The sequence below is a fragment of the Festucalex cinctus genome, chromosome 7 (genome assembly GCF_051991245.1).
Source record: "Festucalex cinctus isolate MCC-2025b chromosome 7, RoL_Fcin_1.0, whole genome shotgun sequence".
NCBI classification, from domain to species: Eukaryota; Metazoa; Chordata; class Actinopteri; order Syngnathiformes; family Syngnathidae; genus Festucalex; species Festucalex cinctus.
In genome coordinates, this window is record NC_135417.1 from 8,121,841 (window position 1) to 8,553,985 (window position 432,145).

A 432,145-nucleotide genomic window follows, 5' to 3' on the forward strand; every position below is an offset into this window, starting at 1 on the left:
GCTGGCATGCATGTGGTCAAGGCCGTAAGTGGGAGTTTTGACCGTTTTGAAATGCACCTTTAATAACGTGAGTTCCCCCCCTCCTCCCCACAGTATGTATGATAAAGCTATATCAACCAAGTTTAGTTGTGGGAATGTTGAAACATTCCTACATATGTTATTGTGACTTTTATTTTCCACACTTTTTTGCCACGTAACAACTCCCACATAATACATCCAATTTACACTGTTCAAATTTCAACTAGCTTCAAAAATTCACACCTCCTGGGGTATATATATTGTCTGATTCCACATCTGATTCCACAACTTTTCTTCATTCATTTTCAATGGAACTTTTTCTCAGTATCACTTTCCACGCCCACTTCCATATATATAACTTATCATCATTACCAGGTGTCTTACACTGCTTGGTGGCACAGTTGGTAAAGTGCATTGTCCAGTAACCAGGGAGTCATAATTTCATATTTTGTCTCTCAATTTACTTCATAAGCATTCCACATGCATTCAAATATTAGCATTCAGCTTTCAGCATTCCCACGCAATTTCTCCAGAAATTGCACTTAGTCTAGTTACCTTTATTATTGTTTTAAATTTGTATTTCACTACAGTAAGCTGAATTTATTTACTATTTTTTCCCTCTGTGTGGAGGCAGGGAGGAGGCCAGCAGCATCAGGGTGTATGAAAACTGCTAAGATTTGAATGCATATGGAATGCTTATGAAGTAAATTGAGAGATAAATTATGACCTCTTGATTACTGGACAAGTTTTCTGAATTGATGTGCATATGTCCTGATTACAAAGCGACGCTACGAGGACTTGCGTGTGTCAAACGTGTTACGCTCTTTGCCCTTTGGGACTTTGAGATAATTTTGTACAGGAACAAAGATTAGTTGAGTTGGCTTGCTCGGGTAATTAGCACCAAGTCGTGATAACACATGATAGCTTAGAGTAACGGGGGATTGGCGGGGGGGAGTGGGTAACTGGTGGGGCCGGGGTTAACCACTCGCAAGTGACCAAACAAACCACATTTACATTTTCTAGCTTGTAAACATTTGCTATTGCTTTTTAGACCCTGACGTACAATGCAAAGGTTTCGATTCCGTTTTGTATTCTGTATTTGTTGACAGTCTTCTTACCCACGTGGCAATGCTAAACATGGAGAGTTTTGTTTTTCTTGTTATTGTCTCGCTGAGGAATTGAAACAAAAGGTTTTTCGTAAGACCAAATGGTGGAAGGAGGAGGAAGTGAGAGTGATGAGCTTTTACAGTAAAAAGCCTGACAAAGGGGAAAACAAAGTCAGGGGGGAGTGTGCAAACGGTCGTCTGAGCTAATGTCGGATGACGTCGCCTTCGGACGACTCAGCCGGGTTATTAGCGGTCAGACATCACGCGGTTTTCTCGCATGTCGACACTTTCTGCGTATTTGTTCAAAAGCCGCCGTCGGCATTGAGAAAAGTCAGGAACATTTGGCAAAATGACTAACCACCCCCGCCCCCCCCCGCTCACATGCTGTCATGTGCATGCCAGGCCAGTAGGTGGCAATGTGACTTGTGAAGTGGCTTGTCTGAAATGAGGAAATTAGACACAATTTAAAAAAAATAAAAATACTACTATATACTAATACTATATTAACATGCAAAAGTGTTATAAGGCTCTCCAAAAAATATACAGTACATGCGTAATACATGTCGTAAAATTATCTGACTGACCATTTTCCATGTTTGTTTTCGGGCTACAAAATGCTGAAGTGACTAATGATCAATGATCTTCTTTCTTCTTTTTTTTTTTTTTTTTTTTTTGCACGATGTAGCGCTTACATGTGTTTTGATTTTTCAAAACAGAACATACTGCACACTGGCTGATACAGAACATAATATCAAGGGACAGGAACTACATTGCGGTCTTGCCATGCATGTCCTCCATGCTAATGGTGCTGTCAGCCTTAGGCTAGCGGACGTAATCACGTTTGGCAGCGCATGTATCAAAAATGATTACAAACAACTACTTTTAGTTCTGAGTGATTCCCAAGTAGTACGAAAATGATTGAAACATTAAACAGTTATGTGTCCCGGAGCAAGAGTATTGTGTGCTGGGTTAGGGGGTTAACCTTGTTCCGAAACAGCTGGAGGCAGACGAGTGGAATGTTGTTTGCCACTGTGTAGCGCAGCGTGGGCGCAATCAGCCAGCGGGGATGGTGGCACAAAAAAACACTGCAAACAGGATGTGTTCTTGAACTTCCAGTAACCCAACATGTCTCGTCCAGTCCATTCGCGGGTGTCGCAACTCTGACACACGCAAAGCCTGAACACGCCAGGCTCCCTGGCGCATGTTGAGGAAGGACGTTTCCCCAGTTAATTTGTGACTAATAGAACCATTTGGAAATGTTTTTATTTGACTAAATTCAGTTGGTATGTTTACCAATGTCGAGTGAAAACCTTCATCTTCCTCCATTATTTGAGGTCACACTTTAATTTAACTTCATCAATCTGCAAGCCAGAGGACTGTTTTCTGTGTTTTTTGGCAAGTTCCAACCTGGCCTTCCTATCTGAATAGTTGATGAATGGTTTGCATCACGTGGTGTGGGTCGTCTGTTAACAGAACTGTAAGAAAAGATCAGGCAGCAAAAGTTGTTTTTGTGTTGCTAATTCCTGCTTTGTGGGGACGAGGTATGATGTTTGCAATGGGCAGCCATGTTTATTCTGTGGTGGGCTGTACCCTTCTAACCTTGCTCTCGCAAGATGAATTCTCATGGTATTTGTGAGTTCACAAACTCCGCAGAATACATCTTGTTCCGAGCCCATTGATTTCCACCGATCCAAACCAGTGGTGTTTCGGGCCAATTACATAGCGACATCGTGTTTGGGGCGGGGCATGCAACTGTGACGAAACCAGGAAACCAGCACCGACGCCGGGGCTAACAAACAAACCTAACATGGACGAATGAACGCTGCAATTAATTTTGTTGTTGCAGAATTACTAATTGTTTCCTTGTTGAATGTTGAACAAGGAGAGGCACTTTGTGCATTTTTAGCTGGTAAGATGTTCGTGCTTCCCCACCCACCCTTCGACAAGAACGTAGACGACATTTTCATCCGTGGCCGTAATTGGTTAAAACAAACGAGTGCAATACCGCATCGTCCAATCACCTCGAATTATTGTACAGAATGTCCCGCCTTTCCCGAGCAAATTACCGTGGAGTGGTACCAGATGGATATTGCGGACAACTCCCTTGAGTGAAGCGTAATATCAATCTGGCTATTGCCAGGTTAGTACCCTTCACGTTAGTATTCGAATTGGAACCAAAAGTAACAGATTCCTTGGTTTGTTTGTGAAGTTTTTGTGCATACCTACAATGATTATCCAAATAGAAGCAAAGTAAAGAAAGTCACGTTAGCTTTTTTATTTTGAAGGGCTTTATTGTGATTGTAATGGAAGACTGCTTGGAACAGACCAACACTGAATACTACTGTAAACCATGAACATTTTTAGATACTGATGAGCTTGCGTTGCCCTTCTGTTGACAAACTTGCCGTCCTCCTGAGAAAACTGCGTACTGGTGAATTCAGTTTGTTGTTAATGAGGCAGTAGACTTAGTTGGTTTTGACAAAGGACTCGTAGAGGGCATTCAGATGAGCCTGGAGGTCCTGGGCGTAGGGGTCCAGGGTGTCCCTCAGCTCTCCGATGTAAGGGGTGGCCAGGTCTCTCATCTGCTGGGCTCTCTGGGCCATCTCGTTCTGGAGCTTCTCGGCCATTGGGGTCACACTGTCCTTGAAGGTCTTCAGGTGCTCATCCACCTTCTGCATCAGGTCATCAGTGTGGGGCTCCAGTTGAGCCTGAAGGTCAGCCACGGCCTGGTCCAGGTTGGCCTTGATCTCCTCGCTCCTCCTCACGATTTCGGTCTTCAGGGTCTCGGAATCCATGGCGAGAAGTTGGTTGACCTCTGACTGGATCAGCTCCATTTTTTCCTGGATCTGGACCTTCATGTTGTTGGTATAGGGCTCCACCTTCTCACGGACGGCGGTCATTTCCAGGGTCACGCGCTCCTTCAGCTTATCGGCCTCGCCGCTCACCTTGGCAATCAGCTCCTTGGCCGCGGGGGGGAGCTGGTCGTGCAGGGTGACGGCATACTGGTTGGCCATGTCGGTGCCATCAGCCAGCCGGGCGCTGGAGGAAAAGCAGGACAAAGAACCGTAAGATGACAGCATTTGCCGCAGAAGTTCGGGGAAGGATATTGAGGCATACCTAAAGTCCTGTCCCAACTGAGACTTCTTGATCATCTGTATCGTGTCATCAGCGGTCTGAGTGGCCTTGGCGACGTAGTCCCAGAAGGCATCAGTCAGCACCTCCAGCTGGGGCTTGGGCGCATCAGCGTGGAAGAAGTTGGCATTGCAGCCTGGAACATGGAGAAAGTCAGTTTTGGTTCGACAGTCCAGCAAAAGTCTTCCTCTTTTCTCCAACAAATGGATTGTGTGTGACCCAAGATCTGATTCGTGGATCTGATTGATCCTTCAAGCAAACCTGAGCATACCTCACAAAAAATTAGTTCTAGGTTGTCTTTAGTTATTTCTTTGTCTTTTTTTAGGTTTATTTCAAAAGAAGGACCAGTGTTGAGAAGAACAACATGGAGGTTAAATGGTTGCAAAACAAAATCACAAGACCAACCAAACCACTTCTTAAGAAAATATTTTGAGTTAAGGTGAGCAGAAAGAAAAATTCTCCGTTTGATTGAATGTGAACTCAGAAATGCCTCTGGATTATCCTTCTCTTTAAAAAAAATAAAATAAATAAAATAAAAAAATAAAAAAAACTGTTTACTACGCGAGACCAGTGCTTTGTCCTCTCTGAACGGGTGGCTTTGTACTCACCAGTGAAAACGGCCAGAACAAGGACAGCGAGGACCTTCATGGTTGTTGGATCTATAGAAAAAAGATACAGAACTCAAATTAGCGATGTCTATTTTTGACTAACAGAAGGATGACAAAACAGGCAAGAAGCTGCTTGCGGTCTTTCTTACCTGTGAGAGTATCTGCCAGTGAAAACTCTGCAGTGCTTCTACTCAACTGATGCGCCGTCACAGCTTTTATAGCAAAGCAGACGCTAATAATCCCAAAGTCCAGGCCGCATGTGCCTTGCTGTCACTCACTATCTCCAATGATGTCCTAAGCACAAGCACGCATCCCGAGGGCATAACCCTATTGTTACGCGCCGCATGGCTAGATTTCAAGTTCTTTCTCCAGATTTTCAACTCCAAACGAGCCTTTATTATGTATAGGCGCTGATGTACAAAAAAGGCTCATGGTCTCCCATTGTTTTTCACTGTGCCTGCTCACCTCGCATACATTCAATTTGTGGGTCAAAGTTCCCATGACAGCCACCGTGAGTCAGGCTGACCAAGGGTCAGTGGACTGTGCCATCGTCAGCCTCTTAAGGTGTTGTCCTTCAATGTAAAATGACGTCAAATGACAAAATCAAACACAAAAGCACACGGTCGTCAATGTCTCCGTAATGATTGACTCGCCGCAACGTCAAAGTCAAACTACAAACGATTTAGATTAGATTTGTTCTTTTTAAGGCATCATCGGCACTTTTTGTCATTCACGCTAACTTTATGCCAGTAGACAGCTAGTGAACATGACAATGTGTTTACCCGTCAAACGGAAGTTCACCTTATCCGACTTCCCTTGACGGCGTCTTCTTTGCAGTGCTTCAACTTCCTAAATGGACTTTCGCACTACGTTTAGCATCACAACCTGTGTAATTTGTTGCCCATTCAGAATCCATTGCAGCCTGGCCATCCTGGAAGGAGGCATTACCACATTTGTGGTCCCTTCTCAAGGTTTCTCATTCCTGAAGTTTTTTTTTTTTTTTTTTTTTTTTTTTTTTTATAAAGTTTTTCCTTGGCCTCTTGTGGTTCGATCACGACAATGCCGTTAATATTTATCAACTGTGGTCATGTGAAGCCCTTTGAGACTCTTGTGATTAATAAACCTGACTTGACCTAAATCGCATCTCTTCCAGTCAACCTCAATGTGCTACTACGTTCAATTAATGGAGCCCAGAGCTCAAAGCAAACATGGTGAAGCGGCATTTAGCTGTTATGCTGCACACAGCTGCCGACAGAAGTGAAATCGGCCACAAGTCCTTAAATCCTTAAGCTCTTTTGAACATTTTTAAATCGTCTGTTAATGTGTTTAAAAGCTGTCATTGTAGGTTATTTCATTATGTTTGTGAAGCTACTTTGATTTCCTCTGCTGTAAAAACTAGTGATGGGAAAATGAAGCTTCATGATGCACTTGATATTTTTGACTCAGATAAATAGATAGATAGATAGATAGATAGATAGATAGGCTAGCACAGAGGAAATTGATTACATTTCCACATGAAAACCAATAGTGCCATCTAGAGGAGTAAATAAATCACAAATGCTTCATGACGCTTCATTTATCCATCACTAATAAAAACGATTATTAAAAGCTACTCATAAGTGACTCAGTGGTACCACCTGGAGAGTTAGAAAAAAAACAAGTTTCAACAAAATTTTGGTGGACGTGAAAAAGTCATTTTAGTTTGAAGCAACCATATTGAGTCCTCACTTTGACTGACTCATACTAGAGTTTGCCCTAAACGGAGCTGCAATTATAAGTGAGGTTGCTGAATTCTGGAGCTTTTTTTTGTGTGTGGTATGACAGTGGCGAAAAATTTTGATTGTTTCCAGGATTTTCTTTTTTTAAATTTCTTATCCCAATGATGAAATAAAGGAAGAAGTAAGGCACACCTGGCATGACCCTGTTACAAAGTCCAGCAGTGCCGTCGTCCCGTTTATCTCGTTGTTATCTGGATGTCATCGGCGGCGTGAAAGCTCACCGCAGTACGTCCACACTACTTTTCAGAGTGCAGCATCACTACTCTGTTGAAAATACAAAAAAAATAAAATAAATAAAAACGGCTCAGGTCCTTCTTGAAATTCGTTTTCATCTCACGAGCCTGTCTTGGCTAAGTCATGTGACCGCTTTGTGACAACATGGCAGGGACTCCTGGACTTTGCCTCCTCGAGTACAACTGTCAGGCTTCTTCAGTATAAAAACAGGCAACGCAAGCACAGTCAACCAGACACACTCCACAAAGAGACACAAGAGCAGGTGAGGATTTAGTAGACTTCTTGTTCAAAATAAGTGTAAAATGCGCTGGCATGTTGTTGAACTTCAACCAAAATCCTGTTTGTTTCTCCAGCAGTCATGAGGGTCTTTGTTCTCCTCGCTTTGGTTGCGCTTTCTGGTAAGTCGCCATGTTTTTGCACACTTTTGGGGGCGATAAAATGGAGAAAATATAATTAACAAAGTGTATGGCGATACAGTCAATATCAAGCGCAAACAAACATTTATAGTATAGAAAATGGATGGATAGCTGGATCAGTGAAAAATATTAATTTCAGAAAACAATTGAATTCTGTGTCAAAACAAAAACTATACATAGCAGTTATACACAGCAATATCGACATTAGTTGCTGTATCATGATACTGTTGATATCATGTCCAAAATAAAATTAGTTGTAGAAACAGAAACTATGAAAGCTGAAAACCGGACAGTCACTATATATGGGTATACACTACAGTGATTTAAAAATCCACAATTACTGTATCGCGATACTGTTGATATCATGTGAAAAATTGTTTTTTCTACACAATTGAATCTCATAGTATATATATATTTTTACTTCTTCAGATTTTCAATTTACAATTATCAACAGTGACAAATTGGTTATCCACAGTTCCTGTATTGTGATACTTTTGATATCGTGGGCAAAATGTCATGAACTAAAGGAAACTATCTGCAATCCGTACCCCCCCCCCCCCCCCCCCCCCCACTCCCTACAGGCTGCAATGCCAACTTCTTCCACGCCGACGAGCCCAAGCCTCCAATGGAGGCTCTGACAGACGCCTTCTGGGACTACATTGCCAAAGCCAGCAAGACCGCTGACGACACCTTGGAAATGGTGATGAAGTCTCAGTTTGGAGCTGAAATCAAGTAAGTTGCTCCATGCGATTCCACTTAACTCATTCACTCCCAGCCATTTTCAATGAAGCAACACCATTTGCTTGATTGATTTTGCAAGGCCCATAGAATAGTGTCTTCGATTGCTATAAAAACACGGAACCTACCAAAAGAAACGTCAGTCTCTTCTTTCATCGGTATCTGATTTCGTTTTGCAGCAATTAGCATTAGAACATAGCTAAGTGTAATCATTATTCACATTCCTGGTGAAAACGCTATCAAAAAAAGCTTGTTGCAACATGGCCCTGGCTGATCTCTTATGTTCTTCTGCCACTTGCTGGCCGTTTTTTGTAATAACTATCATTGCCCTAAGCCACCTCTTCATGTCAGAAGCTGCATAAAAGCCTTCTGTATGCTCTTGCATAAAAACAAAACTAAAAAAAAACATGTAAACACATTTTTGGGAGGGAAGGACAAAGTATTAAAAAACGTTTTCACGCGTTTTTGGGTTTGAATGGGTTTTAACTCATTCACTCGCAGCCATTTTCACTGAAGCAACCCCCTTCGGCTATTTTACTGGATTTTGACTGAGTTTGCAAGGCCCACAGAATATTGTGGTCTTCTGCTATAAAAACATGGAACCTACCAAAGATTAGAGTCTCTTCTTTCATCAGGAAAAAAGTATATTGCTATGTGTATCCATTTTGCAGCAATTAGCATTAGAATATAACTAAGTTTCATCATTATTCACAAATCTGTTTAGAATTGTGGGGAAATTGTGGGTTGATCTCTTATAATCTGCTACCACCTGCTGGCCGTTTTTGTAGTTATTACCAATTCGTCACCCGTTCTCTGCAGTTGAGAGGCTGCATCAAAGCCTTCTGTATGCTCTAGCATTAAAAAAAACAAAACAAAACATAAGAACGTATAAATACGTCTTTGGGACACAAAACATTTAAAATAGAACGTATTTATACGTTTTTGGGAGCAAATGAGTTGAATGTATATATTTGTCCTCGTTGACATTGTCATGACATTTGATAAATTCTTTGATTGGAATATACCAATATATATTGATGATCTCGTAATAGCTTTGCTCTGGTGAAGCTGAATCAAATCTGTGATCTGAGCTTCTCATTCCGCCCCTTGCAGCGCTCAACTGGCCGAGACGGCCGACATGGCCAGCCATTACGCCATCACTCTGAAAGAGAAGCTTCCTTTGGCCGCCAGGGACCTGGTGGCCAAGATCAGCACCGAGGCCGACGTCCTGAGGAACGTGCTGAGCCAGGATCTGAACTCGGTCAGCGAGAAGTTTGAGCAATACTCGGACACCGTGAAGGCACAGCTGCAGGAGAAGGTGGATCAGCTGAAGCAGGAGCTGAGCGCGTACGCCGACAACGTGGATTCGGACAGCCTGAGAGCAACACTTCAGCAGCGCAGCGAGGAAATGATGGCCGGCCTGCAGCGCAGCATCGGCGATGTGGAACGTAACCTGGGCCCCTTCACGCAAGACCTGATGAGGCAGGTTGACGAGCACCTGACGGCCTTCCAGCACAACATCAGCCCCATGGCCTATAGGGTGCAGGAAGAGTTTTACTCCGGAAGCAGGAAGGTGCAGCGCGTGATGGCCCCCTACGCCGAAGACCTGAAGGAGAAGCTGGACCATTTCACGACGGATCTCCAGGAACATCTCAAGGCCTTCGTCAACAGCAATTAACTCCAACTCCAGAGATTCTCTTTGAAATGTCTTCCCAATTGCACTCTCACTGAAATCCAATTTATATTTATTTTGTAGCTCAATTGTTCAGCAATTATTTATTGTTTTTAACTTGTTGCTGTCCATGATTTTTTTTAAAGTAAAATAAACACAATTCTCATCAAACAAACTGGCAGTTCATTGTATTCTTTTCAACAGAGAATTTTTTTTTTTTAAATAAATGGACGCTGTACACAAGTATTTTTTGTTTTACTTATTCAGCAATAATAAAATATCAACACGTATCTATCGAATACAACAGTTGTAGTAGCATGATACTGTTGATATTGGCAAAAACGTCATAATTGTAGAAAAAAGCAAACTGGCAATAAAACTGAAACTGAAATCAGACACACGGTATATAAAAATCAATTCGGGATACAAATATCGACATGTATCGGTTATCTATAATGTCTATCATGATATTGTTATCATGAGCAATTTTTTTTTTTTTTAATGTAGAAAAGTAATGAAAACTCTCCAGTTTCCATTATTTTTTTCAATAAATTTGTACCCAAGTGTTTATTCTTTTACTTATGCAACTATCAAACTGTACTGATCCTGTTGACATCATAGACAAAACATCATTTGTAGAAACAAAAGACAGTCGGAGACAAATACACACTCATTCAAAGAACAAAACATTATTAATCCAAGAAATTGGAAACTCCTTGCTAACCTTTAAAAAAAAAATGGCACGCACAATATACTGTATAGACATTTTTCTGCTTGTTATACAAATATCAATGTGCATAGGTTATTCACATTGCTGTATCGTTATACAGTTTCCAGTGATACAAACAACATGTATCAGTTTGCACAGTTTGTGCATCTTGATACAGTTGATATGATGGGCAAAATGTGATGCTCAAATGTATGTAAAACTAAAACCAGACACATTTTCAGATTTGTTGGATTCTACGAAGTCCTGTGTTATTTTCTCTTTTGGGAGCAGCAGTCTTATTTTGACTGTCCCGCCCTCGTCTCGACATGTCCCGATGACAAAACAGCGAGCTGTTGCGGCCACAGGCGCAGCATTTGCTGGCCGTTATCTGGCGTGTCGCGGCACGCCGTCGAGATGGAATTCACAAGCGCGCCAAATTCTTTTGTCAGCAATTGGTGACCAATGCGCTGTTTGGAATCCTGATTTAGAACCCGAACCTTAATGACAGAAATACATCAAACACTTCAAACTGATTTGGAATCCTTATTTCAAACTGACCTTGACTTGGTACCCTAATTTGGAACCCCAACTTTCAATCTATATTTGGAGCCCTAACCTGAATTTGTAACACTAATTTAGATTTCCTTTCTTCAATCCCAAACTCAGAAACGGTGCCAGATAACTGTTTGAAGTTGGGTTAGGAAAGTAGTGGAAAATGTTTCAGACTACAAAAGTGGAAAAAATAAAACACTGCTTGTACTTCAAATATAAATTACTAACATTTATGGCAACAACTAATCATGTTGTTTTTACTTACGTCCATGTTTAATTTGGGGTTCAGTGAAAGATGATGACCATTCTCTAATCTCGTTTGTTGTGAAATGGAGCAAAGCCAAGTTTCACAACAGCACAACTTCAAACATTTCCGTGAAATTGCACAACTTCAAATGTTATCGAAGATCGTTCCCTTGAAATTTTGAGTTCACTCACAGTTTTTATTTACAGTCGATAATCATAAACACATTATTGAAAGTGAACATTACTGCAGTATTGTTTTTGTTTTTTTGTTTTTTTTTTATTCTTGAGGCTGTTGCAAAGACGCCACACGACGTTTGTCCTGTGGTGACTCGTTCAGACTCCAACGTGGAGGCTCAGAGTCTACTGACTGAAAAACGCTTTTATGACGCATGAGTGCATTTTTTTTTTTTCATCTTGCGTGTAATGCAACTTTGACTGTTCATACAGTAGTCTTTTTTTTTTTTTTTTTATTCTTGATGATTTGTGTATAAAATGTGTATTATAGCTTAAATTTTAAGGTTTTAAAACATTTTATGCTTCGAAACTCACAATTATTTTTAATTGGATTTAATTAATATTTTTATTGATTTACTTTTTTAATGTTACACAAAAAAAATTGTCACAGTTTATAAAATGAAACAATTGACTATGTGACTGACTGACATGTTGCATGACAATAGTGTTCGCAGAAAGTTGTCTCTGTTAATAAAACATTTGTATTTGTTTAAAAAAATAATAAAAAAAAACACTCACTGTGAAGAAGACAAGTGATGGTATAAAAAGAAAACATTTTTCCATTGAAAAAACATGTCATGATTAGTTTTATCGTAGATTGTTGTGGATTTATTACCTGATCAATATATTGATAATCGCAGTATCGTCATATCATGAGACAATCGTTATCGTGAGCCTTGTGTCGCATATCGTATCGTATCGTGAGGTACCCAGAGGTTCCCATCCCTATTTTGTACCGTTACTTTGCGGACATATGTGTATTGGTGTAATTTTTCCATACTAAAAAAACATTTCTAAAAACTCCTTGTCTATGTGTGCATAACCACGTTCTGTTTGTGTGAGTGCTTGACTTGCAAATGCAAATGGGTTTCCCATCTGCATAGGCGCTGCGCCCAAACCTGTTTTTGAAGCTTCGCACTCTTAAGTTCTTCATCCGGGCTGTAATATTTCAGCACTCTTTTAATTTCAGGAACGCCGGCATCCGCTCAACAGGAGATGTCAAATGTAGGTAGTCTCCTTTTATTTTTTTTTATTTTTTATTTTTATATTTTTTTTTTTTGTCTTCGTCGAAACTTTTCTGCATTCAGTTTTATGTTCCACTGTCTGCACCTGTCCAGGGACTGTTTCAGTTTTTCATCATGATCCTTGCTCTTCTTCCTCTTGTGTCTTTCTCCTTGACCTGTAATCAAGAGGTCATCTGCAATAATGTACAGACCCGGTACATTTTCGAATGCTTGTGCAAGTTTTCGTTGGAATATTTCAAGGGTCGGACTTGTCCCCATCGGCATCCTCAGCCATCTGTAACCACCAAAAGGGGTGGCAAATGTTGTTAAATAATAGCACATGCCAAAATCCGCTCTTGTCGTCACAAACTGTAAACACATCGGATCTGGACAAGTCCGGTCAGATGTCCTCAGTAAGGTTGATCTCACGTTCTCTCATTAATATGCATGAGTCAGACAAATAGCAGAGAAGAGAATGACGTCCCAGGCGTGAAATTTCAACATGGTACAATCGTCAAACACACTTTGGAACAGCTTCAACAGCGGTTGACCTCAAAGTGGGCGGAAAGAAAGCAGTTTTCGTAGAAAGGGAAGATTTATTATATGATCAGGTGGTGCGGTCGAGTTGACTTTGAATCTTGAGTTGGTCGCTAATCTTTCACGAAAACGAACCACGTTAAAGTCACGCTTTTCATTTGAAGATTTTAAAACCTACCTTTGGGCTTCTACTTCTGTCTAGTTACTTTGTTATCGTGGTGTGGTGACACGGTGACTGCTCATATCTTAAGCCTGGTTATACTTCTGCGTTTGCTCTTGTTTTAATGACCGGCGTAGATCATGTATGAATTTCTTGCACGTCGTAGATGGCGGGACGTAGCGTCGCTCGTGATTGGTCCGTGATTGGCCCGTTCGATATCGTACTCAGATTTTTCTTTTTTTCTCTGTCTCTCTCTCGCTCTCCCGGGTAGTTTCCGTGAAGGCAACTGTGTTTGTAAACGCAGGCGGCACGAATCCACTTCCCGCCCGGGAGACCACGGTTGTACGTGTGGATATATGCATGTGTGACGATGGGGTAAAAAACAAAACAAAACTGTGTTCGCCAAGCACGGGGCTGTTGTTTTAGCGAGTTTACGGCAGACACCGTTGCAGATTGACATTAAATAATTGCCGCGGTGATGAGCCAACTCTCCCCCAGGCTTTGTTTCTTGTTCCTGAATTGAATTGAACTTCCTCCACTCTGAGGCATCCCAGCCGTAGCGACACCCCGACTTGCAGTGAACTGCAGCAGAACCCGATGCGTATTGTGATGTGTATTGCGCGCAAGTATGAAGGCAAACGCACGGGCGGCGCAACGCCATCACGCCTACGCCGTAGCCTGACGCCGAAGTGTCACAAGGCCTAACATGTTGTTGTCGGCATAGGTTACCTTTTAAAACATCCAATTAGGGCTGTCGCGATAAGCAATAAATCAAAATCCCACAATAATAAAAAAAAGTATGCTCGATATGTTTGCCTGGCGCGATAATTCTTAGCCAAGTGTGTGTTTCCATACGTCATCAACATTCGCGCTGGACCGTTGCATCTCTGTCAGTCACTGGCTAAAGCAGCTTTTTTGTTCTTTCTTTCTTTCCATTTACTCATTCACAGATGCACACAAACAAATTTTGTTTCACTTCCATCATTTTGATTATTTTGTTTTGTTGCTTATCTTGTTTTGGCGACAAAGAAGTAATGATCTAGCTGTCCCTAATGTTGCGTCCAGTTGGTGTTGAGTGATTTGATCTGGCGACAACCCGCGTTGCCAAGACTTGCTGTTGTTTTTGAGAAGAAAATGGCACTTTGCAGCCCAGACGGACAGACGGACGTGCGCCCGGCTCCGGCTGTCTGTGAGCAAGACGCGTCTTGTCGCTGGCCTTTTGACTCGGCTCGCATTGCGTTGCAGATAAGCGCTCACTGGTGGGCTGGCAGATGATGATGATGGCAGATTATCTCGTTCTTCATCTTCTTTCATTTTTTCAAAGACCGCCCCGGGGGCCACATTGAATGTCTCAAACACAAAAATAACTTCATTGTATTCAGGGTTCCTCTTTTGTTTTTTTTATGTTAATTGCAAGTAAGATGAGGGTTGGCAAGTGACTGGACGTTGAGTTGGCTCAATAACCTTTTTGTAGTTGTCTGTGCCTGTATTATTGGTCTCGTTAATACAATGCAACACCATTTGTTTTTTTCTCAGTACTGTTATAGTGGTTTAAATAATTTGATGTGGATGAAGTGTAAACGGCAGCTCCAAAATTGCAAATTTAAGAAGGCTATATTGCCATCTAGTGGTGGTTTTCAAGAAGTGCAGAAAGTTTTTTGGGGGCGTATGTTTGTTGTTAGACTCAAGACAGAAGAGTATTTGTAAGCAACAGTCGGGATTGGCTCCATTTGCACCATGATTGATTGATTGATTGATTGTGTTCAGGTGTTCGTTTTTTTGCGTCGGCCCGCTTGTTCTGTTGACATTCAGCGCTGACTTGTGGTGTTGATGGGAAAGTACAGAAAAGTTTGGGAGGAGCTGCATTTTGCAAAAAAATGTCAGGGTAGCCAAAGAGAAACGACGGAACTGCATAAGGAATTCTGTACTGACGTTAAGAAATGTATGAGGGCATCAGTACGAAGAAGAATGGAAAGCTGTCAGATACACTGAGAAAAAAAAACAAACAACCTAAGCATTAAGATGAACTGAATGAAATCTCCCTTAGAGATAGGGTGAGAAGCTCGCTCATCTGGGAGCGACTGGCTCCTCGCAACACTGAGGCCGCTCGGGCATCTGGTTCGGACGCTTCCCTGGAGAGATGTTGCGGGCCGTCCCATCGGCGGGAGTCCCCGGGGACGACCCAGGACACGGCGGAGAGACGTCTGTCTCTCAGCCGTGTCCTGGGACCGCTGGTTGAAGTGGCTGGGGAGAAGGAAGTCTGGGTTTCCCTCCTAAAGGTGCTGCCCCTTTGACCTGACCTTGGATAAGCGGTAGAAGATGGATGGATGGATGGATGGATAACGTTTATTTTATTTTAATTTGTTTTTTTCTTGTGTTTAGATGTCGCCGAGGATGAGAGGCTTCATCTTGCTGCTGGGCAACTTTCTCGTTTCTGCGGCTTCACCTACAACCACAGTAAGATTTTGAAAAAAGGAAGAACAAAAAAAATCATGATAATTGAGGGGAAAGGCCAATTCAGCTCAGTTCATTTGATTTAAATACTTTTTAATAAAATTGTATCTGATGGATTTCATTGCTATTTATATTCATTTCCCCTCTAATAGAATACAACACAGATAGAGGGTAAGTCCTATATATAATTTTTTTTTTCCAAGTCTTCTGTCTTTGAGTAATATTCGATGGCCCATATTTCACTCAAAAACATGTTTATGTATTTTTTATGTTTATTCCATTATATAGCTGATAATCACAAAAGAGTCTCAAAGGGCTTCACATGCCCACAGTTGACAAATATTGACATCCTCTGATCTAACCTTAAGAAGTAGAGGAAAAAATAAATACAAATCTGGGGGAAGAAAAGGAAACCTTGAGAAGGGGCCCGAAATCAGCAACATTTTTAATACTATGATTCTATTGGTTTTGGAGAAATCTGTAAAAAATAGATAAATAAATAAAAACGCCTCTTAATTAATATTGCATATCGTAAAAGAGAGAGAGCCATTTTCAACACTGTAGATTTGTCAATAATTCATATAAATGACACCCACACGTGTGCATTAACCAGAAGTATACATTTTAGAAAAATTATGACTTATGAGGTTTTGGCCCCATGCCAAAGTTATGAATTTTATTTGATCACCTAAAATCTGTTTTGTGTTCCCAACAATTAATTGTTCTAGTAAGAAAATCATTTTTATTTTTTTATTTTTGTAGAAATTGATGAAGAAAAGGACATTCCGGGAGCAAACAAGGGTAAAGTTGAACTTTACAACTCTTATTTATCATCAACCAAATTTAGTTTGAAATGTGAATTTCTGCATTCTCTTAGATTTATTGCTTGATGACATCCTGGTGAGTTTTGTTGGTCGTCGTGTTTTGATTGGAAAAAGGAAATGTGAAATGGAGAGGAGAGTCCTTTATTTTTTTCTTTTTTTTTTTTTATTATTATTATTTTTTAATATATAAATAGCCTCCGCCAATCCAGCGGAGCGCCATCAGTTCCAAGAGCCGCTTGTGGACGCTGTCGGTGCCTTACGTGCTGGACAACAGCCTCTGTAAATTCTTTGCTTACCGCTCCATCTTTTTAAGACAGTGCAACTTATTGATATTCAATTATAACACACCACAGTTAGTAAATCAGCATAATCATTTAAAAAAATGGTTATTCATACTAATTTTTGAGTTTGAGTTGTTTAAATTTATACCGTTTTTTTTTTTTTTTTTTAAATACAATGTTCCCTCATTTATCCCGGGTTCATCTTTCGCGGCTTTGCTGTTTCTCAGATTTTTTTACAGCGTGTTTTCTTTTTTTTTTTTTTTTTTTTAACATGTTTTTTTGGTCTTTGCATGGCCGTATCTCTCGAACCCTACGTCCGACCGGGGAAATACGGGCATCGGCGGATTCATCTTTACGAGACCTGTCCATTGATGTTTGTCCCGTCGCTGCATGACATTGCATTTATGTAGATAGAAAATATATACTGTGCTGTATAACAAGTAAATAAAAAACATACTTTTTATGAGAAAAAACACTAAATAAATGATGAATGAAAAAGCATTCATAATAAACTAAAAATTACACCAAAACAAAACATATAATAAATGAAAAAAATATATACTATGCTGTGTACTGTAATAAATAAATAAAAAAAAAAAAAACTTACTTTAATGGAAAAAATTCATGTAAATGAAAAAAGAACATATATTATGAATGAAAAAGTATTCATACAAAAGTAAAAATAATACCAAAACAAAAAACATATGTAATAAATGAAAAAATATAAATAATTAACTTTTTTTTTTTTTTTTTTTTTTTTTTTTTAAGTAAAGTAACACTTGCGATAAATTGAGGGAAGACTAACTCATTGAATACATTTTGTTTCATACAAAAGGAACTTGTATACCAGTAATTATAGTGTTTCAAAATATTTTTTTGTACGTTTAAACATTTTCTTGTTTTGTACCAATAAAATTAATTATGGTCCTAATCGTGATTTCAATTATTACCAAAATAATTGTGATTAATATTTTCTCCATAATCAAGCAGCCCTACTTTTAATTAAAACCAATCACTCAACACTTTCAAGGTGAACGAACTCATGCAAATTTCTCTGTTTGTTATTTTTGTTGTTGTGTCAGACATGAATGCGAAAGGAGTAACTCTGCGAGCCTTGGAGCAGTTCCGGCTCAAGTCTTGCATCGACTTCAAAGTGCGCGACGACGAGCTCTATTTCATCAGCGTCAAAAAGCTCAGCGGGTCAGTTCAAAACGTGTCCAATGTCAGATTTCCTTTTTTATGCGTATCATCACACTTTTACATTCTTTGCACTTTTCTTCACACAATCCCAAGTAAATCATTGCATTTATTGGTGCCGATGTCTCATATGTTTTCCTTACAGGGCTAATTGTATTATTTATGATAAATAGAAAAAAATAACGAACCAATTATTTTCCTCCAAAACCAAGTCCAACATCTGGCTCTCCAAATGACTCGTTTTTGTTTCCATTGTGCTAAATGTTCAAAATCTTTTCTTTTTTTTTGGTCCCCGCTAGCTGTTTCTCTTATGTCGGGCGAGCGACACCCGAGGGTCAGGACCTCTCCATCGGGCAGTCCTGCGACCACATTGCCATCGTGGAACACGAATTTCTGCACGCGCTCGGCTTCTACCACGAGCAGTCCCGAGAAGACCGAGATGACTACGTGACCATCGTCTTCGAAAACATCCGCGCAGGTTCCAAATCTTGCCAGTGATATTCAGAACAATCTTGTTCTGGTTCTGTTTTGGGCTCAATTCAAAGGAGGCTCATTCATCTGCAGTTTACTGTCCATCTAAATTCAAGTCAAGTTTATTTACAGTATAACAATTCACTTCAAAAATGTTCGAGCAACATTAAGGTTATTTTATAACACCCAGACAAGCAAGTTAATGTTTCAAAATATAAAATGCACGTGCATTGACATGTTCACGGGCAGTGATTCTGTCACATACCACTAGAGGGAGCCAGTGATAGTAACTAGTGACATCACTCTAAAACCAGGGGTGCCCAAGTTCGGTCCTCGAGAGCGCCTATCCAGCTTGTTTTTCCATGTTGCTGTCCACCAACACACCCGAGTCATGATCAGGCTTCTGCAAAGCTTGATTGATTGATTGAGCTGATCATTATTCATTACATTCAGCTGCGTCGAAGGAGGGCGACATGGAAAACAGGCTGGATAGCGGCTCTCGAATATCGGACTTGGGCACCACTGCTCGAAAATGTTAAATGTTATTTCACAAATAAACCTTAACATTTTATTTCAAAACACTTTTTTTGTTTGATCTAATATACTGTACACAATGTTTTTTTTTGTTTTTTTTTATTCTTATGAAAATAACTAGAGCTGCACAATATATTGAAAAAACATCGACATCAAAATATTGGCCCGGTCAATATGCATATCGCAAAGACATGCAATAAGTTTCATATGGAATTTTATGCTTTTATCTGAATTGGACCAGGCAGCCGCTAAATAAAATGTGCACCGCCATCCAATTATCGAGAAGTCATTACAATTACTTAACTAAGATTTTATTGAGTTTGCTAATTTTGACGCATGAAAAATGTAATTCCTTCATTACATCATAAAAATGTCACTTCACATACATGTACATGTTAAACATATTGCTATATTCAGAAACTATATTGCGCAGCCCTAAAAATAACCTAGTAAATATTTAACTTTTTTTTTTCTTTTTTAGACATTAGCATTTCTGTAAAAGATGACAGTTGCCATGATGCATGTGTCGATTTTGCACAATTTTACTTGTTTTTTACACATTAGTGTTGTAGTCAGTGAGAACGAAGCTGGCTAACTCAATGTTAGCCTACTGTAGTTCTCTGCTGCTTGTTTTGTTTAAAAGCTCAAAACGTGGACAGGCGATGCTAACGTGTTTATTTGCACGGCGCTACCAGGTCGCGAGCACAATTTCCGGAAAGTCAATGGCAGCATCACCCAGGGCGTCCCGTACGATTACTTGTCGGTGATGCATTATGGGAACTACGCCTTCAGCAACGGAAAAGGCTCGACCATCATCACCAAGGACCCCGCCTTCAAGGACGTGATTGGCCAGCGGCTGGGGATGAGTCAGCGCGACGTCCAGGAACTCAACCTCCTCTACAACTGCATTGCCAGTGAGTGCTGAGTAGTACGATGCTCACAACGATTCAAAGGAGGTTATTTCTTTCTTTTTTTTTTTTTTTTTTTTTTTTCTTTTTAAAGAGCTCAGAATTGTTCATTCGGTAGTCTTACCGATTCAACGTCTTGTCATCATTGCTCCTCTCAAAGGAGGTTATTTCATTTCCACTGTCTTAACTTGACATTTAAATTGAAATATCCAGCAATAATAGAGGATGTGAAAATTTTGTCACGCACAATATATCTATTTTCACGTTAAACTGCAAATATTCTAAAATGTGATAGATTATTTTTTTTGCCTCAAAAAAAGGTTTTTGTAGAAATTATTACTTTTTTTTTACAAAAATAATACTTTTAAGTTATTATGTAATTCATTTTTTAGCTAGTTATTTGGTGGCTTATTATTTTTATCTTCCTTTTCTTCTTTAATTTGGTCGTTCCTTCCTTTGTCAGTTGATTTATGCCGTCATTACTTAGTTCTTTTATTTGTTCATTTTTTTTCTTGAGTTCCTTCGTTGGTCTTTCATTCCTTCGCGCTTCCATTTGTTCCTTTTGTTTGGTCCTTTTTTTGTTCTTTTGTTCCTGCATTTGTTCATTCTTGAGTTATTGTATTTCTTTTGACAGTCATATGTTTGTCACCTCGTTCCTTCCTTTTTCCATTCATTCTTTTGTGTTTTAATGTATTTTTTATTTATTTGCTTTATGTGTTCGCTTGTTCCTTTGTACGTCCATTACTTTAATTGTTCCTTCATTCATTCACTTGTTCATTCCTTCATTCGTTACTGGCAATTTGTTGCTTTGTTCTTATGATACTTTGTTCACTAATTCTGTCTTTGCTGCATTTGTCGTTTCCTTTGTTGGTTCTTTTGTTCCTTTACTCGTTAAGTGTGTCCATGGAATACTCGAAGGTTTGTTTATGAGCGATGATGCTGATTCCCCGTATGCGTTCCCTTCCTTAGCCTCCCACGTGGCGTTCACGGCGTACTGCGGCTTTGTGGACGGCGACCGGTGTAGCATGACCGACTGCTCGACCGACGGACTCCAAGGCTGGCAGATGGCGACACAAGCGGCCCGCGGTCCCGCCTGTGACCACACCGGCCTTTCCAATTTTAGCTCACAATGTAAGATAACAGTAGAAACACACGCTCACAAAAGCTGTGAGGCTCTCATCAGACCGCGATGTCGTATAGGCGTAGAGGGCGGCTACTTCATGCACGCCAACATCACGTCGGGCCAAGAGGGGGACTCGGCCTTCCTGGAGACCCCCTTGATGAGTCCCAGCAGGGAGTGTCACGTCCAGTGCCTCCAGTTCTACTACTACCACACGGGGGTTCCGTCGGACCGGCTCAACATCTGGATCAGAGATTTTACACACGATGAAGACTCGATGGGACATCGTCGCTTGGTGGGACAGATCACTGGTAAGGAGCCTCACATGCATGGATGGACAAAAGTAAGTTTTCATTGACATTTGATCAAGTGAAAAAAAAAATCCAAATTAGGGGTGTCTGGTGATTAAAATTTTTAAATATAATTAATTGCATGACTTCAATAGTTAACTCCCAATTAATCGCAAATTTTATATCTGTTCTAAATGTACAATAAAATGTAAAAAAAAAATTCTAAGTTTTCATACTCTTGTTAACATAAAAGTGGTGGGGGAAAACAAGTTAAACTAATAGAAATATGGCTGCATATTGTAGTCATTGATACATAATTTCATAATAATTCATAAGATTGAGTTAAAATTTAAAAAGATGTACTTTACTGTAAAAAAAAAAAAAAAAAAAAAAAAAAAAAAGTGAGATATTGGTTTGTTTTGAGGTCATTTTTCTGCCACTAGATGGCATAATTGCATTTGTAAGTTGTAAGTCAATTTTACCCCAGTCTCTACAAATATATGCGTTATTATTCAATTGATTTATTATAATAATGTGTCTGCTGTATTGCGGCTGGAATTCCCCCAGTACAGGCTTTACAAGTAAGGGGCGGTCATTAATCGGGAGTTAAAAAAATGAGTGGTGTTAAAAGAACTTTAAATGAACTCAAAATGAACGCACTAATTTTGGCACCTCTACTAAAACTACCCCCCTACCCTGCCTAGGTGCAGTGACGTCCCACTGGCAAATCCACCACCTGTCCCTGAATGGCTCCCGGCTCTTCCAGGTGGAATTTGAAGCCGTCAAAGGCTCCAACAGCAGCGGTGGTTTCTCCGTGGACGACATCAGCGTGTCGGAGACGGACTGTCCTCACAACACGCTGCAGTTGGACGACTTGGAGAACCTGCTGAACTCCAGTTCAGGTGGCACCACCATCTACGGTCCCAGACGCTACACGGCGACCGGGTACGCCTACCGCACGGGGGCCGTACTGCACCCGAACTATGTGGGAGTCTTCATTCAGCTTTTGAACGGGACAAATGACGACGAGCTGAGCTGGCCATGCAATCATCACCAATTTACTGCGCTCATGATGGATCAGGAACCTTCCGCAATTATGAGGATGTCCAAGCAGAGAAGCCGCACGTCTGATGGTCAACACACATCCACTTGCTATCTATCTATCTATCTATCTATCTATCTTAGGTACTGTAAGTAGCCTGGCACTATGTGCGCTATACAGTATTATTAGTGTAGGTAGTTATGGATTTAAAAAGCAAACTAGCCAATAATTAGATAATATTCAGGTAAATAATAATGTCGTTGGGTCGTAAGTTAGATAGTGAGATATGACCTAACTAGATATGAGTTAAATTGTCCAGTCATTTTAAACTGAAATAATAAAGGAGCTATTTATGCATGTAGTTATGTAGCTAACGAGCCACAACTTGGATCGTAATTTTAAACTAAAATAGTTACTTAGTTTATTCGTAGAAGGTCATTTCAGGTCATGTCAGTCATGTCAAGGTCAGGTGAAGGTAATCAGTTAAATAATAGGATATTCAGCTAAATATGAAGGTACATTGTTAAGTTAGCTAGTTGTAGCTAAATATCTATGAATCACTTAAATAATAGTAAAAAAAAAAAAAATCAATTTAAAAAACAAAAACAGCAAATGCCGCAAATTCTTTGAACACCTAACTTAAATAATAAGGTTGTTCGATTGTCATTTAGCTAACTACTAGTTACATTAGTTGTAGATAATTATTGACGTTCAAGGCTGAAGTGCTTGTTACGCAATTGCAGGCGGGTCCGTGTGGGACGACCCTCGCAAGAGCGGCCTGACGGACGTGGACGAGAACAACCAGACGGCCTTCACCGGAACGAAGATTGGCTGGTCCTTCTTTGCCACGTTGCAGGAGATGAAAAGCAGAGAATTCCTCAAGGGAGGAAGCCTCGTCTTGGCCTTCAGCTTCCAAGGCAGGACAGACACTGACGAAGCGAAGAAAAAGAGAAGAAAAAGAGAAGACTGAGTCGAAAAGTGATGTGATGTGTTTTGTGTGCTAGACATCAGTCCTCTGGTGGACGGACATGTACTGCCATGTCCTGAGGTGACACCAGTGCAGGTCACGTATCCGCCTCAAGAAGACCAAGAAGGCCCATGTGCTTTACGGTATACAATACGGGTGGATGCATGATGGATGAGTGGACAATAACAAACAATATCTGAATGGATGGATGAGAATTCTGAACATTTGATAATGAAGATGAATGTTTCACCACACAACTTCCTGTTTGGAGCAGGTAGTAATCTTCATGCTTTCAATTCACTCTTGTCATTCCTATTCAAGCTTGTCATGAACTATGACAATTTGATACCATAAACTCAGTGATATTAAGGATAATAATAATAATGATGATGTTTTCCGCAACATACACACCACCACGCCACTTCCATGTGTTAAGTTTCACACTCAGTCATTCCAATTCATAATGAACTCAGAATTTGATGCCATACCCGCAATAGTAATGAATGAATGATGATGTTTTCCGCAGCGCACGCACCACCACGCCACTTCCTGATCAAACCAGGTATTCAACTTGGGTGGACTATGGGTGGACTATGACCTACACAGTATAATAAATGGATGGATGGTAAATATGAACATTTGATGCCATACCATAAATAATGAAGATGAATGTTTTCCATAGCACCATCCCCACGCAACTTCCTGATGGGAGCAGGTACCGTAGTAATCTTTTTGCTTTTTAATTCTTTCTTGTCATTCCAATTCATGCTTGTCACGAACTATGAGAATTTGATACCATACTCTCAATAATAATAATAATAATAGTAGTAGTAATAATAATAATAATAATCATCATAATGTTTTCTGCAGCATGCACACCACCTCGCCACGTCCTGATCACACTTGTATTAAACTTAGCACAAAGTCATAAACCAATTCATGGACGAGTGGACAATGACCTACAGAGTATATTAATGGATGAATGGTAATTCTGAACATTTGATGCCGTACCTTTAATAATGAAGCTGAATGTTTTCGATAGCACCATCAGCACACAACTTCCTAATTGGAGCAGGTAGTAGCTTATCTTCATGCTTTCAATTCATTCTTGTCATGAACTTTGAGAATTTGCTGATGTACCCTTGATCGTTGATGATGATGATGATGATGATGATGATGATGATGATGATGGGGTTTTTTCCACAGCGTCCACATCTCACGTCCACAGACAACTGCTGACAATAAGTAAGTTTAGTCCATATTATTAGGTATAGCATTTAATGGGAGCTATTTATTTGTCTTGAGTTTTTGCCTTACCAGAGTGCAAAGCAGCAACCAACCACCATAATAGAAACACTTTATAAGTTAACAAGTTAAAATTTTATGTTTTTCTTTATTGTTGCAGCGGTGTTGATTCGTGTCCCGGCATGTCGTCCTACACCATCCTGGTCCTCTTGGGGGTCCTGATGCTTGTCATCCCGTAAAGGTTGGCTAAAATTCAATCAATGTCTTTGTGACTTTTTTTTCCGCCTAATATTCTTTCCTCATAAATTTGTGACCTAATTGTGATTTTTTTTTTATCTAAAATGTTGACTTATTCATTGTTAAATTTATTTAACTTGTTTGATTTTTAGTTTTCTTATGATAAGCTGTATTCTTGTAAAAAATTTTGATAATGAAATTGTCATTTACAGAATCTTTTTTTTTTTTTTTTGGAAATCACATTTGTCTTGTATCTTTAATCTTGAAATGGTTGAAAATTATGACTGCAATCATAAAACTTCTCAGGAAACTTGTTTCTTATAGTTTTGTTGTTGTTTTCTAAGAAACTTGTCTATTTTCCAAGGAATTTCCACAAGCAGTATATAAAGAGCATGTGATGAGTTGTTATCGTATCGTATCGTGCCGGGATGTTCTTCCAGCATTAAACTTTATTAAAGCAGCCTTAACTTTCTTTTTTTTTTTTTTTTTTTTTTTTTTTTTTTTGAAGAGCTCAGAATTGTTCATTCGGTAGTCTTACCGATTCAACGTCTTGTCATCATTGCTCTTTTTTTTTTTTTTTTTTTTTTTTTTTTTTTTTTTTTTTTTGTGTGTATGTGTGCGTGCGTTTGCGTGCGTTTGCGTGCGTGCGTGCGTTTGCGTGTGTGCGTTTGCGTGCGTTTGCGTGCGTGCGTGTGCGTGCGTGCAAATACGTATAAATTTATACTCATTCATTCACCTAAAACCTTATAAATATCCCATTACCCTTCGCCTTAACCAGGTACTTCAGAATCTTGCCAGAGTCGTGAGATTTAAATGGTCAGGAGACCAGAGAAAAGGTCAGAAAAAAAAAAAAGAAATAAAGAGAAAAGAAAGGTAAATCAAAGTGACATCCAGCACCGACCAAACACTTCCTGCCTTCCCCATGATTACAAAATCAAAGTCTTACGCCAACCCCGGAAGCCTCTAAATTCCAGCAAATTTAGCGAGATCTCAAGAGCCCAGAGGAAAAACTAAAGAGAGGAAGGAGGGAAGGATCGATAAGGCAGAGTGAGATCAATAGAAGCCAGTACATCCAATCCATCAAAGTGAAGTCCAGCACCAACAAGACCCCTCCTGCGTGGTTACAAAACCGGAGTCTTATGCCAACCCCAGAAACCTCATACTTCTAATAAATTAAGATCTCAAGTGACCAGAGGAAAAACTAAAGAGAGGAAGGAGGGAAGGATAGATAAAGCAAAGTGAGAACCACAGACACCAGCACCAACTGATTCAAGGGGCTGTGGGAGGGAGAGGGTACTTCTGTTGAGTTTCAGTAGATGCTGGTGCGACGGATCTGGCATGCATAAGGACCACCACCAAAGAAAGAAGCCGTCAACCGCGGTCCAGCAAAGCAAAAAAAATGAATATGTATATGTGTGGTGCATTAAAAAAGGGAATGGAGGGGCAAAGTGGTGGGGCAGGGACACAAATGGGGGGGACCACAGCGCTGCCAGGCACTGCAGTCCATCCCCTCTGATGGCTCCCCGCCCCAACTCACCCCTCCCCTTGGACGTGAGGTGCATTAAAATTGGAGGGGAGTTGAAGGGTGAAGACGGTGTTTCCACCCTTCCCCACCCCACCAAGAAATGTGTTGTGTGCCCTATGTGTATATTTACAAAGTGTATAGTGCAAGCTAGTGAAGTGAGTAAGAGGAGCGACCAGCGGGGCCTCACCCAACCCGGCGGGTGTAGGTGGCACGCCCGCCCCCCAGCACCCCCACCCCCTGCCGCCCCCCACCTCATCCACCCGGCACCACAATGGGCGGACAGCCAGCGCAGCAGGGCTACCGGACAGCCCACCGGCCACCGGAGCCCGCCCGGAGCGCCAGGAGTTATGCCGGAGTGGGGCAGGCCCCAAACCCCCGCCCGGCCCCCGGAGCCCGACGCCCGGGCCGGGGAGGGAGCCCCAGGCCCAGGGAGAGGGAGGGGGAGGGGCCGCAGGGCAGACAGGGAAGGGGGGGGGGGGGGGGGGGAAGCGGGGAGAAGACGACAAGAAGGCGAAAGGGCGGCTGCAGGGCAGGAGGCGGGGGGGGAGAGGAGGAGGGAGGGCGACAAGGGAAAAGGGACCGGGAGGCAGAGGAGGATGGGCGGGAGGAGGCGAGGAGGGAGAGGCGACGGGGGGGAGGAAGGGGGAGGGGAGAGGGAACCACGGGGCACACCGGAGGCCCACCCACCCCGAACCGCGCCGCCGGGCACGGAGCAGCGGACCGCGCCGGGACGGCACCGCCCCGGGCACCAGGGGAAGCACCCCAACACCGCACCCCACAGGGGGCCCAGGGAGCGGCCAAGACGCAACCGCCACCGAGCAGACAACGGGGGGGGGGCAGAACCACCCCCGCCCGACCACAGGGGACGGCGTCAAGAAAATTGACTAATTAGCATGCAGTAACACCAAGTGTTGATGCTTAGTGCCCACTAGAAATAGATCTTAAGGAGTTATTGAGTATAGTGTCGTATAGTGTGGTATGCTCGAGCCCACTAGCAGCAACTAGGTTCCTGACTATATAAAAATAAAAACAATCAGATACAAAATACCAAATACAGGAGCAGCGAAAACAGAAGTTGTAACGATGTGGTGGCTCTCGTTAACAGGCAGAATCTTGGCAGGATTAAGTTGCCAAATTGAGATTAAAATATTCTATGTACATAGACCATATTTGTTTAAATCTTGATACTTGATTTTTATTTAAGGCAGAGATTTTTTCCATTGAGATATAATTTATTAGTAAGTTTAACCAGTGGTCGATATTTAGAGATGGTTTATTTTTCCAATTGACAAGGATTATTTTTTTAGCAATAGTAAGGGCTATAAATATAGATTGAGATTGTTTACATGGTAGCTCAGTTATTGTTAAGTCACCTAGTAAACACAATCTTGGAGATAAAGGAAGCCTACAGTTTAATATATCAGCGAGCTTTTCCAAGACTTTAGTCCAGAAATGCAGCACTGGAGTACATGACCATAAAGCATGAAGATAAGTATCGGCAGTGTTTTGTGAGCACTGGAGACAAATGTCGGAGTCAGAGAGTCCCATTTTTTTCATCATATATTGTGTAATATATGTTCTATGAAGTATCTTATATTGGATAAGTTGCAAATTTGTCTGTTTGGTCATTTTAAATACATTTTCACAGATTTGGGTCCAAAAGTCTGATTCCGGAACTATAGACAAGTCTTTTTCCCATTTTAAAGTCGGTAAATACGTTTTATTTGTGTATAAAAATAACTTATATATTTTTGATATTTTCTTTATTGTTGTTGGAGAAAGCTTTATAATATCTTTAGCTAAGACAGGCAGTTGGAGCGTATCCTGAAGTGTTGGGATTTGTTTCTTAACCATATTTTTAACTTGCAGATAATCTAAGAAATTTCCCTTTTTTATTTCATATTTCTGGACCAAGTTTGTATACGATATAAACTTATTATCTGAGAAAAGATGATGAAGGTGTGTAATTCCTTTCTGCTCCCATAGGCTTAAATGGAACGACTGATTATTAAGTTGAAAGTCGGGGTTATGCCAAATGGGAGAGAGCCCACAGGGCGCCAATTGGGAGTTTGTAATTTCTAATGCCTTCCACCAGGCAGTCAGGGTGGCGGCTATCATTGGGTTTTTAAAACAATTATGTCGTCTTATTGATTTTGTAATAAAGAGTAAATCTGACAGTCTAAGATTATTACAATCCTTCTGCTCCAATTCCAACCAACAGTTAGTATCTCTGTTGGGTTGTGTCCATAGCACAAGATATTGTAGTTGATTAGCTAAATAATAGTACATAAAGTTTGGTGCCTCTAAACCTCCTTTAGATTTACTTTCCTGAAGAGTAGATAGACTAATTTTGGCTTTTTTTTTATTCCAATAGAATTTTATGATAGCAGAGTCCAGCGATTGGAACCAGTTAGACGTAGGTTTAAATGGAATCATTGAAAATAAATAATTAATCTTTGGTAAAACTTTCATTTTTATAGTAGCTATCCGTCCTATTAAAGAGATCGGAAGATTATTCCAGCGCTCCAGGTCACTACGGATACTATCCAATAATGGTAGCAGCCTTAACTTTCATTTCATTTCATTTGTTTCCCGCGACACGTAACGAAAACAGAAGTGGATTCCAGCGATTTGGCGGGAAAAAGGACCACATTTTATTATCAGGAAAGGGCAACAGTTTGCATTTCACCTCCGAGGATTTCGTGTTGGGGCTGAAATGTCATCGGACACCCGAAACCTGAGGCCGTTCCCTTGGATTAACTTTTTTTTTTTTTTTTTTTTTTTCCCCCAAGAGAGAGCTCAGAATTGTTCATTTGGCAGTTTTACCGATTCACCATCTCATAATTGTACTCATTAGTTCACCTAAAACCTAATAAAACAATCCCATGACCCTTCACCTTAACCGGATACTTCAGAGTCTCGCCAGAGTCGTGAAGTTAAGAAGTTCTGGAGACCAGAGGAAATATCAAAGGAAGGAAAGATGAATCAAAGTGAAATTCAGCACCACCTTGGATTAACTTGACTCTTATGAGTTCTTCTCATATATCAAGGACATGATTAAAAAGCTCCACAAACATTAAATTCCAAATTAAAATTTGCAGTAACTAGTTTTAAATGATTTAGTTTATTCATGCAAGTTACACGTGAGGTTAGACATTTTGAAAGTTGGAGGCATGCACTGGTTAGGAGACGACAGATGAGCTGAAGGGATACAGGAAAATATGTGAGGAGGCGGGGCTAAGGAAGACTGTATAGTTGTTGGAGCAGAATCGGATCAATACTGGCGCTATAATATCGATTTAGTATTTTAAATTTCGTTTGGCTCTTTTATGCACTGCTGCAGTTTGGCCAAACCGATAAGTCATGTCGCAGCGAGCAGCCCCAGGCAGGCTTGCTCTCCCTCTCCCTCTTCCCTTCCTGTCTTTTCGATCATGTGCCGTCACGTGACTTACCATCTCATCTTTGTAGTAGATTGCATGAACACTTACAGTATTGTACTTTTTTAAATATATTTGTTGTTGCATCACAATCTTTAACATCTTGTTTATTTCGGTTGAAAAGGAAGTGCAATGAAGGCAGAATTTTTCGTAATTTTTTTGGAGTTGTAGTTTAGGAACAGTACAGGAAAAAGTATTTGTTTACATTTATTTTCCTACTTGGTGCACTTTAAGAAAGTAAAAAAAAAAAAAGAGAGATTTTGTTATGGTTGTAATGATTATTTTTTTCCTCACTCACTCACTCACAGAAGCTTATGTGTGTGAATGAGTGAGTGAAGAAAAAAAAAAATCCGTGCGTACTTTCCAATTGCCGCGGGAGTGACGTTTGCGACATCCCCCCCAAGCTAATCCCCCCCCGCTCTGCGATTGGCTGGAGTCGGAGTATCGCGCACCACTAATTGGTGTCGGGTGGAACCCTTTGACCACTAGATGGCGTAAGATAACGAAGCAAACATCCGTCTCGTGTCCGTCTTGTTTTGATGATAAGGACACAAAAACAAAGAGGCGGCCGTTCGCGCGTTTAACCGTCAACGTAATCATGCAAAACATAATGTACACGTCATCTGCCAATGGAAGCGTGTTATCTTTTTGGATGGCGCTAACATTTTCCGTTGCACCTTTTGCAAGCCTTTCTCGTCGTCACCACGCAAGGTCGTGACCTTTTACCTAATGTAAGACCATTTTCAGTCCGGCCTTTCAAATGAAAGGTCGATGAGACGGATGCCGTCTGCTGGCATGAAGGCGACCGATTGGGTGGAGACCGAGCGTGAGAATCACTTCAACTGATAACGTTTTCTTGTTTTGAATTTCCTTGTTTACACGCATGTTTTGGTGATGTGACGCACACAGTTGAAAATGTTGCTGTTGTCAACTCGAACCGGCTTGTTCAGGCAAATTCCATCTGGCTTGAAGAAATAGAATTGTCAATAGCTTTGATTGATTTGAGGAAACACGCACACTTCTCAACCATCTGGACAGCGACATAAAGTGACAACGGTTTCAAACTACGATTTCAAAGCAGTGAAAATTTCGTCAACCAAAATTTTTCGTCACAAAATTTTTCTTTTTCACATGAAAATGAAACGAAAACTAAAATAGAAGTCAATCAGTGAGACTATAACGATAACTAAAATTGACTGACAATTCCGTCAGTGACTAAAACGAAAACAAAACAGTGCCGAAAATTCACACAATCCAATCAGAAGGAACGAAACCCGGGTTGGAGATAAGAACCACTCGGAAACTGGTCAGTGTTCACTTTATTGAATGTTCAAACATGTTTACATTCATTGTGCAGCTGTTAGATTAATCTCAAGCATTTATGCACTTTTTTTTTTATTTAGTTGAATACTAAGTTATATCATTCAACATCTTCCATTGAAACAATTACGGGAATAAAGACATCGTTGAACATATTAAATGTTAAACTACAGTTACAAATGGGTGTGTAACTGTAGTTTCTGTAGTTTTATACAGAACCTTTTTTTCTGTATAAAGGTTTAAATGTATGCTGAAGGAAAATGTCAATAAACTCTCAATTTAGTCCACTAAAATTGTTTTATTTTTTTGTTTTTTGGTCAACTAAAATTACACTTTATTTTCATTGACTAAAATTGGATTAAAACTAAAATACAATTAGATGACTACATTATGACTAAAACTTGAATTAATTTTAGTCAAAAGACTATAAAACTAAATTAAAATTTCTTGTCAAAATTAACACTGTTTCAGAGTAGGGTTTTATGTCAGGTTTTCAAGTTTGAGTTTCAAATTGAGGCTTCGTTTTATAGTTTTGGGTTAAGGTTTCAAATTAGTGTTTCAAGTCTGGGTTTCAATTTAGGGTTTTTGGTTTTGTTTTAATTTAGGGATTCCATTTAAGGTTACGTTTCAAATTAGGGTTTCAATTTAAGGTAAGGACTTCAAATTAGGGTTTCAATTTAGTGTTTGGGTTTTTAATTAGTATTTTCAGGTTAGGGTTTCAAGTTGGGAATCTAAGTTAGGTTTTCAAGTCAGTGACTTAAGTTACACCGTCACGTTAGGGTTTTCAATTAATGTTAGGGTTAAGCTTTCAAAATTTGGATTTTCATTTGAGGTTAGAGTTCCAAGATAAGGTTTCAACTTAGTTTTGGTTGCAGTTTTGCGATAAATCATTCCATCTTTCTTTTTTCCAAGCAAATGTTTCCACCGTTGTTGTTGTCGTCGATGCATATCAAGATGGCGCTGATCAATGTGGGCGGGGCGGCTTCTTTTGGGAACTTGTCAACACTCACCTGTCACATGTCAACTTTTATAAAGTCCTCCAGTGTCCTCTCAGGAACACAACGAGGAGGACAACGAGGCACACGGTAAACTCATTGTACATCAAGGCAAGTCGTATTTATTTCTATAGTGCACATTACAGCACATCACATTTAAAAAAAAAAAAAATATATATATATATATATATATATATATATATATATATATATATATATATATATATATATATATATATATATATATATATATAAATAATCTGCCTCTTTGTTTTTTGTTTTTCTTGCATTTCAGACATCGTCCGAGGATGAGAGGCTTCATTTTCCTGATGGTCAACGTGCTCGTTTCTGTGGCTTCACCGACAGCCAGTGTAAGATTATGAGAAAAATAGAAAAAGGAAAGTCATGATATTTGTGGGGATGGGAAGTCCATTCATTTGATTTCAATACTGTTTCATAAAATTGCTAATTATATACATCTCTTTCCCCCCTACTAGAATGTATCGCAAATAGTGGGTGAGTCCTTTTGTTCACAATTTATTTGTATAATCGTTATATTTGGGACGATCAGGCTGGGATGGCCCATTTTTTACCAATACATTCTCGATGTATTTATTTATTTTTTCCCAGAAAATATTAGTTTGCTTTTTTAATGTTGTCATTTTGTTTTGTGGAAATCAGTAAAATGGCCCTTCAAAACTCCTCAATATAGCCATGCCTACCTTTCTCTTCCCATATCTTGAGACACGCCCCATTTTAGAGTTTTACGGGAAAGAAAAGAAATAAATACATATCAGTAAATAGGTGCATCAATAATAAATCATTACTGACTGAAACGTTTTTGGGGGTTTTTTCTTTCGCTGTCAAAATCGCTCCGTGGCCCAGCCCGCTCAGCTGCCGTGAAAAAAATAATCAAGGTTATTTTTCTACTGATCTTAAAGTCATGATCATCATTCACCATTTAATATTTTTATGCATGCAAGGCTACATGTTTTTCAGAGATTATTAGCCCACGGACAATGTGGTGGCTTCGTTATGGCTCAGTAGAAACGTAAATTGCTTACAAAAAAAAAAAAACTTTTTAATTTTACGTCATCTACTTTGCGGAAATTCACCGAAACCAGCGTCGGTTTTCAAACAGGTAAGTGGCACGTCTGCCTGAAATTTACAATCTATGACCCACTGCTCAAGAAAAAGAAAAATGTAGTTGATATAAAGTGATCAGAGCACAATCTTGTAGGTTTTGATGTTGTATAGCAGTCACGTTGAAGTGTTTTTTTTTTTTTCCTGCTTTACAATCACTGCCGGCATCAGAAAGAATCATTCCTTATCTCTAGTTGAGCGATAAGAGCAACTCTCAACAACAAACGTGTTCACCATTGTTGTGAACACAAAACACTTTTTTTTTTTTTTGTCTTATTATGCACTTGACCCCCATGTGCCCTCTACACATGGAAGCCTTTCTTTCGCACGTGGCATCCAAATGTGAAACCTGGAGAAGAGAGAATGAGGAAATGAGCCGCTTTAACTGTGATGGGGCCCCAAGATATGAACAGTTGAACACAATGCGTTCCAAGAAGCTTTCGTAAGCAAAATTCTTCGCAGGTTATTTTATCAATCTAGCTTGACTTCCTTTATTTTCCAAACCCGCTTCTACGGAGTACATCGGCCACCGCCTATCACATTTTGACAGCTATATTCTTCATTCGGCAGCCTTCCTGAGTCAACATGCGTGCGTGTTTATGCTGTTCAATTCACCTGAAATCTGCTATAAATCCAAGACCCTTCACCTTAACCGCATACTTCCCGGCCGAATTGTGACGTTGTCAGGAGACCAGAGGAAGAACCATAGGAAGAAAATATGAAGCAAAGTGATATCCAACACCAACCTCCACCAATAGAGTTACAAATCCAGAATCTTTCACCAACCCTAGAACCATCTGAATTCCAACCGGATTAGGGAGACATCAAGCGACCAGAGGAAAGACTAAAGGAAGGAAGGAAGGATAGATAAAGCAGAGTGAGATCAACAAACGCCAACCAAGCAAAATCTGGCATGCATGAAAAACTGCACCAAAGAGGAGGGGCCCTCCGAGAAATGAAACGAGGCACTCTAAATGGCCACGCCCTCGCCCTCCATGCCCGAATGCTCCAAATTTTTCCAAAGTCTGTATTAATAATTTGAACTAAAACAAATGCTCAATAAAACAAAATCATGAACAGAACAAAAAAAATATTAAAATAACCATTAATATGATATAACTATTTTACATGTATTAACTATACGTTTATTAACTATTTTATTTGACTCAATCAATAACGCAATCCAAATAAATGAAACTGAATAAAACAAACAAAAAAATCTATTTCTATTCTATATTTTGATTTTTGTAGTGAGGAGAATTGATCACACTTTCATTATCTTCTTTGTAATTTTTATTTATTTTTTTTTTAGAAAATATTGTCGGAATCTGAGAGTTATAAAATGAAAGTATGGTATGTCATCAATTTGAGTTGTAGTGAAATCATAATTTGTTGTGTATTTTTTTGTAGATGTTGACGAAGAAAATGACGCAGACATGGGTAAAGTTGACCTTTACAACAGTTTCATGTATCATCCTCCAAATCTTCAACGTTTTTTTTTTTCCATTCAAATATACATATCTCAAATTTTAATTTTGGCTTTCTCGTAGATTTATTGTATGATGACATCCTGGTGAGTTTTGTTGATCAATGTGTTTTGATTGTATTGTGTAAATGTGAAATGGAAAGGAATGAGTGTGCACAGGTGTGATTTTTTATTTTATTTTATTTTTTATTTTTATTTGTTATTTTTGTTTAGCCTCCGCCATTCCAGCGGAGCGCCGTCAGCTCCGAGAGCCTCTTGTGGACGCTGCCGGTACCTTACGTGCTGGACGACAGCCTCGGTAAATGACTCACACCACATTTTTTACTAGTACCGCCTCCAAAAATTCATTGCAAAACATTATAATAGCATGTGTGTTAGTCCAAGTGTTCATCAAAGACAAGGGAGAGATTTTATTCCGGAAAAAATATACCGGTATCGCCAATATTATTTTAAGCTAGTGTAAAATTATCAATAATTCAACCATTAACACGGGGCTAAAATATAGCAAAACACAAAAATGTACTTAAATGAAACATGACACTAAAATTAAAATGTATTGCATAGTGGTTCAAAAAAATTTGCACCCAAATAAATGTTTTAAAAATAACCACTTTGAAAACATTCAATGCAAATGCACTGAAGATAAAAATATAATTGCGTAATTGAGTGCTTTGCTTTCCACTAGGGGCAGCCTGCATACCGTACTTTGAGCAGCTTTCAATTTGAATGAAAAATGAAAAATGAATAAAAACTTGAGATTTTAAATATTGCCATGGTGTTGTTTTGTTTTTTTTAATGCTAGAGCATACAGAAGACTTTGACGCAGCCTCTTACCTGGAGAGGTCGCTTAAAGCAATGGTAGTTACGACTAAAACACAAAACAAAAAACAGCCAGAAGTTGGCAGCAGAGTATAAGAGATCAACCAGGGCCATGTTGAAAACAAGCTCTTTTTCCCCTCCAGTGTTTTCAACAGGTTTGTGAATAATGATGAAACTTGGCTTTATTCCGAATGCTAATTCATGCAAAACGGAAACAGATAGAAATATACTTGTTTTTTTCCCTGAAGAAAGAAGCGACACTAATCTTTCTTTTGGGAGGTTCCATGTTTTTATATCAATGGAACACAATATTGTGTGAGCCTTGCAAAATCTGTCAAAATCCAGTGAAAGAGCCGAGGGTTGCTTCAGTGAAAATGACGGGAAGTCATTTGAAGTCCTTCAAATCACTGATTGCTGTTGTTGTGCTGAAAAACATTCAAGTTGAGCAATCGCATGCAAATGTCTTGTTTTTGTTGTGTGTCAGACCTGAATGCGAAAGGAGTAACTCTGCGAGCCCAGGAGCAGTTTCGGCTCAAGTCTTGCATCGACTTCAAAGTGCGGGACGACGAGCTCTATTTCATCAGCGTCAAAAAACTCGATGGGTCAGTTCAAATCGTTTTCGCTTCCCACAAGTTTCCAATATGTCAGACGCAGGCTGCTTAACAAATGACAGACATGGTAGAATAATGACGCATTTCCTTGTTTATTATCACCCTCGCTGAAAAAATAAAAAACTCACCCATTAATTCACCGAGCTTACTTGAAATATCGTGCTGAATGTTCAAACTGTCCTTTTTTGTCCCCGCTAGGTGTTTCTCATATATCGGGCGAGTGATGATGCCCGAGGGTCAGGACCTCTCCATCGGGCAGTTCTGTGACCGAATTGCCACCGTGGAACACGAATTTCTGCACGCGCTCGGCTTCTACCACGAGCAGTCCAGGGAAGACCGAGACAACTACGTGACCATCATCTTCGAAAACATCCTCGCAGGTTCCAAATCTATATTCGTCACCGGACACGGCTCGAGAGACTGCCTGCAGTTCCCTCTGTTGCCCTCTAGGAGCACCACGTCTGTTTCGCGATTGTGCTCCCTTTGAGTTCAATCAAGGCTCAACGTCGTTCTTTTGGTTTCAACAGACATTTAAATTAAACAATATTGTTTAAATAATAATATTATAACTTATTTAACATTTTTACATAAGATGACTTTGTTGTTCTTTTTCAACCAAATCAAAACTATGAAATTTAGTCAATTAAATCAATGAGCGTTGCCTTTGACGGCAGCAACATGTTGAGTTCAAGATTAAATGGGATGTAAGAAATCTCAAATATCATGATACGATATTATAATGATAGGACGCTCACGATATGAATATACTGTATATAATAATATAATTAAACTGCACTAAAACACTATACACCAGAGGGTGCTAGAACTGCACAAATGCAAATCAACCTGACTTTTTTTTTTTTTTATAAAATGTGAACTAATCATCATCATCTAAATCAGCAAATCCACTGCTTGAAATCTCTCCCCTGCAAAATAAAAAAAAAGAAAAGTAGTGAGCCTAGCTGGTTCTCAAATTTCATTTGTGTAAAATCTCAAAACGCGGACAGGCGACGTTAACGTTTTTATTTGCACGGTGCTACCAGATAACGAGCACAATTTCCTGAAAGCCAATGGCAGCATCACCCAGGGCGTCCCGTACGACTACATGTCGGTGATGCATTATGGGAAAAACTTCTTCAGCAACGGCAACGGCTCGACCATCATCACCAAGGACCCCGCCTTCCAGGACGTGATTGGCCAGCGGCTGGAGATGAGTCAGCGCGACGTCCTGGAACTCAACCTCCTCTACAACTGCAGTCAGTACGACACGCGCAAACATCATAGATGAGAATACAATAATAGACGATTTCGATTATTTGGACATCAAAACATTTACATCAAAATATCAAGCAAGTAATCAAGTATACATGTCATGCCATGTCATACATGTATATATGTATGACATGACATGACATGAACATGAACATGTTTGAACATACTCACCAGCCAAAAATGTTTACTCCACATTGGCAGCTCTACGATTCCGTAGTTAGTTAGTGCAGATGAATGTTTGTTTATTAGCGATGATGCTGATTCCCCGTACGCGTTCCCTTCCGTAGCCTCCCACGTGGCGTTCACGGCGTACTGCGGCTTTGTGGACGGCGACCGGTGTAGCATGACCGACTGCTCGACCGACGGACTCCAAGGCTGGCAGATGGCGACACAAGCGGCCGGCGGTCCCGCCTGTGACCACACCGGCCTTTCCAACGTTAGCTCGCAATGTAAGATAACAGTGGAAACACACGCTCACAAAAGGTGCGAGGCGCTCATCAGACCGCGATGTCGTATAGGCGTAGAGGGCGGCTACTTCATGCACGCCAACATCACGTCGGGCCAAGAGGGGGACTCGGCCTTCCTGGAGACCCCCTTGATGAGTCCCAGCAGGGAGTGTCACGTCCAGTGCCTCCAGTTCTACTACTACCACACGGGGGGTCCGTCGGACCGGCTCAACATCTGGATCAGAGAGTTTACACACGATGAAGACTCGACGGGACATCGTCACTTGGTGGGACAGATCACTGGTAAGCATCCTCACATGCATGGATGGACGAAAGTAAGTTTTCATTGACATTTGATCAGTATCGTGTAAAAAATTAGGGGTGTCAATATCAGCCGAAAATTTGTGATTGTAATTAATTGCATGACTTCAATAGTTAACTCGCATTTAACCGCAAATTTGATATCTTCTGTTCTAAATGTACAATAAAATGTGCCAAAAAATCATTTCTAAGCTTTCATACTCTTGTTTAAAAGCGGGAAAAAATGTTAAACTAATAGAAACATGGCTGCATATTTTAGTCACTGATACAGTCATTTCATAATAATTCATAAAGGATGTACTGTACTGTAAAAAAACAAGGTGTGATATTGATTTGTTTGGAGGTCATTTTTCTGCCACTAGATGGCATCATGGCATTTGTAAGACATTGGTGACGGCTCAGTGCATTTTTCATTTCATATTAAGAGCTATCTAATCTTTAACATGAAGTAACTTGTGAAATTCCTGCATATTTTTGAAATTGTAAAATACAACTTGACGCCAGTCTCCGCAAATATATGCATTATTATTATGACATTTATTACTGCTAAATTTTGATGTTGATGTGTGTTGACGGTAATTAATCGTGAGTTTTAGAAAATGAGTGTTGTTAAAAGAACTTTAAATGAACTCAAAATGGACATACTAATTGTGACACCCTAATTAAAAATAGACCCCGCCCCCTCTGCGCAGGTGCAGCGACATCCCACTGGCAAATCCACCACGTGTCCCTGAACGCCTCCCGGCTCTTCCGGGTGGAGTTTGAAGCCGTCAAAGGCTCCAACAGCAGCGACGGCGGCGGCTTCTCCGTGGACGACATCAACGTGTCAGAGACGGAATGTCCGCACGGCACGATGCAGTTGGACGACTTGGAGAACCTGCTGAACTCCAGCGCCAACGGCACCAGATTTTACGGTCCCAGACGCTACACGGCGACCGGGTACGCCTACCGCACGGTGGCCATACTGAGCGTGACCTTCGTGGGAGTCTACTTTCAGCTTTTGAACGGGACAAACGACGACGAGCTGATCTGGCCGTGCGATCATCACCAGTTTACTCCGGTCATGATGGATCAGGAACCTTCCGCAATTATGAGGATGTCCAAGCAGAGAAGCCTCACGACGAACAACGGCACCTTTGAGGATGGTCAGTACACGTCCATCACATTTGTTAACTCATCTGTCTATCCTAGCTTAATAGCCAACTAGCCACTAGTTAGTTACTGCTGGCCCCAAGCCTGAAGACGACTACTTTAAGTTAATCTTCAGGTTTGGGGCCAGCAGGGGCCCCCAGAGGGCCAACAGATTCGACACAAACTGCATGTCCTTAACATTGGCAGTGCAGCAATGACAATTTTTATTTTATTTTTTTTGTAATGTATACCTAGGTTTTTTGTTGTTGTTGTTGTTGTTGTTGTTGTTTTTAACAAACATGTATATTAAGGTGTTTTCTTTTGAAAAACGACCATGTATAGTAAGCTGTTTTTTTTTTGTTTTTGTTTTTTTTTAAATAACCATTTATAAAAAGGCGTTTTTTTAAACGGCCATGCATAGTAAGATGTTTTCTTTTTAAAAAATTACCATGTACATAGTAAGGCTTTTTTCTTTTCATTTTTTCTTTTTTTTTTTAAAGGCCATTAAAAAAATGACCATGTATAGTGAGGCGTTTTTTTTTTGTGTTTAGTTTTTTTTTAATGACCATGTTGCGTTGAAGCATTAAAAAAAAAAAAAACATTTAAAAAATAAAATAAACGACCATGTGTATGTAGTCACACTTTTTTTTATTTTTAATGACCATGGATAGTAAGGTGTTTTTTTTTTAAACGACCATTAAAAAAACAAAAAAACAATGACCTTGTATAGTGGGGGGTTTTTTGTTTGTTTTTTAAACATATTATATTTATTTTTTATTTTAAGACATTTTATTTGAGACAAAAAAAAAGACCATGTATAGTAAGGCATTTTTTTCCCCCCCAAAATACAATGACTCACTATACATGGTCTTGTTTTTATATATATATATATATATATATATATATATATATATATATATATATATATATATATATATATGTATAGTAAGGCGTTTTATTTTGGGGAGGGGGGGGGAAATGACCATGTATAGTAAGGCGTTTTATTTTTTGGGGGAAAAAAAGACCATGTATAGTAAGGTGTTTTATTTTGGAGAGGGGAAAAAAAGACCATGTATAGTAAGGCGTTTTATTTTTTTGGGGAAAAAAAAAGACCATGTATAGTAAGGCGTTGTATTTTTTGGGGGAAAATAAAGACCATGTATAGTAAGGCGTTTTATTTTTTTGGGGAAAATAAAGACCATGTATAGTAAGGCGTTTTTTGGGGGGAAAAAAAAAAGACCATGTATAGTAAGGCGTTTTATTTTTTTGGGGGGGGAGACCATGTTTTGCAAGGCATTTTATTTTTTGGGGGAAAAAAAGACCATGTATAGTAAGGCGTTTTTTGGGGGGAAAAACAAACAAACAAACCATGTATAGTAAGGTGTTTTATTTATTTTATTTTTTTTTGGGGGGGGGGACCATGTATAGTAAGGCGTTTTATTTTTTTGGGGGAAAAAAAGACCATGTATAGTAAGGCGTTTTTTGGGGGGGGAAAAAAAGACCATGTATAGTAAGGCGTTTTATTTTTTGGGGGGAAAAAAAAGACCATGTATAGTAAGGCGTTTTTTTTTTTTGGGGGGGGGGGGGGGAACCAAAAAAAAACATGTATAGTAAGGTGTTTTATTTTATTTATTTTTTTTGGGGGGGGAAGACCATGTATAGTAAGGCGTTTTATTTCGGGGGGGGAAAAAAGACCATGTATAGTAAGGTGTTTTATTTTGGGGAGGGGAAAAAAAGACCATGTATAGTAAGGCGTTTTATTTTTTTTTTGGGGGGGGGGTTAAGACCATGTATAGTAAGGCGTTTTTTTTGGGGGGGGGGGGGGGACATGTATAGTAAGGTGTTTTATTTTTTTTGGGGGGGGGAAAGACCATGTATAGTAAGGTGTTTTATTTTTGGGGGGGGGGGGGGGAAGACCATGTATAGTAAGGCGTTTTATTTTTTTGGGGGAAAAAAAAGACCATGTATAGTCAGGCGTTTTATTTTTTTGGGGAAAAAAAAGACCATGTATCGTAAGGCATTTTAATTTTTGGGGAAAAAAAAAGATCATGTATAGTAAGGCGTTTTATTTTTTTGGGGAAAAAAAAAAGACCATGTATAGTAAGGCGTTTTATTTTTTGGGGGGGAAAAAAAAGACCATGTATAGTAAGGCGTTTTATTTTTGGGGTTGAAAAAAAAGACCATGTATAGTAAGGCGTTTTATTTTTTTGGGGAAAAAAAAAGACCATGTATATTGTATAGTAAGGCGTTTTATTTTTGGGGTTGAAAAAAAAGACCATGTATAGTAAGCCGTTTTATTTTTTTGGGGAAAAAAAAGACCATGTATAGTAAGGCGTTTTTTTTGGTGGGGAAAAATAAAAGACCATGTATAGCAAGGCGTTTTATTTTTTTGGGGAAAAAAAGACCATGTATAAGGCGTTTTATTTTTTGGGGGGGAAAAGACCATGTATAGTCAGGCGTTTTATTTTTTTTGGGAAAAAAAAAGACCATGTATAGTAAGGCATTTTAATTTTTTGGGGAAAAAAAAGACCATGTATAGTAAGGTGTTTTATTTTTGGGGGGAAGAAAAGAGGAAAAAAAAAGAAACCATGTATAGTAACGCATTTTTTTTTTGGGGGGGGGGGGACCATGTATAGTAAGGCGTTTTATATATTAAAAAAAAAAAAAAAAAAAAAAAAAAAAAAAAAGAAGACCATGTATAGTGAGGCGTTTTATTTGGGGGGAAAAATACCATGGAAAGTAAGGCGTTTTCTTTTTTGGGGGGAAAAAAAACTAACAAAAAAAAGACCATGTATAGTAAAGCGTTTTATTTGAAAAAAGAAGAAGAAAAAAAGACCATGTATAGTAAGGCGTTTTATCTGGGGAAAAAAAAAAAGACCATGTATAGTAAGGCGTTTTATTTTTGGGGGAAAAAAAAAAAGACCATGTATAGTAAGGCGTTTTATTTTTTTGGGGAAAGAAAGACCATGTATAGTAAGGCGTTTTATTTTGGGGGGGAAAAAAAGACCATGTATAGTAAGGCGTTTTATTTTTTAAGAAAAAAGGGATTAAAAGGAAACCATGTATAGTCAGGTGTTTTATTTTTTTGGGGGGGAAAAAAAGACCATGTATGGTAAGGTGTTTTATTTGGGGGAAAAAAAAAGACCATGTATAGTAAGGCGTTTTATTTTGGGGGGGGGGGACCATGTATAGTAAGGCGTTTTATTTTTGGGGGAAAAAAAAAAAGACCATGTATAGTAAGGCGTTTTATTCCGGGGGGACGACCATGTATAATAAGGCGTTTTATTTTGGGGGGGGGGGGGGGGGGGAGACCATGTATAGTAAGGCGTATGATTTTTTTTGGGGGGGAAAAAAAAGACCATGTATAGTAAGGTGTTTTATTTTGGGGGGGGGGGGGGGGGGGACCATGTATAGTAAGGCGTTTTATTTTGGGGGGGGGGAAAAAAGACCATGTATAGTAAGGCGTTTTATTTTTTTGGGGAAAAAAAGACCATGTATAGTAAGGCGTTTTATTTTTTGGGGGGGAAAAAAAAGACCATGTATAGTAAGGCGTTTTATTTTAGTGGGGGAAAAAAAAGATCATGTATAGTAAGGCGTTTTATTTTTGGGGGGGGAAAAAGACCATGTATAGTAAGGCGTTTTATTTATTTATTTTTTTTTGGGGGGGGGGGGGGGGGAGACCATGTATCGTAAGGCGTTTTATTTTTTAAGAAAAAAGGGAAAAAAAGGAAACCATGTATAGTCAGGCGTTTTATTTTTTTGGGGAAAAACAAAAACCATGTATAGTAAGGCATTTTATATATTTAAAAAAAAAAAAAAAAAAAAAAAAAGACCATGTACAGTGAGGCGTTTTATTTGGGGGGAAAAAAATACCATGGAAAGTAAGGCGTTTTCTTTTTTTGGGGGAAAAAAAACAAACAAAAAAAAGACCATGTATAGTAAAGCGTTTTATTTGAAAAAAGAAGAAAAAAAAAAAGACCATGTATAGTAAAGCGTTTTATTTGAAAAAAGAAGAAGAAAAAAAGACCATGTATAGTGAGGCGTTTTATTTGAAAAAAAAAAAAAAAAAAAAAAGACCATGTAAAAAAAACCCGACTATGTATAATAAACCGTTTTTTTGTTGTTTTTTAATGACCATGTATCTAGTAAGGTGGGGTTTTTTTGTTTGTTTTTGTTCTTTTTCAACAACTAGTTACAGTAGTTGTAAATTGTGTAGCATGTTCCTAACTCATGGTGACGAACGGTTAAGTTGATTGTTTTGTTCTCATGCACTTGCAGGCAGGTTCATTTGGGGCGACCCTCGAAATAGCAGCTGGACGGGCGTGGACGAGAACAACCAGTTGGCGTTCACCGGCACGCTGTATGGCTGGCGATCCTTTGCCACTTTGGACGAGATGAAGAGCAGACAATTCCTCAAGGGAGGAAGCCTCGTCTTGGCCTACAGCTTCCAAGGCAGGACCACAAAAACATGACACAAACACGCAAATCGAAGAAGCGAGAAAGCAGAAGAAAAAGAAGACTGAGTCGAAAAGTGATGTGATGTGTTTTGTGTGCTAGACATCAGTCCTCTGGTGGACGGACACGTTCTGCCGTGTCCTGAAGTGACACCAGTGCAGGTCACGCATCCTCCTCAAGAAGACCAAGAAGGCCCCTGTACTTCACGGTATACAATACAATGACAAACAATATCTGAATGGATGGATGAGAATTCTGAACATTTGATAATGAAGACGAATGTTTTCCATAGCACCGTCACCACACAACTTCCTGATTGGAGCAGGTAATAATCTTCATGCTTTTCAATTCATTCTTGTTATTCCAATTTGTGCTTGTCATGAACTATGAGAATTTGACACCATGCACTCAATAATAATAATAATAATAATAATGCTGATGTTCTTCCACAGCACACACACCACCATGCCACTTCCTCACACAACTTGTGATGGGTAAGTTTAGCCCACATTATTAGGTACACCGATACAGCAGCGCAAAAACAAAGCAACCAACCAGCATAATATAAACATAACATTCCACATGTTGAATCGTCCAGTAAGTATTTTTGTTTCATGTTTTCTTCATTATTCTCCGGTTGCAGCGTTTTTTGTTCGTGTCCCGGCATGTCGTCGTCGTCCACCGTCCTGGTCCTCTTGGGGGTCCTGATGCTTGTCATCCCGTGAAAGGACGGCGAGGAGAAAAAAAAAACAAAAACAAAAAACAACACAACTCACGACATTGTTTGTGAAATGTGCAGTTTGCATCTTTTGAGGTGAAGGTGGCGGAAATAAAGCGACTTCTTCATACTTGCCAACTTTCAACCCCCAAAAAATCTTGAACAAATCTCCCTGTTTTTACACAAGCAAAGTTGGCAAGTATGCTTTTTTTTTTTTTGTGGCTCACAAGAATAGATTCACCAACCAAAGATAAACAATGCAAACCAGCAGCCATCTGAAATGCTGCAATATATTAAAAATCATTGATTTATCTTTAGTTCCATGAAAATGTTGCATTAATAAATCACTCAACATATTTGGACTTTTTCACATAAAATTTTTGACTGAGCATTTAATCAATGTCTTTCTGACTTTTTAATTGCGATTTATTTTCAACTAATGTTCTTTCCTCAAATTTGTGACCTAATTATGATTTTTTTCGGTAAAATTTGTACTTCTCTATTGTTAATTTACTTTTTTGTTTGATGATAAACTGTATTCTTGTAAAATGTCACATTTTTGATCATGAAATTGTCATTTAGTATTTACATTTTTTTTGTAAATCATATTTGTCTTGATTGTTATGGTCTTTTTTTTTTTTATTGTAGGAATGGTTGAAAATTATAACCGCAATCATAAAACATCAGGAAACTTGTTTCTTGTAGTTTCTTGCAGAAACATGTCTTTTTTTTTTTTTTTTTGCCTTTTAATTTTCACAATCAGTATCGATAGAATAATCTGGATTTCCCACCAAAATTCAAATGTGAACTTTCAAGAACGGGCCTCGAGCATCGTTAGAAAAAATCATGACATTTATTTTTGCGTCCATCACACACGACGATCACCATATATATTACGTCTACGCACGGAACTCGCTTTGATTCTCACGCGACATCCACGCCCTTGCCTGGCCCGGCGCGGGCGGTTCTTCCAAAGAAAAAAAAAAAAAAAAAAAGTAAAGACGAGCGCGCGACGGCGCGCGGGCACGGCCTCGGTCGGTGCCGTCTCGATCTGGCGTCTTCCCCCGGAAATCACAGTAGTTAAAAGAGCGTCTCTGAATGTAATATTGGGAAAAAACTCGGTCCGGGTTCCTGTGTGTGTGTTTGCATGTCTCTGACCGCGAGCTGGGTCCTGGGGGCGGGGGCGGGGCGGGGGCGGTTCGGGGCCCGTCTAGCCGATGATGACGCTGAAGCCGCACTGGAACTTGTTCTTGCGGTGGTTGAGGAAGGCTCCAAGCGCCATCGTGAGCGGCAGCGGCGGCAGCTTCTTTTCCAGCGTGGCGCCCACCAACCAGTTGCTGTCCACGGAACCTGAGGGGGGGCGCGAAGGGCCCCGCCCGCCCGGAAGAGGCTGGTTAATATCGTCGCGCGACGTGGCGTGGCGGCGGGCTCACCTTTGAACAGCAAGTTGGCTTTGGGCACGTCCAGCTGGTAACCCAACGACGTGGTGGTCTCTCGCATCCGCGTGCTGGCTTCAAATTCCACGCCCACCTGCAACTGTGACAGCAACAAAATAAAAAATAAATAAAAACACCGGGAAGTAATATTCTCTTTTTTTATATTCATTATGGGAATTCTGAAAACAAGCTTTAATCAAAACAATTATCAGCTTATTAGTTATCAACATCGGCACTTTCTAAATTATTGGTTTGTGAAAATCGCATTATCATGCGTCCCTAACACTTGTCAAACGATCACGTTGTGCAAAGTATTTGACCCTAGTTGAAGTAAAATTATATTTGACATTTGGATAAGCGGCGTGACGTTGACGATGTACCTGATCGTTGGCTTTATGATAGTACGTAGCGTGACATCCTGCTCCGCCCACCGTCAACGTGGCCACGTAGTTGCTACCTGACGACCACAAACACATCATCACATAATCACACATTCACCTTCTGTATGATGCCCACCTACTTTCTCAAGATGAGGAAATATCAAAACATCAAATGAAGTTGTAAAAAAAAAAAAGAGCTCTGGGGATAACATTAAATATTAAACCACAATGAAAAGGAAAAAAAAAAGAAAAAAAAAGTGCTTTCCACCTTAAGAAACAAATCACCAGGTTTAAAATTTTATAAGAACAAAACTGTATGAGACAATGGTTGTGGCTCTCCTTCCCCATCTGCAAGGGCATTATACAAAGTAAAGTAGATACATTGTAAATTGTCATAATACATGATTATATCCCCCAAACTATGAATGGCAATATCACGGGTGAACACTGTTTCCTATAATGCCCTCACTTGGGATACACTTAAAAAAAATAAATAAATAAAAAATCCTAAATGTTTCAACCTCACGTCAAATTATGCATTTTTCTTGTAAAATGACTTTTGTAAATTTATCACCTAAAAATGACAATATTTTCTTGCAAAATTATGAATGTGCTTTTTTTTTTGCAAAATTGTGACTATTTCCTCATAAAAATATTTTTTTGTAAGGCAGATTAGCAATTGGAATTATTACCTTGTTCACGTCACTTTTTTTTTTTTTCACTTTTCATATAGATGGAAAAGCGCTATATAAATGAATATTAATAAAATGACTTCTCGTGAAATAATGAAAATTTTCATTCCTGTAAAATTATGCCTATTTTCTTTTAAGCAAAATTAAGATTGTCTTCTTTGGGAAGGCAGGAGTATTTTCCTGAAAAAGTTAATACAGTGTTCTTGTAAAATATGACTTTTTTTTTTTTAATTAAAAAAATAATAATAATAAAAAAAAAAAGGTTATCGTATTTTATGATTTTTATGAAACGACGTGTATCTATTTACTTTGCCTTCCAATGTCTAACGCTTGTTTGTAACGGCTTTTAAATGTTGTCCTTTAAATTACGCAAAGCAGCACCTTGTATATTATATATATATATATATATATATATATATATATATATATATATATATATATATATATTCATATATATATTCATATACATATATATATAAATAATTATATATAAAAAAAAAGTGACTTTTGGGATAGAAGTGATGTATTTTTTTTTATAACATTACATTTTTTTTCCTTACAAACTGACAACTTCTTCCCTTTGGAAATTAACAAAATTAGTTGAAGGTGTTTTTTTTTTCTCATTTCTCGTAAAATGAAAATGTTTGTTTTTGCTCTCTAAAAAGCGTGACTTTCTCATTGTGGCCATTAATGTTTTTATTTTATTTTTTATTTTTATTTTTACCTGTGTACCTTCCCAGGAGGGAGGTGACGGTTCCTTCCTCGCCGGGTCTCCGGTGGTAAACGAGCTCCCCGCCCAGAGCGAGCGCGGACGTGATGGATTGCAGATAGTGGGCCACGACGATGCCTGAAGAAAAAAATAATAAATAAAAAAAAAATAAAAAAATAAAAAGCAAACAGGAAGTGTCTCCATTTCAAGACAAGCAAGCAAACGAGCCCAACATCCCCGTCGTACCGGAGCCTACGAGGACGTCCGGGTTTCCTAGCGTGAGGGTGGACGTGAAGTCGGCGCCGCGGTACTCCAGGTCGCACTGCCAGTTGACAAACTTGCGCTGCTGGGTCTGCAAAGACGACAACAGCGCAAGCATTATTTTAAACAACGCGCTTGAACAACAAGACGGGAAGTACGACGTTACCTGGAGGGCAATTTTGGAGCGGACGGCGGAGGTGAGCTGGTGGATGATTTGCGCGTTGAGGCTTCCCGTGTTGTCCATGTCGCCCACCAGGACCGGGAACGACTGAAGGCAAACGCAAAAATTTTTTTTTTTTTTTTTTAAATCTTTCCTTCCACTCGTTTGCACACATTTCAATTTCAAACTTTCTCTGAAAAGGGAAGGACTTCTTGTAAAATGACTTTTTCTCATGAATTGACTTTTTAAAAATAAATGTAATTTTCTCAACATATTTTTAAGAAGATGCAGTTTTTTTCTTTGTTCATTAATTTTTTTTACTAGTGAAATTGCAATTTTTTTCTTGTACCACTGACCAGGCTTTTTAAATTTTAATTAATTACTTAAAAAAAAAATCATTTCTTCACAAAAAATAAAAGATAAATTATTTTTAGGACAGGATTTATTACTTTAAGACAATTGTTTTTTCTCACAAAATTACAAATCACAAATATGAATAGTCACAAATCGCAAATAATTATTAAAATAATAAATTTTTCTGTTAAAATGATGACTCAGGAAATGATTACTATTTCTGATAAAATCATGACTTTTTTCCTTCCATTTTGTCTTCCTTGTAAAAAAACTAAAAGAGGAATTATTCTTAGGAAATGATTCATTACTTTAAGACTTTTTTTTTTCCCCTCACAAAATGACCAAATCACAAATACAAATAGTCATAAATCGCAAATAATTATTAAAATAAACTGATCAATTCTTCTGTTAAAATGATGACTCAGGAAATGATTACTATTTCTTGTAAAATTATGGCTTTTTCCTTTTTGTCTTCCTTGTAAAAATAAAAAATAAAAGATGAATTATTCTTGGGAAATGATTCATTACTTTCAGAATTTTTTTTTTACCACAAAATTGCAAACCATAAATACAAATAGTCACAAATCACAAGTAATTATTAAAATAAAATAATTTTTCTGTTAAAATGATGACTCAGTAAATGATTACTATTTCTTATAAAATCATGGCTTTTTTCCTTTCTTTAAATTAATTTTTCCCAGGTAAAATGATGTATTTTTTCGCAACCTTTTCTATGATTTCATTTCAAAATACACTCGGGAAGTTATGATGACTTCCTTGTCAAATCATGACTTCCTCTTATTTTTATTGTCTCTCTCTTAGTTGGACTTTTTCCTTCACAGAATTACTTCCTGACCCCTCCCCCCAATAGAATAATGACTTTTTCCATGGAACTATAACCTTTTCATCAATGATGAATTTTCAGATCATTTTGGCACACTCCACACGGATGTAAGATGGCGGTTGCCTGTCGTTACCTCGGCCGGTCCCGTCTGTTTGCTGCCGACGTACGTGGAGCCAAATCGATAGCCGGAGTCGCCCAGCGTGCTGAGGGTGATGGTGTGGCTGACCTGGAAGTGGTTACTCAAGCCTTTATTCACCACTAATCGCACGCCTTCCATCTGGAGAGGGAACAACTCTGCAAAAAAAACAGCGTTACTTCATCAGATGATATTCGTCAGCTGAGGACCGCTTGTGTTTTTTTTTGTTTGTTTGTTTTTTTAAAACGACCGCTGCTCACCTTTACATTTGCGGTGGCACTCCTCGTAGGTGCCCGGGTTGGGGAGTGACGACGCCGACTGGGCCACGTCGGTGATCTGCAGCTCGGACGACGGCGGGACGGAGGACACGGAGGGCATGGTGAACCCGGGGGGAACCGAAACCAACCCCGGGACCCCCTGGCCCACTCCGGCAGCGGCCGGGGCGGGCGTGGGGGAGGCGGCAGCCAGCACACTGCCCATACTCTGACGACTGTACAGACTGCAAGGAAAAGAGTGCATAGATGATTGAACGGAACATGATAAGAAAGCAAATAATCTCTTTTGGAGCACCGCAGAGGCCTTAATCAGATGGCAGCTCAAACTTTTGGCAGACCATGTTTTTTTTTAAAAGGGATATATTCAACATTTACAACACATTGTCAAAATCAAAGACACTAAGATGTGTTGCCAAAAAATAGCAATGAAAACTAATGTTTTTAACATGAACTGTGCTGAATGATGACATCTATTGATGTACTTTTATTTTATACAAGAAGTTGCTCATTTGCTGAGAAGAGTTTGCTTGTATAATTTGTTTCACTTCTCAAATGATGGGTAAATGATGGATTCTACTTTTACTAACTAGTGGCTACTACTAGTAGCAGCAGCAGCACCAGAATTAGCCCTTTAAGCCATGTGAGCTTTACACACAAAGCTTAATCACACTGGAATTTAAATGAAGTATTTCACACGAATGTCAATGAGAATTAGACGAAGTACATCGTCAGCCACCAAAAGAAACATTAGCACACATTCAAGTACAGTAGTAATACAGTAGAGCAGCTTTTAGTTAAGGCCCAGTTGGTCCGTTTGTACTTCTTCCAGGCGAACCGTACTGGTTGTGGTGGACACTGTGCGATTTACAGGCTGTAGTAGTCGCAAAGTATCACGACCGACACCATTTGAAAGCCGCAGTAACTTCTCATTTAACCCGAAGTGGCTCATGTTAGCTAGCATGGATTTTGCTAGCATGCTAACTAGCTAGCTGCAGCCAGAGCCATGTGGATGGCCACGAGATCCAAACGTCCGGTACGTGTAATTACCGATTATAATATTGTGTCCGCTCGCACAAGCAGCTATGCTTTTGTTTCGTTTTCTGAACGCAATCGTGGAATTTAATGGTTCATTTACTCACGAGAAAGGATTGGTTCCAGGGGAGGGGGGGAGATCAGCACCGGTAAAGTTCACCGCAGCGTCTGCGGCCGGAGTTGACGAGGATCCACCCACTTCCGGTATCAAAGTCTGCCGGTTGGCTAGAGTCGAGCAGATGCGTCTGGCTATTGGTCAGAAACGCCACTGGATCAGCCCACTCGCGCTGACGTCATTCCACGGGGGTCATTCGCCAATCAGTGGGTTCATTCAAACGTCCATTGAATGACATTCCAAGGGTACGTCGGTTTTACGCGGCATTTCATAAATGAAAATGTCAGTTTAGAGCTTTGGTATAATTTAAATACATTTCTTACTTATTATTTTCGGTAAATAGACAGCAGTCGAATGGATTACAAATACGCTTGATTGCATAAAAGATTGTCCTCGTTTTACGATAAACTTTTATTCTCAACGGCGGCGACGTAAGTCGGAACGGTCCGTGAAATTCGACTAACACACAAGTTGTCAAAATTGACTCCAATCTGACAAAATAATTTTAGCAGGAGTAATTGCTGTTTTCAAAAACTGTATTTTAAACACGTTTGTAAAATGTTTTCTCTACTTTTGTCTTTGTGCCACACTGTTGAAATTTAAATGTAATATATGAGCAACATTTGATTTGACAAACAGACCGTATCACAGTCAAATAAAACAAAAATAAACAACATGAAGCTCAAGTTACTTTTATTGTTCCCCCAGAAGAATATGGCACAACACCTTACAGAAAAATTCTTGCCCGTCTCACCCACTGCTGCGGAACAACTAATTTGTTGTGCCGGGCAAAAAACCAAAACAAAAAAAAAATATTAAATGACGAGTTTCAAACATAAAATGCATTTCACCTGACGGGTGAAACAATGTTCTTCCACTGGTAACAGTTAATGTTTTATACAAATACTCCATGAAGGACTGCTGCTCAGTGGTACTGCCATCGGTAAGACAAAAAAAAAAAAAAAAAGAATGTTTAAATGAGTGCAATTAAACTGGCCTGTTGGGTGAATACATCACAGTTTGAGAGAAGTTTTAAAAAAAAAAAAAAAAAAAAAAAAAAAAGAGCCACAAAGTACATTAGCATAGCTAGTTTTGCTCCTGTTTGGCAGAATTCAACCCAACGCTTTGTTCAAATGACAGCAGGTAACAATGTATGCTTGTGCTTGTGACAAGACAGGCAATTTGTAAACAGTAGTGAACCGAAATTCTTCACATTGTGTCTTGAGCTTTATTTTTTGCGATGCCAGTTGCCATCTTTTTGTCCCCCTGTAAAACAAACACAAACAAAGGGAAAGCATGGAAGCAGAGGTGAAGAAAAATGGATTGCGATATTTAGCATGTACCTTATTAACATTATCTAATTATTTTTTTCTCCATGTGACAAAATTAGATTTATGTTATTTAGTGTTTGTAATGCCCCTCGACACTGTCACAGCTCAACACACACATAAATCATCCACCAACAATTCTGAATTTCCTCTCACAAATCAAATGTTTGCACTGTAATACCAAAACTGACCTGTGGGAGGCAGCATGACGCCACAGGACATCCTGACAAAAACAACTGCTGAAGCGAAAAGCTAACTTCTGGTAACTCCACTGCAGTTGTGCGAGACATGTTTTAAAGACTGTGCACCACCCCTAGCTCAGAACCTTCCACTGACAACTGTTGACTGCTATTGCACAGGCCAGATTGTGTCACCTTTCACCTTTAAAACCGATACAACTCCCCCTTAATCCTCTTGATGCGAGAGGATTGCGCCTACTAGTCCCAGTAGTACGCGCTCTCCTGTGGGCTAAATGCCCGTGGCGTGTTAAACCAATGCAGTGAGGGGTCTCTTTTAAACTTTGAGGCCTTTTTTGGTGACTAATGTTAACAACGCTAAGCTTGGCTCCAAAGTACAACCGAGTGGAATTCAATCAAAATACGGAATGGCGTATATAAACATATGAAATACTGTGAATTGGTTCAAATATTTTACACTGAGGAACTTCCCTTTCCGCTCATCAAATCTCATTTAAAAAAACCAAAAACAAAAAACAAAAAAAACGGGAACTTACCACATCATTCAGGCTTCTCCCTGGTCGGTCCACCGTCGGGGTCATCAGGGTCCACGGAGTGAAACTCGGCCACGTACAGGCTCTTGTCAATGTTGCCCGGAATGGGCTTGATGTCGGTGACCAGCTGGTCCTCGATGTTCTTCAGGTTGTGGCGGTCCTCGGAGGTGATCAGGTTGATGGCCAGACCCAGGTGACCGAAGCGACCTAAACAAACGGAAATGGAAAGTCATCACGGGATCATGTCAGTCCTTCACATCAGGGGTCACTAACATGGTGCCCCTTCCCACCTCAAGAACCATCTGAATAGCTCGGGCCCTTGTTCTAAAAATAGGAATGGTGATGAAGTCATCATTTCTAAGTGTAAACACATGAGAAGAATTCAAGAAACAAAGTGTTCCATAGATAATTGTTTCCTACATTTTAAAATAATGGTTGATAATTTCGAGCAAGAAATGATTAACATGATCCATGTCACAGATCATTACCTATTAATGACAACATAATTTGAGCAAATTTGTCATTTCAGTAAAACTGGTAGCCCTTCGAATAAACTAGTATTTAAGTCGATGTTGTGCTAGTTTTGTTGTTTCTGTAAAGTGCTTTGTGACAGCTAAGGCTGTTTGAAAGCGTTACATAAATAAAGATGACTTGACTCTTCTATTAACTCGAAAAAAAAAAAAAAATCGCATTCCCTTTCTGTAATGCCCAAAGCTGCCACAAGATGGTGCCACGTTTATGAAATGCAGAAATATTACTATTAGCCATGATTTTTATAATGTACTCAAAAATAACTGAGAAAAAGGAACTTAGAATTTATCTTGATGATGACGTCAAACTGTAGTTATTTACTTGCATTCCTGAACAGACCAATAAACAAAAGTTTTTTTGTTAAAAAGCTGAACGCAGGCTAAAACAGTGAAACCAGTTTAAAATTCCTCATTTCCGTTTAAAACAGTAAACTGTCAAGAGCACAATGAAATGGAAAAAGCCCCCGATAAAAGTCCTTGTGATTGTCAAATACATTTGTTCCGAGAAACTGAATTGGACGTCTGAGTTTAGTCACTTATTTATGTATTTATTTATCTCTTTACTCTTACTTATTTATTTACTGATGTAAAATGTACTAACTTGTTATAAAAATATATATATTTGTACTTCAAAATGTTTGCTTTGTTCTTGTTTACTGCAAAATCGGATGTTTATGTTTATCACTTTGTATAAAGAAATGCCTGTTCTTAAAGCGCTTTATAAATAAAGTTGAGTTGAGTTGAGAATACCCCCAATGTTTTAGATGGAACGGTTGGTGGTCACCTGATCTCCCGATGCGATGCAAGTAGGTCTCTGCGTTTTTGGGGAAGTCAAAGTTGATGACCACGTTGACCGCCTGGATATCGATGCCCCGCGTGAACAGGTCTGCCAAAAAGAAGGAGCATTTTCTTGAGCGCCCGATGGACTTTCGATTGGTGGCAACAAGCGTCGCGTGTTCCTCCAGCGACCTGTGCACACCAGGTTCCGGCACAGTCCGTTGCGGAAGTCGTGGAAGACGCGGTTCCTGTAGCCTTGCATCATTTTGGCGTGGATGTAGAAGCACGAGTAGCCCAGCTGCGTGATCTTCTTGGCCAGGAGCTCCACCCGCTGGGTGGAGTTGCAAAAGATGATGGACTGGTTGATTTGAAGCTGCAACAAAAAACGTACGAGATTCAAGGTAAAAAAAATCACAATTTCTGTTTTTAATGGCGTGTATAGTATGGAAGAGGATTAGGGCCAGAGAGAGAAATGTGGGTGGCTTCTGATCTCAAGAGGTTTGCAATTCTAATTCACGAGGTTAGAACTGAAAAGAAAATAGAGGAGCTTGACCCTCACCCGGGAAAAGAGCGTATTGAGACAGTGGACCTTCTGCCTCTCAGTCACATACGCATAATACTGAGTGATGCCCTTCAAAGTCAACTCTTCCATAAGGTTGATCTCATATGGCTTCTGCAGGTGTTTGTTCTGGATGGGGCAGGGAGGGGAAAAAAATAATCTCTCCAAACATTTTTGTCAATCCAAAAATTTGCAAGTCATCATACCATGAACGTCTGCACACTGATGGGGAAGGTGGCAGAGTACAGCAGAATCTGACGCTTCTTTGGTAAGAATCTGATGATGTCTTCAATGATGACCACAAAGTCTTGAGAGAGGAGCTTGTCTGCCTGAAAGTGTAAACAAGCAATAACAGGAATTGACAAAGTTATTTAGAAAAAAAAAATGCTTTTGAGTGACTCAAGAAAGTCCGACCTCATCCATCACCATCATCTGTATCTTGTCCACTTCAGCCAGACCCTTCTTGATCAGGTCCAGTATTCTTCCGGGCGTGGCGACCACCATGTGCACTGGTGGGACCAAAAAAATAAATAAAAATAAAATAAAATTAAAAATAAAAAAAACACAAAAATCAACAGAATACAAACTTACTTTCATACTTTCAAAACAAACAATACTGAAAAAAAATGTATACATTACAATGATTTTAAAAAATGCTTTTATTTTAAAACTGATTAAAGAGTTTTGTTTTTTATTCAGAATTGGAAATAAGTGCAAGATGCCATCTAAATTTGATCGTTAAGATCATTTATTTTTTAATATCACACCAAGTTATTTCATTTGCTCCCAAAAATGTATAAATACGTTCTATTTTAAATGTTTTGAGTGTCCCAAAGACACATTTTTACATTTTTATTTATTTATTTATTTTTAATGCTAGAACATACAAAAAGCTTTGATGCAGCCTCTCAACTGCAAAGAACAGTTGAAGAAATGGTAGTTATTACACAAAAGGCCAGCAGGTGGCAGCAGAGCAAAGGAGATCAACCAGGAACATGTTGAACAAACAGCTCAATTACCGGTACTCACAATTCTAAATACATTTGTGAATAATGATGAAATTTAGCTATATTCTAATGCTAATTGCTGCTAATGGAAACAGAAACTAATGTACTTTTTTTCTTCTTGATGAAATAAGAGACTTTAATCTTTCTTTTGGTAGGTTCCATGTTTTTATAGCATTAGGACACAATATTCTGTGGTCCTTGCAAAATCAGTCAAAATCCAGTAAAAATGGCTGGGAGAGAATGAGTTCATGTTGTATCAAAAATAAGTCCAAGCTGCGATTTAGAAAACGTGAAAGTAGAAACGGCACGTTGAATTGTGAATTTCAAGCTGCAACGTGCACGAAGCAAAGACCTGTCTCGTCGAGGCGCATGATGTCATCCCTCAAGTTGGTGCCGCCGGTGGTGGCCATGACCTTGACTCCGCCGAGGTGCTTGCTGAGCTGAATACTGATCTGGCTCACCTGCAAGGCCAACTCTCGCGTTGGCACTACGACTAAAGCTGCGGGGGAGAAACACAAGTGGGGAGGGCTAATGAAATGTGAGGGTTGATGACAGCGCGGACAAAGTTAGTCTGGGGTCATCGATTTAGAAAAATATATATGTGCAAGAGGGGGGGGGGGGGGGAGAAAAACACTGTGAAGGCGGAAGCAAATGCTGACCTTGAATGTGATCCTTCTTTAGGTCTATTCTCTCCAGGAGAGGAATGAGGTAGGCTCCACTTTTGCCCGTTCCGTTTTTGGCACGGGCTAAAATATCTCGGCCGGACAAGGCAATGGGGATGCTTTCCTCCTGTGAGAGAGCACATTCATGTTCTCGTTTAAATGTCAAGACTACTGGAACCGTCAACATAATTTTTTAAAGTTCTCATCCATGCATTTAAAAGAGTGTGAGAAGGTATTTTCAGAAAATCCTAAAAAGAACCGATATTCATGGAAACTGCACCTGTATCGGTGAGGGCTTCTCCCATCCCATCTCAAAGATCCCCATGAGGAGTTCCCTCTTGAGGCAGTAGTCTTCAAATTCATTTCCCTTGGTGGCGGTCACATCCTGGAATCGGCAAAAAGCGTAGACAATAAACTGCAACGATTATGTACAGTGAAATTTGCAAACCACTCAGACTACTTTACCGATGTTCTAATTCTGTTGTCTTTTGGAGGAAGCTCCAAGCACTTTCTCCAGTCATCCCCAAACCTAAAAAAACAAATGCATTATATATATATAAAAAAGTGGGAGTTGATAAGAGGCTATATAGTGTGAATTGCCTTTCAAAACAAATCTTACTTGATACCGCCGCTGCTCTGAGGAATGCTGCTCTTCTTCTGGGGCTGCTGGCCACTGCATCCGGCAGTCTTGCCGCTTCTGAGCTGCCCGTTAGTTGCTTTCATTAAGCCACTCATCTGTGCTGGGTTTGCTGTTCTTGCGGCAGCCATTTTTTCTTGTCGGTCTTACTTTTAAATTTCCCAGCGCAATTGATTCTCAGCAGAGATTTGTGTTTCTTACTGATCAAGTAGAGACTAAAAAAAGTAAAACCTGCACTGCACTTTGGGTATCTGTCAACAGGCCCCTTGAAAATAAAAGTCCTGTGTGTAAATTGGGATTATTTACAGGATAACTCTCCAAAAAATGAAGAACTTAATCATATTAATAAATAAATCAAAATATGTGACTTGATACACACCCTATTTGTTTTCTTTGCAGGGTGTTCATCTAAAAGTCATCTTTATTAGCTTTACCAGAATAAGAAATCCTGTTCATTGGTGTGACTTGTGATGAGTGCTACATTTACGAAATACATTCAGCTTGTTTCTTGCCACTGTTTTGTGAGTTTTCCTTCCACCTGGATTCTGCTTTCCTTTTTCTATTTATTGAGATGGCAGTCTGGAAATTGCTTTGGGATTGGCCAAATACAGGTTACCTGCAATGAAATAAACTTTTTTTTTTTTTTTGGTAACGTAAACACATTCAATACATGTCACTAACAAATGTTAACTTTAATTGACATCTCAAACAAAAGTCATTTTAAACCTCGAGCACGAAGAGAAAAGTTGTCACATTTGGCAATTTAACACGGCGTCAAACGTTTCGATGTAGCAACGTGCTCTTCACTCATCGGCGACCGAGACAACACTTGAGTCATTTCGAGACAACTTTCAACATACTTTCAACTTTTCCTCGTTAGCATGCTATTAGCCTAGCCCCCCTTCAGAGTTAAAAGTTTGATGCTAAAAAACAAACAAACAAAAAAACCCTCGACTCATTTGGCGAACCTACCTTGAGTTTGCCGCATCCATCCAAAGTATCTTTTAGCTTTTTAATGTGATATATACGTTAGTCTAATCGTAGTTTTGACGTTGTCCCGACAAAATCCGCTTCAATTGTAATATATCACTTCTTTTGTCATCTCGCTTTCAAATTACTGACAATCCAACATGGCCGCGTGCTTGCTTTACTATTATTGGTCAGTCCGCTCTGTCGGGGCGGGCCGGAAACTGACCAATTAGATTGCAGTTTCTTTCAAACCTAAGCAGTTGATTGGAGCGTATGGCCGAAGGCGTTTCCAAACTTGTACGTTTTAATTCTTCGATTATTTTTTACTTTACACAATTTTATCTTTTAAATTACAATTTTTCATTTCAAAAAATCGCTTTGAAAAAAAAACTGATATTACTAAATAATACTCATAAATGTATGGCTAGACACAACACAAGGGCATATGTATTTTTAAATATACTGTTTATTTATATTAAAAAAAAAAAAAAAAAATCAGAGACACAGAAAGGTTTGCCGTTCAGCTCCATGTTGCCAAACAGCAAATTGTGCAAAACGTACTGAAATATTGAACAGTTGGACATTCAAAAGGTTGAATGAAGTTCACCTGTAAAGGTCATAGTGCATTTTAGGTTCATCTTGAAATTTTACCAGAAGGCCCAATCAAATTTGCTAACTTTTTGTGAGTAGCGGATGTAAAAAAACCAAAACAAATCAAAAACGCACACACGAACACCACTAATGCAAATGTAATGCAAATTCCATCCATTTATACAGGGGGTCCTCGACAGTCAGTATATACTGTATGTGGTATACAAATTATGATTAAACAAACTTGTGGTGGATGCCCCACCTCAGGTTTATACCCGGGGTTTGTTTGTAGAGCGCTTTGCCCGTACTTTGCACATGGCTGGAATCAACAAACTTAAGATATGTCACAGCTCTGTCACTGAACAAATTAAACCAGAATTCACGCTTCTACTGAAGGGTGTCACATGTAAGTGTGACATGATAGATTATTGCAAATTACATTTCTGGGGTAGGAACTGATCTCTGTCTTAAACCGAGGACCCCTTGCACACTGTAGTTGTCCCCCCCCCCAATAAATTCCAACTGTACTCTATCCACTGCTCTTTTTCATTTGCAAAATCCCTGAATCAAAGTTTGGTCATTTTCCCTTGTTGCTTGATGGTTCAAGGGATACTATAGTTGCCAGTGTCTGTGCAGGAGAAATAGTTCCCTAGTAAAATGGAAAAGTGAGCATAGGCGGAGTCCTCGACGAGTGGGGGCCGGTGGAGTGAGGGGTGGGCGGCATCGTCGAGGTGGGAGAACAATCACGACTGTGGCTTGGAGATGGGGAACCTAAAATGACAAAAGAAAGTAAAAAGAAAAGAAAATCACACATTATCTTCTGTGAAGGACAACTAATACTACTGTCATATTGAGAAGCTATGGGAGCTGAGCTGCTGAGGAGGTGCAGTTATTAAATTAGTGGTGGGCAATTTTTGATTGAAGAGAAGAAAATAAAAGCAAACATAAAAAGTAAAAATATGTATGATATATTGTACTACTTAATTTTATTCTAATTAAAATACAATTAAAATCATTTAACCCAATATTTTTTTTTCCTCCAATTTTTTTTAGTTGATGTAAAAATATTTTCATAACAAAATAATTCATGCTGGGTTGATGATTTGTGAAATAGATTTTTTTTTTAAAATACGAATTACTATTATTTACAATTACAATTGATTGATGTGATTTTAAAAACATTCTAATCTAATCTATTTTATTACTTACAGCAAATATTAAAATATTAATTTTACTAATATTGTTGCAGCTTTTAAGTTATAGCAAATTATTATTATTATAAAATAATTTAATATGGCAAATTAATAAAAAAGAAAGAAATACATTTTAAATAATCACATTTATTTAAAAAAAAATTGAAATAACGAAAAATATTCCAGGACTCTTGATAATTGCAAATGCTCATTCGGCTGGATGGAAGACTGGACTGAGCCATAACTTGCATTGTGCAGGTGTACCTAATGTAACGTCTCCTACCATTGGTCATCAAGTTGCTGCCATGCGGCGATGACGACGTGCCAATGTGTTGATCCGGAAGTCGGATGGGTTTTGAGCCCCTCCCTCGTAAGATGTCTGCTATCTGCAAAACATTACAAATGTCTGTGACATCTTGTTTTTTCTTCTTCTTCTTCTTCTTCAATGTATTTATAATGAGTGCCAATTAAACGCGCATTTTTGTAATTCACGGACTGGTCTGGTCCCCATAACATAAAAAAACATGATCAAACATTGAACACAATTGAAAGAAAAATAAGGTTTTCTAAACCTTAATTGAGTGACATCATGAGCTGAAGTCGGGTTGCCTGATGAGCGCCTACAGCAGCTCCTTTGTTTTGTCTTGCTCAGTAAACAGTTGAGAGTACATTGGCGACTGTGGCTCTCCTTGCCCACATGTGAGGGCATTACAGCACCGAGGTCAGCCATTGCATTTTGCAAGTCAAACGCCAACTACACTTGAACAATTTGGAATTGCGATGGATGGACGGATGGACGGATGGAAGGACGGATGGACGGAAGGATGATTGATGGAGCTCAACAGCTGTAGAAAAATAGCAGGATGAAAGTAATCAGCAACCATGCTCATTACTTTCATCCTGCACTATCATTGTTTGTCCACTAGATGGCAGGATAAACTAATTACATTGGTTTGCTTTGCCCCTCCCCTCACCATTAAGTGTACAGTAGCAGATTACCACTGCTCTAATGGGATTCATAATAATGCCTCAATGTACAGTAGTGTATGTTTGTCTCATACTGCCTCCATGTGGCCAAAGTGGGCACACAAGAAGAAGAAAACGGTTTCATTCTTTTTAATTCTATTTAATTATGTCCTTAATTAAAGTGTATTTTTAGGGCAAAGTTGAAAGAGTTACTGATTACATTCCCATTCCTTTCAACGTGAAATATGATTTGTGATACACGTGTTTTGAGTTAGAAGCGTGGTCACGGAAATTCAACTTGTATCTCAAGGCACCAATGTACTTCATCAACTTGCCACCATTGAAAAGAGTGTATGCCCCGATGAAGTTTTTACCTTCTTGTTCTTGGCCAGCATGACGGGCGTGTCGTTGTGGTAGTTCTTGAGGCTGCTGTCGGCGCCGCTCTTCAGCAGCGCCCGCACCACGTCCGCCTGGCCCCGCGCGCATGCGCAGTGCAGGGCCGTGTTGCTGCTGTACGACGGCCTGTTCACGTCGCAGCCGCTCTGCGCCAAGGGGACAGGGAAACAAGATGATGGATTTATGGATTCGTAGACTTTTAAGACTTTTGTAACTCGAACTGAGTCACAAGTCTTCCCACCAAGGTTATTTAATTAATTAAACTAACTAAAACTAAAACTAAAATTAAAAAAAGAATTGCATTAACAAAATTAAATTAAAACCAAAATGTTTTTTAAAAGACAAAAACTAACCGACTCTACAGCTTATCTTTACAAAACTAACTAAAATTAACTTTATAGCAAAAATGTCGTTGGTTTTCATCTTTTGTAATTAATTTAATGCATGAGCCTTTGGGGATGATTTGGGGATAATATTAACCAGAATAAGGACGCTTGAAAATGTGTCACACGGAAGTGACATCATCAAGCAGCAGCCAATAAAAAAAAATCACCTTCAGATGACGTTGCTCACATGCTGTTTTTTGAATATTGCGCACAATTAATACATTCTTTAAAAAAAACAAACTAATACAGAAACTAACACTAAACTAAAACTAAGCATTTATTAAATAACTAAAACTAATAAAAACTAACAAAACCACCCTGAAAACAAATTAAAACAAACTAAATTTCCAAAACAAAACTCAAAACGAAATCAAAACTAACTAAAATGAAACATTCCCAAACTTTAATAACCCTGCTTCCAACACAATCCCTTTACCTCAATGAGGAAGCGGACCATCTCTGCATTGTTGCTCTCCACCGCCAGGATGAGGGGACTCTGGCCGCTCTTGATGTCCTAATGACGAGCGTGCGGCAAAGTCACCCATCGGAACGCAGGCGGGGTGAACGTAAACCGCGTGACGAGTCGGCGAACGCAACGAGCGGACTGACCATGGTGTTGACGTCCGCTCCCGCTCCCAGCAGCATGGCGGCCAAATCTTTGTGTCCGTGTAGCACAGCCATGTGGAGGGGGCTCAAACCTGGTGTGGGAGTTCAAAGGTGCAGAATGTATGTCAATAGATGATGAGCGATCATGGACATGTAATGTTTTGCAGCAACTAGCATTAGAATGTAGCTAAGTTTCATTATTATTCACAAACCTGCTAAAAACATTGGGGAAAAGAGCTTGTTGAAACATGGCCATGGTTGATCTCTTATACTCTGCTGCCAGCTGCTGGCCGTTTTTTTTTTTTTTTGTAATAACAACCATTGCTTTAAGTGACCTCTTTAGGTCAGAATCTGCATCAAAGCCTTCTGTTTGCTCTAGCATTAAAAAAAAAAAAAAAAGAAGAAGAAAAAAAAAAACAAAAAACAAAAAAAAAAACGTATAAATACATTTTTGGGAGTGAAGGACAAAGTATTTAAAAAAAAGGTATTAATACATTTTTGGGTTTGAATGAGGTAAAAGGTTTCATTCGCTGGCCCGCCTTTTAAAATCAGTAACGTGTTTATGGTCACAGACAGTATAAAATGTGAGAATGGTGGCCACAAGTGGACAGAAATAATACTTTCACCTCACATGCCTACAACATATATTGGTATTAAAAACTCATTTGCTCGCAAAAACGTATAAATACATTCTATTTTTAATGTATTGTGTCCCAAAGACGTATTTATACGTTTTTGTTTTTTTTAACGCTCGAGCATAGAGAAGGCTATAATGCAGCCTCTCAAATGCAAAGAACGGGTCGAAAAAATAGTAGTAATTCCAAAAACGGCCAGAAGGTGGCAGCAGAGTATAATAGATCAACCAGGGCTATAATGAAAACAAGCTGAAGAAGAAGAAGAAGCAGAAGAAGAAGCAGAAGAAGAAGATGCAGCCTTTACCCCGAAAGTTTTTCATCTCCAGGCAGCCGGCCGACGCCGGCAGCGAGAGCACCACGGACAGACACTCTGCATGGTCGTATTCGCAGCAGAGGTGCAGCGCCGTCTGGCCGTTGCGGTCCAACGCGGACGGGTCCGAACCGGCCCTCAGCAGGGCCTCCACCATGCTTACTTGCTTGGTGATCACCGCCAGGTGGAGGGGAGTCTGCGGAGGGGAGGTTTTTCACAAATGATTAAACGTGCACTCAGTGTTGCCTCAGACCAAATTGTGGCCCCTAGGAAGATTTCAGTTTGGGAATGGCTGTATTTCATGGGCCAGATCCGTGCCGGGTGGGGTGGCTCTGGATGCACCGTAAGGTGAAATTTCACACGACATTTAAGTGTAGTACAGATTAGAGGACACAATAAAGTGGAGCCAACGCCCGATCATTACGCCTGACTAACAAACCAAAACACAAAACCAAACCAACAGTGAGTCATCATTTTGATACGTTTATACAATTGGTGACCAAAATGAATAGAGCTGTTCAGCAAGATTAAGAACTAGTCAAGACAAGTTTTTCCAAATCTTTTATTGCGCCGGCGCACATATTTTATATTAGGAATTGTGCAACTTGCGGAATATGTGGTACTGTATACCAGACCAATGATCATCTTGACTCAGTTTACGCACAAATTTAAGTTAATTATACATCGTCAGCCATTGAACAGGCATTCAATTAACTCATTCAAACCCAAAAACGTGTAAATACGTTAAACACTTTGTCCTTCATTCCCCAAAACATATTTATACGTTTTGTTGGCTTTTATGCAAGAGCATACAGAAGGCTTCTGGTATGAAAAGGTGACTTAAAGCAATCGTAGTCATTACAAAAAACGACCAGCAGGTGGCAGAAGAGTATAAGAGATCAGCCAGGATCATGTGAAATACGCTCTTTTTGTGAATGTGAACGAATACTGATGAAACGTAACTGTATTCTAATGCTAATTGCTGCAAAATGGAAACAGATACAATTATATTTGTATCAAATATTTATTGATATCTGATGAAAAAAAAGAGACGAGACGCTAATCTTTTCTTTTGGTAGGTTCCATATTTTTACAGCAATCGAACACAATATTCTGTGGGCCTTGCAAAATCAGTCAAAATCCAGTAAAACAGCCGGAACCAAAGGGGTTACTTCACTCAAAATGGATGCAAGTGAATGAGTTCATTGTTGTTGGCGGTCAATATACGTCACCAGCATATACAAGCCTAGTGTAGTTACTGAACAAATAATGCCTCAGATCATGTAATCGCATTGTTACCGATGAAGTTTAAATGTAGCGCTTATCCAAGTCTTATTCGTAGCATTTTCCTCAGAAATCAATGTATTCAAGTTAGCGGAGTGGCAACGTAAGATGGCCGCCTGTGGTTTCACTTCTCGCGACGGCAAGTAAGTGTCATTGTCAAGCCGAGTTGTAATTTTATCCATTCAGTCATCGTTAGTCCGACTAGTTTGGGAATCACTAGCCAGGACAAATACTACGCTGGATGAATCTACTGGGGGCCAGTTGAGCAAGGCAGGATATTCCCGAGCGTGAGGTCAGCGTGTCATCATGCTGATAAACAGCAAGGACGCTCATGTTTAAATAAAACCAGCGTTCAGCATACAGGGAAGTGGATTTTCCCCACTCATATTTGGTTGGACAGGTTGCACAATAAATAGCAACTGAAAAAAAACCAAAAGTTTCACTTTTGCTCCTTGACTGACTTGTTGGAGGTGTGTGTGTGTGTGTGTGTGTGTGTGTGTGTGTGTGTGTGTGTGTGTGTGTGGGTGTGTGTGTGTGTGGAGTTTGCTCATGTCATATCGTAATATAGTAAAAGTTAAATATGTTTCTGTAGTGTGTGTGCAAGAATTTTAATAGTGTGTGGGAGTTTTTATTTAGAATGTGAGGAAAAAAAATTTTAAAAATTGAAAATTTAAGTAGGGTGTGAGAGTGTTTTTGCTGTGTGTAAGTGTTTCAGTAGTGCATGAGAGAGTTTCAGTAGTCTGCGAGTGAGTTTCAGTAGTGCCTACAAGAGTTTAAGCTGTCTGTGTAAAAAAAAGTCACCAATGTTTGTGAAAGTGTTTCAATAGTGCGTGAGAGCATTTCCATAGACTGTGAATGAGTTTCAGTAGTGTGTGAGAGTGTTTGAGTAGCTTGTGCGTAAGCCCTTTAAGTAGTGTGGTTAAGAGAATTTTAGTAATGTGTCAATGAGTGTTTAAGTGCTTTTACCAAAAGCATTTCAGTAGTTTGTATGAGGAAAGTGTCTCAGTCATGCGTGTGAGAAAACATATAAGTAGTGTGTAAGAATGATCCCTTAGCATGTGTTTCAGTAGTATGTGAGAGCATTTCATGTATTTCATGTGTGGGAATTTGTAGTACAGTGCGCATAGTTTTCTATAATTCACGAGAGCCCTTTGATAGAATATGTGAGAACATTTCGTTAGTGTGACTTTCAGTAGTGTTTGAAAACGATTCAAGAGCGTGTGTGGCAGAGTTTCAGGAGTGTTTGAGAGCATTTCAGCCAAGTGCGGGAATCTGCAGTACAGACCGCGATAGTATTTCTGTAGTTCACAAGACCCTTTTGGTAGAATGTGTGAGAGCATTTCAGTAGTGTCACTTTCAGTAGTGTTTGAGATTGTTTCAAGCGCGTGTGTGGAAGAGTTTCAGGAGTGTTTGAGAACGTTTCAGCCAAGTGCTGGAATTTTCAGTACAGCCCGCGATAGTATTTCTCTGTGAGAGCATTTCAGTAGTGTGACTTTCAGTAGTGTTTGAGAGTGTTTCAAGAGCGTGTGGTTGCCGGGTTTCAGGAGTGTGCGCGGGAGAGTGCGTCAACAATGTACAGTGTGCGTGTGTTGATTTGTATTTCCATGGCAAGGGCTGGGGTAAAGAGGCCTTCCAGTAAAACAAATCAACTTGAAAGACCGTCTTTATGGACTTCATCCAATTACGCCATTGTCCATCAGTTTCCCTGAATCTTGTGACTCACACGCCCGCACACGCATTCGCTCGCCACACACAAACACAGTCATATATTTACAGTATCTGTCATAAACTGACATCCGGATCTTATCGAACAGGAAGTGACCCATCCCCATCTCCATATTTCGGCCTTCAAATCAGACCTTCCTGTAAAAAGCCTCCAGAGTCACTAAAACAAAACCAGAGCATCGATAAGAGGAAGCATACTCGCGCGTGTGCGCACGGCTGTGCGTGTGTAACAAGGAAGAGCAGGAAGGCAGGAGAGCGAGGGAAAATCCCTCGTCCTTCCCTACGTACTCTGACATTCCTCGGAGATGAGTGGAACTGTGAAATGCCTTCATGCCGCGCCAAACAGACAACTGCAAAGAGATCATGCATGCACACAAATAAACTTTTTTTTTTCTTCTTCTAATAGCGTCACAGTGACTTAGCGGTTGAGAGGCGCCATGAGAGAGAGAGAGAGAGAGAGCGAGCGACGTGCAAGAAGGGAAAGTCCCCGCGAACCACCCTGTGAACCTCAGGTATGTTACGAAACAGCCTCAAGCTAGACGAGGCAGGGTTGGGCGAGTGGGGAGGGGGGGGGGTCACGTGACTTCTCGGAACGAGGATATCAAAGTACACACAAACACACAGATGCTTGGCGTGTGCAAAAAAAAAGAAGTGAATTTCAATGTGTATTTTTTTTTTATATATGTCTACACAGGTCACAGCATTCACCGTGAGATTTATCTACTTGATTATCGCTGAAATTCTGCTCTGTTTGCGGAAATCTGTGGTTTATAGAAATTGTTTTTACAGTATAACTGACCACTTATATACTATGATGCCTTTGTTTGTGGGAAAGGAGAGCCGCAGTCTCCATGAACTTTTTTTTGTTTTTTTGCCAATGACTGCAAGGTGAACAGAAAAACACAATGAGCACACGAACACGGGAGCAGCTGACAGCCACAGAACACACCTGGGCACTCGCATGCAGACATCACGAAACCCGAGTAGGCCCCGCCTCCTTTAGGCACATCTAACATAACAGATAACTGACATCTATTGAAATGCATTGCAATTAATTAATTCATTCATTCATTTTACAACCCCCCCCCCAAAAAAAAAAATAAATCTTCAATTTTGGAGGACAAATTCTGGATAACAACCCAAAACAATACCAACAAATACTGAAAAAAACAAAGTCTAAATCTGCAGATATGCGAACAAGAAATTAAGCAAATGAATTAAGCAATAAATCCATCGATCGCAGGGGGCAGTTTGATGTCAATTTTAGTTGACAGCAGAGGGCAGCAGACAGCTTTTTTTGGGGGGGGTCTCGTGTTGACAGAGGAGTGTGACGATATATCGATACTGTGATAAATTGTGATACTTTTTCTCTAATGATAGATTATCGATACGTCCCCGCAAGTATCACAATATTTGTAGTTAATATTCAACTACAAAACGGCTCCATTGTTCATGACTTATGAAGCAATTACTTGGCGGGCCACTAGGGGGAGCGCCTCATAAGAGTGGCGGCAAAATGGACACAAGTCTTCAGCGAAGAAGACTCATTATATAATTTACTTATTTATATTTATTATTTTTATTATGATTAATAATGTATTTTTTTTATATTATATTATTATATTATTAAATTAAATTTAAATTTAAGTCAATTATTATATTTATATTATATTTATATTTATTGATATTAATTTATTATATTATGATTTATTAGTTTTTTAATTTTATTATTTATTATATTTTTTTATTTTTTTATTATTTTTATGTATTATTTATTTATATAATATCATTATTATGATTACGTAGTTTCATTGTAGATTATCGAGGATTTATTCCCTGAGCAATATATCGATAATCGCGGTATCGTCATATTGTGAGATAGTTATCGTGAGCCTTGTATCGTATCGTATCGTATCGTATCGTGAGGTAGCCAGAGGTTCCCACACCGACAAAATTTCAAAAATTACTGTCGGTGTGGTTTCAATTTAGTAGCAAAATGAACAACAATTCAAGGATGAATTTATATCTGGATGGCCTCTGAAAACTGCCAAAGCGATCCTAAAATGGCCGCTAAAACCCCAAATGGTCATGAGTCATAGATTCGTCTAAGACTTATTTTGTGGGTCAACCCAGGAGAGACACGCCTACCAAATTGCAGGTGTCGCTAATATTGATGATGTCATTGCATTCCAACGTGCATGATGATCCGGCGAAAGGTTTGCGCGGCCGCCCGAGGGATTTAGTCACACATTCTGCACGATGTGTGTGTGCGCGAGTCTTAAAACATCTCTCATATTATCGCGATTCAAGCACAATCGGGCACTTGCAATATTGTTCACGAGGGGTGCTGTTAGTATCATTCTTGTCAAAATGCTTCTTGCACGCCAACCACAGAAAGTCAGGATTGGTCAGCAAAGCAGCATTAGAAATATTTTCTTCTTCGGCGGGTTCAACATTGCACAAACGTGGATGGAACCTGGCAGGAAAGTAAACAGGCAGAATTTTATTTTTTTATTTATTTATTTTTTTTTGCAGGGATGTTGCGTGCAAAGAAGCGAGGGTGTGAGAAAAAAAAAAAAAAAGTGCGTTTGTTTAGGTGTCGGGGTTTGCAGACAGGATATCGCACACGTTTATCACACGATGAGAAAAGTGGGACACTTTGGTGAGGTGACTCCCCCCGAGCATGACGCTCTGCATGCCGCAGGAGACATCAGGAACATACAATAAATAAATATATATTTTTTTTTAATAGCCACTTGTATACAAAGTCATGTGCAACAAATCAAGCACTGTCTGAAGAAAATGTCAAGCAAGAAATGGAGAAAGAGCATATACACGGACAAGAACCAAAAAGGGATACTTGACTCATTGAGCCATTTTCAGCAATAAAAAGTTAATATTTTGTACAGAATGAATTTGATAACAATCAATCCTGACTCATCTGTTTTCTGGGTTTGGTCGGCAAACAGAGCCATGACAGCAAGCGGAAAATGTTGCTATTAAAAAGGTATTAATAGTTCATGAAAAAAAAATGAAGTTATCAAATTAATTCTGAGCAAAATACGAACTTTTTACTGCTGAAAATAAAAAAATAACAAGGATTTCAAAGAAATACTCAAATGGCTTGCCGTAAAGCTGTTTGAGCATTTATTCAAAATGAATTTTCTTACGAGTGGGGACAAAAAAAAAAAAGTACTAGTAGATATAAAGAATATTGACGAAATGTGGCTTGCACTGTCAATTGTGCAACTAACAGCATGAATCGAAAAAGTTTTCTTTGGCAATACTTTGTATAGAAAGTGTTTTGTGCAAAGTTTTGTTTTGTGCACTGAAGTGACACTTTTTACTTAAAAAAAAAAAAAGATTTAGCATGAGTTTTGGAATTAAAAGTATACAGAGCCTCAGACATGAGATGGAGAAAGAAAAAAAAAGTTGTGGCCAGCTTAAGTGAGCACATAATGCTAATTTGTGGCCACAAAGTATGAACTGTACATTAAAGCGAGCGCACAATATCATTCCCACGACTAAATTGCAAATGTGGGTACGCAAATGAAGTGCACCTTCATTAGAAACTGAGCAGTCCTTTTACCATGCTGCTTTTAGAGAGGGTACACTTGCTTTCCCAGCTGTACAGGAATGATGCTATGATGCTAATGCTATGAAATTGTATTCTATCTATCTATTTCATATATTGCATTAGTATTATTATACCTCTTCTGTGGCCACAAATGAGTATTTTGTGCACTGACATTTAACTGTAAGCTTTTGGAGCTGTTTTTGGAAAAGTGACATATTAAGAATTAAATGCTTCATTGACCTTATAAAGTTGAGTACAAAATGGGCATTAGGGTTAGTGAAAAGATTGACTTTTTTTTTTTTAGTAAGATTTAGAAAGAAAAGTTGACTCTTCTGAGTAGATAATGTACATATTTTGATATTTTTTGGGGGCTATTTAAGCTTTAATTTATAGGATTACATGCAAAAAAAAACACACTATGATTATAGTAGAAAAATTAATAAAAAAAAAAAATAATTTAAAAAAATTGATTCTTGTATGGACAGTAACGTCCCAACATCAATCATTTTGGTGATATTTGCTGTTCATGTTTATCAATCCAACACATGTTGATGTCTTTCACAATCTAGGAAACCCTGAAAAAAAATCCCTTTTGATATCAAGGCGTGAACAAGGAGAGAATAAACGAAAACCAAACAAAATCCGGGAACGGGTGTACAAGTCTTCCCGGCGTGCTTGTGGTGAGTACAGGTGGTTTTGAAAAAAAAATAATAATAAATGAAAGAAAAGGTAATTTCCACTGTATAATCAAGAGTCACAAGAGAATGTGCGAGCAAAAAAACACGAGGCGAGCAGGAAACGGCGCCGCTTCCTCTTTCATTCTTTTCCATGTTAGGTGAGGCCCGGGGAATGCGGTTAACCTGCTCCACGGATGCAAGTTGCATCACGTTACCCCCCTGACGAAGGCTTTGATGATGTCGTTAAAAGTCCGCATCGGATGCCGAGCTGCGTTAGCGACAACGAGTGTGAGCGCGCGCGCGATATAAAGAATGCGATGCTTTTGCTTTCACCTGTCGCAGGTTGTTGTAGATGTCGAGGCTTCTGCCGGCGCACTGCAGCAGATGGATGAGTTGCCTGACGATGGCCAGCTCCCCTTGCACCACCGCGATGTGCAGAGCTCTGGAAGGAAAACCACAATTAGGCCTCCATTCTTGAAACATTTGCATCTCAAATCATCTTTCCCCATTGAGATGAATAGAAAGGCCATTAATCTGTTCCAAAAAAAAAATAAAAAATTCTATTTGTTTAGTAAGCAAAACTGGCACTCTATAATATTGTACATAAACATCTATCCATCCATCGCTTATTCCTCACAAGGGTCGCAGGGGGTGCTGGAGCCTATCTCAGCTGGCTTTGGGCAGTAGACGGGGGACACCCTGGACTGGTTGCCAGCCAATGGCAGTGTACATAAACATATAGAATCATTATAATTTAAAGAATTAAACAGCACATGGTATGATTTAGTGCTGCAATCTAATTCATTGTGGTGCTCCTTCTTGCTGTGCCTGCCTTTGCCACAGGGAGGCAGTATATATAGACAGTAGAATGTTTGTCTGTATTATTATATTACCGGTAACCTGTGTAAATGTCCACCATTTGTGTTCAAATACATGTTGCGTTGAAAACCATGACTATCGATGCTAACCGTTAGCATGTCAATCGCATTTTGCAGCATTTGTTAGCATAAAAGGGGAAGTCTAAATAAGTGAAGTATCTCTTTAAGTTATGAATGAATGAATGAATGAAAGAAAAAGTCTGTCTCATACCTTTGTACAAAAACAATCTTTATTTCAATTACTTCTATGGTAATATATGATTTTCCAGAACTTTTTTTGGTATCAGGAGAAAAATCAAAATAAAAAAAAAAAAAAACTTACTTTCATTTCCTTTTCATGAGCCAAGCAGAAAAAAAATTTGATTTTTTTCTGAAATAAAAAAAAATTCATTTTGAGGCCGAGCGATTAACTTAAAGGGCCCGTTTCCAGTTACAGCAAAAGCACAACATGACTGTGAACAAATTTCTGATTACAATCAAAAATCATTTGCGGTGTACTTTTAAATTTGATTTTCGGGGCAAAAAAAAAAAAAAAAAAAAAAAGTCCACAAACCGACAAGGGAGAGAGGACACCTGTTGCGAACCGCACTGCCGTTAGCTTCCAGTAAGAGTCGCACGAGGGGTTTTGACGTCACTTCCTGCCGCCGCTAACAAATGGCCGTTTTCTACATGCCGCCGCGCGGCGTGAAATCCATCCACATTAGCACGACAAGGGGCTTTTCTCACCCGACTGCCAGAGATTGCGCAACAGGAAACCCGTCGTCGCGTTTCTCGAGAAGACGCTCCAAGCGAGCGCCCCTTTTTGCAACAGGACGTGTCGGGGCATCGTCAAAACGTTGATGAGAACGCCTTTGATAGAGAAGCGAATGCGGTAGCGGATAGGAAGCGTCACCGGGGCATGTGAAGTGAAAAAAAAAAAACGATGTATGCGAAAGTGTGCAGCTGCTACTCATTCCTGTAAGTGACATCATCATCGCACACAGCTGACGACGTGCGTGTCAACAAATGCCTCCCTCCGCTTGCCATCAGACGGAACTCGCCTTAAAAGGAGACGTAATATTTGAGCAGGTTTTCAGTTGAGTTCCATGCGTTCGTTAGCACAAGGATCACAAATTACAGACTCATTTTTTTACTAAAAAAAAAAAAAAGTGATATTAGACTGAAATTTCAAGAAAATGTACAATATACTTTAAAGATGAAGTCAAGTCAAACATTTTATTTACAATATATGCCCCAAATAGCAACATGGTTGAACTTGATTAAAATCAAATTGTAATGATTGTTAAATATCTGAACTAGAATTAGTGTGTCAGAAATCAGTCAGCAATCAATCTGTCAGAACACACTATAGGGAGGTCATTTTTGAAAGGAAAGAATAGAAGAGGACCTAAAGATGAACCTTGTGGTACACCTTTGTTAATAATCAAGTCAGGTTGGCTGACTGTGGTTTCATCACACAGAACTGAACTTGTTTTTACCCGTGTATGACAATTCAAGTGTTATTTACAACATCGTATGCATAGTGAGTTCGGTTTTAAAGTGGCAACAGTTTGAAAACGGAGCACTTGAATTCCATTTCCATACTTTGCCATGGGGGGGAAAACCAAATTAAAACAATAGCATGAACGGACACATGACTTGCAAAGCGAAGCATCCGCCGACTCGAATGCGAGAGGAACGCGCGCACGTCAGTCAGAGAAAAAGACAACTAAGAGCAAGATGAAGGCGATAAAGAAAAAAAAAAAAAGACAGAAAGAGCGGTAAATGAGGAAGTGGGGAGCGGATGTTTGGTTTTCGAGCCTATTCATTCAAAAAGAGCCAATTGTCGAGATGCACATACCTGAGAAAAACCACACCGGGTGCTTGATAGCGCACGCTCTTGCCTTTTCCCGACCCCGACGACACGCATTGACGCAAGCGGCGACGCGCGGCGGCGAACGTCGCGCACAAGCGTCTTGTTGTGTGCGCTTGCCAATCGCTCCTCCTCTTGAGAAAAGCGCCGGGTGGCATCTTGCAGACTGAACTGTCACCATTCACACTATGTTCTCACGATATTGATTGATTACGTAAGATTTTTTTTTTTTAATACAGGATTCAGCCAAGTCTAGTGCAAAGCGCGATCTTAACTGGGTGGAGTTTTTGGTATTTTCAGTGCTATTAAAATATTTTAAGATGATAATTCATTCAATGAATTGATTTGTACAATGATTCAGTGGGATGTTTTTGCCGTATTTATGAATGCCAATGACATCCACCTCACACAATCTGCGCTCAAAATTTGTCAGCCTGCGCCTCCATCAAATCCAGCAAAATCCCGTTACACCATCTGCGTCGCGCCACAACTTAGACCTGATTGTAGCCCGTCTAAAAATTGAGTTTACTTTTGGTCACCAAATTGCAAGGTAGCCGGAATGCCCAGTGGGGTGTTACGCGACTGTTAAAATCAAATAAATAGAGAGGGTGAGGAGAGGAATCTTCAGAGTGCAGGAGTGAATTGTATCAGTCAGTCCCTCTCCTCTCTCCTCGTGAGCCCTGAACTGAGTGTCTTCTCTCCTTTTTGTGTCATGTTTAATAGATGTCAAACAGGTAACCCTGACAGCCTGGCACAAAAACAAATATGCGCCCATTTTTATGCCAAGCACAGTCTACTTTCTTTCTACTATTAATAATTGTTCTGATATTTTCAGAGCACGATTTGCTCATGATACACATGCACACATACATTTTGGTGAGGATCGATCATGTTTTTCAGTAGTGTTAATTTTATCCGTCATTTTTAAATTTAGTCTCAATTTTAGTCCGTTTCAATCACACTTATCCAGTTTTTATTCTGTCAACTTTTAGTCGACGGTTAATCTAGCATTTTAGTCTTTATTTTAGTCCAAGAAAACGTCATTTTATTCGTCTAGTTTTAGTCAACAAAAACTGTCAACGTTTTAGTCTAGTTTTAGTCAGGACAATCATTTTATGTTCATTTCGTTGTCAGCAGATAACGTTGAACATTTCAGATGTAAAACTATTTCACATAAAAAAAAAAAACAATTCTCATCTTTTCGATGAAAAACAACTTCACACACACAATTAAAGTATATCAAAAAGTGGCTACTATGGCTCCATGCTACACGCTAGTAAGTTAGCCAGCATTAGTTAGCGGTCGGATTAACATTAATGTTGGAATGTTATAGCCGTTGGATTAATGTCTTAACTATAATTACTTCTCTTTTTTTTTTTTTTTTTTACCTTTCACTGTGAATCCGCCTCCTGTTTGTCACGTTTGTGCATGTTGCACTCATTAGCTGCAGATTTGAAAGGGGGTCTTTCAGAGTGACAGATTAGCATAGACAAAATTATATCATTTTTGTCTCATCTTTGCTTATGAACTAAAATATCCATAGATTTTAGTCCAGTTTTTCAGTGAAGGACATTTTCCAATTGTTAGTCGACGAAAATGGAGACTGATTTAGTCCTACTTATTGTTTATTAACAAGGGTTTTAGTCTTGTCTAGTTTTAGTCCCTTGAAAAATGTGCGTTGACGGAATATTTTTGTTTAGTTTTCGTTGACGAAATTAACATTCGTTTTTAGACGTCGAAGCTTAGCCTGACTACATTCGCCAGCCACCATCGCTCCAAATGTCCCCCCCCCCCCAATACTTGACATAAGAGTAAAATCTCCTACGTGTCTCCGTCCTCATCTTGCTGTGTGGCCAGCGCGACGCCCGTCAGCAGGTACTGAGTGTGGTGGAAGCCAAGATGGTTCAACTCCGGGTAGTGGAATGCCGGGTGGTGGTGACCTGAAAAACAGGGTTTGAACAACTTTAGTCAAAAAGGGAAATCACCAACTGGACATTTTCTCAATGACTCGTCGGCTGCTTGAGGCCCTGCAGACCCCGGGGGACATCATGTGTCACTCACCGTACACAAACCACAGGAGGAAATGAGTTTCTAGTGACACGATGGGAATTTGGACCACATTAGGTACAACAGCGCTGTTTCATGAGACCAATACAAATATTGGGACTGCACAAAGATAATTCCCGGCATATTTGATTGACACAAGTATAATTTTAATGTTTCACATTGAGTCCTACGCCTAGATTTTAATTCTGTAATGGAACTAAATATGGGCTCCGAAATATAAATGTACAAGTATATCTAATGTTTTCTGCAGACGAATGTTAGCACGCATATGGCTGCCAACATGATGCAAAAAAAAAAAAAAAAAAAAAAAAAAAACATTTTAAGATCACGTTCCTGTCAACCAAATAACATTGCACATTTTATTTAAATACTTGCAACTTCTGCTACATTTCTGTAATTGTATACAAAAAAAATCAATTAAAAAATATAGAATTTAAATGTTAAACGGGGCACACACAAATATTTACAATGCACATTTTTGTACTTTATTATTTATAATCGTGCGTATCATTTTAATACTTCTATTAATAAATGAAATCAAGTTTTAAAACTGAGCAGAATCAGCAGAACAATTAATGACACGAACGGCACATTTTAAATGAGAAAATCTGCAGAAGGTCAAATCAAGCATCTGTAAAGGTTGTAGTGCAGTTAGTCATCCTGAAATTTGACCCAAAAGCACAATATCCAAAACTTTTTGTGAGAACAATATGTCATGGTTACAATTGAGCCATATGATAAAAAATAGTTAAGTGCAACATGTTACATTCGGGCTGGGCAACAAACCGAATCAACTCAATTCATCCATTCATATTCGTGACCGCTTATTCCTTACAAGGGTCATGGGGGTGCTGGAGACTATCCCAGCTGGCTTCAGGCAGTATAGGTTGCCAGTCAATTGCAGTCAATGAATTCATCATTTCAAAAATCAATGTAAAAATTAGCTTATTTGTGAAACTGGGGTGCATATAAGTAGACAAAATATACTCTTCTTATGCATTATTAAAAGTTGTTCTTAAGTTCTGGTTCTGTTATATCCAAATGTTATTTATTGTTACGAACGACATTTAAGCAAGTCAACCTATGAATGCTAATTTGACATTAAAAGTGATTTAAAATTAGTGTACGTTATTGTTATTTGAACATTTTGCACATGATTTTTTTTTGTTACCAGACTCTCTTTAAATAAATGATGAACATCAACATAAATCCTAATTGTCCAATGGATGGATGGGGGGGGAGAGGAGAAAAAAAAAAAAAAAAAAAAAAAAAAAAAAAAAGTTATATAGTGCAGTTGACCCCGGACACTCATGGTTCGTAATCCTGCATGGATTCACATAGTCAAGCCCCCCCCCCCCCAATTGTTTTTCTCTCTCTTTTTTTTTTTTTTTAATAAATATTTAAAAATGAATGCCATTTTGGATACCCCCCCCCCCCCCCCAAAAAAAAAGTAAAAAATTGTCCACCTTTCCATAGAAAACATAATTGAATGTTTATTAGCGTCTTTTGAAGAATAACTTAATTTGTAAAAAAAAAAAAAAAAAAAAAAAAAAAAAAAAAAAAAAAAAAAGGCCCAATGCATTTCAACGCGGATTTTCGCGATTCGCGGGCCTGTCGACCCCTATTATCCGTAAATACCGGGGGTGAATTATATTTCAATGAGTGCCCAAATTGGCCGAACTTAATTGCAATAAAAAAGTAACCATCAGTACTCACCATAGGTCACCGAGGGCACGACGTGAACGGGACAAGCTCCAAAACTCCTTGTCGCCTCCTCAGTGTGCATCCGGGTTACCCGAGCAACGGCCAGCAGACCCTCATCGGCGCTCCTCTCCCGCCGCGGCGGCCCGTCGGCCTCCCCCGCCGGGGAAAGCCGCTCCGCTCGCCCCGCTTCTGTCGCCGCCGTTTCTCGCCCCTCCGGCTCCTGCACGGCGATCGGTCGCTTCCGAAAAGGAAGCCGGAAAGAAGCTCTGTCGTCGGCCGTCCTCTTGCGCGGGAACGTGCCACAAGTGTGCGTCGGAGGCGCTGCAGCAGGTGAGCGGCCAGTCTCCTTCCGGCAACCTCCGCATCCTGGTGCCGCTGCGGGCGAGGTGTCCCCCCGCTGGCTGGTGCTCAGGTCCAGCGGCGCGGCAGCGGCGGCTGCGGGCGAGCGGCCGTCACCGTTCATGGTCATGATGACCGTCGGCATCAACCGGTGGGGGGAGCGAGTCGAGGCGCGCGTTGCCCGGTCAAGACGCTCTCAGGTGCGACTCGGTGGCGGTTCAGTGGAAGTCTGGTGGCAATAAAAACCGGACTGATAGCTCCCGAAAGCGATCATCAACAAAAAGGCTCTTTGCAGTCATCAGTGGGGCTTGTTTGTTTTTCAATTCAATAATCTTTTAAAATAGAAGCACCCGAAACAGCTTTTGTGCTGATTGGAAGGTTTGCATTGAAGTGATCGTGCAGCTGCTTAAGTGCGCTTCATCATTGCTTTCTCTTTCAAATGAAAGTGAGCGATTATAACTCACCATTGATGTGCGCGTGCGTGCGTGTATGCGTCTGTGTGTGCGTAAATTAGGGGGAGTACAGTAAATGTGCACTACGAACTTTTGTGGTAGCGTTTCTGCATAAAAATTGAAAAATTATTATATGCAATATCTAGCAGTGATTGTTTAAGTGCATGTGGTCTGCATAGCAGGAGCAGTACGCAGGTTCGCTCTAGTGCTACATCAAGAATCACAGCCATACAGTTCAGATGTATATATGTATGTATATATATATATATATATATATATATATATATATATATATATATATATATATATATATATATTTAAAAAAGAAACTAACTAACGTTTACCTAACTAAATATATTTGCATTACATCTTTAAAGGGATAGTTGACTCATTGAGCCATTTTCATAAGTAAAAAAATATTTTGTCCATAATTAATGTGGTAACTTCATTATTTAGTTTTCATGTACATGTACCAACCTAGTAATTTTTCTACTTGCCGTCGATTGATGATGACATCATCTGCATCATCTGTGGAAGTAGGTAACGACCAATCATGGTTCAGTGTGCTGACCAACCCCAGAAAACAGGTGAGCCATGATTGGTCGTTACCTACTTCCTCATAACAGGTGATGTCATCATCAGTCGACAGCAAGTAGAAAAATTACTCTTTAAAAGTTATTAATTGTGCATGAAAAGTAATGAAGTTACCACATTAATTATAAACAAAATATGAACTTTTTACTGCTGGAAATATCTCAATGAGTCAAGTATGCCTTTTATGAGAACAGCATTTTTGTCAAGCGTGTGATCCTTTCAGTAGAACTGGTGAAAAATTGTTGCCCACCCCCACCAGCATTATTAATTGAAGTTGGCCATTCCTGCACGTGAAAAGTTTACAATTGTTGATAAATGCCACAAGATGCAGGTGGAAACGCAAACGGCACCAACACGTCACGGGGGTCATCAATGGCGACCGTTGTTCCCGAGCTCTCAAGACGGTCATGTGCCTCCATGCAAGAAGCGTAACGAGGAAATGTGAGAATAAAAACGGCCTCCAATCGGTCACGCGCACACACACACACACACACACGTACATTACACACCTCGCTCAACATGTCACATACACCAACCCCTCCTGATGGTTCGAGTTGCCCATGCAGGGCCAATTTGGTACTTTCCTGCTTCCACTCAAGTGTGGAGTTTAGGCCAAACGTTTGCCTTGTGTCTAAAGTCCCTAAAACACCCGGACGGGCTGCACACGTTCTCACTTATGATCGGCGCAAGACCATTTTTGGATGCATGTTTAGTACACGCATTTACAATTTTAAAATGCTTTCATGACTACATGCAGTGATACTTTAATCAGCTGCTTATTTTTTCTAATGTACAATAGCGAAAGAAAAAAAAAACATGTTTAACAGCACATACTATTGTGTTCTTGCGGTGGATGTGAGCTAATAACTTCAAAATAAATACAGTGCTCCCTCGCTATAACGCGGTTCACTTTTTGCGACCTTGCTGTATCGCATTTTTTAGTGCAATTTTCCATGCATTTTTTATTTTTTTTTGTACCCCGCCTATACTGCCCATAGCCAGCTGGGATAGGCTCCAGCACCCCCTGGATGGATGTTTAAACAAGGGAGAAATGCAAATGCCTCGAGGAGAAAAGTGTATAAAGTGTGTGGTGAGGTGTTTTAGAGCCTTAAAACATTTATAATAAATGTAAAACATAAAGCTACTACTTTGCGGATTTCATTTATTGCAGGTATTTTTTGGAACCAAACCCCAGCGGAAAATGAGGGAACACTGTAAATAAATAAAAGTCTTTACTTTCTGTTCAAACTTACTGAACAACATTTACTGTTTCATAAAAGAACATTATCAGCATTTAATCAGCAAAACTCCAGCCGATTATTGTTTTGTCAAGGCCGAACATCGGCTGATGTAATCAACCAGACGATTAATCGAACTTGTAAGTCAAGGTATATCCACTGAATTATCGACTTATTGCAAAAGCATGAATGCAGATAGGTCAGCACAAACAACAAATCAATCAAACGAGGCTCACTTGGTGGAAACAGAGAAATTGATTTCACATCAAATACATATTTTGCATAGTCTTCGTAAAAAATAATGATTAGTATAACTCGTTTAATGAGACTGAATTAGTATGTCTAGACGCTTGCATTTTTTTTTTTATTTTTTATTTATTTTTTATTTTTTTTTTTTTTTAAAGATTTGGATATTTTGCCAATACATGCAACAGTACAAGTTGACAAAAAACATCTGCACTGAAAAACTCTAGATTAGAAGCTCTGCAAGAGAAAACCCCCACCAAGGGTTATTATAGTTTTGGACTTTTTTTTTTTATTTCGTTTTGAGTTTTGTTTTTTAAATTGAGTTAGTTTTAATTAGTTTACAGGGTGCTTTTTAAAAAAAAAAAATTAATAGTTGTAGTAATTTAATAAATGATTGGTTTTAGTTTAGTTTCAGTATTATTTTTAGTTTTTAAAAAAAATATGTATTACTTGTACCCAATATTAAAAAAAACAAAAAAAACACACCATGAGAGTGACGTCATCTGAAGGTGCTTTTCTATTGGCTGCTGCTAGATGACGTCACTTCCGTGTGACACACTTTCAAACGTCCTTATTCCAGTTAATATCAAAATAAATCTACTTAAAATCACATTTAAAATCATCTCCAAAGGCTCATGCATTCAATTAATTACCAAAGACTAAAACAAAGGACATTTATTGCTATAATTATAGTTAGTTTTATAAACATAAAATGGAGTTTGTTAGTTTTCGTTTTTTAAAAAAGCATTTTTGTTTTTATTTTATTTTGTTAAATGAAATTGTTTTTTGAATTTTAGTTTCATAGTTAACTAAATTAAGGTTGTCCCTTGTAAAGGAGAAAAACAAATATCAGGCCTATGGGATTTAAAAGATGGCTGTAATACAGGAAAAAAAAGATGTGATGGGTTGTTAAAATATCGGTCAGGATCGGCAAAGAGGCCGTCAAGGAGAAGCTTATACTTTATAAATGAAATGACGCCCTCTTGTGGTAGGAGGCATGGAATGCAGCGTGAAAATGTACAGTGTATTAATAATTGAACAATGCTGCCGTATTCGTTTAATATTGTCTCATAACTGAAAGTAAGCAAACTTCTCTATTATGAACATTTTTAAACCATGCCGCGTATAATAAACAAAAGATATTCTTAGATCCGGTGTGGGTCTTAAGTTCCATATGGTGATGTGCTGGCAAAGCTTTATGGCAACTCCAGCCACTTCCGCAATTTATTTTCCTTTCTCAGAACTCCAATGGTGTCAGTGGGACTAAGTGGACGGTCCATTTCTCAACAGTGCCCAAGATGTTCCCCAAAATGTTGACCGGCTGTTTTGTAACGCTTGAAGTGACTTGATAGCTCCTGAGGGAACTTGTCAGTCAATTTCCCGCTATTTCACACCTTGAGACTTTGGGGTCTTAAAACTTTTCAGTGGCTAGATGGTTGTGTTCTCCAGCCTGGGACTGATGTTTGTACAGATTGTGAGCTTGAATTAGCCTCAAATTACCAATCATATTCCAAGATTGGGTCATTCATTTTATGGCACCTTTTTGTGGAGAAATGAAGAGAGTAACAAAGCGTTTTGGAACGTTATTGGCATTTTATCTGCTAGTAAGCCGATGCGACTGTATTACAAGACAAAGTCACTCTTTCATTTTATGTGGTGTGGTGTTTTGAGGCGCTCTCTCTCTCTCTCTCCTCCAAAAAAGAAAGCAAACCGGTTCGTCTGGCTTCAAACAGGAAGTCAGCAGTTGCAGTGCACAAAAAGGTGCCATTAAAAGCAGAGGCAACGTTCGGGGGCACAAATGGCGCCGATTGCGTTTTGCGAGTCGGACGTCTCGGCTCGTTCGGACCCTGCTTTGACGGAAGGAATTGAAAGGCGTCTGAGAGGACACTTGAGGCTTGTTTTTGTGAGTAAGATGACATTTTCGGAGTCCAGGATAACAACTCGTTGAAATACATTTGAAGGAATATCTTAACATTAATTCAGAACAACTGTCGCAATTATTGTTTTTTTCAACGACTATAGAAATGGCATTCCGTGATGTGGCACAACTTTGAAATGTTACATTTTTGCATATAGGTAAAAATAAATAAATAAATAAAAAGCTGATAAATTTGCATTCTTAGCCATTTTAAAGAAATATAAATTTAATGCAACAATACTTATATATAAGTGGTGCAAGAACATAGTAATTAAGGAATATTGAAAGGGTGCACTGCGTTCCCAATTAGGGGTGTGAGATGGATGGAGTGGCGGACATGTTTCTACGCAGTTTTCGAATTCAATACAATATTTTTTTTTAATATTTGTTTTGCCTGCTAAAATAATTCTCTACATTTTAATTTCCAAGAATAATAGTAATAAAAAGAAACAGAACCGTAATGCAATACATACTACTTTTCTAGGGGTGGACAATCAAATTTGACAATTCTATATTTAAAAAAATAATAATAAAATAAGTTTGTTTTTTTTTTTTTTAAACTTGCAGTGTAAATTTCCTTTTTTTAAATATTCTTAGCATTTTTCCTGCATTGTTGAATAAAATTTGTTTGTACGGGGACAAAGAATATATCAAAAATACTTTGGGATGGTGGATTTGTAATATTTTCATAAAAAAAATAAATCGCAAACATTTTAAAATATTTTTTAATTTATTAAAATTCTCTCTTTTTTTAAAGGTATAATGCTATTCGTTCTATGCAGTATGCAGCGTTCTCAATTTGTATGATAACATTTCAGGGGTTGTTAACAACTTTTTTTTTTTTTATTTATTAAGATATTAATAGCATATAAAATATTGAATAAAGATCGTTACTAATAATTTGAAATAATTGAAATTTTATTTTGCTCATTTTTCAGGATTTGCACATGCAGCATAATCAGAATTTTGTTATATTTTGATAATATCTGTAAATCCTTTATGCAGATCCAATTTTTCGTCAACACTTAGCAGCCGAAAAACTTTCCCGAGTTCCATTTTATACGTTTCCTTCAGTTACCAAATATGGTGCCTTGTCCCACAAACATTTAATTCAGAAAAACAAACAAACAAACAAACAAACAAGAAGGTTCAACAGCGTCACCATGGCGACGACCAGCTCCGAGGAAAAAGCGTGCCAGCGTCCGACCAACAAAGAGCACAGACTGGTCAACAAAACCCTGCGGCGACTGGAAAAGCTGCACGAGTCGTGCACGGACCCGCGGCTGGGCCTCCGGAACAGCCCGCCTTACCTGCCCGAGCTGGTGCCCGACACGGCCTCCGCGCTGCGCCGGGTCTGGGAACCCTACCGAGGCCTCGGCGCGCTGACGGGCCGGGCCCCCGGGGAGGACGAGGCGGCGTACCTCAGGGTCCACGCCAGGAACCTGCTGGACAAGACCGACAGGGCCTTGCTGCTCTTTAAAGAAGGAAAAGAGAAGATGTTTGAGGAGACGTCCAGCTACAGGTGCGATTGTTTGAAATCATCTTTGCAGACGCGCATTAGAGATAAAGTGTCAAGAAGAATTTGTTATTTTTACTTTATTTTTTTTTATTTAAATTATTTTTTTTTATTAAATGAATATATAATTTTTATTTAAAAAATATATATATACGGCAACTATTTTTTTTTTTTTTTAGAAAAAAAATAGATTGGATTTACAAAATATATTACACAACAACCAAATCTATTAAAACATATTTTCAAATAGATTTAATACTGAAATAATGCAATAGATAATGAAAGTTGATTTAATAAATAAATCTAAACACGATGTTGCAAATGTGTACTATTTCAAACAATACAGTTGAGAAATATTTGAAAATATGGCGTGTACTGTACACTTACAAATACATTATTCGAAAACTATATCTCTCACAAAATAATTTTAATACATTAAAAAAAAAGTATTTAAAAAAACGCTTCCATTTATTTTGAAGTATTGTTTGTGGTCAGTGGAACATTTTGTGGTATTGTGAGCAACATAAGAGCCGCGCATGCATCCTGTGACATACGACACAAACACGACACTGCTTGTTTTTCACACGTTGACACAAGATGACCCCGTTGTGGGCGAAAAAAGATTCTGAACAAAAAAAATCCCGGCGTCACGTCTCGTCTCGTCCGTGTTCTGTTTCTGCGCCAGGCTGGACTTGACCAAGCTTTCGCTGCTCTTCAGCCACATGCTGTGGGAGCTCAAGGCCGTGTTTCCGGGGGACCGTTACCATGGCGACGCCTACAAGCTGACCAAGACGGAGGCGCGGGACTTTTGGAGGATTTCTTTTGGCAACAAGTGAGACTTTTGCTTCATATTTTACTCAAAATTTTAGTGACTTGATATTTTTGTACTCAGGCCAAAACCGTGTCTAAAGTAAACAAAATATTGATCCATTTGGCGCCATCTGGTGGCATCCTTTGTGCCAAACAACTACGTTGAAACGTGGCTGTACCGTTTTGAAATTGTTATAACAATAAAGACTTGATTTGACAATCAGAATAAATGGTTAGCAATTAGAATCGGTCACATAAAGGTAACAAAAGATTTTTGGCTTACCTCTGACGTGTGCGGCGTCGCTCGCGCAGATGCATCGTGCGCTGGAGCAGCTTTGCGGAGAAGCTGCGCCGCGTGCACCCGTTCCAGGACGGCATGGAGACCGTGGCCCTCAAGTCCACCGTCGACCTCACCTGCAACGACCACGTCTCCGTCTTTGAATTTGACATCTTCACCAGGCTCTTTCAGGTGCGCTGCGTATGATACGTTAAGGTACATTAAACATGTTTTTAAAATTGCCAGGACGGCGTGTGACCTCAGGGAACATGATTTTATTTATTTATTTTATTCTTTGCCATATCAGAATAAAGCGTAATTGCACACCCACTGCAGTAGGTGGCAGTGGCGCACTTATTGACAGATAATGTGTTGGCTAGGGAGTAGGGATGTAACGATACCCAAACATCACGACACGATATCGTATCCAATATTATTGTGGGGAGGTTGGCATTACAAAAGCAGGTCACAATATTGTAAAAAAAAAAAAAAAAAAAAAAAAAAAATTAGCTCATACAAAAAAAAAAAATGTTTTTGTACATTAGAGCAATTAAAAATATAAAAATATTGTAAATATTATATATATAAAAGTATATAATATATATATTGAGTTAATAATACAAGCATTACAATAAATATTTTTTTATTATTAATAAAATTAATAAATAAATTAATAATTATTGAAATAAAAAAAATACAATAAATTGAGTTCTCCACATATTGACTCTGTTCACAAGTATATTACATTCCCCTTCATCTGACCATTATATTAACAGACATTTGAGTATAGTTTTGTTTTGAATTAAAACTAATAAAGTCAAACTTTTCTAACTCAAACATTTTTTTTAAATTGTCTTTCTGGATTTTAGTGAAAAACAAGCAGCCTTTTTATTTATTTTTTATTTTTTTAATCCAAAAGGCTTTCTAGATTTCACATAACATACATTTTTTGGATGCAAAAATCCCATTTAAGGCCGACCGTTCCGAACTGACCCTCATCTCCCTCCTTTTAGCCGTGGAGATCCCTCCTGAGGAACTGGAACCAGCTGGCCGTCACCCACCCGGGCTACATGGCCTTCATCACGTACGACCAGGCCGTGTCGCGACTGGAACGCAACCGCCACAAGCCCGGCAGGTGGAGCGCCAGGCTGGTCAGACGAGAACGCTTGCTTGCCGTGCGTTTCTTGACTAAATTGACTCCCCTTCGCCTTCCCCATCAGCTACATCTTCCGTCTGAGCTGCACCAGGATGGGCCAGTGGGCCATCGGTCACGTGACCGGCGAGGGCGACATCGTGCAGACCATCCCCGAGAATACGCCGCTCTACCTGGCGCTCCTTCTGGGCCACAGCCAAGGCTGGTATGCACGCATGCACATTTTTGTGTTTTTTTTTGTTTGTTTTTTAATACCTTCGTTCTTCTAAGTGTCGTAATGTTTGGCAGCTATTTGTACCCAGACGGGCAGGACGTGAACCCAGACGTCAGCGCCCTGAACCGACCGGAACACAAAGCAAAAGTCAAGGTCACGCGAGTATGTCCGCTTTATATAGACAGAGAAATAAAGTACATCAGATGGCAACTTAATGGCTGGAGGGGACACCATTTTTTAGTGCTATTGGGGAGCACATCGGAACAAGCACTTCCTAATCAGATAAAATAATTGTTGTAGATATGGACAAAATACGGTTGTAAGTGTAAACTATATATGCCATCTAGTGGTTAATGGTAATATGACAACTTAAAACTACAGGCGATGCATATTCGCAGTTGGGCACAAAATTTGCATATAGAGATTTGTTTTTTCAATATTTTGTTTTTTTTTTCTGCCAGGTTTTCAGGTATTTCACTGTGTTTTGTATAAAATATAATATTCATCAGCGTTTTATGAAGAATTTGGGGGATTTAATAATTAATTTAATCATAATTAAATAACCAACTATTCAAAAATGTGTCTGGAAATAGTTTTACAAATAATTCTAATTATAATTTTTTACTAATATGTTTTTATTTTGTGTAACTGTTATTGATTCAAATAATTCAGGTTATATTTTTACTATTAATAATTAAATTTATCATAATTAAATAACCAACTATTCAAAAATGTGTCTATAAATTGTTTTACAAATAATTTTAATTGTAATTTTTTTACTAATATGTTTTTATTTCATGTAAATTAAATGAAATAAATGAATAAAAGCTAAATGATGGCTAAATGACGGAAACAAATAGTACTAATGGGCCAGATTAATGAAAAGAGCAGCCCTTACACTTTGATGGTTGATTATGTGAATATACTGAATAACAGCCAAAAATGTGAGGAGAAAAAAAAAAAAAAACACCTCAATATGCATCTTAATGTGCGAAATAAGTGTTTCATTTTCTACAACTCGGGTCACAGATAGGCTGGTGCTCCTGAGGCACAGCTGTGCACACTTTCTGTTACGACCAATCTCGACTGGTCACGTCGCTAACGCTAACATGTTCTTGGAATCATTTGAAGTGAGCAAACTTACAAACTCAGCAAGGGAAGAAACCAATGATTGGTTCATTGTTAGCTGTTAGAGAAGAGGTGTTTAATTGTGACTGACCTTCCTTCCTTCCTGGCGTCTTGCGTGCATGGCGGCGGCGAGCAGGAGCAGTACGAGCTTTACTGCCAAGCGGGAACGTCCTTCCAGCTGTGCAAGATCTGCACGGAGAAGGACAAGGACACTCGCATCGAGCCGTGTGGACACCTCGTGTGCAGACGCTGCCTCGACAGCTGGCTGGTAATCACAACGCAACACAAAGACACTACATTAGGTACACCCATCTGACATCCTCATGCCAACCTCCGGCAGAAATCGTCCGGCCACACGTGTCCTTACTGCCGCTGTGACATCGAAGGCACCGAGGCCGTCGACGTCGCGCCCTACCGGCCCAAACACAAGAAGGAGAAGAAGGAGAACGAGGAGGAGGAGGAGGAGGAGGTGGTGGTGGAGAGCGCCGAAGACGACGACCACGAGGACATTGAGCTGGTGGTGAAGCAAATGGCCGCTCTGAGGAAGAAGGCACGTTCTAATGTTATTCTGAGCCTTTTCTTGACATTCGCAAGGTCGTCGTGATGCTTCCACTTAACTACAACCGACCAACCCGACTCCAGATTCTGAAGTCACTACGCCACACATCCAACACACAACTATGACAATGACTTAAGTACAGTAAAAGCAGTTCAATTGACGAAAGTTCCTGCGCTTTGTGTGGGTCAGGCTCCGGAGAGAAAGGTCGCTCAGCAGTGAATGACGAGGACGCTGGCGGGATTGGACGCCGTTTCTCGTTTGCACTCCAACAGGTCAGTTGGCCTCACAAGAAGAGAAATGATTATTTACTGCAAATCCTTTGAAATTCTCTTTGTGTGCGAAGGCAGAGCTGATCCTCGAGTCTGGAACAGGATCAAGAAGGCTTCGTGAAAATATTTGGGAAGAAATAAATCATTCAAACTCAAATGACTAACGAGTTTTTTTGCTGTGTTCAATAAAGTTTTTCAGTATTTGGTACTCGACAGAATTTCCGTGCCCCACTTAAAAATGTAATTAAATGTATTAAAATGAAAATTTGTCTATGTAAAACGACAATATATAAAAAAGATAAATCATTCTTCGCGGGGGAAACGGTAGCTACACAAAATTGAAAACAAAAAACATTTTAATTCTTTTTTGAAAACGCTGATAAACATTTAATAAGTTCTCCACAAATACTGGGAGGTATGCTGTAATTATCATTATAATAACGTAACTTAACTTGTACCTGCTGTGATGATCCCGATGTTGGATCCCTCCAAGGTGTCCCGTCGGCAGCATTCGCCAGATGGACTGTGGTTCTTCCACGTCCACACTACTGGAAACGTTTCTTGCTGCGTTAATTGATTTGGTGTAGCATCTGCTTATTGACTTCTGTTTCCTTGAGAGGAGAAAGGTGGGGGGGCTCAATCACGTTCGTGAAATCACAATTAAGTCCGTCGTCGCTTTTATGTATATTTGTTTTTATTTACAAACGTTACTGATCTTCCAAGTGTTACACAAAATGTTCCAAAATATGTTGTTTCTTTTCAAAAACAACCAAAACAACGTGCCGAACTCAGGCTAAAAAAAACTAGCTAGGCAGGAGAGTGGTGCAAATTTTTCTTCTTCTCGTGTAGAAGTTTATTTGGCGGTCGGCAAACTAACATTTGGCGTTTTACCGCCACCTACCGTACCGGGGTGTGGAGCCGTAGTGAGGTAGCAAATATTTAAATAAATAAATACAAATCATCATTTGTTGGAGATTCCGGGTCCAGAGAAAACAAACCCTGAAACAGTTTGACTTAAGCCACACTATTCAACAGGTGGGCCCGTTTAACTGCTAGCTAAGTAGAAGCACCCGAAGGTCGGGTTGTTAATTTTAGGACCTGGATTCCCCAACCCTGCAAATCATATCCTAGTCACTGAGATTGTTTCCTTAAAAAAAAAAAAAATAACTGATTTAGAATTTTGTTTGTTGCATCAGTTCCAAGAAGATTCTGATCAATGCTGAATCCCCAAGTTCATTCTCTTTAATACAAAAATAATCGATAATAATAATAACTTTGTATTACCATTAGCACATGCCAAAGAGTCTCTAGTTGGCCACTATACATCATATCTGCCAGGAGGAGGTGTTCCTCTTTTATAGAAATAAAGATGACTTGATATGACTTATCAAATGTGGAATCTAAGCGCAGTATGACCAATGTGAAGATGAGTAAATTCAACTCACCTGCAAATTGAAGAACACTTACTAATCAATTAAGGTGTGTGAGTTGATGGTCAACTTAGTGACTTTAAAAAAATGGCAAAAAAATAACAAAAGGCAAATGTGTTTTAAAAGTGAATAATTGCAAGCTTTGGATGATAACTTTAGCTTGCAAATATATAAATTTAAAAAAAAAGATAAAAGTCATGAAGAAAATGAACTTTAGAGGAGAGGAAGCGATGGGAAAACAATTTACTTTCGACTTTTGGTTTTGTCATTCAGTACATTGTTACTGGTGGGAAAAAATGGATTTGGATCAAATAGTTTGAGAGCCTCCAGTAGTCTCCTTGGTATGGCCTTGTGCAATTTGTTCATTAAAAAACGCATCCCTCAACCTAATTTCAAGGTTCAGTGGACTTGAATGTGAGCTAAGAGGTAAGTGATTTTTTTTTTTTTTTTTTTTTTTGCAAAGCCTCTGATGAATTTTGCCTTCTTTTTTTCCTGCAGTACTCAACCGATTTGAAGAGGACGAATGGAAAATGGACTTTTGAATTTCTAATTGGACTCTGGAGAGCCTGCACAACCATCAATTGTGAAATTAAACAACCAAGTAAATATTTTGTCAGCTGGCCAACTCTAACATTTGTGAGCTGTTCTGAATTTTTCTGAATTGTGATGTAATAATACAGCTAATTTACATAATAACAAGTTTCTCTGCCCGTGACTTGGCAGCAAGGCTAGACGAGGATCCGCCACTTTCAAGCCTTCTGGATGTTAAGGAGAATTAGTGGCACGATTTAAACTGCATCATTTAGTAGCATCTGAAAACAGTAATATAATAATGTAAATAAAATATACACCAGCAAACTTTGAAATAGTTGTTGTAAAAAAGAATAAAATATATATATTTTTTGTCATGTTGTCAAACTCCAACAAGCCCTGTATTGTGTAATGTTTGTGTCCAACATGTTAAGATGAATTATTTCAGATGGCTTTTAATATGTTGAAAACACGAGACGGAAAATATCACCTTTGAATAAGATGAAGAAAGTGCACCCATTCCCCGTTCATGCGCTCATCGCTGCGTGTCAAGGTAATGAAACGGAATTATTCATGGGCGGAATATGCCAAGCGCTCTCCTCACAAGGAGCCGATAAATGAACGTCAAAGAACCGCAAAGGTTTGCGACCAATCAAGAGAAGCACATCTCAGAGGGTATGTTTGAAGAATGCTTTTATTTTGTCACGTCGTCCGGCACTAAAGATGGAACGCAAAGCACTTGACTGATGATCACGGATCACTTAGTAGCTGGCCATGGTGGTCTCCAGCCAGTCGTTGAAGATGCAGACCTGAGACGGAGAACAGATCGCCATCAATCGGTGCCACTGACTTCGAGACTCTTACGGACAAGTATTGCTGGCGCAAGTTTGGAGATTACCTTGGCGTAGACACCGGGGTGGTTCTTCTCGGCACATCCGTATCCCCAAGACACGACGCCCTGAAGCTCACCGTTGCACACCACGGGGCCACCGGAGTCACCCTGATGGCACAAAGTTTCATGATTAACACCAGAATTTTGATACAGTGTGTGTGTTTCCATTGACAAAAGTTCGAAACTACGGAAAAAAAAAAACATTCTGTATCGTACAAATCTTTGAGTAACGTTATGGTTACAGTTGTCTGCTTCACTAAGGCAATCAGTGTAAACGACTAAACGACACAGTTGAATGCCGAGCTGGTGTTACAGGACAGATTAACCCTCCCGACACTTTAGATGTCCTAGGACAGATTAACTCCTGGTTTAAAGTGTCCTCGGACAGATTAACTCCCGAGGGTTAAAGTGTCCTAGGACAGATTAACTCCCGGGTTAAAGCGTCCTACGATAGATTAACTCCCAAGGGTTAAAGTGTCCTAGGACAAATTTAACTCCCAAGGGTTAAAGTGTCATAGGACAGATTAACTCCTGAGGGTTAAAGTGTCCTAGGACAGATTAACTCCCGAGGGTTAAAGTATCCTAGGACAGATTAATCCCCGGGGGTTGAAGGGTCCTCGGACAGATTAACTCCCAAGGGTTAAAGTGTTTTAGGACAGATTAACTCCCAAATTAAAGTGTCCTAGGACAGATTAACTCCCAAATTAAAATTTCCTAGGACAGATTAACTCCCGAGGGTTAAATTGTCCTTGGACAAATTTAATTCCCGGAGGTTAAAGGATTTTAGGACAGATTATACCCATCTAGGATAGATTATAACCCCTTCAATATTCATCAATTAATTATCTGCAATTTTTTTTTTTCAAAAATAATCTTTCTTCTACAACCCTCTAGATGTTGTACAGATGTGTATATATAATACAAAGTCTATAAACAAAATTATGGGTTGGGGAGGGGGGGGGGGTCTGATCTAGAGGCGTTAAATCTATTTTAGGATCCTTTAACCCCTGGGGATTAATCTCTCCTAGGATGCTTTAACCCTCGGGGTTCTGGAGGGTTAACAGTCCTGTTCCGCACCTTCAAGTGGCAAAGCAAAAGTGGAATTGCGGCTAAAAGCACTTGACACTGAAAATGGATTTGATATACCTGGCAAGAGTCCTTGCCTCCCTCCAGGTATCCGGCGCAGAACATGGACTGGGTGATCATGCCGGGGTAGGAGTTCTTGCAGTCCCTTTCGGACAGGATGGGGATGTCCAAGCACTGCAGCTTGTTCTTGTCGGCGGCTACGGAAAACCGAAAAACGGAACATTCGGAGGAAACTCAAACTGACGCCGGAACCGGCAAACGAACGCCGACGTTGCGACTTACTGGAGCTCATGGTGTTGCCCCATCCGGAGACTTTGCACATGGTGCCGGCGGGGGCGCAGCTGCTGGGCAGGGCCACGGGCTTCACGTACTGGTTGAGGGTGGCGGGTTTGCTCAGCTTGATCAGCATGATGTCATTGTCGATGTTGTACGAGCTGTAGCGGGGGTGGCGGATGACGCGGGACGAGCTGATGAACTGCTCGGTTCCCTCGGTGATCCTGATGTTGTGCTCGCCCATACGCACCTCCACGCGGCTGCACGACATTTCAGGGTTGTGAAAAGTCGGCTGGCGCGCAGGATTGAGGCACGTTCAGAAATGCGGGGGGGTGTTACGTACGACTTGTAGCAGTGAGCGGCGGACACCACCCAGTTCTCGTTGACGAGGGAGCCTCCGCAGAAGTGGTAGCCCGAGTTGAGAGACACCTGATGGGGCTGCGAGTACTTCTGGCACTCATAGCCTCCGACGATCTTGTCGTCTTCCGTGGCAACTGCAATTACATGTTGGGAAGGACGGATTCATGGACGCAACATCTTGAAAACATCAACAGGATCTAATCAGCGATCAAGGAATCGAACGGTCGCTTCAGTCTCTTCAACTCTTTCCTTGTTGACAAATACGAGCATTGATATATTGACAACTTTCGTTCACTCTCAGTCGTCAAATGAGCTGCGATATTTACGGAAAATCTGTTCGGTGAAAGCTGTTCTGGAGCAACCAAGTTCTACTCCTGTTTTAGGCGGCAAATGAGGCTAAAATTCATTTACTCAAGCCTTCTCTTAGCTCCTGCCAACATTACTCCATTACCTGGTACCTCGGTGCCAACATGAGATCAATCGCGAGTGCCAAAATTAATTTAAAACAGACGAATGGTTTTCTCATGTCCGTGATTCTGAAGGCGTGTGGCACTCACAGGCAGCTCCGATGAGCAGAACGAAGACAAGACACCTCATGGTTGCAGCGTGATCTTGTTGATGAGGGGTCCTTACCTGAAGGCTCGCTTTTTAACCGCTGCCGGTACCGCTGCCCTCCTCCACGCTCCGTCCTGATTGGTCAGCAGAGAGCCAATCACCGCTGGAGGATGTTGGGGTGTTTTGTATCACTTTTTTTGTCCAGGCATCACCATCTTGCTTGAGTGTTAAGATTTTAGTTTAATCTGTTTTTTTCCCCCCCTAAAATTAGCCATAAAAGAAAAAGTACTCTGACCAAAGTACAACTAACTTCCAATTCATGTTACATTTTCACCTTTATTCTCTTAAATTCAGATTTAGTGGCTTTGCTTGAGTGCTTGTGGTGACATAAGAACTTGTTGATAAGATATCTCAACACGTGGACGTTTCCCAGCATCTTCTACCTCAAGTGCACTTGACAATCTTGAAAAACAAACAGAGAACAAGGTCTTTCTTAAATAACTTTAGTAACACGACTCAGCGGAACACATTTGGGCAAAATCTACTTGAACTCATAAAGAAAAATACACCATTGAGATGTTGGGGCCTGGCTTTACAATTTGTACAAATCAGTAGTGTGTCACATTTAAGTATGAAATGTGGTGCTAGCTACATTGTGGGTATCACTGCCCAATTTCTCAAGATTTGAAGTTAGCTGTCACGGCATCCTAGCAACAAATGGAAAAGGAGTTTACAAACATGGATGTTGGAGCTGTGAACTAGCTTAGCGCTAGCTAGCAGGAGGCTAATAGCAATTGTAGATGGATTTAAAATGGGACCAAAGTGAGAGAGAAGAGAAAATAAAAACATATTGGCCAGCGTACGATGTGTGATCCTGGACATGAAAGTAATCTATTTTAAACTAATAAAAAGAAAAACCTTTCTGTGGATTAATACGCTGCGTCAAGGCACTGGTGTAGGCTACATTCAGACACGTTTGAAAAGTGAATATAGCTTTGTTATTTTTTGATGAAGAGAAAGAGCTACTGCGATTGGTTGGCAACCAGTCCAGGGTGTCCCCCGCCTACTGCCCAGAGCCAGCTGAGATAGGCGCCAGCAGCCCCCGCGACCGTTGTGAGGAATAAGCGGTCAAGAAAATGGATGGATGGATGGAGAAAGAGCTACTGGATCTTTCATTTGTTGAACCATGATGTGTATTTTCTTTTTAACAAAACATGAGTTACATACAATCACACATAGGCTAAGTGTGAAGAGGTTAAACAAAAGAAAAACAATATTGAAAATAATATAGGCCCTACAGAATAATTCTGTTCAAGTAAGCTATCTGATGTGGCCAAATGGTTTTGAGCTGCTGAATCTCAAGACTTGCGGCCACAATCAACATGCGAGCTTGTGAACGGTCCATCTGCAGAAACTTTCCACTGCACCGTGTCAAGGTCAGCGATGCAAAAAACAAACGGGAGAGAAAAAAAACAAAACAACTCAATCTACTGTAGATACAAATAAATTGTGATCCGCTCCAGCAAAAACGTCCGTATGTCGCTAGGATTAATGTTGAGACATTTTAGACACTTTAGACATAATCTGTCGATTTTGAGATTTCCCCCACAAATAGCTTTCTTAAGAATTGTAGATTCATTTTTCCAGCAGCACAAAAGTTAAAATTATAATAGAAGTGGATAAAGATAAGCAATTATTAGTATGCATTGTTACTGTCTTTAGCCTAGCTGCTAGCTAGCGCCGCTAGCTAATCCCGTTCTTCTTCAAAACAAGCGATTTCACCCTTCTAACATTAATATTGCTGTAACTTTGTCATTTTTTGAGGTGTGTATAACATTCTAAAAGGAATTAAGTGTGGAATTTTTATATTTGTATATTTATGTTTGTAATTTTGATTTCTTTGGGCACTGGCTGGGAAAAGCTCCAGCGCCCCCGCGACTCTTGTGAGGAATAAGCAGTAAAGAAATTGGATGGATGGATGATTTCTTTTTTTTACCCTTTTGCCAGTCACAATTACAACTCCTTAACAAAGCCACAAATATAAACTTGTTCCAACAAAAATGTTACGATTAGCTTGCGTGTAGTTCAGCAATATAAAAATCTATCAGTTCTGCTTTGATCACAGATGTTTCAGCAGTGCTCAGTCAGCTTCTTTTTTTTTTGCACACATTTTGGTCAAATTCGACCTTTGGGGGTGTGTCTAACAGAGAGTCAGGCCTGCCAATATAAAGCAGACCTCGGGTAACGTCCTCTCATCGACAGGATCACTTAGCAACCATGAGGTGTCTGGTCTTCGTTCTGCTCATCGGAGCTGCCTGTAAGTAAAACATGGCGGAAATCGCATCGCTAAGTTTGGTTCAAAACTTTGTCGTTTGGTTTCCTAGTCGCCACGGAGGACGACAAGATCGTCGGCGGCTACGAGTGCCAGAAGTACTCGCAGCCCCATCAGGTGTCCCTCAACTCGGGCTACCACTTCTGCGGAGGCTCCCTCGTCAACGAGAACTGGGTGGTGTCCGCCGCTCACTGCTACAAGTCGTACGTAACACCCACCCCGATCTTATGAACGTGCCTCAATCCTGCGCGCCAGCCGACTTTTCACAACCCTGAAATGTCGTGCAGCCGCGTGGAGGTGCGTATGGGCGAGCACAACATCAGGATCACCGAGGGAACCGAGCAGTTCATCAGCTCGGCCCGCGTCATCCGCCACCCCCGCTACAGCTCGTACAACATCGACAATGACATCATGCTGATCAAGCTGAGCAAACCCGCCACCCTCAACCAGTACGTGAAGCCCGTGGCCCTGCCCAGCAGCTGCGCCCCCGCCGGCACCATGTGCAAAGTCTCCGGATGGGGCAACACCATGAGCTCCAGTAAGTCGCAACGTCGGCGTTCGTTTGCCGATTCCGGCGTCAGTTTGAGTTTCCTCCGAATGTTCCGTATTTCGGTTTTCCGTAGCCGCCGACAAGAACAAGCTGCAGTGCTTGGACATCCCCATCCTGTCCGAAAGGGACTGCAAGAACTCCTACCCCGGCATGATCACCCAGTCCATGTTCTGCGCCGGATACCTGGAGGGAGGCAAGGACTCCTGCCAGGTACAGAGTGCCTAAAGCAACTTCTCAAAATTGATTTCGAAGGTTGAGTTGTTAACCGTTTGTCTTTCCCTCCCCGCCGTCAGGGTGACTCCGGTGGCCCCGTGGTGTGCAACGGTGAGCTTCAGGGCGTCGTGTCTTGGGGTTACGGCTGCGCCGAGAAGGACCACCCTGGTGTCTACGCCAAGGTATGACAACACAGTACATTTGACTCTAAAAAGAGTCTATTTGGTCCCACTCTAAACAGACTCAAATTTACACTTGCAAGAGACTCAAATATTTGTTTTTGATCCCCTTGTGGATATCAGCAAACGGTAGAAGTGGCATAGCTCAGGTGGTAGAGTGGCCATCTCCCAAGCTGAAGGTCGTGAGTTTGTTCCTAAACACTTGTGTAACTTTTTTTTTAACTCATTTGCTCCCAAAAACGTATAAATACGTTCTATTTAAATTTTGTTGTCCCAAAGATGTATAGAGCATTTTTTTATGCTAGAGCATACAGAAGGCTTTTATGTAGCCTTTCAACTGCAAAGAACAGTTGAAGAAATTGTTATTACACAAACAGCCAGCAGGTGGCAGCAAAGTATAAGAGATCAACTAAATAAATAATGATGAAACAGCTATAGTCTCATGCTAATTGCTGCAAAACGGAAGCAGATTCAGTCAAAATACCAGGGAGTGGCAACGTAAGATGGCCGTTGGTGGCTTCTTTTCTGCTTACGCTGCGTTAGCATCATTGACACTCCATTTAAGTCCATGGTAGGTCCCTTCCTTGTTTTCCTGATCCCCAATAGAGTCAAAAAACCTTCGGGATCAATAAGAAGTACTTTCAAACACTGAAAACTTCCAAAATTTTGTCGGAAATGTCATCAAGATGTTCCAAAGCGGCAAGCATGTGTGCTTGTCACGTTTTGTGTTGAGAGTCAAGATAACTTCAAATAAATGATCTGCTATCCGGCAAAGTAACAAACGTTGTCAATCCGCAGGTGTGCATTTTCAACGACTGGCTGGAGACCACCATGTCCAGCTATTAAGTCGGATCCTGCAATCGATCACCTGCGCCTCACCTGCAACATCTTTTTACCACCCAGGACGCGGCAGGATTTTCCCTCCGATGTGCAGAAACTTTCCATCCGAATAAATAAAAAGCTCCAACTTTGATTCCGTACATTTTTGTTGTGTAACATGCCAGCTGCACTCCATCACTGAAAACAATCTAAAAATTCTCGTGAAAAATAATATTGATCGTCAATTCGGAAGATTAACACGTATCGGGTGCCAAGTCAAGGTTACAACTAAAGTGAACTTTTTTCTTTTCTTTTTTTTGGTGGCGAAACCAAACTGCTCTATTTCTATGAAAGCACTTTGAAACAAGTACGGAGAAGTTTTCCCATCAGCGCCATGCCAGGAGTTTTATGAGTCTGCAGGGCCCTGAGGAAAGGCTTAATAGTTGCCAGTCAATAAAAAGCCTCATAAAGAACACGTCCAATTGGAACCCGGCCAAAAGGGCTTTGAAGCTCGGATTGTTCATCTTAAACTAAAAAAAAAATGAGACTTTGGAAAATAACACTGGCACATCCGCACATACAGACAGGTCTGGACTGGCACAAATACTCAGCCCAGGCATTTTTGACGTAGACCCACCGACACACACCGAATCCTGACCACCCGTGGCTACCACGTAGCTCTACCACTTATGTTTATTGCTTCAGTTTGCTATCTATATATTGTAAATAGATTAATGGGCTGCTCCTCTAATTTGTGGGCTCTCTGGGGTCAAAATGGGGGAAAATAATAATTTAATAGCACCAAAATCGACCCCAAAAGACACAGACCCACCAGGCATCTGCCCAGTATGCCAGATGGCCAGTCCAGCCCTGCGTACACAGGACATATCATGATAAACAACACAGATATTCATTTACTATAACATGGATTTAAAAAAACAAAACATGAAACGTTTAAATAAATGACTTCATACTTACCAGAGTTGCCGAATATCACAGGTATTCTTGAGTGTAACTTATAATACATCCGTGTTTTGCTGGAAGAAGTCGGTTGTAACAAGTTTTGTTCTCAACGGCCAATCACAAAAAACAGGGGAAAAATGCTGACATCATCGACGGCCAACACGCTGATCCTGTTGAGGAGGAATCGGAAATCGGATGGGTTAATGAAACAGCCCAGTTGCTCATACAGTTAAGTTACATTGGCCGGCACTACTGATTGTTTGTAACTCACTACAATACGGAAGCTATTGCATCCATATTTATTTTTCCCACTGCTTTCCATAATATTTGTAATTATGCAAAACAACCCCCCCCCAAAAATAAATAAATAAATAACATCACAAACAAACAAACAAACAAACATGAGTTTTTAACCCCATTTTGAAAACACAAACAAACCGTATTTTCAAGTATATTAAACTGTTAAAAAAAAAAAAAAGATTGTGATAAGTGTACAAAGTTTATACACTTACAATATACGTCCAGAAAGAAGTTGCCAACAAGCTCCACTCGGCGCAAATTAGGCGGAACCTTTCAGCCATTGTTTTTGTTCCCCACACGGACAACTTTATTCGACGCGCCGTCAATGTCATGTCAGCTCCACCACATTTTTCCTTGTTTTGCTGACCGCCGCTTTCAATTTTACGCGAATTGTCGTACGATTTAAGCATGAGGATGTTTTAATCGTTTCTTAAAAAAAAAAAAAAAGTGTCTTTCCCGTGTGGGCATTTTTGGTGTAGTTTCGTCGTGGGCGAAAGCGAGGCGACAAGATGCGTCTGACGCTGCGCGCGTTGATTTCCCACGGCCGAGTGGCCCGGAAAATGGGACTCGGTCCCAAGTCCCGACTGGACATGCTGAGGAACCTCCTGACCGGACTGGTGCGACACGAGCGGATCGAAACCATCGCAGCCCGGGCAGATGAAGTCCGCTTCTATGCCGAAAAGGTAGCGAGCTAAGCTAGTCAGCTAATCGAGCTAACGCACAACTGTACTGTAGTACATAAGTGTAGACAACATGAGTTTTCAGTCCATATCGTTGACAAATTACGTTCATAATATTAACTAGTATGTTACTAGTAGTGCACTAGAAGCCTGTCATTTGTGACGATATTTCATCCTACTAGTGTAATTGTACACATTACATTACTACGCAAAAATAAATATATAAATAAAAATACTAACTTTTTAAAATATGCAGTATTAAACGATACATTGATATCTTTGATATCTTAACACTTTTTCCTGTGTTGTTACTTTAAAATTAAAAGACATGGTAATTTTTTTTCTAAATATATAAAAAATACGTAAGTGTAGAGATGATTCAAAAAAAGGTAATATTTGTATTTATTTATGAAAACATACTTAATATATATGGTTGGGAAACAATTTTGCAATTGTAATTGCAAATTGTAATTAACAGAAATTCAATTGCTTTAAATATGAATGCAATTGGAAATACAATAAAATAAAAGTTGGATTAAGAAATATATTCAGTACTAAATACAAAAATGTAAATAAATAATAAAAAAATAAAGTAAATGCAAACATATTAAGAAAAAATGCATGCAATATTTAAAAACAATTATAATATATTTTAATTGACTATACTATAATGATTCCCTGTCTAAATGTGTGTCGTTTATCATAGCTGATCGACTATGGAAAGAAAGGCGACACAGACGAGAAGGCGATGAAGATGGCAACTTTTTGGTTAACGGTACGAGGACACATCTGTTCTTTTTTTTTTTCCTTCTATTGATTCGAGCTTAGTCGCGGAACAAATTCCACTCAAGAAATTTGCTTTGTGACATTTTTTGGCCCCATGGCAGGAGAAGGACCTGATCCCGAAGCTGTTCAAGGTGCTGGCCCCGCGCTTCGAGCGCCAGTCGGAGGGCTACACGCGCATGGCCCGCACGCCCAACCGGAACAACCTGGACCGGGCCAAGATGGCCGTGCTGGAGTACAAAGGAAACCCGTTCCCGCCGCTCTACCCGGTCAAGAAACAAAACCCGCTCACCCTCGTCAACCAGTTGCTCGCCGCCTACCGGGAGGACAAGGCCAACTCGGCGGCCAACTCGGCAGCCAACTCGGCAGCCAACTCGGCAGCCAACTCGGCGCCCAAGGCGTCAAGTCAAGCGGAGGACTAATAAATATAACTTTGTTGTTTTTTTGTATTTTTTTTTTTTTTTAGTCATGTTGACCAACAGATGTTTGTGTGTATAATAATAATAATAAAAAAAAACTCAAGTGCCACAACTCAAGTGTAAAAAATACAATTTCACTTATTATATGAAGATTTTAGTATGGTGGCAACATGAAGTGAACAAGTTAAAATAGGGCAAAAAAAAAAAAAAAAGTGCAGTTACTTCATTTAAACTCGAGATGGCGCCAGAACGAGCCACATGCATGCACACATTTTTCTTTTTCTTTTTTTCTTCCCCGCTCATCTTTAAAACAGTGTCAAAAGTCTGAATAGTCCCATTAAACAAATAATTGTTTTACTAACAAAACAAAAACATTCATAGTATTTGTTTCGTACGAACATCCCATTTGCTTTTATTTATAGTAAAAAAATAAAAAAAAAGTTTTTTTTCTTTCTGTCCCTGTAAGCAACGGTAAATAATACACAAATACACGAGACCTGTAGTAAAACATGTTTTAATTATTATTTTGGCAAAAGTGTATCATATCTACAGCATATTTGACACCATTAAAATGCATTTGAACAATGCTTCCTTCAGTGCTGTGTGCTCTTAATCAGAGGAGCTTAAAAAAAAAGTGCGCTTCTCTCGTCATGCGTACATAATTCATCACCTGGTACGGTTTCACCTGTGTTTAAATGCAGAAGCAGCGATGGAACAAAAAGGATAATATTATACATTAGACGTAATCACATACAAGCACAATACAACAAATCATTCAAGTATTGCTCTGTACTCAACGCTCACACTGGATGAAATGACAAAAGATGCGGGGAAAAAAAGCCTGTTCATGACAAAATGGTCACTTTATGAGAAAAAGTACGTGGATATGGTTGTAGTGCGACAATCACCATATGTGACGTATCCATACCGATGACATTTTCTTGTACCGCACACCGTTTTTAAATAATTTTTTAAAGAGTAGCTGGTGGTACAATCGACACCGCACCAGAGTCGTATTTACATGTGTACACGTTAGCATATGTTTAACAACATCGTAACAAGGTGACATCACAAATAAACAAGACCAGGAACATTAAAGTGCTCCATGCAGGACACACAAAATGTACACTTGATTGCTTTTCTATCTACACACTGTAGTCGTAGTTTGACATGAAACCAGAAATTCAAACGTTGGCACAGTTTGAACACTCGTGTGCAAAATGGGTTGCTTTTCTTTAGATGAAGCTAGCTCGCCCCTTCCGCGGAGTTAGCCGTGTCATGCTAAGTACATTCAAAATATTTTTTTTTTTTTTTTAAATACTTAAAATGACATCCTCAATGCTGTACACGTTAACCTCTTGTTTCTTGTTTGCCTTTTTAACTGAATTTGACTCCCAAAAGTATTTTTAATTGGAGCTCACTGACTTAGATGCTACGCTACAGGCGGCTAGGTAGCATTAGCTGTTGTGGCTATCCACAGAATTCAGACATTCTACGCACAAAAAAACAAAAACAAAAAAAAACATTCATGTGGATTTTAGTGGGGGAGTTATCTTAATAAACAATCTTTGCGTGAGGAATTAGCGGACACTTGGGTGTAAAGCGACAGGCTGTTAGCTTGTGTTAGCTAGTTAGCAAGATGGTAAGAAATGTGATTTGGCTAGCTTATGTGCTTTGATGTTTTTATCTTCTGACAGTTTGGATGGATAAAGAGATGTTAAAAGGGTGACATTTTATGAGGAAAAAAAAGAACATTTATGACAATGAAAAGAATTAAAAAGGAAAATTCCTACCTTTTTTAAGAAAATGAAAATTTCGTATGAGAAGTTGTCATATTATGTAAGTTCAGTTGTAATATCAGAAATTCAAGATTTTACATGAAAAGTAAAATGTAATTAATGTAATTAATTCAATTTAATTTAATTTAATTTTTGATATTAAATTATCAACATGAGTAGTTGCCAAGTTCAACCAAATTTCGCCAATATAAAAAGCTATTTTTTTTTTTTTTTAAATACTGTTGGCCAAACTTTATGAGAACACTGAAGCATATTGTGTGTATTAATTGTATCTTATATTTTTTAAAAAGGTGACTGTTTAATACACACCATAAGCTAATAACACTGAATATATGGAACACCTTTAAGGATGGGAAATACAACATAAACATGCACTGTTGTTGTTTTTACAAATACCATAAGAGATATTTACCATTTGAATAAAAAGCTATGATGAAGGCGAAAGAAAATACTGTATAGTGGTACCTTGACTTCATGTACAACTTTTGAGATTTTTTTTTTTCTTTGTACAGAACAAATTCATCGCGAAAGTCTGGATACCACTGTAGAAAAAACAAAACAACAACATAAGAATATATATATATTTTTTTAAGTCAAAATGTGTACAAATGAATTAACTGAATTAAAAAAAAATAGTAAAAATGTACAGTAATTTTTCACCAAGAAGTAAAATGTGATGGCACAATCTTTGATGGTCGAGAATAAAATTTGATTATTAATAATAAACAAAAAAAATAAACTATTTACAATTAAAGAAAAAAAAAAAGATACGTGGGATTTTGTCAGTTTTTTTTTCCCACGTGGTCCTTCTACTAGTCAAATATTTATTGCTTCTCTCCTCACAAGCGCTTTCGTGTGCTCCTTCCATATAAAGTCTTTGATATTTGTACTCACTCCGTCCTCCCCGTTTTCACGCCTTGGATCCGAAGCCGCCGCCTCCTCCTCCGATGCCGCCGCCCTGCATGCTGAAGTACTCGGTGAAAGACGGGAGCCGCACGGGGACCGGCGGCGAGCGCACGGTGGCCGGCCGCGGCGGGATGGGCGGCGGGAGCGGCGGCAAGATGGCCGCCAGGTCGTCGACGGCGGCGGGTGAGGTGGTGATAATCTTCTGCTCGCTGTTCCTCGGCACGTCGGGGACTTTGCGTGGCACCGTTTCCTCCACCGTCTTGACGGGATCCTGCATGGGGAGCATCCGGAGATCATTTTTAGGCGCAAATATTGCAAAAAAATGTCCTAAGTTAACAAGCAGAAGTTTCTTTTTTACAAGAATTTATGAAGTGAAGATTTAAAGTGGAAGTCAAGTCAAATTTTTTTTTTTGCTCAGTCAAACCCAAAAACGTATAAATAAGTTTTTAATACTTTGTTCTTCACTCCCAAAAATGTGTTTATATGTTTTTTTTTTGTTTTTTTTTATGCTAGAGCATACACAAGGTTTTGACAGCTTCTGACATGAAAATGTTGCTTAAAGCAATGGTAGTTATTACAAAAAACGGCCAGAAGGTGGCAGTAGAGTACAAGAGATCGGCCAGGGCCATGTTGCAACAAGCTCTTTTTGCTAGTGTTTTCACCAGGAATGTTAATAATGGTGAAACTTAGCTATATTCGAATGCTAATTGCTAAAAAACAGAAACAGATACAAACATACTTTTTTTTCCTGATGAAAGAAGAGACTCTAATCTTTCTTTTGGTACGTTCCAAGTTTTTATAGCAATAGAACAGAATATTCAGTGGGCCTTGCAATAATCAGTCAAAATCCAGCAGGTTGTTGCTTCAGTCAAAATGGCTGCCAGTGAATGAGTTAATGATATTAAATTTTGGCCAAGAAGCAGGAAGGAGTGATGAAAAAAGTATATTTTTTTAAATGAAAGTGTCAGACTTAAAAAAAAAAAAAAAGTCAACATTTTATAAAAATATTAGTCTAAATATTCAGCTGAGAGAAAGCATAAAAAGAAAAAAAGTCACCATTTTCCACTCTGAAAAACTGCAGGGAAAAAAAAGTTGCAATTCGGCAAGAATAACATGAAAAGAAGACTTGTATAAAAAAAAAAAAAAAAGCGTCCTTGGGGATCCGACTCACCGACTGGATGGAGAAGAGTTCGGTGAAGTTGGGCTGCGAGTCTCCCAGGAAGGATCCGTTGCCGTAAGCGTGGTGCGGGAAGCTCTCGCCGCCCTCGCCTCCTTTGGGACTGGACAGCAGGATCCCGATCTGAGACGTGCGCACGTGGTACGGGAAGTTCTTGTTGGCCGCCGACGGTCGTGTTATCACCTGGGAAGAAGAAAAAAAAAAAAAAAAAAAAAAAAAGGAGCTTGAGTCATGAGCAAGTATGTATGTTTTAATGCAATACACTTCCATAGATTTAATTACCATTATGAGCCACAATTTTTTGAGCGATGTACTTATTATAAAAGCCTGCTTGTTCTTTTTGAATGGAAAGAGTCCACACTTGAGTCCGATTGCGCAATCTGCCATTGTTTTGGTTAGCAACAGAGACTCTGAATGGCCTCTGCAGTTGTCCACGTGAAAACGAGATCATCAGTTAACGCCGATGGGAAAATGGCGCCGTCGATGTGAGGGGGAGGCGTTGTTTATTGATCCGTGCAGGATCAATAAGGGCTACGAACCAGGAAGACGATGTGGGCGTAGAGGTGGATGCCGAGCTGAATGCCGTTGACGATCTTCTCCCGAGCCCAACGGGGGATGCCAAAGTTGGCGATGAGAGCCATCACCGGCACGGCAAAGAACCTTAAAAAAAAAAAAAAGACAGACGATACAGAGAATCAAAATGCAATCTTGCTCATATGAAAAGAGAAAAAAATAAAAAATAAATTCCTAACGGTAGCGAGGGAGCCGTCAAGTCCCACACGCTAAAGCAGATCTAAATGAAACAAATATAAGAGAAAAAAAATAAAATGTTCAGTTAAGCAAACTTTAAAGGGATACTTTACTTATTTAGCCATTTTTGGCAGTCAAGCAATATTTTCCCTATAAATAATTCGATATTTTCATTATTTTTCATGTACAATTAGTACCTTTAAAAACACATTTTGCAACTTGCTGTCGACTGAAAATGACATCACAAGGGCTCAGGTAACCAATCACAGCTCAGCTTGTGAATGTACATGACCAAACCTAGAAAACAGGTGAGCTGTGATTGGTTACCTGAGCCATTGTGATGTCATTTTCAGTCGAAAGCAATTTGCAAAATGTGTTTTTAAAGGTACTGATTGTGCGTGAAAAAAAAGAGGAAAGTATCATATTAATTATAGACAAAATATTAACTTTTTATTGCTATAATGAGCTAAATAAGTGACGTATCCCTTTAAAGGATTTTGTTTTTGCTTCTAGGGTTTTTTTCTTTTGGGAAAAAAAAAGATAATTTGTCAAAAAGTCATCTTCAACTTTGGTCAGTTGCTTATCTTTAGTCAAAAACAACTTTTTCCCAAGACACTTGCGTGAATTATAAAATCATAAAAAATAAATACAAAATAAAAATGTTTATTTTTTTAAAAACATAAATAAGGTAAGATTTTTTTTACAGCAGTTGTTACTATTTATTAATACATGAATAATTATTAATAAATAACAAATGTTTTTGTAACTATTATTTTTATGATAATATAAAAAACGTACTGAATATTTTATATATTATTTTTAACACAAATAAGACAAATTTCACAAGATTATAATATTAAATCACAATTTCATTTTGGCCTTTTCATTCTGACATGTTTGAAATACACCTGTTGTATATTCAATCATCATTCATCGTTTTTTTTTTTTTTCTAGTCATGTTGACTGAAATGTGCTAAAAATGTTACAGTGCAGTGACATGCTTTTCTTTTATTCTAATATGAGTTTTTTTTAAATAACATTTTTTTTAATCCACGTACAGAATAGGCAAAGGGCCAACTTAAAACAACTTGAAATCCTCTTGACAATTCAAGTACATTTCCTCAGAAGTGCATGAATAATTCAAAGAAAAAGACTCTTGTGGCTGATGAATGGGGGAGGGGCTGGGGTGGGCGGAATTCCCCGGTGGGCGGAGGACTCACCATAGCGTGTAGGTTGTGAAGAAGGGCACGTAGAAGGGCTGCTTTTCCGGGTAGTGCTTGAGCGAGACCAGCACGGCGTAGCAGAACCACACGTAGGCCAAAAGCTGCAGGCCCATCAGCCCGTAGCCCGCCGGGCTGTCGTACGCGTACAGAACCTCGCCGGGGTCGAAAAACTGAAAAGACAAAAAACAAAACAAAACACATTTTGGTCAAGTCCAGGGTTATTATAGTTTTGGAATTTTGCATTTTAGTCAGTTTGGATTTTGTTTTGTTTTTGAAATGTAGTTAATTTTAATTAGTTTTCAGGGTGGTTCTGTTAGTCTTATTAGTTTTAGTTGTTTAATAAAGGCTTAGTTTTAGTTTCAGTATTAGTTTTAGTTTTAAAAAATGTGTATTACTTGTGTGCAATATTAAAAAAAAAAAAAAAGACAATTAGAACGACATCATTTGAATGTGCTTTTCTATTGGCTGCTGCTAGATGACGTCACTTCTGTGTGACACATTTTCATTTCATTTTTTTTTTGGCGGTGACATTGACACCTTCCTCGAGTCCTCGCTGTCCTCACACGCTCATCTCGACGACGGGCCGCGAGCAGATTGCATTTCACGGTCCGGCGCACGCCCAGCGTGACCGGGTTGTTACCCGCCGCTACGTAATGCACGCTCGTCTCCGAGGACCGGATTCCTGAGAAAGTCCGATGTTCCAGTTGCGCGCAGCCCATAACCCAGCCGGGCTTATTTTTAGCGGGTGCTCCCTCGAGAGTGTGCAGCTCGTCTTTATATTTAGTCCACGACGTACGCGGCTGCTTATCGGCACCAAGCAGGATGTTATTAATTCATCAGATGCTGAACTTCACAGCAAACGGATTCTTCACACTCGAAATGCGGAGACGAGCCGGCGCATAATTAATGAAGGGTGACCATAGTCACTACACGGAACTCTGCATGGTAATGAGGTGACTGCTTGCCCCATTTGGGACACATGAAGCAAATTGAAGCTATTTCCTCAAATACACAGCTTGCTTGACGTCCGACTTTAAAAATTGTTCCGCGACCAAGGTCGAAACTCAAGTGACTTGTCTAGCAAATCCATTTTCCAGATGAACGTGAAATGAAATGTCATGAATCCATCCCAGCTAGATTTGTTTTGTTACAACTTGACAACAAGCAGCAGTCAAGAACACATCTTGACAAAAAAAAAAGTGTAAAAGTGACACATTGTGCATGTCATCCAAATTTATTTTAGTTAATTAAAACTAACAAAAAAACAAAAACTAAAATTCAAAAAACAATTTTGTCAACTAAAGAAAATAAAAACAAAAATGTTAAAAAAATCAAAATAAAAAAAACTAACAAACTACATTTTATATATTTCAATAATTATAGCAAAAACGTCCTTCGTTTTAGTCTTTGGCAATTAATTTAATAGATGAAATTCCCCGAGGAATTCCATATTTTGTTGCAACTATTTCTAGAAAAAAACTCTGCCTGCTGTCGATGAGGTCATTCTAAAGTGCTCTCACACGCGTGGTATCATTTCACAGAAGCGGTTTCGCTCCGTCGAGTCCAAATGTCAAAAGCTGTTCAATTAGCGTGAAATAATGGAAGGCGGCGGCGACGGCGGCAGTGGCAGCTGGGACCCAAACCGGCCATTTTTCATTTGTTGCGGATTATCTTCCCACTTGAGTGCACAAAAGCCCTCGAGGAGGCTCGTTTCCAGCAGGTCAACATTACGACATCCTCCAACGGAGACATCGAGAAGCATTTTCACGTCATCATTGTGTTTTTTTTTTTTTATTTTAAGAGTCACAGCTGAGCTGGAGCCAATCCCAGCTGATATGGGGAAGAAGAAGTGGGAGGCGCATGTCAGAGGGATCTGATTGCACATCCATGACTTGCATGGATGTATGGATGTATGGATTAGTAGGTGCTGCTGTTTTGGTTAACAATAGTCAAAAATCGGCTAAGCAGTTAACTCTTTTATGACCATGTGTAGATTTATTCGGTAGTATTATGACCCAGAATTGTTTGAGCAAGGTTCTGATTATGAAACCCGCCTTCTTATCGTTGGAAAGAGTCCACACACTTGAGACTTATTATGATAGCTGCTGCTGTTTTGGTTAGCAACTGAGTTAACGAATGGGCTCGGCAATCAACTCTTCAATGTTAGTGTGTAAACGAGACAATTCATTAAATGGAATTCGGGAGGCAAGCATTTGAGGGAGGCATTCATTCTAAATCCACCGATTACAGTTGGTGCTGCTGTTTTGGTTTGCAACAAATCATCATGAAATTGCTTTTTTAATGGAGAAAGAGCATTTTGTGATATGCACAAGTAACAATTACATGAAACTGGACGAGTAGTTTTGGAAAACTGTAATATTTGGACTTTTACAGGCTGCAATTAGAGGTGAACAAAACGAAACATTTCTAGCACTTAATACAGGGACATTTTTTTTAAATCAGTTTGTAGTTTTTTTCTTTGGTGTTTCACAAACTTAAAATTGAAAAAAAAAACCCATCAAATTAAACATATTCATGATGAGAATATTTTGACTTTAACAAGCTGTTTACCAAAAATTGGCAGCACGGTGCTAGTTGCTAAAACGCCTGACTCACAGTTTTAAGAGTCTCAGTTCAAAATCTCTCCAAAATGTGTTTAAATAAATAAAGGCTTACAAGAAATGTGGAGAAGTACCCTCAACCTGTCATTCAAGTAAAAATGACTCCATCGAAAAAGCGTGTGAGTTGACGCATTAGTGTCAGGTTCGATGACGTGAACGTCGGCGAATGATGGTGCAGTTGCGTTGCGTGCGTGCGTGTACCTCGGCCTCGTAGATGAAGAGGATGACGTAGGTGATTGTGTAGACGGTCATGTAGATGCTCAGCTTCACCGAGCCGCTGTGGCTGATCCTTGCCCTGGGACACGCACACACAAAGTTCAGATAAAGACAGAAGAGACACTCGCGTGTTTGACATGTTGCGGGGCGGGACATAAAAACTACATTGAGATTTACGGGCAAAAGCACACCAGAGGACGGCTGAGCTCACATTGGAACTCTTTGAATGATAAAATGTGAGCTCCGTTTCCTTAAAAGAAATATTCAACTTCAGCTTACAGCCTTGTAAATATTACAGGCGCAATCCTGTTCTCCTGGCTAAGAGAGATTTTATCCAAGAGGGGGGAAAAAAAACAAAAAAAACATCCTTGGATCAGTTGTTTACAAAACATGAGGCAAAAAACACTTCTGAGAGAGAACATGAACCAAAGAGATGAAGACAGCAGTTAAAAAAGGTAAATGACCAACATTTTTATTCTTTTATTCTTTGTTTTTTACATTATGCACAACTCTCATTTATTGTGCAATAATCTAATTATAACATGTATTTGTTATATGTTTTGATGCATTTTTATGCTTTATAAAACATTTATGTCTGAATTTTAGGAGGCTTGGAACGGATTAGGGCATTTACATGGAAAATGCGTCTCGACTTACAAAATTTTCGACTTAAGAACTTTCTTCCAGAACCAATTAATTTTGTAATTTGAGGTACCACTGTATCTGGATTTGAATATTACCATTTCATATTTTTTGTCGAATTGATCATGTTTTGATAACAAAATAAAGCAGGTTAATGCAAAATGAATTTGCATGCGCAAAGACCCCCCCCCACACACACAGAGACAAAAACGATGTCAGAAAATTGGTTTCGATTTTCAAAAGTCTTGCGAGCACTGAATCAAAGTGAATCGTTCCACTTTAAAATGAAGTGCCCTTGAATCGTAATGGACACCGTGTAGCTACACATCAAATAGGCTTTTATTGAAGAGATGCACGCACGCACGCACACAAAAAATAAAAATTGCAGTCCCAACCTGGTGACGGTGAAACCTTTGCCCAGCAGTATGAGCATAAGCAGGAAGACCAGGAAACTGAGTGAGAAGAGTAATTTCCCTGGAGAGACACAAAGAGGAGACACCAGAGTAAGAAGGAAAGAAGAAGCAGTCCACAATCATGCACACATACTCACACTATTATTCGAGCATTTTCAACTTGCAACAAGGTTACCTTTCTTGGACCATTACGTGTTTGGACAACAGTGGTAGCTATTGTGGAAACGTCGACTAGGCTAGTGTGGCACGTTTGGGGCGTGGTCTTAACATTCTAACTTTCATATCCAGGAAATACAAGTGCCAAGAAGGAAACAATATTCCTGGAACTATTGTTGGTGATGTGGTCAAAGGTTTTGGGACAAGTGACACATTCGTCAAGAGGAAAATTGGGTTACAACAGCTTCCGCTCTTCTAGGAAGACTTTTGACACAATTTGTGTGGAATTTTTTGCCCATTCATCAACAACATCGTATTTTTGAGCACGTGAGGACAAACGACAGAACCCACCGAGTATTTTCAGGCTGCCGTTGCCGACGCCATCCCGAGCGTACAGGCCCCAGTAGACGCAGTGGAACAGCAAGCTGAGCACTGCAAATGGGAAAGAAAAAAAAAAAAAAACGTGTGAAAAACCAGGACACGGAAAGTCGGAAACACATGCTGGGAGAGCAGAGAGCAAAGATGTAGAAATGTGTGGTGGGAACTGGGAAGTCATGAATATGGGCTGACCTATATGGATTTTTTATTTTTTTTTGGCCAGAAAAAAATAGTGATTACTGATTAATCAGTCGATGAATTAAAATTTGTATAATGCTACATTGTAGTTTCAGTTTCCCTCCATGGCCATGATGACTATGTAGACATATACACTTCAATGATCATTTTATGTTAACACATACACAACAAATTGACGGATAACTAGCTTAAAAAAAAAAAAAAGTGTTCAACTATTTTTAGCAACAAAAAATGCTTGCAATATCTCAATGTCCCTAAGAAAGAAGACATTTTGCAGTATACAACCTGTCCAAGAGATAGAAAGACAATGGGTAAAAAAACGGGGGATACAGAATAGGGATGTAACGATATCCAAACATCACGATACAATATTATCACGATATGAAGGTTGTGATACGATAATTATCATGATATTGTGGGAAGGTTGGCGACAAAAATAAGGTCACAATATTGGAAAAAAAAACAAAAAACAAAAACAAAACAAAGCTCAGACAAAAAAAAACACAATATGGTGCTTTTGAACATTACAGCAATGAAAAATATAAAAATGTTATATTATATAAAAAAAAAATATAAATATATATATTGAGGCACTTACTTGCTAATGCTAGCACACACTGAGTTCTTCCACAAATTGACTCTGTTCACAAGCATATTACGTTCCCATTTATCTGACCATGAGAGAGCATTTTTAAACATAGAAGGGCCAAAAGATGCCTTCAAGAACAGCAAGTTGCTCATCATGAAAGTTCCCCCGAATGCCCGATATATTGCCAACGTTTCGGGAGCAGTGTACTACTTGAGCACAGCGCGCGAGTGCTTTTTCCACCTCGGGAAGAAACGAGGTTCAAAATAAGATGCATTTTCTGAGGAAAAAAAACAAAAAAACAGACAAGCCTTTGAACGGGATCAGAGAAGGCATGGGAAGTGATTTAAAAACGAAGAGGGGGGGAAGCAAAGGAGGAGGCGAGATAAGAAGGAGGAAAGAGATGAGTGCGGGGCCGCTGTCGGCCGGCAATGCTCCGGCGCGCCGTTCAATAGCGGCCATTCAGACGTTAATACGGGCCCGATAAGATCAGCCGCGCTCGAGTGTGGATTAAAGCGGCTGCGAGATTGCGCACGGCTCATTGTCATCCTGCCGCGAACCTGAAACCGCCTCCCGTTGTGTCATTGTGTGTGTGCGCCTAGGATGGAAAACACTCACCCTCCACACCTGCGGCCGTCATAAACATTTTGTAGGTGGTGTGAAGAAGCTGTCTCCCCTTCAGATTGTCTGCGGGAAGAAAAATGCATCAAAGGGGATGAGGGAAAGGAGGTGGCTTTTGTGCTCACGGGTGACGGCGGCGCAGACAAACGCCAGACGCGACAATAGAAGGCGGCAGAGGAACCATTAGCATGCGTCCGCATACACACGCCTGCATTTCCCGGGGATGAATATTTTACCAGTCCAAACACCCCTGCGAAGAGCCGCGGGGGGAAATTTACAGGTGAGGAGCAGGTCGTAAACATTAGCGCTTGCCCCGTGTATGACGTGTTCTCCGAGAGGATGCTTACACAACAAATAGCAAAAGGAAATTGGCTATTTTTCACCAACAAGACTCGGCAGTGGGAAGTTGAGTCAACAAGGACTTCTCTGACGGCCTAAACACTGCTTTCTACAAGGGTGTATTAGGGCCACATATAAAAATATTTTTTTGTTATTTAAAAAAAAAAAAATAGGAGGGAGAATAGTCTGAGAAAATACTCACAAATTAACGAGAAAAGAAAACTTGAATTTTTGCAACATTATAAAGTGGCAAATGGCAAAATTGCAAGAAAAAAAACCTCACAAATTTACAAGGAAAAACTTGCATATTTGCGACATTATAGCATGGCAAATTTGCAAGGAAAAAAAACTCACAGGTTTTTGAAAAACAATTGGCAAATTTGTAAGAAAAAAAAAACTTAAATTGACAATGAAAAAAATATATGCAACATATAGTAGAACATTTGTGAGAAAAAAACCCTCAAATTCATGAGAAAAAAAAACCCTCAAATATTTGCGACATAATAAAGTAGAAAATTTGTGAGAAAAAAACAATAAAATTTATGAGAAAAAAACCCCCTCAAATATTTGCGACATTATAGCACGGCAAATTCACTGGAAAAAAACTCAGAGGTTTTTGACAAATCAACTAAAATATTTGCGACATTATAAAGTGGCAATGGCAAAGTTGCAAGAAAAAAAATCACAAATGTATGAGAAAAAAACTCAAATATTTTCGACATTATAGCATGGCAATTTTGCAAGAAAAAAACTCAGGTTTTTGACAAAACAACTCAAATATTTGTGACATCATTAAGTGAAGAACTGATCTAGGACGGTTAAACCAGGCGAGTGGAAAAGTCAAATTTAGCACAACATTCTGCAGCCAATAGGAGACGTGGCAGATAAGTGAAAATGTTTTCTCGCTCCAAGTCTCCCGAGTGAACATCAGCACAGATGCGCCTCATCATGTGCCGTAATTGCTCCGCAAGGATAGCGGGGAACATTCTTCCCACTAGTATCTATTCGAAGCTGCAGTAACTTGAGGAATCGAGATAAAAAAAAAACGATGCAGGGGGAAGTCACGTGGACGATATAACAACAGGGTGTCACTGCTGGAGGTATTAAAAAAAAAAAAAAAAAAGTCCTCGAGGAGCTGATCACATCACTGAAATGTTCCGTTTAGTGGTCCCGTGTATTCCTTTAAAAGAGAAGGAAGCGTCATGCTTGACCTTGGCATCGTATTTCACTCGACACTTGCAAGGCGACATGAAGGATGAATCTTGCAAAAATGACATTTGAAAAATGCACGCGTGCCGGCTCACATGAAATGTGATTTGAATGAAAGATCGAGAGCGGCGGCGACGATCAACTGACGCTTTTTATGCCATCGTATCTTTTTAAAAAGCATTTTCAAGGGCACACGCAAACAGATTACATTTAATGTGTCAGTTAATCAGTCAGTTCGTTAGCAAAAACATTCGAGACGAGTTTGATTTGTTTATGTGAGGAATCTTGTCACTCAATTTGCCCCATTGGAATGACTTGCAAGTGTTCCTCAAAAACATTTTTTTTCGTTCAGTATTTTTATAAAAGAAAAATAGCACTGTATTGTATAAGAAACTAGTAATTGCAGATTCTTGCAAGTGTTCTCATTGTGTATTTGTATTTGACGATGTGCTCAGTTCAATAAGCAACTGAAGGGCAGCGGTGACTGTGGCTCTCCTTGCCTGCATGTGAGGGGCATCCCACTACCTCATTTGCCTTCATTTCTTTCCCACTTCTTTCATTGTCGTCAGCACTCAAATTTTTGGCTACTACATAACTAGCAAGTTATAATACAGAGGAACCTTCCAATTCAAACACCCCAAAAATCAAACGTAAATATATGCCTTAAAAGTCAAACAGAAGCATCATGTGTGTCAAGATGTAAGTTTTTTATTTTTTTATTTTTTGTGCTTTTTATTCTGAAGTGACTGCAACACAGCAACATGTCCGGCTGTGCAATAAAATACAAGATTCTTATTGACCATATCAAACTGTAAAACTCAAATTAGAATTTTTTTTTTTTTTTTTTTTTTTTTTAAGATCGTATTGGAGCAAATTTTTGTGCCTCCTATTTATTTATTCGCCTTTGGCTGGAACAAAAACGGTAGCTAGCTCCGAGGTCCGCGTGGCAGCTGGGACTTAATTTGTAATGCACATCTACAGGACTGGGGTGGAAATGGTGATTAACAATTTAGAATGGATGGACCAACAGTTCTGTCAACAAGGATTTATTTGGACATTAAAATAAATATTGTCAATATAATATTTAATATAATAATAATTAAATATGAATATTAAAACATATTTGCATCTTATTAATCAATTATTGTGATAAAGTCTTGTGTTGATTCCAAGATGACGAAAACCTGATGGCAGAATCCAATCCCTTGGCTGTGAAGCCACCACCAAAAGTGGGACGAAAAAATCTATTTGGGATTGCTGTGCCTTGGCGGAGGACTACACTCTACTCTAGTTAACAATTGAGAAGGGAAATGGCAGACATGGAAACGTAGATGTGACCCATTCTGCACTCTGCCTCAAATGGCTGCATCCTTTGAGGCCTCTGGCACTGAAAATTTAAAGTGAACTGATATGAAAACAAGACTTTCTCCCATTATACGGTGTAAAATAGCAAAAGTGGGCGCTTTGGCGGAGATTTCATGACTACAAAGTGGGACGAGGAACATGAGAAGCTACTCTTATGCCATCAAGAAAACATGGCCGCCGTTTGCTAATCCAGGAAATGGACTTGAAAAGGTACTCACAGGCAAAGTAGCATGAGAGCAGGAAGACCATGGAGAAGATGACCAGGAATGTGATGTCCGTCTCCAGGATCCCTGAAGACCACAAATAGAATCGCTGATGAGCCCAACGCAGTCGAGAGCACGAGCGCCGAATGACAAAAAAAACGCCTCCGCCTCCTCCTCGCACTTCATCCGTCATCGTTAATCCATCCATTACGCTCATTTGTCCACTTCGCTCCACTTTATTGGCCGACCAGTTCTCACGTAATTGTTTCTCTCTCTCCACTCGAGGGCCGTTCAAGAAATTTTTTTCTCCCCGCACCGATACCAGTAATCACTTTTGAGGACTCGCTGATACAGACACCGAGGTGACGAAGAATTGTGATCGATAAAATGTCAAAATTTCCACGACGGCAGATTTCCCCATCGCTCTTACCAAATTCGTCGGCTGAGAAGTGCTGCGTCCAGAAAGACTGCCCGTTGGTCAGCTTCATCTCGTACTCCAGCTGAAGGCCGTCGCCCTGAGAGACGTGAGGACAAGAAATCCATCAAATTAGTAGGAGAATAAAACACTAATGAAGCTGCTGTCTGCCACAGCGCTCACCAAGAAACTCGCATGCAGACCAGGGTTGTTATAGTTTTGGAATTTTCATTTTAGTTACGTTTTTATTTCGTTTGGAGGTTTGTTTTTTAAATGTAGTTAGTTTTAATTTGTTTTCAGAATGGTTTTGTTAGTTTTTATTAGAGTTAGTTATTTAATAAATGCTTAGTTTTAGTTTAAATTGTGTATTACTTGCGCGCAATATTTAAATAAAAAAAAAAACACCATGAGAGTGACGTCATCTGAAGGTGCTTTTCTATTGGCTGGACGTCACTTCACTGTGACACACTTTCAAACGTCCTTATTCCAGTGATTAATATCAAAATACATCTACCGTACTTAAAATCACATTTAAAATCATCCCCAAAGGCTCATGCATTAAATTAATTACCAAAGACTAAAATGAAGGACATTTTTGCTATAATTATAGTTAGTTTTGTAAAATGAAGTATCAGTTAGTTTTCATTTTTTAAAAAGTATTTTCGTTTTGATTTTATTTTGTTAACGAAATTGTTTTTTTTTTATTTTAGTTTTTTTTTTGTTAGTTTTAGTTCACTAAAATAACCTTGGTGCAGTCTCAACAAACTTCACTTAAAAGCAGGGGTTTGAAATCAGGATTCAGGTTTCAAGTTAGTATTTTAGATTAGGATTTTAAGGACAGGGGTGACGGTTTCAAATTAGGGCTTCAAATCAGGGTCAAGGTTTAAAGTTGGGGTGGAATTTTCAATCTAGTGTTTTTAAGTTAGGATGACACATTGAGTAGTGCTTGTTTATTTTATTTTCGGAATAGGGAGGCCCGTGTTAGAGAAGACTGTTAGAGGGATGGACCCTATTTGAAGACCACCCATCAGTTTCATCTAGCAGCGATGTAACATCAACAAGAAATATGTCCTGATGCTTTCCAATTCACTTTCTTCTTCAAATTCAACTTTTTTGGGGTGAGGATTCCTCGCATTTACGAGACGAGGCAAACATGGGAAGCCCACCGGGAAGACGCGCCGCCGCTTTAAGAGCTGGGAGTTGACAGCGCCATATTGTAGGTCGGCTGCGGAGGACGTTTGCGGCGAACAAAACAAAAGACTGCTGCCAGGTAAACAAACGAGCCTGGAAGGACAGGAAGTGGGAAGATGACATGTGGATCACCTTAACCATAGCAACTGTTTCCAGGGGATGTCGTGAGGGATTAATGGAGGGATGAAAAGTAACGGAGGAGGCGGAGCTTCACAGCAGGCCTCTCTACTGCTCCTGCTGGAATAATTCCACACTCGGGTGGAGGATTGTGATGTTGGCGTGAAGGTCTTTAACTATAGTTTCAATTTAGGGTTTCAAATTAAGGTTAAAAACATGTGCCCCATTTTTTTTTTTTTTTTTTTTTTTGCTGGGTAGGCTTTGAAGCCAGAATTCCGGTTTCAAGCCAGTGTTAGGGTTTCAGGCTGAGTCTCGGTAGACTTGAAGCGTCTTCTGCCAGGCAAACAACTTTCTGCTTGTCAAAGGAGGACGTTTGATTTCACCAGCGCTTGGACAACTAATCAAAATGTGTCGGACGGACCTGCATGAAAGCAAACGTATTGGATATCAACGGAACGTCAAAGCCGCTTTTTGCTTACTTGCTGCAATTTGATAGGTCGCGAGCGCCATTTGAATTTGACTTGTAACGATGTCCTCGTCCGGCACTTGACGGACGGCCGCCGTCGCCGTCAATCAAGCGGAATGGGCCGTTAAAGTTAACTAATGATCAGCGGAGCGTTTTGCTGCAGTCATCCATCTCGGCGGCGCTAATGGAGCCACTTTAGCGACGCGAGAAACAAAAGGCGAGAGGAAATGCTGTAAATACGGGACAGAGTGAACCTGCTATTGACAGCAGAAAGCTCGACAGAGAACGAGAGACGGAGAAAGATTGTGAGGGACGGCTAGATACGGTCGTGAGGGGGTTGGATCTTTTCTATGTGAGTCCAAGAGCGGTAAGCGACGTGCCTATTAGGCAAGCCTGGCGTGACACTAAACGCCTCTCTGCTGGAAGCATCCATTCTAATCACATCCCGACTCTGTCTGCACCAAAACAAACAAGGACACTCGCACACGCCCTCGGAATGACAAACAGGTGAAGGCGCGCAAGCGCAAACGCTGCAATCGAACAAATCTGTTTTGTTTTTCAAGAAATGAACCATCATCCGGCCTTTTTTTTTTTTTTTTTTTTAAACAATAACAATAAACGACAGTTTGGTAACTACAACTACACTGCCCTAGCAGGTTGCTAGCTTAATGCTAACTTGTAATAGAAAATCCTATTGACATGCTAACCACAGTTAGCAGTTTAGCAACCCTTTAAGGAATAGATGAATTGAAAAACAACATGTTGACTATAAAAATAGTCAAAGGCACAGTTATTCGTTATTGTCTACAAAAAATAAAAAATGTAACAGGTAGTATAGTTTTTACTGCTGAACAAAAAATAAACAGGGGGAGTAGTTTTGCTAGTTTTATCTTTACTTTTGCTAGCTGTGCTAGATGAGAATTGCTCAACTTGGCGCTGCAAATTATGCAGTTAGGACACTGACTCCATCACTCAACTCAACTCAACTCAACTCAACTCTCTATTTACTTTAAAACCACCACCATTTATTTTTTTAAGATGGAATACAGCTGCAGCAGATAGAATGAAAACAGCAGAGGGCCTAGAATTGAGCCCTGTGCAACACCACACATTCCATTATATTCCCTCGCTATAATACGATTCACTTTTTGCAGCCTCGCTGCTTCACAGATTTTTTTTTTTGGGTGCAATTTTGCATGCATTTTTTTTTCCACAGTAATGTACCTATTTTATAAAATGTATAAAGGCTTGAACATTGAGAATGTTTAAACAAGAGAGGAATGTGAGAAAATGTAAATGCCTCGATGAGAAAAGTGTATATACTTTGCAGTGAGAGGTTTTAGAGTCTTAAAACATTTATAATAAATATAAAACATTAAGCAAACTACTTTGCGGATTTCATTTTTTGCGGGTATTTTTTGGAATCTAACTCCAGTGGAAAACTAGGGAACACCGTACATTGCAAATTCATATTGCATATAACTTGAGTTGAGTTGAGTTGAGTTGAGTTGAGTTGAGTTGAGTAAAGAAGGGAATAAGGTAGCAACATACTTTTTGCTAATGAAAGAATGGAATGCAATTTTTCATGTGGTACGTTGTATATGTAGTAAAAGAACAATATTCTGTTTGCCTTGAAAGATGAAATGCTCGTAATCGTCTGGCACTTTTTGATAATGTGTAGCAGTAAAAGAGTTAATGTGGGCCAGACAATCGATAAGCACATCTACAAAGCGATCGTGTGCTTCACATGACTAAATGCCTGGTTTCTCAAAATTTCCTGAGCATCTGACACTTCCTAGCTGAGAAGAACATTCCATCACAGAATAACGTGCATTTTTTAAATAGGTTTAAAATACGGTTAACCCTACCTATAGTCATATTTGTGTTTATAGTTACAGAAGCAGAATGCTATTATCCTGCTCTTGCTAATATCTTGAATCCATTACTAATCCTGCTTAAAATGCAGCACGCTTCGTCCGCTCCGGTGCGGAGTCACTCGCCATTCAGTCGTTTAAGCTGTGCACGATGCATTCAAATAACGGCAAACTTGCTGCCTGCAATTCTCAAGCCGGCGTCGGCCAGGGTTCAGTATCTTTCTTACGAGGTCTGTTCCACTTTCAAATGATGTTGGGTGCAAAAAATGCAGAAGCGGCAAGGCTAAATTTAAGATGACGTTGATTGAAAATCCACAGTGAGCCAGCACAAAGTAGGCCTAGATACATGCAGTGAATCACACGGGCCTCCTCGGGCGGGTGAGCGGGTGTATTCTTATGCCTCGCCGATGCTTACTCCGTAAATAAACACGGCAAAGCATATTATTCAAATTGCCAAACTGGTTCACGGCTGCGATTTTTGTTTTTCTTCCAGAGGTTCGCTCATGGGTTTGAGCTTTGATTTTTTTTTTTTTAGCTGTCCTCGTTACAAAAAAAAAATAAAAAAACAGAAATATAGTAGAAATGTGTGGCTGTATTATGATACTGAATATGAACGTTTTCCAATAAGTGGAAGAAAATGGAAGAAAGAGAAAACGTTTTTGGCCCATGTGGAGATCTCGCACTGCTACAAACATGTAAAATTTGAACATGATCTCAATAACAGTATTCTGTAAAAACAAAAAACCATCCATTCATTTTCTTGACCGCTTATTCCTCACAAGGGTCGTGGGGGGTGCTGGAGCCTATCTCAGCTGGCTTTGGGCAGTATGCGGAATTTTTGGAGGATGAAACAGATGAGCAGCAGTTCCACTCATTCCACTGACAACTTGAGATGCACGTTTGGAGTTACAGAAGAAAACAAAATATGAAGTCAAGGCACCAGTGGCCGTATTAACAAACGGCCGTGACATCATGAGGAAGTGTTAGCGGGCAATAAATGAGGGGTCCGCCGAGGGGGAGGGGCCACTTACCCCGCATTTGCTGAGTGCGATGTACCACCACCTCTCCCTCACCGAGCGGAAACTGCGGCCGCCCACGCAACTCAGCGCCTCCTCGCCGCCGCCGTCCTCCTCCACCTGCCAGCGACGGTGGAGACACGCAGGCAGAAAGCGAGAGAGAGAGAAAAAAAAAAAAAGAGAGAGAGAGAAGGCTGCTGTCACCCAGACGGGACGTGTCACATTTCACCGCCTGCCTGGTACGCTGATTTCATCGCAAGGGAGGGTGAAAGTGTGATGATGCAAACATATTTCACACTCAAAAAATAGCCTGAAATGTGGCGCACGTGCCCCAAAGATCTGTCACGAGCGGATATCACATTTCACAATGTGAAAAAAAAAATATATATATAAATATATATATCTGCTGTTTACTGATGTAAGACGTATGCTTTCTTAAAAAAAAAAAAAAAAAGTGTTGACATGGAGGCGATGTACTTGGAATGATGCCAAATACCCCAAAAGAAGTAAGGTAAGATTTGGACATAAAAACACAAAATGTTCTATGAAATTTGTTTTTATTTATTTATTTATTAACCACTGAAACCTTAGTATAAAATCTGCCACATGAATGTAAATGTGTGATTTGCCAGAGTGTTTTTGCCAACTTTATTTACATAGCGCTGTGGTTATTTATGGTTTTGATCAGGTCATGTTCAATAAAACATACATGATTAATGTAACTGTATTGGATTCATTTATTAATGTAAATATTCATATTTTTACTAATGCACCAAGTAAGAGAAAGAAGTTTCTATTATTTTGCAGCATTGCTACTTCTGGGAATGTTTTCCATATAAAAGTCAAATTAGTACTGCATGAAATCCTTAAATGAATCAAAAATCAATGTGAATTGAATCAATTTTGGAAATCTGAATCGATACCCAGCCCTAGGAGGCAGTACAGTCTATCTGATGCCGCAGCGCTTTTCCATACCGCAACAATGAGGCACTCTAAAACAGACACGCCATGCTGGCTGTCGCGTCAGAATGTTTTATTTTATTTTGTTCCCACTCGGCTCTTCCTGGTTAGATGTAAGAACACTATGTACACTATTAAAGTATTTTAAAAAAAAATCTAGCTTCAGAAAGTTACTATTTTCTAATGCATATGAATTTTCAAGTGTTTCAATGAGTATTCAATGATAAAAGGGTGTTTAATAGTGTAGTGCCGGTTGAAAAGTGCCAATAACAGCATTGTGTCGAGTTAGTTGCGATGCTACGCAAAAGGTGCGTTTCTGTCTCTTTATTTTATACAGCACATTGAAAACATCGCAGAGATAAAACTAGCGGCGGTGAAGTCATCATCTGGAGCAGTAATTAACTTTGGCGGCGATATAAAAGTAATACAGTTTCATATCCTCCCCTTCTGGCCTGGCCTAATCAATACAATTTGATGCAGGCTATGAAATGAACTCGGTTGAATGAGGCAATATAAGTTTGCGTTCGGCCTTGGAAATAGAAGAAAATCGCAAATGGTTGTGTCGGAGGGGGGGGAAAAAAAAAAAAAAAAAAAGAGATAACATTTTGGGCTTGTGAACTGCTCCGGTGCAGTAGAGATAGTCCGCATGCATGATACATCATCAACATGCGTTGGCGTCTTACCACGCATCCCGACCACGTGTAGCGGGTGGTGAGGTTGATGACCTGGTTGTTCTCGGGCCTCAGCACCGCCTCCTTCTGGTAGCAGTCCTGGCACAGATGATGGATGAGTCAACAGAAGATTCAAACGTACCCGCCCGTTCATCGCACGGCATACCATACGTTGCAAGCCCGCCCGAGATGGGGGAAGAGACCATAAACATTTGTAACACTTATTTAACATGCTGTATTTCAACACAAAAGAACAAAAGGCAAGCATAAAAAGTATAGAAAATGCTATATTGGAGTAGCATTACAGTAAAAATGGACTGATGTAAAAATGTAATATATTTATTTAAGTGGAAATATACGGGGAAATGCTGTAAAACATATCCGCTGTATCTTGGATTTTACCTTGAACTGTATACACACAATAATGACAGAAACTTGAAGATTTTGTTACACTACAAGACAAATTGCACTCTTTTTATTGTACACACACTTGCTGACATATTAATTGTATTTTTTAATCATCTCTTTACACTTTATGAGCGCGCCCACTCGCCAGCAATATGAAAATGCTTTATGAGGACGGGCGATGATGTGTTGCAGTCGGTCTGAACTGCTGTTATTGATTTGGTCGCAGTAAAGGAAAAAAAAATCCTCCGCATTCGGCAAGCGGTGATCAATATAATATAAGCGGCTATAATTGAAAAATGTCAACGCGGGCGGGACGGAACGGAACGACTTTGTTTGAAATCTGTGCTGCGTGTTATTGAAAACTGACGGAGGTGAAAATATGACAAATGGACACAAAAGTCCAGAAAATAACAATATTTATTATTAATTACTAAATTAAATCAAGGTGAATGCACATGTTTATTCATTACCAATGTTAATTCCATCCATCCTTTTTCTGAACCGCTTGCTCCACACAAGGGTCGCGGGGATGCTGGAGCCTATCCCAGCTGGCTATGGGCAGTAGGCGGGGTACACCCTGAACTGGTTGCCAGCCAATCGCAGGGCACACAGAGACGAACAACCATCCACACTCACAATCACAGCTAGGGACAATTCGGAGCACCCAATTAACCAGCCATGCATGTCTTTGGAATGTGGGAGGAGACCGGAGTACCAAGAGAAGACTCACATAGGCACGGGGAGAACATGCAAACTCCACCCAAGAAGGCCAGAGCCTGGACTCGAACCCGAGTCCTCAGTACTGGGAGGCAGTCATCCACTGTTCCACCTCCAATGTTAATTATATTCATAAAATATATTTTAGTTAACTCATTCACAAATGATATAGAACATATTTCATGTATTTTTTTCATATAAAAAATACATTGCTATTTAATACATAAAATGGTGGCACGCCCACAAAGTCAAATGGAACTCATTGATATGAAATAATATGATCACAAAAAACACGTAAAAAAAAAAAAAAAAAGAAATCACTTGAAGGCAAATTGCATGCATTGCAACAATTTGACTTTTGAGGCATATTTTTTGCCAAATCATACAACTTTTAGCTTGTATTCCATCCTATACGCTCACATGACTTTATGTTACATTCCCATAAATCTTTATTGTGTGAGAAGGGGGGGGGGGGGGGCTCACCTTTTCGGGCCTCTTGTACACAGCCGGCCACTGAGAAGCATCGTCAAAGTAGAGTAAAATGTTCTGACAGCAACGAGACTGCACAGAGAGACGGAAGGGAGGGTGGGGAAAAGGGAAAAGGGTGGCATTAAGAGGCGAGGAGAGGAGAAGCGAGTGAGCGATGCGCACGGATCAAAGAGGAGGCAGCTGGAGATTGCGATGACAAAATGTGCCCCCCAACACCACAGCCACCAAGTCTGCGAGGCTAAATCGAGAGGAGAAGTGACGGCTAATGCAGAGTGGAGGAAGAAGAGGGTGGGAAGGAAGCGTTTCGGAACAGCTGGAGGTGAAAGGAGGAAGAAAGAGATCACTTTGGCTAGATAACGACCTCACCACCCAACTATAATACAAAACAGTATAATAATCACTTCCTTTTCACCTACTGATGAAGTGAACAATGTGTAGGTTATCCCCCTCAATGTATCTTAAAAGGTAGTTAACAACCAATGGTTACTAGAAAAGCAATAAAATATCTCATGATTCATTGCCACAACACAAGGAAAAGCAATACATCACAACACGGATGGTAGTTCTTTGTATTCATTTTGTACAATACTGTGTTGAATATTTGTTACGAAAAGTCCACCAGCTGGCGGTGATCAAGTATGCTACAGTATGTCATTAAAAATGCACCAGAAGATGGGGTTCCAAAACTACATTTTTGACTGATGAGTGAAATATTATTATTATGCATAGTCCACTATATTAAAATCTCTTTATAGTGATCGGGACTAGGGAATAAGAGAATGACACCAAACACCGTCGATTCCTTGCTGATAACTTGATACCAAACTACCACTATCACTATCTAACTAGCAAGCTAACAATAAAACAAAACAATAAGCAAAATGTACATTTTCTTGGTTGACTTTCAAACACTATATCAAACTGATAACCTTCCTACGTCGTTAGGTAGCTAGTTAGTTACTCTATAAAGCTACCTACTCTACTATTTAACTGACTAAGTAACTAACTAAGCAAGAACCGAATAGAACGCGTTTAATGTTTCCTTTGTTGTCCGGGTTAGTTAGCTAGCTAGCCAGAGAACTGCAACAATACCGTACCTCACCAATTAAGTGGTCATTTAAAACTAAACTGCAGTAACTAGTAAGTAATATCTAGATTAAATCCCTATCTTACTAACTATCAGACTAAGAGAGTAACTCAATCAACCAGGAAAAAGAAAATATTGCTATTACTAAACTATTTATATCATTTACCTACAAACAAATGGGAGCGAGTTAGACAACTAATTTGCTAACTAGTTTGTTGACTTGTAGCCATACACAATATCTAGATAAGGAGCTAACTCGATAGCTACCAATGGACTGTACCCGTTTTAACAAACTAACAAACATGACAATAAAGTAAGGACAAGTGTAAACATGAAACAAGTAACAAGCTATGCGCAGGTTAGCTAGCTCAATAGCTAACTTGTGGTGAGTGAGCTAGTTCAAAAATCAATTAGTAGTGAGCAGCTAGTTGAGCTGAGAACATTGTAAAGGAAAGTCATGTGATTAGGTGAGAGAAGGAATATGCACAAGTGAAGAATCACGGCGGGGAGCCAAGTGTGACAGTAACATGGAAGCACGACGTCTATTCTCACACTCTCCCAAATCTTACCTTGGGGTAACGGAACCGGAAGTCGAGGCGTCCGAAGTCGGTGAGGAAGCAGAAGCGAGTGAGGAAAACCCAGTCCTATCATGTCAACAAAAACAAGACGCACATAAAAATGAGCAGATGATGGGAAAATTGACTTTTTTTTATTTTTTTTTTTATGTCTTGAATAAAATTAGTTGAGTCTGCCCTCCTATCAAGTGTGAAATTAAATACGGTGGATCTTTTGTTATTTGCCTATTTATCAAAAAATGGGTCTGTGGTGTGTGAGCTGTTGTGGATATTTCCAGATTGTGACTTTTTTAGTCTTCTGATTGGCTGGTCAGAGCAAAACTTTTGACAGCCAACGTTTTTAATCTTCATCTCTGGTCAGTATGATCTATTCCCCCCACCACCAAAGTTTTATTTATTACGTTTTTTTTTTGTGATGTGAATGATATGATTCGATAAATTCAACATTTTCTTATATAGTTATAGTTATATATAGTATATATAGTTATAGTTATAGGTATAGTTATAGTTCTTATATAGTTTCCATTTTCCATAATTGTAATGTGATTGTGGTTGCCGTAGCTAAGGATGTAACGATAATGGCAGTATCGTGAGATCGCAATATTAAAACTGCCACACAATATTGTCGTCGTTGTCATGTCACAATATTAAAAGCAGCATATCTGTTAAAAGAAGTCAGATTGATTCCCATTTGTGCAGTTCTAGCACCCCCTGGTTGCTAATTTTTTAGTGCCGTTAATTTTCCCAAGGCATGTTTTGGCCCTTTCATGTTTAAAATCCACGATAATGGATTGATGAAGGGACATGTAATATGCTTGTGAAGAGAGTCAATATGTGGAGGAACTCAATGAGTGCTTCCATTAGCAAGTAAGTACCTCAATATATATATTATATATTTTTATATATAATATTTATAATAATACACACTAATATGTAGTGTCCACTGCAACCTTCTTAAGGGGTTAGGCGGAATAAGTTGTGAACATTTTCCACTCAAGGTCCAAATGCAGACTTTTTACAAATCTAATATTCAAAAGTCAAAAGCTTCAACTTGTTTTTCTCATGCAATAAAATGAGAAGTGTCCAAAGTTTCACCTCCCATTGCGCAGAAAAGGTCAACTTTAGGGCAAGCGGAAAAAAAAAAAAAAATCAATTTGAGACGATACCTCATATCTGGAGATTTAACGTTGAAACCTCTTCTTAATTTCCAACTCACGCACGCACATGCAAGTGGACCTCCTGCAGGCTCCAACATGCTTCTGCTTTGCACTTATTAAAAAGTGGCCTGAAGGCTGGTTGCTCTCCAGCCAGAGCTGGGGATGGAGGCGAAAAAAAAATAAAAACAATCTCTCCGTCCGTACACCATTATACAGTAATTACCTGTGCCCTGCTACATAAACAAGCCTTGTAATTCTGCCGCTGAGAAGTATAAAAGCAGGCTAACGTCGCCAGTTTGGCCGCCATACATCAACTTGGACAAAAGTAGTGCCATAATTCAGCCGCCGTCTGCCAGTAGGCCCCGAGAACCTTCGGCTTATAACTCACCGGAGCCCGAGGCCCCCCTACCGAGACCCCCCACCCCCCCCCCCCGCCCCAACCCATCGTCCCCGTGACAACCGAGGTAGATTTCTTTGAACTCGCGGCGGGCCCGTTTGTCGCCATGACGACGGCGGCATGCCTTCAGCGCCGCGGCTGCCATAGACACGACAAACAGAAAAAAAGGCAACGGCGGTCATTAAGGACAAGCGTTTTTTCTTTTTTTTTTTCTTTTTTTTTTTGTTTAGCCGAGCGCTCATTCGCTCGTTCGTCTTTCACCTTTAGTGACTCCATCACGCCGGCGGCCATTGTGGCTGACCTTGAACAATAAGTTCAAGAGTGCTTTAATGGTTTGGCTTCCGTTTGCCGTAACAGCCTTTCCTTTTTGTTCATCCTCAAATCAGACACACAGGAGGATAGTCAAGTTGTTTTTCATGTATAAAGTAGGGATAGTACTTGGGATTTAATGATATCCAAAACATCACGATACGATATTATCACAATATTGTGGGGAGATTGACGATATTAAAAAAGGGTCAAAATAAGGTAAAAATATATATATAAAAAAAGCACTATATTGTGCTTCCCCCTTATCTGACCATTAACGTGGATTTTAAACATAGAAGGGCCAAAACATGCCTTATAAAAATTAAACTGTATGAAAAAACTAGCCACCAGAGGGTGCTAGAACTGCACAAATGGAAATCAACCTGCACTTTTTTCGAACAGATGTGCTGCTTTTAATATGACATGACGACGGCGACATATTGTGGCAGTTTTAATATCGCGATATCACGATATTGCCATTATCGTTATAAACCTGAGACTGAATTTGAAAGTCTGGCAAGAATTAAGTTGTAACGTTACGAAGGCACAATAAAATTACGATAACCATTAACTCATTTGCTCCCAAAAACGTATAAATAGGTTCTATTTTAAATGTATTAAGTGTCCCAAAGACGTATTTATACGTTTGTTTGTTTGTTTTTATGCAAGAGCATACAGAAGGCTTTGATGCAGTCTCTCAATTGCAGAGAATGGGTGAAAAAAAGATTAAAAACAGCCAGCAGGTGGCAGCAGAGTATAAGAGATCAACCAGGGCCATGATGAAAACAAGCTGTTTCCCCAATTTAGCTATATTCTAATGCTAATTGCTGCAAAACGGAAATAAATACAATTATACTTTTTTCCCGATGAAAGAACAGACGGTGATCTTTCTTTTGGTATGTTCCATGTTTTTATAGTAATAGAACACAATATTCTCCACCTGAGTCATTATAGTGTAACATGAGAATAAAGCCATGAAACAATTTTGTCATGTATTTTTGGATAATCAGATGATGGTCATCATGGGAGAATATCAGAATGAAATTAGCCGACTTCTACGCCACCATGTTTTCCCCCCTGTGGCAGGTCATTCATCACGGTTCGCCGTGGACGCGGTGGCATCCAGCCGATGTAGCGTCATTCCGGTTTCGCCGCTTTCCTCTGCCGGCAATCTGTCCTTTCATCTGCGGGCTTCTCTTGGCTCGCTCTCCAGACGCCCGTTTGCCTGCTACGCCTCATTAACAATTAATTACCAATCAGCTCGCGGAGTCACCCCCGGACCGCCGGGCCTCTCAATGATTCATTAGTCGGCGATACGCAACGGCTGCGCCACACAAACATGCAAACACTGAAGGCAACAGACGGACACATGAAAGCAGTCCTTTACCAAGCACACGCACGCACGCACACAGCGGAATGCGTCTTATCATAACAGCCTCATTAAAAAGCGATGCACTGGCTGGGATTGTGTGTCCACTTTGATGACAGTTTGAAGGATTTCCGCCACTGTTCAAAGCGCTTTGGCAGGATTTGGGATTTTGCGAGCGGCAGTATTTTGAAGGTAGGAAATGACGATAATGAAGTCTGCCAGTTGCTTTTGACTTCGATGGCGCTTGTCCTCATTAGAGTTGCGGGCGAGCTGGAGTCCATCCCGGAGAGGCGAGGAGAGATCTTGGGAGTGTTCAGCATGCTTTGGTTTTGATTTCGCAACGGCTTCGTTTTCGCTGATTTTTATTTTTCACGTACAATTAATACTTTTAAAAAACAATTTTGCCACTTGTCGACTGAAAATGACATCACCTGTGCTCAGGTAACGACCAATAACAGCTCACCTGTTTTCTAGGTTTGGTCATGTGACATTCACAACATTCATCCCATCCATCTTGAACCCATTGAAAAGAGATACAATGCTGCCATCTGCTGGCCATAGTTAGTGGGTGTGGTTTGATTTCACCACTCATTGACCAGGCAGTGCTCCGCAACACATTGCACCTCCCATTGAGAAAAAAGACAAACATAATAAATGTCAATTAACGTTTATGGCGGCATACGTGATTTTAGTCATCGTTAGGAAGCGTTTTTGGCGGTAAAACCGTTAAAAAGGGGTTGGTAGTTTTTTTTTTTTTTCCCCAGTGTGTGAGCACCACTGCCACCTACTGTGGTGTATGTGAAATTACACTGAAAGGCATAAGTAAGACATACACCTCAGTATCACAAAGACCTCCCCCCCGCCAAACAAAATGGACGCCGCCTCCTTTAAAATCAGCCCACGGTGGATTTATGCGTGTTGTCAGCACTCTAAAAAGTTTGTATCCCGCCTCGCTGCCAAGATGTTCCCTGCCGCGATCTTCCCCTGACCTTCACCCTGGCGCCCGCCGCCGCTCCAATGGGACGTTTTAGCGCACGCCACCAGACACTTAAGGCTGATCGTTGGCATCGACCAGGCCCGGCTGGTTCAAGCCTGCTCAGCCGTACCGATGCCTTTGGGTTAACTTTGCGTCGGTCTCGATCCGTTCCGTGTCAACAAAGTCACGTGACAGCGCCACACAGTGTCGAGGGACGGCGGCGCTGATGTGACCTTGGAGCAGCTACACAAACACTGAGCGGATATGGCAAGCGCGGCGCCACCTGGTGGCATGTGCTTGACTTGCCAAATGATCTTGTGATGCATTCAGGGACAGCTGATGGCAGCGAAACTGAGTGTTCCCAGTGACGCAAATGCGACTCGTTGAGGATCTTTCACAGAAATGACAGCTCATTAAGTCGACATCAAGCCCCTTTTTCTTTCCAGGGATACGATGCATACCCACCAGTTAAAACGACAAAATACAAATAATAAACATCCATCCATCCATTTTCTTGACCGCTTATTCCTCACAAGGGTCACGGGGGCTGCTGGCGCCTATCTCAGCTGGCTCTGGGCAGTAGGCAGGGGACACCCTGGACTGGTTGCCAGCCAATCTCAGGGCACACAGAGACGAACAACCATCCACACACACGCACACCTAGGGACAATTCGGAGCGCCCAATTAACCTGCCATGCATGTCTTTGGAATGTGGGAGGAGACCGGAGTACCCGGAGAAGACCCACGCGGGCACGGGGAGAACATGCAAACTCCACCCAGGAAGGTCCAAGCCTGGACTCGAACCGGAGACCTCAGAACTGGGAAGCGGACGTGCTAACCACTCGACTACCGTGCCGCCCAAATAATAAACACCATATCCTAAATGTATTTGAACCTAAAGTAATCGCAAGCATTACTGCACCCTATTGGCCTCCTTGCCAGTATGTCAGAAAGAGATTTGTTTACAATTATTTGTCATTATGCTAATTAGTTGGAGTGTGACGAAATATCGATAGCGCGATAAATCGTGACACTTTGTCTCCCGATAGATTATCAATACGCCTACACAATTATCGCAATATTTGCAGTTAATATACAGCCACTATAACGGATCAATTGTTCATGACTTATTGAGCAATTACTTGGCGGGCCACTAGGGGGAGTGCCTCATAAGATTGGCGGGGAAAGGTACGCAAGTCTTCAGGCGAAGAAAACTCATCAGCTTACATTTACTTGTGGAAGACAATTTATCTGTCGAGCAACTGACTCGGTTTTGCATACGTTTCTATGAAAAATGTGCATTAAATCTTAAATGTTTACATTTTAAAACAGTTTATGTTTCGACTTTTTGAGGCACACAATTTCTGAGGAATATTAATATTGATTTAATTGGATTTTATATTTAAGTAATTTTATTTATGTATTTACTTTTGCAATGTTAGACACAAAAAAAGTGTCACAGTTTACAAAATGAAGCAATTGACTAAGACACAAGTTTGTTCACAAAAAATGGCCTCTGTTAAGAAGACATTTTGTTGTATTTGTTGAAAAAAAAAATACACTATAAAGTACTCACTGTGAAGAAGACTCCAGTTTTAATATTGTGTTTCAGTCATGGTACAAAAAGAAACATCAGTTCATGTTTTGAGTAGTTTTATCGTGGATTTAGTACCTGAGCAATATATCGATAATCGTATTATCATCATATCATGAGATAATCAATATCCTTGTATCGCATATCGTATCGTGAGGTACTCAGAGGTTCCCACCCCGACTAAACAAGTGTTGTGTTCAAGGACATCATTGGCGCCGGTGCTGATGGATGAACGCAGCCTGCCATCCATTCACTCCGGGCCGGTGTGAGAAAGGACGCCAACTGGTCGTCCATTTAGTCAGTCGGAGTTGCCATTCAATTGTGTGCTGGTTGTGGCGCGGCTGATAGATTGTGGCCCAGCTTTGCACGCTTACGCATGCTCGAGTTCTTGCCATGTTTTTTTTTTGTTTTGTTTTGTTGGCGGCAACATCAAATACTGGCAAGACATGAGAACCTGAGAATCATTCAAAAACGCTCATTATGAAATACATGGCACATTTAAAAATGCTCTCAGTTTATATTTCAGGTTTACAAAAAATAATAATAATAAAATGGCGCCTACTTCTTCCCTGAAGGGTAAAAATGGAGGCATCTATTTGGGGTATGTCATTTAGTTGTTCACGTAAACACAACAGACGTCAATTAGATAGAGGTACAACAAATCCAACTAACAAGTTTCTAAGGAGAAAAATGAGATCTATTTATTAAAGTGAACAACACAGCGGTTAATTAGGGTTAAGGTGTTCACATCACATTACCTTACTACATAAGAATAACAGGCTTAAGCAAGTCCCCCCCCCCCCCCTCCCAAGAATATGCACATTGAATTAATTAGTAGGTGACCATTAAAACTTCCAGCGTAGCCGCATTTAATCCATTAGGAGTAAGGACTTCAATGGGGGAGAACTATACTTGTTTAATGGATAGCTGTCATTTTAATAAAGTCATAAGAAAGTCATCAAAACATTTGTGAGGGGTATCTATTGGAGGTGAGGCATTTAATCAAGTAGACAGCACATTACAGAGCATTTAATAAGTCGTCAGGTGTTATTTGAGGACACTTTTTTATTTTATTTTATTTAGAATGTTAAATGAAAACTTTTTTTTTTCCCCCATAGGGGAGAAAAAGTAATTGTCTAAGGTGTGGTGTTGATTCAATCAAGTAAACGACATTATGATTACTTTCAGAGAAAGTATTTCACTTGCATTTCTATTGTGGGAATGCTTAAAAGTAATTTTTTATTCTTTATTATTATTTTTCCAGGCACATTTTTTCTCACTTTTTTTGCAGTCAAACTCCCTCATAATACTTCCGATTTACACCATTCAAATTTCAACTTGCTGAAAAAAAAAAAAAAATCAAACCTTCTTGGGAATATAATCGTCTGATTCCACGTTACTTACAGTACTTACTCGCGTAATTTAACGTTAAAGATCAACTTTTCCTCATTCACTTTCAATGGGACTGACTAAACAGGAGGCGAGGGTTCGAATCCCACCTTAGGCTGTGTGCATTTCAACTTTTAATTTATGATTCATCTACAATTGATCATTTGTAATTTTCACACAATTTATCTTTCATTGTCATTCCATTAACAAGTTATTGCATTCGATTTAATGTTCAATGACATTCATTGCTATTATTAGTAATTACTAGTAATACTACTAACTACTACTAATTACTAGTTACTAATAATACTACTATTACTACTCTTACTACTACTAGTAGTAATTACTAGTTAATTACTTTGTCATTTTCACATATGTTAGCCTTCAATTTACTTCATGAGCATTCAGCTATTAGCATTCAGCTTTCAGCATTCCCACGCAATTTCTTTAGAAATTGCACTTAGTCTAGTTATATTATGGGATGTCTATTTGAGATGTGGTATCTATTTATTGCCATCACAGTTTTTCATTTGGGGTACGGTGTTGAAAATACATTTGTTTGTAATGTTTTGTCCAAAGGGCAAATAAACGGCAGCATCTATTTGATGAGTGACACTTACTTTGTAACTTGAGTAAGGTGCTTCAACTAAATTATCATATAAAATCAAAAATGTTATTTTTCCCGAAGGGTTAAATATCTACTTGAAGGGGAGCATCCATTCGGTCAGGATGCCACCTCTTGGACATTAACTGGGCACAGGTGATGTGCAGGCGGTTTTTTCACTCAGGCCTTGGCGGAGGTCTCCGTCTCCTCCAGTTGACTGCCTCACTGCATTGAATTGCATTATAGACAGAGAGAAGGGGGGGGTGTTGGGGGGGATGAAGGAAGTCGCAGCCACCTGTGCACATTTCCATCATTCGCTCATTAAAAGTCCCACCACTGCGGCGACTCTCGAACCTCAACACCGGCGATGCCCGAGCCACCCAAGCGATACGCGAACGTCACGTGACGCACACCTGTAACCGGCGTCTCCTAGGTTAGGTGGCCCCCACGGCGGACGAGGTGGAGGGGGTGGGGGCAAAAAATATGATTCATTAGCCCACCTGGGCTGGGACGAAGCGAACAGACGACACGCGAAGACGAAAGGTGCTGCTAAATGGCGGCACATTCGAAGAACTTAACGACGAACGGCGGAATGTGGACGCTTCCACCGGAGATGTCGTCAAACGTATCAACCCCCACAAAAAAAAGAAGAAAAAAAAAAAAAAAGAGATAAAATAGCGTCACTCACCTCCTTCGTGTCCACGACGCCTTTGACGTATTTCCCCAGGACAGTGTCCACGTAAAGGACGCCGGACAGCGCGGCCAGCCACAGCAGTTTCCCTCCGAGCCGCGCCTCCATCTTTCTTGCTCCCCCAGCCGAGGCTCGTCTGTGCTCCGGGCTCACTCCGAGCTGGAGTCCGGAGCGGGAGCGCGCACAGGAGAAACGGGGTAGAGAGAGACAGAGAGAGAGAAGGGGGGGCGCGTTCACGCGGTCTCCCCCTCTGGCTGGTCAAGATGGATGGAAGCGTGCGTGTGCGCATGCGCGCTTCTTCAATGCAGCACACGTTCAAAATGCCAACAGATGGCCTTTTAAAAGGATGTCGTCCAATCAGATGACTCTGACGTCATCCCTTATTTCGTTTCGAGCCACTAGGGGGAGTATAGTGTTTGTACGCTTTGCGTATGTTGTTGCCGTGCTATTAATTAAAAGATCCCCTTTTCTGACACATTTTACAGGTTTAGGCCTATAACACGTCTCGCATATATATTTTATTTAGATTTTTTTTTTTAAATTTGAAACTTAGTATGAATTTTTTTTCATTATGCAGTTTTTGTAATAGAAAATTAAAGTCAAAACATGTTTTTCAGTGGACAAGACTGTTGTGAGCATTTTTATCATGTGACATATACGCGTGAAAAGGTACACATTGTCTATTTTGTAATTTTAAATTATTTAGAACACAGAGGGGAAAAAAATTGATAGAAATTGAAGTACAGTTATGTTTTGTTTTTTTTTTTTTTGCAACACTATGTGTTTATTAGTATTTATCGACTGCATGGCCATATAATCTACAAGATTGTCTGCTTTTTTTTTAATCTTAAATATGGAGTTAAAAAAATTAAAAATGGAGTTAATGTTTTTGCATATTTGCATAATGCAGAAACAAATCAAAAGGAACATTTTTTTCCTTTTTTTAAGCTTACTATTGAAAAAATAGTTACGTTGTTTCAAAGGGGATAAAAATGTAAAGCACTTTTTTTTTGGTTACTTTTATGTATTTTGAAGGAGATTCAGATTAAAAAGAAAATGATTTTAGTCACATAATTTTCATAGTGATGGCATGTCGATTGTAAAAGTCCAATAAAAAGTTTTGAAAATGTCTGTTTTGAATCTGCAAAGATAAAACTTGGATCTTGGCTGTGTAGTGATAGTTGGAAACTAAATACGTTTTCACACATGCACTGCACTGTAACTGCATTTACAGAATAATCTTCTTATTTTCTTCCCGACTTTTGCTTGACTTGTATTATGACGACTGCAATGACACACAAGCGAAGCTCATGGTTGGATAGATTTATTTTTTTGTTAAAAATCAGACCATTTGTGTATGAACCCTGCAAAAGAATCACATTTGACAAACAGCTCTTTGGATAAAAATATCTACACGAGTCGTAACACGGATAAAAATACATTCGACTTTCACAGGTTTGCACTTGTGGTGTTTTCCTTAAAGGAAATGCAGCGTTGTTTCCATCCAGTCCGTGTCTCGTTTCACAACAGCTGATTAGCATTTTGACAGCATGATGCTATTAAAGGTAAATCGAGTCAACTCGCAGCTGTATTGAGTAGAGAACAGATGAACAGTAAATACGGTCTCAACGTTATAACCTTTGCAGTCTTTGGTTCTCAACTTTTGCGCTTGATCCATATGCAAATGTGGGAAAATTTACATGATGCACTTTAGGTCCGTAGCTAACTGGTGCAATTCAAAACAAATTTTACTCAATTTTAAGGATTGATATATATATTAAAAAAAAAAAAAAACTAGTGTCCTCAACATCAACCTCGCTTTTCAATCTGGTGTCCAAACAATGCTGACCGTGAACTCATTTGGATTCAAGGGACAAGAACAAATTTCCCAACTCACAAATCCTACGCATTTGAAATACAAACACGCTGAGTAAAGAAGCGGCCGACAGTCAAACCGGTGAAGTGTCCCCTCTTCCAGTGCGAAACTTTCAACCTCTCTTTTGGAGGAGCCCAATTATTTTTCAAGGACGCCTGTGCCAAGCAGGTCGAGGTAGGCCGGGGCTCAACGTCACTAAATCTTTTTGAAATCTGCCCATCTCAAACTCGGAGTCGGAGTTTGCTGATCCCTAAATCAAAGTTCTCGTCGACTGCAAGTCTTGCAGACGAAAAAAAAAATAAAATATATATATATATATATATATATATATATATATATATATAGAGGCAGCATGACAATTGATTATGCAGCCATGTGGAGAACAGCTTACATTGGTAGAACAGCAATGCTCCAGCATATTTTGACAGCAATAAAGCCACACACACAAAATAAGGGTGAAAAATAGTACACAGTACAATGAGACCCCCCCCCCACCCACCACCTGCAATTTCTATTAACAATTGACAACAATTTTGTAACTGTAGAGAGCCACCAGAAACTCACTCGTCACTTTTTCCGCCCTGTTATGCTGAAAGTAATTAAAAAATATGTGATTTCTCATCTCATAATTTGAATGTGGCAAAATTCTGCATCGACAGATACGGAAGCGATTTGCATTCATTCGAAAAAATAAAATAAAATACTGTTTTTCTGACTAATTTTTTGGGGAGCTTTGTTTTTTTGGAGCAATTTTTTTTTTCTGTTTTTCCTGATTTTTTTTTTCAGTTTTACTGAATTTTTTTTTTCTACCATAAAAAAAAAAAAAAAAAAAAAAATACAAATCTGAAAAACAGAGAAAAATTATTCAGAAAAACTGAAAAAAAAAAAAAATCCTCCGAAAAATAGGCGGGAAAAATATTCAGAAAAACAGGGAAAAAATCCAAAAAACAGAAAAAAAATATTCCCAAAAAACCTCTGAACTCCAAGTGACTTGTTGCAGACCACTGATCTATATATAAGACTGGATAGCCCATACACGCCAGTGCAAGCCGTTGAAGTAACAGGGCGGCCATCTTGTTACTCCAACCTTGTGAACAGACTACTGTATAAACTATGCGGTATACGTACTGTAACTGCAGTTATTGTTACCGCTTACTGTATGTTATTTTATTTGACGTAATAGTGTTTCCTTGTGAACTTTTATTTTGAAAGGTATACAGTACATCCGGTTGGTCTATACTTACACTTTAGTTTCATGCTTCTAGAAGTTACCAAACACAGACGGTATCCCCCCAAAAAATTAGTCAGAAAAACAAGAGGTTTTTTTTCCCCCCCCCCAAGTGAATGCAATACACTTCCATACCTCTCGGCATATGTTTAAAAGTGATAAAAAAAAAAAAAAAAAAAAAAAAAAAACTTGTGGACCCGCCATGAGCAGCAGCAGATATTTAAAAGTGCTAGTTCGGCCTTGTGCTCGCTTGCACTTGATGTCCAAAAAAAATAATTAAAAAGTGCAAGCAACATGCTTAAAAATGGCCACTAACGCACAAGTTATTACTGATTGTATATTTAGTTCAGCATTACTATCGCGGCAACACATCATCAGTAGGGTAAAACTAACCTGTCTCACGACGGTCTAATAGGTCGCTTGCACATGTCGTCACTTCCGCCTCGGATTTCTCGTAGTCGCCATGCTGGGTGGCCTCCATTTACGTAGCGATTCGGTCTAACACGTATCTATCACGTTTGTTTTCTGCGTTTAAAATTGTACATTGTTGCTGCATCGTTGGCTGTTCGAACAAAGCCAAGGGGGAAAATGGTCGGTCTTTTTTCCGAATTCCGAAAATAATTAGGAACCAGGGCCTGGAGACAGAGGAGTGCGGACTCCGGAGGGAAGTCGTTACTTTGGGCTCGTGTGTGCAGCGATCACTTTGTGAGCGGTAAGCTTGTTTACCTTTATTTAATGCATGAGGATTAATAACGTTTCGACCGCCCATATATGGGCAAGTTGCTTATGTTTTGGATTCATGAGCAAGCAAGTTCGGTAGTACAAGCTGGCTAGCGGACGTTAGCCGAAAGCTAACATCGAACATTTTCACCCAAGTAGTGCCAGTGCAAAGTGTTTACTGCTGAAATTGGATTGATTAGTCTTGGGCGTTTAATGCCGATAACATGTTTTTTGGTGGCAAAATGTAAACTTGGAAAAAAAAGAGACAGAAGGGGCTGATGCAAGAAAACAGACCCCCGGTAGCCTACACATCATGCTAAAGAACTTATTCACGGCCACCCTACTGCGGTAAAATAACCAGTCTTTCCATATTTTATTTGTTTATATATTTGTTTATTTTAACAGGTCGCCCTGCGCCCGTTTTTCTGTCCAATCATCCCGACTGGGCTCCAACATTAAAGTTGGGTCCCAAGTTACAACATCTATGTCTCAGCCCAGTCGGTGCCAAGATATGAACGTGCACAGGAGAGACAAGCAAAGAAAAGACGACTCGAAGTGGCAGAGATTGTTGCAGTTATGCAGCCAGATGGCTCCAGTAACCTGTACCCTCAAGTACTGCTGACATCATTGACTCTGGTATGCCACTCAGAATTCATTACATGATATATTGTATGCATGAGTGAATGTATGTGTTTGTTTGTGTGTGTACACGCACCTTATATTTTAGAGACATTTGGAAGTGTTTATAGAAATAAGTATTTGCCTGTAGCAATGTTCATACATTAAAAAATGCAACAAAATGTGTACATTTCTTTTACACTGACAAAAAAACTATACTACTTTACTATATTAAACCTATTACTGGTACCGTATTTTTTTGTGATTTTTTATTTTTTTTTTTCTTTAGGGATCTCATGCCACACCGACTTGATTGCCAATGACATGATGGAAACGAAGGCGAGCATCAAAGCATTGGAGGAGGACAACATGCGACTGTTTGTTTGGCGCTAATAAAGGCAGCGATTATACAAATTCTATTGTTGGGTTTGTTTACAAAGCTGTACATAATACAAATGACAGGATTTGACTCAATGTGCAATATGGTCCCTCTTAAAGTAATGGCATAAATCTTTATTATTTCTAAAAGCACAAAAAAATGAAGTGAATAATGATTAGATGTAGTAATTTCAGGGATAAAATTGAACTGTTAATTAATGTAGTTTATTTTAGCACAGGTGCCTACCATCCTGAGATGACGGTATGATGTAATGTTGATGGGGTACGCAATGACTTTCATTATGCTATGTACAGAGGAAAAAGTTGCTCTCTTTTAAATTTGTTTAATGTAAGACAAGTGGTACTGTGTTACAGTTTTCCCAATAATCCTTGTTTCACACTTGTCACAAAACCACTGTCCTTTTGGCAGTCTAGATTGGCACACTTCAAGTGATATCATTTGATTTTACAATCTGCTGCAGCACAAAAAACTACTTTATTCCGCATCTTTGAAGTACATGAGCAAGTGGTAGGTGACAGCGGCTGAGCAGGAACACTGGAAGTCCACTGCTGATCTAGTAAATGCTCTCCCGAGCAGTTCAGGTAAGGAGGGGATTTTGGGGAAAAAAAACTCTGGCTTTTCCAGCTGGCCAAAACGAGCGATCTGGGTGGACTCGCTCAATCACACTTTGTCCACACCACAAAGTCGCAGAAGTCCGTCCAGTTAAACTCATCTGTGCCTGAATCTGAAAATATGACAAACATTGTAATGAAAATATGAAACATAAAATTAAATAAACTACAAAAAGTAAAGCCATACATACCTGGTAATACTATTGGTGTTGTCGTGACAAGTGATGGGAATTGTTGCCATCTGGCACCAGACAGAAATTGGGTGTTGTGACAGCCTCCTTAACCGTGAGATCATAAGAAAAGCTGTCAGTATGCTCAGTAGTTACCATGAACACGTTTTATTGTACTGGAAACTGAAACTAAAAATACGTCCTCTGAGAGTGGTTAACCTTAACCATTTAGAATAAGTTGATTAAGTAACATGTAACTAGTGAAAGGGTAGCATTAAATTTAATTAAGCCACGGGGAGGCTGTGCAGTTACTTTTTATTCTTATACGCTCTGCCATATTTGCCTGTTATAAAATGATTAGAAAAACCACATCAGGTAAACCCAGCTGTGCATGTAAACACAATGATAACAGGAAGCCTGAGAACAAATCAACATTTTTGTGTGCAGAATTAGCAACACCATGTGGTTTACTTACGTGCAACAGCAACAGTTTCTTCTGATGCGATGTTAAAGTTTACACTCTGCATCCACCCGCTTACAAAATAATTGTAAGCCTCCAAGGATTTGTTGGCGTGTTATGGAGCATACACGAGGTAGGGAAAGATGTCCAGAGATGTCACATTTGGCCAGCAAGCTTTCTCCGTCAAAAAAAAAATCACCCTTGGTCAGGACGTAATTAGGATCAATCCCGCCACACAGAGACACCTTCTGCCTGTATCGTTGTTTTTTGATCTTCCGGTAAATCGTGAAAATACTGCGAAAATTACATCAGGTTGATAAGCTCTACCGTGTAACTCGCGAGTGTACCTTGTGAACCGGCGGACACCCAATATGGCGCCCGAAGGAAAAACTCCCATGATGCATTACGATGTGCAAGCGACCTATCCCAGCTCACGTTCCCTATTAGTGGGTGAACAATCCAACGCTTGGTGAATTCTGCTTCACAATGATAGGAAGAGCCGACATCGAAGGAAAAAAAAAAAGCGGAAACGTGAACCGAAACATAAGAAACTTCAGCAAAAGTGCAGAGAGAGCAAAAGTGGAGGCCGTCTTCCTATTCAACGGCTTTTCTCCATCAGTCTGACAGCAAAATGTGGCGGGAAAAAATATGCGGCGCTAATCCACCCGTCCGACTTTTGCTGCCGAAAATCCCGCTCAAAAAGTCTACAGGGGAGGATTTTTCTGCTCGTCAGATGAAAATGCTAAATGCTCCTCAAGGGCCTTAAAGGGGAGCTAAACACAATTTTTTTTTTTTTAAGCAAGAATATATTTCAAGTGCCAGCACTCGTCCAAACACGCTTCTCTGAGCAATAACTGCGTTCGCGGAATAAGAATTAAACAGAATTAATTCATAAATATTGGGCGCAATCATTTTCCTTAAGAAAAAACACTTGAGATTGGGGCAAGCCGCTCGTCGTCAGGCACATTATCTACCACGTCGAAAGAAATTTGTCAGTCTGAGCCATAACGATGCAGCGAGGGGATAGAAAAAAGGAAAAAAGAAAAAAAGAAAAAAAAAAAGAAAGAAAAACCGTTCTATGACACTGAAAGCTGCATATGACTGAAATTCTAATACATGTACAGTGATGCTGCCTTAAAACCTATTCTCCATTATTTGCTGCGAAAAAAACATTCACAGAAAAAAGCCCAGTCTAATATCAAAATAGTGCTTTGGTGCCATCTTGTGGCATCTACAGGAAATCATAAACATTTTTGTGGATGTCAATTACTTGCAGATTTTTTTTTATATACTTTACAGGTTGGTAACGCATTTGAACCTGGAGGGGCAAATACGAACACGGCAGAATAAAACTACAATAAAGCGCACCCCCGCATATTTGCGGGTCGCCATTCAAGGGTTCACCTATAGTTGTGCTTGAAATGTTACATACATACATACCAAAACTTATGAGCACAACGGTAAATGTACAGTACGAAAAGCTACCGGTAAACGTTGCTGAATGACACAAAAATTCAACGCGATGAATTGTTTCCAAAATTGACGTGCACATCTCATGTCAACTTCATTCTATGAAAATATCCAAAAATTGCCACAGTATTTTGGATTTTATGGACTTTTTCCTCACTATACAGTGTGCTCAGAAGTTACATACCCCAAGACCAGGGGTATGTAAACTTTCAAGCACAACTGTATTTGTGGATTTTAGTATTTCCAGCATTTATAACTTATTCCCAATTTATATGCGTTTTTTTTTTCCCCCCCAGACGTAAAATTCTGCGAAAGAAAGTAGTAAAATGGGATGCCGCATACCATAAAAGCTAAAACATGGTAACAGGTTGTGACGGTCTGTGGAGAAGCAGCATTAAATTCAAACAACAGCAATGTTCCAGCATATGTTGACAGTAATATATCCATAAAAAAAAAACAATAAAAAAAAAGTGTGGATTTTTTTGTTTGTTTTCTTGATAACTGTCAATTGACTTTCACTATTCATAATCGGGCCCGGTTGCTACCCCACCATAAAATGTAGGCTGTACAGTAAAATGACTCAACTATTTGAATACACCTACAAGAAAAGCAATGAAGATAAACCAGAAACTAATAATACTGTCACCTAGTGGCATTTTACAGGCACTGCTGAAAGTACTTAAGCATTAAGTAGTTAGTTTAGCATCTGCTGCTAAATGACTGAAAAATGTTCTTTCCTGATTGGGCCGAAATCTCGCAAAATCTGATCCAAAAATGGATCCACTGATATCGAGATGGTCTTGTGGCTGCGTGATTCCAGCGAAGCATGTTGGAGTGAGTTGAGGAGGCTTTGCCACCATCTTGTGACCAGTTCTCAACATATTTGATCGCAATTAGTCGTAGGCTCGGTCCCATTACTGTACTGTCTCGTGTCTACGCCTCCTCCTCCTCGTGCTCTCAGCACACATTGTTATGAAGAAAACATTTCAATTTGCTGCAGAGCCCAGAGCAGCTGTTCCTTGAACAAGAACCGAGAAACGCTCACGTGGTGGAATCAACGGCACAGAAGGTCAGTACGACGCTACACAAAAATGTGTAGATGGAGATATAATGAAATGAACAACATATGATTGGAAAAACGACAAATTAATTATTTATTTATTTTTGATAATTCGAATTGTGCCGCGAGTCAAGAGTTAGCGTCAACAAAGTGAGCCGTATTGACTACGGATGTAACGATAATGGCAATGCCGTGATATCGCGGTATTAGAGCCCCAAGCAAAAAGTATGTAATGAGCAGTCTTGGACGAGCACTCGCGCAGACGTTTTATTCTGCAGATCAAACTCAGATAAAAAGCATGAAACAGTCGTATGGTCATTCCAAAGTGCAACATCTTGACTTTGAGAAACAGGAAAAGAAATGAAGGAAAAAACTGCTCAGTAAATGTTACTTTTATAGAAAAAGTGCAGGGAAATAAATGTGGAATCACTCCATTCTGAAGAAAAAAAATATGGAATCACTCCATTTTGAGCAGAAAATAAGGACACACCCAGTCAATTTTGTTTTCTTAATTGGGCACCTGCCTCAAATGACATCTGCTCGTTAGTCAGAAGTTAAAATGCACCTAAATACTAGTGATGTGTTGAAATTTTTTTGTCTTTGTTTTTCATGATTCCATATTTTTTTTCCCCGCAGAATGGAGTGATTCCATATTTATTTCCCTGCACCTGCTCTATAAAAGTAACATTTACTGACCAGCACGATGTTTTTTCTTTTAGTGTTTCTGAAAGCCAAGATGTTGCACTTTGGAATGACCTTACGACTGTTTCATGCTTTTTATCCGAGTTTGATCTACAGAATAAAACGTCTGAGTGAGTGCTCGTCCAAGACTGCTGATTCCATACTTTTTGTGGTAGAAGGGCCAAAACATCCCAAACGAAGATTAAATTGCACTAAAAAAAACAAAAAACAAAACAAAACAAAAAAACTAGCCATTAGAAGGTGCTAGCAATGCATAAATGGAAATCAAACGGATTTTTTTTGTTTGTATTTTTTAACAGATGTGCTGTTTATAATATGAAAACAATATATGGTGGCAGTTTTAATAGCGTGATATTGCCGTTATCGTTACATCCCTACTGATAAGCCCGTGAAGGATTACTTTCCACTCCAGAAAGTGGCCAGACATCTGATCTCTGCCAAATAGATCCGTGTTGCTAAATTCGATTTCCTTAAAAGCGTGAATCACCCTATCACGGATTTATGCAGGACTGCTGACAGGTTTTCAAAGCAGAGGGTTACTTCCTCTTTGTGGTCTCGGCATCACCTTGCCGAAATTGGTCCCGTTCTTAAGCCCCGACACTCTCAACGCCATTTTGTGTGATGGTCACAAAGCCGTCCCCTTCGGCCATTTTACCCCCGAGCCCCGCGTCCAGCTCACCTCCGCCGAACAGGGAGGCGGCGTCGGCGGCGCTCCTGTCGGTCCGTTCCAGCTTGCGGTGCTTGCGCGGCTCGGGCGGCGGCGTCTCCTTCTGCGTGAAGACGGCGCGGATGCGCTCGGCGCACACGCCGGCCGCCTCCCTGGTCTCCCGCGAGAGCTGCGACAGGCTGAGGAAGCCGTGCGGGAGGTCGTCCACCACGCACAGGGTGACGGGCTGGCCGACGGCCCGCAGGCGCTTGGCGAACATCACCGAGTCGTCCAGCATGGGGTCCAGGGCGCACGCCTGAGGAGAGCCAAGGAAAGCGGTCGTGTCGGGCATCTTAATCGAGGGATGAGAGGAAGGAAGCCATATTTGCCTTCTTGCTGACTCACCGGAGCCGTTTTGAAAATCGCAAACAAACGCAATCTGTCGAGGAGCTTATGTTGTCATCTCTCGAGGTTTGTTTGTTGGTCAGCCGCATTATGTGCAAGCTCCAGTTTCCAATAGAGATCGGTCGAATACTCTTTCAAATGATTTGCTATATGTATTTTATAGTTTCATATTTGGCATTCACACATTCACTCGCAGCCATTTTCACTGAAGCAACCCCCTTCGCTCCAGGCTGTTTTTTACTGGATTTTGACTCATTTTGCAAGGCACGCAATATATTGTGTTCTATTGCTATAAAATCATGGAACCTACCAAAAGAAAGATTAAAGTCTCTTCTTTCATCAATAAGGAAAAAAATAGCATTAGAATATAGCTAAGTTTTATCATTATTCACAAATCTGCTTAGAATTGTTGGGAAACAACTTGTTTTCATCATGGCCCTGGTTGATCTCTTATACTCTGCTGCCACCTGCAAGCTGGTTTTCTAATTACTACCATTTTTATTCACCCATTCTCTGAAGTTAAGAGGCTGCATCAAAGCCTTCTGTAAAAAACAAAAAAATAAAAAACAAAAACAAAAATTAATACGTCTTTGGGACACGTGATACGTTTAAAATAGAACGTATTTATACAGTTTTGGGAGTAAATGAGTGAACCTGCGTCACACATCACAAATGTTGAAAATCAGATTTTCGTTTTTTGGTGTTGGGGGGGGAAAAAAACGTCTTTTCGAGAACATTTTGTTTGACATGATGGCCTACAGAAATGTGAAAAGTTTCAATTAAAAATAACCATAAATAAGCTGATATGGGCTAGCCTGAGGGGTCCTCAGTATCACTATAAAAGTAAACTCTTGTAATGTCAGGAAAAAAAAAAAAAAGTTGAAATATTACCCCCCAAAAAAGTCAGAATATTAGAAAACAAGGTCACAATGTAAAAAGAAAAAGTAATTGGAAAATCCAGCTGCCTTCCAACTGAGTAATTTGTGCAAAACGTAGCTTTGAATTGATTGAATGGCCCATCGAGTCATGTCAAACAATCACGCTCACTCGCAGGTGGGAAATCCAAACACCTTGCTAATGATCTTGCAAACACATGCAGACGGCGTAATGGCTTCATTTGCACATTGGAATACATCAACGTTTCGTTTCGTTATTCCAGCTTTTTAGCATGCAGATGGTGAACACAAATCATCCGACACTGTGTGTCACTTACCACAATGTGCACGGGCGGCAGAGCCTTCAGCAGGCTGTCCGGGGCCAGGAGGGGCGAGCAGAAGGGATCCTTGACCACCGGCGAACTGTGCAGCTTCATCTCGGACAGCTGCTCCGAGCGCAGCGGCTCGAAGCCTAGCGGGAACTCGGAGCCCTCCTCGCCAACAGGGGGCGGTATGGCCACCGAAGACAAGTCGCCGTGCACAGGTGAGCGCGTGTCCGCGGAGATGGAGAAGTGGACTTCTTCAGGCTGCGTGACACACAAGAGGGAAATGTGACACTGGCCTAAGAGTTGACATAACACAAGGCGACACTAATTTGAGGAGAAAAATGTTGATATTAAGATATTACAATACCAAATAAAAAAAACTATGTTAAGAGAATATACATCAGAATGTTACAAGAAAAAAAAAGTCACAATATTACAAAAAAAAAAAAAAAGAGGTAATGGTATGAGAAAGGTTCTAAAATTAAAAGAATAAAGTCAAAATCTAAGAAAATAGCACTATATTAGTTTGTTTTATTTTACAACAATAAGATTAAGAATAATAAAAAAAAGTCCTAATATTTTGAGAATAAAGCCAAAATATGAGAAAAAGTCTGTACATTGTACACTGTACATCTACTGTACATTCGAGATTGTATTTTATTTTACAAGAATAAAATGATAACGTTTAGATTAAAAAAAAAGAAAAGAAAAAGAGTACTAATATTTTGAAAATAAAGTCAAAATGAGAAAAAGTCAGTACTGTATGTTAGATTTTTATTTTTTTTTTTTACAAGATTAAAACAACGTTAAGATTAAAAAAAATAGTCCTAATATTTTGAGAATAAAGTCATAATGTTACAAGAAAAAAAAAATGTTTGCAGAATGATGATTTAATGTTACAAAAGTTGTCATTCTACCTTTAAAAAAATATATAGTTATGAGAAAGAAGTCGAAGGAAAAAGGAAAAAAAAGGCTTAATGTCAATAATTTTGTAATGTTACGAAAACAAAAGAAACATCATTACAAACTCTCAATGCTACTGACACAAAATTAAAATATTTGGAGTGAATAGACATTTAAAAAAAAAAAAAAAAAAAAAAAAAGGCCTTACTTAAGAATTAACTGCAAATCTTTAAATCTGTTTAGAGGAAAAAAAAAAGTTGTTCGGAAAAAAGTTATTGCTTGTTATGTTGTTTCACACAGACTATGATGCCAAAACCTTTTTGCTCTTTTAAATGACGTTCACTTCAAGAGGACAAGGGCCCCTTTTCAGAGAAAAGCATCAGCTGGGGGGGAAACAAACACAAATAAATCTTGGCGTGACCTACAGCTCGCTCAGACACAAGCGGCGCACAGTGGGAGTCGGAATTATGAGCTCCGAGGTCCTGGCACGTCTGGCTCTTCACAGATAACTTCCCGGCGAGGAATTCCGACGGGGCCACGTGAGGAGAGGAGATGGACGCCTCGGACACGCTCGTCCTCACCGCGTCTGAGACGACAAAAAAAAAAAAAGAGAAATTCAATCGCCGCCGCTTGAATTAATAATCAACCGCGGAGGAGGAGTTGGCTTGTTAGGCGCTCGGCCGGGAAAATTTATGGAGGCGGTAATGAACGATTACTGTCAGAGGCCTTCTGTTGCAGTCAGGTGAATTGATATGAATGGATTTACAACCGTGGAAAACAATTGGGAGGACCGAAGTGGACCCAGAGTAAAGACAATCATACGAGTAAAAAAAAAAAACAAAAAAAAAAAACAATGTGATTACTGTAATCACCACACAAAAGGACAATATCTCTCAAAAAATGTTCAGAAAAATCTCAACATCCACTTTCAAGGTGCGTCATATCAAAATGCTGACTCAGGCAACATTATTGCACAGGTGCGCCTTTGGCTGCCCACAATAAAATGCGGAGTTCATTTTCTTAGGTCACACATTTTAAGGGAGCACGAGATTTTATTATTAGGTTTTGGGTGAATTAATGAGCACAAACTCACATGCACGCACGTATTAATAAAAAAAAAAAAAAAAAACTTTATGCGTCCCAATCTCCCCATTTGAAGTCCGTTTTACTCCACCAGAGATCCATTAGAACAATAAAAGTCCCGCCACGGGAGTCTTTGCTTGGTAAAAAGCATCTTACCAGTGGCTTCTGGTTGCGTGCTGGGCGGGTTGGCGGCTCTGTTGGAGTCCAGAAGCGAGTGGATCCAGTTGGACGCGCCCTGCCGGAAGTCTCGGAGCAGCAGCGCCGTGTCCCTCCTCACCATGCTGAGTGTGCTCACCTTCTCCACCTGCTTCTCCGTCTGTGGCTCATTACCTTGGGGGACATTAGAATCATGAGTGAAGCCAAGTGAATGAGGAAAGGTAATAAAAGTAAAATGCTAGAATAGTAAACAAACGTGATGATTCCAGACAATTTCGGCGAGGAGGGAATAAAAACAAATGATAAGTATTGACGGTAAACAAACTATAGGCAAAATATATAGGAGTAATTAACACGGCCCCGCCTCCACCTGTCAGACAAAACATTATTGCGAGTGCTGATTATTTACACGCTGCAATAAGAAGACCCGGAAAGTAATATATATGCAAATAAAGAGAAGTTTACAGGAACAACTCCTGCATCTGAAACATTTATTCAAGAAAATAATCGCTTTCTAAATAGTCTCATTCATTCAATCCTATGAGGGCAGATAATTATTAAAATTAAAAATGACAAAATAGAATATGTTTTAAAATGACTGCAAAGACACAGTTAGGATTTTAAAATATTGATTTTCCCCATAAATAACGTCATTGAATTTACATGTTTAACTCATTCACTGCCACTGACGACTATTAACGTCAAAACTAAATTTTTACTGGGCTGGCAGTAAATGAGTTAAACTACTACTAAAGCACCATAAAACCTTATTATACGCTATATGTGCTTCTTAGATGCTCCATAAATGTAAACACAAGTTCAAATTTAATTATCAAAGCTCAAGCCAGGTATACACAAAACGATTTGGATCTGGAACCTGCTTAGAACGCGATTCAGTTTACGTAAAAAAAATAAAAAAAAAACCAAAAAATCCCGTTTATGTCCTGTGTGAATATATATATATTTTTTTTTATAAAGTCACTCTCTGCCAATACGGAATATTTCTCAAGTTTTACGTCATTAAAGATTATTAAACAGCGACTATAAAAAGTCTAAACACCCTGTTCAAATGCCATTTTATATATATATATATATATATATATATATATATATATATATATATATATAGAAAAAGAAAACCAAGATAAATCATTTCAAAACTTTTCCACCATCAGTTTCACCTAAAACTTGTACAGCTTAACTGAAAAAAAAAAAAAAAAAGTAATAATAATAATAAAACAAGCGAAGTGTTCAGAATGATCCAATCACATTCCATCTCATGTTAAATGGGACTCATTTGACACGTCAGATTAGTTAATAAATTCTATAATAAACATGTAGGGACTGACCAAATATTATTATTATTTTTTAAAAGAAAAAAAAAAGAGCTAATTTGAACATATTAGGTTTCCCTAAACAGTTATGATAAGCAAATTTGATGACTGCTAAATTGAGATCTCGCAGCAAGTTTTTAAAGACCCCCCCCCCCCCCCCCCCCCCCAACCCCTCCAGTGATTTTTGTTTGAATTCCAAACAGTGTGTACAGCAGTGTTAACTTTGACATTTTCATTTTGTTTAGTTATAGTCTTTTGACACTCAGCTGCTGCCGTAATTACTGTTTTTCCATTGACTCCTTTTAGTTCATGGCATAGAAGTTATTTTATTTTTTATTTTATTTTATTTTTTTAAATATGGACACTCATCATTAGTATAGCACAACGTTAGCGTAGGTCTCCGCATCGCCTCCATAGTAACAGAACTGCGTCACAAAACAAGGACTCCCTATATCCAACTGCGCAGACTCCAGATGAATCATTTTTCCAAACAAAACACGCAGCAGGAGGACACGCACCTGCGTAGGCGCTGAGACACCTGGAGAGCACGCTGAGCGGCAGCAGGGGGTCTATGAGGGTGAGCAGTCGGGAAGGCGAGGCGTAGGCGGTGAGCAGGGTGGCCGGGTAAGTGGCCACCAGGCCGTCTGGCATGCGCACGCCGAAGGCGGCGGCGCGCAGCGACGTGGTCACGCACAGGTTGCCCCCGGCGCTGTCACCTGCCAGGCACACTTTCTCCCCGGTCCAGCCTGGAACAGAAAAAAGGTGGCGAAAGTTACATTGATGCGACATTGATCGTTTTTGCTCCCCATTCTCATATACTAAAATAGTTTGCTTACACTCAGCTTTGTCCCCTAACTTGCATCAACTTCCAGTAAAATAAGAGAAAAAAAAAAAAAAAAAAAAGACAAAAGATGGATGGGTAAAAACAAGTGCTAATAATAATTGGTGTTAATTTTGACAACAAAAACTAAACAAAAATAATTTCGTCAACACACATTTTTCACCGTACTATAACTAAACTAGACTAGACTAAAATACCCATTAATAAACAATAACTGGGATTCAAAACGTACGCATTTTCATCGACTAATGAAGACTCGACTAAAATGTCCTTCATTTAATAAAAACTGGACTAAAATCTAAGGACATTTTAGCTCATGAACAAAAACGAGAGGAATATTCAATGATTTTGTCAAATCTTGTCCCTGATAATCCCTAGGTGCTTGATTTATGGATACTTTCTCCCCTTCTCCACTCATTCCTATGGGACTTTTTGGCGTTTTTCTTGGGGAATTGTGTCACCAAGGTAACTCGGAATTCCCAAAAAAATAATTCCCCGCCGAGTCAGATACAGCCGCATCTTTTGATACTTCATTTGTGCCGGTACGTTCAACTGTTCGGCTGCATTTTGTCTGAAAAATTCCGGTAAATAAAGAAAAATAATAAACGCCATTTTCTAGGATAGTAATATGTGCCTGCTTTGCTTCGAAGCAGTCACATAACTAACAGGCGTGCGAGAAATTGGACTAAAACTGCGACAAAATTTCAAAATGGCAGACAAAATGAACACAGGTGCTAATAGTGCAGTGAACATACCAAGCAGGTGGTGGTTCCTCAAAGCCCAGCAGTACGCATAGAAGCACTCCTCCAGGGCCCGTGGAAAAGGGGCTTCAGGGGCCAGGGAGTAGTCCACCGACAGAATGGGGACGCCTAAGTCCTGCGACCAGCTCTTCAGATACGGCTGCACCAGAAGAGCCATGGAAGGAGACACCAAAGGGAATGTTTAATATGCCGTTTAAGCGATGAGAAACAACAGCTGCCACAATAAAGCAGAGAGGAAGAGAAGAGTGACAACGGGGGGAGTGGGGTGAAAACGAGAACATAAAACTTATGAAAATGATTGGTCCCTGTGATGTGGTGTGTCTGCTTTTCCGGCTTTATTGTCTAGACGCGCCGCGGTCACCTCCATTTTTCTTTGCGAGCTTCACTAACAAAAGACGTCCTTATTTGATGAGAACACAAAAAGGGAAAGACAAGAAAGGGGTTGCTGCAAGGTTAACGATGACCTCAAAGGTTGTTCGGAGTATTTTTTATTTTTTTTTGCGTGTCATGAGACGAGATGTCGCTTAATGCTGACTCAGCACCTCCAAAAAACTTGGCGGTGACACCACTAGAGTGCTGCTGTCAAAATAATTAATCATAGCGCGGTCAACTGAGTATGTGAAGCCATCAGAGGAACGCATGAACAATACAATAATGTCATCCAACACCCCCCCCCCCCCCACACACACACACACACACACACACACACACACACAAAAAACTCATCTGCCGCTACAAATATCCTTCAGTTGCATCACAAAATTCAAATACTTTTATCTCAAATCATCTTTTCCTATTTAAAAGAATGGAAATTCTATTAATTTGTTACAGTCTCTGGAAAAATATCTGTAATGTGTTTTTTAAGAAGAAAAATAAAACTCTACAATACTGCACTTTATAAGACATGCAATGATGACAAAAGAATGTCAAGAATTAAACCGTTTTTTCCCCCATATTTTCCTGTTTCAATTCAATGGACATCGTGCTACTCCTTCTGGTGTATGCAACTTTTGGGGGCAGCATAATAACCCTCTTTTTAATTTTTATTTTTTTAATTACTTGCTCTATTAACTCATTCAAGCCCAAAAACGTGTAAAAACGTTTTTAATACTTTATTCACTCACAAAAATGTGTTTAAAAGTTTTATTTTTATTTTTATTTTATTTTTTAGTTATTTATTTATTTTTTTAATGCACGAGCATACAGAAGGCTTCGATGCAGCTTCTGACATGAAGAGGTGACTTAAAGCAATGGTAATTATTAACAGATCAATACTACATCATATACATTTATTTATTTATTTTTAATCATTTTGGGGTTGTTATTTTTTAAACTATTTTTTCTTGTTTTGCATTTAATGTGCTGTAATGGTAGCCATGTAGCTCCTGCAAAAAGCACTTTCCGACAACTCCTCCAAAAAAAAAAAAAAAAAAAATCAATAAATTGCAGGTTGCTGTAGAACAGCTCTCACTATGATGCAGTACTGTATATTTCTACACCACAGTCAATCCAATTTGTGCAATCCTAGGGTTTAAAAGACACAGCTCTTGCAACTGGATCTCCTGAGATGGTGCTCGGGTACAGAATGGTGTCCGTTGTGAACTGTCACTGCTTGAAGAGAGTGTCAAAGATTATGAGCAGCTCTGCCAGTCAGGCCAGCTCATCACTCACTCGCTCGAAGGGAGCAAAACAAATGGCCCGCTAGACAGGAGATAAGGGGCTTGTGTGTGTGTGGGTGCGAGCGTGGTTAATTTTACATGACTGCAGAAACCCTTCTGGCGCACACACACTTCCTGTCAACCAAGAACAACACACACACACACACACACACGCATACACATCTGCTGTTTAACGCTGCACAAACGGGTGCAGCGAGGGGTGCCAAAAGGGAGCGCAAGTCATGAATTTTCAATAGCAGTCAGCATGGCGGACGGAGCAAGCGTCACCAGAGCATCTGGCGTATCTTGACCAGCGCAGGTGCCGCAACTCCGCTCCAAGCGACTTTACGAGGGAGACGGGAGATATGACACATATCCACAGCCACAGTTATAGGAGGGTGTGCACACTTGTGCAACCGCATTATGTCAAGTGACTATTTTTTACGTTCCCTCACTAAAATATGTCATTTTTATTTAAATTTTACAGACTATAGCTCACATTGATGATGGAAAAGTTTTGAAATGATTTATGTTGTATAGATGGCTGCATGATGTTGGAAAATCATGCGATATGCGACATCGTTGCTGAATGTAGCAGTATCGATGTTATTGCGATATTTAACATGTACTTAAAGAAATGACATTTCAATTATCTAATGAAAGAATGACATTTATTTTCATGCATCAAAATAAGCAAACGCGGTATATTCTTAGTAAAAGCATCAAATTCCATATCAACGCCTTCTTAAAGATGATTTTAGATTACACGTGTTTTGAGTTCCGTGTGTGGTCACGGAATGAATTAAACTCCCTTACCTCAAGGCATCAATTGTATTACATGTCTTGTTATAGCATAACAACCTGTCACTTTGTCCCTAAGCTTGCAAACCAATTTAATTTGTTTGCTTTCACACCTCTAATGTGTAACGGAGGAGACGTGTGTGTGTGTATTGGGGGTTTGGGGGGTTAACGTCGCTCATCTTAGTCTTTGTGAGCTGGGTTGGTGTGGGGGGAAAAAAACACACACACAATGGTACCTCGTGTGACTTGGAGGTCTGCGCCACAAAGCCTCCTCCATGGAAGTGGATGAGCAGGCAGGGGGACGAGGGCAGCCGCTTGGTCTTCAGCCCCAGCGAGAGGGAGATGGCGCCGGCGTCGGAGCGGGTGAGCGACAGCAGGGTCTCGCTGTCCTGGAGCGAGACAACACAAGAGTTGAAACAATCCTTGCTTGACAAGACTTGAGTTTAAAGCAGCACATTAGGACAAGTTGTAAACACGGCTTGTTGTTGTTTTTTTTTTACTGCCGATGTTCGGGCCCCGCAGAGAGCGGGATTAGCTGCTGTGCACCTGCACCGACACGCACTCATTGTGCAATACAAACAAAGCCAGGTTGATGAGATGTTGCCAGGAGGGTTTTTTTTTTCGCTGACGCAGTCTTGTAATTTCGTGACACCGTAAAAGGCCGCGCTGTTTTTTGTTTTTAGCGAGATCAATGACTTTGAGGCGTTTGCTGAATTGCTTGTCTGGTTACGTGCCAGCTTCCAAACAAGGAGGATGAGCGAGAGAGAGAGTGTGATAAAGAGCTGAAAAAGTGGCAGTGACGGCGATGAAAGGGACGAGGATTATGTGCGGAGACGACTGGGAGAAGCTGTCAACAAAATTCCAACTCGGGAAAAAAAAAAAATGCTTTCTGAATTTTCATCGCGTGAATATATGCAAGCTTTGCTGAGAAGACCCAGTGGGAAAAAAATGGTGTTAAAACTAGGTCAGACAACTATTAAGACCGGCTTTACACCACAGGACCAAGTGTCCAATTTTGATTTCATTCCAGTATCCAATTTTTCCGACTGTACAGTAATCCCTCCCTCTATCGGTGTTACATATCAAACAACCCATGCAATAAGTGAAATCCGCGACATAGAAATATAATGCATATAAATTCAAAGACTCCCTAAGCATCTTTGTAAAGCACTAAAAAAAAAATTTCACATTGAACCACATTGAGACTAATGGATAACGTCAAAATATAGTATCAATAATCCTGCCCAAAGATTCACATACACCTACAGCCGTCGCTTTCTGTAGGCGTAAAAAGCAGGACCGAAGAGGACGACATGCAATAATTTTCAACAGCGGTGCTGAAATACTCACTGTTTTTGTTGTTCTTTTTACAAATGCAATGTGTCTCAAACTAGATAACGTATCGCCATCTAGTGGTTGATAGTGGAATTACACCCAAAACAGATGCATGCTATGCCATTATAGTTATTTACAGTGCAAAAAACAATTTTAAAATAGCAGGCCAGTGAACCCCAAATCACAATAGAGGCATTTACTCGATTGTGTGTACCTTGATTTAAGAGTTTAATCTGTTCTGTGACAAATCAAATCACATAACAATTTAATTGTATATCAAATCAATGTTTCCAAAGAAATTAATTGACACACCTTTAAGTCGTTCTGGCTCCCCCACAACACGATTGTATGTTTTTTAAGTTAAAAAAACAAAGCACCGTATTATACAAAGTTAAAATACAGTCTGCGCATTTTGTAGTATTTGTGTGTTGGATATGCTTATGATATTTGTTTATATTATGTGGTGGTTTATTTGTGTTATTTGAACAAACATGGGTTTATATACAGTACATCAACATAATCGGTGTCAAGCCCGATCCCATCTGTGTTTCAGATGCACTCTGATATATATTAGATTTTATTTGGAAAAGTCCTGATTTCAATCTCAAGACAACGGATCCCATGTATTTTTTTTTTTCTCCATATTTTCGCTGCCATGTTGCACATCCCAACTGGGACCATTTGAGAGGAAACAAATTGAAAATGTGTCACTTGAACCGTGCAGTGCAAGAAAGCCGCCTTGGCAAAGTCAAAATAATATCACGTTGTCTCATCTCTTCTCGGCGAATCACGAATGTGACGGCTACCTGTCCTTCCCGCAGGTCGTACGAGATGAGCCTCATCTGAACCGGAGCTGCGCCGATGTGCGCCGACGGCGGCGGTACGGTCACCGAGGCCCGGTGATTGGCCGCCAGCGGGAGGTCGAAGGGCACGGGAGGCACGGAGAGCGCTCGGTTCACCTTGACCGGCACGGACGTCATACTGGCCAGACTCTGCGGGCGGAGGGGGACGGGGAGGGGGAGGAGAATGAGAGCAAACGGTGAAAACGGGGATTGCGAGTTAGACGGCGAGTTCACTGGAGGGAAAGAGAAACCGTATGAATAAATCATGAATGCCGCAGAATGAATTGAATTCTCCTCTATTATTACTGTCGGCGCACATGCATAATGATTGTGGGGTACATCCACCCAGCAGGCAGAAAAGTATTGTCAACTGACAAAACAGTCCTTCGAATTGACTGCATTTGTACATCAATTGCATACGATTTAAATGTGATAAACTGACTTCTCCTCCTTGAAATTTAAGTCACTTTCGCACCTTTTATTCCTGTGAAAGTGATGTACATACAATAAAAAAAGTAAATTTGGGGCTTACTTTTGGCCAGACGACAACTTCTACTTTTCCACTGTTTGACAGCGCTCTACTCATTATTACAAAACAAAAACTAGTAAAATCAAGTCACGTTGAATGCATCACGAGGACTCTGTGGGAGCACTTTAACCACATGGAGACAGCAGAGTGTCATCCTGCGTACGTGGAATCTACTGGAACTAAATCACTGCCTTCACGTAACACAAGATCATCTTCAGTGCTGTGCATGGAACTCACAACTTTCAGACTCCACACTTAAAATTCATCTAAGAAACGGTTTTCACGTTTTTTTTGTAGGTGCTGCTGTTTTGGTTAGCAAGTGTTCAAACCGGATCAGCAGTTACTATAAATGTGCAAGCGAAAGCATCACTGAACTGCGATAAATACAGTTACGACTTTGGGAGAATCGATTGGGGCAGTGATTCCCAACCAAACCACAAACAAGTCTTGTTCTGTGAGAGATCGTGAGGTGTGCCGCCGTGGAAATGACCCAACTTCTCTCAGAGAATTTACAACAAATAATCTTAGATTTGTTCATTGTGGGAATGCATATGTTATTGTGATTTTTATTCTCCACACTTTTTTGCCACGTAACAACTCCCACATAATACAACAATTGTTCAAATTTCAGCTTCAAAATTTCCCACCTCCCGGGGTACATATCATCTGATTCCACATGACTTTACAGTATTGCACAATGTAACATTTAATATCAACTTTTCCCCATTCATTTCCAATGGGACAGACATTGAACTTTTCCTAAGTATCACTTTCCACGCCCACTTCCATACATATAACTTACCAGAAGGTTATAATTTCATAATTTATCTTTCAATGTACCTCATAAGCATTCAAATCTTAGCATTCAGCTTTCAGCATTCCCATGCAATTTCTCCAGAAATTGCACTTAGTCTAGTCTATCTATGCTAGTGACCTATAGTATCAGGCAGAACAATTACATGTCATTCTAACACATAACAGAAGGTATACAATCAAACCTGCATTGCCAACTGCTCACTTCGAGATAAACCGTTAAATAGTGACAAAGCGAACTGGCAAAGTGGCAACAACGACGATCGACGCCGCCACTCACCGACAGCACTTCCGTCTCCGTGACGTTCCAGAAGGTCTTCCAGAAATGGACGTCGAGGTTCTGAGTGATGCGCTCGAATTCGGCCCCTCTCAACTCGGGGTCCATGGCGTACTTGCCCGACGTAAAGAGGGAGCTGGCCGCTACGCCTGAAGGGAAAGGACATGAAACAACCGGAGCGCAATTATCATTTTGCGAGGCGGCGGACAATGGGGGGAGTAAAACTAATCAACGGGGAGACATAAAGCAAGAGACAAACAAGTAGAAGAGTGTTGTAGTGGATGAAAAACATTTAGGATGGGGTAATAGATCTCAAAGCCTCTCAGATCTCTCCAAAAACCTTGAACAACAAACAATGCCTTACTGATTCACAGCACTACGTACTTGTCGATATATAAATGTTTTATGTCTACTCCGCTCATGCAACTTTGAGGCCAAAGCTTTTTCTGCGTATGGCGCTTACGTAGATGCAGCCTTGCCTCGAGTATGTTTGCCTCCGGTAGTCCTCGAGGATGAACGGCCAAAACTAAGGACGGGAAAGAAATCTATACAGAAACTATACAGGATGGGTTGGAAGCAGCCTATTCTATTAACAAGTACAAAAGCTTTAAGGCTATTTTTTTTTTTTTTTTAATATCCATTGGGACTAGATTAGCAGGTACACTCACCATACGGTGCAATACCTCCTGCCTCCACTGTGGCACAGCAGAGAGCAAAAAAAATATATATATATGAGTGAGTTCAATTACAGTGAAGCTTTCAAACACCCCCAAAAATTGAGCAAAATTTGGGAGTTTGTTTTGCCTTTTCTTTGGCAGAGATTGCCAACAACTAGGGCTCCATGCTGCATAGCTCAGAAAAATATGCGAAATATAAGTAACATTACTACAGCAGTGATGCAATCCAAATGTGTAAACCAGTTGGAACACATTATAGTCTATCACGAACCTACGTTAACAGTAGTAAAGTCAGAATTGAAAACACCTCAAGGCAATAAATATAGCAGATTAAAGGGATACTTGATTCAGTGGGCCATTTTCAGCAGAGAAAAGTTAATATTTTGTCTATAATTTATGTGTTAAAAATTACTTTTTAAAGGTATGAATTGTACATGAAAAATAATGAAGCTATCAAATTAATTCTGGATAAAATATTAACTATTCACTGCTGAAAATACCTTTAAAAAAAAAAAACACCTTTAAAAAGTAATTTTTCTACTTGCTGTCGACTGATGATGACATCACCTGTGCTTAGGAAGTAGGTAACGGCCAATCATGGCTCACCTGTTTTCTGGGTTTGGTCAGTAAACTGAGCCATGATTAGTCGTTACCGGTGATGTCATCATCAGTCGACAGTAAGTAGAAAAAATACTTTTTAAAAAGTACTAATTGTATGTGAAAAATAATGAAGTTACCACATAAATTATAGACAAAATATTAACTTTTCACTGCTGAGAATGGTTCAATGAGTCAAGTATCCCTTTTAAATGAAACGCATGCTGGTAAGTAAGTGAGAGTGCCTTTTTTCGCTATGTGATGTCATTTTCTTGTGCCGCAGCTCTATGATATGCTGACATTAACCGCACCCTCAAATCATTCATCTGCTTGGCATTTTAGTAGGTCTGTGATGAAAAATTATCGGCAGGCACAACATTTCTAAGGGATTTGAATTTAAAAGTTAGCCAGTACAAAGCGATGTCGGCGTTGCTTTCCACACGTCAATATTTATCGAAGGCGCTTCTGGTGTTTACAAGATTGAAAAACATTCTAAAATATGGAGAGGACTGCAGGCTGTATCGCCTGCGTTTCCAAAAAGGATGAAAGAGCATGCAAGACATACATAGCATCAAAAGATGTGAGAGAGGGGCTGTTGCGGAAGGTCGGGGGGGAGGTGGGGGGGGGGGGGGTCAAGGAACAGTGTGGAGGCGGCGAGCCGAGATGAGAGCGACCCTTGAATGACAATGAAGACCGTGGCTGACCTATTCCGGACTGATGGCGCCTGTAGTTGTCTCCGAAGGCCACGAGGCCGATGGCGATGGTCTGCAGGGACGGCCGGATGGCTGGGGTGAACTGGTGGGGCCCCAAGCACAAAATCAGGACTTTCAGTGTAATATTCACAATTCTATGCTACGCTGTGAGGGGCGGTAATTACGAGGGGGGAAAAATAATACCTGCACCTCACATGTAGTGTAGTAGAGTATGCATGAAACTTTAACTCAACTCAACTTTATTTATAAAGCGCTTTAAGAACAGGCGTTGTTGCAGCCGTTAGAAAATAGGATTTGTTAACTGTGAACACAGAGGGATAGGTACATGATTTGTATAACATTTTTGTGTTATCAATTGCTCTTTCTCAACATGTTACATGTGTTTAAATGTGTATTGCATATTATTTTTTAAAGTGTATTTAACTTTTTAACTAATTTGCTCCCAAAAAAAGTATAAATAAGTTCTATTTTAAATGTATTAAGTGTCCCAAAGACATATTCAAACGTTTATGCGAGCGCATACAGAGGCTTTGAGACGCAACCTCTCAACTGCAGAGAACAGGTGAAAAATGTGGTAGTAATTACAAAAACAGCCAGCAGGTGGGAGCAGAGTATAAGATATAAACCAGGACCATGATGAAAACAAGCTGCCCCCCCACACAATTCTTACAAGATTTGTGAATGATTAAAATTAGCTATATTCTAATCATGCTAACTGCTACAAAAAGGAAACAGATAGAAATATATATTTTTCCTGATAATATTTTTTCCTGATAAAAGAAGAGTTTTTATAGCAATGTGGGCCCTGCAAAATCAGTCAAAATCCAGTAAAACAGCTGGGAGTGAACGGGGGTTGCTTCAGTGAAAATGTCTGGAAGTGAATGAGTTAATGACCGTTGGGAGGGGGGGAAAAAAAAATAATGCTATGCTAGAAAAACATGCCTAGGGAGTATTTAAATAAGGTATTTCTATATCACAGATTTCATTATTGCAAATGGGGTCTGGAACTGGATTGTGCTTTTTTTGTGAGGTCGTAATGGATTAATGGCCTTTCAATTCATTTTGATGAGGTAAGTTGGTCTGAAATAGGTGATTTGAGCGTTGACGCCCCCCACCTGAAATCCGAGACAGCGTCCGTAAAAGCAGCCCTTGTGCATGGATCTGTATTCCCGCACAAAGCTCTCGCTCAGGCCGCTCTCGTCGTGGAAGAAGAGGTTGCCGTGGCTGTTGTCGTGCAGCATGCGCTGGGCCAGGTAGAGCAGCGCCCGCAGCTGGCACAGGGCGTTGCAGTAGGCCTCCATCTCGCCGGCGTTGTGGGCCACGCGGAAGAAGATGCTGCGGCGGTTGGCCGTGATGTAACGGCCCTTGTGGATGATGTGAAGGAGGCAGCAACGCACCACCTGGAAGAGACGTCCGCGCGGGTAATATATCACTTGACAGTCACGATAGAAAGCAAACACACTGCTGTTGACATAACTTTGTGTGTCTGTCTCTCTATTATATTTGAAACAATGAAAGTATGCTTCAAAAGTCAAAACAAAAGCTTAAACCATCATCTCATGTAACCACGGCAACTTTTGACCTCTGTGAGCATTTCAAGGTTCAAGTGGATTTGTACTTTTCATGTACTAAAACCACTACCTGTATATATGACTGGATAGCCGATCACCCACACACACCAGTGCAAGCAGTTGAATTCACGGGGCGGCCATCTTGTTACTCCCACCTCGCGAGCAAACTTATACGGTATACGTACAGATGAGACATATACAGATCGTAGGCAGTTAGTATAAGGCCGGAGGCGGGGTGGTCACCATTTTTTAACAAGTAAAAAAAAATAAAAATAAATATATAATTAAAAAAAAAAAAAAGCAAAATAATAATAATAATGCTTTGAAGAGCCCCTTTTTTCTTTTATCGCTCAGTTCCTTAGAACCCAATATTAGATTTGGCAGAGGCATCTTTTGTTGAATTAGAGTTATAATTCTATAATTAAAAAAATATATATATACACAAGTTTCCTCCTGTATTAAACAAACATCATTTATACATGTATTTAAGGCAAGTTGTAAAATGTCCTCTTATGTATAATAAATTTAAAACCATAACTCATGCTGTTTCGACTAAATACTCAAATGTCGATATATATTTTGTATTTATTTATTTATTTGACATGCCACTCGTCATCCACATCATTCACACTTTTGAATTTGGGTGAGAGACGATGCACTTAAAAGTTAAAACACAATGGGTGTATTCACATACACTTGATCAACCGTTGGAAATGTTAAAATGGCAATAAAATTAAATCGCCTCAAGCGCTTACAATAGTGACAGTAGTATTCTTGAAACAAGTGGTCGCTTCAGTTGCAGATTTGCATGAAGTAGAGGAATAATTTAGGTCTCAAGATCTCAAATATTTAATTTTATGCATTAAAAAAAAAAAAAAAAAAAAAAAAAAAAGGGATCAAGGACTGATTAAATTGGAAGACCTGTTAAGTAACTTGTGATGCGCGAAAACAAGCAAGCTTGACACTTGCGCCAGCGGGGTTACGTTCATATTAAGCCGGGACTGCTGTGAGAATGAGAGGGATTGAAAGCAGTAAACAGAGAGCGGCATTCATTCATGTGCCGCTCTCCTCGGCCTGCAAGCTTTCGAAGGTCACTGTGCTTCATCAATAACTGGGCGAGATAAAATACTGTGTGTGTATAGCGGGCGAGAGACAGTAACACTGTAGTGCCGCTGCAGGAGTTTATCTAACGTGATTTGCAACACAAAATCAATTTGTGGAACAAATGAGGTGACCTTGAAACAAAAGTTGTGTCCTGCCAACGAAGGGGCTGGAGAGCAATTCTTCAGTGCGGAAGAATGGACAACAAGGACTCCCAAAGTGGAGGGTGGGTTAGATTAAAATTGTAATGCCATTATAATCATCTCACATTCAAAAATTAGCTCAAATTAGGGATGTAACGATATTGGCAAATATCGTGATATCGCAATATTAAAACAATATATCGTTGTCGTCATGTCACGATATTAAAGGCAGCACATCTGTTCAAAATGTCAAATAGATTTCCATTTGTGTAGTTCTAGCACCCCCTTGTGGCTATTTTTATTTATTTTTTTTAAAGTCACTGCATACCGAACTGAACCGAAAACCGTCAGCACAAAACCGAAAACCGAACCGTAGGTTTAGCGAACCGTTCCAGGCCTTATATATATATATATATATATATATATATATATATATATATATATATATATATATATATATATCTCCGGTATATATTTTTATATATAATATTTCTACAATTTTTACAATATTTTTCATTGCTGTTATGTACAAAAGTACAATATTGTCTGTTTTTTTTTAGTATGAGAAGAAACTGTGCTAAAATATTTACAACAAATGTCATTTTCTTTCAAAACAAAAATGTAATTTCCATTTTGACATCTTGCAATTCCCGTTTTGACTCATCATAATACCTCAACAAACACTGAGCAATACCAGTTGGTGTCAGATGACTCATCCACAGCTCGGGAAATATGCATAAAGATAAAGAGGGATGAGAAAAAAGGGAGGGAGAGGGAGAGGGAGAGGGAGAGAGGGAGAGAGAGAGAGGGAGAGAGGGAGGGAGAGAGAGAGGGAGAGAGAGAGGGAGAGCGAGAGCGATAGCGAGAGAGAGAGAGAGATTTGAACCATGCCCTCTGTCGGCATGTTACTGATCAGCATACAAACTTAAAGTTGAGTGAACCAAAAAACGTTTTTCTCCTGGCATTTTGAGCGTTTGCTGGTTCAAAATGTTCACTACACTTTGATTTTTTACTATCCGATCGCCATTGTCGTGCAATCTGGGTTCCTACAGCTGGCACAGTGTCAGTTCAAGTTAACGAGTGCACTTGCAGCAGTGACCTCAGTGACCCATTATCAGGCAGTCACTGTATTGTTGGCATGGAGATAAGTCCCGGTTTACACATGCTGACCCAGCCGAGGGACATAATGTGAAGGAACACATTTTTCAAAACAGGCCTATACTTCACTTTTTTTTTTCGGGGTGTTTGGGTAGTAAGGATAAAACGGTGGGCGCTTGGCTTAAAAAGTCTCGAAAAACAGAAAACTAGGATGACCCAAAATTGTAGTGAGCACTCAAAGCGTTACATGTGATTTCCAACTGTTAAATTCATTTTGAATGGAATATTTTTTGCATCTACCTTGACAAGCGAGCGATAGCCGTTGGCCGGTATGTGCGGGTCGAAGTCAAAATGGTGGTAGACGGCGGCAAAGCCGGAGATGACGGGCTCCAGGCTGCGGGCGTGCTCCTGGATCAGCTTCATGGTCTCCACCAGCCGCCGGGCCGCGTCGCTCTGCGGCCCTTTGGCCCCTCCCGAGAAGAAGGCGGCATTCTCCTCGCACACGCTGTACAGGGCCACAAAAACCGCCTTGGTGTCCATCACTGCAACAAGCAAGAGAACAAAGCAAAAATCACCACTGGGAGATATTTTGTTGCGGCGGATTTTATCCATTCACACGTTTCACTGGTATATATTAAATTTATAGCTGTTTATTAAAGCTGGCACCCCAGGGACGCCATCTATGTGCAGATCATTAGCCACACTGTTTATAATAGTAGGGGCGATATTTTTATAGACTGGAATTGTACTTCCTCCTTCAATTATGATGAATTGTGTTCATATGTGGGTACTTACATATCAAAGAAAGGAAATCTGTCATTGGGGAAATGTGAGGTGTGTAGACTCTTTTCCTCATTCTCTTGTAAGTGAGCCACGGAGGTGCTAATCCTTGTGATATTTTCAGAGGTTGAAGTGGGCATAAGGAGATATGTCCACATAAATGTTGCTGCCAATTGTATTAGTGCTTAATTTCGTGTTTTTGTCTCGCTTTACGTGCAGCAAAAACAAAGCCTCTGCGCCATCCTCTCGTCCCCTGTGCGGATGTTTGGCTTTCAGTGGATTTTGTGCCAGCTTTGGTTGGATTTTATCCACATTTCTTTCTAGTCTGTATTTCCACCGTGAGGTGTGTCTAACATATAGCCCGCGGGCCGGATCCGGCCCGCAAATGGGTTTAGTCCGGCATGCGAGATGATTTTGTAAAGTAAAAAAATAAATAAAATGTAATTAATCAGCCGGCCACAATCAAAGCATATAAATGTGTAATTTCACAAGCAGTCCTCAGATGAGCAATGCAACTTGTACCTTGGACCTAATCGTCGTCCTGGATGTCATTATTTTACACACAACTTAAACTACGGTTTGTTTAATTATTATTATTTTTTTGTAATCACACCGACTTAAATGTGTTAAATATGACACAAATGTAATTACTGGTAACACAAATAGATATGACAAGCATTAACGTCTTTATAACATCATTAACTGCACCACACAATGCATTCTGGGAACAATATATATGTAAAGCAGGTCGATTTATCGCATCCGGAACGTATATCGGCAAAGTGTTGCCGCGTTCCATTTGCATTCGTGTTATTTCTCGGAACAATAGGATTACAGTTGAACTCCGTAATTGAGGGCTGGTCCACGAAAATTTGCGTATAAATGACGGCAATTGTTTTTAAGTTATATACCGTTGATAATATATTTTCCTCCTGAGCGGCCCCTGAGCTAACTTGAGTTTGATACCCCTGGTGTAGACAATTTGTGATAGCTGCCTTATCCTGTCATACGCTTTCAAAGATATCACGCACATGTACCACTTCAAAGCCAGACAGAACATCTGGCATTTTCTGCCTGTGTTTCCACTCATACCAGAGCGAAACAGAAAAAAAAAAAAAAAAAAAGAAAAAAAAATCTCTTTTCAGCTAACAACCCAGAAGGTGAGCGACATATGTGTTGTTATTTGTTAAAAGCACGATAATGGAGCATGGACAAGGCCGCCGATCCCATGCCCAGATTGGTTTTCATAACTCGGTAAGTCTGGTGGAGCCGCTGGTGCTGTCTAATGAGGGGAAATACTCCCCCTCAAGGAAAATATTTGCAGTCAAATGATATATAATACTTATATAATTCTTGGATGGGATTTAAATCGATCATGCATGCTTTGGTGATCAGCTGGCTTCACACTTAGCTGAAGAAACAGCACGGTGTTGAATTCATTTCAACCCCAAACACTTGATAGAGATCAGATATCAATTATTTCTGCACTTATTGAGCATCTGCTTATCTATGTCATTCTTTTAAGTAGTTATTAATAGTCATCCAACAGAAGCCCTTTGTGTGAGTGTATAAACTAGTCCAGGGGTGTCAAAACTCATGTTAGCTCAGGGGCCGCATGGAGGAAAATATATTACCAAGTGGGCCGCATCGGTAAAATGACGGTATATAACTTAAAAACGATTGCCGTCAATTATACACAGATTTTCGCTATTTGTGTGCCAGCCCTAAATTACGGAGCTCAACTGTAATCATATTGTTCCAAAAAATAATACAAATGCAAATGGAACGCGGCAACACTGAGTTATGGATGTGTTAAAGCTACCCATTTTGCATACACACATATATATATATATATATATATATATATATATATATATATATATATATATATATATATATATATACACATACATTGTTCCCAGAATGCATTGCGGGCACAGTTAATGACATTATAAGGACGCTAATCCTTGTCATATCTTTTTGTGTTACCAGTAATTGAATTTGTGTCGTATTTATTAACGCGTTTGTCGGTCTATGATGAAAAATGATAATAATCATCATCATCATCATCTTCATCATTAAACAGAGTGTAACTCTAAGTAGTGTGCAAAATAATGATATCCAGGACGATTCCCCCGTACAAGTTGCATTGCTCATCTGAGGACTTTTTGTGAAATTACAAATTTTATATATTTTGATTTTGGCCGGCTGATTAATTAGTCCGACATTACAATTTTTTTTTTTTTTTTTTTTTTTTAAACTTTACAAAATCATCTCGCAAACCCCTTTGCGGGCCTGATCCGGCCCGCGGGCCTTATGTTTGACACCATGTACTAGTCTGCATGGTGATGACATACGGTCCGCGTTGAACATTCCGATAGGGATCGAGGCCGGTCTGGGCCCTGCAGGCACTTGGCGAGGAATGTTGAGCAAGTCTATGTGGTTATTTGGCCTTGCCGATTGGTCACAGAGATGCGGTTATGACGACCGCCCTGGCAACAGTATCAGAATTCCAACTCTGCTAGGAAGTGTAATAAAATTGAGATTAGTTGCTGAATAAAGACAGATATGCTGACATTTCAACTCGTCTCATGACTTCAATGCGGAGACAAAACTTTGCATCTTTCTTATTGGGCAGTCACTTTCTGTGAATTTTTCATGATGGCATGGAGGTTCAACCCTTTCTGATTGGCATTTTCTAATGGAACACTTCAATATTCTTAATGGTCATACCAGTGTAAAAATAACAATGTAACTTCACGAAAGCGGGATACTCCCATATTACAGATAATCCGGTGTGTCAAATGTTTAGCTCCTCATCCTTCTTTTCTGATGACAATTATTGTCAGAACTAGTGTAATCTATATGCTGCCACTGAGGCAAGGAGGAGCAGCTCTGCAAGCTGTGGAAACACATGTCATGGTAGCTGTGAATACTTAATAAAGCGACAATGTCCTTCCAGGCACCACTTCATTCAAATATCATGAGTCAGCAAAGAGCAAGGGGGCGACTGGCCAGGAGACTGCGGCCGCAACAAAAAAACACATGTAAATACATACATTATTCGTATCCCATTTGCCCACCAAGCCAAATTCCAAATTACAGAGCTTATTAACTCTATGACCCGCCAAAAACGTTTAAAAACGATTAGTAAAATAACGATGTATGCCGCCATAAACGTTAAATGACATCAACTACATTTTTTATTTTTTTTTTAAATCAATGTAAGTGCAATGTATAAGTGCAGAGCTGCCTGGTCAATGGGTTGTGGAATTAAAAACACCCACTAACTATGGCCAGCAGATGGCAGCATTGTATCTCTTTTCAATGGGCTGCCAGTGTATGGAATTACAGAAGAAGAAGAGATCTAACGTTTTCAAGGATGATGTGAATGATCAAAGCTTTTGTCACATTAAACCTAATTCACAGAGCGTTGCAAAACAAAAAATACGAGCGTCAAAGTCACTGCTGTGGGGAAAAATGTATGTTTCACAAAAAACTTGTTTTCTCCTTATCTTTTCAATTTTCGCTCAATGTCATTCAAATTACCCATTTTCAAATGGTGATCAGGAAAGAACGGAATAAGGTAGAAGAATACTTTTTTTTTTCCTAATGAAAGAATGGAATGCAATCTTTCATGTGGTACGTTGTGTATGTAGTAAAAGAACACAATATTTTGTTTGCCTTGAAAGATGAGTTAAAATGCTTGAAATTGTCTGGCACTGTGGGGGTTGTTCTATGGAAAATGTGAGGCAGTAAACGAGTTAAGAGACACAACGTGACCGTGCAACCACAGTAGGTCCGGCACGTCAATGGGTCGGTTGCACAATCCTATGAGATACATTAGAAGCGCTGCATCAAGCAATCTGTCTTTGTATTGATAAAAAATGCTGGTTTAATTGACGCTGTTAGAGGGGTGTTCATTTAGTACTTTGTATTGCTATATAACCGCGCTGGGTGCAGCTAAGACCTGAGTCCAAAGTATTCGAAACGACGCTCAGCTTATACAATAACCTCTAAAATTATTGAGGGAGTCAGTTGTAAGGTGGCAGGCTAACATTCGGTCGCCACGTAAACACAAGAGTGACAGGGCAGGAAATGTGTCACAACTCAAAACAGAGTTGACATACTGAAGTGTCAACATAGTGTTAGCTGGAGGAGTTATCTCCTTGTGAATACGTTGGAGGATCATTTTAGGGCAGATGGCGTCTCAGTAGCTTGGAACATATTGACCGTGGAAACCGTTACGCCACCTGACATTTCGAGCGGAAACGCGTAACACGTTGCCTGCCATCATAAGTTCCATTAGTTTATTTTTGCTTGTAGACTGAAAACGTTTTGACTTTGACATCAGATACACAACCCACAACGACTGAAGTGGACCGCCGTTTAAAAAAAAAACAACAAAAAAAAACGTTGGCTACTCTTTGCTGGACACCACTCGCTTACACAAACAAGGAAAATAGCCACAATTAACCAATTTGGCATGTACTGATATACTGATTAATTCATTCACTTGCAGCCATTTTCACTGAAGCAACCCCATTCGCTCCCGGCTGTTTTACTGGATTTTGACTGATTTTTGCAAGGCCCACAGAATATTGTGGGAATGTCACGATAAGAGCGGTAGCGTGACATCGTGATATTAAAACTTCCATAACATCATTGTCTTCATGTTCGCAATATTTAAAAGCAACACATCTGTTAAAAAAAAAAAAAAGTCAGGTTGATTTCCATTTGTGCACTTCTAGCAGCCTCTGGTGGCTAGTTTTTTTTTAGTGCAACTTAATTTTCATTAGGGATGTTTTGGCCCTTCTATGTTTAAAATCTACACTAATTGTCAGATGAAGGGTGAAGCAAATTAATATGTGGAGGAACTCAATGTGTGCGTACATTAACAACATAACATAATAATAACATAACATTGATATACAAAACCAAAATATTTTTTACAATATTGTGACCTTTTTTAAATATCGTCAACCTCCCCACAATATTGTGATAATTACATATCGTGAGCTTCAGATCGTGATATCGTATCGTATTTGGATATCATTACATCCCTATTGGTGACTATGGTGGTAACTGAGAGACAAGGTTGTTTTTTTTTTAAGGTGGTCCTTGGTGAAGAAAAAAATAAAAGTCTTAGAACTGTCTTAAGCTAACCATAAGTCCTATAAAGCAACATTAAACACATTTAAGTAGTTTAATGGATGTATTAGCACACTGGTATGCAGTTATTAGTGTAGCACACAACATAATTATGTCCAAAAAAATAAAATAAAAAATAAATCCTTTACCAGTGTCTGTGTTCAAGCTTCCGTCCTTGTCTGTATCCTCTCTTGGCGAGCGTGGAGAAAAAATAAAGATAGAATGAGTGAGATGGAAGGAAAGATGGAAGTATAGAAGGAAGGAAGGAAGGATAGAAGGAAGGAAGGAAGGGGTGGCCCATAGGAAAGAAGAGACAGCTTTCCGATTGGACTCTCACAGCCTTTGCTTGTTTCTTTGAGTGGAAAACTTGTCAGAAGCTTCCTGGATAGAATCTGCCGCTACTCTCCGCTCGGCTTTTTAAAAGGCGCTGCAGCAGACAAGTGCCTTCATGTGACAGTTCTTTTTTTCGCAATTGGCTCGTTGAGTATGTTACTCCCCCCTTTTGACATTAAACTGAATTGGCAGGCCGGAGGGGGAGAGGGGCGGGACCATAACAAGAAAAACAGTTTGAAAACATTCACAGTTTGTTATTGGGCACATTGTGCCCTCTGTTCACACTTTTGGAATCATAAGCCACTTACAATCCACTACAACATATCAATAATAATAATAATACAATGAACACTCATTTCATGACTTCAGTTATCGGTGCCAAAAGGTAGCTAAATATTCAACTGAAAACTCAAATCTCTATGGAAACAACTACAACATTAGGAAAAGAGAGCAACTGTGCATGAATAATCACAAATATGCATATGTGAATGGCAACTGTATGCAAATAATATGAGTGGATTTGAAAAGTTGGCACACCCCTGCTCAAATGGCTCGTTTTGTGGCATAAAAATGACCCATCCTAATATAACACTTTTTTTTTTTTTTTTTTTTTTTTCAAAGTGAGGTGCAGGTTCTGGCCTCTAGGGGTAGTTTGGTGCGCACATGCAGATAATACGTAGATTTGATGAAAAGACACAAAGGAGACCAAAAACATACATGTGAGTATTGCAATCTCATTTTACTGTAAATGTTGTGCGGTTTGCGTTCAAATATCCGTTTATTTACAGGTTTATACCAAAACATTTTTATGCTAATTCCGTTAGCTTGTCTAAAGCATTGCACATTATGTTAGTATTAAGTGAGCAGACTTTTTAAGAAGAAGCTATGTTGCCGTAGCATCTGAAAACTATTATTATTATTTATAGTTATTTATATTTATTATTATTTCTTTTTACATTATATGTATTTATATTTATTTTCATTATATGATTTATTTTTCATTTTTATTTTCTATTGTTATTTATTATTTATTGATATTTATTTTATTTAATGTTTATATTATTATTATTATTATTACAATTATTATTATATGATTAGTTTTATTGTAGATGATCATGGATTCATTACCTGAGCAACATATTGATAATCGCGGTATCATCATATCGTGAGATAATCCTTATCGTGAGGCTTGTATCGCATATCGTTTACCGTATCAAGACAATGCAACATAACGGAGTGTTGAATCGTCATGAGCTCACCCGCCACCCTTTTGAGGATAACCCGTGTGGAAATGGATCGATAAATTAATTAAAAAAAATATATATATAATAATAATGTCACCCACTTGTCAATAATAATCAAAAACTCAAGGAAAGGAAAATGACATGATTCTTGCAACTGGCGAGAACCCTGCACAGGTTTTGGTGATCTGCTGCCCCCAACTGGTTTGGAGTGGGTAATACAGAGCACAAGCTTTTGTATGCTGTGCCTTTAAAGGTGGTTTTTTAGAGCACTTGCCAAAAATAAACAAAGGTGACATTCAGTTCGAGAATTGTGTTGTCTCAAGGCATACACGTTAGTATAAATGAGTATGATCCTAAAAATTGAATCATTTTTAATCTCTTGGAATTGATTTCACAAGTTGTTTTGCTTCACATGAATGATCAGGCTGGGGGATATTTGTCATGTTTGTGGAGCCAAAAAAAAAAAGATTGTTGCCAAGTGTGTACGAATACAAATGTTTTTTTGTTTTTCTTCTCCAGATTGTGGCTCGAGGCTAAAGATGTGACCCTTCACACACTTCTACACGGTTGTGTAGTATGTAAGGTTACGTTTAAATATTGAAGCATATTATGTATTATCTATCTGCGAATGAGGAGCAAGCATTTGTCAGGCGTGAGTTGACGACTTTTCTTGTGCTTCGGAAGCGCGACAGACTTGCCGAGATTTAAAATAGAACATATTTATACGTTTTTGGGAGAAAATTAGTTAATATTGAGGCACTTACTCGCTAATACTAGCACACATTGAGTTCCTGCACATTATGTTTCCCAACATCTGACAATTATGGTAGATTTTAAACATAGAAGGGCCAAAACATCCCTAATAAAACTTAAAACTGCACTAAAAAAAAACTAGCCATCAGAGGGTGCTAGAACTGCACAAATGTAAATCAACCTGACTTTTTTTTTTTATACAGATGAGTAGCTTTTAAATATCGTGAACATGACAACGACAATATTATGGCAGTTTTAATATCACGATATCACAATATTGCCATTATCGTTACATCCCTAGTTTTCAGGACTGAAAAAAAATCCGTTAATTAAAGCATTTCTGTTTTGTTTTGTTCTTAATGACAAAATCCAATAAATGAGTAAATGCCTGTTGACTATTTTTTTTTTTTTTAATGAATAACATTATTTGTCATTTGCCTTGTCTCAACACACACACACAAAAAAGAATGCAAGTTCCTCATGGTAGGCGCTGCAAACGACGCCCCTCGTGTATAATTGTCTTGCCGGGAGTGTGTGTGCGCGCACAGCCATTGTTGCATGCTTCCTGTTGTTCAGGTTGGTCTCGTGTGCACTTGTGGGACAGGGGTCACCGCTCCCCCGCCACGCTGTGCGCTCTTCCTCTGCCCGCCACTTGCTATTTTTAAAGTGTCCTATCACAACACGTTGAGCGCATGTCGGGCAGAGAAGCGGAGGTGAAAAAAAAGAGAGGACGCTTTGGGTTCATGTCGACCCCGTCGACAACAAATAACACCTTGTGATTTATTTTATTTTTTTGTGACGGGCAAGAAGGTCTCCCATGTGTGGCAGCGGACTCGAAAGACCAAGTCGGGTCTTGACTCGTGCTTGTCGCTCAACTAAAGCTAAAAGCAACTAAAAGCTGCAAAAACGTACCACAAAAATCAAGCTGCGTTTCATATATAGCTGTCAAAATTAAATTGATTCATCGACAAAGGCCATTCTATTCTATTTTATTAGTTACACTATTTACTTTGAGATGCGAATTTATCAAATATCAAATCATATATCCCCATTGAAATGAATGAAAATGCCATTTATACATCCGGTAACCCCCCCAGAAAAAAAAATAAAAATTGAACCAGTACTTTATTTAAAAACATACTATAAAATAGCATACTTTATAAAAAAAGAAAAAGAAGAAAAAATACCATCGTGACATAATTAAATAATGTAAGTTATTATTCATTTTTTGTCACTTTTTTTTTGCTCAAAGAGATACTTCACTTATTTAGCCCATTTTAGCAATAAAAAGTGAATATTTTGTCTATAATTAATTTGATACTTTCATTATTTTGCACATACAAACAGTACCTTTAAAAACACATTTTGCAACTTGCTGTCGACTGAAAATGACATCACAAGGGCTCAGGTAACCAATCACAGCTCAGCTGTTTTCGAGGTTTGGTTATGTGACATTCACAAGCTGAGCTGTGATTGGTTAGTTGAGCCCTAGTGATATCATTTTCAGTTGACAGCAAGTTGCAAAATGTGTTTTTAAAGGTTCTAATCGCACATGAAAAATAATGAAAATTTATTATAGGCAAAATATGAATGTTTGACTGCCAAAAATGGCTATATAAGTAAATTTCAATGGACACTGTACTGGTGTGCATGCTTTGGCCACCTGGGGGCAGTATAATACAGACATAAGGAAATACGTATATCGAGCGGGTCAAAACTCAGTGAGTCACAGTCATATTAGTCAATCTTCACAGAGGATAAAGAATTTATGCTTGTGATTATTGCTATATTATCTATGTGTTGCTCCATCATTTGTGTTCAAAATGCCACAACACAGCTATGTTAGCCCGACTATAATTTATGAGGCTTAATTCCAATGTCTTCACTTAACATCAGGAGATAATTAGCTGGTTGAATCAATTAGCCAATTAACAGACTATGTCTGACACCCGCCTGGCTTTTAAACCCATCCACATTCAGTGACCCATAGATAAGAGTTTGGCCAACTCGGTTTCAGCAGGGTAACAAGATGGCGCCCATGTCATGTGACCAGCAGGTGACCAATCACAGCGTTAGTACTCCATGCTGAAATGTAGAAATTCTTTACAAATCAAAATTGAAAATATACTTTTTTATTTAAATTAAAATAATATTATACAAGATTAGACAAATTTTAAATATCACACTTTAAAGAATTTTAACAGATAAAAAAAAAAATCAGCTAATAGTAAAATAAATAAATAAATAAATAAAATGAAAGCCAAAAAATTACAAATTTAAATGAATTATAAAGCAGAGAAGAAAGAGACTATTAGATTAAAAATATATATATTGGGTGTACCCCGCCTACTTCCCGAAGCCATCTGGTATTGGCATAGTACTCTATGCTGTGATTGGTCAACTGCTGGTCACATGGCATATGGACGCCATCTTGTTACCCTGCTAAAACCGAGTTAGCCAAACTCTTATCTCTAGCTCTGTGTACATTAATGCAAGGATGGTGACCCCAAATGGGCACACACAATACCTGCGACTCACATGCATACATTTGGGCATGTACTATGCATGAAGCTTTAAAATATATATAAATGGATTTTCTCTATTGCAGGGGTGGTCTTGAAGTTGAAATGTAGTTCAAGCATGTTGGTGTGGTAAAAAATAGTCTTTTTTTTATGATCTCTCTATATCACAGACTTTCACATATTGTGAGTGGTTCTGGATAAACAGGGGTCACTGTATTTCTATTTCTATTGCTATGGGAGAAATGGCTTGTAAATCTGAATAAGAACAATAAGAATAATAACCCAGTATGCAGTACGCATGTCTTGCCAGCAAAAGGTCCTCAGTGAACCTTTGCTACGTTTTTGAACAGCGTGAGGAAACCACAACGTCCATCGGGGCATTTAACGGCTCTCCCGCTGTGCTTCCGCCATGCAAACCCATGGGAAGAAATGAGTCACAAATGAACAAAAAAAAAAAAAACTCTTTAAGACACCACTCCCTGCTGAAAGTGACTCTGTAGTCGGAAGATGCTCACAAGAAAACATTTCACGACAAAGAATCCAAAACGGCAATGAGTGTACCACTGGTACATTATTGTCACGACGCATTTCCTGTCTGGACTGACGTCATAACTACGTCACCATTGAGCAACATCACATATGACTAACAGAACGACACAAACACATAAAATAGTTACATCTATGGCTTATTTTTTTAGAAAGTACCTGCTCAGGTGAGTCCTGCCAGTGTCCGTGGCTGAAAGTAGGGACACATTAAAAACGTTTGAATGTGAACATGAATCTACTCGTCGGAACACTACAAAGGCTTTTATGAAGGGGATGCTGGTTATCCTAAACACGAAGGGGAAAGGAGCAAACTTAGGTCACAGAGAGGACAGCAACGTTTTCATAGCGTCACAAGCTTCACTTTGTTTTGACGTGTGCGGCTAAAGTGGCTAGCGGCTTAAAAGCCAACTAGTGTAGTTAGCGGCTAAGCTTGCAGGGAACTCAAAAGTATATTAGGGGCGGACTCGGGGTAAGATGTCATTCCAAGACGTCAAACCACACACACAAAAAAAAAACTCAACTCACCCACTGGAGCCTCCTTCTGTCTAGTCGAGCGTCTTCCGTTGGCACCTTTGTCGAACCTTCCGCTCCCACCGCTCTTCTTGCTCGACGCCATGTCCACTCGCTGTTGTTGACTCGCCAACACCACCGCTGCCGCCTCTCCAGCGAGCAAGTCGTCGCCCCTACCTGCCTCGCGGGGCGCCGAGGCTCCGCCCAGCAAGTCTCGCTTTAGCCAATGGGAGTGGCGCGTCTCGGCAAGGCAGCCAATCAGAATCTGTGCGTTGCTTGGACCCGTCCCATGGCGTCACAGAACGTTAAAATACCAACGTAAACATGCAATGAGGAGAAAAAAAAACATGCAATGAAAATGCATTTATACTTTAACTGTAAAACAATTTTTAAAAAGTACATAGCCTAAGAAGAGCTAAAAATATTCATGTCTACATAAAGAAAATACATTTATACTTTATAAAACAATTTAAAAAGCACAGGTCCTAATACTAGATATAAATATGAATGTATACACAACCAAAATATATTTATACTTCAGAAAACAAATTTAAAGTATAGATTTTAATCAAGAGTACTGTGTGTACACGCAGTGAATATACATGCTTTTTTTTTTAATTTAAACAAATAACCACATTTTAAAAAGTACAATGAAATTAGCTTTAAATAATGAAAAGAACCCCGCGACCCTTGTGAGGAATAAGCGGTCAAGAAAATGGATGGATGGATGAATGAAAAGAAATTCTTTACAAATCAAAATAAAATGTAAAAAAAATGTACTTTTTATTTTGATTAAAATGAGCTTAAAATGAAACGCATTGTAAATATCACATTTTAAAAGTCATCACCGTGCAATTCTTAAAACAAACCCAAAACCTCAGGGAAGCCCCCAATAGTTGAGTAATATTTGCTTACATATTTAGTATAACTCACAGAAGAGTTGAAAAAACTATTGTTGCATTTTAATTTCATGTACAAGTGAGTTGTCTTTACAAGCAGATTCAAGACTATGTTGGATACAAAAAGCCATGCATGCAGTAACGAATCTTTGAACTTGCAGACATGACACACTAAACAAAGACTTCTCTTTCTGCCCCCCACCCCCCAAACCCCCCTTAATTTAGTTTCTTCCGTTCCATTCATGGGTTTTCCAGCTGGATTTCCTCCTGCTCGTTGGCAACCAGATCCTGATAGAGGCTCATTGCCTTGTCACAGTCGTTCAGATCGAGACCCTGGGGATGAAAGTTACCACAAGTCACCAATAATTATGACAAAAACACGGATGTCGCTCGCCCGCACCTGATAGATGTTCTCCTCTTCCCTCGTCGCCTTCTTCTGCTCAAGGGCATGGAGCTGCTTTGACTGAGAGAAAGGGGAGAAAGTCATTTTGGTCAATTTGATGCTTTGTCTGCTGGAACTTTTTCCATGTTGTGCCGCTAATTTGTTAGCAAAAAAAAAAAAAAAAAAAAAAGACCTTGCAGAGGAGCGTGGCCGAAGGCACCAAGACGCACAGGAGAAGTAAGAAGCCCTCGGCCATCAGGATGTTATCTTTGGTCTTTTCGCTGAGGTTTATCGTCTTCTTCAGCGGCTCTGCATGCACACACACAGATTCAAAGCAAATTTAAAGTCCAACTTTCAGCATTGATCCTGACTTTGCCTCTTAAAACTCCCAAAATACGTTTTTTTTTTTTTTTTTAATGTTTTAAGTGTCCCAAAGACGTATTTATTTGTTTTTCTTTTCTTTTTCTATGCTAGAGCATATAGAAGTCTTTGATGCAGCCTCTCAACTGCAGAGAATAGGTGATAAAAAAATGGTAGTAATTCCAAAGATGGCCAGCAGTTGGCAGCAGAGTATAAGAGATCAACCAGGGCGATGATGAAAACAAGCTGTTTCCCCACAATCCTAAGCAGATTTGTGAATAATGATGAAACTTAGCTATATTCTAATGCTAATTGCTGCAAAACAGAAAGAGATATAAATATACTTTTTTTTTCCCTAATGAAAGAAGAGATTCGAATCTTTCTTTTGATATGTTCCTTTTTCCTAGCAATAGAACACAATATTCTGTGGGGCTTGCAAAATCCCTCAAAATCCAGTAAAACAGCCGGGAGTGGCTTCTGTGAAAATGGCTGGGAGTGAATGAGTTAAGAATTTATTAAACTTTTCATGTCGGTGCAGTTTACACAAAATGGTGGCAACTGAAAATAAGGATGGAAAAAAAATCTGGTTCAACTTCATCACTCCTTTCCGTGCTGGTGTCGATTATTCGAAACAACGGCACGGAATAATGTCAAAAAAACGTATTTATTCACAATAACATAACAGGAAAAATGCAAAACAGTTAAAGGTGAAATCATTCCTCATGTCTCAACTTCGTACCACTACAATTCGTAGAGAACATTGACGTAGAAAACTTAAAAAAAAAAAGGAAAATACTAGCTCATATTTGTACCTGCATTCCGTATCAGAACAGCAACACAATAACGCGACAAAAAATGCCAACTTTTTGCATCAGTGTCACGAGAAACAGACTCCCAAGATTTACTTCAACTTGCTTGATTACACAAGTGAACCATTTGGAATCTCAAACATAAATGGACAATCGGACTGTTAGGTAAGTGTTATCGCATAATCCCCCGCCGTAGGTTCTTTCACATCAGCAGCTAATAAGATTAGCACAAAAAGAATCTGCGTTTTCACCGTGGGAAGGGCCCGCACTTATCGGCAATGAGCAAGGGCCATTTTAAACGGGATCCTTGTCGAGTGCAGATTAGCTAGACAAGCAAATAAAGATGCTAACACTGACACGACAACGCGGAGTGACTTTAACAGGATTTATGGCTTACGAGGTGTTAGCACCGCTCAGCGTGCGCTTGACTCCCGCGTTTGCACGCCACCTGTGACCTTACTCGGAGATGGCTTGAATGCTAACATGCTAACATATGTCAAGATAGCAAATAGCGCTTAGAGAGCGCTAACTAAGCTTGGACCGATCATCGTAGTATACGCCAGGGTTATTATAGTTTTGGAATTTTTCATTTGAGTTACGTTTTGATTATTTAGTTAGTTTGAATTAATTTTCAGGGTGGTTCTGCTAGTTTGTATTAGTTTTAGATATTTAACCAATTCAAACCCCAAAACATATAAATACATTTAATACTTTGTCCGTCACTCCCAAAACCGTATTTCCATGTTTTTTTTCTTTTATGCTAGCTAGAGCATATAGAAGGCTTTGATACAGCAGTTCTTACAAAAACAGCCACCAGGTGGCAGCAGTGTATAAGAGGTCAGCCATGTTGCAACAAGCTCTTTTTGCTATCGTTTTCACCAGAAATATGAATAATGATGAAACTTAGCTATATTCTAATGTTAAGTGATGCAAAACGGAAACAAATACAAATAAATTTTTTTTTTCCTGGTGAAAGAAGAGACTAATATTTCTTTTGGTAGGTTCCATGTTTTTGTAGCAATAGAACACTATATGTATACATTACGTATTAATTAATAAATGTTTCGTTCTAGTTTTGTTTTAGTTAGTTTCAGTATTAGTTTTTTTTTTTTTTTAAATGTGTATTATTTGTGCGCAATATTTAAAAAACACCATGGGAGCGACGTCATCTGAAGGTTCATATCAAAATAAATTACTTAAAATCACATTTAAAATCATCCCCACAGGCTCATGCATTGAATTAATTACCAAAGATTAAAATTAAGGACATTTTTGCTATAATCATAGTTAGTTTTAGTTTGTTTTGTAAACATATAGTTTGTTAGTTTTCATTTTTTTTTATTTTTTTTTTTAAAAAGCATTTTCGTTTTTACTTTATTTTGTTAACGAAACTGTTTTTTGAATTTTAGTTATAGTTTTTTTCATTCGTTTTAGTTAACTAAAATATCCTTGGTATAGGCATTAATAATCACGACCAAAAATCTACATTATAAAATGAACCTACAGCCGTCGCAGTCAAATTCAGCAAAAACTAGAGTGACTTGAAATACTTCCTGTTTTCATTCTTCTGTCAAACAAAATAGTATGCCACCATCTTGTGGTCACCAGTGGAATTACACCCAAAATAAATGGGAGGCAGAACAAAAACAAAGAACACGGTTTTCTGCTTGCTTACCGTAGACCTGCAGGTAGGTACCGGGCGTGAATACGCCGGCGTCGTTGAACCAACACCTGTACAGGCCCGAGTCGGCCACCTTCACCTCAGCAAAGGTCAGGGTCCCGCAGGTGACCCCGCCGCGCATCCTGTAACCCGAGCTAACCTGGTCTGATGCGCGGACCGGAACCGGGACGGCGGTGCCGTTGGCCGGCTGGTTGTGCACGAACCAGGTGGTTCGGAGGGAGGCCGCGCCGGTCCGGTAGCAGCACTCCAGCGCAGCCCGTTGAGACAAATGGACCCTCAGCCAAGGTCTGTCCACCTCCAAGGACACCTTCATGCCGCTGGAGACCACTACACGCACAAAGTACACTTAACACTCATAAATCGCAAATACACGTTTCCCACAGGTAGTAGTAACTTTTATGATCTCAGAGATAATAAAACTCTTCAGAGATGCTATAAAAAGGAGAGTGTGATACTAAAAGAAAATATCAATCAATAATATAACAACCACACAGTATACTGTATTAGGGATGGGCAAACGTTGGCCTCAAAAGCCGCATTTGGGTTAAAATGGAAAAAACAAATGAAAAAGATTCACTCTGATTTTTTATTTTTATTTTTGTGTGTATTATGTAAGAATACAATTATAGTATGAACCAATTATTTGTGACAAACAGCATTATGTATTCAATAAAAGTTTCTTTTATTCTACATTCACATTTAATCACCACTACCATTTTATTTATTAATTTTTGCATATGTTCAAAATGTTATTGGTCAGACTTACCTGCTATGCAGCTGATGATCAAAATGCTACAGCAGACTATGACCATCTTGCTTATGAAAGATCTTCCTGGACAAATAACAACTGCCTGTTGTTGTAACAAAAATAACGCGTCTTGTTGTTCTGTCAGGATTTACGCTTCAATGAGCGATGACGTATTTGCATAAAAAGTCCCAGCTGCGTAGCACGTATCGTCAAAAAAGGGATCAGAATGGAAACACTACAACTATTCTAACTTAACAACGCTAACAGCTAGCATGTTAACAACTTGTGGCGACCATGTTGTAAATTTGGGGGACATCTCATGCCTGAAATGTATACGTTCTCCAACGCTAATATGCTAACAGTTGGTGGGCTAGAATATAGCAAACCAATTCACAATAAGGATTTTACACAAGGCCCTTTAGTTGGGTTATATTTCAAATGTGAACTGAAAAACATAGTATGCTAGTGAACCGGTTAAATGCTTAAAAAACAAAAAAACAAAAACAAAAAACTTTAGCATTTAAAGCAAAATAGCAACATAACATGAGTAAACACAGCACTTAAGTAGATCGAGGAACATTTTACATTGTTCCTTCAGTCACGATAACATGCTAACAGTAACACGCTAGCATTTGCTAATAGAAGCGGTAACATGCTAACAGTAACACGCTAGCAGTTGCTAATAGAAGCGATAACATGCTAACAGTTAGACGCTAGCAGTTGCTAATTGAAGCAATAACAGTAACACACTAGCAGTTGCTATACTAACATATAGCAAGTGATAGCCTCTCAATTCAATTTTAGCTTGTACATTGGTATTCCTTCATTGATATTGTGAATTTGTGACTTCAATACAATTATGCTTTTATGCTAACAAAGAGAAGCGAGCGCGCCCACAGAGACCATGATGACATTTTCTGCTAGTAGCGTGTCATTTTCAAAGCCTGGTGTGCTTTTCACGTTAAGTTTGCTTCCATTATCAAAAGATTAAAGCTGTGGTTTTGACCTTGTGTGTTCACAATGATTAAATTCTCGTTTCCAATATGAAAAAATTGCTCAAGCAGCATTCTGGAACAGATTGTGTTCATTAGAGCTTCCAACAACTCCAACTTTGTTGAAAGCAAATCTTTATCTGCTGAGTCATTAAAAACAAACAAACTGCTGACTCATAAGTCCTTGGTATAAAACAGTGGGAAAAAAAAGGAGACATGCTTATTTCCCCAATTTATTAAAAAACAAAACAACGTACCACATTTGTTGTCCTTAAAGTTTACATCCTTTAAACAGCCTCAATAAAATCAAAACCCAAAATACACAGTATACTTCTTGCATAGTCATCACTTAGAAGAGAGAAAGAGAGAGAAAAAAAAACAACTATGTTACATTCTGTAAATATAATACAAGCTCTAAGTTTTTATTGTTTGGCCAATTCCAATGCGGTACTTTAAAGAAATAGCAGTTGATTATTATGTGAAGGCCCCCCGCCCCATCTAATATTACAAGAATAGTTTATAGAACATTTTTCTACCTCAAGTGTCTATTTTTGACACATTCAAATGCAATTCATGTCCTATGGTAAAAGGTGCCAACCAAGCGTCACCATTTGCCGGCAAAACCGATTTTATATTGGCCAACTTTTCCGCAAATACACACGGAAAAAAAAAGAAAAAAAAAAGAGGGCTGTCTTTTTCTGTTTTTTTTAATCAAATCATTTTTGGCACCAGTGCAACAAAATCAAATGTTTGCTACGTGATGGCAGTGGTTGCTATGCAACAACAAGGCCACAATGTTTCGACTTTAGTGAGCGTTTCTCTCCACTGGCTGCCGGAATTGTCTGTCACGTACGTACTCACTCCACTAATTCAACTTTGCATTGAAGCAGGCACACGTGGAAAGTCATTAAATGAAATAATAGAGCGTCATTTTTTGCCTCTTTGGTCCTGCGCTGCTTAAGATATAAAATAATCCGCCATCAAAGCAAACGCTGTTCACGACTCGCGTCAGTCAAAAGTGGGCGACAAAGTGCAGCAGCGCCGGGCCCCTCCACTTTTACACCTGCGGATTTTCCTTATTCTCACAAATAGTGACCTTTATTTTATTTTTTTACTCAACTGCAGATGGGTCAGGCTTTTATTTTGATATTTTTGGAATTATTATATTTCCATTCATTATATTTAATAACAGGGATATAACGATAGACAATATCGTGATATCGCTATATTAAAACTGCCACAATATACCGTCGTTATCATGTCATGGTATTAAAAGCAGCACATCTGTTTCATTTGTGCAGTTATAGCACCCTCTGGTGGCCATTTTTTTAAGTGCAGTTTAATTTTCACCTTCATGTTTAGGCCCTCCTATGTTTAAAATCGCCGGTAATCGTCAGATGAAGAGGCACGTAATATGCTTGTGAAGCGAGTCACGATGTGGAGGAACTCAATGTGTGCGTAATAATAATATTAAGTGTTATTCAAGATTGTAGGTTGTTTATTTGCAGTGCTGTAATGTACAAAAACACAACATTGTGGGTTTTTTTTTTTTAGTATGAGCTCAATTTTATTTTATTTTATTTTTACAATATTGTGACCTCTTTTTGTATCGCCAACGTCCTCCACAACATCGTGATAATTGTCATATTGTGACCTTCATATCGTATCGTGATATTTGGATATCATTACATCCCTATTTCATACGTCAATTGAGGCATTCATTTTTCAGATGTGGATAAATCTAATCACCACATTTTGTATTACTACAGAGATAAGAAACTCTGAACTTTTAATTGCTATGTTTTCTTCAGAAGGTGCTGCTGTTTTGGTGAGCAGCAGCATTGAAATGCATGTATTTTTCGTCAGCGACTAGTGGCAATCGTCACATTTCATAAGCAGTTGATATCAGTCTGTCTTACTGGAAGTGTTGGCCACTATTTGAGAAAATATGGCATCGACAACAATTTCCTACAATACTCTCTAACATTTTCCACGGTTACTATGACAATAATCATCGACTTGCATCAGCTTCGCTTGAACCAAACTCGTGACTCCGTTCCATTTTGTTCTACGTTCTACGTCAGCCTTCACGTCTACACTGCCGGTCGTGGACCCAGCGCTGCCTCGCGTCCACTTGGAGTAAACCCAAAAGCCCCCAAAAAGGAATAAATAACAGTCAACACAAAGAAAAAGAAAATCTCCATTATTAACAACTTGTTGGGCGATACGATTCCTAAAGACAGCGACGACGTCCGTTACGACAAGAAGCTTGAAACAACCTCACACTTGCGCACGCGCCTTTTCCTCGCCATCATTTTTCAACTATAAGAATAAAACCTTTCCGTTGTGCTTTGGCAAAGAAATAACACCGTGTCGTTGATAGCGGTGTTTTAAAAATGGCTTCCTAAGGCAACTTTGCATCATTTTGGCTATTATGTGACGTTTGATTCCTTCAGCTGTGCACGTGTGCGGAGCAGCAAAAAAAGTATTGATTGTGTAGCTTTTTTGTTTTTTGGCACCTGTCTGCAAATACACACTTTTTTTTTTTTTGGTTCTTTCAAATCCTTGCTTTCTTTTGTTACACGCATTCAACGCTACGCTAGGCAGCAGAACGCTATATGTAACGCAGCGCAATGCTAGGCAAGGCTCGCTAGAATGCGAATGTTACGCAACTCAACGTAACGCTACGTAGCGCTACATGACATGGCATCCCCAAACTCACGCATTCCACAGCAGTGGCCGCCAAAAGCCATTTTCCTCCCCCTTTTGTTCATCCTCCAGCAAATATCCAGGACCCGTCCGAGTGTTGTCGTAGCAACGGGAAGGTTTGTGGACGTTTCCGGAAAAGCTTCTTTGCACTCCAAACCAGTACCAGTACAAAAAACAAAAAAAACAAAAAATACCTGAACAAAAAAAAACACAAAAACAAAACAAAACACAAGGATTCATTAAATGTTACACGGGAGCAGCTGTTCTACATTTACCAGCCAATAATTTAAATGCACAATTGGGAAATTGAGGGGTAAAAAAAAATATCGAAATTTGATTGACAATATTATAGCATGAAGGAATCAGTAATTAATGTGGTTTCCAAGTGGATCTCTGAGGTACAAGTCAGATGGCGTGGGAAGAAAGGAACAATTTCCTCACGTGCCCTTCTTACCTGCCAAAATTATACAAATAAAATGGTAATAAAACTGAATGTTAAAAAATGTCACTCAAAAATGTAATATAAAAAGTAATATAAATGGAAATGAAAGCAATAAATATATGAAAAACAAAATTTAAATAAAATAAATGAGAATAAATATAATTAAGATATCAATCAATAAATTACAAACATGCTCTCATATTTATTTATTTCATGTCGCCGACAATGTCAGCATGAAATGGGGAAGGAAATGTTATTCAAATGAGGGGGCGGTCCTAAGTGTGTCTTAGGTTGAACTATTTATCTATTGGTTGATCAGTTATTTCCAGTTATATTATTATTTTTGTGTGTAATTTTTGGATGGTATTTTTATGTTCATTTTTATTTTTTCCTTTTTTTTTTTTTTTTTTGGCAGTTTGGTGTACCCAACCCAAAGCAGGCTACTTCCTGTTTGTTTTGGCAAGCTTGTAAAATAAAAATCAAAATATTTAAAAAATTTTATGCAAAAATTAAATACAAAAAAATAATATAAATGGAAATGAAAACAAGAAATATATGAAAAAAATATATAAAAATAAATGTGTGAATAAACAATTCTAGTTACGGTATATATTTTATATATTAATATTATAATTATCAATCAAATTACAAAACTCTGCTCTCATATTTATTTCATATTGCAGACAATGTCAGCATGAAATGCGCAAGGAAATGTTATTCAAATGAGTGGGATGGTCCTAAGTGTGTCTGAGGTTGAACTATTTATCTATTGGTTGATCAATTATTTCCATTTATATTATTATTTTTTGGATTTAATTTTTGAATGATATTTTTCACTTTTATTATTTGTTTTATTTTGGCGTAACCTACTTCACACCCAAACAAGGCTACTTCCTGTTTGTGTTGGCTCGCTTATGCGTTGTTGTCGTCACTACCTTTCGACTTGTTCGTCTCACCTAATGTCCAGCAGGTGGCGTGACGGCGTCTTAGACAAAATGGCCGCCTTCCAATGAGAACTTGGACAGCGCCTCCTGTAGCCTGTGATGTTCCTCTTCTATAGTCTACAAGATACACAAACGCAAGAGCTCCTTACTTAGCGCTCATCCTTACTAAAACGCTATTCTCCTCGCCAAATCACCTGGAGTCTCTTGATTTGCTGCTCCAGGCTGAGGAGCCCCCGGCACACTTGCGCCATCCTGTGCGGGGACAAGACCAACTTGGCCGTGTCCGAGGGGAGGCTCTCCGCGTCCCCCTTGGCGCCCACGATTTCCTTCTCCTCCTCGGCCGCCGTCTGGCCTTCGTCTAAGGAAGTCCAGGTTCAATTAGCTCAACGCTCAAATCAGATACTGCAGTTCTCAAAATGTTAAGTATCACCATCAGGACAAACATCAAAATATAATAGTGTGGTGTGGATTAACTTGTTATTCCGGTTTTACAGAGTACTATTTTTTGGTAATCAAAAAATCCCATTCATTTTCATTGGTTAATTTAAAAATGACTTGCGACACAAGCGTCGAGTCAAACTTGCATCTCAAGGCACCGGCAAGTACCTGTTGACTGACAACTGTCCATCTCTAGATCGGGCTCCTCCCCGTTTTCTCCGTCCTCCGACAGGCTGATGCTCCCCACCAGCAGCCTCTTCAGCAGCATGACTGTGACAAGACGAGGAGCAGGGGGGAGGAGCTTGATAAGTGATGACATCACGGGCCACGCGGGAGGACGGCGGCTCACCTTGGTCCAGAGCGCTGGCGGCCATCATCTCCTGATCGCTGTTGGAGTGTCCCAGCAGGTCGAAGCCTTTGTCGGACAGGAAGTCGATCAGAGAGTGCCGCGGATCCGACGACTTGTCGTCGCTCAGGCCGTCCTTATCGCGATCTGCGCACGCACGCACATTTCAGCTGTGAGTCAACTAGCAAACGATGCTAATGAGCATGGATTTGTCAATCGGTGTCTCACCGCCGCTACTCTTCAACCCGCCATTTTCCGTGGGGCTCTGAGTGGCGCTCAGCCTGAGACACACACACATCTTCAGAAGATGGATACACACACGCAAACACGGACACAAGTACACACTCACCTCGCTCCGCTTCCAGGAGGGAGGTTGATCCTCATGGGCGCTCCGCTCTTCTTCAGATCATCCACGACTGACTTGATCACATTCGTCCACCTGTACACACGCAATATAGAAGATGTATGATAAAAGAAGAAACGGCAAGAAAAATGTCACCTGTTGAACCTGAAAAGAAAGAAAGAAAAAAAAAAAAAAGCACTCACAGTTTCCTCTCGGCCACCGACTGAGCCACCAGCTCGTAGATCTGCGCACCGCTGTCCCACGTGAAGATCACGTAGAAGGCCTTCACGTCTACAAGCAAGTCACCAACGTCAGCGACTTACGAGTCAAGATTGCAAAAAATGTACGTTCTCCTTAAAGGGATACTTTACTTATTTAGCCATTTTTGGGAGTCAAACATTAATATTTTGCCTACAATAAATGTGATATTTTCATTATTTTTCACGTACAAACCAATCACAATTTCATAACCAATCACAGCTCAGCTTGTGAATGTCACATGACCAAACCTAGAAAACAGGTGAGCTGTGATTGGTTACCGGAGCCCTTGTGATGTCATTTTCAGTTGACAGCAAGTAACAAAATGTGTTCTTAAAGGTACTATTTGTATGTGAAAAATAATGAAAATATCAAATTAATTATGGACAAAATATAACTTTTTATTGCTATAATGGGCTAATTGAAGTATCCCTTTAACTGTTTCAAGAAAAGAAAATATTGAGCAGGGTTTTCAAATAAAAAAAATAATTTAATTAAAAACATTGTCCACTTTCTAACAATGTTTATTTCTTCTGCTTTATATATACACATTTACAGTGTATGCGTGTGCGTGACTAACCGGTGGCCACCTCCCGCAGGAAGACCGAGTCGAGCTTGATGATGGGGCTGAGCATCTGCTTGCCCTCCTGCACGGCGATGATGCTCTTGCTCTGGCACTTGAGCACCATCTTGTCGTCCTGCCTCTGCAGGAGCACCAGCAGGTCGCCCAGCAGCACGCACTGCACCTCTGGCGGCGACAACGCGCGCTGATTGGACCATCATCAGCCTTTTGCTTAAGTCAGAAAAGTGCGTTACTTACCGACCGTCTTTTCCTTGGTGACCTTCCACGTGAGGGGGCCTTCATACAGCATAATCTTCTGGGTCAGGTCAATGTTCTAATAAAAAATAAAAATAAAAAGATGGAGACATCTCTGCTGCCCACATCAACCTCTGAAAATATCACAAGCTAAAATTTTGCATTTTATGGACGAATAAATAAACATGCACCTTATATTCCGTGTAGAGCTCATTACTGGGCTTGAGGCCTGACGTGTCCAATCGCCGCTGGTAGTCCTTGAGCGTCTGCACAATCGAGTTAGGGCGTAAATCTCAACTTGAGGGCCGACGAGCGGGTCGGTAACGGCGTTGAGGTTCTCACCAGAAAGTTCTCCATCACTTTGACCTCCTCGTTGACGTGGTTGAGGATCTTTCGGCAGCACTCGGCGCTCTGATGGATGCGCACCTTCTCGCCGGGATGCTCTGCCACACACGACGGCCACATTCAACTTATAATGTTCAGTAGCCCTTGCTTATCAATGCTAATTTTGGTTAGCTCATCTATGGCGTTATGCATTATGTGTTAGCATTAAGCGAGCAGACTTTCAAACTAATGTAGTGTTTTGTTAGCTCATCTATGGCGTTTTGCATTGTGTGTTAGAATTGCGCTAGCAGACTTTCAAACTAAAGTAATGTAGTGTTTTGTTAGCTCATCTATGGCGTTTTGCATTGTGTGTTAGCATTAAGCTAGCAGACTTTCAAGCTAAAGTAATGTAGTGTATTGTTAGCTCATATTAGGCGTTTTGCATTGTGAGTTAGCATTAAGCTAGCAGACTGTCAAACTAGTGTTTTGTTAGCTCATCTATGGCGTTTTGCATTGTGTGTTAGCATTTCGCTAGCAGATTTTCTAACTAAAGTAATGTCGTGTTTTGTTAGCTCATCTATGTCGTTTTGCATTGTGTTAGCATTAAGCTAGCAGAGGTTCATACTAGAAAAATGTAGTTTGCTTAAATACATGTGTCATCCTTTGCTCAAAATTTACAGTAGTTTGTCACACACCTGTGTTCTTGGCGATGTTCTCCAGCAGCAGCGGATATTTCGTGAGCCTCTGCATCTCGATGGGAATGATGTCCTTCAGCTGCAGCCTCCGACATTGCGGCTTGCTCTCCGCCTCCTGTCGTCACCGCGGCAGCGTTTTCAGCGTCACCACTCCCCAAGATGGCCGTCGGCGGCCCGTCGCGCTCGCTAACGTGCGCCGTACCTGGATGAAGGCGTTGAAGCGAGCCTCCTTCTTCTGCCTGCTCTTGATCTGGTCCAGGGCCCACGACTGGTGACTGCAGAAGCGGGCCGTCAGCTTCTGGAACCATTCCCCTTCCGTGCCCTCAAACTGAAATGCAATTAAAAAAAACTTTTTTTTTAAAAATCTACATTTCGAGTAGAAGAAATATCCATTTGACTGCATGTCAAATTAAAAGGTTGGAAAGAGGGAACAAAACAAAAAGTGAAATCTGACTCTGTTGAGGACGGTGGTGCTGATGGATTTGACGATGAAGTTGTCCTCCAGACGAAGTTTCTTCAGGTTCTCGTAGAAGTTATCTGGACAAAAGAGGACAGGAGCGCTTTCAACTCAAAACGTTTTGGCGTCGGTTTCTTCTTCTTCCTCCCAAAATACAGTAAAAGGGCTCACAGTGCATTTCGATGATCTCATCCAGGTTGGGGAAGATGGCGGTCAGCTCGGTGGCGGTGAGCAGCTCCTCTCGCTCCAGAGGCTTGGAAAAGACCATCTGAAGGACGCTCAGCATGCGCACGTGGGCGTGCTCCGTGGCAAACAACTCTACGTTGAAGAAATTCATCGAAGAAACATGAATCGTTCCTGTCAAAATGACGGCAAAAGGACGACGAACCGCGGCGATCGCAGATGTTCGCTGTCGCGTCACGTTCTCACCGTTGATGACCTCCTGCCTCTTGGTCTCCTTCTTGCTGAGGGCGGAGAGCGCCTCCGGGGAGGCCAGCTCCCTCCAGTTGGGCGGGTCCTGCTCGAACTCCAGCAGGCGCGGCTCCATCTCCTCGGGCTGGGGGGTGGGGCTGGCGGGCGACGAGCCCGAGCCGTCCGAAACCGCCGTCGATATTCCTTCGTTGCTGGACCAGAACGTGTCACAAGTCAGACTTTTTGCACACAAGGTTACAATACGCTTTTTTTTTTCTTTAAATTTTAAACAATTTCCAATTAACAAGTTTTTTTTCTTCTAATTATTTAGAAACATTTTCAACATGTCACCTGACAAAATTTCACTTTTTTTTTTTTTTCTTCCTCTTCTATCTAACCAAAATAGTTTGTTGAAATATTTTAACCTTTGTTTTTCCTTTTAAATTTCTTGCAAACCTTTTTCATTTTCATTTTACATATCAGAAAGATTGTCAAACTTATTAAAACTTCAATCACAAAAAACATCCAATGTTCAAATTATTTTAAAATAATAATAATAAAAAACAATTAAAAATTATTTTTTATTGCATTCCCAAATTTTCTGAAACATTTTAATTTTTTGTATTTTTTTAAAGCAATAAATAAATAAAAAGATAAAAAACAAATACATTTTCAAATGGACTTTTGGCGCTGTTTAAGCAAAATAAATAAATAAATGAATGAATAAATAAAATTACAATATTTGCCATATATTTGACTTTTTTTTGTCTGTCAAATAATTGTGTAATTTTCAGTATCCGGTTTTCGTTTTACGCTACCACAGTGGTTAACTTTTCCTTATGCTTGTATGACAGTTACAAAAGGTTAAATGTTAAAACTCTACCTAATAAATGAATTCAATTAAAGGTTTTGTTAGTTTCAGGACGTGTAACCTACAAATGCTATAAATATATCATAATAAAAACATGTTCAATCATAGATTTGCATTCTGGGCGGAGCAAATGAATGATACTTATTTGAATGCAGGCTCGTGTCCATCCCTGCTGTGCAATCTTACAAATGGGGGCCGAAAGGCGGCTGCAGGTCCACGTCGCTACGAGAGCGCGACTGTTTGGCCCGGGAAGAGCCGCGACGCCGTGAAGCCTGGCGGTCCACGCGAGCGCTGGCGCTACGCGCGACCTTCTTACTGCGGGTGATGAGGGGGAGGGAGTGGACGCAAGTGGACGGGAAAAAGACGTGGAACAAGGACAGCAAAAAATGTGGACGGGAGAGGGGAAAGTACATGAAAATAATTCAATAAGGTGGAAAGACGTTTGAATTGTTTGAAAAGAAAGAAGGATGAAGTAGATGAGAAGACAATATAGACAGAAGGAAAAAAGGATACGACAGAGAAATGAAAAAATATGCATGATGTTAGACAATCACACGTAACATCTAGGTGAGGTTTCATACTGGCCTTGTCCAATGAAATGCATGCATCTCCAAATGATTGATGAATGAATCATCACATTACTTTTTTTTGTTTATTTTATGAGAAAAAAAAACAATTTAATTATAATTTTTAAACAAAAAAAATACATAAAAATCCACCCCCTGTTTTGATCCCAGATTTCTGAGATAGTTTGAGTGCTTTACTTTTATTATCTATCAAAATTTTGAAATTTTTGTCTTAGAAAATGTAAACATTTAAAATATTTATTAGAGTGGACATGCACAAATTTGTGGATTGGATAGTCTTGCGTTATCACCCGCATGAACTATTTCTTGCCACAGCTCTTATTCATATTTTTTTAAAAGGTCCCCTGCGTATTTTTTTCTCTTAATAAAAGCATTTTTTTTTTTCCATTCTTTTGTCATGGCAATCCCCAAAAAAAAAAAAAAAACCGGAATCAATTTTTAACTCATTTGCTCCTAATAACTTAATATTTTTAGTGTCCCAAAGACGTATTTCTACGTTATTCATTTTTTTTTTGGGGGGGGGGGGTATGCTAGAGCATACAGAAGGCTTTGATGCAGCCTCTCAACTGCAAAGAATGGTTGCAGAAATGGTTATTACACAAACGGCCAGCAGGTGGCAGCAGAGTAAAGGAGATCAACCAGGGCCATGTTAAAAAAAAAGCAAAATTACTTATAATGTTAAATATAATTGTGAAGATTAATGAAACATAGCTCTATTATAATGCTAATTGCTGCAAAACAGAAACCGATAAAGAAAATAAAAAAAAAATCCTGATGAAAGAAGAGACTTTAATCTTTCTTTTGATGGGTTCCATGTTTTTATAGCACTAAAACACAATATTCTGTGGGCCTTGCAAAAATCAGTCAAAATCCAGTAAAACAGTCGCGAGCGAACGGGATTGCTTCTGTGAAAATGGCTGGGAGCAAGTGAGTTAATTGTTTTTTTGTTTAGATTCTGAAAATTCCCCTGAAATTTAAGTGATTTAAAAAAAATAAAAAAAAAGTAAAATATTTGGAGCATAACCACAAAATTTGGGGTGATACATGCTTTTCAATGGATGCGCCGATATGCCTAAACCAAGATCCAAATCTTGCAGAGTAACATTTCCGTTCCAAATAGCGTGCAAAATGCAAGTGCAAACAAAATGAACATCGACTAGCAATAGTCCATCCAGTTGGACCCAATAAGTCAAGTCAGGGAATCAATACTTAACTCGTGCTTTTGCTACTCGCTTTGTTTGTGCGTGTGGTGCATGTGTGCATGTGGTGTGCATGTGAAGCATTGGCCGCGCCTCAGTCAAAGGTGCCCACCTTGTCTTGCGTCTGTGAAAACACGGGACACCACAACGTTAACACCTCAGCGATGCACACTTACGACAAGACCCGACTCCACGCGGCGCTTCAGCGCAAACACGGCCTGCTGGCACCACACGCAAACACACACGCGACGGAGACGAGCGCGACACAAATGCAGACGGCGCCGCGTGCGCCTGGCCGGACATGCAGACATCGTCAACAGGCAAACAAAATAAGCAGACGACAACGAACACAAAAAACGGATCTCATACTTCACTGAGCCTCTTATTGAAATAACAGTCATCGAGGTACAATTTTTCCTATTAATTACAACATATTTTCATAATGTAATACAGGCATTAACATGAATAGCAAAAATATGCCCCACCCCCAAAATTGTTGAAACAGTGTTACTATAAATATATGTGATTTGCTACTAGAAAATTTGCATGATTTTTTAAAACTCTTCCGTCAAAAAAACCCCCCAAAAAAACCTCACTTATCTGTTTTTAGTTAAAAATTGTCCAAAAAATATATGTATACTATTATTATGATTATTTTAATTTTAGGCCAACCTCAAAAATGTGGCCTAAACACAATGGTGTCCAAACAATGGCATGGGGGCCATTTGGGCCCTCCGTCTACTTCTTAGCAGCCCGCGGCATATACTAAAAATAACTTGACATTGCCTGTAAGAAAAAAACAAATCAAAAACAAAATGGTGGGGGTCAGCAGTGTTTGAAATGTAGCTGTCAAAAAAGTACCACTAAACTTCAAGTATGGTTGTTTTGGTTCTGAGTGTGGAGATGGGATTCAACTTCTGCTCAGTGAAGGGGCAGATATATTTTAGTGGGATAAATTAGCGGGCCACCCCAAAACCTTAAAAAAAATAAAATAAATAATCCTCAAGTATTTGCCTTATCACCTTTATGAGAAAGTCGTAATTTAGCAGTGTTGCTATGCTAAAATAACCTATGATTTGAGTCCAAATCCAAGAACCAGACCCCTAAAACTGTAACAATTCCTGGCAACATTGCACTTCTGTGCTGAACAGGATCACAAACGATGCGAAGAAGGCGACAAAAGTGCAGATTCAAACATTAGGAAAAGACAAGATGACAAAAGAGAATCGAAGGAATGAAGAAAAGGAGAGGAAAAGATGGAAGGGACACGGGGACGTGCTATGTTTTTTTCAATGGAGGGAGCAGGCAACGACTCCAGGATTGTTTTTCTTTCCCGGGGCTAAAGGGGAGCTTGATCAATATATGGGGGGCTGAGAAAATTATATTTATAAATATATTTGAGAATATCAAATAACATGCTGGTGGAGGGTTTTCTGATGGTTTCTATAGCACCCCCTAGCCCCGGTGTAGCGCCATCCCTGGGAGAAAGCATGGCAACAAGCTAGCACACAGCAGGGACAGACATCCTCAGCCTGAGGACCAAAATGCATTTCGCTTTGGATTCACGTTCCATCCTCACCTGTCCTTCTCCAGGTTCTCCTCCGCGGGGGCGTCGCTGATCACGAAGGGCTCCCCGACGCCGAGGGAGCCCCCCGGTCCCACGGGGGACACGTCGGCCCATTCGGACAAGATGAGCGGCTCCAGGCGATTGCTGGGGAGGCCTGCAATGTTGCAAATCATCGATTCAACGTTTTCAAAGCGAAAGTCAACTTAAATATAATTTAATTCCCACATTGTACTGCATAATCTGTTTGTATATTAGGGCTATCAGTCGATTGCAATTTTTATTTGTAATTAATTGCATGATTTCCACAGTTAACTTAAAATTAGTCATAAATGAATCACACCTTAAAAGGGATACTTGGAGCCATTTTCAGCAGTAAGAAGTTAATATTTTGTCTAGTTCTACTTGCAGTCGACTGATGATGACATCGCCTGTGCTAAGGAAGTAGGTAACGACCAATCATGGCTCAGTTTACTGACCAAACCCAGAAAACAGGTGAGCCACGATTGGCCATTACCTACTTCCTCAGCACAGGTGATGTTGTCATCATCAGTCGACAGCAAGTAGAAAAATTACTTTTAAAATGTATTAATTGTACATGAAAAATAATGAAGTTATCAAAAATCCCACTCACCATCCGAGTGCAGCACCTCGGGGCTGTTGCTCAAGCTGGCGTTGCTGCCCGATCCGTCCGTGATCTCCACCGAAGGCAAGGCGCCGGAGCCGCCGCCGGTGCCGGACCCCGGCTTCCTGCTGGGGAGGGCGGGCGTCGACGGGTCGGTGAAGGATCCTCGGATGGGTGTCGGACCTTTACGCTCCTGACTCCCTTTGTCCCTGTCCGCTAGAATACGGCAGAAGAGGGCCAAGTCAGGACGTTTTAGAGAGATGGCGGATAAACAGCAACAATTTAAAAAAAAAAAAAAAAAAACACATCAACATGCACCTTGTTTAGTGAAAACGATGACACGGGACGGTGGGGTTAGTTTGGTTTGGGGGTGTGCGACTCAATCTACAACCAACCAACCAAACACTCAATCAAGTGAACAAAAACCTCCTAGTGTGATTGGGGACATGCATACATGCTAGTGGGGCCATTAGTAGGGTCCGAACTATTGTCTACAGTGAACCCCCAGTTCATTGTTTGTGCCCCCACTTTATGCTGATTTTTAAGCTTTTTATTCCCCCCCTCTGTATGCAAGTCTGAGTTTAGCGTTGTCATAAAGAAACACATTTTCCATCTATTTTAATTTCAGTTAGCCTGTCTGTAGCTTTTCACTTTGCGAGCATTCTGAAAGTGGACTTTTGTTAGACGAAATTATGTTTAAACGGGGGAAAATAGTTCTGCAAATATGTTCTATATGGCATTCTGATTAATATTGTACTTGTGGAATTAAGAACGAAGCAGAACAGTTTTCATCCATCTTAGGCAGCTGCCATTTTGGCCTGACGTCTATCGCCCTCTACTGTTGACTGAAATTGACAACGCACCTGCGAAAATCACAGCTCGCCAGTTTTCTGGCTCTGCTCACGTGATGCTCACAATGCGAGCTATTTCCCACAGAACTCCGAGTTGCCCGTTAAATATCAAAGATTCAATTATTTTATGGTATAAATGTTGTGTTTTATTAACTACAAGTGTGTTTTAACAAGTTTAAGTATGTTTGAGTACAAAAGGGTGTGGGAGGGGTAAAACTACATTGTACAAAGAAATCATGTCGCTATCACGGGTGGTTCTGTAACGTATCCCCCTGTGATAAACGGGGGTTCACTGTACAGATAAAGCGGGGTAGTGGGAGCGAGCACTCGGGGCGACTTGTACCTTCGGCTTCCATTTTAGGTTTGACCTCAGCTGTAACAGGAGAGAAACGGTCATTGACGGAACTGAACGGTTTACTAACGGGGGCCGTTGGCCGAGTCGCTACTACGTACGGTTGCCCGCGATCCAGCTGGGGATCCCGGGGAAGCCGCCCCTGGGCTTGGTCTTCGTGGACTCGTCCTTCTTGTTCTGAGGAAAGAGGACGCAATTAGAAGGAAACGGAAGGACACGAATCGTGATGGACGAAAAAGTTGCCGGCCTGCTGTTACCTTGACAAGCTTACTGCGGAAGAAGCCTCCTCGGGACTTCTTGCTGTCCACCGCCCTGGTCTTCACGCCGAGGTGCTTCATGAAGTAGGTCACTGCCGTAAAGATAGACTGGCTACAAAACATACATTTCAAGCAGTTAACACCGGATCTGGATTGATAGGTTAGATGGATGGATGGGTTGACAATTGGATGGATGGATGGATGGATGGAAATTGGGTAGATTGATGGATGGTGGATGATTGGATGGATGGATGTTAGATATCTGACTGGATGTTAGATTGATGAATGGATGGCTGGATGTTAGATGGATCCGCAATTGGATGGATGGATGGATGGATGGATGGATGGCAAATGGGTAGATTGATGGATGGTGGATGAATGGATGGCCGGATATTAGATGGATGGATGATGTTGGATGGATGTTAGATGGATGCCAATTGAGTGGATTGATGGATGGTGGATGTTTAGATGGATGGTTGGATAGATTGCTGGATGTTAGTTGGATGGATGGATGGATGGATAGATGCATGTTAGATGGCTGGCAGGACGGCTGGATGTTGGATGAATGGATGGCTGGATGTTAGATGGATGGATGGTGGACGACTGGCTGGATGGTTGGATGTTAGATGACTGGCTGATGTTGGATGGATGTTAGATGGCTGCTGGATGTTAGATGAATGGATGTTGGATGGATGGATGGCAATTGGCTGGATTGGTGGATGGATGATGGATAAATGGGTGGTTAATGTGTTGCTGGTTGGACAGTGGATAGTTTAAAATGATGCTGGATGGATGTATTGGATGTTTTAAAGAGTAGATGGATTGATGCATAGGGTTGGTGGATTGATGGTGTGGTGGGTGGGAGGTGGAGAGGTTAATGTATGGATGGAATGGAGATGGAATTGACTGAGTGGATGGACGGATGGGTGTATGAATGGCTGTGTACATGGATGGATGTCGATATTGGATGAATTCATCCCATTAGGGAAATTTTACCATTACCATTTGAGTAGCAGGCGTTTATTAGGGGTAAGGTGTTTTCCTGAGTGAACACCTTCATTTTTTTTTTTTTTTTTTGTAGTCCTGCATTTTACTTTCATTTGAATATATACTGCACATTTTACATTCATTTTACATTCGTTGTTTTGATTTTTGTGTACCGGTGTCCACATCTGCTCATTGTGTGGTTGCATCATTGGGTGGTGCAACAGATGTGATGACGTTGATCAAAAGATGCGAGGGGGAGAGACAAAACGATGAAATTGGAGAAATTGGGAGTGTCCGCAAACAATAAAATCACTTTTGTCTCGCATAAAATAGTTCAGCAGCTTTTTTGTTAACTTGCAAAATATATTCCGATTGTATTACATCTACAACATGCATGTTTGAAAGAACTTTTTTTTTTTTTGAGTGTGCTTTTTGTTATCATTTTACCTTGAAAATTATCCCCACAAAACAACAATGCACTTGATGAAAAAAAAATCACATTCAACTCACCATTTTTCCTCATCCGAGACGATGGTGGGTCTGAAAAGTGAAGAAAAATGAAAATTCATTGAGGGACTAAAAGACATTTTTTTTTTTTTTTTTTTTTTTAAATAAGACTCACCTCTTGCTTTTAAGTAGCATATTTCCTCTCTCGTGTGCGACTGATTAATAGCAACAAGATTTGTGTTTTGGGCCGGTGGAAGCGAAAGTGACCACGATCCAAATCAAAGCGAACTGTCGTGTTATTTTGGTCACAGCTCAAGCTATTGAACATATTCTAAGTACAAAAAGGGGAAAAAAAAAAAAAAAGAAAAAAGAAAAAAAAAAAATCAAAAAAGTGACCAAAGCGTGCAAAGCTGCACTGCAATCTGATGTACGAATGCAAAAAAAGTAAAACTTCAAATGACAAAAAAAAAAAAAAAAAAAAATCAGCAAAACTTGCAATGAAACAAAAGTGGAGTAAGTACGCGTCTCCTGGAAGTTTTGTGAGGTCGGAATGCTGCGGAGTGAGCGGAAAGGCTATTTAAGCGTTTCTTTTTGTCTGTCTGATGCAACAGGCATGCAAGACAGCGGAAACACGACACTCGTGTCTTGTTGTCAACTCAAAGTGGGGGGGGGACGAACTTTTCCTTGGGATTTCCCTGCCCAAGCCAATCAAAATGGTGGTGGTTGTCGCCGGGAGGCGGGAGAAAGGGTGAGCGGGTGCAAGCGTGCGGGACGACACAGACAAAACGTGCTTGTCAGATCAGACAACTGTTTGATTGTCGATTGTTGATTTGAGGAGAAATAGTACAATGATTGACTTGGAAAGACGTTCACATGGGGGCGAAGGGGGGCGGGGCTTGGCTCTGTTTTGCATTGAAATGATGAAGTAGGTCAACGATGCGTTAAAACGCCACTTTCATCCTTTATTATTATTATTGTGGGAATTCTGAAAGCATTCCCACATATGTTGTTTCTAACCTTTATTTTATTAATATTATTATTATAGCATTTTATTCTCCTCACTTTTTTGGCATCAATCTCCCACATAATATTTCCGATTTACACCATTCAAATTTCAACTTTGCAACTGCTTTACACGTAATTTATCTTTCTATTTCCTTCATTAGCATTTTTTTTACATTAATGTAGTAATTTCAACAGAATAAAAGGGTACATTTTCAAGAAAAAGATTTGTATTTGAATGATAAAAGGCCAGTTTCTTTTTTAAACTAAGGTCATACTTTACAAGAATAAGTGAAGTAAAGTAAAATAAGTTCTATATTTCATTTATTATTATTATTATTATTATGATCATTATTATCATTATTATTATTATTTTATTTTTATTTATTATTTTATTTTTTACAACGAAGCATTAGGACCAAATAGAAGAAAAACAAAACAAAACAAATGACACTACAAGATTAAAGTCGTATTCTTCCACTTTAAGGGGAAAATATATATATATATTTTTTTTTTAAATAAAGAGTTGTGTATTTTTAACATTAAAGTAGTAATTTCACCAGAATAAAGGTATATTTTCAAGAAAAAGATGTATATTTGTTTTGTTTTTTTTAAACGAAGGTCATAGTTTACAAGAATAAAGTGACGTAAAGGAAAAGAAGCTGGATATTTTTTAGATGAAAAGTCATAGTATGAAAATATAGTTTACATAGTCATTATATAGTATTTTTATTTTTTTTTTCATTTATAGTTTGACCAAAATAAAGTCTGATATTTTTAGGAAAAGACGTTGTAGGTTTACATAAACATGGTTGTACAAAAGAGGCACATTTTTTAAAATAATATTTTCATGGTAAAATCCACAATTTTTACAAGAATAAAGTAAAGTTTTTACCCCCAAAAAAGAAAAAAAAAGGGTTGTCATTTTGAAGGATTAAAGTAGTAATTCATGAGAATAAAATTGTACAATTGCAATAAAAACAGATCAAAAGTCATATTGTTTTTTTCTGAAACGAAACATGCAATTTGTATGACAATGAAGTTTTATATTTTTGAGAAAAAAAAACAAACAAATCATTTTCTAGATTGCGTGCCCCAAATGTTGACTAAATACTTGTGAACAATCACGTCCTCTGAACTCATATCTTCACTTACCCTTGTGAAAATCTATTTGTTCTCACAAGATGAAGCCTGTTCTGTTTTGTGCAATGGTTGTTGTTTTCTTTGCTAACGCTGGGTGGTAACCGGTGGCCAGCCAGCATTCCGCTCGCTCGCTCTCTCCCGCTGGCCGCATGCCAGCTCCAGAGCCTTCCTGCCAGCGTGGCACCGCACGTGGTCCACTCCATGTTGACCCCGTTCAAGCTCTCGACTTGAATGGTCTTAAATCCGCTCGCTGCTCAACACGTCTCATAACGCTCGTCATGTGACTGCTTATTGAGGCGCAAAAGTTTTGAGAGATTAAGGCAAAATCTGGACTTTGATTTTTGGCTTTGCGCTGCTGTTTGTTTTAAAGGCTAGAATAATGAAAGAAAGGACTGTTAGTACAAACTAGGAGAGTCTTCGCTTTATGAGCAAATACAATACGCAATTCAAGTGACTTTTTTTTTCCAAAATCAAATCATGCAATGAGTAGATACAGTGGCGCCTTGAGATATGAGTGACCTGATTTGCGAGTTTTTTGCGATACATTTTTTTTTTGCTTTGAGACAGGAGCGCTGCGTGACGGTGGTGAACGCAACTCGACTCACCTCGGCAGAATGTGAACAATTCTTCGGCCTCAAGCTTTTTTTTTTTTAATGACAATTCCGGTTGGTTTCAACATCCAACCAACCACGGTACGCTAGCTTAATGCTAATAGCATTAGCATCTACGTTACAATGCGATAACCTTTTAGGCAACGTATTGAACACAAACAGTACAGCAAATGTAGTGGTGTATCAAAAACCATTTTGAATCAGAAAATCGTTTTCGATTTAACTGAACTGAATCAAAAGTTACATGTTATAGTGTACCGTGCTTCACTTGTATCATACCAGAAGTATCGAGACACGAATCAAATCGTCTTGTATTAGAGATGACCTCAGGTATAAATCATTGGATGTTACTAATGATGATTTGTTGCTATTAATTAACATGAATAGTTTGGGCTTTGGAGAGCATTTATACATACTATTACCCTTTCAGCCGCATTATCTGGAACCAAATCGTGAACCCACTGAATCCAATCATACCACTTGAAAATAAACCGTTATTGAACCGTAACGAGATACTATGGTTGGGAACCTCTGGCTACCTCACGATACGATACGATATGCGATACAAGGCTCACGATAACGATTATCTCACGATACCGTGATTGTCAATATATTGCTCAGGTAATAAATCCACAATAATCTACGATAAAACTAATCATAAAATAATAATGAAAAATAATATAAATAAATAATAATACAATTAAATAATAATAAACTAAATAATAATAATAATAATAACAATAATAATAACATAAATCATATAATAAAATATAAATATATATAAATACATAATATAATATATATAATATATACAAATATAAAAAATAAATAAAAATAAATAATATATAATAATGATAATAATAATAATAATAATTATATATATATATATATATATATATATATATATATATATATATACATATACATATATATATATATAAATATATATGTAAATATATATATTTATATATATATAAAAAACCTAAGCTCATGAGTCTTCTTCGCCTGAAAACTTGCGTCCATTTCCCGGCCATTCTTATGTGGCGCCCCCCCGAGCGGCCCGCCAAGTAATTGCCCAATGAGTCATAAACAATGGAGCTGTTATAGTGGCTGGTTATTAACTACAAATCGATAATCTATCGGGAGACAAAAGTATCACGATTTATCGCAATATCGATATATCGTCACACTCCCCCGAGAGACTTATTGAATTGTCTATAATTGGAAAATTGCCAATATAGTTTAAACAGTACTCGTATATTATTTATCTTCTGTGAAGAATGATTAATATTAGTGCCGTACAATTGAGAAGAGTTGAAACGTCTCAATAGTAATTACTATTATTAATTATTAATTTTTATAAAGTACAATATTTGGGAGTGTTTTTTTCCCCCCTCAATAAAACATTTGTTTTTTATTTATAATATTTTTGTCGTCTTTTTTTGTGGTGTAGGAAGTCCGATAAGGGATTTGTGACACTCACTGCGTCTCAGACATTTTATCCAGCAGGTTCTCTGCGACCGACTTCTCCTTCATCTCGGTGGGGATGCGGTCGGTGGGGTAGTGGTTCTCCACGTCGATCAGCTCCGCCTCGTTGGGCGTCATCCCCATCTTGCGCTTTTTCCGGAAGTCCTCCAGCTGCTTCGCCACCTCGGCCGACTGCTCCAACTGGACCTCGTAGGCGTAGCGTCTTTGGACGTCTTCCGACAGCATGTCCGGGCGCGTCCGGTCTGAAAGGGGGTGGCAGGCACGTCGCATGCCATATGTGACACAAATAATTAAAAAAAATGACATTTTGCACAAATGACTGTCTTACCCAGTTCAGTGGCTATGGCAGGAGGGACTGTGACTCTGAGGATCTACAGTGACAAAAACAGTAAGTAGTCAGTGACTCAACATCACCACAAGGGGTCTCTTCAACACTACAAATGACTTGTCTGATTGTCACTAGGTGAAGGTTGAAGTCCAATCAGCAAAAAGAGAATGGGAAGTGGGTTTTCTCACGATCCAAAACAGGAAGTTGATGGAAAAATATACAGTATATACGTACCAGCTAATGCTACAGTACCTATACTACACTTTAAAAGGAGACAAAGAGAAAATGTACTTTATAATGGCTATGATACATATACAGTGGTACCTTGATTTACAAGTTTATTTCATTCCATGATTAAGCTCTTATGTCAATTTACTTGGCCATTTTCCCCATTGAAATTAATTAATGAAATTACTAAAATAAATAAATAAATAAATAAATAAATAAATAAATAAATAAATAAATAAATAAATAAAAAATACATACAAAAGATTTTTGCTGTGTTTTAATAAAGAAAATTAACACAAATGTGTATTTAAGCAAAAACAATAGAAATGATATCATGTCATCGAAGGTGATGTTGATTTTATACAACAATTCTACATGCAACATTTAGTAGTTATTAATTACCAATGAAGCAGATTTTTTTGAACAAATCAGTTCTTGGACAATTGTAAAATAGGTGATATTTTACCGTTTTAAAACCTACTATTTTTTTTATATTGGTGGATTTTTTTTTAAAATATGGTTTTAAACTTTAAACAATAAATGAATAATCATGGTCAGAATTATTTTAAATTAGTGGTAAAAATTGTACATTTTTTAATTGGCAGTAAACAACTGTCCAATTGTTCATAGAATTTGTAAAATTTGTAAAAATTGATAAAACAGCACAATATTTAATAGTGAACTTTGCAAAATTGATCGTCAAAATTGGGCTGAACGATGTTGGAAAAACATGCGACATAGATGCTGAATATAGCGATATTATTGCGATATTTGCCATGCAACTAAAGAAATGGCATTTTTATTATCTAATGAAAGAATTACATTTTTTTAACGCGGCAAAATAAGCAAGCTAGTTAATTGTAATTACCACGATAATCAACTGTTGAATGGCGGTGCACACATTAGTTCATGTCTGACTGATTAAATTCAGATGAAAGCATAAAATTCCATATGAAACTTATTGCATGTCTTTGCGATATGCATATTGCATGGGACAATATCGCGATATCAATATTTTTGCTATTTATTGTGCAGCCCTACGTCAAATTAAAAATTTGACCAACATGTTTGCGTCAAAGACTCGACTTGAGATGATGAGTTTTGAGCGATACGCCGTGGAGGCCGAGGAGCCAAATGAATGGACACAATCAGTCCATCACGCAAGCATCACGCAAGCTCAGTTCAAAGAGCTGACTGCTACTTACTGCGCCCTTGTCCAAGAAGTTGTTGTAGAACTCCACAAATTGCTTCTTGGTTTCTTTGGCATTGAGGTTCTTCAGGAGGTCAGCGTGGAGGTAACAAAGCTGAGAGAGGACACACACACACGTGCAGAATATTTTTTTAGCCCAATGGTTTGTGTGGGTTGCAAAACCATGAAGGCAAGTCACGATGACCTCAACTTAACGTGCGCCTTCATGTTGGCTGCCGTGAGAAAGGGGAAGTGATATGTTCAAAGAACAGAGAGCTTGGGTGGGGTCAATGATGCGTCTGCAAAAAGCGTCTGGCGGAAAAAAAAAAAAAAAGAAAAGAAAAGTGCACCTTGGTGCCTATTTCCGCTCTAATAGATAACCACATGGTGACGGACGGCAACAGTTGCAGTTTGCTATCGTTCATGCGCAGACATTGAAGAGTTAACTGCTGAGCCGGGTTGGAAATGTCAGTCAGTACATGATTACAATGGTGGGAAATATTATTCGTAATTGTTGATAAAATTTGGTAAATTTCTGCTGTGAATGTTTAAAACATAAAATTGCCGCAAGACGTGGAAAAAAATCACCCCAAAAAAAAAAAAAAAAAATTTTAAAACGTGGTAAAATTTGTACAAATGTGTGGTAAAACCGGTGGTAATACCCGTAAAGGAAAAGAAGTATCAAGAAGTGTAAGATTGGCGAAATCCCTGCACATTACCAGCTTTATTGTTATTCGTTGTGTAATTTGTAACATTCGGTGGTAAATGTTTAACAAAAGGTGCAAATAAATACAAATCATGATGAAAATGGAGGTAAAATGGTCCAAATTACAAAGGGGTAAAACAAAAAAAAACAAAAAGAATTCTGGTCAAAGTACAGGCAAAATTTGCAGAAATTGGTGGCACAATTACATAACAGAAATCGCAAAAATTGTGTTGAATGTTAAGAAATTATCAATTTTTGAGTGCCATTTGTAGAAAACAAAATGTCAAAATGTGTACCCCTCCCCCCCCAAAAAAAGAAAAAAATCCAAATAATGTAAAAACAACAACAACAACAACAAAAAAAAAAAGTCATTAATTTGTCATCAAATGTGTCCAACTGCTCATCAAAGGTGAAAGTGAAAGCGAACGTAACTTAGCGAGGTTGTCTCACCAGCGGCGCCGGGTCAAACTGGAGGATGACGTGTTGCATGAAGACCAGCAGGTGGGCGGGCCGCTCCTTCAGCATTTCGATGCTGCTGAACAGGCACTGCTCGTCCACCACCTCGTTCAGATCGTTCTCAAAGTCCTCGTCCTCGGCCCCGATGATGTTCATGGCTGCGTCCCAGCACCGAGCCCCAAACGCGGCCCGCTGTACACACAAACAAAAGTTCTCCATGATCTTTAGCGTCAAGACATACAGTACTAGCCCAAGATCAAGCTCAGGTCACCACATGATTTGCAACGTTGCGAGCCTTCTTGATGTGGTTTCCCCCCCCCCCCCCCCAAAACATTGTAAAAAAAAATTAGGGATGCACGATAATGCTATTTTGCTCCGCAAAATCGTCCAAGATGCCCTTGAGCACAGACCCCTGAACTGCTCACATGCTAATTGATGTGTAGCTCCCACTCCCCCATCCTTTCATTTTTTTTATATTTAACTCATTTGCTCCAAACAAAACATATAAATACGTTCTATTTTAAATGTTTTAAGTGTCCCAAAGACGTATTTATATGTTTTATTTTTATTTTTATTTTCTTATGATAGAGCATACAGAAGGCTTTGATGCAGCCTCTCTACTGCAGTAAACGGGTGAAAAACTGCCAGGAGGTGGCAGCAGAGTGTAAGAGATCCACCAGGGCCATGTTGAAAACACACTGTTTCCCCACAATTCTAAACAGATTTGTGAATAATGATGAAAGGTAGCTATATTCTAATGCTAATTGCTGCAAAACACAAACAGATTAGAAACATACTTTTTTTCCTGATGAAAGAAGATACTCTTATCTTTCTTTTGGTGGGTTCCATGTTTGTATAGCAAAAGAACACAATATTCTGTGGGCCTTGCAAAATCAGTCAAAATCCAGTAAAACAGCTGGGAGTGATGGAGGTTGCTTCAGTGAAAATGGCTGGGAGTCAGTGAGTTAGTATTAGAGAGTAAAAAAATGAATGAATATCCCCAGCGGAGGGCTAATTAAGTTCTTCCAAAGCAGCTTTTTTGCCTTGTGGTTGACTGCATGATGACGTCTTTTCCATCCAATTTTAGGCTGCAATCATCGAATAAGGGAGGCTTTCTACTGCACTCACTGTACTTCTAATTACGCTGCATGTTCCAGTCAGCGCCTCGCTTTTAAACTGAGGAAAAATATAGGCAAGGGTGACACATTCACCTCTCCCAAACACACACACACAGCCCTCTTTTATTCAGCATGCGGAAACCACTGAACAGCGAACGGAACGCGGAAAAGCTAGCTCCGTTCGGGAATCAAGAGGGCGTCAATACGGCCGATTCTCTTCCGCAGTCGAATTATCTCATTTTAATTGCACGTGGAGGTCATCGCCTGGCGCGGTTACGAGATACGCGGGGGCCGTCGGCGCAGTCTTACGTGCCGAGCAAAACGAGCCTTTTGTGGTAAGGTCAAGAGACTTGCGGGTCGAGTGTGTGTTTGCCTTATAAATGACTTCCCAAGTGGTTCCAGATCATTAAGCGCTCATTGTGTAAGAGCATTGTGTTGCCGGAACACTGACTAACAAGGGAGGGTCAGAGAGACTAAACAGGGAGGGAAAAAAACAACAACATACTCTGTAATGAAAGTTGTATAACAGTAAAAATGGTTCATAAAAGGTGGTTAAATATTTGTTAAATTGGTAAATGAGTAAAATTGGCTGCAAAGTTATGAAATTGGCTATAAAATGTGAGCTGTAAAACTGTCACAAAATTATAAATTAGCAATTCATTTTTCAAAAATGACAAGGCTGGTAGTTGAATTTATTGCATTTAATTTATAAAAATAAATAAATAAATAAATAGGTCATTAGATATTGTTTAATTGGTCGTACAATTGGCCATAACATTTAAAAATTGGTTGAAAAACTCGTAAGGTTGCTTGCAAAATGTGCACAATTAATCGTGAAATTCGCAAAAATTGGCCATAAAACTATACGCACAGTCCCTGATGAAAATTGGTATTTACACTTTTTGAATTTGTAAATTTGGTCCTAAAATTGGTAGGATTGGAACCCCAGATGATTCAGTTTACTGTAAAAATGTTAAAGTTGAGCAAAATTTGTGGATTTTGTAGAAAGACTGATATACTGGCCACAAAATAGGTTGGGAAATTTGTAAAACTGTTTGTAAACTCTGCACAAAATTGACCATAAAGCTTTACATACAATTCCTTATAAAAGTGGCCATAAACATAGCAAGGGTGCTTCAATCTGAAAAAAAAAAAGAAAAAAAAAGGAAAAAAAATTCAAAATTGGCCAAATGTACAAATTCATAGTGAAAACTGTCAAACTGTCTATACACTTGTGTGATGAAATTCACAATTTCACCAACATCTTCGCTAACAAAAACGCCAGCCTATCATGCGAGGCCTACAAACGTACAAACGTAGCTTGCTTTCAAAAAGGACTCCCCGAGTGTTTCCAGCTGATTAAGCGCTCGTTGTGTAAGAGCTTTGTGTTGCTGGAAGCCTGACTAAAAAAAAGTGAGGGAAGGTGATGCAGACTAAACAGGAAAACATAACAACAACAGAGTTTTTTTTACCAGAGCCGTACATGTACAAGTGCTTTGAAGTCACACCACACCTCAACAGATTGTAACGTGGACAGATTAGAAGTGAGTTTGTAAAATTTTGAGTACAAAATATTTAAGAAAATACTGTAAAATGAAAAAAAAAAAAAGGTTGGGAAATTATTAAAATTAGTGAAAAAATTCTGGTGGAAATGTCTTGAAATGGGTCCAAAATGGTCTTAAAACAGGTTGCAGATTTTTTTTCAAGGCTGTGAATGAATTGAACTGGCAATATAATTGGTAAAATTATCTCGGAAATTTCTCACCTTGTCTATAATTTTGTTTGCTCATAAAATTTGGCAGAAATCAACAAAAATGAAAATTGCAAAATGTTGCAAATTCAGTTATGAACTTGTGACATGAGTAAAATTGGTTATAAAATGTGCTGTTGGTTGGGAAATTGCTCAAATTTCTCATAAAAATTTGTATGAATGATCAAAATTGTAAAACAGGAAAATTTGACATGATTTGTAAAACTGATTAAAAAAAAAAAAAGAAAAAAAAAAAGGTAAAAGGCGGTTGGCAAATTTGCAAGATTGACCTGAAATTTGTAAAATTGGTCCCAACATTTGTAAAATTGGTCGTACAATGTGTTAAACTGGTCATGAAATTCATAAAAATGAATTTTTCAGCACAGACGAGTGTGTATATGAACAATGGCAGCTTTTAAGTCCTACAATGCAACGGCTGCGATGATCTTTATTTGCACGATTTCCCACCGGGAAAATAGTTGTAAAATTCAATCACCGGCATCTCCGAATGGACTGCACTCAGCGTGCAGACTCTGGCTTGGACTTTTACAAGGACGGAAGGCGTCGACGTGTGAATGCAGCGTTCATCAGGCAGCCTGGAGAGCTGACAAGTGTTGGGGGGGAGTGTCAAGGTGAGTTCTCTTTGCAACAAAGCTCTTTTACTGAGCAGGACGAGGGCGAAACCGAGCGAGCGAGAGAGAGAGAGAGAGAGAGAGAAAGAGGGGAAGAATGCTTTCATTCATTCATGGTCACTTGCTGGGGGTAGTTTTGAAGCCACGCGTGTGGGAAGGGTTAACCAAACTAAAACGGCGCCCACGCTACAGAGGCCAAACAATAATGTCAGAGAGGCGTACATGGCTCTCGAGAAGCCAATCGGAACGGCTGACAGCTGAAATGGAGGATGTTTAAAAACGAAAAAGAAAAAAAGAAACAGAAAGTGACGAATAGGCCCTTTTGCACCTTTCTCAGACTGATTTAGTCCCAGTTATTGTTTATTAATGAAGGCTTTAGTGTAGTCTAGTTTAGTTTTAGTCCGGTGAAAAATTGGTGCTGACGAAATTATTTTTGTTTAGTTTTCATTGACGAAATTAACACTACTGAATGAGCACAGAATGTTTAAGAGAGAGGGTAGAATAACTACCTTAACTTACCTAGCTGTCATAAAAATGATCATAATCAAATGCGGCTGCAAACATGTAATAAGATGTGACCATTATTGCGTCTCCAGAACAAATAAGGCACAGTAGGCTAACTGACATCTCTCGGTAAACAAATACAGTGCGGCTCAGATTCTCGTTAGCAAGCATGAGAGCTAGCGACGTCAAACGTGAGCAAATGTGACGCATGTGGCGAGCGAGTGAGAAGTCAGCTGTGAGGTCAAAGGGGATAAAGTGGGGAATGTTAGTTTCACGTAGCCTCGTTAGCTTAGGATTGTTAGCATGGTGGGGCTCTTCGAAAGCTTCTAAGAAGTTTGGTGGGGGGGTAGTATGTATGGTTTTGGTGCTCTCCCACCCGGCACATTCCAGCTATTACTAAGTGTCAGGTGGCATCAATCTAATGATAGCCATCAAGCGTACATGCTTCTGTGTGTGTGTATGTGAGAGTTAAGACTCGCCACGTATGTGGGAGGGGGCCATTCCGATGTGATTGTGGAGAGCCAGAGAGTGAGTGTGTGTGTGTGTGTATGTGCACGCGAGACAACTGGTCTTTACAACAGCATTCTTCAGTCCTCCAGGCCGTGGTCCAACACTACTTAGGAAGCAATACAACAAAGGAGATACAAATTAATTTGACGTCTTGAAGGTTCAACAAACTCTACAGCCACGGTGAAAAATGTATTTACAATATCAATACACATGGACTTCCTGCCGCTATACTGTGCCAGGTACAGTGGTGCTTTGAGATACAAGCGACACAGCTAACAAGTTTTTCGAGCTAGGAGCCGTTATGGTATATTGCCTTAAGAACAGCCCCACTAGCTTAAGGCTAACAAATGCAAAGCACCATTGACATGCTAAAGTTAGTATTAATAGTTGTGGTTTTAGAAGCAATGGCTATTTGAACATAGCATAATGCAGACTAATATTATTGCATTGTACTCAGTAGGAGTGTGACGATATATCGATATTGGGATAAATCGTGATACTTTGTCACCCGATAGATTATCGATACGTCTACGCATTATATCATTTTATTTATTTATTATTTTATTCATTTTTTTAGATATATATTATTTATATTTACATACTATATTATTTATTTATATTGTTATTAAATTATGAATTATTTATTATTTATTTATATGATTATTACTATCACTATTATTATTATTATTATTATTATTATTATTATATGATTAGTTTTATCGTAGATTATCGTGGATTTATTACCTGAGCAATATATCAATAATCGCGGTATCGTCATATCGTAGATAATCGTTATCGTGAGCCTTGTATCGCATATCGTATTGTATCGTGAGGTAGCCAGAAGTTACCACCCCTAGCACTCAGTCATATTCTTCTTCTTCTTCCTTTGTATCTGCGTGATTGTGTTATACTGCCTCCCGGTGGCTAAGACGGGAACACCAGATTGAGCAGCACAATGAATTGGATTGCAGCATTAATTCATGATGCACAAAATGTTTAATTCTCTATATCCTATTTAGTAATGCTTTTCTGAAGTACAATAATTTTTCATTTCAATGGGTGAAAATTGATTATACACATAAAATTAAATTGAGTTCCTAGCTGAGGAACAGAATGAATGAAACGCATTAAAAAAAAAAAAAAAAAAAAAAAAAAAGGTACTAGCCGTGTAAGCCTAATGTCTCGCATCAAACCCCACACAGCAGAAAGAAAATGGCGGTTCCTTTTGCGTCAAATCAAAATGGCTCCCCTCGTGGCATTCCAAGGTGCACCTGGCCCGTGGACACGTGTGGGGGGGTTCATCGCTCTCCTCTTACAGATGCTCACAATGGAGCCCACTTCCTGTCTTCTCGAGCCCCAAAATAGCCCGGTGGTCGCGGCGGCTAATGGCTGCTGCGTACTCGCCGCGTTCATCCGGCCACACTGGCTCATTAACCGCCCGTGAGGGTGGGGGGGGAATTCCCATAAGCTACACTCACATATACACAAGCTACAGACAGAGAGAGAACAGCACTGGGAGGAGTGCAAGGTGGTGGTGAGGCACACAGACAGGAAGTGGGTGTAATTTCCTGAGGAAGCTATCACAGCCATTTCCTCCCAGCGCCATCAGATGGAAGAAAAGGGAAAGCCAGACAGAAAGGAATGGAAGGAGGCAAACAAGGTGTAAGACGATAAGTATGAGAGCGGGCCTCAGCGCTCAGATGAGGAAGCGGCGCAGGAAGTTGACACGGCAACAAAACCTGCTGACAAACAAAAGAAGAAGAGCGTGAAGAGGGAGGAGAAGAAAAAAAAAGCATACAGTGTAGCATCAACACACTAAAGCAGGGGTGTGTAAACTTTTTCTTAGAGGGCCACAGACAGAAAAACGGAAGGATGCAAGGGCCACTGAAATTCTTCATGAGATATATGCCAATTTTTATTTTTTTTCCAGGGACGATGCAGATTATTAGAGGTCAATATTCATTTGCAGTAAAAGGCTATATATGTTTATTAATGAATTGTTAAATCTTAGACAATAGGTTTTAGAATTCCCTGTAAGCTCAGCAGAATGTCTTATCAAGTATAGAATATGTCAAATTTAAGGTACCACAAACTGTAGCAGTTTTACATAAGGCTAAAGAATCATTGAACATTCATTGATTGTTCCATACCTGACCGATTGCATTGAAGTGTGGGGCTGTACAGCCAAAACCTACACCGATTCCATCTTTCTTTTACAGAAACGTGCTATCTGTGTTGTTTGCGGCTGTGGATACAGAGACCACGCTCATCCATTATTTATACAACTACAAATTTTAAAATGTAATGAATTGGTGGAGTTTACCCGTCTTAAAATAATGTTTAAAGCCCATCATGAAAGTTCACCAGTTAATATATAAATTAAATAAAAAAAAGAAAAAAAAAGAGAAAGTGAGTATAAATTAAGAGGAGCAGACATTTTCTTTCTTTAAAACAAAATATAGAACAAAACATAAAGAACGATGTATTTCAACTCAAGGCGTCAGTTTATGGAACAATCTGGATTGTAAAACAAAATCATCCCAGTCTATCTGTATCTTTAAAAACCTGACAAATCTCAATTACTGAAAAAGTATATATAGCACAAGGACAGGCTGCTTAATTATTACATAGAATTGTTATATTGAAAACATTTTGACCGCTCGCTGTCATTTACTTTGTGTTGATTATTTGTTGTTGTTGTTGTTGTTGTTGTTGATTAGGGGCAGATAACACAAGTTTTACTTTACTTTAAAACGTCAACAAATTTTCCACAGTAAATAAAGCTTTCCAAAATTTCTGTATAACTGAAACCGTCATCTTTCAGGTGACAGCGAAGGCTTGACTTGACTTGATCTTTGGTTTAAATTCAAACAAACAAAAAGTGCAGGGAGTTTCCAGCATTTTGGAGCCACAGAGCGGGTAACGGTTTAGTCACCAGCCAGCCAACTCGACAATCTCATTCCCTGACTTCCACGTCATTCAACAGGCCAGACTCCGCCTCTCAAAGGCACACAGCGACACGCACATTCAGCGTCACAGACACTACAGTGCGGAATGTGAGGATGGCAACCCGAAGCAGACAAGAATAATACATGAACTTCACGTGCATATATTTTGTGTTATTATAGTTTGCGGCATATTTAAACTAAACATTTTTTGGGGAGGTCAGCAATAAAAAAAGAAAAAAAAAAGAGAGAGAATGACACTGTGTATTTCTAACAACCACATGGCATCGCCTTTCAGTGTACTAGCTAGCGGCCTAAAGCTAAAGCTAACTAGCAACTACAAGGCTGGACTTTAACTCTTTCATACTTGAAAACTTTTAATAGGACAAAACAATAAATGTTTTATTATAGGTTAGACTTATACTAAAATAACTTAGAGGTGCACCGGTCACAATTTTCCAGCCGATCACCGATCTTTTAAAAAGTCTGACCTGCCGATCCTGATTTTTTTTTCCCATAATAAGCAGCCACCTTCAGTGTTCTAATTTATTTTATTGAAAAACATTGACAAGATCTGTGAAATAATGCAAACAGTTTGTTTTAACGGCACATTACGTCAAAATAAAAGCCTATATTAATCATCTCAGCAGAAGAGGATACTTTTTTCAGACATCTGAGGAGAGAGATGAAATCGGTGGAAAAGATCGGTTTATTTTTAAGGGATCGGCCGATCGCCGATCTCCCAAAACTAAGGAAGCCGGGGCCGATAAAAATCGGCCGATCGAACGGCGCACCCCTAAAAATAATGGCAAATACAGCAGGAATTAATATCAAAGAAGACAATTTATCTACTTATTTTACAGTTGCTATTAACTTACTAAAAACTTGGATTGCAGTCTTTTCAGCGTGACAAAATTAATTACACCAAACAATTGTAACGGAAACCTAAGTAAAAGTGATGAAGCATCCATTTCATGGTTAATGAAGATATTTATTTAACTTATTAGCAAATTCCTGCATTCAATTATTTATTTCGCTACACAGTTTTGATAAATAAGGAATATTCTTTCAATATGTTGTGCATTTTGTGTAAAAGTGTTTCAATGTTTTTCAATCATTTGTGTTCCAAAAGTTGTTTGCAGAGAACGAACATATTGCTGAATCTCCGATTTGTGCTTCAAATGTTCATACACACAATTTAAGCACAAATATGTAAATAAGGCAATCTGTGTTTGTGTATTACTGTTCTCCCCACATTCGGCTTTCCTTTTTGCACATGTGAAGACATTACAGTTTTGTACGAACCAATCAAAAACAACCGTTTTAAAAAAACGGGGATACAAAGTGCAAACGATGAGGTGGGTTTCAAAATGTTTAGCAAACTTTACTAAAAACACGACAATCCGATAGTTGGGCCTTGGCAGAGGTCTTCACTACTGAACCACATCGGACCCTTCCATTTTGTCCGACTTAACACACAAAATGTCCTCTGGACAGAAGAAGTGTAAAGGCTGGAAAGAAAGGCGCACGTACGCAGCCAACTGACGGGCAATTTGAAAGCAACACGCTGACGCCGAGTTGGAAAAAGTGAGGGGCAACACACAAAACATCTTTCACAAGTGCAGCTGTTTCCTGTCTTGTGCGCCGCGAGGGGTTCTGCTCCGGCTCACTGAACACGGACGGTAGCAGCAGCAGCAACAGCAGCAGCAGAAGCTGCTGCTCGGGCTCTCGTTTGGGCCAAAACGTTCTTTTTGGAAGTTCTGTGGCAGCGTTCGTTGAGGTGGATGGGTTGGATGAAAGAGGAAATAAGAAAATAGAAATGCACCACAGGATCAAAATTGGAATGTTACGAAAATAAATTATTTATCCAATTCATTCTGGACAAAATATTATCTTTCCACTGCTGAAAATTGTTCCAAAGAAAGAAAGAAAGAAAGAAAGAAAGAAAGAAAGAAAGAAAGAAAGAAAGAAAGAAAGAAAGAAAGAAACTGATAAGCGGGTTCACTCGTATCTCAATGGACCACCATATTGGACTGAGGGCCAAACCCACTCAACGATCATCTTTACTAGCCTCAATGTTATGTCATCTGTGCAGTTGTCGCTTCCAACCAGGCTGAAAAATTCACAAACGTCCACTTGCAAGACTATAAAAGGCATTTTCTTGTGCACACGCAAGCTTGTCATATTACTTCCGCCGGTGGGGACCACTACGGGTGGACACCCCCGGGGGAGGGCTAACCCGCTGCTAGATATGGCGAACAAAACGGCAGCCAACGTCCGTCCGTCCGTCTGTCCGCGTGCTGCAGCACACAAAGGACGAAGTTATCCCAGAAATCTGGCCGACGCTCTGACAGCCGGCAAACAACAAAAACGCCGGCCGGCCGCTGGCTGAGGCGCTCACGGGACACTATATTAGGGACACCTGCACACTCCAAACAATGTCAATAGAGAATGAATGCAATTGTTATGAACAGGAAGTGAGGTAAGACTATTTGAATGTCCAATGTTGGCCCATTTTTGCACATTTACAGCAATCATACTTTTGTCCCCTTCTCATACATGGTTAACCCGAATGACTTCAAACTTGGGCTGTACCATCTCAACACCTGGGGCAACATCAGGGTAATTTTTTTTTTTTTTTTTTAAAACAAACGTTTTTGACGTACTATATGACGGGGGCGGAGCATCAAATTTTGAGTTTCAAAACTACTACTTAACGAAGCATTCCCGGTTGTATGTTTGACCTAGCGGCGCCATGATAATTTGGAGGCATACATAAGAGCCCACCGTGTACAAAAAAAGTCTCTTGGAACCATATGCCAAACCAAACAGGAAGCCCGCCATTTTGATTTACGTTGGAATTTGTAGTCATTTTTTTGTGGCCTTTTTGTAGGGGTCATATTTTAACAAACTCCTCCTACAAAACTTACCCGACCGTCTTCAAACTTGGCGTGTTTCATCTTAAGATGTTTAAGATGCAAATTTATGACAGTTTTTTTTATATTGTCGCACGCCGTTGCCATAGCGATGCATTGCTTGCCATTAAAATGCTACTTTCTAGTTTAGTCTAAACTTGCGAAAACTCATGAAACTTTGCACACACATCAGACCTATAAACATGAATATTTTAGAGATTTATTGCGCAATTTGCAAAAAATGGCTCAATAGCGTCCTCTCGACATTTTTATTAAGCTTTTCCGATTGATTATATGATTCAGTCAGACTTATGAATATTGGGAGGCATACCTATCAGCCTAATACCTACACAAAGTATTTTATAGGCAAACGTGCCAAAGCTAACATAAAGTCCGCCATTTTGAGCTAATTTTGTTATATGCGCATCATATTTGGCCTTTTAATGAAACTTTGCACACACAAGGAATGGCAAGAACATTTACATTTGGTCCTTGTCCTATGTAACAGTTCCCCAACATGTATCTTTTTTTTTGGGGTTCAAAATAAGTGCAGTAGTAGTTTGTTAGTTTCAAGAAAAATAAATCATTTTAGGATTACTGTTAATGCAAAGTCTGCAAACTAACAGACAAGGGCCACTTATGTCATTTTGCCAGAGTTGCGCGGCGACCAAAACGAGCGCTTCTCTTTCGACATCACTCGGCTGCAGAGACGATTTTTATATGCTGGTCGGTTTTCTACGACTACCATTTTGTTTTTCTACCTCATCCAGAGAACATTTCGCTGTTCCGCAACTCCCTCATCATCGGACCCACCAACCCCACTACACTCCCTGACTCACCCCTCCCTCCCTCCCTCCCCCCCAACATGGAGGTCACCGGCCTCCATGGAAACATTTGATAGGCCAGGAGCCATCGACTGGCACAGATTGGCACTTGTAACTGCTTCCGTGTGTGTGCGCGTAGCGGGCTAATTGCCGAGGCCAAACACACACACACACAGGCCACTATGGGACACTGAGTCGTTTATTTATAAGTCTGCCGTGTGTGTCTGGATTTCATTTGCTTTTTACGTAGCGCCCATTTGGAACATTGGAAGCGCTTTTTGCCAGCAAGGGCGCTATGTGGCTAAGCTAACCTCACGCTAATCCGAAAGACTTTGCGGAAAGTTCGTTTGGAGGCACTGGGGGATTTTATGTTGATATTATGATTGATGGTTCCCTCTCTGATGATCCAGGACGGCCTACATAACGGAACCAGAGCAAAGCAAAACTTTTTTGGAGGGGTACTGAACTGTGATGCAAAATACACTGACGGTCTCACAATTTGATTCACTTCCGATTTTTGGGCCTTCAGAATGGATTTTTGATTCAAAATGATTTGATTGGTAATGATTTGTACTTCATGATTTTACTCCAGTCTAACTGGCTAATGCTAATTCGTGTGCTACTCGCGGCACTTTTATCCTTCAAAAGAGCGGCCATTCATACAAAAACACTTCAGAAATGTATACAGGGAAACATCTTAACATTGCTTACCGGTATATGCTCTTCCTACGCTGAAAAAATAAAATAAATAAAAAAATAAAAAAAATAAAAAAATACATCCAACTTTTATTGTAAGGTGGCGACAACTTTAGTGTGTATTAGAACGAACGGGAGGTGCTGGAGCCTATCTCAGCTGACTTTGGGCAGTAGGCGGGGTACACCCTGGACTGGTTGCCGGCCAATCGCAGCATCTGATATTGTTGCTTTTAAATTATATAAACATTATATATAAACACAACCCCCTTTTTTTGTTTACATTCAAACACAGCACTAAAAAACAAACATTTTTGTTCTTTTTTCCAAGTCAGAAAATTTCAAGAAGAAATTTGAATAATTACTAGTAAATATTATATACAATATAATAAAATGTAATATTTAATAAAAAAAATAAAATCTGACAAAATGAGACTTATTTTGGATAATTAAAAAAAAAAAAAAAAAAAAAGGACATTGAGGAAAGAAAGTCTGTCAGCCACCAGGATGCAGTGTAAATAATACTGTACAGTCATGTTGACACAAACAACAAATATTGCTTCTTCACTTACTACTACTGTAAGCAACTCAATAAGATGCCATTATATGTCTGTGAGTATTGTTATATTTATCTGTCTAAATGTATTGCGTTTGTGTTCAAAGATACATCACTTCTAAAACTATCAATGCTAACTGTTAGCATGTCAATGGTGTTTTGCATTGCTTGCTAGCTTTCAGCTAAGTTAGCTTTGGCATAACCATGTTTTTTGTTTCTTTCTTTTATTATTATTATTATTATTTTATTATTTAAAGACCCAAGTGCAAGTTTTCACCTTCTACCCAGAGATTGGGATTTTTTTTCCAAGCCTCCCATGAATGACTTCATTCACACTCGCTAGCTGGCCGTCTCGCTTCAGTTCTGCCTAAATGGCCGCCACAAGACTCTGCTGGACAGATGCGAGTAACTCTTTTTCCATTTTCTTACTTTTCCAACGTGCTAAGTGAGACGGACAGGTGAAGATCAACTGTATTTTTTTGTTCTGCCTCCAATTTGTTTTGGCCGTCATTCTATTGCCGACCACAAGATGATGGCTCACTACTTTGTTTTACACTGTGTATAACAGTACATTTGAAAGAAGAAGGTAATCAGGAAATTATTTCAAGCACATCCAAGTCAAATCATCTTCAGTCCTGCTTTTTAGGCCTACAGAAAACAATGGCTGTTGGCTAGGGATTAGGGGTGTGAATTGCCTAGTACCTGACGATTTGATCCGTGTTACGATTCATAGGTCACGATTCGATTCGATACCGATTAATCCCGATACAAATTTACAAGTCGATTGTTGCGATATTTTTACTCAAATTTAGAAAATACCATTCAGTTAACTGATACATGTACACTTTAAGATTTGTATGAAAATGTATTATTACCTTATAACTGTGAGCCACTGTATGTAACAAACAGGTTTAGCAACATTTTTCATGTTTAAATAGCATTGAAATAAAAAATTAAGGCTAAATGTTCCATTAATATAACATACTTCCATGCTTTAGGTGTGAAAGTGAGACGTTTTGTTGAATATTTTTCCATCAAAAATGGATGTTAAAAAAATCGATTCGGCTCCCTATTGAATCGATTTGAGAATTGCGTGCTGTAGTATCGCGATATATTGCCGAATCGATTTTTTTTTAACACCCCTACTAGGGATGTAACGGTAACGGCAATACCGTGATATCGCGATATTAAAACTGTCACAATATATCGTCGTCGTCATGATTTCCATTTGTGCACTTCTATCACCCTCTGGTGGCTAGTTTTTTTTTAGTGCAGTTTAATTTTCACAAGGCATGTTTTGGCCCTTATATTTTTAAAATCCACGCTAATGGTCAGATGAAGACGTAATATGCTTGTGAACAGAGTCAATATGTGGAGGACAAATTGTGTGCTAGCATTAGCAAGTAAGCGCCTCTATATGAAGTGTTTTTAGAGATTGTAGGTGGTTTACATGCATTGTTGTTATGTACAAAAAAAACACAATATGTTTATTTTAGTATGAGCTTTTTTTTTTTTTTTTTTTTTTTTTTTTTAACAATAATGTGACTTGTTTTTGTATCACCAACCTCCCCACAATATCGTGATAACATCGTATCATGAGGTTTGGTTATCGTTACACCCCTACTGTTGGCTCATTTCGAGTTTAGAGGCATTCGATGAGTTCAAATGTGTTACTTTGGAAAACAGGATTTGTTTCTACTTAGTGTAAACACGACGAGTGATCGACTGTGTGTGAAAGTTATATGTATTATTTCAAGAGTTTGAAGACCTTACAAATAATCAAGCATCGGAATGCTCTGAAAATAGCCCTGATTATGATATTTCTATTTGGGGGGGGCAGGATTAAAGTACTAGTATTTTATGAAAGCCCATTTTAGCCACTTGGCTCATTCGCCGATCATCTCAGAAGTAAAAGACGAAGGCAAAGAAGAGCATCAGCCAGAGAAGAATACTTCGTTAACTAGTCTGCTAATGCTCTGATCTCCCCCTGGATTAAAAATATAAATAAAAAATAAAATAAAACTCAAGCTCATTGGCCATTGTTTATCCTAACGGCGGCCCCCCGTTTTACGACGGCGCGGAGGAAGCGAAGTGCGATGAAACAGGCAACATTCCTTTAAAAGGAAGAGAAGGTGGCCTTTGGGCTGCACACAAGCCGACACTTGTTCAGCCGGCGGGCAGGATGGCGGTGGGACCAACTCCCCCTTTACGCTCTGACAGGATGTCGCTAGTACGCTCGCCATCAGCTGCAGCAGCATCGCAAGGAAGCAAAAGCAACACGCACAAGCAAAAAAAACAACAAAAAAAACAATCAATATTATGCAGACACTCATTATTGATCTCGTCTGCATCTTTAACTAGGCTATGCAGGGCAGCCATTTTGTTTTTGGGGTCATACAAAATGTAAGAAGACATATGATTAGCAAATGTTTGTTATGCATGATGAGCAGTTTGTTTTTGGGCTTTGTGTGTCATCTACTATTTTAAATCATTTTTAGTTTTATTGACTTACTCTGAAGGGCTACAAGTTTGACATACACCTCTGAAATGACAAATATTATGTTATATTGTATGTTATTGTTATATCATTTAATATACAATATTATTTCATATAAAGAAACTGATCATGTTGATCATAATTAGGAAATCAAAAAATGTCGGTATGCCACAATTCATTTCTATAAATCCCTGCCAATATTTTAAGTAAATTTTCAAATGATCACTCCTACAACATTCGAGGATGTCACAATTTGTCTCATCACTGGTGAGTTATTTTTAGAAAAGACCCAAGGGCAACCCATGTGGTTCTTGGGGACTACCCAGTGCCTGCAAGTACCATGTTGGGAACCCCTGACTTAACATTTTTTGAAAATCCTTGCAATGTTTTTTGTTTTTGTTCTTTTTTTAATTGCACGTGGGGCCGTAAAAAATGCTCTTGCCGGTTGCAGGTTTCCCACCCTTTTGTCATGGTCTGTCACTGCACATAAACACCACAAACAATAAATGAACAAAAACATTTCACCTCACAAACAGCTGTCAGTCAAAAACTCCCAGCAACTCCGTGAATTCCGATGATTGTTCTGACACCTAAATGCAACTGTCGTTTGATCTCAATATCAACGACATTAGAACACAAAAACGCTTCCTGGCACGAATTCCCACGCGTGACACGCACAACAGTTGTTGCTGCTCAGCGGCTTGAAAAGTGTAATTGAAATGCACCGTTGTTTTATTTATCTAAAAAATATATACTGTATGTAATAATAAAACTCAGCCTCACAGGAGGCGGTGTAGTCCGGCGAGAGCCCCCCGAGTCGGCGCAGCATTACCGTGCTGGGGGATTTGTAGAGGGGGGAGAAGAAAAAAAAAACAGAAAACACCTTCACGGTTACCTTTTTAAGATACTTTTCCCCCAAAAGTCCCACAACCAGCTCGCTGGTGGTCATGTTTGAAAGCTTTACTCACCCGCAAAGAGGAAGAAAACGTCCGTCCGAGCGTCTAAATCAGGTTTCGTGAAGCGAAAAAAAGTTGTCGTGTGTCATCAAGTGAAGTGAGCAAAGGTTGGGAGGGGAGAAAAAAAAACATTGTACGCGGAAGTACACGGGAACTTACTCACTCACTGAAAATGTAGATCTAAATATATATATTTTTTTAAATTTCAGTTTTGCATTATGTAATACCGCATTGCGACTGGAAAAGTTTGGACACTTAAGGGGGGTAAAAAAATATGTTTGTTTTAAAAACGAACGAGCCGCTTCCGCATTGTGTTACACACTAAAACGTCCCCCCCACTCTAACTGTCAAAAAAAGTTGAGAAGATTTTGCCGTGTTTCATTAAACTATTTATATATTTTAACCCCCCAACTGTAATTATTTTATGTACAATACTCACTATTAAGTGTTATACTGCGTGTATAATTATTTCAATCAAAGTCTCTTGTCTCGTTAACAAAGTTCCCATAACTTATCTTTATATGACTTTTATACCGCTGTTCAATAGTTAAAAAAAAAAGGTTGTTCATAATAAAAACGCTCATAATGTCAGCTATTGGTACGATAACGACTCGTAATGACGTTTTAGTAATTATTTTTATTATTTTTTTTTACCAGGCAGCGAGAGATAAAAGCAACCGCACTATGAAAAGATTTGTTTTGAGGGTATCTGGCGCCCTCTGGTGTACCAACAACGACATGACCACAAGGCTTTCGAATATGCACTCTTGGGAATATCCTGCAAATGAATGAATGAATGAATGAATGAATGAATGAATGAATGAATGAATGAATGAATGAATGAATGAATGAATGAATGAATGAATGAATGAACGAACGCTTTCACGCTTTACTTATTCAAAAGTAAATGTTAAATTAAAAAATGTACGTACACTGTGCAGTACACTATATTGTAGCTGCGTTTAGTCTAATTGTGCCAACAGTTGTTTCTACATGACACTAACAAACAAACTGTGATGCCAATCCACGATGCAATCATTTTCATTTACTAATAACACAAATAACAACAATCCAATATCCCAAATAATTAAGTTTATTGCTTTTCAAGATATTAATCTTTTTCCCATGTGACCTCTTTACAGTAAAACAAAGCGTTTGAGATGTACACACACGCACACAGAAAAACAGTATTTACATCTGCTTGTGTGTCACATTATTAGGAATTTTACAATACAGAGTACAATGTGGCTCATAATGGTTGTTTTTTTTATCCCATGGAATACAATTTAATAACATTAAAATGAAAGCAAACCAAATAATATATTTCGAAGCTTTACGCTGGATGAACGCAAATATAAAAATAAGTCTACCAGCATATTTTGTGCACCCCGAAGGATTTGTGGGGTGAACATTTTGGTGGGGTGAAAAAAATAATAAAAAATAAGACCAAAGGGCACGATTAAAAACTCCGACAGCATCCCAATAAGCTCATCATAAAAAAACATCTGCTTATGAATTATTGAAACTTTGGATACACATAAGCTTAAAACTTTACCCCCCCCACCCCCCACACATACTGAATTAAATACGGAATGAAATCACCACGATACCGCGACCTCTCGTCATAGGTGCTCGTCATTAAATGTACAACCTATTAAAATATACACACACACGCAAATATTCATACAAATTGCAAATATCTGCTCTTCTTTTCTTCCATTTTTTTCCTTCCCCAGAATGTGCAAGAATAGAAATTTAAAAAATGCATTTGAAGACATTAGAAAATTGGTGGAAATTAAATTGAAATAAGTTAAACAAAATACAAGAGAATTGTTTTCACACCACTAGTAATGTGATGTACCGAAAAAAACAAGAACGTTTTTTGTTTTTTGATTTTTAAATATCCCCTTGAAATGCAGTTTAATCAATTTGAAAATATAAGACAAAATACATTTTGACTCCACTAGAAATGTGAAACTGAAATGAATTATGACAAATAAATAATGAAATGAATTATGATAAATGAATAAATAAATAATAAATAAATAGAAACTAAATAAATTAATACATAAATAAATAGAAAATAAATAAATAAAACACCAAAAGAAATTTATTTTCACAGCATTAGAAATGTAGTTAAAAAAAAACAATAATCAAAAAGTTTATGACACAATTAAATACAGGAAGGAAACTTCAAGCAAGTGCTGTCAGTCAATTTCAATAAATGAAGACAGTAAAATACGTGTAAAAAAAAACAAAAAAAACAAAACAAAACGTCGAGCATTAGAAATGTGGGATATATTCAACTTCAGACATATTTAAAACAAAAAAACACAACAAAACGTTTTCCCACAAGTAAAATTACATTAAACTCTCTACACGACTAGAAATGTTTAAAAAAAGAAAAAGAAAAAGAAAAAGAAACAAACAAACCAAAAAAAAAACGAACAATTTTTTTTTTTTTTTTTTTTTTGTGCGTGTAAAACAGGAGCATCAATTTGCAACGCAGGACTCCGAAGGTCATTTGAACAGAAGCACATTGAACCCGCCACCAGGTGGCAGTATCGGCTCGTGTCTTTGTGAAGGTTGTTTCCCGGCATCGGAAACACAAGCGGAGGCAATTCATGGAGATTTGAAGATTCAAATTGCCATGGGAAGTTAAGTGTCACGCTGTAAAAAGTTTGAGGGGAACGTCTGATGTTGTCGACGTGGACAAAAAAGGGGAGAAAAGCAGAGCAATCGAGACAGAAAAAAAAAAAAAAGAAGTATTAGCTGTGAATCATTTTGAGGGTCTCTGTCTCCCTGTGGCGCTCATGCAAGATGGCGGGCGGTGGTGGCGGCGTGAGGGGCCTCAGGCCCTTGAGAGGGTGGGCAGACAGGGGCGGCGGCAGCGAGGAGATGGGCGGCAGGGGCAACGCCCCCCCCGCCGTCGGCTTCCTCCCCGCCGGCGCGGCGTCCTTGGCGAAGTCGTGCTCGTTGTCCGAGCTGCAGTCACTCAGGTCGGTGATCTCCAGGTCCGAGTCCGACTCGGCGTCCCGCTTGGCGCCAGAGCCCCGCCTCTCCGCGGGGCTCTGCCGCCCCGGGATCAGGCTCGGGGGCGTGGCCCGGGCGCGCTCCCCGCCCAGCAGAGGGTTGCCCAGCTCGGCGCGGCCCAGCGACAGGCTCCCCGGGAAGGGCGGCACGGGGCCCGCTCGGGCCCCCGCTGCCGCCGCCCCGTTGGCCCCGCCCTCCCCCGGAGGCAGCAGGGTGGAGAAGGGGTGGGGCAACTGGGAGAGGCTGCTGGGAAGGGGGCCGGGGTAGAACTGGTAGGGGTAGAGGGAGCCCGGGGGCAGTTTGGGGCAGTTGTTGAGGGAGAAGGCCCCCGGCAGGTAGGGGTTAAAGCCCCACGGGTAGTCGAAGGGCGGACTGCGGGGGTACGCGCCCAGCAGGGACGGCGGTTTGGTGTAGCAGGGGCCACCTAGTGCACACAAGACAACAGGAAGGTTAAAGGGATACTTGACTTACAGAGCCATTTTTCAGCAGTAATAAGTTAATATTTTGTCGATAATTAATGTGGTAACTTCATTTTTCATGTACAATTAGTAAGTACCTTTAAAAAGTAAATTTTTCTACTTGCTGTCGACTGATGATGACATCACCTGTGCTGAGGAAGTAGGTAACTACCAATCATGGCTCAGTTTGCTGACCAATCCCAGAAAACAGGTGAGGCATGATTGGTCGTGACTTGTTACCTACTTCCTCAGCACAGGTGATGTCATCATCAGTCGACAGCAAGTAGAAAAATTACTTTTTAAAGGTATTCATTGTACATGAAAAATAATGAAGTTACCACATTAATTATAGACAAAATGTAAACTTTTTACTGCTGAAAATGGCTCAATGAGTCAAGTATCCCTTTCAATCTTTCAATATTAATATCTTAATTTTTTTTTTTTACAATTATTACTTAATTTTCTTTGCAAAATAACTACGTCATCCTCAGAAAATCTGTAACTGAGCAAGTTAATGTCATAAATCTCATGTTAGGATTTTCACGTAACAGTGCAACTTTTTTTTTCTTGTTAAATCTCTCAGTAATGATATTTTCCTCTTAAAATTAATTTTCTCATAACATTACAACATAATTCTCATACAATCGTGACTTTTGTGATTTTTCCCCCCTCGTAAATCTCTTAAACATTATAAATACGAACCCCCCAAAATAAGCCTTAAAAATCTTTTTTTTCTGTACTTGTGTATAATATGGTCTTTTTTTCCCCCAATTAATTCATTTTTCACAGCCCTTAGGTTGTGAAAAACAACTTTATAAAATGTGAAAAATGTAAATTTTTTTCATTGGACCCTTGTATTTACTCCCCCTGGACTTTAGATGCATTTTCATGTACAAAAATTGGCATGTTATTCATAGGAAATGACAAAAAAGCAAAACAACAGCAACACATTTGAAAAGAAATCCTATTTTGCCGTTTTATTGGTGTATTAAGAGCAAAATGTTGGCATTTGTGTGAGCGCTCAAAAGCATGTTCACCTCCCAGCGCTGTCGACTTCCTCGCAACTCACTGCTGCCTCCCCCAACACTTCTTCTTTTTCTCTTCCCCTCCATCCGCCAGCCTGCCACGTTATTTACTATGCGGGCCTAATTTGACAGCGCTGACGTGCGTGCGTGCTCGGGCGCGTGCGCGTGTAGCTGGCAGACACATGAATATTGAATCAGTCAGACGGGCCTCTTCTCGCTTGCTTATGAAAACACAGTAATGGGCGCCCACAGGCCACAAACTGAAGCCTGCACCCTCAATTAGGGCCTTCCTGCCTGGGAAGGGATTAGGACGGCGGGGACACATGGGAGGGAGAAGGAAATAAGACCCCAGGACAAACTGTGGAGGATGAAGGAGAAGAGGAGGAGAAGGGGAGGGCGGGGGGAGTTTGGTTGGTGCATCTGTTTACACTCCACCTCCCCCCGCCCCTCCCTCGTGTTGTGCGAGTAGGCCATGAAGCAGCGTCGGTCACGGACACTGGCGTGACCTCACCTTCCTTCCTTCCACTTGTTTGGCAAGAAGATGCGCAAGTGGCGACGAGCTAAGTGGGTCTCAACCTCACAGTCTTGACTGCAGGCTGCCATCTGGCTTATTTCCTTCAAAAAGAAGAATTGAGCCACTGAGAACGGAAGCAGATTGCTGCCATACCAGAATTTGAATATTGCATGATAAAGTGATGAATTTCTCGTTCAAAGTTTGGCTTTTTACGTGCGACAGAGCAAAACGAGCTTCTGGTTCAGGCCGCCGGCGGATCACAATGTCAATCGCAATCTTTTGAAACTATGGGGTGTCAGAATTAGTGCGTTAATTAGGGCTGCACAATATATCGAAAAAATAGCGATGTTGCGACAATGTCCAACATGAAACACTAATATATCTAGTGGCAGAAAAATGACTTCAACGCAAATCAATGTTTCACAGGACAGTTAATCTTTTTAAACTTCAAATAACTTTATGAAATACTATGAAATTACTGTGTCAATGAACTAAAATATAAAACCATATTTGTATTAGGTTAACATATTTTTCCACTTTTACGTTAATTAAAAAGCGGATGAAAATTTTGGAAAAAAAATGGTACATTTATAACAACTATAAATTTGTTTCATGTTCAAAATGATTCAGCTTTTAACATAAAAAGAAAAAGAGCATGGTTGCTGTCACCAATATCCAACATGAAACACTCATAAATCTAGTGGCAAAAAAAATCAATGTTTCACAGTACAGTACATGTTTTTAAATTCAAATAAATTTATGAATTACTATGAAATTACTGTGTCAATGAACTAAAATATACAACTATATTTTTATTAGGTTAACATATTTTTCCAATTTTATGTTAATTAACAAGCTGATGAAAAATTTGAAAAAAAATTGTACATTTATAACAAATATAAAATGTGATATAATTTAACTCGTTAGTTATTGGCTGAGTGCCCTATTTGTAACAAATGGCCTCATTTTGTTTATTTTGTAATTAAAGAAGAGCACTGTAGTTCGAAAGCTAGTCACTTCAATTAAAGGGATACTTGACTCATTGAACAATTTTTTGCAGTGAAAATTGAATATTTTGTCCAGAATGAATTTGATAACTTCATTATTTTTCATGTACAATGAATACCTTTAAAAAGTAATTTTTCTACTTTCTGTCGACTGATGATGACATCACGTGTGCTGAGGAAGTAGATAACGACCAATCATGGCTCACCTGTTTTCTGGGTTTGGTCAGCAAACTGAGCCATGATTGGTCGTTACCTACTTCCTCAGCACAGGTGATGTCATCATCAGTTGACAGCAAATAGGGAAAAAAAAAAAAAAGTATTTTTTTTTTAAAAAAAAGGTATTAATTGCACATGAAAAATATTGAAGTTACCACATTAATTATAGACAAAATATTAACTTGAGTCAAGTATCCCTTTAATTAGACGCAAAAATGACTCCCTCCCACAGTCACCGAAACCAGAAGTTAGACTTTTCATGTTTTAACATCACTTAATGTCATAAGTTTTATGTTTTAACGTGATAAATACCACATCATAAAGTAATAACTTATCACGTTAAAGTGTGATGAGTTTTGCACATTGAAACATGTTAAGCCATAAAAAGCCAAACCATCTTCTATCACTCACAATCCTACAAGATTTTGAGTCTTCAAAGAAACTCGCACGCATATTTTGAAATATGAAATTTCCTTCTAAATGACAACAAATGGATTTCATCCACTGCAGTTCTCAGTGCTCAATTGCTCGCGCCTGCGCACATCTTTGTGGCACGCTCACCCACTTGCTCACCCACGGCGGCCATCTTGTCGTCTCTCGTTTCTCCCCACAGTTTCCTCACCTGAACCCAGGAAAGGAAACGCGTCCAGTCGGAGCTTGTCTCCCTCCGGCCCCGGCACTGTGCCGCCGCCGCCGCCGCGATCAAACAGCGACGACGCTCGGCCTGAGTCTGGCAAGCGAGGAAGCAGGGACTGGATTGCCTACACCCCACAAAAACAAAGAAAAACACAACGGAAGGAGAAATGAGCTCCCTCCAGCGGCACGTTTTTTTTACTCACGATAAAAATACAAGTGAAACATATTGTTATAGTATCAGAAAAAGTAGGAATAAAGTATTTTTTCCATCTAAAAAAAAACCCCCCAAAACAAACAAACAAAAAATTACTCGAAAAAAAAAATCAGAATACTTCAAAGAAAACATTCTTGAATGAATACAAGTGTAATTTCAAAGACTATAGTTGGAATTTTACAAGGGAAAAAATTGTCATATTAGGTTTAACTTTGGGAGAAAAACAGGAATATGAGATTGAAGTTACAATACACCAAGAACCTCCTGAGAAAATGTTATTTTGTGAGAAAAATAAAACTTACTCATAAGAAAAGTCATTCTATAGAAAAATATTTGTACACAACATAAAAAGAGAAGAATTTTTTTTTTTTTTTTTTTTATTATTATAAGATTAGAGTCAAAATTCTGTAGGGAGAAAAATTTTTGTTTTTCAGTTAATACTGTTTGTAGAAAAGTAGTACACATATTTGTATTTGTCAAAACCAGTTTGAAAAGTCTGTTTTCATTTTTTTAGATTATAACAAAAAGCAAATAAAAAGTTAGTTGAAACAATTAAGAGGATGCAAAAAAAGTAAATGTGTTGAGTTTTAAAAAAAAACATAGTTTGTTATTTATAACAAATAGTAACACAACTGAACATAATGTGTTGTCACTTTAGGATAGGGGATGCAAAAATGATTAATAAATGAATTGTTAATACGAAAAGAGTTTGCTAATGATAAAGAGTATGTGTAATCACTTTACACTCGATAGAAGAAAGGTCAAATGATTCAATTACTTCTCTTTTTTTTATATATCACAAGAAAAAACAGGCATTTGAACAGGGGTGTGCAGACTTTTGCAATGCACTTTAAGCTCAACAATAAATTCCTCATTCATCCCATGCCTTTCCGAGAAATAACCCCACGTACTTCCCCCACACGCCCTGGTGGTGGCACCGCAGAAGTGCGGTTATAACCCCCCCTCCCATCGTCCCATGTTGGCAGCCAAGCATGATGCAAACGTCGACGGAGCGGAGGCAAGGACGGGGACACAAAAGGGCTGTCATGGGATCTGCGGCTGCCGAGGAGAGGACGCGTTTGAGGCTGCGAAGGATAAACGAGGAGGAAAAGCGGCTCCGATTCGGGCCTGCTCGCCGTCGCCACATCTGACGCTCGTTCACAAGGCAGGCCGCGGAATACACCAGAGAACAGCTGAATCCGGGGGAATCGCCGGGACACGGGGATGGGGGATTTTGCCCCCCCCCCCACCTTTTTTCCCCGGATCAATATCCCGTGTCACCCCGAGTTTGAAAGGCGAGACCGTTAGTCCCCGAGCCGCCAGATCCGCGTTTGCTTAACAAAAGCGCCTTAACGAGCCGCGCCATTGATGTGATCTGACGCGGGCGCCGCTTTCATTTCAGATCGATGACACCCCGAAGACGGGGGGGTGGGGCGGTGGGGGGTGTGTGAGAGCGAGGAGGGGATCATGTCGTCTTTGGGGGAGGCCCGGGGGGGGGGGGGGGGGGGGGGTTAAGGACGACCTAAAGCTCCTCGCGACCTTAAGCGTGATGGATGACGCGTGTACTGTACTTTTTTTTTCACACATCACACGGAACTCTTGTCTGTGCTCGTTCATCGAATGCAAACACGGGGAGGTTAGATATTTGACAGATATTTGAACACAAGCGATGAAATGACATGTACACAAGACAATATGGCAATACTCGCATGTCTATATTCTTTATCCTCCGAAGAAAATTGCTAACAGTTAGCTTATTTGTGACATCTTCTTCGCATTACCTCATCAAGTCTAAGCATATCTATGTCACCCCCTGGTGGTCATAGTGAGCACACCAGAAGCAGAGTCATTAAGTCAATTCAAAACAATTTGTTTGACAATAATATGCTCTATGCAGCCCCACTAGTCTAAATATGGTATTCTGGTTAATACCGTGTTAGTTAAGCAGAACAATCCAGCCGTTTTTATCCATCTCAGGGGGCGGCCATTTTGCCACTTGCTGTCGACTGAAGATGACATCACAGTTGCTGAGGGCTCAGGAAACAACCAATCAGAGCTCAGCTGTTTTCTGAAGTTGAGCTGTGATTGGTTGTCACCTGAGACCTGAGTAACTGTGATGTCATCTTCAGTCGACAGCAAGTGACAACCAATCGCAGCTCAGCTTCAGAAAACAGCTGAGCTCTGATTGGTTGTTGCCTGAGCCCTCAGCAACTGTGATGTCATCTTCAGTCGACAGCAGGTGGCAAAATGGTCGCCCCCAAGGTGGGAAAAAAATGACTGGATTTTGCTTCATAACTCATATTCCACAAATGTAATATTAATCAGAATGTCATGTTTAGACTAGTGAGGTCACATATAACATATTATTGTGAAGAAATGTTTAAGGTTGATTTCCATTTCAAAGCATGGAAATCCTGATGCAAAAACTTTATTTATTTCTATTATTTTTAATTACAGTATGTTATAATTAGATGGGGTTTTTTTTTAAATAAAGTACAGCAGTACTAGAGTGCTGTTTTTATTTATGATTAAAAAAATTATGGGTGTTTTTGGGGGACTGAAATGGATTGCAGACCTTTTTGAGTTGCCATAATTATTTTTAATTATTTTTATATTATAAAATGAATATTTTCTGGATTTCACATAACAGATGGGCAACATGTCTTTCTAGACTACAATATAAAACGAAGGCAGTTATTTTCACTTCACATATTTAACTATTAATGTTGTAATGGTAAAACTCAAAATTAATAAATGTTTTTACATGGTTTAGAAATATATAGATTACATTTGGGGATCTTCATTATGAGTGTAATAAATTCCGAAATAAAATAAAAAATAAAACAAAACATGTCAAACCTGTCCAATATTGACCTTTTTCCCATCAAGTTTTCAACAGACAGCTAATTCACAAATGGCAGCTTTCGAGTCAAGGCTGGAATGTTATTATTTTTCCTGATTTTCATACATCCAGGAAGGCTCAGCAGGTTACCTGCTCGCTGCAACTGCGAAACCACACGACAGCAATAGATTTCTGTTCGAATGAAACCAACTCTTGAATTAAAAAAACAAAACAAAACAGCATGTCTGTTTTTGCCGATCTTTCCAGCCTTCGTTCATGCTAACGACGCGGCATGCAAATGACCTTCGATCGAGCGTCGAGCGTGAAATGCGCGAGTACCTCCGGGGTGCAGTCGGGCGCGCCGGAGCCTCCGTTGAAGTGGTTCTGTGCCAGGAAGAAGGGCGAGTTGGCCATGTCCAGGATGGGGTAGTTGACCAGCACCACTTTGCTGAAGTTAAACTTGTAGGTGAAGCGCTTCCCTTTGGTTTTGTGCAAAATGCGCTTGTTGTAGTAATACCTGCAACGCAGCCGAGGAAATCAAATGAGGCGGATGAAGGATGAAGGAAGGGAAGGTTTAATAACATCAAGGTTTTAGGGATTTTGTTATGAGGAAATGAATCAGTAAACAGCGCTGCGAGGTCGGCGCTACGCTCATTTCCCAATGTTTTTGAATACGTCTCCCTTCCCTTCGCCGATCAATTTGCGTCTCGATGCCTTCATTCGGTACCGCGTGAGACAGATTTAGTTTGATTCCGCCACTCGCGGACGAGATGTCAACATGAAAAATTGCTTTTAGAGATGAGATGATCATCAGAAATGATCTAGGATGGCTGGTTTCCTGGTCGACAAATTTTGCGTTGATTGCTGAAGCTGAAGGTAATTGAATCCAACATTTAGCGGCGTACAATTACGGAGAGGCGAGCACGTCTGCTTCAGAATCGAGAAGATCTGGGTTTGAATCTTGGCTCAGGTCTGCCTGTGTGGAATTTGACCAAATGGCCAATTGTCTGTACTTGTTTGTCTGTCTGTCTGATGCCCAAAATCAGCTGGACGAGGTGCCTTCTCACCTGTCACCCTTATTTGGATAATTGCTAAAATGAGCAGTGTTGCCAGTTACCCTGAAAAAGTAACTTAGTTACTTTACTGATTACTTGCTTTGAAAAATAACTGTTACTGTACCAAATACTTGATTTTAAGATCAACTCAGTTACTACACTGTTTACTTGCTTTAAAAAGTAACTCTGCTACTTTACTGATTACTTGGTTTTAAAATTACCTTGAGTTACTTTGCTGATTACTTTAAAATAACTCAGTTACTTTTTTGATTACGTGCTTGTAAAAGTGTGACCTTACTGATTACTTGCTTCAAAAAGTAACTAAGTTGCTTTACTGATTACTTACTTTGAAAAGTAACTGTCACTTTACAGATTACTTAATTTTAAAAGTAACTCAGTTACTTGATTGATTATTTGACATGCTTGAAAAAGTAACTCAGTTACTTTATTGATTACTTGCTTTAAAAAGTAACTCAATAACTTTGCTGATTAATTGCTTTAAAAAGTGGGAATTTCTTTTAAAGCTTAAATGCATACTATGCTATGATTTATTAGTTCTGCTACGTGCACAATACGTAATAACATTTTGGGATATTATAAAAATTAAAAATAAAAGTCTTGATTACAAGACTGGAAAAAGTAACATGTTTAACGTTACTAGTTGTAAATATGCATATTTTGGAGTTAACAAATACAACATGACTCCAAATGAACACTGACAAGTAAACATTAGATCATTGTGAGATTTTTGAGGGGAAGTAACGGGAGGGGGGTGTTTCCATGGTTACGACCCCGGCGGGCATGTCAATTTCCTGTGCTACCACCGAGGTGTGTTCTCATGCCACCTGGCTCAGGTGACAGAGCGGAACACACAGGCAGGGGGTATGTGAAAAAGCCAAAATATATTTGACTCGTAAATTTACATTTTTTTTCCCCTTCCTTTGTTTGAAAATATCCACAAAGAGAGCTTGGCGTTGAAACGCCTCATTATGCATGACATCAAGCCACTTCGAGCGGCACGTATGTATCAGCGCCCCAACACGCCTACGTGCGTTTTGCTTGGCGTGGCGGCAACCGAGCAGTGGCCCTTAATTGAGCAATTAAGTGAGGCTAATTAAGAAGGCTAATTGTGGCCCCAGACAATTCGTAACAATTAGACTCCCACGACAACCTCCATTAAGAAGAGGCCACGGAAAAGCAGGAGGGGGAAGTTGGGGGGCGGGGCAACTCGTTTATGATAACTATGCCGGAGATGTGTTCAAATTAAACAAGTTTGAAAAGTGCCTGAAACTTCACGCCGGAATCCGTATCGACTTTGTTTGCTGGCCATCTCATCTCCTCTGTCAACTTTGCATTTAAGATGGCCGCCGATAAAGAGCAGCAATTGAGTAATATTGACACCCCCCCAGCAGACAATTCCAAACTTGATCATTTCTTTTATATCATCCATGAGCATACAGAAGTTAATTTCACAATCAGGTTCTGTCAACATCCCAGAAGAAAAGTGAACATTTGCTGTAATTGGAGACCATCGAGTTTTATGAATGAGCTATGAAATAATTTAACTTCAACTCGTTAGAAACATACTTTTTAAACATCTTCTAAATGTATTTTTCACTCGCCCTGTACATATTGTAGTCAGTATCTGTTTACTATATAAAACTTGAATTTCAGAGTGAATTTCAGAGTGTTGAAAAGTTTTTCTTTTTAGTTTAAAATGTATTACGTTCACTAGAATCCCATATCACATTGTGACCAAAAGTAGAAACCTGGTTTGTTATTGGGCTTTTTGCTGCTATAAATAGTAAGTAAGTAAGTAAGTAAGTAAGTAACCTTTATTTTTATAGCGTAAATAATTGTTGTGGCTGCATGCTAGCGGCAACAGCTAACTCACGTCACACATTAGCCACAATGACGACTTCTTCTTCTTCCACTTTTTCTTTTTCTTTCTTTTGGCAAATTCTTATGCTACATTAACGCCATCTTCTTTAGCATGCAATAAAAAAAAAATCAACGTGAAAAAAAATTGGTGTAAATAATGTTAAAAATTAAGTGCAACATCCGGGTATTTAAGGAAAAGCATTCGATCCCCGTCTAAGTCATCCAACGTCCAACCAATCAGATTTGGCTCCACTGGTCATGTGACAGCGACACGGAAGGAGAAGACCCCCCCCCTCCCCACCCCCCTCGTGAAGGCGATGCGGTGAGTCTGTTTACTCCTTTTGCCGTTTGTGTTCATTAAATTGAGTCATAGTTATTACTTGACAGTTCACACGTTGTACATTATTGAACATTTGACAAAATAATAATAATAAATCAGTGTTACAAATTCAAAGTCTGATGGTACAGATTTACTTCCATACCATTACCACCTGTGGGCAGCAGGTGGCGATAATTCACAGAAAGTCAAGACCATTAAGGAACGGTGATTTTGGGTTTCAGTTCAAGCTCCAATTTTAATGCACAAGTCGCAGGACCGGCCATAGTGTGAAAAAAACAAAACAAAACTGTGACTCATTGGAGTCCGAAAAAATATGGTACATATCTCTCCCTGTATCCGGTTATCATAATTTCTAATACCTTAGTGCTCTGCTGAGTTTGTCGTAGTTCATGTGCGGTTTACACTTCCTGATCCCCCACAGTCGGGCCACCTCGTCCGGGTCCTTGATGACGAACTCGCCGTAGTCGCCCTGCCACGCGATCACGCCCTGGTACTCCTCCTTCTGCAGCAGCTCCAGGATGAAGTGCCACAGCTGGATCTGCCGCGATCCCGGGCTGGACTCGGGCTTGTAGGCCCAGTCCGGGAAGGCGAACCCTGCGCGAGAGAAGGAGAGAGACCGCCGTTAATTCCGCCCGCCGGGGACGAGGATGTCGCCGTCTGGATGAGCGATGAAGGTGAGGGATGATGTGTTTAATAGAAGAGCGCCTGCCCTGAGCTACGTGAGCGTGCGCATTAGTGGCCTGTGGGCTTGCGCAGATTGCTCAGGTGCGTGATGACAACTCGCGCACTCAGTGAACAATCAAAGTCAACACAAAGCTTGACCAGAGGGGAGACCTCCGCCAAGGCAATGGATCAAAAGCAATGAGAACTCCTGGTCAGAACCAGTTAGCAAATACAGAAGTTGGAATGAGTGATAAATACAGAATACTGTCGTTATTCAATAATTGATGTCATGTTGTCGCCCTTTAAACACCAAAGAAGTTAGAAGTGAATCAACAACAGCACATTTAGCCCCGAGTTTGGCAACAACCTGACTGACCCAAACTAAAGAGAGCCAGAACTTGTACACTGTTTATTTTGTTTTCAAATTATATATATATATATATATATATATATATATATATATATATATATATATATATATATATATATATATATATATATATATATATAAAACATTCTGAAAAATTCCCGCCAATTCCTATTCCCCACAATGGCGGCAGTCGACTGTAGAGTAAAAATAAAACTTTTTTTTTAAAAATAGATACATCACTCCACCTTCTAATCGAATCAGTGTCGTTTTTTGTTTTTTGTTTTTTTCCCCCAAACTCGATCACTAATCAGTGATTGGCTGAAAATCGTGGAAAGCCTACATAAAGTAATCCTCCCCAATGCATTTCAATGGGCGTCAATCATACACGGATTTTTGCTATTCGCTGGCTCACCTTGTCCATATTCCTCATAAATAGCGTGGGCGGCAACTTTCAATATATTGTTTAATTTAAAAAAAAAAAAAAAAAAAAAAAAAAAAAAACACTTCCTTTTTGTCCCCTATACATCCCAAAACAGCATTTTCTTTAAAATTGCATAAAATTAACGACAATTTTCTATTATCTACCCTATATATATATATATATATATATATATATATATATATATATATTTATTTATTTATTTATTTTTGTGTGTGTGTTATATTTAAAACATTTATGTTTGATTTATGTCACATCGTTGTTTTGTTTTTAAACAAACCTTGATTTTTGATTGTGTGTAAAATCCAGGTCAATTCCATGCACAACATGCATTTCTCACCAAAGCATTGTTTGCCAAAAAAAAACAAAAAAAAACATTGACTGTCTTCAAATCAATATTTAATTTTATTTATTTAAGAATACAAGGTTATGGTATAGAATAGGGCTGCACGATATTGGAAAATAATGCGATATATGCGATATAGTTGCTCAATATAGCGATCGATATTACTGCGATATTTATTAAGTTACCTAAAGAAATTACACATTTATTATATCATAAAAGAATGACACTTTTCCATGCACCATGCCCATAATCGGGCGACTTAATGTTTCAGCTCTAGTAGTATTATACTGCCACCCAGTGGCCAAGACACACCAGAAGGAGCTGCACGATGAATTGGATTGCAACATTAAATCATGATGGTCAAAATGATCAATCAATACACTCTACCTTTTTATAACAAATACATTTTGGGGAAAGTGAGGGCTGAAATCGATTCAAGGCATTCCCATTGATTTCACTGGAGAAGGACGAGAGTTTGCAGTTACCAACCTGGCGTCCAAAGTGCGGGCACCGGGGGGAGCAGCAGATCGCTGACGCAGTTGCAGTCCATGCCTCTGCAACACCTGACAAACAAAAACACGAAAAAACATTCATCAGTCCGCACGTTGAGAAGCACATTTGATTTGGAGCTCGCCGAGGGATTTGAACGCAGACGTACGTACGGCGCGAGCGCCCAAGGATGCGGGGCGGCGCCCGTTCCCGAAACGTGCCTGGTTATTGACGCGTAACCGCGGCAAGGTTACGTTTCCATGGGGGGGCCGTTTGATGGATGCGATCCGGCGCATCCACCTGAGGCCGAGCGTGATGCAACGCGTTGGACATCCACGCCCGCATCCATAAACAGCAGCCGGGCACTTGAAGAGCGCGTTAAAGTTTAATTTGATTTTAATTTTCCAGTCTTCTTGCGTAAAGAAGGGCCGCGTTATACGCACACAAAAAAAAAAATGTTTATTCGACACGTATTACACGGACTGCGTCATGTTCAGCGTGCCGAGAGGAACTTTTTGGAGTGCGGCAGAAGTTTCTGTTGAAGGCGCAAAAAAATGTGGAAGGGAAGAATTGCAAAGTAGCTCCAAACACTGGAAGCAAATGCATCGCAAAATTGCAAGTAGATACTTTAACACCATTGTTAATGACTCAACGATGACTACATACTAGCTGCAAATTGTTTTGGTCTACACAAGTTTAAGTGTTCAGTCAAATTTTGTTGGAAATTCAGCAGAAAAATGTAACGTTCACATGGACGCAAATCATTTGGGTACATAAAATCGTTTTGTTCCAGAATTCTTCTCAAGAATTACAGCAAAAAATGATTTGTCGACATTTTGTGAAATCAAAACACCTTTGCTGCAACGTAAGCATCACTAAGCTCATGTAAAAACTCTGCTGTGATGCCGACATTTCGCCACGAAATAGGATGACATTTTCCTTAGCAAATATAAGCTAAAATAATTCATTTTGTTGAATCAAGTCATTTTGGCATTGGCTATATATTGATTTTAAAATTAACTCAGTTACTTTAGTGATTACTTAGTTTTAAAATTAACTTGAGTTACTTTGCTGATTACTTTAAAATAACTCAGTTACTTTGCTGATTACTTGCTTTTAAAAGTAACTTTTATCTTACTGGTGACTTTATTAGCTACATTCAGCAAATACCGAAAAAACTGCACTCTCAGCCATTTTCCCGTCGCTCCCCGACTATTTTGACTGATTTTACAAGGCCCACAGAATATTGTGTTCTATTGCTATAAACGCATGGAACCTATCAAAAGAAAGATTATAGTCTCTTAATTCATCAGGGAAATAAAAATACATTTCTATCTGTTTCCGTTTTGCAGCAATGAGCATTAGAATATAGCTAAGTTTCATCATTATTCACAAAACTGTTTAGAACTGTGGGGAAACAGCTTATTTTCATCATGGCCTTGGATGATCTCTAATACTCTGGTGCCACTTGCTGGCCGTAATAACTACCATTGCTTTCAGCGACCTCTTCAGGTCAGAAACTGCATCAAAGCCTTCTGTATGCGCTTGTATAGAAAAAAAAAACACACACACACAAACAAAAACATAGAAATACGTCTTTGGGACACTTAAAACATTTAAAATATAACGTATTTATACGTTTTGGGGGAGCAAATAAGTTAACATAAAATTACCACCTTGTTTGAACAGTGACATTTAAGACTAAAGTTTATATATATATATATATATATATATATATATATATATATATATATATATATATATATATATATATATATATATATATACATATATATATATATATATATATACATATATTAGGGGTGTGAATTGCCTAGTACCTGACGATTCGATTCGTATCACGATTCACAGGTCACGATTCGATTCGATACCGATTAATCCCGATACGAATTTATAAGTCGATTGTTGCGATTTTTTTTCATTCATATTTAGAAAATACTAATCAGTAAGCTTGTAGAGTGTAAGATTTATATGAAAATGTATTATTTATTTATCTGAAATTTCAGTCTTATAGAGGTTGTAATCTGTTTCATGTTTGAACAGCATTAAAATAAAAATATTAAGGCTTAATGTGCCGTTCATATAACATTCTTCCATGCTCAAGGTGCGAATCCTAACCCGAAGTCAGACGTTTTGTTGAATATTTTTCCATTAAAAATGGAAGATTAAAAATCGATTCACACACACACAAAAAAAAAAAAAAAAAGGCAATGATGATAAGACGTTGAATCAGTAAGACTACCGAATGAACAATTCTGAGCTCTTAAAAAAATAAATAAATAAATAAATAAATAAAAAAATCGATTTTTTTTTATTGAATCGATTCGAGAATCGCGCGATGTAGTATCGCGATATATCGCCGAATCGATTTTTTTTAAACACCCCTAATATATATATATATATATTTATATATTAGGGATAAATGTTTGTACCAAGAAAATTGCAGTGAGAACAGGCTCAAAAGTAACTGTTGAATTCCAATTAGTCGCATTGCTTTTTTTTTTTTTTTACATGCCAGCAGGTCTCAACGAGGTAGGGGTTGTTAGCGGCATGTAAATCAGTGAAATGCTAATCACAACACTAATGATGTTGCGAGCAGCTGGGCTGGCGGTGTGGTCGGTCGACACATGGCGACTTTTTCATCGGCGTTGCTTTACAAAAGATGACATGAAGAAGAAGAAGAAGAAAATGCCCTCGCCCGGCCGCCGCTGCTTCGACTGCTGCGCTGCTTCTTCTTTTTTTGCCATCTTTAATGCTGCCCTCTGCATCGCTGCCTTCGCGCTTCTTCTTCTTCTGCTCTTCTGCCTCTATTTAATTATGCTCTGTGAATTTGGGATTTTTTTCCCTCCAGCATTGAAATAGAACGTGAATTATTAAGGTGTGTTTGTATAAATTATTATTGCTTAACTCCAGGCACTTTTCTCTCTCTCTCTCTCTCTCTCTCTCTCTCTCTCTCTCTCTCTCTCTCTCTCTCTCTCAACCCGCTTGTGGCCTTTGGATGGTAGCAACTCTCTCGCTCACTTTATCTGCGGTGTTTTCGTGCTGTTCCTTTCTGTCTTTAGATATACATATCTGGCCTTTTCGCTTCTTGATAACTATCCATCTTATCCATTTATTTTGCTGCCTCATACAATGTCAAACACAATGAGTCACCTCGACCTCGTACATATGGTGTGTCCAAAGTGCAGCCTGAGGGCTATTCACAGGCCTAAAGCTCGTTTTTGTTTTTGTTTAGAGGCTGGTGACATATTTGGGTGCCAGTGACATATTTGGGTGCCAGTCAACTTCGGTGTACATATAGACAAACAACCATTCACATGCAGGTCACCAATGGACAATTTAGAGTCTTTAATGAAACTTTCGAGCTATCAGTAGATAGTCTAGCTAGGCATCAATTGAGCAATAGATAGATAGATAGATAGACAGAAAGACAGAAAGACACAGTCAGTAGATAGCCAGATAGTTAGCGACAGCTAGATACCTAGCTCGTAATAGATAGGTCACTGACTTTCTAGCTAGATACTTAGCTAGTGATAGCTAGCTCGCTGATTAGCTAATAGATACCTAGCTAGCTCATGATAGCTAGCTAGGTGTCTAGCGACACAGACAGACAGACAGACAGACAAATACGTACAGTGAGTAGCTAGCCAGCTAGCTAGCGACAGGTAGATACAGTAGATACCTAGCTAGTGGTAGCTAGCTAGCTGGCTTTCTAGCTAGATACTTAGCTAGATACTAAGCTAGCTCATGATAGCTAGCTAGGTGTCATTCGAACGATCGATAGATAGATAGATAGATAGATAGATAGATAGATAGATATATAGATAGATAGATAGATAGATAGATAGATAGATAGAATTCAGACCTTCATTCTGGAAAATAAGATGTAACGGATTCTGATCAAACTTTTTTTTTTTTTTTTTTTTTTTTAAAGTTTGGACACCCCTGCAGATATTTTGCTGCTTATTTTCACATAGCGGCTGCAACTGGAGGCCAAACTGTGGCCTTTTGCACAGCACTGTGAAAAGTATGGCCTTCAGTAAAAATGCTGCTCTCAAACCCGAGGGTTCAACCGAAGGCCACCGCCTTGAATGAAAATACGATATTCCGTGCATTGCATGTCGGTATGTATACGTTTACCCCCCACCCTCATGTGTGCCGCAGGTCATCCCAGTTTTCAGGTTTCTTCTCTGAGAAATGTTCCATCAGGGTCTCACACATTCTTTGCTCGCCATCCAGGTGACTCCCCAGGTGTATCCTTCTTTTCTTTGTCGCCGCCACCTGTTCCGGGTCTCGTCAGGCACTCTCCAAGCCCCTCCTCCTCCTTCTCGCCCCGCCCCTCTGTGAGTTTTGCGTCGGCGCAGTAATTTTCCGTTTGATTTCGGAGGTAATGCATTTTTTACAAATCAAAGAGGAAGCAAGGCGACCCCCTCCTCCAATCCCTCACCTCCTCCTCCGCCCACCCCCAACCCTTCAGCTCCCCGCCCAGGGCCAGAGAGGAGATAAAGGAGCCTCCATCATTTCCTTGTTAGTTTTGATTTGGGCAGCGCGGGGCTTTCAAGTTCCCCCCCATCACCCCCAGAAACATTATAACTAGCAGCCCAGGGAATAGCGCTGCTCGTGCACGCTCGCGCCTACACACACTCACTGTTACACACACACCGATTGGAAGTATACAGCATGGTACAAACGTGCAGGTATTCAGGTAGCCGACACAAATAAAGACGTAGGGCCCATCGATAGTGACTGAATCAATACGGCCAGAGAGCACTTTGTTTTGCTAAAAAAGATGCCGGGGCGCTGATGAAAGAGCACAAAAGCAAGAGAGCACTTTATTGGGGAGGGGGGGCAGAGGACGCCGTACTCCAAACAAAAGGGGGCCTTTCCCAACAACTGATGATGGATCACACGTTGACGATGCACTAAACACCCAACTGGGGAACCTGCAGCACCGTGGGCCAAAAGCAGCCCACCAACAAGTAAAACCACAGATGGACAGTTACCTGCTGAATTTTACTGTTGGAAACTTTCCATTGGAATAAACAAGGACCTTACTTTTTTTTTTTTTTTTTTTTAGAGACTTTACTTGACTTTGTACAAACTCCTGGCCTAGAACGTCAGTGTTTTCAATTTCAGTTAAGTAAAAAAATATCCAGCAAGTTAAGTCAAGTTAAGTTATAAGTTAAAAAAAATGAACGTATAGACACTTACATGAAAGCTAAACTGAGCTAAACTGCCAAGCTAACCTGGTTAGCTTAGCTTCACAGTTCACACAGCTAGCTTACCTGCGTCTCACTGATGAAAGTAAACTTCGTAGATGTAACTTTTACCTTCAAGTTTCAAACCTTGTCAGTTGTTGACTTTCATCAAAACGACAATCCTTGAATCCAAATGTTTTCATCTTTTGTGACTCCTGATTCCAGTCGGCCTCAGCCCTTTCCGCCATCCGCTGTCATTGCTAGGCTTACCAATTTGATGGCACGCAACACAAAAAATAATTTTTCTTTCATAAAACAACAGGCACACTACAGTAAAAAAAAAAAAAAAAGATTTTCAACTGTAACCAGAAAAGTCAAATTGAGTCTTTCAGTCAAGTTGTAAGTCATAAATTTAACGACTTAAGTCTACTCGAGTCCAAGTCATGTGACTGAACATAGGTATATGTTAAATTTTTAGATGCTGTTTGAAATGAATTTGACTTCCCGTCAGTAGAAAATTGTTAACTACGACGACTGCTAGCCAAAAGATGAGCTACGTAGCATAGCAAGTAGCTAGTGACTCGAGCACAAGTGTGTAACATTTTCTGACACTGACCAAATATTCTACGGTGTAAGTCGGACCTGGGGTACACTGTAATTTTTTATTTTATTTTTATTTTTACTAGCTGTCCGCGACCCACCCAAAATGGCTCCTTCACCCATTTGAGAACACAGTTCTAAGGAAACCAGTTGGAGGCCTGTTTAGTAGTACTACTTTTTCTTTGAGTAGCTAGCTAGTGACTCGAGCACGACAACTGCTAGCCAAAAGATGAGCTACGCAGCATTTGTTTACAGAGTAGCTAGTGACTTGAGCACAAGTATGTAACATTTTCTGACACTGACCAAAGATTGTACGGTCTAAGTAGGACCTGTAATTTTTTGGGGGGGGGTTTTCTAGCTGTCCGCGACCCACCCAAAATGGGTCCTTCACCCATTTCAGAACACAGTTCTAAGGCAACCAGTTGGAGGCCTGTTTACAAGCACTACTTTTCTTTAATGACCCAAGAGAATGGATTTTAACACTCGTGGTGTTAAAATCCATTCTCTTGAGTATAAAAACTTTTCACTTGTCATCTTGAAGACACTTTAAAACTTGCGTTTCACAAACCCAGTCATCTGAATTATTGACATGGGATTTAATTGAAAAACAGAATCTTATAGGCCTATATTTTTTTTTTGTGAGATGCTGTGAAATTCGAGCATGCCAATTTTCAGAACATAAAATAACCCTTCAGTGGAAAACAAAATGATTGACGCCGTCTCCGTTTTTTATGTTATTTGTGTTGGTTGACGTCATGCGTTGTTGTTCTTCCTCCCAAACAGGTTTGACTGATGTTGCCTTTAACAAGTGGGCCCGGTGGAAGCGAGGTTAGTGGGCCAGTAGTTTGAAGTGACTGTATTCAACTGGGGCGGGTTGGGGGGTTTACCAGTGTGAGGCAACATTCCGCGTCTCCAGCGCTGTGGAAAAAAGAAGGCAAGAGTGACGGGTCACGATATAAAAAGATAGAGAGGCGCTTTCTCTTTGCAGGACATGAAACAAACTGTGCGTGCGTCTCATCTTTTTTTTTTGGGGGGGGGGGGGCATCCTGAAAAAGGGCCGAGCGAGCCCTCCGCCCCATCTTCCCTTTTCTTGCCTCTCGCTCCATCTTTCCCTCTCTCCTCTCGCTGTGTTCCTCTCCCTGGTTAGCTCTGACACACTGCTGCGCCTCGGGCTGCAACAACACAGGGACTGCGCGATGTGCGTTTGTTAGACCAGAAGTGGAGACGAGGGGTGAGGAGGAGGAGGAAGAGGAAGAGGAACCTGTCCTTCCACCAACATTGGGATATGGATATGTCTTTTTAAAATGTGTACATATATTGTCATAGTTACAGCTAGCTTGGACAATGGACACTGAGGCTTTTGATGATAAATGGTATAGGACAGGTGACATAAAATGAATGTCTAAGATGAGGTTGAGTGTGCTAATCATGATGAACATTTTTTTTGTCTCCATAATAAGATACTTTAAAAAAGCCTTTTCTGTGGGACTACTTTTAGCTGCGGATGGTTACAGCTAGCTTAGAGACTGAGGTTCATATACAAGTACAAGTTTTTGTATGTTTTAGTACAATTTAGCATATAAAGAAAATATGTTTTATGACAATTGGTAGAAAAGGCATAAAAGTATGTGTATTAATCAGGAGGAAATTAATTTTTCTTCATAATAAAAAAGCTTAATCTGGAGATTACCAGCACTTTTAGCTGCGGATGGTTACTGCTAACTTTAGCGCAAGATTTGGGCTATAGCATAATTTTGAGCATATTAAATGCAAAATGTTACATTATTGTTATCAATGACATACAAAACTAAGACGAGGGTGTGCATGTCTGTGCTACTGAAGTTCTCCATAAGACATAAAGCCTTTTAACAGGAACTACATTTAGCTGTAGCTAGTTACAGCTAGCTTGGACACTGAGGCTTTTGATGATAAATGTGACATAAAATGAATGTCAACGGTGAGGTTGAGTGTGATAATGTTGAAAATTTTTTGTCTCCATGATAAGACATTTAAAAAAAAAGTCTTTTATGGTGGACTACTTTTAGCTGTGGATGGTTACAGCTTTAACTCAACGATTATGTTAGCTTATAGCACAGTTTAGCTTATTTTGATGATAATTGCTATTTGAAGAAGTCCAAAGTGAGGGTGTGTTTGCTACTTAGGAAGAAATGTGTTTACTTGCCAAGACTTTTTCCTAGAAGGAGGAGAACTCCCCGCAAGTTTGGACGAGCAGGTGAGTGGCTGGAGAGAGCAGGATGTATTAGTATCACATATGGTATGGAATGGGGGGGCTAAAAATAAATAAATAAGGAAAAAGACTGGGGTAGTAAGAGGATGAAGAAGAAAGTATCAATCGATAGGGTTAAATTATTCATCGTCATTAATTATCGATCGTTCTCCGTTGCCGGGGTTCGTCCGCCTCGCGCCGGAGTTGAAAGGCGGGAAAGCGGGCTTTATTAAAACCGGCTCGGGCCTCATTGTTTCATGTCCCGCGGCTAAAAAAAAAAAGGGAAAAAAGAGGGGGGGCAAAAAAAAACAGCGCTGGAGTTTAGTTTGGCCTAGCTATCACTATCACAGCGTGCTCGTGCTTGGGGGGGTGCTGACGCGCGCGTGCACGGCGACGGCAGCGGCGGAGTCTCGCGCGGATCGATAAGGGATCAATGGCTCGCGCGGACTAATAGCCCGAGAGCGCCTTTGATCTCGCGGATGAGAGATCAAAAAACGCGCGCGGGAGCGAGGCGGCGAGCTGACCTTCGCGCGCGCACGCGTGCACACGCATGCGCACTCTTTTTGCCGAGCAGGGAAAGAAACCGCTCGGCATTCTCTTATGAGGGAACTTTTAAACTTGTTCAAATAAACACATGGTAAACATGTTTGAAGACCCAGAAAAAAAAAAACATCTGATGAAAACACAAAATATAGTAAAAACTATACAAATAATCGCACAATACGAAGGACGACTGGACTGTGGTTAAATTACACAACTGGATGTCCACAGTCGCGTAAACACTGCTAGCTAATTTAAGATAGCCACTACTACTAGTTAGAATTACGGTAGCGTAGAGCTGCCAATGTGGAGTAAACATTTTTGGCTGGCGAATATGTTCGAACGTACTCGCAAATATGCTCGAACATACTTGCAAAATATGTTCTAATGTATTGAAATATGTTCGAACATACTCGCAAATATGTTTGAACATACTCGCAAATATGTTCGAACGTACATGTAGGCTACATGCTATAAAGTTAGCATACCTTCCCATAATGCCACGGTGTATTATTTGCGCATGCGCGAGTGAAAACAAAACCCAATTTTTTATGCATTTGGGCCACATTACCAATTCATTAGAAAATTAGGTAGACAAAAAAAACAGTGTTTATTCGTAACTTTTACGCTTTATTATGTTTGCCTTATATGTTAGGTTTGTCATTTTTTTCCACTCGCGCATGCGCAAATAATACCCCGTGGCATTATGGGAAGGTATGCTAACTTTGTAGCATGTAGCCTACAAGTACGCTCGAACATATTTGTGAGCATGTTCAAATTATTTGAGACTATGTTCGAACATATTTGCGAGTGTTCGAACATATTTCAATACGTTCGAACATATTTGCAAGTATATTCCAACATACTCGACAGCCAAAAATGTTTACCTCACATTGGCAGCTCTACGCTTCCATTTAGAATGAATTGTATTCCATAGGATGTTTCGGATGGAGGGAATACATACACAGCTGTAACAGTAAACACAAGCTTCTTCGAAACTGACCCGTTGGTGGCCTCAAACTGACACCATCGCTCAACACCAGAGTGGCTAACACTTTCGCCAGCTAACAGCTAGCCAACGCGACATTCTCACTCGCTGACCTCCACGTCACTCAAAAGGCTTTTTGGAAGGCACACACACACACATTCAGCGTCACAGACGCTACATACAGTGCAGCATGTCTGTATGGTGACCCCTAGCTTTGCTCCGCAGCTGTCACATAATAAAACAGAGTAAACCAGAGTCATGAAATATTACATAGTGTTCCAAAAGTAGCGGCTCCACATCATTACTCTATTTATGTACCTTCGGTTATGTTGATTGTGTGGACGTCATGGATTGGTGTAAATTTTGATGACGCTATATTACGCGGAACAGTAAATTCTGTTGGCAGATGTCCGATTCCTATGCGATTGACATCAGCCTTTGGAAAAGGTGGCCTGAATTGGATCTGAGGATATCCAATACCTGCCGTGACGAATATCCCGGAACTCAAGGGAAAGAGCAAAACAAAACAACAACAACAACAAAAACATTGGAAAAGTGTCAATCCAACCAAATCCCGCCTTAAAATGCTCGTGTGTTGTTGTTTTTTTGTCTTCTGACAAGGCGATGCCGCGACAACAAGGGAACCATCTGTTGTTTCCTCGGAACAGATGAGTGTCCTGTGGGCTCGACTTCACGCCTGTAGAGAATTGCGTGTGCGAGCTTATTTTGAGGTCAACAAAAGGTAGTGTCACCCAAAAACAAGAACCTAGAATAACAAGAAGCTTTAACACCTTTTTTTTAAAACAATGTTTACGAACTCCCAGCTAAAAAGTCCTCTTATATTATCCACTACAGTGCAAGCTTGAACCAAATTCACTGGTTCTGTACATCAAATATATTTTCCCCATTGGCTGTAAAAAAAAAAAAAAAAAAAAGATGCAATTGCTTGACCAATAGCATCGAGGAATGTAAATAATTGCACTAACTAGATGCCGTTTTTTGCGCCAGAAAGTTCTTCATTTGAGTGACTTTTACGGCATTTGTTAGACAGACCTCAATCTATGAACTGAACAGATTATTACTGTTATTAGCTATTTTTTTCCCAGATGGGAAAATAGTTTATTTGAGCGAGGCATTTATTTATTACATCAATGACGCATCCAAGCGATTAATGATGGTATGGAATCAGTTGGAGACAATTCAAGTTATGCGATAATTAGCTACAATTTGTTTGTTTTTATAGGAAAAGAGAGGTGTTTATTTGAGGGAGTCACTTTTTTTTCCACGTTGATGACACATCCAACAGTCAAATTCAAGTTATGAACTGAACTGAAATTATTTGTTACTATCTGTTTTTTTTTTTCTTTTTCAGATGTGAGAGTTGTTTATTTGAAGGAGGTGTTCATTTTTTATTCATTTATTTTATTTTATTATTTTTTTTGATGAGGCATCCAGCCACGAATGGTATTACGGAATCTGCCAAAGGAACTTAAAGGAATTTATGAACTGTACTGAAAGATATAATTACGTTACAAGTCTGTGTCAGAAAATATATATATGCATTTGAGGGAGGCGTTTATTTTTTTCCATGTTGATGACTCATCTAGCGACTGGCTAATGGTGGTACGGAATCTGATAAAGGAACTTCAAATTATGAACTGCACTGAGATACTTGATTAGCAATTATGTTTTTTTGTTTCCATCAGAAAATATTTCTGCATTTATTATTATTTTTTCCCCATGTAGATGACACCTGCAGCGACGAATGGCAGTACAGCAACTGTTTATGGTGACTTCAACTTATGGATTGAATGGAGATTGTTTGCATTTATTGTACACTTTTTTTTTCTCCTGGAAAAAGAGAGGCATTTATTTGAGGTGACATTTATTTCTTTCAGTAGCCTGGTGATATATGGAGGTACGGAATTTCTTAGAGACGCTTCAGGTTATAAACTGATCACTGTGATCAGTACAGCTAAGTTACGATTACGAGCCTTTTTTTTTCCCCCGATGGCAAAGAAGAGGTGTTTATTGAAGGGAGGTGTTTACTTATTTATTTATTTTTACGTGGATGACGCATCCAGAAACTAATGGAAGTTCTGCCTTTGTTCGAGGGACTTCAAGTTACCAATGAGATGCCATTTTTTGGCCCATGTTGAGATCTAGAATACTGTTACACACTAGTGTTAATTTTATCAGCCATTTTTAAATTTAGTCTTAGTTTTAGTCCAGTTTCAAGTCACGCTTGTTAGTTTTAATCACAATTAGTCAACCTCCTCCCGTTTTTATTTAGTCAATTTTTAGTCGACTATAAGTCTAAAATTTTAGTCTTTATTTTAGTCCAAGAAAACATAATTTTATTCGTTTTGGTTAAGTCAACAAAAGCTGCCAACATTTTAGTCTAGTTTTAGTCAGGACAATCATTTTGCCGCTGTATATTTTTTGGGGGGGTCAGCAGATTATGTTGAACATTTTGGATCTAAGACTTATTTCACATCAAATTTTTTTCTCATCTTTTTTTGATGAAAAACAACTTTGCACACAATTACAGTGGCTCCATGCTACAAGCTAGTAAGTTCGTGTTAGTGTTAGTTAGTGTGATAGATTAGCAGAGACAGGATTTTACAAAATCACATCAATTGCGTCTCGTTTTTGTTCATGAACTAAAATGTTCACAGATTTTAGTCCAGTTTTTATTCACACATTCCCTGCCATTGACGGCTATACACGTCAGTGAATGAATTAAGCACATTTTCGTCTCATCTTCAAAAGTCGACGAAATTGCTTACTGATTTAGTCCCAGTTATTGTTCATGAATGACGGTTTTAGTCTAGTCTAGTTGTAGTCCGCTGAAAAATTTGCATTGACAAAATTATTTTTGTTTAGTTTTCGTGGACATAATTAACACTATTACACACACGCACACACACTGAGGCGCTCCCCCGCGCCGGCGTGTGCAGTGGCCGAGTTACTCCCTCAATCGCTCTCACTTCCCGAATTAACCACTCAAGAAGTCACCACTGACTCAATCAATAGCTCATACATAAAACCTGCTATAATCGCTCCCCGTGCTTGTCCGTCTCGCCTTCCTCCTCCTCCTCCTCCTCCTCCTCCTGACACTCCTCCTTCCCTGCTTCTGCCCTTTTTGACTGTTCCCTGTTTTTATTTTATTTTTTGCCTCATTAGGTTATTTTAACATGTTTTGGACTTGAAAAGAGATTAAATCTTTTTTTTTTTTCATTTGCTAGATGGGTGACAGATTTGTGGTCATCCCACAAGCGTCTACTGGCTTCATTTTTATTTTTATTTTTTGCTGTTTTCTGTAGGAGTAAAAATACACAAATTGGTTTTTACGTCCCTCATATTCCAAATACAGATAAAGAAGATGGGATGGATTTTTGCTTTTGCAGCGGTGTTGCTTGTGACGCTTTCAAATCAAGTTCCCCGTTCGCGTCTTATCACGGCGGCAACGGGCAGTAAAAGCGGCGACATTCAGTCAATTGATCAGAGATGATAAGACGATCGATCCCGCGTCGGGGACATTTAACAACAATTTCAACTGCAAACAATTGATACATCGCCAGAGTGGCTCGTTAGTTGCTTAAGCGGCTGCGCGCGTAATGATTTTCAACATCTTAACCGATTTTTTTTTTAAGACGTGATAAACCTCACTCGCAGCGTAGAAAAAAAAGTGTGCTTACTCTTCTTTAAGTATGTGGCACAGAACACAACCCAAAATGGCTGCCATACGGTAGCACACACAGTGGGTTGTCCTCCACCCATCGTCCAATCAACAAGAATTGTTTTCCACCAAATTGTTTTGGAGTTTATTTGTTGATTAATTGTTGCCAACAACATTTTTTTTTAGCAGAATCGGGAGCGGGAGAAAAATCCTTGCTAGGATAATTGCTCAAGATACTCTTTTTGATAATTCTGATAATCGGGCCCTTGCTGACTTTAATCAGAAGGGTTGAAAATGCTACAATTCTGCCCGATTATCAGAATGTGTGGACTCCACTTTGGCGATTGTCAGTCTCAAACTGTTTTCTGAGCATATCGAAAAGGACAAAAAAATAAAATAAAAATCACTCTTAGCACTGCACACACCACAGGATAATCGGTCATGATAATCTTTGAGAGTCACCCAAGAGGCAGGCCTTTGCTCACTTTGATCGGTAGAGGTGAAAATGTTCAATTATTAACATTTGAGGAAAATGTACGATTGTCAACATCCGCTGTTTTCCAGGAAGAAAAAAAAAATCACACTTTTCGCAAGCCACACTGCAGGAAAATTGCACAAAATAATCTTTGATAATCCGATATTTGGGCTTTTGTTGACTCTGATTGCAATGAAGTGAAAAATATAGAAATTTGACTGATTACCGTTCTGTGTGTACTACAGTTTTACAATTGTCTGACTTATCTGAGCAGATCAGGGAGGAAAACTCAGTCTTAACACACCCCACACTACAGGAAAATCACTCAGGATAATTGTAAGAGATGTCTGATAATCGAGCCTTTGCTGATTCTGATTGCAAGGGAGGGAAAATGAACTTGGCCCGATTATCATTAGGTGTGTACTACAGTTTTAAAATTGTCTGACTTATCAAAGCAAATTGGGGAGGAAATCACTCCACTCAACAGGAAAATTACTCAGGATAATCGTTAGAGATGTCTGATAATCGGGCCTTTATTGACTCTGATCGCAAGCGAGGGAAAATTAACTTGGCCTGATTATCGTTATGTGTGTGACTACAGTTTTAAAATTGTCTGACTTATCTGAGCAGACTGGGAAGGAAAACACCCCCCACACTACAAGAAAATCACTCAGGATAACTGTTAGAGATTTCTGATAATCGGGCCTTTATTGACTCTGATTGTAAGGGAGGGAAATGAACCTGATTATTGTTATGTGTGTCCTACAGTTTTACAATTGTCTGACTTATCTGAGCAGATTGGGGAGGAAAATACACTCCACACTAGAGGAAAATCACTCAGGATAATCGTTAGAGATGTCTGATAATCGGGCCTTTGCTGACTTTGACTGGAAGGCAAGATAAATACTCAGCTTTGGCCTTATTATCAGAATGTGTGTGCCCCATTTGGTCTGAGATTGTTTTCCAGGGCAGATCAGGTAGACAAAAAAATAATCCCTCTGACACACCCCACACCACAGGATAATCGTACAGGATAATCTTTATCCAAAATTCTCGGATTTCAAGGGAGCGCTAACAAACTCTCCTCACGACAACGCTCGTGCGAGTCTGCGAGGTCGTTTGACGCTACGCTAACGTTGCGCTATACATCCCGACTTCCCACGCTTTTTTTTTTTTTCTCCTCACCGTCGCTATTTGTGAAATCCCTGACCCGGATTGCCTTCCCGCCTGACATATCAATATTGCATGAGCTCATCTTTAACTGGGAGACGTCCATTGTTGTACGCGACTTTGCGGAGAGTATATTACCGCCACAAGTACACACACACACACACAGACACACATGTTAGGGAGGTGGAATAACACATAGAATTTTAAAAAATGCTAAGGCCTCCTCTGCCCGCTTCTTCTTCTTCTTCTTCTTCTTCTTCTCTGCCTGTCTCGGCAAAAGTCTTTGATTCATCCGTACAGTTTGATCTGCAAGAGAGCGAGTTTTGTAAACACATTTTTCTCGATCATATAGCCACGGGCAAGGGGAGCGCCGGGTGCCGAGAAGGAAGAAGAAGAAGAAGAAGAAGAAGAAGAAGAGGGAGGGAGGGAGCAGGGCGAGAGGGACGTTTAATGAGGAGGGGAGACAGACTGACAGAAAAATGCAAGGATGTTCGCGCGCACGCGCACACAGTGAACGAAGCTCATCTTGGCATTTTGAGTACAAGCAAAAGAGACACGTCGTCACCATAAAGGTGCGGACGTCAAGGTTGGTGCCACATTTTTGAGATGGGACGACAAGAAAAACACTCGCACACATATTTATTATCTACGCACGCCCTGTAGTAGCTGAGATTGATAGTTTTGGCTCAAGCGAAGCATCACAAGCGGTTGACGAAATGTGAAGCAACGATGACAAAAAAAGCGGCAAGATCTGCAGGGCGAAGTCGGGGGTGAGAGAAGGGGGGGGGGGGGGGGGGGTGACATCGCATTTCCTGATGACGTCACTACGGACGCATGGGGAGCATATTCGGAGACAATAACGTTGACACAAGTCTCACTTTTGGACTTATTGTTATTCCATGGTGGACAAATTGTTAGCACATATAGGATATATTTCAGAACGTACAGTAATAATGACCGGAAGTGTGATTGAGATTAAAACGAGTGAATAATTATGACACTACAAGATCAAGATTTAGGGAAGGTTAAAACAAAACGATCACAAGGTGGAGCAACGTTATATAATTTAAAAAAAAAAAAGAAGCTTGATATTAAATTGATTATATCGGAAAATTAAGACACTATAACGGCCGATCACAAAAATGGAAAAAAAAAAAAAAATGCAACCTATTGGCCAGATCAGTGGAAAGTCGACCTATTACTTTTTTTTTTGTCCATGCAGCCTCACATGAACAAACACATGATTAACATGCTACAATAAGAATTTCTTCTTGTCTAGCAAAGTGGTTCTCATACTTTTTTTTTACAGCCCCCCCCCCCCAAAAAAAAAAAAAAGTTGCCTCTCCAAGTCACACTACAATAACAAAGATTATAAAATATGCGAGTGCAATAGGGGTTCATCAAAGTGAGTTTTGCCTCGCTGAAAAGTAGATTGAATATTTTTATTAACCACCGCAAAAAAACATGAAGAATGCGCTTCGATATAAGAAAATCAATTGAAACAATTGCGTGAAAACGTTTTGAGCAAAAAAGTCAAATTTGAACTAAAATAAATATTTGAAAACGTCACTATAGGAAATAATTAAATGCAAACGTGTTGCACTTAATTGTTGAATTAAAAAAAAAAAAAAAAGATTAACTGGGGGGAATTAATGTAGATACAAAAAATAACCAATAACCAAAATGAAGAATCTTGTGCCTCAAAAACGTGATTGAAAAAGTAGATGACGTCACAATCAGCTTTACGTCTCAACACATGCACACACAAAGAAAAACAGAACAATCAAATCATTTTCTCTATAATAATAAAATAAAAGTAGAATCTCGTGCTTTCAAGCATGCCTATAAAATAATTCAAAAACATTTCGGAAACAAATAGAAAATGACGTCACAATGATGACAACTAATCATTTACATTACGTTAGGCGGATGCGGGCCTGCGAGCCCACTTTTTTTTTTTTTTTTTAAATCTCCTCTTAAACACATTTGTTTGTTTGTTTTCCTAAAAGAACGTGCACATAATTCCCAAACGTCATTCGTTAAAAAAACAAGAATCACTTTTCCTTTCATATTTTCCTTCCTTGCATTTTTTTTTTTTTTTTTAACTTTAGCCAGCTGCTTTTAAGTGTGAAGATTTATAGCTGCGAGCGGGAAAGTCATTGCACATGTGTGTGCGCGTGCGTGCGTGCTGCAGCGTTTCCTCTTCCTCTCCTCGCTTTCCTTCCCTTTTTTTTTCAGCCTTTTCTCTCCTTTCTGCTGCCCTGGGAATTGTTGCGAGCGTCCACAAACACACTGCAAACACCCGCCGGCCCAGCGCCATCGATTTCTAATTAGACGGCGGGATAATCGTTGCGGAGAGATGGGGGGGTGCAATGGCGCTAAATAAATATATAAACGAATTAGAGGGCGGATTAATTGAATTTTTTTTTTTGCACCAAACAAAAAGGTGAGGAAAGAAAAGAGAGGGGCTATTTAAATAAAACAGGAGTCAATATAGGCCTAATATATACATAAATTAATATTTAAGGCATATTGTTTCAATAAAAACATGCACATTTTTTTTTAGATGGATAAAATGATAATTGAAGCACTGAATATGTTGCTGCGGTTAGTAAAATAATAATAATACATTTAAAATAACACGCAGAAATATTTAACAGACAAACTTGGTCTTTTTCGAGATTTTAACCCAACCGAATCATTTTTGAATGATTCTAAAAAAAATATACGTCCGGTGTTGTGTTCATGGACAGTGTGAAATCTGAGCTTTCCTCGTAAAAGAAAAAGTTACAAATGTCTTGAAGTTGAGTTGAATTCGATGATCTATATGAGCCTTTTTCCACTCTTCTCTTTCTCTTCTTCTTCTTTTCTTCTTGGTGCCGCATGCACGCACGCAGCAAGTGTGACATGGCGGCGAGGTTTGTTCGGGCGAGCTCGTTTACTTTAATTAACGTTTCATCACCCTCGGAGCGGGAGCGCGCACCCAAAGGCAAGGTGCGCACGCTTTCATGCTCTCTGTCCATTCATCATCATCATCTTCATCATCATCATCATCATCATCATCTTCAGCTTCGTGCTCGGGGCTCTTCTTCTTCTTCTTCTTCTTCTTCTTCTTCTTCTTCTTCTTCTTCTTCGGCACTTGCTCAGTACAGGTCGCCTCCCAGATCTCGATTTAGGTGTTTAAAAAAAAAAAAAAAAAAAAGCAAAAAAGCCAGGCTTAATTAGTCCGTCTTCCTTTTGCATGTAAATTACCTGCAAAATCCAACGGTCAGTGAACGCATCATATATCCCTCCTGGACTGTTCATTAGGTACACTTGCACAATCTTAACAAGAAAAACTGTCCATCAAAAAAACAAAAAACAAAAAAAAGTTCAATTCTAGTGTAAGGTTTTGAGTTAAACCTTTACTTATTATGTACGTCCAGTAATGCCCTCGCATATGGGAAAGGAGAGCCTGCACAGTTGCCGATGCACTTTGCAGCAATTTCATAAACACATGAGGGGGAACACAAACACACAATACACACATAAAATAAAAGTATTGCTTTGGCGTCATCTTGGTGCCAACTAACTATGTTGACATAAGTTGTGGAGCTTCATTTATACAAAAGTAGCACTTTGGCATCATTTAGAAGCATCATGGTAAAAACAAACTGTTGAACTGACTGAGGAGCTTCACTTGGACAAAAGTAGTAGTTTGGCGCTAGCATCTCAGTGCTATAAGAGACTATATGTTGAAGTGAGTTGAGGAGCCTCATTAAGATACAAGTAGGACTTTGGTGCCATGTAGATGCATCTTGGTGCCAACAAGCTATGTTAAAGTAATTTGAGGAGCTTCAATTAGACAAATGCACTGCTTTAGCGCCATCTAGAGACACCTTGGTGCATAGGAGCTATGTTGACGTGAGATGAGGAGCTTCATTTAGATAAAAGTAGTACGTTGCTACCGTCTACTGGTGTTTTGGCGCAAGTTAGTCACGTCGTAATGAATTGAGGGGCTTCATTTAGGGCAAAGTACTGCTTTGGCGCCATCTAGAAGCATCTCGGTGCCAAGCAACTATGTTGAAGCAATTAAGGTAGCGTGATGCCCTCACACATGGGAAAGGAAAACCACAGTCACTCATGCACTTCCAGCCGCTTCTTGAACGCGACAATCAAACGCGCAAATACAAATCAAGACAAATAAAATGAGACGACATTTCCGCCTTCAAAGTTGTCCTCAACGCCACACCAGAGGCGTGAACGCCCGTAAAAGGTAAACGGCGGGAAAAAGGGGCAGTTGTGACGTTTACGAGCCGACGCCCACGAAGCCCTTTTCGACTTGATCAAACAGATGTTCGGTGAAGCCGAGACAAAGCGCCGGTTGTAATGAAAACGGTGAATTCAGTTAAAGCCGCTCTCCGGTGTGGTCGCGCGCAGGCGGGCTCGCGTGGAGCCGCTTTTTTTTTTTTAAAACACTAACCGGATTTCAGGCCTGACGGGGTTAAGAGCTTGATGAAATCCGGGAGGGCGCGTTGGGAGCGGAGAGGTGAGAGCTCACATACAAATTGGGGGAAGCGCCGCCGTCGGGAATCTGAAAAGGGGGAAATATGATGTTCTGATGATTAATATTGCGTTTTGTGGAGTCACAATTACGCAGATGCACATCTACTGAAAATGACCACAAACTGCCTTCGGGCTCGCATTGCGAACGTCACGTGACCAAATCCAGGAAATTGGTGAGCCGTGATTGAATGCTGCTTCCCATCTTGGCCACCTGGGGGCAGTATAAGACTGTCTGTACAGTATAGACATGTCAACTCTTTGCAGAGGATAAATAAAATGTGATAGTGAGTGTTATTATATTAATATCTAATATTTCACTGCACTGTTTGGGTTGAGTTATCATAGCTTTCATCAACCGTCTGGAAACTGAGAGGTAATTCTTGCGTACTGATTAATGCGAAGGACTACCAGTTTGATACGCACTTCATAAATTACATATTTTCTCCAATTATTGATGTTTCTCTCACTAGCTTTTTTTGCACGAACGCTTTGATTCGGTCAAGCTGACCTTTGACCTATACGATTTCATTTTTAGCATCTGAGTGCATTATGGAAAGCTAATAAAAGAAGAAAAAAAATCACAAATACATGAATTTGTCAATCGTGAACCTTAACAACTTTACAGTAAACCCCCTCAATCGCGGGTTCCACGTTCACGGTCCTACTATAGATTAAAGATGCTTTGGAACCAGTTCTAACGCAATTTTGCTCTATATTTTGGGATGTAATTCCACTTTTGGCCACTAGGCGGCGGCACACTATTGTAAATTTGATAGAAGAAGTAAAACGGGAAGCATTTCCAACCCAGTTTTGTTTTATCTGACGAGATTAAAAAGACATTATTGAATGTCTCAATCCTCTTTCATCCTGCATTTTACGCCGACGGCTGTTGAATAATGTACATCTTTGGGTAGGATTATTGATGTATATTGTGAGATAAGTTTGTTAGTTTGGGGAGAAAAATGGGAGTGATTTGTTTACATCAAACACAGGGACTGGTATACTGTAATGTTTCACTGTTCCTTAAAAAAAAACGAGTGCTATAAATGCTCTAAAACACGCCTAGAAAGCGTTCCAATAGGTTATTTTGCAAATATTTTCCTACAGGCTGTAAATTGCCCGTCCTCCTTTTGCTCTATTTGCTCATGTGCGTTTCATGTCGGCCTCTGTCAAGGCTCTAATATCTCCCATCATGGATTTTTCCTATCGAAACAACAACTAGCTCATATTGTACGACACACCAAACAGCCCCAAAATTCAATCTCTTCTCTCACACACACACAACAGAGCGTGCGCGCGTCAAATGCAATCTCCAATTCGTCCACCTGCCGCGGCACGCGGCGTATAATGCGGCCGTACAAGCGAGTGCGCGATGACGGATGACTGAATTAGAGCGATAATGACAAGTGACACTCGTGTTAGCGCTCCCGGAGTCGCCGCAGAAGGTGCGAGTAAAGGACAGGGGAGGGAGGAGGCGTGCGAGTGCGGAAGTCGTGGAGATTGATTTGGGAAGGCCCGAGTCAATAAGATGCGTTTTGTTTTTTTTTGTTTTTTTTGCGCTGGTGTGACTTTGTAGGTTTCCACGGCGACTGGTGTTGTCGTCGCTTGCAGTGGAGCCATACGTCATGTCGGAAAATCAACACAGGAAACTCCACACAGGAAGTCACCTTGTGACAACGAGGCACTCTACGCCAACCCGAAGTGCCGGACCACACACACTGACTGTCAAGTAGGATTTTTATATTTTATTTATTTTCACCCCTCCTTGTTCTTCCGTCTTTCTGCGCATGATGGGCGCACACTCATGGCTGACAACGAGGCACTCTAAACCAGCCAACCTAGCCTGAAAGGGTCCATGTTGACTGTCAAGCAGGCCTCTAATGCTGCTCCAGTCTTCCGTTTTTCTATGCACGACATGCGTGCACTCACAGACAACAACGAGGCACTCTAAAGTGGCCACACCAGCAGACTATGGATTTTCAGGGTGTAGGCATAGATGGACTATTGACATATTTATGAAATAAATAAGATGACATCCACCAAATAAGTCTGCGGCATGCCAAATCTGTCGATCTCCACCAAAATTGCACTATACCACCTGCGCCACAAGTTAGACCTGGGCAAATCTTGAGTCAAGTCTATTTTTTTGTCACCAAATAGCTAGATGTGCCGGAATGCCCTGCAAGGCACAATATGATCCCAAAAACGGTAGACTAGACTTGCCCTGGCACAAAAATAATAGTGCGGTCGTTTTTAACTTTTAGATTAAGACCAAGACTTTTTGGGGGCCAAGACCTAGACAAGAGCAAGACCATATATATCAAAGAAAAAAAAAAACTAGAACGAAATGACCAGTTCATTTGTTTATGTTTACAACATAAACAAATTATGCATTTGATGATGTTTTTTAAAAACTACAATCAAACAACTTTGGTTGTTTTGCTTCTGATCATATTAGTGTTGGTCTGGTCTTGACCAGTCTCAATCACAAATCCCAAGTCCGCCCTCGTCTGAGGCCGAGTAAAATAAAATGCATTAGATTCTGAGACAAGACCCTTAGAAAGTGGTCTTCGATCTTTAGACCAATCTTGAGAACCATAATTCTATTTTCAGGCATGTTTTTAAAGCGATACAACACTTATTAATCATTTTCCAGTATTGGATTAGGCAATGTGTACAAAGAATAAAAGTGCAAATATCTCTGGCATCTTATTCCCTGAATTTTATTTTAAACCGATTAAGCATCAGAATTCGATCGTACGGTGAGGAACGCCATGTTCCCGGTCACGTGATCATGATGGCGTATCCCGTGTGGAACCGGAAGCCGACTTCGCTCATTCCGATGTGAATTTGCTGACGTAATGAGAGAGAAAAAGACGTCTTCGATCCCAAATACTGCGGCAATTCTGTTCAGAGTAAAGTCGTCAACACGTCCTGTTTCATGTCATTCCGTGTCGGGGTGGGGCGATGGGGGCGATGGGGGTGGCCGCTCCTAATGTGGGCTAAAGCGTGCTTAGCACAAAACATGTAGCTTAGCCTAGCAGAGTACAATTCACCCGGAGGTTTACCGTCCGCTTCGATTCGCCGGCGGCTGGATTTTGGTCCAAAACGGCCAATACAGTACAAAAGTATTCATAAAAAGTGCTATAAAATCATAATTGCTCAACATAAATTGGCATTTTTTTTTCAGGGAATAGTTGAAATTAACCATTTCACAGAATAGCTGGTTAGTTTGTGTTCCTTTTGGTAGAACTCCAACTTGTTTAATTTTGGAAGTTCACCGATGAAGTCCATGCACCTGCACATTGTGGTCCAACTCCAAATGGTTCCAGTCTACCGACTGATGCGGTTCCAGCTGCCCTGCACAGCCAGTTTCTTTACATACTGACTCCAAAATTGCCCTTCGAGTTTTGTTTTCGGTAGAACTCCAAATTGCTCCAGTGCTGAAACTCTCCAGTACCGCCTGATGCGTTTTTCCAGCTGCCCTGTACATCAAGTCCACGACACCGCATGAAAGTCAGCCCTTCAAGCGCACTTGCAACCAAGTGCCAGCAGCAGCACTCCATTCAACTTCCCGCTTGTTCGCTTTATGAATTTACATGAAACGAAGAGAAGGGTCGTTTGGGAACGTCGTAGACCGGGGGGGGACGACACCCCTCCCCACCTTGACGGAGCCCGGCCTCCACTCAGTGCCGCGCCAAATGAGGAAGAGGAGGCTCAATCCTCGCCGGGACGGCATGAATAAATCAGCCCACCGCACGGTGCTCCTTGTAGCGGGGCGAGGAGGACCAAAAGGTGCAAAAACCCCCGGTGGCTGCATTGAATATTCCTGTTGGGGATGTCGACGGGTGCGAGGTCTTGTAATGGAGATTCGCAGGGAGATGTTCGGGGGGGGCTTGCCAGCTCACACAAGTCGGGGAGCAGAAAAGCAGGGACAAAATGTTGCATGCCGACAGAAAGAAATATTGACAAAGGCACGATATACACATAAGTCAGGGCGCCGCACGCACCTGCCCGCTCTCGCTGGTTTATAGCGGCGCTCTGTGCAGGCGGAACAGCCTGACAGGCCAGTTCCTTCAAGGGAAAATATGGACCCCCCCCACCACACCTCCCGTCCACCCCACCACCGCCGCCTCGTCTTTTCCGTCCGCCTGATATCATTCTGTCACCTCGCCGCCGCGCTCTTTTTTTTTTTTTTCCCCATCATGCCCCTATTTCTTCCCGGTCCGTCTCCCGCCTTTTATTGGCGCTCTACATCGCACCTGTCATGTTCCCCGCGCTCGTTTCCATCCATCTTCTTGTCGCTTTCTTAATCCCCTCTCATTTGCTCTCGTACACCCCCCCACAATCCATTCCTGTTCCGAGTGCCACCCCATTTCCGTCCGCTTCCCTCCATTCATCCTGATTCATTCCCGTATCCCAACCATCCCGCAGTTCCCGCCACATAATTCTGTGACGTCACATGATCTTACCAAGGAACGACAAAAAGACATTGAACTCCTTCTGCAAATGGACCTACAAAACGACAAAACTAAGAGTCAAAATTTGCGCGTAAGGGGCACAAGAAAGTCGACATAGCAGAGTGAGAGGATTAAAAAATATAATATATTGATCCAGAAGGCCCGATGACAGCTGTTCACATATTTATGAATGAAATACAGTACGTCAATATCCACCACATCAACACCTGTGCCTTATTCAAATCCACCAAAATCGCTTTAGACTACCTGCGCCAGTATTTAGATGTGGTCTGACTTTCTGCGACCAAATTGTCACTCTGCAGCGAAACAAAAATCAGGATCCACAAAGCATTGGCGTGCCACAGCAGATGCGATGTCTCTGAAAATAGTATTCACGTCAGCCAACTGGTCAACATTCTGCCCAAATAAACATTTGCCATCGTTTATATTGAAGACGTTTCACCTTTCCAATGATCGTTCCTGGCAGTTTCCCAAGCAGACCAGGAAGAAAAAGTCACTCTTAAGTCATTTGCTCCCAAAAACGTAGAAATACGTTCTATTCTAAATGTTTTAAGTGTGCCAAAGACGTATTTATACGTTGCTGTTTTTTGTTTTTGTTTTTTTATGCTAGAGCATGCAGAAGGCTTTGATGCAGCCTCTCAACTGCAGAGAACGGGTGAAGCAATGGTAGTAATTACAAAAATGGCCAGCAGCTGACGGCAGACTATAAGAGATCAACCAGGGCCATGTTAAAACAAGCTGAAGAATGATGAAACTTAGCTGTATTCTAATGCCAATTGCTGCTGATGAAAGAAGAGACTAATCTGTCTTTTGGTAGGTTCCATGTTTTTATAGCAATAGAACACAATATTCTGTGGGCCTTGCAAAATCAGTCAAAATCCAGGAAAACAGCCGGGAGCGGAGGGAAGTGCTTCAGTGAAAATGGCTGCAAGTGAATGTGTGTAATTAACATGCGCTATGATTGCTCAATTAAGATTATCGTTCAAATCAGAATCATCCAATAATATGTTTTTTTTCTGGCTTTGATTGTCTGGAAAGGAAAAGCTCCATTTTTACCTGATTACATTGATCAACAGCAAAAATGATGCAGATTTCAACGTCTTTACTTTTTTTTTCCCCGAGCACATCCGATTTTTGAGATATTTTCATTATTTTTTTTTTTAAGTTTAACTAAAAGCTTGTGCCATTTGGATTTTAACCATAGTCCTGACGTATCGGAACAAAATTCATCCCGTTGCTGAACCTAACCAATCCATCCATCCATTTTCTTGACCGCTTATTCCTCACAAGGGTCGCGGGGGGGTGCTGGAGCCTATCTCAGCTGGCTTTGGGCAGTAGGCGGGGTACACCCTGAACTGTTTGCCAGTCAATCGCAGTGAACCTAACCCCTAATTCCTAAATATTACCAATATATTACTTTTGGGGTGCTTTGTAGGCCCTAGTTCTGTGTAAGTACTCTTATATATATATATATATATATATATATATATATATATATATATATATATATATATATATATATATATATATATATATATATATATATATATATATATATATAGCCACCAAAATCACCCCTTTGCATCTTCCTCCACTTTTGTCTTCCGCACTCTTTTCCCTGTATGGCTCTACCTTGATGTTTCGCAGTCGCCCCCTTCTTTTTATTTGCCTTCCCTCCCTCTCTTATCCGCAGCCTGAGCACAGAGCCCCATGTGTCGGAATCAATTAGGGCTGAGAGCCGTCGCCGCCGCTCTTTCACGGAGGTAAATATTAAACTGCAGCAAGCAGGGGAAAAGAGGGGGATGGACCGAGGGAAGGTGTGGGGAGGGGAGGGGGGGGGGGGGGGGCGGTTAGCCCTCCGTCCCTAATCCACCGCATCGATCAGGCGGGGATGAGGGTAATATATTATTTTGACAAGATACGATCCTCCGACGCGCACCGCTATCCCCGCCGATCGATTTCTTTTTTTTTTTTTCTTTCTTTCTTGCCTTTTCTCCCCCTCAGCGAGAGTGGGACGGAGTTTGTGTGTTAGCCTACTTTGTGTGTGTGTGTGTGTGTGTGTGTATGTGAGGAGGGGCGGGGGGCAATAGGGTAGGCATGCATTTGTGCACTGGAGTGTGGATGCAGGGTGACAATAGGAACAGCATTAGGAAATGTGAGGAAGGCGATGAGGACGCTCGACAAACAAGCCGCTGTCTAAACAGCTAAATCACACACTAAAAAGATGGATGGAGAATGCGGGAATTCCGTTGTTTTCCCCGCTTCCACCTATTGTAAAGTTAAGTGTCCTCCACCCCGACCCCCCCTCAACCCAGCGCGTGGCCCCTCTGCTCGCCTCTCTATCGCTTTGTAAACTGTGTCTAAATGCTAAATTCACGGATCAATTTTTTATTCAACCCCCCCCACCCCTTCCCCGTCCCCGTCCCCTCAAGCCTTCAAGTCATGCTGTCCTCCCATGATGAAGGGTGTCCTACCGGCCTTCTGTCTGCGCGTGTGTGTGTTCAAATGAAGTCCCGCAACAAAAAAGAAGAAGCAGAACATTTGGTCGAAGGAATCAATAGAAAGTGACAGCGTGATACGTTGCAGCTTTTTTTTTTTTTTTGGACAATGTCGACGAGCCGCGCACTTAAGCCGCGATTTTGCGAATCTTGGCAGTACTTAGGTTTGGAGACGCTTTTAAGCCATTACGCTTTTTAACAAAAGCTTTGTTAGAACGCGACAAGCCATCCAGCGGAGCACTTTGCTCCTAAAGACGTCGTGATCGCCGCCTCACAATGTGTTGTTTGCTTTTGTGGAAAATTGCTCCGTAAAATTGCGAATCCGGTAGCGCGGCGGGATAGTGACGAGAACGTCCGCCTCACAGTTTCTGTGGTTCTGTGTTTGACTCTCGGGTTTATGTGTTTTTTTGTTTTTGTTTTTTTTTGCGTTACCTTCTGTGCGGCTTTTCTCCAGATACACCAGCTACCTTCCGCATTCTAAAAACCCGCATCGACACGATGCGCTAGGCTCGAAATGAGCGGCGTCATATCGCAGTTTGCCATTTTGTGCCTCATCAAAACACATTGAAAAGCAAAACTGGGAGTCAAAACATACAGAAGTTTCCAAAAAGCTTCACTGGGCTTGTAAGTCGAGGCTCGAGTTAGCTCAGTGCTACTTACGCTACAGGAGCTAGCTAGCAACGAGCTTCAGCTGGCTACTAGTGCAGCTAAACTTGTTGTGGAGTCGCTCACAAGTCAGTCATCATCACCTCCGTGGCAGTGAATAAACTACCTTTCTGATAAGTATCGTTCTCGCAAAGGGATGATGAGGAACGATGGAGAAGCCATGCTAATCGCTAGGCTAACAGAAGATTGATATGTTAATCAGAATGAAGTGCTTGGATGATCAAGCATAATTTTCACAGACAAATGGCTGGAACCGCGTTATAGTGGAGCTTATCCAACTCTGAACAGCAAAAGAGGCAAATTAGTATGTTTCTGGGCTCTGGTGAGAAAATCTACTCAGCTAAACAGAAACAGAACCGGAAATGAATTATGGTAAGCTAGCCTACGCCGTATGTCAACCAGGAGGAGTGGCCTATAATCTTATAAGTATATTAATATAGCTTAAACTATTTATAATATCGGTAATGTTATTTGTTTTCCTAATAGACTCCCGAGTGTTTGATTTCCAATAAATGTTCTCAAAATGACATTATAGTCGCTATAATGCGCAACAGAAAATGGATGGACGCAAGTCCCCTGTGGAGAGGAACGTCAGCGTGGCTTGTAAAAGCAAGCCACAAAAATGCTGCTTTAAAGGATCTATAAAAAAAAAAAAATGAGCACAACAAAGTTGGGAATCAAATAAAACGCAAGTAAGAGAGATCAGTCGATCAAGTCGTAACTCGAACGCCAAGGTCAACCTGCTGGTTCAGGACGACGTTGTGAATCGACGGACGGAGACATTTTGATTGTTGGGGAAACTGCACCATTCGTGTCGCAGTGAGTCAAATTTTAAAAAGTCTGATGATGGGCTCTGAAACCGACAATTTGCGTGTCTTTTTGGTCGTGGAGAGTAGGAAAGTGTTATTTCTAGCCGTATCTAGGTGGGGAGAACCCATTTGTGAAAACTACGCATGCGCTACATTCGAGCGGACACCCGAAGCAGCTATTGAAATATTTGGTAAGCTAATGCTGTCCTAGCAACAGGAATTTTTGGCTATCTAATGCTGGCCGGCTAACGGGAGCTAAAGAGAGTTTTCAAGTTTGAATACAGAACCGGAGAGACGAACTAGCTTAGAGCTAGCTAAGGCAAGGCTAAAAGCAACATAGATTGATTTAAAATGGGACCAAAGAGAAAAAAAACATCCTTTTTTGCCATTGGCCAGGTAATGGCACATGATCCTGGAGGTTTAAGTAAATTATTTTAAACTAAAAAAGGTTAGCCAGTCCATGTGTATGCTACGTCAATGTGCCGGCATAGGCTACACTCTGACGTGCTTGAGTAAGATCAGTGAATGTGGTTTTGTAAACAAATGATCAAGATAAAGTGCTGTATCAGTACACTCCACCCACCATTTTGATCTAAATGGATTTTTCATTTGTTGGACTATGACGTGTTTTTCAGCAAAAGTGTATTGATGAACCCATTCAAGTTGATTTGGTCGTTTGGTGGCTAACGTCAATACGAATAGCGAATGCGGATCTTTGGTGCGAGTTCAAGATGCAAGTTACTCAGGATAGGCTATGTTTAAACTATTAAATTTAATTAAAAAAAAATAATTTAATTACAACTGGAATGAGTTTATTGTTTTTTGACAAATTTCATGTACGAATAATTAGGGATGTAATGATATCCAAACAACACAACACAATACAATATTATCACGATATGAAGGCCACAATACGATAATTATCACGATGCTGTGGGGAGGTTGGCGATACAAAAAAAAAAAAAAAAGGTCACAATATTGTAAAAAAAAAAAAAAAAAAAAAAAAAGCTCATACTAAAAAACAAAACAAAAAAACATACAATATTAACAACCAACAATCTCTCATGGTACTTAATATTGAGGCACTTACTTGCTAATACACGCACATTGAGTTCCTCCACATATTGACTCGGTTCACAAGCATATTATGTTCCCCTTCATCTGACCATTCGCGTGGATTTTAAACATAGAAGGGCCAAAACATGCCTTGTGAAAATTAAACACTAAAAAGGTAGCCACCAGAGGGTGCTAGTACTGCACAGATGGAAATCAACTTTTTTTTTTAACAGATGTGCTGCTTTTGGTCAAATGGTCCCGACCTATGACCTTTTCATGGTTCCAAACAGCATGTAATATGTTTTAATGTGTCAAAAAAAAAAAAAAAAAAAAAAAAAAGCACTAATATCGGCCCACTGTTCCGAGGCTAGTAAACTTTATTCGCTACTAGCTTAAATATCTTGTTACTCAAGTTCCACCCACCGCCACCCTTCAGCTCACCACCGGCGGGAAAATAGTAGACTCTGAGACGACGACATCATACGTTTTGCTCTCACAACCCGTTTTCCGACCGACTTCTCGTCTTTCGTTGCGTCCGGCCTTTTGCTCCCATTGTGGCATTTTCTGCCACTTTGAAAGAGAGTCCGTATTGCATCCCCCCACCAAGTCACCCCCCCGCTGCGAGTTAGACTAGCCTGGGCCGGGGAGAAAAGCTGGTTTTGAGGGGGGGGGGGGGGGGGGGGGGGGGGGGTGAGAGAGAGAGAGAAGAGAGAGAGAGAGAGAGAGAGAGAGAGAGAGAGAGAGAGAGGTCAAGGTGAGCTCTAATACACTATTGATCGGCCCCAATTGAAAACCTGATGGAAATTTTACCTCCCTCCCCTCTGTTCCTCCTCATCTCTGTGTGACCCCCCCCCCCCCCACACACACACACTCGCACCCCCACTTTTCCTCCATCCACCTCTTTTTGCTTCCTCCTCTTCCGCTGAATGTCTCTCTCCACCACGCCGTCTTTTAATCACGCTCTTCGTCTCTTCCACTTCTCTTCTTCTCTTTAAATCTTTCCCCATCCCTCCCCGCAGTTTCTGTCACACCCTCACCCCCCCCCCCCAACGCATCTCCTCCTCCTCTGAGTGTGCATCAGATGGTCCATTTCTCACTAACCCAGTGCATATTGATCCCCGTGGTAGTGGCATGCGGGGCGAGGAGCTGCAGTGTATTAAACGCCACAAACGCTTTGGACGCGGGGGCCCCGGGTCCGGTCGGCGGCCGGACGCGGCGGGGCTCCGTCGATAGCCGCTGCCGCCGCCTCCTCCTGTCAGCAGCGGCCAAATGGCCTCTCAATCTGACACCAGCACCACTCAACCGCTCAGGAAAATGAAGCCTGGTCTTCTTGACGGGCGGATGAGCCGTTGAGTGCCGCGCGAAGGTTATAGCCGATTAGCATCATTTAACGCTAAAGTCAATGCGGTTCCGTTCTTTTAACGCTGCCGTGACGCATATCGCAAATTTGCCTCTTAAAAACAAAAATTAAAAAAAAAGTGCAATTCATTGGAGCTATGCAGTGCAAGTAATAAATACCGCATCAACAATTTGTCAGAAGCAGCCTAGCGAATCACACATACAAATACATAAAACGTAACCTTTCATCTGCTAGCTCAATGCTAATGCTAACATGTAATGGAAAACGTGCATATTAACCTTTTTTTTTTTTTTTTTTGAGAGCTCAGTATTGTTCATTCGGCAGTCTTACCGATTCAACATGTCATCTCTTTTTTTGTGTATGTGCATGTGCATATATGCGTGCGTGCGTGCATGTGAGTTTGTGCTCATTAATTCACCTGAAACCTGTTAAATAAAACCCCATACCCTTCACCCATACCGGATACTTCATACCCATACCGGAGTCTCGCCAGAGTCGTGAAGTTGTCAGGAGACCAGAGGAAGGATCAAAGGAAAGAAAGAAAGTGAAATCCAGCACCACCCAGACGCCACCTGCCACCCACAGGGTTACAAAACCAAAATCTTTCACCAAACCCAGATATCTCTAAATTACAACAGATTAGGGAGTTTTCAAGAGACCAGAGGAAAAACTAAAGAAACGAAGGAAGGATAGATGAAGCGGGGTGAGATCCACACACGTGCATATCAACTTTTCAGCAATTAATATTTGAATACGAACGGCAGAAGACTGTATTTAGGAATTTAGCAATACTCGGTTGGACATATATTCTTTATCATCTGCAAGGAGCTGACATCTGATTGTCTTATATTGCCCCCTGGTGGCTAGGTCGGGCAGTTGTTCAATGGCCATTCATGCAAAGTGAGATGAAAATTATTTAATCAGTTTTATAATTATTACATTATGTCATTACTATTTGCTTTCCTTAAATAAAATATCACACAGTGCTATTTTTCTATTTTTTTCATGGCCATTTCACCGGGAAAGATGATTTGAGATACAAGTGATTTGAGCTATGAGATTGGTCATGGAATGAATTACATTTGTATATCAGGGCATTACTGTTTTACTTTGGCGCCATCTTGTGGCATCTTGCTTGCATGGAACTAGGTTGATGTGAATTGAGGAGCTTCACCGCTACATTCGGTGAACTCAACATATCTCACAATACACGTTCAATAATCATGCCCAAAAATGGACATGATTAAATAAACCCACAGCCGTTGCTTTCTGTAGGCATAGAAAGCAGGATTAAAGAGGATTTGACGTTCAATAACTTTCAGCAAAAAAAATCGGGCTGAGCTGAGTTCTTAAATAGTATGCCACCATCTAGTGGCTGATAGTGGAATTACACCCAAAATAAACATGAAACTCGAACCTGCGACAGATGTGGTTTCCTGTATTTTAGTTTGTGTCATTATTTACACGTTTTTCGTCCCACAGCCCAAACAATGTGTGAGTGCCTGTAAACAAAGCGAGGCCTCAACAATGGCGAAGACACAACATTACTCTCGCACTTAACAAGGCGTGGCGACGCCTCGCCGAGTCTAAGCGGAGTCGGCCGCTATCACGCGTTGTCAGATAAACGCGCGAGGAGCGGCACCTACGTGTGCGTTTGATTTATGTACCGTTTGTGTCGGTGTCACGCCGGCGCTCGGCTATCGCCGCGTACCATCTCCCAATAGACACAGCGGCGCTACGGTGGCGAGGGGGGACCCCCGTGTCGACAGCACGGGCGATACACATCAGGAACATGAGAGCGCGGATTGCGGCGGGGAGGATCGGTGTCCTTTCAGAGACCACTTTGTCCTTCACTTGTTGCCTTTTGTCCTCCTTTTAACCTTCATTTTGAACATTAATGTTAACCATCATGCAAGTGTGACGTTCTCCCACCATCTTTTTTTTTTTTTTTTAAGATTCAGGTATGTGGTTGTGATTTTTTCCTGATTTTTTTTTTTGAACAGTTAATTATTTTTCACCTCTTATTTATATTGGGTGTAATTTTACTGTCGACCACTAGATGGTGGCACATTTATTTAGTTTAAGATGGTGTTCATTTGAAAGAAGACAAATGAAAAGCAGCTGTAAGTTTATTTTATGTGCATCTTTGGGCATGGTTTCAGATGTATATTATGATATAAATTTATTAGTTTGAAAATCGGAATTTGTTTCCTTGAACGGTACTGTTGAGTTGTAACTGTTTGTACAATATTTTTGTGTTATCTGGCGCGCTTGTCCTACCCAGACATAAAAATAAAGTGCCGTAAATATTATAAAAACATGAGTATTTAAATAAGATATTTCTATATCATGGATTTCACGTATTGCAGGGGCGCTGTATACTTGTGTAATCCCCCTCGCAAGTGGGAAAGGCGAGCCACAGTTTTTGAATGCTGGCAGAGCAATAAAACAATCACACGCACACACATACACACACACGTACATAGGCTGCTGTTGGTCACTGCTCACGCCGAGAGACTCACGCGTGCTTGCCGATGTGACCCTACCAAGCCCCGCCTCTTAAAGGGAAATGCCTGCACACATTCCATACGCTGAAAACGCTGGTCAAAAATGACCCGATTTAGGTCAAAAAGGGACCGACCCAACTTTTTGGGTTATTCAATTGACTCAAAAGAGTTGGGTCAAAAGAACAACCTGCAAAATAAGCCAAAATTATTTAATTTGAACCAACTTTTTGGGTTAAATAATTCAAAAAGTTGGCCTAGTTCATTTTTGACCCATTTCAGTTAGGTTAGTCAATGAACTCAATTGAATTGGGTCAAATAAATAACTCACAAAACAACCAAAAAATTGGTTGCTTTGTGGGTTATTAATTTAATTTGACCCAACTTTTTGGGTTAAATAACTCAAAAAGTTGGCTTCGTTCATTTTTGACCCAATTCAGTTGGGTTAGTCAGTGAACTCAGTTGAATTGGGTCAAATGAATAACCCAGAAAATGACCAAAAAATGGGTTGCTTTGTGGAATATTAATTTAATTTGACCCAACTTTTTGGGTTAAAAACAGTAACTCAGTTGGGTTGGTTTATTTTTGACCCAATTCAATCAGGCTAGTCAGTCAATTAACCGAAAAAGTTGAGTCAAATGAAATGAATAACCCACATGGTGGGATATTCACTGAACTAACTGAAAAGTTGTGTTGTTCATTCTTGACCCAATTTGGGGTTGTTTTTTTTGACCGAAGCGATTGCATGGTCGTGCGTGTTCCTTACAAACACGCTTTCCCGCCTGGCCCGACCTCGCCGTTCCCGCCCTCGTCATCCATTTCTTTCTCCTCCGAGGAAGGAATCAGTCTCACCTTAATTGCTCTTAAATCGGATTAATGACTGAGCGGGGGACAAGTTGACTTCATCCCTCTTCTGGTAAGCCCCTCCCTCTCTCCCTCGCTCGCTCGCTTCACTCTCGTATATCACTCACACAGCGACAACCACAATAATAAGATGTAAGGTAAGGAATCTGTCATAAACACCATCAAGAGTTGCACTTCTCGTTCCGTCACTCTAAACAAAAGTAACCCCATTATGGATCAAAAAATGGACTGATCCATTTTAATGGGTCCATTTGACCCAACTTTTTGGGTTGTTTTATACCAAATGACCCACTTTTTTGACGCAAGTTGTCATGATTAGGGTCATGCAAGGGTTATGTTTGGGTCATGACCGTGAGGTCAAGTGTCTGTTTTGAACTGATGTAATCAGCATCTAGTTTCAACTGGTAATACGCTATGTGATGTCACCTGTTTTCTAGGTTTGGTCATGTGACATTCACAAGCTGAGCTGTGATTGGTTACCTGAGCCCTTGTGATATGATTTTCAGTCAACAGCAAGTTGTAAAATGTGTTTTTAAAAGTAGTAATTGTACATGAAAAATAATGAAAATATCAAATTTTATTATAGGCAAAATATAAATTTTTGACTGACAAAAATGGCTAAATAAGTAAAGCATCCCTTTAAATATTGTGCGCAAGGAATATGCATTTTTTTAAACTAAAACTAATACTGAAACTAACTAAAACTAAACTCAAACTAAGCATTTATTAACTAAAACTAATAAAAACTAACAGAACCACCCTGAAAACTAATTAAAGCTAACTCAATAAAAAAACAAACAAACTCAAAACGAAATCAAAACTAACTAAAATGAAAAATTCCAAAATGACAGTGGGCAAAGAGCCACATGCTGCTTCACCACGTGTAAAAATGATACTGCCACACTTTACACTAAGCACTGAGAAATCTTGTGGTCCCAAACGCACCATTATAGTCCGAATGTTTCAAATGACAGGAGAAGAAAGAAGCCACATATTGCGTCACCAAGCTAAAAGCGAGCTGTCACGCTTACTTGCACGTATCAAAAAAAAAAAAAACATTGAGCAGCTTCACGACCACCAACGTGCAATTGTGTGCAGTTGTTTGGAAGTGTATACTCAAAAAACAAAAGGAAGAAGGGGACCAGTCTGTTGGATAAAAGAAAAAAAAAATCTCATTTTCCTGTTGGTTGCACTCAGCTGCAGGCTGCCTAAACGCGCCACACGACACCTCCAAACCTCGCACAGATTTATTTATTTATTTTTTTCCCTTTCAGCTCGGAGCTGTATTAGCAACAGCGCCCCCTGGAAAGAAGTAGCGTCACCGATCAACATGAAATTCGGTGGACGCGTCTTTCAGGACAGGACGTACGACAACAATCTCAAGGATTTGTGCCCCCGCTTTGAAATGGAGGTCGGCCATTTTGGTTTGGAGCAACTGTTTGGTGGAAACATATAAAGGTGTCTGTTTGGAGGGAAGTTGTTATTAGACAGTACAAGACAGACAGACGGATGTACTTGACATGGATGTCTGCAAAGAACAGCACTGACATCTCAGCTCACTCACAGAGGATAAAGAACACGTGACTGAGTACTGTTGTACTAAATCACCGTCAGTCAAATATCAGTTGCTTAAAGCGTTATGTATGCATTTTTTCAACAGTTACATGTTATATTTAATGATTATCATTGTTTTTTTTTAACGACTTTTAGGGTTTATTATTGGTTTTAAACTTAGCAATTTAATCGGGCTCAGTTATATGTGCCTTTTTTGCTATTCGTTGCCAGTCCCTATTAGGAGTGTGACGATATATCGATATCGCGATAAATCGTGATACTCGATAGATTGATTATCGATACGTCTACGCGATATTTGAAGTTAATATACAGCCACTATAAAACGGCTCCATTGTTCACGACTTATTGAGCAATTACTTGGCGGGCCACTAGGGGGAGCGCCTATTTTCATATATATATATATATATATATATATATATATATATATATATATATATATATATATATATATATATATGTATATATGCATTGCTGTAAAATACAAAAGCACAAAATTGTGGTTTTTTTTTTGTTTTTTTGTTTTTTTTAGTATGAGCTAATTTTTTTTACAACATTGTGACTTTTTTTTTTCAATATCGTCAACCCCTCCACAATATCGTGATAATTTTCATATTGTGACCTTCATATCGTGATATGTTATCGTGATGTTTGGATAGCGTTACGTCCCTAACCTAAAGCCATTCCTAAATGTTGAGTTCATTGCTTCATAGAAGGAAAGCGCCGTTAAAATGTTACAGGTGTCCTGAAAAAATATTTACATATATGTTAGCATGAATGTCACTGTTTTGCTTGATATGACATTTACCATTTTTTTAACGGAAAAAGGCACAATCACACTTTTTTTCTGGTGAAAGAAGAGAGTCTATTTTTTTCATTTTGAAGACTTAGATCTAAAAAAACAAACAAAAAACACCTGTGGTTCTTGAAAAATCAGTCACCGTGCTCTAAAATGGACGACACTATACACTAGTGATGATGAGTGGAAATGGCTGCCATCCAACGAGTCAAGCTAGCGAACGATAAGCTAAGCTAACGCTAAATGTTTTGCTTGTCATAACGCAACAACGTCTTGCTTTCTGAGCTCGCACAGTTCAACAAACTCCACCTGCTCACCTCCGGGATGAAGAAGACGATTTATCGGCCGGCCCGCTTCAAAAAACGCCCGCGAGGGACGGACGATAAGAGCGGCGGCGGGGATTTGTCAAATTGCGCGGCCATTGATTAAGTGACCTTTCACGCCTCGCAGACACTCCGCCAAACGCTGATGGCGGAGATAGATGGAACGATGCCGCTCTTATCGTCGCGCTACAAGTTTGTACTTATGCGCCGACAACAAGTAAGGAGCTGGGGGGTGATCCCCCCCCCCCCCCCCCCCAACAATCTTCTCCACTGTAACAGGTAGTGAAGAAGAGCACAACCAGTAATGATGGCTGAATAATGAATAGCGAGATGCATATTTGAAGACCAGCCGAGGGGATCATAGCACACAGGAAGACTTACAGGAGGGTGGGGGTAAGAAGGGGGTTAGCATGTTTTTGGACACGAGTGAGTGACGTTTGAGTCACTTGACGACAAGCAGCGGTTTGCCGGCTAACAAGCAATTCTTCAAAAAACGAAGTTTCGAGTTGTCCAAGTTGAAGTTTACTCGAAAACTAAAACATCAAAGACGATTACACGTCATGTACTTCATTAAAATCACGGCATACGTTTGCCTTTGAAAAGTCCGCTTAGCTTAATGCTAACAAACGACGCACAACGCCATTGCCGCGCTAACAGTTAGTTAGCATCGATGTGGCGGTGTTTCCCAATCGATATTTGAACACAAAGGGAGCTGAGTTGCTCATGTAGACAAATTCCACAATACTCACATGCATAAATTCTTTATCTTCTGCATAAAAAAACGACTAATGTTAGCGACTGTGGTTTAGCGAGCCACCAGTTGCGAAACCGAGCAACTGGATTAACAAAATGTTCCGTTTTTTTACATTCTATTTATGTATGTTAAGATTGTAAAGTACAATTTAATTTCACCATGATGACAGTTTGAATATGAAGACCGTGCTTAATAAATATTGCAGAAAAACCCTCCTTAGTATTTGATTAAAATATAATACAGAAAAAGGTAATTATACAAGGTAATACACAAAAATGGAGGGAATCCACCTGTCACATATAAATTTAAATATTTTTGGGGTGGATTAAAATATGTATTGTATATAATTGAGAATTATTATTATTATTATTATTTGTTTTTTATTTTTTGAGTCTGTAGTGGGGTTTTTTCTTTGTCTAAATATACATAAGTACAGCAGTCCAATCAATAATTGTAACTTTACCAGAATCTTTTTTTTCTTTTTTTTCTTTTTTTTACATTATCTGCACTTCTCCATCTTACACCACCACTCACAAATGTCACAAAAAAATACTAATTTAATATTAACTTTCTCCTATTTCTTGATATATATTTTTGCCAATAACCATAGTGGGTATAAATAATTAAAAATAACACCTCAGCAGTAGATTTTTCTTTTGGGATGAGGTCAAAATATGAAGTTAGAAAACGTTGAGGGAAGCAAGAAATTGAAAACTGTAATTTAAAAAATAAAATTCGTGTTCATACAGTATACTGTATATTTTCATAAGGTGCTTTTCCCAGTCATGTTTGTTGAAATAATTCATGCACATCTAATTGATTTATTTCTTGTTTATTTATGGGTTGTTTTTTTTTTGAGTTTATATGCAATTTGGCAGTTCCCTTTGTACTACATTGCAGGTCTTTACTTCCTTTTTTAGGGACATACTTAAATGCATGGAAAATGAGATGCCACAAAATTTTGCTTATTAAAACATTGTGACCAAGTTTGTGGCTTTCGAAACACATTCCACAATTTTTATTTTTATTTTATTTTTTTACAATTGCACTCCAAATGGTCTCAAGCTGCATTCAATGTTGAATTATTTACACTTCCTGTCGTCTTACCTTGACATTTCTAAAGCGGATTAACAACATTTTGTCGTGATCGATGTCGAGACAAAACAGCGTTTTTATTTATTTATTATTTTATTTTTTTTTATTTAGGTGAAAATGACGATTTATAGGGAAATGTGTCCTACCTGCCTTTGCTCCTGCTGGTCGCCCCGCCTCAGCGATGCACCTGAGGCCGAAGCCCGACCGCCGTCTGTGGGCCTCGCACGGGGGGGAGGCGCTAGCCGCTTCGGCTCGGTTCGGATCAGGCTCGACAAACTTCGGCGTCTCGAAAATCGGAAGAAAAAAGAAAAGACAATCACACTTTTATACGACAAGGTAAAATTCGGTCAATCGAGAGACCAAAAAAAAAAAAAAAAAAAAAAGGGAAATTATTTTTCGGCGCTGTAAATAATTAAATGTTTGTACGTTTAATGTGAAAATTATTGTCAGTAAATTACTTCAATTAACGTTTTACTATTTTTTTTTTGACAGATTAAAAAAAACTTTTTAAAAATATTTCAACTTTGCATTTAAAACTTGTAAGGAACCATTTAGTCTAATTGTTTTTTTGTTTTGTTTTGCATAAAAAACAGCACACGTGAAAAGTGATAAAGAATCTATTAAAAATATGTATACGAGTTCATCTGTTTGAATCGATTATTCTAACTCTAGTCTGATTTTGTACAGCTCACTTATGATGTTAAATAATATGACATCATTTTATTTTTTTATTTTTTTTGGTCCAACAACAGATCGTTGTGCTGTCTTCAAATGTTTGATGAAAAACATCAAGGTTGTTACTGCCAGGGCCAGTCTGAAATCCATTTCCTCATTTTCATAATTATTTTTCCTGGCCAAGGGAAAAAAAAAAAAAAAAAAAGTTTCGGTTCGATTATTTAATTTATTTTTCGGATATTTTTTATGTTTCTCTCGCCACAGGAAATGAAAGCGTGAGCGCGTATTCTTATTTGCGGGCCTCCCGACTGTCTTGTTTGTGTAAATACGCGCTCGGCCTGCAACAATTTCCAGCAGGCGCTAACCAGCCGCGCTTTCGTCACGTGACACCGCTCAGGCAACAGCTCAAAAGGCGCGGGAAAGGAAGATGATGATGATGATGATGATGATGTTTCCATGAATTCAAGTAACAAATAACCCGCCAAAAGAAAACGAAAAATAAGACGCAGAAGAATGAAGGCCTCTAATGGGGGAAAAAAACAACAACGAATGAGCGCCGGGTAATAACTTTAAAGTCAGTTTGTAACGCAAAACAATCGCAGTCAAAACTAAAATTATTGTCAAATGAATGCGAAAATTGAATTCAAATAGAAAAGTCGATTTTTTTTATTTTATTTATTTTTTAGTCCGGCTAAAATGTCTTATTCTGCTCCATGACAGCTTCCACAAATAAAACCATGATTTTTTTAAAGGCACTACAATAATTAAAGGCCGCAAATATCAGCAACAATATTGCTCGATCATTCGTTCGTTTTTATTTTTGCTTGAATTTCAATTCATCCCCAACTGATTTATACAAGAATGTGTTGGAATTATGCAATTTGCATTTGCATTGCCTGCCTTCAAAACATGTTCTAACGAAAAATCCATAACAATAATAATAATATGAATAATAATAATAATAACGCATTTGTTGATATGCAATTATGATAATGACTGAATTTGCTGCGCGTTATTTGCCAAAATAAAATAAAAAATAAAGAATAATTTGCCATTTTCTGATATAAATTCACTTTATAAATTATTTTTATTATTATAAATTCAGGTTCTGGCCAAACTATATAGCAGGCTGATGAAAAGTTGCTTATTGACACCGTGCGCGTGCGTGTGTATTCCAGAAGAGGAAAAAAAACAAAAACATCAAGAAGAAGAAGCCGGACTGTGGATTGAGTGCATCCATTGATTGGCCTCTTCATCTGCAATAGTTACATGCGTGTATCGATCGGCAAACACTGTTTATCTGCACGTATGCCGACACAAATCGTTGACGGGATCACACACGCACAAACAAACAAACACACACACACACGGAATGTTTCATGCATATGTATCAAAACGTCTGATAAACAAACAGAAGGCAAACATCCAAATATTCTTTTTTTTTTTGGGCGTCCAATCCCACGAGGTAAAATATATAAACAATATCCACGCTGAGTGGGTGAGAGGTGACTTGGGAAAAAAAGTTGTGCAGCCACACACACACAAAAAAAAAAAACATTCAGAAATGAAACATTAACACGAGAAAGGCACGAAATGTTTGTTTTGCGCGCTCCATGTGCGCGCGCATGCTTAATTGACTGATTGATGCAAGGCTGCGTGGAGGTGAGCGCTCCAACAAATGGAGGCACTTAAAAGAGGCTAATCCGGGCCAAGGCGGACGAAGAACCCAACGCACCCTCCCCCGCTACATGCCCCTAATTATTAGCATGAATGTAAACGCATCCGATCCCCCAAATGAAAGCGATTCGGAATCGTGCGCAAATTACGCGCAACTTTTCCCCGTTCCTTCAAAAAAACGAACCACGCACAAAGTAAACACTCGAAATAAAAGACGCGTCCCACGCCGATGCCTCCGCACATCCAAAACACGCGTGACGCTCCACTCGGACTCACTCGCAACTTTTTCCTGACGCGCACAAAACGGAAGCGACGCGAGAAACGACCATAAAGCGAACGAGGTCAGGCGTGCGCGCGGGCGCGGCGAAAAAGGTCAAACTCACCTGCAGTTTTTGGGCTTCTGTTTTTTTTTTCTCTCTCTCTCTCTTTGTTGTTTCTTTCTTGTTTTTATTGTTATTTTTTTGTGGGGGAGTGAAAGTATGAGCAAAGCTGTCAGTCCATCCGAGCGCGCGCGCCGAGAGGTAACACTCGACTAGCAAACCTGCATGAACCCGCCGAGGACAGCACATGCACGGGAAGGCGAGAGATGCGGCCAAGGAGGAGGAGGAGGAGGAGGTGGAGGTGGAGGAGGGGGGAGTGGATGGATGGATGCGAGGAGGAGGAAGTGGGGGTGAGGAGGATGGACCGCTCTCTCTCTTTCTCTCCCTCTCTCTCTCCTACGCGCGTGCGCGTGTGCGTGTGTGTGTGTAAGTAGTTAATTAGTAAATCCCCATCCGCGGTGCCTCGGGTCGGTTTGTTTTCCCCGGTCGACAAGCCGAGAGGAAGGAGAATTTGAAGTAGGATTCGACCCGTTTCCGCTCCCGTGTCTCATATATGAGGCCGGCAAGTGTGTGTGCGTGAGTGAGTGTGTGTGTTTCCCGCCAGTATTGCCCTTCCAAAATGCCCCGTAGGGGACGTTTGAAGTTGTAGGTTCAAGGCCCCCCAAAATGAGCGGCTTGCTTGGAGGGCATTTTACTCCCTTTTAAGGCTGGTACCGCTCCACAGTCATTTCGTCGAAAAGGCTGTACAATAATTCTATCTGATAGGACGAAGCGACATTCTACACGCTTGTTTTAACCAATCACGGCCACTGGTGAAAATTTCGTGTTCTTGTCGAAAGGGGGGCAAAGCACGAACATCTTACCAGCTAGAAAAGTCACGAAGCACCCTCTCGCTGTTCAACATTCAACAAGGAAATGGTGAGTCATTCTGCGAGAACACAATTACAGCGTCCATTCGCCCATGTTAGGTTTGTTTGTTAGCTCCGGCGTCGGCGCTGACTTCCTGGTTTCTTCACATTTACATATCCCGCCCCCAAACACAATGTCGCTCTGTGATTGGTCCGAACGGTGTGATCAGCGGAAGCGGTACAAGATGTATTCTCCGAAGTTTGTGAACTCACAAATACCGCGATAATTCATCTTGCGAGAGCAAGTTAGGTTTTAGCTTCTTGCGGAACATTTTAAAGTAACTGATGGTAGGTAGTTGGTTGTCTTTTATTTTTTATTTTCTTTCCTTGTTCATATGTTGTTGTTTTTTCAATGTGTGTGTATTCACAAAGAAAAGATTTTTCTCTGTGTCATGTTTTAGGGCATCCCACACATTTTCTATCGGATTTTAGCCTGGGTTTTAATTGGGATGCACTGCTAAGCACACGACATGTAGCTTAGCCTAGCAGAGTACAAGACACCCGGTTGTTTACCGTCCACTTGGACTCGCCGATGGCTGGATATGCCAGTTTTATCCGGCCTTCGGTTGGAAACAAATCTTTGGCGTGTCTTCCATGGCTGTACTGCTTTTGAAGAAGTGCTTCTTTGTTGAAAGGTGAAATTCCACCGTTGATGTCCGCAGTGGGACGCGATAATTCCTCGTGAGTTCTTTGTTGTCATTCATTCAAAATGTATTTTATGCACGCGATACGTCACGATCACGTATGTGACTGTCCGAAATGCCCGATACAGTACTTAACGCAAAAATATTCATAAAAAGTGCTTTAAAATCATAATTGCTCAACATAAATTGGCATTTTTTTTCAGGGAAGAGTTGAAATTAAGCATTTCACACAATAGTTGGTTAGTTTTTCATAAGTCTTGTGTTCCTTTAAGTAACAAAATATTCAAATAAAAGAAAAGCCACTAGGCTGTATTAGAAGCAGTTGTCTTGGCTTGCTTCTGTGCAAAAGAGGTCACAAAATTTAGTGATGGGAAAATGAAGCTTCATGAAGCACTTGCAATATTTTTCCCTCCTCTAGATGGTGCTATTGGATTAAAAGGTAAAGGCTAGGGTAATGAAATTGCTTAAATTTCCACTGCATCTTTCAAACCAGTGTGGCATTTAAAGGAGTCAAAAAAAATTCAAAAGTGCTTCATGAAGTTTCATTTGTCCATCACGAGTCACAAAAATGGAGGAAAAAGTTTTAAAATGGGTCTTGGTCTCATTTTTTTTTTGAATAGCAAAAAAATCCTGCCATTTGAATAAGGGGTGTGTAGACTTTTTGTATCCACTGTATTTTTACTTTTTGGGTCATTTTGTTTGGAAACACTTGTATTTTTACAATCTAACTTTTTTTTCAAGCAAAAAAAAAATGTGTCAAGATTCAACTTAAAATATGTTTGAAATTAAATATATTGTGATACCATGTAACTTTTAAACTATGTTTACATTATTGGTGGAGGATTCCTGAAAGCAAAAAAATAAATAAATAAACAAAAACAAAAAAAAACGGACAGGGAATGTGGGACTGCTTGTTGGACAGCTGCCAGTTGGCTTTTCAAACGTCAAACAAGCATGAGTGGAAGTGTTTGTGTGTGCGCGTGAAATCCTTAAACGCGGCTAACGAGAGGTCGAGCCCCGTAGCGGCTGCAGGCTTTTTTTTTTCTTTTTTTTTCCCCAGCTTTCACGCAAAACTCTGCGCCGCGTTGGCTTCCAATGCGTCAGACGATGAGGAGAAGTGGCCGTCATCGACCCTGCCCGCCCTCAACGCACTTTAATTGTTGAATTGATCGCCAATGGGCCGCTCCATAATCGATTGGGTAAACCCGCAGAAGTCACTTGAGCGCACAGCTAGAGTTCTTATGACAAGCGGGATCAGACGGACGGAAGAGCAACGTGGGGATTTGTGGACTTCGAGTTGTGCACAAACACAAAAAACACAAATTGTTAATTAAGTTGAACGTATTTATTGAAACGCAATTCATCAACATTTTACAGTGTAAACATGTCCGAATGAGCCAAACTATTTTTCATTGGGAGTCACTTGGGCACAAATTGACCGTTTGGAAGACAAGAAACAAGATAAGAAATTATAATAAGAGATACAATTGAATTAAAAAAAAAAAATGCGATATGTGATCGTGAGCTCCATTGTTCATTACTTATTGAGCAATTACTTAACGGGCCACTAGGGGGAGCTGGCAGGGAAATGGATGCAAGTCTTCAGGCGAAGAAGACTCAAAGAAAAGAAAGAAAGAAAGAAAGAAAGAAAGAAAGAAAGAAAGAAAGAAAGAAAAGGAAAGAAAAAAGAAAGTTGGAAGGAAAGAAAGAAGGAAAGATGGAAAAAAGAAAGTTGGAAAGAAAGAAAGGAAGATATAAAGATAGAAGGAAAAAAGAAAGATAGAAGTAAAGAAAGAAAGAAAGAAAGAAAGAAGGAAAAATGAAGGAAAGAAAAAAGAAAGAAAGAAGGAAAAAAGAAGGAAAGAATGAAAAAAGGAATGAAATAAAGTTGGAAAGAAAGAAAGGAAGATATAAAGATAGAAGGAAAAAGAAAGATAGAAGGAAGGAAAGAAAGAAAGAAAGAAAGAAAGAAAAAAGAAAGAGAAAGAAGGAAAAAGGAAAGAAAGAAGTAAGGAAGGAAAAAAGAAGGAAAGAGAGAAAGAAAGAGAAAGAAAGAAAGATAGAAAGAAAGATAGAAAGAAAGAAAGATAGAAAGAAAAAGGAAATTAAAATCCCCCCATGCATTTCAATATGTGTCAATTATCCGCCGATGTTTGCAGGCCCACCTGGTCACTAACCAGCATAGACTGTAAATAAGAACAACAAATTTACGATACATTTATGAATAACATTAAAAATTCCTGAACTATTTTGTAGTATGAAACGTAAAATCTCTGCATCGTGCGATTATGCGCCCGCTAGTGTTGACTTTTGACACCAATTAACCTAGTTTGACATTTTTTGGGGTTCACAAATGTCATGTGTTGCCCACCACGTACGTGCGTTCGTTCGTTCAGGGAACGTCACACACTCGGCAGATGAAAACTTGGCCGATAGTCGCCAGTCCCCCGAGGGTCAGGCCAATATTGATGTGACCGCCAACGTGTGTGTGTGTGTGCGCGTGCGTGTCATCTCTATCATCGGCAAAGGGCACAAAGCTGGTGCAGACATGCACACTGGTGAAACATGCCAGTAAGCTGTAAGCACCGCACTGCAGCTCGATGGTGTTTTGCGAGCGAGCGAGCGAGACACCCGCCGGGAGGAGGAGGAGCGTTTGACAGAGTGGCCGCATGTGTTCGGCAAAGAGGATGAAGAAGTGACCTATCACATCCCCATTGACTGAGTTAATTAATATAAGTAGAGGCGAGGATCCCCGGCTCACTTTTCACCGTATGGATTTGCTGTCCGCTTTGCGTTTGCCGCCCCTTTTTTTTTTTTTTTTTTTTTTTTGATGTCCATTCGATGCAAATCCAATGTCGCGTGTCCCGGGGCCCGATCGTGACAGCTCATTTTGGCACGCTTTTGACGGCCAAGCAATTTGGATCGCGGTGCCTCTCGCTGTGACGGATTGCCTTATGAGATCGCACCTGAACGCGTGTCCGCTTGAGGTCATGTCAGGTGCTAAAAGGCCGGCGGGGGCGCCGTGCAGTGTTGCTGCATGGCGACCGATCAGTTGAGCCCGGCACTGGTTATTTTTTTGGGGGTGTCTATATTTACGGTCCAGTGTTTTTCAGTTTAGGTTAGTAACAACAGCATCTTCCAAATAATAAAAGGTTAGAAAACAACATTTGTGCTTTCAGCATTCCCACAACTAGACTAAGTGTAATTTCTGGCAAAATTGCGTGGGAATGCTGAAAGCTGAATGCTAATGAAGGCAATAGAAAGATAAACTCTGTGAAAATTACAAAGTATTAATTACTAGTAATAGTAGTAGTAGTAGTAGTAGTAGAAACAGTAGTAGTATTACTAGTAATTATTAAGTAGAAACTTGTAGTTAAATGACAAATGCAAACCCATTTCAGCATTCCCACAATTACAAATTCAGGTCACATTGCAGTATTAATGTTATACTAAACAGTAAACACCAAAAAAACAAACAAAAAAAAACCGGTGGTGTATTTGCTCTTTCCATTTTCAATTGGCAACCACGACAAAATTTTAAAGATTAACTGATTATTTTCTAATTTCTTTGTAAACTTATATATTTTTTAAAATCTGATTACAATTTCAACTAAAAATGCAAACATTCGATAAGAAGTGTCAAGATACGTGTTAGTCACTCAAGTCAGCTGGGACAAGCAAATATTTTTAGAATCGATAAATCTATCGATTATTCAGTTGATTCATTGATTATATTGGATTCATTTTAATTTTGCATTAAAGTGTATTATAAAAACCAGTGATCAGTGTTTATTTTGTACTTTGTATTCGGATAGTGATTATTAATTACCAGTTCGGATGTTCGCAAATGTTGATATGATACTGTTGATATGTTGAAATTAGAGGATTTAAATAAAATAAAAATAGCTCAGAGTGATGACTCGATTATTAACTCACTTGCTCCCAAAAACGTATAAAAACGTTTTATTTTAAATATTGCCATGGTCCCAAAAACATATTTATATGTTTCTTTTTTTTATTATTATTTTTAAATGTTTTAGAGCATACAGAAGGCTTTGATGCAGCCTCTGACCTGAAGAGGTGGCTTAAAGCAATGGTAGTTATTACAAAAAAACGACCAACAGGTGGCAGCAGAGTATAAGAGATCAGCCAGGGCCATGTTACAACAAGCTCTTTTTCAACAGGTTTGTGAAAAAAAATAGTTTGCATATGGTTCCGCTCCTATAACTCAAACGTTTGCTGATTTCGACCGGGCTTAGTTTATCGGCATTTGTTTACCCAGTTTTGTTGCCTAGTGTATGAGTGACTATTGATTCAGGTGGGCGCCCTCTGGTGGATTAAAGCCAGTGACATTTTCGATGGAAATGTGGTAGCACACCGGCCTTCCCCTTTTTCCTACACGAGAGCAGGGAAGGACACGCACGACAAGCAAGCAAAATCTTCATAGACTCTTTGAGTGCATGCAAACGCCGGGAGGGGTGAGCGGGGGTGGTGGGGCGGGGGGTTTGTGGGGGGGTTGACACAAGCAGGACAGACAGGAAGACAGGAGGAAGAAGGTGGGAAATGGAGAGAAAAGGGAAAGCAAGAAAGAGCTCCAGTGCCGAGTCTTAATCTGAGCTGTTCTGATCAATAGCCCATTTCCCATTGTTGCCAGAGCCCTTCGATCGCTACACCGCCGAATTAACACACCCACTTTAATCTAGGGGGAGAGCAGAGCCAGAGAGAGAGAGAGAGAGGGGGCGGGGTTAGCGGGTGCGAGTGCAGGGGAGCAGCTGCGGAGGCATTCTCAAATGAAATCAAATCTAATTGGTATCACTGTAGCCGCTGCACTTATTACGGTTACCAGTATCCGCCGGACACAATTCTCTGGCACTCGCCACTTCACAGGCCGAAAGTGGACGTAAATAATCCAAATGAGAGTTTGGCGTGATCAAGATTGGACCGGGATGCTCGGGTGGATGAGTCTAATTGCTGGGTGAGGTGGGAACACGTTTTAGTGGAGGGAGGTGGCAAATAGTGGGGAGTAAATTTAGATGAAAGTGTGTGCTAAAAAAATACAAATAATGTAATTAGCAATTTACGTTAGAGGATTAGGGCCAGTGAAGAGAGAAAATAAAGTTTGGCAGGATTCTTACTTTAAGGTAAAGTTTAAATAAAGTTTGTCAGGATTCTGACTTCATTCATAAAGTCAGAAAAATTCTCACTTTTAGTGAGAATTCTGACTTAATCTCAGAATTCTCACTTTCAATTTTAATCTCAGAATGTAAAAAGTTCTCACTTTATTCTCAGAGTTCTCACTTTAAAGTCAATAATTCTGACTTTAAAGTGAGAAGTCTGAGAATAAAGTCAGAATTCTCACTTTAAAGTCAGATTTCTGACTTTATTCTCAGACTTCCGACTTTAATTCTGACTTTATTCTCAGAATTCTGACTTTAATCTCAGAATTTAAAGGCAGAATTCTGACTTTAATCTCAGAATTCTCACTTTAAAGTGAAAATTCTCACTTTATTCTCAGAATTCTGACTTGACTTGAATTCTGACTTTATTAGCCCTACTATTATTCTGACTTTAAAGTCAGAATTATGAGATTAAAGTCTTTATTAATGAAGTGAGAATTCTGAGAATAAAGTAAAAATCCTGCCAAACTTTTTTTCCCCTCTCTTCACTGGCCCTAATCCTCTTCCGTAGGACAATTTATGTGAAGTGAAAGCAGAATTTAAAATTCCACAATGTTGGTACATTCATGTTTATTTAAAAAAAAAAAAAAAAAAGTCACCAAAAACCATCAACATTGTGTGTCAAAGTGTACTTAAACACTAAAATGTCCTCTTTTACAACTTGCGGGGAGTCTGTGCACTTGAATTCATCCGAGAGGCCTCGCACGTGCCTCGATAGTTGCTGCTATTTTGGTTAGCAACAGCGAGTTTTAAATATCGTATACATTTTTCCAATTCACAAATATTTGAAGCCTGAAATGTGGCAAAAGGTTAAAAAAAAAAAAAAAAAAAAGTTCAAGGGTGACTAATACTTTTACAAGGCAAATTATCTGAGGCACGTCTGTAGAATTAAAATAAATAAAAATGAAGTCTGGCGTGTACGTCACTTACGCCATATTCATTTCATTACTGAGGAAAAAAGTTTTGAAGACAGATGTGCTTTCCAACTTATGATAATATCGTTTTATAGTCCACAGCTTGAGGTGTTGCCGGCAGACTGTTTGCTTTACTGCCTTCCACTGTGAACACTCAAGAGGGGTGGGGGGAGTAGTGGGGGCGGGAGTTGTCTTCCTCTCACCCGCAGCCAACTTCCCCCCCACCCCCTCCATTCCTCTCACTCCTTTTGAAGTCGTTTCATAACGGAGCAATTTTCTCGTTAGCGTTTGTCTTTAATTGTGGGTAATTAAGCGTGCTCCGGCGGTATCGGGAGCGCTGTTCGGAGGGTTGGGGGGGCGAATTAGCTGTAGTTCAGCTGTGAAATATGAGGTTAAGTGGGCGAGCGGGTAGGAAAAAAAAAAAAAAAAGAGCAAGTGGGGTTCCGTGACTCCAAAACAACGTCGTCGAAAAAGAAAGTGACAAAGTGGAGCAAAGTTTGCCCGACTATTAATCAAATTTATTGGGAAAATATCTAAAAACAACCCGAGGAATTTGTCTTCACAGTCACAACCCGTCCAAGAAACATGGAAAAAAAAAGAAAAAAAAAAAAGACCAGCAGGGGGAGACAGAACGGGAAGCCTGGTGGTTCGCTACCTAGCGCCCTGAATTTTTTAGAAGGAAATTGAGAGCATTTTCATTAATTAATCGTTTGCTGATGTCTAAAATGACGTATTATTATTATTATTATTATTATTATTATTATTATTATTATAGTGTACAATTCAAATACTTTTAAATAGGACACCAAATATTGATTTTTCTGGTGTGGCTATAATAGCACCCAGTAGCACACTCGGGTGTCCCGAATGAGCCGCCCTTCCTTCAATATATCCTTTTTACCACTACAGCAGACATCCAGAGAAAATGTTGAGTCAGGGTGGAGACATAGCTAGCTCTAGCTAGCTAGCTAGCTACCTAGCTTGGTACCGGTGTCGGTACCAGATGCGATCGGGCTGCCAAATTGTATCGGGGTCGCCTGCAGATGACGTCACGCTACAGGATTGTCTGGAAATTGTCCGTTTACAATTGTTCAATAAAGTTGTACAGTAAAAAATTATGGTTGACATCAAAACATTGTAAAGAAAATATTAAAGATGTCATTTTAATAACAAAATTTATGGACTAAAATTGTAAAAATGTCAAGCAACCTACAAATATAAAAGCATGATACTTTAAGAGTGAAAAAAAAAAAATAGAATGAAGCGCCTTCGAGCTTCGAGCTAACGAAGTTAGCTTCGGTTTTGTTTTCTTTTTTAGCTGTTCACAAATCAATCACAATAACAACAAAACAGTCTTAATGATAATAGGAACACATTAACAATCTAAACTGACAATATTTGTCACATCTGAGACAATTATTTGGTGTATTTATCATTTATTTATTCAATATATTTTGCGGTTATATTCTTAGGTTTATTTACGTTTTATTTTTTCACAATTTCAGTCCGTACATTTTGTTATTTCAATTACATCTTTAATATATTCTTTCCAATGTTTGACGTCAACTGGATCATTTCCAGCCAATCCTGTAGCGGGACGTGTTTGTTAGGCTACCCCCGAGACGATCTGGCAGCCCGATCACATCTTGTGCCGACACCGGTATCAAGCTAGGTAGCTAGCTAGCAAGCCATGTCTACACCCTGACTCAGCATCTTCTCTGGATGTCACAATTTACTCGACAGCTTGATTTCTCAAGCAAGGAGGCGCCCACCGCGTTGAACGCGTCTGCGGTCCCAAATCCTCAAGTGGTCGCCAACTGTCGCGAGCAGATTAGAGCGTTAACACCTGACCCTCGATTAAAGCGCCATTAGCCGCTAAACGCTTCGGCGCCGAGCCCGCAGCGGCCGTAAAAGTCAACGCGGCCGTAAAGCGGCTGAGGAACGATCGCGGCTATCGACTGTACCGAGTCGGGGCCCGTAAGGTCCCATTCATCCCCCACTGACGGAAAGCCCCCATGCCCCGCCCCCTCCTACAAATGGCAATAATGAACTTGTTAAGGCCTCTATAAATATCGGCCTTCACACGCAGCGATCGTTTGGTCGGCTTTCCCGTACGCGGCAAACAACAAGCGGCCGGTCGTCCGACCGAGGTGTTGCAGCTAATACCTAATCAATCAGGGGGTACGCCCCCTCGCAGTGTGGGGTCTTCAGTTATACAAAGAAGATTCAAGAAAGGGAAAAAAAACTAAAAGGTCTATTGATGAGCATAACATTAACGTCGATGGCAAAAGTTGTGGCCAGGAAGCTTTGACAACCGTATTGATTAGCAGACCTTCCAGTGAGTAAAACTCACAGGAAACAATCAATCAATCAATCAATCAATCAATCAATCAGAGAACATGTCGTGGGGTGCATGTTTTTGCTTTTTGATGTGAAATATGGAATTCCAAAGTCACACTAAATACACATTGACTGTTGTCAAACATGACATGGTTTCATATCTATATTTTCTAAAATAAAAAGAAAGTTAACTCAATTATCCTAGAAATATAGATTAAAATGATTAAAATATAGAAATGATTTTTTTTTTAAATTTACAATTACATTAAAAAAATATCTAAAAATACAAAACAAAAAACATTAACCTATCAAATAAAAATATAAAATAACACTTAAAAATACAATAATATAAATTGAAGAAAATTATAAAAACTAGGATGAATACAATGAAAAGAAAATTATTAAATAAAAATATAAACACAATTTTTAAAATATTAAAAAAATATTAAAAAAAATAAAAAATAAAATATTAAACATGCAGGTAAATGAAAATGTTATAAAATTACAAAGTACAAGTAAAAAACAAACAAACAAACAAACAAACAACAACAAAATTCTGTCCAGCTATTTTTTTTTTCCTTGCTTGGCTTCTGCCAGCTGACTTTGACACAAACCCTAGACTGGTCGCCAGCCAATCGCAGGGCACATGTGGACAAACACCCATTCGCACCAACCTTCAGAGTCGCATATGCTTGCAATATCAACAACTATCAAAAGTTGACAGTTTGCAATTTTGGTATTTTAGCAAAAAACAAGAAGTTAATGCACATGATTTGCCACAAAAAGTGATACGGTGGGCCCCATCTGGCCCCTGACCCTTGAGTTGGACACCAAAAAGTGCAGGGAGCTTGCAGGCTATCACGTTAAATGAAAATGTCAATAAAGAAATAAATAATATTTCTACAGTAAATGAAGATTAAGAAAATTTCAATATAAATTGAAATTTACCTTTTTTTTATTGAAAAAGCAAAACATTTTTTTTTTTAATTGATTGCCTGCCAACATGTCAAAATGCCCAATATCGGCCTCAATAATCGGCCCGGCCGATAATCGGTCGCTTGCTAGTAGTGACGGATGGAAATGACTTACCGCAACAACAGCTGCCTCCTCCGCGTTGTCGGGAATCCTGCAAGAGTGATGAGCGCAATTTAGGCGACGTCAGCAGGAGCTAATAGGAGAATTTTTTTTTTTATTATTATTTTTTTTTTTTTATGAGTGGTGCGCGTGCGCACGGAGGGGGAAAAAAAAAAAGTTGACTTGAGAGTCCGGCGCGAGTGAGCAAAATGCTTTGGATTACATAAGCAAAGCCTTTAAGAAGCATGTGGTGTGAGAGAGAGGGTGTGCAAGGGGAGGGGGGGGGGGGGATGTGGATGGGGGAGGGGGGCGATGGGGGGGGCTCCGTGTGTGTGCGTCGGATCGATGGGGTTATAATTTTGTCCGAAGTGGGGAGAAAATAAAGTTCATGGAGGAATGAAATTTGAAAACAGATGGCGAATCCCGTCCTGGTCGTGGTCGTCGCTGACCCCCCACGCCCCCACCCCCACCCCTCCGCCCTCCCTCCCTCTCTCCCCTAAATAAGATTCGATCCCCGGGAATGGAGTGTAGACAATATTCCAAGCGACATTTGATGAAAGTGACAGATTTTTCATTTTGGACATGTTGGAAGTGGGAGGGGGCGAGTTTTAGATTGTCGTGATGGGAGACTTCATCTGATTTGTCTGCAGGACAGAAACTTGGAAGAGGAGGACACAAGTGCTTCCCCCCCACATATAAGCAAACCCCCCACCCCCCACACGCCTCCCCCTCCCGCTTCCATGTCCCCCTCCGGTGCGTGGGTGAGGCAAAAGGGTGAGGAAACAAGAATAGCAAATAAATGAGAAAATTTGGTACAGCGCCTTGCTTCCACGCTAGCAATAACAATTAAATATCGACCGCTTTTCCCTCGGCCGGAGAGAACCTGAGATACCCGGAGACTGCCAAGTACCGGCGCAACTGCAACCCCCCAACCGCCTACCCCGTTATTTTCTCCCCCCCCCCCCCCCCCTCCACATATGCACCTGCTTTCCTTCTAATCCAAGTCCATCAGGCCAATCGGCTCGAATTTGGCTCCTCTTCGTTTTATGTAGAACACCCCCCCGAAAGCCGTTTCAGGTCCACTTTTATTGTTGACAATCTTTTTTTTTTTCCCGCACCCCCCCCCGGCAAGAAGACTTCCTCACACTGTGAATGTTACGAGATCAAAATCAATTATAGGATTAAGGGGTCAGCAGTCGCACCTTCTGGACGATTTGTAGGTGGTGTCACAATGTCAAATGAGTGATGACGTTTGCGCGACATAATATGTCAAAACATCAACCCTATGGTGTGACCAGATTTTTTTTTTTTTTTTTTGCACCATGGACCAGTTTTATTCAAAGACAAATTATCGCCAAAAAAAAAAAAAAAATGGTGCAATAATTATTTTTCATCCAATCATCCATTTTCTGAACCGATTGTTCCTCACAAGGGTCGTGGAGGTGCTGGAGCCTATCCCAGCTGGTTTCGGGCAGTAGGCGGGGGACACCCTGGACTGGTCGCCAGCCAATCGCAGGGCAGACAGAGACGACCAACCACTCAAAGCCACGCTCACAAGCACACCTCGGGACAATTAACCTGCCATGCATGTCTTTGGAATGTGGGAGGAGACCGGAGTACCCGGAGAAGACCCACGCAGGCATGGGGAGAACATGCAAATTCTACTAAGGAATGTTAGAGCCTGGACTCGATCTTGATTTTTCACAATTTTGAAACCTCATTTTGTAAACTTGACATTTTTGTTTTGTCATTATTTGTCTGTGTTGTGTCCGATTTCGGACACATTTAGTTTCACTTGAATCTTTTCTTGTGTACTGTCATGACTGGGTCATGCCAGGGTTAAGTGTGGGTCGTGCAAGGGTTATGTTTGGTTCATGATCGTGAGGCCAAGTGTCTGTTTTGAACTGATGTAACCGGCATCTAGTTTCAACTGGTCTTAAGCTATGTGATGTCAATAATCTTTAATCTCTTTATCTGGTCAACAGCCAATCGGATAATTCCATGTCAGTCCTGTTACCCATATGTCTAGCCACAACCAATCAGATCGTTTCCCTGTGAGTCTAACTGAGAAGTGTGTGTTTGGTCGGATTGTTACCTCTGTTCCTCTGTGCAATTCTCGTTGTTTCTCGTCCAGTCAAGTTTGCTCCACGTCTCTCGATGTGAATAAATAGTTAAAATCTTGTTTGCGTCTGCGCTTTAGGATCCAACTTGGGATACAACTTTTTGTCCGCCCTGCGCCAATTTTAATATGGATGCATGTTGCGTTGGATCAGTTTGAAGCTTGTAACGCAGATTGTGGTTGATTGTGTCGGAGGTGGGAATGTTAAGATGGGGACGTGTATTTTCAAAAGCTGATCCTTGAGAGGATGATGATTCCAAATTGGACTTTGGAGCAATACAAGAAGAAAAGAAAACAGTTGGACCGGATTGGTGTGGCTTGTGTTGATTGACGTGCGCTGGGGGATTTGCACGCGGCGTGACGAGACTCCCAAGAGGGAGGGGCTTTATGTTGGACTTAGCCGCACAACTTTTTCCAAACGAATCGCACAACTATCAAAAGTTTCTCCAATCATTGTCGTGGCGGCTTCTCTCTCTTTAGCTTTTTTTTTTTTTTTTCCGCCTCACAACTTCTGTGTTGGCGCCCAAGCCTTTCAATTTCTATTTATTACAAGCGCACCCCCCCCCCCCCAACCACCTCCTGCTGCATGCGCACCCCACTGCCTCCTCATCTCCACTTTTCCACACCTCCTCGCATCCGCGCTTTTAACATTAATGTCACTGTTTTTCTTTCTAATACGGATTTATATTTCAGACAGAGCAGCACTTGTGCTTCTTTGATTTTTTGCCATTTTTTTAAAATTATTTTATTTGCACAGAACATGTCTGTTGTGTGGGCATGGCTAGTATGTACACCCTTATTATTTTTTTTAATTATCATTATTGGCCAATGGAGCACTTATGCTCAAGCCCTACAAAGTCTGCCTAGCAACAAGTGGTCGCAAATTTCAATCAGTTTTGTTGGCCTACGTAGTTGCATGTGCTAGCAAGCAGTGGTTGAGAGAGACAATTCAACTGTTCGACTTAACTTCACTGCAATAAGGGTTGAACGACAAGTTGATGATGTGATTTATTTATTTTTTTTATTATTATTTTTTTTTTCCTAGGTGTCAGCTGTGTGTGTGTGTGTGTGTGTGTGGGTGTGTCTGCCAAGGTTATACAATAATAGTTTCAAATTTTTAATTCCATTTAGACTTTTTTTAAATTCAGTTTTCACTTAGTGTTTAGAGCAGGTAACTTAGTTTTTATTTATTTATTTTTTTGGGGGGGGAAATTATTAATTTGAGTTTTTATTAGTTTTAGTTTTCTTAATCACTCACCATCGTAACCAATCAAAGGTGAGCCATGATAGGTCGTGAGCTACTTCCTTTTCAGCATTCCCGCAATTATAGGAAAAATGTCCTTCGTTTTAGTCTTTGGTAATTAATTTAACCCGTGAGTCTTTGGGGATGATTTTAAATGTGATTTTAAGTAATTTATTTTTGATAACAAAACAAGGACGTTTGAAAGTGTGTCACACAGAAGTGACGTCATATAGCAGCAGCCAAAAGAAAAAAGCACCTTCAGATAATGTCGCTCCTATAGTGTTTTTTTTTTTTAAATATTGCGCAACTGTTGTAACTGTTGTCAATTAATTAAAAAAAAAAAAACTAAAACTAAAACTGAAACAAAAACTAAAAACTAATTAAATAACTAAAATTAATTAAAAAAAAATAACAGAACCACCATGAAAACTAATTAAAAAATAACTCCATTTAAAAAACAAAACTCAAAACTAACTCAAATAAAAAATTCCAAAACTGTAATAACCCTGTCTGCAAAGAACCACAACTATTACTGCCGTACTGAGAATCCAAAAGAGAGGAGCTGAGCCTCCAGTGCATGATACCAATACAATTGAAGGAGAAAGTGTGACCAAAAATGCTAGCACTTATATTTGTATGATAAATAACCGTAAAGCACAAAAATTAGCCCCTAAAAAACAAAAAAAAACACAAAAAAAAACACTGCCCCCTGTTGTCCGCCTCTGTTGCCTTTGGCACATCCCGGCCCTCACCTCGTTATCTCCCCCGTTTGACTCGAACTGCTTCATGCATTCGTTATCTGCGCGACATTAACATACCTGCTCACCCCCCCCCACCTGCCTCGCACCTTCTCCTCTTTTTCCACTCCATTTCTCAGCACTGGTTGCCCCCCAAACCTGGAGTCGTCGTCTCTCATCCTCGTCTCCTCCTTTTCTGCCCTCCGCCGGCTGCTGCCTCCCACCTTCCCACCACCCCATCCCCCCCCCCTCCCCCCTCTCTCTCCCCGGCGACGGAATTATGAAAAATGCGCCCATCGACAGAGCGCCTCAGCTTCGATTAGCCGAGATGGGACATGACAGGCCGCGATCAATACTTATACCGTCCTATAACGTGTCAACTAATGAATCAATCTCGGCTAAATTTTCCATTTTTCAAAAGCCGACGCGAGAGACTGGAATATCCTCTTTTGTAAAGATATTATTATCGATTTCGTCGGCAATTTGACATCGGGGGTAGTTAATTCCACTCTAGAATAAAATTGAAAACACTTGAGATTGAAGTGAGAGAGAGGGGGGGGGGAGAGGTGGGAAGGAGGGGGGGGGGGGGGGGGGGGCAGAAGGGCAGGCGGGAGGAGGGAGGAAGGCGGGGGGGTGGGGGGGACGGCTGTTGACTTGATAAAAGAGAATGGCGAGATGGAAGCAAGAAGGAAGGAAAGAGAGAGATTAATAGTGCACAGACAGACAGTCGCACCGTCCGTCCGTCCAGTTGACTTCCACGTTCGGATTTCAACCGCAAACCTTGGAAATGTGAGGCGGATCTGCAGACCACTAGGCCACTATGTCGCCCTGTGAAAAAAATACTAGCATAGTAGCGTGTATAAAATTAAAAATATCGTATGAATTGATTTTTCTCAGTTCCAAAAGTCCTCACTGTTAAAGGGATACTTTACTTATTTAGCCATTTTTTGGCAGTCAAACATGAATATTTTGCCTATAATAAATGTGATATTTTCATTATTTTTCATATACAATTAGTATCTTTAAAAACACATTTTGCAACTTGCTGTCGATTGAAAATGACATCACAAGTTCTCAGGTAACCAATCACAGCTCAGCTTGTGAATGTCACATGACCTAGAAAACAGCTGAGCTGTGATTGGTTACCTGAGCCCTTGTGATGTAATTTTCAGTTGACAGCAAGTTGCAAAATGTGTTTTTAAATGTACTAATTGTATGTGAAAAAATAATGAACGTATCAAATTAATTATTGACAAAATATTAACTTTTTATTGCTATAATGGGCTAAATAAGTGAAGTATCCTTCTAATATCAAGGTTATTTTAGTTAACTAAAATGCTTAACTTAAGTTTCTGATATGAAGAGGTGGCTTAAAGCAATGGTAGCTATTACAAAAAACGACCAGCAGGTGGCAGCAGAGTATAAGAGATCAGCCAGGATCACGTTGCAATAAGCTCTTTTTCGTCAATGTGAATGAATATCGACGAAACTTCACTGTATTCTAATGCTAATTGCTGCAAAATATAAAACAGATACAAATATATTTTTTCCCCGATGAAACCAACCGATTAACTGGCCGATATTAGTTGATTTTTTTTTTTTTTAAACACAACACATGACAACATAAGACAACGATAATGACATTCATACATCCTCTCTCACCAAAAAAAAAATGAGGGTGAAAAATGGCAGAGTTGACATTTTTTTTTCTCTTTTGAAAGGATAAACGAATACGAACAAAGTACATAATGTAAAACTGTCAATAAATGTTCTGACTGTAATTCATGTAAGTAATTCGGTTAAAAATCAGTTATGACAATTTTATTCCGCCAAACATCAGAAATCTGCTTCAGCGTCCAAAAAAAAATAAAAAAATCCCGATCAGTTGAAATTGTGACTTCAAATGTTTCCCGTCGAGAATCTTCCGATGTTGACAGTTTGACCCCAGCACGGATGATTTCAATTTGAATGGATTCCGATGGAAGGAAATTGGAAAAAGGCGCACGGGCCCGACGGCTCATCATACCGATCGTTTGCGTTATGTCACTTTAAATGGCGTCTCGCTGAATATGTGCATGAGTGTGCGGCAGGGAGAGTAGTCAGTATGTGTGAGAGTGAAATATAGATGTGTGTGTGTTTTTGGGGGGGGGAGGTGGTTCAGCGGGGTTCAATGTAACTGTGGACAATCACAGCCTTATTTACCTGTCAAAAACACTATCATCCCACAACGGGCCCGACCGAGCAATTTCTGCTGTCTCTTCCTCCCCCCTTCCTCACTCTTCTGCCTCCAATTACAAGGTAGAGGGGCTATTTCTCACCAGAACAAAAAAAAACAAAAAAAAATAGCCCCCCCACCCTCACCCTCTCGTCCTCCCGCCACTTCTAGCCTGTTCCTTCCCCGTGCTGAGAGTTGGAGTGGAAACGAACAACCTGTAAACACACCCCACTTATCCCAGTGTATAATGTTGTGTGTTTGTTGCCCGCGGCTGGCCGAGCGAAGGGAGGGAGGGGGTGTGCTTTGTTGGGGGGTGGTTGGGTTGCCGCATGACCAGACGGAGAGTTGTGAAATAAAGATGCAGCCGGCGGCGGCTTTGAAAGGCGGCTCGATCAAAAGCGCCGGCCTGTCGTTCGACATATCCGTCTTCGTCTCAAGCAGGTGAACGCGTTGCAGCTACTAAGCGAGCGCCGTACGCGTTTGTCCTCTTACGGCGCCGACGAGGCTTTCAAGTCCGGTCAAGGTTCGGCTTTTGTCAAAAAAAAAAAAAAATGACGGCCCAGGAAGACTAAAACCAACTCTGAACTGTTGTCAAGAGCTCCGGGTCCGATACGCGGCGAGTCAAACTTAAACAATGCTAAGCACTGCAGGTCCAAAAAAAAAAAAAAAAAAATGCAACCAGCCTATAGATGTGGTAATTCTCATTTTAATAGGATTTTGTTGAAAAAGAAAATGTAGGAATTAATTGAAAACAGTCAAAGAAGTGTGGTGTTCTAAGTAGGGATGGAAACGATAACGGCAATATCGTGATATTAAAACTGCCACAATATATCGGCGTTGTCATGTCACGATATCAAAAGCGGCACATCTCTTAAAAACATCAGGTTGATTTCTATTTGTGCAGTTCTATTACCCTCTGGTGGCTAGTTTTTTTTAAGTGCAGTTTAATTTTCATACAGCATGTTTTGGCCCTTCTATGTTTAAAATTCACACTATGGTAATTTCCATGGTAATTTATTTTCTTTTGGCTGGACCAACATTAATAGAAGACATAGATTTCTTCTTCTTTGGGGTCATGATGTGGAAAAAAAAAAAAAAAAAAAAGAGCGAAAAAGCCAAAGATATTCCCACAAGTACACAAGCGCTAGCACTAGCTAAGGGCTAAATAGCGGACGAGGGGAAAACACTGTGGCCAAAATGGTGGACGAGGAACCAAAATGGCGGACAAAATATTTTAGTTACTTATTTAGTTAGTGGCAACAGAAATCAGATAACATTTACTGTTGAGAAATTCAAAGCATATGGACAATTTCCAATTAAAAAGGTATCCGAACGATTCATCGATAATCAAAAACAATTAGCGATTAATTTGACAATTTGTCGATTCATTGTTGCAGCTCTAGTTATTAGTGTATACGTAGGCCTATTAAGCCACACTTGATTCCTCTGCAAAGTTGAAGATTTTGTGGAAGAACATAGAAAAAAAAAATGACGGCTTGTAGGGTGACACATATGAACGTCAAAAAAAAAAAAAAAAAAACACGAACAGGAAGGACTTTTGCTGATGCATGACTGCGGGATACAAGCTGGCCTTTGATTTCCTGCTGTTCCCGAGAGCCAAACGTGTCCACGCACACACGGACGTGTCCGTCTTCATGAGCGTCTCCACGAAAAGGCCATCTGACAAAGCCATTAACGGGGCGCTGTAACACACGTGTCTGCCACGCGGGCGACTGACACACACACACACAACGACATTCATGACGAGACGCGCGAGCTGACACGCGGCCCACCGGCTTGATTGAGTCTCTAAATGAACGGCGAGAAAGAAGGGGGGGGGGATTGGACGCTGCTCATTCAGCAAGACTGATGAACGTCAACGCGGTGGAGCTAGTGGTTAGCACGCCCGCCTCGCACTTTGAAAGGTCAGGGTGCGAGAGACTTCCTGTGCTACCGTTACAATATGGTGCATTTGTCCGTTAATTTATGAATTTATTCATTGTTGGTTGGCCGCTTTGGATCGCTGCTCGTGGACCCGCTTCCGCTCGCTATTAAGCCGAGTGGCGATTGGGCTAATTAGCCAAAGCTAGCAACATGAAGCTAACTAATCATACAGTCAAGCGTATGCCGGTCACGTTGTTTTTACCAGGATGTTTTGATGTACTCTAAAAACATTTGGGTCAATAATCACCCTGTGTTAGTCGAAAAGGGACTGACCCAGTAATTTGGTCAATTTCACCCAATTTTCTTTTTTTTTTTTTTTCGTTTTGTTTAATACAACCGAAAATAATTGGTCATTTTGGACAGAACAAACATTAAAAAAAAATTAAAAAGTGTTGTACTGTTAAAAAATAAATAACTAAATAAATTAATTAATGAAAAAAAATTTTAAAAAAAGGAAAAGGAAAAAATGACCAAAAAAGTAGTTTAGTAAAGATAAAACAAAAAAAAACCATTGGGTTGTTTGATTAGAAAAAAAAAAAAATCGAGAAAATGTGGTTTTGTACAAAACAACTGAAAAATTTGGGTCATTATTCAAAAATAAATAAATAAATAAATTGGGTTGTCTTATCGGCGGCACGGTAGTCGAGTGGTTAGCACGTCTGCTTCCCAGTTCTGAGGTCTCCGGTTCGAGTCCAGGCTCGGACCTTCCTGGGTGGAGTTTGCATGTTCTCCCCGTGCCCGCGTGGGTCTTCTCCGGGTACTCCGGTCTCCTCCCACATTCCAAAGACATGCATGGCAGGTTAATTGGGCGCTCCGAATTGTCTCTAGGTGTGCGTGTGAGTGTGGATGGTTGTTCGTCTCTGTGTGCCCTGCGATTGGTTGGCAACCAGTCCAGAGTGTCCCCCGCCTACTGCCCAGAGCCAGCTGAGATAGGCGCCAGCAGCCCCCGCGACCCTTGTGAGGAATAAGCGGTCAAGAAAATGGATGGATGGAAGGGTTGTCTTATCAAAACAACCAAAAAAATTGTGTCGTTTGATGAGGAACAACCAAATAATTGGGTTGTTTAAAAAAAAAAAAAAAAACACCAAAAAATTGGTCATTTTGTAAAAAACAAAACAAAAAAAACAATTGAAAAATCTGGGTCATTATATGTGTAGAAAAAAAATGGTTTTATTAAAAACAGCCAAAAAAATTGGGCTGTTTTGTTAAAAAAAAAAAAAACAACAACATAATAAATTGGGTGATTTTGAGAAAAAAAATAAAAAATATTTTTTTTTAAAAAACTTGGGTTAAAACAAGTCATTTTCTATATATATAAAAAATAGGTTATTTTGGAAAAAAAAACATTTTTGTCTTAAAAACAAACAAACAAAAAAAGGGGGGGTTTTGTACAAATCAACTGCAAAAATTTTATACAAAAAAACCCCCCAAAAAAAACAAAAGACAAAAACAAACCAGTCAATTTGAAGTAGCGGGTTGGTCACATTTTGACCTACATTGGATTATTTTTGAACCAACACTTTTTCGGGTGAATAGTGTGTTTGAGTCCACAACTTTTGAGCCATTCTCGTCTCCTGAAAATTTGACTTGATTCAGTGGGAAAGGCGTGCCTGTAGGTGGGCAATGGCGTCAAGCAGAGGTACATTGGCCACCATTGATCTCGAACCCTGTGCACTGTACAACAGGTGTTATAATTTGGCTTTGTGCACTACGTTTGCAGGTTACATGGGTGCAAGACAAGCACCAAATGAGCAAGTACAGTATTTGTCATTGACTGTTGTTAGCAACAGAGCGGGCGAGTCAACATCCATGAACGTTTTTTTTTTTTTTTTTTAAACAAGTGTCACAACTTCATTTTGACACTTTCTGCCTGGGAAAAAGAAATGAATTTTCATTCCATCTTAAGTGCATCAATCTGCCGGCAAATTAACGGGGAAGTGAGATGTCACTCGTGGGACTGCCGGCAGACGCTCGCTTGAGAGGCGCTATGGAGAAGAAAAAAGAAAAAGGCGGGAGAGGCCAAATGAGGAGAAGAGAAAAAAAAAGAATGTGGAAAGCGAGAGTGAAGAATAATGTTGAAGGGAGGAGAAGGCGGGAAGAAGGCAGAGGCAGCTAAGCAGAACCAGCCAACCCTCACAAGCCAATCAGGCCTTCATTAGCCCGGGCGGGAGGGATCGATGGCCGGCCCGCATCAATTAAGCACCGCAACGCGCACGCGCACACGATACACTCACATCACAAACAACTATTCTGCTGGAGAGGAAAAGCTACAAAAAAAAATATGCATCAAATCCGTGCATTCATTTTCAGGGTTGCGGGTGAGTTTGAGCCTGTCCCGGTTGACTTTGTGCGAGGGGCCAGCCAATCAGAGGGCACACAAATACTCAAACGCATTCATATCAAGTCGTCAATATTCAATTGGAATCATAATTAGCATTTTGGAAGACACAATGATATGAACCTTACATTTAAAAGGAGAAGTCAACCCAAAAATGTTGTTTACAATACTACGTAAGGCTGGGGATATTGTGTTCTATTGCAATAAAAAAAAAATGGAACCTACCAAATGAAAGATTAGAGTCTCTTCTTTCATCAGGAAAAAAAAAACTATGTTTGTATCTGTTTCCATTTTGCAACAATTAGCATTAGAATATAGCTATAAGTTTCAGCATTATTCACAAATCTGTTTAAAACAGTGGGGAAAAGAGCTTGTTGCAACACGGCCCTGGATGATCTCTTATACTCTGCTGCCACCTGCTGGCAGCTTTTTGTAATACCATTGTTAAACATCCTCTTCAGGTCAGAGGCTGGGTCAAAGCCTTCTGTATGCACGAGCAAAAAAACAAACAAAATAAAACGTATTAATACGTCATTGGGACATTTGCAGTATTTAAAATATAACGTTTTTATACGTTTTGGGGATCAAATGAGTAAAGGATTTCCAATTTGACTTTTATATGGACGACATTCCATATAGCAAAATAGTAGAAAAGTCTTTCTCTTACTTGGTTCATTAGTAAAAATATGAATATTTACATTTATAATTGAATCCAATAGTTACATTAATCATGTATCGTGTATGTTTTATTGAACATGACCTGATCAAAAACATAAATAATAATTGAAATCAATTACAACCACAGCGCTATGTACATAAAGTGGCAAAAATACACACAAATGACACATTTACATTCCTGTGGCAGAACAAATTTACCATAGTACATAATTATGCATCCAGATAACGACCAATCACGTCTCGCCTATGTTCTGGGTTATAGTCGTGTGACGGGCGCCTTTTGGCACTGTGATGTCATTTTCAGTCGACAACAAGTGGCACTACGAGACAAAATGGCCGCTCCCTGAGGTTAGATAAATTTTGCTGCTTAACTCATTCACTGCCTTTGACAAGTATACTTGTCAATTGTATTTTTTAGAGCGGTGCTAAATGGGGGCGAATCTGAGCATGCTCCACTGTAAATATCAAACTTGGAAACAACTTTACTGATGCCCAACCACCGGTAGATGACATCATTGCCCCATTTTATAGGAAATAAACACAGTTTCAGAGTCCATGGGAGAAATGGCTGTATTTTGGCAAACCTACATTTTTCTGCTGTCAATTATAAAAGAACGGGATGGGACAAAAAGTAGGGAGTCTATTCTGTTATTTGGTAGATTCGGTTTATATATAATTATTGAATGTAATATCACGTGAGTATTGGAAATGTAAAAAATTTCTATAATGACTGGCAGTGAATGAGTTTTAATAATTAATATTCCACAAATGCAAATATTCATCAGCAGAATGCCAACCAGTCAATTCTATTTCGTAGTCTTCATACGAATATGCTGATGAGCTAATCAATCCATTTGCGTTCAAACAAACACCACCAAAATATGTCTTTTAAATCCATCAAAAGTCCTGAAGGCATTTTTTTTCCAAAGACAATCTTTCCCCGATTCGCTCGCCGACGCGCACACACATCGATAACAGCCAATTACACACGCGCTCGCACGCGCAGGCTGACAAAAACACACAATTACACACGCTGGGGACACACGTTTTATTAACACTCAATTACACACACGCATAAATCACTGGCCGGCCACGAGGGGAGACGGATTTGCCATCTTTTGTCTTTTTCGCTTTTAGAACAACAACAACACAAAGTCACATTTTATAATAAACACAACGTAATTCTTTTCCTTTTTGGCTTTTATTTTCTTTCCTTCACTTTTAGTTTCTAATTTGTATTGCATGTTCGATATTCAATAAACCAAACCAAACAAAAAAAATTGCCACCCCCCCACCCCACCCCCAAACACGCAGTCACAAATAAGATTATTTGCATAACATCGAGAACAAACTTGACTAGACGAGAAACAACGAGAATGTATCAAGAATCACGAGACGCTAAGCTAACTTGGGCTGTGGAGTTGCACAGGGAAATAGAAGTAATAATCCGACAAAAACACACACTTCTCAGTCAGGCTTATATAGACAGCGAATCCTGGAATTATCTGATTGGCTGTTGACTAGGTAAATAGATTAAAAATTCCTGACATCACATAGCTTCTGACATCGCATAGCATCTTACCAGTTGAAACTAGATGCTGGTTACATTAGTTCAAAACAGACACTTGACCACAGGGTCATGTCCCAAACATAACCCTTGTATGACCTGAGTCATGACAGTAAACATAACCCTTGCATGACCCTAGTCATGACAGTAAATGACCAAACATACCCTTGCATGACCCTAGTCATAACAGTAAACATACCCCTTGCATGACCCTAGTCATGACAGTAAACATAACCCTAGCATGACCCTATTCATGACAGTAAACATAATCCTTGCATGACCCTAGTCATGACACTTTTTTATTTTAACAAATTTAATACATTTTGTTTTATCCAAAAGGAAAAATTGCATAATTTTAGTGTTTACTTTTTTAAATTTGTCTTTAAAAAAAATTACGTATATTTTCTTGTTTTGTTCCAAAAAATAAATGATCATCCTAATCGTGATTTCAATTATTACCAATATGATCGTCATCAATATTTTCTTCATAATCGAGCAGTGGTTAAAAAAAGATAAATAAAATTGCCATTTTCACGTTTAAAAATAAAAGCTATTTTGACCATCAGGAATTTGATAACGTCATTATTTTTCATGTACAATTAACACCTTTAAAAAGGCATTTTGGCAATTGTCGACTGAAAATAACATCATGTATTGACAACCAATCATGGCTTACCTCACGTTTAAAAGTTGTTTTTTTTGTTTTGTTTGTTTTTTAAATCAGCTGGATGTATCATACCAAAATGTGGAAAAAGTGAAACCTGCGAATCCTTCCCGTACGCACTGTTCAGTCGGTTCCACCTGAGTGCACAGATGACGTCAAAGCCCCCCCCCGTTCCAAATATACGCTTGAAAATATTCAACGGCAGCGGGCTCCATTAGCTCGGCGAGCCCCCGCCAGTCACCCGCTCGCTCGCCGCCGGCATTGACACATCAGTCTCCCCGCCTCTAACGCGATGTGACAGTGTGGAGATTATAATATCTGCCTCGTATTACCGGGGCATTAAACGCCATTATGGCTCCCCGCCCCGCCCTGCGCTCAGGTGCGGCCCTCGCTCCTGCCCCGTTCGGGGAAATTGGGAGTGGACCTTGCGGGTAAACGGAGGGAAGGAAGGAAGGATTGGAGGAAGCGGTTAGGGGGAGTTTTCTTTCTTGGGTATTTTCATACATGTGGAGTGCATGCAGGAGATCGGCGTGCACAAAGTACGTTTATAAACAACTTTGAGAAGATTTCCACAATTATCAGTGCATGCTGTTGTGATAATTATGAGGGAAATACGAAGGACATCCACAGAATCAAATCCACCAAAATTGCACCACAACTTAGACCTGATTTTATCTGGTCTCACGTAAATGAATGAAATGAAGAAAACTAGATTTTTATGAATGGACATTGTGCTACTCTGGTGTGCACACCTTGGCCACTTGGGGGCAGCGTAATACAGACAGAATGATGGACGTGAGATTGTTGCAGCTCCTCAGTAGTCTCTTCGCAGAGGATAAAGAATGCATGCTTGTGACTTTTTGTTAAATTATCTGCCTTACATGTGTTGCTCAAAAACAAAAATTATAACAAAAAAACTACAGTTTTGAGTTCTTTCGAACCCTACCCCAAGAACCATTTGGTTTAGAATCCAAGGACTATTTGATGCTATACTGAACCAGTGGAAAACAGTTGGCCCTATATATATATATATATATATACTTAACTAAAATATAAATGCAACACTTTTTTTTTGCTGCCATTTTTTTTCGAGGAACTCAAAGATCTAAAAACACAATATCACAATTTCTGTCAAATATTGTTCACAAACCAGTCTAAATCTGTGATAGTGAGCACTTCTCCTTTGCCAAGACGAGTCATCCCACCCAGGCTTATTATAGCTATGGAATTTTTTATTTTAGTTAGTTTTGATTTCATTTTGAGTTTTGTTTGGTTTTTAATTAGTTTTCAGGGTTGTTCTGTTAGTTGTTTTTTTTTTAAATTAGTTTGAGTTATTTAATGTTTCGTTTCAGTTTACTTTCAGTTAGTTTCAGTATTAGTTTTATTTTTATTTTTTTTAAATATGTATTACTTGTTTTAGTTTTTTCGTTAGTTTTAGTTTACTGAAATAACTTGATCCCACCTCACAGGTGATCAGTGCACAGGTGTGCCTCAGACTGACCGAAATAAAAGGCCACTCTGGAAGGTGCAATTGTGTTTTATTGGGGGATCTGGGGACTCAGAAAAACATTCTGAGTATCCAGAATACCTCCCCACCTAAGGCACACCTGTGCACTAATCACGGTGTCTAATCAGCATCGTGATAAGGCACACCTGTGAAGTGGGATGTATTATCTCGGCAAAGGAGAAGTGCTCACTATCACAGATTTCAACTGGTTTGTGAACACTATATGAGAGAAATTGTAATATGGTGTTTTAGATCTTTGAGTTCATCTCATAAAAAAAATGGGAGCAAAAGTACAAAAGTAGATTTTTGTTGAGTATAAAATAGATGCAAAATTTGTGGTAACCAAATGTCGCACCCCAGCCCGGTAGTCAAAATGCAGCGAACGCCGGGATGAAGCCGTTTCGTTAACGAGCGGTCGCACGGCGTCAAGCCGCATGATTTAAAAGGCGCACGCCTGATTTCCCGCGACCAACCGCAATTTGTTTGCCACGCGAAGAAAAGCGCTTCCACCGAACGGCCTTGTTGTTTTAATGAGACAAATTAATAAATAAGGATGAATTAGCGCGGGCGGGGCGGCAGACAGCCGTCGTCTCGCCGCTGCTCCATCAAGCGCGCGGGGATGTATTCGTGGGGCGTCGTTAACGCTTAATAAGTAAGTGATTCATTATGATTAGCGTGCGCGCCCATTCGCCGTAATGGGCCCTCTCTGCGCTAGCAATCAACTCCAGAACTGTTTATCCGCACAGAACCCCCTCCGATCCATCTCTGTCTCGCCCCCTCCCCCGATAACTACGCCATCCTGATGCTGCCGCCCTTTGTGGGGCGGCGGCCTCCATCAATCTGGGCGTTATTTGCGGGAGGGAGGGAGGGGTCACGCTGTCACCACCAGGAAGTAAGAAGGTGGGAAGATGGTTTCATATGTCAAAAAGCAGGCGACGTAATTATCATTTTTGGAGTTGGGGAGGACGGGGGGAGTGGGGGGAGGTCGTTAAGCACTGCGGCGTTTGTAACACGATCGTTTAGTTGAACGTCTCCGGGGGACGCTTGGCGTATTGTCTCGCACTTGAGGATGTATTTAACACAACGGTGATGAAGCGTCGGGAGCAGAAGCACTCGATATTGTATTTATGCAAATACTGGCCATGGGGAGGGGGAGGGGCCTATTTGAGGCGAGGCCTTTCATTTTACAAGACGGGAAAATCTACTGAGCACACCGGTTTATAATCCAGAAATACGTTTTTGTTTCTCTCCTCATGCAGCTGCTAAGAGCCCGTCTCATCTGGTCACTATAGACTCAATATATCCCATGATGCATTGTACCAATTCCAGAGTTGAGTTGCGTAAATCTTCTATGACGTCTACTGTAATTTTTTGTTGTTGTTGTAATTTTAATTCATTACTTACACAATTTAACGTTAAACAACAACTTTTCATTTTCAATATGAATGACATTGAACTTTTTTCTAAGTCTCAATTTTCACGCCCACTTTCATACATACAACTGAGCATCATTACCAGCTCTTTGATACTGCTTAGTGACGCACTTGGCTTAGTGCGTTGTCCCGTAACCCAGAGGTCCTGGGTTCGAATCCCACCTCTGACTGCACATTGCAAATATATCCGTGGCAATTATGCTTAGTGATATAAATGTATACCAGTTATACCAGGAAATGCATTGCAATTTCACTGAAATGATTAACTCTTTGACCGCCAAAAACGTTTAATAGAGATCAGTAAAATCGCGCCGTATGCCGCCATAAACGTTAAATCATGTCCACTGTTATTACTATACTTTTTTTTTTTTTTTTTTTTTCCTCAGTGCAACGTCTAAGTGCAGCGCTGCCCGGTCAATGGGTTGTGGAATCAAAAACACTAACTATGGCCAGCAGATGGAAGCATTGTATCTATTTTCGTGAATGATCAAAGCCTTTGTCATATCATTTTTTTTTTCTTATTTGATAATGTCTGGCAGTAAAAGAGTTGCATGTTGGCTCGCTGTTTCAGATGACACTTCAAAATAAATCCGCCATTAGCCACGAATCTGAACAAGGCAAGTTATCGCAGTCCTTAGAGGAATTGCCCCCCCCCCCCCCACAGAGGACCTGGATCAAGCCCCACCTGGACCATATTTTAGTACATTCGATGGTTCGATACCAACTGACTATTGTATCAGGAAATGGATTATAATTTCTCTGAAATGATTAAATCCCACCTTTGACAGATTGCAGTTCAAGTTTTCTTTTATCTTTCAACTTCAATTAAAACTTTCTAATTTTCCCACAATTTATCTTTCGATTTACTTCAAAAGCATTCAGCTTAACATTCAGCTTTTAGCATTCCCACGCAATTTCTTCAGAAATTGCACTTAGTCTAGTTAATTGTAGTTCAACTATTGGATGGTGCACATTTTAGTTCGTTTGCAATATGCATATTGCATGAGCCAATATCGCGACATCGATATTTTTTCAAAATATTGTGCAGGCCTAATTCAGAGGGATTACGATTCGACGTGGTGAGGCTGTAGCTTTTCTCATGTTTATTAACTCATTCACTCCCAAAGACGTATTTATACGTTTTTTAGGTTTTTGTATGAAGGCTTTGATGCAGTTTCTGAAGTGGAAGCTGAAAGCGATGGTAATTATTACAAAAAAAAAGTGTGCTTCATCTGTTTCATAATGAAACAGATGAAGCACACTTTTTTTTTTTTTTTTTTTTTTAATAACTACTATCACTTTAAGCGACCACTTCAGGTCAGAAACTGCATCAAAGCCTTCATACAAAAACTCTAGCAAACAAAAACCTAAAAAAACGTATACGTTTTTGGGAGTGAATGAGTTAATATGCAATAACATATAAACACTCTCATAAGAACAAACTATCCAAGTGAATTTATAGCAAAGAAAAAACAAATCTGCCGCAAGATCTCTTGTAAAAGATGATTCGATACGCATCTCGATACATGGGGTGCGAAGGATGCAACGATTTTAAATCGTCTGATTTTCCGATTTGAAGGCAACGTTGTTTGCTCGTTTTAAATACACGTATAATTCGATTTGTTTTATTTTTAGTGAGACGGAGATTTTTCTACATGTTTGTGCATGTTTTATAGTCAAATAAGTTTGACGGTTTAAAATGACTGCTGATGCGAATTCCCGTTCGCCCTTCGACGGAGTTTTCAACTATATGTTTGTCTGCCGGAATGTCGGCGCAAACGAGACGGGGTGGAACAAACAAGGCGGCAAAGAAAACGGTAACAACTCCACTTGACAGCCGCTTTTGCCCGAGCCATTTTCCAGCCGTAAAGCTTTGCACTTTCCACTCGCACCTCCTCGAATGTTCATTGGCCAGAAAATTATTTCTGCAGTCATTTCGCCGCCATTGTGAGCCGGCAATCAATTTCTCTTCTCTTGGTGATGGCCGCGCGTTGTGGCCACAGAAGTTTGACCTTCTCGAAAAGATCCATCAATTTATCCGTCCATCTTGCAAGCTATCCATTAATGTGTTCGTCTTGCCGCTGTTGTTTGTCTTTGGCTCGCTTCTCGTCTGGCCGCTAAAGTGGCTTTAAAGTCATGTGCTCATCAAGACCCGGCGGCCGGGTGTCGTTTTTTTTTTTTTAGGGCAATTATAGCAGCGCGGCGGAATGAGTCGCTTGCGGAAAATGACGGCTATTTGGACGGGGGGGGGGAAGAATATGCACTTGAGACAAAGGGAAACCCATTTGGAGCGCGGCTGTCGGCGTTGAACCTTTGCCAGTGGGCAAGGTCAGGCTGAGGCTAAATGACATCACATTAGCAGCTGCGGGGTCACGGTATCGCTTGCCGGCGTGGTTGTTTTCCCCCTTTTTTTCCGTGGCGACTGGATTGTTCAATGCTAACGCAGCCTTGATGCGTCACACTCGTGCCTTCGGATCGCATCTGATGGCTTAAGACTTAAAAGGCGTGGAAAAAAAAGCTCCACACTCTCTTCCTAACTATTGAGCTTTAGCCCTCATTCACTCGCGGCCATTTTGACTGAAGCAACCCCCTTCCTGTTTTAGTGAACCTTGACTGATTTTGCAAGGTCCACAGAATACGCTGTTCTATTGCTATAAAAACATGGAACCTAGCAAAAGAACTATTAGAGTCTCTTCTTTCATCAGGAAGAAAAAATATATTTTCTGTTTCAGTTTTGCGGCACTTAGCGTTCGAATATCGCTAAGTGTCACATTCCTGGTGAAAACACTGGCAAAAAGAGCTTGTTGCAACATGGCCCTGGCTGATCTCTTATACTCTGCTGCAACCTGCTGGCCGTTTTTTGTAATAACCACCATTGTTTTAAAGGGATACTTGACTCATTGAACAATTTTCAGCAGTGAAAAGTTAATATTTTGTCAAGAATGAAGTTGATAACTTCATTATTTTTTATGTACAATTAACACCTTTAAAAAGTAATTTTTCTACTTGCTGTTGACTGATGATGACATCACCTGTGCTGAGGAAGTAGGTAACGGCCAATCATGGCTCACCTGTTTTCTGAGCCATGATTGGTCTAATGTAATCATGTATTACATTATTGGGGATTTATTACATTTTCAGGTGAAACTTTTTCCCAAAACTGATAAGATAAAATGTGACCAATTATGTAATATATATATGTTAATTTCCAGCCCAAAGTTCTACATGTGTTTTGAGAATCTATGACTCATATATATTTAAATGGAGGTCAGTCTATTTAATCATGTAAATAAGCTATTACATTATCTGTAAAAATGTATTTGCAATATCACATCAGTCAGGATTGTTTATTACATTATTGGTAAAATTATTACATTATTGGGTTTTAAAACATTTCAGTGCAAATTTATGCCATTGTCAGGAAAGTATAACATGCAATACCCCGTAATAAATTAGTTGATTACTATACTTCTTGAAATTTTTATGAAAATGTTTAAGACCTCTGGGAACTGTTTCATTGTATAAAAACTGCTTGATGTCTATCTAATATGGTTTTGACGTTCTTTGGTAAAGATTCAATAATTATAGTACACTTAAGCGACGCTGCTGTGAACGTTTCTGTTCATCAAGTGAAATCGAAACGTTTACTGCCACAAACGAATATATTCGTCACATATGTTTTTCAAGCAGTAGGCACGGTAGAGGGTCTCAACCGGCTGAGCTGTAAAATTTGGATTTGTAAACCAACAGAACGTCGCATCGCTTTGGATTCGAGATGAGCACTTTTTGAGTGGAAGACAAGACTGGTAGTAGTAGAAACACCAACACGGAAGTCGGGCAAGTTTCGGCGCCTCACGATCGTTGCGGTCGATAGACGAAAGCGCTTGTTGTGATGGTGAGAAAAGATGACGCAGTTCACGGAATGAACTGAAACGTGAGACGTATCCAAAATGTTTCAAAACGCGGACGAGTGACAACAATGAAAAGTTGATTCCGCGCTGGCGCGGTTGCCTGTTGTCGTTGTGGACTAACTGCCTCTCCGTGGGTTTCTCCTGCCACGTCCTCTTCCGCGTCACTCATTTTTTCCTTCCTCCCCTCTGCCCAGCCACGAACCTCTCCATCCTCATCTCTCGCCTCCTTTTCCTTATTCACGCTCTCTCGCTCGCTCTCTTTCTCCGTCTGTCCCTTCCAATCTAGCTGGCCCGTCTCGCCGTCTGCCAGGACAGTATTATATATTCCAGTCTCATGCTTTACATGATTTGGGCAATAGATGAAGCCATATCCCGCTCTCGCCGCCTCGCCCTCCCCCCGCCCTCGCTCCCTCGCCTTGTTGTTTAATGTTTCAATTTGGAGGAAGCAAACATTCAATCAGACAGATTAACTGTTTAATGCATGTCATCAGTCAAACTGTCGACGAGGAAATCGCACCCCCGCCACCGCCGCCGCCGCCTCGCTCGGCCTGCCGCCCCACCGCACACACAAACACGCACGTATATGCACCCCCCCCCCCCAAGCAACTGCTGCGACGTCCTTCTCACTCTCTTGCTCTGCAGCCCGTGATGTCGACTCTCATATAGACGAGCGTGCGCGCACGTCACGGCAGAAACACGTTTGAGTGAGACGACGACTTGCATGACAAACACCAGGCTGCCGTGAGACACGCAACCAACGATCGGTCTCACTTTTCCAACAACGTGAGCGTCGCGTTGTAAAGTTCGATGGGAACTTTCACCGGGTCTTTTATCTTGAACGCTCGCTCTACTAATAATAACTGTTTTGTTCTCAGGTTAGATCCCAAAAGCGCAGACACAAATAAGATTTTAACTCTTTATTTGCAAAACATCGAGAGACGTTGAACAGACTTGACTAGACGAGAAACAATGAGAATGCATCGAGAATCACGAGACGCCAAGCCCCCGTTGGGCTGTGGAGATGCATAGATGAACCGAGGTAATAATCCGACAAACACACATTTCTTGGTTTGGCTTAAAAAGTTAATTATTTCGGATTGGCTGTGGCTAGACATGTGGGTAACAGGACTGACATGGAATTACCTGATTGGCTGTTGACCAAGTCAAGGGTTTAAAGATTCTTGACATCACATACCTCCTGACATCACATAGCGTTTTTCCAGTTGAAACCAGATGATGGTTACAAAAGTTCAAAACAGACACTTGACCTCACTTCATGACCCTAACATAACCCTTGCATGACCCAAACTTAACTCCGGCATGACACAGTCATGACAATAACAACCAGGAGACTTGCATATTCACAGTTTAACTATTTAGTGGATGCCGGAAAGATTAAGTATACAGCTGTGGAGCCTTATCTGATGAACGCGGAACAAGGCTTGCCCTACTCAAAATAGACGCTAATCTTATCCTACCTCTGCCGTCCACCCATTCTATGGCATCATCTATCCTTCCTTCCCTTCTTTAGTCTTTCCTCTGGTCTCTTTAGATCTCCCTAATTTGTTGGAATTTAAGATTCTGGTTTGCAACTCTGTGGGTAGTAGGTAGGTGGTGTCTGGTCGTTGCTGGATTTCACTTTGTTTCATCTTTCTTTTCTCTGATCCTTCCTCTGGTCTCCTGACAACTTCACGACTCTGACGGGACTCTGAAGTATTCGGTTGAGGTGAAGGGTATGGGATTTATTTTTTTTTTTTTAACAGGTTTCAGGTTTCATTCACTCTGTCAATGCAGTTGAATGCCCAAGATAGAGCCAAGACTTGAATCCCAGTTAAACATTTTTGAAAACATCTGAAAATGGTTCAAATAAAGTATGAAATATTTCCTGTACATTTAAAAAAGGTTTTATGATGATGGTATAGCAAAACTGTTTTGAAACTACCGTGCTACAGTATACAGTATCTGCCATCTGGCTATCGGACTTCCTGCTTGCGGCTGTTTTTTTTTCTTCATTGAAGAAAGAACTTGTATTGGATAATAAAAGGCCAGTTTTCATCAGAGGTACAGGTCAGGCTCCAGCAGAGTGCGACAAGCTAGCTACACTTGGCACCCCCTGACGCCTCTCTTCATTTTTACTTTATCTCCCTGTGCTGTGGAGCATCTCGTGTATCTTCCCCCCGCTCTCCCAAACCCTCCACTCTCCGACCACAGCGCAGAGGGTGGCCAAACCTGGTAAGTATTGACAGGGAGCTCCAGTGACACGGAGAGAGCCAGTCGATGGCCAGACACCCGGGGCCAAGGGTCAATGACAAAAAAGGGAGGCCCGCCCGGAGAGAGCCAAACGGGGGAAGGCGGCTGATAGATGGAGGGGGGGGGTCACGACAGATGCGCGCTCAGATAAGCAAAAACTTGAGGACGGGAATGCAAGGTGAAAGTCGAAAAGAGAAGGATCGACTAACTAAAGTCACAAATGTTTGTGTTTGGAAGGGCAGCACGTCAGCATAACAAGTCTGAAGTTCTGAAGTCTGAAACTCTGCTTCCTTCCTGTACGGGTTTCTCACTCTACGGCTTCAATCGGACAACAAAATGTACAAAAAAAATCTCACAAGATTTGAGCTCGCTAAGCATGTGAAATGAGTACATGACAATCGATTTACAAATCGCTGTGTCCAACTGTTTCATTACTGTAACAGTGTGGGTGCGACGAAGATACTATAAAATGGTTCCTCTCACATTCCAGCTCTCCTCGTTTGATTTTTAGTTTTTTAGAGCAAACTTCAACAGGAAGTGGCAATGAACATAAATTGTGCATTATTTGCCAAAGTGCTGCTTATTGAGAAGTGAGTTGAGATGATTATAGTCCATTTTTGTTTTTTTTTCTTTTCTTTTTTTTAATGCTTTGACTACTTTCCAGACTGGGTTTGCTAGTTTTTTATCATTTTTAGTGAAAATGCTTTGTTTTATTTTAGTTTTAGTTTTTTTAAGTGTATTTCTTGTGTGCATCACATTAAGTATTTTGAAGCAAAGACTGAACAATGAAAACATTTAAAGGGATACTTGACTAATTGAGCCATTTTCAGCAATAAAAAGTATATAATTATACTTATTTTGTCTATAATTAATGTGGTAACTTCATTATTTTTCATGTACAATTAATACCTTTAAAAAGTATTTTTTTCTACTTGCTGTCGACTGATGATGACATCATGTGCTGAGGAAGTAGGTAACAACCAATCATGGCTGAGTTTACTAACCAAACCCAGAAAACAGGTGATATGCGATACAGGGCTCACGATAACGATTGTCTCACGATGTGACGATACCGCGATTATCGATATATTGTTCAGGTAATAAATCCACGATAATCTATGATAAAACTAATCATAAAATAACAATAATAATAATAATAATAATAATAATAATAATGATAATATAATAATAATAACTATAATAATAATAATTGTTATTATTAATAATAACAAATAATCAATACAGATAATAAATGATAAACAATGATTCATATTATAATAATAAAAAACAAATTATATATATATATATATATATTTTATATATAACAACGACAAAATAAATAATAATAATAATCATAATAATCATAATAATAATATAAAACTAAGCTCATGAGCCTTCTTCTTCTTCTTCCGTCCATTTCCCCGCCACTCTTATGAGGTGCTCCCCCTAGTGGCCCGCCAAGTAATTGCTCAATAAGTCATGAACAATGGAGCCGTTTTATAGTGGCTGTATTTTAACTACAAATATCGCGATACTTGCGTAGACGTATCGATAATCTATCGGGAGACAAAGTATCACGATTTATCGCGATATCGATTTACCGTCACACTCCAAGTGTCATCGCTTGGTCCCCTGTGAATCGCCGTTTACTGTATCTCGATGAAAAAAAAAAAAAAAAAAAAAAAAGTCATTATCGTTCCTGGTATTGAAATCAGCATAAGTGGAAATTGACAAAGACGCCGAGGAAGTTCACGATGACGTCGGGGTGGGGGGGAAAGAGAGCGGGCGGGATTGACATAAGCGTTCCTCGGGGAAATGGGACAAGTGAGAGCGCGCGCGCACGCAGCGTGTTGCGTATTGACCGAGAGAGTGTCAGTATGTATCGAACAGCGGGAGGTAAGAGAGTCAGCCTCCATCTCTCCATCGGATATCAGTCCCTACTCCTCTAATCATTTCCTTCCTTTCGGCCCTCTCTTCTTTCTAATGCAATTATCCTTCTTCATTCCCGCCCTCCTTTTCTCCCCCCCCTCAGCCGTCCGTCTTTGTTTCTCGGCCTTCCATCCTCCTTTTCCTCCTCGCTACTTTTTTATTCTTTGTGAACCTTGGGTTTTTTGGTTTTTTTTTCCCCCTCCTCCATCTTCTCTTTACCTTTCCGCCTGCCCGCTTGCGGCTAACAACGCGGCGTCTGCCCGTGTCAGTTGTATTTAACGTCGCTAGCCGCCTCCTCTGCGCTCTTTTTGATCTTTAATGATCAGCCTCGGTGTGTCACAAAAACAAAAAAAACAAAAAACAAAAGCCATGTCTGAAGCTGTGCAACGTGCTTGAACGCGGATTAAAAAGTCATTCAAGTGTAAAAAAAAAAAAAGTTAACTGTTGTAATTCTGTTTGGTAAAGATGCATCCAAAAAAAATATTGTTGTAAATAAATCGGGTGAGGTTGTTGTTGTTCCTTTCAACGGGGAAACTCACACTCAACAGTTTGCTGGCAGCTTTTCTTGTGTGGCAGGAGGTTGGTTTGCCTGCAGGGCCCGTCATGGCACCTTGGCAGAATCTGTCGCAAGCGACTTGAGGTGTTGCTGTTGAGGTAAGAAGGTGGAAGAACGGAGGAAAGACCGAGCAGCTGGAGTCATCTAAAAAAACAAAAAAAAATAAGAAGAAGGGATTTATTTACAAATACAGTACTCAAAGAGTAAATACTTGTACTGGTATCGAAATTCCCTACTCGCCACAAAAGGTAACGTAATACTTTGATTGGCCATGGTGGAAGTCAGATGTGGCCACTCCCACAGCGGCACAGCCGCCCCTCTTCTTGCAGATCTGCCATTCAGCACTCATTTGCGAAATTACCAACATTGGATCTAACCTGCCTCAGCGCAGTTATGCCACACGTCGCACAGGATTTACACCAAAAAAACGAAAAGCCAAAGAAAAAGTAAAAACACTTGTTTTACTTGCTCGAGAGAGCTGATGACAAAACCACAAAAAGGACAAAGAAAAAGCAAAAAATAAAACACTTCCTTTAGTCTCTTGAGTGTTGCCGACATAAGATTTGGTGTTTGTTAGTTTTGCTTCCTGTAGACTCTCAAATGATGTTAACCTCATTAAATTGTCTCAACAAGAAATCCGAGCAGGTGCGAGGGAAGATATTTTCCTATTTGGGGGCTGAGAGAAGCGCTTTTGACTGCCTGCCAGTTTGCCTCAACACCACAACACGCAGTGTACGCCCAACACCTTTTAAATGCGTGTACAGTGTAAACAGGATCGAAATAGAAAGCGCACACACTGATAGCGATCTCACCTCGGCAGGGAACGAACATTCGTTTTCTTTCGTGACAATCGGAAGAGCGGCTTCCAGTTCGGCCCGCACCCGAAACAGATGCTTCCCCGGAAAATCCTGGAGCGCCGTTGCGAGGAACTAACACGACGCCAGAGAGAAGGCGCGAGAGTTATTCATTTGAATAATCCATTTTTCTCACCGCCAAGCCGATAGTTTGCAGTAGGGGTGGAAAACCTCTGGCTACCTCACGATAACGATTATCTCACGATATAACAATACCGCGATTATCGATATATTGCGCAGGTAATAAATCCATGATAATCTACGATAAAACTAATCATAAAATAATAATAATAATAATAATAATAGTAATAATAATAAAAATAAAAATAATAAATAAGCAATAAATACTAATAAAAAAACAATAAATAAATAATTCCTATAATATTAATAATAATAATTCATATTATAATAATAACATAATATAAATACATAATATATGTAAATATATAAATATATGTAACAAAAACAATAATATAATAATAAAATAAAAATAATAAAATTATATATATATATATATATATATATTATAAAATTAAGCTCATGAGCCTTCTTCTCCGGAAGACTTCTGTCCATTTCCCCGCCACACTTATGAGGTGCTCCCCCTAGTGGCCCGCCAAGTAATTGCTCAATAAGTCATGAACAATGGAGCCATTGGCTGTATATTAACTATAAATATCACGATACTTGCGTAGATGTATCGATAATCTATCGGGAGACAATTTATCGTGATATCAATATATCGTCACACTCCTAGTTTGCAGACTGTTGCTAACCAAAACAGCAGCACCCACTCTCAGATGATTACAATGTGGATCCCTGTCATTTGCAGTATTTAAGATTCCGCACGCTATCATGTGGTCACTCCAACTCCACATGAGGGATTTGAACACAGAACCTCTGAACTGTGAGGCAGACATGCTAACCACCAGGCTAACAACATGTTTCACAAATGAAGACAATTTGTTCCCCTGATAGGACAAAAATAAATATAAAAAAAAGAGCACGTGTCTTAAAAAAAACATTTAAAAAAAAAAAGTTCTCGTAATGATTGCAGCGTGGCTCAATAGTGTCACATAACGGAGTTAAGCAGCCATTAACGGCGTGAGCGCCTCCTGTCCAATTAGCCGCCGCTAATCCGCTGCTCATCCCCGCACTTTGCCACGCGCCGCTTGGCCTGCCGCAGATACTTTGATCGCGGCTCGGTGCTGCTCCCTCTTTGTGCCAGCACGGCGAATCGCGCTGACCCGACGCAAAACCCCCTGACCACCCACTCCGGCGCGCGCGCTCGCTCCGCCGCCCGCCAGGGAGGAAGAGACGCATCATCGCATCGCGCGCGCAAGCGGGAGGAAAGCGGCGGAGGTGTACCAAATGAGGGACTTTCTTTGACATCAAAATAAATACGGAAAATAAGACTTCACATGCTTACAAAGTTGGACTTTTATTTTGATTTTTTTTTTTTTTATAAAACAAAAGATGCTGTGTATTTTAAACTACCAAAAAAAAAATTCTTAGTATTGCCTGCTAGCTAAATGCTAACAACGCAAAACACCATACAGAGGCTAATGAATACCATTAGTGTACAATGGCTATTTGAACACAAAAAGTGGTGCAACACATGTAAACAGATATCACAGTTACAGGCATGCATTCTTTATCCTCTGTAAGGAAAAACAAACATTACTGAAGCTTACTGAAAACCTGCATGTGACCTTCACATGTCTGTGTGTAATACATTGCCCCCTAGTGGCCAAGGCACCCACACCACAAGGAATAGAACAAGTACAGTCGACCCCCACATACTTTGGTTAGGCATGGTCAAGCATGGGTCACGACTTTTAACGGATTTTACACAATGTATGCTGAAAATTTAGCTGTCAGAATGTGAGACTTCGGTTTTTAAGGAGTCGGGCTTTCAAAGGAGGTCTTGGCTTCCAGGCAAGGGCTTGTGATTTTTAACAGCTGTTACAAAATGGAGTTGAAATATTCAGCTGTCAGAATGTGTGACCTCGAGTTTAAAAGTTGTCAGGGTTTCAATTTCAAAGTAAGGTTTAAAATGAGGGTTTGGTTTCCATGCATGGTCACGATTGTAAACAGTTGTTACAAAATTGAGTTGGAAAATTTAGCTGTCGGAATGTGTGAGCTCGGGTTTTAAAGGAGCCAGGGTTTCAAAATGAGTGTTTGGCTTCTCTACAGGGTCACGGTTTTTAACAGTTGTTACAAAATGGAGTTGAAAAATTCAGCTGTGAGAATGTGCAACCTCATTTTTTGAAAGCAGCCAGGCTTTCAAAGTTAAGGTTTCAAATGAGGATTTGGCTTCGATGCACATCACGATTGGTAACAGTTACGACATGGACTTGAAAAATTCAGCTGTCAGAATGTGTGACCTCATTTTTTAAAGCGGTCAGGCTTTCAGTGTTAAGGTTTCAAATGAGGGTTTGGCTTTGACGCACATTATGATTGGTAAGTTACAAAATGGATTTGAAAAATTCAGCTGTCAGAATGTGTGATCTCGGTCACAACCTAAAAATAAAAATTTAAAATTCATATAAAGTTTGATAATAAAACTTTATTTTGACAGGTGTGCACCAGAAGTAGTCTAGCTACTTTACATTGATTGCAAGTCGGCATTAATATTAAATTTTAACGCGATATATTGTGCTCCGATGTGCACTTTGCACGAGTTAATAAGTATGTATTTTCAGCAAAAATAAAAATAGAACTTTATGTAAAATAAACACAATAAAATAAGTCTTAAACCATAAGTTTGGATTTCTAGTGTGCATCTTTAAACATATTTTCACTGAAGTGTCATTTTATTTTTAATTTGACTTCTGTTGGTTATTTTTAAAAAGTATTTTCAATATATTATGCATTGATATTTCACTTATTTTTAGCAATTTTTATTTTTAATTTGACTAATTCTGCACTAACATGCCTTTGCGCTTATTTATGCAAAAAAAAAAAATGTTTTTTTTTGTTCAGTAACAAAATAAAAGACACATTTCAAAATACTGTATATATAATTTCAGGAACGAGTGTTTTTTTTTTTTTTTTTCTAATCAATAATAATTCGTTGATTTCTTTCTGTGGTTGTGGAAAAATGAACGCACACGTCCGCACATCAGAGTGCATTGGAAAGACGCTTCCCGTTTTTCAACTCCCCCCCCCCCCCCCGTACCCCTCCCTAAACACCCCCCACTTCTCTCTCCCTCACTCTCTCTCTTTCTAAAAGGGGGGAGATCGAGAGAAGGGGGAGAAAAAAAAAAGCGGCAAGGAGGCGCGACTCGCAGGGCGGCACATAGCTGATCAATATTCGATTTAGTTGCTAATTTAGGGCCTTTCTATAGCTGTCATCCCGTGATGTATGAGTCCTAACCCGAGGTCGCCGCGGAAAAAGAAGAAGGAAAAAAAACACACACATGAGAGAGACAGAGAGAAAAATCAAACAGCAGTCAACTTTTCACTTAACAATAGAGCGACTTGAATATTATTTATGGGGGGAAAATGGATAGAGGGTTTTTCGCGGGGTGGCGAGGTGGGGGGGGGGGGGGTCTATGGGTGAATTGCTCCCATCGCCGGTGGCCGTGATGAAGCGCCTGCTTGTGCACGGACGCGCATGCGCGCGCGCCACCTTCGCGACCAAACGTGCCCGACGCGCGTCCATTTTGTCGCGTTCTACTTTCATTTATGACGTCACTTAATGGCGCGCCAATCGATCACTGTCCATAAGGATGTTATCAATAATTTGAAAAGCCATAACGACTCTATTCTGTCTGGAGTTTTTTTTTTTTAATGAAGGCGATGTAGCGTAATTAGTTCGAGATGCTTGATTTGAAGTGCTTGGAAATTAGCATAAAAAAAGAAGGAAGAAGAAGAAAGAAGAAAAAAAAAGCTTTGCTGATGAATTGATACGTCGACGGGGGAGAAATGTCGTAGCGGAACGACTCATAAACACACATCCATCACGGCGAGGCTGCTCGGAACCACATCATTCTTCGACGCTCCGTTTTCATTATCTAATGAGTGCGCGCTCGTGTTATAATGCGCGTGCGCGGGAGCGCTCGTGTGCAAAGATGGAAATTTTGAACGCAGCACATGCAAAATTCATTTCTTCAGGTGACAAAAGTATTGAAAGGAGCTAAAAGCAACCACTGAACCTGTTTATTGAGGGGCTCAAGTTTCTAAAAATGTAGTTTTGTTTACCTCTCGCGAACACTTTGTAATCGGACTTAAACATACTTAAAAAAAAAAAAAAAAAAAAAAAAAAAAAAAAAAAAAACTAATTTTAGGAAATAGTATACACTGTAAGAACTGTTGAGTCAAAAATAACCCAATTTGGATTAATTTGACCCAACTGTTTGGGTTGTTTTGCACCAAACAACCCCCAAAATTTGGTCGATTTGTAAACGTCCATCCACCCATTTATTTTCTGAACCGCTTACTCCTCACAAGGGTCGCAGGGAGTGCTGGAGCCTATCCAAGCTGGCTATGGGCAGTATAGGCGGGTTACACCCTGAACTGGTTGCCATCGTAGGGTATGTACACAAGCTAAGAAATTGGGTCAATTTGTACAAAACGACCCCCAAAAATTGCGAAAGTTGGATCAAATAGACCCAAGTAGTGGATCTGGACATTTTCGACTCAAATTGGGTTATTTTTTATGCAACTGCAGACATTTTCTTGTTTCATTTTGTGGTGAATTCAGTCTCACTTTTGGTTCTTTGTTAATTTTATACATTAACTTATCCACAAACCTTGTCGTTTCTTCTTTTTTTGTGAATAAATCCTTTAGGACGCTTCCATTTTGCCACCACTACCACTAAAATAAAAACCCTCTTGGCAAAATGAAGCAACAAATACAAAACAGAAACCAGACAACTTGCATGCAAACTGACGAAACAATGAGGCACACCTGGACGAGACAAGTGACTGGGTGGCAACGGAAACCTGAGGATATAGGGATGTAACGATAACAGCAAACTGCCACAATATATCGTCATGGTCATGTCACGATATTAAAGCAGCACATCAGTTCAAAAAGTCGAGTTGATTTTCATTTGTGCAGTTCTAGCACCCTCTGGTGGCTACTTTTTTTTAGTGCAGTTTAATTTTCACAAGGCATGTTTTGGCCCTTAAATGTATATAAACTGAGTCAATATGTGGAGGAACTCAACGTGTGCTTGCATTAGCCAATAAGTGCCTCAATATTATATATTTTATTTTCAGTATGAGCTCTTTTTTTTTTTTTTTTTTTTTTTAAAGATAAAAATGGATCACGACAAGCATAGGCAGATATACAACGGCGTATTAGGGCCACGTAGACTTTTTATTTTATTTTTTTAAGAGGGCGGTGTCAGAAAAAAAACGGCAAATTTGCTACTTTTTAATATGACGAGAAATAAAGTGGCAAATTTGCCACTTTTTGTCATCATATTAAAAAGTGGCAAATTTGCCACTTTTTTCTCGTCGTATTGCCCGGCCCTCTTAAAAAAAAAAAAAAAAAAAAAAAAATTCTACGTGGCCCTAATACGCCGTCGTACGGAGAAATTCTGGACCAGGCTGGTTTGTGATCTATTTTTTTTTTTTTTAGCGGGGTCTCAGTTGGGTACAAATTTGTTATTTCTTTTCACACAACAGAAAGCAAAGAAGGATTTTTGTGCAAGCGCATTTTGCAATTGATCGTCAGAGGCGAGCGCTCGGCTGCCATGTAAACCGCGGAATGAATAAAAGGCATTTTAATTAGGATGATTAGTTAGGGAAATCAATGAGCTGGCACCGGCAGAGCTCACAGAAAGAGAATTCAACCCCGCCCGCCCCCCCTGCACGAGTTCACTTTAATGGGCCGATCAAGTCAGCTGCTCTTTTCAAGCCGCCTTTTGTTGTTGGCGTCCGCAAGCTCAAAAAACAGGAAATGTTACAAGCAGCCAATATCATCGTCTTGATTTTTCTTGCGCTCTTTTCGTTGACGTGTGCAAAAAAAGCAGCAGTGAGTCTGTTTTCATGACAAGAAAAAAAAAACAGTAGGCCTTCACTCGATTCATGAGTGAAAAGAAGAAAGAAGATCTGTTCGATTGTGCTAACAGTGTTCACCACTAGATGGCAGACATTGTTGTTGACATGTGCTTGTTCATCAGAGAAGAAGAGTGAGCAGGTCCGAGCCACAAGCCAGAGACAAGAAAATGGTGTTCATCGGGTCAAACAGGAAGCAGTTCATTGTGGGGAGGTTGGCAATACCAAAAAGGTCACGATATTGTAAAAAAAAAAAAAAAAAAAAGAGCTCATACTATTAAAAAAATAATATACTTAACATTGAGGCACTTACGTGCTAATGCTAGCTCACATCGACTTCCTCCACATATTGGCTCTGTTCACAAACATATTACGTTTTGCTTCTCCTGACCATTAGCGCGGATTTTAAACATAGAAGGGCCAAAACATGCCTTGTGAAAATTAAATTGCACTAAAAAAAACTAGCCACCAGAGGGTGCTAGAACTGCACAAATGGAAATCAATCTGACTTTTTTGAAAGATGTGCTGCTTTTCATATCGTGACATGACGGCCACGATGTGTTGTGGCAGTTTTAATATCGCGATGAATGAATAGTCCAACTTCATCCTCATGAAATAATTTTTTTTTTTTAAAACATCGTACAATTATAACTTTATCACACTCAAATTTTCTAAGGCTTAAATTATTCTTTTTTTCTTTTTTTTTTTTAAAGATCATTGCAGTTTGTCACCTTTTTACTCGTGACTGACACCTCTGGCCAAAATTGTAACTGCAGCATCTGTGTTAGGCTCGTTCATTGCGCGTGTGCGGGTACGTGCGCGATCTTGTGACAGCCACAGTTGACAAACGAAGACATGACTTCAAATGACGTAAGAAAAACTCCGCCCATCCCCTCACAAAGAAACTTCTACACTCAACTATAAAGGGAAGATAAAAGCTGATAAATGCAGTCAGAGTAAAACAGTCAGGGCTCTTTGTACTCATCTGGGCATTGGTGGAGCATGTATGATGTCGAAAAAAAGCTTTAACATGACCTTTTTTTTTTTTTAAATGGCACAATGCACCTTTAAGTTTTCATAAAATAGTTTACTTATTTAGCCATTTTTGGCAGTCAAACATTAATATTTTGCCATATAATAAATTTGATATTTTCATTATTTTTCACGTACAATTAGTACCTTTAAAAACACATTTTGCAACTTGCTGTCGACTGAAAATGACATCACAAGGGCTCAGGTAACCAATCACGGCTCAGCTTGTGAATGTCACATGACCAAACCTACCTAGAAAACAGGTGAGCTGTGATTGGCTACCTGAGCCCTTGTGATGTCATTTTCAGTTGACAGCAAGTTGCAAAATGTGTTGTTAAATGTACTAACTGTACGTGAAAAATAATGAAAGTATCAAATTAATTATAGACAAAATATTCACTTTTCATTGCTATAATGGGCTAAATAAGTGAAGCATCCCTTTTAGAGGCGACATGTTTTTTGAGGATGTCGCACATTTGCGCCCCCTATGGGTTAAAACTATTCCAACCATGACAGAGGTCCTGACATCATTCCCATCCAGTTCAATACCATCCGACTAAATTTCACTGAGAATTTTGACTTTGTGGAAAGCGGATGCGGCGTGTTTCGGGGAGGGGGGGCAATTGTGTGAAGGGGGGGGGGGGGGTCTCTTTTGCATATAAACGAGGATATGGAGAGTGGGAGTGTGTCTCGTATTGGCTGCCAGCTGCCATGGAGCTCCTCGCTTGTTTGGCTAAAGTTGATTTCCCCAGACCCTTCTCCCCTGGGATGGCAACGGCAACCCCCCCCCCCAACCACCTCCCCGCCCGGGTTCCTAAACGGACAGGTCATCGACACACTCACACTACCATCCAAGCCGGCGTTTCAATCTTCTCTTCCGGCGGTTAGGCCCGCATTTCCCTGATCATTAGCGGCCAGTCGCAAGGAACGTACGTCTCACCTCGCCCTCCGTCCGTCCGTCCGTCCGGCGCCATCATCGCATCCAACCTGCAATTAGCGTCATTAAAAGGAAACGGCCTCATGAATAACAGGCCCGACAAGCGAATGCCATTCCCCGCGTATAGCAGTAATGAGCATTGTTTAAACGAGCCCGATGAAATTGATGCCGACTCACCGAGCATGAACGACGAGCTCGTATCAAAGATGTGTGTGCGTGCGCGCTGTTTAACAGTAGTATTAATAATCTCCATGATCTATGATCTCGTCTTGTGTCACTCAAGCATTAAAGAGACGTTCGCTCTGTGTTCGCACCTCGTTTCCCCCCCCCCCCCAAAATAATTGCGTGTTAATGGCCATCTTGGAGGGCGGGTGGGATTACAGGCCAGGGAGTGAGGATGGAAGGATTATCGGGGCAAGAGGTCGCTGTTAACAGAGGAGATGATTAGCTGTGATGACTGACCCTTTGCTGCGGAGGAGATTTGCGGCGAGCACAGGAGAAGAAAGACACGACGACGATGCGATCATTCTCAACTCAGGGTGTGTCACTTGTTGTGCAACTATTTTTTTTTCCAAGTTTTCAATTGTGTAGGTTGGAGGTTAACTAATAGTTGAGTACAAGGGCAGGGCAATATGGCCAAAAAATACAATACATTCCTATTAATTAAAAAATACATTCCTAATTAAGGTTGTTTATTATTGTAAACATGTCTTGCAAAGCAGCATTCTGCCAATTGTGGAAAATTGACAACTCACAGTAACATCTGGACGCAACACAACAAATCATCCACAAGACAACGCTCGATTTCACAATTTAGCAAATTTTCAACGCGATTGATCAAATTACAGTGTTCCCTCGTTTCCCGCTGGGGTTGGGTTCCAAAAAATACCTGCAATATATGAAATCCGCAAAGTAGTTAGTTTTATGTTTTACATTTAGTATAATTGTTTTAAGGCTCTAAAACTCCTCACCACACAGTTTATACACTTTTCTCATCGAGGTATTTACATTTTCTCACATTTCTCTCTTGTTTAAACATTAACTCATTTTCTCCCAAAGACGTATTTATACGTTTTTAAAAAAAAAAGTTTGTTGTTGTTGTTTAATGCTAGAGCACATAGAAGGCTTTGATGCAGCCTCTGAACTGAAAGGAATGCTTGAAGCAATGGTAGTTATTACAAAAACGGCCAGCTGGTGGCAGCAGAGTATAAGAGATCAACCAGGGTCATGTTGCAAAAAGCTCTTTTCCCCACTGTTTTAAACAGATTTGTGAATAATGATGAAACTTAGCTATATTCTAATGCTAATTGCTGCAAAACGGAAACAAAAGTATACTCTTTTTTTCTTTTTTCTTTTTTATTTCCTGACTCTACTCTTTCTTTTGGAACGTTCCATATTTTTATAGCAATGGAACACACTATTTTGTGGGCCTTGCAAAATCAGTCAAAATCCAGTAAAACAGCCAGGAGCGAAGGGGGTTGATTCAGTGAAAATGGCTGCGAGTGAATGAGTTAATGTTCAAACCATAAATTTTATAAAATAGGTACATTACTGTTAGAAAAAAATGCTTGCAAAATCGCACAAAAAAATAAAATAAAAATTCACGATACAGCGAGGCCGCAAAAAAGTGAACCACGTTATAGCGAGGGAACGCTGGAAAATAAAACTTTTATTGAATTATTTTGGTCTCACTTTTGTATAGCACAAAAATATGCCTTTGAACGGGGGTGTTATCTCCACTGTAGCTTTCTTTCATCCTCTTTGTTACTCGTTTTATTGATTGTGTGAACAGAAAATAAGCAAAAGTACATTTGTTTTTTTCTTAATAGTAAGAATTATTTTGGGGACAGGCGCTTCCATCGCGACAGCATTTTGCACCGTTTCTCGGGGCCCCTCCGAAGCCGTTGATGGCTCCTAATCTGAGCGGAATGAGCCGTGAGAGCAAACGGGAACTGGTGAAGGTTCTCTCCGATGACCGCCCCTCCCTCGTTTCCTTTCTCCAGCCCCCCGCCCGCTTTTCCACCACTTCCATCCACCAAATGAAGTTGTTTGGCATTGACGGGACCCTTGAGGCGGCCCCGCCAGGGGAGGCGGGAGTCGCCCCGGCAACGGCGATTGCGGCGAGTGAGGACACTGAAGCGTTTCTAATTTAAATAAAGCTTTGGGCAGACCGAAACTGGCAGCGAGCTTCCCCTTTGCTCACCGGGAGAAGATGGAGAAGAAAGGGTGCGAGGAGGGATATAGAGATGTCTCCTGTGCCGGATTTGTTATCCGCATGGAGGAGTTAGAGGCCAGAAGGACGACGGGGAGCGGGAGGAGGAGAAGAAAAAAAGAGAGAGAGAAGCTGGATGAGACAGAGAAGAGGCGACACGAATAATGGAGGGAGAAAAAACAGTGACAAGACGCCAGGCTGAAGGGAGGGGAGAGAACCGTCAAACTTTAGCTGGAGTTTGTGTGGATGCGACTAGATAGAGATGCACTATAGTCAGAAGTGCAGGTGAGGTTACCTGAAGTCGATTTGTCAGTTTCTGGGCTGAGATTAATCAAAATTTAATTATGATTTCAAATTTGGGTTCTCACAAACATAAAAACTTATAATGGAAGAAAAAAAAAACAATTAATGTGCCGTATGGCACAATGTGTACAATATATGTGAAAATTCCTACGTTGCGAAAGCACCCTGAACACACCGTGTTGCTTTTAGCTCGTTTTCCGCTGGGGTTAGGTTCCGAAAAGTACCCGCAATAAATGAAATCCGCGACATAGTTAGCTTTATGTTTTACATTTATTATAAATGTTTTAATGCTCGAAAACTCCTCACCACACAGTTTATACACTTTTCTCATTGAGGTATTTACATTTTCTCACATTTCTCTCTTGTTTAAACATTCTTAACTCATTTTCTCCCAAAGACGTATTTATACGTTTTTTTGTTTTTTGTTTTGTATTTTTTATTTTATTATTTTTTTCATGCTAGAGCATACAAAAGACTTTGATGCAGCCCCTGGACTGAAGAGAATGCTTGAAGCAATGGTAGTTATTACAAAAACGGCCAGCAGGTGACAGCAGAGTATAAGAGATCAACCAGGGCCATGTTGCAAAAAGCTCTTTTCCCCACTGTTTTAAACAATTTGTGTATAATGATGAAACTTAGCTATATTCTAATGCTAATTGCTGAAAAACGGAAACAGAAGTATTCTCAGTGAGGCATTTACATTTTCTCACATTTCTCTCTTGTTTAAAGGGATACTTCACTTATTTAGCACATTGTAGCAATAAAAAGTTCATATTTTGTCTATAATTAATTTGATACTTTCATTAAAACACATAAAAACACATTTTGCAACTTGCTGTCGACTGAAAATGACATCACAAAGGGCTCAGGTAACCAATCACAGCTCACCTGTTTTCTAGGTTTGGTCATGTGACATTCACAAGCTGAGCTGTGATTGGTTACCTGAGCCCTTGTGATGTCATTTTCAGTCGACAGCAAGTTGCAAAATGTGTTTTTAAAGGTACTAATTGTACATGAAAAATAATGAAAACATCAAATTTATTATAGGCAAAATATTAATGTTTGACTGCCAAAAATGGCTAATTAAGTCAAGTATCCCTTCTCAATGTTCAAATCTTCATAAATTTTATAAAATAGGTACATTACTGTAAATTTAAAAAAAAAAATAAATGCATGCAAAATTGCACTAAATAAAATAATAAAATAATTTAATAAATATAAAATAAAATAAATAAAATCCATGATACAGGATACGGGCAATATCGTGATATTAAAACTGCCACACCATCGTCATCGTCATGTTCACAACACATCTGTTTAAAAAAAGAAAAAGAAAAAAAAAGTCAGGTTGATTTCCATTTGTGCAGTTCTAGCACCCTCTGGTGGCTAGTTTATTAGCGCAATTAAATTTTCATTAGGGATGTTTTGGCCATCTATATTTAAAATCTATGCTAATTTTTTTTTTTACAATATGGTGATCTTTTTCAAAAATCGACCCCCCCCCCCACCCCACCCCCCCCCCCCCCACACACACACACACACACACACACACACAAACACAATACCGTGATAATTATCGGATTGTGAGCTTCATATCGTGATAACATCGCATCGTCATGAGATCATTACACCCCTAATATATACACTTTTTTTTTTTTTTTTTTTTTTTATAAACACAAGCATCTACACTTGAACTTAAGAAGCGAGTGTGAGTACTTCTGCCACCTCATTGGACGCGGAGTGATCCATCTCGTAATACGGAGAGTCCATCCATCCTCCTGCACCTGCACAAACACACAAATCTCTCTCTCTCTCTCTCGCTTTCACTGTGGAGTGGCGGCCACCATCACGCCCGTCTCATCAAAACTTGTCCCAAGTTGGACGCCACACTCTTCCCCGCCCGTCGCAGCGTCCCCCCCTGTGCCGAGCCGCGCTCAGCGGGCCGCCTAATCGCTCATCTCAAGTCTCAGCGAGGAGCCCGGGGCCGAGGGGGGGGGCGCTCAAACTTTGCCTCCCCCGCTGGTTGCCACGCCGACGGACGAGAGGTGACGGCTGGCCCTCGACTTAACTCAGAAAGACAACAAAAACACCAAAAGGGACCAAACTGATTTGATTTGGTTTCCTCCACGAGGCTCGTTTGGAGCGTGAACTCTCACCTGTGGCGACTAATAGTCATCGATAAAAAATAAAAAAAAAAGCCCAACACAATCCGGCCTGATTTGAGTGTTTTTTTCCCCCCTGAGTAATAAAAAAAAAAGGCCCGATTGTCGGGTGTCCATCGAGTAGGGATAGGCGTGTACCGATATCAAGTTTAGATATTGAGCCAATACCAGCCTTATTTTAGGATATCGGGTACTCGTGGGGGCTGCTGATGCAAGCCGCTGATAGTTATGGGGGAGGGGAGTAAATATGACATCGAGGAAGTCCTCCTTGCCAGTAGTTGGCGCTATAGGCATGGCATTTTGACACAGTGAATCATCTGAAAGAAAATTCTTTGTTCACAGTCGATAAAAGGGCCCTCGCCACCCGGGCCACATTGGGGTACTTGCATGTCGGGGTACTGGCATATTGGGGTACTATTTCATAGGATAAGAACCGTCTAAATTGTAAATGTTTTTGCCATGCCTTGTCGTTGCAAAATTTCATGAAAAGGCCAAAAATGATGTACAATTCCCAAAAGAAACGGCAGACTTCCTGTTAGGTTTAGCGTATGGCTTTTGAATACTTTTTGTTGGTATTAGGCTGATAGATATGCCTCCCAATATTCACAAATCTAGTTGAATTGGAAATGCTTCAAAGAAATTCATATTGACTCAGTGCCTTCATCTGACCATCAGCGTGGATTTAAAAAATAGAAGGGCCAAAACATGCCATGTGAAAATTAAACTGCACTAAAAGAACTAGCCAGCAGAGGGTGCTAGAACTGCACAAATGGAAAAAAAAAATTCTTTAGCAGATGTGCTGCTTTTAATATCGTGATATGACGACGGCGACGATATATTGTGGCAGTATCGTTACATCCCAAGAAATGTCAGGACGCGATTACACGGTGTCGAGATTAAAAGGCGAGCCCGTCAAGGTGCCACACGCGCGCATGTGGCGTCAGGCAAAGTCTATAGGATGAATGGATGGAGTGGGACGAGGGGGAATGGGTTAGGGTGGGGAGGGACGAGCGCCCCCCCCGCATCCCCTTCAAACATCCACGACGCGGAGAACTGGCCGGGGCCAGCGGCTCCGCTGGAGTGGAGAACCATAAATCTTCATATAGCGGCTGTTTTGATTAATGCAGCCGAGTGGAGCTAGGGGGCTGGACCTATCCCATTACGGCCTAATGGAAGATGGAGCGGCGCTGTCTCCACCACTAGGCCCCTGTCATTTGTTCCACTTTGCAGTCCATTTGGCCGAGAGACTACAAGCCACTCCATCAAAAATATTTTCAGAGTTAATTTCCGCCCGCTTAATTCGCCTTGATTCGGATTGCGTATCGAATGGCAGGATCGATTTTCGCCTGGCGTCTAAATTAAATAAAAGAGTGGGGGGGGGGGGGGGGGGGCTTTAAGGCTGCCTTTTTTCTTGCTTTTCTCTTTTCCATTCCATTCATCCAGCCATTTCCCAGCCATCCTTTAGCCCCGGCCCGGCTCATTCTTCTTTCCGCCATGCATCTCATTTCCGCGTTTTTGATAGAGTCGCGCGCTTCGCGAGTGGCGGCGGCGGCGGCGGCGCAAATGCGATATCTGATTGCGCGGGCGCTGAAAAGGGGAGCGGCCGGGGCCACGCCGGAGGGGACGGATGGACGCGTTTGACGTGAATTACGCCGGGAAAAAGGAGTTGGATGGACAAAAAAAACAAAAAAAAACGGGCGCTTTTTCAGGTAGGTTTTATCCAAAGTGAGATCGATGGTGCGGCCCCAACAGCCAAAAGAAGATGGGGAGGAAGAAGAATTGCAAAAGGTCTGCACAGGGGGGGTGAAGAAGTGAGGTACCAAAAAAAAAAGAAATGAAAAGAAAGAGAGGAGAGGGGGGGAAGCAATGACAAATTGGTTGAGTGTGTCAGGAATTCCCGTTTAGATTTAAAGCTGCGTGTAGCCTATCGTCATATCTTTCCACAGTCATTTATTTTCTCATTTCTCTCTCTCTCTCTCCCTCTCCTCACCATACTCTCTCGCCCGCTGCGAATTTATCTGGCGCTCGCGTGATACGGCGGAGGAGGGAAAAGTCAATAAAAGTCTGTGGCGACAACTGTTTCCCCCGTCGCTCTCTTGTCTCCTTGCTGCATTAGCCCCCCTCCTACTTTACTTTCTATTTGTTTATGTGCTGAAGTTACTTAGCTCCTCCCGCTTTCCCGTTTGGGATCCGCTTTCATATCGTGAGGACCTACAAAGCTTATAGCGACTCGTCCCCGGAGAGCCTGATTGATTTTACTCTCCCGCTGCGAGCTCGCTTTGAGATGACAAAATCAGGAAGCTGTAGGACACCATTTTGTGTTCCGACGTGGGCGGGAAAGTTCTCAGACAGGGAGTTGGCGACAAAGGCCTCGCATCCATGAAGGCAAGAACTGATCCAAAGTTGCCGAGTCATGGGTCATTCCATGTCAAATCGCACAGCAAGCAGGTTTCGATGTGAATGAAATTTGGTATACTTGTTGGTAGTGATGGCACAACATTAAATCTGAAATTTTTGCTCAATCGGAGCAGTGGATTAGGAGCTACGGCCCGCCAAATGTTGACATTTATGGCAAAAAAACAAGATTTATAAGATTGACCCAATAGACCCTAAGGTCAGGGTTCAAAGGAACGCGGCAAAAGTCAAAATTTGTTGGGACGAAGCTCGCAAACTGCTGCCCCGATTGACCTCGAATTTGAGATTGAATGTTGTGCCATCGCTATCAACGAGTACACCAAGTTTCATTCCAATCCAAATTTCCCATAGAACGAACCTCAAGACAGAAGATTACTTGAGAGGGTCTATAATTCCAACTTGCTCTGCAAGATGAATTCTCGCAGTATTTGTGATTTCACAAACTCTCAAGAATACATCTTGTACCAAGCCCGTTGATTTCCACCGATCCAAACCAATCACAGAGCGAAATTGTGTTTGGGGGGCGGGACATGCAACTGTGACGAAACTAGGAAGCCAGCCCCCACGCCCGGGCAAACAAACAAACCTAACATGGATGAATGGACGCTGCAATTAATTCTGTTCTCGCAGAATTATTCACCGTTTCCTTGTTGAATGTTGATCAGTGAGAGGCGCTTTGTGCGATATAAGCTGGTAAAGATGTTTGTGCTTTTTTTTCCCCCCATCGACGAGAACAAAGACGACATTTTCATCCGTGGCCGTGATTGGTCAAAGCAAACGTGCACAATGCCGCATCGTCCAATCAGCTCAAAGTATTGTACAGAATGTCCCGCCTTTCCCGAGCAAATCACCGTGCAAATCACTGATATTGCGGAGAACTCCCTTGAGCGAAGCGCAATGTCAATCTGGCTATCGCCAGGTTAATGCGAGATAGTCTTGCAAGCGGTTGGGATAAAGATCAGCTCCTCCAAATCCGAGACCAGTCGGAAAAGGGTGGAGTGCCGGCTTCGGGTCAGGGATGAGATCCTGCCCCAAGTGGAGGAGTTCAAGTATCTTGGGGTCTTGCTCACGAGTGAGGGTGTGAGGAAGCGGGAGATCGAAAGGCGGATCGGTGCAGAGTCTGCAGTGATGCGGACTCTGTAATCGGTCCACTGTGGTGAAGAAGGAGCTGAGTCGAATGGCGAAGCTCTCGATTTACCGGTCGATCGATGTTGCTACCCCTACGAGTTGTGGGTCGTGACCGAAAGAAGAAGACTCGGCAGGGTGTCCGAGCTCTCCCTTAGAGATAGGGTGAGAAGCTCGGTCATCCGGGATGGACTCGGATTCGAGCCGCTGCTCCTCCGCGTGGAGAGGACCAAGTTGAGGTAGTTCGGATGCCTCCTGGACGCCTCCCAGGAGAGCTGTTCTGGGCATGTCCCACCGGCGGGAGGCCCCAGGGACAACCCGGGACACGCTAGAGAGACTATGTCTCTCGGCTGGTCTGGGAACACCTTGGGACCCTGCCGGAGGAGCTGGTTGAAGTGGCTGGGGAGAGGCAAGTCTGGGCTTCCCTCCTAAAGCTTGATAAGCGGTAGTAAATGGATGGATGGATGGGTCTTGCAATGGAAGGAAAATAAGGTACGCCCTCAAAGATTGGGCGCTTGTGTTCTTGCTAACCGACAACCCGAGTGACTTCGGTCAAAGACCCGTCGCCAGCGCAGCTTTAACACGCTCCATCAGCTGGAACATCTCACAGACGACGGTTGAGCGGCGCAAAGACTGAGGCCGCTGAAAGACACTCAGTCTCGGAGTACTGCTGCCCAACTGTAGTCCGCTCTCAGCTGTAGTCGGTCTTGCTAATCCCCAACTGATAAATGCCCACAGACGTCCGCGTGATAAACCGAACTGAACAGGTTGATGATAAATGTGCAGGTACTTCGGACTGCGGTTTCCCTCCCGGGTGGGGGGCCCCCCACTTCGAGCCACCCGGCGATATACGACTCGTTCACTCAACCCGTCTCCATTTTCGCTGGCCACATCTGTTATTGTCTGATTCTTAAGGGAAAAAAAAAGGTGTCTGAGCAGGAGGATAATGAAATGAAAAGCTCAACACGCACAAGTCAACAAGCCCCTGGTAAGAAACGCACGGTGTCAATATTAATCTCCGTGACAGAAAGTCGAAATATGGCATCTGTCACACATCATCTGCCCTCGCTCTCGTCTCTCAGCCGAGTGGAAAAAAAACACGGCCAGGTGTTTTGACTCGTGGTCAACAGGGGGAAATTGAGGACATGGACCACAAAGGACGTTCATTTCTTGTTTGTTTTTTTTTCCTTTCCATAAAGTTTTCTGTGGTCACGTATACCAATAACTTGAGCACAAATGTACTTTTTGTTATCTATGTTTATCTCCAGAAGATCCACAAACGAAGCGTGAGAAAAACCACAGGTCAATACAACTATTAACAGCATTGCTGATACAGACGGTCTAGCCTAAAGCAGTGACAACTTTTAGAGAAGGTCCACTTTTTTTTTTTTTTTAAATACTATGCCGCTACAGTTTACAAGTTGCCAATTTATTTCAATCTGAAATGCAAAGACACTGTTCATCAATAATGAATTAATACATGAAAAGGAGGTCTTAAAAAGGATATCAAACTGCCACAAAAGTAACTCCAAGAAAGACTAAAGTATATTGATTTTAATAGTTGCTCAAATATTCCCTGACTTTTAAAACTGCACGTCAAAAGTTAATATAGTGTGGAAAGTAAATAGATAATAAATAAGTCTAGACTTATGCAAGATTATTTATTCAAGGGCAAAAAAGGTCAAAAAGTCACTATCATAAAACACTGAATTGCACAGGAAATGTATTAAGTCTTAATGTTGTTAACTATTAAAGTATAAAGAAATAAAGTGAATGATGATCATCACATGATTAATGTGGCAGATTCACTTCATGCATTTCACTCTTTAATTAAAAGAAAAACATGTTAACCGCTGTTATTGGAAAAGATAAAACATCCTGTAAAGTGAATTCAAAGATTTATTTCCAAATTGATGACACAAGTTTCACGATAACTGCTTAAAACGTGCAAATATAATATTTTAGTTTTCCTGATTTTTTTATTTTTTTTATTCTTATTATTATTTTTTAAATCATTCCTATTTGGAAGGGTTATGTGTCAAATTTAGAAGACAATTTTCACTTTTTAAGAACTTGAAAAAATTGTCTATACAGTCAAGCCAAATCTTTTTGTCCTCCTTCCCTCCACCGTGTGGGAAATTGCTAACATGAGGACCACTGTTGCCATTTTTGATAGTATATTTTTTGGAAAAATTGTTCCTGCAAGGTCTGGAATTAAACGTCGCTAAATTTAGCAAAAATATCGCTAAATTGGCAAATTTAAAAGCACAACTTTCAAAATAAAAGCACCATTTTTTTTTTTTTTTTTTTTTTATTTTACTTTGACTTCCTGGTCTCTGTGAGGGCCGATCTGAGACTGTGAGCGGGCCGGATGTGGCCCCCGGGGCCGTACTCCCCCCCCAAGTTGAGGTTGCACCGTTACGCATTAGCTTATGCAAATTTCAAGTGAGAGACTGCGGCACGGTGATGCAACGCGACCTTGTCGAGTACATCTCAAAGTGGACATTCAAAGTCCAAAGAGTGACCTTACTCGTGGGCAAAAAAATAAATAAATAAAAATGTGTTGAAGTGCTCCAAAATGACCTCCAATAGATTCTCGGAGCATTCCCCCATTCCATCATCCTTGGTTCTTTTCCTTTCAGCGTGTGATCTGGCTCCCTCCTTTCGCCCCCTGAACACTTTCCTCCCTTCATCCTTTTCCCCTTCATCTGCTTCCTCGTCCTCCCACTTCTCTTCCTCATCCTCCCTCCCTCCCTCGCTCGCTCGCTCCGTCTTTTGGACATTTCTCTCAGTCCTATCTGCCCCCCCACCCCCCGCTCCACTCCACTCCGTTCTTTCGCTCTTCTTACCCCCGTGATGAATGAGTCTGTCTGCTGGCTGAAGTTCATATTTACTGAGCAGGGGAGCGCACACTGTCACTCTCTCTTGCCCTCCACATCTCTATCCCGCCGCTAAGGAGACAGAGGGAGCAAGAGGTTACGGTGGGATGAAAGGAGGAGGGAGGCCCTGTACACACTCGCGGAGTCGAGCGGTCTCGTTGGTCTAAGTTAGCAAAAGCCCAAATTGTAAGGATGTCGCCAAATCATTCATCCGAAGCGATGATCATTTTTTTCCTCTTGGATCTGCTCAGGAAATTGCCGAGGTGGACAAATCGGAAATGTGATAACAAAAAAATTTTTGTAACTTTGGTAGCTAATTAGGAAGGCCGCCGGTTGACGAGTCTTTGGGTCTCTTTCCATTTTGTTATTTGCTATTTACTTGTTGAGGTTTTCATTTACTTGAAGACATGCTGATGACCCTGAACATTTTTTTTTTTTAACAATTTTAATACAAAGCTGTTTATTCTCTATATGTTTAAAATAAAAAGTAAAACATTCAACATGTTGCACATTTCAAATATTACTTTAACCAACTTTATCGGGCACATGTATACAGGACTGTCTCAGAAAATGAGAATATTGTGATAAAGTCATTTATTTTCTGTAAGGCAATTAAATAAGCAAAAATGCCACACATTCTGGATTCATTACAAATCAACTGAAATATTACAAGCCTGTTATTGTTTTAATATTGCTGATTGTGGCTTACAGCTTAAGCTTAAGAAAACTCACATATCCTATCTCAAAATATTAGAATATTTCCTCAGACCAAGTAAAAAGAAAAAAAAATGCCACAATCATCAATTTTTTATCATTGCCCATCTGTCAGGTAAACAAGTTAAAAATTTAGTAACAATGGAGCAAGTTAGTCTTCGAAGGACTTCTGGAAATCAACAAAAATGACCCAAAGATGGCTGCTTCAGCGTAAAATGGCAGACGTCCTGTGTTTTTTCGAGAACGGGTTCTTGAGAAGTTTTTGTGGGTCTGCTCTTGACCTGCCAAATTTTACATTGCTGACTGAAATCGGCTCATTATTGAAAATGTGATTTACTCATTCGCTCCCAAAAACAGATAAATATGTTCTATTTTAAATGTTTTAAGTGTCCCAAAGACGTATTTATATGTTTTTTTGTTTTTTTGTTTTTTATGCTAGAGCATACAGAAGGCTTTGATGCAGCTTCTCAACTGCAAAGAACGGTTGAAGAAATGATAGTTATTACACAAACGGCCAGCAGGTGGCAGCAGAGTATAAGAGATCGACTAGGGCCATGTTGAAAAAAAAGAGATAATTTACTCACAGTTCTAAATAGATTTGTGAATAATGATGAAACTTTGCTATATTCTAATGCTAATTGCTGCAAAACAGATAGAAATTACTTTTTTTTTTCCACCTGATGAAAGAAGAGACTCTAATTCTTCTTTTGGTAGGTTCCATGTTTTGATAGCAATCAAACAATATTCTGTGGGCTTTGCAAAATCAGTCAAAATCCAGTAAAACAGTCGGGAGCGAAGGAGATTGCTTCTGTGGAAATGGCTGCGAGTGAATGAGTTAATGTGGTCTTTGCAAAAACAACGAAAAACAAAACAATTTGAAGAGGCGCTAACAATAAACAAGCTTTCTTCAGTTTCTCTAAGTCCTCACAAAGTAAATTCAACTGAATTTTCTCTCTCCTTCCTTTTTGTGTGCCAGCCGTGCTTTCAGGCAAATTTGAGAGTCAGACAACGTAGAGAGCGAGAGAGAGGGAAAAAAACAAAAACACAACAAGAACAGAAAAAGGTCCGCAAAAAATACCCCGTTTTCATCTACGCCCACGCGCACGTAGCAGCATATCGCGGCGAGTCAAACGGTGTGTTCTGACCCGTGCGTTTGACCCCCACTGCCGTGAATGAGAGCAGCGCAAGTCGGCCCTGCCGGGAGACCCGAAGGGACGGCGAGGAAAAAAGAAAAGAAAAAAAAAAACAACTAAAAGAAATATAATAATAATCAAATAGCCCCTGCAGTGCCACCGTCTCTTCCCACACGCTGACCCCGGAGGCCAGCGAACAGCGAAAACCACAGCAGTGTGACGACACGGCTGACACCCGGCACATTGTCTTGTGTTCCCGCCGGCAAATTGACCAAAAAAAAAAAAAAGTCGAGACAGTAAATACGAGGAAAATTGGATGGCTCAAATGACATCACAAAAAGAAAATCCCCCCCTCAGCTGCACTTTTATAAGATTCCATAATTCAATTCCCCAGACGGGCGAGCGGACGAAAAACAACGACTGTCCGTCAAAGAAAATGACAACGTTTCGGCCGTTTGACTTTTGGCTGTAAAAGGTTAAATAAACGTAAGGTTTTATGATTGTATTTGTTGATCATTTGGCGGCGGGCGGGCTGTACGTTTTTTTCCGCCCGTGGGACACAACGTGGCCGAGAGCGTGTACGTGACGTGACGTGCGGTGGAGTTGGATGCGATAAGAGGCGAGAGCGGGACGGAATCAGCTGAAAATGGAGCAGTAAAGGAAAAAGGCTGAGCGCGGGGGAAGGAAAGCATCAGGCCATAATCATCTGAATATTAGGGAAAATTGGATGTGAGAAAGGCGCAAAATTGGACGCGGGGAAGATTGGAGAGGAAAGGAAAAAAGCCCGAAAGCATCATCGTGTGGGAAAACAATGGGAAAACAAATACGAGATGCGAGCCGGCGGATAAATTGTTGTAAAAGATCCTTACGGGCTACTAAAAGCCATCTTGGACAGAACAATAAGAGGGTCACGGTCGGGTGCGCGGGTGGTGATATGATACAAAAAAAAAATAAAATTGTTGGCGGTGTCCACTGAAAACATCGTAAATCCACAGGATCTGCACCATGAAATCAATGTTCAGGAGATCCTTGCATGCTTTACGACAAACTTTTCTTCTTACAATGACGTAATGCTAACGTTGTCTATATGCTAACACACTCATTAAGTAATCGTTACAGTACATTCTTAACCTTGTTGGAAGTAGTGATCTCCACCAGTTTCCAATGCGCATTCTTCTTATTTATTAAAAAAATAAAATGATTTACCATTAAGATTTTTTTTTTTTAAATAAATGTAGCCTCTAAAGCCACATTCCTGTAGGGATTTTTTTATTTATTTTTTTACAATTAAAAATATTCAATTTTTCTCCTGTTTGTTCAGTGTTATTATGACATTAGTACAAGACCCCAAGTTAAATTGAATGAGCTGAACAGTTTGAATTTTGAATGCGAGTGAATTTTTGAATGTCTCATTTGAAATGAATGGGAATTTTGGAGGTGAAAAATGTTGATTGTGGGGAAAATGGTGAAAGTTAGGAATGAGAAAAATAATAGCCTGCAAAGTGTACATTTTTGAAACATTTTGAAGTCGGAATATTTTGAATTGTTCGAGAAATTTAGAAGGAGTTGGAGGACAAAATATGGCGGAATAGAAAATTTGAATGATAAAAATAAAACATGTGTTTTCCAAAACACAATACAAACAAAAAAAATAATAAAAAATCCCATCATAAATTAATTTTTTGATCATTCCTGAGCTTTTCCAAATTTCCCCGAGCTTTGATCTTCTCAGAAATCCTGTTTTCTTTTGATTTTGATATGAAAAATGAAATACTGTTTTCGTCCACTCGCTTGTCTGGGAATTGAATTATGGAATTTGTCATTTCAGCCATCCAATTTTCCTCGGATTTACTGTCTCTACTTTTTGTTTTTGGTCAATTTGCAGTTACAATGAAAAGAGAAGCGGCCCCAGAATTGAACCCTGTGGAACACCATACGTTCCCTTATATATGTGGATTCAAATTGCACATATTCGTCCCTCCACTTTCTTTGCTTTCATCTGCTTTTACTTATGAAAAAATATGACCAAACCAGTAACTGAATCAGTTTCCAAAAAAGGTCGGGAGGTACAACATGAAACCATCTCGTGTGATATTTCTTCATCGCAACAACGATGCGCTTGCATCATGTCATCGTATTTTAGGGATAGGCCGATTATCGGCGCCGGTTTTTGGCATTTGGACGGCATCTGCCCTTTTCACAAATCTGACGGCCGATAACGCTCACTGAGCGGCGAATGTTTGCGACTGTAGCGAATTTTCGGTTTTCGTCAGTGTTTGTGAAATGCCACAAAAGTTTGCATAGATGTTCATAGACGTTTTTTTTTTTTTTTTTTTTTACTTGTTGCACAGTTTTTCTTGTCACAAAGAAATGTTGACAACGTTCAGACAATTTTTCCCTGTCTGTGAACATCTTTTGAACCACTTTGCGAACTTTGATGAAACTCCAAAATTCGCTAATTTCGCAAGAATCCAGGCTTAAGAGATCCATTTAAAATGGGTTAACTTCAGGGAACTTTTTATTTATATATGTATTTCAATTTCCGCGTAACTTTATGAGAGATTCTGCTGACACTGGGAACTCCTTGCGCTTTTTGTTAGAAACCGAAATATTGAAATCGTCAACGGTTATCAACAACTCATTCTGGATTTAATGAGGGTATGCATTTATGTTTTCTGTCGCCACACAGTCACCCGTCACACGTGGATTATTAATTGTATCCGTTTCAGAGTTACAGATGCTACAAGATAGCGCCAAAGCACTACTTTTTAATTAGCATTTTTCCCGACCACTAAAATAACTTCAAAGCAGATTTTTGGCAAATCCATGAAAAACTCTTTCGGCCTCTTCTGTACAACAGTAAACTTTTTTTTTTTCTTGAAGTTTGCAGATGAAAAATTGATGAATTCAATATTTTATTAAATGCTCTAATAGTCGCTCCGAAAATGTAACACACACGACAATCATTGTAGCGCAAAGACACTTTTTTTTTTTTCTCTCTCTCTCTCTCGGTGACCGCAGGCGACATTCGCTGTTTCACGGTTGACTTCATAACGTTTTCCCAAGCTTGCCTCGTTCCCCCGCCAAGCGTCTTCTTCTTCTTCTTCTTCTTCTTCCACAGCGATCCGTTTCCCCCTGCTGCCTCCAGAGGGGAACTGCGCGCTCGCTTCTTCAGTGCAAGTTTTTGCAGGCGTCAAAACGGAAGACAAACAACGGAGGCACCTTTATTCACCGGGGTGCATTCGCAAAGACAAACACCTCTTCATCCCAGGAACATATTTGTCCTGTCGCACCGGCGAAGAAAAAAAAAATGAAGGGGGAAGAAGAAAAAAAAAAAAAAAAAAAAAACGAGGGTGGCACGCGGCGTGATCCATCTCAATTTTCCAAATCTATTAGCTTTCTTTTGTGTGGCCTGCCTCTCCTCCAGCCCGATCTTTAAAAGCGGCGCTTGTTCAACAATTATGATAACTGCGAGCGGGCGAATTAGAGGATCCAACCCATTCATCTCCGGGGGGGCCCCTCCCACACGCCGCCATGACGCGGCTAAATGAAAAATGGACACGCTTTACAAAATATCGATTCCAGCTTTAAACAAAAGGTACAGTCAATATTATTTACTCCTAAATATATCTTTGTTATCTGCGCGGGGGAGTCGGTGGCGCTCGCGCCGCTCGGCCCTCGTAATTGCGGACGTAAAAATGATGGCGCAATTGCGGCGGAATTGACGGTGACAGGTTGGACGGCGCGGCGCGGCGCGGCGTTTTGCTGTGATGTAAATGAAGCAGAGGGCACGTATCAAGTGCTGTCAAATTGGCAGATAACGAGAAAACGCAGGGCAAGTCTTCCCGAGGTAATTCGATGCGCTCAAGTGCCAATCAATCTTCGGATGTTTCCATATCAGCTGTCCAATAAAAACAACTGGGTACATCATTTTTCATATCAAAATAAAAAAAAATAAAAATGAATTCTGATTAAGATCAAAACTCAGGGAAATTTGGAAAAGGTCAGGAGTGATTCAACAATTACTGGACCAATTTATTTATAATGGGAATTGTTCTAACATCTGTTTGTATTGTGTCCAGAATACATTAGGTCAAATTTTCTATTCCGCCATATTTTGTCCTTCAACTCCTCCTACATTTCTCGAACAATTCAAACTATTCCAACTTCAACATGTTTCAACATTATACACTTTGCGGGCTATTATTTTTCTCATTCCTAACTTTCACCATTTTCCCATAATTCAAAAATTTTCACTCCCAAAATCCCCATTCATTTCAAATGAGACATTCACTAACATTCAAACTGTTCAGCTCATTCAATCTACCTTGAGGTCAATTTTCAGCACTCCTTACATTTTGACAAACCAAAAATTCCATTTTTTTTCCCCGCTAAATATTGCACATGTTTCACCAACAAAATTTCTTAGGGTAGGCAAATGGGTTAGGTTTAACACATATAGGGATCGTATGGGTTCCTATTACAAATTCAAAAATATTCATCTCATTGAATTCACCTGCGAATCAATCTCATATATTTCACTGCAAAATCTTTCAACATTCCTAATAATTCGACATTTTGGAATTTGGAGACCCACAAATTCCCCACCCATTTCCAATGACAAATACAAAATTTGGCATCAAATTCACACACAAGCGTATAATTAATTTACTTTTATTTAGTGAGTGTGCAAAAGATAACTTTGAGCTCTACTCATGCATATTAAACATGTTATGTTGATTTTGAGTGAGTCCTACTTTTTTTTTTTTTATTATCATCCACCAATGTTTTTGTATGTCAACTGACCAAAGCTTGATTGCTTTTGCCTTTTTTTCCCCCATCCCATCAGTAGAAAACATCCAAAAGGAGGTAGACACAGCCCTCTACTGGCCCAAACTGTACACTACAGGCATGTTCTTCTCATCTCTCTTGGAAAAATGTTTGTTTTCAAATAGAGGTAATAAAAGTTACATTTAAATAGTAAATTCAAATTGTGTGTGTGTGTGGGGGGGGGGGATTATTGTGTGATCTTACCTTACGGTGCTCATCCCCCAAAATTTGATCGTCTTTCCAGTGCATCAAGATTCTCAAAGTTTCACTCGCTCACCTGCAGAGTAAATATGGATAAGGACGACGTCACGTAGACATAACTAAAATACAGTTTAAATGTATAATGTACTCTAACTGGAGTTCACAGATTATACCCACATAATCAATACACATTATTCACTACAACTAATGGGGGAATTTTATCCCAGCGGCTTCCGTAATTGAAAGCACCTTTTCTGATGTGCACTATACAATAACGACTTGCCTGCAAGCTAGTTTTACTGACTTTTCCAGCCTATTTCGTAAGGATTTAATTCCTCCTAAAAATCACAATACATAGGGATAATCGCTTTCACAGTTGTACATACACTAAAGGGGAGCCAAACACAGTGAACATACATACCAAAGACATGGTAGACATTGTCGTATTTGCATTTTGTAGCTTCCCCGGGTCAAAGGCCCGACCTTTTAAACAACAAACTTTTTAAAAATGTATAATTTTTATACGTTAGAATTTGACAAAGTGTGACTCGTTTGCCCAAACTCACATGCCCGAGTTAGAATGGACTGGCTACCGATATTAAATTTAGGTTCGCTTGTTTTCTACGGTGCAGCACTTCTGCCATTGACGCTGCTTCTAACATGGTAAGGTGGGAAGTGTACCCGCCCCACCGGAATACCCATAATAAGGATTGAACGCTCCCGAAGATCAACGCAATCTGTGAACCTGTGTGCACCGATTTCATTTCGAGTGTGCTTGTTTCGTCGCACGACGCCGCGCTTCTATTCCCAGGCGGAGCTTCAACTTCTTCCCATCAGGTCGTAAGTGTATCCGCCCCGCTGGAATACACTTAAAATTAAGCGAGCGCATTTGTGGAGGCCATGTTACGTTGCCATTCTCGAAGGCCGCTCCGTGTTCACGTTACTTTCTGATGCCGTGGCGACAATTCCACCGTCTGACATATAGTTAACTTGTGCCAAAAAGTCTGAGAGAAGCACTACATGTACATTTTATTGGTTTATTTCATTGTTACGTAATCTTCATAAAACTGCGAGTACGAAACTTTGCTGACGTTTCATCCTCAGGTAAACGTAACATACGGAGCACTTCCGCCCCCCGAACACACACACAGACCATCATATTTAACGTGAAATAATTACGCACACACATACATGTTCATGCACTGGTCATATAATTTATTACGTTTTTACATGTAGTACAACACAGATGAGTAACGATGGATCAATCATGTACGCCACTTTGTATTATTAGTGTTTTTGAAAATAAAAACAAAAAGGGAACATTTATACGTCCTACCAAGCTTGCTTAAAAACAAAAACATAAGAGCATGAGATTGTGCGTCAAATTCCAAGCCATGTTTATAAATACAGTGGAACCTCTAAAGTCTATTTTTGAAAATTTGCCTTTTGGATTAATAAATTAATCTTATTCCCACCAAAAACTTGCACAGTCCGAGGTCAACTCTAAAAGATTCAACTGTTTCACTTGTTCTTTTGCTTTCTTTGTATTTTTGTGTGGGTGTGGCCATGACAGAAGTGAAGAGGAAAATAAAAGATGCTAAATCAAACAACGGGAAATGGAACAACGTCGAAACATGTCTATGTCCTGGCTGCTCAGAACAATATGGTGAAAAGCCACCAGAATGTCAGCCATCAATTAATAACAAAAGAACGATAAATACATCTTCAAGTCTTTTTTTTTTGACAATATGAGCGGTGTCCCTTTTATCGCTGAACCCCACTTCAGAGGTTCCACTGTATTTTTGTGCGGAAAAAGTCCCACTGAAAACCGTCGCTACGTACCCGGTCGCTAAGCTAGCGACACTTGGCGACGTGCCCGGAGAGGTGGTGCGAGCGCGCGAACCTGCGCAGGCAGTTGGGGCACGCAAACGGCTTCTCGCCGGTGTGCGTCAGCATGTGCGTCTTCAGGTGGCCCGACAGGCGGAAGCTCTTGCCGCACTCCTGGCAAACGTACGGCCGCAGGTTGGTGTGGCTGCGCCGGTGCTTGCCCAGGTCGCCCGACGACGTGTAGCGGCGCTGGCACTCGGGGCACTCGAACGGCTTCTCGCCGGAGTGCGTGCGCCGGTGCTTGACCAGGTCGCCCGACTGCGTGAAGCTCTTGTCGCACTGCTCGCACTTGTACGGCCGCTCGCCCGTGTGCGTGCGCTGGTGGTTGCGCAGGTGCGCCAGGCGGATGAAGCGGCTGCCGCACACGGTGCAGTGGTACGGCCGCTCGCCCGTGTGCGTGCGCAGGTGGATCTTGAGCGCGCCCACGTCGCTGATCTTCAGGCCGCAGTCGCCGCACTGGTGCGTCTTCTCGCCGCCGTGCAGCTTGCTGTGCACGCGCAGGTTCTTGCGCGTGTTGAAGCGCTTGGCGCACACGGCGCAGCCGAAGGGCTTCTCGCCCGAGTGCGTGCGCAGGTGCAGCTTCAGGCTGGCCTTGAGCCCGAACTCCTTGCCGCACTGGCCGCACGAGAACTCCTTGTGGGCCGAGTGCGTGGTGAGGTGGCACTTGAGCTGGTGGCCCCGCTGGAAGGCCTTGCCGCACACTTTGCACTGGTGCGGCTTCTCGCCCGTGTGGATGAGGGCGTGCTGGCGCCAGCTGCTGCGCTCGGCGAAGCGCCGCCCGCAGTCCTTGCAGACGAAGGGCCGGTCGCCCGTGTGCGTGCGCATGTGGTCCTCCAGGCTCTGCGGCGTGCGCAGCGTCTTGCCGCAGCGCCCGCACTGCACGCCCACGTCCAGGCAGACGGGCTCCGACTCGGAGCCGGCGGGGCCCGGCGGCGCGTGGCACCGGTGGGGGCCCTGGCCCCAGGTGCTCTTGAAGTTCTTGCCGCAGTCGGCGCAGCACAGGTGCCCGCCCCGGATGACCACCGACATGCTGTGCCAGCGCTGGCAGTGGTTCTTCAGGTTCTTCAGGTACTGGAAGCTGCGCGCGCACGTCGGGCACGGGTGGAGCCGGCGGGGCGGGGCCGAGGGGTGGGACTCTTTGATGTGGACCCGCAGGTAGACTTTGGAGGTGAAGGTGCTGCCGCAGGTGGCGCAGGCGTGCTCGGGGAGGAGGTTCTGCTCGCGGTCCGAGAGGCATTTCTTCAGCTCGGCCAGGTACTCCTTCTGGTGCACCCACTTGACGTGCTTCTCCAGGAAGTCCAGGTTGGTGAACGAGACGTCGCAGTGAGGACACGGGAAGAACTCAGAGGACAACTCTGACGTGAAAGAGGAAAAAATTATTAAAATACTTTTTCATAGTTTGGTTGATCGTGTGACTTCTACTCAGGTGTGACCAAGGTTATTTTCGTTAACTTAAACTAACGAAAAAACAAACAAACAAATTCAGAAAAACACAATTTTGTTAACAAAATAAAATAAAAACAAAACTGCATTTTATATTTACAAAACTAACTAAAACTATAATTATAGCAAAAATGTCCTTCCTTTTAATCTTTGGTAATTACCGTAATTTAATGGATGAGCCTTTGGGGATGATTTTAAATGTAATTTTAAGTAGATTTATTTTGATATGAACCGGAAAAAGGACGTTTGAAAATATGTCACACAGAAGTGACGTCATCTAGCAGCAGCCAATAGAAAAACACCTTCAGATGGCGTCACTCACATGATTTAAAAAAAAAAACAAGTAAATCTAAAACTAAATAAAAAAATAAAAACACTCAAAACAAAATCAAAATAAACTAAAATGAAAAATTCTATAATAACCCTGGGTGTAACTTGTATTAAAAATTAGTAAGGATGTAACGATATCCATACGTCGCAATACGATATCACGATATGAACCTCACGATACAATAATTATCACGATATGGGGAGGACGATGGTGATATTAAAAAAGGTCACAATATTGGGGAAAAACAAAACAAAACATATTCCTCCAAATATTGACTCGATTCACAAGCATATTACATTCACCTTCATCTGACGATTAGCGTGGATTTTAAACATAGAAGGGCCAAAACATGCCTTGTGAAAATTAAACTGCAAAAAAAAAAAAAAACTAGCCACCAGAGGGTGCTAGAACTGCACAAATGGAAATCAACTTCACATTTTTAACAGATGTACTGCTTTTAATATTGTGACACGACGACGATATTGTGGCATTTTTAATATCACGATATTGCCGTTATTGTTATATCCCTAAAAAAATAGAGCTTTGACTTGCAACTAAAATCCCCGTTCGTCCCCAATCGTGTTGACTTTCCAAGAAGAAGAAGAAGAAGGAGAAGGGAAGATGAAATGGTAGAAGAAAAAGAAGCGGAAGAAAGAAAAAGGAGAAACTGGAAAAATGAGGAGGAAGATAAAAAATGAAAGAAGAACATAAGGAGGAGGAGGAAACTGAAAGAAGAAAAAGTAGGAGGAAGAAGAAGAAGAAGAAGGAGAAATGGCAAAAGAAATGGAAGAAAAGTTTAAACGGAAGAAGAAGAAAGTGAAGATGAGGAAGATAAAGAAGAAAAAAGGGGAGGAAGAAGCTTAAGAAACAGAGACAGATGTGTGGAAGAAATGGAATGGAAGAAAAAATGAAGAAGAAGAACAATTAAGAGGTGAGCAGAGGAATTTTGAACCAACTAGAGACATTGGAGTCTCGATTGGCTAACTCCAAAGATTTGAGAAAGACGTAGAATGTTGTTTTTCAAGAAAGGGCTTTTCCTGTGCCAGCTGCCGATTTTTTTTATTTATTTTTTTTGTCACGTCAGGCTCCTCAATTTATCTGCCAGAAAAGGGACACTCCCTGACATTTATTATGCAAATTGTTTTCGCTGTCAAGGCTGTTGTAGCGACACAATCCAAATACAATATCATCAATGTTAAATCAATGGGTGATGAATCAAATGACCATACAAAAATACACATTGACATGAAAAAAAAAAAAAAGTCATCAGCTTGGTTCCATTTCCTTTACCTGTGCCATCCTGATCCTCGTCTCCCTCATCCTCCATCTGGTCTCCATCTTGTGACTCCTCGGCCTCAGGTTCTTCTTCTTCTTCGTCGTCGTCGTCCTCCTCCTCCTCCTGCTCCTCTTTGACGACGTCCTCCTCCTTGACAACCGCCTCGTACTCGCACGATTCGTCCCGGAGGTCCGAGTCGGGCTCATCTTTGAAAGGACGCGGGGCCTCGTCGATGTCCAGGTAGTGCGGCTCGTCCTTGATTCGGATGTCGAGGTCGTGTCCATCCTCGCAATCTTCCCGCGGGTCGTCCTCGGTCCCGTCACGTGACCACTCGTCCTCAATCTTGACCGTGACAACGGCGGAGTCGTCCGCCGTCGCTTTCTGATCGGACTCCACCTTCATCTTTGTTGTTGTTGTTTTTTTAAATGTTCTGCGTGGAATGCACTTGAGATAAGACGGCGATGATAGTGAATCTACGCGGACCACAGTCACGACGCTGTGATTGTGTGGACCACGACTAGCGTAATGGTGTTAGCATCGCGGGCTAACCGCAGTTATCCGGCCGCGGTCGCGAGACAAGAGCCCTCCGCCGCGGCGTCACATATCCTGGATTCGTCCGCTAAAGGTGCGCTGCAATCTTGTAGCTGTCGCTAAAGGCGGTCTTTTAATAATTTTTAGACGAAGAAGTAACCCCCGCCCACCCCTTGTTTACTGACCTGCTCCATATGACAATATAGAATGATGGAGAGGGGAGTACTTCCGGGTTACGTGGCCAATCAGCGCGCACCAAGGACGTCCATATTTAAAGAGCCCCTAGGAAGACACGCCCCTTTTCCTTCGCGTGGCATTTTCTCATTTTGGATTACGTTTGAATTAGATATTGAAGAAAATCCTTTTTTTTTTAAAACACATTTATCTATCAGTTTTCTTGACCACTTATTCCTCACAAGGGTCGTGGGGGGTGCTGCAATAAAACTTAAAAAAAAAAAACATTTATTTTTTTGAGTGTTGAATGAGATGACTCCAGGGGAAAATTCAACGTGCACTGTTAAATCTATACTGTACAAATATAACAGTACAGTACATAATCATCAGTACTGTATGTATCCATACATATGACATGCATTGCAATATTAATATGCTCTAAAATTATAATTAATATATATTTTTCCCTTATAACCAATTTCAAAATAAATTGTAGAAATAAAAATAGTACATATTCAACTACGGACAAAAAAAAAAAAAAAACTTTTTTGTGAGTGTGTGTTTTTTTTTTTTTTTTTTTTTTTTTTAAAGATATAACACATTTTATATATTATAAGTATAATTCATGGCGGTGGTCCCCAACCACTGGTCTGCGCCCTGCAACCAGGCCCCGGAGACTTTTTTTTTTTTTTTTTTTTTTTTTGTAGTGGCGCAAATATCCATCATCAAGGGTGAAATCATCCCAATAATAGTTCACAGATTTTTTATTTTTTATTTCATATGACAGAGGACAGATCATAATTAATGCAATCTTTTGTACAACACTGTTCCCTTCTTTCAAAAACAAAACTTATGTACAAATATGAAGCATGTTAACAAAAAATACACCATAGGGCGAAAAAAAAAAAAATCGCATTAATGCCTTTTCATGGGGGGTTATAAATAGCGACAGTATTCAATGGAACTTGAATGTAGCAAGACCTCATATTTATGTATAGCACCATTCCAAACTGAGGCTGGGTGACTTTTAGTCAAACCAACGGGGCTTGTTGGTTCTGTGCAGTGTAAAAACGAGTACAAACAAAAACAGAAGAAAAATATGAACCAGTGGAGTGGGTAAGTCATTCAGTCTCACTTCTGTTAATAATGCTGCCAATATCTCTCGCCAGGAGAAGCTTTGAAGAGAAGCTTAATTGTCTAACTATTCCATTTGTTGTACAGTATCTTTTTCAACGGCAGCTACTATTGCGAATACAATCATTTGTGCGAGGCGGGGTGTCGCCCCGAAATAAAAGCAGTCCAGCAAAACGAGCCAGACACGACATGATTTCACATACAACAAAATATCAGCGCACACAAAGGCTCAAATTCTTCCATTTTCATGGACATATGCGCATCTGTCATTAAATTATCACCGGCGTCAAAAACAGAACATTTCTTTTTACAAAACATAAAAAAGGACATATATTACTGTCATTACAGAAACTCGACTCATGTATTTAGAGCAGGGGGGCGGGGAACCTACGTCTTAGCATCTCCCATCTGTTCAACAGGTTTACCTGCTTCTGATTGGGGCTGATTGAACCCAAAATGGCCGACTTCAGGCAGAGTTTCCACCAATTGTGTTTATTGGTGAAACTGGTGTTGTGGACTCAGTTTTTCGAACTTTACAGGTGACACTCAAGTGAGTTTTGGAGTCGTCGTCGTGTTCGTTGTGACCCCTAAAATAAATAGCAATAGTTCAAATGTGTTTTTGCACATGTTCAGCCCCTCTGAATAGAAGATTGAAATGATGGGAAGACAAATACAGTTTACAATAAAGCTTAATAGGAACTGTAACTCAAAAAGCCCTCAAATGCTCATAATACTTCATTGTGTAATTTTTTTTCTTTTTCCATAAGCTCAGTATGGCCCTCAGAGGACTTGTGTAAACTGAAATAGGTTCCCCACCCGTGTTAGAGTAAGCCACAGACAAGGCAAGCAGTCAAGGCAGATGTGCTGGAAAAACAATGTAATATAGCAGTTGGGTGAAATAGAAAAACAAATAGCAAAGCATATTGACCATTTAAAAAAGAAAAAAAAAGAAAAAAAAAAAGGTTTTCCAGCTGTTAACGATCACACACACACACACAAAAACTCCCCCTCTACTCCAACCTTGATTGTCACATCTCGGAGGTGCCAATCCCACGTTAGAAGTCCCACTTGAAATCCCCCCCCAGTGAAACAACAGAGACGCGACGTCTATTGTACGTACAGTAGAGCGCATTTTAAATGCATTTTAAATGGACAGCCAGCTTGGTCGCCGTGAAACGCTGGAATACAGTATGGCCGTACGTCATCCAAGACACTTGATAACAAAAGCAATATACAGTGTATGTACATGTGTTCTGTTTGCTCACCACAGGTGACGATAACGCTTTCTATTGGACGCTAGTGGATGCTTTTCAACCCCCTTTCAGCCCCCTTAAATTGCCCGCTTTCCCTCATGTAGTGGCCCCCAGATGCCGTGTCATCGACAACTAACTACTAGGGATGTAACAATAAATGCAATATCATATTGTGATATTAAAACTGCCACAATATCGTCGTCATCATGTCCACAATATTTAAAAGCAGCACCTGTTTAAAAAAAAAAAAAAAAAAAAGTCTGGTTGATTTCCATTTGTGCGGTTCTAGCACCCTCTAGTGGCTATTTTTTTTTAGTGCAATTTCATTTTCACACGACATGTTTTGGCCCTTCTATGTTTAAAATCCACGCTGATGGTCAGATGAAGGGGAACGTAATATGCCTGTGAACCGAGTCAATATGTGGAGGAACTCAATGTGTGCATGCATTAACAAGTAAGCGAGAGACTGTAGGTGGTTTATATGCATTGCTGTTATGTACAAAAGCACAATAATGCGCTTTTTTTTTTTTAGTATGAGCTCATTTTATTTTATTTTTATTTTTTTTACAATATTGTGACATTTTTAAATTTCGCCAAACTCCCCACAATATCGTGATAATTATCGTATTGTGAGTTTCATATTGTAGCGTGATGTTTGGATATCGTTACATCCCTACTAACTACCCATTCCGTCCAAATTTTATGGAGACACGACATGGAGGAAACTGTTTCAAATGTGGCTACAGTATAGATCAATGGCACAAGGTCCATGTTTTTGGAATGTGGGAGGAAGCTGGGAAAACCCACGCAAAAGTAGGGAGAAGAGATTCGAACCCGAACCTCCTGATTGTGAAGCAAAAGTGCTAACCGCTAATTGACTGCGCTGTCGGCCGCGACATGAGGAAACGACGGCAATTCTTTTCCCCTGCGCTCGGTATTCTCCCCGCATTCCCTACATGGCCATAGTGGTGAGGTGCTGATGCCCGATCAGCCCCTTGCGCCCGCCGCCCGCCCCCGGGTGCCCGCCCCCGTTTCCGTGGCCGCAGTACTCCTGCAGGTTCTGCCGCAGCGTCACCAGCGCCGAGCCCAGGCAGGCCCGATTGGGCGCTAAGACGCCGCCGGGGAGCTGGAAGAGGACGGTGGCCACCCCGGCCATGCCGTCGTCGGTGGGCTCCAGGGTGATGGGCCCCACCTTGAAGGAGGAGTAGGAGAAGCCCATGAGCTGCGAGAGGAAGGGGTCCGAGCGGCAGAAGTGCTGATAGCCGCTGTACGTGGACGGGTGGTGCTGCAGCGAGGCTTGGCCGCCCCCGGTGGTGCCGGTGTAGTGGTGGTGGGCGTTCAGGTAGTGAAGGGGCAGGTGCTGGCCATTGTTGCCCCCGCCCGGGGCCAGCTGGTGGCCCGCGGGTCCCGAGCCCAGGTCGTGCTTGTAGGACACGGCCCCCGTGCGGCCCCTCTGGCCCACCATCACGCCTCCGAGCTTAGCGGAGCGGGCGTGGGCCACCGACACGCCGCCGCCACTCGACGGGAGATAGATGAGCTGCGGCTCGTCCGGCTCCAGGTAAACGGTGAGCTTGGCGAAGGGCCGCGACGCCATCTTGGTCATCTCCTGGATGTGCCGCCGCTGCTCCCGCCGGAAGTCCAGGAACTGCTTGACCTTCCACAGCAGCACGCAGACGGACAGGAAGAGGAAGAAGCAGGAGAAGAAGACGGAGAAGAAGACGAAGAGGTCGATGTGGGCCTGGTCCTGGCGCAGGAAGAGCAGGCCTTGCGACTCGCCCTGGTTGGCCGCCGTTCCCACGCCGCGGAGGGCGATGTAGAAGCGGCTGGACTTGAGCGAGTGCACCTCGTGCGGGAAGGTGACGACCACCCGGTCGCGAACCCCTCGGACGATCAGAACCGTCTGCGGCTTCCAGACGGTGATGTAAGAAATGAGGCCCTGGGCTCGCTCCTCGCGAATCTCCCGCTCCGAGCCCGGCGGCTTGGCCTGCAGCTGCAGCGGGTTGTGGGCGACGACGCCTCCGCCAGGAGCGGACGAGGCGTTGGCGAAAACCTTGATCGGGGACGGCGGCGAGTCCTTGTCGGCCGCGGCCGTCCCTCGCGACTCCTCCTCGATCTTGATGGCGTGGACGCCCGAGCGGCGGTCCACGTCCACGATGAAAGTGTCGTGCGAGTTGGAGACGTACACCTCCACCTCGCCGAAGGTCACGTCGATGGTGACCCGGATGTCGACGTTGGTGAACTTGGGCTGGGCGGCGAAGAAGACGGTGCGGCCCCGCGGCAGGTTGCGGATGGTGGGGTCGTGGAAGCAGTTGGTCTGCGACGTGGGGTCGAAGCAGCACTCCGTGTCCACGTTGAACTGCCGGTAGCACTGGCGTCCGTTCACCGGCGTGCCGTTGAAGGAGTCTTTGCACTTGGCGCACTGGAGGAAGTTTTACAAACTTAAATAAAAAAAACTCCAGAGGATATTGCACACTTTTTGAAGTCATCGTGGCCTCATTTTCATGAAGCACTACAGACTCAAATGCTCATTAATAAACAATAACTGGGACTAAATCCGTATGCATTAATTGTTCGTTACGTAGTTGGGAATGTACAAATGGTGATCGATACCTTACCCATGCAGTTAGGAAAAGTTTTGATAGAGACAGTCAAGATTACTTCACATGAGTTGAGCCCATTTTAGTTAAAAATTTTTTTTTAGTACGTACCTGTTGTCTGTAACAATCTTTGCGGTCGCTCTGAGGACTACTGAGACAGGAGGAGGTCTCGGTGTTGTTCTGGCACGGACAACCCGTGCCGTCGTGCTCATTGCACGTGTCTGCGTGGCTGTTACACTGACACCTAGAATTGGGAGGATATTGATTTGCTTTTATGTGCTGGATATGTCTTTTATTGTCATTCGGTGTACTGTATATGTCTATGCGACTCGTTGGACTTTTTTTTTTTTTTTTCCTGTTGTTGGCCATTGTCAATTGCAGCTTCAGCGTGATGTGCTCAGTGTATTTTACTAAAGTTGTATGTCAGTACTGTATTGTCCATCACTTTGCGTACCGGCTGTTAATGACAATAGCGACGGTGGCCACTCACTTCTCGCACTTCCCCTGCAGCAGGAAGTAGCCGCTGAGGCAGCTCTCGCACTTGTCGCCAACGCTGTTGTTCTGGCAGTTCACGCACACCGCGATCTCCTCGGTGGGACCCTCCGACACCCAGTTGTGGATCTGTTCAAAAGAGAAACACCGTGAGAGACGACTGGGAATAAGAAGCGAGTACGCAAGTGGTTGATCTCTTATACTCTGCTGCCACCTGCTGGCCGTTTCTGTAATTACTACAATTTTTTTTCACCCGTTCTCTGTCGTTGAGAGGCTGCATCACAGCCTTTTGTATGCTCTAGCGTAAACAAAAAAACAAACAAACAAACAAAAAAAAAACAAATATGTCTTTGGGACACTGAAAACATTTAAATTAAAATGCAAGTAAATTGGCAACCCCATAAAAAATATTTATACTTCTCAATGTAGAGTTATGTCATCAAAGGTTCCTTAGCACCAAGTCAGCTTTTGGCACGCTCGCTACTCACGCTGTTGGGCTCCAGGGGAAAGCGGCGCGGGTTCTCTTGAGCCTTCTTGTGTTCATCGCGGGACAGACACAAAGCGCTGTTGCCCCGGCAGAACTCCCGGCACGGCCGACAGGTCCCGCCGCCTTTGGCCGAGCCCACGAACAGCGGCTTGCACTTCTCGCAATGCTTGCCCTACAATCGAGGGGAAGGCGAAAGCGTCAAAAAACACCCGGCGAGTGCGCGTTGCGCAAATCTTGTTTCGCTTACGATGGTGTTGTTGTGGCATTCGAGGCAAACGTCCGGCTTGGCGACGCTGGCGCAATTGCTGTGTTTGTTGCAGCTGCACTGGGAGGAGCAGTTGTCCCCCACGAAGCCGAAGTGACAGCGGCACACGCCGGGGGACACGCACGTCCCGTTCACGCAGCCCTGCGCGCACACCGGCTCACACTGACCACTTAAGCTAGACACAAGAGAAAAGGAAAAATAAAATAAAATAAAATAAAATAAAATAGAATATCTAGTAGCCACCAACCGGTGCTCTGTCGACAACTTCCCCTGGCAATTAAATTAATGTACCGCTTATCAGAAGCCAAAACTGTTAGCAATTGCAAAACTGCAATGAGTCATGCATTGCCCCTGAAATTTCAGTTTGTGAGTGTGTAATTTATTCATAACTAGGGAATTTTACGGAGCCCGGTAGGGGACATCACGAGAATATTTAGGATTACAATACAACACAATGCTATTGCTTTATATTGAAATAACTATTGCATTATAATGCAAAAAAATGTGCGAAATAACGCAAATTGTCTTCGAGAGAACAAGAGATTCCACTTCCGGGTCATTAGCAACAGCAAGTTGGCTATCATCAACACTGCGATTGCTTTGTTAATTCACTTTTAGTTAATTAAACATTTTAGTTCATACCTTTATCGCTTTGCATGCGAAGTATGTCCTCGACTCGGACATCTCGAGATTGTAAAAGTTTCTTCAAACCATCATCCACGCTCCTGCCAGCACCCCCGTACACTTAAATCAATATAGATAAAGTGGAAATCTTTTGTTCCCCTCCAAAAATAACATTGTGTTGTTTTGCAATACATAAATATATTTATGTTATCATTATATGTATATATTCACTAAAAGTGAATTAACAAAGCAATTGTCGTGTTAATCGCAGCCAACCCTGTTGCAAATGACCCGGAAGTGGAATCTCTCCTTCTCTAGCACACAATTTGCGTTATTTCGCAACATTTTTTTTGCAAAAGTCATTATGTTAAAACCCAAAACGTTTTGCGTTATATCGCAAATTGTTGCATTATAACGCAATAGTTATTGCAATATAACATTATATTGCACTCATAAATATTTTTCCGACGTCTCCACAGAATAAAAAATAATAAAATCCTAACGCAGGCTCAGAATGAATTATTTTGATGCTTGCCGAGTTCTCGTGTTGCATGTAATGCTGAGGTCTGTCTCCATATCACATCATGCAAGTACACCATTTTGAGCAACTTTAGAGGCCTTTTTTTTCCACCCAAAAAACATTTTGCAGTAATCCTTAAATGTGCATCTTGAGGAGTGCTAACTTGAAGAGGTTGCACTGCGTCACCACACCCTGACCAGTGAGCTGACCTGCTGAGTATGTAGCCTTGTTTACAAGTGCAGTGGTATCCTTGAGAAAGGTCATGGCAGTCCTGGGTGCTGTTGCAGTGGTGATGGCCGTTAGCGCACTCGTCCTCCTCCGGACAGTGCAGGAAGGACCAGCTGCTGTTCCTCAGCGGACACACGCCCTCACTCACTCCTGCAAGGACAAAAGATGGTTACATTTGGCTGAAAACATTTTTGGAAGAGCAAAAAGATCTAAAAAAAAACAAAAACAACAACAACTCTTCTTACCATTAAGCCCCCCTTGAAGGCAGTACCCCGCTCCATTTCCCCCGCGTGTGGCGCACCAACCGCACTGAGGCCTGGCGATGCACTGGGAGCACTGGGTGAGCTGGGAGCACTGGGGAGAGCAGGAGTCCCCGCCCGAGAGAAGACGACCGCACTGGCCGGCTTCGCATCGCAGCGGCACGAACGATGGACTCATGCACTGCAGGAGGCAGACCGGAAAGCAACTTCAGATATTTTTTTATCCATCTTTGCTTTTTCGACAGAAGCTAGAGAAGACTGTCTAATTATACAGTTGTGCTCACAAGTTTCCGTATTCTGTCAGTGTGTAATATGTGTATTTAAAAAAATGAGAAATAAAACGTGATCAGGAAAAAAACATTTTATTTTTAATGGATTTTAATGGATTCAAATGAATCTAGAAGGCATTTCAGAATGGCACAATCATTCCAAAAAATACCAATAAAGAGAATAATGAGGGTGCCTGCTCAAAAGTTTGCATACTCAAAGATTTATGAAATAATTGACAATTAACCAATTATCAAATTAATCGACAATTATTTAAATAATCAACCACCTGTTGAACTTAAACTCCTCGGAATTTCAGCCTCTCATCAGTATTCTCAGATTTGTGTCGTCCTCCATGAAAGCAGAATTTGTGATCTTTGTGTTTAATCAAAATAAGATATTTGCAAACATCTGCGTTTACTTTGGAAAAGAATGATAAACATTTTTGCCAAATTTCTGACATGTTACAGAAAAAAACAGGAGCTGAATCATAATCAATTTATGTCGATCTGTATTTTTGCCTGCTTTTGTATAAAGGGATGGGAATTGGGGAAAAAATCCTATGCAATTCATTGACCAATCAAAGAATAATGTACCCATGGTTCTTAATACAGAGTATTGCCCCCTTTAGCATTAATGACTCTCTTTTATGCCTCTGATATTAACTGCAAAGGTGAAAAAAGTTAGGGTAATGTCACAGTTTCAAGTGTAAAAGGGGTTTCTGTCTGATATTAACTCTTTGCAAACATTAAAAAAGGGTTCTTGGTATTTTTTAGCACTTTTTAAGACACAAGCGCGCACACACACACACCACTTGTTTTGTCCGTCTTACCTGCTGCAGGGCCATGCTCCACACACAGTGTTGCCAGCCCCCGTCGGAGCCTCTGGAGCCCAGGCAGAGGGTACAGTTGAGGAGGGTGTGGCAGGGAGGCGGGCACGGCAGCGGCGGCGAAGATTCCACCTGCATCGGCGAGACGTTGAGCAGGGCGTAGCTGAAGCAGGTCCAGTCGTAGGTGGGGTTCACGCTCAGGATACGCCGCGTCTCGCCTGGTCAAAAGAGTCAATCGGAGTGCTGTTTTTACGAGAATCAATAATTAGATTTGGAGATGGACAAGGAATCGAGTTGGTTTACAAAAGTACAATCAGTGCTGACAAATTAAGGACTTTTCACATTTCTCGCAAAAAAAAAAAAGATATTAGCGAGTTCAATTATCGCAAAAAAAAAAAAACATCATTAGTGAATCATTTTCATACAGTTTTGTGTATGACAAGCCCGGTGACAATGGGATAAAAACAAGAGAGTGGCTCTTAGCTGCAATTATAATTTTCCTTTGCTTCACAGAGGATAAATGCCCAATTCACACTGGCTGCGGAACGGACGAGGTGCGTTTTCCATACGGTAGCCATACGGACGCTGCAAGGATCGAACGCATTCAAGTCTACGTGTCAATTCACACCAGATGCAGTGTGGTGCGTCTGCGGTGCGGAACGGATGCGGCGATGCGGAAGGTGTCCGCAAGCGTTCTATTTTTTCTGGACGCCGCATACGGATTTTCACAAAGCTGAAGAAATTACACGAGCCGGACAGGAAGTCGGGCGTCTCGCATCAAGGTAAATCCGGTATATTTCAAAATAAAACCGTTTGCAAACTCGTTTTTTTGGGAGGGAAGCTAGCTCACTACATAGCATGACATGAGTCGGACATTTAAGACAAAAAAAAATAAAAATCAGCTCAGAATAAATTGAACATGACAAAATAACTATTTAGACACAAAACGTACACACAAAAAGAGCCATGGTAGAAGTCCCAGAAATAATGTCCAAAAAGCATATCGATGCGACAATACCATATGAGTACCTGTGCGTTTGAACTGGCGGGTCCACATGCATTTGCCCGACGCCGTGCACTTGGGGCAGTCGGAAGCCTCGCAGCTGGTTTCCGTGCAGTTGCTGGAGAGGAAGATCTCTCGCTGGTTGATGCGACAGTCGTGTTCGGACGTGCAGCTCACCGAGCTGCTGATGCAAGCCCCCTCGGGGCAGTTGGTGCACCACTTGCACTGGAAAGCATGCTGGAAATCCAAAACACAAACAAAGATTTAACACACGAGGAGCCGTGGTGTGCGTTGGAGTTGTTATAGTGGGCGGGGAACAACCTGCGATGGACCGGAGAAAGTCTTGGGATGCCGGGCCAGGCATTCGCTGCAGGTCTTGAGTCTGCGGCACTGATCTGGCTGACGAGGGGTCGGCGAACAGGGTGACTGGCCAGTGAAACAGCCCATTCTATTGGGAAGGGGGGAGGGAATTAATGGAGTCGCACATCAGCTTGACAATGCAAGTGGACCAATGTGTTACCGTTCGGCACTATCGGAAGACGCGCAGGCCCCTCGGCACCAAACGCAGCTGCCGGTGGTGGTGTTGCAGGTCTCCGGCGTGGCCATGACGGCGCAGGGGTCGGCGGGCACCGTGAGGTTCAGGAGTCGTCCCAAGGTGACCCCGTTGAAGCCCCCCGATAAGAAGAGGCTGCCGCCCCAGCTGGTCATGGCGAGGGACACCGAGCGATTAACCGAGTCGCCAATGGCGGAGTCTGGGCGATGCAAGATGTGACGTTAGGGCAAAAAGGCCGTCAATAAGGAAGATGGCAGAGAGATGAGATGGACTACCTGTTTGGATCCAGGTGTTACAGTTGATCTGGTACAAGCTCACAGAGTTGCTGTAATCCTCGGCTTCTGTCCGTCCCCCGACGATGACCATAGTGTCTTTCATCAGGGCCGCAGCGTGGAAGAAACGGGAGAGGGGCTGCAAAAGAAAATCAAGTGCAAAAATGGATAAGTCATTTTTTTTTAATGGCCATTATCCATCGTGCAATCAAACAACCAAGTAAATCGAAAGTTATCGATCTACCTCTACCTCTGAAAATGTCTCAGCAAGCGAGCCTCAACTGAATTATGACATATTGTGAAGACACAATTTGTGTAATTTACTAATATTCACATCTTTACATATCATTTAAAGGTTATTCATACTATGGCGGCAGATAATCATTATTACAATTCTAAAATGTTTCATTCCAATAGATCGAAATATATGAAACTGAAAATTGTGATTCAGTTACTGTTTGGGTCCATAACTACGGAGGACCAAAAATGCCAAAATAAAAAAATAAACAAATAAATAAAAGTGAAAATTGAAACTGAAAATAAAAATATGAAAATAACTATATAAATAGAATTAAATAAATAAATAAATATCAATAAATAAATAACTTTCTGCTCTCATATCTCATATTGTTTTTTCTTTACATTAATGTTTTGTATTTAGTTTTTTAATTATATTTTTGTATATTCATTCATATTTATTTATTTATTTTGGGGGTATTTTTGGTCCTCCATACATAGCGTGTCAGAAAACAGACCACAAAAGTTGAACATGGTTTTCCAAAGCAAAATCATAAGTTTGCAACATTTCTTATTTTGCTTAAACACAAAGAATCCCCCTGATTTCGCCTAAGACAACAGAAAGTCTTTATTTTGCTGAATTCTGATGATGATAGCATGCCCCGGATATGTTATTTGAAACACATGACAAATGACAATGTTTTAAAAAAAAATGCATCATACGGTACTACAAATTTGACAAATGGAAGGTAGCTCTCCTTACCTTATTACCCTGCGAGGGTACCAGGAGCGACCACGTGAAGTTCGGGTAGTACAAGCTATAAAGCTCTCCCGATGGCTCCACAGCCTCCACGTGAAAACGATACCCTCCAAACACATAGATGGCGTCCGTCTGCTCGTGGTAAACGGCCGAGTGGCCGTATAAGCCCGTCGGCGGCGTGCCGGTGTGCGCCACGACGGTCCAGTTTCCGGTGTGAGGGCTGAACTCGAGCAGGTGGTGGTTGAAGCCGTTTTCTGGCGAGTAACCGCCAATCAAGAGCACCGAGTTGTCCCGACGCACTGTCAGCGTGTGGCCCGCCACCGGGGGCAGCACTGAGCTCTATCACAGAGGGTTTGCCATTAGGGGAACTATAATATCCACTTTGTGGTCAACATACAGCAGCAAGCCCGTTTCGCTACCTTGTGCTCTCTCCAGACCAAACTGCTGAGGTTGAGACTCCAAGTGTCCATGGCAACAGAGTGCTGAGTGACTCCGCCCACTACCAGCATGCAGCTGTGACTGGTTCCCATTTCATGGCTGCTCAGCAGGGCGGCGGCGTGGTGATAGCGAGGGGCCGGCGTGGAACCCTCGTCTGCCGAACTCGTCAACATTTGAGTCCACCGGCGCTCTAGCACGGAATATCTAAAACGAGATAAATTAAAAAAAAATCTGTTAACATACACTTATAGACAACTGAGGATACATTTTCTTTGTCGCCACTTGACATTTGCATCATAAAATCTATATTGCATAACCAGGTAATGTTTAAAATAGCATTAACATCCATAACTGTTCTTTTTATGAGGGAGGAAAAAAGAAGCGAGAAAACAATATTTAGGGAAATAAGGTACAAAGTATTATGAGTATTGCTTAATACACAACAATATTGCTGATGTGACTGACTGTTGTTAAGGTACCTGTAAATATTTCCTAGAATGCCCTCTGAGAGAGAGAGTCCCCCATACATCCAAAGGTTGCCGTGAGGTCCAGAAACCAGAGAGTGGCCCATCCTGTGGAGGAACCTGTGGGCCTGGTTCTGTGGAGCAAAAAGTGTGTCTAAATTAGTGGTATTACATTGGATTTAAAGTGTTTATTGCATTGCTGTATTTATGCTGTACCACTGTCAGTTGCGTGTCCAGCAGCGTCTCCCAGATCAGGCTGTTGGAATCTCGAGGGACAGAGCAGTCAGAGCCGGCCCAGTTCTCTGAGCACACACACACTCCCAGGGTCTGAGAGAAGCAGAAGATATTGACACTCAATGCGACCAGCGCTTGTGCTCATCGCTTAATTATTCATATTTCTGGTAGCTAAAAGCTTCACTTTTACTCCACTAGCTTCCTTGAATGAAATACTCAATGCAACAAAATAAAATCAGCAGAAATTGTTTGTTGGCGTAATGCCTGACTTGTGGAGAACAAAGCTAAAGCATAGTCCTGCTGGTCCAGACAAAAGCAGCTAATCTAGAAGTAAAATGTAAATGAATCAAAACATAATACCTAACTCATTTGCTCCACAAAACGTATAAGTACGTTCTATTTTAAATGTATTATGTGTCTCAAAAACGCATTTATACGTTTTTTTTTAATGTTTTTTTTATGCTAGAGCACAGAAGGCTTTGGTGCAGCATCTCAACTGCAGAAAATGAATGAAAAATTGTAGTAATTACAAAAAATGCCAGAAGGTGGCAGCAACGTATAATAGTTCAACCAGGGCCATGAAGAAAACAAGCTGTTTCCTCACAATTCTAAGCAGATTTATGAATAATGATGAAACTTAGCTATATTCTAATACTAATTGCTGCAAAACGGAAACAGATAGAAACATACTTTTGCTGGGGGTTGCTTCAGTGAAAATGGCTGTGAGTGAATGAGTTAAGTACAAGACTTTTAACCTCAAGTAATATCAATTAGCAGGAGCAACGGAGCTGAGACTCAAACCCAGAACATCAGAACGATGAGACAGAGATGCTAACCAGTAACTCTCACAGCAATGAATGTGAACCGACGATGGCGCCACTTACTATATTACAAGTTCCTCGGCCCTCTGCAACTCCGCAGTCTTGGGGACAAACGGCTCGGTCACAGTGGGGGCCCCCGTATCCCGGGGGGCACTGGCAAAGTCCGCCTTGGCACTGCGCGCCGCCCGGACACGCCGGCGTCCCGGCGTCGCCCTCGTCGGAGCTGTGGCGACACCGGCGCACCCAGAAAGACGCGTTGAAGCCTTGCGGTTTGTTCGACGACACGTTGGCTTCGAAGTAGACGGAGATCACACCTGGTGGGCAGGAGATGGAGGGACGCAGAAGGAGAGTGGTCACGCTCTATGTTCGGCTGGTTGTACATGAGGATGCGGCATACCTGAGGTGGCCTCGACGGTGATAGGCTGCGTCCTTGTGGTGCCGCAAAAGGCACCGATCAGGTTATGGTCCGAATGTACGACGCCGTTGTCCAGGAAACGAGGAAGGCCGTCAAACACATACACATATGAGCTCTGGAAAATAAACACAGTGGATATCAAAAGTCGACACACCCGTTTAAACACCAGGTTTCAATTAAGCATTACCCCCCCCAAAAAAACATAATGCTAACTCACTTTACAGAGTGTATGGGAGTCGGGGTGCAGCGTGAGGGCAATGGGTGGACACGACTGCCTGGGGAGACAAGGCGCCAGGCTCTCGGTCACTGACAGGACCCAAAGGCAATGAGAGAGTCCACCTTTCCCTTCGCTGCCACTCCGCCAGCCCAGGGATGAGGAAAGAGGTACGGCAGTGGACGAGGAGGTGGAGGAGAGCAGCACAGAGCGACCCTGGCACTGGCGGTAGCATGTCCCGTTATTCCTAAAGGTGGGAGAAAATATGTTAGCATAGACCAGCTAGTTTGTGCTACTGCGTTTATGATGTTGAAAACACACAGAAATGAAGCAAGACAATGTAGTCCGCCTTAAGAAAATGATTATTAATATTATTAGATGAGAACAGGGGAGCATCTACCCGACTTGCCAAATAGTGAGCCTGCATTTATCTGTACTACTTTTAGGATTTTTTTTTTTGTAGCTCATTTAAAGTGTGTTGGGAGGGATGAATTTTTATTTTTTTTATGGTCTCTTAATATTGCAGTGGATGGGTTTGGAAGAGATCCTCCATGATAAACAGAGGCTAATTGTATTGTCAATTTTTGACTTACCTGGGGTCACCGTAGTAACCAGGCAGGCAGGACTCACAACGCAGGCCCTGAGTATTATGCGTGCAGTAGCACTGGCCCGTCTGGTTGTGACAGTACCCTCGCAGCGGGTCACCGTGACCGTTACATTCGCACTGCACGCATCCACCGCCGCCGGCCAAGGCCGAGCCGAAGCTCCCTGGGCGACAGTGCTCACAGTGGGGTCCTGTGGTCCAATCTGAAAAGGGAAACAGGGAAAAATTCAGCTCTGTCGAACTGGAAAGAAATAAAATCGTCTTTTTTGAGGTTCGTTCAACCTTGGCATTCGTCGCAAATCCCCGGCGCGGTGATACAGGTGGAGTGAAAGTTGCAGCCGCAGTCCACATCACACTCGACGCCGCTCAGGACCAGAGTGGCGGGATCGGACGTCCAGCCCAGCGAGCATTCGCACTCGAAGCGCGGGCTGCCGCTGCACTGACCCTCTCTGCACTCATTGTAGCACCTGTGGTGGAGGAGGTTTCAGTTGAAACATCCGGACTGGGCCATAGTATGGAAAATTAACTTTTTAAGTCATCCACTCGCAGTCATTTTAACTGAAAGAACGCCCTTCACTCGCGGCTATTTTACTGGTTTTTAACTGATTTTGCAAGGCTCACGGAATCTTGTGTTCTATTGCTATAAAAACATGGAACCTACCAAATGAAAGATTTGATTCTCTTCTTTCATCAGGAAATAGTTTCAGTCTTGCAGCAATTAGCATTAGAATATAGCCAAGTTTCATCATAATTCACAAATCTCCTTAGAACTGTGGGGAAATCAGCCTGTTTTCAACATGGCCCTGGTTGAGCTCTTTATACTCTGCTGCCCCCTGCTGGCCGTTTTTGTAAATTTTTTTCACCCATTCACTGCAGTTGAGAGGTTGCACCAAAGCCTTCTGTACGCTCTTGCATAAAAAAAAACAAAAAAAACAAAAACAAAACATTAATTAAAAAAACAACAACAACTATAATACATCTTTGGGACACTTAAAACATTTACAATAGAACGTACTTGTACGTTTTTGGGAATAAATGAGTTAATGGCTTGTAAAAAAAATAGTTGGGTCTGGCTCTGCAACAGATAGCCAAAAATCCAAGCGTAATTGACGGCCATCAAACAAGGTTTATAATTGCTAATAATTGCTTGCAAATTCCACTTCCCCTGCAAACAGCAGGGGTCCATTGTACAATAGTTTAATAGCACCATCTTAGCCTGGCAGTGGGGGAGGGGAGACCTAATAAAACTGCATCCATATTCCAAACTGTTCATCCTCCTTTCTTATTAATAAGGTCTTACGTCTGGTTGCAGTGCAAGGTGCCGTCCCCCGTGTAGCCTCGTTCGCAATGGCACTCGTACGAGGTGGGGGTGTTGATGCAGGTGGCGAAGGGGTGACAATTGTGGAGGCCCAGGCGACATTCTTCGACATCGGGACAAGAGGGGTAGGACCACACGGCGTCTTGCTCCTCCACCTCCATGTGCTCCAGCTCCATCTCCATGTCCATGTCCATGTCCAGAGGACGAGGCGGGGCAGAGGTTTGCGGCTCAGGGCTGGAAAAGGAAAAAGAAATCATCATTCGAATCATCTTGTTTCTTTGCTGTGGCACGTCGTCGTTCGCTGGAACTTACTTCGCAGCTCGGGCTTCAGCTACGGCCACGCTGCAGTTAAACACAGATGGGTCGTCCATTCCAGCCCAATCGCCTCGCAAACATCTAAAAAAATAAAATGATAACATGAAATAAATAACTATCACGTGACGTCGTCTTTGCTGTCAACTCTACTTACTTTCCAATGGTGGGGTTGTTGTAGTCGCCACACCAGCCGCATTGGAACGTTCGCAGGCAGTCGGTGCAAGTGTTTAAAGCAGAACACTGCTTGCATTGCGGAACCGAATGCACACTGGCAAGATAAGAAATGGCAACATTAAGATTATGAACACAATTCAGGTGTGCGTGAGATTGTGTTGTGTGATTTCTACCTGTCATACCAGTCCCTGCACTCCCCATAAGGGTACTTCGTGAGATAGGCGGCAAAATAGAAACAAGCCTGGGCGGATTCACACCAAGCACACTGGCTGGAGTTGGACAGGCACTCGGAACACGTCTTCCGCCTTAGTGGAGCAAACATAAATATCGTGAGAGTATGTTGTAAAACAGTTTCACTAATCAGTCTATTGGGACTATTATCATTGTCATCTCACTGGTTGCAGACTCTGGGACAGCCTGCTGGGTGGCGAATGGAGCCCTCGAGGCGTCCTCTCCTACTGCACTGGTAGTCACCTTTCTTGCTGGAGTTGATCTGCCACTCGCAGTAAGGATCCTACAGGAGGACAATGTCAGCTTTGGATGAGGAAGTTCTAAATTAAAATCCGGGTTGTCTAACACTGCTTTGGAGAGAGAATTAACTGAATGACATGCAAAACGTCCTTTTAAACTTTCAAAATAGGAAGCGCACAACGGCGACAATGTAACAGGGTAAAAAATAAATAAAATAAATAATAATAATAAATAAATAAATAAAAAGGAGTCTTTCATGACTTGACTTTTTGTTAGTATTACTTCTAAGCATTTTTTTTATTAATACTTTAATAAGACTTTATTTTTGAGAGACGTATTATATTCTCCCAAATTCACACGTGCAAAATTTGAACGCATACCTGAGTACAAGCTGAGCAGTCCCTGTATTCTTCACACAGTGTGCAATGTTGGGGTGCCAGCAGCAGATGGCGCTGTGCCATCTCTGCCATTCCTTCTCCCGACTCCCCCTCAGGGCAGGGCTCCATCTCGGGGCCCCGAAGCAGGCAGCGGGACAGGGTTGGGCACCAGCCGCAAGACTGGTCCGACAGACAGGCCAAACAGGACATGTAGCCTGAACAGGAACCTGAGCGATAGGGCTCCAAGAACAGGAAGGAGATTTCCTGGAGTTCAGGAGGAGAGAGGATGAGATGAAGTCACTGTTACAGAGACAAATAGGAAGGTAAAACAATACTCACGCTGCCCCCTGGTAGAGTTCTGTTCCAGATGAGGGCCATCTCGCTGGTCTGCCCCGAGCCCGAGTTGTTGAGGTAGCCCTCGGCCTGGACCAGGTAATGGTTGCCTCTGGTCAGGTTGGAGAACAGCTTATTCCCGTCGGGGCGAGACAGCAGCTTCAACTCTTTCTCCTGCTGAGCTGCCCAACGACCTACCACCTCCTGCTCGGAGACAATCACAAAAAACGGCGAGTGATAAGCAAACTGCGGCCGACGAGCATTTCAACTGGCTCGCCTTGTGCTAAAAAGGTAATGGAACTTCAGAGGAGCTGGTAGGAAAAAACATTATCTCATTTATTCTCATGACTACCATTTTTAACTACTATGTCAAACTTTAAAAAAAAAATCTCATACTTATTCCTTGCATAATTTCAGCTTCTGTTCTCTTGTCACAGTATTACACAATAAACTTCATAAAATAATGGCTTTATTCTAGCAACATTTCAACTTGCCATTACCATTTGTACATTTGGCTTTATTCTCTTAATATTACATTATCTTTATAAAATAATTCATTTTGTTCTCTTGAAATTGCAGCTTTATGCTTGTTATACTTCAACTTCACGTGTGCACGATTTCATTATTTTCTTCTGTCTTATTCCAAATGCGGATATTATAATAATAAAAATGTGTTCTACTGTTGCATAATTTATTTCCAAGATTGCTTCCCAACCCAGTTTTTTCACAACGTGCCCCCATTTCGCTCACTAGTTGGCTGGAGTTGGGTCCCGACGCCACCCGAGCCTCAAAGTGGAGCCTCTGGATGCGTGCCCACATGGAGACGGTCTCTGAGGGGGGGGTGTTTGGCGCCCCCCACAAAGGGTGGATGAAGCCCCTGAACTGCAGGGCCACGTCCATCTCAGTGGTCGGGCTGAGGATGATGGTGGTGCTGCGAAGGATGGACACCTGGCGAGAGCACGGGGAGGGGACAGCGGAGGATGCAAGTGGAGACACATCAACAGAGGCACTATTCTCGACACCACTGGCATCATTTCAAGGGGGCATACTACGGAACGTGGACTTTTTAAAATAGCTTTCACACAAGTAGTTGGATGTCTGGAGTGCCTGCGCACCCAACAAGTGTGAAGTTTAACAATAAGGTAAGTCTTTTTTTTGTGTCTGTTTATTTTCAAAAAAATATATAAGGGTGTCAAAATTAGTGCTTTCATTTTGAGTTAATTTAAAGTTCTTTTAACGGCACTTTTTTTTTTTTTTTTTTTTTTTTTTTTCCTTCCTTTCACACACGATTAATGATCACCCCTTACTTGGAAAGCCTGTACTGGGAGAATTCCAGTCACAACACAGCAGTAATATATTTAATAATAACGCATAAATTTGTGGAGACTGGGGTTAAGTTGTATTTTAACAATATTAAAAATGCGCAGAATTTCACAAGTTACTCCATATTAAAGATTAGATAGCTCTTAATATGAAAAGAAAAATGAACAGACTTGTCGCCAATGTCTTAAAATTGCAATTATGCCATCTAGTGGCAGAAAAATGACCTCAACACAAATCAATATCACAATTGTTTTTTTACCGTACAATACATATTTTTAATTTTTACTCATTTTATGAAATATTATGAATTACCGGTACTGTATCAGTGACTAAAAGATATGCAGCCACATTTCTATTAGTTTAACATTTTTTCCACTCATGTTAACGAGAGTATGAAAACTTAGAAAAAACATTTTTAGATACATTTAGAACAGATATAAAATTTGCGATTAATATTGAGTTAACTATCACACTTGTTTTTTACAGTAGAGTACATCTTTTTGATTTTAACTCAATTTTGTGAATTATTATGAAATTACTGTAACAATGACTAAAATATGCAGCCACTAGTTTAACATTTTTCACACTTGTTAACAAGAGTATGAAATTTAGAAAAAAAATATTTTATTGTACATTATGAATAAGTATAAAATTTGCGATTAATCCTGAGTTAACTATTGAAGTCATGAGATTAATTACAATAAAAGATTTTAAATGGCCAGACACCCGTAATAAGTGGGCAGGCCCTACTGCAGTGTAGTACCACCTTCACACGTCTTTCTTTGCCCATGGCTTGGAAGATCGGCTGGGTGAAGCTCAAGAAACAGACTATAAGAAGTATAGTACTAACATGTTAACATACTCGACTGCATTTCTGACGTGGAGGCGGCGCAGTCAACTTTGCCACTCCGCATCAACGTTTGAAGTGTGAAGGCAACTAACTGATTGTTATTCACAGGTTTTTAGTATCACTCAAATTATTGAGGACTCTTCTGCGTCACTGGACTTATGTAATGCTCTGTGGATCAACCAATTGTCCACCTAGCACCACGGCACATCTTTATATATCTGTGCTCATCCAAGAATATGAAAACAGCAGTTTGTGTTATTTTTGTTTTACCTGTCTTTGCAAAACTTGAGTGAGCATTATATTGTAGATGTAGATGAGATGGGTCAACATTATATTGGAGAGATGGGTAGACATATTGTCGATGAGATGGGTCACTTGAAAGCATGTAAATGTCAAAAAAAAAAAGGGCACCAAACGGCAATATAGAACCTAGACTTGCACCGTAAATCCCGGCTTCAAGTACGAAAGCGACATTGGAGGAAGGAAGGACGGCTACGGTAAGTAAAGGGGGTTGGGGGGGAGTTACAAGCACAACTATTTGAGACTGGGACTCCGTACCTTGTCAGGCTGGGAGTCGTTGCGGGGGTGCTGGAAGGTGAGCAGGTGCAGTCCCGGGACATAGTTCTCGGTGCGACAGGAGTGGAGGGAGGTTAGGAAAAGGGTACGCTCCCCCCACCAGCCGTACGCCCCTGAGATCTGGTCCACACGGCACACACTTTGCTCTGTGAGATCGAGAGGGAGAGGTCAGCAACACGGAGAAACACAATCTGACCTCGTGAGATCTCAACAATGCGGCGGTGAGCCTGATTGGCGGGTGGTGGCGTTTGCCAGACGGGAGTCAGAGCGGCGAAACACCGGCGACGTACGCCAGAGAGACGGAAGAGGCCCGTCAAATGAACTTTTTTGAGTGACCTCTGCTATCTCAGCGGGGTACAGTTGAGCCAAGTGTTGGTGTTTCTCAAAGTCAAGGATGCCCTAGCTACCCTTCCCATCAGTATGTTACGCATTTTAGGGAATTAAATAAACTGGTGGTAAACATCAAATTAAGCTGCTTTCTCACTGTTCTGTTATTGAAATTCACTATAAACAAATCTTCAGACATAATACTGAAAAAATATCACAGTCGAACCTATAAACGATTTAAGTCAACAAATATTTAGCAGAAAAATTTGACTTTTGTGACAGTCAACAGTAAATACTTGGAAAAAAAAATCCAGGGTGCATATTACACGTGGGAAGAAGGGATTTTTTTTGTTTGTTTAATTTTTTACCCACATTTATGGACATATACCAGTACCTACGGACTAGCCTATCATGCTGAATAATTTTTTATTTTTTTTTACTTATTCAAATTGATTTTTTTTTTTTTTTTGCTTAAAGGGATACTTGACTCATTGAGCCATTTTCAGCAGTAAAAAGTTAATATTTTGTCTATAATTAAAGTGATAACTTAATTATTTTTCATGTACAATTAGTACCTTTAAAAAGTATTTTTTCCTCTTGCTGTCGACTGATGATGACATCATCTGTGCTGAGGATTTAGGTAACGACCAATCATGGCTCAGTTTACCGACCAACCCCAGAAAACAGGTGAGCCATGATGGGCTGTTAATTAATTCTTCAGCACAGTTGATGTCAACATCACTCGACAGCAAGAGGAAAAAATACTTTTTAAAGGTCTTAATTGTAGATGAAAAGTAATGACGTTATCAAATTCACTCTGGACAAAATATGAACTTTTCACTGCTGAAAATTGTTCAATGAGTCAAGTATCCCTTTATTAAAAAGTTATTGCTGTTATTGTATATTAGCAAACGGCAACTTAAATTCAACCAAAAAAGGGAATACAGAATCCAATTAGTCTTAACTGAGTTCAGTGATTTGAAAAACGGCCATCAAAATAATCATTAGTTGCAGCGCATTTTATATTGACAATAGTATGACCGTGGAATGTGTTTCTATTTTTTCTATTCTACATTTTTCTATACTACCGCCAACAAACACTGGAAAACACCATGAGTCTTTTTCTTTTAGTCCCAAAATATACAGTATTTTTTTAAATCTAGTTCACAACTTGACTACCCCTTTGTGTAACCTTAATTGAGAATGCTGCATCCATCTGAGGAGCCTTTCCTTGACACTGAGAAAACACGGCAAAACAAAAACGTTCCATCTCTGACAAGCGCCCGGCCCAAATCTAGTCCCTCCCAACATAGTTTCAGTGTCAGTGTGCGGCGAAGCCCTTGCGCCGCCGCCGCCCCTCCTTCCTCCCTCCCTGTCTCTCACCTGACACGGGCAGGCAGGACTCGTTCTGAACACACCAGCCGAATTCGCCGGGCGCTCTGGCCAGGGTGGCCGGCGTGCCGCTGAACACCAGGCACGACTGACAGTCGGACAGGAAGCGCGCCAGGCCCAGGCAGCCGGTGCTGCCGCACTGAGAGCGGAAAAGGGGAGCTGGTGAGGTGTTGTTGCAGTTAATCTTGAATGTAGATTTGTGTGCTTACCTGATTAATGGGCTGATACTCGCGACAGCGGCCCTCACACCAGCTGCATTCTGGGTTCTTCAGACACATGCTTTCATCCAGGGCCTCGGCGCAAAGCGCATCCTAGTCGATAAACACGTTGAACACAAATATTGCTCAACATATGTGACACTCAAGCACCTCTTCCAGCTTGAAGGTAGTATCAGATGGTTCCGTTACACTAAAATTTATCCATCTCTTTTCCAGGCTGCTGTTCGGTTTAAAGGGAACGGACACAAAATGCTAGGGTGAAGCCTCCCCAGTAATTCCCCCAGCCCCTTTAATGCTGCCTTCTAAAAACAGAATTTATCAACTTTTTTGAGGAGTCTGCTCTGTAAAAAAAAAAAAAAACACTGATGGAATGTGGGGACAAAGTTGACCTGGCAATTTTCCACCTTTGGAAGGAGTTATCAGAAGTCAGCCTTTACATGGTTTTTCATTGGTCTTGGCACTGACACAAAGCTGCACCAGAAGTTCCTTTAATACTTTCTTTTAAAGCTTGATATTATCCACTTTTAAATGGCACTATCATGGAATGTGAGGGCAAAGTCAACCCAGCAATTTTCTGCTTTTGAACGTCGTATCAGAAGTAAATTTTTTGTTCCCTCATTTATCGCAGGTTCATCTTTCACAGCCTCGCTGTTTTGTGGATTCTTTACAGCGTGCTTTTTGTTTTTTTTTTGTTTTTTTTGGTATTTGCGCGGCCGTATCTCTCGAACCCTACGTCCAACCGGGGACATACGGGCATCAGTGGATTCTTCGTCTCGACGAGACCTTTCTAATGGTGTCTATCCCGTCGCTCCATGACATTGCATTCCGGAGATAGAAAATACATACTGTGCTGTATAACAAGTAAATAAAAAATAATAATAATAAATTACAAAAAAATACAAAAAAAAAACAAAAACAAAAAACAAAACGTACTTTTATTGGAAGAAAAAGAATGTAAATTAAAGAAATTCAAGTAAATGAAAATAGCATATATATGAAAAAAAAAACATGATGAATGAAAGAGCATTTATCATAAAGTAAAAAATGATACCAAAACGAAACAACATATATAATAAACTAAAAAAAAAAAAATTTTGGAAACATTTTTTGGAACGTAACACCTGCGATAAATATAGTCTTTATAAGTAACTCGTCTTAAAGCAGGGAACTTTTTTCCTGGTTGCTGATCTAAATGTCACAGAAATAAAATGGATCGACACGGGAATTTTCCAACTATGCAACCGTATCAGATCTTGCGTTTTATGACTCTATTCGCTGTGGAAAAGCACTTCTTCTCTCACCCTGTCACCTTCGTTGCTACTGACAAACAGCGGCACTTTGAAAGCCACAAGGTCTCCGCGGGTGACGCCGTTGTAACCGCCGGCAACCAGCAGCACCCGTCCTTCCATCACCGCGGCGACGTGGGAGTAGCGTCCCTTGACGGCCTCTCCACCTACAGAAAAATGCAAGGATACAAGATCCGCTAAACCAGCAAGAATGACAAGAGTCAAATAAAAAAAAAGAGCAACTCACTGAGTGACCATCGCTCCCCTGCCAACACCCACTGGTGACAGCCCAAATGGTAAAAGAAGATTTCCTCGTCGTAGCACTTCTCCTCTTGGTAATGGATGTGAACATTCCCGCCTTGAGAGAACAGGCGACAAATACGCAATAACATACAAGTAAGTCCAGGAAAGGTTTGTCAACCCATGTCCCCGTTTTTGCGCTCACCGTAGACCACCATGTAGTTCCCGATAACGGTGGCTGAGTGGAAGGCTCTCTCTCGGGGTCCCGTCGCCGGGTAACGGGAGCGGAACGCCGTCCAAAAGCGTTGGTCCACGTGGAACGCGTCGGTGTTGTTCACCCTCACGCTAAACCTTGGGAGAACGCGCGGTCCCGTCAGTTGGCTGCTTGCTAGGTTTTGTTGTATCTATAATACTTGTAGTGTTAATTTTGTCGTCTGCCATTTTTAAATTCAGTCTCAGTTTTCGTCCAATTTCAGTCACGCTTGTTAGTTTTTATCACAGTTAATCAACCTCATCCCATTTTTACTTAGCCCATTTTTATTCGACTATAAATCTAACATTTTAGTCTTTATTTTAGTCCAACAAAACGGAATTTTATTCTTTTAGTATTAGCCAACAAAAACTGTCAATGTTTTAGTCTAGTTTTAGTCAGGATAACCATTTTACCCCTGTGTATTTTTTGTCAGCAGATTATATTGAACCTTTTCGGATCTAAAACTTATTTCACATAAAATGTTCTTATCTTTTTGATGAAAAACTTCACACACAATTACAGTGTCTACTATGCCGCGATGCTATGAGCTAGTAAGTTAGTCGGCATTAGTTAGCAGTGGCAATAACATTATTATTGCAACGTTATAGTCGTTGGATTAAGTTAAATTATAACTATAATTTACTCCTTTTTTTTAATCTTTCACTGTGATTCCACCTTCTGTCTGTCCCATGTTTGTGCTGTGTGTCACATGACAGTTTCGCAGACATGACAGATCACCAGAGACAAGATTTTACAAAAATCACATTATTTTCCTCTCGTTTTTGTTCATGAACTTAAATGTCCATTCATTTTATTCCAGTTTTTATTAAGTGAAGGACATTTTTTGTCTCGTCTTTATTAGTCGACGAAAATGCATAGGCCTACTGATTTAGTTCCAGTTATTGTTTATTACTGAAGGTTTTAGTCCGGTGAAAAATGTGTGTTGACGAATTATTTTTGTTTAGTCTTTGTTGACGAAATGAACACTAAATACTTGACAGCACTTTTACCCAAAGTGGGTATTGAGCTGAGTTTTGTGAATAAGGGACTTTGATTTGAATTTCCGTGCATTCGAGTCCCATCGGTTTGTGTTGTTTGACAAGAAGTAGCCCTGAGTTGAGATCTACACTGCTATGTTAGCTTCTAATCGCCAACATCAAGTGTTACAAAGAAAGAAATATCCAGTATGCTTCAGTCTTCACATGATATCATTGCCTGTTTCTTTTAGGCTGTTTACCTGGCGGTGGTCGGCCGGTGACCCCCGTAGACCAACAGTGTCCTGGAGGGGCTGTGGAACACCATGGAGTGGCCAGCGGTGGCCGGGGGCTTCCCACCGGTGGGCTGGACCATCTCCCAACGCCCAGAGCCCCGCAGGCTGAACCGATACAGGGAGGAGGAAAACATGTCCTCCTCGGTGCGACCTGGGATGCAACAAGTAGAAATGGCATTGAAGTGGAATCACATTCATAAGTCGACAGCTATTTGTTAAAAAACAACAACAACAACAAAACAAGGGGATGATGTGTTTAAAAACGCACCTCCAAACACATAGAGGTAACTGTCCACGACGGCCGCGGCGTGATTGGCAAGACTGGGTGCGCCGCCGGTGTTGGGAAAGCCAAGCTGCTGCCAGTCGTCCTGCAGGGGGCGGTACATCCAAACGTCGCTTGCCAAGGAGCCGTTCGCCAGCTCCCCGCCGAAGATCACCATGTTCCCCGCCCACTCCACGGCAGTGTGGGAATGCCGAGCCAACTGGCGGCGGCAGAGGCAGTGGCGTTAAAATGTGAATAATACACTTTTCTCTTCGCTCTGCTGCCATTTTGGTTAGTACTATCTCGCTTTCAGTAGTTTGTTCATTTCTAATTCTCGATTAATTGACAATTAATTATTAAATGAACGGACAACTATTTTAATAATCGAGCAATCGTTTGGAGCCATATTTTAATTTAAAATTGTCCAAATCATCTGATTTCAGCATATCAACAGTTATCATTCACTGATTTCTGTAGTTCTTCATGAAAGAAGACTGATTATGTTTTATCAAAATAAGACATTTGCAAACATCTGTTTCTACTTTGGAAAAACAATGATTGGACCGGTGACATAGTCAGGGTTTTTCCTGTGTACAAAATTCAGAGGCGGCCACCTCCACCTTATTTGCTCACCACCTGCAGCCTAAGCGACTGATAATGAATGAATGCTTTAACGTGATGATAATCATATTTTTATTGGAACTATTATTCTTATTATTGAAACATGAAATTATTATATGTTGCCTGTAAAAAATGAAAGAGAGTCTAATGAATTTAGTGAACACATGTATGTCAATCACTGGTTAATAAATAGTACTCTGGGAAAATGATTTTGGAACACACTTTAATGCAAAATTCAAATTAATCCGATTAGTGGATTAAATACTAGATTAATCGATTCTAAAACTATTCGACAATGGCAGCACTACACCAATCTAATTATTAGCTAATTTAGACAAGACATGAAATGAGGTGTGAAAATGTGTAATGAATTTTTTTTTATCTTAAAATTTGACACAAAAAAAAAAAAAAGTATACTTTTGCTTTCATAGTACTTACAGGCGAATGACCGTAAGACCTGCTTTCCCACTGGTTGGATGTGAAGTTATATTTGTTCAAGTCACCGAGGGCTCTGTTCAGGTCAAATCCTGGATTTTTTTTTTTTTTGAAAGACAACAAACCAAACAATCACAGTGTTGCTTCCGAAACCTAAACATGTAAAGCAGATATGTAGAGCAAAATTCTCGTCTGACCTCCAAACAAGTACATGGCCCCGGTGGAGGACAGGTACACGCCAGCGGAACCCGTCCTTGGCGACATGTAGGGGTCTCCCTCGCTGATGCGCCACCACTGCCCTGCCCCGTTGTCGTCATGGAGACCGAGCTGGCAACTGTGGCCCAGGAAGCCGGCATGACACAGACATCGCTCTCCTTTCTGATGCAAAAAAATAACAACAACAATAACCCGTAAGTGACTTGATTTCTTGCTATGCACGTTCACGATAAAGCTCACCTTGTCACACTGGCCGTGCGCCGAGCAGGCGTGAGAGCAGAGGGGCGTCGAGCAAGACGCCCCGCCCCATCCCTGTTGGCAGTGGCACTTGTGCGTGGACGGGTCGCAGCGCCCGTGGCCACCGCATGCTCCGGGGCACACGGAGAAGGTGTAGGTGGCGTTGAAGCCCAACAGGTTGTAGTTTGCGTCGCTGAAAAGATGAAGCAGCATCTAGAACAAACAGGAAGCGAGTATTCGTGTTAATTTCATCAACGAAAACAAAACAAAAATAATTTCGTCAATGCCCATTTTTCACCGTGCTAAAACTAGACTGGACTAGACTAAAACCCTCATTAATAAACAATAACTGAGACTAAATCAGCATGCATTTTCAATGACGATTCACCGTGCAAAGTATAAAAAAAAAAATTATAGTTATAACTTGGGATATAACGATAACGGCAATATCGAGATATTAAAACTGCCGCAATATATCGTCGTCGTCATGTCACCATGTTAAAAGCAGCATATCTGTTAAAAAAAAGTCAGGTTGATTTCTATTTGTGCAGTTCTAGGACCCTCTGGTGGCTAGTTTTTTAATGCAGTTTAATTTTCACAAGGCATGTTTTGGCCCTTCTATGATTAAAATCCACGCTAATGATCAGATGAAGGGGAACATAATTTGCTTGTTAACTGAGTCAAATGCCTCAATATACATATATTTCATATTTATATATTTTTTATATATAATAATTATAATATCTGTATAAATATTTTTCCTTACTGTAAGGTAGAAAAGCACAATATTGTGGTGTTGTTGTTTTTTAGTATGAATTATTGATTTATTATTTGTTTATTTATTTATTTATTTATTTTTACAATATTGTGACCTTTTTTTGCATTGCCAACCTCCCCACAATATCATATCGTGATAATATCGTATCGTGATGTTTGGGCATCGTTACATCCCTAGTTATAATTTATAATTGTTGACTACAACTAGATGAATACAAAATTTTCTTGGACTAAAATAAAAACTAAAATGCTAGATTTATAGTCGACTAAAAATGGACTAAATAAAAACGGGATGAGGTTGCCAACCTGTATTAAAATCTAACAAGTGTGACTGAAACTGGACTAAAACAAAGATTAAATGTTAAAATGACGGATAAAATTAACACTAATCAGGATCCAGATTCAATAGGTGTTGGGATGACCGGTTAAAAACAAGGACCTTCCCGGATGTGGCCTCGATGGGCTGCGGCAGGGTGTTGCCGCTCAGGCTGGCCAGCAAGGGGCTTTGGTAGGAGTCTCCGTCGTACACAAACAGGTAGTCGTAAGTGCACTCTGTGTCCATGAAGGTGAAGTTCAGCACAATGCGATAGCTGCTGCTCGGTGCTGGAAGGATGGAAACATGAAAAAGTCATTGACGGACGACAGCAGAACCTCTTAAGTGTCACATGATCATAAAAGTGCAATACGAACCTTTGATGAGCCACTCGCAGTTGCCGTTGACCGAGTAGTTGCCTGGTCCGTCTGTCACGTAACCCGGCGGCCCCCTCAACACCTGCCGGTGACCCTTGCAGTCACCTGCCTGGCACGTGGGCCAACAAGCGGCCAGCAGCGCCAGCACGAGGAGGAAGCAGACGGGCAGGGGGGAGGCCATCCCTGGTGTTGTCTGTGTGATTGGGGGAAGAAAATAAGAGAGATTTTTAATGCATGTACATCAATGATTCATTCTTTTCATTCATTCATTTTATTTGTTCATTTATTTCAGGCAGTAGTCAACATCAACAATATATCAATTTTACTTGACACATTTTTCTAAACCTAGCCTGAAAAGCAGTGGGACGAATTGAAACTTATTAAAGTCCCACCCCCAATGTCATTAATATCAAGCATTAAAAACAAATTTAGCTACTTTCCTGCAAATTTGCAGTAACCAACACCGGTTTTCATGAATGCTGAAAAACTGTGTTTACAAACAACAATGTATTCATTAACTAAAATGACAGCAACAGCTCATACCAGCAATGGTAATGAAAAATAACAATACCAGCTTGGATAAGAGACAAACTAGAAACCAAACAAGACCACAAACAGCACATATCAATAATTCTAAGACACAAGTATACCAGCAGTGGTTATTGATATTATGCGATAGTAAAAAGGCAGCAAAGTATACACTATCTCAATAATTTAAAAAATTGATGCTGGTTTAAGATGCACTCTTCAAATACTGAGACCAAACAATATGTTTGTAAGACAGTTGAAAACTGTGGCTGTTTTGGCATTGCTTATGTTTCACCTCTAAGATGTTCCAAAGTTTGACCCTACGCACAGACACACAACAACTTTTACGAACAGTTCTAAAATTAGGCAATATAAAATCTCCATATCCTCTCAAATTGTGATAGACATTCTCTTTTTTTTATAAAAAAATATATATATATATATATATATATTGCAAATTATTAGGTAGTAATTGTTGAAATTATTTGCATAAAAGTTTAATTAAAGTATTATACTTTATAAGGTAATGTAATTTAAACAACTTTGACTGGATAAACAGACTATGAGTGTGACCAGAAAAAATATATACTTTTTCCGAAGCACTGTCCTGCAGTCCAATACATACATAGATAATATGCAAATACATATATACAGTACTAATAATTAACACATACATAAATATACTAATATATTGACATATATATTTATTGTATTTGTATTTAATTTAAGATTAGGATACCCTAGTGGTGAAATTTTTTATATTGACTTTTGTGGAAAGGGTCTCTTATTAAAACGCTTGATTTGTTAGCGAATAATTCGGTGCTAGTTTAACACCTGAAATTAAAAAATAAAATAACAAAATCACATCATACCAGCAAATTCTTTTTATATGTGCCTTAAGCGTATAAACATTTTTAGAAACACTGAGCGTCGTATACAAAACAATGTTCTAAAGCGATGCTACACCGTTAACCAGCCATGGCCCGTTAGCTCGCTAGTTAGCTACCGAGCTTCTGTTTTATTACATTTGGCTAACACGCAGTACGTACCAGGTCCCGTCTCTCCGGCCTCTTAGCCATTTACATCTTTTATCTCTCTCACTTTTTTGCCCCCTAAGATGAACTAGCCACTCGCTAGCACGTCGTTGTTACAGGGACAGAGAAAGTCGCCCGGCTGGCTAGCAGGCTGCTAACAACAACACGGCTAGTAAAGTATCCGCTAGGTGGCTAGTGAGCGCAGCCTCAGTCCGAATCCAGATGCGCAGTCAATCCCGATCAGTCATTATTGATGATGAAGGGCAACGTTACGTAGTTACGTAGTGGCTCGCTCTGGAACTGGGAACTTGTGACAAGGCCAGTAAAGCTGAGAAATAAGGCGTTTAATTGTGAAGCCACAGGACAGATGCCTGTTCTTGTTTTGGTGGTCGCCACCGACACAAAAGCAGTCAGGCACGCCTGGCTCGGCGGCGTCACCCAGTGGAGATGGCGCACAACGCACATCTGGATCCCAATCCAGGCTAAGATAAATTCATAATAAAATGATACATGAAGCGTTTGTTGTTTAAAAAAAATAAAAATAAATAAACGCTGTACTACTACGAAAGTGTATTGTTATGAAAGCGTACTGTTACAAAACAAGTTCATGTATCACATTATAAAATGATATGTAGTAATAAATTTCACGTTTTGAAGTAAAATTAATATTTTCTGCTTGGGTCACCAAGTCAGCATTCGTTAAAAATAAGCACAAAACAAAGAAAAAGGATTCGCATGACTTGCGTTCTTTTATTTATATGATTTATCCAGCAGATGGCATTACAGTGCTCAGTTTATCGTCAAAAGACACATGCAGCAACCAAATGCTTATCAAGAACAGCAAATGCACTATTGCAGTTTGCCCACTTCATGAGTCAAAACTGTGATGCAATAATATTTGAGTACACACTCCCCATCTGAAGTCAGAGCAGGGCAATTTATACCGGACACACATTTTAGAAATATGTATTTGTAATCATTTAGTCTGCTATAGAAGTAAGGATATGACAGTAAGTGCTGTTAATGTTGAACAGGAAATCCGCAAAAAAGTGCCAAAATTTTTCCCTCGTGTGGCTTCAAATCTTCTTGTGTAAACCTTTCTTGCATATGATAATAATATTTATGCTTGTCTTAATTTATTGTCTTCCAGCATTACAAAAAAATGTTAAAAATAACAATCATTTATATTTTTAATAAATAATATGATACATATTTTTTTACTATTAATAAATGCCCAATAAAAAATATAAAAATTATTAAAATCTACACAATCTAAATGACGTTTTGTGACCAAAAGTATTTTTTTTTACCTTATCTTGCTTTCTTGTCTTGCAGCATTTACACATTAAAAATAAAACATGTCAAAATCATTTGCGCTAATAGTAATAAAATTTTAAATAATTGCTCAAATATTGATTATTTAAGGCTATTTGTATTTAACTGACAATGAATAGATCCACTAATAAATATTATAAAAATGTTCATGATGTAAATACTTATGTGATGGATGATAAATTTAGATGAGTGGATAAAATGTAAGAGGAGGGCTATTGTATTATTTATAACAGTTCAAAAAAAATGTTATGCATTTGTAGATGTGATGAAATCATGCATAGGAATTGATCCACTATTTTTTTTTAAATGTCCAATTTGTATATTCCATTAGAGATTATCACAATTCACAAGCATGCATATGCTTCCATGTGCATTGCCTTGCATGCATCATGAGATGCAGCTAACCATGCACTAGCAACATATACGCCCGAAACCTTCAATGTGGTTAGCCTAACCATCATGAGTCAAAGAAAAGAAGAAGGGGTTTGTAAATCCGTAGTTGGAAAAAAAACAAAACAGCATTCTATGCATTTAGGTTTAAAAAAAAGAATGCTATGTATTTAGGTAAAATTCATACTTTGCAAACCATGCAGTAGTTCTAACACATAATAAACAAGTGACATCGTGGTTAACACATAGCCTCCTCATTGTGCACATTGTTAATACAACTAATCACACACATTTAAAAAAAAAAAAAAAGAAGTCATTTTTATGTGCAATGTGCAGCAAGCACGGATGTATCTGGACCACACCCAGTGCAGTTGTAACTTCTGTATTTTATTATGGGAAATTCATGCAAAAAAGTCAGGCAGGCTACGCTAACACATATTCTTTTGCGTGGGAATTAAAATTATATATATATATATATATATATATATATATATATATATATATATATATATATATATATATATATATATATATATATATATATATATATATATACACACACACACACACAATATTGTAATGAAAAAATTAGCTCATACTAAAAAAAAAAAAAAGAACGCAATATTGTGCTTTTGTACATAACAGCAATACACCTTCAATCTCTAATAACACTTAATATTGAGGCACATCCTCGCTAATGCAAGCCCACATTGAGTTCCTCCCCGTATAACTCGCTTGCAATCCCCTTCATCTGCCAATTACTGTATTTTAAACATAGAAGGGCCAAAACATACCTCGTAAAAATTAAACCACCAAAAAAACTAGCCACCAGAGGGTGCTATAACTGCAAAAATGGAAATCAACCTGACTTTTTTTTTAACAGATGTGTAGCTTTTAAATATCGTGAGCATGGCGACGACTATATTGTGGCAGTTTTAATATCACGATATCACGATGTTGCTGGTATCGTTGCATCCCTAGTGCACACTATATTTTTAAAAATATACAAAAAAATTTGAACACAGATCTAGTGTACGGACTATATTTAAAAAATAATTTGAATCAATGTTAATGTATAAATAAACTTGACTTGACTAGATCTAAACTTGTTTTTGTATGTAGTGGATGAAAAATCACACTTCTCCATTTGAATCACATTTGATTGTTTCACTTCAAACCCACCGTGGTGACGTAAATGCCACAAAAAAAAAAAAGCCGTCAATGCTGGTCAATGACAAAACAAGAAGTGGAGACGAGGAGGTGCGAAGAAAACAGGAACCCGTCTCAAAAATGACGATGAGGGGAAACCGGCTCGCTCGCAGGTGTCAGGTCGATGTCAACTACAAGAAAGAAAACAGATTTTGGTGGATGAGATTAGACAGTGATACAGTCGTGCATAAAGAAAGTCTAAAGAGAAATTAACTCATTTGCTCCCAAACACGTATAAATACGTTCTATTTTAAATGTTTTGTGTCCCAAAGACGTATTTATACGTTTTATTTTCTGTTGTTTAAACGTCCAGCAGGTGGCAGCAGAGTAAAGGAGACCATGTTGACAAAAAGCTCAATTACTCACAATTCTAAATAGATTTGTGAATAATGATGAAACCTAGCTATATTCTAATGCTAATTGCTGCAAAATGGAAACAGATAGAAATATACTTTTTTTTTCCTGATGAAAGAAGAGATTCTAATCTTTCTTTTGGTAGGTTCCATGTTTTTATGGCAATAGAACACAATATTCTGTGGGCCTTGCAAAATCAGTCAAAATCCAGTAAAACAGCGTGAAGGTGATTGCTTCTGTGAAAATGGCAGTGAATGAATTAAGATAATGTAATGCAACTTTCTAAGATATGCCGCTAATTGGTTTGTTTTTCACATTCGTGTGCTGCAAAGATCTTGCATGTTACTGTATGTTCAAAGTGCGCATTTGAGAAAATTCTTCTATTTCCCAAAGCTACGTAAAACATCTAGTAGCATTCTCCCAGCGCCCACGTAGCGGCGCAGATTTCGCCGTGTGAAATCCAAGTGTGCGCGACTAGCGCGTCACGTTGAATCGGAATGAAAGGATCCGCTTTGTGATCACTCCCACAGCGGCACAGCCCTCTCCGGATCCACAGGATTTACACACAAAACTGAAGATGCACTATTTGTAAATAAATCCTTTTCAGACCAATTAAAAAATATTGGAAAGATTCTTATGCAACACCTGATGATTTCCTGCTCGTTGCACTGATACAAAAGAAGACTCAAGTATTTTGTACGCAAAGTTCCTTTGTTGCAACGTCATTTGCATCTCCTTTCCTGCACTCAGGACTCAGCACACCTGCTTTCAACATGTGGTTTTCACATGTTTTTTTTTTTTTTATATATAACCTCTTGGCTTCCTCTCTTTTATAGACAGAGCTATTGGCCACATCGCGTGTCTATTGTGCGTGCATCTGCCGTTATCAATCATGTCGTATGATTTCCTGGTAAGTTTATTGTTATTTTTTATTTATTATAGTGGAAAAGGTTTGAAGAAATTATTACTTTGAGACATGCATACATTTTTATTTTTACACTTATGTTCCTACATTAATATTTCATGAACACCTGTTTTTGTGTTTAACTTATAACTAGGTCAGTGCCAGGTTTATCATTAGTTAAGAGTGCTTCCTTTGTGAAAAAATAAATAAATAAATAAATAATTAAAAGTAAAAATGGTAGTTCCACCGTGGTTTAAAAAAACAACAAAAAAACAAAAACAAAGGGAAATGATGGCAATACCGAAGAAGTGATTTATAAATGTAAATGTAGTTCGCAAGCGATACAGTCACAAAACACACAATGTCACGAGTGTCGTGTTTTGATTGACATTGTAAGAGAGATATGACGTTGACTTTTAAATGTTTACTATTGTGGTCGGGGCTGTTATAATCATTTCCCGCTCTCGGATTTTGTGTTCGACACATGCATCTCAACATGGGAGTAGCAGTTAGCATGTTTTGTCTCACATCTCTGAGTTTTGGGCTTTGAATCTTGGGTGGGTTCTTTCCAGGTACTCTGGTTTCCTCCACATTCCCAATGTAAAGTACCTGAAAGTGATACTTGGGTGAAAGTACAAGTGTCTTACTAGAATATAACAGTACAACAAGCATTCTGCTTGGGCGTTACATTTACTCCGTTACATTTACTTGAGTAACTTTTTGAGAAAAAAAAAAGTACTTCTAAAAGTAGTTTTACCACACAATAATTTTTACTTTTACTTGAGCAGATGTGTGAAGAAGGAACGCTACTCTTACTCGGCTATATTGGGCTGTACAGGCTAAATGATAGTGAATTAGTTCATCACTGAGTGGAAACTGAATTATACATACGCCATCATTGACAACATGACATCCGAGCATCGGAACTGATGGATTTGACATACTGACTAAGTGAGAGATTGAAAGACAGAGATGAAGATTGATGTATAGTCTGATTGGCAGACTGACCAAAAGATGGACGGCTCGACACAACACTTTAATGCATCTATTTCAGAGCCCTCTTCTGGAAAACGGTCAAGCGATTACCTTAGACGGGAACTCATCGCTGTTTGATGTCCTGTTTGATTTAACCGACTACGGAAACGAGTCGGACGACAGCAACAAGTCGTTGGACGGCGTGTGCCACCCGAATGAGGACCAGCACTTCGAGAAAGTCCTCAACCCGGTCCTGTACTCCGTCGCCTTCGTCGTGGGCATTCTGGGTAATGGCGTCCTCCTGGGAATCCTGACTCAGAGCAGAAAGACATGGAGCGTGACGGACACCTTCATTCTGCACTTGGCGGTGGCCGACGTCCTGCAGCTGCTCACGCTGCCGCTGTGGGCCGCACAGGACGGACAACGTTTGGGGTGGACCTCTGGCACGCCTCTCTGCAAGATCGCTGGCGCTGTTTTCACAGTAAGACAAGATTTGTTATTATTATTATTATTATTATTATTATTATTATTATTATTATTATTATTATTATTATTATTATTATTATTATTATTGTTATTATTATTATTATTATTAGTAGTAGTATTTAGCAGTTTGTCACTGCGCCAAAAGGTGGCGTCTCCTTGTTTTTGTTATGCATATGCAGCACTTTTTCAATTTTACCGCGTTAAGTGCACACGACGTTAGCGCATGCGTGCAAATCAAAGCGTTTAAAAAAAAAAAAAAAGAAAGAAAAAGCGCGATCGGTGACCCCTCCACAATCGGTGACGAAGATCGGCCATCTTGGATCGCCAACTACGGCAACCACAGAGGTCCAAACATGTTCACTTACGTAAAGTAAAACAGATATTTCCAAGGTACGGAACATGTGCTCGGTTGTTTTTTTTAATTTTTAAATATATATAAAACTCAACTCAACTCAACTTTATTTATAAAGCGCTTTAAGAACAGGCGTTGCTGTATACAAAGTGCTGTACATAAACATCAATTTTGCAGTAAACAAGAACAAAGAAAACATTTTGCGAGTGCGAATACAGTTTTTTGTTTGTTTGTTTTTTTGTTTTTTACAAGTAAATACATTTTACATCAGTAAATAAATAAGAAGTACAGTGTTCCCTCGTTTTCCGCTGGGGTTAGGTTCCAAAAAATACCCGCAATAAATGAAATCCGCGAAGTAGTTAGCTTTATGTTTTACAATTCTTATAAATGTTTTAAGGCTCTAAAATCCCCGACCGCACAATTTATACACTTTTCTCATTGAGGCATTTTCATGTTCTCACATTTCTCTCTTGTTCAAACTTTGACAATGTTCAAACCTTCATAAATTTTATAAAATGGGTATATTACTGTCAAAAAAATATGCAAAATTGCACTTAAAAAAAAATCCGCGATACAGCGAGACCGCGAAAAGTGAACCGCGTTATAGCGAGGGAAGACTGTAGTGAATAAAGAGATAAATAAAATAAATACATAAATAAGTAGACTAAACATCAAACTCAAATGGAGTGACGGTCATTTAAGAACCTGCTTCTAGCCCCAATTGACCAACTCAGTGAAACAGACAAACGATTCCATTGGTAAAATCCGACAAATAAACCAAATATGTCGTCTTTGCGTTCTCAGATCAACTGCAACTGTGGGATCTTCCTTCTGGCGTGCATCAGCCTGGACCGCTACCTGTCCATCGTGCACGCCACCCAGATGTACTCCCGCCGGAAACCCTGGCTCGTCCAGTCCAGCTGCCTGGCCGCCTGGCTGCTCTCGCTTCTCCTGTCATTGCCCGACTTGATCTTCCTGGAGGCGGTGAACGACACGAGGCAAGGCAGGACCGAGTGCGTGCTCAACCTGGGCTCGTGGAGGCGAGCCTCGCGCCTCCTCAGCCACGTCGTCGGCTTCCTTCTGCCGTCGCTCGTGCTGGTCTTCTGCTACTCGTGCATCCTGCGCCGGCTGCGTTGCGGCACGGGAGGCCTCCAGAAGCAGAAAGCCTTTCGCGTCATCAGCGCCGTGGTGGCGGTGTTCTTCCTCTGCTGGACGCCGTACAACGTTACCCTTATGGTGGACACGGCTTTTTTGGACAACAACAGCACCAGCTGCGAATTCAGAGCTTCCCTGCGGAAGGCCATGACCATCACCCCGACTTTAGGCAACCTCCACTCCAGTCTCAACCCCGTCCTGTACGCCTTCGTCGGGGTCAAGTTCCGTCGTCAGCTCCTTGACATCCTCGGGGTGTTCACCTGCAAATCCAAGAGGGGAACCAGACTCCAGTCAGTGAGCAGCAGGAGATCCTCCATTTGGTCCGAGTCTGCTGACACCTCCAACTCCCTAGCTATCTGAAAGCCATGTCAACAGAGGCGTGCACACTTCACAACCAAACCACTGACAAAATCCGTACACAAATAGAGATTTTTTCCATTGTACCATAACCCTAAAATGGTTTCTTTAAGCTTTGGGCCTTTATTACTTTGGAGTAACTCTTTTGTGTATATAATATTTTTCTTCCAGTATCGTTTTCCAACATTTGCTAACGTAACATTTCAATCGATTACATATGTACCACAAATGCTGTATTACATAGTGCCATTAAATATACCTACATCATCTGACAACAATGATGATCTACCAATAACAACTGAAACTGTTCAAACCACCTGAACAATCTCCCCTGCTTCAGAATTCACAGATCTTTAAAAAAAAAAAAGAAAAAAGAATTCACAGATAGGGACCCATCCTTGCTACGAATAGTGAAATGAAGTACCATAAAAGTTTCCACCCCGCTAAAGGTTTTTATTTGCCGAATTAATTTAGTTGCCACAAGATGGCGGAAAAGTACAAATTTCTATTAGACAGTAGGCTATGCACACTGCTTTGGCTAATTCATTTCAATTGCCACAAGATGGCGGAAAAGTACAAATTTCTATTAGACAGTAGGCTATGCACACTGCTTTGGCTAATTCATTTCAATTGCCACAAGATGGCGGAAAAGTACAAATTTCTATTAGACAGTAGGCTATGTACACTGCTTTGGCCTAGAAGCTGTCATGTTCTGGGGTTTTGGTTTGATTTTTTGTCATGTTTTCCTTGTGTCCTGTGTCTCTTGTTAGGTTGTGCTTGTCATCCGGGTCCCTCGTGTTATCCAACCAGCTCCGTCAGTCACGTGTTTCTTGTCCAGGTTGTCTCGTTAGTACGTTATTTAGATTTAGTCCCCTGCTTTCAGTCTTTGTCGTGTCACACCCACTTGCCATGTCCTGTCCATGTTTTTGCCTCATTGTGTTCCTGTTTCAGTTGTTGTTTGACATATGTTTTTGGACATTGTTGATTTTGTTTTTTGGATACTAAGTACCTCGTTTGCCGAATTAAATTCCCTTTTTTCTTACTGCATCCCGGCCTTGTGGTTTTGCTTCCTGCACTTGGCTCCACAACACCTGACAGAAACTCCTCCCCTCTTACCTCATACAAAATTCAACAAGTTTTTTTTAATGTAAGCTATTTAAAAAAAAAAAAAAAAAAGCTACTTTGTGTGCAGAAAATCTTGTCAATCATGCCAACCTATCATAACGGGCTAATTTTATTCTGACCTTTTGCACTTTTCAGTCTTTTTTTTTTTTTTTTTTTTTTTTTTTTAGAACGCAACACCTTCAAGAAAAACATCTTGTGGGATCCTGACAGGAAACCAACGAAGGCAAAACAAAAAGCAGCTTCACACTCTTGTGCAATGTGCAGTTGATGCAAGAAAAGAAAAAAAAAAAAAACTGACGATAAGGGAGGCCTGCAAACTTCACCCAACTATGCACGACTGTGATCAATCTGGCAAGAATTTTAGCTGCATTTGGCTTGTAACATGAATTATTATATATATTTTTTTTTAATGTATTTTCATGTTTATTTGAGAGAAAACAAAACATTATTGAACCCCCAAATACTTACAATACTTATTTGCTTGACAGATTGCATACATTTAGTACAGCCTGCGGGAGGCTCATAAACACTAGAAAAAGTTCCTCCGCCCTGTTCGACTCAAACAGGTACCTGTAAAAGTCGTCTTTGCATTGACACGACCTTGACTTACAAATCCGGTTGGTCTGGTTGGCTGTGCGAGACAAGCCCTCCAAAACAGACAGTGAGTCGGCACACAAGCGCTTTTAATAGTTTCGGAGACACATGACCGATGACATCACCCGACGTATCTGTGTCAACCCACAAACATGTTGTAACGGTGAAAAATAATAATAAAAAAAAAAACAGTAAAGGATTTGCCCAGGAGAAAATTCCCTTGCATACACTAAAACATGAATGTTGCGTAACTGAGCTATCATTGCGCCAGTTTATGGAGTAAACTTACTTTGTTGTAATTGTCAACATAATGAAGCGTGTCGGCGTGGTTTAAGATGACACAAACACTGATAAGGAGTGAATCTTATCTTTCACACATTCAATAATATTTAGCTACTAAAACTACTAGAAATACACTGCACAGCCATTATAAGAAATTTTTTAAAAAAAAGTGACACATACTCCAGTATAGAGTCGGATTGCCCGTCGCTTTGAATATAATACAGCGGGATAAATTTCATGATTGTATCGGGTCACCGCTGTAAGCCTTCTTCAGCACATACCAAAGATTCTTAGAGTCTGGACTCTGGTGCTGGTGGTGGTGGTGGGGGGGGGTTTACAACCGTCCATGATAATGTGCTCTCATGCTCCCATAAGCTTTCTTAGGAATGAGAGAATTACATAAGAACAAATGATCCCTCAACTCAAATTCATTCACAGAGAACGTTTTTAAAAAAAATATGGCAGCAAAGCGCTCTAACATAAATACATAAATATTAATAACAACAATAAAAATTTAGATATAAAACTTTACTCTACTTTGAGACCAAGACAAAAGAGTAAAGACCAAGACTTTGTGGTCATATCAAGATGAAGACTTTGAAATCAAGTCAAGATGAAGATTTGAGAGTCACGAAAGCCAAGTCGAGACCGAGACTTTTGTGACCAAAACGTTGTGGTTATATCGAGACTCTAAAACCAAGTCACAACCAACTCAAGACCATGATTTTGAGGCCAGGACAAGACAAAGACCTTGAGTCAAAGTCAAGACCAAGGTTTTGTGGTCAAATCAGGGTCAAACCTTTGAAGCCGAGAGCAATACTTTGAGATCGTGATTTTGACACCAAGCCAAGATCAAGACAATGAAAACAAGTCAAGACCAAGACGCATCACGTCTCAAGTATGTTTCAAAGCAAAGTCGCGATAGAGACATTAAGACCAAGATGTTGTGGTCATATAAAAGATCAAGACTTTGAAACCAAGTCATGACCAGTACTTTGAGGCCAAACCAAGATGAAGACCATGAGACAAAGTTCAAGACCAAGACGTTTCTTGCCATAAATCAAGACAAAGACTTTGTGGTCATATCAAGGGCAAACCTTTGGATCCAAGTCAAGACAAAGGCTTTGAGACCATCAAGCCAAGTAACAGGTCTGGAAATCCTCAAAGGTTAAATCAAGGTAACTGGACTCCTGTGTTTGTTGACCTCGTTTCACCTTGAATCCAAAATCCTTCTTCAGTGCGAACTTTTAGATGTGGAGTCCCTCTATTATGTTACGTGTCTTTTGTTGTGTTCTGTAAAGCGCTTTATGATAGCTAAGGCTGTTTGAAAGCGCTATATAAATATAGATGACTTGACTCTATTCATGCCTTGGTGGGCGTGTCCCCTGGGGTGTGGTCAACAAAAAGAGTAGAGTTTGTTGTTGCTCAGTGTGGTTGGTGAAACGACCTTCCTGTACATCAATCGCAAGTTGACTCATCTCGTGCAAAGCAGCTCATTGGGGCCACTCTACCCGTTGTATGATGATCTTTGTGTACCAATATTTTGAGACCATGACTGTGAGCCCAATTCAAGACCACAAACGCAATCAATTTTCCTATTGGCCAATGGAGAGCTTGCATCTATTTGCTTTGTTAAAACCAAACTTTTTTTTTCTTGGCCTAGGGAGTGTATCAGACAATACAGGTTTACTACAACAGAAAAACCTTTAAAAAAACATGTAAACAATGTGACGAAGCAAATGTGAAACGGTGGTTGAATAAATAAAGGATATGTCCTCCAGGACATTAAACGTCAGCAAAGCTCCTCGACTCTTGAACACATGACACTAACTTCCCTTGATAAGTTTGCATCAACAATACGACATCATTCGGGAAGTCACAAATGTGCAAAGCCATAAATCTCAAGTCTTAAATTTCAAGTTTCAAGCAAAGCCCAAAGTCAGTGCGGCAAAAATCAGGTTGAGTCTTCCGCTACGAACAAATTTTATGTTGCACTTGCTGTTCCACACTGGCAACCTGCTTCAGCTCCTCCGTCTCGGGACTCTGCTGCGGCGGGGCGTCGTCACCCACGCCCAGCTCCCACACCGAGCCCTTGGGTTCCGCTCTGACGCAACTCAGCGCCGCCAGCGTCCACTTCCTGAAATCGCCGCTCAGGCCCAGATAGAGGAGCGGCCTGAGGCAGGCGTGGGCGCAGCACAACGCCGCCGTGACCGTCAGCGAGGTCCTCCGGGGGTTTTGCGGCACCCCGGGTGAGCCGTCCGAGGTCTTCTCCGCGCCGCCGAAGGTGTCCACCACGAGCGCGACGTTGTACGGGATCCAGCAGAGCGAGAACACCCCGACCAGGATGAGCGTGACCGCTCTCTTTCGGAACGTTTTGGCGGGGCGCCGGAACCACGGCGCCGCGCACGAGAAGCCGATGACGGCGGCGGCGGCGGCGCCGAGCGCGTGGTGGGGGAGGCGCGACGCCAGGCGCCTGTCGGCGGGGTAGAGGCTGAGGACGCACTGGGTCTTCTCCTCCTTCCACGGATGGCGCTCCAGCACCAGGAAGCACCACTCGGGGACGGTGAGGAGCAGCGAGAAGAGCCACACCGACAGGCAGCTGAGGTGGGTCAACAGGGGCTTCTTGTGGGAGAACAGCTGCTTGGCGTGGACCAGCCATAGGTAGCGGTCCAAACAAATGATGGCCAGGAGAAAGATCCCGCAGAAGAAGTTGAGCTGGGAAAGGAAAACAATTTGATTTAGTTTAAAAGGTACAAAGCAGAGGTCCCGAACTCCCCATATTGCCTATTGCCGGCTATTCTAAAGTATTTTCACTGAATTTTTAGCTGAAAATGAAATCGGCAACTGTGGCTCTCCTTGCCCACATTCGAAGTACCTTAATTGCTCTTTTTTATTTATTTTTTTCCCCTTTTTGTTTTTTCTAACTTCACTCAAGAAGTGGTGTATCTGGAGCTTGCTTTTAATTAATATTTCAGATCACAGCAAAAACAGTGGAAAAAAATAATAAAGGTATTGATTCTTGACTTGACTTGCTTGATCAAGAAACTACTGTAGTAGGCCCAGCAATATACAGGGAGGTCATAAGTTTCCAGACATAAGAAAAAGAATTATGTTTATATATATATATATTTTAACTTTCCCTATAAAATGTCAACACCGTGAACCTCATTTTATGAATGACACAGTTCACGTAAAATTTGGTTTATGGTTTACCTCAGATTACACACTTCAGTATTTTCTGTTTTCGAACAGCATTGCCACAGAAAACTGACAACTTCTCACATCGCATAAACATCATTGGATCCTTTTTTGGTCTTTGTGGTTCACCTAAAATGGCCGCCACATCACATAATGCAACGCAAAAGTAGCACAGCATCGTGGGAGGTGGTAACTAGCATAGCAATAAAATTCTGTTAATTCTGCTAAAATTACTGATTTTTTGTTTTTGTTTGTTTGTTTACTTAAGTGTGCAATCATTCTTGATCCTTGGACCCTCTAGAATCGGTTTGAAACTGTTGTTTGGGTGCACAACATGCCTCCTTTGAGAGACATTTTCACTTTTCCTTTCCCCCTTCTTGTGCCCCTTCCCCGAAATGCCTGCAGAGCTTTCGCTTTCACTTATTAGCTCAGATCTGCAATACTCTGTTAATCATCTCATCAGAGGCACGCAGAGACAAGTAGAGAGGAATGCATTAATACCAAGCCAAACCACAATTTACAAATGTTCAGCAAATGTATGCCTCAGAATTAAATGTATTTATTTATTTTTTGGTGCGTGGAGGCTGTTGTGATGAGTAGACAATACAATTTACAGTAAGTTGTGTTGCTAACATGCTAGCTAACTGCTGACCTAACTAGCATGTAGCTGCTACATGCTAGTTACGTCAGCAGTTAGCTAGCATAGCTAACTGCTGACCTAACTAGCATGTAGATGCTAATGAACAACACAACAATGACCTGAAAAGCTAGCATAAACTCTGTTAATTATTCTATCTTTAAAAGAAGTTTTAGAATACTTTTAGTATACATTTATATGATTTGTAATATGTTTGAGAGATTGTTGTCTTGTTGTTAAAGGTCATCGTGAAGTTGCTTAAACATAACAATAACTAATTGTAAATAAGTGGTAGTAAGTAGCAAAGTAAAAAACAAACAAACAAACAAACAAACAACTCTGTTACTGTAACCAAACAGATTTATTTATTTATTTTAGGAATCTGTAGTTTTAAGTATTTAGCCTACATTTCTGACAACCTTTACTTTTACTCCCTAAATTTTAAAACTTTCTCATCTTTCTACTGCCCGCCCCCCACTTTTTTGCCCATTTCACATTCAAGCTATATGACTAAAACATAAATCAGACGATACACAGCAGATACTCAGTACTTAAGTAGTTTTACATTGAATATTTACTTATTATTTGAAGGACTACTTTTAACTTTTACTTGATTCATAGTTGCTACACAATTCTTAGCTACTCTCTGGTGCTATTTCTCAAGCGCTTAATCTTCTTTTCACAAAAGTTTCTATACTTCTACTTAGGTAAATAGTGTGAGTAGATTTGTCACCTCTCATAACTACTCCAACATTTTAGATGTAACATTGCCTTAACATTTGTAAAGCCAGTAAGGTGTGAGCCAAAAAACAAAAAACAGGTCCAAACCTTAAAAATAACTGCGCTGATCCTGCAGAGAGCGAGCCCGACGCACCATCCGCAACTCCGGGTGGCCTGCGCCGCCCAGAAGGGCAGCGTGGTCAGAAGCAGCACGTCGGCGACGCTCAGATGGAGGATGAAGATGTCCGACGTCCTCCACGCTCGCTTCTTCAGCGCCAGCGCCGCCAGCAGCAGCCCGTTCCCGAGCACGCCGACGATCAGCACCGCCGAGTAGATCAGCGGGATCCACACCGTGCGGCCGCCCCGGGACTCCGGGTCGTCATCTTGGTACACGTAGTCGTCGTCGTAGTCGTAGCTGGTGTTGAGGCGGAACAAGCCGTCCAGGTTGATGTCCATCTTGAGGCCGGTTGCTGTGGAGACAACAGCGCCGCCTTACAGAAGGTCCTTAAGCAGATGTGGTTGACTCCGTCTTGCGCTTTGAGAATCTCCACTGGTGAGTGCTTTTAAAGAACGCAAGTTTATGTATCACATGGTAAAGGTGTCATCGTATGTTGCAACTTGCAAGGGTGGCGTGGGATCAACTCGGAAGTTCCCCAGTCACACGCGCACACACACTCGGTGATAAAGTTGAGCTTCAGGAACGCCCCGCCCGGCCAACCAATGTGAACTTACAGCGACTGCACTGAAAACGTTTCTGCTTTTTAATTCACTTGAGGTGGACGCAAATGTCATGGGTAACCTATGCAATGATGATAAGGCAACGCGTGAAATGGCTCTCAGAGGAAGTGTTGCTCTTAAAAATTACGTGTGCTGTACACAACAGTTTATCGTGGGGTTACGTTCCAATGGGTGAAAATCTGCTACACAGCAAGATGGACGGTATAAAAAAACTTTTAAAAATAAATGCGCTACATATAGTCCTGATTTGAAAGTAATCGTCAATGAGGGGCTTCTAACGTACCCTATTCACATTATTTGTGGTGGCTCTGATGTAGAAACGATTATGGGTTCAAGATATGCATACCTAAGGTTTGGTACACACGTAAGGATTTTTCAAATCTTACAATATATATATCTTGTTTTTGTTATACAGGGAGTCCTCAAGTTAAGGCGAACTTGACCTAAGGCGGTTCGACTTCACAACAGTTTACGCCCGGTCCGCCATTTTGGTTCCTCGTCTGCCATATAGCCAGCAGTGTTTTCCCCTTGTCCGCTATTTAGCCCTTAGCTAGTGCTAGCGCTTGCGCACTAGTGGGAGTATCTTTGGCTTTTTCGCCCTCCCCCCCCCCCCCCCCCCCCCCCCCCCTCCCCCCCCACATCATGGCCCCAAAGAAGAAAGCTACATCTTCTATCAATGTTGGTTCAGCCAAAAGAAAAGCAATTACCATGGAAACGAAGCTAGACGTCATAAAAAGATCACAGAAAGGAGAGACACCGACGAACATCGGCAAAGACTTGGGCTTCAGTCGGACAGCATCTATTTATTATGTTTTTTTGTTTAGATTTTTTATGCAAATTATTTTGATGTAAATATTGACTTTAATGGGGAAATTCGACTGAAGTCACAATTCGGGTTACTAGCTTTGGAAATGAACTCCGACATAACTCGAAGACTCCCCGTGTCTGTGACGGAATCCACAGATAAAAGATAGAAAATTGAAACATTCAACAGGTTAATCCTATTGTGTGTGTGACCACAGCGAGTCACACACATTCTGATGGTGTTCCACCATCAATCTCAAAACATAGAATTTGATTGGCTATACATTCCGTTTGTAGACAGCTTTCTCCACGCAAAACAAGATTTGTGGTTGTAAATATTGAACACGTTTCGACACGTCAGAATCCGAATCATCTTTATTGGCCGAGTATGTAAAAACCCACAAGGAATTTGTATCAGCTACTCTCTTATTGCTGTAACAAGCAACTACAAGTATGTACGGTCTTTACATAACGTAAGGGTACTATTAGCTGCTGTCGTACCAACCAATGACAGAGAGAGTCATCAAGCAAAGATACACATGAATATTCTATTTTCGGGACAAACCCATACAACCACAGACAGATGGATAATCATATACTGTACAGCGTGTTGTGGGCTGAACAAATTTCATGTCAGTGTGGTTAAATTCGGAATAGGCCAAGCTCTCTCGGGTAATCTTATCTTTCAAGGTAAAATGGTCGCTACCGACCAAAATGGCAGATTTCTTGTGTCCTTTTCAGGTTGAAGTTCTTGAGACATTTTGTGGGTTATAAGACATAGCTATATAATTCCATGTTGCTAAGTAGAACTGGCTTCGTGGACTCCATTTTGAAGAAATCCCTGAGGGCGCTACAAAGCTAACTTTGGGGTTCACACATGTAACCCACACAAATGTACCGATCGAAATGGCCAAAATGGTCCTAAAATTGTAGTTTCAATCCAAAATGGCCGACCGAGTCTTTTTGGACATGGCTTCTTGAGATCTTTTTGATATGACTCAACTACTCCAACCAAGTGTCACGTGGCCAAATCTTATCTGGCTTCGAGGACTAAACAAAGGTGAATTTCTGGTCATCATCTTCAGTAGTTCTGCTTTGACCATTTCAATGACGTCACCAATGGACAGATTGTTGTCAAGATGGGAAGTTAAACACTAAAACACATAAATAGCAATCACCCCATTGGTATCAAACTCATGTTTTGTGGAAACGTTGAAGTCACTGCACCCGCTCATGACATTCACAACACACGTCACCTTATTTGGCATATTTTTAGACACAGTTTGTACTTTAGTTGACTTCTACATGAGCATTAGTCATCGTTTCTCACACTATTGACACTGTCTTGGTCATGACAGACTTACCGGTACAATGGAGCGCTTTGTGTTTTGTCCCCTTAGGGCAGGGATGTCCTGACTTCTCACTAAAGGGAAGAAAAATTGAAAATGTGTTTTTAACAAACATGCGCAAATCAATCCAATACACTGCATGTGAAGATAAAACATTTTCAAATGGAATTTAAAGAGCTGAAAAGTTATGTGACCCTTTTGTGTGCGTATTAATTGAACGAGTATTGTTGAAACAAAGATTTTTGTCTACATTTTATTTTAAAAGGTAGAGTCTAATAATGGTTGAATATTGTAACATGTGATCATACGGAAGCATATTGCATTCACTTGAAGGAAAAAAAAAAACTCCTGTTTTTCTGATTAATTTTTTTGGGAGCTTTGTTTTTTTTTGAGTATTTTTTTCTGTTTTACAGAATATTTTTTCCCTGTCATTTTTTTTTTTTTTTTTTTTTAAGTGAATATAATACGCTTCCGTACGATAATTTTCAAAATAAAAAAATAAAAAAATAAAAAAAATAGTGTGATACACTGAAACCTGTCAACATTAAAAAAAAAATACACATTTTTAAATGACACTAAACATTATAAACTCATTGCAATTTTAGAAAAAGTCTGATCTGTTGTAACACATGAGCAACAAAAGAGCCAAAACAAAATGCCGATTGTGTGTTTGTTTATCCACCCGACCCATCACGTTATTTTAGCTACATTGCGTGTCACATTATCTTCTTGCCCACAAACATAATCCGACCTGCAGTGTCATTTAAGCTCACGTCATGCTAATATTCAAAAAGAATAACAGCCAACGTCACACAAGCACCCAAAAAAATTTGAAACTCAGAGACGTCAGTTCCATGTTTGGTTCGACTTGGGTTGTAACATGTAAGGTTTTTTTTTGTTTTTGTTTTTTTTGCTAGAGTACAGAGAGTACCGCGTTCCCATATGAAGCATACCAGGTCGCGCGCTAATCCACGCGTCTACGCAGCATACAAATACAGTGCAGCTCAGCCTCTGGCTAAGAAAAACAGTGCTGTGCAAACGCAACCAGTGTCATTTAAACAACTTTTCCCAGGATCTTTGGGAGCAGTAATAAATGCCAGTATGAGCGTTTTTACGTCACACTCTTCTGCATTCTTCATTTGCTAAATAGAAAACAAATGTTGACGTTGCATCTTATAAAGAGAATAACATTATTTGACTATTTTATTTTGATTAAGTGTAGAATTTACTGCCATGTGTTTGATGTTAACGTTTCACTTGATATCAAACCATTAAACGACTTTTGTGTTTTTCTTTTGGTTCCGTTCTTACAGACATACGCGGTAGGTTACTTGAAGTCAAGCCAAATGAAATCTACATTTTATGGAGTAATAAAAGTCAGACGCTAAACAAATAAAATAAAAATAACGTTTTTTACGAGAATATTCAAAGAAGTTTGTAGAATTCAGCTAGAATAATAATAAAGACTACAATTTACTTTGACATGAATAAAACCGTATTATGACTATTAAATGCTATGATGCTAACAAACAGTGGGCGAGAGAGAGAGAGAGAGAGAGAGAGAGAGAGAGAGAGAGAGAGAGAGAGAGAGAGAGAGAGAGAGAGAGAGAGAGAGAGAAATGGGGGAAGGCTGGAATTGAGATTCGAACCCATAATTGGACATTGGTCCACCATGTTGCCTGTTTAGTCTCAGAATTTTTCATAGTGTTGCTATTCATTGGCATTGATATAATAGTAGAAACGGCAGTGACATAAAGTAATCACATTTTTGTGAATTTTTGTAATATTTTAAGTGGGCAACCGTGAAAATACGATCACTGCCCCAATGTCAGCGTGCTGCACCTTGTAAAACGTTGACAATTTACTGTCGCCACAAAATTATACAAATGCAGGCAACAAAAGTGATTACACTACTAGGTGAAAATTAACAAATTGGACCAAATTAGGCACATGTTCCAACTAAAAGTCTGACATCCGCAAGGCACACGTTTAAAAAGAATGACGACAACAACAAAAACAGTGCTCACCTTTACAGGATGACAGCTGCGGTCTTCAGCTCGATTCGTGGTCCAAATGAAAAGCAGGAAAAAAACAAACCTATCCCAGTCCCAGCACACACCCTGTGGTCACACGCAACAGTTTTTTGAGAGGAAGTGCATGCAGGTTGTCTGCAGAACCTCAGAAGAAAAACGAAAACTAGAAGATTCCCATTCTGTTGTTGCTGACGGGGGGGTCGCACTTGAGAAACGGAAAGTGCGCGGTGGTGAATGAAAGAGCCAAAATCGAAACACGGAAAATGGAAACTATAACACACTTGGCACACTTCGCGTTTTGGTAAATCCCGGCAGGAGTTAATGACTAATTAAGTCGCTCCGTCTGGATTCGAAGAGTCAACAAATGTCACAAGAGCGTCCAACGGATAACTCACGACCACAAACAGAGCGAAGGGATGCGTGCGCTTCAAAATAAAAACAAATCACCGTATGAACACGAAAGTACAAACGTTAATGGACAAGATTCTGACTTATTTCTCTCAAAATTAAAATTAGAAATGTTATAACGCTGCAACAGAACATATTGTACTAGTTTGATCAGGAATACGCATTGGTAAACTTTTATTTTGATGACTACTCAAGCGCGCTTCGAATCTTCCGGATACGGGAGGCTCTGACTTGACGCTTGTGAACAAAGAGGGACACAAAGCGGGTGCAATAGATGCAGCTGGCCCACAGAGGGCGCGCTTTAGCTATGTTCAAATGTATGTAAAGTAACATGCAAAACATTTGGCAAATGAATGTCCTCCAGGTCTTCTTACGTCGACGTCAAATGTGCATTTTTTTTCCTTGACTTTTTTTTTTCTCTCTGAAATGTATGTTTAAATATCCTCAAATTCTAAAATTTCATATTTATAAGATTAAAAATTGTTCCCTGCAAAACGGCGAATTTCTTTGTAGTATATTTTTCCTCGAAAGTATACAACTTTGTTCAAGTAAGACTCTAACTTTTTTCCTCAAAAATCATGCGTTAATGAATTTTGCTTTTCAAAAATATGAACCTATTATCTGAATGATATAAAACATTTTAGCACTTGTCAGAATGCAAAAAAAAGTACTGTACAACAGTAGAGATAGTTTATTTTATTCCTCCAAAAATTAATTATTCAAATCATAACACAACCAATGCTGAGGGTTGTGTGCCACCTTTAACATGAGTCACAATCATTTCCTCTTTTTTTTTTTTTGCAACAGAGCGCACACATGCAGCTGAATGTTTGGAGCTGCAAAAAAAAAAAAAAAAAAGACAAATATCAGCAGAATTTCTTTCAACTACTTACATAATTTCCACACTTTGTTTTCATGATAAATGAAAAGAAGAGCATGATTATATTCTCAGGCTAACTACAGGTGGTCAAACAAGTACAGTACTGAAAATTCAATACATTTACAATTAATCGGTAAGAGCGATACTATTTCACAAGGTTACCATACCATACAACCCCCCCCCCAAAAACAAAAAACAAAAAAAAAAAACAATAACATAATAGGTAATTTGAATGTTTTTTTTTAAAGCGGCAATATTAAGCATGAGGCAGCACCATAACGACACAGAGAACTTCCATCCATCCATTTTCTTGACCACTTACTCCTCACAAGGGTCTCGGGGGATGCTGGAGCCTATATCAGCTGGCCTTGGGCAGTAGGCGGGGTACACCCTGGACTGGTTGCTAGCCAATCGCAGACAGAGAACTTTTTCCAGTATTTATCATTTACCCGACATTTTGTTTTGATGTACTTCCCGTCTTCCCTTTCATTTTCTCAGGGGAGTACCATATAACTCTTTTTCACTGCGCTGTACTTACTAGACTCTGCTCAAGTCCAAAGATTGGACTCCCTCCAAAGAAGATATTTTAAAGTTCTACTACTAGTCTATAAATCCCAGTATGGTTGGGTCTTGAATGAACATTAAAGAAAAAAACAAACAAACAAAAAACAACAACGTATAAATGCGTTTTTGGAAGTGAAGGACTAAGTATTACAAACGTATTTAGACGTTTTTGGGTTTGAATGAGTTAAAACATCTTGTATCTCGAAAATGTCTGGCTTTTCACTATTTTTGAAGTGGAATATTTGAAAATTTGCATCAGGCTTTAGAACCAGTGGAGCCCGTACCGCGCAATGGAAAAGTGGTACAGTCCTATTCTTGACCCCCTCCATTTCTGAATCATCTCCCCACCATGACCGAGTAGGACGTGTTTTCGCTCTCGGCAGAGCTGTACGATCCGGTGGCCTTCCGCTTCCTCTCCCGCCATCCCTCCGCCCCCATGCAGCCCCTCTCGCCCAGCATCCCCTTGCACATGCGCGCCATCTCCCTGCGGAACTTGACCCCCACGAAGCCGTACAGCAGCGGGTTGAGGGCGCAGTGCGACAGCCCGACGCTCTCGGTGACCACCGTGCCCATGTCCACCACGCGGCCGAAGCGGCATCCGCCCGCCAGCGCGCCCAGCCGCTGCAGCCCGTCGGCCAGCTGGAAGCCGTTGTACGGCGCCCAGCACAGCACGAAGACCGACACCAGGGTCACGATGAGTCTCAGGGACTTGCGCTTTTGCCGGCGGCTGGCGTTGCACAGCGAGCGGAAGATGCGCACGTAGCAGTACAGCATGACGAGTAGCGGCAGGCCGAAGCCAAGGCTGGCGCTGAGCAGCTGCAGGGCGGCCTGCCACCGGTCGGCGTTGTCGGCGAACCACACCTGGCACACGAGCGGCCCCGGCCCGTCGTCGCCGCCGCCGCCGATTCTCACCGGGCCCACCTGCTTGAAGGCGATGTCCACCCCGCCCAGGGCCAGGCAGCCCGCCCAGATGAAGGCGCAGGCCACCTGCGCGTGGCAGGTGTTGCGCTTCCAGCCGGAGCTGACGGCGTGGACGATGGCCAGGTAGCGGTCGAAGCTGATGCAGGCCAGGAAGAGGATGCCGCTGTAGCGGTTGAGCGAGAACAGGGCGCCGGAGATCTTGCAGACCGCCTCGCCGAACACCCACTGGCGGGCCCACTGCGTGGCGAAGAGCGGCAGCGTGAAGGCCAGCAGCAGGTCGGAGACGGCCAGGTGGAGGAGGAAGGTGTCGGTCAGGGAGAAGGAGCAGGCACCGCCGCCGCGGGAGCGCCGGTAGCGGCGGATCACGCACAGCACCAGCCCGTTGCCCACCACGGCCAGGACGAAGACCAGGATGTAGACCACGGGCAGGTACCGCTGTGCAAAGGCGTAGATGTCCTCGTGGGGGCAGGGGGCCGCGTGCGTCCTGCTGGTTTCGGGCGACGTGGTGTAGTTGTCGTAGTCGAATATCTGTTGGCGATGCAAGAGCGACAGTTTCCGTTATTCAGTATCATTCGTATTCAAATTTTTATAAATCTTTTCATTAGGGGTGTTAAAAAAAATCGATTCGGCAATATATCGCGATACTACATTGCGCAATTCTCGAATCGATTCAATAGGCGGCTGAATCGATTTTTAAACTTCTATTTTTAATGGAAAAATATTCAACAAAACGTCTTACTTCGGGTTAGGATTCACACCTTAAGCATGGAAGAATCTTATATGAACGGAACATTAAGCCTTAATATTTTATTTTAATGCTGTTCAAACATGAAACAGATTACAACCTGTACAAGACTGAAATTTCAAATAAATAAATAATACATTTTCATACAAATCTTACACTCTACAAGTTTACTGCTTAGTATTTTCTAAATTTGAATGAAAAAAATCGCAACAATCGACTTATAAATTCGTATCGGGATTAATCGGTATCGAATCGAATCGTGACCTGTGAATCGTGATACGAATTGAATCGTCAGGTCCTCGGCAATTCACACCCCTTCTTTTCATAAATCACATAATTTCATTGATTAACTTGTGATTAATCGCAAATTAATCGCACATTTTACATGTTTTAAATGTATTGTCCAACTTTATATGCCCTTATTCTGTTAAGTTTTATACAGATGCGCATTATCGTTAGTGACTGAGCTTTCCTGCAAATGAGCTAGAAATAAACACAGATAGGTTACGCTAGCTGTCTTAAAATTGCTATATGTAACAATTTGGCCCAAAATATTTTTACAACAGCCTTTTTATTTTACCATTTATGACGGAAGCATCATGTAATTATAGTAGATTAACCTCTGGTCAATAGTTTTCAGTCTTTATTCGGGTTCGAATTTCCCGCCTCGTCTGCGGATGTGACGTCATGTGTCGTTGTGTCTGTGAAGAAGCGGGTGTGTAGTTCCATTTGTCGTCAACAGGTGGCAGTAGCGATTCAAAATTCAAATTTCTGCGTTTTAGCGTTATGGAGTTAGTGAATAAAATACGTCTCACGTCTAAAGATCAAATGACTCAAAACACTCAGCTCTTGACTCTCAAAAGGGGTCTCAGAGTGCCCCTGCAGTCATATTTTTAATTTAATCATGTGATATTTCAGTTTTCCATATCAATGCCTTTACTAAATAATCACCTAAGTCATTTTTTTTCTTCAAATTTTTCAGGAAACACAAACAAATTGAACCATTTGCATCATGAGATGAGTTAGGCAAAAAATATTTTTTTGCAAAAAAATGGACAATTATTTGGCAATTATTTTAAGAGGGTGATATTTAAAAAAGAAAAAAAAGAAAATGCCAAAACTATGCAATGCTTCCAACTTTTGCTTTCTCTTAATTACATTTCTTTAAATTAAACAATTCATTTGGTTTGAACATTACAAATATGCGGAAAAATAATACCATAAATAGAAGTAAACAAAACCATATTTATTCCACCTTAAAATATAACAAGTATCATATTTTAAAGTGGCTTGGAGAAATAGCTTACCTGCATATTAAGATTTGTTACTAAGTGCAAACTGTATTTCTGTGCTTTAGAAACAAATCAGCTCGTGATATGAAGCAGGGATGTTCTGATATAATGTACTATAATTAGTATTCATATTTTTGTTATATTAAACAATATCCTCCAGTAGTGTGTCCCTTAATGGGAAATTTCACTCACCCAGTAGTCATCCTCAGTGGTTGCCTGCATGTAATCATCCATGTTGGTTGCAGATCTGGAGGCAGCACAATCACCTGCAGACTGCAAAGCGTATCAAGCAACTCTGTTTTTTGTTTGGTTTTTTTTTCGCAGCCAGAACTGGATGGATGAAAAAAAAAAAAAAAAGAAGAAGTCACGATTTCGGGAACCGAATCCTCACACGCTTTAGGACAGATGCAAACATAGATGGTCGTAGGAATGGATGAGTGTCTTATTTTTTGCCTTACAGGAAATTGTGACACGCTTGGCAAAAAAAAAAAAAAAAAAAAAGTGCTGCAGACAAGTTGAAAAGATCATTTATGGCAGACAGACAGTGCGTGACTGATGTGGATGCTGTGGAAAAAAAGGTTCTGCAGAAGCATCATCATTTATGTTCATTTAGTATTATTATGAAGCCTAAAAAAATAAAACCTGAAAATGAAACAATAAGCAATGCATAATAACAGGAAGACAAGTTTGACTCACACCGCGAAGACGACAGAATACAATCATAATGCCGAATAAATAGAAATGCAGTTAGATGGCAATGAAGTTACACACACAACATTATAAATTTCAAACTTAAATTAAAACTGATTTATTAGTGATTTCAATAGTTAACTCACAATTAATCGCAAATTTTATATCTGTTCTAAATGTACAATAAAATGTAAAATAAAATAATTTCTTAAGTTTTCATCCTCTTGTTAACATAAAAGTGAAAAAAAGTTAAACTAATAGAAATATGTTTGCATTGTTTTTAGTCATTTCATACTAATTCTTAAATTAAAAAGATGTCCTGTACTGTAAAAAAACAAAAACAAAAAACTCATTTGTGTTGAAGCTATTTTTCTGTCACTAGATGGCATAATTGCATTTGTAAGACGTTGGTCAGTGCATTTTTCTTTTCATATTAAGTGCTATCTAATCCTTAAAGGGATCCTTCACTTATTTAGCTCATTATAGCAATAAAAAGTTAATATTTTGTGTATAATTAATTTAATACTCTCATTAATTTTCACGTACAATTAGTACCTCTAAAAACACATTTTGCAACTTGCTGTCGACTGAAAATGACATCACAAGGGCTCAGGTAACCAACCAATCACAGCTCACCTGTTTTCTAGGTTTGGTCATGTGACATTCACAAGCTGAGCTGTGATTGGTGCCCTGAGCCCTTGTGATGTCATTTTCAGTCGACAGCAAGTTGCAAAATGTGTTTTTAAAGGTACTAATTGTACATGAAAGATCATGAAAATGTCAAATTTATTATAGACAAAATATTAATGTTAAACTGCGAAAATGGCTATATAAGTAAAACATGAAATAACTTGTGAAATTCTGCACATTTTTTAAATTGTAAAATGCAACATGACCCCAGTCGCCACTAATATATGCATTATTAAATGTATCCATCCATCCATCCATTTTCTGAACCGCTTGCTCCTCACAAGGGTCGCGGGGGGTGCTGGAGCCTATCCCAGCTGCCTATAGGCAGTAGGCGGGGTTCACCCCGAACTGGTTGCCAGCCAATCGCATGGCACACAGAGACGGACAACTTTATTACCTGCTAAATTTTGACGGTCATGTGCCCCCCCCCCCCATATAGTATGACTGCCTTCGCCAACATCAGAATTGTTGTAGTTCAAATCCATTAAGGCGACATCACCATACAAAAAATAAAAAAATACAAAAAAATCAACTTGAGTTGTATTTTCTCATTGCTGTTCTCAGTAAAAGATGATGTTCTACAGTTTCAGAGTGGTGATGATTCATGAACCTCTTTACACTTCCACATATCAAGACTCAGCTTTGACCAAAAAAAAAAAAAGTCATATTTTTTTCTCACTGGTTTATGTTCACAAACATCTCATCTGCCAAAAGTGTGAGGAACTGAATCGTCTTGTGGTTACTTTTGTCCCGACTGAGGGTCTTCTGGTAAAAACTGCGCTTGCACAATTGCGCAGATGTTTCTTTTACTTCTGCTCCGGTCAACGTTATTTGGAATGGATGCAGCTTCATGGAAACCACACGTATTCAAATCGAGTGCGGCCTCTGCTTTTACGCTTTAATAGGCAAGTTGCATTTGAAGAAAATAACACGCAAACATCGTGTTCAAAATGAATTCACATGTATAACGGAAGGTATGGTGTTCCACAGGGTTCAATTCTGGGGCCTCAGTTGAAGCCTCTTAGGACAGTTTGACCCCTGTACATGACAAAAATGGGCCCAAAGTAGCAAAATAAAAAAAATAAAAAATGAAGACTGTTGACTTCTTTTTGTACTTCTCCTTCCCAACTTACCATGATAGGGCTTGTACAGCCATTTGTTTGTGGGTGTGGTTTTTCTTTTTTTTTCTTTCTTTTTTTGCAATCGTGTATGACAACTGCAAAATATGCTTTTTTTTCACCAGGCCTGATGTGCTTGATAAGTTTCGCAACTTTTCATGCATGTATAGGCCATCAAAAATGTGCTTTTTTGGAGAGAATATATACATAAATACAAAATGTATATATAAATATAAAATTGTACAAATAATTTATTTGTGCTTTTGCATATTCAGAAAAATTAGAAAAGTATATAAACCAATTTATTTGTAATATGGCAGTAGGGTTATTATAGTTTTGGAATTTTTCATTTTAGTTAGTTTTTATTAATTTTCAGGGTGTTTCTGTTAAATAAATAAATAAAAACTATTTATTTATTTAAAAAATGCTTAGTTTTAATTTAGTTTGTTAGTTTCAGTATTAGTATTTTTTTTCATTTTTCATTAGTTTTAGTTAACTATAATAACCTTTAATGTCACAAATTCTTCTCCAAACATTTTTGTTTTGTTTATTTTATTGGAACTGAGTCAAATGCCATTTTTAGCATATATCGCGGGCCTCTGAAAAATGGACAGCGGGCCGCAAATCACCCCCGGGCCGTAGTTTGGACACCTCTGTTATTAGCGGTCACTGCTTGTGCCCTAAGGGAAATATATGAAAATCTCTAAACTAAAACCCTACCAATCAATTTCTTCACTAATTTGTAAAGGCGTGTAGTAAGATGTATTAAAAAGTTGAAGTTCATATCCTGTTTTTTTTTTTTTTTTTTTTTTTTAGTAACAACTGCTCAAAGTTGAAGTACCAAACACTGATTATCGAAAAATCAGTAATATTCTGTCTGGTTATGTTGGCGCATTTAAGAAGGGCACTGCTCATATCGTTACATAAAAATGGGGCTTAGTTCTCATTATTGTTGTCTACAAAATACCCCAGTTTTTGAGAGACTCGTATCATTCATAAGCATTACCATAGTGACCTCACCATATTATCATGTTGTTACCCTTGTGATGGTGTTTGTGCTGCTCGTACAGGTACATGGAAATACATAATTTGCGTTTGTTGTTGTAGCCTTTCATTAATTTTACTCTATTCCCAAGTGTATATATTACGCTAAAACTGACTCTATTTGGTCCCACTCTAAATAATAGTCAACTTTACTAAACCTAAACCGTGAGGAAAGCCTTCCCAGATGGGCTATAGATGTTCGAGTTTCAAAGGGTAAATTGTCCCCATCAATTTGTGACTTGTTCAGGTGTGTCTTGTCTCCTGAGTGTGCTTGTATTTACTTCCCTGTTTACTTTTGGTCTTTGTTGCTTCATTGTTTCTGTCGTTCTGCCAGGACTGAAGGTTTTTGTGGCGAAGGTGGTCGTGGTTTCCCTCGTTGTTGTTGTTGTTGTTGTTTTGTGTGTGTGGCTTTTATTAATCGTACTATGGTGCCCCCTGCTGGTGTGGAGAGGCATGCGAGAAGGCAACGTTGCCTTTTTCTCCACGATATCCTGATAACAAGACGATACTTTCACTTCCTCTGTTGTTGTGTGGGGACTTCACTATGAAGGAGGCTAAATGGTCACGGTTCCCTTTTTAAATGTCTTAGGAATACTATATTTATGCAGCAAGCTAGAAAAAAAAAATTACAGCTGCATACATTGACTTACAGCCAAATAAAGTTTTCATTTAAATGTATGTAGTGAATGGTTTTAACTTGTTTAAAAAAAAAGACATACAGTGCAATCAATAATGTTTATGTTAAGTAATGTTCAATAATGGATGTTTTATATACTTGTTGTATCGAGGGAGAGCATTCGCACAGTCAAGAGTGTCAAAACAAACTACAGAAACTACAGAAAGGTCTAGGGTGTACCCCGCCCCGAATCAACCGGGATAGGCTCTTATCTTGCTGAGGACAAGCGCTATAGAAAATTAATGAACGGATGATTTGTTCATTCTGATGGCGAGTACAATATATACTTCACAAACACGTGTTCAACAATTCACGTCATGATGGAGTGTACATGCCACACCTGCTCCATTTTCAATCCTTCTTCGCTCTTCAATTACCGGCAGCTGATATCGAACGCAAATTTTTTTTGTTTTGTTTTTCTACCATGTCACCTTAGGGGCTCCGTACTGGTTGCCCTTTTGTTTTGTTTGATTAAATTGTATTTTTTGAGCTCGTTTGCCTCCTGCACTTGGGTCCTCCACCACGCCGACACCTGACAAGTACAGTATCTTTCCTCCTTCACAAAAAAAAATATGGTTGATGTTTTAGAGTTTTATTTCCCCCCTTTTTTTTGTGAGTTTTTCCTTATCTTGTGGTTCGATCAGGGGATGTCATTAATGTTTGTCAACTGTGGGTGTTTGAAGCCCTCTTGAGACTCTTTTTGTGATTATACACTAGGGGTGTGCTCAAAAAATCGATACGGCAATATATCGTTGCGGGCCTCATTACAATACACGTATCGATAACGCAGGCGTCAGAATTGATATTGCTCGTTAACTTTAAATAGGCAGTTAACGTTTACCTTTGCAGGTTGCAGTGCACCTAAAAAATAAAAACCAGCAGCGTCTTTGAAGTTAATTGCCTTCAATTAATGCAAAAATAGCTCACCAGTGATTGGACACTGTGTCTTACTAAGAAAAATGAAAGCAGAGGAAGAATATCAACATTTATTTACTTAGAAACTTAACATGGCACGTGCCTTAATGTACCAATTTTCCTATATTTTGTTAAAAAATAAATAAAATCTCTTATGTGGGATACATATGTATCGCAATACGTATCGTATCGTGGCCCCTGTATCGTGATACGTATCGTATCGTGGCCCCTGTATCGTGATACGTATCGTATCGTGAGGTTGGCGGCAATACCCAGCCCTATTATTCACCGTAAAAATAAACTTGACATGACAAAATTGTCTTGTGCATTTTGACTCATTTATTTTGACGGTCACATCCATCCAATACATATTCAACAGTGTTTTTGTGTGTTGTCAATTAACGACTTTTTACTTTTTGGATTTGTTTAATCTTTGACGTCAGTAAAGAAAGCCCATGTGAATTGCAAAGGGTGTCGCCTTCCTCTTTCCAACTAACGTGAAACAGAGAAAGCGGCGAGACGCATTTCCTTTTGTCCGGGGTAAGACAAAATAATTCCTTAATCATCTTATTATTCTTCAAATATTCCTTTTGTCTTTTCACGCAGTATTGTGTGCAGTGTGTGCAAAGGATGTGTTCTCACATGGGAGTTGTAGTGGTTCGAGCATGCTTATGTTGCAATTATTTCTTGTTTTGGAGTGCAAACATCTACCGCTGAAGAGAACTTGCAGGCAAAGTGGTAAAGTTATGTAAAAAGTGCGGTTAAATAAATTGTAGCAGTCATAGATGAATAGTTTTTTTTCCCACATGTCATCTGTCAAGCTACACAGGAATATATATATTTTTTGTGGTGTATTTCGCGATAAGCAGTGGTGGGTAAAGTATGGCCCATGGGCCACGTATGGCCCCCCTCCATTCTTTAATCTGGTTCACCAAAAACTTTTACATGACCAAAACTCCTAGGCACTGTACTGAAAAAAATATTTTAACTTTATATATATTGTTAAACATGCATATATTACATTTTTTTTTTTTAGCAAAAGGGGGGAAAATTACTGTACTACATTTCAATCATGCACAACCGATATTTAGGTACTTCTCTCCCGCCCCAGTTTATATTTACTAGTTTATATGTTTTCGTCTCATCTGAAACTGGTATTAAAATGTATTCGTTCATTATAATATCATTGGTTAATTGTGTTAAATTTAAATGTGGATATAAGAACCCCATAAGAGCGAAGCAGCTGTAACCAGGCAGGGATGCAGTCAAGTCATTTAATGTAACAGAAAAGCCAACTAAGTATTTATGCTGCATTCGAGGATGGTCGGAAGTCGGATATATCCGAATTGTTTTTCCAAGTTCTGACCTGAAAGCGTTCGAGGCAAAGTAAACAACCAAAATGGCGGATGGTGGTACATTGTTTTTTGTTTTGCTTCTTAAAACTCATATTTTACCTCCAGCAAATGTTACATACTCGTAATTTTGCTTCCTTTATAGTTTTTATCTTATTTCATAAGCATTCCATACAGTTAAGTCGTTCACCGTATAATTTCAAGCTGGGATATAGCGGCATACTGTCACATATGTTGCGATACGTGAAGTCATGTCAAATATTTATAAATGAAGAAAGCTATTGTTTTATACTCAAGTAAATTGTGTTTTACCATTCACGGTCTGTGTTTCCAAAGGGGAAACCATGTTAGAGTGACGTCACTTGTAGTCAGTCGGTGAACTCGGGGTCCTTCTTTTTTTCCGACTTCGCAGGTGGAATTTCTCTATGCATTTTGGTCCATTATCTATTTTGCTAATCAAATACTTGCAATAAATATTCCATTACCAAAGCGTGTGTGCGCATGTAGCCAAAACATTATTGTTGAATTCATTATTAAAAATACATTACTTATATGGCTATAAGAAAGTCAAACAAGAACACGAGTTGGGCTCTGGCCAACGTGAAAAGGGAAATAATATTTTTCGTGAGGAAGTGTAAACCTCATATTCGTGTGTACGCAGACATTGACGTGAGGTTTTACAGATGAGGTTCCAACCATCGTAACTCGACATGATTGCATTTACCAATGTTTTATATGCTCTATATGACCAAGCTCAGAACACGATTTCCTCTTTGAACATCAAATTGAAAGTTCCCCACTCAAATAAATTGAAACGCCGTTAATCCACTCCAGCCAACTTCCCGAAAAACAGCCAAAAAGTGTTCACATGGTGTCTTTAAACATAGAAAATGAGCACTTCTTAGAATGTAATGTAACAGCCCCAGGTCAGCCCGGTTTTTAACTCATTTGCTCCCAAAAACGTATAAATACGTTTCATTTTAAATATTACCATGGTCCCAAAGACGTATTTATACTTTTTTTTTTTTTTAAATGATAGAGCATACAGAAGGGTTTGGTGCAGCCTCTGAACTGAAGAAAATGCTTGAAGCAATGGCAGTTATTACAAAAACGGCCATCAGGTGGCAGCAGAGTATAAGGGATCAACCAGGGCCATGTTCCAACAAGCTGTTTTCCCCACTGTTTTTAACAGATTTGTGAATAATGATGAAACTTAGCTGTATTATAATGTTAATTGCTGCAAAACTGAAACAGATAGAAACATTTTTTTTCCTGATGAAAGAAGAGACTAAACTTTCTTTTGGTAGGTTGCATGTTTTTATAGCAATAGAACACAATATTATGTGGGCCTTGCAAAATCAGTCAAAATCCCGTAAAACAGCCGGGGGTGAAGGAGGTTGCTTCTGTGAAAATTGGTTGGGAGCGAGTGAGCTAATTATGAAAATCTGGCCAGCTTATGATGATGACAAACTGTGCATGAAACTTCTGTATGATGTGATGCATTTTTCTGTCCTGCTTGTTTCTGCCCTCAGATTCACACGGATGAAAGTCCAAAATTAGCGTGCAAAGGAGTCCGTGGACTGCCAGGAAAAAGCGGACCCATGGAGACTCTCATCTATCGGCTGTTGTTGCTCGCGCTCGCCCTGGTGGCGGTGGCGTCGTACACCTATAAGAACTGCATTGAAGTGAGGGACTCGGGGAAGCGCAACTTCACGTGCAACCAGAGAAAGGAGACCAACATAACCGCAATCATAGATGGCCTGCCGAAAAATATCATCAGTCTCACCATGTTGGCAAATTCCATCTTGTACATTCCCAACAACACCTTCGCTGGCTTCAAGGACCTTCTGGGGCTTCGGTTAGACGACAACCGTTTAAACACCATCGACGCCTTCGCTTTCGACGGCCTGAACCGACTCAGGTCTCTCAACTTGTCCTACAACAACATCTCCCAGCTGAGCCCCTCGCTGTTCTCAAGCCTGCACAACCTCACCTTCCTCTCTCTGAGCGGCAATCGACTCAAGCAGTTGCCTGTAGGAATTTTCGCAGGCATGTGCCAGCTCCAAACTTTAATACTGCGGCAGAACCACCTAACAAACTTCTCGGGAATTGTTGAATCTGTGTCACGCTTAGAAAGTCTGCAGAGCCTGAACCTGTGCTTCAACAACTTAACCTCCCTGCACCACAACCAAACTAGGTTTCCCAGGGCCCTGGCCAAGTTGTACCTGTGTCGAAACAAGCTGTCCACATTGGGATGCGAGCCCTCCTTCCTCTCTGACGTCAAGATCTTGGATTTGTCCTCCAATTCTAGACTGACCGCGGAGGCTTTCCTCGGCGTGGACCTGGCGCAAACCAAATACCTCAAGTTGCGCTCGACGGCGGTTAACGTGATGACGCTTTTGAACGTCAGTAACATCCACGTGGGCCACGTGGACTTCACGGGCACGGGTGTGAAAAACAACTCCGTGCTACTTGAGCTGTGCAAGCAGATGAGGCGAAAGGCGAAATATGTCAACATGCTGCGTCTGGGCAGCAACGGCGTCAGGGACCTACAAAAGTCCACGCTGTCCTACTGCCCAACCATCAGGACATCTCTGGATTTATCGCGAAACTACATAAAGAGCTCCCACAACAAGAACTTAAATTGCCTCGGTTTTCTTGGGCGTAATCGCTATTTGAAAATGTTAAATATTGAGCATAACCTTCTGACCACCCTTTACTCCTGCAAGAACGTGAAGCCTTTCTTTGATTTGGAGACGCTCAGCTTCCGCTACAACCGGATCCTAATGGTGTACGCCTACGCTTTCGATCATACGCCAAAAGCCACCACCCTGAATTTAAACATCAACAACATCGCCTATCTGGCTCAGAGAGCTCTCAAGGGGCTTTCCAGGCTGGAGACACTGCGTCTGGACAACAACCTCCTCACCGACCTGTTCGTTGAAACCTTTGCGGATCTGTCGGCGCTGCAAACACTCAACTTACGCAACAATCGCATCTCAGTCATTTTCAACAAGACCTTCTTCCATCTCAAGAATCTCAAAGTGCTTGACCTCGGAGGGAACAAGATTGGCCATATTCACTCTTCGGGATTTGAAGGACTCCAAAACCTCTCAAAGTTATACCTGGACGGAAACAAGCTGAGGCAGATTGACATGGCGCTCCATGCCGTGTTTCAGCACACGCTCACAGTATTGGATCTGGAAAATAATTTTATTCACTTCTCCACACTAAATGTCAGCTCGCCGTTTGTTAACGTTAGCAGACTTAGCGACTTGAAGATGGGTGGTCAGCGTCCCTACGGCCTCAACCTGTTGCCGCACAAGTTCTTCCGTGGCCTTCGCAAGCTCACTCGTCTTTATCTCACCAACAATCAAATCTCGTACATTTCCCCCGATGCCTTTGATGACCTTACGGGCCTGCGTTTCCTCACCTTGGACAAATGCTGCGACGTGAACGTCCAACTGCAACCGGGCATTTTTAAGAATCTACGGAAACTGTCCAAGTTGACGTTAGAAAACGCGGGCATCCAGAACTTTTCTCGAGCGGTGTTTGGCAATCTGAGCCAGTTGCAGTCGTTGCAGCTCAACCACAACGGGATGCAAAGCCTCGACGTGGACATGTTGAACAATCTGTCCCATCTGCGCTACTTGGACATACGCAACCTTCCGCTCAGCTGCACTTGCAAGAACAGCTTGCTGCAGAACTGGACGTTGCGCAACGAAAGGGTCCAGGTGGTGTACCTCTACAACCTACCTTGCCAGGAGGGCGAGAAGAACTTCTACAACTTCGAAATCGACGTCTGCTACGTGGACCTCGGCGAGTATCTCTTCTTTAGCACGGCGGCCGTGGTGGTTCTGTTGACAACCTTCCCGCTACTTTACGTCAAACTCTACTGGAAGATGAAGTACGGCTACTACGTGTTCCGCTCCTGGTTGGGCGAGCAGTGGCGCAAGTTCAAAGAGGAGGAAGAGAATTGTAAGTATGACGCGTTTGTGTCCTACAATTCCAATGACGAAGAGTGGGTCATGGTGCATCTTCTGCCCAACCTGGAGGGCAACGGCTCGACTTTGAAACTTTGCCTGCATCACCGCGACTTCGAGCCTGGCCGCGACATCGTGGACAACATCGTCACGGCCGTGTACAGCAGCCGCAAGACCATCTGCGTGGTAAGCCGTCATTTCCTCCAAAGTGAATGGTGCTCCCTGGAGATCCAGCTGGCCAGCTACCGGCTCTTCGACGAGCACCGCGACGTGCTCCTGCTCGTCTTCCTGGAGCCCGTCTCAGAACGTCAGATGTCCTCCTACCACCGCATGAGGAAGGTCATGCTGAAGAAGACGTACCTGCAGTGGCCCGCCTTGGACTGCATTAACCCCGAGCAGGCCCAGGAGCTGTTCTGGAATCAGCTGCGTCGTGCAGTGAAGGCGGGGAGCAAACTGGAGACGGAGGACAATGACAAAACTCAGGCGGCTACAGACGATGACGATTTGGGAGACTCTGACACTCAGACTCTCATAGCGGACGGAAACTGTTACATATATTAAATAATGAGCACTTTCTATAGCAAGTTAAATTCACAGTCATCCAGCTCATTTAATCCGCAAAAGTTGACTTGAAGCAAGTGAGTGTCATCCAAGAACAGGCTGAATTTATTTTTAAAAAACATTCCTATAATCCTTGATCTTTTTTGGTATTTTGATGAACAAGACTGGAACTGGAAATTGTGAAATAAAATCTATAATGTGTCTCCTTTAAGACTTCTTAATGTAATTAACAGTGATGCCTTGAGCTATGAGTACCTTGACGAGTATAGGTGGGTTGCAATCACCTGATTCTGGCGGTGCGCGACATTCAACTGGGCTGGGGGTCAGGAAGTAGGGAACACCCATTGAAAATTATGGAACGCGACTATGCAAAAGCGTTGGGTGAGCCTGGACGTAGCTGCCAGGCTCTAAAAATAGTCGGATATAATCCTTACACTCTGAGGAAAATAGATCTTTCCAAACTCGTGTTGGATTTGCCTGGTGTGGAGGCAATCGACATCGCTAACTACCTCGTCCTCCAGACATCGTACTACACCGCTAGCCAAATGACGGTGTATAAAAGCCTGGAGGCTTACAACTATTTTGCTACTAAATGACTGAAGTCTTGTTTTTGTTTGGGTGAGTAAATGTCTCTTTTCAACTCAAATGTACACAAAGGTACCACTGTCTGGCATCAGGCTACAAGCTAGCTAACTGTTACGTTACCTGCTATTTTCTGCATGTTGCTAGGTGTGTTGTCAGAGGTCTAACGTATGTTGTGGCCTTCCTGGAAGAAGGACCTCAATTTAACTCTTTGACTGCCAAAGACGTTTCATGATGATTAGTAAAATTCCAATGAATGGAATGCGATCTTTCATTGAGTAGCCACATTGTATATGTAGTAAAGGCAAACAATATTCTTTTTGCCTTTAAAGATGAATTAAAATGCTCAAAAGCGGCTGGCACTGTGGATTTTTTTGTTTTGTTTTTATAACGCCTGGCAGTCAAAGTTAAGAACCACTCATTGTGATAGCTAACGTAGCTAGCATTGTTAAAAACAAAGACACAGCCACCTAGCATGGACACACATTTCGGGTAATATCACACCGGCCTGTTGAGAGTTTTATTCAGCTATGTAAGTAGTTTCATTACTGTATCCTTACCTTTCACAAAGTGATCACTGAATATATTAGCGTTGTCCAACTTTGCTCCTCCGGATTTCAGACGAAGGTTTTTAATCCAGGACTGCTGTCTTCTTTCGGTATTTTTTTTTCTTTTTTTTTTACACCTTTATGGGTTTCTACTTCGGGCCACGAAAGCTTTTATTTTTTTCTCGATTAGACCAGTTGGTGCAGCCATAAACAGCACAAAACTTCAGCATTTTCTCAGCGTTTTCCGATGGGGAAATTACTTCCTGTCCCCCATCTGGAGTTGGGCGCTTGTGACGTCACATGAAAGCCACCTATTTGAGATACGAGCAATCGCTCGGTAACCTTGCCAGTAAGCTTCATTCTCGTGGTACTTGTTCAAAATACGTACTACAAGTATATATCTTGCACTGCTCCAGCTGATACCTTCACAACCGACCTTTTTTTTAGGTCGGCCCAATCAGGCGCTGTTTCGGGCAGGACATCCAACTGTGATGAAACTATAGGAAGCGCCGATGCCATGGGAAACAAACAAACAAACCTCGCATAGACAAATGGACGCTGCAATTAATTATATTATCACAAGATTACTCACTGTTTCCTTGTTTCCTTTCTGCATTTTTATCTGGTAAAGATGTTTGTGCTTCCCCCCACCACCCTCCATCCCAAACGCTTGACCGAAGACATTTTCATCCATTGAATCATCCAATCAACTCGAAGTATTGTACAGCAAGTCCCTCCTTTCCCGAACGCATCTGCCGAGTGAAGTTCCAGAATGATAATGTGAAGGACGCCCTTGAATGAATCAAAGTGATCAATCTGGTTTGTGAGGTTAATCACTCAGACATTTTTTTTTTTAAATTGTAATGACATTCCATTTTTTGTTCTAGTTTAATTTGTGATTATTTTTATTTCAAACATAACTTTAACTCTGTCTGTGCAATACAATGACGTACAATGAGTGGTCACAAAAGAATAAAAATAAGCAAACAAAAGTGAGTTCAAGGGGAATTCAAAGCAAAAAATTTCTTCACAGTCTATGTGCTGCCCCACTAGTCTAAAAACAGCATTCGCGTTAACACTGCATTAATGGAATCAGACCAGATTAAATCAACTGTTTTCATCTATCTCAGGGGGCTGCCGTTTTTCCATTATTCCGCATATATGGCGACTGAAATTGATGTCAAAGTACTCTCAAGGATTGCATTGCAAACGCCACAGATCCCGTTTTCTGTGTTGGGGCTCGAGACCTTCGCAATGAGAGCACTTTCATGTCAATTTCAGTCGCCAGCAGAGGGCGTATACTTAATTCTTATTTCAAGAATGCAATATCCATCAAAATACAGCGGTTGGACTAGTGGAGGCACAATATTGAACGTATTATTGTCAAGAATAGTTTTTTCCTGGTGCTCCCCTTTGACATAGTGTGTTAGTAGAGATTCCAGTGTTTGGGGCTTGCCATGGACGTGAACGAAAATGCAGGACTTTCGAGGTTGAAGGATGGCTGGCAATGGTGGTCGTGGAGGGAGGTAAAAGGCTGGGAGGAGAAGGTGGGGGCGAAGGTGTACGGTTGACTTTCAAAGAAGGTGTCCCGCTCCAGAGAAAAGTTCGGCGGTGAATATCGGCCTGCCAGCTCCCGGCAGGGGCTGAGTTGCGCGTAGCTCGCCTGCGACCGACTCGACCTCCTCCGCGCAAAGCAGTCCTCGAAGGAATCCAACTGGACGGCCGTTCTGTCGAAGTCGCGCACCGGCGGTTCCGCTCGCCAGGCGGGCGATGGGGAGAACAGCTGATGAACCGCCGCCGAGGGGGGGGTGGAGGAGCCGAAGTCCATGCTGAAGTCCGGCGAGGCGCGAGGCCTGAAGATGTCATCCAAGAAGCCTGCCGAGGTGTCCATGGGGCTTGTCGGCCAAGCGTCCGTCTTCACAGGAGACAAAGTGAGGTGGACGTGGCGAAAGACTTTGCCCAAAAAAAACCCCAAAACAAAACGATAAGTTGAGGTTCTTACCTGGTTGAAGTGATACTGTTGCGGAGCACAGAGATCCCAAGAAACACGCTTCCGTTCCTTCCTTATGTTTTCCAAAACAGGAGCGTCCTCGCTTCCGAAAAAGAAGGAATCTGAAGAGTGGACTTGAAATGGTGCTGCGAATGTGTCTAAAAAACAAACAAACAAACAAAAAACACTTTAAAAAACAAACAAACATGCTATTTATTTTGTTTGCCCGAACTAAGCTTTGTGATTGTTATGCCCAAATTAAAGGGGACCTTTTAAAAAAATACATAAAATAAAAAAAATAAAAGCAATAATGCAGTTTATGTTCCAGGACTAATCAAAACACAGCACTATGATTAATAGTCCATTTGTGAATTAAAATTTACTATTTATTTAATTCGACCGAACTAAGCTTTTCGTTAGTAATGTGTAAATTAATGGTGAACTAAGCCTGAGTTCTATTTATTTATTTATTTATTTTTGTACAAATTGTAAAACAATAATGCATTTTATGTTCCAGCACTAATCAAAGCACAGCACAATGATTTTTTTAAAATTAATTTAGTAGTGTGAACTAGGCATTACCACTTTTTTTTTTTAATTAATCACATAATTTTCTGTAATTAATCACATTTTTCTACTTCTGCTTCTACTGTATTCTATAAAACTTACAACAGATATTTACTTTTGCTCAAATATTAGTCTTTTGCGCACAAGAAGTACTATGCGCGGCAGCCATCTTACGTTGCCACTCAGACCATTTGAAACCATGTGCTCGAAAGTCAAAATTGAGCCTTGGTTCAATTACAAAACACGCGCAACTAAACAGTAATGCCGCCAAGCTGTCTATTGACATAATGGCGTTGTCTGTGCAAGGCGGTTTAGATTGGGACATACATACGGGAGTAACTGTCCGCTCACGCATGCAAACGAGTTATCCTAAAAGTTTCACAAACCGGAATTTTGACCTAAACCCAAATATTGACCGCACGTAAACTCAGTCAGCGATGCCATTTCGTGCCTACCTGGCGTCGAGCGTCTATCCCGGTCTTTCCGCGCGGTCTTCGGATTATGGACCTCTTGGTGTTGCTGGAGGCCGGTGCCCGACTGCACGTGGAGAAGATTCCGCTGCAGGTGCTGGCCGTGCGCCTGCCGCATGGCCCGCAGCAGCGCCTCCCTGCTCTCCGCCAGCAGGTCCCGCTTCCTCATCAGAGGGAAGCGCAAGGTGTCGCGCAGACGCTGCGCCACCGCGCCGACGGACTTGCTAGCAGCTTCTTCTCTTTGAGCGTCCTCACTGGTTTCCATGGCGACGGGCCGACGAGGAATCGGGCTGGGCGGTCGCGGCCGGTCCGGGAGTTTCTTCCTCGGCGGCGTGCACTCGGCAGAGGACGGCGGCCTCCCGCGTCGATCGGGTCTCGTGCTCTTTGCCACCGGGGTATCGGCAGAGGATGAAAGATGCTCTTGTTGTATTTGGTCTGGCGTCACGGCTGACGCTTGGCTTTTCTTCTCGCGTCCGTCAGTGGCTTCAGCCTCCTCATCTGGACCACTGGCATCACTAACGACATGCGCAGACTTTGCGTTCGACTCCTTCGCCTTCGTCTCCGTCTTCCCCAGTAACAGCCGCTCGATGTCGATGGACTTCACCTCGCGGTTGAAGAGGCCGCGGTGGCCGATGAGGCGGGCCTCCGTGATGACGCTGGCTTCCTGCGTGGGGGCCAGAGCGTCGCAGAGCGGCGGCGGGGGCGACGCGCCGCCCCTCCTGCGGGCGTGACGGCAGCAGCCGCGCAGGTGCTCGACATCCAGGCCGCCCCGAAGGTGGCAGTGGCGCCCTTTGACCTTGGAGGCGCTCTTGCTGCGCTCCTTACGCGTCCTCAGTCTTTTCAATTTGGGCTTGCTCGTGTCCGTTTGGCATTTGCAGGCGCCGATGGATCGTCCCTCTGCCGCGTGGCTCATCTTGACTTGAGAGAAAAAAAAATAATATTTTACACAAATTTATTTTGGGGTAAAAAAAAAGCATCTACCATACACAAACAGTATTTACATCTCCCTATTTTAAAATATGGTCAGTTTGCTGACCAAACCCAGCAAACAGAGCCATGATTGGTCATGCATGCTGAGATCACGTCTCTGATCAACTGCTGAAAGGAGACTGATTCTGTCCTCTTTCATCTAAAAACTGCTTCAAACATCAAAGCGTATGTAGGGATGGAAGAATGTTGATTTGTTGTGATTGTATAGGTGTTATGTTTTATGTTATGTTTGTTTTTGTTTTTTTGTGTGTTCTGTAAAGCGCTTTGTGACAGTTCAGGCTGTTTGAAAGCGCTATATAAATAAACTTGAGTTGAGTTACCTACTTCCTCAGCACAGTTGACGTCATCTTCAATCGACAGCAAGTGGGGGGGAAAAAATCGTTTTTAAAGTTATTGGGCTCTGGGTGAAGGAGTGTAACCGTCACTTGCCTTCGGCGCCGGTTGGCGTGGATTCAGTTCCCCACCTGGGAGACCATGTTGGTTTGTGTGCGTGTTTGTGTGAGTGGGTGGGGGAAAAAAAAAAAAAAAAAAGTTTTTTGTTTTTGTTTTTAACTGTACAACTAAAAGTTATCAAATTAATTCTTGGCAAAATATGAACCTTTTATTGCTGAAAATGGCTTAATAAGTCAAGTATGCCTTGAAGCACATTTCTCAACTTCTTGTGTTTCTTTCGACTTGTCCCATTAGAATTACATATGAAGAATTGCCTGTCACTGCAGCGCAGATTTTGGTTTTATTTTTGTTCTAAACCAGTTGCCACTGATTTTAAATACAAAAGTAAATTATTTTATTATCATCATTGTTTATTTATTTAATTACTGATGGTACGCGTTTATTGTCGTTTGCGTTGCTGTAAATTTGTAGTCATATTGAGTACGCAGTGCACTTTTATCTCAACGTAAGTGTACCTAATGTTGTGGCAGTATTGCAGCCTGGCAGGCAGTTAAAACTTCATTTGTACTTACAGACTGGCGACGTCGCCATCTATCGGACGTTAGCAGAGCCAAAACAGAAGACGGGTGGTGATCAGCCGTTCGAGGAGGTTACCCACCTGCAAATCAATCCATAGTTGTCATATTTATAACATGAAAAAGAGGAAAAAACCCTGCACAAGTGATCATAAACGATACAATCGCGCACGCTCGTTAGCCGTGTGCAGATAATGTGCCTAACAGGTGCAATTTTAACAGAAGACGCACCTGAATGAAGTTACTGCACTCCTTCAAAGTCAACTACGTCCAACATGAGCCGCGTGTGGCGGAATTAACAAGAAATCCGTCGCAACAGCGTTACAAAATAATCCAGAACTGATTGCCGAGAGTTTGACCGAGTTTTTAACGTTTTAACCGTCGTTGCGAACGCGATGCTGCGGAAGGAGAGCGCAGCGATGGGGCTCTCAACCGTCCCAATGAGTGGAACCGGTCAATTGACTCACTTCTACGGGGGACGTATCACCATGTAGCTAACGTTTATCTCCCATTCCCCAATTTAAATAAAACTAAACCCAGTATTTACATATTAAATATATATATATTTTCTCATTTTGAATCATGGTTGTAAAATACCACTAAGGAAGCGAAATGTTTCGAAATACAATGCACCGCTACCCCCACGGGGAGCAGTGGTACGTTCCGCCAGCGTGAAACCTCACTTCCTGAAACGGATTTTGGGCGATGATGACGGGACTTTCTATTATTTAATTATCCATATTCAACCTCCAAGTACGTTTATGCTGGTTAATTCCAACATATAACGCAGCGCACAATTATTTTTACCGACTAAGGTTTAAATGAGACACATTCTCTTTCAGTAAAGAACATAAGCAGACAAGCTAGCAGCTAATGCTAATTTAATTGGCGTGTAAAACTTGCGCCTGGCTAGCCGTGTTAGCTGTTTCTTTACTGTATTTATTCGCTTTGTGTCGTTGAAACAGAAAGTGCCGAAGCGTGCCGGCTTTCAAACGCTGATAGAGGCCGAGCCATGAGCGCCGACGAGCGGAACCCGGCCGCCACACCCACCGCCTGTGAGGACACCCAGGGAGACGGACGATGGATGTCGATGGTGTGTATGACTACATCATGAGTGTGTTCGTGTCATAACGTCATTTTAATAGGCGTCATCGCAGGCTGTCGGTCAATTTACATGCATGTTCCGGCACGCACTTAATTCCAGTGTTCATAAAACTACATTGTACTGCTTTAAACTACTTATACGACAGTGTTTTCACTGTATCAGGAACATCTATTGGTAGAAAGTGCAAATTTATCCGATTACTTGATTACTCAATGGAGAATGATTAACAAGGTTCGTATCCCACTGAGTGATGAACGTTTGCAACGCTAGCGAATGTTGATATGTAGGACATGGTTCATTAAAGGTCACAGCGTCTCCTAAACCTTCTCAAAACAGCCATAATGGTTCTATAAAGAGTCTTAATGGTCTTTATTGTCGCAAGGAAATTATGAATGTGTGCAAAATTTCCTTGCTTCAACTAAAACCATTAAGACTGTTTAGGAAACCATTAAGACGCTTTAGGAAACCATTAAGACGCTTTAGGAAACCATTGAGAATGTTTAGGAAATGCTGCAATCTTGAACGAATCCAGTTGTGAAAACCAAATTTTACTATCTTTGCTAATGTTCAACCCTCAGTGAGATACGGGTTTTAGATAATCGTTTCTATAAAGATTTGATGGTGATATTCCTAAATTGAAGCCTCACTAAAGAGGTTTATAATTGCCACAAGATGGTGGCAAATCAGTACTTTTTTGTTTGTTTGTTTTCTCCTAAATGAAACTAGCCAACTCCTCAACTCCGTTATGGTTGGCACTGCTTTTCTCGAAATGAAGCTACTCAACTCAATTTAATTTTGGTTCCTCGGCACGAGGATGCCCCTTCCGATATTGAGTTGTCCTGTGTGTGCAGCACAACCGCTTCCTGTCCGACAGCAAAGGCAAAGAGCCCGACATCCTCTTCGTTGGCGACTTTCTGGTGCAGCTCATGCATCAATTTGGCGTAAGAAACGATTCCTTATGCCCATTTTTGTGTTTGTTTTTAACAAATGTGTGCTCATCTGACGTCCAAGCTTGTTTTGTTTATTCTTGGGGGCGATTTTGCAGGTGTGGCGACAACTCTTCTCCCCACTCCACGCCCTCAATTTCGGGGTGGGCAGCGACGCCACGCAGCACGTGCTCTGGAGACTGACCAACGGTGAACTGGACCACATCAGCCCAAAGGTTTTCCGTACATTTCGTCCGTTTCCATCACACGGACACTGCGGAGTCACCCGCTCGCTTTTGTCGCTCCAGATCGTCGTGCTGTGGGTGGGGACCCAAAATCGCGGTCACACCGCAGAGCAGATCTGCGGCGGCATTTTGGAAATCGTGCAAGTGATCAAGAACAAGCTGCCGCACTCTCACACGCTCGTGCTCGTAAGTAACCGGCACACTTTTGCACCGAGTCGTAGTAATTTGTGGTGGTCCAAAACTACACTGCATCACATTGAGAACTGTTCCTAATATTTTGTCTCTCTGCAGTGTAGTTCCATACTATGTTAAACATTATTATAATTATAAGGAAGATGATGATAACAATTAATAAACAAGCTTTTTTTAAGTAGTCATTTGGATGCCAGCCTATTTTAGTAAGAAACAGTGGTTTAAAAAATACTTATACCAATTTACTGCCTTTACAGAATTTACAGTAGTGCTGTCAAAATTAATCTTTTAATCGACAAGTAATTATCAAATTAATCGACTACTATTTTAATAATCGAGTAATCGTTCTGAGCCATTTTTTCTTTTTTTTTGTTTAATTGTACAAATCCTCTGATTTCAGCATATCAACAATAGTTGTTTACTGATTTCTGCAAGTCTTCATGAAAGAAGACTGATTATCTTCTCTGTTTAATCAAAATAAGACATTTGCAAACATCTGTTTTTGCTTTGGAAAACAATGACCGAACCAGTAACATAGTACACCAATCACCCCCCGTTTTTTTTTATCACTATATGAAGTACGAAATAAACACCAATCACTGGTTAATAAACAGTAATCAAGAAAAAAAAACTTTTGTAATTCAGAGTGTGCAGCTGTTTTAACGTCCATACCTCTCCTGTGCAGGGACTCCTCCCGAGAGGTAAATCCCCGAACCCGCTGCGGGATCGCAACGCCGAGGTCAACCGGTTGGTGCGAGAAGCCGTGGCCCGCCTCCCTCACGCCTCCTTCCTGAACGTGGACCCGGGCTTCGTGAACTCCAGCGGCAGCATCGCACACCAGGACATGTACGACTACCTTCACCTGAGCCCGCAGGCCTACCAGGCGGTGTGCGAGCCGCTGCACGCTCACCTCAAGTCCATGCTAGACAGGTCGGCCGAGAACTGAGGAACACACACTCACACTCACGCACACACATAGACGACTCGTACCAGTCCTTCACACTCTGCTAGCTTAGCAAGAATGATGAATAGAATCGATTGTGAGCGACGTGGTTGTCAATCACTGTTACAGGTAATGGGACCAAAACACTTCAATAAATGTGAAATGCGAGAGAGAACGACTGATGTCCCGCTTCAAGCCCACTCCCGTTTTCATCCCGTGATAACCCTCCATATATGACGTCATTATTACCCATAAGCACTTTTTGCTTCAGCTATCGTATTTAAAAGCAACAGATGGAGAGGCTGTGGTCGTCGTACAAGCCCCGCTCGAATTCGGCTCTTAGGAACATTCCAATGCGTCATTTTCTGAGCAGTGTAAGCTGAGAAAGTGAATTAAAGGAAAACAACAGCATATTATTTTGGGTGTGTTTTGTTATTGGCCCGTCTCATCCATGCTGTGAACGACACAGTGATCCTGATGGCGTATGCCATTGTGGAGGGGGTAAAACGAATTGTGCTCCCAGAGTGCTGGCCTGTCTGCTGGTATCTCTTCCACACTGTTAAAACAGACACATAAAAATGTCTGGGCATATGGACAATAGAAGAACTCCTTCTGTTGGCCACCTCTCCTGGTGTACCGAGTTACTGACCTGTCTCTTGGTATCTCCTCCATTCTCTGGACACTGAATTGGTGCCCGCCTACAGGTCCCTCCACCTCTAATGTACTGGCTGGTCTCCTGGTATCTGCTCTTTGATCTTGCTTGCTACCTGAGCAACTAATAAGAGCTGTAGAGACCACCTGAATCGGCTTCAGGTCAGGTGACAGACTTGACCAATGCATTGCTTTGCTTTCAAAAACTCTGGTTTGCCTTCTCAGTGTGCTTCAGGTCATTGTGAAGCGCTGAAGGTCTCCATATTTTTGTTTGTTTCATTTCCAAGCCATGGTGGTAGGTTTTCAGAGCCGAAAAGGATCAGAATGGTGTCCATGTCCCAATATTTATGGACATAGATGGGCTAAAACATGCCTTGTGAAAATTAAATTGCAATTAAAAAAAAAAAAAAAAAAAAAAAAAAACTAGCACCAGAGGGTGCTGGAACTGCAGAAATGGAAATCAACCCGACTTTTTTTTTTTTTTTTTTTTTTTACAGATATGCTGCTTTTAATATCCTGACATGACGATGATATATTGTGGCAGTTTTAATATCGCGATACCATATTGCCGTTTTTGTCACATCCCTATAACTAACAAGACGGCACAAGGGCCAACCAGTCTTCCAAGTTTTATTGATTTAGAAATAAATACAATACTACAAATCAACTCATGTTAAAGTTCATACACACTTCATACACTTTGATATCACATGACTTGGCGGGCGGGGGGGGGGTGTTAAAAGTGCAAGAATTGATTATCAAGTGAGATAATGGAGCCAATTTGAAAGGAATCAAAAGTGTCGTCCAGTGCAGTGACAGCGATAATCAAAACAATGAAGAAAAATGAAGACTTATGAGATTGTTACAAATGTCAATCCGCCTTCTCCGTCTTTCCAAGCAAACAGAAATGACCGTGTTTTGTCAGCTGCAAAATTCCAAATGATTTTTGAGCTATTCAGGGGAAGAGAACCTGGACGGACATGATAAAAACACTTAAGATCACGAGGACTTTTTGTGATGGGGAACGGAGAGCAGAAGCAGAACCTGGAAGAGAAGTGATATCGTTTTTAGAGAATTTAACAGAATTTGCCATTTTATGGCCACAATGCGGTGCCATCGTACTCACCAGTAAGGCTAATCGTCTTTGTGTGAGACATGGTGATGTTGGTGACGGGGTTGGTCGCCTTGCACGTGTAATTGGACTCCAGCAGCGGGATTTGGATGATGCTGCCGAAGCCGATGGCTGATGACGGCACATTGTTTAGAAACCACTCGTACTCGCTTTCCGGCCGCGAATCGGCCACACACGTGATGGAAACGGTGAGGTCTTTAGACAAGTTCGGACCGTTGATAGTGACGCTGAGAGGTCCGTCTGCAAGAGGATGAGAGATGCCGTTTTAGCTGAAAAATGTTGCAAACTGGCTGTCAGTGGTTGAGTGAGCAGTTCGGCGAACAAGGAAGTCTCGCCGGCTTGCAATGGAGAGCTCCAGCATTGGATGACTATCGCAAAAAACCCCAAAACAAAACAAAAAAAATCGGAAAATTTTAACCACTTGTTGAGAATGATGACACTAAATCTCAAATTTTAGGTCAATCCACGCAGGGGTTTGGAAGCTACTGAATGCCGAATTTTAAAATTTTTTGAGGGGGGGCAAAGGGGTGTGGCCACCTTCCTTTGAACTCTTGTATATCAGGAACTACTGGGCGAATTCCTACTCGGCAATTATTTCCAAGATTGGTGCATATTTTAGTAACCTTTTGCTTTAGTCTTGAGTTTACCTATTTTTTATTTTTTTTATATTTTATTTTTTTTTCTTGAGAGCTCAAAATATCGTTTTCTCCTTTTTTTGTTTTTTTTTGTTTTTTAATGTGCGTAAGTTCACATTTGTGTGTGTGTGTGTGTGTGCATTTGTGCGCGCCCATGTGTGAATTCGTGTGACTTTGTGCTCATTAGTTCACCTGAAACCTAAAAAAAAAAAAACCCATTACCCTTCACCTTAACCGGATTGTTCAGAGTCTCGCCAGAGTCGTGAAGTTCAGAAGGTCAGGAGACCAGAGGAAAGATCAAAGGAGAGACAGAAGGTCAAGAGACTAGAGGAAAGATCAAAGGAGAGACAGAAGGTCAGGAGACTAGAGGAACGATCAAAGGAGAGAAAGGAATCAAAGTGGTCTTTAGTTGACCTTAAACTTGACACCACATTTCATCAAAATCAAAATCTGCTTAGGCAAAGCCACCAGCTGATTTGGCACGGAACGACCCCTAAATTGATTTGACCAAAATTAGAAGTTGTTGTCACATTATTATTATTTTTTTATATACATTATTGAATAGTTGCATCTGCACTTAAACCAAAACCCAAAACTTGTATTGCAAGACACCACTGTGCATGGCCAATTTTTTTTTAAAGTGCTGTACTCACAGTTGACCAGGAGCTCGTACGGGGGGCTTTCGTGAGGTCCGACCAGATTGGTGGCGACGCACCTGTACGTGCCGCTGTAATTGCGCATCAAGGGCGCGAAGCGAAGCCTGTTCCCTTCCATGTAGTAGTGGGTGTGATTGGCGGCGGACCAGTTGGCCGCAGACCAGTTGGCCGCAAGGTGCACGCCGTCCTTCGTCCAATGGATGGACGTGTACGGCCCGTCCACCACACAGGTGAGCGTGAAATTGTCGCCGTCGATGGGAATGGTGGCGTTTTCCACCGTCACGGAATTGATGTCCTCTGAAGATGACAATGCACTATTACATTAGGTAAGCGAATAGGGAAAAGTAATGCACGTAATTGTTTAGAATTGCTTACATTAATAGTTTAAACCATAAAATACACCACAGACTGATCACAAAGCAGTTTTAACATTTTTATGTTACTGTTCTTACATTACTGTTAAATTTGAATGCACCCGAAGTCTTTTTTTTTTTTTTTTTTTTTTTTAACGTAGAAAAAGATCTATTAGTAATCGGTGACTACTAAAGTCTTAATTACAGCGGGCGATGCTAAACGAGTCTGCTTGCCCAGTGGGCAATCGTCTCCGTCCTTATGGCGCTTAGTTTTGTGTTGTGCTGCCATGCTCTGACCACACGCAATAATGAAAACTTTCAATGTCTCAAATTAATGTCGCCCATCTGTCGAGTACGTGCCGTTCCAATTTGGTAGCAAATGAACAAACGTGTGTAAAAGTTACTTTTTTGAAGGACAGGCAGAAACGGTCAAAGTTGTGGCTCGTTAGGAATGAGTAATTGGTGTCAAGGAAGTATGATCTTGACTGATGTTTTTAAATACATAAAACATTTGGGTACTCTTGTGGATTCTTACCAATAACAGAGAGCATCAGGACGTTGGTGCTGTTCTTTCCCGACACGGGATTGCGGGCCTCACAGGTGTATTGTCCGCTCATGTTTAGCGTCAAAGGCGGCGTCACAAACACGGAGCTGTTGGCAACCAGGGTGACGTTGTGCCACCAGCTGAGGATGCTGTCAGGCTGCGACACTGCCGAGCAGCTGAGGTTTACCGACTGACCCTCCACGGCCATCGTCGGACCGTATACCATCGGCGTCTCGGGTCCAACTACAAAAAAAACATGCACGATCACGATTACTGTCAAATGAAGCATAAAACAAATACAATTGTATTTTCTGAGTGTAGAACAACCAAATAGCTTTGCTATTAATCTGTTTGTCTTACTGCTAATTAGTAACGCAAAAGTTTATAGATGGGAGATCAAATGGCATCTGTGTGTTATTACAGCGGATATTTGAACACAATTGGTTGCTCAGCATATGTAAACAGATTTGCGATTGGCTGGCAACCAGTTCGGGGTGTACCCCGCCTACTGCCCATATCCAATTGGGATAGGCTCCAGCAGCCCTTGCGACCCTTGTGAGGAACAAGCGGTTCAGAAAATGGATGTAAACAGATATAACAAATAATACCGGATATTATCTGCATCGTCGGTGGAAAAACGTCTGGCGTTACTGCAGCTTACTGAGGAATTTTGGCAGCTCAATATATAATAAACTCATACACTCGAGGTGCAGCGTCCATTAATTTGAAGTAAAGCATGCCAACGGTTTAGTTCTTTACATTCTGTGTTTGTATGAAAAACAACGGTGAAAGCTGTTATATGATATATATAAGAGTAAATACTCTTATACTCTATATGTAAAATGAATATTATACATGTTTTTTTTTTTTATTCTAAATAAAAAAAATTGGAAATGTGAAATAAAATATTTTTAAAAATATCTGAAATACAATATTTAATATGAGCAATTAATTATAAATACAATAAAACGTATAGTATTTATTGTATAATTTTAAAAAATGCATTTGTGGGTACAAATAAAAGCATTTCCCCATTCACAAAAGCCCTTAATTATATGCACCATTTATCTTTTGGTGATTGGCTGGAGGAAATCCCCTTGGCCACACTACAAAGTACATGTGTGTTACCATTACCAAATATGGTAAGTGTCAAGAAGTATCTATCCACGTCATACTCACAGTTTACAAGGAGCAAATAAGGATCGCTTGGCACGAGTTGAGCCGGATTGATAGCCAAACAATGGTACTGTCCGGAATCATTCCGGTGCAGCTGGGTAAAGTTGACGGTGCGGTTATCCACGGACATCTCGATCCTGGCGTCCGTGATCAGTGGCTGTCCGTTCTTTTGCCATAACACTTGGTCAGCCGGCCCGGAAACGTTGCACGTCATTGTGTAAAAATATTCTTCCACGGGAGGATGCACGGGCACGTCTATATTTACATGATTGATTTTCTCTGAAAAACAAAAAACACACAAAGACTGTTTGTTGGTTGTTTTCAGAGGGATAAATTTATGGTGTTAAAAAGTTATTTTTCGGTAGTACAGCAACAAAGTATTTGTATTTTGTTACTTCCACCACTGGTTGTTGTTCTTTTCTTTCTGGAAACCCTTCACGTGGTCTCACCAAGAACGGTCAACGTGGTGTCGGCGGAGCTGTTGTCGCCGGTGATGGTGTTGCGGGCCGTGCAGGTGTACGTCCCGCTCATGATTGTGCCGAGAGCAGGTGTTAGGTACACGGACGTGTTGGCCACAGTGGTGCCGTTGAAGACCCACGTGTACTGGCTGGCGGGGTACGACAAGGCACTGCAGCTGAGTGCCACGCTGTTTCCTTCCACTGTCACAATCGGCGACGTGACATTTGGCTCCCCGGCGGGTCCATCTAAAACAGAAATATTGTATTATCACAATACTGTTGACACAACAGTTGCATCATTGTTTTGTCTTGATACAGGGTTCACCAGTTCCGGTCCTCGAGGTTGTGACTCCTGCTGGTTTTAGATGTTTCCGCCTACCAACACACCTGATATTAAAGATCAGGATCGTTGTCAAGGCATGCTGATGAGCTGATTATATGAATCAGGTGTGCTAGTGGGCGTAAGCATCTAAAACCTGCAGGACTCCGGACCTCGAGGACCGGAATTGGTGACTCCTATACGGCATGTAAAAAAAAAAACCTCACATATGACATTGAGGGTATAATTTTCACTGGTGAAGCTGCTGAGTGGGTTGGAAGCTTCGCACGTGTAATTCCCGTCGTGGGACATCGACACGGGGTCAAAAGTCAGGGTGGCGTTATTCGAGGAGAGGCTCGTGTTGCCGTCAATGTGCAGCGGGGCTCCGTGATGCCACCAGATGATGGACTCCACGCTTCCTACGGTCTCGCAGGTGAGGCTGAACGTGTGGTTCAGGATGGGTAGAGCACCAACGGCCGTCACGGAGGCCACGCTCACCGGAGCTGTGGAAAGGTTGAGGCACGGGGAGATTTGGAACATGAGCATATAGCATTGACTCACACGGTACATAGGGCCTCGACCGTATTCGAAAAAAAATAGATACGCTTAATCTTGTTGAACAATCCCCTGTCAGTATAACTCAGGAGCTGCTGTTGTGTTTAGGTTTGGTTGGTTCTCACTTAGCAGTAACAAACTGAGACGTGGTGTCTGTCGGAGGCCACTATTTGAGGAAATAGAGATAAATCAAGGCCCTCCACTTACCCAAAACAGTGAGCATGCGGTATGCGCTACTGTTTCTCCCTGTGACATTGTTGAAGGCGAAGCAGGTGTATATCCCGCTCATGTTGAATGTCAACGGTCCCGTCAGGTACTCGCCGGTGTTTGCCACCTCAGTGTCGTTTAAGCGCCAGCTGTACGTGCTCGGAGGATGGGAGCTGCTGGAACAATTGAGCAGCACCTGGTTTCCAGTCAGGGCCACGGAGGGTGTCGAGATCACTGGGGTGGATGGGCCGTCTTCAAAAACAAGCAAGATTACTTTTGGGTGGTACCTAAAGATGGTTGGGATTACTGAGTTCCAATTCTGTGTTAGCCTCTCATGTCTTTGGAAAGCAGTTTGAACATTTATTGGATATCCTTCGTAACCAGCTTAATGTCCGTATAAGAGCATACTTTTAGTCCTCACTAGTTAGACAATTCATTGACACAGTTTTGATGCACCAATCCTAGCCTGCCCAGACTTCTCTTTCCCCACCCAGTTCATCTATCTCCACCAGGGGGATCCCAAGAAGTTCCCAAGCCAGCCAAGAGACAGTCTCTCCAGCGAGTCTTGGGTCATTCCAGGTGTCTCCCCCACCGGTGGGACATGCTCGGAACACCAGGGAGGCATCCAAACCAGATGCCCGAGCCACCTCAACTGGCTCCTCCCTACGTGGAGTAGCAGTGGCTCGATTCTGAGTCTGTCCCGGATGACGGAGCTTCTCACCCCATCTCAAAGGGAGAGCTCGGACACCCTGCGGAGGAAACTCATTTCGGCCGCTTGTGTCTGAGATCTTGTTCGTTCAGTCACGACCCACAGCCCCTAACTGCTGTAGGGAAATTACATATTTATTTGAGGCTATACTTCAGTTCCTTCTCATGCCAGGTAATAGTCAAACTAATGAAATTTAAGTAGGATTCTTAGTCTCTATAAATGAGGAAATATTAAAAAGCATTTGAGATCAGTTTTTTTTTCTTTTTTTGATCAGAGCTTTGTCAGTGGAACAAATGTTTTAACTTACAGTAGACTGCCAGAGTGTAGGGACTGCTGCTCATGTTGCTCACGGCGTTGAAAGCTTGGCACGTATACTGGCCGGCGTCTGAAGTCTGGGCCGGGTTCAGAGTCAGCGTCTTGTTCCCAGCATCAAAAATCGTGGTGTTGTCAGCGGACACCAGGTCGCCGTTCTTCATCCACTGGATGATTTCTGCCACTCCGCTCACGTGACAGTTGAGGGTGAAGGGCTCGTCGGCCACCGCCACTCCGCCCGTGTGATTCACCGTCACGGCTGTTATTGGCGCTGTGGGACAAATTCTTGTTTATTGTAAACACTGCAAAAAGATTTGATGTTTTTAGTTTCGATCTCGAATGAGGTTGACTTTTCGGTCTTTTAGCCTGAAAACCAGTCCTGCATGTAAGCCTGCATGAAACCACCAAATCTTTGTTTGGAATAGAACCAACTCGAGATGTGTTGTGTCGTGCGGGCAGTACTGGGTCAGTCTGAAAAGACACCAACATGACATATCACAATCCATCCACTTTTCTACTGCTTATCCTTGTTAAGAGACTACACTCGGATTACAACCTGGATTTGACGCCAGTCAATCATCAACAGCAATCAATCCGTTTTCTACTTAGCTGACTGTGGTGAAAAGCAAACTACACTGTGGATTGGTTGCAACTCCTCATCATAGGGTAGAGCCATAAAACCAGGCAACAATTTTGCCAAAGCTTGAGCACATATCTATTCTCAACCACTAGTTCTGATCAGAGTCACGAAAAACTGGAGCCTATCCCTGTTACTTGGGTGAAAGCCAGACCATACCATGGATTGGTCATCAGTCAGTCGCATGGCACTGATGGACAGATGACCATCCACTAATTCCCTGCTGTTTATCCTGTTCAATCTCATAGGAAATTGGAGCGACCAGAAACAGTCTCAGACCATTTTCAACTGCTTGTCCTAAAATTGGGGAAACTGGACCCTTCCTAACCCAATCCTTTTTCAACCAGTTATCCTGTTGAGGGTCACAGATGAGTTGGGGCCCATCTTAGCTGACTGCTCCATGCTGCACACCGGATTGGTCATTCACAGGCTATAAACAGACAACCATCCATTTTCTAACATATCACCCAAGCTTACCCATGATCCTGATCATAGCGCTCACACTGCTGAACCTGGATGTGACCGAGTTGTGCAGGAGACACTCGTAGTCCCCCGATTGGTTCTCCACAGCCATTGGTAGTTCAAGATGTGCCCCGGTGTGGTTGAGGTTCACCCCATCCAGCATCCATTTTATCGTCGCAGGGGGCTTGGACTCAGCCGAGCACGACAGGGTGATGTGTGAGCCCGTGATGTGGGTGTGCATTAGGGGCGTGACTGACATGGTGGCATCCGTGGGACCATCTGGAGAAACAAGAGAAATGGTCATTGAGCTACTGAGCTGCTGATGTTTAGTTTGGGGTATATTTTTCAGAAGCTAATTTTGGCTATTGCCCAGAAAGAAAAGAGCACTGTAGGTGTCAGTCATGTGGTTAAAAAGCCATCAAAAAATTATGATTGATTGTTTTATCAGTGCTATAATACTGCTTCTAACTCACAGCTGATGTTGAATTGTGCAGATGAACTGAGTCCATCGCTGATGCCATTGGTCACGTTACACATGTACGGGCCCTCGTCATAGCGCGTCACTTTGGTGAGGGTGAGCTGGGAGCCGTCTTCGCTAAATTGGACGTATCCGCCAGGCGTCACCTCGACCGTGTCGTTGAGCCACGTGAAAGACAGGGAAGTGCCCGTGACCACGGTGCAGGTGAGCGTCACCGTGTCATTGTACTCCACCAAGTCGCTGCCGTTTGTGGTCATGCTCACACCCGAAATAGGCTCTGTGGACAGACAAAGGGTTTGTCAAAAACTGGAACTAACTATGGGTAGCAAAAATGCTCACACTCAATATTTAAGTAGAAGTAGAGAAAAAAAAAATCAAAGAACAAATCCAACTTTTAACATACTGAGCTAATACGCTTTTTGATAACTTGGCAACAGCATAAAAAAACTGCTCACAAAATAGGTTCCTTCTTTTATTCACGCAGGCTTTTATGCTATCACAACAAATCGTTGCCATAGCTTCGCTAACATGAAGTGACTAACGCAAAAATGCTAAATTAGCTAATGATAACTGAAACGATTCGTCTTACCTAGACATTGTTCAGAAGAACAGCGTACTCCAATGAAAAGTTTGATCAAATGGGGAGGGATAGTGTACAAAGAAGGGTAGAAAATGATAGGCTGCCTGGCCAAAATGCTTGGCAATGCTTTATAATGGAAAGCAAAAACACGGAGATGAAGAAGAAGAAAACAGAAGACTACGATTCGAATGGATCAAACAGTAGCCGGATTGCCAAAGACTGAGCCAATGATCGACTCCAGTTTGATCAAAGACGGTCTGAAGTTTCAACGAACACATCGACTGGTCAAAGGAGAAATGGAGAAGCATTTTGTGGACTGATGGAAGTAAGTGATGAAGATAGCAGGCTGTTAGAGATTAAGTCAAGCAAATCGGAAGGCTTAAAATTGATTACTCGAGTCGGAATTCTGTCAGGTTAAGTCAGGACTCAGTAGAGTCCTCCACCAGGTAGACAGACAAACCATCCATCAATACATCCAACCAACCATCCATCCATCTTCTACCACTTATGCTGTTCAGAGTTGGGGTGGTCACTGTGGTAAAAGGCAGACTCTACCCTAATTTGGTTGCCAAATAACTGTGGAACACATTTGAACATCCATCCATTTTCTACGGTTTATCCAGTTCGGAGTCAAGGAGAAGCTGCAGTCTATGCCATTTACAGTGGGCAATAAGTAGACTACAACTTGGAGTGGCAACCAGACAAATGTAAATGTAAAACCCTTTAAGACTGTCCCATCATTTTACCTACTGATGATGCAACATAAGGAAAAACTGGGGGTTCAGTATCTTGCTCAAGGACATTTCAACATGGTCAAAAGGGTTTAGGATTGAACCCGCTGCCTTCAGGTTGGGAGGAAGTCACTCCACCACCTAAAAACCACGCTGCCCCTGAGCAATGCTGGCTATCAAAGGGTACTGAGAGAGACACAAACTTTCATCCAACCAACCATCCATCCATTTTCTGTTATCATGCTCCTCGTCAAGGGGGGAGATGGATCCTACCTAAGCTAACGACGGACCATCTGGACCAACTCAATTGATCAGTTGTCAGTGTATCCGTGTATCATCCATCCATCCATTTTCTCCTGCTTATCTTGGGAAATCCAATGATCTTGAAAGCAGTCCTTACCTTGAACCGACAGCACTAACTGGAAAGGGGAGGAAGTCACATCCTGGAGCGTGTACGTCCCGGAGTCCTCCAGCCCGAGCGACATCACCGTCAACGCCGAGGTGGTGGAATTGAACACCACCCTGCCCGTCCAGTTGCCGGTGATGGTCGCTTCTTCGGGGAAAATGATGACCACCAGGTTATTGTCGAAGAGCCACACGCCTTTGCTGACTTGGCTTTCGCTAAAAAGGGTGACGTTCTTCCCCACGGCGATTGGGTTCTCCGAGGCGAATATACCCTGACCGGCCGCACCATCTGCAGATTGAAAACCGTCGGTCTTTAGCACTGCTTAATATCATTCGATTTAAAAACATTTGCCAAGTCTTACCTGTTAAGCAGGATAATAGGGATATGACGACCAGACACATTAACGGAGGCTCCATGATGCGTTCCCTTGGGCCTTATCAGCTAAAATAGTTCAAATCCCTCAACGGTGACCAATCCTGCTTGCTGCCTTGATAGCAAATATTTGCTGTGCACAACTTTCTGTTGATGCAAATGCTCAGCACCGCCACCACAAAGGCACCACGCCCTGTTTTGCCCTGATCCTCCCGGAGCTGCGCCACAGGAGTGTCCATTTACTGTAAAGCTCTCTTCTTGTCCGGCAACTTTGCATCCACTTGTCGTGGGAGTGGGGGGGACACACACTCGCGCGTTCCATTCAACTTTAACTTAACTTAAGGACCTTTGAGCTCCAGTGACATTCCTTCAGATGGTGAATAAACACTGGAAAATACTCTGTGTAATAAAACAATTTCACATCAGCCGGTGCCATGCAATTTTAGTTACGCAAACATAAAAATAATGTGTTTGCCAATATTCAGTAGTTTGGCGTTTAACCAACAAAAGGTGACTTTGCAGAATTAGTTAAGTAAAATAGTTTGTTGTTGTTCAGTGATTTGGAACCCGTTTAGGGAACCTTGGACCTGAACTAGAACTGTGCCTGTGGTCTTGTATTTACTCACTATGCTCCTCACAATGAAAACAACAATTTCAGTTACGCAAACACACAAAATAATAAGTGTCGCTTACAGCAATATTTTGGTGTTAAACAAAGATGCAGTTTTGTTGAACCAGTTGATGAGGAAGACGTGTTAAACAAAATGTGTTTGTGATAGTATCAGTGGTACGGAACTGTTTTCTCTAACAGGGCCCTTTTAAATTTTGGGTACTCTTGAGTCCTCTCACATTCCAACAACTTGTATGTTAGGTTCAATGACGACTTTAAATTGGTCGTGTGAATATAAGCGCTTGCATGCTTGTCCATAAGTGTCGTAGATTTTCTGGAGTTCAAACTAGACAGTTGTTCTTTTAGTGCACCTGTGGACTATAAAATGGATATCAAATAATTGCTCATTGTTTACTGTATTCACAAAGCCACTGAGTGGACACCCAAAACCAAAGGCAAATGTTTTTTTTTGTGGGAATGCTGAAAGCATCCCACATATGTTACTCGGATTTTTATTCTCCTCGTTTTTTGGTTTTGGTTTTTTGCAGAGAAACAACTCCCACATTATACTTCGGATTTACAGCATTCAAATTTCAACTTGCTTCAAAAATTCACACCTGACAGTACTCACACAATTTAACGTTAAATATCAACTTTTCCTCATTCATTTTCAATGGGACTGACACTTTCCACGCCCACTTCCATACATGCAACTGATTAGGGGTGTTAAAAAAAAATCGATTCGGCAATATATCGCGATACTACATCGCGCAATTCTCGAATCGATTCAATAGGCGGCTGAATCGATTTTTAAACTCCCACTTTTAATGGAAAAATATTCAACAAAATGTCTTACTTTGGATTAGGGTTCACACCTTAAGCATGGAAGAATGTTATATGAACGGAATATTAAGCCTTAATATTTTATTTTAATGCTGTTCAAGCATGAAACAGATTACAACCTGTATAAGACTGAAGTTTCAGATAAATAAATAATACATTTTCATACAAATCTTACACTCTACAAGTTTACTGATTAGTATTTTCTGAATTCTAATGAAAAAAATCGCAACAATCGACTTATAAATTTGTATCGGGATTAATCGGTATCGAATCGTGACCTGTGAATCGTGATACGAATCGAATCGTCAGGTACTAGGCAATTCACACCCCGACAACTGATCATCATCAGTAGCTCTCTGATGCTGCTCAGTGGCGCACTTGGTTAAGCATGTCGTCCACTAACCAGGAGGTCCCTGGTTCAAATCCCACCTCTGACTGTACATTGCAAACATATCAATTGGCAGTTGAAATGATTAAATTCACGCTGGCTTTCATTATATGGCTGTTTTTAAAATCCATACGCCATTAGCCATGAATTTGAACAAGGCAAGTGAGCTCGGTCATTAGAGTAACTGCTTCCCCCATGGGAAACCTGGGTTCAAACCCCGCTTGGACCACATTTAGTACGTTTGATGGTTTGGTACCAACTGACTACCGTGTCAGGAAATGAATTATAATTTCTCTGAAATGATTAAATCCCATTTTAGTCTGATTGCAGTTCAAGTTTTCTTTTTATATTCATTTATCTTTCAACTTCAATGAAAACGTTG

General features: G+C 40.6%; 25 protein-coding genes and 2 long non-coding RNA genes across 52 annotated transcripts; 10 read left to right on the forward strand and 17 right to left on the reverse strand.

Annotated features, from left to right (window-relative positions):
* Positions 1 to 3,394: 3,394 nt before the first annotated feature.
* apoa4b.2 (apolipoprotein A-IV b, tandem duplicate 2) lies at positions 3,395 to 6,996 on the reverse strand. 3 transcript variants are annotated; one of them, XM_077527974.1, is made up of 5 exons: positions 6,775 to 6,996; positions 5,014 to 5,158; positions 4,865 to 4,915; positions 4,242 to 4,392; positions 3,395 to 4,163 (listed from the first exon to the last, which is right to left on the reverse strand). In XM_077527974.1, exons 3-5 carry the CDS (start codon positions 4,902 to 4,904, stop codon positions 3,590 to 3,592), a joined length of 765 nt encoding a protein of 254 aa, XP_077384100.1. In that variant the 5' UTR covers positions 4,905 to 4,915; positions 5,014 to 5,158; positions 6,775 to 6,996; the 3' UTR covers positions 3,395 to 3,589. The 3 variants fall into 3 exon arrangements, with proteins under 3 accessions (XP_077384100.1, XP_077384099.1, XP_077384101.1); XM_077527973.1 differs by lacking the exon at positions 5,014 to 5,158; XM_077527975.1 differs by lacking the exon at positions 6,775 to 6,996 and having other exon boundaries at positions 5,014 to 5,506.
* LOC144022832 (uncharacterized) lies at positions 6,435 to 9,862 on the forward strand. Of its 2 annotated transcripts, none has more exons than XM_077527977.1 (4): positions 6,435 to 7,138; positions 7,233 to 7,274; positions 7,874 to 8,024; positions 9,144 to 9,862. In XM_077527977.1, the coding sequence occupies exons 2-4, from the start codon at positions 7,235 to 7,237 to the stop codon at positions 9,706 to 9,708; spliced, it is 756 nt and encodes a 251-aa protein (XP_077384103.1). In that variant the 5' UTR covers positions 6,435 to 7,138; positions 7,233 to 7,234; the 3' UTR covers positions 9,709 to 9,862. The 2 variants fall into 2 exon arrangements, with proteins under 2 accessions (XP_077384103.1, XP_077384102.1); XM_077527976.1 differs by having other exon boundaries at positions 6,440 to 7,138; positions 7,230 to 7,274.
* Positions 9,863 to 15,084: 5,222 nt separating this feature from the next.
* LOC144022346 (meprin A subunit beta-like) lies at positions 15,085 to 25,176 on the forward strand. Its single transcript, XM_077527077.1, has 19 exons — positions 15,085 to 15,122; positions 15,192 to 15,378; positions 15,527 to 15,601; positions 15,751 to 15,769; positions 16,361 to 16,399; positions 16,476 to 16,498; positions 16,617 to 16,701; positions 17,786 to 17,903; positions 18,200 to 18,378; positions 19,601 to 19,819; positions 20,783 to 20,944; positions 21,014 to 21,244; positions 21,928 to 22,356; positions 23,009 to 23,182; positions 23,270 to 23,375; positions 23,759 to 23,794; positions 23,915 to 23,947; positions 24,439 to 24,477; positions 24,638 to 25,176. The coding sequence occupies exons 1-19, from the start codon at positions 15,085 to 15,087 to the stop codon at positions 24,714 to 24,716; spliced, it is 2,271 nt and encodes a 756-aa protein (XP_077383203.1). The 3' UTR covers positions 24,717 to 25,176.
* Positions 25,177 to 31,992: 6,816 nt separating this feature from the next.
* Positions 31,993 to 45,088, forward strand: LOC144021887 (meprin A subunit beta-like). Its single transcript, XM_077526118.1, has 17 exons — positions 31,993 to 32,102; positions 32,287 to 32,362; positions 32,489 to 32,507; positions 34,545 to 34,574; positions 34,685 to 34,707; positions 34,834 to 34,918; positions 35,924 to 36,041; positions 36,249 to 36,430; positions 37,094 to 37,306; positions 37,610 to 37,771; positions 37,841 to 38,071; positions 38,782 to 39,234; positions 43,499 to 43,672; positions 43,778 to 43,883; positions 43,968 to 44,000; positions 44,128 to 44,169; positions 44,319 to 45,088. Exons 2-17 carry the CDS (start codon positions 32,300 to 32,302, stop codon positions 44,398 to 44,400), a joined length of 2,016 nt encoding a protein of 671 aa, XP_077382244.1. The 5' UTR covers positions 31,993 to 32,102; positions 32,287 to 32,299; the 3' UTR covers positions 44,401 to 45,088.
* tomm40 (translocase of outer mitochondrial membrane 40 homolog (yeast)) lies at positions 44,360 to 50,916 on the reverse strand. 2 transcript variants are annotated; one of them, XM_077526120.1, is made up of 9 exons: positions 50,780 to 50,916; positions 49,626 to 49,864; positions 49,363 to 49,523; positions 48,038 to 48,139; positions 47,857 to 47,962; positions 47,626 to 47,748; positions 46,210 to 46,286; positions 45,827 to 45,929; positions 44,360 to 45,743 (listed from the first exon to the last, which is right to left on the reverse strand). In XM_077526120.1, the coding sequence occupies exons 2-9, from the start codon at positions 49,843 to 49,845 to the stop codon at positions 45,604 to 45,606; spliced, it is 1,032 nt and encodes a 343-aa protein (XP_077382246.1). In that variant the 5' UTR covers positions 49,846 to 49,864; positions 50,780 to 50,916; the 3' UTR covers positions 44,360 to 45,603. The 2 variants fall into 2 exon arrangements, with proteins under 2 accessions (XP_077382246.1, XP_077382245.1); XM_077526119.1 differs by having other exon boundaries at positions 44,360 to 45,929; positions 50,688 to 50,786.
* Positions 50,917 to 51,463: 547 nt separating this feature from the next.
* On the reverse strand, positions 51,464 to 58,141 carry ddx61 (DEAD (Asp-Glu-Ala-Asp) box helicase 61). The gene is made up of 13 exons (XM_077527917.1): positions 57,990 to 58,141; positions 57,000 to 57,633; positions 56,846 to 56,909; positions 56,661 to 56,765; positions 56,378 to 56,507; positions 56,071 to 56,217; positions 55,126 to 55,220; positions 54,918 to 55,040; positions 54,712 to 54,840; positions 54,345 to 54,525; positions 54,160 to 54,261; positions 52,849 to 53,052; positions 51,464 to 52,053 (listed from the first exon to the last, which is right to left on the reverse strand). Exons 2-12 carry the CDS (start codon positions 57,146 to 57,148, stop codon positions 52,853 to 52,855), a joined length of 1,425 nt encoding a protein of 474 aa, XP_077384043.1. The 5' UTR covers positions 57,149 to 57,633; positions 57,990 to 58,141; the 3' UTR covers positions 51,464 to 52,053; positions 52,849 to 52,852.
* Positions 58,142 to 58,465: 324 nt separating this feature from the next.
* Positions 58,466 to 88,669, reverse strand: bcl3 (BCL3 transcription coactivator). The gene is made up of 14 exons (XM_077527229.1): positions 88,453 to 88,669; positions 88,005 to 88,157; positions 86,810 to 86,983; positions 84,230 to 84,360; positions 82,931 to 83,094; positions 76,846 to 77,401; positions 74,888 to 75,002; positions 70,666 to 70,774; positions 63,064 to 63,265; positions 62,128 to 62,216; positions 61,955 to 62,032; positions 61,111 to 61,278; positions 60,054 to 60,156; positions 58,466 to 59,348 (listed from the first exon to the last, which is right to left on the reverse strand). The coding sequence occupies exons 6-14, from the start codon at positions 77,315 to 77,317 to the stop codon at positions 59,227 to 59,229; spliced, it is 1,458 nt and encodes a 485-aa protein (XP_077383355.1). The 5' UTR covers positions 77,318 to 77,401; positions 82,931 to 83,094; positions 84,230 to 84,360; positions 86,810 to 86,983; positions 88,005 to 88,157; positions 88,453 to 88,669; the 3' UTR covers positions 58,466 to 59,226.
* Positions 81,094 to 87,703, forward strand: cblc (Cbl proto-oncogene C, E3 ubiquitin protein ligase). Of its 4 annotated transcripts, none has more exons than XR_013284327.1 (10): positions 81,121 to 83,142; positions 83,822 to 83,968; positions 84,259 to 84,415; positions 85,237 to 85,358; positions 85,444 to 85,581; positions 85,665 to 85,752; positions 86,855 to 86,986; positions 87,059 to 87,268; positions 87,467 to 87,549; positions 87,625 to 87,703. XR_013284327.1 is itself a non-coding variant. In XM_077527230.1 (9 exons), exons 1-9 carry the CDS (start codon positions 82,784 to 82,786, stop codon positions 87,494 to 87,496), a joined length of 1,383 nt encoding a protein of 460 aa, XP_077383356.1. In that variant the 5' UTR covers positions 81,122 to 82,783; the 3' UTR covers positions 87,497 to 87,703. The 4 variants fall into 4 exon arrangements, 2 of the variants coding, with proteins under 2 accessions (XP_077383358.1, XP_077383356.1); XR_013284326.1 differs by having other exon boundaries at positions 81,123 to 83,142; positions 87,621 to 87,703; XM_077527230.1 differs by having other exon boundaries at positions 81,122 to 83,142; positions 87,467 to 87,703.
* A 1,514-nt stretch (positions 88,670 to 90,183) lies between the features above and the next one.
* Positions 90,184 to 98,619, reverse strand: LOC144022896 (trypsin-2). 4 transcript variants are annotated; one of them, XM_077528089.1, is made up of 8 exons: positions 97,745 to 97,964; positions 93,008 to 93,135; positions 92,752 to 92,892; positions 92,102 to 92,252; positions 91,768 to 92,018; positions 91,546 to 91,682; positions 90,406 to 90,507; positions 90,184 to 90,316 (listed from the first exon to the last, which is right to left on the reverse strand). In XM_077528089.1, the coding sequence occupies exons 5-8, from the start codon at positions 92,000 to 92,002 to the stop codon at positions 90,269 to 90,271; spliced, it is 522 nt and encodes a 173-aa protein (XP_077384215.1). In that variant the 5' UTR covers positions 92,003 to 92,018; positions 92,102 to 92,252; positions 92,752 to 92,892; positions 93,008 to 93,135; positions 97,745 to 97,964; the 3' UTR covers positions 90,184 to 90,268. The 4 variants fall into 4 exon arrangements, with proteins under 4 accessions (XP_077384215.1, XP_077384212.1, XP_077384214.1 ...); XM_077528086.1 differs by lacking the exons at positions 92,752 to 92,892; positions 93,008 to 93,135 and adding an exon at positions 98,242 to 98,619 and having other exon boundaries at positions 97,745 to 97,899; XM_077528088.1 differs by having other exon boundaries at positions 92,752 to 93,135.
* On the forward strand, positions 94,064 to 96,920 carry LOC144022898 (trypsin-2-like). Its single transcript, XM_077528090.1, has 7 exons — positions 94,064 to 94,109; positions 94,936 to 94,990; positions 95,058 to 95,208; positions 95,293 to 95,543; positions 95,629 to 95,765; positions 95,849 to 95,950; positions 96,746 to 96,920. Exons 2-7 carry the CDS (start codon positions 94,951 to 94,953, stop codon positions 96,791 to 96,793), a joined length of 729 nt encoding a protein of 242 aa, XP_077384216.1. The 5' UTR covers positions 94,064 to 94,109; positions 94,936 to 94,950; the 3' UTR covers positions 96,794 to 96,920.
* On the forward strand, positions 98,302 to 100,498 carry mrpl17 (mitochondrial ribosomal protein L17). The gene is made up of 3 exons (XM_077528091.1): positions 98,302 to 98,712; positions 99,416 to 99,484; positions 99,597 to 100,498. Exons 1-3 carry the CDS (start codon positions 98,539 to 98,541, stop codon positions 99,912 to 99,914), a joined length of 561 nt encoding a protein of 186 aa, XP_077384217.1. The 5' UTR covers positions 98,302 to 98,538; the 3' UTR covers positions 99,915 to 100,498.
* On the reverse strand, positions 100,410 to 133,662 carry tmem145 (transmembrane protein 145). Of its 2 annotated transcripts, XM_077528085.1 has the most exons (16): positions 133,183 to 133,662; positions 124,694 to 124,768; positions 123,032 to 123,109; positions 121,436 to 121,522; positions 119,808 to 119,912; positions 115,144 to 115,228; positions 114,729 to 114,800; positions 111,595 to 111,663; positions 110,166 to 110,246; positions 109,641 to 109,719; positions 108,589 to 108,682; positions 105,764 to 105,936; positions 104,333 to 104,453; positions 103,788 to 103,976; positions 102,605 to 102,887; positions 100,410 to 102,252 (listed from the first exon to the last, which is right to left on the reverse strand). In XM_077528085.1, exons 1-15 carry the CDS (start codon positions 133,291 to 133,293, stop codon positions 102,621 to 102,623), a joined length of 1,686 nt encoding a protein of 561 aa, XP_077384211.1. In that variant the 5' UTR covers positions 133,294 to 133,662; the 3' UTR covers positions 100,410 to 102,252; positions 102,605 to 102,620. The 2 variants fall into 2 exon arrangements, with proteins under 2 accessions (XP_077384211.1, XP_077384210.1); XM_077528084.1 differs by having other exon boundaries at positions 100,410 to 102,887; positions 133,183 to 133,661.
* An 831-nt stretch (positions 133,663 to 134,493) lies between these two features.
* Positions 134,494 to 142,549, reverse strand: LOC144022546 (uncharacterized). Its single transcript, XR_013284358.1, has 2 exons — positions 138,830 to 142,549; positions 134,494 to 138,751 (listed from the first exon to the last, which is right to left on the reverse strand). It is a non-coding gene; the product is annotated as an uncharacterized LOC144022546 (long non-coding RNA).
* Positions 136,704 to 138,041, forward strand: LOC144022545 (uncharacterized). Its single transcript, XR_013284357.1, has 3 exons — positions 136,704 to 137,001; positions 137,415 to 137,645; positions 137,917 to 138,041. It is a non-coding gene; the product is annotated as an uncharacterized LOC144022545 (long non-coding RNA).
* Positions 142,550 to 142,589: 40 nt separating the features above from the next.
* Positions 142,590 to 174,055, reverse strand: lipeb (lipase, hormone-sensitive b). 3 transcript variants are annotated; one of them, XM_077527801.1, is made up of 15 exons: positions 173,840 to 174,055; positions 173,474 to 173,504; positions 168,066 to 168,106; positions 162,286 to 162,527; positions 159,188 to 159,472; positions 158,064 to 158,154; positions 156,089 to 156,234; positions 154,431 to 154,616; positions 152,526 to 152,678; positions 149,825 to 149,969; positions 148,747 to 148,974; positions 146,895 to 147,068; positions 146,081 to 146,241; positions 144,765 to 145,013; positions 142,590 to 143,462 (listed from the first exon to the last, which is right to left on the reverse strand). In XM_077527801.1, exons 1-15 carry the CDS (start codon positions 173,928 to 173,930, stop codon positions 143,088 to 143,090), a joined length of 2,598 nt encoding a protein of 865 aa, XP_077383927.1. In that variant the 5' UTR covers positions 173,931 to 174,055; the 3' UTR covers positions 142,590 to 143,087. The 3 variants fall into 3 exon arrangements, with proteins under 3 accessions (XP_077383927.1, XP_077383928.1, XP_077383926.1); XM_077527802.1 differs by lacking the exons at positions 168,066 to 168,106; positions 173,474 to 173,504 and having other exon boundaries at positions 173,840 to 174,044; XM_077527800.1 differs by lacking the exons at positions 168,066 to 168,106; positions 173,840 to 174,055 and having other exon boundaries at positions 173,474 to 173,496.
* A 528-nt stretch (positions 174,056 to 174,583) lies between these two features.
* On the reverse strand, positions 174,584 to 179,206 carry cd79a (CD79a molecule, immunoglobulin-associated alpha). The gene is made up of 5 exons (XM_077526290.1): positions 178,722 to 179,206; positions 177,950 to 178,282; positions 175,299 to 175,414; positions 175,124 to 175,186; positions 174,584 to 175,056 (listed from the first exon to the last, which is right to left on the reverse strand). The coding sequence occupies exons 1-5, from the start codon at positions 178,765 to 178,767 to the stop codon at positions 174,964 to 174,966; spliced, it is 651 nt and encodes a 216-aa protein (XP_077382416.1). The 5' UTR covers positions 178,768 to 179,206; the 3' UTR covers positions 174,584 to 174,963.
* Positions 179,207 to 179,883: 677 nt separating this feature from the next.
* Positions 179,884 to 218,928, reverse strand: arhgef1 (Rho guanine nucleotide exchange factor (GEF) 1). Of its 5 annotated transcripts, none has more exons than XM_077526285.1 (30): positions 218,683 to 218,928; positions 202,765 to 202,962; positions 201,625 to 201,723; positions 200,192 to 200,234; positions 199,859 to 200,105; positions 195,683 to 195,712; positions 194,186 to 194,297; positions 194,030 to 194,105; positions 193,920 to 193,949; positions 192,735 to 192,941; positions 192,116 to 192,257; positions 190,649 to 190,660; positions 188,937 to 189,065; positions 187,898 to 188,091; positions 187,640 to 187,786; positions 187,466 to 187,548; positions 187,214 to 187,339; positions 187,012 to 187,126; positions 186,335 to 186,435; positions 186,184 to 186,258; positions 185,996 to 186,071; positions 185,756 to 185,923; positions 185,121 to 185,208; positions 184,924 to 185,013; positions 184,803 to 184,855; positions 184,578 to 184,721; positions 184,397 to 184,498; positions 183,985 to 184,148; positions 183,803 to 183,907; positions 179,884 to 182,858 (listed from the first exon to the last, which is right to left on the reverse strand). In XM_077526285.1, exons 2-29 carry the CDS (start codon positions 202,924 to 202,926, stop codon positions 183,833 to 183,835), a joined length of 3,090 nt encoding a protein of 1,029 aa, XP_077382411.1. In that variant the 5' UTR covers positions 202,927 to 202,962; positions 218,683 to 218,928; the 3' UTR covers positions 179,884 to 182,858; positions 183,803 to 183,832. The 5 variants fall into 5 exon arrangements, with proteins under 5 accessions (XP_077382411.1, XP_077382410.1, XP_077382413.1 ...); XM_077526284.1 differs by having other exon boundaries at positions 179,884 to 182,598; positions 218,683 to 218,927; XM_077526287.1 differs by lacking the exon at positions 193,920 to 193,949 and having other exon boundaries at positions 179,884 to 182,598.
* A 1,340-nt stretch (positions 218,929 to 220,268) lies between these two features.
* On the reverse strand, positions 220,269 to 338,599 carry erfl1 (Ets2 repressor factor like 1). 7 transcript variants are annotated; one of them, XM_077527313.1, is made up of 10 exons: positions 338,473 to 338,599; positions 338,055 to 338,127; positions 311,229 to 311,389; positions 286,170 to 286,206; positions 272,576 to 272,710; positions 234,199 to 234,272; positions 232,251 to 232,485; positions 228,955 to 229,132; positions 225,546 to 225,684; positions 220,269 to 222,127 (listed from the first exon to the last, which is right to left on the reverse strand). In XM_077527313.1, exons 6-10 carry the CDS (start codon positions 234,257 to 234,259, stop codon positions 221,439 to 221,441), a joined length of 1,302 nt encoding a protein of 433 aa, XP_077383439.1. In that variant the 5' UTR covers positions 234,260 to 234,272; positions 272,576 to 272,710; positions 286,170 to 286,206; positions 311,229 to 311,389; positions 338,055 to 338,127; positions 338,473 to 338,599; the 3' UTR covers positions 220,269 to 221,438. The 7 variants fall into 7 exon arrangements, with proteins under 7 accessions (XP_077383439.1, XP_077383436.1, XP_077383437.1 ...); XM_077527310.1 differs by having other exon boundaries at positions 272,572 to 272,710; XM_077527311.1 differs by lacking the exon at positions 286,170 to 286,206 and having other exon boundaries at positions 272,572 to 272,710.
* Positions 338,600 to 339,245: 646 nt separating this feature from the next.
* LOC144022823 (uncharacterized) lies at positions 339,246 to 343,753 on the reverse strand. Its single transcript, XM_077527953.1, has 2 exons — positions 343,003 to 343,753; positions 339,246 to 341,293 (listed from the first exon to the last, which is right to left on the reverse strand). The coding sequence occupies exons 1-2, from the start codon at positions 343,388 to 343,390 to the stop codon at positions 339,906 to 339,908; spliced, it is 1,776 nt and encodes a 591-aa protein (XP_077384079.1). The 5' UTR covers positions 343,391 to 343,753; the 3' UTR covers positions 339,246 to 339,905.
* Positions 343,754 to 344,445: 692 nt separating this feature from the next.
* megf8 (multiple EGF-like-domains 8) lies at positions 344,446 to 374,577 on the reverse strand. Its single transcript, XM_077526688.1, has 43 exons — positions 374,203 to 374,577; positions 372,626 to 372,818; positions 372,375 to 372,538; positions 371,162 to 371,371; positions 370,903 to 371,083; positions 370,709 to 370,797; positions 369,656 to 369,869; positions 369,355 to 369,538; positions 368,070 to 368,215; positions 367,872 to 367,982; positions 367,640 to 367,791; positions 366,330 to 366,431; positions 366,112 to 366,259; positions 364,384 to 364,547; positions 362,403 to 362,600; positions 361,659 to 361,856; positions 361,323 to 361,583; positions 360,867 to 360,985; positions 360,645 to 360,776; positions 360,452 to 360,565; positions 360,295 to 360,378; positions 359,965 to 360,216; positions 358,947 to 359,131; positions 358,654 to 358,867; positions 358,064 to 358,307; positions 357,829 to 357,961; positions 357,495 to 357,745; positions 356,593 to 356,703; positions 356,392 to 356,510; positions 355,894 to 356,116; positions 355,478 to 355,813; positions 354,481 to 354,616; positions 354,173 to 354,404; positions 353,974 to 354,100; positions 353,679 to 353,889; positions 352,653 to 352,867; positions 351,539 to 351,734; positions 351,275 to 351,443; positions 349,904 to 350,096; positions 349,658 to 349,828; positions 349,168 to 349,298; positions 348,789 to 348,921; positions 344,446 to 348,499 (listed from the first exon to the last, which is right to left on the reverse strand). Exons 1-43 carry the CDS (start codon positions 374,230 to 374,232, stop codon positions 347,033 to 347,035), a joined length of 8,643 nt encoding a protein of 2,880 aa, XP_077382814.1. The 5' UTR covers positions 374,233 to 374,577; the 3' UTR covers positions 344,446 to 347,032.
* Positions 374,578 to 378,328: 3,751 nt separating this feature from the next.
* On the forward strand, positions 378,329 to 382,751 carry cxcr3.1 (chemokine (C-X-C motif) receptor 3, tandem duplicate 1). 2 transcript variants are annotated; one of them, XM_077528143.1, is made up of 3 exons: positions 378,330 to 378,385; positions 379,434 to 379,835; positions 380,997 to 382,751. In XM_077528143.1, exons 1-3 carry the CDS (start codon positions 378,368 to 378,370, stop codon positions 381,705 to 381,707), a joined length of 1,131 nt encoding a protein of 376 aa, XP_077384269.1. In that variant the 5' UTR covers positions 378,330 to 378,367; the 3' UTR covers positions 381,708 to 382,751. The 2 variants fall into 2 exon arrangements, with proteins under 2 accessions (XP_077384268.1, XP_077384269.1); XM_077528142.1 differs by having other exon boundaries at positions 378,329 to 379,835.
* A 744-nt stretch (positions 382,752 to 383,495) lies between these two features.
* On the reverse strand, positions 383,496 to 393,563 carry cxcr3.3 (chemokine (C-X-C motif) receptor 3, tandem duplicate 3). 2 transcript variants are annotated; one of them, XM_077528025.1, is made up of 4 exons: positions 393,179 to 393,563; positions 391,167 to 391,225; positions 388,369 to 388,730; positions 383,496 to 386,420 (listed from the first exon to the last, which is right to left on the reverse strand). In XM_077528025.1, exons 3-4 carry the CDS (start codon positions 388,714 to 388,716, stop codon positions 385,677 to 385,679), a joined length of 1,092 nt encoding a protein of 363 aa, XP_077384151.1. In that variant the 5' UTR covers positions 388,717 to 388,730; positions 391,167 to 391,225; positions 393,179 to 393,563; the 3' UTR covers positions 383,496 to 385,676. The 2 variants fall into 2 exon arrangements, with proteins under 2 accessions (XP_077384151.1, XP_077384153.1); XM_077528027.1 differs by having other exon boundaries at positions 388,369 to 388,820.
* A 705-nt stretch (positions 393,564 to 394,268) lies between these two features.
* Positions 394,269 to 399,273, reverse strand: cxcr3.2 (chemokine (C-X-C motif) receptor 3, tandem duplicate 2). The gene is made up of 2 exons (XM_077525826.1): positions 398,187 to 399,273; positions 394,269 to 396,485 (listed from the first exon to the last, which is right to left on the reverse strand). Exons 1-2 carry the CDS (start codon positions 398,226 to 398,228, stop codon positions 395,373 to 395,375), a joined length of 1,155 nt encoding a protein of 384 aa, XP_077381952.1. The 5' UTR covers positions 398,229 to 399,273; the 3' UTR covers positions 394,269 to 395,372.
* A 4,370-nt stretch (positions 399,274 to 403,643) lies between these two features.
* tlr21 (toll-like receptor 21) lies at positions 403,644 to 409,225 on the forward strand. The gene is made up of 2 exons (XM_077525824.1): positions 403,644 to 403,667; positions 406,012 to 409,225. Exon 2 carries the CDS (start codon positions 406,081 to 406,083, stop codon positions 409,021 to 409,023), a length of 2,943 nt encoding a protein of 980 aa, XP_077381950.1. The 5' UTR covers positions 403,644 to 403,667; positions 406,012 to 406,080; the 3' UTR covers positions 409,024 to 409,225.
* A 1,815-nt stretch (positions 409,226 to 411,040) lies between these two features.
* Positions 411,041 to 416,174, reverse strand: prr19 (proline rich 19). The gene is made up of 5 exons (XM_077525825.1): positions 415,370 to 416,174; positions 415,136 to 415,221; positions 413,166 to 414,098; positions 412,156 to 412,301; positions 411,041 to 412,068 (listed from the first exon to the last, which is right to left on the reverse strand). The coding sequence occupies exons 2-5, from the start codon at positions 415,152 to 415,154 to the stop codon at positions 411,580 to 411,582; spliced, it is 1,587 nt and encodes a 528-aa protein (XP_077381951.1). The 5' UTR covers positions 415,155 to 415,221; positions 415,370 to 416,174; the 3' UTR covers positions 411,041 to 411,579.
* pafah1b3 (platelet-activating factor acetylhydrolase, isoform Ib, gamma subunit) lies at positions 415,747 to 418,965 on the forward strand. The gene is made up of 6 exons (XM_077525827.1): positions 415,747 to 415,891; positions 416,104 to 416,231; positions 417,095 to 417,184; positions 417,289 to 417,405; positions 417,478 to 417,600; positions 418,292 to 418,965. The coding sequence occupies exons 2-6, from the start codon at positions 416,151 to 416,153 to the stop codon at positions 418,550 to 418,552; spliced, it is 672 nt and encodes a 223-aa protein (XP_077381953.1). The 5' UTR covers positions 415,747 to 415,891; positions 416,104 to 416,150; the 3' UTR covers positions 418,553 to 418,965.
* An 851-nt stretch (positions 418,966 to 419,816) lies between these two features.
* LOC144021739 (cell adhesion molecule CEACAM5-like) lies at positions 419,817 to 430,056 on the reverse strand. Its single transcript, XM_077525823.1, has 13 exons — positions 429,912 to 430,056; positions 429,545 to 429,838; positions 427,829 to 428,110; positions 427,371 to 427,634; positions 426,252 to 426,527; positions 425,236 to 425,487; positions 424,701 to 424,976; positions 424,146 to 424,400; positions 423,700 to 423,975; positions 422,512 to 422,763; positions 421,621 to 421,920; positions 420,327 to 420,572; positions 419,817 to 420,244 (listed from the first exon to the last, which is right to left on the reverse strand). The coding sequence occupies exons 1-13, from the start codon at positions 429,964 to 429,966 to the stop codon at positions 420,156 to 420,158; spliced, it is 3,117 nt and encodes a 1,038-aa protein (XP_077381949.1). The 5' UTR covers positions 429,967 to 430,056; the 3' UTR covers positions 419,817 to 420,155.
* Positions 430,057 to 432,145: the final 2,089 nt, after the last annotated feature.

Coding starts and splice junctions, on each gene's coding strand:
- apoa4b.2 (XM_077527973.1), bottom strand. Junction 4,393..4,864: donor TGTTCTGGCCGTTTTCACTG/GTGAGTACAAAG, acceptor TCCATGTTCCAG/GCTGCAATGCCAACTTCTTC. Junction 4,164..4,241: donor CAGTTGGGACAGGACTTTAG/GTATGCCTCAAT, acceptor CTTTTCCTCCAG/CGCCCGGCTGGCTGATGGCA.
- LOC144022832 (XM_077527977.1), top strand. CDS start 7,235: ATGAGGGTCTTTGTTCTCCTCGCTTTGGTTGCGCTTTCTG. Junction 7,275..7,873: donor CGCTTTGGTTGCGCTTTCTG/GTAAGTCGCCAT, acceptor CACTCCCTACAG/GCTGCAATGCCAACTTCTTC. Junction 8,025..9,143: donor CAGTTTGGAGCTGAAATCAA/GTAAGTTGCTCC, acceptor CGCCCCTTGCAG/CGCTCAACTGGCCGAGACGG.
- LOC144022346 (XM_077527077.1), top strand. CDS start 15,085: ATGTATGAGGGCATCAGTACGAAGAAGAATGGAAAGCT. Junction 18,379..19,600: donor CTTCGAAAACATCCGCGCAG/GTTCCAAATCTT, acceptor CGGCGCTACCAG/GTCGCGAGCACAATTTCCGG. Junction 23,376..23,758: donor GAAGGCCCATGTGCTTTACG/GTATACAATACG, acceptor TGTTTTCCGCAG/CGCACGCACCACCACGCCAC.
- LOC144021887 (XM_077526118.1), top strand. CDS start 32,300: ATGAGAGGCTTCATTTTCCTGATGGTCAACGTGCTCGTTTCTGTGGCT. Junction 36,042..36,248: donor AGCGTCAAAAAACTCGATGG/GTCAGTTCAAAT, acceptor TGTCCCCGCTAG/GTGTTTCTCATATATCGGGC. Junction 43,884..43,967: donor GAAGGCCCCTGTACTTCACG/GTATACAATACA, acceptor TGTTTTCCATAG/CACCGTCACCACACAACTTC.
- tomm40 (XM_077526119.1), bottom strand. CDS start 49,845: ATGGGCAGTGTGCTGGCTGCCGCCTCCCCCACGCCCGCCCCGGCCGCT. Junction 48,140..49,362: donor AACAGACGGGACCGGCCGAG/GTAACGACAGGC, acceptor GTTTGCCTTCAG/TCGTTCCCGGTCCTGGTGGG. Junction 47,963..48,037: donor GCTCCAAAATTGCCCTCCAG/GTAACGTCGTAC, acceptor TCGTCTTTGCAG/ACCCAGCAGCGCAAGTTTGT.
- ddx61 (XM_077527917.1), bottom strand. CDS start 57,148: ATGGCTGCCGCAAGAACAGCAAACCCAGCACAGATGAGTGGCTTAATG. Junction 56,766..56,845: donor ACAACAGAATTAGAACATCG/GTAAAGTAGTCT, acceptor TGCCGATTCCAG/GATGTGACCGCCACCAAGGG. Junction 56,508..56,660: donor AGAAGCCCTCACCGATACAG/GTGCAGTTTCCA, acceptor GCTCTCTCACAG/GAGGAAAGCATCCCCATTGC.
- bcl3 (XM_077527229.1), bottom strand. CDS start 77,317: ATGCCGACGGTCATCATGACCATGAACGGTGACGGCCGCTCGCCCGCA. Junction 62,217..63,063: donor GGAGATGAAAAACTTTCGGG/GTAAAGGCTGCA, acceptor CTCCCACACCAG/GTTTGAGCCCCCTCCACATG. Junction 62,033..62,127: donor GAGCGGACGTCAACACCATG/GTCAGTCCGCTC, acceptor GCTCGTCATTAG/GACATCAAGAGCGGCCAGAG.
- cblc (XM_077527230.1), top strand. CDS start 82,784: ATGGCGACGACCAGCTCCGAGGAAAAAGCGTGCCAGCGTCCGACCAAC. Junction 84,416..85,236: donor TCTTCACCAGGCTCTTTCAG/GTGCGCTGCGTA, acceptor CCCTCCTTTTAG/CCGTGGAGATCCCTCCTGAG. Junction 85,753..86,854: donor CAAAAGTCAAGGTCACGCGA/GTATGTCCGCTT, acceptor GGCGGCGAGCAG/GAGCAGTACGAGCTTTACTG.
- LOC144022898 (XM_077528090.1), top strand. CDS start 94,951: ATGAGGTGTCTGGTCTTCGTTCTGCTCATCGGAGCTGCCT. Junction 95,209..95,292: donor GCCGCTCACTGCTACAAGTC/GTACGTAACACC, acceptor AATGTCGTGCAG/CCGCGTGGAGGTGCGTATGG. Junction 95,544..95,628: donor GGGCAACACCATGAGCTCCA/GTAAGTCGCAAC, acceptor GGTTTTCCGTAG/CCGCCGACAAGAACAAGCTG.
- LOC144022896 (XM_077528086.1), bottom strand. CDS start 97,793: ATGTATTATAAGTTACACTCAAGAATACCTGTGATATTCGGCAACTCT. Junction 92,253..97,744: donor TGTGATATTCGGCAACTCTG/GTAAGTATGAAG, acceptor ATGTAATTGCAG/TTGCCACGGAAGACGACAAG. Junction 92,019..92,101: donor GCCGCTCACTGCTACAAGTC/GTACGTAACACC, acceptor AATGTCGTGCAG/CCGCGTGGAGGTGCGTATGG.
- mrpl17 (XM_077528091.1), top strand. CDS start 98,539: ATGCGTCTGACGCTGCGCGCGTTGATTTCCCACGGCCGAGTGGCCCGG. Junction 98,713..99,415: donor TCCGCTTCTATGCCGAAAAG/GTAGCGAGCTAA, acceptor CGTTTATCATAG/CTGATCGACTATGGAAAGAA. Junction 99,485..99,596: donor TGGCAACTTTTTGGTTAACG/GTACGAGGACAC, acceptor GCCCCATGGCAG/GAGAAGGACCTGATCCCGAA.
- tmem145 (XM_077528085.1), bottom strand. CDS start 133,293: ATGGAGGCGCGGCTCGGAGGGAAACTGCTGTGGCTGGCCGCGCTGTCC. Junction 114,801..115,143: donor CTTCTCAGCCGACGAATTTG/GTAAGAGCGATG, acceptor TGTGGTCTTCAG/GGATCCTGGAGACGGACATC. Junction 111,664..114,728: donor GCTCTCATGCTACTTTGCCT/GTGAGTACCTTT, acceptor TTCTTCCCGCAG/ACAATCTGAAGGGGAGACAG.
- lipeb (XM_077527801.1), bottom strand. CDS start 173,930: ATGGCGTCGAGCAAGAAGAGCGGTGGGAGCGGAAGGTTCGACAAAGGT. Junction 168,107..173,473: donor GGCAGGACTCACCTGAGCAG/GTACTTTCTAAA, acceptor ACGCTCGCCAAG/AGAGGATACAGACAAGGACG. Junction 154,617..156,088: donor CGGAGACGGAAGTGCTGTCG/GTGAGTGGCGGC, acceptor CTCCGCCCGCAG/AGTCTGGCCAGTATGACGTC.
- cd79a (XM_077526290.1), bottom strand. CDS start 178,767: ATGGTCATAGTCTGCTGTAGCATTTTGATCATCAGCTGCATAGCAG. Junction 178,283..178,721: donor GATCATCAGCTGCATAGCAG/GTAAGTCTGACC, acceptor TTGTGCGTGTAG/TGGTCTCCAGCGGCATGAAG. Junction 175,057..175,123: donor AAGAGGAGAACATCTATCAG/GTGCGGGCGAGC, acceptor TTTCATCCCCAG/GGTCTCGATCTGAACGACTG.
- arhgef1 (XM_077526285.1), bottom strand. CDS start 202,926: ATGAACATCATCGGGGCCGAGGACGAGGACTTTGAGAACGATCTGAAC. Junction 187,340..187,465: donor GCACCACCGTCCTCAACAGA/GTCAGATTTCAC, acceptor ATTGCATTTCAG/TTTGAGGGCACGGAAGGGGA. Junction 186,436..187,011: donor GAACATCGCCAAGAACACAG/GTGTGTGACAAA, acceptor CGTGTGTGGCAG/AGCATCCCGGCGAGAAGGTG.
- erfl1 (XM_077527311.1), bottom strand. CDS start 234,259: ATGGACTGCAACTGCGTCAGCGATCTGCTGCTCCCCCCGGTGCCCGCA. Junction 229,133..232,250: donor AAACTCAGCAGAGCACTAAG/GTATTAGAAATT, acceptor GCTGCGTTGCAG/GTATTACTACAACAAGCGCA. Junction 225,685..228,954: donor CGCCCGACTGCACCCCGGAG/GTACTCGCGCAT, acceptor TGTGGGGTGTAG/GCAATCCAGTCCCTGCTTCC.
- LOC144022823 (XM_077527953.1), bottom strand. CDS start 343,390: ATGAAGGTGGAGTCCGATCAGAAAGCGACGGCGGACGACTCCGCCGTT. Junction 341,294..343,002: donor CGAGGATCAGGATGGCACAG/GTAAAGGAAATG, acceptor CTTTCACGTCAG/AGTTGTCCTCTGAGTTCTTC.
- megf8 (XM_077526688.1), bottom strand. CDS start 374,232: ATGGCTAAGAGGCCGGAGAGACGGGACCTG. Junction 360,379..360,451: donor AACAACCCCACCATTGGAAA/GTAAGTAGAGTT, acceptor TTATTTTTTTAG/ATGTTTGCGAGGCGATTGGG. Junction 357,746..357,828: donor CACCGTCGAGGCCACCTCAG/GTATGCCGCATC, acceptor CCTGCCCACCAG/GTGTGATCTCCGTCTACTTC.
- cxcr3.1 (XM_077528142.1), top strand. CDS start 379,362: ATGTATAGTCTGATTGGCAGACTGACCAAAAGATGGACGGCTCGACAC. Junction 379,836..380,996: donor TCGCTGGCGCTGTTTTCACA/GTAAGACAAGAT, acceptor TTGCGTTCTCAG/ATCAACTGCAACTGTGGGAT.
- cxcr3.3 (XM_077528025.1), bottom strand. CDS start 388,716: ATGGACATCAACCTGGACGGCTTGTTCCGCCTCAACACCAGCTACGAC. Junction 386,421..388,368: donor TCAGCGCAGTTATTTTTAAG/GTTTGGACCTGT, acceptor TTCCTTTCCCAG/CTCAACTTCTTCTGCGGGAT.
- cxcr3.2 (XM_077525826.1), bottom strand. CDS start 398,228: ATGGATGATTACATGCAGGCAACCACTGAGGATGACTACTGG. Junction 396,486..398,186: donor CCACTGAGGATGACTACTGG/GTGAGTGAAATT, acceptor CATCGCCAACAG/ATATTCGACTACGACAACTA.
- tlr21 (XM_077525824.1), top strand. CDS start 406,081: ATGGAGACTCTCATCTATCGGCTGTTGTTGCTCGCGCTCGCCCTGGTG.
- prr19 (XM_077525825.1), bottom strand. Junction 412,302..413,165: donor GGATAGACGCTCGACGCCAG/GTAGGCACGAAA, acceptor TTTGTTTTTTAG/ACACATTCGCAGCACCATTT. Junction 412,069..412,155: donor AACAGTATCACTTCAACCAG/GTAAGAACCTCA, acceptor TCTCCTGTGAAG/ACGGACGCTTGGCCGACAAG.
- pafah1b3 (XM_077525827.1), top strand. CDS start 416,151: ATGAGCGCCGACGAGCGGAACCCGGCCGCCACACCCACCGCCTGTGAG. Junction 417,185..417,288: donor AGCTCATGCATCAATTTGGC/GTAAGAAACGAT, acceptor GCGATTTTGCAG/GTGTGGCGACAACTCTTCTC. Junction 417,406..417,477: donor TGGACCACATCAGCCCAAAG/GTTTTCCGTACA, acceptor TTGTCGCTCCAG/ATCGTCGTGCTGTGGGTGGG.
- LOC144021739 (XM_077525823.1), bottom strand. CDS start 429,966: ATGGAGCCTCCGTTAATGTGTCTGGTCGTCATATCCCTATTATCCTGC. Junction 425,488..426,251: donor CTACACTCTGGCAGTCTACT/GTAAGTTAAAAC, acceptor TTGTTTTTGAAG/ACGGCCCATCCACCCCAGTG. Junction 422,764..423,699: donor TTATTTGCTCCTTGTAAACT/GTGAGTATGACG, acceptor TTTTTTTTGTAG/TTGGACCCGAGACGCCGATG.